Source organism: Pelecanus crispus, chromosome 2 (genome assembly GCF_030463565.1).
Source record: "Pelecanus crispus isolate bPelCri1 chromosome 2, bPelCri1.pri, whole genome shotgun sequence".
NCBI classification, from domain to species: Eukaryota; Metazoa; Chordata; class Aves; order Pelecaniformes; family Pelecanidae; genus Pelecanus; species Pelecanus crispus.
Genome location: NC_134644.1, coordinates 112,115,347 through 112,655,013, shown reverse-complemented (window position 1 = coordinate 112,655,013; position 539,667 = coordinate 112,115,347). Strand labels below are relative to the sequence as shown.

General features: G+C 36.9%; 3 protein-coding genes across 5 annotated transcripts; 1 reads left to right on the top strand and 2 right to left on the bottom strand.

Annotated features, from left to right (window-relative positions):
• The first annotated feature begins 108,348 nt into the window (after positions 1-108,348).
• Positions 108,349-373,015, top strand: DOK6 (docking protein 6). Its single transcript, XM_075705728.1, has 8 exons — positions 108,349-108,414; positions 213,430-213,537; positions 237,569-237,683; positions 270,354-270,473; positions 280,227-280,416; positions 303,378-303,516; positions 326,534-326,651; positions 372,876-373,015. The coding sequence occupies exons 1-8, from the start codon at positions 108,349-108,351 to the stop codon at positions 373,013-373,015; spliced, it is 996 nt and encodes a 331-aa protein (XP_075561843.1).
• A 12,377-nt stretch (positions 373,016-385,392) lies between these two features.
• CD226 (CD226 molecule) lies at positions 385,393-417,257 on the bottom strand. Its single transcript, XM_075705044.1, has 7 exons — positions 417,200-417,257; positions 415,778-416,110; positions 407,057-407,059; positions 396,103-396,435; positions 387,754-387,865; positions 386,826-386,886; positions 385,393-385,554 (listed from the first exon to the last, which is right to left on the bottom strand). The coding sequence occupies exons 1-7, from the start codon at positions 417,255-417,257 to the stop codon at positions 385,393-385,395; spliced, it is 1,062 nt and encodes a 353-aa protein (XP_075561159.1).
• A 19,119-nt stretch (positions 417,258-436,376) lies between these two features.
• On the bottom strand, positions 436,377-529,456 carry RTTN (rotatin). Of its 3 annotated transcripts, none has more exons than XM_075705293.1 (49): positions 529,426-529,456; positions 528,470-528,657; positions 527,680-527,878; positions 525,820-525,909; positions 524,661-524,739; positions 523,150-523,264; positions 522,475-522,625; positions 521,394-521,559; positions 518,665-518,846; positions 515,026-515,141; positions 511,010-511,180; positions 509,493-509,705; positions 508,146-508,258; positions 506,827-506,953; positions 504,464-504,589; positions 502,869-502,985; positions 500,872-501,011; positions 500,467-500,638; positions 499,285-499,384; positions 497,499-497,587; positions 494,631-494,748; positions 493,675-493,771; positions 492,812-492,880; positions 492,264-492,452; positions 490,905-491,144; positions 487,736-487,880; positions 486,412-486,566; positions 484,941-485,160; positions 482,988-483,116; positions 479,373-479,480; positions 478,028-478,186; positions 476,561-476,632; positions 472,180-472,372; positions 469,176-469,258; positions 462,573-462,684; positions 461,632-461,830; positions 460,468-460,558; positions 459,297-459,450; positions 459,005-459,142; positions 457,848-458,059; positions 453,194-453,299; positions 449,502-449,596; positions 445,850-445,927; positions 444,238-444,364; positions 442,304-442,503; positions 440,096-440,363; positions 438,894-438,997; positions 438,460-438,529; positions 436,377-436,724 (listed from the first exon to the last, which is right to left on the bottom strand). In XM_075705293.1, the coding sequence occupies exons 1-49, from the start codon at positions 529,454-529,456 to the stop codon at positions 436,642-436,644; spliced, it is 6,699 nt and encodes a 2,232-aa protein (XP_075561408.1). In that variant the 3' UTR covers positions 436,377-436,641. The 3 variants fall into 3 exon arrangements, with proteins under 3 accessions (XP_075561408.1, XP_075561410.1, XP_075561411.1); XM_075705295.1 differs by having other exon boundaries at positions 492,812-492,865; positions 493,663-493,771; positions 525,793-525,897; XM_075705296.1 differs by lacking the exons at positions 500,467-500,638; positions 502,869-502,985; positions 504,464-504,589; ... (12 more) ...; positions 528,470-528,657; positions 529,426-529,456 and having other exon boundaries at positions 500,872-500,890.
• Positions 529,457-539,667: the final 10,211 nt, after the last annotated feature.

Here is a 539,667-nt window from a genome sequence, read left to right as displayed (position 1 = left end):
TAAATGCTGTAGGAGAGAGTTTCGCTTTCAGTCCTGGGAAGACAATGATTCAGAAATAGAAGTCAATGGTTTGTTTCTTGCTTTGCTACTGTCTTTTTTTTTCATAGAGCAATGGGCAAATAAATCTGTTTCTCAGTTTCCCCAGTTCTATCAGGGTGACACGCATATTACACTTTTCCTTCATTAAAAAAATACCATAATATTTAAAGAAGAGAAATTCTTTTATTTAAAATACCTGACTATTATCATTTATACATTTAGATTAAAAAAAGTAGCGCTTCTCTTTGTGTTTCTTATACTGAAGACATAGTAGGGATACATACAAATAATGCATCTCAAGTTTATCTTAATGTATATATATCACATTTCCATTTAAATTTGAGTTTATTAATTGTCCATGTAAAAATTGTAAATATCACATAAGAATTAACATGAATATTTTGTGATAAACTGCAAAAGCAGATTTTGAGAATTTTAGAAAACTCATGAGTTATAAAAATACTAGCAACTTTCAGCCATTAAGTCAGACACCAATTATAATGAGTTGCTCTTTGCCATATACAATTGTTAATGAGTATATGCAGATTCTGTTTCACAGAGATTCTGTGAATTTGCTCTAATTTCTTCAGCAATATGGTTGTTTCATACCTTATGTATCTATAGACTGAAAACTTCTAAGAGAATTCTAGTTGTATCTAAATCAAACAATATTTGTCCTTCCCCTAACATACTGTGTTCTCCTTATAAGTCTGCTACAGAGATTGTGTGATCTCCTCTTGATTTCTCGTGTAATTTACCTAAGACCATAAAAAAGAAACAATTATTTCCACAATTGGTAACTGTGCTGTAGAAGGCTTTGTGAAGACAGTGTGTCTATAATTAAAATTTGCTTAGATTCAAGTGCAGGTTGGTCAAGTTCATGAATGGAAAACATTAAAGATTACTAATTACATAGGAATCTTGTTTTGCCCAGGAATTCCCTGAGCTGCCAATGGTTGGAGGCTGGGATCAGCCAGCAGGCTTTACCTGTTCTTATGGCCCTTCCTGAGCACTGGCTTTTGGCCACTTCTGGAGATGGCAGGCTAAAGTAGAAGGATTTGAGTTTTGACTGCCTTCATATTTTCTTAACCTTATTTCATGTTTACAAATGATGACCTAATGCCAGCCATTACCTCTCAGGATACACTAAGGATACATGATGAAGGGATGCTGTCTTTCTCTGTTGCCAGTAGCTGATATACAAGTTCGTCAACAAGGTACAGAGACACTGTGAGACAATTTATTTTTAAATGAAGTCCAAACGTTTAAAAATTATAGGAATTGACAATAAAATAAAACTCATAGTTGTTACTTTTTTTTTTTTTTAAATGCAAATTTCCTCCCTTTTCTTAGCTTACTGGTTCAAGTGTTTATATTAAACAAAAGAACTCTGGCCTTGTTCCATACATTGTGAAATGACACACTGACTTTCTCTAAAACTCCATCTGCTTTTCCTATGCCAGCATTTTCATGACACCCCAGTGTGCAACGTATTGAAAATGTCAATGTGCACAATAGAAATGGAAAGTGCCTAATTATTGATTTTCAAACACTGTAACAGCCAAATGTGCTTCTATAGTTACACTGAAGCACTTGAAAATACAGTAACGCCATACAACAGCTTACTGATAAAAGCTTGTATCATTTAGATAAGCTTTAGAGACAAACTTTTTTTTTTTTTTCTCCTCTGACAAGCCATTAGAAATATGGGTATTTTAGAGATAAAGCCCTAGGGTTTCAGCAATTGGGCAAAATCTCTTAAAGCTCCAAGGTCTCTTTTCAGCCCATAGTAATGTCTGTGGCTAAAAATCAAGTCGAATAATTTTACTAGTTACTGGGGAAACTAGGATTCTGTCTTTCCCCCTCTATCTCCAAACATGTAAGGAAAACAAATAATGTTTAATTGGTGCTGGAGAACTTTTCTGTGCTAACAGCTTGGTAGTGTAAAATGGATATTGATGGAAATCAACAGCTAGAAGCTAGTTCCTGCTGCTCTGTCTAGCTCTAGCATACAGACCTTTAGTACATGTTCACTGCATTATAATACCCTGCAGGTGTGATATACCTGGCTAGTCCAAAGGTCATGGTGGTGATAAATAGATCATCAGATGATGCTCATTTTAAAATTTATATTTCAGCATATCAGTACAGTATCTTTTCTTTCTTGTGAGGAAATTATAGTTTCTTAAGGGGTAGTTAATATTCACATTTATCCCACACTCTTCTTTGTAATCACTTTATTGATCATATTTTACTTTCAAGTGCCTCCTTTTTAGTAGTGCTATTTAAGTTTTGTTGCTTGACTGTGATAGATCACACAAGATGCTTTCATTTTTTTATATTTTCTCCCTATTCCCTGAGTAAGAGAAAAATCAGCTGCTTCCATTAAGTACATAAAATATTTATTTCAGCAACTACATACACAGAGAACTTCAGAGGTCTCTGTGAAGAAATAAACCCATAAATTAGTCACTTGAAAGTAAACCAAAATAAGATGACACATGATTGCCCTGACTGCAGTTGAGAATGTCAGAAAATGTTAATTTATGACCTTTTCATCATAATAGTAGAATGTCTTATGATCTTGAATATACATCTATGATATTTGCTATATACCAGTATTCCTATCCATTCCTCTTCATATTTTCCTTGTGGGCAGTGAACATGTACAGATTTGTGGAGAAAAAGTGACTCGCTTAAGGTCACTAAGGATAAATATGGGAAAGTCAGGAAAACTCCTAAGCCTAAATCTGATTGTAAACCATTGAGCCACTCTTCACCTTTTGAGATGAGTGGTGCCTAAAAAACTGGATTGCCTCTAGAAAAAAATCACAAAGTCTAGTCTTTCTTGTTTTCCTTTTTAAGACGATAAAGAGCATGGATGTTTTATGTGGATCAGTTTTACAAACTGATTATAAACACAGTAATAAATAGACCTACAAATAATTTTCACAAATGGCAAGTTCCATTAAACCTTCTTCAGTACCGTAAATATGTATATTATTTGATATTGGTACAAATGCAGAAAGGTAGGAAAGAATAATTTATGTGCTCTGGTGATCATCTTGTAGTTGATAGGGATACCGTGGTTAACGTGTTATACTTCCTCCTTCCTAAATAAAGCGCTACTTTTCTGAGATGTCTCAATCTCCCTCTACAGTACTTTTGTAAACACCTGTCAAGATACATACCAAAACAATGTGTTCTTATTCCACTGTTCACTTGACAAACAGTAGAGAATAACTATGAAGAGCATATGACCAGTCCTGAGTTTTGCCCCCAGTAGGGTAGGAGTTATCAGAATTTTAATTAAACTGGTGACTTTTTCCTGCTGAAACGCTTACGCTTTTATTCCCCAAGTCCTAAATCATATTCCATGCCTAAATCTTACCACAATTGAAGGGTTATCTCAGAGTACCCCGAGTCTATTTTCCTCACTTTAAGGGGAAAAAAATCTTCTAAATTAAATACTAAATTAAAAATATGTCAGTAAGCAAGTGGCATATTTTTTTGTTCTCAGGAACTACGAAGATTCTTGAAATACCTTTTACCATTACAGACTTCTATCACATGACTACAGGAAGAAGGCAAGCAATTTTATTCAACTGAAATGAAAAAAGTGTATTCATATTTTTGTACAACTTAAATAAAAATGATCCAAAAATTAAACACTAATTTCAAGGGATATTCTCAGTATGGTCAACAAATATAACTATGTTAGACTGCAAATGTGATTCAGTTGCCTGGTTTAATCATGAATAGAATATTTTCCAGGCAATGCCAATTGATCATAATTAGAAAAGGGCCATGAATGACTGCTTATGCTAAGATTGGATAAAACAATTCTTAAGGTTATTAACATCTGAAAGGAAGAAAATACAGATAAGAAAAGGACAAACAAAGCCATGCTACTTATTATTTAAGCTTTGGGTTTTTTCTTTGTTAGAGAGACTAAAATTAAGAGGCATTAACATACCATCAATCAGTGAACTCATCAGAAGATAAAAGTGGATTTGCTAATCTCATTAACTCAACAAAATGCTACCGTACATGGACAATAGACTGTATTTCTGTTAATAAATGAACACTTTTCTTCCAGTCAGATAATCAATAAAAATACAAATGGATTCAACAGCCCATGTTCTAAATAGCTTCTCATTGCACGTTACACTACTTTGTTGGTATCCAAAACCAGAACTTAAGAGGCACAGCTTTGAGAGTTTTGAAATAGCAATATATTTCTGAAGGACACTGTAGTTGTTGCCTAATGTCCTGTTGGCATTGATTAGAGCTCAATGAAACCACAGAAGTCAGAAGTCTCTCAAAAATTAAAAAAAAAAAGAAAAGAAAGAAAAAATTGGCTGGAGTAGTTAGTGCCATGGTAATTCTCTTGGAAAACAAATCAGAATAAGGAAGAATCTCAAACTTTCAGGTGTCTGCCCTTAAAAGAAAAAACAAAGAAACACAGTATCTTTAATGTCTTTTGACGTATCTTAGACTTGTATTTTGAAATAATCATATTTAAAAACAACAACAACAAAAAAATTCCAGAAGTTTTTTGACATAAGACTATAAAATTATGATTAATCACATATTTTGTTCTTTCCTTGCTGTACGCTAATTCTGCATCTTATTTTACCTTTATTATATATTGTTAAAAATCATGTTAAGTGGAATAGGAAGGTCTTTCAGGATAGGAAGGCTTTTACTGCATTTAATGGAACAATGATTTCTTTTCCGACTTAAATGCCTTATGAAAGCTTACAGGTAATTAGGTATAAATAATCATTGATCAGAATCTCTTTTTGCAGTATTGTGGTGGGTTACCCATGGCTGGCTGGGTGTCCACCAAGCCACTCTCACTCCCCTTCCTCTACAGAAGAGTGAGAGAAAATAAAGACCCTGAGGATCAAGATAAGGACAGGGAGATTTCTTGCCAATTACTGTCATGGGCAAAACAGATTCAATGTGGGAAGTTTAATTTATTGCCATTTAATAACAGAGTAGGATAGTGAGAAATAAAAAACAAAACTAAAAACACCTTCCCCACCCCCGCGCTTCTTCCCAGGCTCAACTTATTCCTTCACTCCTGATTCCTCTCCTCTGTTGGAGCAGCACAGGGGGATGGGGAATGGAGGTTGCAGTCAATCCATAACAGCTTCTCTCTGCTGCTCCTTCCTCCTTACATTGTTCCCCTGCTGCAGTGTGTGGTCCCTCCCATAGGAGACAGTCCTTCATGAACTGCTCCACTGTGGGTCCTTCCCCTGGGGCATGGTCCTTCCAGAACAGACTGCTCCAGAGTGGATTCCTCACGGGCTGCAGCTACTGCCAGAAAATCTGCTCCTGCACAGGCTCCTCTCCACAGGATGCAGCTCCCGCCAGGAACTTTCTCCTGCATAGTCAAAAACAAATTGTTAAAATATATGAGTAAATGCAGGAATGTTTTCGGAAAATACACAGGTGTCTCTTCAATGAGAACAAAGACTAGATATATAACTTGGCAAGTTCCAGGTAGCTGGGAGCTAAAAGCTGAAAATCACCATGATCCTCAATGATAATAGATTAAATGTTCCATATTTATTAATTCAAGCCACTAAAATTCTCAGTTTGCATCAATCTGCACTCCAACCTGCATCAGAAGGAAAAACAGAAGATTTGGTTTTTGGCTATATGTTGGATGAGAGTCTTTTAATGTATTCAAGGAAAAAGGGAGTCTTATGAGTTGGATGGCTATTGGAAGTCTTGTGTATTTTAAATTTGTTTAAAACTATATGTGGTTGAAAAATATAACCAGAATCTACAAGTGTGACTGCTCTGTAGTTCTTTATCTTAGTCTGAAAATGCTGCCCATAGAGCTGAAAACATCTTACTAAGGAGGATCCACTTTCACAGTCCTTTTTAATGGAAAATCACTCCAGACTTTTCAGGGAAAAAAATCCAAAGATAATTGGGTACAACACTGATGCAAAAGTCATAATGAAGATATATTTTAGTTATGAATTTTTTTTTTTCATTTTTTTCATTTGTTCACCTTGTTTGCGTACATGGAAGCATGAACTTCAAGCCTCAAGCCTCCTAATCATCTCAGTAAGAAGAAAGCTTTTCCTTCAGATCTTAGAATTGTAGTTTGCCTTTGTGTCCACATAATACCTTGAGAAACTGTATGTACATAGAGAAGTCAGATTCAGTTTTCCATGTGCTTTTTTTCTAGAAACAAGTTTTTCTGTGTCTGTACTGTATTATTAGGTATTTATTTGCAAACTGATCTAAGTCATGCAGAAAGAGCTTCTTTTGTGTTTAAAGTCAACAGCATTCACGCTTTCTATTCTAAATGTTTCAATATTTTTCTTTTTGGTAAAACAAATTTTATAGAGAAATTTGTTTTAGAAAACAAATAATAAAGTCATGTAAGGGGCTATGTGTAGCTCAGTTCCACCTGTAATACTAGACAACTTTATTTTTCTTCATAGCACTAGGTAATACATTATTCAAAGGTAAAAAATAACTTTATATTTACAGCTAGCAAGACTTTGCATGTTGCAATTAAATGGCAAGAAATATGTTTCAAATTCTTAAATGGAGTATTCAGACTCTGAAATAAAGAAAGAGAAAAAAATCAGAATGGTAGGTAAAAAAAAAATCAACTCCTGGCTAAGCTAGTTACACTCTTATTTCTCTACATCTGCTGGTTTCTAAACATGAACATTGGGAAAATTCTAAAGATCACATGAAAAGGGCTGACTAAAGACTACTGTCACTACAAGGTGAAAAAAAGCCTTTTACTGTTACAGGTATCACTCTCTTGAAGCTGATCCTAAAGGGAAAAAAACTGTTCCATTTTGCTTTAGAACTAATGCACAGTATAACTCAAAAGTCCTCTTTAATTGCCATTTCTTCAGGCTTGACTTCCCATAATAAAACATTTCACCCACAGGAAAAGATATATTTGGCTGCTAAAGATTTAACCATTTTCTTTAGACAGTTCCCTGTGGGAGAGACAAGGAAAGGAAAGGCTAATTTTTTACTCCTAACTAATTTTCAGACAGTAAAAAGTATATATTGGAGCTCAGAAGACAGTCTTTCTTGCTAAATGTTTTTTTATTTTTACAGCACAATTTGCTGAAGTGCTGTTGAGTGGGTATATTTCATTGATTTGGCCAAAAGTAAACTGGCCCTATAATATCTTAAAATGAAAGATTCTTCTTAAGGTTAGTTTCTAATTAAGCCTTGATGCAGTAACCATCTAAGCTATTAGTATAAGCATATCAAACTAATGCAGTGTATTGATTTGGAGGTTGTGCAAGAAAAGTACAGCATGATCATACATTATTAAGGCTTTTGTGCATTTAGGAAAAACAAACCAGAAAATCTTGGGGTTTTAATACGAAAATACTCCACGTACTTCTTGTTAGTTAATGCACGTGTTGTCATTTAACCCCAGTTGGCAACTAAACACGACGCAGACGCTCACTCACCCTCCGCCCCCCCAGAGGGATGGGGGAGAGAATCAGAAGGGCAAAAGTAAGAAAACTCATGGGTTGAGATAAGAACAGTTTAATAATTGAAATAAAATAGATAAAGTAGTAATAGTAATAATAATAATTAAAAAAAAAAAAAAAAGAAAAAAACAAAAAGAGGAACAAAATCCAGGAAAAACAAGTGATGCAACTGTTCACCACCTGCTGACTGATGCCCAGCCAGTCACCAATCAGTGATCACTGCTCCCTGGCCAACTCTCCCCCCCGTTCATATACTGAGCATGATGGCATAAGTTATGGAATGTCCCTTTGGCCAGGTTGGGCCAGCTGTCCTGGTTGTGCCTCCTCCCAGTTTCTTGTTCACCTGGCAGAGCATGGGAACCTGAAAAGTCTTTGACTAGTGTAAACACTAATTAGCAACAACTAAAATATCAATGTGTCATCAACTTTATTGCCATACTAAATCCAAAACACAGCACTACACCAGCTACTAGGAAGAAAATTAACTCTATCTATCCCAGCCAAAACCAGAACAGCACATCTTATTCAAGCTAGAAAAGGTATAACACAAAAGGGAAAGCTTTATGCCCAGGAGAAAATGATATGACAGATATTTTTTGCTGAATGGTACTACCAGAGTGTGTAGTTCACTGTTTGTATTTCTTTCTTAAGCTAGCAATTCCATATTCTCTGTCCTAAACATTTAGATTTAGGACTATTGTTGACTTAATCCTTTCACTAAATATTATTTTTATAATATGTTTATCTTGAATTTAAAAAGCAAGTAAGCGTTGTTGCATGCAAATACAGAAGATCATAAGAAAGTGGTACAGGAATGCAATCTTCTTCTGACGCAAAAATCTAAACCATCTGGCTGAAGGCAGGGGACTAAGAAAGAAGACAAGTTCTAAAGAGAAAATAATCTGCTAACTCATGGGTCATAGCACTGTAACACTCCAGGCCAGAATAAATTTTTTTTTAGTAATTAAGAAAGAATTAAGTGCTTGATAGAGATACAGATATATTTGAAATGTACAATAGATCGGCTCACTTCCTTTTCCAGTAACTAGCATGTGCCATGCAATCCTAGAGATTACATGCATTTAGCATAATTTAAGGCACTGATACAAAGAGTCTTGATGAACCGCATAAGGTTAAGTGAATGCATCTGAATCTAAATGTAAAGAAAGAACTATAACTGTTATACTTACAAAATTCCTGACAACTTCTGTTCTTACTCATGGAAGGCCTCCATCAATGAGAAATCTGGGATAAAACATTTAGAACAACATCATATGTGTGTGTGTGGGTAGAAGCACATAACCTTAACCACAATTTTTTTCCTTGTTACATACTTATCTTTAAGTTTGACATCAGTTAACAAAACAGAATTAAACTATTATCAATTTGGTAACAAAGTTCTATAGCAACATTTTTTAAAGATACAAAAATGTATGGAAATTAAGAGAACTACTCCAAGTGCATGTTAATGTATCTTCCCTGGTGCTTATCACTCAAGAAAAATATTCAAGTGTCCTACTTTTCTTCTTCAAGTCACATGGATTTGAAGAAAAGTGACTAAAGTGGAGGAAAAATTAGAGAACATGACCAAATGATGAAGAGATAAAAGAAAGTGGTAGGGAACTAAAAATGGTTAATGCAGGTAAAAGCTGAAGTGTACAAAAGGAAGAACAAATGTAGCCCAAAGCACAGTATTCTTTATGAACAGGGTTTGCAATAACTAAAATATAATATTTAAAAATAAGAAATATAAGAGAATTATAAATATGTATATAATAAGATAAGCAAATGTGCTAAGAAAATTGCCTATAAAATGATCAAAGTAGAAGCAGAATAGCCTTTTCATCCTTACATTACACAGTGTATTGGGACTCATTAGGTTAAATCTTCTTCCAACAGATTTCAAGCCTTGTGTGGCAGAATGCATGAACTTTAGGAAGAAAGTGTGTCATAGGGACACGTTTCCACAATTCCATACTGTACATAGTTAGGCAGTTTGTCACAAGTCTAACAAGAAAGATAATCCTTTCCAATTCTAATGGATATAATTTAAGTTCTATTAAAAATATAATTTGTCATGTTTTTGCTATTCAACACTTGAAAACAGTAGATACCACAGGTAGATGGTCTGGTTTTTTTCAGGATTTGTTTTAAAAAATTTTGCTCTCCCCCTTTTTGTTTTTTCATTGTTTGTTCATTTTTAATTGTTTTTTTGAGTACATTTTCCACTTTCAGAAGTGACAATATAGGAACAGGCTGGATATAATTTATCATATCTGATTAGGGTAATGAAAAAAAAAAGTATGATTGGATTGATTTTTTTTAGAAGTTCACCCTCTAAAGCCCATCAAACTCATCTTTGCTGACAAGGTTTTTTACTGAAAAAAAAAAATCTTACTGATATTTGAATTAGTAAAAGTGGCTGAAAGATTAATTTAAATTAATTCTAATAATCAAAGGTTTTTAAAGTTTATCAGGTGCATAACTACTATGTTCATGAATGTTTTTAGTGACGTATTTTTTTGAAAATTCTTTTTATTTGCTGATTTTTACTGGTTTATGATAATGTCAAATGAGATTGAAAAGCACTTATTAATAAATTTCCTCTAGTACTGGTCTTGTGATCTATCTTGTTTTGTAGGTTCATTAATGGTTTTGGCACAAAACCTAGTGTATGCTTATAAAAGTGCTGACAAAACAAACAGTGTTGTCCGAAAAAACCAGAACTTACATATCACATAGACATGAAATAGAACTGAACAACTCAGTGACTTTAAGTAATACAAATGGAAAGAACTACAGCAGTACAAAATCCAAATCTGCGTAATTAGAAACTAATCATGTTTCTCCTAAATCTTGTGAACTATGCAGTCTAAAACGAGAAGGGTAAGGAAGCCACCAGCAGGTTTCAGAAGCACTTTGCTGTTAGTAGAGGAAATTGTAATGAGAGGCACTGAAGGACACCATATCTGGAATGCTACCTACAATTCTGGTTGCCAATGTTCAGGAAAATTGAATTCAAATCAGAACAGTTACAGTCAAGGGCTAATAAGATAAGTATAGGGATGAAGAACTTTTCATTTGACTAGAATAGCTTGGTTTGTTTTATCTTACTAAACAAAGCCTAGAACGACACAGAAACACACTGGATGTGGGACAAAGCAACTATAGGCCACCCAACAATGGCAGCACCATGGCATATCTACCTGGACTTCAGTAAAGACTTTGACACCATCTCCCACAGCATTCTCCTAAGACAGCTGGTGGCTCATAGCTTGGACAGGCGTAGTCTTCGCTGGGTAAAAAACTGGTTGGGTGGCTGAGCCCAGAGAGTTGTGGTGAATGGAGTCAAATCCAGTTGGTGACCAGTCACAGATGGTGTTCCCCAGGGCTCTGTTTTGGGGCCAGCCTTGTTTAATATCTTTATCGATGATCTGGATGAGGGGATTGAGTGCGCCCTCAGTAAGTTTGCAGAAGACACCAAACTGGGTGGGAGTGTCGATCTGCTGGAGGGTAGGATGGCCCTGCAGAGGGACCTGGACAGGCTGGATTGATGGGCCAAGGCCAACTGGATGAGGTTTAACAAGGCCAAGTGTCGGGTCCTGCACTTCAGGCACAACAACCCCATGCAACGCTACAGGCTTGGGGAAGAGTGGCTGGAAAGCTGCCTGGCCGAAAAGGACCTGGGGGTGTTGGTTGACAGGCAGCTGAACATGAGTCAGCAGTGTGCCCAGGTGGCCAAGAAGGCCAACAGCATCCTGGCTTGTATCAGGACTAGTGTGGCCAGCAAGCGTAGGGAAGTGATTGTCCCCCTGTACTCGACACTGGTGAGGTGGCACCTCAACTACTGTGTCCAGTTTTGGGCCCCTCACTACAAGAAGGACACTGAGTTGGTGGAGTGTGTCCAGAGAAGGGCAACAAAGCTGGTGAACGGTCTGGAGCACAGGCCTTATGAGGAGCAGCTGGGATTATTTAGCCTGGAGAAGAGGAGGCTGAGGGGAGACCTTATCACTCTCTACAAGTACCTGAAAGGAGGTTGTAGTGAGGTGGGTGTTGGTCTCTTCTCCCAAGTAGTTAGTGACAGGATGAGAGGAAATGGCCTCAAGTTGTATCAGGGGAGGTTAAGATTGGATATGAGGAAAAAATTCTTCATGGAAAGGGTAGTCAAGCATTGGAACAGGCTGCCCAGAGAGGTGGTGGAGTCACCATCCATGGAGGTGTACCAAAAACCTGTAGATGTGACACTCTGGGACATGGTTTAGTGGGCATGGTGGTGTTGCATTGATGATTGGACTGATGATCTTAGAGACCCTTTCCAACCTTAATGATTCCTAGTTTTTACTTTCATTATAAATGATCCATCCACCAAGCCAGGAAACATGAAATTGATACTCTTCCCTTAACTGGTTTAGTGTTGGACTTGGTAGTGTTAGGTTAATGGTTGGACTGGATGATCTTAAAGGCCTTTTCCAACCTAAACAATTCTATGATTCTGTTCTATTATGGTGTATCTATGCTTTGAAATACCCCTAGCTAGCACAGATTCAGACTTAACTAACTCTGCAACACTCAGTCTCTCCGTTGACAAATGTTGTCATAGCATTCAAATTCATAATATTCAAATATGGTTTTAAGTGACTAGAAACACAAGAGGCCTGAATCTTGTCCCTCTAACAACAGTTTAGGACTGACTGTAGGAAAAAGTTGCCTAAATGATTTTATCCCCTGTGTCTTCATTCTACAGGTGTAAATAAAGCACCTTACCCAATGGCAAACTGACATTTTGCTTCTTAGACAACAGCAGGAGAATGGATATTTATGTGGGAACAACAGTTAAAACAGTTTGTGCTCACTGGGAGTTGTTCAACATATGCTTATTCATTGAAATGTTCTGCATGTTACCTACATAATAGAGGCTGGACCTCAGCCATCCACAAAGTAGATGACAGCCATAAGCACCAGGCCATGAGCTATAGTCTCAGTATGGGCTTCTCGCATGGCACCTTCTGGTCCCCCCACTCCCCAGCAAAGAACTTGTTTTCTAAACTTACAGTCTTTAATGAAATAGAATTCCCCTTTTCTGGCCAAATCTGGTAATTATTCATATTATCTTCACTTTAAAAAAGGAATTAGTCTGCTTTTTGGCACAGTGTTCCTTTCTTAATTGGCAAACAGAAATTTATCACAATGGAATACATTAGATTATTGCATAATGTCTTAAAGCATCATTATTACAAATACATATTCTCCCTTTTTGACACCAAAGTCACTGTTCAATTCAATATCTAAATTAATTTTCACACTTGTATTTATTCAAACATTATCCTTTTCATCCAGTGCTCCTCCTCCTTCTACAATAATACGTTCACTTTAAATGTTAGGGAACTGCAGCCTGATCCATGTAGCTTTTCAAAGCTCCACAGCTTTATAGAAATCCTCAGAAAAACTCATTTTATCCCAGATTATCTTTAAATGATAGCATTATTGTAACTATGATCACATTTCATCTTCAGTTTATAGATTTGTTACATGAAGCTACTAACAGTTGTGTTAAAAGTAGTAGGACTTGGCGTTGAGGCTGGAACTTCTTATTCTGGCTGCAAAATATCCATGAAACCATAGATGGTTATATTTTCACTTATCAATTAGAAACTTGACAGAAAGGCTTTATCAGCATTTGAGGAGCCAACAGATTTCTTCCTTCCAAGGATGGAGATCATTCGTTGGTCCCTGGGGATAAGAGTGTACTGGTCAATAAAAGATGTCAAGAACTGTTCACTGGCTCTGAGGTCAAAAAGACATAGCCTAGCTCACATTCACATGCCTGTACTCTCTTCTGCCCCCAGAGAAGTGCACAACATCAACAGTGCTTGTGTGGAATAGTCCTTTGTGGCAAACTCTGGGCAGCACATGACAGCATGCCACCTGGCATTGGCCAGAGCTGTATGAAAGACCATGCCAATGAATGAGCATGCAGTCATAATGGACTATAACTATGTTACAATTACAGACCATAGTTGTGGTACCATCTCAAACCTGACCCTGCTTTATTTGTTTGTACAGACAAGACCTATGAAACCTGAGAGACAGTAAGAGAGAGGTGTTTAACATCTGCAGAATATTAATAGGACATGGGCTGCTGGAAATATTATAATGTGATTCTTTTTGTTTGTTTGTTTTGTTCTTGTTTCTATGAGAACAATGAATTTTAAAATCCTAGACATCTTTTGATGAATTCTGAGTAGCGTACTTTTGTTAGGTATTTAGGCTCCCTTTTAAGGAAGGCTCATCATTCCAGACACTTAAACTCATGGGTAAGTCTAACAGAAGTACAGAAGTTCCCTCATACCTGGGCCACATAGGTAAGTGTTTCCTTGTCATGGTTCAACTCCAGCTGGCAACTACGCACCGCACAGACACTCGCTCACTCCCCCCTGGTGGGATGGGGGAGAGAATCGGAAGAGTAACAGTGAGAAAACTCATGGGTTGTCATAAAGACAGTTTAATAGGTAAAGCAAAAGCTGCATATGCAAGCAGAGCAAATCAAGGAATTCATTCACTACTTCCCATTGGCAGGCAGGTGTTCAGCCATCTCCAGGAAAGCAGGGCTCCGTCACGCATAATGGTTACTTGGGAGGATAAGTGCCATAACGCTGAACATCTCCCTCTTCCTTCTTCTTCTTCCCCCAGCTTTACATGCTGAGCATGACGTTATATCCCTTTAGTTTTGGTTTTAGTAATTTGTTTTTCCATCTCTTTCCTATCCCTAAGGGTAGTGTGAGTGTGCACACATATGGGGGTATGTATATGGATTTACCAGAAAAATCTGATACTCCTGGCTCTTTTGATGGATTTGGTGTTTGCTGGAAGTTTTGGAATATCCTTTTGGTCAGTTGGGGTCAGCTGTGCCAGCTGTGTCCCCTCCCAACTTCTTGTGCACCCCAAACCTACTCGCTGGTGGGGTGGGGTGAGAAGCAGAAAAGGCCTTGGCTCTGTGTAAGCACTGCTCAGCAGTAACTAAAACATCCCTGTGTGTTATCAACACTGTTTCCAGCACAAATTGAAAACCTAGCTTCTATGAAGAAAATTAACTGTATCCCAGCCAAAACCAGCACATTCCTGCAACAGGATTCCCATGCATTATCAGTCTTGCTGTGATTTCCAGTTGTAAGCTCCCCTTTCTGTGTATTTAGAAACTTTTTTCAAAGCAGTCATATTTTGTGTTGCCTACAGAGTGACACAGCAGGCATAAATTGTCCTCCAGAAAGATATAAATAGCATTCTCAACTCAGTATGAAAAGCCTATTTTAACCTTTGAAACCAGTGAGAATTCAGGGAATAGAATGAGAATCAGGGATGCAGAAAGCAGCAGAAAGTAGACATTACTATAAATCACATATAGTAGATGTGTAATAGAGTGAGAATATATCTCAGATCCAAATCAATACTAGGAAACTAGCCACATAATAGCTTTTTGACTCAGTACTGTGTAGTTAAAGTTTTGAATTGACTAAGTTCATAAAGTTATTCCTCATGGAAATAATAACTTATTAGTCAGATTTTTACCTTTACTAATATGTGTACAGAAAATGCAAATAATCATTGAAGAAACTTACTTACTTTTTTATGTTTTCACTCACAGTGAATAAAGAGTTGCCGAGTCCATATCTTATAAAACTTAATAACTTGAATCCAGCTGGCATATCAAAAAAAAGCTATGGCCTATCAGGATTTGGAACATGACAAAAAAGCCACAAAGAACTGCAGTGTAAGGAAAACATTGCTTCTAAAAAAATATGGGTAGTTAAACAAAGCTTTTTTGTTTTTTTAAACAGCAATCCAGAGAAGCACTTCAAGAGACAGCCACAATATGAGTCCTAAATCATCATGTGTGACTTCCTCAGTGTTCAAGGAAAGAGAAAAGAAGTATTTGTGTTCTAGATTCATGGCCAATGCAAAATCACTGTAGAGAATTTTTTTTTATTCAAGCTTTCTTTGGACTCAATTTAGTCCTTTTTGTGGCTTTATAATACTTGAAAAATCTCTGTGTGTAAGTATCTGTAACATTTTTCGCAATACACTAGTGTCTTGTGTGAGTATTTACAGTGTGTTCTAAAATCTTTTTCTTATTTCAATCTAAAATTGCTCTTTTTTTGTTATAGGGCCACTTTTTTGTTATTAAAATAATATGTTCTTAAATACATTTATGGTATTTCAGAGCTGATTATATTTGATGGGCAAACCCAGAAAAGCTTTTCTGTCAATAGTGGTAATTAGTTATTTCTGTTGATTTATATATGAAACATTGCAGAATTATGACCTTCTATATAAGTTTGATATAATCAAAGTCCTGCTGGAGAGTCAGTCAAGTTTTTATTTTTGGCAGCCAATGCACTTAAAGGTGTCAAATTGACAGCAACAAAAACTAAGGGAAAACTTTATTTTCTCTTGTTATTCCTCAATATATAACCTGGGAAAAAAACCCTATCAGATGGAACTGTAGTTCTTTTGGGAAGCATTCTGTATAAATTATGAAATACTCTGATTTGTCATATACTGACTCCTTTTCATCTTTCTCTGCAGCTATGAAATACTTTGTTATTTTACTTGAATTCATTGAATTATCCATAAAGTTATAAAAAAATCTGAACGTTTGGCTTTACTTTCTCTTAGCATTAAAAAATTCCTTCTACTACTCTCACTTCATGATGAAAATAATACTTTTATTATGCATAAAATAATTTAATCTCATATATATGACAGTAGGTGTCTTTAAAATGAGGTATAAACCCCTCTATGAAAATACAGTGCTGTGTAAATGGACCAATGCTAGGGTTTTTTTAACATCATCTTGGTGGTTGTTTTCCTTAAACTATCTGTGTGTAATATAAAAACTAAAAAACTGTAGTTTATACAGTCTGAAATTATTATGTTTATTTTATATGCAAATGCTATAATACAGATTATCTAAACTGCTCAATCTCAGAATGCTTTCTTGTATGCAGCATCTTAGAAATCTCAAAAATTCAGAGGAAAACCAAGAACCACAGACAAGGTACAGTAGACCTCCAGGACCTCTCTGCACATCTGAGAATTAAAGGGCAGAATATATAATTTATCAGTGGGTAGGGAACATAATCAGCACAGTCCATGTCATGGTTCTTCTTTCTCAAAAACCTTCTTTAGCCTGATATGAATGGTCCAAAACAGGATATTTTGCATAAATAATCATTCAATTATTTTTTATCCAGTGAAGATGTGTTTATTACTCAGAACTGTCTGCTTTTGAAATCCAGATTATTATTCATTCTTATATAAATAAAAAAATTGTGCAGAGTACATATGCTTTAAAAGTTAAAATTATATGCATTTAAAAATATTTTGGCAGTTCTGATGTGAAAAAGTGTCTTTTTTGTTTGATTTGGTGATAATTAGAAACATCTGCAGCTTGTATCACCATTTCTGAGTTTTTCTTTTCGTTTCTCCTTTTTTTGTTAATTGAATTCCAAACTTAAAATTTTCATCAGGTTTTAGAGTCACACATTACATTCTTATGTCTGCTTTGCAATTCTAGTTTTTCTGGTTTAACATCAAGTGTGTGTGAAGGGAAATGAGATCACTTGATCTGTTTCTTCTCATTTTATGCAATGTGTAGACATGCCCTGGCTAAATTGAAAAAGTCTTCCTTTAACAGAAAAGATGGGAAAAAAATCTGAGTATGCCTTTACATTTTTTCAGCAGCAGAAAGTCAGAGGTGGAATAAGTCTTAAAAAGGATTGAAGACACAGATGCTGAAAGGGAATGAGTGACTTGACTTACAGACTGACCATATTAAAATTAATATGCCCTAGTGATTCCAATTACATTTTAGGCAAATCACATCTATAACCTTACCTTTCAGGAGTCACTGATAGCATATCCGCCAGAAAATCTGGCAAACTAGTTGAGAATAAAAGTATATCTAGGGGACAGCTCAGTAGGCAGATCAAGGTTGTCATCACCTACAAGGAGAGAGAGCCTGCAGGCTGGGGCTGGGACCTAGCCCAACCTACTTCCCAGAGCACAGGACCTCTAAATTCCTAAGCATGGCTTCCAGCCTGACATACACCATAACATACCTGAACATGGATTTCTACAGGTTTGGGCAGCCTGCAGTGTGTTTATTGCAGTCACGCAGTGAGGATGCAGGTATGGCATACTGCACAGCATCTTTCAGTTATACACCCTCTCGGTGGCTGATAAATACTCAAAAAGTAACATCTCTCTAAATAAAACAGGTGAAGGGCCACTTGCACAGGGTCTTGAGGCCAAATGGGATGGCATAGTTTGCATCCCGGTGCCTCGGCTGTCTCCCTCTCAGAGCTACATTTGGTCTCCCCCTGGCTGGGGCAATGCCTGGGGGAACCTCGGCATCACCCTGGCCAAGTCTCCGCTGGGAGCATGCTGAAAACAGCAATATAGAAGAGCCAGTAATGCTACACTGTTATCTGTTTTATTTAATGGTAAAACTGTAAATCAGGGAGAAGGACAGTATTATATACTTTTCACCTTCTATTAGAGTTCAGTGTTCCCCTGATAGGAAATCAGTCTCTCCAGAGAGAAGGAGCTGATCCTAGATTGATTTCTGAAATACTCTCGAGCTTCCAGGATTTAAGAGGAGATGGAAAATTGATTTGTGTTTCACATGCTACATTCATTTGTGGAACATGTCTTCAGCTGGAGTAATCTAGTATTTCTCCATTACAGTAATGTATATGAAGCCTGATTTACATTAGGCTTTTGTAATATAATTCTGGTTTAACTCCCAAGACCATGGGAGACATACTGATATTCCTCACATTTGGTGTGAACACGAGACGCTTGAAAGCTGTTTCTTAAGTCAGAACTTAACACTTCCCTCTCTGCTCTGTGAATGACCTCTTTTCTGAATATCCCAATGAAGAGGGATAGCATTTTCAAGGCAGGAAGCAGGAGGCATTGTTCTATTCTACTGTCTCTGCTACGTGAATTAAATAAGATTAAACTGATGGCAAGGTTTCACTGTAAAAATGATCATTCCTGAAAGAAACAGAACAATGAGAGTTTCTTTTAGCAGATATTCAGGTTAAGTCTGTATATTCAGGAAACACCTTGTAGACTGCATGAGACCAATATTTGTAGTATTTGTCAGCTCACTATCTGATTTATCCTCCCCTGGTAAGCATCAGTTTATTGTTTCTTAAGAAGATTTTAAAAATTATACTAACTGTGAAGACTGCTTCAGTCCCTTGAAACTATTAAAATGACCAAATCAACTTCATTTATAACCCTGACCTTTCTCAACTCTGTTATGCCAGGTCTATTCCAGGTCATTTGTTTATTTAAGTCATGGTCTTGCTTGTTTCTGTTATGGTTAGATACAAATATAAAATTAATTTTGGTTAGGCCAAGTAAGCTGAACAATCTGAACTCCACAGTTCTAAAACTCACTGAACAACAGGAGCTTAGGATATATAAAAATTAGACCTTGGTCAGTGTCAGGAGAGTATGAATTCACATATAGATTCTCATTTATGACAACTGAATTTGTGCAGCATTAAATAGATGTCTCAGTACAAAAATGATGACACATTGCTTTCATACAGTCACTTAAAATGAATGAGATTCTGTGGAGAATTCTTCTAGGATTTTCACCTTTTTTATTGGTATAAACAAATGGTAACATTTTATATCCTGCTACCTCTACTTCAATGGCTTTAAAAATGCAGAGTCTGGGGGTTTTTTAGCACACAATAAATATCTCCTTGATTGAGAAGTATTGTTTTTAGAAAATCTTATCTTTTTGTTCCTTTTCATCACAGAAAAAAGGAACAAATATTGTACTATTGTGTATTGCCTCTTGAAAATACTGCATACAAATATCTTTCCTCTTGAGACCTTAAGATGTCAACACAGAGATACCAAGCAAACTTGCATTATCTGTCTTTAGTGCAGAGCTTAGTTATTACTTGAGTTCCTAAAAATTCTCTTGAGTTTTCCTAGGGACATGATGTGACAACTAGTAACTGAAGAATGTCTAAACACCATAGGAATTGGTCTTTTAGAAATGTTTCTGTTGTATCCAATAGAAACCCCTAGACCACAAGATTTCTTGTGTATTATCGTAACCTTTCTCCATTTTTGAGGCTCTCTGTGAACAGGTCATTTTAAGGACATGCTTCTCTATGTGAATTTCATTCAAGTAGCATAAATGGGAAAAAGATCCAATATGTAGCAAGATATTTCTCACTATATTGAATAACTCAGTAATCAAACTTCTTTTTTTCTCCATTTCTGTACATCTTAAACAATTAAAAGAAATTCCAGGATGTGTTTTTTGCCTATCACTATTTATTTTATTTTTTTAAATAGAGTTATTTATCCAGATAAAGAAATACACCATCTTCCTTATTCACTTTGAGAATATAAGAGACTTTCTGGGCTGGCTCTTTGACCTCTGGTTAAACAAAACATGTCTCCAAATCTAGAAAAAAAATAGATGTTTGAAAGCTGTAAGTATTGCCAGCACCAATTCATTAAGTGAAGCTGTAAAGAATACTAGTATTATCGATACTTCCAGCAACATTTCAAAAGAAAGTAGTTTTGAAAGTAATTCGTGAAGTTGGTGAATGCTAAATATCCTTTGAGAATACCCATTGGACAGCCATTCACACTAGAAATCCAGAGGAACGTCCTGTTTATGAATATGACCAGCCTGAAAATGAGGTGTCGTGTTTCTAAGTCTTTTAAAAAATGGGAGATTGAGGAATGTTTACTGAGATGTGTAATTAATCTTTCACAGTTGTAATCAGGAAGCATGCAATTTAAAGCCGCACCCATCTTTTGTAGATGTGCTTATAAACTGCTGTATACGCTTTGCTAAATTGTAACAGGTACCTCCTTCCAGTTGCAGTTTGATTTAGAGAAATTTAAATTTAGATTAATGTTTAATCCTTCAAGAAATTGAATTTTATCCAATGCATTTGCTATTGAAAGATATCTCCTGAATATTATTTCTGCAGATAATTTCATCCCTTATAGCAGTATGGAATAAAGAAAAAAAAATCAGAACAAAAGAAGACAACCACCTTATGAATGAGGAAATATCATAGCCAAACCTTATAGGCTTAAGCCCCTTCTTATGCCTCTATATATGTAAACAGCTGTAAAGGAAGGCAACCTTTTTCTCACTGTCCAACTAGGGGAAGAATCGTCTCTTGGCCTTCTGTCTCTTTCACATCGGTTGACATCATTCAAGACACCAGTTGACATCACCAAGACAATGGTAACCACCAACACTCATTTAGGTCAGTGTTTCTTTTGACACTGTCTGCAACTGATGGAAAACCAAAGAAAAGCACTTTCTCTGGCTACTGGCAAAATGAGAAATTGGTCAAAGATTGAGGTCTTTGAGAAAGCTGTTGTCCAATATGGAGTCCCATTAAGGGGCACACAGCAAAAGTGATGCATAGCTATTAGTGAGGAAAAGATGCATTTGAATTTATATACATTTACTTCTCTTTGATATTCTGGATGCTTACTTTTTGTATAGGCATTGTAAAGTATGACAAAATAGATCCCTTCTCATTACTTTCCTTGATTAGAAACAAAGCCAAGCCATGAGCAATTCACGAATATTTTCAGACGTTCTATGAACTTTAAGTATGGTTTAATCCTTCAGGAATTTTCTGAGTCTGTGGAATTACTGAAGCATTATTTGTTAAATATCACTTAACTTGATCTCTTTCTTTTTCCATGGGTGCTGCATCAGTGGAAATGCATTCTTTTGGATGTAGATATCTTGACCACTTAATATCTGCTTACCTATTGCATAAACTTTCTACCTTTTCTTGGAATGATTATCATGAATTATGGGTACATGAAACTTAAGAGAATTTTCTAACTTAAGTCCTCTCAATCATCCTCTAGAAAGATGCAACTGGCCTGTTGGGTGTTTAATCTTAGACAGTCTGAATTCTCTTCTATGTTAAACATACTACCTACTCAGAGTAGTAAAAATTTACATCCATTTTTTGCAGGAACAAAGGGAATGCACTGTCAAACCACTGAGTCTCTACCAGAATCTAGGCCTGAATTACGCTTTAATTCCAACAAGCCATCAGTTTATCTCCTAGATGTTGTAAGGTTGATTGCTATTGCTATTGCTAAGAATGATCAATAGCAAACATGATGGATAGTGCTAGGCACAGAGAGAGTGGTCCTGGTTGTGAAAGATGTTGATTACATTTTGTCCTGGGGGCAAACCTTCATTTCACAAAAGTGCTAATACAAAATATCCCTTTCACTCAATCAGCACTTATTTGAAGGCTTCTGTTCTCTGACTTCCAGCTCTAAAAAATACGGCACAGAAACTCTCCAGTTATCTCACCTGCTGTTTCTGGCTTCAAAGCTGTTTACAGCAATGTTGTGTCGAAGAACTCTACTCTCATATTTCCTGAGCCATTATCCCAACTCAGTGTCCTAAAAGAAATTCCCCTGCTTTTTCTTCTGCTAGCTATTTCTCTCCTATTTACTTTTCCCTTTTCTCTAGCTCAACCTAGGGACCATGTACAGTACTCTAATATTCAACCTTGTTATCCAAATAATGTTATGTGTCTCTGTTAACTGAGACATAGGTCAGAGTACTGTATAGTATTATTTACTAAATTACTGTGGTTATTACTTCATCTTGCCATCAAAGGAAGTATGCCTGTGACCAGTCTCTCCCAAATATTTCTGTACCACCATGAAATATCTGAGAATGAAAGACAATAAAATTGCTTTTTCTTCTTTCATGTCGGAATGAACCTAATGTACTGTTAGGAAAAATTGTCTCCATTGCAGGAAAGCCATTCATGGTTCACTGCCCTAACATTATTCAACATGCATTGAAAGCTGTTTTGAAGGCATGAAGTGACAAATATACATGAAAAATATACTGTGTTTTTACCTGAAATGCAGCATCTTCTTATAGCCTTCCTCTGTGCCTTCCAAATCAGAAATTGGGTAGGAGAAAACTGGCTCAAAATTGAACTTAACAAAAACAACAAAAAAATTGAAAGAGAAATATTTTAGACCTGGACTTGATAATTTAGAATCCTTTACTTATTCATTTATTTATGATAGTCTTACTTACAGGTATATATTCATAAAAATAATCATAGTGAGGTGGTGGTAGATATATTTAAAAAAAAAATTGAAAAAGCTTATAGAACTGAAGAATCATATCATTATATTGTTTAATAGTTAACATTTAAAAATTCAGCTGGCTTACTTCATGTCATAATTGCATCTAAAGATTTCTGCAGCTGACATTGTTTCTGACTGTATGGAATGCAGATTAAAATAGTAATATCTTCCAATGTTTGCAGGTATTTTTTTAATATAATCTTCCTCTGAGTATAACTAAGAAAAATAAATGTTGTGGAGAGATGTTACAGCATAAAATATTTTTTTAAGTGTCTTAATGTTAAAATTGTTTTGTTAGCTATTGTGAAGCTCCAGGATGGGAAGTTAACATATAAAGTACCCTATTTCATGGGGTCCCTATTTCACATAGTTTACTCTGGACAAGAGTGTAGAACAGACTGACGTAATGAGAAATTAAACCTCTCATTCAACATCTGTCTCTTCCAACTTTTTCCTTACAATCTGCTCCCATTCTCACTTTCACCCCATGTCCTTACACATTTCCTTTCTGAAATTAGTGATTACTTCTCTCATCACTACACACATGGCTATGTCTTTTCATTTCACAGAGTGAGAAAAAAATCAATCTTGAAGAAGCTCCAATGACCTCAAAGGAAATTCTCTATAGATACATTTGTCTCTCTATTAGTCTACATTTCCTTATCATTTCTAAATGTTAATTCTTCAGCTGAAGAAGAAGACTGCTTAAAGCCCTGACAACATCATGTGAATTTTATATTAGGGCCTTCGGAAGAAGAGTCACTAAGTGTGTCTCCAGGTTCTGTTACTGCTTTTCAAAGTATTCTTGTTACCACACCAAACAAACATTTCACAGTTGTGAGTGCTGCTAATGGTAATGGCTTGTTTGGATCTGCCATTTTCTCTTGGAAAGTATCAGGCAACAGGAAAGTAAAATGCCATGTTGACAGTAAAATGCTTACTTGACAGTTTTGACCTGCTGTAGACATGACATTGACAAATAGCAGCAATGTGATCCAATGGATGGCATTCCATGGGTCCTATGCCATGTGTACATATCTTTGGTTCTCCTGATTTCCATCCCTTTCCTTCCCCTCTTGCTCAAGCTCAGACAATGCTCTAATTTCAGAAGTGGAAATCCTTTTACAACAAAGAGCTTATAACCTGGGACTGTGCAGGCATAAATTGTGAGACCATCTGTGTAGAGTGTGGCATAGGACAACATTTCTAGCAAAGAAAAATTAATTGTGATATTTTATAGCTCCTGGCAGTGAAATCATGATAGCAATTTTGAAAAATGAAAAAAAAAAAAAAAAAAAAGAAAGTAAGTCTGACTCTAGAATATAGGATGTAAACAATTACGTAAACAGCAAAACCCATAGTGTTTCTCCACAGTTTTCTAGAACAGCTTCTTTTATTTTTTGCTAATGTGTCCAAGGAGATGTTATGAGCTTGGTTATCCATTCTGCTGCTGAAACAAGCAAATAGGTGTGGTGGGTTGGCCTTGGCTGGATGCCAGGTGCCCACCAAAGCTGCTCTATCACTCCCCTCCTCAGCTGGACAGGGGAGAGAAAATATAACAAAAGGTTTGTGGGTCGAGATAAGGACAGGGAGATCACTCACCAATTACCGTCACAGGCAAAACAGACTCGACTTGGGGAAATCAATTTAATTTATTGCCAATCAAATCAGAGTAGGGTAATGAGAAATAAAAACTAAATCTTAAAACACCTTCTCCCCACCCCTCCCTTCTTCCCAGGCTTAACTTCATACCCAGTTTTCTTTACCTCCTCAACCTGAGTGGCACAGGGATCAGGGAATGGGGATTGCAGTCAGTTCATCACGTTGTCTTTGTCGTTCCTTCCTCCTCAGGGGGAGGACTCATCACACTCCTCCTCTGTGCCAGAGTGGGGTCCCTCTCGCGGGAGACAGTCCTTCACAAACTTCTCCAGCATGGGTCCCTTCCATGGGGTGCAGTCCTTCAGGAGCAGACTGCTCCAGCATGGGTCCTCCATAGGGTCACAAGTTCTTCCAGCAAACCTGCTCAGCATGGGCTCCTCTCTCCATGGGTCCACAGGTCCTGCCAGGAGCCCGCTTCAGCATGGGCTTCCCATGGGGTCACAGCCTGCTTTGAGCACATCCACCTGCTCCAGTGTGGGGTCCTCCACAGGCTGCAGGTGGATATCTGCTCCCCTGTGGACCTCCATGGGCTGCACCAGGGGCTGCAGGGGAATCTCTGCTCCGGTGCCTTGAGCACCTCCTCCCCCGCCTTCTTCACTGGCCTTGGTGTCTGCAGAGTTGTTCCTCTCACATATTCTCACTCCTCACTCCAGCTGCAGTTGCTCAGGGTTTTTATTCCCCCCCCTTCTTAAATATATCATCACAGAGGCGTTATCACTGTGGCTGATTGGCTCTGCCTTGGCCAGCAGTGGGGCGGTCTTAGAGCCAGCTGGCATTGGGTCTATTTGACATAGGGAAAGCTTCTAGTAGCTTCTCACAGAAGCCACCCTTGTACCCCCCTTGGTACCAAAACCTTGCTTTGTAAACCCAATACAGTAGGTCAGGGGAAAATCTCCAGGAGACAGAGTGTCCTTGACATCCTGCAGTCTAGATGCCAGGCAACTTCATGCTGAATCACACAGTCTAATTAATGATCAATATTGTTGATGTATTCTCAGGCAGCAGACTTATCCTATGAAAATTTTGCATAAATGTCATGAAAAACTGGTACAGAAGAAGTCAATGCCATTATCCATTTCCTGGATCCTATCATTATATCATGTATAACAGGTTTGACATCATCTTAGCAATAGTTACCACATAATTTGATCTGAGGTCAGCAGGGTCCTCTTTACAATTAGAATATTTAGAATGTTTACTTTAACATGACATTTAATGAGGTCTAAATGGGGTATGAGTAAAGAATGAGAAAACCCTTATTTCTATCATACACTTTAACCCAATGCCATAACATGTACATCCAGAATAAATATACCTAAGTTAAAAAAATAACTAAAATTAAACATAATTTCCAAATGTCATGGAAACATGATATTCCTCAGAAAAAAAACTCTGAATAGAAGCATGAATAAAATAATTGTATTTTTTAACATATTTCGAATACTAATCACCATTGTTATAGCACCTAAGACTTCCAGCTTATTTCTTTCATTTAAAGGTCTCAGAGCCCATTACTGGTTTAAGAGCCCAGACATCTCTATAAGGTGAACAAATGTTATCTTCATTTTGCAATAGGATTATTGGCAGAACGTTAGCTTCTAGGAAAGCCACTGAAAACTGTTCTAGGTTCTGTTCCTCCTCTCCTTGCTTTATATTTCTACATGTTTTAACTATCCCTGCACTATTGCTTCAAAATTGAAAATGTTTCAACCAGTCAGAATTCAAGAATGCTGTTACATTTTTACCTAATTCATTCTTACAGTTCAGTATGCAGTCGTTCATTTTCTTGCACATATATTTGCATATTGATAGCACAGTTTTTAGTAATTTACTGCAGTACACAAATTCCCACAGTCTGAGTTGCAGGCAGCCATTATTAGCCAAACAAAGTACAGGGATTTACATTAATCAATGTATTGCTCTTTCTCAGTTCCTTTATTGTAGTTATCTAAATCTCATAGCTATGATTAGCTACGGGAAAAAAGAAAGAGTTTTGAGAAAACTGAGTTGGAGTGAATTGAAGTTTTGAAATTGCCACTTCTTTATTGACCATGGTTTTGTGGACCATGTGGTCTCGTGGTTTTTATCATAAAGATTGCACAGGTGAGAAAAATTATAATAGGTAAAGACTGTACAATAATCTGGGTGAAGGCAGCATTCTATAAACCTTTGTAAGATAAAACTTGAGTCTGTAATTCATCATAGTCTGTTCTGTAAAGCAAACACTTTCTCCTAGATGTACAGTTTGTTGATAACTATATCTTATGGAAATACTTCACATTTAAGATATATAAAGAGAAAACGTTCTCAGGGAAGCATAGCTATTTAAAGATACAATAATAATTTTGACATCAGAAACATATGGCCAGGTTTCCCAGTATTATAAACTGTCACCACTCTGTTGGCTCTGAAAGAATGACAACAATTTACAGAGGGTTTGAGGAAAAATGTCCAAGATATGTAAGTGACTTAGAAGCTCAGCTGTAGAGAACTCCAGCTCTTAATTGTGTAGGCACATTTTCAACCCTTTGGCCTCCTTGCTCTGGGAAAGATTTAAGAATAGAAATGTACGTTTGTTCTTAGATGATTCACCCTCCACTTCAGGAGCACTTAGGGTGATATAATTGAGAGAAAATATGCCACATAACAAGCACATTTTTTCCTCATAAGAAGACAAATCCTATCCTGTGCCCTGTCTTCAGATCAGCTGCAGCCTGGTGGCTGGGATACTCCTTGGGGGGACCCGTGGCAGCAGAAAACTACAGCCAGTTTGCCTCCAGACTTGATTTGGCCATTAGGCTGCCAAAAGTTGTTTGAGTGTTATATACTGTGCCATATCTCCTTAGCTATGTTTAATGTTTCCTCTCCTTTTTTCATACTGGGGTAGCTCTTACCCATGGGGATAGTACGATTCATACACACACACTTTTATAACTCTTGGAGCCTTATTTCCCTCCTGTTAAGCACAGAGAGTGCACATGCTATGATCAAGCCCATCATTACCTTACACAGTTGTATTTGTTGGCAGGGCGGGGAGGCATGTTCTGGTTATACCCAAAGTTAGAGAGGGGAACATGAGGCAGCCTAGGATGAGCGTGAGAAACCGCATGGAGGAGAAAGAAGATCCCAGCATCCCAACTGTCCTGTGATTTTGTCCATGAGGTGAGTGGTGTGAGTCTATTATATGTGTGCTTCAGCCCTCCTTCTTTTGATGAACTTGAACAACTTGGGGATTTAGTCTTGAAAATCAGGTTTAGTAAATGCATTACAAAGTTCTTGAATTTGTGTGCCTGCACAGTAGCCCTTACTCAAGAATTATCTGCCTATGCCCAAGGTGTCAGGGATGGACATATGACAATTCAGGCTAAACAAAAAAGAGGTGCACAGGAGAAAAGAGAAAAGTAATAGTGATCTAATTTTCTGTTTTCCAACATATTATAACTAAATATTCTAATCTTGTTAGTATTGTCTTTATGATCAATGACCTATACTCTTTTGTGCAATATTTTCCCTTTAAACCTTCTCTGTGCTACATACATGCAAACACACACACACACACACACACATCTACTGTAAAATTTTCTGTTGAAATTCCTATCAGCTGAAAAGCATTAGAGTTGCCACTGTCTCATGAATTAAAGGTCTGTACAGGATAATTATATACACTTCTGAGAAAACCTAGAATAAGTCTTTAGAGCAACTTTCTAGCAGCTGTTTTGAAGCTATGCAAAACAGCTAGAACTGGAACCCAGAACTGTTCTCAGTGGTTTTACTTTTATATACCATTCCCAAAATTAGGAGCTGTAAATATTTACAATTGCCTGCAAGTTTGTAGCAGATGAAATAAAGTACTCATTAAACCTAGTCTTCCACTCCAGTTATCTTTGGTTTTTTTTCTTTCCCTCAGGAATCCATTTTCTCTTGACTAATGCCAATAGTGCTAATTTTTGAAAGATGATTTCTATATAAAATGGATGATTTCTATATAAAATGGATGATTTCTATATAAAATGTACATACATTCAATATTAATTTCCTAGTTTCTCCACAAGCTATCAGGAGTGATATGAAAGTTATTGTCTGTATTCCTATGGAAAGATAATTTTATAGTATTAATATATATTAATATGAAGCAATAGAGACCTAAATTTGGAATGGCTTATACATGTGTTTATTTTTTGAAGTATAAGTACATCCCTGGAACTCAAATATAAGCACATATAGAAACTTAGTAAGATTTTGTTCTAAAATTAATTGTTTAAGTCTCTGAAAATACAACAGTGTAATTATAAAAAGAATGCACCTCATAAAGAAACATATCCTTAACCTCAAATTTACAGATGTAGGAGTAGAACCACTTAACGATCTCTGGAGTTCAACTGAGAAGGGCCTAAGGGACTAGCACATTTTTTTGTCAAAAGGTGTTGGACTTAAATAATTTCCTGTTTTTTAAACCCAGAACCCTAATTTGGCATCTCATCTATTTATATTTTATATATATGTATATATAAAATAGGTGCTCTAAAAAGGAATACAAAAGAACCAGCTTTATCATCAGACAAGTACCTACTGCTGGGCTGAAAGAAACACTGATCTACCAGTGTCTTGTATACAGGGAGGCACCTCTTTCCAACCTCTACTGACAACATCTTTCAAAAATTAAAGTCACTCTTTTCAGAGCTAGTGATGTTGCTGCCTCTTATTTTTCCCTCCATAAATTTACATATGAGAGTATTCAGTCAAGAGGCCTTGATGAGGGCCTAATACATATCTCTTACTTCCAATGCATCTTAGCCCATACTTTGTGAGAAATTTGCTCATCTAAGTGTATATAGACATGCTCTAGGAAGTATGTGCTCTCCTAATGTATGAAGATTTCTAAATATGGGTCAGGCTGATATGAGAGATAGTTCAGCCTGGAGCAGAATTTCTTTCTTCACAACAGGCAAAAAGATAAAATATGAAGTATCTGAGAACTGTAAGATAAAACTTATGGCCCCAAAGATGTCTGCATGTCTCCAAAGTTTGGTAGATACTGAGATGGGGCTTTTAAAACCACAGTTTTAAAGTAACCAAAATCCATTAAGGTACTTTTGTGGATCTGATTCCTCTTTATCCTCACCAGGATCTCAATTAAGTTTTTCTTTAAAAGCTTTGGCTAAAATAGACTCTTATTACTAAGAAGAAGAGTAGTGTCTCTGTTTACCCTTACAAATAGGAAAATGTTTGACTGAATTTGTAGTCACAACATGTTGGTAAAGAATGAAAGTCAATTAAATCTAACAGGAAAATCTAATAAATAATTCACTGGAAGAGCTGGGAGATGCACAATAGTATTTTCTTGTGACAACTGCAAGGAATCCAGAAAGATTTGTCGTCTTCTGAAGCTGAGCAAGACTAGAATAAAAGTGAACACCAGAAAAGCACTATTGCTTCTAATGCTAGTCAGCTCTTCATGGCCAAGTTTTTGCCCAGAGCTTCTGTTAGCTTTTTCTTCCTGGGCTCCTGGAATATTGCATGTTTTTTCTGTTGTGGTCTTTGAACAGAAGTATACAAAATCTTCCATATAAAACTTGGGTTGATTTTCAAACTAAAAGAAGCTATGCAGTGATCAGTCACAGAATTGCTGATTGAGGCTGGGTCTGCAGTAGATGTATGGTTTGTATGGCAGTCAGCCAATACTCAGGTTTGTGTGCAAGTATATCATTATTCCAGACCAAATACAGACCTCAGGGGGTACAACCTGAACTGGATCAAACCTTAATAAAACAAAAAACCTGTACCCAACAAAATCCTTTCCTACATGTACGAAAAGGAAAATATGCTGCAATTACACTAGATAGCAAAAACACAGGTTTTTTTAGAAATATCTGTGAAAGGCATAACAGGCTAGCATTTAATGACAATCTGCTTTGAGATTTAATGAAAAAAAATGGTGCTGTTGATGATGTTACAGTCATAGTGAACTACTTTGTTTGCTAAATAAAATTAGGATATAAAGAGACAGGTTGCTAGGATAGCAGCAAAAGTGATTTTGGGGGAAAATAATGCTTTCATCAGGGAAATAATCCAAAATGTCGTTATGTCTCTGGAGTGCTTTTTCTTTGCTGAAGGTTTTACAGGCACATTAACAATATAAAAACCTCATGGAATAGTTATTTGTAGAGAAGAAGGTTTCCTCTTTGGCTATCTTGCCTAATGGCAAATATTTGCAGTTTCATGAGACTACCCAAAGATTTACATTCCTTTGAGATTTCACATGCCAAAGGATTAATCTGGAGTAAATCAGAAACACTCTGAAATGTGTAGCAGTTATGAAGATTATATAGTTTTGATAATTTGTCTTTTTGGACTTTTTAGACACACAAATCAGAATGAGGTTAATGTGATTTGAAAAACAAAAAGTGCCTGTTGATAAAATCTTACATTTAGATTATTATCTATTAAGACTGTCCATGAATCCATACCTTGATTTTATATAACTTAAAGGTGAAGATTCACCCAATGTTTACAAGGGAGACAGAGCATAAAAGAGCTGGAGGGCAGTGAGCTGGGCTTGCAGTTAATAAACTGCAAGCAGAAAGGGAAATGACAGATTTGCAGCAGCAAAAATACTAATGCATTATCACATAAGAATTTAAATATTGCATATGAGCTCAATTGCTGATAAAGGGGTATTAAATTAATTCAAATTACAATAATAAGATGCACAGAGTAGTGATAAGGTTCTTCTTTCAGTCTTTGTGAGAAACACAGCTCTGGTTTGCTAGGTAACTAGACATATGGCTTTTGACCTGCAGAACTGAGGGCCCTCTCAAAATTGCTTAAAATTTTGTATGACATCTCTTGATAATCAAACAGCAGTGGTAGCTTAAAGCTATTATGCTCTCTGTTTAGCTAGACCTCTTTCTACTAGAACTGACATTCTGCTTTAAGTCACCTTTTGATAACTTCTCAGGGAGACAGATTTTACTGGAAGTATGCCATAGCTATTTTCCCAACCTGCAGCTGCTTAGAATGCTGCCCTCTATCTGGTTGCCTGTTATCCAAATGAACAAAGTAACTGAAAGTATTGGGTTCAAATTTGTATGCAGATCTCACTGTTGGTTTTGATTTCTGTGTTCTTTATTTGTGCTTTTAATGAGATGAGTTTGGATTTTCATTTTAGTTTTCACTTTCTCTTTTTTCTTGATGTCATTTCAAGGCCCATTAATTTCAGGCAGGGTGTATTTTATGTCTGATTTTTAAAGCTTTACATATTTGTAAGGATTACTTTGTGGTTGCAGCTAAATTATCTTGTTTTGGCCTGTATCTTTGCTTGTTAGCCATCACATATTGCAGCTGGCAACATTTTTTCCACAGGATTTTTCCTGGTTTTGATGTGATCCATGTTCTGTTGGGTTATATTTCCCAATGCAGGGACCATTAGCCTAGTTACACAGATGCTAACAGATACTTTCTCATTTGCTTCCATAAAAGCAGCCAAAGCAGAGAAATTTTGCAAATACAGATTACAATCTCCAACAATGCTCTAGCTCCTCGAGTCAGCAGAATCACTCCAACTTGTTTCGCGGGGAGCCTGGCCAGGCTGCATGTCATCAGAATCTTTTGCAGAACCCAGCACTATTTAGACCAGTCTCCAGAATGTTACGAGTTCATAAGGCTTGTTAACAGCACCTGCAATAAGAACTTTGATACAATTTCTGATTAAAAACTCTTCCTTGAATAGGACAAACTGAAAAGAATGTGAAATGAACTCTAATTGATTGTTGACAAGTATTTGCCAATGGTCAAGATCTCAAAGGAGGAGGGGAAAAAATTGTATAAAAATTAGTTCATCTGTCATAAAAATGTGTAAAGCAGTCAGACATATTTATACCACAGAAGATAGGTTTCAGATACTTTCCTTTACTCCGAGAAAACCCTTCTTCTTATGTAATGAAACAAAATTATGTCACAATAGATGAGATGGATGGAAAAAAATAGTTCTCTTTTTCTTTTCACAACAACAGATATTAACACATTATACGCATCAGTGCATACAAAAATAATCTAATTTAGAAAACATTCTCTGCATGAAAGCTGCTTCAACACCCAGCATTCTAGCCAGAAAAAAAAAAAAAAAACACACAGAGTGGGGAAAAAAAGTAATTAATGTTATTTTCATAGAGTATGATGACTTTCTGGTGTTTGCATTTAATATTCTTAGTTTACTTTCAGTTATTGCTTTTATACATTATTGCTCTGTATATAAAGTATAGATCTTACCAATTCTCATCAATTATCCAGTCCCTATACTTCTCTTCCTGCCCTTAATTGATTGCTTTCTTTAAATTTTACATAAATCTTTATCCTTTCAATCTATTGAATATCAAACTTCTGTAAAGACAAAAAGAGCTGCTCTTGTTCTCAAGAGAACTGAAATGTTCACAGTATCAGAAAAGACATGAAATTTTTTGTGTTTGTTTACTTTATCAATGTTTAACATACATTAGTTAAGTATTCAGATATTATTTATCTCCTTTTCTTTTTCTCTTCAGCATGGAACCAAAAGAGTGTTTGAGGAAGGCAGTGCTCACAGTTCAAAGATAATTTTTAAGGTTATTATTGCAGCACTGAAGTATTTTCTTTCTCTTTGTGCATCAAACTGACAATTTTGATGAAAGATGATCTGCTGCTGCTTCCAATTTCTTTCTCAAAGTAATGTTTTGTGATTTCTTTTTAAGTGATTCTCTTTCATGTTTACTTAATTGAATTGTGCAAACCATAGAATTGGACAGGAAAGCAGACCTGGCCTAAAGTTGCAATTACTCATAAACACCCCAAAGACTTAGTGAGGAGAAACCATTTGATGATCTATGTAGCTGTCATTTGAAAAACAAATGTGGTCTAACAGATGTGTACTCCTGGTTAGTTTGCTTCTGTATGAGTATGAGCATGAGACAAACAAAAAATTTAGTATTGAGTTTTTTCTATAATTTATGAGATTGCAACTAAAAATTATTGTAATGATCTTCAACAAACTAGTCTATTTCAGAAAGTCAAAATTCTGTCTATGATCTAAAATAATGCAAAAGCCCTTATATTGAACTTGGCAGAAAAGAAAATAAGGCAGTAACAAAAGTGAAAATGGAAAACCAGAAACTCATTTTCAAACATAAAGGTCAATTTCTCACATACAAGTATGAAAATATGGAATATGGTACATAGGAAAAAACTAGAAGCCAAAACCTCTCTGGACATAATCATTCCATATAAAAATTCCAAAGGTGCAGCATTTGGAAACAGTCAGTGGGGTTTTTTTTCTTGTTAGGTTGGTTTGGTTTTAGTTCTTTTTTGTTTTTTTTTTTTTATTTACACTTTATCAAGTGACGCAAAAAGCTAAATGTTTTAATTCAGCCTGGATTGATCTGACTCCAAGGTCACTGAAAGATCACTAAGTATTAAGAATGACTGCATTTATAAGAGAAAAGAGGACTCAGACAAGTGTGAGCCTTTCCAGAAGCAATAGGATCTGGCATCAGAATAGCTTTGGAAAAAAATAACCACCTACACAAACCAAAACCAAAAGCACGCACACAGACACATGTGCACAAACAATGGGAACTACAGTAGTAAAATACAAAAATGGCCTTTGGGGAATAATTCCCATGATTCTCATTTCTAGTTTTGATGAGTCATTTCAGCATTTTTCCCCTCATCTAAGAAAAACTAATCTCTGCTTTTTACTGTTGATATCTGGCTGAAACTAGTGGTACCTGCTTTACAGTTTTTGCTGCCACAGGCAATCTGGAAAATGTTCATGCAGGTGAACCTCCACTGGCACAATAAATGGTCACTAAACAATTTGTTGCCCTTTAATATTTTGCTGCCCTAGGCAACCACCTGTTCTCTCTGTGTGGTAGAACCGGTTCTAGGAATCGCTGATGTCTCACATGTTTCTTCTTATCTTGCTTTTTACATTTGGCTCTGCACACTGTAGCTCACTGATCCTCTAAAATAGCATTGGTTCAGCTAGCTATCCAGCTCCAAAAGTGGATCCCTTCCCAAATGCTTTGGGTAGCACAAAATCTCTTGGTTTCTAATCACTTTTTGGTAGTGACCTCACTATTTAGCCTCTTGACTTCATTTCTGTCACTCTGCTGAACTTACATTAACCCCTCTACCATTTTTTCTCCCCTCATATATTCTTTTATTCACTATCTTCTTACTGTCTCTTGCCTTTCCATTCACCCTCTGGCAGACTACTTCTTTCTTGTCACTTTGACTGCCCTGCAATAGATGGTGTGCACTCTGATAGCCCTTAAGCTACCGATAACTACTGCATTTCTTTTTCTGTGTGGCAGGAAGCCACAGACTTAAACATCAAGTAAATAAATAGCATAAAGTATTAAAAAGTGTAAGCTCTAACATTCTTCCTTTCTCTCTTTCAGCTCTACCCTAATCCCCAGAACAAGACTGTTGTCCTATTACTTAAGAAAAATGATGCAATAATGAAACCCTCAATGTCCACTTTAAAGTGTTAATTTTTTCATAGCCAGTGCCAATAATTTTGCAAAGGAAAATAATTTCTTTTTTTTTTTATGTTGACATTTTGTTCCATGGGTCAGAGAACAGACTATCCTGAAAGACCTATGTTCCATTTAATCCTTCTAATCCTGATCTTCTGTAATCATTTTCTAACCTGGGAAACAATAGTGAGGATTTTTTTCTTCAGTCAATGGGTGTTAAGTTTTAAAGTAAAACTAAAATACCCATGGCTGGAAAAAAAATTAATATTGTATTACCATACTGTTCATGTTGTCTCTTCCCACTTAATGACCCACATTGGATTTTTCAGATTTTTAAATTTGAGGATTAAAAGACATCATATTCCTATGCAAAATTATGTACTAGGTTTCTTGAGCAATGATCAGTGTAAGAAAAATATTGCCTGAAGAATGCAATGTTTTAATATTTTTGTTAGCTGTTCTGCAAGCCACTTGACATTCTGGAACACTAGATCTTTTCATCCAAGACAGAGTGAATCATTTCACCACAGACAGGTTATTTTTTATATAAACATGAATGGGCACATCATCGCCTTACTGCAAGTATTTTTGCTTCCCTACTTTTAAGTACCCAAATAATTGCTGTTCCTGAATATTTCTGAGGCTTTCTTTATACATATGTATACATCTATATACATACTATTATACTAAGTGGGGTAAGAATAGGGATAGGGGCAAAGATACTGCTGGTTCTTGACACAATGGTTAGAAAGATGGGGTAGCAGAGAAAAGAAAACTGAGAAAGTTGTTTTGGCAACCACAGGTCCATAAAACTCCTTAAGGAATGGGCTGACTAAACTGAGGTCAGCTGGAATTGTTGGATGAATCTGTCTTGACTTCCTCATAGTGAGATCCCCAGGAAGATCAAATGGCATACATAAGCTCTAAATACAATGTCTCTTAGAATTTACATAGAAAAAGAAAATTCAGAAGAAGACAGAATAGAAAATTTTAAAAGAACTTTATAAATGTCAAACTGTAACGAATACTTCAGTTACCACTGGTCTGTAGAAAGTCCCTACTGTCACTTCTGAGATCTTCCTGGCTGCTATCTGTTCTCCTCAGCAGTGTCTCTTTGCGCTGCAAACTTCCAGCTCCTTGCATTAGCTCTTTCTGTCTCAAAATCTGCAGTCTCAAAGACTTTCTCTCTGAGTTTATTCAATTTCTTCCATGAGAGGACAAAACTCCACCTTTTTAGGGAGTTCCACCAGACCAAGTTTCTCCCTTTTTAAAGGAACATGGAAAAATAAAACAAATACAGAGCTATTGTCCATCACAGATTATAAAATCAGTTCTGTACTTCCAGACTCTAGGAGAAGCTGTTTCAAAATCTGGTGTACCATGACCTATGCACTAGAGAAACTCAGTTCAGCTTCTGGTGATTACCAAGAAGGGGTTCCTTGCATTTGACCTCTGGGTTGGCCTACTTAATATAGAAAAAAAATTTCATGTATTTTTTAATATTCATCAATATTTTAGAATCATATTCTTTTTTTCCTTCCAAGAAGTAAGTAAACTCAATAGGTGTTGCTGGGCTGTTTATTTTTAAAGCACTATATATGCATATACATGTATGTATGTACATATACGTGTAAATAAATATATATATATACAAATATATTCCATCCATCTGCCTTCACATCCCCTAGTACCAGTATCTTTTTGAATTCCTGACCCTGTGCCCAACACCAGTTGAACATCCTGCAGTTCCAGTCTCAGTGCTACTGCACCATGTCAGATGACTTGGCTACTCATTATTTTTTTAAAGTACTTACAGAAAGTTTAAAAAGGCTGAAAGTGACATTTTGGCCTTGAGGCTTTCTTCATATTCTGGAATATACAGAGTATTTTCTTCCTTATCACCTGAAGAAAAATTTCTGAATGGCACGGACAAAAGCAACATTTCCAGGTAAACTGATATACAAGAACAGAGTGGCTTGATACACAGTGGCCATCAGTGTGCTGGTTTTGGCTGAGAAACAGTTAAGTTTCTTCATAGAAGCTAGTGTGAAGCTATGTTTTGGATTTGTGCTGGAAACAGTGTTGATAATAAAGGGATGTTTTAGTTACTGCTGAGCAGTGCTTACACAGAGTCAAGGCCTTTTCTGCTTCTCACCCCACCCCACCAGCGAGTAGGTTTGGGGTGCACAAGAAGTTGGGAGCGGACACAGCTGGGACAGCTGACCCCAACTGACCAAAGGGATATCCCAAACTATATGACTTCATGCTCAGCAATAAAAGCTGGGGGAAGAAGGCGGCAGGGGGAACGTTCAGAGTTATGGCATTTTTGTCTTCCCAAGTAACCATTATGCATGACGGAGCCCTGCTTTTCTAGAGATGGTTGAACACCTGCCTGCCGATTGGAAGTAGTGAATTAATTCCTTGTTTTGCTTTGCTTGCATGCACAGCTTTTGCTTTACCTATTAAACTGTCTTTATCTCAACCCACGAGTTTTCTCACTTTTACTCTTCTGGTTTTCTCCCCCATCCCACCAGGGGGGAGAGAACAAGCGGCTGTGTGGCACTTAGCTGCCGGCTGGGGTTAAACCACAACAGTCAGTATTGCCTACAGTCTGTGGTATGTTTTGAGTTCATTTAGTGTGGGTCCAGGCACTTTGCTCATGATATGATTTTTCAGGCTTTTTTCCACTTGTTTGGAACTTCCTTAATATTTTTTACTGGAAAGAACAGCAGCTAATGCCCCTTAGCTTCATGAATTATAGAATCATAGAATCGTTTAGGTTGGAAAAGACCTTTAAGATCATCCAGTCCAACCATTAACCTACACTACCAAGTCTACTCTAAGCCAATCAAGGGTAGACTAGACTAAACCATGTCCCGAAGTGCCACATCTACCCGGTTTTTGAACACCTCCAGGGATGGGGACTCCACCACCTCTCTGGGAAGCCTGTTCCAATGCTTGACCACTCTTTCCGTGAAGAAATTTTTCCTAATTTCCAACCTAAACCTCCCCTGGTGCAGCTTAAGCCCATTTCCTCTCGTCCTATCGCTAACTACCTGGGAGAAGAAACCAACACCCACCTCACTACAACCTCCTTTCAGGTAGTTGCAGAGAGCGATATGGTCTCCCTTCAGCCTCCTCTTCTCTAAGCTAAACAACCCCAGTTCCCTCAGCCGCTCCTCATAAGGCCTGTGCTCCAGACCCTTTACCAGCTTTGTTGCCCTTCTCTGAACATGCTCCACCACCTCAATGTCCTTCTTGTAGAGAGAGGCCCAAAACTGGACACAGTATTCGAGGTGCGGCCTCACCAGCGCCGAGTACAGGGGGACAATCACCTCCCTGCTCCTGCTGGCCACACTAGTTCTGATACAAGCCAGGATGCTGGTGGCCTTCTTGGCCACCTGGGCACACTCTCAGCTCGTGTTCAGCTGGCTGCCAACCAGCACCCCCAGGTCCTTTTCTGCCAGGCAGCTTTCCAGCCACTCTTCCCCAAGCCTGTAGCGTTGCATGGGGTTGTTGTGACCCAAGTGCAGGACCCGGCACTTGGCCTTGTTAAACCTCATCCAGTTGGCCTCGGCCCATCGATCCAGCCTGTCCAGGTCCCTCTGCAGAGCCATCCTACCCTCCAGCAGATCGACACTCCCACCCAGTTTGATGTCTTCTGCAAACTTACTGAGGGCGCACTCAATCCCCTCATCCAGATCATTGATAAAGATATTAAACAAGGCTGGCCCCAAAACAGAGCCCTGGGGAACACCGCTCGTGACCGTCTGCCAACTGGACTTAACTCCATTTACCACTACTCTCTGGGCTTGGCCACCCAACCAGTTTTTTACCCAGCGAAGACTACGCCCGTCTAAGCCATGGGCTGCCAGCTTCCCAAGGAGAATATTGTGGGAGACGGTGTCAAAAGCTTTGCTAAAGTCCAGGTAAATGACATCCACAGCCTTTCCATCATCTACCAGGCAGTAATTAATATTAAGTATGTAATTTTGGCTGCAGTTGTATTCTCCTCTCCTCTCCTCTCCTCTCCTCTCCTCTCCTCTCCGCTCCGCTCCGCTCCGCTCCGCTCCTTCCCCTATATGTATACTCTATATAGTCTTTTTACTGATACAGTGCCCCTCTGTCTGTCTCCTCTCTCCCTTTCTATTTATTCTTTCACTGTTATACTTGTTTGTGTGCACTCAAAAACTAGTTGCTACTCACAGTTTGGAAATTTTAAATTTAACTTTGGGTTGAAAGAAGAAAAACACCAAAACAGAAATTAAGTAAGAGATTTATAGCCATTTACATCATTTATGGCTCTGGCATAAGGTTCCAAGGGCCCCAAAATGTTCAGCAGAACTAGAAAGGATCTGTTATTTTGTCATTCAGCTACTGCAACTAACTTTAACAAAAACAACAGATTCTGAAGAGCTGATGTAAATGCAAATAGACAAATTCCCTTGATCTACCTCCCTCTTATGTACTTTCTTGAAAGAACTGCTGAGCTTTCACTTCTAGAACAAAGTTGAAATTTACCCTTCCTATCCAGTGTTTCGTATGATTTATACAATCCCTTGAAGAAATTAGGTTTATTTTTTTTCTTCCTCTCTGAATTATTCTCTTTTATACAGCTCCTTTCCTTTTGCAGATAACATTTTCACTGTTCTGATGTGACAAATTGTTGGTCCAGACAGAACTGATAAAGAATTTTGTATAAATACATTTGTATTTCTGTTTATAAAACACTGATGAAAAAATGTTTGCGAATAATTAACCAGAAGAATCATGGTGTGGTGTAAAATCAAATCTTAAAGAGTAATCAAGACTACATACCTATTTTGTGGGTACCTACAAATTGGATGTCAGCCTGAATTCCAATAAACTGTTGGGTGAATAGGTTGGAAATTTAGTTTACTACAAGGTTACATTGCCTTTTTTGGAAAGTCTTCCAAACCTGGGTTATTTGAAGACAACTTTCAACAAAGCAGGTTGGTGTTGCTGCCTTTTACTTCATCAGATTGTATTCCGATAGACTTAAGTTTGTCTTGTCTGAACTATGAAAATAATGAAGGGTGTAATTTAGGTTCCTGTTCTACTGCCTGACAGCAATCACTCCCTTGCACTGCATGAAATATGTATGTAGTCACAACACTAATGGCAGTAATAGCAGTGGCCCCTACACCAACATTGATGAAAAATAATAATACAGGACTCTTTCGAGGCCCTGTAATTAGAATGAGACACTTTAAATCCTTGAGCAAGGATCCATTGAAGGGCAAGTCCGGTGCCAGCAGCCATGGTAATTCCAGCTCCAATAGCGTATTTTAAAGTTGCTGCAGTTAAAAAGCTTGTAGTTGGATCTTGGGATCGAGCTGGTGGTCCATCGCAAGGCGAGCCACTGCCTGTCCCAGCCCCTGCCTCTCAGCACCCCCTTGATGCTCTTAGCTGAGTGTCCTGCAGGGCCTGAAGCATTTGAGAAAATTAGAGTGTTCAAAGCAGGCTGGCTGCTGGCATACTGCAGCTAGGAATAATGGAATAGGACTCCGGTTCTATTTTGTTGAATCTTTTTTATTATTTTTAGGTCCCATCCTTAGAAACATTGAAGGTCAGGTTGGATGGGGCTCTGAGCAACCTGCTCTAGTTAAAGCTGTCCCTGCTCACTGCAGGGGGGTTGGGCTAGATGACCTCTAAAGGTCCCTTCCAACCCAAAGTATTCTATGATTCTATGATTCAAAACTTCCTTTTAAACACTATCTTTGCTCACCAGAAAAAAGAAGCTGTTCTGACTTTTTGTTCAAAAGTTGATAGCAATAGACAAGTTATAAATTGCAGATGGCTATCTATATATTTTTGTCTTTTACATGTGCCATGCTCTTTCAAATATACTTTAAGCCTGTATACCATAAATCTGACTGCTTTCATTTCCCTTAACTCTAGAACTGCACATCTTTGCCACTAATTAAATAAGGAGATGCATTGGACTTTCTTTCACAAACATGTTAAATTTTCTGCATATAAACTTTTTTTCTCCAGGACCTTATGAACAACAAAGTGATTAAAATGGCTAGAAGACAGGTTCTGAATAGACTACTAATGTATTGTTTTCACAATAAGTAGCACATAGAACTAAACCATAAAACAGTACGCTCTCTGCTTTATTTCTCCCCAGAAAGCTTTCTTACATTCCCTTTAGCCCACTTATTTTCATCTCTATACTGAAGTGAGCAGATTGCTCATTGCAATATCTGTGTTCTCTCTCATCAGTTAAGCTTAGTGTCTTTCTTCCCCCTTGCTACCTAGAATTGTACATTTCAAGTTCAGTTTGTACTTTTATCCCAAGCTTAGTCTGAAAAAAGCAAACTTTACTAGCTTAGGGGATACCAATCTGGGGTTGGGCATCCCACTGTTCCCCCAGAGTCACAGCATTACTGATTTCAGCATCTTCATTCTTGCAGCTGTTATGTTTCCTGCTGATTTCCTTGGTACTGCTTTTGTCAGTCTAACGTTGGACATGCAGCAGGATATCACCATTGCATTAAACCAAGGAACATAGAGAGTTTCTATCACAGTATGGTAATCTTATCATAAATGATAAATGAATTTACATAGGACTGAAGTTAATTTTTCTTCTTAGCATATATATGTGTATGTATATGTGTCTGTACACATGCAGATTTTAAGGATTTTTTTTTTTTTTAAGATGTCTAATTTTTATTTTTGGGTAATTAGAAAGCAATTGTTTTCCAAAACACTTTTTTTTTTTTTTTCCTTAGATAAATGCCTTTGAATATATATTCAGCAGTGAAAAAGATAACAGTACTTCTGCTGCATAAAATTTATCATTAAATACCACATAAAATCACATAGCTAAAACACCGGAAAGAATTTAATTAGAGCTTTTAAAATGTTTTTAACAAAATACATTTCCACTGAAGTGTGCTGTTTTGTTGAATAGATCTTCAATAGATACTGGTTTTGATGGTAGTTCCTTTGGCTTGTTTTCTCAGACCCAAATAAGACTAACAAAATAAACCCATCCTCTCTTTCTTGTATATTTCTTTCTTTTTTTCCCTTTGTAACTGAGAGGCATTGGCTGAAATCTGGTTTCAAAGTTCAGAGTTTTAGAATCATAGAATCATAGAATGCTTTAGGTTGGAAGGGACCTTGAGAGATCATCATTTTGCTCCATATTAGATGAAGACAGGCCTTAAATTTTATGTCCCAGAGACAAGCATCTTCTCCAGGTTAAAGACTTGCAGGTCTCCTTGGTTTGGTGAAAACTTCAAAAAGATTAACCACCGAAAACAAGACATGATTGCTGTTTTCCAGCCAGTAGCTCCCAGGAAATTACCAGCATCATGCTTTCCTATCAATATAATATAAATGTTTGCCCACTGCACCAGCTTGTGATAAGGATTAATTAAATATTGCAGAGCTTAATATAATAGAGAAGTTTATATTTAGTTAATATTTTTCAGATTGTTGCTAGAAGACTGTGCTTGAAACACAATAATGGATAGTAAGCATTCTCTCAGGATCAAGCCAGCAAGCCACCATCAAATCAGGAAACACCCACCACGCAGCATTCCAAGCACCTCCACAAGTGTGACTCATACATAATCTCTGCTGATGCTAATGCCACTTGCTTCCTTGAAACTGATCCCTGCTGGGAGACACTTATCTTTCCTGATCACAGAAAATTTCACAATTAATTTCAAAATAGATTTCCAGATATGCAGAACCCCCATTGAACCAAAGAAGAGGAGCCAGTGAGGCAGAAGAAATTAATCCTTGTCACTGTCCCAAATGATCCCCCAACCCCCCCAAAAAATTTCTTGTACTAGAAAAACACAGGTGAAGAATCTGTAGAAAATCAACTTTTTTCTGTGAGGATAAAAGCTAGGAATGAAAATTTATCACAATGTCGTAATAAACTCCGCAGTCTTACAAATATTTATTTTCTGGCACAGTGATCACTCAAAAGCTCCTGATGCTAAACGCTATGCTTACATGAGCATATATTAGACTGGGCTAGAAGGGAGCTCAATAAATGATCAGGAGGTAGAATTAAAAATGACAACAATTGTTTCCTAGAAACAGTAGACAGATACCCAATTCTTAGATTTCCAGCATTCCTAGGTTTAAGTTATGCCTATGTATCAAAGGTACATAGGTGATTTCCCTTTTTTGCTTGTTTGATTAGTATTGTGGAAGTATTGCTCATGTTCAAACCAGGTGGCTCAGTGGAACTACTCAATTTTTATAGTAGTGTTCAAGTTCTAAAAAAACTCAAGAAAATGTAGTGAAAAAATTATATCCAGTTATATAGTTCAAGAAGAAATCTCATATTCCATCAACATTTTCCCAGAATCCAACTACCTTTTTTAATGCATTCCCAAGCATTCTAAATACCTAGCTCAGAGCAGCTAGTCCATATATATGAATATTATTGGTTTTAACCATAACAATATCAAATCTAAAACTCCGTAAAATTCAGTAAACTCTCAAAAATTATAAAACAAATGAATAGCTTACTCTATGTGTTTTTAAACACTGAAAGTTAGAAAGATGTCATTTTCCTTCTTTCCTCATAAAAGGAAGGCACGAATTAAGAAGTAAGATTGATCAACATTGCAATGTTTTTTTTTCCTTACTGGAATTAAAATTCTGTTAAACTCATTTTAGATCTGATGTACAATGGCAACAAATGGCAGCATGAATTTCAAATCTAACTCTGTTAAGGTTGAACAATATTAACTAGCTTCTTCAGAAGAGGGGAAAAACCTTATTCTTCTAGTGCACACTCTAAATATATTTAACCTCAGCTGTTGCTCTTGTACTAATAAATTACCAGAAAAATAGAATGAATAATTCTGTTAAAGAGTAGTCACTTCCCTTTTTAGTTATAAAGGAGGACTGGATTTTTTTCCAGGTTTTCAACTCTGATTTTCAATATGTGCTTTCAGTGGAGTTCAGTTTAGAACTGATAACTGTATTTGTCTCAAAGTATTAGTCACTGCCATTGCATTGATGATAAGAAAATTAGTCCTCTTTCTCAACACTATATTCGTCCCATTGTTAACAGTCTTGCTGATATAAATGCTGCTTACTCCAGCTATGTGACATTATATTAAAATGCTTGAAGTTCTATTTGCACTGTTGGTAACACTAGGATAGAAAAACTATGACTGAAGAATAGGTATTAAAGTTAACACAATAGATAAAGCCACAGCTTTAAAATTAAGGGCATCTTGCTATAAATCTAATCCTATTTTAAAAATTCATACATATCCTTTCCAGTTTTGGATGCAATTATGTTTCTTTGAACATTTCCTGATATAAATGATTCTTCCTTTCTTCACAGATGCAACTGTAACTCATTTATTGTTTGAGAAGCAACCAAACAGGAGGCAAGTATTTCAACTGCTTCTGTTACAGACAGCGCAAGATTTTATTCAACAAACAGTCAAGTAAGAGTAGTTAAGAAATGGCAACATTCTGTATACTATGTTGAAAAATAAATTCAGTATATGTTTAAATTGTTCCTTCATCAGGTTACTTACTCTTCACACTAGATCCACAGACAATGGACTAGCGGTCTCTGTCCATGCTCATTTGTTCACACAGAACATCCTCCAGAGCACAGAAATGAGTTTTGGATGATAGAGAATTATTTCCCTGTTCCTTTAATAACTCATACAGCCCTTCTGAAACAGAGAGGGACTCTCACTTCCTTCTAAAGTCAAAAGATTCAGACTTTGTTTCTGCTTTTTTCCATATGAGGCTGAACAGTATCTATGCACCAATTAATGAAACAGTTGCAATAATGCCCATTTTACAGCCCAGCCTGTAGGAGACCATGAATTCCCAGAGAAAGTAAGTTTGACCTTTACACTTTCACATGTCCTTTTTCAAATAGAATATCCACACATACATACATACATACATGGAAAAACAAATTATATAATAAATGTTTTTATCAGTGTCTGATATCCCCAGGGAATCGCAAATGACTGGCAAGGTGCCATAAATGCTGGAGAAAGAAAACATGGGAAATTATTTCAGCCTGATGGACTTAGTAGTCTAATGTACATTTTATGCCTCAGTCTGTTTATGTCACCACAGTTTATACTATTGCAGTGACCACAATGGAATGATCTTTATCATTGCTGAATGTCTGCCTTTGCTGTTATCTGCTCATAAAATATTTGAACTTCTTTTTTCTTCTCACTAAAAGCAGTGTCATTTAGCAAAGTAGCATTCCTTGCACTTGATTTGTTGCCATCTGAACATAATCTGCCCTTCGAATGTCATCTCTGTTTATCTGCAATAGAAAATCAGAACTTCTAGAGAAGCAAGAAAATATTGGAATTTAGCATTAGTTTTAGACTTCTGATGTTTCTGTCTTAAACAAAAGAAATTAAGGATATTGCTGGGCATGCTATAACTTTTTTTAATTACTGTACTTAATGAAATATGCCTCTATCAACACAGGCATATTAGTTCCTAATCAACCTCGATAGAATTTAATCTTTACAGTATGATAGTTATTGTTAAAATAGATAATGCAGGTGTTTGGGTTTTGTTATAGGAACTTTTTTCCTTGATTTGTATAGCAATAGTATCTAAATGTGGCATTTGGACATAGAAAGGCCTGATGATCTAAGGATGCCTTATACCCATATCACAGTGCATGCTCATTATTATTTAGCTTAGCAGAAGTGAACTATTTTCTGTTGAATATATAGCTTAGGATGGTTAGTTAAATATATGGCTATGAGCAATACAGAGTGGTACTTTAAAACATACACCTTAGTATTCATAAAATTTCACTCATTGCTTTCAGAGCCATAACCTGTCATTATTAGATTTGTCATTAACCGACTATTTCAGCTTATTTGTTCTGAGGGATAATGACTTTTAAGGTTATGCATTCGTCCTGTTGCATGCAAATCATTCTTGTAATTCCTAATAACATTCTTGGGAGCTATTCATACAAATCCTTATTGAATTAAGAATAAAGAAAGGGCAGCATAAATGGAAAGAACATTGAAGGCAATGAAAACTTTTGGTATAAAAGAGTAAAAGTCAGATTTTGGTGCCCAGTGGCCAATTAGTTTCATAGTAACTCAGTTTCTGCACACATAAAATACTTACGATTTTCACCAGTATTTCATCTTGGATTCAAGACTACAGGACTGTTAAAAACATAATTAAAATAATTTCAGAACCATGCATGGAAGATATCACCAAAAGGTCACTGGCAGAGTTTACTTGTTATTTATACTCTAGACAGTTCTTACTTTCTCATCTCTGGAAATATGTTCCCTAATAATTCTACCTTTTTCTCTCCAAAACATAAAGAGAAATCAAGTGACCTTTTAGCTACTGTAAATGTCATTATGACCTGTGATGTGAACGAGAAGGAAGTGAAAGTTTGTCGATTCAATCCTATAAATGTCTAGCATATATCCAATGCAAATAAGAGAGGGGTGGAAATTCAAGAGCTCTTCACAGTGACCTGACTTTTACTCCTGTCAAATAGACACATAGAGTAAAATTGCCCAGAGTAATTAGCAGACATAACATCTCACTTGTCTTACAAATGATCTTTATTTTTATTACACATTTCTATTTTACATGTATATTAACAAGAAGAATGTTTCTGTATATAATACCTACAATAACATCACATCAGAACTGTTCCAGTTTTAGGTGGGTGTTTTCTGTAGTTGCGTTTTGGCATCACCAAATGGGGTATAGGTGATAGATAAAAATGTTGCATGATTCATTATCTCAGGAGAAGAAAAAAAAAAAGAGCAGAATGGGCTTTTCACCCTGCCTAATGATCTGTCTATTCTGTGGAAAACAGCTGTAATTTGACAAAAAAATGAGTGCCCCTCTGCTGTGTCTGCAGTCTTTGTGGATGATATGGAATTTGGGAAATTATGCCAATCGCTAACAAAATAAACATTTGGCTGACATTAAAATATGTTTGGGCAAGAGAGAGAGGAGCTAGGAGTTTTCCTCAACATGTTCAGACTGGCTCATATAATTTCTTCCCATGAATTGCCTGTGACAAATATTTTCATCCCATCAGGATCATTAAATATCTTTTTCATTTAATTGTTGTTAAATACTAATCAGTCTACAAGGAAATCCATTATCATATTTCATTTGTCAAGGACAGCAATGAAATTTATGTATTAACACTATCAAATCCAAGAAGAGGAAGTTATTAATGTTTTATCTTAATTAAAACATTATTTCAGTGCTTTAGAATTCAGTATGCTACTTATATCAGTGCTGTTACAGACTGTGTAGTTTCTTCTTGTTTCCCATTTGCTATGCAATCTGAGATGAAGATTGACTATGAAAGGTACAGGGTGCCACAGGCGTTACGTGGTTATAAATCTAATTGATGTCAAAATGGTTAAAGTGTTGGATAATGACTTTGGAATACTAATGAATGTCTCATTAAAAAGATTAATAGTATATAAACTAGATTTTCATTTTGGTTCTAACGTTGATACAGAGAAATATAGTGAAAGCACACAGAGACATGCTCAATTATTGTACCTCTCAATTACAGTATCAGTTTCGGGGGGGTGGGGGGAAGGAAGTGCTGTTTGTGTTCATTAGATAACTCATTTGGGTTAAACATCATCCCAAATACAAAAGGGAAGTTGCTACTGAGGGGTTTCTTGGTAAGGAGAAGAAGAAAAAAGGTCATCTGGTAGAAAATAGTTAAAAACAGAAGGCAAAGGATACTCAGAGAAACATGCAGAAATGCACCATAAAGAGCATGACATGATTTTGGAATAATAAGAGAGAGCATCATGGTTTAGCCCCAGCCAGCAACTCAGCACCAAGCAGCTGCTCACTCACTCCCCCTGCCCCGGTGGGATGGGGGAGAGAATTGGGGGAGTAAGAGTGAGAAACACTCCTGGGTTGAGATTAGAACAGTTTAATAATTGAAATAAAATAAAGTAAAATAGTAGTAATAATAATAACAATATAATAATAATAATATAGAAAGCAAGTGATGCACAATGCAATTGCTCACCACCCGCCAACAGATACCCAGACAGTTCCCGAGCAGCAATCGCTGCCCCCTGGCCAACTCCCTGCAGCTTATATACTGAGCATGGTGTCATATGGTATGGAATAGCCCTTTGGGCAGTTTGGATCAACTATTCTGGCTGTGCCCCCTCCCAGTTTCTTGTGCACCTGGCAGAGCATGGGAAGCTGAAAAGTCCTTGACTAGCGTAAGCAGTACTTAGCAACAACTAAACCATCAGTGTATTACCAGCATTATTCTCATCCTAAATCCAAAACGCAGCACTACACCAGCTACTAGGAAGAAAATTAACTTTATCCCAGCCAAAACCAGGACAGAGAGCATGAGGTAACATTAAGGTGTTTGAATGTGAGGATATTAACTTTGGTATGGTAATTACAGGATGATGTGAAATGATGGTTTCATTGGAATTGGTGGGAGAAAGCTGGTTTAGCAAAGGCAACTTAGATACCTGGGAAGTAAATGACTGAAAAGTTCAAAGGTATCAAATCAAGAAGAAACCACAGTTATGAACCTGAACCCAACTTGCACCAACTCAGAAATGATGGTAGAAATGACCCCCCTGCTGCTACCCTTCCTGGGCAGCTAAGGTAACAGACTGGACAGGTCTCCTGCCTCAGGCAGAGGTCATAAACTAGCTTCAGGCTGAGGAACAGAGAAGAAAATCAGGTATACATCATTCCAACAATGAAGCAGGTGATGGAAGTCAGCTATACTCTCCCTCCATTTTTCCAGACAAGAGAAGCAGATTGTCTTGTCAAGCCCACAGGTCATCTATTTAGGACTGACATGAACATGCTAGAGACAGGAGAAAAAGAGAGAAAATGCTAAAAAAATATGTATCCAATTATTAAGATAGAAATGAATAGAAGAGAAAAAAAGTCAGGATTTCAGAAAAAGGCACAGAAACAAATATTTGATTTTGTTGGGTTTTTTTTAGCTTGTGCCTGCTATTTTAGTTCAACAGAAAGGCTCAGAGGTAGAGAAGAAATTATCAGAAGATGGTTTAGTCAAAAGCATATTCTGATCTGAAGACCAAAGAAGTGAAACTAAAAGTGTAAGTGTACAAAGCTGGAAATAAAGCAAGGATAAAGGAATATTCCTGGAAGATGCACTGGACACTTTAAGAAAACTGTAGCTGTCTGTGCAGTTATGATAGGAAAGGGAAAAGAAATCACTTATAAGAGATGTTGCATAGATTAGAGAAGACGATGATACAGATCTTTTCAAAATTAAAAGGTTCTCCCTTTCAAATCTATGATATTAGCAAAGTGAGGGTGCTAGCTTTAGGAAAGAACCTAAATCCAGTAATCCCACCCAGACTATAAGAAGACAAGCGGATCCAGTTTAAAAGCAGATGCTTCACAAAATAGCATTTTCACAGACTGTGAGAATACCTTGCTCATGATGTCAAATTATGGCTTAATCCTCTTGAAAGGAAGGTATGTGAATGAATGTTGTTAACAAATTACATTCACATTCAATTGCTGTTGCATCTAAGTCACCTTTAAGTAAATAAGATAATTAATGAGGCTGGGAAAACACCAAACACAAAACATGCCATCAATGCAAGTAAATTGATGATTTGTGCATATGAAAAAGATAAATCCTTGGGATGCACAATAATTAATACATATAATGCTGCTGGAAACTCTTTCTGCCTAGATATTATCCATGTCATTCTTTTCCTTTTTGCTGGGTCTTGAGCTTTTAGTCCCAAAAGTACTCAGTATGTCTGTATATGTCCAATTACTTCTTGCTCCCAAGAGGCTATTTTGTCACTTTCATTCCAGCTCTGAGCAGAGAAATACTTTCTGAAGTCAGTACTAACACCACCTCTTTAAGCAGCATGACATGCAGTGTTACGGAGCAATGGAGGTGGCATCCATCACTTTGGAGTCTGAGGTTATGATTCAGAACCCCCAGTGTGCAATAACAGTATCAGCAAGATTGGAGCACTTTCTTCACTGTAAATATTGCGGTCAATTATCTGACCACATGAAGTTACTCAGCAGATCAAATTGCTTATTTTCAAGGTTTAATTCTAAGCTAACTCCTTTCTATGGCAATTACTTTCCTTATCACAACCCATGATTACTATGAAAACATTCTTCTGCAATTAGTTTCTGTGCTGCTGAATAAGTGAAATAGTAAATGCTCAATTATTTTGAATAATGATGAATGTTTTTTGAGGAGAATTTGCCTCCATATGTGCAAATATTAAAATCTGTAAGTTTTCCAAATTAACTGGATGAATTTGAAATGTGGCTATTCTACATGCAGTCTGAGGATGTGAGCTGGCTGGTTTTCCTTGCTAAGGAGCAAGTTATACACTTCAGTTTCATTTATGTTACTCATTGCAATGAAAGTCAACTGGAGTATAGTTAAAAAAGTGTCATGTGCATTTTCAAAATGGCCAGACTTCCGCGAAGAATTAGATTTTCTTCTGAGAAATAAAAGTTTTTAATATACAACTGGGGGTGCTTATTAGTCAAGGAGCCATAAAAGTTTTGGATTATTGTTAGATAGAGAGCCCAGTCCAGAAATATCTGTACCTTGCCTGCCCTTTCTCCTTCGCTAACAGAATTGAGACCTTTTCATAGTTAAAACAATAACTAGAACCCACAGCACGTCCATCCTGGCCCACTGAACAATTATTTCTGAGGTCTTATGTAGTGTTATCTATTGCACTGAAAATACCTATTCCTCAAGTCTGATTTCTGAAACTTGATTTCTCTAACAGTTTGCATCATCACTCCAGTTACAGAAACACATACATACGTATACTAAAAAAATGTTGAGCTGCTTCATTAGAAAATCTGTATCTGCAAAAGATATAAACATTAAATATTTGCAATGAAGCTCCAAGTCATGTGTGTCTATCAATTGATTCTTTGTAAAGAATGAAGAAAGATGCTGGAACAAATGTTTGAAATATGAACCACTTACTCCTTTTCTAAGGTAATTACCCACACTGAAGCAAGATACCTGGAGACTTTTCAACCATGAATTTTCATTCTCTGCTTAACTTATATAAATAAAGAAGCCTTGCAGGTTCCTTGGGCCATATTTTGCTATGATAACATAAAGAGATGGAAATGTTTGGAGTGTTTCTCTCATAGTTTTCCCTTTGCCTGGAAAAAGTATGGCTGTTAGTGTTCACACCAGTTCCTCCCATGGATTCCAGGGCTGGCCTAACTGCTCTCCTTTCAACACCAGTATTAGGTAGATGTGAAGGTCTCCTGAAGTAACAACTTCTTTTTCTTATCTTGGTCTCAGAGCAGTATTAGATGCTCAAAAATCACAAGATTAATACATTTCAAGAAGATCTGTCCTTTCTTGTATCACTTTATAGTCAATATAAAAAGTGGTTGAAATAGCTGTTTGTGTTTTATACACTATCTTCTAGCTATTAGCATGACAGAACCTCACAGCATGGAAAGTGAACTCTATTATGAGATGTTATGAAGTTTTAAATTTCAAATAGTTTTCTATCCCTGTAGACAGTAGGCTATTTTATGTATTTCTTCCAGATATTCACTACTGCAATCTATGTGTCAGCTTCCAAGTTCCCATTGGTTGTTACATGTATTGTTACAAAAAGTTTGTTGTTGTTCTGGTTTTTGCACAAATATGTCCTGATATCCAGGAGCCAATGTTTGTGTCTGTGTGTCATCTACTGCCTAATCAATCAGGTCATAGATCTTCAGTATGCTGGTCTTGGACCACCACCACAGCCCTGGTAGTTCTTAAAGTTGAAGGAAAAAAGCTTTCCTCATCTGTATCTAACATCACAGCTCTGTTGGACTCCCTGAATCAAGTGTTACAGTCACTTGGATGCACTTGGCAGCTCCATCTTCCTTCTGATGGCTTATATCTGCATGTCTGAGTGCATGTGCCTTGTGATCCTAATGGCGATTAGGTGATTAGGCACTCCAGAGAGTGCAGAAATTAATTCCTTTTTCACTGTAAGCATAGTCTCTGTTAAAAGCTGCTGGCATTGTATCATTCACACCTGAATTGTCTTCCAAGGCACCACATCATAAACCTGAATTATTCTTATTTTTCTTTTTCCCTTGCGCTGAGAATATTCTGGCCTTGTATGGCAGTTAAATATTGTCTTACTACTCAGCAGTGGGTGGTACTGCTGTGTGTTAATTGCTACACAAAGTAAGTGATAACATCTCGTTTCATGTCTTTCTTACTGGCAGCCTGTGTGCACCCAGTGGTAATTATGGCAATTGAATGAATGGCAGCTTACTTTTCTAGGACATGTACCTTGAGAGTCATGAGAGATATTACAAACGTGCTACAATATCTTCCTTTTCACTGGAAATTTCTGCATCCTCCATCTCTGCATGTACTGAGTCTCTTTTTAGATCTTCCTGCTGTATTTTCAGCATTGGGAAATAAGTACTCCAATTTCTTACACTTTTTCCTCCGCATTGCCATTTGGTCTGTCTTTGTCCTATGGTCTGAATTCTTTCAATTTAATTCTGATTATTTGTGCTGAATTATTGATTCTCAATTTTCATTCCCTTTTATGGATAAATCAGCTGCCCTCTTTAACTTGGATGCATGATATATGGGTTAGGTCTCTCTCTTTCAATTAAAAATTGAATTTAAAAATTGTCTTTAATGACAGGAGGTTTTTTTACTGTCCACGAAGTTATGGAGTTCCCATCTCTGTAGCAAAAACGTTTTTCTGCTTCTCAGTATCAGACATAAATATCTTATTATTATTTCATTTTCTATGGGTAAAATATTTATCTTATAATTTTGTTGGCTGTGCCCATGTTTCAGTCATAATTGCTGACAGTATTTTCACAGATAAGTCAATTCTTATATGCCAGACATGGTATTGATTCATGTGACTCCACTCTGAGTTACTGACAGCCCCCATCTTATGCTTTTTGTAACATGCACATGCCTGACCCTGTTCTACATCCATGTACCAGATGACCTACAGAAACTTCTCAGCTTTTATCAGAAAAAAGGAAGAAGAAAAAAAAAAAAAGAGAAACTACCTTTCTTTTCTTATCTTTAATGCTACATGAACTCAATAAGCACTAATACATACCTAATTTTCACTACTTTTTTTTTGTTTGGAAATCCAGCGTTCTGTTATGTCTCTATCCTTCTCTGTTACCCTTTTCCCAGTGCTTTTAATTGCTGCATTCTTTGCTTATTAATCAAGTTCCCTTGCTCTTAGTGTTCCTAGACTGGTCACTTCCATTGTATTTCATGACTTTCTTGCTGGAAAGTAAGCAAAGGTGAAATGTTAATGAAAACCTGTGATCTTTGTTAAGAAAGCCATTTATCCAAATGCTAAAAGCAGCTCTAACACTGCATTCCCAATAGTTTTATTCTCTGGAGCATTACCCAGATTCCTCCTTCTGTAATTTATATTCCTTCATCCAGTTCTTTCCATGTTATTAAAATTAATATTAAAGTAGGCTGGATTTGCCAGCAATGGGGAGATCAGAGAGATGGGGTGTAAGAGAACAGGAGCATCTGAGGTGAGTCTGAGGAGTCTGGGGTACCTCACTGAGTGTTTAGAGTTTCAGGAAGAACTAAGTGGGATTCAGAAACTGTGGGAAGATATGTATGTTTGAGGGGAAGTCTTTCCCTTTCTTAATAAACATTCATCCCTCCGGCTGCTCTGATCTCTGAGGAAGGGTCTCACAGCCCTCTCCTTGGCCTTTCTTTTCCTTCACATGAGCCCCTGTGTTTACCTATCTTCTCCCCATGGCATGTATCCTCCCTTCTGCATGTGTGGTTGTTTTTTCTCACTGAGGCTGGCTTTTCCACTTATTCTTTACTGTTGCATTGGCAAAGGCTAGGCTTTAAGACACAGTAAAGTATTATGTATAAGAATATGGATTTTTGTATAAAAATATTTTTAAAATAGTGTAATAGAGTTTTGCGAGAAGCAAGTGGTGACTGGAACACACAATAAAATGTCAGATTTCTAGTTTCTCCTCACTTCTGAATTGGACAACAACATTTTTTCCCCTTGGAAGTTGTAATGTGAAGTCTGAATAGAAACCTAACTGTAATTGCCTTTGCTGTATACTAAATCACATGAAATGTGAAAGATATAATATATACTACAAGTAGGAAGATCTTTTGTTGGGCAGATTATGTTAGTGGTAATTCAATTCTAACTGTATTTTCTATTATTGCAACTAGTGTATGAATAAAGCTGTGTGACCTAACAGCGTGCATCTGATTTCACTTGCTCAGAATAATGGTACAGACAGAATCTCTGTAAAAAAATGAAATTTTTATCTTAGTAGGAAAAGGCAAGAAGTAGTTCCTATCTTATTGCCCTTGCTACTGCTAATGCGATGCAAAAATACCCACTCTGTCCTCAGCGAGGAAGCATATTCCTTCACCAAATTTGCTTGCAGAATTATTCCTAGAGCCTGCATATGAGAGTGCTGAGAAGCACTACTGGAAATACTGGTGAGAATGGCAGCTGGGTTACAATAGCAATAATTGTTAGTTGGAAAAACACTTCTGGAAACTAAAACCAAACCAAATCAAACCAAACCAACCAACCAAACAGTAACAAAAAAAAAAACCAAAACAACCCCAAACAACCAAAAAACCAAACCCAACCAAAAAAACCCCACCCAGACACACTGGACCAACCAAATCAGGACATCCAGATTCCTAGAAGATATGAATTTTCCTGAAAAAAAATTAAAATTAAAAGTATACAGAAACTGACAAGATGAAAACCAGCAATGACACAGATAGATAACAAACCATCACCAGTTTTTGTCTAATCCTTACCTTGGTGCAGTATTTGGAAAGGGAGATGACAGTGTCCTAAAGGATGTGGAGGAATGCAGAGGATGACACAAATAACATGCTTTTTAAGTCTCGACACCAGCACATGGAATTCAACCCCCTCCAGCACAGAGGCAGCCAGCCTAGCTCTCAAACTGCAGATAAATAGTGAAACTGTGGGGAAGCCTGACCTTCATCTCCATAATGATATCTGGCATGCTCCACCTGCCTCTTTCATCGAAGTAACGTTCATTCACAACTATGTGCCATTCTGTGTCTGTTTAAAGGCATTGCAGAGTACAAAGAAAGCAAAATGAATCACTGACGGCCAATACAAGAATGGGCGCAGTGTGCAGGCTCTTGACTGAAAGGACAGCAGAGACTCAAACCTTTTGTTCCGAAAGTAGCCAGTACTTCTCTGTATAGTTTCTGTATGCTTTTTTGCCAAATGGCTATGAGAAATACTGTGGTTGTTTGTGAAGTAAAGGCTACACTATTTGCCATTCTGGTTTGCCGTGCTTGACTTAGAATTCAGATACAAGTGGAGAAAGGAGAGACTTCCATGCAATGTTTCCTTCTCTTTTATATGTGGCCCTCTTACTGGAGCATCTGTGGGAAGGGACCTAGGACACTGACGATTCCCTTGGTATCCCCTTGATGTCTGTTCCAGTTGTGGGTTTTGGTCTTTTACTACAAATCTTACATATGTTTGAAGACATTAGAGAGTGCTTTGGCTCAAGAAATGTGGAATAAGTTTTTGTGAGGTCCAAGGGAACTCCCTTATATGATTGCCTGCCAATGCAGAGGATTTATTTGCTAAGCCATGGCATGCATTTCTATATTTATTGCTGCTGTAATAGGAAGTACCATATTTTATAGCATTTACCTTCTTCAGATATTAAAGGAATTATGTTTCCTCTGTTACAATATTACATACATGCTATAGAGTGGTTGGACTCTGTGTGCTGTGAATTCATCACTTGCATTAGAAGGAAAGAATTATGATAGAGTAAGAGATTCTCTTTCCAAAACTGTTGCTAGGACACTGGCTTCACCTAAGATTATTAACTGAAGTACCTCTGAGTTTGTAAAATGATCTAGATTCTTTCATTTTCAGCAAATAAACTTCTACTTGCCAATTCATTAGGTAGAAGCCCAAATACTACCTGCTCAAAGCGCAACACACTTTGAAATACAACAAAGTATTTCCATTGATATAAACAAAATTAGGTCAGATTGTAGATAAAATTAAGAGTAAAAATCCCAGAGAACTCTACTCACAGTAAGGACTGTAACTATAATTTCCCTTCCTAACATATTTTGCTATTTGCTCTTTGAGTCTTGTTTATTAGATTGCTGACTTTCATAGAAAATGGTGGTTTCTGCCAGAATTTAGTTTTATGGATAAAACTTTTGGGATTAAAAACATTTTTAAGTATAAAATATTCGCAAACAGTTAAACATTTAGGCCATTTTTCCAATTCTGAAACTTCTGAATCATGGTCAAACTTCTGACAGTGAATGGAAATGTTGGTCACCTCAGCAGACTTTCCAATTTAAGACAGTATACCAGCTTGTTCATTGAAGATCAGCTGCATAACTTCTGACGATTCAAATCATAGAATAGAATCATAGAATCATAGAATTGTTTAGGTTGGAAAAGACCTTTAAGATCATCCAGTCCAACCATTAACCTACACTACCAAGTCCACACTAAACCAGTCAAGGGTAGACTAGACTAAACCATGTCCCGAAATGCCACATCTACCCGTTTTTTGAATGCTTCCAGGGATGGTGACTCCACCACCTCTCTGGGCAGCCTGTTCCAATGCTTGACCACCCTTTCCGCAAAGAAATTTTTCCTAATTTCCAACCTAAACCTCCCCTGGTAACCTCCAGTAAGGTGTTTCAAATCAGTCATGAAGTAACTGAGGTAATAAAAATCGCTAGACATTTTTAACAGTTTTGATACAGACTCATGAATTTAAAATCAAGTTTCAGTTTTCCAGCAGTCTAGCCTTTTTATTACATTCTCTGTCCCTCTGTCTACTGACACATTTATCAAAGACAATATTTATAGAAACACTGGCAAAAGTTAAGGATAGCTTTCTCTGTGTCCCTACTATAATCATATGAATTTTTAGATTGTATAATAGTAATAGTTCTTCAAAACATAAATACCGAATTATATGCCACTACTAAATGGGCAGAGATTTCCAATGGAAAATGAAGCAGTGTTTCCTGGCTTAGATTAGATTTGATCTGTATGATGTATAAGGTGAATAAAATATTTTAAAATGAACATACTTTAAAGCACTGGCTTGTTTGTCTGGTTGTTTTTTTCTTTCTAATATATACATGCAAGCTGAGGTAAGTAATTTTTTTATGTACCCATCTGGAACCAAAGCCCTTAGTAATTCAAGAACAAAGCAGATTTGATGCACTATTGATTTTCTACCTTAGCAATAGAAAAACAATTGCTCTATGCAAAGATCTGTTTTTCTGGATCTCTGCCATCCATCTTTTTAACATTTGTGTAACGTAGCATTTGTGTAGAAAAAGAAACTCACACAAGGTTAAAAAGGAGAAAAAAATACTCTTTCATAAGAGTTTTAGGCAAGTCTTCATATTGCAAAAAGAACTTTTGAAAGGTATTTAATACACTTTCCACTATGAAGTATCTGGACTTCTCTGTAGTACTTAAATGCACTCTGAATTGCATCTGCTCTTACTTCCCTGCTGAGGGCTGAGGCCCACAAGCTGGTCAGCCTACCTGCAGCAGTGCAGGGACAGGATTAGTCACTACGTGCTGAATTCCCTTTCCTAGACAGCCTTGAGTACAGACTTTTGGCCTTAAACTTTCCTGAGTCAAACTGTGGTTTATGCAAGAGCATCAGGCAGCCACCAGCTTGGAAAATCAGTCCTGATGTCTCTATGGAGGCGTAACAGGACCTGTGCGCAGAAAGCTCGGGATCTGGTTGCAATGCATCTGAGCCCAAAATGAGTTTCTGGCTGTTGTAGGATTTCTTTGCCTGTGATCTGCAGACAGTTTGGAGCTCTTCAGAACTGGAGAGAAAATCACAGGAGCTGAGTTACAGTATAACCTTCTTGTGATATATTGTGCTATACGAGCTGTTTCACAGCAGCATTCACAAGTCACTAAAAAGTCCAAGACAAAGCAATATTTTAGGTGTTTATAGGTGCAGACAACAGAACATTTAAGGCAACAATCCCATCAGTTCATAAATCATTCAAGGTGAGAGTGCCTCTGGTTCATGACAAAGTTCAGGAATAAGAATATTTTGTAGAAATAGTATGTGATATCTATACAGAAATCCGAAGTGTTTATATATTCTGAAAAAATAAGAACCTTCCTTCAAAGGGTCTGTCGTAAACCCCCTAGAAGACATGTCAGTGCATTCTACTGTCAGGTCTAATCCTGTATCATTTAGTATGAATAGTAAATAGGAATCTGTAACTATACAAGGCTGATCAAAATTCAAACTGAATATTTTCCATCCCTAAAATGAGTGTTTTATGGAAATGTTAATAGCCATCAAGAGGAAAAAAAAAAAAAACAAAAAAACAAAAAATGAACTAGAAGGATTGCACAGAAATCTAAGTGAAATATATTGCCTAAGGTTGCACCAAAACTAATGTCTGCATTATGTGAAGCTCCATCCTGCTACTGTCATCAGGATCCCAGATCAGTATCTCTCATGCTGCAACATTGTCCCCAGATCTTTCAGGTGAAAGCAAATATTAAAAGACTTCTGCTTTGCTTGGAGGGACTGCTCTCTTCAAACTCCTTTTGTAGTCCAAACACTCCAGCACAGTTCTGATTCATTCCTTCAGCAGTGGCCTCATCTGCCCAAAGGATGTTCCCATCCTATAGTCTAAAATTACGAGTTTCACAAAGATAACGACTTTTCCTACCACTTTTTTTTCTTTTTCTATTTGGTCACATTGTACTTCTGTTATTCATGACTGATATTTTTTTTCACCCAGCCTCATCTCTTCATCTGCTCTCTGATGTCATTTTGACTATGTCTTTTCTCCATGCTTTCTGTCTGCCTATACAGTGTAAGACAATTTGGTAACCACTTTTTGTCAGGATTTCAACAATTTGGTCTAGAATGCTTCTTCAGAAGTACTGTATTAATACAGTACCAAGCAAAACCAAAACACCAGTATGTATGTGTTCCTATGGAAAAGTATATTTATGAAATTTTTGTCTCATTTGACCTTGGATTTATTTCAAAGCCTATAGATGTCATTGACAGTCTTTCTGTTTACTTCCATATGCTTGGGCTCCAACATATGTGACTCTTGTGAATAAAATTTATATCTTATACATGTAATATGAAAAAAGAAAGAAACAAATAAGGAAGGTTAAGGAGAGGCAAATGGTGTAAATCAACATTATTCCATTGGTTTCAGTGGAGCTATGTTGATTTATACAATTTGAAAATTACCTGTCTTTTAGAAACAAATGAAATTAACTTACAACAAAGATCAGTATTCCACAGAAGAAATTTGTCACCTGTTGCTGCCACCTTATGGGACAGATGGCTTTGAGGAAGGGGTGGTCATCAGTGAAACAAGTGAATATAAGAGCAAATATTCAGAATTTTACTGATGAACCAAATAATTGCTTCTTTCCAACCCATTTTATGATTTTGTATTTACCATGCCACTCGGATAGTTGACAGTAGATTCTGGACCACGTGAATTAGATGACAGCAGCTGCTAAGTTTTTCCTCAGTTCCATATTCACATATTTTTACATTTTGCCTCCTTCTGGTTAATTTTGTTTTGCAGAACCGTGGATGGTTCCTACAAGTGCTCCATGATAAGATTCTACTAAAAGGATAAGATAATAATAGTCGAAAAAGGATTAAACTGATGTGATGAACTGAAGAGAATCTTACAGTTTCTTATTTCTAATTGCACTCTGGTTTTACGTAGTATCATTGCTTCTTTTAAGTGCCAGAGGAGTAAACCTTATTTGAGGACTGATTTTCATGATTACTTTATTCAAAGAATGGTTCTTATATTCTGTCTGCCAAGGTAGATGTTTATCATTCTGATAGATTATTTTCATCGTCAAAAAACCACAGCTTTGGAAAGCACAGGAACAATAAAATAATAAAAATATGTGAAATATGTTCATGCAGAGTGTGTCAGAGGCAGACTGACTGATCGAAAAGACAAAATGTTACTTTTAAGGTTTGGGGTTTTTTCTAATTTAATAGAAAACTAAAGAATGTTTTGTTATTTTTAAACTACTAAGCTTCAGTCAGATTCTAAGAGTAGACAATTCTCATTTCTCACCCAAAAGAAGGGAGTAAGATTATGTCAAGAAGAGTAAAAACTGTGGATGGACCTTAACAACTGTCTGACAAAATCTGCAGTTTACAGTTTTGGCATTATCAGAGGTTACTGATAGGTTTCTTAGTATGAAATGAGCTGAAGTCTTTTCTCTCTGCATTTTTGAGACATGTCAGCTTTGCAGGGTTCTCCAAGGTTTCAGCAACGTTTTGGCAAGACTGCAGTGGTTTATGTCTTTGTAAGTAAGTGAGACTAAAGGTTTTTAAAACTGTAATTATTTGATCATCTTTTGTTTTGAAGTTTAGAGTTTAAAAAACTTTGTTAGTTTTGTAATTCAGTGTAAAATCTGAAATGAATATAGCAAATACAGAAATCATTGCAGAACACAGGTTTATATCTCTTTCAGGCCTAAATCTCAAGCATGAAAAAGATGTCTAATATATTTGTTCAATTCTAACACAGGTTTACACAAGTGATTAGTCACCAGAATATCTGATATCCTTTGGTACATCTTCCCAAAACCAATCTTAACATTGAAGTATTCCTGTTGCTTAGTACTCCATCAGTCAGTCAGGTTTGTTTCATTGTGCCTATACATTGCCCTGAAATGTATAGAGCAAATACATATTTGTCACAGTAGAAAAGCCATACCTGTATCTCTAGTCAAAATCTGCCCCAAAACTTGTAATGCAAATTGTGCAGCCGGAACAGCTTTGTTCGTTTGGTGTTATGGAGTCAAACCTGCATGTCTGCATTTTTTAGTAGACATTAATTGCTGTCTTGCACTGTTCTCTGTGCCTTCCACTTCATTAATCACAAGACAGCGGTAGGCCAGGGGGTGTGCAATGGGAGCACCTAAACTATAAGGAGTAAATTTACTGCTTCTGCTCAAAATTATGCAGCAAGCTGCCCTTATAACATTCTTTTTTATAAGAAATACTATTTGAAAGCCTCTGTAAGTAGGAACTGAGCTATCTTGAAGTCACAGTGAAAGGCACAATATTATGGTACCCGCACCAGTTTATGTATTATCTAGTGATGGCGCATTATGGTTACAATCCTTTGTCACATATATTTAAAACTAAGAAAACTTTTGACTGCCCGTGGGAAACAGAGAAATTAATGAGCAGCATATTTGCAACTTGGTTTTGTTGTCTGTTCCTTATTTTCTAACTCCTAGTAAAAGTAATCAAGCAGCTGCATTGGTCGTACTGGGCACACCTGGCTACACCTGGGCCCTGTGCAGGGTGAGGCCATGAGCTGCACTGTGCCGGTCACAGATGGCTCCAACGCTGACGGAAACAGCACTGCAGTCTGTCAGGGATCCCTGGTGCACTGACCTGGATATAGTTAAGAAAAAGACTCAGTCACCGTGGGGACCGTGAAGGGACACGTGAGGAGACAGGTGAGGAGAGATGGAGGTGACATGAAGGGGCCATTTCTGGGGACGTGGCTGGAGATGCACCCTGTGAAGGATGTACTCCATGCCAGAGCAGGGACTACTGAGGAACCATAGCTGTGGATGACCCACGCTGGGACAGAAACACCCCCGAGGGACTGAGGCCCTCACTGAAGATCTTGGGAAGGATCAAGTATAAAACACAGCAAAAACAATAGGAGATGAACCTGAGGAAATGGGGATGAAAGAAGTGTTTATTTAACTGACTACGGTTTTTCTCAATATCTGAATCAGTAATAAAAAGGTTGTGTTAATTGTCAGTAAATTAAATTAAATTAAGCAGATTTACCCAGGTTGAGACTATTTTGCCTACAGCAATGGGTTAAGATGATTCTTTTTCCCGGTATTTTAAGATGTATTGTGGTGACAGATGTTCTGATTTAAATTAACCTGACTTTGCTCCTCTCTCAATAATTTGACAGTTTATTTTGCTGACCATATGGCTACAACTAGAACCATAATCCATTGTATTTGAACTGAAGAACAAGGTGCTGAGGACAAATGATAAGAGAATAATTTGCTTTCTATCTCTGCTATTCCCTGCAGAGATGTTTTGCATAATGAAAACAACATTCTAAATTACAATTGTTCCTTTTCTCATATCAAGGTTCTCGTCCTATTTAGGAGAGTTGTTTAACATATTCATTGCTTTGTTTAATGCTATAAATATCTTATTTCTAGTAGAAAATGCATTCCTACAGTCAGAAAAGGGGAAAAATATGCTGAGTTCCTGATTTTGCTGGTCAAACTTCTGATTAAACATTCTGTGCAATGTGTGTAAAGAAGGATTGGATTTTCAGCGCTTAATTACTTTAGCCAGTTGCCATCTGTTCTTTGAAATCTGACCTTTCTTTCCAAGTTGAAGCTACATGGAGTGTCTGCAGGCAAGTCAATTAGATCATGGATGTTTCATGCTGACATTACAACAGACTTAATGTCCACCTGCAGAACCCTGGTTGATAAATTTAATAGCGGTGACACAGTGGCCTTCTGCAACCTTCATCCAGCAAGCAAATAATAGTTTATTACACTTGGCATTGTTCATTTAAAATGTGGCACGATGAGCAGTGGCAAAATCACATTTTGATTTGTTTCTTCAGCCCATGACATTAATCATACACTGTCAAAAGCTTTTTATGCTACAGTTTCTCACAAAGATAATGCAGGTTAACTCTAAAAAACAACCCCATAAAACTACCCTTTTCTGGGCCAAGAGGAATAGTCACAGACTGAAATAGCATGGAGCTTTAAGCCGCCTATTCTCCCATAAAATTCTCAGATGGCCAAGGTTGAACTTTGTAGGAAGTCCGCCACTCTGCTCTCATACTGCCTGTCCTCTGGTTATGAAAATGATTGACTGTCTACAGAGTTCTTACACTGGAAACAAGAATATATACAAAATATCACTGTATTTCTAATAGTAATCATATTAACAGAAGATTGTCCATCAACGTACAATAGTGATACAATACTATTTCAACATTGCTTACTAGTAAGTGGTACCAAAGACATATTCAAGTCCATCTCAGCCTCTAATGAGCACCCAATTACTTGTGTGAACCTCAAAATGATATAATTCGTGAATGTAATATTATCGTCAAAAAGTATATTTCTATAGGACTTAATAACTAAAAGTTTTTTTGCAAAGAAGCTTCTAGGAAAATATATAGTTTCAGTTTCATTAAGTGTCTGAAAAAATGAGAAGAAGGTATACTCTTCCTACAGGAACATTTTGAAGCTGACTGTAAGTGCAAAGATGAGCTGGAGGTCATGATATGAAGCCTATCAATGTCAATGAGAGTCAGCCCTTGTATTGATTTTAATGGTCTTTGAATCAGGTCCTAAGTGTGAGATTTTGATAACCCATTAAAGCTTCCACATTTTAAAACTGGACTTCTTCTATTGATGCACTAACTCAAAGACAGAAAATAAATGTTACATGAAGAAGCACAAACACTTACCACTGTGTGGGATCACTACTTTAGTGTTTCCTGTGCTTACAGTACTGAGCCAGACGGCAGTATATGTAAAGCACTGTGTTGCAGAGTTTCAGAAGCAATTTTGCTGAGTTTCAAGGAGATTAATCTCTTAATAGAACCGCAGGTTGTCTGTTTGTTCTTAAGAGGAACCTTTTATTTGTCTCTCCACTTCTTCAATGCTGCAAAGTGCAATAAAACCAACTGCATTTGCAATGAATGAAATCCACTCTATTTCAGTGCCAGGTAGTGCTGAAACTTCTAATGAGCTACTGTGCTCATTCCATTTATTTGGCAGCATCAAACAGAAAACACATGCATCAGGAAAAACATTCTGGAGGTTATGTCATCTTGCTGAGTCTATTCCCCTAAATGGAACATTTTCAGGATTCTGGATAGACAACTAAATGTTATTTGAGCTTAACAAATGAGTCCAAACACTAAATTTCTTCTGTACAGATAATGAGATGCTTCAACCTTTCCACAATAACAAGGGAAAATTAAACGGACTTAGATAAACATTTAACATAAAATATCTTTCTTAAAGATAATAAAAGCATTACATTCAAAGTGTCACACAGAAATTAATTATGTTTTTAAACTGATCTGTGATGCATATATGTAAGTGTTAATTTTTTCATTTGAAACAACTAGGCACAATAATGTACGTTTTTTAACTGAAGACTGCAAATCACATCAATAGGAAATGTGTCAGTTCTTAATTTGCTAGAGCATACCATTTACCTCTGTGATCCCTTCTTTATTACCATTCAACCATATCTGTGGCAAGACAATCTGAAGACCAGGCATAATATTCTTTTGATGCTTTCCACCATCACTGTGTGCACACTTTTTTTGCAATTAAGAAAGAGTAGTATCAGTGGATGAGCATATACAAAAAAATCTCATTCTCCATGCCTTGTGACTCTTTTGGCCCCTTGTGGTAATTAATATTTAAATAGAGATTTCTTTTTTTTATCCTATCAACACATTTATCACATGCGTATGTGCATACACACACACACATACTTAGTATCAGTCTTGCACAAACCTTCTACTGCCCAGAATACAACAGGCAATGTTCAAGCAAATAGAAGTACTTTTTTTTTTTTTTTTTTTTTTTTGTGACTCATATATTTACTTATTTTATCACCTGACAATATGCTTATTCTCACCTGGCTGGCATTTTAAGACTTCTTCAAAGAGCAGACTTTCTAAGTTGCTAAGTACTGCCCGTGTAGTCTACTCAAGCTCTTTATCTGCTATTACCTGCTACTTTTGTGCTGCAATGGTCTGCTCCTCGCTGGAGGGATACTGAGACCAGCCTTAAGCTGCTCTTAGCTCTGAGTTTCTCCAGCAACAGTATGTTTCCATCTACTACAAGCTTATGCCTACGACTCCTGCAAAGCTGTACAATTTGGGTGAATTTCCTCCAACAAATCTATTCCCCCCTTCCATTCTGTCCTTCCCCTTCCCCTCATTTCCTTCAGTGTTGTCTTTCACTGCTTCCTCACCACAACAAACCCTATAACTAGTCTGGCATCGCCCTCTTGTCTTTATCTAGCCACCTCAGTTGTGCTTCACCCTGCCTGCACTCTTAACTCTTCACCTGTGCCCTCCTGGACATATGCTGTCTAACTTCATGCCCACTCTAACTCATAAACTTTCTGCCTAAATATATCGCTTGTATTAATCTCTCCTATGTTCATTTCTGCTTGATCTTCAGGAGGTTGAGCAGGAAGCTCCTCTTGCCTTAGAAGGTGCTCGCCAAGCCTTATTCCCAATTCTGAAGCTTTATATTCAAGCTGACTGGATGATGGGCTGAATATTGCAATGGTAGTTGGATCCTCAGCAACTCTAGATGAGGTTTACTTGATCCTCAAAGGCAAATAAAGTCTGCCTTACTCCTGAATTTAAGACCCATGAAGTCAGGCCCAGAGGTTTTCCTTATTGCTTTTGTTTTGATGTGTTACAAATGACTTACTAAAATGAGGTTAAAAAAAGCAATTATAAACTACTTACGAGCAAAAAATGAAAAGGACTAACAAAGCTAGCATCTCTGTCAACTCAGTATGTCAGCCTACAACAGGACAGAGAAAATGTGCTGCATGGAAACAGTTACCTCCCTGTTGCTCAGTCCATGTGCCATCATGTGTGTTCTCCTCTCTGACTCACGCCTTCACTTGTCAGGCTGCTATGGGACTGGCATTTGTGTGATGCAATGATCAGGGATGGCCAGGTCCCTAGAGTTCCCAAGTCTGTTTTTCCAGACTGTGCCAGCTCATTTTTGTCTGTTCACTTGCCATTTTTGGAAGGGATTATATAAGTGTAATTAGAAGACTACAAAGAAGCATTTGGCTTCCATGGTTTAGGGCCAAATTCATGCCATGTTTATAATTTTTTTATTACTGTCCTCTTGAATTCACGATAACACTACAAAGTGAATTGCTTTTAAGCAGTTATGGATCCAATGAAGCTAATGCTCTTACTGTTTATAGTTTTTGCAAACAAGAAATAAGGACTAGTGAGCATGTAGAACAGACCATTTTTTAGGAAATGATTAGTACCTCCTTAGAAAGTAGCTTGTGCTGTTAAGTATTAGAAGATTCTTGCTCTCCATCCAGATTAGGCAATCACGGAGTTAATTTCTCACTGGCTATACGAGCTATTTCATTGGTTCTGAAGTCCCCTCATTAGTTGCAGTAATGATGACAGTGGGAATTACTGAAGAAAAAAATACTACATCATCATTTAAAAAAATCAAAACAAATCAAAGCATCAAAAAACAATCTGTCTGTATTCTAGCAGCAGCTATGCAGCTTGTGTCAAAATACTGTGATGCATTGAGGTATACTGGTATTAGTCATAACACCTAACAAAAAAGGGAGACACCGAGACAGAAGCAAGAGGCCACTGTCCCAAGAAATAAAGTCAAGAAAAAAGAAGAAACACTTTATTGACATTATAAATTATATATTTTGACAGAAAGTGGTTTGGGGGGAAAAAAAAAGGAAATAGAGTTCATGTTACTGCATTAAAGAGCTAACAGAATTTTATGCTCAGTGAGGACTAGGGGAATTATTGATTATATGTACAACAACTGAACAGTTTGTAAAATTCCAGAGGTGTCTCTCAGTCTTGGTCCTAAAACCAGAAGTCGACATGGGCATATCTATCCTGTTCCTGTAAATCATCCATCATTGTTATAGCCAGCAAGAAAAGAACTTGCATGTTACTCACCATCATTCCAGCTGAGCTATAGATTTAATGTCTGTATACTTTATATACAGTACATAAATGTTATCAGTAACTACTGGGATTTAAGAGGAAACTGAGCACTCTGCAAGAACAAAGCCCTAAATATTCATTTGTATTCTATTTGAGTAGAGCCTGAAGCAGAAAGTTGATTCACATTTGCTCATTGATTGTGTTACAATGTGCAAAAAGAAGCCAGTCAAAAATAGCAGAAATATTTTATTTCACAGGTTTTTGGTTTAACCAATTTCCTTATTTTTAATGTCTGTGATCCTTTCAAATTTTTGAAGAAATTGATCATGCCTTCACTTCCTTGAATTAAAGATTATTTTTGTCCTTGATGAAAGCAGTTAATGTTGCCAATTATTTCTTTTCAGGCATGCCTGAAGCATTTTAATGGGAAAAATTCATCCTGGTGACATTGTTAAGTAGTGGATTAATGCATTCTTAGTGTAAAACTATTCTTTATATAGATTAAAGAAGCTGGGAAGTTGTTAATATTGCCAAATATTTAAGACATTTACTTCAATCTAAGGCATTAAAGCTAACAATTTAAGATAAAAGATTAAGCAGATAAATTTTATTCTCTTAAAATTTGCAAATTACCCACACATCAATAAATTGCATGAGGTATTTGTTGAAACAATGGAAATAATATATTGGGAACTATATTTTTAATATATGAATACTTAAAAGATTATTTTAAATTAATGAATTTGGGGGACTACGTAAGTTTCAGGTGATAACTCAGTTTTTTCAACTCAAAACCTAGGATTGGATGAATCTGAAGATATCAAAATTAAACTTTTTAGATTTGGGGTTTTTTTTAAGAGTTAGCTGGATGAATTTATTGACAGCAGTGTTGTCCTATCACAGAATTTTATTTTGCTAAGTTGACATTTTCTGAGAAAGTTGCTCTGACAAATTGCTCCTCACAAACTCAAAAGCTGATGTTTAAAGGAGTAAAGGACCAGAGTTTGCCTTTCATGATCCTTAAGGACACTCAGTTCTCAGCAATGACTAAAAAGAGCAGCAATATTATTCCAGTGGGTCTCAGTTAACTGGAGTAAACTTTCATACTATTTACCTTTATGCGGTGTTTTTTGTTCCTAGACACAATTCAAAGTAGCTAACAGAATGAAAGTTGCTTCCAGAGTGAGAAAATGTACCAGAATTTGTACAATACTGAGAGAAAAAAGGATACTTTTTATAACAGAACTGGCACAAATTTCTGTGTTTGCTTAATGTGGTATAAGCTATTTTACAACAGGAGAGTGTTAGTATAGCTTTTTTGGGTAGCCAGGGTATGAGTTAACAACCTATATCACCAAGAAGAACACACAGTGATAAGAAATTTTAATGCCCATAGTTAATTTATATAAGTACAGCTTGATACTTCTGAAACATCCTCAAAAGCTTTAATGATTAATATACAAGCAACCTGAATTTTATATTAACACTTCTGTTTGTAATTTACCAATTCACTTAACTGTGAACCAAACATTATATGTGATTTAGACATTCCAAAGCCTAGTGTAAATTATTCAGCTCCTTTCCATGTAACAATAATTTTTGTGAATTGTAACACAATTCAAGGTCTATTTTTAAACAGGTAAAAAGGCAAGCATCACCACCACCACCACCGAACCTCCAAAACACAAACAAAAAAACTTCCTTTTTTTTTTTGCTTCAACTAGTTTACCTTCCCACAAAACGTCCCCCTTGACTTTTATGGAGACCTATGGAAGAACAGTGACAATGCGGGGGCAGGTGGGGGAGCACTAGGATTTTTATCTTTTTTTCCTTTGGCTTGTTGGTTGTGAAAAATTCTAAGCATGCTGCAGATGTAATGTTTTAGAGGAATACAATAACATGCTTTAAGTGGGAATAGTATGAAAATGGGGACAGGCACATATGAATTAATTTTATTTTTTCTCTAACCAAAAATTCCACCCAAATTGTCTGACTATTTTAGCCAGGCTTAATCTCTGTTTGACTTAGTAGCCTAGGTTCTGGGCCATTCCAATGCAGTACAGATTTTTTTGACTCTAAGCATCATTACAGATATATATCTGTAATATCAGTGAACTCACATGTACCTGCAAAATATTTCATCTGGAAAAAAGGACAGATATTTTCCAGTAATTAAAAAAGAGTTAAAAAGCCAGAGAGTTAAGTGGAATATATTAACTGATGGTGTCAGTTTTACAATGGTCACTTTTAAGAGGACACGGATTTCTCCAGTCTCCAGGAATATTATTTAGCACAACTAAAAAGTTGTCTGGCAAAGCATACCAGGCCAATATCTTTATGTCAGTTTATATCAGTGGCTAATTGGGCTTGCAGATTCCAGATTGTCAAGTTTAGGACAAAAGCATATATTTTCATGCATGTTTTTTTTTTTATATATGAACTACATGATTATAAATATGATTGTTGGCTGGATAGTATCATGAAATAGTTACTATTCTTTTTTGTTACTGCATTTTAAATGCAGTCTTCTATCCATACACTCTGTCTAAATGCATGTTGCTATGGTTTGCTTACATTTTGCTGTTGCTCAGCTGGTCAAAGCACCACCATGTGAATTTCCAGGGGTTCCGGCTCCTGTCACATCACGCTGAACTCAGTGGACTTTTAGCATGAATTTGGGTGCATCCACATTATAAACTCATTTTGTAGATAAGTCAGGTCCTAGCTGTTCTAACCTACAAGATACATTCTTTTAGTGCTCACTGACATTGTGAAATGAAAGTTTCTGTCACTTGCTACCTCTGCATTATTGGATGGTAATTTGGGCTGTAGAGGAGATTTTCTTCACAAACTAAATGGGGTAGCAAGAGTTCTCAGGATATAACTTTTTTCTTTCATTTGGAAATAAACCATTGCATTAAGCATTCAGCTTTCCTTTATGTCCTTGTTCAAAAAATAAAAGGAGTAGATACACTGGACACAGGTCTTTTTGCTTTCACCAGGAAGTCCAGGACTCAGCTGAAGAAATTGAGGTGACTTAAGAAACTTAGCTTTTTATTGGGGCTTAAAAGACTTCATGCATCTTAAAACACTTTAGCATTTTTAAACAGCTTCAAGGTTTTGAAGATGTGTGAGTCCTTTAGGACAGGCTATCCTACTGCAAAACTAGTTTGCATTGGTTTGAAATAATAAAGCTACTTAAGGAAACTGAGATGTCCTAAGCTCATAGTTTAAAAGTCTTATAATCTTATCTTTGTTACACAGGCTTTGGTCTGTGTTTATAGTGTAAATATAATTGCAAAGCTCTGGAAAATATGCACTCCCTGACTTTAAAAGAGAGAGGGACTGGACACAAGGCTCTGAAGCGGTACTGCTCATCTCTTCCTTGGAAAACCTTGTCATACTTGCACCTAACATAGGAATATTTTTCTTTCCTAAGGATGAACACAAGGCTTTGCTGGCAGAATTTAACAGATAACTGCCACTCTGAGTCATAAACTTTGACTCCTTATTCTAAAAATTTCTATGTCCCAACATATTTTGATAGACGACTTGTCTTGCTGCTAGATAGTTTCTCTTGTTTTGGCAATGCACAAGTTTGCTACAAAACAACACTTCCTCCTGCCTAACTGGTGGTTTTCCATACACATTACCCACATCAGTTGAAGTTTTAGAAGCCACTTATGGCAAAGAAGGTTATAGGTCCGAGTCCAGATATGAACTCTGTCCATATGTGGAAAACAGGAGAACACAGTGACTGCATGGATCTAGATCAGCTCAAGAGAAATATGTTCCCCTGTATTTCAGATAACCATAACATATCCTTGAAGGGTCATCAATAAACACGAACCCAAGAGCAGTCTGGGCCTACTGTAAGGCATAGACTGCTGCTACCTCCACCTCAGTGGATCCCTGGATCTTCTGTTCTGTTGCCCACAATGATATCACAGGTTGCCACTACTTTCATAGTAGATAGTCCAGTGATGAGGACTTTAGCTCTGAAAAAGGTTTTACTCTAAACACGTGTGGGAAATGGCCACTTGTACAAAGGACAGAAGATAAAGACATCACAAAACAGAGACTGCCCAGTCTTGAATGACAAATTTTATTCTGTCGGTAGAGATGAGATTGACCAGATGAAGCTCATGTCTGACTCTTTTCAAAGCATTTTAATGGTACTTTTAAGAGTACCATTTGGTAAACATATCTCCTTGTTCTGCCTATGGTCTTTATTACCTATTATTGGTACATAATGGAAAGGCAAGTCTAAGCCTAGATTATGTTTTGCAGTTCTGAAATTAGAAACAGACTTAGACCACCTTTGAAAAAAGTGGGATTTTTAAGATCAATTACAGAACATTAGTGAGGGGAACAAGGTCAGACTGCAGCACGAAAGATCAGAAGAATGACTTTACAAAAATCTATTTAATGAAGCTTTCATATTATTATAAAAAGTTTAAATTATGTTCAGTGCTGCATAACATTACTTGACATATTTACACCTTACTTTCAGTAAGAAACTTTCGTGTAATTTGACCCACCTCCCCTGATCTGGTAAAACACGCAGAAGACACCTGAATGAAGGAGATCCTTGACAGATTTTTATAGCTAATAGAAGTCTAATTTCTATAGCCTATTTCAGAGATGAAATATTTTTATCAGAGCTTCTTTCATATATGGTTGCTCCAAAGACACTTAGGGAAAGCTTCACAGAATCACAGAATGGTTGAGCTTGTTAAATTACAATTGTTTAATCATGGAATTGTAGAATAATTTAGGTTGAAGGAGACCTCTAGAGGTCCTCTGGCCCAGAGCAGGACCAGTATGGACATTGGATCTAACTAGAAAGTTAGATCAGGTTGTTCAGAACCTCATTCAGCAGAATTTTGAGCCTCTCCAAGGAGATGATACAAGCTGTCATTGTATTTTCTTAAGGTTGTCAGTCAGCTTCCTCTCTAGTTCCAGCAAGTTCACTCAGTGAAGCTCCTTATGTTCGAAGGGTTTGGATGGTGCTTTGGAAGCATTTATTTCAAGAGTGGGCATATTCATACAAATTATTTAGTACCAGGTTCACATGTAGGGCCTAGGCTACAAGCTGGCTGAAAGCCATGTAGCTATGGCTGAACAGCACTGGAGTTAACACCTTGCTGGTGTTAACATTACCCAAAGTAAGTGACTCCTACCTGGCTCAGAATGAGAGCAGAGCTGTCTTGTGTCTATCTGTAAAATGAACTTTATAGACTGGATATCCCTAGTATGGCATATCTTATTTGCCTAAGGAGCCTGAAAGAACCATCTGGTCGTTTTTGATCTTCATAGTTATTGTGATGAGAAACTCATTCAGGCAATTCTTCTGCAGCTGCAAAGAAGTGGTGAGACAGGCTGTATTTGGGAGAGAAAAAAAGATCTCAAATGCTGCTAAATATGTTTCAGGATAATGGCCTCAATAGCACATCTGATGAGTATTTAGAATAAGTGAATTCTGAATGCCTTATCAGTGATAACATAGACAAAGGTTATAGGCATGTGCCACACATCAAACTTTGATCTCACTGCAATTAATTTAAGTGAAAAATTGTCTCCATCAGCAAAAGCTTTTGCACACCACAAAAGCCCATTTCTCTGTTGTTCTTTTTCTTTTTAATGGGAAACTTTGATCTGTCCAAGCAAGTTAGAAACCTTTGTTTCTTTTAATTTATTAGAGTTTCCCATGCTTTGTAATTAACCTCCCAACCTTGCAGCCTGAATGTGGCAGAAATTTTTACTGGTGTTCTGATAAACGACTTTCTTTTTTTACCTTCTGGGATTATTTTTATAGAAATGTAAGTATTGTAATATAACTATGATCCAAATCACCTTTACCATATTAAAAGACCTTCTACAGTTTCTATTTTTTACTATAAGATTACTCAAAGACCATTTAAATGACTGTTAATACTCACTGGAATTTTGAATATATGGTGTCATTGCTATTAGAAGGTACTGGTACCAAGGTTAGCTTCTGAGATACAACAAGAATGCTTTGAAAAGATGACAGCAATTTAGATACCACACACTGGTAAGGCCAGTGTGTGACTTTGCGCAGACACTGAAGAAAAGAAACTCTTTTATAATGGAATAGAGGCAAAGTTCTGCCAGAAGGTTCTTGAACACAAATAGAAATGATAGGCCACCTTAGACATTTATTTAAAAATATTAACACATACAAGATGTGCAAAATAAGGACAATAATTAGAACACAGGGTAACTGCATTGTGCTCAAAAAAGACCTGGGGAAAATTGTTTGGGTAGTCATCAAGGGCATAATAAATCGATTTGAGAGGTCACCAGCACTGAACAGTGTGAACGCAAAGACGCACTTTGCATTTTACCCTGCCTAAGTCACATTGTGGAACTGAATAATTGACTATAGTCAATGCTGCAGGATTGACTACAGAAGGACTATGGCAAAAAAGTGCAGTAACTAACTTGGCTGATCAGATGTACAACCAGACAGTCCAGTTTGCTTCCAGATTACCACGGGTTATGATTTCAACTTGTTTGCAAATTATGCCAAAAGAAAGATTATTGTAAGTGAAAGTCTGGCAGACTTTTCTAAAGAGCAACACAAAAAATATGAATAGAGGACCATCAGTAAAGTTATTATAAGGCATGCACAAATTATAGATATCATATGTAAAAATGCAGCATCACTGTAATTGTTGCAAATTAACATTTAATTTGCAGAAGAAGACACACTCTTTGAAGAAAAAAATTTAAACTGATTTTTCAGTATCTAACTGTTCAATACCTATATTTATGCATTATCTGTTCAATACACTAAGATGTGCTCTGCATGAAGAGACTGATTATATTATAGTATTGTAAACTAATATTCTATTTTCATAACATTCACTGGAAGAAGGAACACTTCATTTAGGTTTACTTGCCTTTGCCTTAATTTGTAAGAAAACATACACAACCAATGAGGTGTACAGGAGTAATACATGCTCTTAAGTACAATTTATGAAGCTGACATGCCATCAACAAAAACTATAAAATTATCATTTGGCACAAAAATTGATCCACTAGAAATCGTAGACCAGGGAGGAGAATTAGCAATATGATGTTGTGATTGCTGACCGACAATAGCACATGTAAATGGCTGAAATAGGTATCCTGCTGAAAAACAAATCACCTTGCTCTTGGAGATATATGTAAAAGCCTTTGGATAACCAGAGCACACAACAGTGAGAGTGGTACAATTCTTGCGGGAGGATTTCTGACTGATTATTTGAAGAATTATAATTTTGGTAGAAAAGAAGTGCTTCTTACAGTCTGCAATACTGTAGCTGCCTTGCACTCACAACAGATACAGGGAGGGGAGCAGGTTATATAGAGAGCAAGGAAAGAGATGAACGGGACAAATGGGAAGAGTGGTTTAAATACAGGCAGATACTGAGTCCACTAACTACTCACCTGACAAGAAGAACAATAACTGAAGTTTCCACTTTATCTCCATAGTTCTGTAAACTTAGAAAGAAATCTCACTGTGTCAATTTTGTCCACTTTTCTAATTTTTCCCTATACCAAGTTTCAGAAGTCCTACATAAAGAAGAGAGATTATCTGGGTTTGCCTGGTAACTTTGTATCTTTCACTAGTGCTCTGCCTGCTACAGAAACATTACCAAATCATTAACTACCTTTATGGCACTTAGAATGAAAGTTACACATTTCTAGTATTGCTTGCTAGTATAATCCATAGGAACTTGTTCCACCTCTCTCCAAATTTCTACATCACAAATAAGAGCCAGTTTTGAAAGATTTACAATAAGTTTCACAAGGCAGAGCTAAGTGGCAAAGCAATATTTATCCAGATTTATATCAGAGCCTACAAATTGTAGAGCTACTAAAATCGATCAGTTCCTGACATCCAAGTTATATGCCTTTGCATAAAATGAAAGCATTTGACTCATTTTCATAATGGCCCACAGCTTTTCTCTACCCCAATCTTATATATCTTTAGAAATCAAAATAGTTGTATACCTCAAAACCAAAGCAGTGAAGCATTTCTTTATTTCCAGATGTGAGGAAGGTCTTCTGCCTTTCAAAACAACTGCATCTAATCACTAATAAAGAATACTGTAATCTTAATATGATATAAAAATTTAGCTAAATCAGCTGATGTTGCATTTGCAAATGCACATTTCCATGAAGATGCAAAAAGTGGATTTATTTGGAGCAATATATGACATTAATTCACATAAAATCAGAAGCAGGATGAAATACATACTTAAATATTAAATTTAAAAAAAAAACAAAAATGAAAATAGTTAAAGGTCTAATATTTCTGATAATTTCTCATGGAGAAGTTTTCTTTCTTAAAGGAAAATATTTCCCATTCATTTTGTCAGTGAGTTATCTCTATAGAGCTGAGTATTAGCACTCTTACATTCTTTGCTTGGGTCTGGATACACTGCAACATTATGCATGACTAGCTTGAAAGTCCAATATAGTATAATGCTGGCCCACAGTACACAGAAGAGGAGTAATATCTAAAGCCCATGACTGCTAGTGACTGGTGACTCTGGTCTATGAAAATAATAAATATTTAACATTTCTTATCATGAAATAATTTAACAAATACAGAATATGACTGTAATATTCTTGTGTATCACGTAAAATATAACATGACAACCCAACTTACAATCCATTCTCAGCACTTTTTCTTTAAACCATTTTTTAACTGATTGGGAAAAGATTTTTGTCCTTTTTTGTGTGACAGCATCATGCCATCCAGAGGCCAGCTGAGCTCATTACAAGGTTTGATTGCTAGCTTTATGCAAAAGCCAGCCATCTTCTGGTCAACGTAAGGTTTGATCCCTATTTCATGATTAGGATATATATTTTTTCCTGTAAGAAGATCTGAATTTCAACCGAAGTAGTATTTATGTCTTCCATGACTCTCAACATCTTCAAAGTTCTCTATACGACAGGACTGTTCAGTAAGCAGCAAACAGGAAGCTTGAGAGGAATGACTAATCTGAGAAGAGCACATTAGCAGAACAAAGTTTGGCTTTAGATAACTTTAATAAATTAAAGCATTTATATTCCTAAAATTCCCAGTTCCCTCTTCTACTTTCTGTCCTGTGAATCACAGCCATTGAATGTTATAAAGTGGGAGCAGAATGTCCTCTCAGTTTTCAGTGGCAATAACAGAAAGTTTATATATAGCTTTGAAATTCCTTAAGAGTTCATTCTCAAAGAAAAATCTGCAGACTCACTGAATATTTAAAAGTAAAACCAAACCAACCAAACAAAAAAAACCACACACAAAAACTTTCATTTCGTTGTTCCCAGATTATTTATCTATCTAATATCACATGTCAAAGTCAAGAGCATAATTCTGGGAAGTTATTTCCCAGCTTACAGTGTATCTTTGTTATAATTAGACCAGAATATTTTCATCTTGTATGTAGAAAAAAAAAAATTTAAAAATATTAACTTTCTTTTACTTAAAAATGAGATTAATTGCACTTTTAAAATTTTGTTTATTAGAAACCTTTTCCATTTTTCCTCCAAAAATATCAGTCATATACATGTTGACAAGATTTATGTTGCTTTACACTGTGACAAAATCGTTGCTTGTGCATTATATAATTATTTTTCATACCAAAAAAGAAAAAATGCTTTATGACAAGGGTAAATTAAAATACTAAATTCCTATTTCAAAGATTAGAGAAAAGAACTCAAGAACTGCAAATAATTAATAATTAAATGGGAAAAGAAGAATAAAATTAATTCAATATTTTACTTCTCAGAATGACAATTAGACTTGGTTCACTTTGTTTATAAACCCTAAGTAAAGATTAAAATCTTGACCTCTGTGATTAATTAGTTATGTTCACAAATTTGAAAAGTTATCCCAAAAGGTTTTTTTAAGATGTAAGAGAACTTGACCAAAAAGTTATGACCATTCACCAGTCAATTCCTACTCACAGACTCTTTGGGAATCATCAGGTTGATTCTTTAACTATAGATTATGAAGTATATAACAGTTAGCAATATAAGCATAGAATAAACCAGCAAGGAGAGGCTCAGCTGGAATTCTTAGACATGGTACATATCTCCAGATCCTTCAGTTTCTGAAGAGGAAAGTCTTTCCTTAGAGTCAATAAGTGTACATTTAAGCTGAAAGCTAAGCTTGAGTCAAAGCTGTCTACATGCTTCACTTAATGCCCACATGGGCAGTATCATCATCACAGACTCCAGAAATTTGTACACAGAGTATGGATGGTTTGCACAAATTCAGGTTAAAATCAGCAGTGTGTTTAGTTCGTGACCGTTAGCTTGCTAGTACTTCCTGGTTTTTACTTCATAGGGTGGATGTAGCTAGAGAGGTTTGTTTATTCAAGGGCTCATAGGAAACAACATATTTTGGGAACACACTTTGAAGTCTTTTTCAAATTTGCTGTTTGGACTCATTGGTTGGAAGCAGCAGGACAAAGTCTGGTGAGAGGTCCAGTTTCACTATCCTGGTTTGCATGGATCTTTAGACTCTCCATTCCTCTTCTGCAGAAATTTGTATTGAACAGGTAGATTTGAGAGTAATACAATTGTTTCTGGTAGAATAATGTCAAGATCATGTATTTACTAACAGTTGCCACATAGCACATTGTTTCTTTATGCTACAAGAAACAGTGGACTACAGTATTTATTTCTCCTTGAACAAGATGGGGATATCCTTGTAATCATAAGCCATTGCAGACTTTACAAGCTATTTTCTCTACAATATTTGAATTCCTTCACTCCCTAGTATAGCAAGTTTTAAGCAGTGATGTCAAAGGATTCTAAATCATTGACTTACATTAAGGTTAAAATTTTCAAGGCAGATTTTTTTTTTTAAGAAGGTAGATTTGAAGAGAGAAAATATTTTGTCTGTTTGGGGTAGGTAGCATTTATCTTGATAGGAAATTTATAGTGACTATGTTACATGGTTCATTATGCTATAACAAATTCATGAGGGAAAACAGGAAGAAAATTTGATTATGGATAGATTAGCATTATTGCAAACTATTTTCAGTCATTGCATGTTTTCCCTGTATATTATTCTATGAACTGAAAGACTGTATTGTGAAAATATCACTGAGTTAAGCATAATTTATAACTTAATTAAACTGGTCTTCTGTAACTAAAACAAAATTAGAATTCAAGATGTGTTATGTTAGATTTATAACACCAGTGATAATTAACTTCAAACAAGCATGATGCGTTGTAAGTACTAGGTTAATACTACAGTTGTTTCAGTAAAAACATAGAAAATATTTAGCGCAATCACCAAATAACAAAATTCATATTATAAAAATTCCACATTGTCCTTTTCTCTCTGAATAGTGATTTTTCTATAATTCATTAGTATTCTTGCTGTGCCTTATTGTATTCTTGTCAAGTTGCCTGTGTGAGAAAGAGAAAGCTAATACTTAAACAAGTTGCTTTTCTAAAGGAAGTTCACCCTCTATAAAGAGTCCATGTGAAAAAGAAATCCAAAGAAATATTTTTCTGAGATTACTTTAATAAAAAAGCGGAATTTAAATTTGCAAAAACCTTGGAAGGGCAGGAATGTGTTCCTGTGTTTAGTAAACTCTGGTTATTGTAGCTACTAAATTCAAGCCACTTTTAATTGTATACAATACAAGTAATCAGATGAAAATAGATTTCAATGGAATTATTAATTACATATAACGTTAAGGTTCTGGCTATCTGTTTGAAAGTTAGAATATAAATGCTAAAAAGTGTATCAAAACCACTCTGGACTTCAAATGACCATAGCTACAGATTTTACTGTTTGGGTTTTCATCTGGGCTTTGTTTCCCACTCCTCAATGTGCATTTGAGTTCTCAGGCTGGTCAAATGGGCAAACCACAGCACTTTCTGTATCTGGACAAGAACGAGGCATGGGAAACTTGGGGGCTAAGAAGAAAACACTAACGGGAGCATGTGTTAGGCATGGACTACAGCTATTCCCAAAAATGGTTGTTATGGATGATAGGGCAAACTGTGTGGTATACCACATGCACTACAAAAATTGAATCTGGATGCATTCTATGTCACCCTGTACTTCCTACACACTATTGCAAATGAGGTATCAGGGTTTTTTGGTTTTGGGTTTTTTTTTTAATGGCTGATGGGTTTTTTTTCCCCTCTTCCTAATTGTACTGTTGATTACTTTAAGCAATATTAAGAAAACTGGAAGTTGCTTTGTATGTGAGAGTGGAGCTGCTTCCAATTATGCAGACAATTTCAGTTTTCTTTAGCAGGGTAATCAGTCTATAATGTTGCACTGAAATGTTGACTTCACTTGCAATAAGTTGCAGTTAATTAACCTGAAGCAGTATGAAATATTGTGTTGAAGAGTCGCCGGAACTGAGTGAACAAGTAAACTCAATTGAAAATCAAAAGATAAAAATGATCTTTTTATCCTGTGTTTTGACTTGCTCCAAAAATTCTCTTAGAAAATAACTCCTGAATGCTTCATTACCTTCTTTTAATATTTTTTTTTTTCTGCCCTTCTTCAGTCTCTCACTTTCTATGATTTTTGATCAGGTCACCTGTGTTTAAGACATTTTACTGTTAACTTGAATAAGTTAGTGTAGATCAAATGGAAATCTGTCAGTAAATCCCTGAATGCTACAGCACCTCAGCTTCTGTCTCATGTTTCCAGTCTCTTCTGTGAGCCAATATTTGCATTTGAATGTATTTTTTGTGATGCACCAGTCTCCCCTTTGGTTGATCTAAATGCTAAATCATGGCATTTCCATCAGGTAGCCTCATCTCCTGAGGATAAGAAACATGCAAATTGACATCTCTGAATTTATCTTACCATTGTTAGAAAAAGTTCAACAGGTTAAATAAAGGTGAACAAAATTTTCTTTCCAGAAATTAAAAAAATATGTATTTGGTTTTGTACGCTTATGTGAAAATGGACATTTCAATATTTGACGATTATATTTTTGGAATTCTGTGGGCAATGACAAATTTCAATACTGATTCAGGGCAAAAATAAGCATTGAAGAGTTTTCATTTATTTCAGAGCAGAAATCCAAATTTTTAATCAGATTAATTCAGAAGTGATGGTCCAGCTTTCCTTTTTTTCATAGAATAATATCTGTCTTCTAACTATGAGCTGGAAAGGCCAGCCGTAATTTATTCTAACAACCCATTTCAATGGGACAAAGTGTTTTTCTGTCTCACTGGTTTTCACTATTCAGTGAACTCAAACATATTTCAGGGTTAATTTAAAGGATGCAATTTGTTTGGAGAAACTTGCAGGCTGGAAATTAGTTCTGTTTCTCCATCTTCCTTCTTTCCAAACTGGAACTTCATTAGGAATAGTGATTTGGTCTAACAAAAGATTTCAATTTCTCATAGCTCCATTTAAAAGTTTCACAGTCTGAGGGGAAGTTCAGCCACATGAACCACCAAATTATGAACTCTGAAGCATTTTTTTTTACAGCATTTCTTATTATCATCTCAGTAGAAAAATGGAAGGAACATAAAAGACATTTTTATATTTTTACCTATAGGTGTGATACATCTCTGCTTAGATGAAAGCAAATTTTTGACTGAGATTTTAAAACAGGAGCAAGACTAGTGCTAAAGCATAGTACCAAAAAGGGTAGGTATAGTAGAGCCATGGAATCACAGAGCAGCTGATGTTGGAAGGGACCTCTGGAGGTCATTGGGTCCAAACCCCCTTTTCAAGCAGGGTCACCTACAGCTGGTTGCCTAAGAGCATGTCCAGACAGCTTTTGAGTATCTCCAAGAATGGAGACTTTACAGCTTCCCTGGGCAACCTGTGCTGGTGCTTGGTCACCTTTACAGTAAAAAAGCATTTCCTAATGTTCATATGGAACCTCCTGTGTTTCGATGTGTGTCCATTGCCTCTGGTCCTGTCACTGGGCACCACTGAAAAGAACCTGCCTCTGTCTTCTTTGCACCCTCCCTTCAGGTATTTATATACCTTATAAACAGTGCTCCAGGTGTGGTTTCACCAGTGCTGAGTATAGGGGAAGGATCACTTCCCTCGACCTGCTGGCAACACTCTTCTTAATGCAGCCCAGAACACCATTAGCCTTTCTTTGCCGCAAACGTATGTTGCTGGCTTATGTTCAATGTGGTGTCCATCAGGAACCCCAGGGTCCTTTTCTGCAAAGCTGCTTTCCAGCCAGTCAGTCCCCTGCATGTACTGGTGCCTGGGGTTGTTCCTCCTCAGGTGCAAGACTTTGCAATTCCCCTTGTTGAACTGCATGAGGTTTCTGTCAGCCCTCTTCTTCAGCCTATTGAGGTCCCTCTGGATGGCAGCACGACCCTCTAGAATATCAGCCACTCCTCCCAGTTCTGTGTTGTCAGCAAATTTGCTGAGGGTACACTGTGCCCCATCACCTAGATCATTAGTGAAGATGTTGAACAGGATTGGACCCACTATTGACCCCTGGGGTATACCACTGGCCTCCAAATAGATTTCATACCACTGATCACCACTCTCTCAGCCCATCCATTCAGGCAGTTTTCAATCTACCTCATTGAAATGGGCTGCTTGTCCAGCCCATACTTCAGATTTTCTATGAGGATGTGATAGGTGACAGTGTCAACAGCCTTTCTGAAGTCAAGGTAGACAACACCCACTGCTCTACCCCTACCTACCAAACCACTCATAGTAAACAAGAAGCCAGGGAACGTCATCTTGTTCAAGTGGAATGTGGTAGCCCCTAAAAATCTTGATGTAAGAACAGTAGGTTCCTCATGTTCTTAATTAATGAATAAATAATCATTTCAGTAATAACTTCACAACAGTGGCAGCAGTAGAGAGGAATAAAGATACCATAAATGCAAAACCAGTATCATGATAAGTAGGTAGCTATTTAAAATTACCAATTAATACCTTCAAAAGATCACTTCAGAAAAAATAGCTTCTGAACTGATAACTGTAAGACCATAAATAGTTAAAGGCAAAGCATACCGCGTGTTCTTTATTTCTGTTCATACTTTTCCTACCTGTAGAATTCAGAGAAGCTCATAATTGTCATTATAGATCCTACAGATTATTTGCTTTTGTCATAATTTTTTCATTAAAGTAATGATGCTTTTCAATGAATAAAAATAAAACAGAGAAAAGATACAATGTTAATCTCCCTAAAAAGCTTATTAAATATTCAAAAGCTTTTACATGGAGTAATACATTTTAGCTGAAGACCTATACATATATGTCATCACTGTGTGTGATATACATAAAAACATATATATGTCACAGCTGAGTGTGATTTAAAGTTTTCTGAAGGCTGCTACTGAAGCTGGAATACATTAACAACTGTGACTTTGAATCTAAGCCTATATGTCATATCTGTCAGTGTATGTACACCAGTGCAATTAATAAATACATTAAATTGTCAGGTATCATTTTTATGAAATACCTTAAATGAGTTAATAGTGCAGTTAATATTACTGCAGAAGTCAAAGAAAACAAACCAATAACCTTTATGCAAATTCAATGTCTGAAATAATACCAGCACTTAAAAGTGAACCTGTGCTCTAAAGCTGAAATATTTATGATGATATTCAAAATACAATGTAAATCTCTTTTTTTAAATTACATTCTCTAGTTCTTAAAATTTCATATTATTAAACTTCCTGTAAGAGAGAGAATACTTAAAATTCAGGAGTCTCCAGGACAGTTCATTCCCTGGTGGGTGAGTAGTTTCACTATACAAACCTATTCCCTAAATACATCAAGGCAAAGTAAAGAAATAGAAGAAATCTTAGTATCAATAAGTCTTATGCTGAATTACCAATAAATTCTCATGTTGCAGTGAGAGGAAGCATGTAATATTGTCCTTTAAGTCCACATCTGCTTACATTCCTGAAGAAACACTGGATACATGTTCTTTTGTGATCTGCTCTGTTGAGTGATTTGTGCAGATAATTTAAAATTCTAAAGTAATATAAAGCCTCTGACACCTATTTCTTCCTTGTTTATAGAAAAGCAGTCTGTAAGTTTGTGCATGTTTGCAGCTAGTTGGAGGGAGAATGTTCATGTGAAAAGTACTGTGAAGCTTCTACTTTATTTATAAAAAGAGATAAGATTTCTCAAAACTAAAACTGTCCAAAGATTGACAACATCTCCCAAGAAGAGAGAAACCTAAAAGAGTATCTGAAACCATCTCAGAAACACTATGAAGAGAACTGAGGAAGAAATTAAAACAAGGTTTGAAGTCTTGTCAAATGCCTAAGGAGTGGCTTGTAGACAGACGGCAAAGCCACATAGATGGACATAAAATATTTTTGCTCACCCAGAAAAGCTGCAAAGCATCTGACAGATCCTGAAATTCAGTTATGTGTACACATCAAATCAAAGAACTAACAGCAATTTCACTGTCATAGATCAGAGAGAGGCAGGAAGGGAAATTTTAAAACTAGCGGAAAGCTTTGGCCATTGAAGAATTTCTTGCTTAAAGTAAGCCAAGTAAAGAATGCAGGAAAAAAATGTCAAGGGAAGAAACCACTGCGAAAACTATCTGTCTGAATAAAAAATGAGGGCAGTCAGAGAATTTGAGACAAGAGATGTCTAAACCTTCAATTTCTCAGCTTGGATGGAGAAAGCAAGATTAAATCAATGGAAAAATTTGTTTTTCATGGAAAACAAAACTCATCAGATTCTCTTTAAACTCAATTTAGCATCAAATTTCTAGTGAATAATTGGAGAAATTAATAGGAACAAATGTTTCTAGCAAAAGTTTTGAGGAGTGCAATAAACAATACTACCCCTATAAAGAAAAATCTTAGATAAATGGATCAAGCTCAAACCAATATGTGGCTTGGATCCATACAACATTTTTTGTTAACTATGGCTCTTCTAAAAGAAATTAACAGGTGACTGGGGAAAGAAATCTCTCTTGAACTGCCAAAAGATTTGAAAAATTGTATATGTCTGACTTATCCAGATACCTAGTAGACCTATGTACTGATGTTCAGCCAGATATTGATTCTCATGTTCTTATTCTGAAATTACTATAATTGTTATTTATCTGTGAAGCAGACCAATAGAATGAAAACAGACAAAGAACTAGATGAAAGCTATCCATCATGTGTCCCACAACATATCTAATGAAAAAGGATTGGAACTTGTTCTTATTTTCAGTGTCTTGGAAAGAAAAAAAATAGTTAATTATCTCAAATAAAATGAAAGGGGACTGACAATAACATAAAAGACACAACTATAGAGAAACATGCCTGCAAGACAAAAACCCCCAACCAACCAAGCAAACAAAAGCTCTTCAAAGACAAATGAAAGCCTAAGCCAAAGAAAGATGATTATATATTCAAGTCAAAGTGGGAAGAATATCACATACATCTAAGACAGTATCTTAATCTGTTAGAAAACTGTCAAAAAACCTGCTCAACACAGACAAAACCAAACAAGCATCACTTTTTAATCTCAAACAACAATATTCAGTACCTGCTCATCTGGCACTAAAAGCAACATATTGCAAACTGTCTTTAGGGGATAATTTTTCACATCATTTGACAAGAAATAGACAAACTTTTGTGTCCATATGTGTGTATGCTTATGAGTATGTATATAGTGTATGTGTGTGTGTATTCACTTACACATATAGTAAGGCGGAAAAGGAGCTGGGGATGTTGATCGACAACTGGCCGAATATAAGCCAGCAGTGTGCCCAGGTGGCCAAGAAGGCCAACAGCATCCTGGCTTGTATCAGGAATAGTGTGGCCAGCAAGAGTAGGGAAGTGATTGTCCCCCTGTACTCGACACTGGTGAGGCCACACCCCAACTACTGTGTCCAGTTTTGGGCCTCTCTCTACAAGAAGGACACTGAGTTGGTAGAGTGTATCCAAAGAAGGGCAACAAAGCTGGTGAAGGGTCTGGAGCACAGGCCTTATGAGGAGCAGCTGGGATTATTTAGCCTAGACAAGAGGAGGCTGAGGGAGACCTTATTACTCTCTACAACTACGTGAAAGGAGGCTGTAGTGAGGTGGGTGTTGTTCTCTTCTCCCACGTAGTTAGTGATCGGATGAGAGGAAATGGGCTCAAGCTGTGCCAGGGGAGGTTTAGATTGGCTATTAGGAAAAATTTCTTCATGGAAAGAGTGGTTAAGCATTGGAACAGGCTGCCTAGAGAGGTGGTGGAGTCACCACCCCTGGAAGTGTTCAAAAAATGGATAGATGTAGCACTTTGGGACATGGTTTAGTAGGCCTGGTAGTGTTGGGTTGGTGGTTGGACTGAAGATCTTAGAGGTCCTTTCCAACTTTAATGATTTCTGGTTCTTACTTTAATTAAAAAATAATCCATCCACCAAGCCAGGAAACATGAAATTGATACTCTTCCCTTAATTGGTTTAGTGGTGGATTTGGTAGTGTTAGGTTAATGGTTGGACTGGATGATCTTAAAGGTCTTTTCCAACCTAAACGATTCTGTGATTCTATTCTATGATTCTGTGATATGTGGTTGATAGAGAGGATGGATACAATAGCAATGTCAAATAAAGCAGCTGCTTTGTAAAGATAAGCAGCTGCTGCTGTCTCATGACATGAAACACATCTACTGCACCAGAAGGTGTTAATATTCCTTTAGCCATGTCAGACATTTCTCTCAATAGTTAATCTGTGGCTCCATGTCTATCACCAAGGATAATTACAGTGTTGTCATAATATTAAAGGGTGCAATTACCTGGGCATTAGAGTTTTAAAGTATTTAACCACCTTAAGTGTATAATTATCCATTAATCTGAAGATAGCATTTGATTGCCGGCTGCTGAATTCACACAGTAATTATAAGTTTATCCATATTATAAAGTAAAATAAACCTTTTAAGATAATAGCTATTTAAATGTTTGTTTCTTAATAAGATTACAAATATATAATCTACTACAGTTTATCAGGCATTTTTAAAAAAATATTTTTATAGAATTGCATCAGTTTGAATGAGCTGCAACTTTAGTGCTAATGTCAATTTTAGCACATTGCAGTAGATAAGCAACCATGGAGAAGCCATATTCATTCATATTTTCATACTGCACAGGTACTGAAAATGGTAGAGTATGTAATGGATATTTTGTGAAATCTGCTTCTTTCTTTCATGCTTGTTCATTTTGTCAAATAGCCTCTAAGTTCCAAGGTCAGAGACAAGTTAATGTCCTATCACAACTATGTTATGTTTTAGTAAGAGACATCATAGCTCTATGATGTAAGAATACATTTCCTGATTCTTTCTTTTTAGGAAGCTTTAGCAGTTATTGAGACAGAACTTATAAAAATTTACAACTGCAGAAAATTTCAGTAGTACCAGGAAAGATCTCTCATGACTCCCATTTGGCATTTTTACCTGCTCCAATGTGAGAGAAAGGGTAGTTGGGTGCAAAGGAGATAGGACATTGTGCAAATCAAGAGTATGCTACAAAATACAGGTTATGCAAAATAATTGCTCTTCCGTAACATTGCTCTATAAAGCATGTTTTTGAGTGAACTAGAAATGTTTAATCTGAAAAATAATCTAGTGGAGATAAAACAATCTTCTTACACAGAAAACATTGCTGAAAAGAAGGAGGTAATCTGCTCTCAGTAGTGATAGGACAACAAGTAAAAAGTTTAAATTCCAGCAAGGATGGTTCCAGCTGGGTGTGAGGGACAACAATAATGAAATATGAGAATGGGTTGCTTAAAGAAGTTATGGACCTTCCTCACAGAAAGCTCGTTAGAACTGGCTATCCTGGTTTCCTAAGGAATTTAGTCCTATGTAACAGGTCTGTCCACATATTTCTCTGTGTCTCTGACCCACCAAACAACCAATCGATGTAGACCAGATTTGCCAGAACAGCGTAGGTCTCAAAGATATTTCTTTTTTTTGCAGGAAAATACATTATAGGCAAAGGTGAGAGACTTCATTAGAATTCACTACATGTCTTTTGAACTCAGCCTTTCCTAGATAACAAAGACGCTCTCTATGAGATCAGATGTGACATGAATGTATATGAAACCTAGTTCAGTTTCACTTTCTTCTGTGTCATGGATAGACAAAAGGTTTTCAAGGCATGTGGAGATACAGCTCTATGTGTGCTTCAGTTTTTGACTGTTTGCATCTGTCCTAGCTGGCATTCAGACCAATCTGAATCTAAAAATTACATTATATTTTAAAAGTCTTTTTTCATCCAAATTAACTTTCTGCATGTGCTTGTTCTGTGATGGCCTTTCCTCTAAATTCTGATTATAGGATCAGAAAATCTGAGAAAACCATTGCCCAAATTGGCTTGACTACATATAAAAAGAAATGCTTGTTTCTGTAATTTTAAGCATTTTCTCATCATCAGGAAGATAATAACATCTCTGAGATGTTTTGGGGTGGGGACAGGATGATCCTTTATGTGTGTTGCATGATGGAATTAAGTCTGGTCTCCTAGGACCTACTGTGTGCATGATGATTTATCTCAAACCTTTCTGTCATTTTCCCATTAAGCAGCTATGACTACATATAATAGGTGTATAATCTAGCACTTACATTAGAACAATGGGTTATATGTATATGTGTCCTGGTTTTGGCTGGGATATGGTTAATTTTCCTCCTAGTGGCTGGTATAGTGTTGTGTTTTGGATTTAGTGTGAGAATAAGGTTGATAACACACTGATGTTTTAGTTGTTGCTAAGTAGTGTTTATACTAAGTCAAGGACTTTTCAGCTTCCCATGCTCTGCCAGGTGCACAAGAAGCTGGGAGGGGGCACAGCCAGGACAGCTGACCCAAATTGACCAGAGAGGTATTACATACCATATGACATCATGCTCAGTATATGAACTGGGGGGAGTTGGCCGGGGTGTGGCTACTGCTTCTCAGGGACAGGCTGGGCATCAGTCAGTGGGTGGTGAGCAATTGCACTGTGCATCACTTGTTCTGTTATTCTTTTATCATTACTACTGTTGCTGCTGTTGTTGTGGGGTTTTTTTGGTTTTGTTTTATTTTTTTCTCTTCCTCTGCTGTCCTATTAAACTGCCTTTATGTCAACCCATGGATTTTACTTCTTTTTTTCCAATTCTCTCCCCCATCCAACTGGGGGAGATGGGGAAGGTGAGCAAGCAGTTGTGTGGTGCTTATTTGCCAGCTGGGGTTAAACCATGACAATATGATACTCCCCAGTGCCTTGATCAGTATAATGCCATATACATTTCAAACAGAATTAAACTTAGCTGACTTTGCAAATAAGATTATTTCCATTTCATATATGAAAAAGCTGACCCCTAAATGAATGTTGTCATACTATAAAGCCATCCTGACTTTTACTTCATCATGAGTATGTAGCCTTTTTTATACTTTTACTAATTGGTGGGCACATCCTTCCCTTTCCCTTTCCCTTTCCCTTTCCCTTTCCCTTTCCCTTTCCCTTTCCCTTTCCCTTTCCCTTTCCCTTTCCCTTTCCCTTTCCCTTTCCCTTTCCCTTTCCCTTTCCCGACCAATTTCTTGATATAGTTGTCAGCTATAGCTGGCTATATATATAGAAGGCTTCTCATGTTAATGTGATACATTTTGTTTTATTTCTCTTTCAATAGCCTGAAATCAGAACAGGCTGAATTAACAGCGTCTTGCACCCAAAATGTAACAGTGCAGTAACAATACAGTCCTCAGTATTACAGAAATTTTGTATCATACCAACTGCATTCTTTATCACTTACTGTTCTTTAGGGGAAGAACCCATATGAAACGTTGAAGACAAAATGGAAAATAGCCAAGTTCTTATTCTTTAACTCATTTTCAGATGCATGGTATTAAAAATGTTTGTTCTTACAGAGAAAAATTTGCCTTTTTATTTAGCACAGGTGTGAATTACCCTGTGCTGTATATGTGAGCATGACTGGCCATTTCTTTGAACCTCTGATGACTGGTTGAAAACTTTCTTTAAACAGAAGATACAGTGTCAACATGTAAAATGTAATAGCTGCATCTGAGCTGTAGGAACACTCCCTGTTTCAGGGAAAAGCCTGGATGTTCATTATCTGCTGTCTCCTCTTCCTCTGTTTCCCAAATGGAAAAAAGCAGAGCCTGTGAGCAGGGAGGGAGCCAGGTCTTCCACACTGGATGAATTCACTGGATGAATTCACCAGCTCTGCAGCCATGGCCACAGCACTTACCTACTGAAGTGCTCATTATAGCACCAGGCCTTTGAAAGCACGGCTTACCTCAGCTCTGCTGACAGTGAGGTGTGTTGATGCACTGCTTGCAGGTGGATTATCAGTCCTCAGTAGACCAGTTCCACACATGCAAAGGGCTAACAGCATCAAAAATTTTCCCTATGCTGTTTGCAAATAAAATATGTGATTGTTTCAAGCATACTGCCTTAATTCTTGTATGGAGAGGCAGGGGAACAGAAGTGATGGACAATTTCAATTTACTTAAATATGAATAATACCTGTCACTCATAATGTTTAGCCTCAAGACTTTTTATTTTGTTTGTAGAAAAGGATTTCAGGCTGAAAAAGATGACTAACCCTGCTTCAGTTTCTTCAGAGAACTTTGAAAAACAGCTTTCTTCCAATTTAACACTCTAAAAGTCTGTATTTTTCTTCTGTAAGGTTAATATATACCCACAAGGAGAAAAAAAAAAATGTTGGTGGAAAATAAAATTGTTAAGTTATAATTCAGTATTTATGTTAAAGCATACCTGAGATAAATGATTAGAAGATTTCATCATACTGAAAGAAACTTGATTGTATTAAGTTCTCTTAACTTAGAAAAAAAAAAAATATTTTCAAGCATCCTGAACTATTTTTCCACAGAGCTGTAAGAAACACAAGAAAAATAAGGATTTCTAATATTAGGTTTCGACAAATCCATACTGCTGCTTGTGATGTTGTCTCTCTAAAATCCCTATTCTTCCAATAGTATATGCTTGCCAACTGACAACTGAAATACAATATTGCCATTGGGGATACTGATAGGTGAAGCTACCAAGAACACAGTAGACTACCTATTGTAGTTTCAACTGTGTCAAAATTTCTGCTATCACCATTACTTCTTGGCAAAGCATAGAAATCCCTTGCTTGCCAAAGTACTCTCAAGGTCAATGATAAAGCATTTACTGTGAATTCCAGAAGCTGTTTTTATTTTAACGAAATTTCAGAGAAAAAAATAGCCTAGCTGCTAAACTTAAAAAACCCACAGAGCCTCTCAGTGGGTGGAAAAGTACAGGACTAATAGTTTGGAGTAAAAAACATGAAATATATTAAGAAACAATAAAGATTTCTAGAAAAAGTATTCAGCATTTATGTCTTCACTTGTCATTTGCTCTCTCTACAATTGTATTTATTCCATTTAAAAGCTATAATATATATTTTTAAAAAAGGAAATAATCTTTCCAAAATTTAAATGACACCAAATAAAAGATCTACTTATAACAGTATGACACTTCAAGGGAAGATTTACTTAGAGCTTAACACATTTCTTGGGACCAAGTCTTGAACCTACCAATGCTCTGGAGGCATATGTTAACAATTTCGTAAAGCATACCTTGTTATGCCTTAGTGCTGTGGTTAGATAGCTAATAGAGTACATGTGCTCCTCAGAAAGGGATTAATAACAATTTCCTGACCCTGGAAACAGTACTGATCAGTGCTATTGTATTTACATGTAAAAAATAAGAGTTTCTGTAGCCAGCTACTCTTTGGTGACTTGTATTTATGAGGAAGTACTTGGACAACTCTGCCATGCTTGAAAGACACCTATACATCCAAGTGCTTTGCAATGAAAGAAAAGGTCATTTTTAAAAACAGAATACACCTCACAGAATACTTAGGGGGAAAATGTAACTGACTTCCTAACTCTGCTTTTACTAGATTCCTGCATCAGAGAATGATGGAATTTTAAGGGCTTGGCTTAATTTTGCATGACCATAACTAACTCTTCTCGGCCTCTCCATTGAAGTTATCTGTCTTTTGAGAGATCATTTGACTGAAGGGCATGCATGCAATTGCGAGAGCCAGCCTTTCCTTTAGTAGTGATCAGGGATCAGTATACAGTAACTTCTCTCAGTTGTGTTCTGATTTTTTTTCTCATATGTTCCGAGGTTGTATTGAAGGGCACAGTAACAGGAGGCTAGCAATAGTTTAAGTGTGAGGGCTATGTGCTATTTAGAGAAATATATCTTATGTTTTTAATGTGTTTATGAAGCTATCTATGAAGAACAACCTGATCTGAGTTCTGCTTATTTGGGCACTAGCAAAGATCAGCCATATTGCTTTTCTGAGTCTGCTGTAGGTTTCACTGAGCTTCCTACGTGGAAGAAAAAGGGGCCCTGCGTGAGATCTTTAAGATGTGTTGGCAATGGGGAACGAGGCAGGTGAAATGGTTCCCTGGGCATGAAGAGCGCAGAGGTGGAGGCAGACCAAAAAGACTGCCCAGTCTGAACGCTGCAGGAGGCTAGAAAGCTAAAAGGACAATGTTCCTAAGGGACTATAAGACTAGTTAATTATTCAGAGCTGTGGGCACGATAGTAGCCCACGTTTTGAATGGTGTTCAAAATAAAGTCAGTGTAGACTGGTGCTACAGTGCTGAAAATCCTTTCATTTGTAAGAAAGATCTCATATTATCAAGAAGAAGAACTGCATTTGTGTAATGAGACTGGATCTTATTTGTTCACACCATGCTTTATGCCTTTCTTAACTAGGAATGGCTGACCTTAGCTTCTAATAGAAGGCTGAGGAACCGAGTAAAGAGGCTACATAATAATCCTGGAATCGAATGGATGTTGCAGGTGAGTATGATGTCAAAATGGAAATATTAATCAATTCTTTTTTCAACAAGGTGACTGTAAATAATCTTATAGACTTGCCTGCCTCCAGTGAATGAGTTACAAATGTACTTAATGGAGTCTGGTGGCATGAATGGTGCTGTAGGAAGCACCCTCCAAATACGTGGTGTTCATACGCTCTCAGTTCTGGAGGAGGCAGATACTGTTCAGGCTTTACTTGTACAAAAGGTAACACACTCTTGCTTTTTCTCTTTTGAATACCTTCAGTGTTACAGTGGTAGCTCTGTGTACTGTTCTCATTTTACATCACCTTTGTGAGCTGATAAAAGTTGAACATGCATTGAGTTTTAATAAAGAGAGCAGGCAGGAATGTGAATGGGATGATTTCAGAGACTGTGCCATTGTGACTTTTTAGCGTCGGGATAATATGTTTCTGAATTCTATAAGAAAATGCTGCACAAAACTGTCTTCTGAGGAAAGAAAATGCAGTTTCATCTTTGCATTAAAAAAAACCAACAAAACAAACCAGGCTCAGTACATGCAAAATGTGGTGAATTTAAGATGTTCCCCTTTTAACTTGTTGGGTTTTTCTTCTGTACTGCTCCTTAATGTTAAGGCAGAATTCATTGTATATTTTATTTCAGGCTGCTGTGAGGGGTCAGTATGTAGCACATCTACCTTTCATTTCTATACATATGGTCTATATGCATCAGTATACATGCAATCTCTTAGCCATTTCATCAGTCAGATGTGTTGTCAACGTAGAAATAGGCAATCTGCCTGCAGAGATGTTTCAAAATCTGGAACTAAACTTAATTGTTGCTTTCTCCTCAGAGGTAAACATTTTTAGGGAAACACAAAGGAAAAAAAGCCTTGGCCAAGCTCCTGCCACTCTTGACATGCAGGTTAATGTTTTACATTCTTGTCCTGGTTTCGGCTGGGATAGAGTTAATTTTCTTCCTAGCAGCAGGCATAGTGCTGTGTTTTGGATTTAGTAGGAGAAGAATGTTGATAACATGCTGATGTTTTTAGTTGTTGCTGAGTACTGCTTATGCTAGTCAAGGACTTTTTCAGCTTCCCATGCTCTGCCAGGCGCACAAGAAACTGGGAGGGGGCACAGCCAGAATAGTTGATCCCAACTGACCAAAGGGCTATTCCATACCATATGACGTCATGCTCAGTATAGAAACTGGGGGGGGGGTGGCCGGGGAGCAGCGATCGCTGCTCGGGAACTGTCTGGGTATCGGTCGGCGGGTGGTGAGCAATTGCATTGTGCATCACTTGCTTCGTGTATCATTATTATTATTATCATTATTATACTGTTACTAATATATTATATTTTACTTTATTTCAATTATTAAACTGTTCTTATCTCAACCCAGGAGTGTTTCTCACTCTTACTCCTCCGATTCTCTCCCCCATCCCATCGGGGTAGGGGGAGTGAGCGAGCGGCTGCGTGGTGCTGAGTTGCTGGCTGGGGCTAAACCACGACAATTCTCCAGTTGGATTTGCCTGCCACAGCCTGACAGGACCCTCAGCAGTCAAGAACAGCAGTTGCTTTTCCTTGACTGAGCACAGAAATCAGGAGATTTCAGACATTCTTTACTAGGAGGCATTAATGAATTACCTAAATTTGTAGTTCTGGCTGCCCCCAGTTTATTTTTTGACTAGGATAGAAACTGGTAAGTAACTCTGGCCTTTCAAAACCAGATACATATATGGGAGAGATTTAGGGATGCCAGGTGAATAGAAGAGTTTACCTTTCCAAGCCAAAAAGCAACTTTCTGTTAGTCAGAGCCCGTTCCCAAAACTGCTCTGTCTATTAACAAGTAGCACTATGCCTAACCTGCTCTTTTACCATACTAGACTACTTGCTTTGTAGAATAAGTACATGTAGATGTGTAGGTCATCCTACCTGAAGAGAACAGATGTTTAATTGTGTCCTTTATCGTGACAGTGTTCTAGATCCTGAATTTATAAGACAATATAGAACTAGGTTTCTTACAACTTTTTTTCAGATGAAGCAGTTATATTTTGTATGGTTACCATTAGAAAGTCTATGAGAAAGCTGTCTATCACATACTTTGAAGAATTATGAAGAACAAACAGGGCTTGCAGGTTCCTTGTTCTTGTATTTACCTCATACAAAGTTATTTGGATAAAATGGTTTAAACTCTTTAGAAGGAATAGACTTCTTTACAATATCATGCAGTCAATGAACAGGTTACCTATATGGAAAATGAAAAGCCCATCCTACCTCTAATTAAAAGAGACACCATCTAGAACTGTATTGTACTTGGTCCTACAATGTATGAGGGATAAGCTAATTAAACCACCAAAGTTTTGTCAGTCTAGCCATGCAGCTGGGCAATTCCATTCCTTTGATTGCAATTTCTTAATTCATTTCACCTCAAAACAGATTTCTCCCTCCCCCCTTTCTTTTTTGGTTGTATTTGGCCTCTGAACCAAAAAAATTACTTATTTTTATAACTCTCTAGTTTACCAATCTATAAATTTCTTCAGGGTTCTTCTAGAAAGTGTCTTGTGGAGACTTGCTGTCTACAAGACTTAGCTTTGTTGTAGAATGCACTTAGAATAGACAATTCATAAAGAGAGAATCATAGCTGTGATACATCAGCCTGTACCAAAGCCCTGTTGGTGAAAACAGAACTAAAAAAAATAAATGACTTAATAAGGAAAAGGCGTTCTCAGCCTTTTTTTTCCCCCATAGGCAAAAAAAAAAATGAGCAGCCTGTATTCTTTTTAAGCAATCATCTTCTCTGGTTGTGCTGGTCAGCTGCCAGCCACATTTGCTCTCTGAAAACCTGCAACTGCTTTTTTCCCATAGGCACACATTAAATCCTTTTCTCCCAGATAGTTTGTCTGTAGATGAGTTACATGAACGACATTATAGGAGATGGCCCAATGAGAAAGAAAGAATTACTTTTCAAGGCTTATCAACGTCTCTCAGAAATTCACTTGGCTTTCAGAAAACAGCTGTAGTCAGTACTCCCAGTAAACCTTCTCCTCCTCCAAGAAATTTCTTTTTCTTCTTTTGTCTTTGTCATCAACTTATGGGCAAAGGCCCATTCCTCTTGTCACAGACACTTCTGGCATCACGGTCTGTGTTTGAAACACAGCCAAATCACCATACAAAAAAAACGCATCACCCAAAATGTCCATCTAACTTCATAGATAATGGTATACTTACTGCATGCTTTTGCTGAAGTCTGTGCAAAACCAACAATATTCTTAAAATGTCCTCATTCCATGTTGGTCTGTTGAGAGTCACAGCTTGCATATGTCTCCTTCCTCCATCTACTTGCTCTTAGCTTTTCTGTGCATGTAGTTAAGCAGTGTGCTCCACCACACCTTAGGCCTAAGTGGCACTAACAGGGAGCTTTACAAGTCTACTTCCACTGTAGATTTAAGACACTGCAAGATCCCTCTGTTGTTGTGTAACCCCAGACAGCAACGAAGCACCACACAGCTGCTCGCTCACCCTGCCCCCACCACGGTGGGATGGGGGAGAGAATCAGAAGGGCAGACGTAAGAAAACTCATGGGTTGAGATAAGAACAGTTTAATGATTGAAATAAGATAGATAAAGTAGTAATAATTATTATTATTATTATTATTATTATTATTATTATTATTATTATTATTATTAAAAAAAAAGGAAAACAACAAAAATAGGAACAAAACCCAGGAACAACAAGTGATGCAACTGCTCACCACCCGCTGACTGATGCCCAGCCACCCAGCCAACCCCCCCCAGTTTCTATACTGAGCATGACATCATATGGTATGGAATAGCCTTTTGGTCACTTTGGGTCAGCTGTCCTGGCCGTGCCCCCTCCCAGTTTCTTGTGCGCCTGGCAGAGCATGGGAAGCTGAAAAGTCCTTGACTAGCATAAGCAGTACTTAGCAACAACTAAACCATCAGTGTGTTATCAACATTCTTCTCATCCTAAATCCAAAACACAGCATTATGCCAGCTACTAGGAGGAAAATTGACTCTATCCCAGCCGAAACTAGGACGCCCTCCCACCTCCAAATGAATGAATTGATATTCTTCATCATTTATGCAGCTTACTTTGGTATGTTAAAAGGGTGTCTGTCATCTCAAAGAGACCTGCACAGTTGTATTGTCTACATACAATCATTTAAATAAAAAGGTGACAGTACAGCTCTTTTGATTAAGAAAACAACAACTCTTATTTTTGTATTATTAATATTTATTCTTGCAGTACTTGGCAGTCTGTTACAGCTTTAAGCTGTGCCAGACAAAAATCATAATGAATCCTTCTCCAAGTTGCTGAATTAACTGAATGAATAAACTGATATACTGCTATTTTGCATATTGTTCTCTTTTTTCCTCACCCCAACCACTAAAGAAATAAACTAGCAGTTCTGGTTTTATCTGACATACTGCAAGGACTGTGCTCCTGGGTCTGGAGAGCCTGAATTTAATTTTGGGGTTTGTTGATTAAGGTCCACTGAATTTAAATACCAGGGTCTCATTGCAATCTTGCTTAGCATGAAGAGCACATCACAGTCCATCTGGGTGAAAGTTGAAAAATGGAAGTGAAACTAGCATTTTGTTGTTTCAGCTTGTTATTGATTGAGATGGTCGAGATTAAAAAAAAAGCAAAATTTTAGAAGATTACTTCTTTTCAAAATTTTGTGATTTTGGGCAGGGATGGTTATAACTTTTGTTATAACTTTTTGTGTTGTGAAAAGAGTAGTAGTTATTTTTAAGACACTTTTTGACTGAATTGTGATTTCTATCATTAAAATAAATAGTCATTGTACATATTTTTATCAAAACTTCTAATAATATTTTTTTGCTTTACTATACTAACAAGACTGAATTTAACATAATACATGTATATTGCATCTAAATACAAACTTAAAAATCAGATACACTTCATGAAGAGAGAACACGTCTGCCAAATTTGTATTAAAAAAATTCCTAAATTTTTTAATAATTTTTTTATGTGATACTGACTATTCACATTGAGAAATGAAAAGTTTAAAGCCTTGAACATGAAAGTCCATGACTATTTTTCTGATTTATTGTGCTATCGGGTAGCTTACATTAACCTATACTGTGGTCTTGACTTTGTGCAAGGCTTGTATAGTATTAAAGTCAAACCATATAATATGTAAGAGATACAAAAGAAGTCATATGAAGTAATCTTCTATTTTCTCATTCATGTTACTTCAGGCAGACTTATTCTATGTTTAAACTGACCAATAATGTATTTAAATTAGGATTTGAGGTCACTTCTTTCATACTAGTATGTTCAGTATATGTTAAAAAGGTACCAAAGTAATGCTCAATTGAATTATGCAGTAGGGTAACTAATGTTCGTGCTTTGTTCTCCTTGAAAACAGGCAGAGGTTTCAAATGCAATCTAAAATAGATGCAATCTAAAATAGATGCAGAAAAGAGTGAACAGGAGCTCTTACAGACTCGACCTTTTCCTCAAATCCCATCCTTTGGGATTTTCTAGGACTCAGAAGAAATTTCTCTATTCATTGCGCATGCTTTAATATCCTGTTGACTTTCTTCACCTATAGATTTTTGGAAGAATAATAGTGAGCTTTTGTTTTGTCATTGCAGAGGGGGAAAAAAAAGGGGAACAGAAGTTTTTTTAATGCTTTTTCATGGAAAATATGACTGAGAAAGTCTTAGAGAGCAATAAAACTAAAAACAGAAGTGGGAAAAATACAAAATTTTTAAAATAATAATTTAAAAATTATTTTCTTTCAATATCTAACGCACTGGTTCTGAGTTCCTTTTTAAAGGCTGACTCAGAACATGAACATCAAACAATGTTTATATTCATTTGCTCTGTATCAGTCCCCCGTTATTCAGGTTACACAGTGAAGTTTTTGAAAGTTAAAGCAAGGTACGACTCCCTGTGTAGTTCTACCTCCATCATTGCATGTAGTTCAAGGACAATCAGCAATTTCCTATAAAAAATTGCATTATGACAAGTAACTAAAGGCTGTACTACCAAGCACTTAGGAAAAGAGGTGGTTTGAAGACTGTGTAATCAATCTGAATTCTGACATTTCCAAATCCACCTTTCAATTCTCTTCCTATTCCTGCTCTTGCAATGATGCAGTACTTCCAGGCAGCTTGATGTGGCTGCTTAATACATTGCTTAGCAATAGTATAAACTTGGACTGGGAACGTGCCAGGGTAATTTTGGCACACAGCCAATATTTTTTCCTGAGGAACAGAAGTTAAGAGTAGAGATATTTCATGTCTTTGTACCTTCACTCAAATGTGAATGTGATTCCATGAAAAGAGAAGACTCAGTCTTGCCATCTTCACAGATTTCTTCCCTTCAGGCTCCACAGTCTGCAGGAAATAGAAGAAATGTGGAAGTTTTGAAAAATTTGTTCAAATTGGAAAGTATTAGACATTTTGAATATATAAGCTACTATTATAATATTCAGGAAAGGATTTTCTGAAGTCAGGTCTTGGCACAAGAAAGAATGTGCCATTCACGATTAAAAATAGACCAACAAATAAAAAACCATTGAAAAGCTGAGAAAAAAAGTGCCCCCATTACCAGTAGATTAAAAGAAGTCCTGTTTGGTCCCTTTTTCTGAAAGCATCTTTGCTTATAAATAATAAAATAGGTTTATTTCTTATGCAAATGTGCAAGGGAAAAAACTCCCATAACCTAAAGGGAAATTTTATGAGGTAAAAATCTTCAGTAGCTTCCTACTTATAGGACATAAGTGAGGGACTGCACATTTCTCAGCATGTAAATGGAATTAACATTTTGTACGTTATACATTAGACCCACTCAGCAACCAAATGCATGCACACACACTGGTGAGAGCAGAATAGGCCTCCATCTGCACAGCTTTAATAGAAGGAGACATGGTAGTGCACTACAGGACTTTGTAACTGCTGTGGAACAAAGGTATTTTCACCTGCTGCTGTATGGCTGAGCTCTAGTGAGGCATGATTGTCAGGAAGGTATTAATATATATTAATGTATACACATATATAAATCTATACTTAAATGCACAGACTGTTTAAAATGCATTAGCAGAGTGATCGTAATAGCATAATATAACTGGTAAATAGAAGGGAAATGCTGAAGATGAAGAAACCATAAAAGCAATTGTAATAAAAAAAGCAAACCAGCTTACACAATATGTAAATTATCTGAACTTCATACAAGGCCAGAGAAAAACTAATAAAAGGTTGTCTCGTATGTTGGACCTGCTCATTCAGTCCTTTGCAAATCCTAAGTTGTTTATGCCTTGTATAGAAAACAGAAAAGTGTGAATAGACTCCTTCCTGTGATACCAGTCTTTGAATACATCCAAACAAAGCTTCAACTTTTTTGTTGCTCTGAGGCTCACCACTTAGATTTTCTGAGTACCTGACAACTGTCACATGTCAGTGATCTTAAATGATCGTTACTAGTACTCAGAGGAGATCCTCTGTTGCCTTTTTTTAGAGACTTGATCCAATGCCACAGTAGCTGCTGCGTGTTTGTTAGACGTTGCTTGATTTAGAAGGGTCTAGAATGGAAAATGCCAGCAATTAAAATATATGGTCATTCACTCCTCAAAGAAGAACGAATGTCTCTCCAGCAAGAATTTGAAATGGTGAGGTTTTTTTTTTTAAAAACTTTGTATGGAAACATACATCTTTTGGATGATACCTAAGTGGGTTTTGTATTTTTATGGTTTTCAGCTGCCATCCCTCTGTGATATGATTATGTGTGCTTTCTTTACCAAAGCTGGATTTCATTGGTTTTGTTTTCACAGCAGTAGAGGAATACTGAAGAACAGACCGTGTAGTTCTCACTTCTGCAGTGACCCAAGTTTCTGTCAAGCCATGAAGCTTCCTAGGGCTGTTGTGCCTTCTTCATCTCTGGCTGCTTCTGTTGGTCTCATCATTTTTTTCCACCCTTCTTCATTTTTAAAAAAAATGTACTTCTATTAGCAGGCAGTAAACCAAACCACCTCCTTGAGTTTCCTTTAAACAAGGTATGACTGAAAAGGAGACTTTTTTTCCATTTCTTTTCATTAGTTGGGATTGTGGGATAGTATGAGGATGGTGTTAGGATGAAGAGAGTGCGTCAAACCTGCATCTAGCAATTATTGACCATAGACGTAAATTACAAGCTTTCATTTTGCAGAGAGGGGAAAACAGAGTTTCAGTTGTCTATGATGTTTGCTTATTAGAAGGGATTTTGGTGCAGGCATATTGATCTATAGAAACTATTCTACTGCTTGCAATGAGTACTAGACTAGACTACTAGTAGTGAGTAGTAGTTACTTTGTTGGTTAAATTAAAAATGAAAAAACCCATAGTATTTTGGCAAAGTTAGAATTTTTTGATTGTTTGTTAGATATGTTTTTAACTGGAAATGAAATGCAAGACTTAGTCATAGTAATAGTAAAGCTGTATATTACAATCAAAGCTGATCTACATTTAATATACATTTTTTTGTGTGTAGCAAGTATAACTGATAGCCTAATGTACTATACATTCCTAGAAAATGAATATTAAAAGAAATAAGTTATAAAGGATACATTGAAGGATTCTGAAGGTTTTTCTTCAAAACTTTCACCAAAATGATATTTCTGGCAGTCAAATGACCCTACTTTTCCTCATCTCTGTTAACTTAGAGAAAGTAAACAACTGTTTTGATTCTAATGAGACAGGATGTTAAATTTGCCTCTTGATTTCTGCTTAGACAGACCTATGTCTTTCCTTAATAATTGTAATGTGATTTTGAGTCAGAAATGGAATCAGTAAAACTATGAAGAGTTAATTGGGATCTCTTCAATGTAATGTAATCTTACTGTTAAATTTATTATGTCACCCACATTTAGGGTTGCTCTACTGCCCATCAGGCTCTGAAAACATCGCCTACAATCTCATGCCTGCTATTAATATCTATTTCTTGAGATCATGAGAGATGTAATTCAAAAACTTTGGTTTTAAGTTCCTCCTCTTTTTAATCTTGGCAGATGCCTAGCCTTCATCACCATGCTGGTTGTTGTTTCAAACAGGCATGACCTTCATAGAGGATAAAAGAAGTATGTTATTTTTGGTGCAAACTTATGCATTATTTTTAAAATTAACAAGCTGGGGATTATAAAAAAGTACCATTTTTTTAATTAATAAATGTTTCCCACCTAAATATGCCTTCCAGAAAAAGAGTAATTAAAATATATCTGCTAGCCTTCGAGCACAGATTGCAGATTCAGAGGAGAAAGAAAAATCTCATTTTTTAATAAATATAATACCTACTGGATATCATATAACAGCTGTGATTATCTCATCTTTGAGATGAGTAACAATGCTTGCTACTGATTAAAACAGTCAGTCATTTTTAAAACATAAAACCTGGATCATCGGTGGTTAAAAAAAAATATCCAGACAGAAAGAGCAAATACTAACATTGCCTTCTAATAAAAGATGATGGGCAAGTAATATCATATCTGACAGTCACAAATGATCAACTCAGAAATTTCTATCAAATCATTACAGTTGTCTGAAAATACATTTAATGCTCCAGACTGTTAGGTTCATGGAAAATACTCCTTTCAAATTACTGTCTTTGGAACAGAAGAATGAACTAGGTGCCCAGATCTGTATAACTAAATTGAAGCTATTAAAAAAAAAAAAAAAAAATGCAGTCAAGTAAGTCAGACGCTGATGGATTCCTGGATGATTTCTAAACATTCATAAAATGTTTAACTCCATTTTATAGACATATACAAAAGCTTTATTGCACTGTTAGGTCATGAAAACAGATAACAGTTCTGTTATAAGTTACACTTTGGACCCCACATTTATTTGTTCATGAACACATGCTTACATGTACATTTAGAGGCAAATGAATGAATATTAGAGAAGATTTTCTCATTCAGCCTGAAATATCGCAAATGTTTTCAAATGCGATGAGAATAATTTTTCAGAGAAAAAGTATCTCATCTGAAAAGCCTTTTTTGAACTGTTTGACCTAGAAAAATGTTCATATATTCAATTTTTTTTAAAAAAGTCTATTTTTATTTTCTCAAGCTGCAGCTTCAACTGTTCTACACAGGAAAAAAAATGCATTAACTACAAAAAATAGTATTAAGTGTTAACCTTAAAAGATTAAGGATTAGCAATTAGCTATGTACATAATATCTTAATTACTTCTGAAGATTTACAGAAAGTCAGTGGTGTTAATATTGAACCATTCTGCAAAGGTATTCAGGTAAGATTAAGTAACTTGCAAAATCATACATATATTTGTTTGGAGATAAGTAGGCGAATATTTATATTTTACACAGTACATTCCCTGAAGTGGTGCCTACCGCCTACTCTACCTGCAAGCAATGGAGGATGAGGAATGATGACTTAGTAACACATTAAAAACAGCAACATGACATGACACTCCACTTCCAGTGGAAAGCACATAGCAGTGAGGACTGAGATAGGTTTTTCCTCCTGACATTCCTCACCTGCCAATGCGAAGGATCCAGGCTGGAATCGCTAAGGTCACATATAGTAGAAAAAGTTGGTGTCAGTCCAGGGAAAATGAAGATTGCAGCCACGATTCTTGCATGCTTTAACAGATTCATGCTGAGTTTCTCATTGGATTTGAAGGCACTCTAGTGCTTTTCATTAACAGAGGAATAACTCTGGCAAGTTATAGACTAGAAAGAAGGTGACGAAAGGCGGTAAGTTGGTAGAATACTTTCTTAATAACAGACTTCTCATGATAGAAAACTTTGAAGAATCAGAATTCAAGGTTGTCGTCAAGCTTAAGTGTACTTTGCTTTCAACCTTTGAGTCTTTAGAGGTAATTATAACAGAAAATAATACTTTCTACATAAAATGTGATTTCATTCCCTAAAAGTTTTCCTGCAGCTGTTTCTGAAGATTGTTGGAGTATCAGAGGTAAAGTGCCAAACATATTATTTTAAATAGAACACTTACATGGTATGCACAATGTTTCATGTTTAGAAATTGGCAGAAGCCAGTCAGAAAATTATTGGGTTTATAGCTATATTTTTTGCAAGGGGATTAGGCTTAATGGGTTGCCTAAGATTTAACTGCCTTAATTCAAAACATTATTCCCCCATAAGCAGAAGCAAAGTATCTTACTCTTGGATATTGCACTTCACAGTCAAATACATCAGCCTAAGCTCTTTATGATAAAGCCAGTATACATATACTTCTAATATACCTGCTACAGGGCATTGCTCTCCAAAACCAGACTGGGGCAGACATCTGGGGAAAGTAACGCCTTGGGCTGGTGCAGTTACGTCTGGGAGGGCACATCCGTCAGGACAAAGTTAGTTGGCCAGTGCAGTTACTGGGACCCCAACCATGCCCATGGTACTTCTTGTTCTGTGGCAAATAACAAAAAGCATGAATTATGATTTGTGTCAAAAGTCAGAGTCTCAGAGGAGCAGAGATTTGACTCTCACTAGCTCTGTGATAGAAATGCAGGGGTGACAATTTTCCATTTTTCTGATCTCCAGAAACAGACTAAACTATCAGCTGTAATATATCACCCTACAAACCAGGAGATGTAACTTACTTTTTTTAATTTACCTTTCTGACACAGCTCAGAAACAACATGGCAAAATGTTAGCTTATCTGTCTACCCTATATTTGCGGGGTGAAAGAATATGCACTATGGGTTTGGCTAGCAAGCCAGTAATAAATATGCATGCAGTTTCATGCAGGAACTAATGGCTTTGCTTTTTAAAATGCCCATGGAAAACAATAGTTTTTTTAATACTGTCTATCTAGGTGATTTATGTTTCATGCTAGTTCACAAAAGACTCTGGTTAGTATGTGATTTATGGGTTGGAGCAAAATAATTGTCTGAAGCCTAGATGAAGGTAGGTTTTCAATGCATTAATAATACATTAGCTAATGTTTCTTTCTTGGCATTGCCTATACAAATTTCTATTATCATAATAAAAATTACTGTTTATTTTAGATTGGAAACAGCTTTAGGTGAGAACATGTTTTTTATTGGATGTCTTGATTAAATACTAACTTCCAGTTCCCTGATAAACTTTTAACCTGAGGTTCTCCTTTACACTCAGCTGGTATTTGGTCAGGGAAGAAGAGGGAGAAACACAGCCTTCTCTGCTGTAAACTGAGAAAGGGAGCTCTCTGTGCTCCTCTTTGGCAAGTGTGGTGAAAGTCCATCCTGGCTGGAAACTTCAAACACCAGTGTTAACTGTTACTGTAGAATCATTCATGAATTCATGGGGGATATATAAAGTCAGATTTAAAATATATACTGCCAAAATTTGTTCATTTTGCACAAGTGAAGTTCATTTCATTTAAACAAATTACTTTCTGACAGAGGTAAATGGCAATACATATTGTCTGTCCAAAATAGTATTAGATTTGATTGAACTTATGTTGGGTACATTAGAAATTAACTTCTCTGCTTGAAATAATTTGTGACTTGATTACCTGCTGAATCATTTCCCTTTCCAAATGATGATTTCACGCCAACAGGCATATCAGAAATAATCTTTTACAAAATATATAAGGCATTAGTTCATGGCAATGTGTTCTTCAGAAGGAATCACACTATGTCTTTCCTGCTTCCTCCTTTTGGCTCCATTGAGTTTGTTCCTGTTGAGTTTCTGAGAACATTTGCTTTCCTGAGATTTCTGAAGAAAAATAAGGAAAGCATTTGGAGTGACTGTTTTGGGGAATCTTCCTTCATAAGTTGTGCTTTCATAGCAAATGCAATGTACAAATGTGTTATGAACACAATACTATTTTTGCGGGGAAGTAACAAGAGAGTTAGGTTGTTGTCCTGTGATTCAGAGTGGCCTTGCTATGCATGTGTGCCACAAACTGCCCATGGGACCCGTATGCAAATGAATATTTGATCATTCTGACTGGTGCTATCCAAAGCAGCTGAAAATAAATACCAGACTGATCATCTTACAAGCTCAGGCTGGCTAGTTTACACTCTGTAGAATGAAAATGCTTTGTATTTCACACATATTTTGCTTATCTCTAGTAACATATTTATTGTAATAGCATAAACAATGAAGCAATTCATACATGTTTTTTAAAGAAAAATACAAGAACAATAATAAATAATTGGGGAAAATCTGTTAAAAATTACTGATAGACATATGATTATTTATACCATCAAAACCATTTTCCATGCATGTTACATGATAAGATAATATACTCAAGAATAAATGGCTGTTTAGCTTTGGAATTATATCACCTTCTTCAGTTTCACTGCCAGGAAATTTTCCAAACAGTAGAGTTCTGACAAGACATGCATGTTAGGGAATAGACTAGACTAGACTAGATTAGACTAGAATAGAATAGAATCATTAAGGTTGGAAAGGACCTCTAAGATCATCAGTCCAACCATCAACCCAACACCACCAGGCCTACTAAACCATGTCCCAAAATGCCATGTCTACATGCTTTTTGAACACCTCCAGGGATGGTGACTTCACCACCTCTCTGGGCAGCCTGTTCCAATGCTTGACCACTGTTTCAGTAAAGAAATTTTTCCTAATATCCAATCTAAACCTCCCCTGATGCAACTTGAGGCTATTTCCTCCCATCTTACACTTATTACTTGGGAGAAGAGACCAACACCCACCTCACTACAACCTCCTTTCGGGTAGTTGTAGAGAGCGATAAGGTCTCCCCTGAGCCTCCTCTTCTCCAGGCTAAACAATCCCAGTTCCCTCAGCCGCTCCTCATGGGAGGTGACACAAGTTCTGCTGTATCATTACCTCTTACTGCAGAGACTGAAAAACTAAAAAATGCCCAGGAATGCTGTATGTTCTGAAACTGCTGCCCCTTTTTGTACAATATACCATTATTCCTATCTCAGTTTGAAGACACATACAATTTTTCTTGGATCCTACAAGTCAATTTTTGTGTAGCTGAGAGGTGGTAAGAGAGGGGCAGGGACTGCATGTGAAACCAGGTCTACAAACTTACAAATCTTTCCAGGTTAATTTGTCAGGGAAATGACTTTTTGTCAGTTAATTGATTTGGATTATGTACTTTTCTGGTTGGCAATTGAAAGGAAATGTTCCTCTCCTTTTTAATCCTTCAAGAGCTTTCTGTACTTTAAACAATTGCTAGTCTCATTTTGAACAAAGCTTATGTTTAATATGTTGTAAGGTGTCTTGAAAGAATTCACTTGTAGGCATATCCCAGTTTTCTCTCTAAAATCACAGAATATTCTGATTTGACATATCATTAAAATAGAAATTAAGGAAGAAGTCATATTCTGCCCAAGGTAAAAGTTCAAACTTACAATATCCTTTTGACATTTCACTACCTAGGAAGCCACAATCTTATATAGGCTAAGTATTTTTCCATATTCCTTTTTATGATCATATATTTTATAAACAATTGCATAATTATATGGAAGTTTTTGCTTGGATATAAATAATGCAGACTCTTACTCCTAGCAGATGTTCCAAAGGTCATATAATCAGGAATCATAGAATCATAGAATTGTTTAGGTTGGAAAAGACCTTTAAGATCATCCAGTCCAACCATTAACCTAACATTACCAAGTCCACACTGAACCAATCAAGGGTAGACTAGACTAAACCATGTCCCGAAGTGCCACATCTACCCATTTTTTGAACACTTCCAGGGATGGGGACTCCACCACCTCTCTGGGCAGCCTGTTCCAATGCTTGACCACCCTTTCCATAAAGAAATTTTTCCTAATTTCCAACCTAAACCTCGCCTGGCGCAGCTTGAGCCCAAGTTGCTAGAAAATAAAAGTGCAGGTAAACTCTCATCTGCTTCACCATTTACTAGGTGACTATGGCAAAAAAAAATCAGAACAAATGAAATAATAAGGGTTACTCTGGGGAAAGAGAATTTTCTTGGCCTAGTATAATTTTCACACTTGTTAGACTTGGATGCAAAGCCAACAGCAGTCAATGAAGATGTAAGAGTCTTTGGATCATAATATGAAGATTCTGGTTGGGTTTAGGTTTTTTGGGTTGTGGTTTGTTTTGTTTGGGGTTTTTTTGGGTTTTTTTTTTTTAATGGGATTCTATACCTGGTTTATGGTGGGCTAGCAAAAATACTTTCAGCACAGTTAAAAATGTTTTGGAAATCAGAAAAATCAAGATTTTTCTTTTATCTCCCATTTCCCCTATATTGTTATCTAGGGTGAAGTTACAAAGCTTTTCCTTATAATTCCACCACCTAAGCACTGTAATCAATTTTCTAGATTGTATCTTTCCTATTTGCTGCAGGGTTGATGTCTAGATGTAAGGTCAGAAGAGTTTTATGGAGAAAGTCCAATTTGCAGAAGGCTGGATATGCAAAAACAACTAAGTTATAACAAACTTCATAATCCATTTGCTAAGAATATTGTCTATCGATTTTGAAAATCTGAAATACATTTGACAAACTTTCAACTATAGAAATATGTTTCATTGCCCCAGTCTGTGTTGCATATTCCTGACACATAAAACTTCAGGGCAATGGTGCAGTAGAAAGTAGTTATCTAGGAGAAGAGCTTATGAAGTTTTTATTAAGCTTATCATAAAAATCTAATTTTTTTCGCTGAAAGCGTTTATGAAGTACATTTTTATAGCACAACAGTAATGCACTGTCTTGTCAATCCCATACATTTGTAGTTTTTCTTTCTCAAGCAGTTTAGGTTCATTCTTATCCATCCCTGTTTTGCATGTAGATAAAGCAAACACAAGCAAGTCCATTTTTTTTTTTCTTCCTGATCTCTTCTAAACATTAGGCTTTTTTCAGAAGTCATTCTTTTTGCTAGATCCACCTCAAGAAGCAGAATAATTAATTAAAGACACGGCCATCGCCATGGAGGGCACAGAATGCCTACGCGCGACACCTCGTTTTTCAACAAGTTCAGGTGGACTTGTGCGTATTTTTTTTTTTTAATTTTTTTTTTTTTTTTTTTTTTTTACTTTTGTGGTTTAGACGTTTGTTTCGTTGAGTCAGTTGGATTGGCACAGTATTTTCATGCTTGGTGTTGGGCGTCTACGCGGCTTCCTGAACGCACCCGCAGAAAGATGCCCTCCCGGGCCGCGTTTGAAGGGATCTGCCACCCGAGCGGGGATGCCGCGGCCACGGCCGCAGCGCTCTGACAGCCTGGAGAGCAGTGGGTAAGGCCGCCGAGAGCATCTGTGCTCAGCTCCGCGTCGTGCCCGGGGGCGGCGGGGGGCTCACCCGCAGCGGGCTCAGGAGCCCCTCGCCGCCCCCCCGGGGCCAGCAGCCCGGGCGGCCCCGGCCCCCGGCGGCGGGCAGGGCCGGCGCTGGAGGCGCGCTCTCCGCGGCCGCGGCGCCGGGGGCGGTGTCCCCGCTCCGCTCCGCTCCGCTCCGCCCGCCGCCCCGCCCGTGGGCGCGGGCAGCCGCGGAGCCGCCGCCGGGCGGAGCGGGGGAAGCGAGGGGCCGGCGGAAGAGCGGAGCGGAGCGGAGCGGAGCGGGCGGCCGCCACCCGCCCCCTGGGGCGGCGCGGAGCGGAGCGGGGCGCGGCGGCCGCGGGAGGAGCGCGGAGCGGAGCGGGCGGAGCGGAGCGCGGCGCCGGCCGCTGCCTGGATGCCAGAGGCGCCTCGGGAGCCGGCGGCCGGCGGCACCCGGGAGGGCCCGGGGGAGGAGGAGGAGGAGGCGGCGGCGGCGGCGGCGGAGGAGGAGGAGGAGGAGGAGGCGGCGGCGGCGGCGGCGGCGGCGGAGGAGGAGGAGGACGACTCCGGGCGCGGAGGGGAGGAAGCAGGCAGCGCTGGCCATGGCCTCCAACTTTAACGATATAGTCAAGCAGGGCTACGTGAAAATCCGCAGCAGGAAGCTGGGGGTGAGTGAGCTCTGCCTTCGCCGGCCCTGCCCGGGGCGGGGGCGAGGCGCTGGCGGCCGCCTCGCCGGCCTGGGGGGCGGCTGTGCCCCGGCCGGGGCCGCCAGCGCGGGGCGCGGCGACCTGCTGCCGCCGCCGCTCGGACTGGGCTCCCTTCTCCATGCGGGTCGGTGGGGATGCGCTGCCATTGCGCCTCGGAGACAGCCGGCTTCTCCCCTCTCCCTCTCCGGGAAGGCGCCGCTCCTCCCGTCTTTCGCAGCCAGAGCCTGCCAGGGGCAGTGTCCGCGGAAAGCTTCGCCCTGCCCCTCCGTCCTCCCCAGGTCCCCCAGCCGGGCCGGGGCAGACACCCCCCTTGGGCCTCCCTCCCCCCGCCTGCCCCCCGCCTTGCTGCCTCCGGCGGGGGCTTGTGTCGAGGGAGGGAGGCGCAGGCAGGCTCTGTGAAAACTTTGTGCACTGATTCCCCCTCCCTCCCTCTCCCGTTTGGGGAAAGGGATGTCTTCAGTCAAGGCAAGACCTGAAAATATTGGAGGCTGGTACCAGAGCAGCCCGCTAGCAACAGAAAAGGGGGTGGGGGGGCGCTGGTGCCCGAGGGCATGGGGGGCTGGGGAAGGGGAGCTTGCAGCGGGCCGGGGGGCAGGTAGGGAGGGAAGGGGGTTACAGCCGCATGGCCCGAAAGGCAGATGCGGAGGCTGACTGCGATCAAAACTGGAGGCGGCCTCTTTGCCGAGAGTGGCCCGGGATGCTCTGCGAGGCCGAAGATAACGCCGTGTTATCAGATTGGCCGTGGGCGCTTTCCCTGATGGGGAAGAGCAAGCCCTGAAAAGACAGTGAAGTTGGAGCAGAGTGCGTGCAGGGGCCAGGATTTCCTAAACTTCAGACGCTCCCGGGACTCCTCAGTTTGGGCTTTCTCCCACCCTTTGTGTGTGTGAGAACAAGAAGGCTCAGGGGAGCTGGAAGCCCCAGGGCCTCGGCTGGCTTGCACAGCTGCTGATGTTGCCAGTAATCCCAAAAGGCCGTGGTCACTGTGGGCTGGAGACTGAATCTGCCTGGGAAGAGGGCTGGGGTTCTTCCTGGGTTCACCTTGGTTTTCTTAATCTGTGTGTGCAGAAAAGCGGAGAGTCCCTACCTGCTTTCCCCTCCAGGAAGGTGGGCAGCCTCCCCCCTACTTCCCCCGAAACCTGACAGAGAGGGGCCATGTGAAATCTCCCCGCCTCCAAGTCGTGCTCTGCGAGCTTATCACAGTGCTAAAATTTATCTCCTCCTCCTCCCCCCTTTTCCCTTTCCCCCCCAGATGCTGTGCTTTGCTTGCAGACACAGTGTGCAGAATGGTGGGAGACTAATCATAAATTGACCTTTGGAGCACTTTGCTGCCTTGGCAGGGATGTTAATTCCAAAAGAGCACCGAGAGTTTGGTCCTAATTCTTTAATAGCGCCAACTCAAAATGTTTGAGAGATGGTGTAAATCCAAAGAGAATGGATGCTCTTATTAATGATTTTGCAACCCCAGAGTCATTCCATGCATCAGTCATTAGTCAATCTGAAGAAGCAATTTCTAAACCTTAGTTTGTTTCTGCAGTCCTCTGCTTAACCTTTGCTCATCAGTTTTTTCCAAGCTCAGCAGCGTTATTAGATGGGCCCAACACAAAGCGGTGAGATGACGGTATCACGTTGCCTTGATGTTGGCAGTTGGAGGCAGAGTTAATCTATTTGATTTGCAAATCTGTATTTGAAGGTATCTCAGAGTTCTTTAAGCGTGAAATTATGTATATGCATATCTCCATATATGTGAATCTTTTTATATATCTATGTGTATAGCATATATGCAACAAATGTAGAGTTCATATTACAGTAATCTTGGATGATACTTGCTGCCTAGTGAAAATGAAATTATGAAGACAGTGATATTTCATTGCACCATATCTTAAGTAGCTTGAATATCTTGTTTTGAAGACATTAATCTGATTTTTTTGGGGGGATGTATAACTGCTTTTTTTTGGAGTGGATATTATTCATGGTTGCAATTATTATCATACTTCTACACTAAGCAGAAGTGAAACAGTTCATACAGTGTCTATGGAGGATTTTCTCCTACTGAAGAGGTGTGTGGGGGTGACAATTCAGACTACAGAGCCTCAGGCAGGTGGTAGTATAAGCTTAAATATGACATATGGGGATGCACATCTGAATAAATCTATTAAGTACAATGTAAAATGGATTATATTTTATAGAAAATAGCATCAAAATTCAAATGAGATGTGATGGTTGAAAGGTATGAATATGTGTGTATATATCCATAGCTAATTGGATTCTGGTGACTGAATTTCTAAATTAATGCAAGTTTTATTCACCAAGTGAAACATTAAAGGTCTGTATTTTTTTCCCTTATGTCTATCTCCAAGGCCAAACCTTAATGAATTACACTAGAGCTGTCATAATGTACGTGAATACATCAGTTTTCAGGGATATAAATGTCTGTTAACAAATGAATATTTTTAACCTCTGAAAAATACAGAAAGCAGGGAAGAGAGCTATGGGTTCTGGAAACTAAGGCTAAGATAATTTTGAAATATGTAAATAGAATTGTATCACTTGCTGGTTATGTTTCATTCTTATACACTGGAAGTTATTGTTTGGTTTTTTGTTTTGTTTTGTTGTTGTAATAGTCTGCATTCTTTGAATATTTTGATGTCTCCTGAAAAGTAGATTGATTGGAACTTGGAGAGCCGAGGTGACTAATACCAGTTTTAGTGCTGGACTTGGGCAATAAAACTAATTCTCACCTTTAGGCTGGTATCCAACTCATTATGGAAATTCTTCCAGTGCAGCTTTTAGTATGTCTTGTTTTGTGACTGAAGGAGCCCTGTCTGGAAATCAAATAGAAGATACTTCAGTATAATGCAACCTGTGAAGTTTCAGGTAAAACTGAGCGAAATAATACCATAGAGCAGAATCAGACAGCATATTTCATTTTATTAAAAGAAAAAACACCAAACCAACAACCTTTGACTTGGTGTGAACTTTCGGGTGGAATTTAGTTTTCCAAGAATTTAGTTTTCAAAAACCCAAGCTGAAAGTCATCTTCTGATTGCTTCCTTTTATTGATTTTGTACTTTGTAAAATAGAAACTCTTTATGATTTTTTTTTTTTTTTACAAGGTATTTACCTCTGACTTACTACGGCTATACCTTGCTTTAAGTACTTGTTACCCTGTCTACCTACTCCCCACATACATGTAAATTGGATTCATAGTATGCGCGAGTGCTGTCTCCAGTCACGGAGGACAGACAGATGACCATTTTGAACCAAGCTGTCAGGACTCAGAGCTATTTTGCCATCAATGAGCGATTCTGGTCAGAAAGGTTATCTGAAGTCAAAGGCAAGGCCTAAGTCTTGATGGGAATACATGCCAAGAAGTACTGTGAGAATTTGCCCTTACGTTTTGTTTAGTGATACCTGATCATCGAGACTTTTTGCCTTTTTTTCACCATAATCATCTCAAAAGCTCATCTACCATTGGATTTACATATTAATGCGCTTCTCTATATTTTCTAACAGACTGCTATTTTCAGTTAGACCCTGTTGTTCTGATAACTTTATGTTGTTAAAGTACCTTCTTTTGATGTAGGGTTGGATAGTCAGTTTGCCAAAATGAGGAGCTTTACCAGCCTCTCTGCTGTTGTTAGAGTCCGACATCTGCTTCCATCGGGAAGATCACATTTTCTGCCATGAAGGTGTCAGGCCACGAAGAGACATAGAATCATAGAATCGTTTAGGTTGGAAAAGACCTTTAAGATCATCCAGTCCAACCATTAACCCACACTACCAAGTCTACTCTAAGCCAATCAAGGGTAGACTAGACTAAACCATGTCCCCAAGTGCCACATCTACCAGTTTTTTGAACACATCCTGCCAGTTAGACCACTTAGCCTATCTCCTTACTTTTGTTAAGGATGACCTGTGTATAAAACGTTTCTAAGGTCCCTTGAAATTTTAAATATATTAAAGCCTATGTAGTAGGCAATCTCACATGTACACATGACATCTTTATCAAGGTATCGCAAGTCACTTTGAAACTTAGAAACCGTAGTCAGTGAGGATAACTGTAATTTTTAAAAATTTTAAAATCTGTTTCTCTATAGCCTAAATATGCCTTTCTTTTCAGGGCTCTGGCATTCCTGCACTGTTTGATATTTTGCTTTTCTCTTATACTACATAAAGGAAATACCTCATTCTTGCAGCCATTACATTTGACCTGTGCGACCCTCCTTTGAAATAAATTTGATTGTAATGTGGTGTGCTGTTCAGATCAGAATAGGTCATTTGTGTAGTGTGGAACAGGACTGTGCTGCCTTTGTTCTTTTGGAATCTTTCATACTTGTGTCGCATTAAAATTCATATGACACAATTTTATACTGCACTGGCTGTGCTCATAGGCTGAAACTTTCTTGTAGCAGATTGAATCCCTTTGTTGCTGCCTAATAAACTAAGCTGTGAGGATTTCATGCCTTGTTGAAGTGCTGTTTCTTAGAAGAAAAACAATTTGATGTCACATTAGGAAGTCTAATTAAAAACCAGCATTGTGTCACTTCGATAGTCTTGTTTTGACCCATATCAACCTTTGAAGTCGTAATCTTTTTGTTTATTTGTTTTTGTCTTTTTTTTTTTTTTTTTTTTTTTGGCACAGCTTGGCCACAGAACAAAAGAATCCTATCCAACAGAAATTTTCACTCAGTTGGTGAATAAATACTGATTTTTTTTTTTTTTTATGTGTTTCCACATACTCAGTAGAATTATTTCCTGAGTGGTTCAGCTTATACCCTAATACTGCTATCCAAAGAGAAAATTGTATCTGCCAGTCAGTCTTGATTGAGTAATAAATAACAGGTTGCTCTTAGTCACCAAATGAAAAGTTTTACCATATAAAACCCCCTATTTTTAACCATACTTTTAGATCATTACAGGTACCTTTTCTGGAAATGAACATAGTGTTTTTCCTTCTGCTGTTAACCCTGTCTTCAATCAATCAGCCCTAACAATGCTATGAATATGAACATCTCATTGCAGTTTGGCTCCTCTTGAAATAGTGCAGTACGTGTCTTACAAAATCCTGACATTTAGTTGATATTGTGTGTATATTTACAGTGAAGAAAGCAAAGGGATCTGCAAAATGTCCTGAGTTTGAAATTACACTGGTTGATGGCAGTGGCTTTGCAAGTGGGTCATGATGAATACAGAGGGCAGAGCAAGGTTCTTCTGTTTCTTTGAGTTGCCATAGTGTATTCCAAGAAACAAACAAACAAATGAAAAAGCATTTAGTGCAGCAAATAGTGCAGCCTGGAGTGTATATACTTTTCATAGATGATTTGATGTTATTATCTATGAGAAATCTGCTCAGCCTGTTTGAAAGCACAGGACTGCCATTTATAACTGCATCCTGATGGATGACCTCAACTATGAATTACATCTTGGAGCATGAAAATGATTCAAATGAAACTTTAAAAACTTCATTCCTATCTATAATGAAATTATTTTAATTTTAATAAAGCTCCAGACTGACAGGATTTAGGTGCCAGATTCCTTCCCTGTAAAGGAGTTCCTTTTTCACGCTGGTTCTAGACAACCTGAGATACAGAATTAAAAGGATTTCACTGTAATCCATTAAAGAATCTAGTCACATTTACTGCTTAATACTGAAAGTATCATTTAAAATACCAGTAATTACTGCTTTCAATACTTTTTCTTGCTACAGTTACATGAATGGATTTGCAGAATTAGATGGAAAATATATGGATTTCCAATTTGGTCATTATGGAAAGAACAATAATTTTGAGCTTTTGACCAGTTCTTATTGATTAAGCATATTGTGCAGGAAATGGAAAGAAATATATTGCAGCCATTGTAAACAAGGACAAAAAGTCCAACAGTTTTTTATGCTAATGTTTATGTTTTAAGAAACTTGTGACTCAGGCTTGTATTGGGCATTTCTGAGTTGCTCTATTTCCCAGTTGCTTTTCTTGATGTGCTTTACCACCTCTTAATTCTCAAGAGGTCTGATTGCCAAAGTTGTATTAATTTTGTAATGGATGGCATTTATTTAAAGGGACAAATAGTTTCTCTTTTGCAGATAGCATATCACAACCATGTTATCAATGGATTATAGATGCTTCTATTTTTACTCTTGTGTGTAATATCATTAGCCCCAGTGAGATTATACCTTAACTGTATGACAGTTGCACAAAGAAGTGCTTGTAGACTTGACCTCTTTTACTTGCGTATCGTGAGATGGTAACATTTTATTGAGAGTTTATTTGTATTTCCTGTGAGGTGATGGCCTTTTGGTTTTTCATTTAGAAGTCTGTCATTTTTGTCCTACGATGGACGTTAAAGACCTGATGAAAAGACCCTGAAGTCAATTTAAAGGAACACATTAACTTCAGTGGCTTTGGTTCAGAGTCCAGGCGGGAACATTAGCTGCATGCATAGAACATGAATTTCCTTGTTTTAAAATGCCCTTCAATCCTACTCAAAGGAATTGTCCTTTCTCAAATCAGTAATTATGGAAGGAACATTCTCTGTGAATCCTTGAAATACACAAGGAATTATTCATGTAATTCCAGTAGTGAGTTTTCTTCCTAGTTTTTTAGAAATAATCTCGCCTTGAATCATTCATTCAGATTTTTGCAAGCAGTGCAAAATGCTTTATAGCAGTTGCCTGGCAACAACATATTCAGGCAACAGCATATGTGAATCAGTTGTTAGTTATACATTTATATGTATGACTGTATAGAGAATACATTTTAGATAGGTACTAATGAGAAATTTCTAAAAAAGTATGCTATGAAATGCTCTTTTTTTTTTAAGACAAATAAAGGCATTTGGGTCTACATTACCCTGGAAGGTTTGTCTTTTATTTTAGCTTGTATAAAAGATCTGCTAGTTGAACAGCTTTTCACAAATGTTATGATATAGTTAGTATACCCATATGCAGTCATAGCAAGCAATGTAAAATATTCTCTTTGTTGAAGGTAAAAAATACTTTAATATGTATGGATGCTGATTCATATCCCTCACTGTTCCTTAAATTAATAATGTGTTGGTGAACCAAAATGTGGGTACTTTACTGTATACTGTGCCCATTCAGATCTGTTATATTTAAAATAAGAATTGTAAATATGCTGCATTTTATGTTTTTAATCTCTTCAACTTGCAATGCAGCTCTAAGAATCAAAGAGATATTGGTGTGTTATTGTAATTAATCATTATTTTGTTTAAGACTTTTTTCCAGATAAAATACACAGTTCAACTCCAAATAGTGTGAAATTTCTTTAGTAAGGTTAACAAAGTTAAAAAAGGAAATCTTTTAATCTTGTTGAGAAAGTTTGTATATGGTAGGACAAAACTGCAAGCTTATAAAGAAGAGTTGAAGGAGAGTAGGGTTTGCTGTAACTGTATCTTAACATTTTTGTGTCACATGAATGTTTTATATTAATATTTTTTTACTATTCAGAATACATACCTATGCATCATGTCTGAGAAGAAAATTTGCGTGATTGTTTAGTGCAGCTAGCAAACTACTAGAACTGAAAACCTGGTACAAGTCAAGAGATTACCAAATAGTGAGATTTTCAGCTGGTTGGAGAATTGGATCTGCTGAGCCCAGGGGTACTCTTTCTGACTAGGGCAGGCAAAGTCTTGTTCAGAAAGCTGGGACTAAAACTGTGAAGAGTTTTGAAGAGGAATGTTACTATTGAATTCTACTTAGAAATTAAGGAAAAAAATAATGCAATCCGTAAGGTACTGATGAAATATGCTTCCTTTCTGTGAACTCCACCATAAAATAATTTTGCAGCTTTTTAACAATTGTAATGTGTGAAACATGTCATTGCCATCACACTGAGAGGCTACAAGACCATGCAAATGGAGCCTCAGAGGAATTCCTGTTCACCTCAGATGCACATAAATTGGGAAGACAATTAATGAAAGTGTGTAAATCTTTTAAAGGATTGATCTTGTTTCTCTCTGTTGTTTAGCTTCCAAACTGGCCCTCATTGTCTCCAGCTTATCTGGACTGAACTTTGGAAAGGTTGTATTCATTAACACACAACATTGACTAGATCTGGGGAAAAAAGTTACACACTGTCTGCGTACTGGAGGAAGGGCTCTTCAGTGTGTTTCCCCTACCTGTTCATTGCAAAAAGAATTAATAGCAAAGTTTAATATAAAAAGTTTTTCACTGCTGTAGAACCAAATTAGGGGCATTTTTGAGCAGGAAGCTTATGATACTTTTAATACTCTCAATTCTTTGTCCTTGGAATATTTTTTTAGACACTGTTGCTCCAGCATCCTCTGCACTCAGAGTGAATTCATATACTCTCTTTTCTTGCGCAAACATTTAGTTTTCCCACAAAGACAAAAGAATATGTGAAGTCATACGAAATAATAATAAAAAAGGATTTTCTGAAGGAGTAGTCATAATTATTGTTTTGTACAGTGCCTAGAAAGAGGAGACTACATTTGTGGTTGTCCTTTAGGCATTATTATGATGAATATCATTTATATTTATTATCATTGCTTTTATTTTTTGTTCTTATTTATGTGACTGCTTGTAGAGTATGCAGTCTTTGATAAAGTATTTACCTGATGCAGTAAATATATTATCTAGTTCAAATATGATGAGAGATTGTGAAAAAAAACCCTATATGTGCTTAACTAAGAACGGAGAAAACTTCAATTTTAACTGAAGTTGATGTACTAATTTATTAAGCAGTAGATTAGTATGATAATAAGGTACTTTCAAATGAAATTGCTGACGAAAGTAATTTTTGTTGATGCAGTTAGAATAGTAATACTTTCTCTGAATGGTAATTGTTTTTCTTCTTGAAACTGTACTTTTAAACTGTTCCTATGAACACTTCAGCAGGATGTAGAGTTTCTATATGAAAACAGAAAAAGAACAAGGATTTTTTGGCACAATGAAAGCAAGCTAGAGCTGTTCAGTGCGTGGTCCTTTCAGTTGCTAAACACGTTCAGATCTCTCTGACATCTGTAGCAGGCACTGAAATTGAAGGTCCTTAGCTTCTCATATGATATCATTCTTAATGAAAGTCATTTTCTCCATCGATTATGCAAGGCCAAATACTACGTTAGTCATATTGTCTACTTGTATATTAGTGATTCTTGCTTTTAAGTTGCACGGTGTTTATGTACTGTCTGGGAGAGATTGAGACTTCACCTGGGATGGCTTAAGTTTCATATCTGAGAATAAATTTCTTGACTACTGAGTGTCAAAGAAGTATTTGATGCTTGGTAGTATTATTCTCAAAGTTACATTTTTTTAAACTCCATCCATGTATACTGTTACTGATAAAGTAAAAGACTAAAAACACTGAGACTTACACAGATACAAATACACAAAGAAAAATTTTTTGTGAGTGAGGAGAAATGCAATGCTGCTTTTTGCCTTTCAAGAGAAAAAACGTGTGTGTATATATATACATATAAAAGAACAACAACATCCTAACAACAAAGCTAGGAGGTTAATCTTCCATACTTGCAACAAGAAGGGTAGTAAGATAAAAGATAGTTTGCTGATTTGTTTTTTCTGTAGTCCTTGTTTCTTAAACTACAGTAAGGTTTTTGGAGCTTTTTACTCTGTTAATGAAATAACCTCTTTCTACAAGACAGAAATCTTCGTGCTTTTGTGTTGGACTGTATATGAGAAGAGTTAAATTTCAGTCTTTTTCAGAGATGTAATCTTGAGCGCTTTGATTCATTCCAGCCTTATTCTCAATTATACTAAGCCCACTGTACACTACACAAATTACATTTAAAGCTGCATTAAGGCCCCTTATACTGCCAGCATAGTGAAGAATGTTGTTGGTGTAAATGGGAGACAGGCTTTCTGAGCTTAAGTTTTCTGTCTGTAAAATGAGCATAATCTCTTTTCATCCACCTCTTCTTCATTTTGTCTGCTTCAACTATAAACTCTTGATAAATTCTCATTTCAGATATGTAGGTTCGCTAGCACTGATCATGGTCAAAATTGCCTCTGTATAGAAAATATTGGAATAATTCAGAATTTATTTTTAATAATTTGAGTCACAGAACCAGGGAATGGTTGAGTTTGGAAGGGACCTCTGGAGGTCATCTGGTCCAACCCCCCTACTCAGGCAGAGTCACTGTCTATTTTAATGTTGCATGAAGACTATTACTTTTGTTTGGAGAATATGTTTCATTGAATTCTTCTATGAAATGTCTCTTTTTACAGTCAGGATTTGTTCAGGTACCCAAGTTATTTTAATTTTTATATAGAAAGAAAGAAAGAAATATTTTGCTTTTTTTACATCCAGATCTTACTGGTAGAAATGATTGCTCATCAGTTTTCATCTTAGAAACAGGTGCTGCTGATAGAAAGGCAAGAAGTCTGAGGCTGATAACTTTGGCCGGATTTATGTCTCTTTCGCTTTATTTGAGACACAACTGTAGCACAAAATCTGGTGTCTCGCATGGTTTCACTTTTAAAAATAGATATCATTGAAAATGTTGAAGGTACACTTATTCACGTCTTAACTGGCAAAACAATTCTGGGAGCTGAATATGGTCCGTGAGACAATTTTGTAACTGCTAGGATTATTGGTCTGCAATTGTGGATGTAAATGTCTGACTGCAGGCATGCAAAAATTAGCCATATTTGTGAAATGCATTTCACACAATGCAACAACCTTATTTTAAGGGGCAGGGGGGGCAGGAAGGGTTAGACATATTACTACAACGTCTTTTTCCTTTCCTAGTGCACCATATCACTGGTCAGATTTTGAGAAGACATCAGAATTTTCTCATCTCCAAATTTGATAAAAGGCATATTCTCCCACAAAACAATTTTGAAAATCCTTACCCTCTAGGCTTATGTGAAGCTTTCTGCTAAGTAATACTAATACCTAGCCTTAAGTTGTGCATTTTACCCATTAATATCTCAGAGCTCAGCCCAGGGATCATGTATTTGCCTGGTCCCATAGAAGAGGGTCTGTGGGACTTTGAGCAGGTTGTAGGATGAATGAGTTGAGTCTACTTGCAGAGTCTAGAGATAATAAAATGTATTGTTTCTTGAGGAAACACAATATGTGCAATAAAAAGGCACTACAGAAGCATTTATTGGGAAAAAAAAAAAAAAGTATGAGGGTAAAAAAAACCCAAACCAAGTAGTCAGTCAAATTATGGTTTGTCCAGAATAGTAATGCTAGCATGACCACTTCCAGAAGATTTGTAACAGCCAGTATTGTCAGGGTAGTGGTTTGCCTTTAATAAAAAAAAATACCTTTTTCTGCAGCCTTTTGAAATGGCTGAAAGATTTGTATTCTCTTCAGTAGGTCATAGCTCAAAGCAAACATTTGAAAGGATACTGGGTAGCCTTTGCTAATATGACGCATATTGGTTGAATATACTCTTAAGCTTATGCAGTGTCAACACACTTAGGTAGTAATGTGTTTAATGAAAACCCAGTTCCTTCATCATGTTACATTTTCTGATCATTGAATAATCCTGAGTTTTAGGGTTTTTTTAATAAGGAAAATTCTAATGTAGACCCATCCTAAAGAAGAATAAGAGAAAGGGAAATGTTAAAAATAGGCAAATAGCCTACTTTTTGCTGTAAATACAAACATGTAGACGAACTAGATCAGCTGTTTCTGGTGTATGTACTCATTCCCTTTATTAGATCTCACTATTCTGTGTAGGTACAATTTTAATTGCTTGTGGCAAGTCACAAGATCAAACATTTTTGCAGGAAAAGCTGTGCAACAGGCAAAAAGTTTCTCAGCAGTAAATCTACAATTGCCTATAAATTTTAGCTGGTGTGAATTAGTGAAAGTGAGATTTACAAAAAGAGAAGCAAAAAATTCTAAGATCTAATTTCCCCTATTGGAACAGAGGGGTTACTCCCAACAATGGCATGGGATGTATTAAATAATAAATATTAAAAATATAGCAGAAGAAATAAGGAGCAAAAGAAGGGAAGCAGACTGCTCTATTCTGATGTCATTGCAGAAAAACAGGAATGGAATTATTTTTATGGTCCCAGAGTTCTTAGTAAAGCAGATGACTGCAGTTTTTTAAAGGTAGAGTAGATATGTTAATGCAAAGGCTGTAGTTCTAGAATATAAGCCATTGCATGGTACAGGACTTGTCCGAGACCTACAGGCCAAACAGGATATTGCTGGGTCACTACCATTTCAGAAGATTCAGGCTATTTTGAAGAATTAGGTCTGAATGCCTGCAGAGGATCATTAGAGATGGCTGTTTTCAAATACTTCCTAATCATTTGGGATGAAGACAATGCTTTTACAAATCGTGAGAGGGAGCTGTAGCTAATGATAACAGGTTAGCAGCCAATGGAGAACATTGGTTATACCATCGGAGTTAGGCATCTAAGGTGTTTCGAAAACTGAAGCTGCAAAATGAGACGTAAGGAGGAATCTGTGGAGAAGCCATGGAATAGTTAGATGAGATTTATGGGCAATCAGAGGAAAATTTATACTGGTGGACCTCATACTGTACTTATGTGAGGGTAGATGTTACTCTAGCAGAGTTTATACAATAATATGCCTATAGTGTTTAGATGTATTGCTTTGGGATTTTTTGAACTGAAGGAGAAAATAGAAAAGTAAATGTTATTTGTGAATATTTTTTACGTGATTTTGACATAATCATACTATAACCCAGTTTATGTCCTAAGAGAACCCAGAGGTTAAGTACATTTCAAAATGGGTTTTGGAGGTGTATTTTCCAGAACTCTTGATGTCAGAAAATAATCTTTGCCTGGAACATTTTTGGGTTTTTTTTTTCTTTTTTTTCTCTGAACAAATGAATTGGTCATTTCTGCTATGTTTCTGTATAATGTTATTCTGTGTCTAATATTCATTTTTCCTAAAAAGAAATATTCAAGGTGAATCCCTCCTCCGCTGCAGTCTGAACAAAATTCAGTTTAAAACTGTAGTGAGGTGATGCCTCTTGTTCAATTCTTCAGAATCCTTTTTTTTTTTCCCACCTCTGTCTTACCTGAAACATTTCCTAGACTAGCCTGTAGATAAATAATTGATCTTCTGATAGCAAAATTAACACTTTTCCTTTCTGTAATCTGGAAATTACTAGAAAGAGTAAATACCTGTTCTCATTTAAACAAACAGATACACTTCCTAATATACTTAATTGATTTACTTGTACTAATTAAAAAGGGTTGAGCCAGTGGGCCAATATCTAATTGTCGGTAGAAAAGCATATGAAAAAATACAGCCTCATTCAGTATATGTCAAGCTTTTCAGTCTAGGAAAATGTAAAAAGTTGTAAATGTTATTGATTTTTGTTGACCTGAGCTAACCCACGGTAGTGCCACAGCTGCGCTCTCACTGATGCTCACGGCTGAGCTGAATGTACAATAGATGAACTGAGTTAAACCAGGGGGTGTGAAATGGGGAATGCTACTTGCTACCCTCTGAAGTCAACTTGAGAGAGGTATAAAGCAAAGCATAGCTGCCTGCATAGCTCTTGGGATGGTCATGACTGAAATAGTGAAAATGGAAAAAGCTCACCTAGCAATACATAATTATCAAGGTCAGTAAGTTAGGCTTCCAGTGAATTTATATACAAATGCAGAGGAAACACCTCTGCTAAAGAGGGCCAAATCTGCTTTTGATTGGGCAAATATCTCTGGAACTGTATATGTCTGCAGGTGTTATATGCCAGCCACAGGGCTCACCATAGCAGTGAAAATTTTGATCAGGTTTCATTCAATCCTTTGTTATAGCAGTTTCATAAAGTGAAGTTCTATCAATCCCAGAAAATGGTATTAAAAACTAAGCTGAATAGAGCAGTTCCTCATTTTCAAAATTCTTTTTCTAGATAGATAAGTAATTTTAGGAATGCATCCCATGTAAACGGGATTCGTTCAGATTTCATGTTTCAGCTTTTCTTCAAAATCAGGAGGGTTAAAAAACTTAATTTCTGAAACCAAAAATTGAAATGCTTGTGTAATATTTTGTCCTCAGGACCAGATGCCTTAGGCATAGGCCTTTAATCCCTGTGCCCTAGTTACAGCAATTAAGGTTCATGAAATATGAATTTCGTTACATATGCATCTTGGTTTCTCCTTTTTTTCTTCTCTTTCAAAATCAGTCTGAAATATTAATGATCATATTAAATGCACTCTGTTATGTGGATTGCTGTTAATATTGCATTCTATTTATCCTGAGAGGTGCAGTGAATGACATTTTCTAACATTTAGACTTAAATGTGTATTCTCTTGCTGAAGGAAATCTGACTTTCATAATATGGTTTCTTGTAGGCCTGCCTCTTTATCTGCACTTAAATAAAAAAGGTGCTGAAAATCTGCAGCACTTTGGAAGACCACATCTTATAATTGTTCATGATTTTTAGTGCTGCAGTGCAAATTAATCATTGTCGAACTGTGCTGGGGATACTAGAAATGCCTAACAGTGTTGTGGTCCCTGCCTGAAAGAGCTTACACTCTAATATCTGAAATGGTAAAGCCATCCTTCAAAGTCTCATGTTATTTTTTTCACTGAAAGATTTCTCTCCATCTAAATTTATCATCCATTTCTGCCTATCATGTCTATGCAAATGGATTTCTCAAGCTTGATTGTAACAGTTCACTTCTCCCCCCAAACTGATGAGGAACAGTCACTGATGTGAATAAAGTCCCCATCAGAGCACTTGTATTATACAGTTTTGTTGGGATCAGGGAAAGCACTGGTAGGGGATGAGGGTACAAACAGAGGTGGAAAACCAATTTGGTTTAGATGGTTCAAAACTGAACCCCGTAAAAGAAGCGCTGTCTGTATAGCAACAGATATGGCAATGCGTAGATTGCACTTCACTTACAGAGACAGTAGTCGCTTTGGTATAGATGTGAAAGCTCCCAAATGAAAAATTCACAGCCTTCGGGGGGGTTTGTTTTGTTTTTTAAGGCAGAGGCGTATGTCACTGTAAAACAACTATATCTACTTTAATGTGGCCAGAAAAGAGGCACTTAGCTGTTCCACTGCAAAAAGAATGAGTTAATAAACCCGGTGCACAATCTGTCTCTGCTGTAGCTCTTGGCACACAACAGCTCTAATTGGTGGAAGCTATTGAGGCCTTAATTGCTGATTTTGCAGTACTGCCATGTTTACTGATAAGGTTTAATGCAAGCTAAAATTTGTTAACTAGAGAGAAACAGTCACACTTGCACGAAGGCTGTGAGGACAAACAGCAGGCTTTTCTGTAGCACCAAATGACGATGAAGTATTTCAACATGTGGCATCATTAGATTTACCCTTTCAGGCTAATGAAATACCTTTCTTCAAGAGGAAGAGCAGAAAAACATCTCCAAGTTACACGTTACACAGCTAGTGCTGAAATAAGCCTATAGTTAAAGTGATAGCTGGATATTCATCTCACTGGTTTACATGACTCTTAAATGTCAATTTTTTTGTCTCCTGAAGAAGGACAGATGCAACTATTAGATTTGCATTGTGTCAGAAGATCTGGGATTGAATTGAGTATATAAAAGAAGAAAGGCCAATTGTGCCCACCAGCCGAAAATTATCTACATCAGCAGATGTAGTTAGTAGTATCTTCCTAATATTAAAATTCAGCTTTAATATCAAAATTTATTCACTAAGGTGTCATTTCATGCAGGTTTCTGAATATGACAAAAGCTTTGCTGTCTGCCAAATTAATGGAGGACCATTGCATTTAAATGTTAAAAATTTTAGTTCTTGAACTGAGATAATCCTCATATGTTTATTTTTAATGCAGTATTATTACAACTTTTTCAGGTACTAACCTGCTGTTTCATTTCTGAACTGTAAGTTAAAATCCTTATTTGTATTTGAGTTTATATAGTAGTAATAAAAATACCAAGCAACGTTATTATATGGCTGTTTGTCCCAAAAGCTAAAAGGAAAGATAAATGGAGATGCGTTTTGTACTTAACATTTCAGTCTGGAAGTGCCAGTTTTCTGTGTCTTAGCATGTTTTTCATTTACTGTATGCATAGCTTAGAGTAGAGGAAAATGTAAGATATTAGCTGAGTGAAAAGTATATGCTAGTGTGAACTCCAAATGAGTTTTTATCTTCATGTTTGAAAAATATGTAACTCTATATTCAAAGAGATTTTGTGCTTGCAGATTATTAAGATTTATTTCATTTTGTTACTGAACATACTGTATCTTGAATATATTCTGTAAGCCATATACGTAATCTCACACAGTTCATTAAATGTATATTAATCTACATAAATGAATGTGTTTAGAAGAGCAGATAGCTGAAGTACCTTGGAACAGTGCTTTAATCCAATATTTATTAATGCTCAGAAGATGAGAAATAGGGCATGTTCATCAAGAAAACTAATAGTAAGTAGTATTATATTAAGATTCTCTCCAGTCAAACATACAGTAATTAAAAATAACAGGTATTTCTATTTCAATTAATAAGTCTGCTTTGATTGTAAATTTTCCCTACCCCTTAGACCAATTTTGGTTCAAACAGTATTTAATTAAGTAAGTTGTAACTCCATATGGGTCTACGACAGTGTAAAATATTGTAAGTTGTGTTACATAGAGTTTTAGATATATAACAGGACAGCTTTTTTGAATATAGACAAGTGGTCGGTTTTGAGTTTCTGTGCTCTGCATTCTCTGTAGTAGTCTATAATGTTGGGTAGTTCTAGCCTTGAAAGGCTAAGGAAGAGCAAAATTACTTTCATCAGCAAGGTCATCATTTCATCGTTAAACAAAACTAACCTACAATACATGAGAGGTGCCCTCCAAGTCCAAGTGAAGAATGGCTGTATCTCTGCTTTTAAAAATCTCAGAGGTTTGCAAGTCCAGCTCACAAGAATGACATTCTTCTTGCCAAAGTATTTGGCAAACTTGTGTGGTTATCCATACAACGGGTAGCGTTTTTTTTTCTGTAAGCAATGTGATTCAGAATCTATTATCTAATATTTTTCTGTTACCCCCAGATGTGGCAAAATGTACATAAATCCTGTTGATTTTATTAAAATTTGAACAACAAGATATTTCCAAGAAGAGTTACAGAAAATGCAAAATAATTTGCAGTGCCACAGGTCCATGGTCTCTCTAACTCTCTATCTGCATGCTCCATTGTGTGGTTAAAAAAAAAGGAAAAAAAAAAAAGTTAGTTACTTTCCTTCCTGTTGCTCTGTTAACATAGGAAAGGGTCTTCAGTCAAATAGTAGGGACAGCAAAATCATGAACTCTTCCCTCTGCCTTTTCCTTTCACTTCACTGAAGTGTGAAACAAAAAATATGAAACAACAAGTTTTTAATAAGACAAACTGGAAAATGAACTACTATGTTCTTGACCTAGGTAACACTGTTGTAGGAATATTAACTCTTGCATTTCCTAACCGTTTAATCTGGATGTGTGTGTTCATGATATTGTGTTCATAGTTCTATGTTTGATATTCTACCAGTAATTTTAAAATCACATCTTTTTCGCATGAACTTTATGAAGTAAATCACATATATGATGACTCTGCTGTATAGTGCTTTACTTTTAATGGTCGTGTAAGTTTATGTTTTATCTCCTATTCCAATTCTTCTTTTCTTTCAGACCTTCTTCCCCTTATATTTTAAGTATACAGGATTAAAATGTGGAGAATAAGGTTTTAGGAGCACAAAGTATTATTTGTTTTTCTCTTCCCCTAGTATATATTAGCTTACAGTAACTGTCCATCAAAAAAAAAAAATCAATATTTTGTGTTACTAGCAAAATTAGCTTCTGAAATATGCAATTTGTATTTTAATGTGCATTAAAAATTGTGGAATAATGCACATTAATTGCTCATTATTCTATTATTTTGTCTTTTAAAAAGAGCACTACTGCATCAAAATCAAAACATTAATTTTACAAGAGACTGAAAACTATATTAAAGCTTGAACACCAATCAGAAAGTACTAAATGCACTAGACCAGACTATCTTCTGTTTTACCTGAAGCCGTGTGATGTTGTAACCTTTGTGAATCTTAAGAGCACGTAAATAATTCCTTTAGCTGCAAGAGCTACTTTCTCTAAGTAAATTACTCTGAAGACTTAAAAGAACCAGGGTATCAGTCTAAAATTCGGTCTGTTGTTATGCTTCAGCTATCCAGAACTTTTATTCAGTTTACCAGGAGTTAACAAATTTCAAACTGAAAATTATCTTTTTCAGTAATGATACGCTCCTTTTATATTTGCTTTTTGCCTAATCTGAAATCAGTGATGAAAGAAATAGTTTACTATTATTCCTTTCTTCTCTTTAATCAGGCTCTAGATGGCTCTACCAAGCCACTAACATGTTCAGGTCATGGTGGCTGCATTTGATTGAGGGCATTTGGGTGATTTGAGTAGGTATATAAGATGTTTGCAGATGAAGGAGGCTCTTCATAGCTTTTTTTTTTTTTATTCTTTTTCCAGATAAATTAGGAAGAAAGGGCATGGATAATGCATCCAATGTAGATATTCAGGTACTAATTGTACTTAAGTGTTGCACTCCTGGGTGATTGACTAAATCATGTCCTGGGTCAGCTCGTTCTCACTTATTTTGAATGTGTTCACAGCAAGTATCTTGGACCAAAAAAAATAATATCCTGCTTTAAAAAGCAATAAGCTAAAGAGTATAATCTGAATAAAATAATAATAAAAAGATCTAGGAAGAAAGAAACAATTGATATTTTCATGCCTCTATTCCAGTTGATTCCTCAATTCCTTTTAAAAATTTTCCTTTGCGTGCTTGTCCAGTGTATTTTCTATTATTTGTTGCTGACATTTGTTAAAAGAAAACAGAATCTTTGATAACTTGTATTCCTTTCTATCATGTACAGTTTTGGGGCAGACATCTGTTGTGAGTTAGGCAAATAAAGCAAATAAGCAAAAAAACCCCAAGAGAATTCCCCCAAATATTCTGTGGATTAAAACATGCAACCCAGGAAGCAAACATTAAAAAAACCCAAAAAGGAATAAAAAAGAAAAGAGAGCGCTAAAATGAAGACAGTTTGTCTCCATAGTTGCATTTTGCTCTTACAACTCTTCGATGCATCATAAACACAGCAAGCATGGCTATTAACTTGATTCAGTCTCTTTCATAATACATTGTCACTGCTCTGGAGAGAGATCTGAGACTGCGCTGGACAAGCAGAAAAGAGAGATGGGTCTTCTGAAACAGAAGTAAACAGTTAGGATGAGCAAATGAAGGAGACTTTAGAAGCAGTCAGTTTAATATATGGGAAACATTTTCTAAATGAGAACTAAAGGACTACAACTTCTGTAGCTAAAATTGCAGCTCATAGTTTCTAGCATTGCTATGACTGTTATAACAGGAGTTTTAGCCCACACTACTTACTAGTCTTATGTAGCAGGGACATTACTGCAGGACAAAACATCCTATCTGATTTCTTATTGTCAGGCTGTTTAATTGCACATTAATATGAAGTTGTCTACAAATGCGATAATAGATGAGCTGCATACATGTTGCAATACAGTGGTTTAAATTTTAAATCTTTGGCTAGATCTGCCTTTTAAATTTACTTTCTTGCAGCTGCGGTGGTTAATAATGTATGATCACTGTGACTGGAAAAAACTGAACTGTGAAATTTCAGGCACTTGACCAGTCACATTTGAAAACGTAGCTAAATGCATGATGTCAGTTCTTGGTTTCAAAGGAGATAAAGCAAGCCTGGGTTCATCCATTTCAGTGATGTTAATCATACATGGCCAGGATAGATATAAAAGGGAAAGAGTAGGAAAGACAGGTTCATGTTTTAGTTTTAGGTTCTAGTTGGCCCTTTACTACCTACACTAAAGCAATTCAACAGCCATCTGCAATGAATAATAGAAAATAAGCAGCTACATTTTGTGTTTTACTCTCTCAAACTCTCTGAACCTTTTTCTGACTTACACATCTGCTGCCAGTGCTGTTGAGTCAGCAGCTTATTTCAATTCAAGTAATCAAAACTCTGAAAAATTACTTTTCTGCTTTTGTTTGCCCCACAAAAGCAGCTTCTGTCAACATAATATGCTTTTATTTTACATCTGTTCTTCACCCTTTTCTCTGGTGGAAATCTACCCTTGTGTCTGCAAGGGTTTAATTTCTGTCCAAGGTCACAGGACTCTGGACTTACCAAGCCTTACTGGCAGCTGGGAAAATTACATTTGGCAGCGTGACCATTTTCCTTGGAGCTCAATGAATGCCAGCACACTGTTCAGGCTTTGCTCTTGGCTAATATCTTCTCTACTGGAGACCTGGAAAACTGTAGCCAATTAAGATCATGCTTCTTTTGGTTTCATCTCCACAAACAGCATCATACTAGCTCTTTGTCAGTGTTGTAAATTCCCTTTTCCCTAGTAGAAGAACAAGTTGAGGGGATACACAAATCACAACCAATATTTCTTAGGACACCTTTTATTCAGTAAGCTATTATTATTAAGTAAATGGAGCCATTATTAATAGCAGATAACAATTCACACAAAATGTTGCTTATTTGCTCACACAGTTTACTCATGTACTTACTTAATTACTTTGCAGGAGGAGTGGTGGGAAGCCAATGTGGCTGTCTACCCAGAGGCAGAGGGCTGTGCTGGCATGGCAGGGGCTTCTAGGTAGGTGTTGAGGAAGAACTTCAGGGTACCCTTTCTCTCATCAGGTCTGCAAATGATGCTGTAGCCTTTGCATGTACCAGCCACTGCCTTTTTGGATGGGGTCGAAGTGGTACAACCTGTTGTGTGTGCCCACTACCTTGTCCTTCCAACAGGTGGTTGGTGTCACAAGTGTATCAGCTCTTGCAGTCTCAACAGGAAGGTTGGTCTCCAGAGCTTATCACTCCTTGGGAAACTTTCACGCGCTGCTTTCTCAGTAGCATTAGAATTCAAATGTGTTTCCTCTCTTTGGCCAGTTTTCTGGTAACTAGTTTCTCTGTTCAAACCTACAGGGGCTTTGATGGCACCCAAGAAGTCATGGAATCATAGAATCATTTAGGTTGGAAAAGACCTTTAAGATCATCCAGTCCAACCATTAGCCTAACATTACCAAGTCCACCACTAAACCAATTAAGGGTAGAGTAGCAATTTCATGTTTCCTGGCTTGGTGGATGGATTATTTTTTAATTAAAGTAAAAACTAGGAATCATTAAGGTTGGAAAGGACCTCTAAGATCATCAGTCCAACCATCAACCCAACACCATCACGCCTACTAAACCATGTCCTGAAGTGCTATGTCTACCTGTTTTTTGAACGCTTCCAGGGATGGTGACTCCACCACCTCTCTGGGCAGCCTGTTCCAATGCTTGACTAATCTTTCCGTGAAGAAATTTTTCCTGATATCCAACCCAAACCTCCCCTGGTGCAGCTTGAGCCCATTTCCTCTTGTGCTATCGCTAACTACTTGGGAGAAGAGACCAACACCCACCTCACTACAACCTCCTGTCAGGTAGTTGTAGAGAGCAATAAGGTCTCCCCTCAGCCTCCTCTTCTCCACACTAAACAACCCCAGTTCCCTCAGCTGCTCCTCATAAGGCCTGTGCTCCAGACCCTTCATCAGCTTCATTGCCTTTCTCTGGACATACTCCAACACCTCAATGTCTTTCTTGTATTGAGGGGCCCAAAACTGGACACAGTACTCCAGGTGCAGCCTCACCAGTGCTGAGTACAGGGGGACAATCACCTCCCTGCTCCTGCTGGCCACACTATTCCTGATACAAGCCAGGATGCTGTTGGCCTTCTTGGCCACCTGGGCACACTGCTGACTCATGTTCAGCTGCCTGTCAACCAACACCCCCAGGTCCTTTTCCGCCAGGCAGTTTTCCAGCCACTCTTCCCCAAGCCTGTAGCATTGCATGGGGTTGTTGTGACCCAAGTGCAGGACCCGGCACTTGGCCTTGTTAAACCTCATCCAGCTGGCCTCGGCCCATTGGTCCAGCCTGTCCAGGTCCCTCTGCAGGGCCATCCTACCCTTGAGCAGATCGACACTCCCACCCAGTTTGATGTCATCTGCAAACTTACTGATGGTGCACTCAAACCTCTCATCCAGATCGTTGATAAAGATATTGAACAAGGCTGGCCCCAGAATAGAGCCCTGGGGAACACCGCTTGTGACTGGTTGCCAACTGGACTTAACTCCATTTACCACAACTCTCTGGGCTTGGCCACCCAACCAGTTTTTTACCCAATGAAGAGTACACCTGTCCAAGCCATGAGCTGCCAGCTTCCTTAGGGGAATGCTATGGGAGATAGTTTCAAAGGCTTTGCTGAAGTCCAGGTAGATGAAATCCACAGCCTTTCCCTCATCCACTAGGTGGGTTACCAGGTCATAGAAGGAGATCAGGTTGGTCAAGCAGGACCTGCCTTTCATGAACCCATGCTGGCTGGGCCTGGTCCCCTGGTTGACCTGCACATGCCTGTTGAGTGCACTCAAGATGAAGTGCTCCATCATCTTCACCAGCACCGAGGTCAGGCTGACAGGCCTGTAGTTCCCTGGGTCCTCCTTCTGGCCCTTCTTGTAGATAGGCATCCCATTGGCAAGCCTCCAGTCATCAGGGACCTCCCTTGTTAAGCAGGACTGCTGATAGATGGTGGAAAGTGGCTTGGAAAGCTCCTCTGCCAGCTCCCTCAATACTCTTGGGTGGGTCCCATCCGGACCATCTGGACACTTGTGAGTGTCCAGGTGGCATAGCAGGTCATTAACTGCTTCCTCCTGGACTATGGGGGCTCCATTCTGCTCTCTGTCCCTGTCTTCCAGCTCAGGGGGCTGAAAACTGTGGGGATAACTGGTCTGGCTATTAAAGACAGAGGCAAAGAAGGCGTTAAGTACCTCAGCCTTTTCCTCATCCTTGGTGACAATGTTCCCCCCCCCAAATCCAGGAAAAGATGGAGATTCTCCTTGGCTCTCCTTTTATTGTTGATGTACTTGTAAAAACATTTTTTATTATCTTTTACAACAGTGGCCAGATTGAGTTCTAGCTGGGCTTTTGCTTTTCTAATTTCCTCCCTGCATGACCTAATGAGATCCCTATACTCTTCCTGAGTTGCCTGCCCCTTCTTCCAAAGGTGGTAAACTCTCCTTTTTTTCCTGAGTCCCAGCAAAAGCTCCCTTTTTGGCCAGGCCGGTCGTCTTCCCCGCTGGTTAGTCTTACGGCACATGGGGACAGCCCAATCCTGTGCCTTTAAGACTTCCTTCTTGAAGAAGGCCCAGCCTTCCTGGACCCCTTTGCCCTTCAGGGCTGCCTCCCAAGGGACTTTCCCAACCAGGGTCCTGAACAGGCCAAAGTCTGCCCTCCGGAAGTCCATGGTAACAGTTTTTCTGTCTCTCCTCCTTACGTCACCAAGAATTGAAAACTCTATCATATCATGGTCGCTAAGCCCAAGACGGCCTCCGACCATGACAACTCCCACGAGTCCTTCTCTGTTCTTTAAAGAGCAGGTCAAGTGAGGCACCTGACCCAGTAGGCTCACTTACCAGCTGTGTCAGGAAGTTATCTTCCACACACTCCAGGAACCTCCGAGACTGTTTCCTCTCTGCTGTGTTGTATTTGCAGCAGATGTCTGGCAAGTTTAAGTCCCCCACGGGAACAAGGGCTAGTGATTGTGAGAATTCTGCCAGCTGCCTGTAGAACGCTTCATCTATCTCTACATCGTGGTTGGGTGGTCTATAGCAGACTCCCCAACAGCACATCTGCCTTGTTGGCCTTCCCCCTCATCCTTACCCATGAGCACTTGACCATGTCATCACCACTGTCGAGCTCTATGCAGTCGAAACACTCCCTAACATACAGAGCCACCCCACCACCTCTCCTTCCTTGCCTATCCCTTCTGAAGAGCTTATAGCCATCCAGTGCAGCACTCCAGTCATGAGAGTCGTCCCACCACATTTCTGTGATGGCGACTATGTCATAGCCATCCTGCTGCACAAGGGTTTCCAGCTCCTCCTGTTTGTTGACCATGCTATGTGCATTGGTGTAGATGCACTTGAGCTGGGCTATCGATTTTGCCCCCAGCGTTGCCATGCCACCCCTGGGCTCCTCTTCTAGCGAGCCTGGTTTTATACCCTTCCCTCTTCGAACCTAGTTTAAAGCCCTCTCAATGAGTCCCGCCAACTCATGGGTGAGAATCCTTTTCCCCTTTGGAGACAGCTGATCTCCATCAGCCACCAGCAGGCCGGGTGCTGTGTAAACCTCCCCATGGTTGAAAAAACCAAAATTCCACTGATGGCACCAGCCTCTGAGAGTTGCATGGGTTGATTTGCTGCTATGTGACTCTGGCCTCCATCACTGATAACAGTAATCTTTTTCAAGCTCTGTGTTCTTATTTCACTCTTTTCCACATTTCTTTCTGTCACTTTTCTGACTGCTTTTTTAGTATCAGTTGTCAGTATTAGATTAAAACTGAATAAGGAACTTCCAGCAAGGGGGACTGATGCTAAGCTAAGCGCAGAGTGAGAAGACAACCCATACAGAGCAAAAGAATGCCAAGATCTTTATTTGTAAGTGCAGAAACAGGTAATAAGAGTAAAATTTTTATTTATGAAATTCAGAATCAGTGACTGTTCATTGAATACCTCACTTCGTGTCCTCTCTTGAAGCTAATGTGGCTGCTCAGCAAAATTTGCTATGTATTTCTTAATTTTTTTTTGGCTGTGTGTTTATTCAATGATGCTACACTGATGAGAAAGCAAGCAGGAGGTTGATTGAACACAACATTAAAAGCTGAGCCTGTGTAAGTTTTGAGAAGGTCTATATGTGCAGATTTAATCAAAACATACAGCGTTTTGCACACAAGTTCAAACACTGTGCAAGTCTGTTTATCTTTGTAGTCCTCCTTCTTAAATTAATTTGCTAGACAGATTTCATGATATCTTAATTTAAGGTGAATTAGCTGAATATTTATCTTTATTGATAACCATTGTTGGAAAGGTCATTGCCTAACTGAACATGCATTTACACTTGCGTATGTAAAAGCACTTTTATCCTTCTGTCATAAAATCTGTGTCTCTTCATACCTGAATGAAATGCTGATTTATTAAATACTTCTTTCAATTGTTTGTTATAGTTTACTTTCTAACTAAAGTTTAAATAATTGTAGTAATTAAAGGACAATGTTTGACATTGAGGGCAACTGAATGTTGTAACTGAGTTAAACAAAAATAATAATTTCTTGTTGCAAAGGTAAGAAGAAGTACCCATGTGAATAATGGAGTCTCACTAGAAAGAGTATCTAAACAGTCATGCCTGACATTTCAGGTAAAATATTTTTGCCTAACCTGTCAAGCTACTTACTATAGTAGCTGTGCATCTAGATCATAAGACGCAAGAGGAGCAGGAATATAGTAAAGGAATAGGTTCCATTTCACCAAAATTACTTTATACAAATTGTTGAATGCAAGTTAATTGATGTGAAAAATTCCCTAAGATGTGACTCTGCAACTCTGCTTCAGAGGCCACACATAGGCTACATAGTGAGGACTTCACATATCTAAAGCACTGCTGAATTATCAATCACTGGAAGAACAAGGTGTCATACTGATTTGAAATTAGTATAGTATGTACTATGACAGAAGCTTCCTCCATAGATATTTCTGCAGTTTTTCTGAAGAATTCTGTAGAGAAATCACCTCTGGAATGACAGAATGGATTGGTGACTTAGAGTCAGATGCCAATAAAAAAAAGGAAGATCCTGGTTTCAGTCTGAGGGATTTAAGCCATTTTTATGTTATGTAGGTATCATCTAGACTGATGCAGTATTTCAGAATGACCACAGTGATTAGTCATTCCAGTACAACGGTCGTGTTCATGAAGTGCTTTGGTCATGTAGGCTTTTCCTTCCTTATGCCATGTGGTCCTTAATCTTTCTATCAGAAATGGGAACATGTGAGGTTATCTTCTCACAGAAAACTGAACCTAAGAACTTCCTAAATAATGCTGTGAGAAATTAAATTATATGGGTTTAAGACTGACTGTCTAAAGTACATTAATTTGTGCGATGCACTTGTAGTCTTGGATTCAATGTTTTCTTGCTTTTGAGGATCATCGAGTCCTCAAGCATTTCCTGACTTTTAGATAAAACAATTTCACCATTTTATGTCTGAAAGGCCTTTGAACAATCTTGTTGCAGTAATGGCATGCCACACTCTTACATTATCAATGCTTTTAATTCTTAGAATACTTAAAGTCCTCCTGAAATCTGTGTCTACTATATGCAAGTTTTTGTGAATATTTTCCTTGAAGCTTATGAATTATGCAGGACAATTTTATGTTGAGTTCTAGTTTCATATACTATTTCACTGTCCTTTTCATATCATCACATCAGTCTCACACTGAAATGAAAGGAGAGCTGGGCTGACTTCAGTGTCTACATATCAGAGCACATGGGTAGCAAAGCACTGAGGAGAAATGTATATTTCATTTTACATATGATCTAATCTGAGTTGACTCCCCATATAGAATTATTCCAGACCACTATTAGTGGTCCTGCAGAAACCATGCAGGAAAGGGTAGAGGTTGTTCTTCCTGTATAATTGAGTTGGTGGCCATAGGGCTGCACGAAGAAGAATTTTACATGGAATAACTGAAAGTCTCCCTGGTTTGAGGGTTGTTGGCCATCCCTTCTTTTCAAGTCCTGATAGACATTTAAAGATCTTACAGTAGAGGCATTCAAAGACCGCTTGCACAAACAGTTATGCTAGAAAATGGTTTACATTGTGGTTATGTGTGTTATGTGTAACCAGTGTGGCTCAGTGACAAGTCATGCAATAAATAACCTACATGTGTGTCTATATGTTGAAAGCTTTGTCTGAGCACTAGCAGGTCATCCAAGGAGAAAGGCAGTCAGATGGGATAAGTGCTGCTGTCCTTTTTTGTGGCATTTCAGCAGTTCAGGGGAGAAAAGACCAGTTCTTGGGAAACGTTTTTGTCTGTGTGTTAATATTAATATGCCTTCACTGTCATAAAGCTGTTGTGTGCATCTTTTTGTATTCCTACGTACCTGTGAGACTGCAGAGGAGTAACGCCCATTATCGTCATGGCACCATGCTGTGAATTGGGTAGGGAGGTCTGTGCTGAGGCTGCCACTGGATGCTGAATATAAAAATGTGTTTACCTGCCAGGCATAATTTTTAAGCGTGCACAATATGTCATCTGTTTCAAATAACAGGCAGTCCTCTATATTGCTTTCAACAAGGGTGGGTGAGCCGAGGCATGCAATACTATTAAGACTTAATGTTCTTTTGGGTTAAATGAGGTGTTCTTCAGGTTTTACAAGAGGTTCTAATCCAAATCTTAAAATCTATAGGTTGTTTTTGCACAGTATCTTTTAACACCTGTCTTTCTGTAAAATGCACAGCTGTATGAAGCAAGTCTTCAAGTGTTACAACCTTTTTCCTCCCCTAACACCCACAAAAAAAAAATGTCCTGCCATTTTTTTTTTTGATCTTATAATGTAGACGAACCAATTTGTATAATGTAAATTTGTTTCATTTTGTGATGTTTTGTGTCTATTCAATAACAAGATTAACATAATTTAGCACCTATTTTTAGCTTGGTTTGCATTCATAGGACTGCTTTAATCAACCTGACTTTAGAAAGGCTCCATTATGTTAAAATTATCCCTAGCTGCAGATGAAATAATTCTGGATTAATGTCATCAAGGTGTGCTTTGAAGGTAAGAAGGTAGGCCTAACATTGAGAGCAACTATATTAATAGCTGAACGTGTGATTTTTCTTCCAAAAACAGGAGTAATTTTCATTTGGTGATGCATTCAGATGAGACTGACCTTTTTTCTTTATCGTGGATAGGGTGCCCTGAGAAGAATAAGGATGCTGACAGAAGAATAGCAATCAAACCGGCACTTTACACTAGAGATTCAATTTAATATAGTACTATTTAATGTGAAATTAGTTGCCTTAATACTAGTATAACAATATGTTATTTTAAAGCTAGCCTTTTTATAAAAGTGGTGTAGAACTTCCATGGCAAGTTTGACTTACTTCCTCAGTTTTTTCTTCCTTTTATCCTGACTTCTCAATGATCCTTTAACTGATTTCCCACTTACCTCACTGGAAGTGTGTATTATTTCATCTCTGTTTTCCTCATTAATTACTCCAGGAATTACCCTAAAGCCCATGTTGTGCATTTTATGCCTTGCCCACCATGACTAAAATCACCAGAGTTCATTTTCCTATTTTATTTTTCATTGGTAAAATACACACGATTTTAGCTAAACAAGACAGAATATGCCTTTTCTCTTTAACAAGACTAGGACTAATCAGTAGGAGTAGTAACAGTTGAACGCTCCTATCAAAAATGAGAAGTTTTGAGTGCTTGGCTCACTTAAACCCTCACCAGATCTTTAAGTAGAGGTATAAATTTGCATGTCTAACCTTAAGCACATAAAATTCAGTCAATAAACATACTAATAGGGCAATCTCAATCCCTTTTAATGAACAGATGCATATGCTAATTAGTAATATAATATGTTGGATGTTTTTTAATTGTGAAATGAAATTCTTTCATTCATGACTTCCAAAGCATCTGGTCCACCAGTCACATTTGGGAATGTATATCTTCTCCTACTAGCCTATAGAGCTTTTGTAACTACAAATCATTTTCCATAACTCTTCGTACTGACAAAAAATGCAATTAAAATTTATCCTCCTGGGGAGAAAAAAATCTTCTTAGGGGATTATGCCACTTATGTCATAGTTAGTTGAAATATTTTAGCCTTGTTTAATGGTTTATACTAGTCATGATTAAGACAGTACAATTTCAGGTGCACTAAATGCTCAGTATTTATACATTTTCACATTATGAATGTGTTCTGCCTTTTAGAAAATATAATTCAGTTTCCTTACAAAACATAGGTCTGAGACTTTTCTGCAGTATGTACAAATCCTATGTATGTAATGGTAAAAGTGTTGATTTATAACATTATGACTCTAATTAATGCTTAGTTTAATATTATTGATTATTTTAGATATAAGCCCAAAGCAGAATTCCAGTTTTAACTCCTCAAGCTTAGTAATTGCTGATCATTTGCAATTTGTACTTGTTCTAGACAATAGATATGTTATTCAATAAAGCAATCTTTTCTATATAATTTGCTTCATAGTTGGAGTGTAACTGAGGAACAGTGGCAGAAATCATGTTTGGGGAATGCAATGAGAATACAAAGAGATGATATCTGACAGTAACAAAATATTTAGTAATAATATTGATTAAACGTTTCAAATGCAAGTTCATAATAGGCCACAGAGTTCACAGTTGAAATACTGTGCTGATATTAAGGATTTTTCTCCTGACTGTTTAGGAGCTAGAGTGAATAAACGGCAAAACACTGAATGTAAAAAGGGAAAGTGTGTTTTCCATAAGGGCAGAGAATGCTGGTATTCATTTTGTTATGAAAAGTTATCTGTAAAATCAGAAAAACATTTTTTCTGACATTGTACTGGGGATGTATAGTCTGTGCTTCAGTTTCTGCTGAATTCTTTACAGCTAGGTTGTAACATCACTTTTGTACTTGCCTGTTAGTGTAGCAACACATTGTGGGATCATAGAATCATAGAATGCCTTGGGTGGAAGGGACCTTGAGAGATCATCGAGCCCAACCCCCCTGCAGTAAGCATATTTAACCGGAGTCCTATTTTTTTAATTGTTCCATATGTCTTTCAAGGTAGCATAAACATGGCAATGCTCTGGTTTGGGGAAAAAAAAGGCGATACAAAAATAAGGTTTCTAGGACATAATAAGATAAAAAAAATATTTTTACAGAAATATCTAATGTTGATTTTTCTCTTTAAAATTAATTGCAACAGATCAGAGAAAGTAAAATTAAAGCCAGGAATAAAAGTGTCTGTTTAATGTCTAGGCACACACTTCAGACAAATCCATCATTTTTGAATAACACGACAAATATAATTACCTTATTTGTGGTCTTTGTATTAGCGGAAAGAGCTTCAGTCAGATTTTTTTGTTCTGCTTTTAACTATAAGGGCGCATTTTATACTGTATGCTTTAAAAAGCTACAAAATCTTGCAAATTATGAATTACAGAATTAAAAAAAACCCAACCAAAACTAACAAACATTTCTAGCAAGCCTTCTAACACTTATTCAGCACTGATACCCACTGGTTTCTGTGATCATATACCAGTACTTTACCTCACATTAATGTTTCCACATAAAACTCCATTTTTCAGAAAACCAAGACTCTTGTTTTGAATATAAATGGCAATTAAACACAGTCTTAGCACAGGAAGATTCCTGTTGTTCTGAATTAGAATGAAAATTAGATAATCCTTTTTTAAAGTGTATGCTTAATTTTCGTGTTTATCAGATGGATGTCTATAAAAGTAAAAACATGATTGGATTTATTTTGAGAGGAAAATGCATCAGAATTGGAGAATATAAACAATACAGGCAAACATTTGAATAATTCTGCAAGATTTGATTAGTAAGTCCACTTCTATGTGCCAGCAAACCATGTTATTCAACAAATACTCTTTACTCAGACTACTTTTTAGATAACTAACTGAATTCATAAAGTAAGGAAGAATGTTTATGAAATATTAAGATATCATCACAAGAGTTGAGATATACTGCTACAAGGTTCTCTGCATATAAAAATTATATCAGATTCTGCTGGCTTTGAAATATTTTATGATATTTCTTGAGGGCCTCACAACATTAATTTTAAATCAAAAAACTATTGAAAAAATAAGTGGAATAGCATGTCTTTGCAAATGGCAAAATGAACTGTTAAAACAAAAAAGGGATGGAGCCATGAAAAAAACAGTTCCAGTTAAATTCTTTGGTGTAGTCAATAATGTTTATCAATGTATTACTATCAGAATTTAAGATTCTTCTTCATTTCAACACAAAATTTCCTTCGCAGAAGAAATTACAAACTGCCGTGCCAGCTCAGTGTTAATAATTATGTCCCATTCTTAATGATCATGAGAAGTGCTTACACAGAAGTCTTTCAAGATCAGATACTGTAACATTTCCCACTCCTTTTCCCTCTGTCATTTCTTTTCCTTCAAAAGTATCTCTCTCGAACAAGTTGCTGGGGAATAGACGTAGCATAATAACAATAAGCAAATTGAGGGGGCGGGGGGTGTGTGCGTGCGAGTGCCTGTGAGGAGCGCAAAACCAATGGGCTTGCTGTGAATCAGAGAGGGGAGAGCAAGAGAAACTGAAATTTTATCTGAAGCACAGCTTGCCATTTCATTATGATTCACAATTATAAGGGTAATGTCTTCTTTCAGTTGGTGAAGGACTTAAATTATATTTCCTGTTTTGTGGACTAGTCTTTATGTGACATTAAGCTATTGTCATGTTCTTGAGAAAGATACCACCATTGCTTCTCTTCTAGCATCGCTGTGTCACAGATGAATTGCAGCATTCCTTATCCTTCCTTTGCACCGAGAAGTACAGAGATCATTCATTTCTGGTCTTTGCTTTCTGCAGGACTGTAAAACTGGGCAGAGAAAAAGCAAGCAGTCATCATTAGGAAAAAGGAAGGTTGACAGGTAAAAACTTTCTAATTTGGAAGTAAGGTGAAATTGTTGTCCCTTAGGTGGGGTTAAAGAGATTGCTTACCCTTTGGGTGAAGGTTGCAGACTCAATTTCAGACACAAAAAGATTGAGCCTAAGTCCCCAGAAATCAGTGATTTTTAATTTTTTTTCTGCCTTAATGGGCCTTTTCTTGTGTCACAACTTTACATTTTCAAAAATTTGATTTTTTAATGACTTTCAGTAACTGTATAACCCTTCCTTCCTCTTTTAACATAATGCATCAGGCATATTTGAGACAGGGAATATATCTTGCTTTGAATCATAAAATAGCTTATTAGTTCATTTTATAGAAGCCTTATTCTGATATCTATGTGGAATAGATCCTACAGCTGCTTACTTCCTAAGTAGCTGGCAGCTGTGAAACCATTTATGCGAGATCCTGCATAATGGCACAGCCTGGCCCTAAATCTTGGTGTATGCTGCTGGTGCTATTTGTTGAGGCTGTTATGGTAACTGCACCACTTATTTCGTTGAGCAACACAGCAAATGGCATGGTGGCGTATGTAAACAATTTACACAGAGGTCATAGAGTAGTTTGGGTTTGGATGCTCTATTATAAATAGCATTTTTTTTGCTACTGACATTTTGTATGAGCCTTTGGATTTGTAATTGTGAGGGACATTTAACAGAGCTTTTAGAGTACCTACTTTTCAAGAACATTTTGATTAAATTAGTGCCCGTTTTATTACTCATTACTTATGCCAAAGATATTGTTAAAAGCGTTTATTCAGTAAATCATCTTAAATGATGGAATGCCTTTCCTCCTCACAGTTTTGTTCAGTCTTGTTTTTTATTAAAACACTCCATGAACTGTCATGCCTATGTTTTGATGTATTCGTGGAACATTTTATGCAAGGTATTAACTGATTAATCCTCCTGCTTGAAGATTATGAAGTCCTCAAATCTGCGTATAATTCAACAAATCCAGATTAAAAAGCTTTTAAGTATTGAGAATCATGGATCTCTTGGGGACCTGAACAATTATTTCATTTTTTTGCCAAGGAAACTAAGCCTTTAAGAATCATCATGTGTTTTAAGTTCTCTGAACCCAGAGGGCTGACTGACAGTATTGCCTCTTTCTCATTTGCTTGATCATTTATTTCTTTCCAGCTAGCTCCTTAGAAGCTGATTTTGAAGAGCTCTTCCCGCACCAAACATACTCACTCACATGAGTAGTATACAGTCATTTGCCTGGGCAGGCACCCAGACATTTGGACCGATACCTAAACTTCATGAGCAACAGAATACTTTTATCTTTCATTTAATTTCAACACTTCCCTTCTCGTATTTTTTAAAAAAATCTGTTAGAATTGTTTAATAATGTAGTTAATGAACTTAACCAATTATTTGGAGAATGGCAGCTTAAAAATGACTTTTAAAAATGAAGAATATATACTACTATCTTACAAGTATTTTTGACCTAATCTAGAGATAAGCATTTTCTGTTTTGAGATATGAATTCTCAACTATGTTAATTCTGATTTGGAAGGGCTCAAAAAGGTGTGTAGCTTTTAAAATTCAACTGATACTAATGTATCTATTCTGGTGTGTGACTTTTGGTGCAAGTTAGGTTCTTGTTACCCAAATAGTGACTGGTCCATTTTTTTTTTTTTAATCATTGTGTGCGTATAATTAAATATAAAGCTCTTCTCTCTCCATTTTAGAGGGCCTTCTTTGTTTGTTCTTTTTTAAAGGAATATCTTCAACATGGCTTAAAGTAAGAATTGCATATAATACCAGTGGGCCTGGACCACAATTAAGTGATGAATTGGAATAACAAGCTTCTATCTTTTAGGCATCCACATACAAGCCTAAGTATATTGGCAATGAAAGTATCAAGTACTAGTAATTAACACCATGTGTATTTTCAGCTCCCATTTAATTTAGAAGCACTTGTGAGTCCTCATTGAAAGGTTCCAAATGAATGAAATGAAAAGTTTGATCATTAATCAGTGTTTTATCCTAGATGGTATATTCATTAAAAAATAATCCAGCCACCAAGCCAGGAAACATGAAATTATTACTCTCCCCTTAACTGGTTTAGTGGTGGACTTGGTAGTGTTAGGTTAATGGTTGGACTGGATGATCTTAAAGGTCTTTTCCAACCTAAACAATTCTGTGATTCTATGATCATTTGTATATATGAGCATTGGAAATGTTTAGGATCGTACTAACACACTAAAGAATTTTTTTAAGGCAGTCACTTTTCCATTGGCTGTTTGTTGCCATAAGAGTCTTTCTTGCAAAATATGAGATCATTGTTTCCATTTATTGTCCCTGGAGACATAGAATGATATATGGTTGTCCAGAAGTAGGCTGAACAGATCTGAATATTAAATTCTCTATTCTTCCCACTGACCTCCCTGCATTTACTTGCAGTAAGTAAATCACCTAAGTCAGGAACTTGAGCTAATTTGGAAATCTGCAATCAAAAAGAAGAGACGTGCCTCTAAAGTGCGACTCATCCCAGATCCCACAGAGATGTGGGTCACATTTCTGAGATGTTCCTCTCCACATATTGCATAGGAAGTCCCAGGAGGAAGTCAGGGGTGCGGAAGATAATATTAGGTGATCGTGAAATCCTAGATGAAATATCATTAATAAGACTGTGAGAGAGGAAGTAAACATAACAGAAAAAGAAAAAGGATTATTCAAAGCTTCTGCTTTTTACAACTTTGTGCTGCTCCAACTCAGATGGGGATATGATACTAGGATGAGTGTTTCCTTACTTCTCTTCTGCTTGTTTTTTGTGATAGTAATAATTAAAGATTGTTCATTCCCTACATCATCAGGAATTCTAACAGTTGCACAAAGGAGAATATTTGCCAGGAACAATTCCCTTTGAATCACTTAAGGATAATTAACCTCTTTTTTTTTTGCATTATCTTTTTGAGACTTTTTTATTTCCAACTGATGTCAGTGTTCATCTTATATTTAGTCCATAGGCACCATTATATGTAGGCTTTTAGGGGACTAAAAGGATTTTTGGCATAAAAGGACTAATGGACTTTTTAGGGTAAATTCAATAGTGGGTTAAGATATGTATTTCTTGTGAAATTTTGTACTTAAATCAGTATTGAAACTGCCCTTCTGTCTGCAGGTTTTCAAACTAAAAAGAAAATTTATCAGAACAATAATAATAATAGAAAAATTTTGGCATTTCATCACTCAGGTAGTGATGCCTGACCCTAAGCATATCACTGTTTGCTTATTAATTACCAAAATATTTTTACTTCAGTAGCAGAAAACAGCAGAAATGCATATTAGAAATGACATACTGAAATTTTAATTACTTACTTAGAAGACAGAAAACATATTGGAACTTCTTTTTCAAACCATTGTGCACATTTTTTTGGCACACATATACTGACTGTATTTTCCATATTATCACTTCATGAATACTTTTATCTTATCCCAGTTGTCTTACATTTTTCCAAGACTCCAGAAGATTTATTAAATGGAGTTGAAATATGCTTTTAAAGAAGCTAAACTTCTCTTGAGGTTTTAGGTTCTTCCTAGCTCATTTTTTTGTGTGTTAATTGTATAAAGAATTTAGGGACTGACTCAGTCCAGTGGTGCTGCCTTGCTTATACAACATATGCTCTGCTAGAACACTCCTGAGAATGGCAATATAGCCATGTGAGAGGATTTAAAGCAGTAGGTTCAGTACTCACAGAGGGATGCTGTCATTGCAAGTGTTAACTGGTTCCAGGAGGGAGTGTAGTCATTTATATCATACAAATAAGACAGCAAATAATAAGACTAATTTTCCTTAAGCAGTTAAATTGAATTAAATTAAATTGAATTTGTAATGAAGGTCATTGTTTATGGCTGAGTGAAAGGCCATGCCAATTCAGAATGCAAAGTCAGGATGAGAAGAAACTTAAATCTATGAAGATTTAGTATCCATTCTTCCTCTAGTTTTTCTCTCAGAATTGAGCTATGGAAGCTCAATTAGCCTGTATCAGATACCAGCCAAACTACTGGTACAATCAAGACAGTGTCAAGTTTCTGACGTCTATAGTGTCTTTTGCTTTTTCTTATTTTAGTTACTACTCTCATGTTCTCTGTGCCTCTCAAAATAGCAGCATAGTATGAAAAGGTAAAAAAATTAAGCTGAACATGTTACTAGCCATTCCTGGAGGTTCATTCAGCATTCTTTACTTGAACCACAGTCTGATCTGACCCATGGGCAGCCTGGACAACTCTCTCTCTCCGAGGCCAGCAGAACATGCGTCTGCTTTGCGTTCACAGGTGCTCTATGCCCTCGGGTTTGAAAGGGAACCTTTGGTGAGACTAGCTCCCACATCACACTTTTTTCTGAGTTTGCTGCCTGTTTCAAAAAAGGGACAGTTGTGCTTCATGCAAATTCTAGCGCCTTCTCCCATGTACTCTACGAGTGCACTGTATTAGTGAATGAAGGGGAAAAAAACCAACAACGGTGGTTGAATCATTCTTGGCAAAATATGTTAGACTTAGAGTCCTGAAGATGAAGTTCTTTGCTGTGGAGTGATGAGGTGCAGCATGCCGCAGACAACTGCAGCCTCCCTTGCTGTGTATCTGAATAGTCTCCTTGTGAATTTTCCTTGGTGGGGCAGTTCCCATCATTATGTACATTCATGTATATTCCTCCCTTTGTGGCCTAGCTGTTTATTATTTATTTATTTATCATTGCTATTTATGATTTGTCTAGGCTCATGGGTTACTAGAAATCTATAGGAGTTTTGAAAAAGAATACTGATTTGAGTTTCTGTTTGCTGTTACTAGTTTATTAATAGAAAGTCTACCACCTTTAAGCACTCAAATATAGAAATAGTCACCAAAATTTGACCATATAAGGTAAAGTTTTCTAGCTTATTAATTTTATTTCTTTAAGAAAAGTATGATGTCTTTGTTAAGTACCTTAACTACATCTAGCCTTTCCTCTTAAAGGCCTGCATTCTCACAAGGGAACCATTCTGTGCTGTGATTGGATTAATACAAATTGGATGGGGAAATTGGGCTGGGGTAGGAGCAATTGAATTTGGAAAGTTTATGAGAGCTGCTAGTTCAGGGTGAATAATAAAATAAAGACAGCAGTTTTACAATTTTGAAAAGCTCTGTGCTATGTAATAGACTATAATTTAATTGAGAGACTATTTTATTAGATTTTTTCCCAAGTAAAATCACAATTCCTATTGTTCCTTATCATATGTCTCATTACTGCTGCAAGTATTATCCTCTTTATATGATTACAGTGATTCATACTTCACTGTCTTGGTTGTTTTGTACACAGCTGCAAGTAAATAATGGTAGCAATTTGATGCTTCTGAATATAAGACCAATAGGTTCTTTGGTTTTTTTTCTAAACAGGGATGTGTGTTTTAGTGAAGGAGTGATGATAAGCCTTATACTGAGGTCAGTCAACAGATGCATAACTATGATAAAATGTAAATTCTCAGTATTGGTCAAAGTAATAAAGCTGAAGAAATGCCTGTGCCACACAGTTGTTCATAGTTTTGCAATAAGTCTGTATGAAGTTCATCGTCATTTACAATCATTATCCTGTATGGATACTTTTTGAAAATATGTGGCTATCATTTGTATATTTGAATGTACAACTGTCATAAGAAAGTATCTAACAAACAAAATAATCCCTTTTTGAGGGAAGCTGGTTCTGTGAGAGAAGGAACACTTTTCTTGCTATGCTGAGTACTTTGAAATCCAGTCAAAGCCAAAGAGAGTTGGGAGAGGGAGGTTTTGGTTTACCCCATTGTTGAATTGAAAGAACTTCACTGGTTGGGCAGAAAAAAAGCCATTGGTTCCAGTTTTTGAAGAAACAATCGTTTAAGAAATGACTTGCAGAAAAGAAATGTGGCGTTATCGGTGAAACTGTATGATGAATTGAAACCTGGTTCTTATTCTTGCTCATTCAGGGTTGTGTGTGGCTATCAAATTCAACAGGGTGGCACTGTGAAAATGAAGTTATCTCAGTGTTGATTGCCTGATTGTATTTTTACTTAAGAATTTTTAATTAATGCTTACCTGGGGGAAGAGATGAGGGGAAGGGAGGAGTAAGGAAGGGAGCTGGGAGTGTCTGAAATGACTGCACTGAAGCAACCAGTCTAAATATAACTGCAAGTAGAGCAAAGCAAATACATGCTCACAAAACGGTGAACAGAAGCTTAATTTTTCATTGATTTTTTCAGTTCAACTCCTTTCATTATGGATTTTTACATTTTCTCCCACTTTTAAAATTAGGTGCACTTAATCAGGGATTCAGCTTAGGTGAAGGTAGACGCTAGTAATGGACAGTATGGGCTATCCACCCATTGTGCCAAAGGACAGCATTAACCTAGAGAATGTTACTTAAGGAATTCAATGAGTTCTGCATTTTGGCTTCTGGATTTCACTCATGGATCACAGCACTAGTTTAGATACTGCTCAGAAATTAAACTTTCACAACATTGATCAAAGGATATTGGATGTTACTTTTTGTTTGCCTTAGGGTATCTCCAGAAATTTGGTTTAGTTATTACATACCCACATTAATTAATATATCATGTAGTGGTGCAAGAACATTTTTTATTTATTAGCTTTTCTACCTTTTGAATTGTCAATTTTAAACTGATTATTAGAACTCTCCAAAAAGCTGCTCATTCGTATTTTTACATTTCCCTCCCTCTTCCCCTGCCCTCTTCCCCCTTTGCATTCAGATAGTAATTAACATAGTAGATGTCATTCAAACTAAATGCAGAGGAAAATAATATGAAAGTATTGCACTGGGGAAAGTACATGACTCAGTTTAACCAGTATTATTACAATATTGAGAAATAACTGAACAATTGAGTTGTAAAATAAAAGACAAATACTACCTATATTTTTTATCTCTGTTAAAGAACTAATGTATCTTCTTCACTTTGGATTGCTAATTTTTTCTTTTACTGTCATTAGACATGTAGTCAACCAACAGTGTGTACAAATATACAAACGTATATTTGGCATACTTGTTCTGAAAAACTTAGTGGCTACTTGTATATTAAAAATCTGAATGACTTTCCAAGGCAGGGATATAGCAAGGTACTTTATTATTATTTGTTATATTTTATGAAGCATAAGACCAAGACACTGTTGTTCTTCATATCTGCAAACATACAGTGAAAGGCTTCCTCTTAAAAATTCAAAATCTCACCTATGGTGAGATTTAAGAAGCGGGAATAAAAGGAGACAGTGTCAAAGGGAAGATGATGGTTATAGAGAAGTAAGAGTTTAAGAATCAAAATATTTAGGTTCAAGACAATCTTCTTTGGGATGTAAATAATTGCATTAAAAATTACATTATTCTGTCACTTTTTCTATTATTTTAATACATCAGATTAAATGAATTCAGCTTAATTTCTTATGAAGAGCCTTCCAGTAACATCTCAGCTTGATTTTGTATACCTGAGAAAGAAAATGTCTCAGGAAGGCTGAGTTAAACCATGTCATACTTGTTGAGTTCTCTTCAGTGGAGCACAACATGGTAGTTATTTTCAATTTTTGAGATTGTCACTATTTATTTTTATTACCGCCATTACTACATTTACTCTTTGAATGCAAAACGCATACTGAATTTGTTTCTTAGCTTTCTTCTTGTTGTTTACTTATATTACTTTTGTGTTTAAGAGATTGAAAGTTTATTAAAACAAAAGGTTGGAAGAGTTATGTCGAAGACCAAGGTAGTTTTCCTTATTTTTATCAAAATATTTTATCATAATTTTTAGTTTTTAGCATAGCTTAAATATTAACATAAATATGAATTATTTTGTAATATTTTTAGTAATAGGCTCTAATAACTGAAATAATATCTGTCAGAGACTTAGGGATCATCCTTTAATATTTATGTAATTTAGGTTAAATGAATGTGAAAACCATGCATTGGTAAGAATGGGGTGGCATTCCTCCAAGTGGAAGTAATCTTTAAGATTGTGTCCAAAAATTGATACAGATGTTTTAGATGAGATTTCATTATTTTAGCAGGTTTGATTCATGTTTCTCTTGCTTTTTATTAGCATTTCCACTTCCTATCTGCTGCTTTTATTCAGACCTAGGATGTAGTAATAACCACGATGTCTGTTTATGATACTGCAACATGTTGCTTTGGAAATTGTTAGGTCATAAATGTAAGACCTACTTCTCAATGAGGTTTTGGTCTCTTTGCTTCTTTCAACTTATAAATAAGTTTATCTAACTATACAGCCTCTACAAATCTTCAGCTTTATTCAGGATATAATTGTGAAAGTATGAATGCCAAAAGTGCAAGTAACCTTCTTCAGATGTTTTAACAAGGGACTGGAATGATCAATAGGAATTCGGTGTCTCTTTTCTACATGAATCCTGATGTTAGAAACAGCTGTTTTAATATATGCAGCCCAAATGTGTTTTGGTTCATAGCAGTACTATTACTTCATCTTGTAAGAGCTTTTCATCTGACTATTTCTAAGCTTTCTTTCCCCAAAACGTTAATTAAGTTAATGTTCTGATGTACAGTAGCTTAATATAATTTTCATTTTACAGTTGAAGAAACTATATCTACAAAGGTCACATGTCAGTGACAGATGGAGGTACACAGTACTGTTCTGCTTTAGCCACTGGGAAAAAATAAATCTTTCTCCAATCTGTGCATTTGCAACTGTTACCCTAACCAGACATAAATGCCCAGAAATTAAGCTTTTCATTACAAGAACACATATTTCCATCAGATGAAGGAGGGGAAGAGGGAAAGAAAGCTCTAGTAGGTAGCCAAAGCAGAGGAACCTCTCCTATGAAGACAGGCTGAGAGACAGGCTGAACAACCCTGGAGGAGAGAAGGCTCTGGGGAGACCTTATAGCAGCCTGCCAGTACCTGAAGGGGGCCTACAAGAAAGCTGGAGAGAGACTTTTTACAAGGGCACGTAGTGATAGGACAAGGGGTAACGGCTTTATATGGAAAGAGGGTAGATTTAGATTAGATATAAGGAAGAAATTCTTCACTGGGGGGGAGGTGAGGCACTGGAACACTTTGCCCAGAGAGGTAGTGGAGGCCCCATCCCTGGAAGTGTTCAAGGCCAGGTTGGATGCGGCTTTGAGCAACATGGACTAGTGGAAGGGGTCCCTGCCCGTGGCAGGGGGGTTGGAAATAGATAATCTTTAAGGTCCCTTCCAACCCAAACTATGCTTTGAGTCTATTATATGATTCTATGAATGATATAATTCAAGTGGACCAGTCACTAGACATTGGACAAAAATGTTTACATATAGTATGTATGTGTATATACATGCATGTGTGCATGTGTATGTATGAATATACATACTTAATATATTTTTAAACTATAATTTTTAATCAGCTGTGGAGAATCTTTCAGGAGATCTGTAATGTTTGTGTTTAGGGATATATCAGAAAGGATCATCTCTTCCAGAAACAGATATATTTCCCCAAATTTGAAATGGAAAATTTTATTTAGAGAAAAAGTGTTTCATTTCAACCTTTTAACTAGGCTTTTAAGACTCTCTCTCTTTCTCCCAGAAGTTCTTAAACATTCTTAAATCCCAGCTTCTAGACATTATGTCTGTGGAGAATCTTGGACAGACTGTAGACCTGGCATCTAGGCTTCCCAGGATTTCTAGGTTGCTCCTGAATAGGTTTTGAGATGTCTGAAAGTATTGCTCACTTGTCTGAATTTGAAAGCTGTGGGATCTATATCTCCTCACCATAGAATCATAGAATCATTTAGGTTGGAAAAGACCTTTAAGATCATCCAGTCCAACCATTAACCTACACTACCAAGTCCACACTAAACCAATCAAGGGTAGACCAGACTAAACCATGTCCCGAAGTGCCACATCTACCCATTTTTTGAACACTTCCAGGGATGGTGACTCCACCACCTCTCTGGGAAGCCTGTTCCAATGCTTGACTACCCTTTCCGTAAAGAAATTTTTCCTAATTTCCAACCTAAACCTCCCCTGGCGCAGCTTGAGCCCATTTCCTCTCGTCCTATCGCTAACTACTTGGGAGAAGAGCCCAACACCCACCTCACTACAACCTCCTTTCAGGGAGTTGTAGAGAGCGATAAGGTCTCCCCTCAGCCTCCTCTTCTCCAGGCTAAACAACCCCAGTTCCCTCAGCCGCTCCTCATAAGGCCTGTGCTCCAGACCCTTCACCAGCCTTGTTGCCCTTCTCTGGACACGCTCCAGCACCTCAATGTCTTTCTTGTAGTGAGGGGCCCAAAACTGGACACAGTATTCGAGGTGCGGCCTCGCCAGCGCCGAGTACAGGGGGACAATCACCTCCTTGCTCCTGCTGGCCACGCTATTCCTGATACAAGCCAGGATGCTGTTGGCCTTGGCCACCTGGGCACCAGCCTAGTTCTAGACTGAAAAGGCTGGAAAACCTGTTAGCATTGGCTTAAGTACAGTTTGAGTTGTAAGATAGATGTTGCTATGTAATTGGAAACAGTTTTCTTAAAGGAAAAGTACAAATTTTTAGCAAAACTGAAATTTTCCCTTGAAAGTCATAACACTTGTACAATACACATTTTCTATCAAAATCATTGATAAAAGAGGAAGTTCCAGATCAGAACCATCAGCCAGTTTGCAGTAGGATGATTAATGATTACCAAAGACACTAGAGATGTAAGCAAACAAGACTAATTTCTGTAATTGAATATAGCAGGATATTTTTCATATAGGAAGGAATTTGATTACCTAGAAATGCAATTAGATACACATTAATCCAAATTTAAATTTTAGCAAGACACTGAGATAAGTGCTATTGCTTGTAATTTTTCTCTCTAGCCTGAGCAAATAGCACCACCGTATAACATCTGAATAACTTCACCATTATGAAGACACATACTGGTGTGTTTCCCAACAAATTATTCAAATGCCCTATTTTGTTTGCACTTAGTCTTTTCTTGCTATTTTCCTGCATAGGTGATCTTCTGTCCCAATCCTATTTTCATTCTAGTTAAAGCTGTCCCTGCTCACTGCAGGGGGGTTGGGCTAGATGACCTCTAAAGGTCCCTTCCAACCCAAAGCATTCTATGATTCTATGATGATCCTATGATTCATTTATGTTGTTAAGGAAGGCAGTTGTGGAGGGCTTAATTTCTGCTGTTCCAGCACCACGCACACAAGCATACACACATGTTACAATTCTCTCCTGTACCTGGTCTTAGATTCTCAGCCTATGCAGTAGCTGACCCCTAGACCCCATCGTCTCCCCAGCTTGTAGCACTTAGACCTCTAAGTCCCTGACATTTGTGGTCCCAGTCCAGTTGCTGGCACTCAGACCTAGTACTGTGCTTGCAGGCTAGTCCAGCTCAAAGGTCACTGGCTCCCACACATGCACACTCAGAGCTGAGAGCACACCCCCACGGAAGACAGATCTACTAAGGAGATAGGATGGGCCATGGTGCAGTGCAAGGCTCAGACAGGCAAGCGTGCTGACCAACAACCTGTTTACATGCAACTAGCCTCTTTTGTCCCCTTTTCTCTCTCTTTTTCATGTTTATCCCTTGCAGATCCATCTTGACCCCTCCTTTTCCATGTCTTTGGTCCTTTCCCTGAACACTTCATCTTAAGTTTTACACAATACCAAATATTCTCTCTGCTTTATCCCTAATTCTCTTCCCCCATAATAAGCTCTACACCCTGATGACCCCATTTAATGTGCATGGCTTCCCAGGGAGAGAGTTTCCCTATTTACCCACCTTGGACCTTGGTGGGTGTCCTCACCAGGGGCAACCATGTCATCATTTTCCTTTCATGGCCTTTAGAGTAGCCAGTTCAGTGTGCTCCATTTTCATTTCTTAGGGGTTCCTGCACCTATCGCTGCTCCTCTGTGTTTATGGTCATCAGCCATTAGTCAGATAACCTAACATTTGTTGTCAGACAAGGTCACTGATAATTAGGTTAGACTGGAAGCTGCATAAACAAATAACCTCAGGTATCCAAAGCAGAGTTTGTGTAGGACTTAGGTTCCTCATCCAAAACTGTGATTCTTACTACCCCTTTTCACAGCTGTTGGCTGTGTGAATTCTCTTACTCTCTGCTGTGCAGTAGGACTTTAGTCCTAGGGTTTCACAAATTAAAATCACTTCCATTTTTATCCCTGGAAAAGCTTGATTTATTAGACATGCCCAGGTCACTTTTATTAGATTGAAACAGGAGTTGCCCATTTCTTTTTGTAACGTAGCCAGTGCACTATATATAGCCTGCCCCAAAGTAGTGCTTCAGGAAATGAATTAGTGCAGTTCAGATCTAAGTGCAAATCGATCTCCCCTGAAAGTTACTTAACACATAAATGGAGTAGGTTTAAAGAAAAATTCAGCTTTCTGTGTCTTTTTTATGTAAATATGATCAGGTAGCTTCTTGTATAATAAGTTGGTTTAGGTTTCTCCCATACAGAATACATGTTTATTCAGATTGTAACCTTCCCACAATTTTGTAGAGAAATAGGTCATTTAGTTAGGACAGTTATTTTGTTGTGGGATTAAATGTCTAAAAAATGGATAATGAAACTGATAGTCAAAGCATTTAAGGAGTTGATATCATTATATTTCTTTATAGAAATAAGGGTAAAAAGGTGTAATCTAAGTTTCAGCTTTAAATAAACTTAATGAGTGACAATTATTACTGTCCTTTGGGAAAGAATATGGGTAATCACAGGGAAACTGATTTTTTCAACTACAGTTTTGAAGGTATTGTCCCTGTGTATCCTTTTATAGCTGGAGTTTCGTTTGGAGGGTGGTGGACTCCCAAAACAATTGCTTTTCCTCAGATATGATTTTATTCATAAAAGAAATGGTATAGTTTGGTAGATTTGATTGGTGAAACCTTCATAGAATAAAAGCACTGGTCTACGATACTCTAGTGGTTAGGCTGGATTAAATTTCAAGACAAGTAGATCAAGGTCTTTTTTGAAAACTAAATTCTAATCTACAATGGCTCTCCCCCCTTCACTTCAAAGTGAGTTTTGTCTTTGCTCTTTGCTTAAATTTAAAAATACATAGAAAAGTAAATGTAGAGAGATTCTTACTGATAGATGAGCAACTATTATTGACATACAGATATAAGGGGACATGTGCCTCAGATATTTGTCAATTATTGAGAGCTTTGTTTTAGTTTAAATATTGATTTTTACTGTTTCTAGAGTCAGAATTATATCTTGCCCGACTTTTTTTTTTCCCTTGGAAATTATGAATGCATTTTCCACTTTCTTTTGAATTTTCCTTAGCCAATTTCTATTGTTATTCTTACTAATGTGTTCATTTCATTCTATGTCATTTTCTTTTATTGTATTTTTCTTCAGAAACATTTTGGTCCTCAGAGTAAAATGTAACATGGTGTACTACGTTCACTCTTGCAGACCTCCCATGCCTTGCTGTTTCCAAAATACACAGGCATTTCAAGTATATGGGGATGAAACCTGTGTGCCTCATAATATTCAAATGTTGTCTGCGTTCTCTGAGTTTACGTACAAGAATAACTGCAATGGCAGATGAAATTGTAGGGTAGGAAAAAACCCACACAACAAACAAACACAAAAAACTAGCTGATACTCATCTGGTCGCTGTAAACTTCAATTTTGTGACGCTTATTGAAAAACTAACATCATTCACTGATGTTTTAAAGATGTGGGTATTATCTTGTCCATAGAATGTATTATATCATTGAGGGCAAGGAGGGCTGATATGCTCTTGGATGACAGAGTTCTTAAGAAACAGATTTGCAGTCAAGTTACTAATATTCTTTCTCAGTCATGAAAAGCACAATCCTTTTGTTTACATGGAAATTTGTATTACACAACTGTGTTTGATTCTCAGCTCTGCTCCACAAACAGAATATGATAAGAGCAATGTAATACAGTAGAGCATGTCACCATGGACTCCCTAGAGTGGCATAAGGTTCTCTTTTAAGACTTCTGACATTTTATACTAAAGATATAAATACTATTTAAATTTAAAGCTACATTTACATAGCCTTGTGTGACGGGTTGACCCCAACCAGCAGCCAATTACCCACACAGCCGCTCACTCACTCCCCCCACCCAGCATGATGGGGAGAGAATAAGAAAAACAAAAGTGAGACAATTCATGGGTTGGGATAAAGACAATTTAATAGATGAAAGAAAGAGGAAAAAAAGAAAAACAAACAAGCAATGCAAAAGAAATCATTTATCACCTCCCACAAGCAGACTGATGCCCAGCCATTTGCCAAGCATCAGCCACACTGGGAGGCAACCCCTCACCTCCCTTCTCCTTCCTCTTCACCAGTTCTTGTTGCTGAACATTATGTTGCATGGTATAAAATATTGGTATAAAAAATTTGGCTCAGCTGTCCAGACTGTTTTCCCTCCCAACTTCTTGCCATCCCATGTTGGGGGCAGGAACAAAGTGGGGAAAAGAGAAAGCCTTGATGCTGTGCAAACACTGTTCAGCAATAGCCAAAACATTGCTGTGTTATCAACGTGTTCAGCCACAAATCCAAAACACAGCTATGAAGAAAACTAACTTCATCCCAGCCAGACAAAGTACACCTTGTTAGCATGACTAGTATATGGAATATCATGCACCAATTTTAGAAGCATATCTGACATCAAGAGAAGTTATAGGAGTGAGTAATACATCTGGATGTTGTCTTAGGTATGAACAGAGATGTGCATCGCATAGAAGTGAAGGTGGTTAGAAGTATATGAAAAAGATATAACCCTAGTTTATTTCTGAAGATATCTTTGCTTATTCTGCACTGTCTTCCATTTGATGTGTTTGCTACCATTTGTTCACAGCAGTATACAATGAATTGTTTCATTTGTTTCTCGGTGCAGTCAGACATTAGATCTTGCTGACCTTCAGCAATGCAGTGTGTTAGTCAGCGGAGTCTTGCTTTAAGTCTGCATTGAGAAAGGCTGAGAGTAACTGGCTTTGTATGTTCTTTTTTTCTAGTTCATGCTTAGTCTCTTTGAAAATGCTTCAATTTTCATTGTATTAGAACTGTTCATTCTTTAGCTTATAAAGGCAGATAAAAATACAAAGATGAAGGAAAGGAAAAACGAAAGCACATAGCAAATATGAGATAATTTCATTGTGCAACAAAGGGGGGAGAAAGTCATTTTATTGTGAAGATTTGAGCTCTGTATTTTATTTGATTTCAATATACATTGTCCTCATAATTTTGCTTCTTGCCCAGCACACTGCTGGAACAGTATTTAATCCATAATAATTTTGTACATAAGCATAATTCAGATTTTAAAAAGCCCATTCTGCTCTTGATATAAAGATTTTTGTAAGTCATTACAAATTGATTTTTTATAAATCACCCCCCCAAAAGTTCAAGAATACAAAAAATGAAAAAATGAGATCTAGCACCTAAATTCCAAAATTAACCACTAACTGCCAATAAATATTAATGTCTGAGAACATTTGATAACTGAGGACATACATTGTGCATTTTTGCTATGACTAGAAAATTGGATGGGGAGTAAGGTAAACTAAATCCTGAGGAAGTGGCAAGGCATACTGCAGGTCTATTTGGATCTTCCAGCATGTTTGCATGCAAAGATGAGCTTCACTAAAGTATTTGCTTGCTTCTATCTTCAGTTGTTATAGATACTTTGTTAATCCTTAAAAGGTAGCCTGAAAAATTCCAGTCATCCTTTTGGACTTTTTTTACCTTCTTGTTGGATATTTTCTCTAAATGCGTCCTTTTTTTTTCCTACCTAAAGTTTTACATAAATACTAATTTTTAAGAAGATATGCAAATGTTAATCTGTTCTCTAAAACTAATTCTTTAAAAAGCTAGCAGTAGACATGTTTTTAAACAAATCTCAGCCTCAACTCAAAACTTATATTTATTTAATAAGAAGATTTAATGAGGTTAGAAAAGTCCACCTGAGACTTCATAAAATTGTCTGTACTTTTTACAAAAAAGTTGTTTGTTCAGATGATAGTCTACATTTATCTGTGTGTTAATAAGAGAAACAGTATTTCCTAATATGTATTCCTCTAAATGAGATGCAGCTCAGTGAACTTACTTTACTTACATCAGTGGTTTCACCAGTGGACAAAAGACCAGAGACTTACTAACTTGTAATGTAAAACATGAGTAAAAATGTTGACTTCAAGTCTAACTTCACAATGAAGCTTAGCTTTATTTCAGTTATTAGATTTTTGCCCAGTTTTATATATATATATCTCAAATTATACTGTTGCTGTATTAGAAATGTACACTGTATTGCATTTTATGCATTCTTGTAATGTAATAATACATAATAAAAAGTTCAGTATTAGAAAAACTGAAAAAGTGATTGTTTGAGTAACACAGTAAAGAAAGTGCAGTTCTGTAAGTAACCAGTTTTGTTCAAAATTACTATCTGTTCTTGAAAATATCTTGAACATATGGACTAAATAGTTGATAGCAATGAAAGCATATTTGTGTATGAGTGTGTAGGAGCTTAGTAGAAGGGAGGAGTAGGTGTTAAACATGACAGTAAGGTGGGAAAAAGTGACAATGGGAGAACAAGAAATCTAATATAGAAATTTATCTCGTGCAACTAATTCTTGACACTTACGTAACTTTGGGTATAGCTATATCTACAAACTATACCTGAGTAAATACCTGTATGCTCTTACCTTGCTGTAAATGTGAGGCAGCTTATTCCTAATTATTTTAAGGCAATTTACATACATAATCATATTCTTTCAAAGAAAATAATCTTGAGTACTATCTTACAGCTTAACTCCAGGATGCTGGTAGCCATTGGAATAGGTTGCTTTTCATACAACAAGGCAGATAAGACTCTTCTGTTATGGCTTGGAAGCACTTGGATATTTGTAATGAAAATTTCTTGTTACAAAGTGTAACTTTACTTGAGTGAATTCATAAATACTGACAAAGTGACAGATTTTGTATCTGTAAGGAAAAAATTATGTTCATCATGCATCTGATACTTCATCCTTTCAGGTTACATTCCAATCAAGTGTTCACCCAGTAATGGAAATTACTATTTTTTTATATATTGAAATGAATATATTTATAATGTATATAAAATATGGAATATAAGAAAGAAATTATGTACTAGGGTTAGGTTTGGGGAAAATTTTTCTAACATTTAACAGCTAATTAATTTAGTTGCTAAGCAATTAAAAGAGCAGTGGATTGTATTAAGAAGTTAACAACTCTCAGTAATGACCTGTTCCCTGTTGGCATGCTTCTAACTTTATTACCTCTTGTGATAATTAAATAAAAAACAGACCCATGTAAGTTCCCAGGAAATTAAACAAATGCAAAAATATGATCTATCATGTTTACGTCATGCTGATTTTTGTTGCATAATTTGTGGTTCTGTTTTCCCTCTGATCGACCACAACAGGTTTTCTTCATTATGAGTATGTATAGCATGCAGTATGCGTTTGCATATGGAAGAACTAAAGATGACAGGTTAGAAAGAGTGTGTCAGCAGCTCATTTGCATAAAACAAACTTGACAAGAGATTGATAAGTTAATTTTTATCAATAATATTGGATTTTAAAAAAAAATAATTTGGTGGCTTGCTGACAGTTTACCTTGTTTAGGTCAATGGTTTACTCTCCATTGTATTAACAAAAAGTGTAACTAAAATGGACAAGCCCAAACTTGTGTATAGATAAGAAAGGATTTTTCAGTGTTTCATAGGAGATGCAGATTGTCTTCCTCTAAAAAAATGTCTCTTCTTTAAAACTCTAATTTCTTCAGGACAGTCTTTAAAAAGTGACAGTTTTCAGTTGTACTGGAACATTCCTTATGTGATAACCATGTACAAGAACAGTGCAGCTAGGGGCTCCACCATCTGCCTCATAAACCGCGAGCTCACAAACCTGAAAGAGCTAGGAGAACCTTTCACCATGAGCACCAAAGCACGCTGTGTATGTTTTCATGACCATTTCTTCAGGGCTTGTGCATCCTCCTGTAATTAATGAAATGATCTGAAGAAAGAAAAGAAAAAGAAGAAAGAAAGAAAAATGTGTTAGACTTTTTCATGTATTTTAATATTTTTCTGTTTTCATGAGTGAAAAAATGCAGACAATGTTTAGAACAGAAATTGGTGACAAGTCCATTATTGTATCCTGAAGTTCATTCCAGACTTATGTCAGACTTGTTCTGATGAACCTCTTCTTTAAGCAGTTTATATACCTACATAGAGTATCCATTATATCTGAGAAATGGAAATTTTGACCTTGGTCCTTTTTCCCACTGCTTTATATATTCCCTTGGTGTCCTAGACCTAAGCATTTGTGATCTTGTAGATGAGAATAAAGACTTTGTGTTTTATAAGCAGTCAATATAGGGAATTGGTATATTTTCAGTTTCTTGTATTTCTCAATATGCTCCTTGCTGTCTTGTGTAAGTGTTCTATATTGCTGAGGGTTGGTGGCTTCATGCCCAGGTGTGTTGCATTGCTGAAGCCAGGAGGCAAAAAAGCATATATTATATGCAGTCAGTGTATAACCTGCTAGGATGAAATGCGCCAGCTATAGATAGTAGAACACATTCTTTACATAAAATAAAAACTATCATAGTTCAACATCCTAAATTCAGGAGCAGTCCTACACTGTAATTTGTGTCAATCATTTTACATATGCAAATTTTTAAACAAAGGAGATGGTGTTATAGATAAAACTCCTCAACATATTTTCCTTTGCCAAATTCAAGCATATGAACATTATCCCAAGTTGATATCAGCCAAGTGTTTTTCATTTAGCCAAAATTTTTAACAGTAGTGGAGGCTGTTATGGGTCAATTTGTTTGGGCTTCTTTAGTAAGGTGCAAAGAGGTTCTGCAAACAAGGTATACATAACTTGAAAGTGTAAAGCAGTAATTTCTTGCCTGTATGACAGATAGGTAGGACCTAATGAGCTCTTAGGCTAAGCATTAACATGCTCACCACTCTTATGAGGCAAAAAAGAGTCTTTGCTGGCCAGGCAGGCAGCAGTTAGGAGAGGAACAGTTAGCACCTGCAGGTCCCTGAAAGGGGTCTTCACAGCTGCTATGTGTCTATCCTCCACCACCACCTCCACCACCTCCACCACCTCCACCACCGTGGATGACATTAGTGACCCAGCAGTTCCCTTCCAGACCAAACAGCCTCTCTCTTCCTTTTTTTCTTTAGGGTTTTATACCTTTCTATATTGGCATTTACTTTCTTGAGTAGCTGAGCTGCTAATGATCAATAACCCTACTTCTGTCTGTAATTGGAGCCAAAGTTAGGCAGCCGTGTCATATCACAGCTATGCATTGCATCCTTGGTACAAAACCACAGGTTTGGGGTGAAGGGTTTGGCTAGGGTGAGGGAGGACTGTAGCTGGGGTTGGAAAGAGAAAGGATGACAAGTTATAGATTGTGATTAGTTATACTTTATATTGGTGTGTGTTACCGACACATCATGCAAGTGTGATTTTCCGGATGTTACAGCTCACTTTATACCTGCCTCTGAATGTGCAATAGAATGAGGATAAGAATGGTTGTTTTAGGACTCTGAAGATGAAGATTTTTTAGCTTAGGTGTGTCCTGGTTTTGGCTGGGATAGAGTTAATTTTCTTCCTAGTAACAGGCATAGTGCTGTGTTTTGGATTTAGTAGGAGAAGAATGTTGATAACACACTGATGGTTTAGTTGTTGCTGAGTACTGCTTATGCTAGTCAAGGACTTTTCAGCTTCCCATGCTCTGCCAGGTGCACAAGAAACTGGGAGGGGGCACAGCCAGAACAGTTGATCCAAACTGACCAAAGGGCTATTCCATACCATATGACGTCATGCTCAGTATATAAACTGGGGGGGGTTGGCTGGGGAGCAGCGATCGCTGCTCGGGAACTGTCTGGGTATCGGTCAGCGGGTGGTGAGCAATTGCATTGTGCATCACTTGCTTCATATATTATTATTATTATCATTATTGTTATTATTATCATTCCTATTTTACTTTATTTCAATTATGAAACTGTTCTTATCTCAACCCAGGAGTGTTTCTCACTCTTACTCCTCCGATTCTCTCCCCCATCCCATCAGGGTAGGGGGAGTGAGCGAGCGGCTGCGTGGTGCTTAGTTGCTGGCTGGGGCTAAACCATGAAAGGTGATGATCCCCAGCAGCACATTTTGGGCTTTTTGTTCAGAAAACATTCAGATACATTCAGTAAATTGTTCTGCCACTGTCACCAGCTGGAATATGGGTGTCACAGAGCAGTATAGGACAATTAAAATTAATGGATTGCCACCAACCAATGACAGCAAAGGACCACTAGAAGTCATCCACTTCTGTAGACTGCCCTGAATCTCACATTATGCCCCATCTAAGTTCATCAGCTTTTGTAAACAGGCCTGAAATTGCCTTTTAGCTAGGTTTTGAAACTTTGTCAGGAAAGAAAAGCTTAAGTGTAGTCAGTAGTTAGCCAGAAGTGGCTTGTCCAGGATGGAGGGTTTTTTTCATAACTGCTGGATGTTTTGAAGACCTTAAAGAAGGAAAGAAAATTTAGTTCATTAATATATATCAATAGATGTTTTCTTCTCTACAGTAATCTTCTCTTACATGCCAGGAAGGAAGACTCAGATGGTGTTTCTCATGTAAGTCAAATTGCCATCATAGTGTCCTCTGCTTTCTTCTGTAAGAAGATAATAGGGCCTAAGTCATGGAGCAGGCATGGGATATTTTCTGATAAGAGAGAGAGGGATTCATTCAGCATAATGTGTTTGGTTTAGGTCATGTGTCTGTGTTTGTATTCATTCTTCACAAGGCCTAGCAAAGAAAGAGTTAATCTGTGGTTCCTAGGACTCAGCTCACCAAAATGTATCAAAGACAAGTAATTAATGTTGACAAAATGGTTTAATGTTTTGGGTGAAGTTCATCTATTTTTGTTTTATAGGATCTGACCCTGAATACTTGTAAAGAATTTGAAAGTTTATGAAGAATTTGGAGTTTATCCCCAGCAGTAAATCTGAAATAGCAGTATGTCAATAGTAAATCTGAAATAAATACATATTTTTATCCATCTAAGAAAAATAGAGCAGATTTTTAGAGGCAATGAAAAGATAGCGTAAAATAGTGTAGTGGCCTTTGGGGATACAGTTTCCTCTGTTATAAGCATATTAAAGTAAGCTGTTATCTGCTATTCATCTTTTCTGACTTCAACAGAAAAGGTAAAACTATCAAGTTTCTACAATTCTACTACCTTGTGATTGTTTTATACTTTAATTTCTTGATAATTATTTATGATGTAAGTTTTCTAGTTTATTAGTCATAAAAAAATCAACTTTCTGTAACAGCTTGGCCTTTTCTACTTTTAAAGTTATATTGTAGCGCTGATTAATTCACATAACCAATAGTAACAAAGTAGCATTGGAGCAAACTAGTCTAGAGTTCAATTAGAAAGGTGTAATTTTAGCTAAGTCAGTATCCCAAAGTCAAGTGAAAAGATAAAAGTAGTCTCATGTGGATGGACAGGATATTTTGCTACCCAGAAGAAACATGTCTACTGATTAAGAGCTACTTAAGTAATCATTAAGAAATGTATTAGAAGAATGTTTTACCTCAGATATCGCTACAGAAGCACAAATAACAATATGTGTTATTCAGCTTCAGTTTAAAACAAATCTCTGCTCCTTCCTAAAAGGAAAATATAGTATCAATTTATGGAATTCCTACAGTTTATGCTCTGTGGAAGGTCAAATGAAGTGAGATCCTTTTCAAATTCTAAACATTCAAAAAAGTGAGTCTCAAGGACAGTGCCTAAGACATTGAGCAGAGTTTCTGCTTTTGCATAGTTATGTTTACAGAGTAAGATAATATTTTTTACTTCAAAAGAATCTGTTCCTTTTAAACCTGACTTTTTCTTTTTTTTTTCTTTTTTGTTACAATTTCAGTACCTTTAAATAGAAGCTCTTGACATTTTGCATCATTCTCTACCCTTGCTCTTTATATACAACTCTCATTGATTTCAATTGTGTATATTGAATTAGACTAGGATAGATGGCTTTTCATTTATAAAAAGGTGGTGACAATATTAACCTCTATGCTGGTATAAAGGCTGTTAAATCTTCTTTCATTATAAAATGCTTTAAATAACATCTCAGGATGAAATTTTATAATTTCTAAGCCATCACAAATTGAGATGCTGTGAATGTATGAAGGCAAGTAGAATGAGTTCTGAACATCTTTTTTTAAAATCTACTGTTCCAAAAGTTGCCCAAAATACCGATTATTTCTGCAATGAACCTTTGGAAACATGGTGACATCCGGTGTCCACCTAAGAGTATTTCAAATTACAAAAATGTAATAATCACAGACTCAAAAGGAGACATTTGCATTGACTTCCTTCTGAAGTTTTCCCATATTATTACATTGGAGAGAACAAATTTATCCATGCACTTTTGTCTGTTGCAGAAAAGGTCAATGAATCTGTGTCCATGTAAAATCTCTGCCACTGATCTCTGTTCTAGACTGATTTTAAGAGGAGTTGAACTACAAAGTCTTTCTGGGCATTGGTGTTCCCTGAAATTCATCTTAAGAGGAATATGACAGTGAAGGGAAAAAAAAGCATGGAAATATTTAATTTTGTGAAGTGTAATACTGGATCTTTTTTTTTTTTTTTTTTTTTCCCCTTTCTCTTTAACTGGCTTTTTCATAGTCTTTGTAAAGCCATCTATGATATTCTTGGATTATTGCAAAACATGATCCCTGAACATCTGAAAGTTCAAGAGGATGAAAATTTTGGCTTAGGAAATGAAGGATGAGAGTGAACTGGGAAAAACACATGAAATTCCAATAAAAAACAGTTAATTGTGGAGAAATAATGGAGATTCACTTCTCTATCACTCATTACTTCTGCATATGCTAAATCTCAAGGTATTAAGGCAATATGTATTATGCCCAAACTTTTTGATATATCAAAGTTGAAAATATAATCATCTGATTCCCCTGAGTAAGCTAATATGTATATATAAAATATAATAGAAGAATTATATAGAATATCTATACAATATATAGAAGACAGTTTTTACTGTGTATAGAATTTCTGGTAACAAAGGTATTGAATTGCTTTTCTGTTGATTGAATGGGTACTGTATGTGCCCCACAGACACTACAAGCAGTAAAGAGAATGTGAGTCAAAATAACTTATACACAGATTTAGAACACAGAAATAGGCATTTCTGTTATGTTTGAGTCTCCAAGTTGTACAAAAGGCAAAATTACTTGAATACAAACCTTCTCCAGTATCAAAAAAATTACCCAGCTTTAAAACAAAACATAACATCCTTTTTACTATTTTTCTGTTGGTTTTCCTATTCTGTGTTTTGCAAGAAGTGGCTAACATCTCCAAAAGCATTGTTTTGTAAGGAATGCATGTGGTTCTAAATGAAACAATATTTGTCTCCAGTAAAAAAAGAGCTGTTGTGAATATGTCTGTTGGATAATGCTCACTATTCCTTCTGAATAGTGTTTTAATGTGCCAAGCCTTGTTTTTAAAGCTTTGAGTAGCTACAAAATGCTGAAAACCTCTTCTGCCTTAAAACCCCTGTTCTTTAGGAACAGCTCAGTTTTTAGAAACTCTGTTCTTTAGCAACAAACTGAACTGTGTTTTCCCTAAGAGAGTAATCCAGCAATTTAAAGGGAGCAAGTCTAGAATATTGTAAACCAGATAGCCAGAAAATGAGGGCGTATATATGATGTCTCCATATTTACTTTTGCAAGTTGTTTTTTTTTAAATTTTCTGTATTGGTCCTTTGTTTGAATAACTTTATTTTTAACTTTGGCTTGAGTGCTTAGCACCTTCTGAAATTCCTTTCTATGGGTATCTCCTTAAAACAAACAGATTCATTCCTTGTCACAAGAAAACTAAAGTAATGGAATTTTGGATCAAAATCAAGTGTTAATTTGCATTAGTATTATAAGGAGGAAATCTAACAACTATATGGTTGAGTAGAGAGATGTCTTTAGTAATTGCACATGCTGGCCATTGTTTCTTTGTTTGATACATTTTTGAAAAGGAGTTAGTCAATTCAAAAGTGTAGTGGCAAAAGGTTTCATAAACGGGAAGCCTTAAGTAGGTGGATTTTTCATGTTAATTCCTGTGAAAGTAAATTATGAAAAAAAAAAAAACAACCCCGAAGGAAATGAACTCCATTAGAAAAGAATAAAACTGCTTGTTAAAATAATTTAACTTTATACTCAAAGTGATTCAAATACTTGCAGCAGATACTTAGTCTCTAATTCCTTGTGTTTACAGTTTAAGAGATCAGGAGCTTTTGTTACTTCATTATTTCATCAGCATTATGGTTACTGATATGAATTCGGAATAAAATTTGGGTTTTGTGTTGGTGGAAAAGAAAAGATGTGTTATATTTATTCCATGCAGGGAGGTAGGATATCAAGATATCATTTCATTTAGAAAAGTAAGAAACATTGATCTGTAGTAGATAACATTTGAATTCATAAACTTTCAAGGTTCATTATTTTTCCCAAGCTTTTGCTCCAGGCTTAAGCTAGATTTACTCCACTTTGTCAAGAGAATATAGACTGACACCTGACCACATACCATCTGCTGCATGAATATATGTGTTCAACAAACAGTTGAGGCTGTCTTGAGCATGGGGCCGTAAGAAACATTGGCCAAATGAAGCAAAACAATCCGGCATTTTAGGATCCATCTGTTAGAAATATATCACAAAGCTGTTTTCTCCACTGCTGAAGGAAAGTCATTTAGCCCAATATGTAGTTTATGTATTTATACTTATTTGAGTTTATTATAATTTCTTGAATGCTTGCTTTTGCCTTGGGTTATAAACATAAATTGTTTAGTTTACGTAAAGACTTACCAAGAAATTCAGAAGAGATTGCATGTGATCGGAATTAAATCTGTGTTGTTAAAGGACAGCTATAAATATTAATTCCATTTTATTTTTAAGCGAGCTGGGCCTGCAGTAAGAATTTTCTTTAAAGAGAAATAAACCTTTTAAAACCCTACAAATACAAGTATGCAAACAAGCAATGGTTATGGAATTATGAACTAGAAAGGTGCTGTTACATTGGCTGCAGCTGATTGAAGCAACATCATTTACCTGGCTTCTGTAGCAAAAGGAAAAACTGGGGGCAAATCCTGGAGCGCTTGCTCAGTTTTTTCTCAAGAAAAGCTTTCCTTTCAGTCAATGATGGGTGGAATACTTTGAAAAGGAAATATATACCACTTCAATTAGGTCCAATTAGCTAGAGAGACACTGGAAAGTAAATAAGTGAAAGTGTGGGACTCAATAAATTAAGGCACTTAGCACCTGTAAAGAAGTATCAGCATACTGTCTTATGTAGACACACTTTTGTGTAATTTTTAGCCTAGCTTATTAGCACTTATTAGATTTCCTGACATTTCTCATTATAAGAATTGATTTTTAAGTATTTATAGCCAATCATATTTTTTTATATTTGTGCTAATTTTTTCAGTCTACAATTTAGCCCTTATATTGAATTCTTTTTTCAACAGTTTCAGTTCAGACATTTGAAAAGCAATGTTGAAGAAGAGCTTGTTTAGCTACATTAGAACAAAGAAACGGTCATAAATTACTGAGTTTAAGGAGGTGTGTCTGAGGATAATCATCTGAGAAGCTCTTTTAACTTTATGGTTTTCAGTATAGATTTGTTACTGGAAGGAGATAGCATTTGTGACAGAAGTACAGAGAAGTCATAGGCAGGCAACCTGAAATTTGAGGAAGACTTTGGAACAAGGAGCTGGACTGGCTGATCAAACAGGAGGATGAAGAATGTGAGCAGAGGGGTTCTGGGAAGGAGAAGGATAACAAACAGAAAGAAATTGGGGAAAAAAGGAAGAGACAGGGATGCTTTTGCAAATGAGAGATTAGCACTGTTGGATAGGGAGCCTTGGTCTGTGCTTCAAAAGCTTTAGGAATGTGTTAGGTAGACAAGAAGAATGGTGGTGAGACAAAAAACAGAGGGTAAAAGTTCTGAACAGGACACAAAGCAATGTAAAACATTATTGTAGTATGTATGCACAAAGATAAAAGTGTAAGATTGCACATGCAGTTTTAATACTATGTCATTTCCTAATTCTTCTTTTTTAGGAGTTTAAAGCAAACTGGAAAAAGGTAATTGTGTTCTGCATGGTGTCATACAGATGCCCACTTCGTCCATCAGCTTGATTAAAAATTTTGGAACCAGGACATGTTTTTCTGTTATTTTAAAAATTATTTAATTGATGACAAGAGTAAATTGCCATTTACTCCCAATAGGATTACATGTGAAATTCACTTTTATACCAGATTTTAGAAAGCAAGTGTGGATTTGAGGAGGAGTAAGTTGTATTCTGTATTTTCATGGAGATATTTCTTTAAGATTATGTGTCTGAAAAGATAGCGTGGTATTTATTTAGATGATAATCTCTCTTTGTTTCCTTATTCTTTTCTTTTTGAGGTCAGAAGAAGATTTATAGTAGCACAATCATTCTCTCTAGCCTTTTTCACTGAGATGACTGTTGCTACAAAAACAGGTATTAAAAGAAGCAGCAATCTAAAACCATATCAAAGACCTAATACAGCAATACTCTGTTATTTGGTATACATCAATCTGTCAGATAATGTTATCTTAGTAAATTACAGTCCTGTGAATATGGCATTTTATAAGATAAGATAAGAAATTCTAGAACTGTTTCGAAATATGTGACAGGCTTCAGGAAAATCATGGCAAAAAGAAGTATAATATGGTTTGAATATTTTTAGATTAACAATATTATCTACATGTGGTTATTTTCTAAGGTTTAAATAGTTGCAACAATATACATGAATTCTAATCTCCGTAATCTTAGATATGCCAGTATACGCTATCAATCTTAACAGGCATTTGGGGGAGGTGTGGTGTGTCATCAAACTTACTCCTTTCCCCATCCAATCTGTAAAGTTGAGGGTCCTTTGGCATATTTTGAGCTGAGTATCCTTTCACTGCTCTTTCAAATATTGTATATTAACTATGATAACTCCATTTTCTTTGGAGTGTTTGAGTGCCCCAGCTCTCTTGCATGAACACAATTCTATTTTTGTAACAATTCTTGTTATAATCCACTTTGAAATTTGAATCACATTTGAATGATATCTTACAGCCCAGAACTTTCTCTGAATAATAGTTGAAAAATATGTGTAATAGTGTATTGTTGTCTGAACATATTTTTTCTTCTTCATTGTGATACAGTATACTTTGATTATAAAGGGCTGAGGTTATGAGACAAACGTTGTTCTGTTGGCTCTGCTTTTATCCTTTTGAAGCAAAGGTGGTCTTGCTATCAGGCTTTAGGTTAATTTGGTGTACTGTTCTCTCTAGCTACTCTGTCAGGATTAATAAAGTATGAGTAAAATAAAATGTGTTTCAAAATGAAATTCAAATTGCCAAAAATATAACAAGAGTACTGCTGACATGGAAGAAATCCTCAGTTCATTCATTGTATTATAGAAATAAGTTATACTTTTTGAGGGAAATTTAGCAGTGTTTGCTGCTGATGCAAATAATTAGCATATTTTGAGAAGTGACATTCTCTTCCTTCACTGTTATAAATATTTATGAATTATTTTCTTATTTGTTTTAGAGCGGGTTTTTATAAAATGTATTTGGGAATATCTAAGTGTATTGCATCCAAGTTACAACAAAGGTTGGCATACCAGATCCCAGCAAACAGATATATACAAGCATATATAATGATAGTAGGCAAAACTTACCTATACCTGTATATCAGTACAGGATATTAGAGTGATCTGTTTTCTATAACTGATTCTGAAGTAAGGTGCCTTTCCAACTAGCTGGGATTTTTTGCAATTACACGCAATCTAAAGACATTACTGCCTAGGCTGTCAGTCATGGGCAGCTGCGGTCAGTTGCTACACAGTTCTATACATGCTTGAGTTATACCTTAAATAACCTTTTATTGCACTTCTCAGCAGCTAATCTTTTATAATTTGCATTGATACCATTAGGTATTATCTTTATGCTTCTGAGGTTTCTTCTATCTTGTGTTACTACTTTTGTATCCTCCGATATAGTTCATGTTTTTTTTCTTCAGAAGCCTATGAGATGTGGCTTCCTGATAACATGACATTTATTAGCACAATGCCATTATGTATACTTCCTTACTATTGTAGGTTTAATCTAGGGTCATTCAGTCTGCAAATATAATAGGTCTGTTAAGGGATTTGTGATGGACAGAGAGACAGTCAACGTTTTCATAACTACTTGGTACTAATATGTATTAGTTATTGCATTATCTCTAGTCCTTTATCAAAATTGCTGTTGTAGTGATAGAGTGATACAGTTCTTATGCTGGTAGGCACTGCTGTTATAGAAGTAGCAGCTGATATCTTGTCTAGACTTCCATAATGGTTTTGCTACCATCTCATAAGTGAGGAAAACTGCTACAAATGGATGCAAAATCAGTTGAATAATAAGGGAACTAGAGATAGACTATTAAAACTGTTCAGGGAACACTAGATCACTATTAAACAGCAAGGATTTATCAAAACAAATTTCCTTGGGATTGTTGTGTATCCACAAAAAGACTCCCAAATGGTTTCACTGATGACCTAAATGAAGAAGTGGAAAGCATGCACGTTAGGCTTGCAATATGGTGTGAGCTACTGCAAGTACCTTGAAATATACGACTAGAATTTGATATGATTTTGGTAAACTGAAGACGTAGTTTAAACAAATTTGAAGAACCATAATAGGGACATGTATACAAAAAAGTCAAGTGTGCAAACTTGCTTTGAAAGAGTTCAAAAAAGTAAATACAATTTGCTGGCCCTCACCAAAGGTTTGTAAGGTAGTTTTATTAAACCAATGTGAAAGGTCCAATATAAATAGCATAAATGTACATTCTAGCATGAACCTAAATGGGAACCTATTCACAGACCTGGCTTTCTAGACCACAGTGAAGACTGAAAAACTTAGCAGCAGTAAATTTTGTTGTCACTCAGATAGTATTTCAGGGATTTTGAGAGTAAACCATGATTTTTATCAAGAAATAATTTTTTCACATATTTTATAGTACATAAAAATTTGAATTACATAGAGCTGAGACCTGTAGTTTGGAGTAGGATAGCACAGAAAACTGTTAGGTCATTTGGAAAGTATGTATTGAGGAACTGCACACCTTAACTAGATTTAATTGAACCTTATTTAAGTAGGTATGTGTGACAGCTAAATAGCCGCCTAGAATTAGAATAGTTAGTGATACTGTGAAATTGCCCATGTGCAGGGAGACAGCAGAGGTCTTCAGACAGATAGCATTTTCTGAAGAGAGTGGTGAGACTTCATTTAACTGATCCTTTAGTTGTTTGCCCCCAAGTCTAGGAACATGTATGTTCAGCAAAAATGTTCGTGCTTTTTATGGCAATATACAAGGTCTGGAAAAGCATTTAAAAATAAGGAGAGCAGGGGATTTGTCAGTAAGTGGATCCTATTATCCTCTCTCTGTTTCAGTGATGTAATTGGTACCTCAGAAGACATTGTAACCAGTGGGCTAAAATAGGGTGGCTCTAGAGTATTAGATGAATATCGAGTTGCTCAAGCCAAATTGGAAATGTCCCAGAACACTTTTGGTCTGGCCTACTGTTCTGGCTTCAAGAGTGTTTTATTTGCATAGATTTGATGCACAGTACAAAGATAACAACATCCCAACTTTTCTGTATCGTAGAAAACTGTGTATATAAATTACTTTTCAGTTAACAGACCAAATTTGGACTGTATTTTTGTCATTTCTAAAAAAATATAATGCTTCCTTTTTAGCATAAAAATTACTGAATTGAGGAAAAGAATTTAAGACGGACAGACTAGATATAGTGCATACTGCCAGCACATCTGGAAGACAGTTATTCTCTAATTACCCAAGAGACAGAAGAGAAAACTGGCAGCTTTGCTGCTATTATAAATCCCCTCACTTCTAAAGGAGTTAGTGCATGCCCAGCTAATCAGTCTTTGTTATCTTGTAACATTCAGAGACAAAATAAAGGCCGTAAAAATAAAAAGCAAAGGAAACTCGTTGGTCTGATATATTAAAATGTGTGGTTTTGTCTTCCCAATGTACTCCCAACAGACCTGTTGTGCAGAGTTTAATTTGGTTTTAAAATGTGCAATGGTTTAGTTGTTTGGATGAAAAATTGGTTCTATAGATGGAATGGCTCTTGTGGTTACTAACTTACCTTCTTTCATCTCATCTTTTGAGATGTACACCTGACTTACACTTAAAATGGTTCTATCTATTTTACCACTGGCTAGGGAGCAGTCTTGCCTGTCACAACCTTTGTTTTCTTTATTCTGCATTTGACTGTAAAAGAAAAGAGAACATCACATGTGAAAACCCAGAGTATTTCTCTCCCTTTTCTTTGAAGACAAGAACCACAAATTACTTACCTCTGGGTAGACGTAAAAGAAAAAGGAATCAAATTCTATTAGTGTACAGTACTGTCTCACTGTAGCAGATAAGCTGAAAAATAAATTTGCTGAATTACATAAATAACAGCCCAATTTGGAAAGGGTCCTGAATATCATCAGGGACATTTTAACATTGCTAAAACATTGCCAAAATATAGTAACAGGTTAAAGAGAGAACTTCATATCTCACATGAAATTTCCACTTAAATCAGATTCTGAGTAATACAGTGCTTAGGAAATAAAAAATACACAGTACTTACTGCGCATTCCTCACTTACCGAGGCATGGAGTGAAAAATAATGTTCTATTGACCTGGAGATGAGCGGGGGGATTCCCCTCTGAAGTTAATAAAACTGGATTATGGCTCACCAGGTCTAACAATCATTGAAGTATCCCTCACTTCATAAAAAAAGACACTAGTTCTTCTCTTCAGTGCTCACTGAATAGCTTTCTTCAGGGGTCCCTATGTCTAGAGCAGCCGTGGGTCACAGCATAGTTCTGAATATCTCCCTGAATTTTTTTATGCAAGGAAAATATCTGATATGAGGACACATAGTCACATATCCAGAGTTTAAAAAGAAGCAACTGGTTATCTCTTAGTAACCTTCAGTGCCATACAGTAAGCTGCAAGCTCATCTTCCTTGGAGTTTAGGATTTTGAACACACAGCTTCAAATGTGCATTTCAAGGCAATACTATAATGTTTCCATCTTTCATTATGTATAGCATCTCCTGCTTGAATTTCATATTCCCAGAGTTCATGGGTGTAGTTCTTATATTGGCATTTTGGGGTTTTTTCCATACATACTTCAGCTGGCATATAGAAGTGGTTCTACTGTCACCTGATTTCAGTTGACAACTCTACCTGGTTTGAACTAAGGGTCCACATCCTACAGCAAGATATTCCTTAGTAATAGGTCAGCTCTGCTCAACTGTAGAAATGAATGCTTTCTTCTGAATGGCTTTGCTGCTCTGTTCTGGCGTCTTCATGGAAAGGTGGGACTCTCAGGGCAGAGTGGGAAAAATAGCACAGCTGGGATCTTTACAGATATGCAAGTGCATCTGGGGTTTATCTCTGTTAGCTCCTCACAGGAGTGGGATGTGAGTAATCGCCTCTGCTGTGCTGCTCTGAGTCATAGCAGGAAACTTTGTCAGAACAGAAAACTGTCAGGGAGTGGTTTTTACTGTGTACCTTGTCATCCCACCTTGTTACTGTCTTATGGGAAAGCTGGTTTGTGAATAGGTGTTTTTTCCTTGTAGCCTAAGTGGTTGGAAACAGCTTTAGAAGAATTTTCCAAAATAGCTGGCTTTCAGTTGATCATAAACGTAACTTTGGTTGATACTATCCATCCCCATTAAAAAACAGGAAGACAAGATAGTCCAATTGCATTTCTCTGTGCTTTGTGGGATACTTTTTTGTAGAATTATTTCAGGGAACCACATGGGGAGATTTGTCAAACTGCCTTTAGTGAGCGTGGCCAGACTGACTTTGAATATTCTGCTTTCCATTTTGCACCATTTTTGACGTGTCCAAATCAGATTTTTTAACAAGTATTTTTTAAGGCTGACACATGACACAAGAAGGCTTGTGTTATTTGAGATTGTAGTTGAAAGCAACTTGAAGAGAAAACAAAGGATCTAACATTTCAGGATTTTTTTCTTCTGATGCTTAGATCAGTGACTAGCTAGGTAATTACTTGAAGTCTTAATTCATACAAAACACTCTGGATGTAAAAAAAGAATGAGAGATCTGTCTTTGGGCTGCATTAATTGACTTAGTTCAAGAGTAATTTTCCGACATCTGGTCATCTTAAAAATGCAGCATTAACGTTGGTTCACTAACTTGGGTGTGAGATGAGACTTCCTTCTTCTCACTGCGGAACTCTCAAGAGGACAACTGTGATTTATGGTTTTACAGAGAGAGGGTTAGTTTTTCTCCCTGTTTTCTGCAAGGAGAATGTAAAATATGAGAAACCCCTTCTCACCAACCCTGTGGCACCATGACTTCTTTATGTCAGTATGGTTCTTGAGGAGTTCTGCCTGGGATATTATAGCCATTGAGTTCTTAATAGTTCACTTTAAAGGCCTTGGGGGAGGAGAAATTTAAAGTGCTGCATGTATTTTTTTCTTTTCCTCATCCCACACAGTGTCCCTGTAAGGGTTTCACATGCAGACAGTACAGAGAAAAAATACTGCAAAAGAATAGCTAAACATTACATATAATCTGGAATATCCCAGAAAAATTCCATTTCTGGCTGGCCAATTTCAACTGCTATGGTCATTGAAATCAACATTTCATGACACTGTCCCTGTTTTCCTCAGTTATAAACTGTGGTCACAAAATCAGAGGCCAGACTGATCACACTGGAAGAGCAGAGATTTGAGCAGGTATCTATGAACTTTGTGAAGTTCCTGGTTGGATATCTGAGTCATGTAAATTCTGTGTTTTCTACAGATTTCTGTGAGAACCTTTTCTTTGTAGTGTCTTGATTTTGAGCTTTATATTTTTCTGGCTTAGTGTCATGCAAATACACTGTGAACTACTTTCACACATTCGTTCAGAAAACCAGTTATAGTTCCTTATAGCAATAATAACTTCTGTTTATTTTGGATGGTCATCACCATATATCTTTTTGAGTTCTAATACAGCAAAATAGGTATATTTGTTAACAACAGACGTCCGTATTCTCTGCCACTATAAAATAGCCTACACTACAATGCAAAAGGAAGGGAGTTGACTGGGAGTGAACTTATAAGGTTCAGAATTAAATGACTGTGCAGAAGTCTGTGGCTGTAGATTGGTGAGAGAAATTGGTCAGTGGCTTCCTGACTTTGGTCAGAAAGTCTCCCTGGTTTCCTCCCTTCCCTATGTTTTCCTTTCTAGGGAGTAGCAGAGCAGCCACTTAGCTGTGCCACCTGAGATGGATAAATGATCCTGCTTTAGAAATACATAAATAATTGAATAAGTACATGAGCCCTCCCCATCCCCTCATCAGCCAAAATAATTTATTATAAGGCTTTAAAGCTGGTTGCACAAACAAATATACTTCTATTCTGGCACCAGCAGAGCACTGAGAAAGGGAGCACAAACAAACAGCTGGGGACAGGAACACCTAAAACTAGTTTTGTTGCCAAGGGCATCTTAACATGAAAACACAGCCTTAGAATAATATTAGGAACAGAAATATTTATGCTCTCTGCAGGGAGCTGGATCTATTGTGGTTTTTTTTTCTTGTGTTTGGTTAATGTAAATTTAAAAATAGAAGAACATACAAAATCCTCAACCTTTGTCTCCGTTTGCCACTAATGAGAGAGAAAAAAAAAAATCATCACAATTCTTGCAGATTGGAGGCTTGAATCCCAAAGTTATTTTTTCTCAGTCTTAATGTTTTTCAGGGTTTTTCTTTTGAATACTTGAAATTTTAATGACTCAAATAACTTTTTGTTTTATTAAGGCTTTTGTGCTCTGCACCCATTCCACGGTGGCCACTGGTCATATAAGAACTGTGAAGCAAGAGCAAGTGAACATAACTGCTTGAAAGTAAAATTATTTTCTATAAAAAGGTTGGAGCATCCAGTTGTTGTGGGATTAAACATTGCTTATTTTTCACTCCTTCTGTGAGAGTAGAGTAAGACCTTTTATTAGGTTTTATAGTCTATCAGTAGTCACAGTATTATCAAATCTGAAAGGATTATCTGTAAAAAAATACATTTTTTTTTAACATAGTTTGCTTATGGAAGATATACTGCTTGATAGTGTAGATGCTTTAAGGTTTCAACACATTTTCCCCAGAGATACAAATTTAATGCACAGATATTTATACTCAGGCTACATAAAAGGAGTGTTATTGACCAGTTAAAGCATTCATATCACTACTTCTTTCTTCATATGTTCCATGAAGAAAGAGTGAGCTTCAAATTAAATGCTAGGTCATGCTTTGTAGAAATGCTGCTCTGTCTTGCTGCCTTTCACCTTGTCAAGGCTTCTGAAAGGGACAGGGCGTGAATTACACTCAGCATTTGAAATTAAACTGAATTTTCTTATCCACGTTGTGAGACTGAGTTCTCATTCAGAATACATCCTTTCTGGCCATATTCCTGGATTCATGAGCCCTTATTATTATCTCTGGCTTCCAGCACAGCCCTAGTGAAGGCCAACTATGACCTCTTTTATTCATATGAGCCAACAGTGGCTCATGTGAAGAAGTTTGTGTCATTGCAGTGCAGACATTAGAGCACATGAGACTAATAGAAGAAAGTTCTACAGTTTCTTCTTACTCAGATTTTCTGCTCAAAATTTCATATGAGAGCATAGTTAGATTTTAGACTCACAATCCATAGAGAGTGAATGAAGACATTTAAAATTAATAGAATATAATGTATTAGAGTAATGTATTCATATTAGTGAAATAAAGACCAGAAATGGCAAAGTAAATGGACACTGTTTTCTCTGAAATGTGCTTTACATAATGGCCATACTCTCTATCCAACTCAGTATCCAGTGAAATTAGTAGAAGACCCCTATGTTAGTAGCAGTAAAACACTGGGGCAAATTCAGAGTGATACTTCTTTCCCCAGGTTCTGGTATTCGGTGTTTTCTGACCTAAGGAATTCATCAATAGTGTCATGAGTGCTACTCCCTAATGAACATTTCCCTCTGAATTTGTGTACATTGGCATCCCATCCTGCAAGAGCAGTAAATTCCACAAGATTACTTTTAGGGTTATGAAGAGTACTTCCTTTATTATTTTATTGACTGAAAAAATAGTTTCATCTGATGTCCCTAATTTTTTGCATTATGAAACAGTGAGCAATTATTCCCTATCCATCTTCACCTTGCTAGTCATCGTTTTATGTGCTTACACAATCTCTTTCCTCAGGCATGCCTTTTCCAGACCAAGGTATTTCCGTCATTTTAGTCTATCCCATTACAGAAGCCGATACGTACTTTAAATAATTATTATTTCCCTTCACCGTACATTTCTAGCTGTACCATGTCTGTTCTGAGAAGTAATAACCCAGGTTCCAAAAGCTATATCAACATTTCATAATTTTACAATATTTATCCCTTTCCTATTCACTCTGTTTAGTTTTTGACTAGTTTGACTGGTGTGGAAGGCAGGCTTAATGCTCTATTTCCACAGTTCATACCCAATCTCTTGGAAGAAAATTTTTTGTCACTACTTATTACACTAGTAATGGGGCCAGTCTAAAGGCTAATTTATTCACTTAATCTTTTGGAGTTCTTACACGTGAGTTGCTCAGCTCTTGTATAAGTGCTGTTGGGTTGTATTAATCTTTTATTATTAATTTTATTGATTCTTTTTCAAAGCCTCTTTTATTAATGTTTTCACCAAGACAGATATTTATTTAATGCCAAGAAAAACCCAACCAAAACCAGAACAGTGGTTTGGATGTCACTCAAGTTCCTTGGTAGATTGAGACAAAGAATTAATTTAATTGCCTGTTTTATTTTTTCTCCTATAGCCTTATGTTCTTTGAACGTTTCTTTTACACACTGACAATCTTTTGGCCATGCAGGCTCTCTGGCATTGGATATTCTTTTTTTTTTTTTTTTAAGGTTTTTGTCTCAAGATATTCTTTGCCCTGACTTACAATTTTGCCTTTAACTTGTGAAAACATATGCTCATCTCTGTTTTCTGCAGCTGGATACAGCTTTCATTTTTTAAAGAATGCAATTTTTAAATTATTTCCACCTGTTTCTGATTGTTAAAAACACCAGCTTTCTTTTGGTCCTTTTCAGATGTGTCATAATATATTCAATTTGATCTTCTACCTTAGTGTTTTAAATATTTTAAATCCTGCTTAAAAAGACCTCAACCTTTTAGCTGCTTCATTTACTTTCAGTTTACTAACTTAAATACTTATATGTAGTTCATCTGTTTGAAGTGACTGTTATTAAGTGGATGTTTTAATTTATTAAGCTTAATTATCTTGTTTTTTCTTTAAAGCACCATGGTATCACCTGCCATGTCATTCTTATATTTTTATACCAGGAAGTATTCAACTAATTATCTTTTTTAACACAGCTTCCAAGTTGCTTAACATATCGGTGTCCTCATTTGTAATTACCCATTTAATTTTCATTATTTTTGAGCACCTGGCTGCTGCCTATACTATATATCTTTTCATAATACATATCACTTCAGAGATGTCATGTTGAAAATGTAGATTTCCTTAAAAAAAAAAAAAGCAAAAGTTGATATTATTTTTACAAAGAAAAGATATTGTTGTCTTTGATAGGTAAATGTGCATCTTTTTCCCTTTCCACTGAGACATTGAATACTCATCAAAAATCAGTGCTCTAATATCTCCTTTTCAGATGATTTGTGATGCTTTTTGCTCACAGAAGGAGTTAAAGTTCCTTAGAACCCAAACAGATTCACTATCCTTTTCCATCTGTTTTTGCTTTGTAGTGGAGGCCTAGATCCCACAGCTGTGTTTCTAATTTTACTTCTATTACCATTAATGTGCACTTAAAAGAAATACAAATTCCTGCTCAAAGGAAATGCAAATTGAGTACACCTAAATATCCTGACCTGTACACATCAAGAGGTAAGGGAGAAGTCTAGTTTCTGGTTTTATTCTGTTTTCTGTATATTACCCAATCAGTTACTTCAATAACATTAAACTAAAACGGCAGCAAGCAGGAGTTTTGAGGAAGATAGGAGACTAATATGGAGTAAGGTATAACTCCACAGGCGTGAATTTCTTTCTTCAGATGTGGACACAGATAGAGCAAGGGATCTTTGAAAAATAAATTTATATAAACTGTAATAAAATAATCTAGTACTAAATAAGCATGCAAATACAAGCTTAGTTTCTGAATTGTTTCACAGAATGCCAAAGGAAGCTCTGACACATTTTTGGCTTTTAGTCTTCCTCCTTTATATCCTATGAAAGTTAGTAAGATTAATTATCTAAGCCTAGCCAAGTAGTCTTCCCCATTGTTGCTGTATTTTCTTTCTGTAACTCAGAAAAAAATGAGGTAAAACTCACAAAATTTGGCCAACAGGTTATCTGTACAGTATATTTAGGCTTGTTTGCTAAAAACAGTCCTGATTGCAGTGAACTGAGTTATAGAAAAACATACTTCTTGATCTTTCTGGTTACTTTCGGTGATCTCATCCAAAGGTAACATTTTGCCTTCATTAGTTGAGAGAAACTATATATAGCATCTCTTATATTTTGGAACAGGAGTGGAATTTTTCCTTTCCCCCCCCCAAGAAAGAGTTTTGTCATTTCCATTCACTTTGTTTTCAGTTGAAAACCTGTAAGAATTTTTTTTTGTAATTGAGTGGGGGTTTTTGCTTTAGATGATCACTTTTTTTTTTTAATGAACTCAGTGGTAACATTCTCAACCCAGAAGACAAAAATAGCACAATTTCAGCTTTCTTGCATGAGCTTTCCCTCATAATGTATACATTGCATATAAAAAAGAACTTTCTTAACAGTTTGAAATTTTAAATTTGTATGAATCAACACAATGTTTTGCTTTCCAGATGACTAAAAACACTTCATAAAAACTTGAAAGTGTTATTTATGATGGGGGTCAGGCGGGTCAGTGGAGGTATTTTCTAAGACTTAATTATTGGCAATTTGTATTTTAAGGAGAAGCTGTACAATTTTTTTCATAATTTTCCCCAGAACTTTAATTTAAGGAAGTCAGATTTCTAGTCATATCTTTCAAGTGTCAGTACTAACACTGTTTAAATAATCTACACCAGCTGTAATATAAAATATTTATATTTATGCACTTTGAAAGTGAAGTTAGAGAAATATCTATGAAAATCAGTAAACTAATCCCTTTTTTTAAAAAAAAAGGTTTTTATTGTTTTAATCTTAATTTTTTTAGTCTTACTTTTTTCTGATCTGTTTTTGGTCACCTCCATTGATCTGTTTTTATCACAAAGAGATCTCTAAGGGTGCATCTGCCTTAGCATTTCATTTAGAGTAGAATGGCCTTTCTTGGTCCCTACTTAGGCTTCAGTTTGCATTACAAAGCCACCTTGGAGGACTCTTGGCTAGATTTCTTTTAAGTGGCTATATTCCCAGGATGTGTTGGTAGTGTACCTAATGCACTCCAATCTATAACGGCACTTCATCGATGGATCAAGACACAAATCCCAAGTGAAATGCATATCATGTGGACAACTGGGTCCTCAGCACCATGTACAAACCCATGGTATCTCTTCACTTGCTGATGTAGACATAACCTTTAGAACAGGATCCAAATTTCCTTTCTGTAGGAAAATTTCTAGGAGAGGCAATAGAGAGAAACAAAGAATAGTTTCTAAAAGAAGTGTAATTAATTAATTTCTAGAGAGCTTGTAAGGAACTGTATTTATGAATAGTTGAAATTTCCATTAAAAGTGTTTGATGTCTCTCTACTAAATTAAATTCTTTGTGACATGTATACTATCCTTAAAAAATGTCACTTTTTCCATTGTAACTCTTTCAGTTAAAATCCTAAAATCTGTGATACATATTGTCAAAACAGGGAATATACTTTTTCTTACCTGTAAGAAATTGTTGAGCATCCATACATTGGCTACACTGTAGCAGAATGTGTTTACATACAGGACCAGGTTCTCCTAATTCCTGTCCAAACATAAATCCTGGGCATAAGACGTCAGATTGTTTCTGATAACTGATATGACCTGCATGTTGTGGGATTTTAATTATGTTAATACTTTACAAGTATGTTGAGTTCACTCTTTGAAATAAAAATAATAAGGAACATCTGGAAAACAGGAGGAATGGTGTTTATTTCACTGGGGAGGTCTGGCTGAAGAGCTATTAATTTGTAAGCATTGTACAATTAACATAAACAAGACTTATATACTATAGCATGGTTAGCAGTTGTCTTGAAGAACAGCATTCTCCCTAAGTACACTTGTTTTCGGCATTGACATATAAGAACTTAAAAAGCAACTGCTTGGCAGGTGGATTTTAATTCCTGTTGCAAATATGTTTGCAACTGATTTTTACTCTGTAAGTTTACACTCACTGCATAAAAACATTTTAATTAATAATTATTTAAAGATCATGCTGATATTCTGAAGGAAAAATGAGAAAAGAAAAATTTATTAATTATATGTTTACAGGCAAAACCTGAAGGTTTAGACCACAGAGTCATAAATCAGAATGTTGCAAATCTTGCACTAGTATAAATTGTGTAATTTTATTAAATTACAAGATATTAAAAAAAATCTTAAGCATATGATGAAACAGATTTTTATTTATATATTTAAAAGCAAGTTCATAGACCACTTCCTTATTCCTTATCTGAGAAGGAACATAGTAGCATAATAGGTTTTGATCCTATTAAAATTATCAGAAAGGCTATCAGTCATGTCACTGGAAACAGGTTTAAACCATCTGTAGGATTCTGTTTGAGGTTAATGTATTTTCTATGTATAACTAATGAATGAATACCAATTTTCTCCATTAAATACATTAAGAGTAACAAAGTACTCTTTTCATAATGAGCTGTCAGCTCACATGTGTTTCATTCTGTGTGTTATTACTGATATTTTTCAGGTTGATATTGTTAATGGAGATTCATGACTGGTCACTCATGCTTGTGCTTAACTTTAGCTATTAGTAGTAAAAACTTTCTCAATCAATTCACAAATTAGAGTTTTGCTGATGCTGCTGATTTAGTGCTATGAATTTCTGCCAATATTAAGCTTGTGAAGCCCTAAGCTAATTGACTTTTTCAATTTCACTATTGAAGTAATATTGTGCCAATTTTCTTGGAGCATTATTTTATAGACATTCTTACATAAAATTGTCCCGTATGAGTTGTTTGCCATCTGTTAATGAAACCGGAGCAAACAAACCACAAGCCTTAAGTAAAAAAAATCTACAATAACCCTGACACAGAAGTTGACATGCAAGAACACCATAGAGGCTTACATTCAGAATCGCACTTCTAATGACACTGTTCTGTAACAAAGGAATAAAAATCTGCAGTAATTGTTATAGAAAAAAATACGCTAGCTGCACATCTTTTCTTGTCTCCAGATCAAGCATGTCTGGGTTTTTGTTTTGGGGAAGGCTTTCTACACATTCACAATGGTTACAGTGTGTGTACCAAAGTTTTACAAACAATATTTCCAGCTGAAATAAAAATTGAAGGTGCAGACATTTAATATTTCATCTGACAAAAACGTAGTTGCCAACTTTTGGGGGGGCTGAATTTAAGTGATATAGTCTGCCAAAGCAGAGTTTGTAACACAGGCAGGCTCAAGATTTTTAATGTGTCATGGTAATATCTACAGTAGAGTGATGATTAATAGCAAAAGTGAGAATCAGATTATTTGATTTGTTTTCCTATAAAAAATATCCCATGGATCCATTTTTACTTTGTCCTTTTCCCTCTGATATTTCTTTTATGTTCCTAATAAGCACTTACCACTATTATTCTTCTTTTGATTTAAGAGACTTTCAAATGTGCCTTGCATCAGATAATAGCAGTCCAGCACTACATATTTGTACAGATTTTAATTTATAAATTAATGTAAAGCCCATTACTGTAGCATGTTTTTAAAGGCTAGGTCAGGAAATATTCTAAAGAATTAAAAAGTAGCATTTCAGCTCTGGCTTCTGAAGTGAAAGGCCAAATTTTAGAGTTAGGTTCACTGGCTTTCCCTTGAGGGTCCTAGGTTGCTCCGATTGGGTTCGGAAATATGCTGACTGAGGAGTTTTCATAAGTGCTCAGCATGGAAAATTGTAGCATAAGGATATTCCTTCTCTATTGAATGGTTATTCAGAAACATAGCTTCATAACATCTAGCCGAAGATACCTAAAATCTTTTTTTTTTAAAAAAAAAACAAACCTCAGCATTTTCTTTTAAAAAAAAAATGTCAATAGCTAGCTTTTGTGTTATAATATCCTGAAGAAAACATTTGTTTGATGATCCAGACATGGATCTCCTGTATAATAGGTGTGCCATCATCTACACAATCAAGTATAAGGAGAGGAAAGCATAGTTCCTACATTTTACTCTTGCTTAATTATAAGCAAGAAAAAGGTATAGTTCTGTCCATAGAGTTGTTGCATCCTGGAAACCAGAATGGGCCTTGAGGGCTCTCTTGCCCACATCCAATAACTCAGTAGAATCAAGTATTCCAAAGAATACCCTGATATATCTCTAACTTTTTTAGAAACAGTCTTTTAGTCACTGTATTTTAGTAGTTTGAGATCAGTTTGTTTCTTTTAGGACTGGGAAGCTTACAGGATTTTTTCGGTCACAGGTCTGGATTTATGTGTTCATTACATCCAGTTTTTTCTTTTGGCAACTAAGTACTTACTTGGATCTGCTCTTAATGATATTTTTATTTAAACAAATAGACCATATGAGTTTCTTCTCTCTTTTTTTTGTTTTTGTTGTTTCTTTGGGTTGGTTTTTTTTGTTTGTTATGGTGTGATGTTACCTTCTATGTGCTATGCCTTCCAGCTTGTTTTTGAAAGATATATGAGAACATTTGTAAAGATGAGGTACTGTCAGAAATGACATTTTAATTTTTGTTGTCTGAAGAATTTATAAACCAAGTTATTTACCTACAGGAATGTGCTGTAGGGTTATCACTGACTTTCAGTTGAGAATGCACAGAGTGCACAATGGTGCTCTTCAACAGCTTTAAAAAGGCAGGCTAGGCAATGTAGAGATATACTTCTGCACGTTTGCATTCTATCTCTTCGATGTCATTGCCTGCAGACTCATCACATTTTGCAAAAGCTAAGACTTAGCACAAGAAGGTATTTGAAGAAAACATAAATGACTGCAGAAAATGGGATATTGTTACTTTTGAATTGTCATTGACAGAAAACTCAGCCGCTGTTTTTGTCAGGAGTTATGCTGCAAATCTGAAGTAAACACAGAGCCTGAAGTTCTCATTTCATTTTAATCATAGAATCATAGACTCATTTGGGTTGGAAGGGACCTTTAAAGGTCATCTAGTCCAACCCCCCTGCAATGAACAGGAGCATCTTCAACTAGATCAGATTACTCAGAGCCCTGTCCAACCTTCAAGACTTTCATCAATAGCAGAGAGGTGACTGCTTGGGTATTGACCCAATTCATAAACATAAAATATATTACGGGTCGTAAGAATGAAAAGTGCATCTAGCTCGGTCATTTTTCTCCATCGGTGCCCATAAGCTGAAGTGCAGTGAACAGTAAAAGCAAAACAATGTATATGATATTTTCCACAGCTGGTGTCCCAGCCTCCAACAGTTCTCACTCATGAGCTTTCCTAAGTCTTTCATGGTTTCTGTTTGGTAACAGCATCCCTCCTCCAGTGCCTGTCCAGCCTTCCCTTGAATCCACTGCTGACTTTTTGCATCCACAATACTCTTTGCCAAAAATACTTCTATGGCTTCCTATTCACTACTAGACAAACCACCTCCTGTGACTGATTTGAATCTGGATCTTGCTCTTTGTCTCCTACCCTCAGCTCCTATACTGGAAGAGTTGGTGAATAGTTTACCCCCAGCTCTCCCACACCATGTTGCTTTTGATCTCAGAGACCTGTACTTTAGCCACCTACTCTCCCTGCCATGCCATCCCTTCTCGAGGCTGAAGAGGCCTCCTTGCTCCTCTGACAGGAGCTGTTTCATACCTTTGGGATAGCTCCTGTTTCCCCTCTGACCCTTCCTATTCTCCCTCTTGGAGAGGAATGAAAGCTAGGATGAGCTCAGATGGGGGTGAACCATGGTCTTAGTGGGATAAAAAAGCTCTCCATTTTTCTGTTGCTTTCCTAATTATTCTAGAATAATAATAATAATAATAATAAATATTTAAAAATAATAAATATTTTTAAAATTTTAAAAGTTTTAAAATTAAAAAATAATAAATAAATAAATAAAAAATAAAAAAATAATACTAATAATAAATCAAGAAACACTTGATTTGCCTTTCTGACTGAGCTGACATTTTTAGGGAACTCTCTATACTGATGCTGAGGCTTAAAGTTTCCTAAAATAGATGGGCCCTGTTCCCTGGCTTGTGTTAACTGATGTGTTTCTGTGCTGAATTTTGGCATACTATTGCCATTGCAGCATTGCCAGTAGTATTGCCATTTCAGTGCCTGGTTGCTCAGAAGTGCCTGGTGTGCATCCTCACAGCCCGGTTATCTCCAGCACCAGTGTATCATCGCCAATTGCCTCACTGCTTGCCCTGAGGCCCCCAGGGGATATGGTGAGCAGCACTGGACCCAGTGAAGGTTCTTGCAGAGCTCCACTGCTGACCCTCCTCCACTGCGAGGACTGAACGTGTGCTCCCACCACTGTTTCCCATCTTTTACTCAATTATTTAGCCATTCCATGACATTCCTTCTTATGTCAGGGTTGTCTTGTTTCCTTAATAGCCAGCATAAAATGTCTTTTGGAAATCCAAATATGTAATCAAAATTTAGTTTAACATAGACAATTCAATTATACTTAAATTGCCTTTGTATTTTAGCTTATATTTTCTCCCTATGTTATACTGTGTAGTACCAGTATACGCTCTTTAGATATACACCTTGTTTCTTCTGAAATAAAACTTCTTTGGCTGGTGACATGTTTTCTGACAGAGGAACATTAATGACATGAGCTATATACTTATATCAAAGTTCAAATTTCTTGTCTTGATTTAAACTGAAAGAAAAATACAGAAGACTACATTTCAGATAAATCTTTCTATTCTTTTTCAGGAAAATTGGTTGCTACTTTCATCCTCTAAGATTAATGAATTAAATATGGGTTCAGGATAAATTTTGTGTCTTCCTAACTGAAAGATCTTCATCTGTTGCATGAGAAATTAATGCAAATTTAGTGTCTCAGGTAAAGATAGAAAGAACAAATCTGTGGCTTAGATAGATAGATATTCTTATTTTCTCTAAATGAGGATATATAATGAATTAATTTTCAACTGTAACAGATGTTAGTGATTGGGAGGGATGTTATTTCTGTTGAACAATAGCAATATTGCTAAAAATTATTTTACAAATTTCAGTGAAGATATATGTATGTAGTTTCTGATGATAGATTAACTTACTCTCATTAAGCTCTTCTTCCAAAACTCAGAGTGTTTGAATTTAGCCTCCCAGCTTTTGGAGCATCCAAATTTACTAATGAAGTGCCTGCTTGGTCCACAGCAAAGTATAGCTATAGGGAATTATATTTATGTAAGGAGTTCTTTAAGATAAATCCCCTGAAATACATGATGCAGAAACTATTTTATTCTGCATGTTTTGTACCTGCAAAAGCATTTGTGATTATGTTAAAAAAATGGCTCCCTTACGTTGTAAGTTCTTTCTCTTTTTTGAGAAAAAAGCATGACTTTATACTGAACACTTAAATGCTGAAACAATGTAAAAATGAAAAAAAAAAAAAATCCTAGATGTCACCACTGAATATAGGAGTACATTGTAGAGGACTTGAGATTCAGGGTGGGTAGCCTCACCTGAAGAAAATACAGAGATATGAATCACTTGGCTTGCCACTCTTGGAATTCAGGATGTTACTTCCTTGTCAGCTCAGAAATTAGTTCAGTGAATGTTACAATAGTTTCCTTAAATCAACTCTTCAAAAAATGAATTTGTCTTTGTGGAAGTGTTTACTTGATCAGGGTCTGGAATAGAAAAAATAAGAGAGACAACCATTCTACAGATAGAGGAAACAATAATAGAATAAAACACCAGGGAGATGGTGGGGTAGCTGAACAGATGTTTATATATTGGTCTATTATGTACTCTTTTCTTCAAATAAAAAAGAGAAGATTTTTTGCCCCAAACTGAAATGATTTAGAGAAGCGAAACAGTATACAGGAATGTACATACTCGGCCAGCTAGTTATTTTTGTTTAAAATACCTATGTAATTTCATTAAACCTTCCCTGCCGCCCCCAAATTTACTATCGCAATTGAAAATTCAAATTAAGGTGTTGATGCCTACATATTAGAGCACATTTTATGCATAAATAGGATAATTGTAGCAGACTGGTCAAAAGACAGGAATTTTGTCCCTGTTTATATTGTTCAGTGGAGCATAAGCAGCAGCAGCAATGCTCTCAAGAGAGATAAAAAGAGTAAAACCCCATGTACCTTTAAAATAATTGGCTTTGTGTTTGTGCATGCACAGCAGCCAAGGACTTAATGAAAACTTTAAAAGCCTTCATTCATACAGTCTCATGGAGTGTAAACAACCGGGTAGAAGACTTTGAGAGACTGCCTCATTATAGTGGTGCCTGTGCCATTTAATCACAAAGCAAATGGCAAGCCAGTGGCCTCTTACAATGTAGAATGCAATTTTTCTATTTGAAGCCTGTTTTGCACAAGCCAAACTCAATTGCTTTAAACGAAAGCTGAGACACCTATTCCAACCTACTTACGTTGACTTGCACGCATTTTCCTTACAACTTAGGGTGGATGTGCCTGGTTGATACTCAGAGCTGTCAAAATATTAATGTCCATCAGTAAGTTTATTTATAAAATACAAATTAGCTTTGACTATGAAAGTTCTTCAGCATTTTTCTCTTTCTCTTTTTCTTTTTATCATAATGGGCATTAACAAAAACCTGCATCCCCTGGTGCAGCTGTTGTGAATTCTTCTATTTTTCTAGAATTCTGTATTTTTCCAAAATACAGGCCAAAATTCAGGTGAAATTATGTTAGAATTGAATGCAAATCAAAATTCTATATTAAAATACTTGGGTTTTAATTTTTCACAAAGTGTATTATCATCTGCATTTTAAGAATGAAGTCTATTCAATGTTAGTCAAATCCATATGTAATGCTGTCACATCATAGACTTAAGTTTTTTCTTTTCAGTCTTCATTTAAAAATACCACATTAACAGCAATATTTGAATATTTGCCAACTACTAAATAATTTGGTTTTCCTTAATCATGAAAGTCCTCTATCTTAATTATAACACTGCAATTTCATCTTAACAGTATGATTAAACTTTAAGAAAATATATAACTAAACCTTCCCTGATGGAATCCAATTTACAATATACTATTCAGCAAACTGAGCTTTTATCTTTGAGTTATGTACAATTTGTACAGCAGGATGGGTGAGTGTCTTTTATACATTGTGTTCTCTTTGTTCATTTTTAAAAAAAAAAAGGATTTAAATACTGGGCTACAAAGACTACAAAGCCTGTTAAGCATAAGTAATTTTGTACAAATATATACAGTTCTTCAGACCAAAAGTGGAATTCTATCCTATGAAGAACTGCAACGACAGTCTGTGTAAGGACATATATCCCAAATAACTTGTCAAAGTGAGACTGAGAGTCTTATTTAACAGAATTAACTGAGTGTCAGCTTCCTGCACAGAGCTGGATTGTGCCCTACAATGACAGCATGTTGAAGCATGAATTATTTCAGTCGTAACATTTTCTTGCATTTTAGGTGGAAGTTTGAATCAGCACAGATTTATACAGCTATAGCTGCTTCTTGCAGTCAATCTCACTGAAGCTAAATGGACCCTGCTTATGTCTATCAAGAGATTCTGTATACAAATGTATGTATATGAGAAAGATAAGGTAGCTAGATGGACCAAGTGATGGTATGAACAGGAACCTTCTCTATAGCTACTGAAGTTCCATTGTCTGAAGTGAAGCAGGAAATACAGATACTTTTTCAGCTATTGAAATTGTTCAACATTATTAACTTGATCTTTAATATATTACTAACCTTGATGATGTGTCAAAGGGAAGAAGAAAAATACACGGAAGAAGAAAAATACACGGAAGAAGCCCTGTGTTCAGTTACAGCAGGAGAAAGACTGTCTGTGAATACAAAGTGCTATTGGTGAGATAACCTTTCTGCTGTAAAGGCGACATAAATTATGCAAAAGGTATTCCAGATCAGAGTAAACCAAATTGCTAAAGCAAGCAGGTTGTCATCTCTACTTTTCATTTTGACTAATTAGAAACCTAACTAAAAATCACTACAATTTACACAGTAATTTTCCCTTTGTTTTTCTTCCCTTTATCTTTTGGGGGGGGTTGTTGCTTCAAAAAAGATGCTCAGTGAATTATAAATTCTATGTACTCTTCTGTAAGGTTTATCTATTTTGAATAGATACTTAATATTTTTGTTTCATCTGGAACTAAAGTTCATAGGACAGAATAACTCATTTCAGATACAGGAAATCAACAGCTGTTTTGCTGCATTTTACTGCCTACATGTGTACATCGTTGCATATAATGCTTATTTTTGAATGATATGTACAAAATATATATGAAAACTGGTGCCAGTTTGTGGACTGGACTCTCACAGAACTCGGCACAGTGGCTCTTTGTCCTGTCAAAATCTGCATTTTTCAGGTTGCAGTGAAGAGATTTGTGTTTTGTGTCATGAGGAGTCCTAATAGTTGTCATTTATCATCCAAAAAGGGACATGGATCTGAAGAACAAGATGATTTCCATTAATGCTTCAGCCAGATTACCATCTTTCCTCTTGAAGAAAGGAAACTTGCAAGCTCTGTGGACTAAAACTCTTAGATGGTCAACTTTTCTTAGAGGGTTTCAGTATATCTCTGCCTGCAAACAGTAAGGTCTTGATCATGTTCTTCTGGAATAAGTGGAAAGTTTTCCAGTGACATAAATGCAGATCATACCAAAAAGGGACATCCTTATGCAAGAGACCAAATGAAAATTACTGAACAGTTTGAATGTTTAAAAAACTATATACAAACTCAAGAAAAGCTTCAAATTTAGTATTGGGGGGGGGGGAGTTTCAAATCTGTCTGGTTTTGTTTGCTTTATGGAAGACCACTGGAATTAAGTGACTACAATGAGAAAAGTTTATGGAGCTGACAGATAAAATACTTCGTGGCTAGTTGGGAAGTTTCTCCTAATACTCCTTTTAAAGAAATATAATTCCTATAGGAATTATTTTTTTAAAGGAAATCAGAGAATAGTTGTAAATTTAAAATTTAAATTAATGGTTCTAATTTCGAATTGGAATTTAAAGATTTAAAACAAATATTTTATTTTGTATGTGTTAGACATGAAAATAAATATTTAATTTATATTTTTCCTTTCCCGGGCTTCCTTACCAAAATTCATCCCCCATGATACAAAGTTTAGTTTGACCTGTGGGTACATGTTATTGTGGCAGTCACATAATAGGCAATGTAAGATTCTGTCCTGTGGAGAAAATGGTAGCAGCCTGAAATGCAACTTAAATGAGTCAGAGGCAGTGCATTGCCACTGGGAATTAATTCTAAATCTGTGTGTTTGGAAAGTGAGAGATTACCAGTTATTTACTTCAAAACTTTTGTTATGTAACTTCAAAAAAAATCAAGTTTTCATCTACTCTGAAACTAAAACAAACATTGAAATACAGGAGCTTTCACCAGGCCAAATTTTCTGAAAATCTTTTACAGCATCTAGCATGTTGACTGTGGTTACTAATAACTAGCTTAACTAGGGACTCATTGCTAGAGAGCGAAGTACATGGCAAATACTCATCCTTTTAATTTCATACTTAATGTTACTATAATTCAGATACAGCAACAACACAGTGGTTTTACAAGGAATTATTCTGTCGCTTTTGTATTCTTGCCATTTGTATGAGTTATTGCTTATTTCACAAAACAAAGCTAGAGCTGAGATTACTAAGATGAGCAAAGAAACCAGGCCTGTTCACGTAAAGTTTAGTAATAAGGGACCTGGATAATTTAATCTGTAACTCTTTGTTACTCTCTTCCTGCTTACAGTGGTTGCATGCACAGCTGCTCTAGGGGTCATAGAAACTGAAATAATTCATTGTACACACCAAAACGGTTCTCTCAGGCTCTGAGTACAGCCATACTAGTTACAGTAACTATATCTTAACTATTAAAATCCTCCTTTAAGAGAGAAAATATAACGATTCAGAGTTAAAAAATGGTATTGCTGTTTTACTTCCTTGTGATTTTTAAATCTACTGAAATTAGACAAAGTTTTATGCAAGAATGTAATCATCTATATTCAGTGATTTGGCAGAAGCACAGTAAAGAGTAGAGATAATACCCATTCCACCATCCTGTCTTTTCCCAAAGTGTGGCTTTGGTAGACAGCTCATGCCAAATTACGTAAGCGTCTTTGTTATACTTTTGAAATCTTCATCTTTGCTGACATTGCTTAAAAGTGTGCTAATTACTGTCAGTTGCTGTAATACTGGACACCTGTGAGCTTGGAATTGGGCAAAGACAACCAATTCATTTTATGTAGGACACTGAACAGGCAGCAGATGGTAATAAGCTTCAGTCAACACCAAGCTGGGCAGGATTCGCACCACCAAGCGAGATGTGGAAAACTCAAAATCCCTTGGCTAATCCCATGAGCCAGCCATTCTCCCTAATTGTGTCTTTCCATAAGAAGATGCACTTTGCATGTTCCAGTCTCAGCTGAATGAATAAACATGATTTAATGTACTGACTGTAGGATTTTACTAATCTATTTATTAGTTCCCCTTTCAAAGGAAGTTATAATGATGTGTTTTCACTTAAAGCAATTAGAATGTATTTTTAACAGGGGAAATGACTTAGATTATAATTACAGAGCATTATGCTGTTCTTTTAATGATTTTGCTCTTTAGAAAAATGAACAGTGAGAATTGTTTTGCATTAAGTTATTATCTTGCTCTCACAACGTAATACTGACTTCCTTCTCAGGCTGTTGGGTCACCACAGCTGTCGGATCAGGGACATGTGTCTTAGACTAAAACAAAAAAGATGATGATGAATAAATATTTACAATTACATCTGTAGTACCTGAAATACCTCTTCTCAATTACACTATTTGACTCTTCATATAATTTTAATGCAAAACCATAGCTAAATGTGTGAAGATTTTACTGCTGTTTTTTATATTTATAGTTCCCAGTATTCCGTGTCTAAAATAGAAAATTAAATCTAGTGCTATAGCAACAACAAACCTATGAAACAGTAAAGGCAATCATGCCTTCTCCTATGTATTGAACAGATAAAGAAGATGAAATGAAGGTAGGGAAAATGCAATTCCACTGCTTATAGTAAAGGCAAGAAAACCATCAGGAGAAGTTATGTGACACGCATGCTTTGCAAAGAGCTGGTTTACAGTCTCATGAGAAAAGTGGACAATCACAAAATAGCAGATATAGAGCATGGCAAGTAGGTCTTCAGCCTTGTGTATCCACTACTTTGCATGCATGCATTGTGGTAATAGCATAAGTGGCAGCAGCTGTGGAGTCTGTATTAGTACCACTGGAAAATTTCACCCCTTTTTTTCTCAGCTGCTAAGTAGACTCTTTTCTAAGCAGGTTATTTGGCTGGGCAGTTTTTGCAATGTTTTTCTCAAGGTACGTTAAGGAAGCTAGGTACGCTTTCAAACACTGAATCTTTCACCTGATGTAGAAGTTACTGAAATTGTTGATAGGCAACAGAAAACTCACTTTAGTGAGGTTATCTGAATCAATACTCTGTATGGAGACCTGAGAGGGAGGTGAACTATTATGCTCCTCTCTAATTCTTCTAAGTTACCCCACATCAACAATACTTACTAGGTCCCTTCCTGTGAAAGGTACTTTTCTAAAAGCAAGCAAGTAAAAAGTGTAAGTCGTACTATGTTGTAAAAGGGAGACAGAATAGGAAAAGTTTAGAGATTATGGGTTTACAGCCAAATAGTTGGAAACATTAGTCCTTTGTCAGTGTTACATTATTGCTGCTATCTCTTAGGTAAATACTTGCACTTTTTAGAGGTTTCACTGCATTGTGTACATGAATAAAAGGTGATTTGTTGAGTTTGGCAGTCTGATAGGAGGAAGGTTCTGAACTCTAGGAGTTTCAAGCAAGGAAGTGGGGAGAGCTGCTCATTGCTTGCCTAGACAGGGCAGGTGGGAAATGGACTGGAATGAGTGGAGTTGAGCTGGGAAAGTTTGGACCTTGAATGCCTGCCTGAAGTACGTGACATGCACGTGAAGTACGTGAATGCAATGAGAACAAAAGCAATGAGGTTGAATGAGTTCATAGTGCTGAGCGGAAATTGGAGGGAACAGGAGGGTGAGAGGATGAGGTAGGAGGAGGTAGGGCTCAGCAGATAAGGAAATGGGAAGGGTGCAGTAAATGGAGTAGATTCATACCACAGCTCAGATCTCTTGCAGACATGTTCCTGGTATGTTAAGAATAAAGTTTGACTTCACTTACAGTTTTTGTTGTTTCCCTCACTATCAGATAAAACATGGGTTGGAAATCATAACCTTCCTGCAACACAAAAAAAATTTCAGCCATCATACCAGTTCTCCTTTTGCCTGTGCAGCTAGCCATTTCTCCTTTAAGGTACCAGGCACTGTGAATCACAACATCAAAACAGAGTTTGGTTTGATACATAATACTAGAAGATGATCCATGTTGTAGAGTACCCCTCTCCTGACTGACAGAAATATCCTAATTTGTTTATAGACCCATCTTTTAATGCAGGGATTTCCTTTAGGTGCAGAAGTGTATCAAATGGTGTGGGATGGCTGGCTGTTTAAGATGAGTTCACTGACCTGACTGAGTGCCACTGGAAGCATTTGGTTCTTGTAAAAAGGCTATCAAGATTTGATTGGTTTTGTTGCGGATCCATTAAGGGTTACAGGTCTTGAGAAAAAACTCATGCTAGATCTTGGGTAGGTATTTGGATGGGCTGGACTTGTAAAGATGTTAGTTGGGAAGAAGGAAAGTATGGAGGTTTGATTCAGAGCAGTTCTGTAAAAGGCAGAGGAGACTCTATAGAAGACAGAACATGTGTTCAATGTGTTATTAATTTTCTGTCCTTCTTACTTTCTGTTACAAGGCTGCTATTGTGTAGGCAACTTGTCAATGTATAATATATTTGAAATGCTCTGATAGGAGCACAGTGATTAATTGGCTTGGCTGTATTGAAGGCATAACAATTTGTAATCAAAAGATTTTTTTTATTAGCTTTAAGATTTCTTCTCAGAAATATACTCTATGTGGTATCCTTGGAAAAACATACAATTGTTAAATTTCATCAGAGTTCAGATCTTTTGCTAAAAAATGTGGTATTAGGTGGGGTTTTTTTTGTTTTAATTTTACTGGTATCTTCAGCAATTATGGTCTTGTTATTAACATGGTAGCTTTCTTCCAGAGCTTTTTTGTTTGTTAACTAATAATAAAACCTATGCTGTTGTGAATATCAATTTGCTGTTAATGTTGTTTAGTAAATAATGAATGTCAACAGTAGGCAAAGAAATTTTAAATCAACTTCACATTTAAAACCTAGTATGCTTTGTATTCTTGTATCCTCTAAGGGCTATATTGAGTGCTACTGCAGCAAAGCGTGTATCCTTATTTAGATAATCTGTGTTATGATACAAATGATATAAGGAATAGTAACAAACAGTAAAATAAAGTATCTATTTTGAAGTAGTCATCCATTCACTCTTTGAGGTTTATTGGAAATAACTCAAGAACTTACATGTTAAGATTGGTGTAAAAACTGAACAAGCCAACCCAAGCACTTGTTTGGTTGGTTTTTAAAAGTATTTGTGCCAATATTCTAGCTGAAGGCTGTGGATGTAATTTACCTGGACTTTAGCAAAGCTTTTGACACCGTCTCCCACAATATTCTCCTTGGGAAGCTGGCAGCTCATGGCTTGGACGGTCGTAGTCTTCGCTGGGTAACAAACTGGTTGGGTGGCCGAGCTCAGAGAGTAGTGATGAATGGAGTTAAGTCCAATTGGCGGCTGGTCACGAGCAGTGTTCCCCAGGGCTCTGTTTTGGGGCCAGCCTTGTTTAATATCTTTGTGGATGATCTGGATGAGGGGATTGAGTGCACCATCAGTAAGTTTGCAGATGACACCAAACTGGGTGGGAGTGTCGATCTGCTCGAGGGTAGCATGGCCCAGCAGAGGGACCTGGACAGGCTGGATCAATGGGCCGAGGCCAACTATATGAGGTTTAACAAGGCCAAGTGTCGGGTCCTGCACTTGGGTCACAACAACCCCATGCAAGGCTACAGGCTTGGGGAAGAGTGGCTGGAAAGCTGCCTGGCGGAAAAGGACCTGGGGGTGCTGGTTGGCAGCCAGCTGAACACGAGCTGAGAGTGTGCCCAGGTGGCCAAGAAGGCCACCAGCATCCTGGCTTGTATCAGGACTAGTGTGGCCAGCAGGAGCAGGGAGGTGATTGTCCCCCCGTACTTGGCACTGGTGAGGTGGCACCTGGAATACTGTGTCCAGTTTTGGGCCTCTCAGTACAAGAAAGACATTGAGGTGCTGGAGCGTGTTCAGAGAAGGGCAACAAGGCTGGTGAAGGGTCTGGAGCACAGGCCTTATGAGGAGCGGCTGAGGGAACTGGGGTTGTTTAGCCTGGAGAAGAGGAGGCTGAGGGGAGACCTTATCGCTCTCTACAACTCCCTGAAAGGAGGTTGTAGTGAGGTGGGTGTTGGTCTCTTCTCCCATGTAGTTAGCGATAGGATGAGAGGAAATGGGCTTAAGCTGCGCCAGGGGAGGTTTAGGTTGGAAATCAGGAAAAATTTCTTTACGGAAAGGGTGGTCAAGCATTGTAAGAGGCTGCCCAGAGAGGTGGTGGAGTCCCCATCCCTGGAAGTGTTCAAAAAACAGGTAGATGTGGCACTTCGGGACATGGTTTAGTCTAGTCTACCCTTGATTGGTTTAGTGTGGACTTGGTAGTGTAGGTTAATGGTTGGACTGGACGATCTTAAAGGTCTTTTCCAACCTAAATGATTCTATGATTCTATGATTCTATGAGTTTGGTCTACTTTAAGAGGGTACTTGAAACTAGTGTTGTGTTTGAATGCTTGACAAACATTCCCTCAGCTTGGCTTTTCTTTCAACTTTCAGTGACAGTAGAGCCATGATGATGCTTGGGAAATTGGTGTGTTGCTATGGAAATGGTTGTGATGCCACCAGTTCAGTGTTCATTCTTCATTGCCAGATCCAATGCAAAGAGATAAATGAGGGAGAAATCTCTAGGCTACTGTATCTGTACAAGGAAAAGTAAAAATAGAATCATAGAATCATTTAGGTTGCAAAAGACCTTTAATACACCAAACCTTGATTTCAGCAATGATTTGAGATGTTTTTAATACCTCAGGACATTGAGTTGTTTTTTGTGGGTTTTTTTTTTTTTTGTATAGCTGATCAGTTAAGCACTTTTCTGAATTTTGAGAGGGTCAGGTTCTGTGCCTGATTCAAAACGATCCAAGACAAAACTATTTCAAACCCAGAATTAGGGCGCTCAACAAGGATGACAAATTACAGCAGAGCTTACATAAATAACCTGTTGTCCTACCTTTTTGGTTCCCATGAAACAGAATGATTGCTCTCCAGTAATCTGTAAGCACAAGTTCTCCTCACTAAATTCAAGAAATTAGCAAAGTTATGGGAGAAGCAATCATGTACCTTGAAGTTTCTGTTTGGGTATCTGTGTGTGTGCATACAGGGGAAGGATTTCTGTCTGACATTTATTTTGCTTGGTTTGGAAGGATTAACTAAATAAATTGTTGGAGGGATGGCAGTATTGTAAAACAATACAGGAAGAAAGAGAAACAGTCATTTATGAGACTGTTACACTCTGCTTGTTTTACTGCAATGTAGGAAATATCTGTCCTGTGGGTCTGAACAGGATCATTCATGTATGAGATGAATGATTTTTAGTGGTTGTCCACTATAGCCACAAGAGCTACTTCTTATACAAAATGTGTGTCTGAGTCATAACTCTACTCTGAGTTTTCCTGAATGGTAATGATGATCTATGCGTCATTCCTGGGGTAGCTCATTTTTTTGTGGACAACCATTCTGGCCTGCAGCCATGAGGGCAGATGTGACTGCCTCCAAGTAGAGTGGGTAGCTGACCATCTCACAAGGTCACAAATGTACTTCCTTGGACCTCTTTCTATTCCATATTTTAGTCAGTGCTGCTTGAATAGCTGCAAAGTTTCAGGTCCAGAGGTGAAATTATTTCTCATAAACAAGACAACTGAAGTGTGAGCTTTCAAATCACCGAGGTATAAGCTACCCTTTCCATCAGCAAAATTCCCCTGCATTCAGATTTGGACCATCTGGGAGTCTTCTCTGGAGAGTAAATGTTAATTATTTCATTCTATTTGAAAAATGATTCTTCGGTGAGACAAGACAAAATATTAGTGCTCATTTCCTTCTAATTCTCAGAAATAAAATTAGTTTGTCCAGTTTCTATTTAGCTGTGAAAAGTTGCTTCCCTGGGGTGTGGGGAATGCTTACATGTGAGCAAGAAAACGGAAGTGAAGTAAAGTAACATGAAAACCAACCAAGCCAACGTCTCTTTATTTATATATTTGCCACTGTCATATTTTCTTAAAGGAATCTACTATTGGGAATTGAAAATATGAAATGTTTTTTTAAACTTTTTTATTACTTCTGGTGCATCTGACAACCTGTCAATAGCTTGAAGCAACTTCTTATGCTTGCCTTTAGCAGTACTTGTAGTTGTTTAGATGAAAAATGAAAGAATCAAAATCTAGTTATTCATCCTGGGTGTCTTTTTCACGCAAAAGTTTTTGCCTTATTCAGCTCTCATTAATTGCAGGTGACATGCAGGAAATTAGTTTTCTGGAATGCTTAGAAGCAAATTCTTTTCTGTTCAAGCAATAATTTACATCCATGGAGTCACACCAGTCTCAGTGTTGTGACACTTAGGACTGCTGGGTTGGTAGTGAAAATGTTAGAAATGCAACGAAGGAAAGTTTTAAGATCAATGAAATTTCAACTTCTAGTTTGCAAGGTGTTAAGTACCTTTCTGAAATTGACCAAAAGCAGTTAATTTGAGCCTCTGGCCTCTCTAGCCTAGGTTGTGCTGTAACGTTCACGATGGATGTTGTCATCAAAACCACTGCTACGATAGTGGAAGAGCTGTAAACACTGTGATTTGTTCAGTGCTCCTATTAAAGCATGATATGGAAAAGGGGAGAAAAGTGTAATTACAGAAAAAAAAATCTTAATTTAAACCCCCATATGTTGACCATATACTATTTCTTCTCTAAAATTTAACAAAATTGTCGTATTTAATGTGTGCAGGATACAGCTTATCCTAGACTGAGAGTAAAAGATACAAGTTTTGAACTTTCCCAGAGACATCTTGATACATGTATCTTGACGATGTGACCAAAACGTCAAAAACTTGTGAACAAAGAGTATCTTGTATTTACTGGAAAATAAAAGCACACATTTTTGCAATAGTGGATAAAACTGTGATCCCAGATAAAGAGTTATTTCTTTCCCTTCATTCTTTCAGAAGAATGGAAACTACCATTCCAGTGCTTGAAATCTAATTTCTATTCAGCTTTTGTTCAGAGCCTGACACCTGCATGCACGTTTTGAACTGTGCTATGTTTAGACTGAAGAGATGAGGTCAGAGAATTATGCGACTTGGAGGCATAAAGTGGGATGGATTAAAAAAAAGAATTACATACCCTTACTCTAGACAAAGCAACACTAAACTTTTCTTTAGAAATTACTAAACCTTAATCCACAGGCACTGTAATCATATTTCACAGCTATATAGTGGGCCACAACCATTGTTCAAAGACCCTTACTTTTGTTCATTGACCTTTTTTTGTTTTCAATAAAGTTAACAACACCTAAGCTTTTTAGGAAGCCCTTTATTTGGAAGGGAGAAAGGTGAATTTCGATCTTTTTGCAATCTTAAAAAGGGAAAGAGCTGCCATCCTAAGTTACTTCTCCCAAAAAGTGATGGAAGTTTTGTTACTGAGAGGAAGGTAGCAGTAAAAGAATGGGGGAGGGGGAATGGAAAGAGAAGACTATAATTGGCTTGGGAAATGCACACTGTATTAATGCTTTCTACAGTTTCAGAAGTAGGCCTTGATAGAAGACTGATTTGATACCTTTCAACCATTTGCCTTTGCTTTAGAGCCCTGCTTCCAGGGTCTACAAGTGGCAAAACCTCTTGTAGGCTCTGTGGGCCAATTTTGCTCTGCCTCATTGGAGTCCAATTTTAAAAGAAAATAAAGGGCAAAACTAAGAAAAATAAAAAGGCTGTATATTTAGAGAAAGAGCTCTCCAGGCTGTTTTTCCTCAGAAATTGTTTGCAGGGGAAAAATATAACTAAACTTGGCTCTAAAAGAAAATGTAAGCATTTAAGGTTGCATTTAGTCATAATTCACATATTCATAGGGTCATGGAGGTCAGCTACTCCAACACCCCTGAATGGGACTGTTGACTACTAGTATGTGATTTTAGAATAATGTCAGCCATCATATCAAACTTTTACTGTTCACAGTTCACAGGAATCCTCTGCAGCAGTAATGAAAGGGGTACTAGAATAGATTTCTTAATGTAAGCACTCTCTTATAAGACACACACCATCTCTGTGACAGTTCTAAGAAATTTTAATCACCAGCATCAACATCAGAAAGAGTGCACCCTTAAAAATGAAGAGTTTCAGTCAGCAAAGCTTGCAAGTGCATATTTTTTTTAATAACTAATACTTTGTTTAAATCCTCTGTGCCAATGAATTTTCCAATTGGGATGCCTATAAATTAGTTACATTTTGACATCTTCTGTGCCTTCATTTTGAGGCTATACATTCCCTCCAATAAAGCTTCTGACTAAAGGTATACACGCACACACTCAGGCATTTAATTGTTGCTGTATTTTTAGAACAACCACCCACTTACATAAGTGGCTTGCATCTCTGGAGAAGTGGTGCAGTGTCATTATAAGGAACAGTGACAAGTAGAATGACATAACATGCATGACATGAAAATTTAATTAAAGGAATTAAATATGTGTTATATTGTGTTACTGAATTAGCTTATGGGTCACTGGGGGATTTTTTTTTTATTATTATTATTTTTTACTGTTTCCCTTGCTTTTCCTGAAAAAACATCAAAGGCTTATTATTTTCTTTAATAAATTAAACTATTCTTTTCTATTTGTAGACAGGGTGTGTGTGTGGGGAAGAACATTTAACTTCTCTTTTAAAATATTCCCATTTTAAATAAGCACTAAGACTCTAAGACTAAGCCCAAAACATGGTCTAATCCAAAGTTTCTGATGGACAAAAAATAATGACAATCCAAAGGAAATGAAAATATTTTAGTTATTCCAAGGTGTCATGGTTTAACCCCAGCCAGCAACTAAGCACCACGCAGCCGCTCGCTCACTCCCCCTGCCCCGATGGGATGGGGGAGAGAATTGAAGGAGTAAGAGTGAGAAAACCCCTGCGCTGAGATAAGAACAGTTTAATAATTGAAATAAAGTAAAATAGTAATGATAATAATAACAATATAATAATAATAATAATATATAAGGCAAGTGATGCACAATGCAATTGCTCACCACCCGCCGACCGATACCCAGACAGTTCCCGAGCAGCGATCGCTGCTCCCCGGCCAAGCCCCCCAGTTTATATATTGAACATGATGTCATATGGTATGGAATAGCCCTTTGGGCAGTTTGGATCAGCTGTCCTGGCTGTGCCCCCTCCCAGTTTCTTGTGCCCCTGGCAGAGCATGGGAAGCTGAAAAGTCCTTGACTAGCATAAGCAGTACTCAGCAACAACTAAACCATCAGTGTATTACCAGCATTCTTCTCATCCTAAATCCAAAACACAGCACTACACCAGCTACCAGGAAGAAAATTAACTCTATCCCAGCCGAAACCAGGACACTAGGCTAACTAGTTCTTTGAGGGCAAGGGTTTTATGTTGCTTCAATTTTAACTGGAGGTTGGTTGAAGACTCCTAGGACTAAAGATTAGGGTAAAAAATTTGAGGCATTCTCACAATTTCTGAATGCTGAAGAGCACGGAAAGACAAGCTGAATATATGTGGACTACTTTGTGCAAATTCTGTCAGGGCTATTCTAATGGTTCTTGCAAGGAAGACATGGGATAAAAAAAGATTAATACTATTTTACTTCTAGAAAGAGTTTGTCCAAAAAATCAGCTCTAGTATTGATCTCTGTGGGTATATCTTGTAAAAGTGTTATTTTCCTAGTTTTTTACTGTGTTTTGATTGTGAATTTTTGTTAGCAATGAGCAAGAAAGAAAATTGTGAAAAGAAACTGGTAAAATATTCATGTAGACCTGTTCAGATAATTTTGACCACCCATCTTAATGACAGTATTTTGAAGCCAAACGTGACTCAGTTTTGTGAAATAGACCGTTGCTCTCTTCTCTTCCTCTTTCTGCCTGTGTTCGGTGGGAATATTGCTCTCACTCCCTTCTGAGATGCAGATAAGTAAATAGCAAGCCCCTCATCTGCAAAAGATGACTGGAAAAGCTTAATATAAATAAAACATGGAAACCATGTAATGAACAACTATGCTATTACTTTCTTAAAAGACTAAGTTTAGGAAAAAAAGAAAACCCCTAAAACCTCCTGTCTTCAATGCCTGTACCATTAAAATATGCTTTTTAATGATGTTTCTGGAGACTTCAGAAACAAAGATAAGAGCATCAAAAAGATTGTAAAAATATTTTAAAACACTTCATGCCAAAACAAGTATTGTTATAGAATGAAGTCTGCTAATGTTTAAGAATAGGAGACTTCAGCTATGTGTGTAGGATGGAAATAAACAGACTCCTCTATGGCATGAGGTGAGTGTATCTCCTGGACCATATCCTGTGAGACAATTACTACTGCTAATAACATTTGTCAGTTGCTATGATGCTAATAACACAAGAATTGAGACTGTTTGTAGTAGAAAGGAGTTCTTGTCATATGCAACAATAGAAATAGCAGCAATAATGGAGGCAACCGTAGAGAAAAATAGAATTTTGTGAAAGTAAAAAATTTTGCTTGTAAATAAGGCTGATGTTCTGTTATGACTCAACTCCATTTATGTAATATTTTATTCATTTATAAAGTCTTAGAACTTATATCCATCATAACCCATGACTAAACTCATTTAAAGGTACTATTGAAAGATATTTAAAGTCCAGCAGGGCACACTTAAGAAGACCTGAGGAGAAACAATAGGAAGCAGGGACTTGTTAATTTGAAAGGTAGAGGAGCTGAAGGAGAAATTACACACCACGTGCTGTCTGAAAATAATAGAGTTGGAACCTTTTAAAGAGAAATAGAACAAAAGGCTCTGCCATCAAAAGGTAAGACGGTACAGCATCCTCAGCTACTGAGTGTCACAGTGGCTTTCTTGCTGTGACCTGACACTGTGAGTTCACTGGTGAATGCTGTACTGAGCTACCATGTCTGCACTCGAATGGATCTTCCTGCTGATAGATTCATTGTAATATATGTTAAGAATACAAAAGCCAATAGAAGAATGCACTAAAAGAAGTGATTTGGAGTCAGAGGCAAAAATCCATTCATGCAGATATTAGCTGCAAGAATTAAAAGCTCTGCTGGAACAAGGCTCATAAATTAAATCACAATAAAAGCTAGCTCTCAAAGCATGATGGTTGTGTATTAGCCACTGAGCACCTATGAAAAAAGAATTATAAGTGTGAAATGTCCTGTATTTTTTTTTCCTGCTACTTCTCAGGGGCAGTACCATGAGGACAACAAGAAAAACTGTCAGACTTCAAACATCTCCTTGGATATTAGTAGTGTGACAGGTGGAGAAAGTCATTCAAAAAGTAGCAGGCACCTACTTCATGACTTTCTACAACTGAAAGAGGCAGGACTCAGTGACTTGCATGTTTCCTCTCATTCACCTGTGTCCAACTCTTACCTAACTCTGTTTCAGTTGATATGCAAGCTGGGTCGTTTTAAGTGCAGGCTTTAAAACAAAAAGGGATTATGTGTAGCAATTGTTGCTCTGCAGTGCTGGACATAGATCTGTCTGTATAGTGGCAAGATTTTACTGACCACATAAAAACACTTGCTTGGATTGATTTCTGAGATGCTGGGAATATAACTGTGAATTTAGAGTCCTATTTATGATGTAAATACATCAATACATCTATTGGTGAACGAACAGAAAATATATTGATTAACGTGCAGGGACTGAAGTTTACCTACTGCTGTCAGTATGTATAATCTAATATGTATAGATGATGTAAATATAAACAACAGCTCTCAAACTCTGAATCATTCAGTAAGGATGCCTGGGATTATGAGTGTTCGTTTGTGTAGTTATACATGGAAATTTTTTCCTTCCTGTTTCTTCTCCCCACCCCACCCCCAAATCACAAACTTTAATTCTAAGGTATTTAAAATAATTCGGGAATTTTGCCTACAACTTCGTTACAAAACACATGCGTCAAGAAGACACACTTTCTGTGGACTCCTGATGTGTAAGGCAGTACATGTGGTAAGACAGTCAACTGCCACCACATACATAAATTCTTACTGTGAAGAAGGTAAGAATTGCTTGTAACACTTTGCTTATTTCACTGTTCTAATACAAAAGAATTACAATAAAATTGTTAGTCTATTCTCTGACAGTCTCTGTATTTGTCATACAGAATTTGGCAAATTTTTTTAGTTTATGACTCATATTATGTTCTTATTCAGAGTAGCTATTAATAAAGATAGAGTAATCATTCTATTAAACCTGCTGGGTATTTTTCATAAACTCTGCATATTTTATTTTGTAACTGTAGTTTTCTGACAACTTTTTGCATGGCAATATTTTTAAGAAGAAAGCTGACTTGCTGTGGTTTTGTGAGTTTACTCATTGCTATTGCTATATAATAAAGCTATATCTGTAACAAGTATCCTACTTTTTAAGTCTTAAACTCTCACTCACACTTTACAACTAAAATATGAGGATTAACCAGTTAATACTGCAAAGCCAAATCTTGCTTCTGGTAGAGTTAATACTAATGAGCACACAATATTTCCCCTACCCACCCCCCCTCCACTTTTATGTTAGATTATGTATTACAACTTCAGATCTTGTAGCTGAGAATATCTCAGCAATCATGGGAAGTGAGTGACACAATTTTCTGCTGTTGACTTATCTGGACTTTTAATACTGCAAGTGAGAAAAGGGATTTGTGTTAGCTGGTATTGAACCGATATGCTAGGTGTTTGTACTCTGGATAGAGTATCACAGGTTGTCTGTTTGATTTGACCAGAAATGCTACAATATTTTTTTTTCTCTTCTTCTACCCACTCCTGCCCTCAGGTAGTCCCCAGAGAACAGAAAATCAAGATTTTTTTTTTCTATTTATATACAGCTGATGAGAATATAAAAATAAATAGCATCCGTGGGCAAACTAATAATTTTCTTCCGCACATTGGAAATGGTTGTAAAAAGACAGTGTTATCTCCTACGAGCTCTGGAAAACTGGTGATAATCAGTGGAAGTGATGGGGGGGGCAGTTAGTTTTGGGTTTTTTTTTCCCCTGAGATAATATTATTAACTTTGTGGGATGACCATCTTTCCCTTAACAAAGAAATTTGTGTTTCATCTGTGATGCCTTTGGGTGTTACGGGTTTGGGTCTGAGCCAAAGCATACTAAAGCACTGGCATGGCTTCTGTGGATTTACCTGGATAAACTTTGGGTGAATCTCTAAAACACTTCCAGGGCAGACTTTTTTGAGACCTATTGCAGGTACAGAGGAGGGAATTCGGAGTGCTCTTTTGGACTTATGAAGTCTGGGTTTGGAGACCATCTGCTTTTTGTCTGCATTATTTCCCTGGGGTTGTAACAACATGAATTCTAATCCCCTGTAGCAGCACATTTCCCCACAGAACATCCTGGCTGGGAATGTAACACACCAGCTGCATTTGAGTTCTTAGGGAAGATCTTTCATGCTAGTTTTCTTCAAGTAAAAGCTGTCTTTATCTGTTAAAAATTTGCTGTTAAAACAAAAGCTGAACAGAACTGGTGTTGGTAGTTACAAGAGCTAAAGGCTATAGCTTTTTCTTCCAAATCCTCTTAGTTGTGTGTAAAAGTGTTTTCTCATCCTTTTCTTGTTTGGATTATTTGTCTATTCAGTGCAATATTGATGCATTGTAATAGCAAATTGGTAACATCTTTAAGCAGAGATTTTCAGGAATATTGTAAAATAAGTAGCATAATAGTGGCAGAAAGCAGATCACTAATACAAATGAATGAAGTATTTGAAATATGTATCTTTCTGTCTGCATACATCTTTCTCTTAAATTCTTAAGACCCACAGCAAATGATGGTTCTTTTTTTGGGTGTTTGGTTTGATGTTTGTTTTGGTTTTGTTTTTTTCTTTAAAAATTCCAGGTAGTTCTGTCTATGAGAATTGCAAAAAAATTTCACTGCAGTACTCAATTTTAGTATGCCTTTTATTCCTGCTGCAGAGGATTCTTGCTAACTCTGAGCTTTTAACTGTTTCCACTTACCATGAGCTATTAATTCATCTTCATCCCCTTCAATTAGGTTAAAAGTAAGATGTAACAAAGGTCTTTGGGGGCACACTAACAACAGTTAAAACTGTGATTCTTTGGCAGGAGGAGATTTAACCTACAGGTTATAGTAATGCAGGTGATCAAATGTCAAAAAAACAGCGCTGATATTAGACATGCTCTTGATTATTATTATTTGTAGGGTCCTGTTCTAATTCTACTGCAGGCTTCATTTTGCAGAACACCTTTTCTATATAAAATTAATTTCTCCATAAAGTCTAGCAGGTGTCATAATACTTAAAGGAGAGTCAAAGCAGAATATGTAACTTCATAAAAAAGGATACATTTGTAGGAAACCAACATGATTGATTCATACAACCTGTTACTTCAGAGGTTTATTGAATGATATGTCATGGATAAATGCCATTTTTAGAATCTGTACTCTGTTCTGTAGTACAATGTACCAGAGGACGTTTGAAGGGCTTTTCTTCTACACTGGCATTTATATATTGTTATGTTGTTTTTATATATATTTATGTATACATACACACATTTATATATCATTTAGTCTCACTGTATACATGCAAGTGTGCATGGGACTGTGACCAGGCATTTAATAGTGGCACCTAGAGATTATGGTTAGCTATAGGTTACAGTTAGCTTTCTCTCATATATATCAGTGTGGCTGGATTTTCTAGATATATGATGAAATGACAAAATGTGTCCAAGCGTAAAAGACTCTAACTTTACTATTCTTCTTTGAGGATCAATTGCTGTTAGAAATTATACACCTTCATAAATATACAATGGCACTTATATGCAGCTCAAATTTTTGTTCTTTGTGGAAAACGCTTTAGAGTTAGTGCTGTGCTCAGCTATATTGAATCCCATGCAAAGCACACTGTTTCCACTTATTTTGTCAGTCAAAACAACAGCATCTTGAGGACTGTGATACCTCTGCTAAGACAGGTTTCTGTGTGATAATGTAGAAAAAAGTATAGACAGGTGTGGTAAAATACTAGCTGATGTAAACCTAAAGAATAATTTTGGATTCTGAAGCTGAATTTGAGCTCGTAACCATCTAAATTGGAGCTGTAAAAATTATTTGAGTTTTTGTCCCTCAGTAGTATAGAACAGATGTTTGCAATTACTGTTCTGTTTGGATGCTCTGCTTCATTTTAAGGTATTCTATGCCATGTTTTTGATTTTGTGACATTTAGTTTCACAAATCCCTGCCTTCCTAATCATAAAATATTAGGGGTCTGAGCAGATAGATACCATCCTTCAGTGTGTGTTATTTCAGTTTGTGTGTAAAGGTCTGAATTTTGTTTTATAAAGACATAAATAAGAAATCTGTCTCAGTAATTCTAACTTGTCTGTTTCTAAGCATTAAGTTCCCTTGTAGGTATGCTAAATGCCTTTAACTTTTTCAAGAACAAACTGATGACTGTCTACTAAATATGTGTAAAAGATATTGCATTTCAGCTTAATAAGCTCATCTGTGGAAGAGTCAGAAATTAAGAAGCTTTACTACATTGGTATTTCCTTTATTTCAATATCTAGCTATATGATTAAAAACTAATGAAGAGAGTTATAATTTTTCTTCTGTAAATATTGCTTTCCATTGCAGAATACCAAACCATTATTTCTGGTTTGTCATATTCAAGTGGACTATGTTTATTTGTAGCTAATTAAAATAAAACATTGTAAAAAGGTGGGGGGAAAAGATGGTATTTCCACCAAAAAAACTTCAGACGAGTGAAGCTAGTTACTCCAGTTCAGTTTGAGAAGTTACTCAAATTTAATATTAAAGTGTAACAAAAACATAACTCTCTCTGTTGGGTTTTTTTTTTTTTTTTCTGATTACATGTAGAAGAATACCTGTGGGAGGAGATATGAACTTGGGTGCAAATTCTGGCTACTTAATTGTTCATAAGTACCTGCTACACATTCAGCTTAAGCTCAGTGAAATGCCTGAGATTTCTTGGGCATAGTAATTTCTTTAAAAATATTGCTAGTTGTGGGATTTTACTGCTGGATGCCTGCTAAAACTGTTGTAACCAAATTTTTTGTCATCTACCCTGAGGCCAGACATGAAGCAAGCAGGATTAGTTTTCCTCCAAAAGAGTCACTGAAGTTAGTTGTGCCAAAAATGAGTCAGAAATGCAAAAAGCCAAAAAATGGCTATTGGAAATTATTTTTTTTAAATAACCATAGCATCAATTCAGATATAAGTGATAAATTCTGCTGATCTGCCGACTGCTATGAAGACTGAGTGCACTATTTGTGCAGGCTGTCCCTCTGCCCTTGAATTGCCCTGCTGGCACTTCACAGCAAAGTAACAGTGGTGCGTTTTTAAGCTGTGGGTGCTTAAGGTTTGATAAAATTGTATAACACTTTTCACAGGAATACAACACACAAATCTTTCCAGATATGTATGCCCTGCTCTTTTTTAAACACAGAAAAAAAAAAAAAAAAAAAAGACTTCAGATCCCATAGCTAAAGTGTTTATACACACAGTAGTTTAGTTAGTATAGGAATAGTTGGAAAATTACTATGATGTGCTTTGATTTCACAGAACTCTCTAATAATAAAATAAATATTTTTATGGATTACATGTATAGCCTGTGACTATAACACCATAAATTATAGTATATTATAAACATCTATATGATGTGACTATAACACCATAAATTATAGTATATTATAAACATCTATATGAATCTGTAATGGTATGTTATGGCAGCAGAAAGATGACGTATATATACTATAACTGGGTGAATTGTCCCTAATCATCTCTCTCTAACCATCCTAATTCTCACTGACTGCAATCAAGTGCGCAAGGATTGATCTAATCTGAGTTTGTAGCAGATGTTTCTATATTTCTTCTATTCCTAACTTTAAATGCCAGCAGATTTGCAATCTGGAAAATAATAATAATAAAAATTGCTATCAGAAATTTTAGGATTTGAACTATGACACTAAAATGATCTAAGATCTAATTGTCTTCTGTAATGTTGCAGAAGGTCATATGACAAGCTTTATAAACCAGAAGTTTAACCTTGCTTCCTAATTAGGATGGCAAAATGAAGCTCAAGGATACGTGCAAGGTTATCCTATATGAGGAATGTTTCCCTGTTGCATAGCCTTCATAACACACCTTCAGACAGCATTTTTTATTAAAGACATTACTAGTGATCTTTCTGGGATACATTTGTGGGTTTTTTTTAATCTTGGCTTTACAGTTGAAACAGCTTTGCTTTTATTGCAATTGCTTTTGGTAGATACTTTGGTAATGTTTGAAAAAAATATGTTGTATAGGCAAGAGGAGGTGGAGAGTTAGAATCAATAAAAAAAAGGGAAAACCTTCCAAGGTGTTTTGTATCTTGTGGTAAAGTCTTGGCCTCATATCCCAGAGCTGCTGCAAGAAGCAAGTAACTTCATGCTTCTAGTCAGGGCTAGGGGTTATTTTTGCCTCTCCTTCTGTTTGGGGGGAGTGGGTGTCAGATGACTGTGGAGGATCTCTGCTTTGCTGCTGGGAAATACATGGGTGGAGTCACCATCCTTGGAAGTGTTCAAAAAACGGGTAGATGTGGCACTCTGGGACATGGTTTAGTCTAGTCTACCCTTGATTGGCTTAGAGTAGACTTGGTAGTTAGGTTAATGGTTGGACTGGATGATCTTAAAGGTCTTTTCCAACCTAAACGATTCTATGATTCTATGATTCTAGGAGTTCCCAGTGATGTGGTAAAGGAGCACGAGCTGGCCTCTACTCCCTGCTGCTCTGCACCCTCCGTGCTAATTCAGGAGCTCAGTGCTGTGTGGTAGTGTTCCGCCTCTCTCGCTTCTTCATACGGATCCAAATTTGCCACCCAAAATACACACACTTAATGCAGTGGTAACTGTATTTCAAAAAGACAGACAGCAAAATCAGTGCTGTTCAAGACAGGAAAAAGTGCTGTTTCTAGGGTACATTAATTTTAAAGATGCCCAGAAACCTAAATGCGAGAGGGATGGCATGCCTTGTTACAAGAGTATTTGCTTTTGTGTTTTTAATGCAAAGTGTTGGTAACTCGAGTAGGCGGATTGCAACAACGAGGTGTTTTGTTTTGGTTTGGTTTTGTGTTGACTTTACTCAGCAATAGCTTATATCCTGTTACTTGCTCTTTAGCTGAGGCATGAATAGTTCTGTCTTCCCATTTTCCTCCTGGGCCCTTTTACAGATAATAACTGCTTTTCAATGTCTCTTAAATTTTACTTGATTGTATGACAAGTGTAGTTCCACTGAAGCAGTAAGGTGTCACCCCTAATCTCTTCTGCCTTTGCCAAAACATTCACAGAAAAGACAAAAAGTCGTGGGTGTCACAACAATGGTTAAATATGACTTTACTGTGACAGCTGTTTTTATTTTTCTTACTATGAATGCTACATTTTTTAATTTGTGAGTCAAGATTTTTTTAGCTCACAACATACTGCATTTCTCTCACACACCCCATTAAAAACCAATATCCATTTTTAATGGAGATAACTAGAGAAGTAAATTTGAACATTTTCACGTTTTAGTGTTTTTAATGCATACGTTGCAGTCTTGTCTAACAGGAGAGGACACGGAAATTCGGAGGGCAAATCAACTATTCTTTCCTGCAGGTAACAAGATGTATATGCAGGACTGAATATTATTATGTAGATGTCTTCCTGGGAGAACCATTTGATGGGTTATGCTAGCAAAAAACCCCATGAGTGATCCTTCGGTGCCTGTCCTGGTCAGTGATGGTTTCTTTTAGTAACGAGGAGCTGACTCACTGCTGCTTCTCTCGAGACAAATGTTTCTACAGCTAGTGGCAGAAAATTAGATGGTTTTCTAATATATCCAAGAAAGTGATTGCCATTTGTACTATATTTTGGGTAGGGACAGTGAGATTTCAGAACATCTTAATTGGTTTGGGGAAAAAAAAAAAAAGCTTAGAGTGTTGTAACTTTCTTTTTTGACATTATTAAAAAAAAAGACAGATGAGGGGTTTTTTATTTCTGTTTTCTTTAAGTGTGAGGTGGTATTTCTGGAATAATGTGTAGAAACTCGTCAATAAAAATCCCTTCTCTAAGTATTAGTGATGACTGACAAAGCTTTATTAGCTACAGCTGTGGATAAAAAGAAATGTTAATCTTAAAAGCATCTATTGTAAATGACTAGGAAAATGCTTTAGAAATCTCTGAAAATGGAAAATCATATGTAAGATTCCCACTGTAAACCAATTATTTTAAATTATTTTAGGAAAAGGAAAAAGTTTTTCTTCTTTCTAAAAAACTAATTTAGCCAATGGATTTCCTGTAATCTGTCTTTCAATGGATTTATTATGAACAACCATGGCAACAATAAAACAGAACTGTATGATATAAGCATAAAGAGTAATGATCCATTCAGAGGCCAGACTTTTGTACATATTAGTCAAGAATATTAAAAAATATGAATATGCTGGGAAGGTGAGCTGAGAGGTGAATTAAGCAGAAGAAAAAGTAAGAGAAGAAGATTATGCAGATATTTCCATCATGAATTGATCTATTGCAGTGTTTCAAGTAAAATATAAAAAGGGGATCTCTAAAGATTAATAGAAATGGAGCAGCACTGGGAGTCGATTTTCTGACTGGAAAGATTTCAGAAATAATTTGAGGATGATAAGGTTATATCGTCTCAGGTCTGGAATCCTTTTCTCTCTCTAGCGAGATGAGGCTACTCAAGAGTCCAACCTTAGCAACAGAGGCTACTCTCCCCTGCAAGCTTGTACATTGTAATGGAAATCATTCCCGTATGATACTGCAAGGGGCAGCTAAATCAGTTCTCACCAGACCACAAGTGTGCTGAGTTACTGCCATCTCTTACCGATATACAGTTGCACAAGTAGTGGGATCTAGAGGAATATTTTCTTTCTGCTTTGCCCATCTTGTACAGCTGAGAGAGGAAGGGTGTTGTTTAAAGAGGTTCTGCTATGCTATGGACTCAGCAGGTAATTTCAGTAGAATCCTTCTCAGGTCTGCACTGAACACGTTTTGGTCCTTCTAATTGATTCTTTAATAAAAGGAAACCTAAATGGAGTATGTACTTAATGCTATCTTTCTGAATTTCTCCAGAAAAAAGCAATGACATAGGGTTAGACTTTGTGTTGTTTGCCCTCAATACAAAATTTTTAAATCATATTTGCTGAGCAGTAAGTGCTTATCCAAGAATTATGTAAAACTGATTAGACGATCAAATATTTGGCATTTCTTCAACTACACATGTGTGAGAAACACACTTAAATCTCACAGGAAATACTAAATATTATGAAGACAACACTGCCAGTGGTTCTCATTCTCTCTGTTGTTAAAGGGCTGATGCTGATTTCTTTCACAATGGCTACCCTAATTATCTGAGGACTTTAGAAGTCTTCCAGAAGTTTTGATTACAGCCAATGGCATCCTAAACTAGGCCAGGGATAAAAGCTTATCTCACAGTTCATGAATAATTGAGTAGGCTGCTGTATAACAATGAGGTGCCTTATGAAAGGCAAATGTTTGTTTGCTGTGTGCTGTCATCTGTACCTATTTATTCATATTTGTAGGTAAATTAATATTCTAATGCTTTTTCAAACACTGAGACACAAACTTCCTGTTGGTGTAATCAGATAAAATGCTGCTGAAATGCAGTGGAACTGTATATGTTTATACCAGATTTAAAAATGATTGCAGGTTAAAAAAAAAAAAAATCCAAATGCAAGGATGTACCTTGGTGTATGTACATACCAAATCAGGAACCCTCATTGAGCCATTGCATTCTTCAGATCTCTCCTCTCCCTAAATGTCTGGAAAAAAACAGATGGCAAAAAATTGAAGTGGTAACAGTCTAAAGGCAAAACTTATGGTTTCCTTCTCTTCCTATTCAGTGTTCTTCTTTAAAAGCAAAGGCTGTTCATTCCTGCAGTCTAAATGCTGTAGCCTTTGAATTCACCCCAATGCAGAACTTTGGGAAAAGGCCTGAAGAGGAGCACCTTTAAAGATAACTAGCATCTAGCCTTTTTCGATGGATACTTTGAAGCCCCAACTAACAAGGGGGAGGAAGACTCCCTCCTGAATTTTGTCAGTTTAACTGCAAACCCTCAATCTTACTTCCACACTGTCCCAGATTGTTATCCAGTGAACAAAAGACTGAAGCTGTCATTCGGGAGACCCTGCTCATTTGTCACTGAAGGAATTGCTTTGGATTATGCATTAGATGACCTTTTATCTGGAAAAAGTTCTCATCCTCACAGGGAGAAATCTGACTCCTTGACTTTTTATGTCTACTTTTCCATTTATTAGGGATACTTCTGACGCACTGGATCTAACTGATACTTTGCATTATAAGAAAAAATGACTGTGCCATATTAAAAACCAACCAAACAAAAAAAAAAATACCCCCCACCCCCACCCCCCTGTCAATTGACACAAAACTTCTGTTACCTTATCACCAGCTGTCCAAAATTCAGGTCATCAGTAAAATGTGGATTCCGTGGCTGTGGTAAAACCTACTGCCACTGATGATGGGGACTGTAGGTTGACCTGTTTTTCTTAAGAGAAGTCTGTGAGAACTGTAACCATTAAGGGCAGATAATGGAAATAAGGAAATCAATACAAGATTTGAAATTAAGGCAATGGTTTTTACCTTGATAAACAGCTACTTAGGAAGATACTTTCCTCAGAGGAAGAGAGATGAACTGAAAATACACATAGACTAAAAAAAAAACCCAACTCAGATCCCAGAAGAACCAGGAATATTATTAAAAGTGACACTTTTATTAAATGAATAAATATGTCCCCTTTGGCCAGTTGGTGCTATTGCTTCTAATAAGCTCAAAATAGCGTGACTATCCTCTACCTGTGTATTACCTGCAAAAGTGGAGATTTTCACCCCATAACATGTGAAGAGTTAATATGGGTTAATCAAGAGATAACTGTAGAAGCAGTGCTATAGCTTTGGCAAAATAAGTTGCAACACTGCCAAGATGTTATTTGAAGAAAGTACTATCAAATAAAGGTGGTTTATGATGTCCCACAGTGTAATGTTATTTTTTTTCAGGAAATATGATATTGTCTTTGCTTTCCCCTAGGTTAGGTGAGGTAATTTCTGAGATAGGAAGTGCAGTTGTACAGTTGCCATTTTACAACCTTAGTAGAAAAAACCTAAAACCTGAATGCTTTGTAAGAAGTATACTTGCAGAGGATTCTATTAAATGCTGTTTTCTTCCAAAAGTCTTCATAATTAAGCATATTGATAATGTAGTCCAATGGTGGGTTTTTAAAAGAAAACATTTATTTTGACTGATAACATTCATCTGAGATAATGACAACAAGATAGTGTCAGTATTATGATATCCGAATGTGGCTAATTAAGCTTAACTACTTAGTGGCATTATATTACTGCTTATACTCAGTTTTGACAGCAACCATACTGAGGGGAAAACTCCTCATTTTAGCTTTCCCTGCTCATATTTCCTTGATTTGTTTGTTGTTTTGTTTTTGGTTTTTTTTTTTTTTCAATGGGAGATGTGTTTGATCTTGTCCAAATTAAATAGTACTGTACTACTTATGTTCTGTCATTAAATTTTGTAGAATTTCTGAGGAAATAAGGCTCTTCTCCACATATGGCCAGTGGAACCATTAACTAGTGTTAGGATTATTTTGTTTTTCAATGTGTCCTTGAAATAATAACATAAAATTCCATATGGTAGTGTTTATAGAGTTGTGCAAGTATTGAAGAGGAGAATGAAGTAAATTATTTTCAGAGATTATAAAGCTAGATTAATATCTAATCCTTTACTTGCATAATATAGTCTAGACAATTATCCTTAATCAGCTTCTCTTTGAACTGCAAATGTATTCTTATTTGATAATTTGATCCTGATTTTAAACTTCTGGTTATGGCAATACCACCAGAATGCCTGGTAAATAGTCTAATAAAGTACCCTTGTTGCTTAAAAATGCGTTTGAAGCAAAATCTAGTGTGGTTCTCATTAAAATGAGAGGATAATATTAGTTGGTTTTGTGCATTCTGAAAGACTTTATTTTTCACTACTTGTTCCCAACCTTTAATAATCTGCATAATTTTTCCTTAGGAAGTTTGTTATTGACCTAAGTGAGAGAACTAGATGTTGTTGTCCAGCAATGGTCACATTGGTGCTTATTTCAACTTTCTTTTCTGTGCATATAAGCTCTGCTGATTACTGTATTGTGTTAAAACCTGCCATAAATTTTTCTCAATGGTATCGATACTCTCATAGAAAGAGAATATAAATGTGAAAGTTAGAAATGCATGGAGTGATTTCTGAAAGTACTTTCTCTGATGACAGCCTTATAATTCTTTTCATATTCAAAGTTCATGGATTTACTTGCGTCTCAGGAATTGTCAAATTTGGCATTCATGAAAGAAAATTAAGCAAAAACATCTACAAAGTACTGACAATGAATATGTATAAATTAAGGAACTGGGATTATTTCTGTAGAAATAATTGATATTGTCAGAATTTTTTGGACTTTTAAAATAAAATATTGTCATTTTAGGATTTCTTCCTCAATCAGTTATGTAGCTGAATGCATTTGTAATACTGTCCACCTTTAAGGAAAAGCTGATATAATCCATTGATTTTGTTTGCAGATTTTCAGGCGTTGTTGGTTGGTTTTCAAAAAGGCTTCCAGTAAAGGACCCAGGAGGCTAGAAAAATTTCCAGATGAGAAGGCAGCATATTTCAGGAACTTTCACAAGGTAAGTCATGCCTTTCTCGTGAACTGAAACATTGTCTGTTTACCACTCTTCCTTGGGAAGAGCGTGCTCTTGATATGCCTTGTTTGCAAACAATACAGTGAGAATCTGTTTGAAAACCTAATCCTGACACTAAAAGCACAGTACAACATCTGTAAATCTCAGTGAAGCAGATGAGATATCACACTGTTTTTTTTCCGGATGAGCACAAAAATCCCAATGTGTGTGAAGTGACAGATTTATGGTTTTTTTCTTTAAATATTAGTATTTTGGAAATGTGTAAAATTGGCTGCTTAATCAAATTTTTAACCTTAGTTATTAACTAAGTATTGAACAAATTCTGAAAATACTAATGCCTCAGTTGTAATAGCAACACTGGTTGTATATGTAATATTCTTCCCAGGACTCTTTTCAGGATTTACAAGCTCTGTCAACAGCAAGGATTTTTAAGGGTAAAAAATCCAAGATTCACTAAATGAGATTCTCCCTGCTTTCTCTGTCACTGTCACTTCTGTGATGGAAAACAAAATATTCAAGAATGGGTTTTTCTTTCTGTCTTGTAAGTTACTGTTATCAGTTCCCCACGACATGCAGTAGACTTCAAGTGAGCTAATCCTAAAATAGGACAGGGCTCTGTGCTTTACACTATTGTCTTCTATCCAGTCACCTTTATCTTTATGTCATATCAGCATTAGATATTATGTCAAAACTGGCAAGTTGAAACACAAAGATGACTTAGCCAAGGTCACACGGCAAGCAGTGAAAGAGTGTGGATGTAAGTCTAGATCTCCTGAAGGCAGGTCTAAGGCTTTTATTCATAAAACTACAAATTAGCCTTTAAGATCCAATAACCTCTTGGTATCTTTAAATGAAAAATGTACACATGGCGCAAAATGATTCTTCTCTTCAACATACATTTCAAAAAATGTTTACTTTCAGGATGCAACTTAATGATGGGACTTTAAAAGGATTAATTGGATGGTTTGGGCTGATAACTGTAGTGATGGCTGAAACCCTGAGGAGATCCCTTTTCTATGAAGTTTGTATAGATTAGCAACAGAGCAGAAGGATGAAAGTTTGGGGCTTTGGGGGAAGCTTTTTGGGGGAGGCAGTTTAAATCGTTTGTTTGAGCATGTTATTGTCTATAGCATACTTTATGTGTAAAAGGTTTCAGAAACACTTTATGTGTTTCTTGTCAACTGTCGTCATTGTAGAAAAGTCATGTCATACGTAAGAAATATTTGAGAAGCCATGAAAGTAACACAGATACAGTTGCAGTTGCATGTTGCAGTATTGATGGAAGTGTGGCCCTTTGCACATAACATAAGCAAATGGAAAGGGTGTTATAGTTCTTTTTCACCTCTTTTTTTCTCTTATTCCAATCCTTGGGGGCGGGGAGGGTGAAGAGAAAGAAATGGATACTCTTTCCTATTTAAAAGGTTATTGCATTTCTGGCTGTAGAGCAAAAAGGATTGTATCCATTCACTTGGATGGTACCCATTTTTCAAATAAAGTCATGAAATAATTTCTAAAGTTATATTATCAGAAAATAGAAACCCTGAATCTTATTCTCAGGCTTTTTTTTTTTTTTAAGGATATTTTATTATTTCATAATGATTATTCTCCTCAATTGCCTCCATTCTGATAAATGAAATAGTGGTGAAGTATATGTGGATGAGCTGTGAATAGTCATCGCGTGTGACTATTCAGGGAACACAGAAGGTTGTTATGGGAGCAGATATAGTTATTTGATTGCTGATATTGGATCAAAATGTCCTGATTCTCTTTCTTTCTTTTCTAGAGCTGCTTATAGCTTTGTTATATTTTGAAGTAGTTCAAAATGCATGTTTATTGCTATCCAGTGCAAACTGTTAGCCCTGGTTTGAAATTCTGTTTCCTTATTCAGCAACAAAATAGAAGGAGGACATGTGGTGTGCAGAGTTGAAGGGTAACTCTGATCTCTAAGAATCAATGAAAAAAATTATTTTATCGTGAAGAAATGAAAGACCTGGTGTTTTTTAAGGAAGATTAAAATATATATTGCAAGCCTGACTCCTTATGAAAGGACAACATGCTTGAACAGGTGAAAGGCTTTGATCACACACTAATATTCATATAAGAACATGCATGTCAGTCCTGAGATCCTTATTCCTGTACAATTTCTTTATAATTAGTAGAAGAAAGGGTGTGATGCAGAGGAGGACTCAGAATATACTGGGATTCTCATGTCCTTCAGACCTTCAGATTGGTCTAGGTTACCTTGGGGGAAGGTCTAGGAGTCTTACTACATTGTACTGTGCAGGTGTTCTAGCTTTCTCATGCAGAGTTACAGGAGAAAATTTTACCTCTCAAGTGGAAGCAGAATAAAAATTAATATCTTTGATTTACCTGCATTCAAATCAGTATCCAGGATCACAAACAGTACCCCAGTATAAGTAACTCATCAGGTTCTTAAGCGTCTCCACTTTTCCATGGATGTTTCAGCTTGAAATGTAGCTCAAATCAAATTGCTGTTTAAAGCACTTTACCTAGATGTCTATATATCTCCTATATTTACGTGATAAACCTGTGTACTGGGCAATGTGAATCATAGAAGAGGCTCTGGGCTAAAAAAAAGAAAACAAAACCAAAAAAAAAAAACCAAACCAGGACTGGTAGTGCAAAGCTAAGGACTAAACATAGAGATTTTGTGGTTTACATATCCTAAATAAGAAATTATTAGTGTGCAAATAAGTTGGCCTCTCTAGAAAATGGACTCCCTGCCTCCCCGGTGTCCAGACAATAAGTGGGTTTTTTTGTTATTCTGTAAATTCTCTAATGCTGTTGTGCATTGCTTTGGTGTTTTTTCCTAGTGATTTTCTTCTTATAAATAACAGTAATGATGTTAGTCTTTATAGACAAGTGCCTCCTGACGGTAACAGTGAATATTACATTCATTAGGCAAAACGTGACCTCATCTGTTCATTCCAATTTCTGGTATCAAATTAAAACTTCTCATTACTGTAAATTTAGATCATTACACTCTTGCTTAAGTAAGTTATAGCTTAGCTGTACTGTTTTCCCTTGAACATTCATTGTAAAGGTTGCGCAGAAAACATTCATTGTAGAGGTAGTGCAGAGCAGCTGTGTTTACTCCCGTTACTCCAAAGAGGGCATAAAGTGGCAATAGCTCAGCGTCCGTCCCAGGGGTGGGTATGTTCTTGGGAGCGGCTCCTACACTATCAGAAAAGGCCAAAAACAGACACCGCAGATTTACCAACTTAAAAGAGGGAATAAATAACAAGCTTTCTCATTTTTGTAAAAGATACAAGGTATGTAAAAAGTTAAATTCTTTCAGGCTTTGGAGGCATACAGATCTGACATTACCAATGCCTGTTACCCGTTAAGAGGGGCTTGCAGGAGCATTACAGTATGTCAACATGGCTAAGTAGCAACATGAAGGTTACTAGAAATGAAAGATCAAACTTCAAAACCTGAAGTGTATCCAAATAAACTAGAAAGTATCACACAGTTGGCCAATTAATTGTTAAAGCAGAATTAGAAAGAGCAAAGTAGAGCCTGAAGAGCAACTAACCGGAAGAGTTAAAACTGGTTATAAATACAGATTCTGACCCATCGGGAGCAAAAGTCTTGCCAAAGACTCTGTGTGTGCAAATGTCAATCAGGGTATAAAGGAAATGTGCAAGAAAGAGAGTATAAATGAGCACATTTCCACTGGGGTTTACTGTAGAGGAAACTGCCATGCTCTGGTGTGGGTATGCAAGGGAGGATTCTGAAGAGATATCTCTGTATCATAAACTTGATCGTAGACACTTCAACCTCTGCTGCTCAGAATGTTCACTAGCAAAGTATGGAGAACATATTCACTCAAAAGCCCAAAGGGAACTTAAGGATAACATAGCTGATGACATACATATACATATGACATACATAGCTCATACATACAAATGGCATACCATTACTAATGGTAGTCCGTAAAGTCCAAAATGGGAATCAACAGATGCGGATTCTTCCATTGCTTGTAAAATCTCCAGTTCCATTAATGCATGCTTCTCTTTCACTAATAAGGTAAATAACCTTCACATGAAGTGAAGGTGTTGTGAGTTGAGTCTGTCCCTGACAAGATGTCGTGGTTTAACCCCAGCCATCAACCAGTCACCACACAGCGGCTTGCTCACTCTCCTCTGATGGGCCAGGGGAGAGAATTGGAAGAGTAAAAGTGAGAAAACTTGTGGGTTGAGATAAAGACAGTTTAATAGGTAAAGCAAAAGCTGTGCATGCAAGCAAAGCAAAACAAGGAATTCATCCACTTCTTCCCATTGGCAGGCAGGTGTTCAGCCACCTCCAGGAAAGCAGGGCTCCATCACGCTTAATGGTTACTTGGGAAGACAAAACACCATCACTCCGAACGTCCTCCCCTCCCTTCTTCTTCCCACAGCTTTATATGCTGATGTCCTGGTTTCGGCTGCAATAGAGTTAATTTTTTTCCTAGTAGCTGGCATAGCACTGTGTTTTGGATTTAGGATGAGAAGAATGTTGATAACACGCTGATGTTTTTAGTTGTTGCTGAGTACTGCTTATGCTAGTCAAGGACTTTTCAGCTTGCCATGCTCTGCCAGGCGCACAAGAAACTGGGAGGGGGCACAGCCAGAATAGTTGATCCAAACTGCCCAAAGGGCTATTCCATACCATACGATGTCATGTTCAGTATATAAACTGGCGGGGGGGGTTGGCCGGGGAGCAGCGATCGCTGCTCGGGAACTGTCTGGGTATCGGTCGGCGGGTGGTGAGCAATTGCATTGTGCATCACTTGCCTTGTATAATATTATTATTATCATCATTATTATATTGCTATTATTATAATTACTATCTTACTTTATTTCAATTATGAAACTGTTCTTATCTCAACCCAGGAGTGTTTCTCGCTCTTACTCCTCCGATTCTCTCCCCCATCCCATCGGGGTAGGGGGAGTGAGCGAGCAGCTGCATGGTGCTGAGTTGCTGGCTGGGGCTAAGCCATGACAGCTGAGCATGACATCATATGGTGTGGGATATCCCTTTGGTCAGTTGGGGTCAGCTGTCCCAGCTGTGTCCCCTCCCAGCTTCTTGTGCACCCCCAGCCTCCTCACTGGTGGGGTGGGGTGAGAAGCAGAAAAGGCCTTGACTCTGTGTAAGCACTGCTCAGCAGTAACTAAAACGTCCCTGTGTGTTATCAACGCTGTTTTCAGCACAAATCCAAAACATGGCCCGGTACTAGCTACTATAAAGAAAATTACCTGTATCCCAGCCAAAACCAGCACACAAGATACAGCAGTCTTGGAGCAAGAGAAGCTTGAATCTGTCAAAGCTGGCATGCAAATAAATAAATAGGTGATGTCTGGCACAGAGTTCAAGACTTACTGATTTAATCCCCCCAATATGAGAGGTCGTTCTGTTAAAGTTGTGTCAACAATAGCTATCTCTAAGGTTTTGAGTTTTAGGTTAGCAAGATTAAAGTAGGATAAGGTTTTTTAGATTTTTTTGTTAATTAATTGTTTTTTCTGTTATCATGTTCAATTATGATGTAGTTTATATAAATCTGCAAGTACAAAATAAAATGAATTGCACAGCATTTTAGCAATGACTTCTGAGAGTCAAAAGTATATATGGAACAGATGGTCTTAAACACGTTACATAATATGTGCCTAGAAAAATAAATAATAATCGAGAAAAAGAATAGCAGTAGCCTTCTAACTGTAATCTACTAAATTAAATTTGTGGCCAAGGCCACACAAGGGGAGCTACATTACACTTTTTCTTTCACTGCTTCATTATCCTGATGAAACTTGTGGAATGCTAAATACTAGTTTCAGAAAATGGTGATTTATGTAATGTAATCCCAGTAAGTTATCAGCTACAGCGGTTTCTTGAACAGTTCTTGGCAATAAGATCTCCTGTGCACGTGCGCACACAAGCATACACCCAGAGTTTCTGTGGTGCATTTGTAGTCCTGTTTTGTAAGAGGAAGGAAGGACAGGTTCTTCTTCTGTTTAAAAACTCAGTATGCAGGAACAATAAGATATTTATTCTTCTACAGTACAGTTGCTAGTCTTTAACTGAGATGGCCTTAAACCATCAGGTCATTCATTATTCACTTCAAAATATTTCAGGCTAGGTGACTTCCTGATAACTTTGAAAAACACTAAATTTTGCCACAGTCATCTATGTGCTAACCCAAACTATTCTCAAATGCAATTACAACTCTAAAACAAAAAATAAAAATATTTACATATGGTAGCATTATCATAATCCTTATAAGAATTTATCTGATTCTTTCCACTTACTCAGTTACCTTTGGGTTGTTATTTTTTCCCTCAGTGTTCTCTGGCCACTGCCAGGTTGCATAAATAAATATTCTTATTGCTAAAGAAATGTGAACTAACCTATTGTTTATTCTAGTTTAGTCCAAGAGTCCTGCTTTATTGTGGAGTACTTCAGCCTCTTGTGTTGCTCATGTGCACTACAAATCAGAAGTTATGCAAGTCTCCTTATAGACCTCTATAATCTGGGATGCTGCTATTATTGCTCATGATATTGCATTGCTTCTCAGATGCAAAGGCATTCTTAAAAGAAAATTGGGTAAACGTCTATCAAAATGTCATTGTTAGGCTTGAGTTCTTGCGCTTTTTGTGGTAAGATATATTATAACACTTAATTTGCATCCAAATTTCAATATTATTTGAATTCCCCCTCCTCATTTTTTGGTTCTGTTTTTGGTTTTTTGTATAATGTTTATGCGTTCTGTTTTTCAAAATCCCAAATTCAAACCTGTCTGGTTTTGCTATGTTGACCATTCTGCTTCCACTGTTTGTTAGTTGATCTAAACTTCATCAATAAGTCTTTATTTTCTCATCTCGTTGAATTCACTCAAAAATTTATATTAGATGAAAGCTAAATATGAATACCTTGTGAAGATCTGGTCGCATTCACAGATATTGGATTTTTACTTTGAGAACAATCCCAAATTTAGACCATTTTGTCCTTTCCCTCTTCTCCCTTTATCCTTGTTCTTTAAAAGTATGGTCATATCTTATTGCCCAGAACTTCTTTCAGAAATTTTCAAAATAGTGATCTCAATGTAGTATTTTCTTAGAAGCCAGTGAATGTGTGTGTGCTTGTGTAACTATATTAGTTCTTGAATAATATTTTGCAGATTTTTATCTGCAAAGAATCAAGAACTTAGTTATTTTTTGTAAGTCTTTGCTCTTTGGTGTTGAAAGAGGTGCTCAAATGTGCTTTGTGTGGGTTTTACACCCTTATTTTGCTGAGCCTTCCAAAGCATAGATAACTAAATTTTCCTGAAAATGATATTGTTATTTTCCCCATTTTGACATGTAATTCTCCAAATATTTGTTTACACCACTTTCAAGTAATATCTTGTCTTCTAGCAAAATCATCTGATTGGTATGGGAAGGTTATGAAGGACATTGCTTTCATGGGCAGCTATTACTTGGCTGATGACATTAAAATGACCCTATTTAAATGAATAACTATTAGTAAAATTACTCAGTTCTCTATACCAAACAATAGGATTTGCAGTAATTATCAGATCCCTCCTAAAATATAGAAGTATCTGAAGAACATAATTGTTCAAAGCAAGCATTCTATGCAGCAAAAAGCAAATTGGAGGAATAATTGGAGCTGTGCTGGTAATAAAGCTGTTAATAGAGTCTGAGCACATCAAAAGGCAGCATGCAAACTAATAAAACAAAATCTCTTTCAACAAAGATTATATTAAGGCAATAACGTCTTTTTTCTTAACAACATAGTGAAGAAATCTACACGATGAGCATGGTTACAGGACTTTGAACTCCTACAAGCATGGACCTAAAATGCTTAAATGACCCTATGAGTCTCTTACTGTGTAGGAATCTACTCATCCTTCTGTGCCTTCAAGGTTTAGAATATTAATTAGGAGCATCAATTCACAGGGTAAATAAAGAAATTATGTCAAGGGGTGGCTTTGAATTCCTCAACAGTGACATCAGTGGCTGAATCTAAGTATCAAGGAGGGAATAAATGGTGGGAAAAGTAAAGATAATCTCTTAGTCTCTACTGGTAACACAAGGCAACTGCCAGACTTGTTAGTGGTTCTTATATGAAGATCCATGTACACTTATTATAGTAAATTCAAAGTGGTACTTGAGTGTGTGCACAGTTCTGCAGCAAAAGGGGACACTACTCTTAAAAGTCAGCTGTTTAAATAGGAACCTCTATTCCTGTTATATTAAGTATTAAAACAAGCTGGAAGACTGAACTTTGTACTGTAAAAAATATTATTGAATAGGGGAGGAACGTTTAAATATTTCAGCGGGGGAGGGGGGGGGAATGAAAAATAATTTTATAACGTAAAACTTCCAAAATATCATTGACCCATAGAACGATTCAGGTTGAAAGGAACTCTGGATTCTATCTAGTTTAATTTCCTGCTCAAAGCAGCATCAGTCAGATCATGTTGCTCATGGCCATGTCCCATTAGGTTTTGAATATCTTCAGGGATGGAGGCTCCATGAACTGTACAAAGCTAAACATAAAGTCATGAATTGTACAAAGCTAAAGATAAAGTCCTGCACCTGAGACCTAATAACCAAAGCAGCAAAAGAGCCTGGGGACTGAGTGGCTCTAGGGCAGCTCTGCTGAAAAGGCCCTGAGGGTCCTGCTGGGCAGTGAGCCAAGCCTGAGCCAGCCATGTGTCCTGGCCGCAATGAAGGCAAGCCATGTCCTGGGCTGCCTCAGCAAGATTATGGGCAGCAGACTCTCAACTAGGAAGGCTCCTCCCTACTGAGTGCTTTTTAAGCCGTACCTGGAATATTGTGTCCAGTTCTGGTCCCCTCACTGCTCTATTCAAGAGAGACACTGAAAAAACAGAGAGGGTCCAGCAGCGGGCCAGTAAGGAAGTTGGAGGTTGGAGGACCTGACATATGAGGAAAGGTTGAAAGAATTGGGTTTGCACTAGTGAAGACAGAAGGCCCAGGGGGGATCTAGTCACAGTCTTCCAGTTTTGATGAGGTGGCTGAGGTGAGAAATGGAGGTACTTTCTTCTCAAGGATGTGCAGAGAAAGGACAAGAGGCAATGGGCCTCTTCAGGGGAAATTAGCTGGATATAAGGAGAAAAAAAAAAAAAAAAAGCCATGGGAAGAACTAAACATCAGAGCGGGCTGACCAGAGAAGTCAGTATTTCCTCACTGGAAATCTTGAAGACCTAACTTGGAAGTGCCCTGTGTAACCTAGTGTAAGGCCCTGCTGTCAAGGTTGGACCAGATGATCTCCAGGGTCCCTTCCAACCTAACCTTTTCTGTCAACTATGAGGTATGTGTCATTGAAGTTGCTGCAAGCTCTTGGTATATACCTGTGTTGCATGAATTGTGTCATACTGGCCCTGTCCTCTCCTGAGTATATTTCAGTTATTTCTAGTGATGGAAAAAAATATACTTAATCGTCCTAGTGTCTCTTAAAACAGTCTCAAGAGGGCTTTTCTTTGAACTACTTTAGTGTTATTGCTTTACAGTAGAGAACACGATGGTCCGTGTGTCAGTTATCTGTATTCTGGTTTTGACATGAAAATCTAGCCATGTTCTGACAAAGTTTAAAGCCTTTGCAACCTGCATTTTGTGCATGTTTGTTAGAAACACTTCTGCCTTTGACAAGATGTCTTGTGTCATCTGTAAAGCTTTGTATATGATGGAAATTCAGATAATTTTCACTCTTGAGTAATGAAATATGTTCTTTCAGGGCTAGAGCCTGACATTCACTCTAACACCTACTTGTCATTTCTGAAGACTAGTATGGCATCAGGTGTTTGATATGAGATCATGGAGCCATTCTCTGTATGTATATCCTCTGGCACCTAGGTAACATAGAAAGGAAAATTGTTGAATTAAAACTTAGAGAAGAAATAGACCAAACTTTAGAGCATGGCAGAAAAATAAAAAAATAAATGCTCCGGCACTCTATGAAAGCTCCTTATCAATTAGGTATCTGGGTGAAACACCAAGAGCTTCTGGCAGATGGAAAGTTGGCTGTTCAAGAAGTTGATATGAGAAATGCTAAAGGGAAGAATGGGATGGGAAGACGGTGAAGAAAGTGTGTATTACTAAGGGTAAACTGAAATCCATTTTAATTGACTTTGCACAACAATAAAGAGACTGGTACAGAAATTAAAATCTGACAATGAGAGGGAGCTGGACATAGAAGCAAAGAGGATGGACATAGTTTGTCTCTTCAGCCCAATTATATCTGGGGCAAAGAGTATCAGTGCAGCAGGACTGATGCACATTGAGACACTTCTCAGACATTTCCTAAGAATGGCAGGTTCTGAAAGACGACGACCCTGTGTCTGGGAGTGAGGGGTTCAGTACCAGGTACCCAGATGAAGCTGGGGCTAGGTACTTCTGAGAAGAGAGACTGGAAGTAAGGTCTCTGAAGGATGTCTCTGCTGGTCCTTGAGAGGACATCAAGAAGAAATGGTTAAGCTAGCATATAAAACAGCTAGGTTCTGCTGCAGAGACTTGCACTAATTAAGCTCCCCTTTTTAATGCAAGTGTTGTTGAAAAGCTGAATCCTGGATATCTCAATTCAGATTGAAAGTTTAAAGGACATATTTTTGACTTTCATTTGTTTTCACCATACAGTTTCTTTGTTCCTTCCCTGTCAATATAATCCACACCTCTCAGAAGTGAGGAAGGTGTGAAAGGAAATTAATATTTGTGAAACCATCTGTGTGAAATATACTTGTGTGATTACCATTATGGAAGAACCCTGAGAGAAACCAGGGTGTAACCCGTATACCATTAAGTCAGAAAAACAGTATGAAGTTATGAGATTCAATCATAATTTTCATAACAGATTGGTATTTATCATTTATTCTGACTGAGGTGAAAAACAGTTATGAAAAATCAAACACAATCATATATTTAAGACAAACTGCATCTTAATATGTACAGAAGGGGTGTCAATAAACATAAAGGTATTTGTTTGTGATAACATACAGAGATCAGGCCCAGTGGGGCCCACTGCCATACAAACAACAGAAAAATGGTGAACTAGACCTATAGAACTAGTAGTCAAAGTAATATTTAAGTCTTCCTTTCCTAGCCTTCAGCACTTGAGTCTGCATTTGTTATTTTTTCCAATATTGTGTGTGTCTATTCTCACTATTCAAGTGTAGAAAGTAAGTATACTACATAAAAAATAAAAGTTCATGATGAAAGTTAAAGACCTAATTATCTAGCCTGCTGTTTATAACACTAGTAAAGAAATGTTATGTGAGGATTTTTTTTTTTCTTAATGACATTTTCCCTTGAAGCTACTCTGAATTGTGTCTGTGTTGTTGGAGGAATATTTACCATTTTGATGTGGAAATGGGAAGAGGCATGGCCCCTTGTGCAATAGCAATAAAAGGAAGCAGACAGGTACAAACATCATGTTATGGTGTACCAGGGAGGGCAGAACAGGTTTGACACTGTAATTTACTTTCTCTTAATAAAGGGAGATGAAATATAGTAAGTCTTACGAGTACTAAGTTTCATTTAAGGTTTTGATTTGCTTATGGTAAGGGAGGCTTTGCAACATAAATAAAGAGCAATTTATTATGAAAATTGGCACAAAGCTGTCTAATTTTTACTTCTTCATAGAAGGAAATTTGAAATTCAAATCACTGGCTGATGAAGGTTATTAAAAATGCATTAGAGTTGAAAATGTAGCTGTATGTAATTGTCATAATAGATATTCAAAATTAATTTATCCCCAAAGACAATTAAGCTAAAAGAATTTTCAAATTATCAGCTAACAAATTTCAGCTAATTTTAGAAGCAAATAAAGTGAAAACATTTCAAAAAGTTTGTCAAAAAATTAAAACAATCTCTTTTAAAAAAAATCCTGAAAGGGTTACATTCCTGTTCAGAATCTTTCCTTTTCTTCTTTTTCAAATTAATGTATTCTGTGGCCTTTTTTTTTTTTTTTTTTTTTTTTCTTCTGTCCTCAGGTTTTCTCTATTGCATTTTTCTCTCTTTCGTGTTTTTCTCCTAAAGAATTCTGGACCACTTTGAGTGTATGTGTACACACACATGTACAGACATGTGGTGAATCTAGGTTAATTTAAACTCATAAATTTTCTTTCTATATCTGTTTTTTCATCTAGTTGATGCTTTTTTTCTGATGAGCACCAACAATCTAATGGTTGATATGGTGTTATTAACAATTCCTTCAGAGGATCTGAGATGCCTTTAGTATATATGTTTATATTTGAGAACAGCATCAAAATACCAGTTTTGGTATTGTTGGATTGGGATGGGGGTTATTTTTAAAGACACTGAGGCATATTTGCACCCTTTAAAAATCAATGGGGGTAAAGTTTTCTTAATAATACTGTTTTTGCGGTGGGTTTGTATATATTGTTTTAATCCTTTTTAAAAATAAAACAATACAAACAAAATTTAGGCTAGTAGATATCTCTGTGGTTGTGCTTGTATATGTGCATGCATGGGCTTGTACTACTTGCTGTTGTCCACAGCCAGCTATGGGGCAGAGCCCTCAGCTGAGTCCTGTGCTTGTGTGTGGTTTCCTCACCTTTGGGATCAAGTGAGAAGAGCCAGGAACAGGGATTGCAAAGATGATGATGTCCCTTCTCCTTTCCTGGCTAATGTCATTTCTCTTTTTCTGAATATAGCTCTGGATAGTTCAGTGGATACACAGCATCTGAGAGGTCCTTAAAACCTGCATCATAAGGTGCCTCTCAACTGTGATTTTTTTTCCCCCGTGAGTGGTACAATGGAAGTAAAACAGTCTTTCTCACCTAATTTTGACCCAAGGCTTCCCCCTGGTTTCAAGATCTGCCTAAAGACAGCTACAGCCTAAGTTGAAGGCTTTCACAGTTTGAAAGGGGTAGGAAGGGGAGCTAGTTAAACCTAGCACTCAGCCACTGGCATAATGTACAGTATAGATACAACCAAAATAATTTATGTGCATTGAAAGCCTACGGTTACTTGTATCCTCTAAGACTCCTGACCCAGTTTGTCAATGCAGTGAGAGGTTTCGTAGTTAGGGTTATACCTAGCATTTTAGCAGGAAGAATTTCATAATCACTTACTGCGTTCAGCAAAGTTATATTTTGTAAATGTGCCTTTGCTTGTAATTTGCTTTCAAATGTAGTCTGTGTTAATCATAGAATAAAAACTTATTTTTAATTCAGCTTATCTAACAAGATAAGTTTTGGAATCATTGCAGGTCAGCCAATTTAAATAAACCAAGAGGAAAATTTAAAGGAAGTTGTGGAAAAGTACATATCTCCTTTTTACTCAAAGACCAATAACATGTTCCTTTTAATTAATCAATACCTTTGGGCCAAAAACTAGAAAAGGTCTGGGCATAATCATGTACTTTGAGAATGTTAAAATGAAAACTCTTAAAAATGGTACCGGTCTCTAACTGTCCAGTATATTTTAGTAGCCTCATAAGGCTATTAAAACTTATACAATGATCTAATTCATTTACACGTTCATTGTGAACTATTGTCTTATTACTCTACTTGGATAATTAAACTACAGTAATGAAATGCCCCATTTTGTTTCCCAGGCATAAACACAGTGCTACCATTTGCATAGCTAGTAACTCTAGCAGGAAGTTTGACATTCAATGTATCTTTTTTTTTTTCTTCATAGCTAAAATTTGGAAAGATAATTGGGAAACCTATTTTATTTCAGTTGTGAATCATCTTCCCTCTCTGCCATCTCTCTAGTGTGGAGTTATTTTTCAAGTGTGAACCTCGGTTTCAAATTAGAGTGTTCTTTTACTATTAAGGCATTAGTTATTTTAAATTTCGTCAACACTTTTACAGAAGGCTTTTCCCCCCCCTTTTTTTTAATGCTATACCAAAACAGTAGTCTGGTATTCAGTTTGCACATCAAAATGAATGGTCAGATTGGAAAACATATTTCAAAGGTTCTTTAGGATAGTGAGGAAATGAGATTGGGGAGAACTGGATTTTTATATTACAAATGACTGTCTATAAAAATACCCTATGAAGCGTGAAGGCATTTCTTTTTCAGAAATTAAAAATATTTTAATAAATGTTTGTTAAGGGAAGAGGTCCACACACACATGATTTGATCAGATTTTAACTATTGCTTTAAAACACTAGGCCACCAGACAAAACCAGAATAATCCCAGTAAGCTGGTTGATTTTATGGATTAGGCAGCAGTTCAATCCTGGCAGTATTACAGCAGCACAGATTGAAAGAAAGTAAAGTAACTTGGCTTGGCAAAACCCCTGCTTCTTTGCCTATTAAAGGTAGCTGGTATGACTTAATATGCTTTTTCTGCCTTGGTACTTTTGATTTACAGACACTGTGAAACAATATAGCATTTAAAGTGGCAAAACAAAAGCTAATCAAGTAAGTTTGTTTTCCCTCCTTAATTTTTTTAGATTTCGTTGAGGCAAAGTGAAGCGTTTGTAACTGCTTATGTGGTAAGTGGGCAGTTAAAACACAGCATGAGTCTGGGTACCCAGGTAGTAGCCCATATGAAAGTCAGCAATACTGATACTTAGCAATACTCAGCAATAGTGAAGACTTAGAGAAAAGAGGCACTTGAGGTAAAGATTCAGATTTTCTTTTTCTTCTACATTTATTTAAATTTTGAGAAATGAAAATATATTTTATTTTAAATTCAGTCTAAATTTATATGGTCAGCTACATTCTCCACAAATGCTGAAAAATTTAAACTTTTTCATTTTTTTTAAATCTCAGCTTTATCTGGAGTGCAAGAAGAAATTATTCAGTATCCCTCTGCTATCAGACCTATGCATATTTCTTCCCATCAAACTTCACTTTCTTGCCCTGACATTACTGGCTTATACTTAGCCTGATTTATTTTTATTATATGCATTCATTCTGTCCCTTTTTGGTTTCTTGTTTTTATTATCTACTTTTTCAGTTAACAGATAAAATTCTTACTGCTGTTATAGGTGTGGTTTCCATTTAGTGCTTACAGGAATGAACATTTACTTGGTAGCAGTTTCTTAAACCCTTATTCCTCTGAAATAGCTGTAGACCTGCCCCAGAGGCATAATGTGGAGGTTGATATGCCACTCTTTGGCAAAATTCCTGGAGAGTGTTGTTACCATAACAACTCATCTTCTTCCAAGGATAAATATGCATGCAGAGATGGGGAAAACTCTTCTGTTTTCTTTGTGAATTCATTTTGCTTTTATATCATCCATTCTTTCACTTCTCTAATCTTGGGATTTCTCTTCTCCCTTCTTATGTTCCTCTTGTAATCTGGTGTTTTAAATTTTACTATTCTTTCATGAAATAGGTTTTTCATTTTTTACCTCAAGTTTTGTTTTTCAGTCTCTTGCATCCCCTAGTCCTATTGTTCGTTGTCATGTGCTGTTCTTGTGCAGAATATGCTGAAGTCAGGAAGGTGTGTTTCATCTTGAATAGTCTGAATGCCTAATCCCATATGGGTTGTCCAAACCCATAAAGGTCCAAATAGCCTTACAGATCTGTTAGCATCTCTTTCTTACACTCACAGGTTAATTCAGATGTGAATGGACCTCAGGAGGTCTCTTTTCCAACTCCTGCTCACAGTAGAGCCAACTCTGAGGTCAGACGTGGTTTTTCAGGGCTTTGTCCAGTTGGTCTTGAAAACCTCCAGGGACAGAGACTGCAGAGCCTCTCTGGGCAGCCTGTCCCACTGCTGGGCTGTCTTCATAGTGAAAACATTGCTTTTCATATGCAGCCTGAACATATCTTGTCTCAGTTTATGCCCATTGTCCCTCTTCCTCCTACCAGGCACAGCTGTGAAGACCCTGTCTGTCTCCTTGATAACCTCCCTGCCGGCACTGAGAGGGGCTGCTGTTAGGTGCCCCCAAAGCCATCCCTGCTGCAGGTTGGGGCAGCCACCATCCCTCAGCCTCTTCCCACAGGGCAAGTGGTCCAGCTCCGGCCATCCTGGGGACCCTCTGCTGAACTTGCTCTGGTTTATCAATTGCATTGGGGTCCCGAAACTGGACACAGTATTGTAGATGTGATCTATCGAGTGCTGAGTAAAGACGAAAACTCAATTCCCATGATGTACTACTGGCTGTGTTTCTGTTAATGCAGCCATTTCCCCAATTCCCAAAGGTCTTTGTGTTTTTCAGGCAGCACGCTGCCTTTTTTTAAGAGCCAAAATCACATCCAGCTCTGTCTGAAGCTTTAACGAAACTTCTACTCTGTGACAACTGGATTTAACCATGTGAAAGGAGCCGCCGCTAACTGCAGATAGGACAACTGAAAACTGAGCTGAAGGGATATGTTTTGTTTCTTTGAGATACTCCTCTCTAGTCATTTCATCTGCAATGGGACAGCATGTTCTTTTCTCCTTTTGCAGAATGGCAGCAGCATTCAGAGTAATGTTAGCATATTGGTGCCTCCTTTGCCCTTTTCTTGCTATGATATTTAACATAGCTGCTGCTTCTTATATCGCTCTTTTATTGTTGTCGTGCTGTTTCTGGTTTGAGGTAGTTCTCTACTGTCTGGGCATCACTCACTCGAGTCCCTGCTCCTTGCCACTGTGTTGGCTTTTGCTCTGTTGCATTACTGCTTGCGTGGTATTACACAACAGATGGCCATTATTAAGAAATAAGAGGATGAACAATTGCATTTTGTAGCGCTCTCTTCTGCTTCTATTTTTGCTAGATAGAAATTAAATGACAGGAAGGTCATGCACAATGCAAAACAGAAATCCACTTATGTAAATTCAGACCTTTTCCTCTGCCCAAGCAATTTCCAGGACTGCACAGTGGAAATAACATTCAGTAGATGGAATTGCAGAATCATTTCCCTCCCAATTTCATGTGGGAGGCACACGTTTGAGATTTTATGCATGAATTTTTGCGGTTTTCATCTTCTCTGGACCTCCTTTCCTATTTATTGTGGAATTATATTTTTTGTAGTGATGTAGATGTAAGATGGGATTTGGAAGTAATATTTCTAGAATTGTGAAAGAGTTATTCAATCTATTTAAATGTACAATCTGAGCACCAGAGCTCTAGACGTGTCATATACATGTAGTCTTCACATGTCCATGTAACACAGAAGTGGATAATGCAGATCCTAGATGTTCAGCTCCCAGATTAAAACAGATTTTAGTACAATAAGCAAACAAATAGATGTCTAGTGTTTTTCAGTGATGAAGTATGATGGATTCAAGAGAAAGTATTGAATTGTTCCTAAAATCCTTCCTCTTTGAGACAACTAAATGTAGTTCCAATGAAAGTAATCAGAAAAGTGTCAAATTATGTTGACCATTAAAAAGCAACAAATTCTAGTTAATCTGAGCCTTTATTTAAATTAATCATATTTTGTAGTTTAATAGCCTTTTACATCTAAGAATATAATTAAGATACAAATGCACTTTCAAAAAGAAAACTATAGGTTCCTATAACATGGGTCACAGACTCCCAGAGAGAAAAAATGTGGGTGTTTTTCCCATCTAAAAATAAACTCTTGCCATGGATGAGTTGTTATAGCCAGTGCTCAGACTGGGAGAGTGGGAGAGCACCAATGTCTAGTGGAGAAAAGAAAGTCTAAGTTAACATACTAACGCTAGTGAAAAGTTGTAAATTACATAATCACAGCTTAATTCAAATGAACTGTTTAACCTACTGGAAGAAATCATAAAGCATAAGGGTGGGCGATAAATCTGTTTGCAAGATTACTCACTGAACAGGTAATATTAGGGATTTTATTTGTTGTTGAAGTTAATTTTGCTCTAGAGGGATATAAATGGTGGGTAATAGGAAAACTGATTTTCAAAGTTTTTGCTGGTTTGGGTTGTTTTTAATATTACCAAGGTTTTAGGCAAAGTATAATCCCACAATGGGAATATTTCTGTCTTTTTTTGTGGAAAGTCTAGGTAAGACTCTTACATTTGTGATAGCACATTCAATTTTCCCTTTATTCTTTTCTTTTTACTGGTACAAGGTTACCAATTGTCTAGGTAGTTCCAGAATACTATTCTGTTCTTGTGAAGAACAGCAATGTTTTGAATTGCTAGAACGAAATGCTAGAGCGAACTAGACTGCAGTTTGTCAACAAGTCTGTTATGATACCACAGGGAGCAAATTTTGGCATAACATTCCTTGCTTAAAAAAGTAGATTTGCCTAATGCACTACTCATAAAAGATGGGGCTTTTTCTTTTTGATAAATTTTCAATTTGATTAGTCTTTTAAAACCTTCTTAAAGTTTGCAAAGAGATAGTTTAAATTATTTCAAAAAAGTTATGACTTTTTTAGGATTTTTTTTGTATTTTCAGTAGCTTTGATGCTTTTTGCCGCTTTAAAAAGGTTTGTTTATTTATTGAAAAGAATAGACAAAAATTTAAACCACAGTTTTAAAAGTCACTGAGATAAAGCAGTCTGCTTGCCAAGGCAAAGTTTGTATTTCCTTCATACAAAATAATATAAACTCTCAGGTGTTTATTTTTTAATTGCAAGTGTTCAGTGAGTGGATAAATGACTCATGCTTCACTGGCATTAAACCCAAAATTCAGAATTTGATTAACTTCAATTCTGTCTAGCAGCGGGAGGATAGACTTTCACAGTATTATTACTCTTGCCCCTATCTTTCTGCTCTGATTGTGGAGGGAAACATACAGTACAATTTCAACAGATGAACATGGAAGCAAAAATTCATATATCTATTTCATATTAAAAATTACATATCCAATAGAAATACTGAGGGGCTTGTTTGATAGTATGGCCTCTTTCATTGTTAGCATTAGTTCGGGTTTCTGAGATGTTAACTGGTGGGGTTTTTTTGCTGTCAACCTGTTGACTTGCCCAACAGATAAAACTAGAACTGCTTCTTCAACTTGTATATGGTTCGGTATACATGAGCTAGCAATTTGTTCTTGCCACATAGAAAGCTAGCAGTATCCTGGTCTGCATCAGGAGGAGCATTGCCAGCAGGTCGAGGGAGGTGATCCTTCCCCTCTACTCAGCACTGGTGCAGCCACACCTGCAGTGCTGGGTCCAGTTCTGGGCTCCCAGTACAGGAGAGACATGGACATACTGATGAGAGTTCAGTGAAGGGTCACAAAGATGGTGGTGAGGGTGTCATGGTTTAGCCCCAGCCAGCAACTAAGCACCACGCAGCCGCTCGCTCACTCCCCCGACCCCGATGGGATGGGGGAGAGAATCGGAGGAGTAAGAGTGAGAAACACTCCTGGGTTGAGATTAGAACAGCTTAATAATTGAAATAAAGTAAAATAGGAATGATAATAATAACAATATAATAATGATAATGATAATAATATACAAAGCAAGTGATGCACAATGCAATTGCTCACCACCCGCCGACCGATACCCAGACAGTTCCCGAGCAGCGATCGCTGCTCCCCGGCCAACCCCCCCAGTTTCTATACTGAGCATGACATCATATGGTATGGAATAGCCCTTTGGGCAGTTTGGATCAACTCTTCTGGCTGTGCCCCCTCCCAGCTTCTTGTGCACCTGGCAGAGCATGGGAAGCTGAAAAGTCCTTGACTAGCATAAGCAGTACTCAGCAACAACTAAAAACATCAGCGTGTTATCAACATTCTTCTCATCCGAAATCCAAACCACAGCACTATGCCTGCTACTAGGAAGAAAATTAGCTCTATCCCAGCTGAAAACAGGACAGAGGGTCACAAAGATGATGGAGGGACTAGAGGATCTCTCCTATGATGAAAGGCTGAGAGAGCTGGGACTGTTTAAGCTGGAGATGAGAAGGCTCATTCTTTATATACTCATCAGTGAGTATATTCTCTGCACCTGAAGGGTTTAGAGAAGACAGAGCCAAGCTCTTTTCAGTGGTGCCCAATACAGGATGAGGGGCAATGGGCAAACACTGAAACACAGGAGCATCCTTCTGAACATCAGGAAACACTTTTTCCACTGTGAGAGTGACTGAGCACTGGCACAGGTTGCCCAGAGAGACTGTAGAGTCACCCACCTTGGAGATATTCAAAAGCCATGGTCCCGGGCAACCAGTTCTAGTCCACCCTACTTGACAGGGTGGGGGCCGACCAGATGACCTCCAGTGATCCCTTCCAATCTCAACCATTCTGTGATGTTGTGAAATTTGCTGCTTTCTCAGATGCAATGATGGGACTGAGTGCTAAAGCTCAGTCACTTTTTTTCTCTTTCCTTTCTTCTGTTAGTTTGCCCAGTAAGACATCTGTATAAATTCCTTGTATCCTCAGAATATTATGACTTAAACAGTATTATTTCCAGGAAAACCTTCACTTCTTGCAAAACAAAGCATTTCAAGATATTATTTTTTAAAAAAACTATATATTTTTTTTTAAACTGGCAGAAATATTTTGGCTACCCATGTTATACCATTACAGAATTTGACAAGAAAAAAGATATCTCTACAATATCTCATGATAGTTTGAAATATGTCCATTTTTGTGGAAAGATGTACACAAGAGGAATGTAACTTCTGTGTGAAACTATGAATGGCTCAAAAAACCTTACTTTAAAAAAAAAAGAAAATAAAAGTCAGGGAGTTTGGAAGAGGCAATTCATGTAACTCTTTTCCTGTCATATTGGAGATATAAGAAGTTCTATGCTGTCTAGGGAGGCAGCATGATTCCAGAGACAAAGGAAAGTTGAAATGTGTTTAAAACAAAGCCCCTATTCCCCTGCATGGAGACTGTTTTTCTTCACTTGCCTTGCATTTTGTTCAACCAAATCTCTCATATGGGTACCGAAAAGCAGCATGTGAGAATTTGGTACTGTTTTCCTTGTTTTTTTCAGACATTAAATTCCCACCAGCAAATAAAATAAAATTCTATTGTTTGTTCATTTTGTGCTGACAATATTCCTAAGAGTGTGAATGATCTTGCATTAAAAAAAATGTTCTGTCAATATATTAAATAAAACAGGCTTAATGTACTGATCAACAAAAGAATCCATAAAATCATCATTATAGATGACTAGGTATGCATCCCCAGTTGCCTATAGTTATGTTTCGAACAAAAATTACTGTGAAAGTTATGCAGCTTTGATGCCAGGAATGCAGAGGTTTTGGATCTGTTATTGAACTTAGCAGCATTGCAGGATTTTTCAGTAATCTATAACACTCAAATGTTAAAGAAAACAATAGATCTCCACTGTCTGAGATAGACTGGAAGAAGGCTTAATATGCCCTGTTGTCAGTATTCAAAGCACATCTACCTCCTTTCCTGCTATTCCAGAAAAAGAAATTTCTCCTTTTTAGCATAAGAAGATTTCAGGGTTTTTTTTTCTGCATGGTGTGCACAGTCACATATGCGCACATATGTAAAAATATAATTTTCTGTTTCATTTGCTTGTGTTAGAATCACTGGGGTGTTTTTCTTCCTGTTATTGTTTTCCCTTTCATACTGCACCATCAGTTATCTTTTTGAACTTCTGAGAGGAAAGCTATGTGCATCTTTAAATTATTTAAAAAATATAAATTATCTTTAAAAATAACCTGGACTTTTTTGTGTCCCAAATCTTTTTAAGTCTTTTGCTTTTATATCTTCTTCTTGTTTAGCAAGACTAGTAGATCCATATCTTCCTTGTCTCCTACTTTGGGCCCTTCTGGGTCTTCAGAATTCAGTAATGACTTCTGGATTTGGTATTGTTCCCTCAGGTTTTGAATTCTAGAGTCTGTTCTCTCCTCTGCCTACTAATGTTTTCTTTTTCCTTTTATGGGATTTCCTTGAGATTAGTGCTTTCAGTAAGCTGTAGGAGCCCTCTCACATACTAGATCATTTACCATGCATCAAGGAAAATTAACAGATATTTTAGTCATTCCTTCAATGGAACAGTAGTATCTGTGGTGTTTAGCCCCTCTCTTTCCCCCCAGGTCAAAAAAAAAAAAAAAAAAAAAAAAAATTCTTGGAAAGCCCTGAAAATGCATGACTAAAAATAAAATTTTAAGGGAGTAGGAACCCAATGGCAAGGCAATGTTGCACCTGTGTCCAAAGAAAGGCCAAAATATCAACCTGGGGATCTACAGGTCTGGCAGGCTTGCTTCAGCCCATGGGAAGAACCATGGAGTGATTCTCCCTAAAACATGTTTCCCAGCATGTGAAGGAGAAGATAGTAATTGGGAAAAGGCAGCATGGATTTACCAAGGGTAAATCACGCCTGACCAATCTGATAGTTCTCTGTGATTTGGGATGAGGAGAGAACAGTGGATGTCGTTGAGTACTCAACTTTAGCAAGGCATTTGACATTGTCTCCCATGATATTCTTATATCCAAGTTGAGACATTATCATCTAGGTGGGTGGATGTCTAGACGATGAAAAGCTGGTCAGCTAGTCAGACCCAGAAAGTCATGGTTAATGGGTCATACTCTACCTGGAGGTCGGTAGCAAGTGTAGAACTGCTGGGGTTTGTACTGGGACCTCTCTTGGTTAGTATTGTTATCAGGGACCTGGAGGAGGTAATGGAGTATCTGCTCACCAATTGTGCGGGTAGCAAATTGGGAAGGATCACTTAATACCCTTTTGGCAGTCAGCCTGCCTTCCAGAGACCTGAATGGGCTGGAGGAATGGGCTGACAGGGACCTTGTGAAACTGAATAAGGGCAAGTGCCAGGTGCTGACCCTGGGACAGAGGAGCCCCTGCAATGGCACAGGCTTGGGAAGGACAGGCTGGGAGCTGCCCTGTGGGAAGGGCCCTGGGGCTTGGTGCCTCAGCCAGCAAAGATGGCCAACAGCTCCATGGGCTGTATGAACAGTACCATAGTCAGTCAATACAGGGAGTGATTATCTCCCTCTGTTCAGCACTCATTAGACCATATCTAGAGTACCATATCCAGTTTTGGCCCACCTGTTACAGCAAAGATATTGACAAACTGGAGTGACTTTTGCTGAAGACTGTCAAGATAGACCCCATAGCAGTCTTTAGTTCTGGTCTCGGGTTCATCATCAGTACCTACACATTCCACTTCATGCTTTGTCTCAGTTTCTTTCCCTGGCTTCTTGATGGCTCTCACTGCTCATCTGGTCTCAATATTTTTTGTAATGTCTTTACCCCAACATGTTCCATTTTTTTACTGCACCATATAAAATCTGTCTTTCCAGCATATGAGAAGGAATGCTAGAGCTGTACACAGGGAGCATAAGAATTAGAAAACAAAATAAAACACCCCATCCACATTGTCCTTTTATTCCCTAGTCATAGATTGCCAAGCTCATATGGGTGACATTTTTAAGAAATTAATTCTGCCTGAGGCAGATATCCTGCCTAGAAAAGCTAGCTATAAACAAATAAAGTTGGCCCAGAGTTCCAAGAAACTGAGAAAAAGATTTTATAATGCAAAGTGTTAACAAGTTTAATATAGGCTGTGCTACCAACTCAGGTGTAATAACATATTTTTCATCCACCTATGTTAATTGTAGTTAACTACTTGCATCAAAGGAAAACGGAAATATATTGAATTGTTTATGCTGTATATTTGCTAAAAGAGTATTTTTTTGTTGATAAGCTTTTGTAATATTTGGAAAATAAAATTGTGAGTTCTTATGAGGATGACAGTTACACTTTAAAGACAGATGAGGATCTATCCTTACAAATGTAGTGATACTAATTGGCATGATAATCGAGCTACTTCCCTTGACTAATAAGACACTGCTGTTCCTATATTAGGTTATGTATTTCATGCAGATTCTGAAACTGATCAAAGTTGTACGAATATAGAATTTGAAAAATTTAGAATAATCACAAGACTGTCTTGATGTCATTGTAATGTTTACAAGTAGACCTTTATTAAAAAAGTAGACCAATCACTTTTTGATTCGTTACATTTTACAGAAAGTTTTACGACTTTAGACTTTATCTATTTATGTGTTTTTGTTAATTAGAAAACTTATAAATGTAAATAGCCTTAGGGGAGGAAAACAGATTATGGTAAAAAATGAGTAGTTATGGTTAATATTTTTATTTGTACTATTTATACACTGGCCTAAAATACTTTTCTTCATTTTAAGGTAACTGAGCTGCACAATATCAAAAACATAACTAGATTGCCTCGAGAGACAAAGAAGCATGCAGTGGCAATTATCTTTCATGACGAGACGTCAAAGACATTTGCGTGTGAGTCAGGTAAGCAGTTGGTACTGCACCTCTACCTTGAAGAAATGGAGTTAGACTTCAAAGTCTTGTTCAGATGAATTAACTTAAACCACCAGATAGAAATCCTTAGCTTAAAGGAACAAGAACTTTGGAGTTTTGGGTTTAGGTTTTTAGGGTTTTGCTAGGGGTTTTTTAATGTACTTTGGGAGGTGTAGGGGATGTTACAGAGCTCTTTGTTCCATTACTTATCTTTGACTGCATGCAGATGGTCTAAAGACTGGAGATTTCAACTAAACTTGTAAAACTGAGTAAAAAATACCTATGGGACATTATTAAGTCAAGATGTGAAATGTTTGGGGTTTTTTTGCCAAGTTTTGCTATAGGCACTTGCTAAACTAGTAATTATCATACCATTGCAAATAAGATGTAAATACCAGCTAAAACCTCAGGAAATTGCAAAGCTGGATGTCAAGCAGCCTGTGGTTTGAACAGCTACATGGTATAACGAACAAGTTAAGCTGAGAACAGAATTGGGCATCATGGTACATAATGACAGGTTGTTACTTGTGAGACACTGAACACTGTGCTATTGAAGTGCACTGTATTCTTGTTAGAAAATGGAATTGTACATGTCTGTGTTCTAGGGTATATTTTACCTGAAAAAAATGTTTTTTAAAAGAGTGAGAAATTTTTTAATTATAAAGTTTCTATTTGTTCAGTCACATATTTGAAATTGTACATTTTAAAATTATATCTTAATATTGTCATATTAAGCTCTGCATGGTGTACAATCTAAGTTAAATGCAGTGAAACAAAACTCAAGAACCATGTGGAGGAGGTAGGTTAAAGGTGTGTAAGGTCATGAATTATGTGGATTTTGGATGAAGTATCACAAACATTGACATGTACATCCCATCACAAAAGACAGATTGACAGTTTTGTTTGTTTATTAATTTAAATTTTAAAACATGCACATCAAAAATCTGTGGCTTTCTAGGATCAGTTTAACAATTATTGGATAAGTAGTTCACATTGAAGACTAATTTCTAATGTGTAGAATTAATAATGACTCTATAATATGATTAATAATCAGATAAACACATTTTAATTATATTTCAACAGCACTGAAATGAGTTCTATGGAAACTTCCATTTGCCTACACATGCATTCCCCTTGTTCTCTAATGAATAGATCTTATTCCGTCCCTAGAATTACTATGGTGCAGGTATATTTGAAAAGAGTGACAGCAAATCCTAACTTCAGGATTCTTTCACCAAAGAAGGGGCAAACCTAAGAAAGTTCAGCTTGTCTGGCCCACTCATCCTTTCCTTCTGTAACAAACACTATGCAGCTCCTTAACCTTGAACCTAGTTTGTATATAAGACACAAGTACCTTAAGGTGCTAACAAGAAGTCAGTATGAGATGCCCTACCTTAATGCTATGCTCTATGCAAAGGTGTGTTGAGTGGATGGAGCCTTGGGTGAAGTAAGGAACCAGTGGAGAGTTTGTGGGCAGAGATCAAAGGACAGACCAACACAGGTGATACTGTAGTAGGTGTCTGCTATAGACCTGCTCATCAAAAAGAGAAGAGAGATTAAGTATTCTTAAGGCAAGTGGAAAAAGTCTCACAGTCACAGGCACTGGTGCCCTTGGGTGACTTTGGCCACAACAGTATCTACTGGAAGGCCAAGATGGCTGGACACAACCAATCCAGATTTCTGGAATGGATTGAAGACAATTTCTTGATATAGGTGATTGTCCTGGTTTCGGCTGGGATAGAGTTAATTTTCTTCCTAGTAGCAGGCACAGTGCTGTGGTTTGGATTTAATAGGAGAAGAATGTTGATAACACGCTGATGGTTTTAGTTGTTGCTGAGTACTGCTTATGCTAGTCAAGGACTTTTCAGCTTCCCATGCTCTGCCAGGTGCACAAGAAACTGGGAGGGGGCACAGCCAGAATAGTTGATCCAAACTGCCCAAAGGGCTATTCCATACCATATGACATCATGCTCAGTATAGAAACTGGGGAGGCGGGGGCGGGGGGTTGGTCGGGGAGCAGCGATCGCTGCTCGGGAACTGTCTGGGTATCGGTCGTCAGGTGGTGAGCAATTGCATTGGGCATCACTTGCTTTGTATATTATTATTACTATTATTATTATATTGTTATTATTATTATTTTACTTTATTTTATTTCAATTATTAAGCTGTTCTAATCTCAACCCAGGAGTGTTTCTCACTCTTACTCCTCCGATTCTCTCCCCCATCCCATCGGGGTCGGGGGAGTGAGCGAGCGGCTGCGTGGTGCTTAGTTGCTGGCTGGGGCTAAACCACGACAGTCCTCAATAATGACATGAGGGGAGATGCTCTGTTCAGGGATGTGTTTGGCAGGATCCTGTGGATAATTGCCTTGGAGGGCAAAGGGGCCCAGGAGAGCCAGCTAATCTTCAAGGACAGCATCCTCTGAGCACAAGAACTGTCCTTCCCATTCTTCTGAAGACAAGCATTGCAAAAGACCGGTATGGATGAATGTGGAGCTCCTGACTCAGCTCAAACACAAAAAGAGAAGCATGCAGATGCGGGGACAGACTACTTGGGAAGGATACAGAGTCATTGTCCATGTATATAGGAATGGAGCCAGGAAAGCTCCAGCTCAACTGGAGCCGAAACTAGCCTGGGAGGTGAAGAACAGAAAAGGTTTCTTAAAGCACATCAAGAGCAAAAGGAAGGCTAAGTGAGTGTGGGCCCATTGCTCGGTGGGGCAGTGGACCTAGTGACAAGGGGCATGAGATAGGCTGATATACTCGATGCCTTTTTTATACCTTGGTTTTCACTCACAAGGTTTGTCCTCAGATCTTCAAGGTCCCTGAGCCTCTTAGCAGTCAGTGGGAATGAAGCAGTACCCACAGTACAGCAAGGCAGAGTCAGGTATCACTTAAATCACTTGGGTGTCATACACAAGTCCATGGAACTAGATCATCAAGAATGACAAGAAGGAGGATCCAGATAACTATAGACCAGTCAGCCTCACCTCAGTCCCTGAGAATGTTGTTGGAGCTAATCATGTGTAAACACATGAAGGACAACAAGGTGATTTGGAGTAGCTAAAACTTTTTCCATATGCAAATCATGCTTGCTATGATGAGATGTCTGGCACTGTGGGCAAGGGAAAGACAGTGGCTGTTATATACCTTGATTTTAACAGTCTTTGACATCCTCCAAATAGTCTCCTTCATAACCCCCAAACTGATGAGACATGGGATAGATAACAGCACTATAAAGTGGATAGAAAATAGGCTGAGCTTGAAGAGTTGTAATTAATGGTGCAGAGCCAAGCTTGTGGCCAATAGGTAGTGGGTCCCTCAGGGATCAGTGCTGGGACCAACACTGTCTTCAGTGACAACTTGAATGATGAGGTGGAGAGTGCTCTTAGCAAGTTTGCAGGTGACAGCAGATTGGGGTGACCCAAATTGGGAAGGCAGGGCTGCTGTCAGAGAGACCTGGACAGGCTGGAGAAATGGGCTGACAGAAGCCTTATGCAGTTCAGCAAGAGCGAATGAAAGGTCTTGCCCCTGGGCTGGAGTAATCCCAGGTAACAATGCAGGCTGGGAGCCAACTCTCTGGGAAGCAGCTCTGCAGAAAAGGCCCTGGGGTCCTAGTGGACAACAAGCTGAACATATCCTGGACTGCATTAGTAAGAGTGTTGAGAGCAGGTAGAGAGAAGTGATCCTTCCCTTCTATTCAGCACTTATAAGACTACATCTGGAGTACTGTGTCCAGTTTTGTGCTCTGAGCATGAGAATATTGGCATACAGAAGTGAACCCACTAGAAGACCACCAAGGGTCCGGGTCAGGTTCAGGACCACATGACATATGAAGAGACACTGAGAGCTGGGCCTGTTCAGCCTGGAGAAGCAGCAACTTCAGAGGATCTTATTGCTCCCTACAACTACCTCATCTGAGCATACAGAAAAGATGGAGCTATAGAAGTGTCAGATACCTTGCTGCTTCTGAAAGACTACAAATCTTAGCTGTGGGTATAGTGGAGTTTCAATCAGTTTGCCTTTCTCCATGCCTTCAGTCTGTTTAAGCAGTATAAACTGCATCATGTCCATCAAATGAGATAGATACACTCTTTTGTTTCATTAAAATCTGACTCTCTTGAACTCCAAATCTTTTGTGCATTCTGAACTAGGAAGATATGGTTTGAAAAATTTCTTTAACAGCTCATTTCCACAACTGAGTTTTGTCTTCCCACAAGGAACTATTACCATTTTTACTGATGCTGAAATGTGCCAAGTACTTTGCTTTCCTTTATGAAACTTACTGAAGTTTAAGGAAAATTTAGAGAGCTGCTCATTATCTAAAATGGTTTCTTCTTCTTCTCAGTTCTCTAAAATAAAGTTTACTGGCAGTGGTTTCTATGGGACAATGCCTAGACTTTTAACAGCCTCATGGTGTACAGTGGTGTACACACAATGGGGTTTATTTTGGCAAATCAGGCCACTTCTTTGGTTAACACAATAATACCTTTACTTTACTAATACCTCTTCTTTCCCATGGCACTCAAGTGGTTTTGACTTAGTCAAAAATCTTCTTCTAGAGTCATAGCTGCTTGACCTTCTTGAATTATTTAGGAGCCCAAAGTTTCATGATATGAACACTCTTCCACTGTGGAGTCCCTAAATATACAGAAGCAGATACTTTGTTTCCTATCATCTTAACCTCCAGTGACAGATGGAAGGACAGTAACGCTGAACCCATGGCAAAAGGTCTGCTGAGCATAGAGTCCTTTTGTTGGAAAAGAGGAGGAAGTAATGCTTTTATATAGGGACTGAACAACGTGAGGTAGGAGTTTTGTCAGAGTTGTACCAGGAAATGTTTTAAAATAACCGTATCATTTTGGTTTTGATAGTATGAGCTGATATCTTTTTCTCTGTGCAGTCTAAAAGTCCATGTGATGAAAAGTAGCATATTTTTCTGGTACTTAGCTTTCTTACTTATGGAATTAAGCACAGTCAAATGGTATTCTGTTTTAAAATAGGTCTCTAAAGATATAGAACACTTCGGTCCTCCCCAGAAAGCCTGAGAACGGCCATACCAGTCCACTGGGTGTGCTGGCTGGGAGCCTATGTCTTTTTCTAAGCTCTTGCGGCTTCTAGGCCCTCAGCTTGCTTAATGTCGTCAAGGCAGCTACTGGCAGGACTGAGCTCTGGATGGGCTGCAGCCCCCATATTTCCATTATGATTTCAGCAAATTAGTCCTCTGAGGAGCATCTAATTTTTGGTAATCTTCATTTGCTAATGAAAACATTCTGTAGAAAAACAAACAAAAATCCTCCATATGCTTTTGTTATCGTCTAGCTGTTCCCATAACTACCACCAGTGCTCCCAACACCCAATGTCTACAACAGCTGTAGAAATCTGTTCCATTCTGAAGCTCTACTGAAATATTTTGAAGAGCAAACCAGTCTCAGATATTACAGTTCCCTGATTAAAAGCATGGGATAACAAGTCTTTAATGAAGAATTTTCCCTATTCAGGGAAAAAAGGAAGCTGCTTGCTGTTGCTATATCTCTTTCTGACATGTGTTCTAGTGGGTAGAGACTTGTGACTTTGGTGATTAGCAAGCAACATTTTTAAATTGTCTGTTACCATCATAATTGTTTCAGTGGAAGTAAACTAATGAGAAGTCATGGCTGATTAAATAATATGAAAAGTAGTCTATGACTCAGTGAACTTAAGACAGACTCTAAAGAGTGGGAATTCCTCTTCAGACCATGGGAAATTGCTGCCATCTTAGCAAGGAACACGATAAGGTCTCAGTTTCAACCTCCCTGAAGATCATGTGAAAGTTATTCCCATTAAGGGATATTTAACAAATTTTTTTCATCAAGAATCATGAAAATCTGAGTTGCTTTAGAAACAGGAATGCAAAACTCTCAGGTTGCTAACACATTGAGACTTGAGATAAAATTAAATGTTGTTAAATGTATAAGCAGGTTAAATGGAAGGACAAAATACTGTGAAGAAAAATGAAGCAGTTTTGGGGAATTGAGTGTATTTACTCCAGCATGATAAAGGTTAAAAAGACATTGCTGTTGTCTTTTAAATACATCAAGGAGAAAAAAAAGGAAAGTTTTTAAGATATAAAGTGACCTTATTACAAGAACAAATATAGAATATATGCCCAGTATCAGTCTATGTTGCTACAGCCATTCAAACAGCAGGAGCAAAACAGACTGAAAATTTAGAGGAAAATTTCTAGGAGTTAAAGCAGTGGGGTTCCATACAGAAATTTTCTCACAGAAATCCTTCCCCATTCCCGCATGGTTTTTTTCTGCACTCCACAGTGTATTATCAAGCAAATGGAGAATACTTTTAATCCTGGATGCTAGCTACCAGGTTTAAGGTGCTGTGTTTCTCTAATACATTTTAAAAAAAGGTTGTTGGGGTAGGTGTTGTTTGTTTGTTTTGTTGTTTGTTTTTTTCCTAGGTAAGTGTTCCACTAGTTTTTGTGTAGATATAGCTATGCTGAGACACATGTATCTATTGAGAAACTCTTCTTCCTGCAAGCCTAATGTCCGTAATGTGGCAGTAACCCAAGTGTCTGCTCTGAGACAGGCATTCTGAAATGTCCTGTAAACCCTCTCTAAAGTTGTGGATATGATGCAGGGAGCAATGGTGGCTATACAGGACCAGCAGGAAAATTAAATTGGCGGACATGAATACTGATTAAAGCTAGAAGTTTATGGTGTTATTTGGAAGCTATAGAAGTTGCTAGCATGATGAGGATTGTGCCTGAATAATAGCTAGCTTTCAAGGAATGAAGCTTCTGGGTTGCACTAGGTCAGTGACAGACCATATGGAAGCATGATTTTTCCTGTAGTGATGTCAGCAAAACATTAAGTGATACAAGTCCCTGGCTCTTTTAGGCTCAGTGGACCCATCAGCACAGGTTTGTGTAAAATTTATTTTGATTTCTAAACAACAGAATGTGAGGAATTTTGATGAACTTGTAAACCTATTGATAAAATCAAATTGGGGGGTTGCCAATAATATGGATTCAGAGACAAGAGAGACAAAATAAATTAGGGCTGAAAGTGATTTCAGTGATCTGAGCATAGAATGAGATGTAACATGAGAAAAAGAAAAGGGGCAAAATGACAGAGAAATCTTAAAACTGTAACTGTGAAACAAATGCAGACATCCCCCAAGACACTGAGTTTTGTCTGGCTTCTCTTCAGTACAGTGCCCCATTCTGTATAAAAGTAGATGAATTGAAGGTGTTTATTTCTTTCCAGGGACGCATGAACTGCAGTTCTATACATCTACAACATAGCCTTTTTCTTCTATGTTCTTACGTTTTCAACTTTTTCTCAGTGCAGTCAAACTGTGATAAGTAAGTCTTGTTATAACTGGAAAAAAAAAAAAAGTTTTACTTTGTTGAAAATGAAAGACTGTTGGTGTCAAGTGGCAATGTGTTCAGCAAAGGTTTTTTTTAGTTCTGTACACATTTTTCCTTTTATACCTGTTGTCACCATTTGTTGGTGTTGCTTTCTTTTTTTAAAAAAAATTATGTCGCTGCTGTTTAAAAAAGGCACAAATTTGGTTCATTTTTGTACAGAAAAGCTTTTGGGCTATTGCCAAATTACTACTGATTATGAGCTGGGTTTTTTCTCTTTGATAGTTTTCATAAGCAAAAATATTCTGTGCCTGAAGAGCTTGACAGATGTCAGTGCAATATTAGATGTAATTCATATCACTATATCCTTTGACAGCTAAGAAGTCAAGGGGTTTTGGATTAAAATTACAGTGCAACATTGAGGCTTTGAGATGAAGCATCAGTGATCATTGTGTTATTATTAACAATACAAATGGCTATATAAGCTTTAAAACCAACCAGGTTAAAGTTCCCATTTTTAATGTTAGTTTTGTGAGTTTGAAGCTCCAGGGTCATGGAGGCGGTGGAAGTGAAGAACAGCTTCCCAAATACAGTTTGGTACTGGAATAAAGAATACAAAGTTCACCTTTTGCATGCAGAAAAATAATCCTACATAGTTGAAAATATTCTGAAAGATGGTATATTTCTCTGTTACAGTGGCAGGGATTGTTATATGAAAATTTATGACCCTGACTTTTCTGCTTTCTGTTTGTGATTTTTTTTTTTTTTAAATGTACACTGAAGGGGCCTTACTTCTCTGTAAAGCATATGGTTCATTGGAGGTCAAATGTGTGTTCTCACTTCCACGTGTGCCACAATACTCTGAGATCCAAACAAAGAATGAGAAGACAGGCATTGCATGAAGTTAAATATGTTGCTCTGGATTCTTACATTCTCCCTTTTTGATCATAATATTTGAAACACTGTCCATTTTCAGAGCAAAGTTCAGTCTGAGTGATGGTTGTAAATGTTATATCCTAAGATTAATATTTAGGATGTATATTCTTTTGTTCTGGACAAATAGTTCCCTTTTCATTAATAATGACTTTTATTTCCCAATTTTTCCATGTTTGCCTAAAAATATGCATCTTTATTCTGACTTTAGCATTTATAAATTAGAAATATTTCTATTTTTGCTCTCTTTTCTCATAGTTGGTTGCCTTTCTGTTGGTCCTCATTTTTCTGTGATTACCCATTGAACTACATTGTTACAATTTTCTGACACACATTGGTAATATGTATAACTAACAAACAGAAGGAATGCAAAAAATATTACACCATTGTCAGGACATAGCTACATTATTATTTTCCATCCTTTTCATCCACTTTTAGGTTATTAATTGCATACAAACTTAATTCTAAATCTAATCAGCATTTAAAATAAAAAATTTGGGGAAGACAAACTCATATTTTTTTTAGCAGAATTGCCAGCTGCTAAATTTGAAAACAGTAGACACACAAAATCATCATCATCCCTTCAGCACTTCTCTCAGGCAGGCTCCTGAGCTGAGAACGCTGCTGCATTCTCAGTTTGTAGGACAAATGGGGGACAGCAAGAAAACAAGGTTAACTTCCAGCCTAGCAGGAGTATGCATGGGGGCTGTGACAAAATGAGTAGGAAAGCTGTAAGATTTCTAAATGCAGAAATTGAAAAAGGTAAACTTGCTCTGGGACGGCAATATGGGAAACACTAAATTTAAGGCTTTGAAGGTCAAAACATTTGGAAGCTGAAAATTGTTCTTTCTTTCCCTAAAATTTCATTACATAGTTGTGTATATTGCAGGTATGATAGCATTCAGCTGCCCTTGCTGTTCACATACTGCAAACTTGTCTGGACACTCTTTACTAATGTTTAACATAGCCTATCTAGGTAAGTGGAGAAGTTCTGTATTATCCGTTCTTCCTGGACAAATATGTTGAAGTGCAAACACTGTATGTGCTTTCCTTATCACAGTTTTACTCAAAGGGATTGAAATTTATATGAAATACAAACTGTTCCCATAGGAACAAAAGTCAAAGAAGATAGCTAAGATAATAGTGAATCATCCATTTTAGAGTGTGTGTAGGAGTAAAAAAGTAGGAAAAAATCTTCCTGCCTGCAGAAGCTGAACAACTTCAGAAGACAAACAGAAGGCGGCAAGCAGATTTCAGCTTCATCTAGTAGATGGTGCAAGGTCAGCTGAATTTTGATTGTAGAGAGACAAGAAGAAATATGTGAATCTCAAAGCCTCTGCCCTAGATGTTCAGCATACAGTTACCTTTTCCAGTAATCACAGAGCAGAGGTGGGTTAGTGATGGTGAAGTCCAGGATGTTAGCGTATGGTGGTATGGAATCATTTCTTGGACTTAAATAGAAAGTTTCATAATTGCTCATTTGTTGTTTGGGTTGGGTTTTCTTTTTGCATAAGCTGCTAAACACCTCATGAACCTTGCCATATCTGCAGCCTCCATATTTTATACCAGAACAAAGTCTCTATTAGTGTGATGGCAAAGACCACAAAAATGCTGTCTAAAAACATGGTCTAACATTTGGCTTACAAGGAAAAAAAAAAAAAAAAGCTTTTCTTAGCTTCTGTTTACCTTAAATTGAAATCTAAAATTATTAATACTTTGTGCATCTATATAACAAGATTTCTTCCTGATCCCATTTTGAGATTCTTACTGGATTTGGTAAATGTACTGTGTTGTAAATAGCCGCTAGTCCTATGAAACAAAAGTATGGAGATGCTGTTTTATCCTTTGTGTAATTCATGGCATAAATGAATTTCAATGACATTTAGAATAGGTTTAATTGTCTTATAAGTGTGAAAGTCCAAATCTACTTCTTATCATGTAAACACATTTTATTAAGAAGGTAAAGCAATAAGGCACTATGTATTTTAACATGTCCTCATGCTATGCATCTGTCGTGGTTTAACCCCAGCTGGCAACTAAGCACCACGCAGCCACTCGCTCACCCTCCCCTCCGCCCCCCCAAGGGATGGGGGAGAGAATCGGAAGCATAAAAGTAAGAAAACTTGTGGGTTGAGATAAGAACCATTTAATAAATGAAATAGAATTAATAATAATAATCATAGTAGTAATATTAATAAATGGTGAAAAAGAAAACAAGAAGAGGAACAAAACCCAGGGGAAAAAAACAAGTGATGCAACCAATCACCACCCGCCAACTGACACCCAGCCAATCCCCGAGCAGCGACTGCTGTCCCCCTGGCCAACCCCCCCCAGTTTCTATACTGAGCATGACATCATATGGTATGGAATAGCCCTTTGGGCAGTTTGGGTCAGCTGTCCTGGCTGTGCCCCCTCCCAGTTTCTTGTGCCCCTGGCAGAGCATGGGAAGGTGAAAAGTCCTTGACTAGCATAAGCAGTACTCAGCAACAACTAAACCATCAGTGTGTTATCAGCATTCTTCTCCTACTAAATCCAAAACACAGCACTGTGCCTGCTACTAGGAAGAAAATTAACTCTATCCCAGTTGAGACCAGGACAGTAGCTCAGCAATGTCCTACACCTTTCTTTTAAAAATGTTGGCCTGTTCTACACTGCCAAAAGGCATTCACGCACAATAATAAAAGTTTTACTGAAAACCATCTGAGAATCTTGGTGAGTTTTATGCATAAAATTGCCTCATATTTTGAGTTGTTATTAGCAGTTTGCAGAAGAGGGAATGGAAATGCAACTGGATTAACTGAATGGTGGATGAATGTTACAAAGCCTGGAAAAGAATCTGAGGACTTGTCTCCATATTAAATATCTACTTAGATATATGTATGCATATAGAATCTGCTTTCACTAAAATATCCATGTGTGAGTTTGTGGTATGGATTTGCAATTGCTATTACCAGTAAGAAATGTGAAATATCAAAAAAATATGCAAAATCGGGAAAAAATCCTCTTTCTTCCTCTTCATCCACTTATTTCTGATCTAGCTATGCAATGCTTGTATTCTCTGGCCATACCTTGGCATTCGTCAGAGAAATTACACAGTTGGCTTTCTTCTGTGTTCTTACATGCTGGAATCATGTTATATGTCATGGTTTAACCCCAGCCAGCAACTAAGCACCACACAGCCACTCACCCACTCCCCCTACAGTGGGATGAGGGAGAGAATCGGGAGAGTAAAAGTGAGAAAACTCATGGGTTGAGATAAATACAGTTTAATAAGTAAAGCAAAAGCTGTGCACGCAAACAAAGGAAAACAAGGAATTCATCCGCTTCACTGCTTCCCATTGGCAGGCAGGTGTACAGCCATCTCCAGGAAAGCAGGGCTCCATCACTCTTAATGGTTACTTGGGAAGGCAAAACGCCATCACTCTGAACGTTCCCCACTTCCTTCTTCTTCCCCCAGCTTTTACTGCTGAGCATGACATCATATGGTATGGGATATCCCTTTGGTCAGCTGGGGTCAGCTGTCCCAGCTGTGTCCCCTCCCAACTTCTTGTGCACCCCCAGCCTACTCGCTGGTGGGGTGGGGTGAGAAGCAGAAAAGGCCTTGGCTCTGTGTAAGCACTGCTCAGCAATAATGAAATATCTCTGTATTATCAACACTGTTTCCAGCGTAAATCCAAAACATAGCCCCATACTAGCTACTGTGAAGCAAATTGTTCTGTCCCAGCCGAAACCAGTACATTATGAAACAACACACTGGGCTTGAAAAGGGTGAAGTTTGCAAGCAAATATAATGTTTTCATTTTTTAAGTACCTTTTAAACATCTATGTTAATAAGCACTCTGGTGTTTGCAGAACAGATCATGATAAGTATTTGTCATTGTACAGTAAGCAACCTAAGTTCTTTGTTTTTCACAATATAAAAGGGTTTGGGCTTTTTTTAAAGACTTTGTAATGTTGTCATTATACTTAAAGTTGTTTTTTCCGCGTGCTGCTCAGGTTCTTAGGCATATTACTTTGATTTTATTATGTTATCATAGAACTGAATTCTTAATAACCGTTGCATTTGAAATGGTGGTCTGATTGGCATTTAGCCAATTGTAAACAATCAAATTTCATTATCAAAAAGTACCGAACAATATAGAGTAAGTCTTAGCATGAAGAAAAAAAAAAGTGAAGAATATAATCAGTGTCTATTTATATCTAGGATAGAAAATAAGGCCAGAAGTAATCTTGGGAAGCCTTCCTGTCCTATGGAATTATAAGCTATACCTATTTATAGGTATATATGTATATTATTATATATATGTATATCATTCCTGGTAGGTTATGCCTTGTCTGTTTAGGTTTTTCTGAGCATAATTAAAAGAAACAAAAATGTATCACGAGTACTAAGGTTGAAAAGAGAATGGCATAGAAGCATATAATTGAAACAAGAACAAAAGCCTGTCTTTTCCATCTTGGTTAATCTGTCCCATGCTACATTATGCATGTGCATGTCTTTGAATAATTTGTTATAGGGGCATTTGCTGTGGTAGGTACTTTGGAAGAGAAGTGAATGCGACTTAAGAGTTTTAAGAAGTTTTTTGTAAACACAAGAGAAATGGATTCAATTTCTTTCCTAGGCTTATACTTTCTAGCACCTAGCACTACAAAACTTTGTTATGTACGTTTGTATGGTTTCAAATTTACTACTTCCTGTGTTCTAAAGATTGCAATTTAAAAATAGATTTTAAAAATGTTCTTGTAAGAAGGAAATTCAATCAAGATGTTTTCCCTGGAAATTCAAGCAGGACTCCAGAGCCTGATTATAGTATTGTAGCTATTCTTCCCCAGGCTTTTAGGCGTCTGACCCCCATTAACATGATACAGCTACCCTTGATGCTGAAGTCATGGATTCTTCAGCAGCCTGCCAGGCAGGCACGCAGAGATATAGGTAGATTTTTGACAGTGCTTTTAGGTCTCGATGAGTCTGCATTTAGTCAGAAAAGTCCCAACCAGCTCTAAGAATAACACACTTTGGAGCAAACCATCACTGCCTTGAGACTTATTCCTTAAAACCTTGCAAAAATGTTAGCACCATGTTAAGATGTATCATCTGCAAAGTGTTGTATTTTTCATTGCCTGATGAAGGAGAGAGTCAATAAAATTTTTTTTTTCATTTATGTCTTCATGCCTAAATACAACCAGTCTTGCCTGCTGCAAGCCACCTGTAGTCGGTAAATCATGCAGCTTTGAGTTAGGAAGGCACCATGTCTCTGCAAATTTCCCATGCTTCTCATCTGGTTTGCAGTAGAGTCAACACAGAAACATGACTACCTGCTCTTACCAGTAAACATGATACTAGACCTGCGAGGAGGCAGGGCATGTTCAATTACAATATTCAGACTGCATTGTTGGGTAAAAGAAATCTGCGCTACCTCTATTTCCAATATTCATATCTAGGACACAGAGAACATGTAGTTATGTTGTAGTGGGTTGACCTCAGCTGGCTGCCAGGTGCCCACCGAGGTGTTTTCTCATTTCCCCTCCTCAGCAGGACATGGGGAGAAGGTAATGATGAAAAGCCCATGACAGGGAGATTGCTCACCAGTTACTGAAACAGGCAAAGCAGACTTGGGGAAGATTAATTTAATTTATTGCCAATTAATAACAGAGTACGACAGTGAGAAATAAAAAAAAAACCAACTTAAAACACCTTCCCCCCACCCCTCCCTTCTTCCCAGGCTTAAGTTCACTCCCAGCTCTTCTACCTCCTCCCCTCAGCTGGTGCAGGGGGACGGGGAATGGGGGTTGTGGTCAGTTCATAATGTTTCATCTCTGACGCTCCTTCCTCCCCATGTTCTTCTCCCGCCCCATTGTAGGGTCCCACCCATGGTATACAGTCCTTCATGAACTTCTCCAACATGGATCCTTCCCATGGGGTGCAGTCCTTCAGGAACTGACTGCCTCAGCGTGGGTCCCACATGGGGTCACAGGTCCTGCCAGAAAACCTGTTCCTGTGTGGGCTCCTCCTGTTGCACTGTGGGGTCCTCCACGGGCTGCAGTGTGAATACCTGCTCCACTGTGGTCATCCACAGCCTGCAGGGAGACAATCTGTGTCACCATGGTATTCTCCAAGGGCTGCACGGGTGCCTCTACTCCAGCACCTAGAGCACCTCCTCCCCCTCCTTCTTCACTGACTGTGGTGTCTGCACGGCTGTTTCTTTCACATTTTTTCCTCACTCCTCCCTATCACTCACTGCTGTGCAGCATTTTTACTGTATCTTAAATATGTTTTCACAGAAGTGCTACCAATGTTGCTGATGGGCTCAGCATTGGCCAGCAGTAGGTCCGTCCTGGAGCTGGCTGGAGCTACCTCTGTTCAACATGGGGGCAGCTTCTGGTGTCTTCTCACAGAAACCACCGCTACAACACCCCTCACTATGAAAACCTTCCCATGTAAACCCAATACATGTATAAAGAAATACTGATACATCAAGGAATGTTAGCAAATAAGCAAGTTTAAGATAATCCTGTGTAACTATCACCTACTTAGTGGCTTTTCTTTCTTTTTTTTTTTTTTTTTTGGTACTAATAGTATTAAGGCTCTAGGCTTTTAAGCACATCTATTTACTTTGATTGTCACTCACTCAATCTCCTAATCCTTTCAGCCTGCTCTTCTGGAAAGTACTGGGATGTTACTGGCTCGGTACTAATATGCCAACAGAGAATTACATAGCTGGTGGACTTCTAGATTGTTTCCTTTTTTCCATTATTTTTTCCCACTTAAAAAAATTTCTGTAACAATAACAGAAGACACAATTACTTAACTCGTACCTATTCTGTTTGTGCACATTTGTACTTCCTTTCCTTTTGGGATTGGTGTAATACCCCACCTGCTCTCCACAAATTTGCTCACACTGGAGTTGAAGCCAGGTATCAGCTGAGATAAAAAGGCTTCTGCTCATCTACATGGAATGTAGGTCAGATCTCCTGGGATTTGTGAATATGTATTACCCTGTGAAATAATGTGATTTCTGTGGTTCCTGACCTCTCCTGAGAATACCATACATTTAGTGATAGCACAAAAATCATGACATTAATTTATGGATTGAATTTGGAGTATTGACAGATGATGTATGGCTGGCTGATCTGAGGAAGAGTTCAATGAATAACATGATAATTTACTGCTCCAAACCTGAAACACCCAATGTATTTTTCATTCTTTGTCACCATTCAGTTTGCATTACATTTGGCTACTTAGAGTATGTAAGGTACATGGGACTGTCAGCTGGCGAACTGTTTCAAGCCTTTTGAAACACTTGTCATTGAATGAAGACAAACTGAGAAGAATAGCAAGTGTAAATGAGCACAGAAAGTTTTGTGTGCTACTAATGTGTACTTCACCATGTATTCAGCATGGAATGTTCTACTTCATGTACAGTCTAGACATGAAAATTATGGACAAATTTATGCACATTAAAAAAAAAAAAACAAAACAAAGATGAATATTTGGTGTTCACTGTCCATCTATCTTCATAACATTTTGAGAGGTTGCTAGAAGTTCACTGCCAATATGAATGTTGCTATCAGCATTAACCCAGCCCAGTGGGCAGTTAAACAATCAGTATAGAAACTGAAGTCAGGGTGACTGGTAAAGCTTATAAATTTGCATTTCACTGCTGGCTAGCAGTGAGAACTAAGGTAATTATTAAGAATGAACCATGTGTGGAACTGCTATAGGTATGTAGTGATAGGCAAAGACAAAGTTTTATGTGACTTCCCACCACATGCTCTAGTGAGATTTCCTAGAGTTGTCCCAGCTTCCATACCTGCAGAGAAAAGTTACTTAATGCGTTGTCACAGCCCATTGGGGTTTTTTAATCTCTTTGGCAATATTTTATGGGAAAACATGTTGAACTATGACTTAACTTTAAGAACATAACAAAATAAATTTTACACAGAAATAACTCTAAATTTCAATAATTCAAATTGTTCACTTTTCCTGTGTATTTCAAAAGACTACTACATCTATAATTTATGTCCTCCAAATAAAAGTAGAAAATGTGCTACCTTCAGAAAAGCACAAGAAGCTTTTCAGTAAGTAATTAAGGCCTCATAACCTCTGAGAGCAGCACACAAAACAATCTCTTTTCTGGAGAAGTATCCAGTCATTTTTGTGAATTTTATACAAGACCACATTTGTCTTTTGAAATAGCAACTCTTTCCCAGTAGTTACACATTGGTTTTAACAGTCTTATCAAGACTATATTTTCTGAGAGTAGTCTAGCATTATTGAGTCTGGACTCTGTTTTTTGAGATTTAACTAGAGTAGTTCATTAATCTCCAGAAATAAAGTTCCCATTACAAATATGCAACAGTTTCTTTCATATAATGTTCAAGATTCCCAGATTTCAGATAAGGATGCAAAAGAATCACAAATACACCAATTAACAGAGATTTGAGGTTGTAAATAGTGTATTCCCAGACAACTGAGATTCTCCTGTTTACAGTAATTCATGATCCTGGGATGAAGTTCCAAGCAAGTCAGCATTAAATCTCTCCAAGAGAGGATTCAGCCTTTTCCCTGGTAAATAAATAAGAATGTATTCCTGAATGAATTTTACTGTGTGAGTAGTTCCTTGTCAGTTTGAGATGTTCAGCCTTAAATTCTCTGGAGATCTTACACTAAATCTTTTCTTTTTTTATTTATTTCAAATAAGGAAATTCAGTCGAAGGCCAAGAAACAAATTGTGCTTCAGACATACAAAGAAGCTTAATTAAAAAAAAAAAAAAAGCTTTATCAGTCACAGTCAGTGCTCCTTTTAACGTAGTTTTAAAGTAGCATGGTTTTAAAAAGTGTCCTGAAGTGCTCGGCTCTTCTTCAAATCAACATGATGTTAATTGCAATTCAGTCTTTTCTATATGAAGATTGCACTGGCACAGGAAAGTGTGAACATGTTTTCTGTAACTGCAGTTCAGATACATTCACACAATATTTTCATAACCTATACAGAGAAATGAATCTTTTAGTTATAAAAAAGCTTTATTTTTTCCAATTTCTTGCCTAAAGCATGGCTGCTTTTGAAGTTTTCTTTTAAGCAATTCCAACTGCTTCCAACTGCTACTAAATCTGCCTTGCAAGTTAATCTGAGGTTAAAACTGATGTTAATCAATGGAAAAAACAATAGAGGGAAGTTGCTGACTGCAAGTTGCGTTTTAGTTTTTAAATAGTCATATAGTTAAATCTGTTTTTTTCAATTTTAATTGGTTTTGACACTTAGAAAATAGTGTATTAATGTGCAAATAAGGTCAGTAAGGTGTTAATGATGGCAAGTATATTAATTTTCTCCCTCCTGCTGAAACAGCAGGTATGAAAACTTTATATAAAAATGTAGAAAATTTATATTCTTATTTGGAAACTTTTTTGCATTTTTGATTTATGTTCAGTGTTTATTAATTTGTAAATGTTCCAGGGAGCAGAATAAACATCATATTAGGTTTAAATTTTGCACACATTTGGTGGATCAAATTTGCAATGCTGTTTGATAGGTTTTGATGGCCACCTAGTGTGGCAGTTCACTACATTCTTTCAAACAAGTTTTGGATTGCTTCATGTTAGATGGATTCTTTTTTTTGTTTTACTTAGTTCATATTGGCTGATCACCCCTTTCAGTTATTCTACATGCCATAGTGAAGACAGAATCAACAATTCTTTTCACAAAAGTAATGTAAATACTTCCAAGCTGTATTCATGCTTTCCTTCTAACACTGTGTTCATATACTGTTCTAGCATGTGTTAGGGGTTTAAGCTTCATATTTAGTAAAACCTGTATGACATGTATTAGTCTTCTGATGTCTTATGAAGATTTGAGCCTTACTTTGATGTGAAAGCTGCATATTAATTAGAATTATGAGGATTTTTGGTCTGCTTCTAAATGATAGAAATATAGATCCATTTACTTTCTGGAAAGCTGTACATTTTGAAAATGCGGGACATTTCTTAGTTTTTCCATGTTGTATCTGTATCTGGGCTTAATTTTAAAATGAATTTTTTGAAAACTGCAGCAGCATAACATTACTAGCAACAGTTATGAGACTATCACTTTAGTGGGTAGCATTAAAGAGTGATTAGCCTGTATGTTTATGATAATGTAAGGTAAAGTTGAAAAACTAATGTCAAGTTCCTTGTTTGTTTTTAAAACCAAGCTTTTCCTTAATAATAGGAATGTAGTTCTAAAGTTAAATACAGACATAATTTTGGGTTTTTTTTTTTTGTTAATGAAACCATAAAAACTGGTCTAGTATGAAACATCATTTGTTTCTAAACTAGACATAATTAAAAATAACCCTGAATTTAGGAGAAAAAAGCAAGCCTATTGGGTAACAGAAAAACTAAGCTGTAGTGGGTTGACCCTGGCTAGACGCCAAGTGCCCACAAAAACCACTCTGTCACTCCCCTTCTCAACTGGACAGGGAAGAGAAAATATAATGAAAAAGCTCATGGGTTGAGATAAGGACAGGGAGATCACGCAACAGTTACCGTCACAGGCAAAACAGACTCGACTCAGGGAAAATCAGTTTAATTTATTACCAATTAAAACTGACTAGGGTAATGAGAAATAAAACCAAATCTTAAAATGCCTTCCCCCCACCCCTCCCTTCTTCTTGGGTTCAACTTCACTCTTGGGATGGGGAGTGTGTTCATCATCACTCAGTTCATCACACATTGTCTCCGCTGCTCCTTCCTCCTCAGGGGAGGACTCCTCACACTCTTCCCCTGCTGCAGCGTGGGGTCCCACCCTCTGGAGACAGTACTCCATGAACTTCTCCAACATGGGTCCTTCCCACGGGCTACAGTTCTTCATGAACTGCTCCAGTGTGTGTCCATTCCATGGGTGCAGTCCTTCAGGAGCAGACCGCTCCAGCGTGGGTCCCCCATGGGGTCACAAGTCCTGCCAGAAAACCTGCTCCAGCATGGGCTCCTCTCCCTCCATGGGTCCACAGGTCCTGCCAGGAGCCTGCTCCAGCACAGGCTTCCCATGGGGTCACAGCCTCCTTTGGGCACATCCACCTGCTCCAGCGTGGTGTCCTCCACAGGCTGCAGGTGGATATCTGCTCCACCTTTACCCCCATGGGCTGCAGGGGCACAGCTGCCTCACCATGGTCTGCACCAGGAGCTGCAGGAGAATCTCCGCTCTGGTGCTTGGAACACCTTCTCCCCCTCCTTCTTCACTGACCTTGGTGTCTGCATAATGGTTCCTCTCACATATTCTCACTCCTCACTCCAGCTGCTGTTTGTGTCCCATTCCCCCCCCACTTCTTAAATATGTTATCACAGAGGCACTACCCCTGTTGCTGATTGGCTTGGCCTTGGCCAGTGGTGGGTCCATCTTGGAGCTGTCTGGCATTAGCTTCATTGGACATAGGGGAAGCTCCTGGCAGCTTCTCACAGAAGCCACCCCTGTAGCACCCCCACTACCAAAACCTTGCCATGCAAAAACAATACATAAGCAAAGTTAGAATTAGTGAAGTGGAAAAGAGAACCAAGTCTGTCAGCAAGGTGATCATTTAATCATCTTCCAAGTAAGAACAATGGCTCACTAATGTATATTATCTCTGTTTCAACAAATGGAAAGTACTTTGTAAAGTGTCCCCCAAAGATTGCTCTTTGGACTGCTGTTGGTAAACAGTCAACTCCATTTCAAAATGGTACTTGCTCAGTGATGGTATGAAATTGCCTATTTCTTTAGAAAGTTCTTCATTGGCCAAACTTCTCAGTAGCTTAGCATTTCATTTCAATTTCAAGGGAAAAAATAAATCAATCCCATAGCTCATGTTTATATTCCATAAATAAAACATAAAGTCAGTACTACAGATGTTTTTTCTGTCTAGATAGTGTTATGGATAATTTTGACTGGACCTAGAAATTGAAATAATCAAATTAGAGTATTTGCTGTGGGCATATATAATGAATATGTGTAATAAATGTAAAATGTAAGAACATTTGAATGTGCTAATGGACAAGCCTCTAGATAATTAAGCTAACCTATCTAGGAAAGACAGGTCTGTGTTAGATATGTTCTTATGAACATTAATTGAGTAAGAATGACAAAATGTCTTACTGCGTAGCTTCTGCTTTATATTCTAAACATCAATGACCTTACCGTGGTAAGTTTGCTTGAATGTGCAAGAAGGTTAGCCTAAACTTTGCTATAGCTTAAAATCACCTCACCAAAAAAGTGAGAAGTGAATTAAATAGGGTGTCTGAAATTTATCTTTTCTATTCTCTCTAGTGATGGGAAATGAATTAATGCAGGAAACTCAAAAAGCCAATGTAATTTCAAAATGTTTTTGCTCAGTGACAATGTGAATCTTTTCCAAGTGTAGTACAACATCCATGACATCTATGCAATTCAGGAAGCAGTGTTCCCAGCATATGTCAGTAGATATAGCAGCAGTCCTCCATTAATAAACGCTGTCCTTGCTGCTGTTACTCATCGGCAATAAAGTACAAGCCATTATTATTCAGATATGTAACTTCTCAAAATTGTTTGTCTAACAATAATTCCAGTGTGTGCTGAGTATAACTAATTTTCTTTCTATATGACATTTAATATTGACAGTAAGACTTTTTGCTGATAAATATTTATTATTTATCTATAGAAATATGACTTAAATGAAAATGTAGTTTACTGTGGTTAAGGACCAACTGAAAAGAAAATCTAAGAATCCTGTGTGTCATTAACTAATCCTTCAAATGCAATGCCCTGCTATGCACTTCTTGATATCTGGAGATTTCCTCAGATTCGTATCCTATAAAAAAATTACCATTTTAGTTAAAATGTAGACATGAGTATAATAAAAATTTATAGTGTAAGACAACAATCTAAGTGAAAAGGCTTAATATCTTAATTTCTAAGGGTTCATTTTTAAAATATATAATCATATAGTACTAGAAAATGTGAGTAGGAAGAAGCTGAAAGAAAAGTTGTATGTTTCTGCATATGATTATGTCAAACTACTTTATAGGCAGTTTGTATCTGCGTGCATGCTAAATTAAGAAAATAGTGGTAGCCCATGAATTATGAGGTTTTAAATAATTTTAATTTTGTAAGGTTGTCACATCTATAATTTTAGTCTCCTTTGTGAATCAAATAGATGACAGCATGTAAAAAAAATTGTATGTATGCTGATGAAGATTATTATGAATACTGAAGAAATAAATATTGTCTTTAACAGATGTCTTGAAGAAAAACTACAAATTTATAACTCTAAGTAGGGTATATGTAAAAACCTTCATTCAAATTTGATTCTTGTATTTATAGGCATTATGCATGTATTTGTCAATATAAACCTTGGGCTTCATGAGGAATCAAGTCAAGGGAGCAAAAGAAGATGCCAATTTTTCTCTTATAAACAGAAAAGATTTCTCTCTTCCTAGCTCAGGAAAGCACTACTCCTCCAAAATGTCATTACTGTTTCTGTAACAAGTCTCTTCAATTCGTGCTTCAATCTATCGTATTACACTACTGGTTTTGGGCATGGAAACTGATTCATTAATTTTAAAAGTTATAAAGATTCTATGCAAAGGCATATATTAGGGTTTATTATGAAAACTTAAAGAATAATAAGTGTCTGTCTGCCCTTATCTGACTCAGAATAAAGGAGAGAATTATGCATTTAGTTGTGTTTTGTGATCTGGCTGCTATTATGTATATTATTGTAACACTCTGATCCAGGAAAAAAACCCTGATGTCAAATTCATTTTATGAATAAGTCAATAAACCCCTGGTTAGCCTCACATATCACAAAATCAAGAGGGTTGGGTTTTTGGTTTGGGAGGGGGGTTATTTTTATTTTTTAAGGCAGCAGAGCTTTGGAGGAGGCCACAGTTTCCAAGCAGAAGGAAGAGTAACATTCATTTAAAAGCATTAATGCAGAAAATAAGGAAAAACATATGTCAGCGTACATATTGTACTTTTGTCCATTTGCTGAGTGTGCTGATGGTGCTGGATAACTCCTTTTTAAATGACAGTGATCAGTTTTCTCATCCCTACAGTTAATAACTCATTTCTGTTTATAATTCTTTTTCCACCTTGTTTTCTCCATTAAAAGATATCATCCAGGGAGAACCTGGATTTGAATTTAGCTTAGGTCATGAGAGATCCCACAGAGGACTTTTGCCTGGAGTGCAAGTAAGGAACACAGAAGGATCTAAGGACTGGTCTTTGCTAGCGTATGAATCCAACTCTTCCATAAAGGAAAGGACCCTCTAGTACTGTGTGTGTTTATAAATCAGTTCACAAGTAAGCTGTAAGTGGGCAATTGATCACCACTGTGCATAAATTACAGCTTCATCTTGAGATACTGTTTTGCAATGTAATCAACACCCCTGATTTACAAAGCTAAATCCTAACCTTTCTGTGCAGTTCCCACTTTATATGGTTTAAAATACTAAATTTAAACATTCTTTATACTTCTATGATGAGTTGTTTACCCTTAAATAAGGATGAAAGATTTGAAATAAAACAATCTTTCATCAGTGAGTTTCCAGTTAACATGGCCTTAAGCCATCATTCAGCAGAGTTCTTGAAGCTTCAAATGATTTAATCTTGGTATGTTCTGTAAGATTGCATTCATCAAGACTTATTCTGATTTTCTTGGAAGAAAATGACACATAATTGAAGTTGGATCTATTTGCTGTTTTCCTGGTTCAGCAAAGGACATAGTTTTGCTGTACTGAATCTTAGAAGTGTTCCACTGAAATAAAAAAAAAAGAGAAAACGTCCTATTTGCTAATGAAAGTTGGGATTCTGAGTTTCAGCTTTAAGCAGACTGCTTCTTCTCAGGCAGCCATCTGTGTCTCTTACTTAAGATCATGTTGCTAGAGATATCAGTAGTGTATATCGAAAACCAGGAATCTAAAATGGCATAATTTAGATATAACTTTATTTTAGGAGACTAATATTTACAGGACATTTTGCCTGATTAGAAAGCATCTATTTTCATAGACATACAAAGAATATCTATTTTCATAAGACTTTTTTTTTAATTGAAATAAAATTTAGGTGCATCAAATGTAGGGACCCATTTAATGCTGAGAATGAAAGATACAAGAAAAGTGTAAAATGAGAGTAAGAAATGTGAAGAATTTATAATAAAAAAGAATCCCCTTGGGTTTAAATTCTGTAGATACGAAATTTGAGAAAGACGTTTCTTATTACATTTCCTTAGCTACTAACTCTAGACTATGTAACTTTTAAGGGTTGGTTTTGGTCTTTTTGCAGTAGTGCCACATTAAAATCCACCAAGAATAAAGCAAAAGTCACATAGAGTCATCTCTAGCTAATACTTAGTTCTGTCTGAGAGTAAAATTTTATGCACCTGAAAATCACATAGAACACATACCATGGTGTTATGATCTTACAGATGAATTCAGGCAGAAGTTGTCTGCAATTGCTTTGAATCAGTTGCTTTGCACTTCCAGTGACATAAAATCCTGATTGTTAACTCTAATAGTAGCAAGGACTCAGATCTTTACAACACTAGTTTTAGTGTTTGGGGAAAAATGCTGTATTTCTTGGGCAATGGAAACACAGAAAGGAAAAAATTATTTTTTCAGGGCATTCATTGTTGTTTTGAAAGTGGCATAGAGCACCGTGCAGGAAAGGTTTCCTAGAGTTTTTGCAAAACCAGGAGACAACACTAGCACTGCCCTCCGTGCTCAGCCAAAATGGGACAATGTTTAATAAATCTAAGTACTGAAAGCTGGAAGTCTTGCTTAGTCAGATATGTTTAGCCAAATGTCTGCTCCTACCATTTTAACGCAGAAGATATTCAGATGGCTGGAGTGAAAGTCATGTGGTCAAAGGCATAAGAGCAATGAAGCATAGAGGGGCAATAGTGCATATTTTTTCTCCCATGTACTGACACTAGTCATTATCACCTTGATTTTGTATAGGAAAATAATACTTCTAGAATTATTTACCTTATCTAACAGTATTTCCGACCTTCAAGTAACAAGATTTGTCAATAGTTTAAAGATAAGACTGAATATTTAACATACTAAAAAAAAAAAAAAATGAAAAGAACTTTAGAATTTGTACTAGCTTATTTGGGTATGAATCCTCTTACTAGACTGTAACTTAAACACTTGACAATGGGAGAAAAGCATACTTCAGATCTACACAGAAGGTATTAAATTTCCCATGTATTTAAGAAAAGGTCCTATAATTTTTCCAAGAGGAATAAAAGTATTGTAGGAGTAGTTTAAATCTGAAATGCTATGAAGTTTTAAGCCAGAGAAATGCTATTGCTGACGACCAATCATGGGGTAGCTGCAAAACTTGATGTGATAGCATCTTCTGTGTGTTATGTTACTGGTGACAGACCCTTTTTAGACACTTGACTGATGGTGTTTATGCCATTCCCACTACGGACAAGCTGCTTGAGGTTTTTTTTACTTTCATTCAATTGTCATTTAACATTAATAACTGTTGAAACGGGTATGGATTAACAGTCCTGGGGAACTGTCGAATTCCCATGCCAGATTCTTGTAATTGGCCCATTAGTTTCAGACAAAATGTAAATGTTTCTTCTGTGCTCAGGCAGGTTTTCATAATTACTTTGCACTTGAAAGAAAGTTTGAATTGAAAATGAAACTTTGCTAAAGATATTTTTGACTAATGACGCTCTATCAGCTCACTGTTCATCTGTTGGACATACTGATGCTTGATAAACGTTTATGGTATAATGAAAGTCACTAGTCCCCAGTGTGAAGTAGTATACACAATCTGTAAGGATACTTATAAATCTACCCTCAAGGACTACTTTTTCTACTAAATAGCATTTTCTTCTGGAGTGGCATCATTCATTTCTGTAGGACTAATCACTGAGTAAAGGGATATTCACTTTTTTTAATAGCAGAAATTAGCCATTTACCTATTAAAAAAAAAGAAAAGAAAAAAAAATTATGTCCTGTAGCTACATTAGCACTAGTATTGAGCAAAGGAAATCACTTTGTGGTAAATTAACTATTTTTCTTCATTTTCGCATACATTCTCCGTTTTTAAAATAAGTCCAGCAAGTTCTGTTTCTGTATAAAAACTGCATTCTCAAGCAGCATTTCAGATGGGAAACTTTGTTTCCTACTGCTTTAACTTTAGTTAGGGACTGCTACTCAGTGTTGTAGGGCATTTCTATTACAGTTTGAGTGAAGGGTGCTCTTTCACTGAAATTTTACACTGGAAAGGAGGAGCAATGTAGGTAAAGGTAGATATTATGTGCAACTAAAGTCTATTTTAGGGAAATAGTTTAATGGACAAGTAACATCAATATGATAAGTCTTTTAAAATACTGTTATTGCCTTCAAAAGAATTTACTTAACATTGTACATGCTATTTAAGCTGACACTTTTGATCAGAGTTGCAGAAATGAAGGGAGAATTGTCAGGAAAATGTCAGTTTTCATACACCTTGATAACTACAGGGACACACAGCTGGCTATTTGCAAACACAGGTACATGCACAAATTAAAATTATCAAAACCCTGTCTGTGATGTATCTTGCAGCATCTCTAGAAGTGTGTGGATGATTTTTGGCAGAAATATCAGTTTTAATTTTTTTATAGTTAATTTTGTAGTTAATAAATGTCTTTTGGTAATTGTAATTAACTGTGCTATCCTCATGCCAACACAAGTTTAAAATAGCAAATGATGGGAAAATAAAAGTTTCTTTTTGTATATACTTAGACTATATCTTCCCTCAGTTTAAAAAATGCATTAAAAAAATACCAATGTCTAAAATTACAGAATAATATATGTTCATATTCTGTAATTATTCATTTAGCTTGATTGCCACATTATTCAGTATTTACTTAAACAAAAAATTTTATAATGCTCAAAACGTACAGAGAAAGATGGCTATGTCATTAAACTGATGGTATATTCAAAAATACACGTATATTTAAATAGCTTGAAATAGTTAAATATTACTGGTCTTATGGTATTAAAAGAAAAAAGTGACAATGACAAAAAACCTTTGAGGAACTTGCCAACTTTTTTTTCAAAGAATAGTGTCATATTTCCTTTAAAATAATTTGTCACAGCCTGAATATAGAGCATTTTCAGTATATTAATAAACTTCAACAGTATATGTTGTTTTCCTTCATGACTTTTCCTTTGCCTTTTTTGGTTCAGTGATTTACACTTAAGTAATAAAAGGACACTCTACACCAGATGAAAGATCCAAAAATCACAGTTCAAGAAAAATATGAAAAAGTTTCCTTAAAGGAAGTATTTGTTGAAATACAGGGAAAAATTCTATGTATGAGAACCATATCTCATAAAATATCTTCAAATATAATTGGTCAATAAAAAACTAATTTTAGTAAACAAATTGCTTTCAGAGTTGTAGCCTACTATCTTTGTTACTATCTAATTGAAAGCATGTTTTAGTGTACATACAGACTAATTTTCTGTTCTTTTACACTAAATAGAATTTATGTCCCCTTCATTGCTTCCTATCTATCATTTAATAAAAAAAATTGCTTCATTCATGCATAGCCAAGGTTAATCAGTAATACATGTTACTACACAAAATAAGCACTATCCTCTGAGCAATAATAAAAAATAGCCACACTGCCTTGCATTTGTATGTGTGTTTGAGTGTGTGCAATGTGCTCTCATAAAAGTGCCCTAAGTAGTGGAGACACTATTAGATAACATATTTTAAATACTTATAAAGTAAAATTATGTTTGAATCATCAAAGGATGATATATATCCTGATAAAGGATAGAGTTTTTTTAAGGTATTGATTTTGAAATTACATGCCTGCAGGCAATAGTGGTTTTTGCTAGTGAAAAAAAGTGAAATTAAGTTGCTGCATAATATTGTATGTAGCACAGTACAATAGCACATCAGTCCTGTGGAGATTCTATGATTTTTTTTTTCCCCTATTAACTTCTAATTAAGGCTGGGTGATTTTTAGAAGAGATAAATTGGCATATGTAGCTTTTCTGCACCATCTTTCTTTCTTGGTAGAGAATATCAAGTCTATGTCCTACTGATCCAAACAGGAAAGATTCTCCAGTTTCATTCAGAGTAAGAATATTCAGTTGAGTTTGGACCTCTTATAGAAGTAGTTTAGAGGGAAGAAGTGTCAAAAAAATTGTGCAGAAAATACATAAAAATGTTTCAGAAATGAAGAAACTAACATTTTAGGTTTATACAGTTTGACATTAGGGAAAGCTTAAAAAGTAAGTGAGGGTTTTGGATTTGCACAAGAAGGGGTTTTGTTATCCCCCTCTAATACTGCATACATGTTATTTCCAACTTAAATCCTTGGTCACATCACTTTATGTGGGCTACATGAGAAGGAGGATAGACAAACTTCCTCATTACATTTTTTAAACTTTAAGAGTTGCATATAAATTGAGACTTTTTTTAGGAATGCAAAAATTTGCTGCTGCTAGTGATGGAATGGATCTCGTGGAATGGAGGGCACTGCCTCCCAGAGCGGGAGATGGCATTACTCAGGGAGACACAAGCTGAACTGAACAGGAGTGGTCACCTCTTTGGGGCTTTATCTCAGGCTAGCGGCATTCTACTATGCTGGCAATTTAGTGGTGGACTTGGTAGTGTTAGGTTAATGGTTGGACTTGATGACCTTAAAGGTCGTTTTCAACCTAAACGATTCTATGATTCTATGATTCTATGATTCATTTTTACAGATTTATATTTCTAACACCATTTGCAATATTATTTCATCATCATTATCATATCAACAAACCCATTGTCCTGGTTTTGGCTGGGATAGAGTTAATTTTCTTCCTAGTAGCTGGCATAGTGGTGTGTTTTGGATTTAGTAGGAGAAGAATGCTGATAACACACTGATGTTTTTAGTTGTTGCTAAGTACTGCTTATGCTAGTCAAGGACTTTTTCAGCTTCCCATGCTCTGCCAGGTGCACAAGAAACTGGGAGGGGGCACAGCCAGAACAGTTGATCCAAACTGCCCAAAGGGCTATTCCATACCATATGACATCATGATCAGTATAGAAACTGGGGGGGGGGGGGGGGGGGAGGGGGGGTGGCCGGGGAGCAGTGATCGCTGCTCGGGAACTGTCTGGGTATTGGTCGGCGGGTGGTGAGCAATTGCATTGGGCATCATTTACTTTGTATATCGTTATTACTATTATTATTATATTGTTATTATTACTATTTCTATTTTAGTTTAGTTTATTTGAATTATTAAGGTGTTCTTATCTCAACCCAGGAGTGTTTCTCACTCTTACTCTTCTGATTCTTTCCCCCATCCTATCGGGGTCGGGGGAGTGAGCGAGCGGCTGCGTGGTGCTTAGTTGCTGGCTGGGGTTAAATCACGACACCCATTTATCTTCCTGTGAAATTACCTATTTGCAATACAAAACTTCAGTGGCTGGAGTAGGTATGACACTAGTTTAATCACCTGGGAGCTGAAGTAGAAATAACATATAACCTCAGGCATGACCTAGAAGCTCAGGTAAACTGCAGGAAAATATTGCCAATAACAAGGTGTGTGTTTTCAGATAACTAGTTTACAGATTTCTTCCCAGTAATATTCCTTATGCAATAAATAGTACCTAATCAAGGTCTCCCATCTCTTTGCATTTTATCTCACCTCATGACATTTGTATAGCAGCATTTTATAATTGAACAACAGTAAATATGAAGATGCAAGTATTTGGATTTTATTTATAGCTGTGGAAGTATGCTTTACAATTTATCATTCAGTCCAAGAATTCAGTTATCTTAAAAGGAAACTAAATTTTTCAATGACAAGTACCAGTTATGACTAAAAATTCAGCATTTACCACCAATAAATCTAATCTACATGCATTAAAGAGAAGAATTTGCTGACTGTTTTTTATGACTTGGTTCCACTGTAATATTTCATCTGTCTCAATATATGCATATAATCAAAATAAAGAAGTAAGAGTGGTATCTCTGTTTTGTGACAGGGTAGCTGTCACTCTTAAAGAGTGCTACTGTGACTGATGCATTTATGTACTATAAATTATAATAAATACATTTTTAAAATCATAAATAATATTTAATTTATTATCCAGAAACACAAACCATTCTATAGACACCTTTTACAAAAGAATGGTGAACTGCTGTATAGATGCACATGATGAAAGGAGAAATATGGCTTTGGCTTTGAAAGGTAATTCACCTGCTTCTAAAGAAGATTTCACATGTCTGTCAAGGAAAAGGTTGAAGGCAATCCCCTGCAAGTAAGCAAAAGCTATCAGGATGTACTAGGTAAAACTAACTTGCACAGTACCCTCATACCCTTGACCTTCGAAACACATTTGTAGATAATGTTGATGCTTCTGACAGCAGACACAAATCCTCACAGTTCTGTGGGAAGATATTTCAGTTCTGCATTGAATATATTTTCTGTAGTATTAAGTCAATCATTTTTGTAAGATACAAATTTTGAGTTATATAGCAATGCAATGCCTGTTATAGCCTACACTTTGCAAAATATAGCCATGATCTTATGATGATCACAGTAAGATAAGTTTCTTCTGTGTGGCAGTTGGAGAATGGTCTAATCTGGGTCTAATCATCAATGTCTCAAAGTGAGGAAGAAGCAGCTTAAATTAAACTGCCAGAATCAAACACTCTGAAAGGCGGTTTCTGGATCCAAACTTTCAAGATCTAGATGTTCCTGTAATAGAGAAAGGCAAGTGGATTGAAGAGATGAAAACAGACACTCACAAGAAACAGCTTCCTAGAACAATGCTTTTGTTTATTTGTTTGTTTCCCAAAAAATCTACTGGAAATGTGGTGTGAGAATACATATAAATAGAACCTGTTGCTTTTACATGAGAGTCCTGTTTTAAATATATATTGATGTTAAGCTGGATTTATGGGAATGACAATATGTTTTCCTTTCTCCTTAGATGTTTGTAAAATTAGAAAGGTTAGTTTAGTGTTTATTTACCATCATCTCATTCTACATTTCCCAAATGTACCCTTTCAGTCTGGGTGCAGGCAGAATGAAAGTAAGTAATAAAATGCAGATTTTGTAAAATATGGAAAATGTTATATCCTGACCACACAGGAAAAATTACAAGCTTTATATAGAGCTATGCATTCTGTCAGCATATATATTGTTCTGTGATACAGTTTAGGCAGAAAAGAGATTGTGAGAGGGAAGGGAAGGAAATATGGGAGGACTGGACTGGGTTTGCACTGTCACCTTTGTGCTATCAGCCTTCCTGCACTGATTCCTCCAAGTTTATCTGTAGCTGGAAGCAGATGTTCAGCGGCTCAGTGAAAACCCTCCCTGGAGGGGCTTGACTTACCCATGTGCTGGTGTGCTGCCCCCGATACCCTCTCTGTGCACTGCCAGAATACGGCAGCATGTCTTGCAGTCCATTTTTATCATCTCCCTGGCATGAAGCCCTCACAATGGGAAGGTATGATTTATAAGGCATGGCTCTGAATATCCAAGCAAACGGCAAAGGCTGAAGGAGAGGAAGGGAAAACAGGAAGTAAATTTCTTCATGCATGAGCAGAAGATGAATTTTGGGAGTAGGCTTTTAGACAAATTAATCTTATTCCTTTTAAAAGCCCTAAATTTTTATTGCTGTCCAGAGAAATACCTATTCTCTCCTTGCTTCCATCAAGGAGTCTGTATCCATAGAAGTGTTAAGGAACAGTATGCTGTTACCTCAATATTTTCTTCTCACATACAAAGTTAAATGTCATTTGGATGTTACTGATGGAATGTTCTGTCTCTTACCACCAGAAGCTGAAGATATTATGAGAAGACCAACTTTGGGGATCTGTGTCCTAAGACAAAGACTGCAAAAAATTGGGAAGGGTTAAGGGAAACTCTTTTGCTTACAACACTCTGAATAAGCACCTCAAATTGTTTCTGTGCCTGTGACAACAACCACATTTAGCTCTCAAAATTCCCAAAATAGGCTCTATCATTTGAGCTGTCTGCCTGGGAACTTGGTCAGCTGATAGCCAGAATAACTTAAGAACAATCTGTTCCTGGATTATTCAGGGTCCTGAACAAAGAAGGCTATCCAAATGTTCTTGGAGACCTGGAATTGCATACCTGTCTCCCTTTCTTGTCCCGCAAATGTTTCTGTCACTTGAGATCTATGCCTAATCAGGTGAGGATTTGAGGACTGTACCAATTAGGCATGGAAAGATTTTTCTTGGATATAAATTTTCACTAATTACAATGAGTCATCATCACTAGATTATTCAGGGCTTGCATGCAGTATTTTTCTCTCTCCGAATTTCAGCGCTATGTTGGAGAGATAGTCACAAAAGTATTTTCCAGATGTCTCCAAAAATAGGAATAAAAAAAAATGTGGCAGTTTAATAGAGACATTTCTAGATGACTGGAGTTACCCACTCCTAAAGATGATCAGATACAGACTGACTGTGACAACAGATGCTCAGTGTGTTCCTGGTGCCAAGTGGCTCTCCAGAAAGTTTCTCTTAGGTGAAACCTATCCTGTAATAAAAGACAGTCAGCCTAGTTGCGTGATTTTTATTAGTTGAGGTTTCACACTGTGTGAATACCAACTTGAGATGTCGGGTTTTTGACCAATGCCAGAGATTTCATGGTGTTAAGTTTGGGAAGTTGATAGGATCAGGCTGGGTGTGGAGTGGGGGCTGCTGCAGTGTCTTGGGGGGTTACGCCTTGGGGAGCTTATGTCTTGGTAGACTGGCAGAAAGGGAGCTCTCAGATGTACATCAATGGGATGCAATGGAGGACTCAGAAAAGACTAGGGGGGTTTGAATTTTCATACAAATGTTCCAACTAATGCCCACATTGCTCTGAGACCAAAAGAAGGTGAAGAGAACAAGAAATTAATTATTCAGACTATCTTGACAGGCATAGGTGTTCAGTACAGCAGAGAAGGAAGTTTTGCATTTGAAGATCTTTTTATTACTGTTTTTTCCTTTGCTCCTAGAAAAATACTCTAGAACCTTTAGAAACAGAAAGTGCTTTAATAGTTGAGACTCACCTAAAGAGCAGTAAAGAATATTTCAGATATTATATCCAATGTTTTTCTAAATGGCATTTTTCTTTCAAGACGGCCTACTAGAAATATACTGCCTCAAAAGCTCACTGCTCCTTTCTCTTTTTTGTTAACTCAACCTCCTATCCCCAAATTTGAAGATGGAAGATGCATTCCTAATAGTGTAAACCCTTTTAGAAGTTCATAAATCAAGGCAAAGAAATTCATGTGGAACTTTATGCTAATAACTCATATTTCAACACAAGCATATTGTCATAAAGCTGGTCAGTAAGAAGGTATTGATTTAACTTCACACTTTTTTGAGCAATTTTTTCTCTATATTTTCCAGAACTAGAGGCAGAGGAATGGTGTAAACATCTTTGCATGGAGTGTCTAGGAACCAGGCTCAATGATATAAGTCTTGGGGAACCAGATTTGCTTGCTGCTGGAGTTCAGAGAGAACAAAATGGTAAGTAACTTCATGATTGCTCCTAGATCAGTTCTTAGGTGATATCCCATGTTATCTTTGCTTGTGTTTGCTGTTGTGAGGATTTTTACTGCTAGCTAAAAGCGCATCAGTAATAACTAAACATTTGGATGTGGTTTTGAGGCTTAATCCTGTTTTTCCTACAAATACAGATGATTAAATTCCATGCCAAATAGCACGCATAGAGTGACTTCATGTCTTCATTGCATTCACATTTTCCTGTCATGGGAAATGATGACTATGACCTTTCTGGTTCTGGAAACAATGGCCTCTGTGGAGAGGAATAAAACAGCAGCTGTTGTTCCACAGCCTTTAAAGGACAGCAATGAACATAACACCACTTTGGATTGCAAAACACACATTTGCTTTAAACTCATACCTGTCTTGAATAATGAAGTCAAGGTCATCTAAATGTTGTCAAATACAGGTGAAAAGGGCAATGACAGATGCTAGTCAACACTAAGCCTGAGCTTGTAAATCTTCATCTAAAGGCTATTTGGAACAGAACTTTAGATTAGACATGTGCACAGGAAGGATGCTAGTGGATGGAATATGCAATAACAAAAGAAAATCTGTGATTATCCTGTCATTTAATTCCTATTAACGAACATGAGGGCAACACAAAATGTGCTCATTTGTTCCTCCCTAAATTACAGCTCTCAATGATTATTACTGTCTTGGTGCTTTTGTAAGATCCAATAGCTTTTAACAAAGTAATAAAACAAACTGCCTTAGTGGTCATAAAATATCAAGCCAACTATCATTATACACAAAATTACGTAATTAAATTATAGAATGAATAGCACTATATTGATTATGTTGTATTAATTTAATGGAAGAATCCAGACATCTCTGAACCTAATAACTTAAAATATACAGAAATCTTTAAGAAATTTTGTTCAAAAATCAGATATGTTCAAGTGCGATTTAAAAGAAGTTCCAATGTTTGTGAAGGTGTTTGCCTGGTATGAGATGCAGGATTTAATTTGTAGTCTCAAACTACTTAACAAAGGGAGAGCTACTAATGTTGTAGGAAAGCGATAATGATCAGACACCACTCAAAGCATCCTGTCTGCTATATGCTCAGGTATAAAACTCATATGCATGCTATTGAAGAGAGAACTATGTGAGCAGGTGGAGCTCCTTCACAAATGCAAAAGGGAGTAAATGTTGTCAAAAGCCTGTGATGTGAGCAGAAAAATAGCTTGAAATTCCTCAAGCCCTTTCTGCAGTGGATTCATATACTGTCCAGCAGCTTTCGGACACAGATGGCAAATGTTACATTTCATCTTGTTCTGGAAAGAGATCCAGTTACACACACATGACCTCCAGCAGACATAGATTAGTTCTGTTGTGTGAACTAGTCTTGATTCAATTGCCTTAGTCTAGAAATTAATTGCGGTACTACCAACCAGCATATATGAACATAATTAGCATCTTTATTGTTCTAAGTAAATAAATGAAAGGAAACAAAGAGGCAAAGCGTGTATTTGTTGTACAAATCACATGAATAAGAATGCATGGAGGGTTTCATTAGCCATATGCTTTTAAACCAAGTGGCTGAATACGTATAATCCAATATTTGACAAGCATGCTCTGCTAAATCATTAGTTACAGTATCTCAGACAAGTAATTCTGATACCTATCTGTTTCCTTCCTTCATCACCTTGATGCACAACTCTGCATTTTAATAAACATGTTTGAAATTCAAAGTTGTCTTGTTCAGAAGCAAAGCAAATTCTGTTTTGGGGTCTTTTAATCAACTAAGAAGGAGGAAAGAGTACAGAGATTCTTACTATTGGTATGAAACCTAGCATTTTGTTCATTTAGCTGCGCTGTAAGAACCCGCAGTTGCACTCAAATTTCTTTAGCAGATTCCTTCAGTAAAATCAGTTGAGTGGAACCGTGACTTCAGTTTCTACTAGTTATCTTATTCTGCAAACCTGGCAGTATCATTCCGCACATGACAGTTTCATGGAAAAGGTGACTAATTGGAGGGTGGGATCATTTGGTGAGCTCTGATAAGAAATTGAAATTTTAAATTTATTTTCTTGCACTTTTTCCCCATATTGTAGCTGTTAAAGGCAAGATATCAAAAATTGTTCAAAAGATACCTAAAAACCTTTCAAAAGTCTACTGAGAATTTGTTGACCTGAAACTGAAAGGTCAAAGTTAATTTTCGTGTTTGAAATTCATGAAAAGTGACTATATGTATGAAATGCCTAAAATCTTGCATATTGTGAAAATGGCAGCTGTGTCACTCTCAGGGTCATTTTACTTTTGTTATGTTAAATAAAAACTGTACACTGGTATAGTACGTTTGAATGACATTATTTGAAAACATATTGCAAGTATGTCAACTTCATAGAATTCTTCTTGAGTTAGTCAATGTATTAATATTTCCTTGAAACAGAATGTATGAATATAGTTTGTAAAACCTGTAATAGAATTGTAAAGCCTCAGCATCTAGTTTCATGCAGGTTCTGTTGCCTTAACCATATGAGGGCTTTCTTTCAGGTCACTGAACAAAAGATGTCTCCTAGTATCTGAGCAAGACCAGATTGCATTGTCATAAAGACGACAGTGACAGTGGTTTTTCAGTTTTAGATATATATTTTTTTTACATTTTAAGAGCTAAAAGCAATTGAGTAATAGTGTTATACTGTTGATATCTCATGGTATGACAGGGTGTTAATACCATTAATCCCAAAAGAACAGGTGTATTAACCATTAATCCCATCTCATTCCACTGCCTTTTTTCAAATGGTTACTTTGCCCTAAAGATTTTCTGAAATGTTGAAAATCTGATAAAGATACTTCCTTGATCATAAAAGAACTAGCCTAGTAAGTTTTTTTTTTCATGAGCTGCTTTACATTTTCCTAGCAATAGTATTTTTAATACGCTATGTACTTCATCTGCCCAGCTACTTGCCCATTCCTGTCCTTAAAGGGCATTTGCATGATGTATGTCATGTACTTTTAAGGGTATTAACTGAAGGGATCACGTAAAATTGTTGCCTCTTGAAAAAACAGTAAGATTTTTGTTGTGTAGGTTTGTGTTTCAGTCCCTGTATGTCACTACCATAGCCAGTACTTTCAGTTTGCAACATTTGTAATAATTTTCTTAATTGTTATTATATATGACCTGGGACCATAGAATTGCTACATGCTACTTATAATTTTTATAACCAAGGACTCACATTTCAGAAAATCCTTGCAAGGAAAATATGTGTGTTTTCTATGATTTGTCTAATATCTCTTTTTGTTACATCTGAGACTGTTTATCCTCCCACTCTCACTCCCGTGGTTCTCCTGAGATGAGCTTTCGATTTCTGAAGGGAGACACCTGAATCTCTGTGGCACAAATGCAACAATACGGTTTGCAAAACAGTTTGTTCCAAAGGCTGGCAAAATCACTCTTTGGTGTGCAAATGTCATGGCTAAGAGACCATTCATTCATAAGGCATTCCTGTCATATGAGGATAAAAATTTGCAGTAGTGCAGCTATCTGAAAGAGATGTTCTTTTATACTTCTGAGTTGTTCAGTAAGTGCTAGCGAGATCTATTTTATTGCAGCTGCACCGTTGCTTGACCCTCCAGCACCAAGCAATTCTGCAGTAGTGACAGCTAAAAGAGCCAAACCATAGATCTGCACTGCTTATAACAGAGTCCTTTAGCTATTGTGTCTTGCAGGAATAATAGAGAAGACATCTAAGCCATTCTTGTGCAAAGCACTTCAGTAACAGAAAGCTTCTCACTGTTATTCTCACTCTGTTATTACTTTCAAGAATTATTACCACAAGTCTTACTGTGTAACTCCGCTGAGGACAATGACCCTTAGGTGGTTTTCTTTTTACATTTAAAGCTCATAACTAATGGCTGCTTAGTTTGCAATGATACACAGATTCCAATAAAAGTGAGATTTGAAACGAAGCTTCTGTTACTCTCCAACAATTTTACCTTCTCTCTCCTGCAAATCTGATTTGTTTGTGTTCCTCAGACCTATAGCAGCAACCCTTTCTGTTTAAATTTCTTTTCACACGAAACAGTCTCTTACTGTTTATGAATGTCCATTTAGATTATTTGATAAAGAATGAAAATATAGTATTAAATCAAAAAAAGTAAAGGCTACATGATCTTATTCAGATAACGAATTTAGTATAATGGCAGTGGACCTGTATATACAATGATAAGACAAATACTAATACACAGTTATAACTGCAGGAAAGAAAATCTGGACTCAGTTGGATCTGATAACACTGTTGACAAGTAGTGTCAATATCCTATGATACTTACACACACATTTCATATTCCTTAGGTTTCTCAAGCTGCTGCTAGGGAAAGAAATTGTGAATATAGAGTGCCGTCTTTATTTGGAAGAATTGGAAACTTCCTTCCCAGCTCTCAATGCATTTGGAAGCATTTGTAATACACCCCAAAACATAACAACAAAAACAAATCTATTGTTTAAAATATTTTTGCTTGCCTGGCTGTCATCACATCTAGAATTTGTCCGTGCTCATGACTTTTTTTCAAAATATCACTGTTTCCAATGTGTCGTTGTATTTTCATTCTTTATAAGAGGAACTAAGTAAAAAGAGGTCATCCAAATGGACACAAATGGACAGATTATATTTACTGTGAAAAAGAAACCAGAATATTCAAGACAATATTGGTTAAAAGAAGCATTATGTATAGACAGTGCTACTAAATTTACTCATTAAGAGCAAGTGCTTCCCCTTGGTAAAGATTCTATTCCTACTTACATTTAATACTAAATAATAACACTAAAATAGCTGAATACTTGTACTAAATCATAATCTATTAAACTTTACTTGTAAACCTGCGGCAAACAGTAAAGAAAATAGGTAAATTTAAAAATGTGAATTTTTAAACTGAAAAAAAGGATTGATCCATTTTTTGCTCCTGTAGCTCATTTATTGTTAGGTGTCATGCCTGTGATGTCAATATGATGCTTTTCTATTATGTGTTACTGGTGTTTTGGCTCTTTTTTTTAATGCATTATAAAGCTAATTTTGATTTTAGAAGTCTGAAAAAGTTTGAAAGGTAATTGATTTTTTACTTTTACTCCCTGCCTAATATTAAAATTAATATGTGATAAAATTAATTCCTTTGCAAAGTTTTTCATCTTTTTCATAACATTTGTTTTATCCTCCTTTTTTATTTAAAAATATTCCACAGTACAGCAGTCTTGCTTCCTGGGTTTTAATTGCAAGAAACTCATTAATTTCTGTTAGTAAAAATGTAGCTTTTCACAGTGAACAATGTCCTTGACTCCTCAGAAGAGGATTATGAGTTATTTCTTTATGCTGCATATTGAGGTTACAAACTACAGCCAAAGCATAGAGACTTTGTAATTATGTTCACAGAGCTGACTTGGTTTAGGGCATTTTTTAGGGTCTGTAGAATCTGTTTGTGATTTACTACATAAAATAATTTTGCATGGTTTTTATTCATCTTCTGTTATCCTTAATCTATTTTTATACTTTGTTGGGTTTTTTGGTTTTTGGGTTTTGGGGTTTTTTAAAATAACTAAACATAGCCAGCTTTATTCAGAAAACAAAGGTGTCTACAGTTTTAATAGCTGGTTAATCTGGTGATATTTCAGATTCTTCTCTACCTTACTACTTATCAGTGAAACAATTTAAAATAATTTATTTATGGTAGCCTTTATATTTTCATTGAGATGTTAATAAACACTTCCATACATTTTTAACAGAAGCAAACAGAATAGTTACAAGCAAAGGAATAAAATTAATTCTGGAGTCCTGGTTTCTCATTGCGTAAAGCAGGAGAGAATCATTCTAATAGACCTGACATATGAATGAACACAAAATGCTATGACTTCAAGACTTAAAGCTCTGTTTCCAGCTGAAAATTAGCCACAGATGGTCAGCAGCAGAAGTCTCATAGATGGAGGTGTTTCTTTCAGTTAGAAACTGAATGTTTGCTTTTAAAATGTCTTCTTATATGGACCCCACCAACCTGACTGCCTCCTTCCATAAAAAGTTTTTCCCTCTCATTAAATCTGAAATGAAACAAAGCATCTGCATTGCAAGATTAAAATGTCATCTGGTCAGTTTTCCAACTGGGATGATTTAGGCAAAGGAATCCAGTGATAAAATGGCAGAACCAGGATCATTGGGCCTCGCAGTCATTTTGCTTCCCCAGTACGGCTGGATTTTGAACTGAAAGGCTAAGAGCATTTCAGAGTTGCTGCCAAGTCTCTGTCTCAGTCAATATGCTCATTTTAACAAAGACTCTTACACTCCTGTGCTCTGGAAAACATTATTAAAGGTCATATTCTTGCCAAAGCCCAAATGCTAAACACCTTTACATACACAAAGTGTATGATGAAGCATTGCTCTGCTTATTCAAGGAGATGGGAAACAGCGGTTACATTGTAAAGAGTGGAACAAGTGTAGCAATACATCAGCGCTTTTTTCTTATCCTGGCTCCCCCACTCCCTGAACTTTGCTCTCACCAATTTTAGAGGAGGGAGGAGGATAGCGATGCTGAATGTTGAGGAATTGCACCTGCTCAGTCTCAGCCTTGTCTTCTCCAGCCAAATAGCATCTACTTGTTTGGTTTCTTCCATCACCCTACTTTCTGGGTCCCTCATAACTTCTATTTACCTAATCCTACTACCCAATGAACTCCTATTTTCTCATCCCACTCATATGCAGATGGTAACTAACCCAGAGAGAAGCTAAATATCTTATTCAATGTGATTCAGAAGATCTGGTGACAGGATTAAGCTGGGATTCCCAAATCTAGCCTATGAATGTTTGTTCTTGCCTGGATGAGTTAAAGGGCAAAACTTACCTCTAAAAACTGAATGACTGTATTACCGTTACTTAGATAGTTGTTCAAATATTTTCTGCAATGGAAAAATTGGACCCTGTGTTTTAATTCCTAAAATGATTTAATAGTATCCACACCTTTCCATGTCCTCAATTTCCCACTACTTGGAACTATTATTAAGTTTTTGTTTCAACAGCAAATATATCCATCCTCAATCTTCTCCAGCACGTATGTTTGTACACTTGCTTTTCTTGCCAATTTGAGTAAGTTCCAAGGGTGCTGTGTTTTGCCCTGCAGCTGATGTTCAGTTTAATCAGACATACTTTCTTTAATCCATGACACCTCACCTTAGACACTGACCTCCCATGCAAAGTCAGCAAATGTCTCCTGACAGTTTGAGGATACCATATGTCCTGAGTACACTTCATGCAATAATATCCTCAAACACTTCAGAGAAGTTGAGCATTTCATGAGTATCCTGGCAACTTCTAAAACAAGTTGAAATATTCTGTGCCTTCAACACAACAGTTTAATGTTTACTTCAGAAAATAATTACAGCTTTCCTTTTTCTCTGCCATCTGAGGCATTCTGTCAGTGAAGACAGGGAAAGGGAAAGATATCCATTCTCATATAGTAGCCCCATTCCCCCATAGACACATTATGTGATTTCATGTAATGTAAAAGGGAGGCCGAGAGAACCAGCTGATGTGTCAGTCATCTGTATCTTTCTTTCAAATAGATGAGGTAAATAACAGGAAGTAACAGCATGGCATGCAAAACTGGAGTCTAATATACAATAAAAGCTCACCTGCGTAGCTCCTAGGCATTTTTGCATGACCATCATGATGACATATGCATACTGAAAAAGGGCATGTATATATATATACACATATATAAAAATATAATTCCATTGCAAAGCATAAGTTATCTTGTTCTCCACCATTCCCTTCCCAATGCAGTCATTGACCCATACTCCCATGTAAGTCTTTCCATCTACTTCAGCCGGGGTTAGGTTAGACCTATGCCCAACACAACCTTCTGAGGGTTAGGAAAATTCTTTGCAGTGATCTCAGCAGCACCTTCTAATTTATTTGTGCTGTGTATCAGAAAACTTTTTACAAAACATTAGGAGTTTCACACTTGGGACCTTAGTTATAAAAAGAAACTTTTAAGGCTAACACCTATTAGTGTGATTAATGAGAGCTAGAGCCTGGGAGAAGAGGTTGAATGGCTATAAGACTGAATGAATCAAATGGGGAGTCATTAATAAGACAAAAGTAAATTGACTGAAACAGAATAACATTGGGAATGACAAGTTTACTTATAGCTATGCAGGATGGCAATTCTTACTGTCCACCCAGCAGTTCCCTACTTCTATTAATTCCTCAGCCAAACTTTTGCTACTTTATTGAGACACACACACATACTCATACACACACTTCTAACATATTTTATATTAACTGACTTATTTGCAATATTTTCACTGATTTGTCAGAAAAGTATATATACATCAAATGTTTAAAAAATGCAGACATAATGTCTGTGATATTGAATGTCAAACACAATGGGAAGCTGCATCTAAGTTTGACTGTTATGATAAATTTCTCTCACTTTATTCATCTTCTGTTTACTTTAAATTCCTTCCTAATTTTTATGAGGACACCATGAGAAAATTCAGTGCAAATGGTGGATTAAAAATGTTCCGTGCCAAACTGTCATTCATTTGTTAAGTAATTGGAGACAATTTTCCTACCAGGTGTCCCCTTAATGGACATTTTCCTGGTACTGTTTATTGAATGAGCATTGCTCATGTTCATACTTTAAATTGTTCTTTCTTTTTTTGTCAACAACCTTCAGTGCAGTAGCATTTAAATTTTGCATTTCTATCATTTCAAAAATGAAAGGAAATTGTGAGAGGAAGTCATGAATCAGCTGCACTCTCCTATATTATGCCATTAAGCCCTAAGATTTCAGTGCTTTAGAGTTAAAATATAGGCTGTCACTTCCAACTGTACAACCTGAACTTTAACTGAGTTTTTCACTCTTTGTAGAAGAAACTCTTAGAAACATATTTATTCTTCAAAGAAAATTGGATTTTTAGTTAAAATTCTCTTGCTACTACTGGGGGGGGGGGATTTTTCCTTTTTTTTTTTTTTTTAAGGATAGTTTTTGTATTGCTTATTAAATTACATGCAATTCAGGCACTTCAGAAAATTGTTAATGCCCTTGACCTCTTACTGCAATGACTACACTCTGCAGTGGAAGTGCAGCTGGTAGCAATTGATGTCATGACCATAATAATACATCATGTTGAATCAGATTTTTCAAGAAAGCAACAGATGATTAAAAATATTATTAATTTGGCAAATGATAATGAGTTTAACAAATAAATAGAAACTGAACACAAAGAAAGTAATTATTAACAAGCTTCAATAAGTAAACTTGGGTTTGCAATTTCAAGGACAGTTTTTCTAAGGGGCAATGGTTGTACATAGATGTTTTGCCAAGATACCTGTTCTTTGAGAGAGGAGTCTCTCTAGAGTTCAAGTCATTGTGAATTTCGATTTCCAAAGAGTCATGGACCTTAATGTGAGGATAAAGGACTTCAATTAAGTTGCTGGGGACATATGTCAGAGAACTATGCAGCTAATCTCTTAAAGATGTTTCAGTCTGCTGCATTATTTATAATGAAAATGAAATTAAGAAGATTCTCCTCTTACTCCTCTCATGTACACTAGATAGGCTTCTTCAACATCAGTGGTTCCTCACTTCTGTTCAAGACTAGAAATTTGGCTTTGATTACTGAACCATCAGTAACTAAGAACTTTTTTTCTTTTTTCCCCTCAGTATAAAATCTTACTTTAACTGGTGATGTCTTATTCTGTGTTTTGGTTGTTTTTTTTTTTCCAGAACGGTTCAATGTATATCTTATGCCTACACCAAATTTAGATATCTATGGGGAATGTACAATGCAGATCACACATGAAAACATCTATCTCTGGGACATCCACAATGCCAAGGTCAAGCTGGTCATGTGGCCTCTGAGCTCTTTGAGGAGATATGGACGTGATTCAACATGGTTCACATTTGAATCTGGAAGGTAAGAGCTGAGGAGAAGCAGCAAGAAGAAATAAGCAGTGATTTTTGAAAAGCAGTCTGATAAGTTAGATGAGCTGCTCATTACAAAGATGGAATACATGGCGTCTCCACAGACTTCCATTAGTTGAATATTACTTTTCAATATATTCAACGCAGTGTTCAAAATAAATGTTAATATATCTTATATTTAAAATGGGCTTAAGCTTCCTCTGACTTTTATTTAACTGTGGTTGAATTGACACTCAAGGTTTGTAAGTCTCACTGTGCTTGAACACTAGTATGGTATAATTTGAGTACTTTTGATATAGAAGAAATTAATTTTGGATCATGGAAAAGGCTCATCACACAGTATGAATGGAATAACTTCCATTTACGGTAGATATTACTCTTTTTGGATGTTCCTGGTGACTGATTGCCACCCTAGAGTATAATTGCAAACAGGAGTACGAGAACATTGTGAACCTATAAAAAGGCTAGCTCTTTTTCTGCTTGCAGTTTTAATCCTCACTGCCATTTCCATCCTCAGATCAGTTTTAAATGTCTGTGGAGGTCTGCTTTGCCTCCCTTTCAAATCTTTTTAATGCATTTCATATCTTGCCATTAGGTCCACTGCCTCTTTTGCATTTCTGCACAGAAATAAGACTGCATTTGTCTCTGTCTTTGATGGCGTTTCATCTTGTATTTTATGGTCTTAGACTTTTCTAAGTTTGTCCATTATGCTGAGCCTGAATTTTCTGAAGCAATCTGTGAAATTACAGGTGTCTCTACACTCTTGGGTTAGCTACACTGCCTTGTTAAAAAAGTTCATACGCATTTCAATGTGTACTTATTCAATATCATTAACAAATATTCACAAAAATACAGTTGGTGATCACAAACAAAAACATGGATCAAATGAACCCTACAGCCTAAGGAGGTAATGACTAAAATTCCTCTGCAGTTTCTTATAGATGGGAGTCTCAATTTAATTTCAATAATTAAACTGTGAGGCTTATTCAAGTATACAATTTTAGCAAGAATAATTTGCTAAATCATTCCTTCTCATAGGCCTCAAACTACCTCATGTGAAACTAGTTCAAGCAACATAACTACGCAATACCAGAAAGCGAATAAAATGCCAAAACCAATGCCTGAAACCCATCATATTATTCTGGGGAAAACCAAACAAGCAAGCAAACAAACAAAGAAATAAAAACCCTAGGATTTAGCTTTATCCCATTCTTTGTGAATATCCCACTCATCTGACTCTGGCTAAATTTGTATTTGTAAGTATTCATTTTATTAAAGGGGAATGGGTTATTTTTTCATAAAAAGGTAATGATTGAAGACTTACTAATGTTTGCTTATTCAGAGTAGTATATCCGTCTGGGAGAAGACCCACTTCTTTTAATTGATTCTGAAGGAAACTATCTTTGGAAATGGGAATCATCGTTAACTAAAATTAAGTTGCTAAAAATAATTCAGATTAATCGCTTGAAGTTGATTTCTTATATGTCTCAAAATGTGTGTCATTCTCTACAGTGTTTTAATTATGAAAAGTCTTTCTATATCATAGTGATTTTTTTTTTTTTTACAGGATAGTTTTTTTCTGTACTGCTCTTTTTATCTATGGCACATCAGTACTAACAGACTATGTATAGTGATTGTATATATTAAAGTAAAATGTGAGGTTTGTATCTCTGCTTTTTCAAGCCTCCTACAGTATTTTAATTCCATACTAGTATCTGAATATCATCTTCCCCTACAATCCACGGACCATGCAACCTGATGAAAAGTGGATTGTTTTCCTGTGTTTTGTTATTATGAACTAGCTCTGCCTTTATCTGTCATACTTTGTTGTCTTTGATCTGATTCCTCCCTTTCTTTTTCTTGGGAGTGCTTTATCTGTCTGATTTGGAAATGCATAAAGACTAGATTTAGACTGGTAGAAAAACATAGAGGTAAAAAATAGAACTAGAGAAAAGTCAGTATTTTCAATAACATGTGAAGGCTATATAGGACAACACTAATGCTCATTTTAAAACCTGTTCTTGATATGTTTGGGTTTTTATTTTGTAATCAGCATCTTTCTCATCTTTCTGAACATGTTTTCTTTGTCCCTTGATCTGCTAGTACCTTAATACAGTAAATTCCTGATGCATGCTGTCTTATCAGAAGTGAAGCACTCATCCATGTTTTATGAGAATGTTATGCAGTAAAAGTGTTGTTGCTTTAATGTTTCCCTAAGGCTGAAATATTAAATGTAGACAATTGCTTTAAAGGAAGCATTTTTAAATAGGTTCTTATTTTTTACTGAGTTTTAGCAGCTATGCAGGATATGTGTATGTGATTGGCATGAACATTAAGAACTCAGTTTTATATATTTATTATCCATCCTCAGTTTTGGTATTACTTTGTTTGAGAAAATAAATCCCTCCCATTAAAATAAATTGACATATTCACAAAGAGATACTATGATTAAAAAAATGGATCAAAATTAAGCTTTCAGACAATTAAATTTATCTTTTAATGAATGTATTGCTTTGCATTTAAATGGAATATGGACTCAGATGTATAAAATTAAACTGTTCACTTGTCCAGTGAAAAGTAATAACTACATGATTTGGAAGATGTCTACAATATGGGAGGAATGAACACAGATTCTTTTAAACTGCCAGATCTTTCTGTTTAGTTTTACACTGAATTGGAGTTTATAAACATGTATCTTTGCACTACCTATGAAGTTAAACACATGCTTATTTTTCTTTATTTAGTGAACCAATGAAAGTAAATATTTCTTGCACAGTGATTTACTTAATTTGTGTTCTTCTCTATCCAAACTCTGCTGAGATTTGGGGGAAGCACACTTTTGTATGGCTTAATTCAATGCTGGTTGGAGACATTCTCATTATTTAAAGTACCTGATTAGGGCTAATCCCATGCAATCTATCCATCAATGAGAAAACAGTAATTCACAACTCCATTAGGCACTACAGTAGCTTTGTACTGATTAATACCATGCATCTAACACACTGAATGGATCCCACAGTAATTCAGAGCACTTGAAGCAGGAGCCTAGCATTTACTTTTCCAAGAGATAGGCTTTCCACCTGACCAGCTTCAGACTGGCTTGGGAAGTTTTAATGTTGAATCATCAGTGAGTCAACAGGATTTCCTTAATTTATGGACATGTATAATGTGTTCAGACACCTCATTCTCATTATTTTGGGTATTGGATGTGTTGGAGACACTGTGCCTAAGAACACAGTTGATCTGCATGAGTGCACTTACTTCTCTTCGAACTTTTGGAACTGCTGCTCCATGTATGGGAGCATTAGTCCCTTACTGTCTCTGATTTTAAGCCCCTGAAATGAGGTGTGCTCCTTACAGAACTGCCCACCTAACTGTCCAGATGAAGGTACTGTAAATTTGCACTGGATTGCGTTAGCTACATGCAATCCAAGAAGCATGCCAGAAAAGTAGTAAAACAGGTACAGATGAAATATCTCATAGCCCAGATCAGGTGTGAAGACACCGTTTTCAGACTCCTGCCAAAGTTACAGGATTCATTTTGCTGAAGTTGTAAACCAAACAATCCATAACAAAGGCCATAAGCAATGTTAAAAATTCACTTTCTGGAAACTGCAAAAGGCAGCTGTCCAAGCTTTCCTTTTAGCAAAGCAAGCTGGCTAAGGTACTTTTTTAGGAGCATAAGAGGAGACTCCTAAGAATTCAAAATTGTTTTTCATCTCTTGGGGTAAGACACTGAGAAAAATAAACACATATGGACTCTTTGTTCCTTTTGAAGTGTTCTTTCTTTTGCTTTACTGCAATACTGGCATTTACATTGAACAATATTTTCTATGTACGAAAGCTGTCTGGTCAAGTCTATTAAGTGCTGGCCAGAAGTATCCAAAAAGAAAAAGGCTAAAGTCAAGTTGAAGTCAAGTTAAACACAGTGAGAGAAAACAATAAAGGGATGGGCTGTGGAAGCCCCAGCCAAACTTTGTCAAATACTGTAAGTTTCCAGCTGAGCAGAGAGGTGGAGGAAGTAGGTTTGATCTTAGAGATCTGAGAACAGAGGAGCCACAAATCCATGACACACTCCTTTTTCAGAAATATGTTTTCTTCTATTTTGTAGACAAGACATTGAAATTTAAGCAATTTCAAGTCTTTCCAAGTTTATTCATGCTGTGCGTTCAAAGAGTCTCATTGAACCACACTAAACTATTCCTTCTTTATTTGCCTTTGATTTTGTTTTTTTCTTCATCAGAGAAAATCTAACGAAATGTGGTATTCTCTGTCACTTCTAAGATCTGGAATCTATTTCTTTGGTTGAGAAAAATATTAAACTCAAGCAGTGCAGAGTGGTAACATGAGAATTTCTCAGATTTTTTTTCCCTTTATGTGACCCAAGGCTGACATACTAATTTTCTCAGTGGTAGATACACAGATGCTAGGGTTCTCTGAAGCAGAAAGTTCAGTGTTTTCTTCAGGCACTACATCTGACTGAAATCTTTCATTTGTCTGTCAGTCCTCTGTGGTGATTTTTGGTGTTAATGTGAAATATATTAGTCAATTAACTCTTAAAGTTAAGTTACAGGAAACATCCTCTTTTTTCTTTATGTGGGGAGAGGCTCCTTATGTGTGTACCTCATGAGGTAGTTGTTCTGGGACTTCATACACTGCTGTATGTATCTCAACTCAGGTCTATACCTCCCTGAACAGTGAAGAGAAGCCTTCAATTCCTGATTGCTGGTGAATTAACTAAACTGTTGTCATGGTTTAACCCCAGCCAGCAACTAAACACCAGGCAGCCGCTCGCTTGCTCCCCCTGCCCCAGTGGGATAGGGGAGAGAATCAGAAGAGCAAAAGTGAGAAACACTCCTGGGTTGAGATAAGAACAGTTTTATAATTGAAATAAAATAAAGTAAAATATTAATAATAATAGTAACAATGTAATAATAATAGTAATAACGATATACAAAGTAAATGATGCACAACGCAATTGCTCGCCACCCACCGACCGATACCCAGACAGTTCCCGAGCAGTGATTGCTGCCCCCTGGCCAACTCCTCACAACGTATATACTAAATGTGACATTATATGGTATGGAATACCCATTTGGTCAGTTTGGATCAACTATTCTGGTTGTGCCCCCTCCCAGTGTCCTGTGCAGCTGGCAGAGCACGGGAAGCTGAAAAGTCCTTGACTGGCATAAGCAGTACTTAGCAACAACTAAACCATCAGTGTGTTACCAACATTCTTCTCATACTAAATCCAAAACACAGCACTACACCAGCTACTAGGAAGAAAATTAACTCTATCCCAGCTGAAACCAGGACAATTGTGGATTATGTTTATCATAGGTTTATGATAGAATTATAAATCATATATTATAAATAATTCTAAATATCATTATAAAGCATAAGGTTGTCCTAGAATTTGTAAGTCACTTTGGGTTTAGCAGCAGTATGAGCACTCGTGCAGCTGTAATAAATAGATTTATCATTTCATGTAAATGTTAGCTCAGAGCTCTCAGTATCTCACATTTAATAGTTAAGTTTGTTAGGAACTTTTTCTTCTTTTACAGCTCTGTGATATTTTCAAAAATCCTAATTACACCTGATGTGTATTTACTGTGTTTGTTTTACCTGTTTTCTCACTGCCTCTTCCCTTCTTTCTCATATTCTTTCCCCAAGCAGTATGTATTGCTACAATCTGAAAATAACTTCAAAAAAGAAACAGGATGTCTTGTATGTATCCTCCCCTTGTTTTTTTCAGTAGTCACATAGTTCTAATTTTAGGAAAATAACCACTGAAAAGGTTTAATTAAGTCCTGGTATTTAGCAGTGCCAAGGTTATACTGTAATATGTTGTAAATGTACTTCCATTCCTACTTTTTTCCATTCCAACGTCATTCTAACTCTCAGTCTGCCAAATTCTTGACCTGGAATAAGTTCTGTGTTAGTCATCTGATTCACTTAAACCCTACTTTAAAACGAGTTGTGTGTTTAACTCATCTACAGGACTCTTACTCTGGTTTTGATCACGGTACCTAATCTAAGAACTTTTACTAGCAGAAACTAATATAGCTCATTGTAAGTGATTTATAAAGTGCACATTGCATTTTCTCTCTGCCAAGTCTCCTCTCACACTGCTCTACTGTTTGTAAGTCAGAACAAGTTCCACCAAAACTCACATAAAAATGAAATTTTCCACAGTATAACTGAATATGGCAGAGAGAAGAAGGGATTATACACAAGCTTCTTTATCTTAAATTTCTATTGTACCTTCTAAAGTGTTCTGCTTTTTTTTAGTCCCTGTTTTGAAAATTCAGCCATGATATACACAACTACAAAAGATTTTCTCCAACTGACAAAGAATGCCTGAACCATTCCACTTTGCCGTGAAAGCTCTAATTTTGATGAGGAAAAACAATGGCATCTCAAAAAAGATAACATATTGAAAGAGTAAAGTTACCTTTATTAAGCTGTAATTTTATCACAAATAGGTTAAGACAGTGACTCCTAGAACAGAGAAGCAAGCTCCACAGATGACATTGTGTAGCATAGTAATGAAGAGATCTGTAAATACTAAGTTGATAAGAATGAACACATCACTAATTCATTAATTCACTATTGCCTAACCAGGAAATTTCCTTATGAATTTGTACTGAATGAAACACATGCGGCTAAAAAAAGTCACCTAAAGTTTGCCCAGTTAACACAGAAGACACAGAGCTCAGAAGGGAAGACATAATCTCTGTCGTATCTATAGAAGTGGCTCATATGTGCATATTTTACAACCCAGAGGGCACAGCTTGAGTTTTCAGCTGATAACTAGATATCCAATATCATTGGTATAATTCAAATGTTAGAAAGCTTTTTAATGAAATCAGTAAGAATTGTATTGTGTTTGGCTGATGTATCAGCAGACAGCATGATACGTTCCTTCTGATGAGCCTGAGATAACATGAACTGTGCCTTTCAGTTGAAGTGCACAATTTACCTTTCTCTTCGTAACAGAGTTGTATGTCATAATGAAAATAGGGCTTGTTCTAAAATATTTTGAGACCAGCCACACTTGAGCCCAGAAGATTTGTTATTTACTTACCATATTCTACTTGTCCCTTCTTCATACATATGCTATGCTGTGAGCATGCACTTTTGGATTGATATTCCTGATGCTGAATATGACTAACGAGGTTATTGCTGTGTAATGTATGAGTGGAGAAGAAGCAGACAAAATAATTCATACATTCTTAATCACATTAGGACTCACTTATTGTTTCAACTCTACATTTCAACCTTTGAATTCCACAGTGAGCAATAGCAATAATTAATCTCATATGGCAGTTCTGAATAACCTGAGATGCCCCAGCAGCAGGTCCTTTTCTCTCCAAGAGTCACAATAACATTTAACCTTCTACCTCAAAATACTGGAGGACTGACACATCTCAGATTTGAAAAGTAAAAAAAATAAAAGCCCCTTTAAAAAAAAATCAACAGCAAAACTCAGAAACAAAGTGCTAATAAATTTCATAATGCTCTTCATTTTTTATATTGAATCTATTTACAATAATTGCCAGGCGTCTATTTTAGCAGTTAAATACTGTTGCCTCTCTCCCCCACCAAGCCTATTTGCATGAGCTGATGAAACGTTCTGAAAGTGGGCACCTAATTATCTGTACAGACAGTAGGAGAGTGTTAAACGCTTCACAAAGGGCAATCCAGAAGGCCATGTTTTGCACAGAGAACCATCTAGCCAGCAAGAATGCTAAGCACAAATAAATACTCCTTTTCTTCAAAGCTTATGAATGTAGTATCATCGATTGAGAAGGAGGTTTGAAGCATCCTCTATGCTGCGGCTGTGTACTGTACAAACATAGAAGGAAGTAATCGAAATGCAAAGGCTGGAATTTGCACAACAAAAGAGCCTTGTTCATGAATATGTAGGAACCTGTGCAAACCCGCACTTGCACGTGCACACACAGAGCATTGCAGAAGCATAAAGGGGCACGGTTTAAAACGTTTGTGGGCTTCATTTGTTGTCAGGAACTGTGGTTCCTCAGCTTCAGCTGGCACGTAGGTTTATTCTAAAGGTCATTGTAGTGTCTGAACACTCGTCTCTTGTATGTCATGTGAAAAACTGCAATGGAAGTTTTGGGTTTTGCTCAGTCTTGGGATTTGATCATACTGGAATCAAGTTGAGTATAGCATGACTGCCAGTCACCACTCGTGAGCTGAGAAAGCTGCTTTAGGAGTCTGGTCTTGGAAGGTTTACCTAATATCTCCTTAATTCCCCCTGTTGTCTCAGATAGTGTTAATTCATTATTCTCACAAACAATAAACTCACTTATAAAATACCTATTGGCATCTTTTTGTTTAACTTTACTAAGATGTAGCTTTTCTGGAGGATAAGGGTACCCAGTAACAACTTTGCTTTGAAAAGAGGTCAGTAGAGTGGTTTTGGCCTTTACTGTCAGTCACAGATGTACAGCAGTTCCAGAACTATTTCTATATTCTGGATATAGTAACACTGTGAGAGCAGAAACTCTAGTGTGGAAATTTCCATGGTGATTCCTTTTTTCAGTAGCTGTATTCTGGCTTTTCATTAGTAAGCTGAACGCCATTATGAACAGAGCTTTATATATGTCTATTATATATACACTTTTCAAACATACTTACACATGTGATCTCACTGCACCCAGGACTCTGTTGGAATATGTGAGTAACTGTGGAGGTTACTGACTTCTTAATTTTTTTTTTCTATTGCTGTAGCTTTTTACAAATTTTGTTCACAAAAATCAATCAATAATCATGAAAGTAATGAATATTTTCATCCATTAACTTAATTAATTATTAATTTCATTAATTATGTCCTTAATTAGAAAAACAAATTCTGCTCTTCTGTAAAAAGCTATAGGTAAACAAACCCAAGACAATAATATTGAAAATAAATTAATGGGGAGTTTGCATTCATTTGATTTTTGTGTTAAAATGACTGGGTTTTTTAAGTCTGTACAAACCAGAGAATAGTTAGGATATTTTGGTTCAAACCTTTAAAACATGCTAAAGAACTCTGATATATTCACCACTTCTCAACAGCTGCACCCATGATGAAATCCAAGTTACTTTTTGTGAATATTTACTACTAAGACAAATAAACACACCCAGAGATATGTTTAAATACACATATAATTTAAAATGTGTTCTTCCTAAAATAGGTATTTAATTAAATAGGAAGACCCGAAAGAACTGTAAAATTGACCATTGGGGAGTATTTCCTTTAATTTTTTAGATAGTGACGGTATATGCTGATTGAATACCAATCCGTGTGATAAATTTCAGTTTTGGATTTCACAAAGCATTCTGCTAAGGAGAAAACAAGCCTAATAATTGAAAACCATGTCACAGCCCTCCTAGCATTATCATACATTATGTCCCCTCAAATATTTTACTGCAGCTAAGTGTCCTGTCACTCTAATTTAAATTAACTAAAGAAAGATCGAAATATTGTCACATAGGGGAGATGGAGAGCACTTTGCAGGCAGTGCCTGCTCAGTAGCATTCTAGAAAAGTCAGGTTATTTTTGAGGTCTGCTTGACTGGTCCCACAGGCTCCTTTAATCTTCTGCTCATTTATAAGGTACCAAGGGAAGGTTTGTCCCTCAGCCCCTGTTAGAGGAAATGCTATTAGCTACTGTGTCCCTCCTAACAGTACTTCTTTGCTAGCACGGTAAGTTATTACTATTATTGCACTATTAATAACGCTGTACTCTGTGGTGTGTGATTTATTTCTGCTGTAAGTAGTCATTTGTCACATATTTTCTAAAAAGCTTCCGTCTTATTAGAAAGAGGGGAGGGCGAGGCAGCATCTAATGGAATCCCTCAATCTCAGCGGCTCCAAACACCGTTTGATCTTTCTGACTTTTTGGAATAAAACTCAGTACAGTGCTATAATTCACCAGGATGCTTCATCTACTTGATTATCCTGTCAGTGGCCAAAAAGTCAAATGTAAAATTACACTCGCATGACTTGCTTGAACCAGTGCAACAAGGCAGATTTTCACATTTTAAAGGTTTGGGTTTTTTTTTAAATTCTCTGTCCAACTTGGAAAATAACCCTCCTTTAAATGATCCCTGATACAGTTTTTGGAAACAACATTTTGAGATGAATGACAGGAGAGATTTTATTTTCTTGAAATGTGTGCTGTTATGGCTGAAATTTCATTAAGTTGACTATAAAAGTAAAAAAAAAAAAAATCATCACTTACTGCAAAACTGCATTTATTAGTATGCATTATTTAAAAACTCAAAAATTTGAAACTATCTGACCATAAGTATCATTTACTGTCAGGAATGGGATTGAAGGGCAGAAAATTTTATAGTCTAGGTGATGATTCAGTGGAAAACCCTGAAGTTCTTTCAAATGATGACTGAGGGTGCCAAACCTTTATTTAATGAAAGAAGAGGTTGGATCATCCATATTTCTGGTGACTTGCTTATCTAAGCGTACTGTCACTGCTACCAGAGAATAAAGAGTGACAGCAGCAAACAGAGGTTGGCCAGGATAAGTGCTTGTCATTGGGAGATGTTGACAACACCATCTCAAATATTTCATTTCACAGGTACTTTGCCTTTTTATGGGAGGCTTCTTTAAGCCCCATTGGACCAATTTCTCAGAGAGAAAAAAAAGAAAAATGAGTATGATTAGCTCTCAGCCTTAGAAGCACAGATGAAATCAGAGAAAACAGAGCAGAAATAGTAATACACGGAAATAGGAATGCATATTAGCATTTATCTTGAGACTAATATTCTGTCTATGATATAAAAGGTACCTATTATATGAATGTTCCAGAATGAGAAAGTGGGGAAATACTTCAAAAGACTTTTTAAATGTTACCTAGAATACTCAAAATAATTTTAATGGCATCCATGAAATAGCTGCAAACATGCCCAAGCTATTATGTGTAAATGTCTGGGGAAGGCATGGTCACCTTTTGCTGCATAAGAACTATGAATACCCATTATATATCATTCTGCCCCTTTCTCTTCTGCCACCTATAGTGCTTCCTTTTTGGATAGCTATATATAAATATTTGATGAAGCCAGTAGGTATTACATCTATAGTTCATGGATTTTTTAAACCTGGCATACAGAATCATGGACAGAAGGGATTGACACATTCCAGTGTTCAGAGCAGTTCCATGGCTCTTATAAATTTCTTGTAAAAATATTACTAAGGCAGCGTAGAACAGTAGAAGCCTAAACTCTGAAATACTCTACTAGACGAGTAAGCTCCGGTGTAAAAGTAGCTTGTTAGTGTTTTTTCATAGCAAGGGACAATTGCTTTTTTCATTTCGCTTTCTAACAATGCCCCAGGTTCCCTGGGAAGAGTGCAGGCATGCTGTGCTTAAAAATGTTATGCATTAGAGAAGATGCATTTCATGTTTTCAGTTTCTACTATCCCAAATTTGTTTTGCAGTCTTTGTTTTTTCCCTCTTCTGGTGGACTTGGTGCATTTCTTGTCAATTAGTAGCATCATGTTCTATGCAGAAAACTGGTCTGAGGGAATATTTACCAAGAATAGATGGTGGCACATGCATACAATAGCCACAGTCCTTGCCATTCATGCTTCAACCTTTTTGTTTTAAGCAAAATCCTCACTGAAGGTAGCATAAAATGTGTCTTTATCCAGTACAGCATCAGTAGTTTCAGACAGAATTCATAGTAAATATTCAGCTAAAAGAACCTAATCAGCGTAACTGATTGCTGTTAATCAGAGATGGAAATACACATTTGTCAAAACACCAGAAAATGGCTAGCCACTGCATCCCACGAAGTTTTAGAAAGAAGATCTTTCTTGGAAAATATGCAGGGAGCCCAAGTATGTAACTATAAACTGTAAATACTGCTTTCTGCTTATTTTTCATCTTTTTGCATGCTTTTCCTGTCCTTTTTCTGCATGATTTGATACATGTGATTCTTTGTGATGATATTCTTTTGCAGGATTCTCTCTTTTTGTTTCTTTGTTTTTACACTCCTTTTATCCACTCGTACCTTTACCTATCCACTTACTTGTGTAATTGAAAAAAGTGTCTTTCTTTATGTAACAAGATTTTGCAAAAAATATTTTGAGGGTTCTCAAGCCCTTATCAAGATGTTACTTACCTGAACACAGACTACAATTGATTTTAGCTTATTAGGCGAATGAGAAATCCTTGCAGAGCTTTCCCACTGCTGAAAACACTAACAGAAGGATATCATATATGCAATCAAAGTTGGAGTCCGAGATGCCAGGTGAATGCGAGGCGAGTTGTTTGATCCATAACAGAATTGTTGCTGTTTGCAATTGAAAGAACAGGGAAAATCTGTCTACTTCAGTTCTGCCTGGCTTATATCAAAGATGAAAAGTTAAAGCAAGTAGGAAGGAAGTCATGTTTTCTCTCTAAATTAAATACCACATGTAGAAAATTGGTGGATGTTCAATGAACATTTTATACTTGTGGTGGGGGCTGTTCATTTTCTGTAATTATTTTTTTTATGTTATGTTATTATTGCACATCCAGTTTGCCACAAAAGGCGTTATTTGACCACTTGCGTCTGTATGCATGTCTAGTTAAAGTTCAGACCAGAAACATGGCCTTCAGCTAAGATCTTGAGTTCTTACTATCAGCACCTGAGAAAAATATCCTTTAAAACAAATCCCTGCCTTGTCTTATTCCTAGTCCTTTTGTCGTCCCAGGGGTTTCTCCTGTGGCAGGCTGCTCCCAAACTGGAGCTGGCAACCTGCCAGTTTTGGGATTAGTGTTGATGAGTCCTTGGATATCATTAACATATGTTAATTACTCATTAGTGTATGTACATAGCATGGTGAATGTCTCTGAACCAACCCTGTGTGTCCATAATAGCTGCATATGACTTTCTGAAAATTCCTCTGTGGCCACAATGGTCAAAGCAGTAGCTCTCATACCTTGAAGATTGAGAGAGTGACACTGAAAGAAAACTACAGTGTTTAAATCCCCATCACAATAAAATCATAGTGTACTGAAAGTTTCAGAGAGTGGCTGACCGTAAATGCTTTAAATGGCCAAAACTATTATTGATGGTGCATTTAAAAGGGGAGGGGATGGGGGATGCACTTGAAATGCTTTGTTTTGAAACAGTCAAAACTCAAGAAACTCAGCAGAGTGCTCAGTGTGTTCTCTTCATCATTTCTTTGCACTTTGTGTGTCCCACTTTCGAAATGAAAGAATGCAGATTAATTTTCAATAACCTGGAAAAACTGATGTTTTGAATATACATTATAATTAAGTGTGACTAATTTGTTCTTTTTCCCTGTGTCTGTGGTTCTAACCCTGACTCTTTATTAGTTCCTTAATAGTTTTTACTTCTATTGTCTTGATATTATTCATCCATCAAAAATGTTAATTGTATTAGTTCTTTCCTGTACAGCCCTCCAGAAATTTTCCCTCCTCTCCTTAAGTGGATATACTTTATCAAAATGCAGGAAATACCTGCTTCCTATGCTTGCTCTCAAAATAGAAAGGAGAGTAATGACACAAACACAGTATCTGTCTGCATCGTGATAGGTGCAAGGTGTTTCCAATAGCATTCAATACATAGATGAGAGGTAATTATAAGACAAATACTCTTGTAGATCATTTCAAATGTGGTCCTATGTTAAATTCTTCATATCATATTCATTGGTATGTGCAGATGTAAAACTGCTTTTTATTAATGTTTTTTAGTTTAACTTTTAGGTTAGGCATGATCAATTACTGCAAATATTGTTGACACCTTTACAGTAGTGTCCAGTGTCATAGCTTCTGAGCCCCCCAAGTTCCTGAAAGATGAAGTAAAATGAGCAATTATACCCATGCAAATTAGTTCCATGACTGTTATTATGCTAACATCTGTTAACTGGCAGATGCCTTCTTACAAAACTTGTTACTTCCTGAGAGATGATCAAGTGGACTTGACAGTCTTAGATTTACAGTAGAACTCAATGATCTTAAAGGTCTTTTCCAACCTAAATGATTCTGTGATTCTATGATTCTATGATTCCGTGATTCTATAAGCAAGTTCAGTATTGTGTCACATTGTGTTCAGAATTAATTCAGACTCTAGTGAGTATCATCTGAGAGGATTTCTATCTGCAACACCCTGGGCAAGGAGTAGTCCCGAACATAACAGTGACTTTAGGGCTCCAAAAGGAAAAAAAGAAGAAAATAAAGATCCTGGGCCACTAAGTTATATTGCTTCTGTTGTAACAAGTAGTGATGCACTGCCACAGGGCTCCTGTATTATTACACTATCATTTATTTTAACCAGTAATGGCCTTATTTGGGTTTCATATCTAACATTTTTGTATTTGTCAAAGTCAATGTTATTCATGTAGATTAATGCCACTTCATCTGTGTTCTGCTACTAAAGACAGTGAGAGGATCTGAGTAATATTTTTATGGGATGTGTTTGTCTTCATTGGGGAATAATAGCTCTTAACAAAGTGGCAGAAGCCCTGTAGCAGATATCTGTATTTGAATATGATCCCAGCGTCCAGGACTTGGGACTTATATCCCTCTCATTCAAAAGTGAGATGAAAAATAATAGCCAAACTATGATGAGTGAAAAGGCTTAATTAAAAAATAATCTAGCTGTTTGTAGCCTTTGCAGTCTCTTTATTTTTCTCAGACCAGGGTTTTTCATTGGTCTGTTTGTTGTACATCCAACCATAACTGCTGCTTCTGTTCTAAAATGATAATAGTAATATATAAGTTCTTGGTTTATCTTTCATGGAGGTGGTAAGAATAGATATTCATCCAACACACTGCTAAATAGTATTTCAATGTTATCAATAAGATCTGAGCTTTACAAACTAACAGAACTAAATAGCTAACAACATTTTCGTGTTTGTTCTATTACTTAAACTGTCAAAAATGCAAATGTCTTCTGTATTTAAGAACATGTCAGTGATTGGTTTTATTATCCTCTCTTTGTTTTTTATAAATTCCCTTTTTGTATAGTATATGTGATTGCTTATTTTTTTAAAGAAAGCGTTAAGGGGTCAAAAGTCTCTATAAAGTGGGTTGTTTTGCATATATATATGCATTAATTACCTACACTGATTTCTTAAATAGTACGAACTGAATACTGAACACAAGAGGGTAATTTGCATGTGCAACCTAGAATCCTTCTTACTTGAGAGGTGATAAAGCACAAACAGCACAGTTCAATCTTCCCCATCAAAATGTCTAGGTCATGTTTTATGAAACTAGTCTATAAGGAGAAAGAGACAAAAAAATGTGGTTGTAGTCATAGTAAAGTATTGGGATTTAACTTCTTAAACTCCAGAAACTTGCTTCTCATATTCACTATAGTTTAGTTTCTAGGGTCTAGGAAATAGAAAACAGAGCCTCTGCACAACCTGTTCACCATTACGTATGGATATATTTCATAATTACATGTCAATCTCCACATTCTACCTTTTATGCATCACTTCAATAAAGTCAGCTTTTCTGCTTTTTATACTGTAACTACCACTGAGAGTGAGTTATTATTTTTAACTCTTCAGCACTAGTTACATTTGTTCTGATGTATTAAAATAATTGGTATAAATAAGAACATTTTAATGAGAATAGATGGGAAAGCTTAGTAGCAACCAAATAAAAGTGGTCTGAAACAAGTCCCAGACAGAAGCCTCCTTCTTATCAAAACCAAACCTTGGGAAAAAAAATAAAATACAATTTCTTCCACTGTGTCTTATGATGGACAGGGATAAACCTGGTGGAAATTAATTAGAGAATTACAGTGCTAGTCGACAATCACTGATATAGTGCAGAAGAAGACACAGCCTGCTTTCTGCACTTCCATTAAGCAAAAAGTGGAAAGCATCTGACATGCCGGAATGGGTTAGTGTCCCTGAAGTTTTAGCAGTGTGATATATGCTCCACTAGTCTAAATGTGCTATCGCACAAAGCAGTGCAGAGAGAGATTGTAGAGACAGCACAGGCAATGAGAAGAAAAATATCCCTAGAGGCATAATTACCACTAGTACTGTACAGAAATCTCTCCCATCTGACAAAACAAATAAAAACAAGTCTTCATGAGGAAATTTTTGTTTATATTATATTATACCACTTAAATGGCCATTTGGTTTAGGCAGAAAAAGAAATAATCTTATTGGGAAAAAACACTATTCACACAACAAATCTCCCTTTCAGAGGGAAAATTTGTAGTGTAATGCATCTCTGTTTAGAAAGACTAGCAGCATATTCACCAGACTAGCACATAAGATTTTTGTTACTGTGGCTGCATATAATATCTTAAAAAGATGTGCAACTATCATTTGGAAAGTATTAAGGTCCTCTAGGAAATATTGGAGAAGGACTGCTGGATTCCTCTGAGTGATGGAATCCCAGCTACCTGGGAGCAAATCATCACTCATTTCCACTCCATCTCTGAGCATTTTCCATCTCAGAACTGCAAAATGTTGCCATAAATGGTCTTAGTAGGAAAGCTGCTTAGATGGCATGAGGGATCCTTTAGTTCTTTTAGTTGAAAATGCTGAAGATGGCTCAAGAAATACAAGATCTGACCTTGAACAAATCTTCAGGGCGAAGCTCCATTATCAAGTTACTTAGCCATATCAGAGGTGTGGTAATAATCCATGTTCCCTGTATTAACTCAGGCCAAATTGAAGGAGATTCCACATGAAAGAAAGGTAATTTAAGATTAAACACTGCTATCTATATCTTATGAGCATGTACAAGAACAGTGGAAAGTTACTCACCTCAGCTGAAGCACAACAACATGACAATAAACTTTAATGGAGGAATGTCTATTGCCAGCAATTAGTAAGTATCGTGAATAATTACTTTTTTGTGTTGTATATTCTTGCCAGTAAATAACCATCATTAAGGGAGGCAGCAGAGGCCTCATATGTCAGATAATTTTCATTATTTGTTTCTCAAATCATAAAATTTCAAGGATACCTCTTTAATACTTCAGATAAAATCTGAAATGCTGACAGCAAAGCATGGCAACCTAACTCATTATTCATGTAGGCTATGACTAACGGGCCACACTCAGAAGATTTAGATAGTCTATGTCTGCTTGTTCTGGATGTTGCTCTTTATATCGTTGGTGTGCTTCCTATTAGTGATCTTCATTTCCCTTTCACAGATTTTTCATGGGACTTTTTCGCCGCTTTCACCAAAATTGTCCCAACCTGACATCTTTCTAACCACATCTGCTGTTGAAGTTCTATACCTGAATAGATTACGCTTTGTGCACATTTCCCATTAGTTTTCTTCTCTCTGCTTCACCCATAGACCTTTCCTAGGTCCCATACATATCCTGTTTATGTAGTTATCCTTTTTCTTATTGATTTCCCCACCAAATATATCCATCTTTTTGCCTGCTTTATTGTAAGTTAGGATTCTTATCAACATTTTCTTACTTCTCCCTCTGTTTTTCTATCCTTTCAACATATAAGTTGACTTACAATTTTATAAAATTTTTTTAAAAACCTGTTTTGATAAGTATTCCTAGGTGTAAACAGAGCTTTTTATCTAAATATGTACCAGCCACAGAATTTAATTTCTTTCCTTCCTTGTTTTCATTTTCTCAGAAAAGAACAACTTTGGGAGGAAGCAAGATAGCACATGCTGAAGCTGGAATGAGCAAAGAGTTTGGACCTTTAGGGAGATTTGCATTCATTTCTTAGTGAGGTCTACTGGTTAGCTAGCCTGTCTTTAGTGTATGCTGTGCACAACATCCTTGCACACAAAGAACAAACACGATTTCTGTCAAAATGGCTTAGCTCAAGCTGAGGTAACAACAAACAAGGAAAGAACAGAAGTTAGATATCCACAAAACAGAGAGTGTTTGTGTGTCTTCTCTGATCATCTAATTAAATTGCAGGCAAAATTGCTAGTTTCCACCACTTTTTAGAAAATCAAAGCTGTAGCGACACCAGAAATAAGTATCTCAGTTCAGAGTTAAATATTGCATACCAGTTAGTTCTTTCCTGACTGACAGCCACAGCTTCAAGGCTTGAAAGAAAGGCCATCTTTTATTTACTACTCAGCTTGTGATGGTTACAGGTCTGGTCCCATGTGTAGCACCTTCTTCAGCATACAGGAAATAAGCACTAGCTAACTTCATTTCTGGGCCTTGAAGTGTTTGAGTAAACAGCTTTTTCACATTAAGTGCAGACTATGCAATAGCAATTACATCCAGTTTGGTACTGGTAACTTTTAGCATTCTGATTACTGGACAATACCTATTCCTGATCTGTTCTCATTTAAAAATTTAAAGTCCATTTTTTTTTAAAGAACTAGAAATGCTAATCAAGGGTAGTAGTTATTTATTATGTATTAGTTATTAATAGCTATATTTATTAATAGTAATCAGTTATTAATAGTAAAAGTTTTTTATGTTATTTTTCCAGTGCCTATTTGAGAAAGTTTACCTTTATTTTTAGTAAGTTATATGTAGTTTTATATAGTTTTAAGTAATTAATTTACAAATCAGAAATTATTTCTTTAATGCTAAATTATTTGTGGGTAAAAAGAAATCATTCAAATCCATTAAAAATTAGATTTATATATATGAAGAACTAAAAATTTTCTAGTTACATTTGTCATCTATCCTTTATTGTAAAACAAGGACTTACAGCAAATAATGTTTCTGAGCATCTCAGTTTTCAGGCAACCTTCATTATTGTGAAAATGTATTTTACCCTTTACTGAAATAGTGAAATGAGGCTGACATGTCAAATTCTTGTCTTCTCATGCAGTTGCTGAATATTGCACTATTAAACTTTTAAAATATTTCAACCATGACATGAGGGCATGAACCTCTCTTTGGGAAAAAGTACCATATGTAAATGGTGATCAAATCAAGTTAACAAAGTTTCCTTTTTGAAGGGAATTCTACAAGGTTAATATATAGTGTTGATTCTGCTCTAAAAGACTGAAATTACTGTAGCAGAGGCAGTGGGAAACCATTGTGTGAATTTGGCAAATGTTGGAAGAAATCTGCCAGTACTGGTGGGAAGATCTCTTAGGCTTGAACAGAAACCTTATCTTTGAGTAAAAGCAAGAATTTTCACTTGATCTCTGAATCTAGGTTGTCCTGGGCCACAGGCTTAGCCTCTCACCTTCTCCCAGCTAACAATGATGACTGTGAAAAGCTGTGGCAGTATTTTAAGAAGTAAAAAATTTATGATAATTTCCAACACTGTTTATCTACTGGTTTCATTATTTTCCCAGTTATATCATTCTGTAATAACACAGAAAAAAAATCCACTTTCCTATTTCAGTCAAAGCACTTGGTACATTTTAATGCATAGAATCCTTGAATATCCTAAAGCATAGGTTAATGGCATTCCTGTTTTAAAGTGGGAAACACAAAAATAGAGAGGCTAATATCAGCTTTTTCAAGCGTCTGCAAACTGTTAAGTGTCTCATCAAAAAATTACAGTACACAAAATCAGAGAAATTTTTTGACAGTGAAGGTCCTACTGAGTTGGTTGGGCTGTAGTGTGTAACTGCGAGAGTATCAGGAAAAGAAAAGGCCCACGCCTTTCATCTGTCTTTTCTCTAAAATGATTCTAGAAAATGTAAAAGTTATGAAGATGTAATTTAATTGACATAAAATTATAATCAAGTTTTTGTTTATTAAGTATCAAAAATGCAGAAAACTTTTGCAGAAAAGCAAAATAATAATTATGACAAGTTTTGATCTACACTTTGGAAAAGGTCATTTTTCATTTTAAAAGGTTGGTAGAAAACAGAGTTTTTTAAATGTTTTGAGAAAAGTTGCAAGCAGCAATTATTTGATTGATTTTGAAATATCATTCATAGTAACTGAAAAAGGATGCAACTAAACAACCATGTGTGCTTTGAGAAATTTGAATTTACCCACAGTTATTTCACTTCCAGTCATAATAAAGCAACACATTAGCAAGGCTAAGCCTGAAACTGTAGCTTTAAATGGTCAGTTATCTGGCATCTAATAGAGGCTGTAGAGAAAATAGTTTATTTGTTCTGCTGACTATGTTTTGACCAGCCGGGTTAGCTCAGTTGGTTAGAGCATGGTGCTAATAACGCCAACTTTGCAGGTTCAATCCCTGCTCACTGCAGGGGGGTTGGGCTCGATGATCTCTCAAGGTCCCTTCCAACCCAAAGCATTCTATGATTCTATGATTCTAAATAGAACAAGAAGTGTGTTTCACCTTATAGGCTTGTCCATTGCCATTGGCCAGATAAGTAAAGGTCCTCTGTTTTTTTTTCAAAATTCTTAAGCTTAAGGGAACACGCTTACCCCTTTCCCTGTCCCCATCTCCATCATGCATAGGAGTGCTTCTATTTTAGTTTGGTTTTCCTTGTTCTAGAAAGACTGAAACTAACCCTAAAACATGTCGCTGCTCTTGGTGTCATAACTAGAATAAAATAGAACAGAAAATAGAAAAGTCTAGACTAGACTAGACTAGAAGGTCTAAAATCAGATTTTCATCTGACTAAAGCAATAACATCCTGAGGGGCTGAACAGGAAAACTTCGCTATGGCAAAGGGATTCATCTACTTGGGAAACAGATTAGTAATAACAAGTTTAGATGGATGAAAGAAAGTTTTATTCTAACAATTTTTGCTTTTAAAGAGCTCAGACATGCCAGATACCGATTGCTTCATTCTTGGTGCCTTTAAGTCCTGTTAAACTTCAAAGCAGTTAGGGGAATACAGCACTTTAAAAATGATGCCCATAATTCTCCTTCACCTCCAGTTTTGAGTGGCTGTGTGCATGTCATCCCCGGCCAGGGGAGCCCACAATCCGGACATGGGGAGGCTGCCATCAATGGCTTTCCCACGTTGGCATGACACGCCTGCCATGGTCACCCATTGTGGTTCGGAACCAGGCACCAAGGCACTGTCCTGTGGTGGTCGAGGTGCCGGGGCTGTGCCGCAGCCCACACCGCTGCCTCCACCCAGGGCTCACACACACAGTACAGACCCTGCTCTTGGCAGCGGCGGTGGCTAGGTTTTGCTTGGAAAAAACAAGCAGCTTAACACCTGAATCTTAATCACACCCCGTTGCCTGCTTCCTTGTTTTTTTTTTTTCCCTGTAGGATTTTTCATCCTCTGAAACCAACAAAAAGATCATATTTTGTTTCAGTTTCTGAAACCTCATCATTTTTTCCAGACTTTCCATTTCACGCTGTTTGAATTTTATTAAGATCTCTTTACACAAAAGCAGCGTACCAGGTATATGATGCCCTTGAGGGATCTGAAAGGCTGTTGCCATAATGTCGCAAAACTCTGGAGACATTTTATTTCTACCAGAAGCTCTTTGGAGAATTGTGGCTAAGGGTATAAAGTACCTTAAATGTTTACATCAGGGATCTTGATCTCTGTGGGAATTTAATACAAAGCTGTTCTTTTTTAATCTGTTAGTTGGCACACCACATTAATACTCATCAAATAATACCTGTCTACAAAGTGGATTGTATTTTCGTTACATTTTGGGAAGGGGAAGATTATTTTTATTCCAGAATTATGTAATATCCATATGGATAATATTGTGAATGATCTATTCTAAGACTGTGACTTTCTTTTCAACAACTCAGTTGGTCATTACTAAGTATTTTCACCAGGTATTTTCCAGAAGCACCTCTTGTTTTATCTGTTTCTGCCTCCAACATTCTCTGTTAGCATGTTAGATTATTTGGGACATATTTTTTCTAAAATGCTTTGTAATTCTTGGGCTTTCTGGGGCCGTGTTGAAGGTGTTGGGGTACTAAAAAAAATAGATGTCCTTAAAAATAATATAAACAACCAAAATAGTAAAGGAGTGTGGTATTTTAAAGCAAATCAAAATCTATCTATTGTTGAAGAATGTTATGCATTAGTGACTCAAGTCAACAATTTTCTATCACAGATAACTGAAAAACTTTACAGAAAGTATCAGACTCAAGTCAACAAATTTCTATCACAGATAACTGAAAAACTTTACAGAAAGTATCAGACCAAATAAAAAGGATTTTTTAATTCAATTTCTAAAATTGCAAGAAGAATTCTATGAAAATACATAAATCAGACACAGATAATGTAATGGTACTACTAATATAAATATGTCAAATTGCACCGCTGTTTAACACAGTATATATCCTTGAAGTAACAGTCACTCAATAATCTAACATTGTTGTCTACTCACATTTCCTATATTTCCCAGCCCTCTTTGTTGTTGCATTTACCATAAACCGCTCTTCTTCCTCAGAATAATGCCACAGTGATATCACAGATAAGGATAATAGCAGTTGCTCTCTCAACAGCAGAAAGTAAATTTTATTTCTGATTTGTTTTCCACTATTTAATCTTCTTATACTACAGAAATACTGTTCCTATTGTCCAATAGACTGAAGGCTTTTGTAATTATCAAGATAGCTTTAGCTACTGCCTCACATAAATGTACTAACAGAAACAGTTGTAATCTAACCCTCTTAATGCTGTCTTTCAATACAGCTTCTTTGTAGTCATCAGCCATAATAGCACTTTTAATTGGTCAGTGTTCTCTCAAAATGTCAAGTTTTCAAAGTCTTGATGTGCTATGTACTTCTGGCATCAATTGTTTAAGAGAATTAAATTTAGCTCCCACTTACCAGTACAGACATTTGAAACAATGCCCTAAATAGCTGACTGTATTACATCAAGTTTTTATTCTAGAAGACTTCTTTTTCACTGTCCAGAGGATGACTAAAACTGAATTTAAAGGTTACGTTCAGAAAGTTCTGCACACCTCTTGGAATATGTCTCTTTTCGATGGTAAAAATAACTGCAGATGTTCCGAATCCCAGAGTTTAACTACAAAAATCAGCATTTTCTACTGCAAGGTGTGCACTTTTTGTAATAGTTAGATCAAAATTACACAGTACTCATTTTTTTTTTCCTTCCATTCTGCTTAAATTTCACTGCAGGATGTGTGACACAGGAGAAGGGCTGTTCACCTTTCAGACACGAGAAGGGGAAATGATATATCAGAAAGTCCATTCTGCGACACTGGCAATAGCAGAGCAACATGAAAGATTAATGATGGAGATGGAGCAGAAGGCACGGGTAAGGTTCTTTCACCAAAGTCTTTAAACTTATAAAAATTGGTAATGAACAAAAGTATGGAGTAATGGCAGTCCGTGGATTCAGCTGTAATGATGGCAAGACAAAACAGACTTTCGGATTTATGTATCTTCATGGTCAGGGATTTTCAGGGTGTACTATACAATGATCTATTGCTGATGTCTTTTTAGAACTGTGGATACCATTAAACATGAGATCCATGGTTACCTTCTTGAAAATTGTGGCTCTGTTACTCAAAGATTAAGCCTTTAGCTGAAGCCAGCTGAGTTGACTATCGATGAATAAGTGTTATTTTCTCCTCATGGCCTCACAGGTGGAAAAAAAAAGTCCAGTATAAACACTCCTAGATGACAGCAGATGTGTTCTGCTTTTAACACCCAAAAGAAATTACTTTCCCTACACTATAATAAGTATCAATGCAATGTGAGTTCAGAAAGAGCTATTTTTTAATTTTAAGTTCAGAATTTCCAGTTTGCACAAGATATTTTTAAGGACTACTGAAAAGTTTGGTGTTTATTAAGACAGAAAGAAAAAAAAAAAGTGTTTTCTGTATGCTTACAAGTAGCAACGGTCTTAAATGATCATTCTGGAAAGCTGATTTTCAACTGTGGCTTGAAACTACATTTATATCCACCAGAGAGGAAAGATATGGGGAGGCCAAGGAACATGTTTCTGCATGCTTTTCTTCTAGATGACCACAATTCTCCAGGTATCTTTGTCTCTAGAAAGAGATTTGAGGGTAATTGCACCATTTCCAGTGACTCTCTCTTCCCTCCTTCCTTCCCTCGCCCGCCATGTACATGCCCACAGTCATGCAAACATGACTTACACCATCAGCTCCCCACACACTACATCACTGTCAAAATATCTTGCTCACACTCCTGAGAGAAAGGCTGTTGCAAATGGCAACTCCAGACCCCAATGTTTAACTCCTCCTAATTACTCCCCAGATAAGTCTATCTGCCTCTATTTACCGAAAAAGAGACTTGAAAAAGACTTCGATTTCCATGTCAAAAGTCTGTTATGTTGAATGCTCCCCTCAGCCTCTGCATGTCTCTAAGTAAGGTCTCAGACGGGAAGCCATAAAAAGTGACTTTTTTCGTGGTTTATGGATGAGTTTTTCAATAAAACTTGTCAGAGCAGGAACATTTGCACAATAGCCGAGATGCACGAACTTTGGACAGAAAAAGCAGGAAGAGGAGAGTTCACAATCAAGATTAAAATAACATTAGGGACCCAGAAGCAATTGCTGAAAAGTCCAAGACAAGATCATAGAGTAAGCGGAAAACACCTGAAGTAGTAGAAGCGCTGGCAAAAAACAACTACTTTCTGCTGGGCAGGATGTGATTGAATAATAGTCCAAAACCAGGAAAAAGCATCATTATAGATACATTTGCTTTTAAAGTGTCTACACCAGTAAGACTAATTAGAGCATTTTCATGCTGCTGTAATAAGTGCTTAGACCAGGATTATATAGGATTTTCCTTTCATGGAATCACTACTTTCAGGTCTTCCACCTATCGATTAGCAGCTCTGCTGCTTAGCAAAGCCGTTTCTCTTCTGCTATCAGATGACTTCTTTGAAACCTCATTTATGAAGTCTGTGGCCATATGGTACATAATATCAAACTCTGAGAGCAGGCTGAGGAATAGAAATGACTCATCAGCCAAGCAGCGTACCGTGTACTTGTCTCCTGGATGAGGCTGCACTGTGATCTGCAGTGGGAGATCAGTAGAGGCCTGCTCTAGGCTGTTATAGGCTGTGTAGAAGCTGTGGGCTGTGTAAAAGAGGCTGAAAAATCTGTTTATTTTATACTTCAACTAGTAAGCTAATGTTGGTTTAGTTTTGGCAGCTCTGCTGCTCCTGACTGATGGGGTGCAGAACATTGAAGAGGTTGTCTATGTCATCTGCAGCATTTGAGTTGTATTCATATTAGAAACAAAATCTGAAGATATTTAATAAACTAAGTGTCATGGTTTAACCCCAGCCAGCGACTGAGCACCACACAGCTGCTTGCTCACTGCCCCCCCGGTGGGGTTGGTGAGAGAATCGGAAGAGTGAAAGTGAGAAAACTTATCGGTTGAGATAAGAACAGCTTAATAATTGAAGTAAAATAAAATAGTAGTAGTAATAATATTAATAATAGTAACAGTAATATACAAAGCAAGTAATGCACAACGCAATTGCTCACCACCCGTCAACCAATGCCCAGCCAGGCCGCAAAGAGCGGCCTGCCAGACAGCTTTCCCCCAGTTTATGTGCCAAACATGACATCATATGGTATGGAATATCCTTTTGGCCAGTTTGGGTCAGCTGTCCCGGCTGTGCCCGCTCCCAACTTGTTGTGCAGGTCCAGCCTTCTCAGTCGGTAGAGCACGAGAAGCTGAAAAGTCCTTGATTTAGTGTAAGCACTACTTAGCCATCACTAAACCATCAGTGTGTTCTCAACATTATTCTCATCCTAAATCCAAAACACAGCACTGTGCCAGCTACTAGGAAGAAAATTAACTCTATCACAGATGAAATGAGGACACTAAGTATATGTTATTTTCCTTTTATCAAATATAACTGCTCCTCTGTCTAAATCCAACAGTTGCACCAAATGCCTATGTATATTTTTTCCATCAGTTCTGAAATTGAAATACAAGCAAGAGTATACTTTTGAATGAGGGAGGCCATAAATGTATTTTAGGTCTTCCCAAAGCTTGACCTTTGATCCTTTATATCTATAGCTCTATACTTGGGGTTTTTTGCTCTTTTCTGACTCTTTCGGTAATGAACAGCTCGTGTTTAATAGTATAGAATAAAATCTTTTTTTTTATTTAACGTTGAAAATGAAAGAAATTTTTAAAAGTAAAGAAAGCTTAATGCTATATCCATTCTACAAATCAGAAAAAGGGAAGAAAAGTAATGGTAATTCCATATTTACCTCTTCCTTCCATTCATTAGAAGTTATATATTAGAAAGGACTCTTGAATAGTTGTGTGTTCTGTCCTAAATGTTAACATATCTTAAGTAATTAATACACTGAAGTTTCATTTAAATTTTTCCAGATTACAACAGGTTATAATCCAGTATTATAAAAAGTGGATACAGCTTATAAAGGAAATCAAAGTGCATTTTTTAGCAAAGCAACCTTGATGAAATATATAGATTACAGTTAGTTCTCGTAATGAATATACAAAGTGCATCACCTTACTGATAAAAAAACCCAAAAAGACACAAAACACACACAAAAAACCCAGAAACAAATTCTGGCAGAAGAAAAAAGGTAAAATTAGTTACTGCTGTCAGAGACTTGTCAGATAAAGGTATTGCAGGCAGCCACAGGCCTCATTTACTCCATTTATGGAGGTCTCTGCACACAAAAATGCTGCTTCAGAATACTAAGCAATAAATTCATTTTTATGCTAAGAAATCCATTGCTCAAGCCAAGTAACGTGCTGGATAACTATGTGAATAGGAGAGAGACATGAGAAGGAAACTAATTCTTCCCATTACCTTCAAAAGTGCATGGACTAGACGGAAAGTTGTTCTGTGGCAATTAATATGGTACCAAGCCTGCCACATTGTCATCAGAAGCAGGAAAAGCCCAAACAGATTAAGTAGGCAGTTATGCGCACACTTTTGTCTTATGAGCATTTCCCTTTCAAATTATAACAGTGGAAGAAGGACCTGAAATACAGGATCAATAGCCCCTGCAATAGGTGTGGTTTCAAGCTGGTTATTGGCTTTACTGTGATCAAAGCAGACTGGATTTTATTCAGATGCTATGGCAAAGTGGGCAATGATATAATTTAGCTCAGGTGGTCTTCTTGATTGAGTTTGAAACATTAAATTGGCAAAGTGACAGTGTTTTATGCTCTCTTTGGGACAATAGCAAATTTGGGCCAATGCAAGTAATTAAATTGAAATTCTTTTCAGGGAAATTGTTATCTGTATATTCACTTTTTTCAGTCTTTCCTTTTTTAATGGATCAGTGTAATACAGATGATAGTTTTGTTTGTGGGTGTTTTTTTGAGAGAAGGGGGCGATATGGGAGTGTTTTGTTAGTGGTTTTACAGTATCAACACAATAAATTAATTAAAATTTACAATGACTGGCTTTCTATTTACAAGATTTTTTTTAGTGCTGTTGTATTGTCTATATGAAAGTGCCACCAACTCTGACTTAATCATCTGAACAGTCTGCATTTTTACATACCTCTTCTCTTACACACACATACACACCACCACTCCCTTTTGTTTTTAAATGTAACACTTAGAAATCTGGTTGGATTGGCAGTCCTGGAATTACAAAAAAAAAAAAAAAAAAAAAGTGATAGCCTCAAGAATGGCAAGTATCCCCACTAACTGTAGTCTAATGTTGAGCATGGAAGATGCATGCCTGAGTGCCTAACAGCCAGCTCTTCCACCCCTCCCCTGTCCCCAGGCTGGTCTGCAAGCTCCTTCCACTTCCCTCCTATTAGTTCAGGTGCTTATCTGGCCCAGGGATTCAATTCAGTTTGCTAATTTGGCAAAAAAAGACTAGCTAAAAGGAAGAGGATTCTGCAGGGTTACTGAGCTGAATTGGTTTACAGAGGCACCAGTGAACTACCAGATCTTCCCAGTTATCCCACCACGAGAAGGAAAAAGAACAATTCACCCTCTCTAAATGCTGAGTATCCTCCTCCCTGTAATCAGTAGATGATGTTGGTTTTGGTGAGTTTTTTAAAGAATCTCGGTGAAGACAATTTTCACACACCAGTATATGAACACAGTTGTTCTCAACAGCACTAGTCTATCTATCTAACCTTTACACCAGGAAGACAACGTGCATACTGTCACATGGCATTGGAATTTAAGACCTGATTTTTCTCCCTAATGCTAGCTTTGATCTTCTGCCATTCAGCCTCCACTGAACACATTACTGATGTAACTTCTGCACCTACTGTTGTTCGAGTGTATAAAATGGGGGGTTAAGAGCTGCAGATTTCTCACGTTATGACTACCCGTAAGAGGGAGGCACCCTAAGGAAATAGTTGTCCCTTTGTAACCTTATAAATCACTTCTTTCAAGAGCTGCCAGTAAAAACCTATTATGTAATCTCAAAAGAATAAAAATTTACAATGTGTAAAACAATAATTCTAAATAAGATAGCACTAAAGTTGATGTTAACCAGATCAAGTTAATCAAACATCAGTAAGACTGAAGTATAAACACATGAAGAAATGGTAATATCACAAGTTTCATAGCTTACTATCATAGAAAATATTTTATGACACTTGTTTTGATTTAGACAGCAGAGCTGTAAAAATAATGTCATTTTAGATTGTGACCCTTTTAACATTTACCAGAAGATAAACACCTTTATGAAACACTGCATCTGTATACATCTCTTCCATTCTCATTATTTACAAGTCTTGTCTCTAATACTCAACTTAATATAAGTGAATGAGTCATCTTGATAGATTTCTGTCATTAAAAAAGGTAATATCAATGAGTTTATATATTATTTTTTTAAAAAAGATTATTAGGAGGGAAATAATGAATGTGCCAAAGACGACAAATGTCAGGCAATGGAACTGGGCTTAGGGAGAGGTTGAAGAGTAAGGTGGCTAAGAAATAAGCCTGTGAGTCATTTAATCTTTCTCTTTCTTATCTGGAACAGAATGAGGAGGGTAACAGTATTTCATAGGACTGGTCTGAGGATAAATATAAATGACAGGGTTGTAAGGCATGGTATTAATAAGGATGTAAATAGAATGAAAAATATCAATGTAAGTTGTCTTAGAATCAGAAAAGAAAAAAACAAACACTGAGGCTGGAGAAAATAACAGCATTAGTTTCATAGTGAACTTTTAATTTAGCTTTGCTCTGTAAACAAGTTTGTACTACGTATTTCTTCATGTATTTTTAACCTGATCACAACCTAAACATAAAGTCATTGAAACATTACAGGATCAAATATCATCAAGAAACACATCAAACATTCTAAATCTTCATTTTAAAATGATGGTTTCAATTTGAAGTATCCTACCTTTATGAATGCATCTTCAGAGCTTTTTCTGGTTTATGGTTGTTATTTATGTCTTTGTGCAACGGTATAACTGTTATTTTCAACTTGTGAAGTATGGGAAATTCAGAGAGGCACTGGTGGAGGCTGCTGACCCAATGATTATATGAAATATTTACTTAAAATATATGTCTTTTGGGCTCCATTTCAGCACTGCAATTTACTTAATATAACAAAGCTCTTTTATGTTGTAATTCTGCCTAAGTGCATTTGAGTAAAGTCAATACCTGGAGGAGAAAATGGAGAAGAAAATTCCAGACTTCATCCATAGATGATCCCATGTCATGACATGTTGGTCTCTTAGTATGTTTTCTTCTGTTTCCAAGTTATGTGTAAGCTCAAGTACCGAGGTTCTGAATACATGTGATCGTTCCGGAACTTGTGCACTTTATGTAAGCTAAAGTATAGCCTCAGGTCAGTTAGTCATACAAATACTTAGCTCAGTATTGTTCTGTATTTCCCATCTGAAATGTTGCTGTATAATGTTTGTTTAGAAACTTTATAACCATGTAAAAAGCCGTCTGCTTTATTGCAGTACATAGTTGGTGAATTGTTTACTTGGTTCACACAGGTGTTGTGAAGCTTATTTTGATTACTACTTCTAGAGCTCTTTGAAGGTTGCAGGTTAAAGTTGAAATAACCTTGCAGTGCTTTTGGCAGATGAGGACTTCTAGACAAGTAAAACTCACCCTTCTTTGCAGTGGAAACCAGTAGTAGAAAATTGGGAGTGTTCCACTGCAGGATCTGTCTATCCACTAGCAAGCCATGACCAGCTGTAAATATTGTCAAGATTAACCACAAAACCAGGAATGCTGACTTTCCCCTGCCCCAAGTCAGAATCTGTGTACTTTTAGGTTTCAGTTTTGTAAACGCACTTCCCATAAGTATCAGTAATTTCCCATAGGGTTCTTGGTTCATTAAGCACATAATGACATTTTTCCTGACTCTGATTTTCCTCTGAGAATTTTTTTAAGAATTTTGCCAGGCTATTTGTTAGTCCCCAGACTCAGAAAACTGTATGTACTTGGATGAAGTAAATCATAGAGTTAGGTCACAAGTCTATTCCCAACATTAACCACTTCAGAAGTAGCAGGTTTGTGAAAATTCAGACTCGGTTTCAATGGCAGTTAATGATTCCTCCAACTGGAGCTGTTTTATTCCTCAATATTATTTGAAAGACTATGTTTCCTTCAATGTAGACTTATTGCATTGGCATTTTTTCAGGGACTATCACTCATATCCAATAATAGACATTCAAATACGGCAGCAGCATTCAGAAACTATGCAGCAGGTGTCATCCACTTTGTAAAAGAAAATACTTCATCCTGCCATGAAATCTGAACTTCCACGGCCACTGCCTATTCCTTTCTTACAAAGTCAACACCTTTTTTACCAACCGTTTCCTCCTTAGCTGCAAGAGTGTACTGTGTCCTACAGAGTACCTTGCAGGCTGTGAGAGGATGAGGTGTAAAGCCCTGCTTCTCCAGGGGATGCTGCAGGTGGTGGTTGTTGCTGGGCGTTTGCTGGGTGTCTGCAAGAAACTGCAGTACAGGGAAAGTCTTTACTATGGTAACGAAGGGATAGTGCAGCTGCTTGTATGCAGTGGGGGATCAGAGCTATTCGTCATGTCAGAAACACTGCAGACAACATAAAGGTTTGTGGAGTGTGTAGGTAAGTGCCGTGGGTAGGTGCGAGAGCAGAGCTGGCAAGTACTTGCATAAGAGTGTATCAGATATTTTGGTACTTGGTGATGTAATTTAAATGCCATTTTGCCATTTGAAAACTATTTACGAGAGCTTGCACTGGAGTTTTGAATGTTTTTGAAGTGGTGGTAGTAGACATGAGGGCTCTCATTTAGAGCATGGTGGGAAAAATTCAGTTCCTCCCTTGCCTGACAGAGTTTTGAAATCACTCTTATCCCTAGCCATTGGGCTGGATGGCCTTGAATGCAAAAATCCCTCTCCTAGGAACTAAAACCCACATACCTCACCACATGGATGAGTATCCTAACCTAGAAATTACTCTCATTCTTTTCTTCTTAAGAATTTCTGGGACATTTTGTATAATGTTGAGAAGTTCTTCTAACGGTCTATTGTGCTACCTAAAACTCAGACTGAAATCTCTCTTCCTCCTAATATAAAGTAGGAGCTGAACCAAAACTTGTAATAAAAGCTTCACAGAGGTGTCTCATAACGGAGAGAGTACAGTTTCTTGTCTGCCAGGACCCTGCTCCATCCCATGAATCCACCCTAAGGCTGCATACATGAATCCTATGAACATGGTTTTCCCTGTTCTCTTCACCTCATTTATGTTTTCATGCAAATATGCTGTATTGGGAATATTTCAATTTAAGCATCTAGGGTCTGGTTAGTTAGTTAAAGTGCAACAGGGCAAAGATGTTTGCATAGTGAGGTATCTGAAGATGCAAACCCTTCTGAGAATTTAGCATGTAGGCACTTTAAAAATCCATGTAGCCACCTATCTACATTTCTAGGAACTTTTAAAAGAGCTAGGTACATATTTCTTAGAGATCAGGTATCATTTATTTCAACTTTACAAAGTTGCATTTGAATATAAGTGGATTTGAAGGTTGGTGACATAAGCACATTTGTAATTTTCTTTTTTTTTTTTTGTTTTTCTTGTATTTTGCAAAATATTGCATGTTTACAGAGCTATCAAAGTAGTTGGAGAGACACTGTCAAGTTGAAATTCATATTTGTTTCCAGAAAATGCAGGAAGTGAAGAACCAAAGAACTTTCCTTGAACAAAATTGATGATTTGATTAGCAGTCTTACTTGCTAAAAGCTGTGGGTGATATGAGTGATAAATTAGGAATGGTTGCTGTAATTATACAGTAGTTGTTGCATACCTGACTGAACCCTATTTGGCTATTCCCAGCTCTCCCCTTAACTAAACTCTGAGAAGCATTTAATATGGAAGGGAAGTTTTCTCTGGCATTGTGTACATTTAAAACAACTTGCTTGTATAACTGTGCTAGTAGGTTTATGTCATCAAACTCTCTTAACAGAGGAGCAGGTTATGTTGACTTAAGTATTACTAGAAAAATAATTCTCAAGCCAGTTCTCCAATGTGCTTAATTTATTACTAATCTCATATCTGCTATTTTGAGAAACATCTTTCTTGTAAACTGAAGTAGCCTATAGAGCTCCTATTATTATTAGCAAATATAATAGCTGATGAAGCTACCCGATGCTCTCAGGAGACAGATATTATAATAATTATACCAGTGAGTAAAATGAAGCACAGAAAGATTAAGGCCAAATTGAGCTGTGTATGAATTGCCCAAGGTCATAGAGTAATCAGCTGTATGCTGGGAATAGCACAGCAACAAAACAACAAAACAAATCCTGAATCATAGTCAATTACTTATTTGCAGAAGAATTAACTTCTGAATAAGTTATTTTTCACATCATTTTCATCCATCTTTTTAACTATAGTATCATTCTGTGTCTCCTGTCAAGCAAGGCCTTCCTCTGTTTCAGCAGCTCTGTTCAGGAGTTCTTTATATCACCTGAGGGAATAGTTAAGGCTTTGTCTCTGATTAATAAGAAACAACTTTATCAATGACTTACAGAGGGACACAGTGATTTTTGGAGAATAGGAGAATTATAAAAAGCAATAATCTGAGAGGGGATCAAAAATTCTCGTAATAGTCCTAAAGTTACTCTGTAAATCCCTCCTGTGCTTTTTGTGCTTTGGCTCATCAGGTACCTGTTGGTAGGACAAAAATTAGGTGAAGTTCACTCTTTGTCTTCATTTTGCTTTTTTTCTCTGCTTCCATTCCTTTTTATAAAGATGGCAGATTTTTTTAACATGAAAATTATTTATAATAATCTCTCTCATTATGTTTAGACTTAAGACAACAGATATTTAGAATCTAAAAAAGCCATATCTGCAATATGGGCACTTTTCCAAGTACAAGCTGTCTTTTGATATGTATTAATCAAAGCCTGTCCAGATAGGGTTTTTATGTTCCTTTTTTCTCTCAGCCTTGGGTTGTTGTTCTTATACTACTGATATCCCATATGATGCCAGCCATGCTAACAGTTTTTATTTATCAGCTCTGCAGGAGCCTGGTTCAGGAGAAATGTAAGACAGTAGCACAGACCATATAGGCCCTGTACTTTTTTTTTTTTTTTTGACATTATTTCACTTACTACAGTAACTATATTATATAAAGATGAGCAGCTACTACAGTAAGCAAAATAATGTCAGGTTAACGCACTGGCACAGCACATCTCATTCACTCTCAGGGTTTTTTTAAACCCATTGACTATAGGATCAGAAAAATTGGCATTGGAAGGGACTGCTGGTTGTCAGCTCACCTAACCTTCTGTTCAAACCAGGGATAGCATCAAAACTAGATCAAGTTACCCAGGCAGGGTCTTATCCAGTCAAGTTTTGAATACCCCCAAGGATGTACATTATGGGTACCCATTCCAGCTCTGGGCTGCTCTCATTGTGAAGAATTTTTCCTTAAGTGTCTCAAATTTCCCTTGCCACAGCCTGTGACTGTTGCCTCTTGTCCTTTCCCTGTGCATCTCTGGTGACAATCTTCTCTAGAACATACCTTTAAGAAGAGAGGGGCAAACTGCAGTTATATTTCTCTTAGCCTTCTCTTTCTCATGCTGAATAAACATTAGACACTTAATCCAGTATCACCGATCATATTCTTCTTCCTAGAGGTTCTCTGCCAGGCTCTCTCTAGTTTGACATTTCTCTTGTGCCAGGGCCCAAACCTGAAAACTCTGTGATTACAGCTGAACTTCCAGATGTGGTTTAACAAATGCCAAATGGGGGGGGAAATGTGACTTGCCTGACCTGCTGGCCATGCTTTTACTAATGTGGTCCAGTATGTGGTTAACCTCCATCACTGCACATGTACGCTGATCATTCATGTTATCACCAGGACCACTAAGTCCTTTTGGCAGAGCTTTTACCTAGCAAGTCAGTCCCCAGGCTGTACTCGTGCACTGACTTGTCCTGACCTAGTTACAGCATTAACATTTGTCATTGCTGAACGTCATAAGATTTCTCTCAGTCCTTTCCTCTGCTTTTCTGAGGTCCTTCTCAATGGAAGCCCTCCCATCTGGGTGTTTGACTGCTCCTTCTAGTTTGATGTCATCCCCAAATTTGCTAAGGGTGCCTCCTGTCCCACTGCACATGTTGATGATGAAGATGTTAAAAAGTATTAGAGTATTGACCCATCTAAACTTCAGGAATAGGTTTTTAAAAAATGTTTCAGTTCTGCAGTATTCAGCAGCAAAGGACTTAATGAAGATTTTCCATGCTGTGGTAGAAGCATACATCACTGTTACTTATGACTGTCTCAGGGTAAAAGCTGCTAGTCTCATCACATATTCAGTCTGTCAGAATCCATTTCCATAAAGGTAGCTGCCAGGCAAGATTTGTATGGATTCATATGGCTGGCTGTTGAATGTGTATCTCCACAGCATCTGTGTGATTCAAAATCCATTGACAAATCAGCATAGGTTCTTGTTTATAAAATGAAAGAACTTGTGGTGTCTTCATTATTCTTAATTGTTCCCTTGTAGGACACAGTGGTAAAAGTTGCAATTGCTACTACATGAGAGACTTTGTAAAATCATTTTTAAAATGATGGCATTTCTGTAATGTTTCCTACATATTGTTCAGTGATCACCTTTACATACATTTTGTATTACACAAAGAAAAAAAGTTATGGAATTACAGATTTCCATGGCAACAGGTATAATTCTCTTTCCTTTGTTTCATGAAGCTGGAACTTACCAGCACAGAGGCAAAGGATTGTTCTGTTAAATGGCAACCATGGATTTCAAAAGGCTTGAGTTATAAGGCATGTGGTCATGCATCTACAACCTCTACTACAACAAACAACTTTTGCCAGCAGAAAAAAAACACTTGAGTTATTGTCTGAAAAAGAAATCAAATGAAGAAGGGTGGCTAGTTGTAGGATTTATTAGGCTGATGCAAGTATGTTAAAAGATACAGCAATTTACAAACACTTCTGTTTTCCCCTTTCCAAATTGTGTTCCTGATTTGCAGCTATTTTTGCTACATTAGTAAACTAACACCAGTAAGGAAGCAAAAATTTCACTAGCTTCTTTTATATGCAGAAATATGGACGGTGATTTGGAGAGTCTTGTCTCTCATTTTGAGCTGTTTCTGGTCCCCAGAAATATATTTCCAAAGATACATTATGTATATTTATTTAGAAGTATGTGCATTGCTTTTGAATGTTTACTTATTGCCATTTTAAAGCTGAGCAATGTCAAGAATTGTCTGGCTGTATCTATCTATATACACGATCATTATATGATCCTGATGCCTGTGAGCACACACAGTGGAAAAAAATATCCCTTTATTTTTATATATCAGCTTCTCAGTTGCTTTTAAATCTGTAAAAGCTCACTAAAGGCAATGGAGCAACTAAAGTAAATCTTGAATGAAATATGAATAAACTACTTTAAACTAATATGTTTATTTGTGTGTTCATATGCACAGGCATAATTTTAAGCGCTCCCCCACCCCCAATATATAATATATTTCAAAGCTAAAATTTAATTTACATTTATGTACATTCATGTACATTGTACATGTGTAACTAACCCCCAGTATGTATGATTCAAGATGCATTTGTAATGTTTAAAAGTGATTAGTTAAAAAGAAGGAAATGTGTTCTTTTGGAAGGTATTGAAGAGTCATCTATTTTTATGTATTCTGGGTTTGCCGTTTTTTTAATTGAAATGTCTTTGCATGACATATAAAACTAACTTCTGAAAATGTCAGAAATGTAGAGGTCAGCAAGACTGTGTTACTGAATACTGGAGTCATGCACTGATAAGCTTAGTAAGGAATATTTATGAAAGGTTATTGATGATTATTGTTTCAGGAAGTATTCAGAAAATTGTCTTACTGTCATTTTATTAAAGTTCATTGGTACTAGCAATTTCTATATACTGAAATGAAATAGCTAAAAGAAATATGATTTCCACAAATATGTGTAATTGGAAACTACTGATCTGTTTTAGACAATAGAAGAAAAACATCGTAAGAAAATTTATGAGGTCCAAGGCATCTGCTTTATCAGAAAGAAACAAACTCAAATAGCTGTGCAGTGAACACTTTTAATACAGATTCTAGCTTTTTTTTTTCCTGAAAATACATATGTAAGCCTTAGAATTCCAATTTTTCAGCCCCAGACTTACTAAGGTAAGGTTCTCCCAAGTGGGGATATTCTGAGTTCATCCTTATTTCACTTTTCTTGCCACATGCTAGAGAGAGTTCTTGAAGTCTGCTCTCCACTGAGGCACAATTTTCATGCCATGACTTTTACCATACCCGCTCTAAAACTGGCCAAATCAACTTCTATGAAGTCAGAAAGGCTGTCCTTCCAGTACTCAAGTAAAATATTGAGGACTTCAAGTGTCCCATATACCTTTTTAAGGTATGTAATATCTTTTGGCAAGCAATACCGTGAAAAAACTCACATACCTTGAAATCTTCTCCAAAGCATATCAGCTTGAGGTCAGATGTGAGCAACTTTGTCAGAGAGAGGGATACCCAGCAGAGCAAGGAGAGTAAAAAGCAGAGAGAGGAAGGACAAGACTTTGTAAGTTGGCACTGATTGCAAGCCTCACTATTTTTAACTTTGGCTTGACACACCTCATGACAGAGAAACTTCAGTAATACCATAAATTTCAGGTTGAATTCCCCAGAAAACACTCCTGGTGAAGCATACCAGCCTTTGTGGACAGTCTCTTTTTTTGACCTCTCCAACTGATGCATTTCAGTTCATTCTTTCCCACCCCAACTTACTTATCCCTATATTCTTCAGAAGATGGATTTCACACTCTCCCTTTTCAGGAAAACCTTCTCTATAATTTTGGAGATGCTAATCACAGAATCACAGACTGGTTGAGGATGGAAGGGACCTCTGGCAGTCATCTTGTCCAACTGGCTCACACAGGGCCACCTGGAGCTGGTTGCCCAGGGCCATGTCCAGATAGCTTTTGAATGTCTCCAAGGTGGGAGACTCCACAACCTCCCTGGGCAACCTCTGCCAGTGCTCAGTCACCCTCACAAGTAAAAAAGTGTTTCCTAATGTTCAGAGGGAACTTTCTGTGTTTCAGTTTGTATCCATTGCCTCTGGTCCTGTCACTGGGCACCACTGGAAAGAGCCTGGCTCTGCCTTCTTTGCACCCTCCCTTCAGGTATTTACACTCTTTGATAAGATCCCCCTGGAACCTTCTCTTCTCCAGGCTAAACAGTCCCAGCTTTCTCAGCCTTTCCTCATAGGAGAAACACTCCAGTCCCTTTGTCATCTCAGTGGTGCTTTCTGGACTCTTTCCAGCATGTCCATGTCTCTCGCACTGGGGAGCCCAGAACTGGACCCAGCACTTCAAGTGTGGCCTCACCAGTGCTGAGTAGAGGGGAAGGATCGCCTCTCTTGTCCTGCTGGCAACAGTCCTCCTAATGCAGCCCAGGATACTGGTGGTCGTCTTTGACGCAAGGGCATCTTGCTGGCCCATGTTCAACTTGGTGTCCACCAGAACCCCCAAGTCCTTTTCTGAAAAGCTGTTTTCCAGCTTGGTGGCCCCCAGCATGTACTGGTGTATGGGGTTCCTCCCCAGGTGCAGGGGACTTGTTGAACTGCATAACATTCCTGTCAGCCCATTTCTTCAGCCTGTTGAGGTCCCTCTGGATGGCAGCATGACCCTCTGGCCTATCAGCCACTCCTCCCAGTTTTGTAACGTAAGTATATCTGCTGAGGGAGCACTCTGCCCCATCATGTAGATGATTAATGAAGATGTTGAACAGGACTGGATCCAGTATTGATTCCTGGGGTACACTGCTAGTTACTGGCCTCCAACTAGATTTCATGCCACTGATCACCATCCTCTAAGCCCATCTGTTCAGACAGTTTTCAGTCCACCTCATTGAAACAGGCTGCTCGTCCAGCCCATACTTCATCAGCTTCTCCATGAGGATCTTGTAGGAAACAGTGTCAAAAGCCTTCCTGAAGTCAAAGTAGGCTATATCCACTGCTCTCTCCCCTCATCTACCAAGCCAGTCATTTCATCATAGAAGAGTATCAGACTGATCAAGCATGTCTTCCTTTTGGTGAATCTACGCTGATTAATCCTGATGACCTTTTTATCCTTCATATGTCTGGAAATGATTTCCAGGATTATCTGCTCCGTCATCTTCCCAGGGATGGAGGTGAGGCTGACCAGCCTGTAGTTCCCTGGGTCCTCCGTCTTGCACTTCTTGAGGATAGCAGTGTCATTGGCTTTCCTCCTGTCCTGAGGTACCTCTCCCAGTTGCAATGTTGTTTTGGCAAACCAAATAATGTCTCCTGTACTCTAATGGCTACTATTAACTCCTTAATTCAGTGAATTATTCCTCTTAGCCCTCCCATCATTGACTTGTATTTTATATCACCTACTAACAAACACTAATAATGATGCTCATAATTCACTGCTTGTTTTTGAAATGAGACAAAGCTATGAATGAACATTTCAGTGATGAACTGCTTGAGATGAATGACCCCTAGAACATGTCTTTGAAGGTTAAGCTAATACCCTAGAGTTTAAGCTGATCTATATCAGTGCGTTCTATGCCACCTACCTTCACTTTAAACATTCATGAGTCAACATGATGAACTGTTCTAGGACTGTGATTCATTTCCATTTTGAGTTGAATAAAATGTGTAAGTATTGTTATTTTGGATTTTGCTTTTCAGTTTTAGGTGTTTTTTTGCTCTGATTCTCTTCTTTTCCCATCTGGAAATACCTTTAAACAAGTGTGTCAGTATTGTGCACCTTCAAAAATCCTAGATTTTTACTTTTAAAACCTGAAGACTTTGCTGTGGGTGATGCTGCTTAGAGAAAATATTTTATAGTTCCACACAGTCTTATCCCTAAATGCTGTATATTTTCAAGTCAGCAAAAGTCTATCTGCAAAATCTTTTCCTTCGTGTTGTCCAGCACCTCTCTTTCATAAAAGCTCCCATTTCATGGTACAATGGACAATTAATATCTGCAAATAATATCTGTACAATACTGGATTCTCTACCATATATATATATAGATGTATTTATTGAAGAAATTAGCTTAACCTGCTAGCAATTTCTCCATGTGTTAGAGACTCCTACCATTTAACTGTGTTTGTTTCCACTAAGATCTACTGTATAGTCAGGCTTGGAATAGTCTCAGCTCTGTTCATGTCAGCATCACCTCCCATGTTATTAGTGAACAGTTTTAAGCAATGAAAAATGGATAAAGCATTGCATATATTGTCTATATATAATAGAATGGCTCAAACCTTGTAAAGATGTAAGAACCTGACCTTCTGTCCTCACAGTAATTAGTATAGTTTCCATAGACAGGAAATTTCTTTTATGAAAGAAACAAAACCACAATTTTGTGACAGAATATGGGTGAAGACACACACCTTACTGACAGTTAACAAATATAATCCTAATGCACTGTAAAATCCAGCTGCTTTTCTCCAACATTAATCCATTCTGTCAGACAACAAAGTGATCTATTATGAGCTTCTTTTAGAGGAAAGAAGAAAAAAAAAAAAAAAAAAAACAAACCCGAACACACTTCTGCCAGTAAAGGAGCAAAATGTCGTAATTCTCACTTTATAGTGTGGCCAAGGAAATTAGAAAAAAAAGAAAAATATCACTCCCATTGAATCTCCTTTCAGAATGCTTGTCTTTCACCATTGCTTTATTATTCATACATAATATTATTCCACTGAAAAGAATAATTGTCATCCACCTTAGCACTAGAGAGCGGTGTTATTATTTTGAGATTTTTTCCTCCATAATTGATTAAGAAACTCTCTAGAAGGTCATAACAAGGTTAGAATAGCTACTGAAAACCTAAATGCTAGAAATATATTATAAAGGCTGAAATCACTGAAATTACTTTCACAGCTAGCTTTTCTATAAGTCTTGTCAGAAGACTTATGAGGTCATATATTGATGGGGGTTTTGCCAATATTGTGTATTCTGTCAGGAACAGCAGGCTGGATAAAAATGTAAAAATAGACATAAAGCAGTGCATGGCAAATAAATAGTATGCTAATACCTATAAGTGTTTATATTAATAGTAGGCACCTTTAAGTAACGACCACAGTCCAAATAACACACAACTATTTTCTAAGCAAGCTAAGTGATTGTGAACAAAGAGTCATGGGGAAATTATAACTAGAGAGTAATTATTAGTAAGGCATCACCAAAGGGAAGAATATTCTCATTGGACTTTCATAGGAATATGTCCTGCATCCAGTTTCATTATTTTCATAGAAGTTCTGGATCAAGGCACAATCTAATTGTTAGACTTTTGGATCTTACAGTTATAAGACAATATGGAAGTGGGTCAATGAAGAGACTGAATTCAAAATGACAAGTTGGAAAAATTGTTTGGAACAACAGAATAAAATTCAACAGAAACATGGGCAAAACACTGTGCTTAAGAAAGGATAATCTGCTTGACAGAACCGGATGGGAACTGCTTTTTGTACAAAACATCTATGCGTTGTAGTACATAAGTTGAACATGGGACAATAGTAACTGCTTTTGCAAAAAAAGGCAAATATGACACCTTTTCCTTGGTCATTACTGAAAACTCTTTTTGTTTTTTAAAAATACTTCTTCCCTCTTGCTTGTTTTCTAAATCAGCTGATAGCTGAGCTGGTACCTCAGCTGTTGCTACCTTCTAGATTGTATGATTCTTAAATTCTAGTAATTTGCCACTGTGGATACCAGTGAAATGAGTCTGTGTTATTCCACTGTCAACTAATAGACACTTGAGAAGTGAAATATATTTCTTGAGCCCTCTTCCTCTTCAAGTCATAACACAAAAAGCAATGTTCTTTAGAGTTAAAAAAAATCTAAACAGTGATATTTAATTCATATTTCCAGACTACAATTCTCGTCAGTCTTCCGTGACCTAGTTTTCTTGCTATTTGTTTAAAGATTTTAATGAGAATGTGAAATGAGCCGGGGGTTTTTTATCCATAATAAACTAACCTATTTCCAGAGCATATCTGTAAAAAGCAAACTGTCTTTACTGCAGGCTGAAAAATTGAATGAACTGTACATTGTTCAGTTCTTATCCCCAAGCCAAATGTATTTTCTGTCACCTTCAGTGTTTTGACTTTTTTAATGCAAAAAGAAAAGGAGACAACAATATGCTAAACAGATCAAAGCTCAGAACCCTAATACATTTAATAGGCTCCATTCTTGGAATTGTATTCATTATCGATATCGGAGTAACAATGGAGTCATAAGTCAATGGAGATGGCCTACAGGAATTAAAAGAAAGTTTACCCTTTAAGTCTTGTCTCGTGAAAGAACAATAATGAAAAATATGGGGAACTACTTACAATGGCACATTAATGGATTTTTTTTTTTAATTTCTTTTTTAATCAAATAGTCTGTTAAGAATTATAAAGTTGTCACTGGCAGTGCAAAGGCTTCATATGACTTAATAGTTTGGATGTTTTGGATTCAGATATTGTATTTGGATACAGGAAAGAAATGTAACATTCATTATGTGAAAGATATCTTATCAAAGAAAGATTCTGGAGGAAACCTAGCTACTAAGTATTTCAGATAACAAAAAAGCTTCAGTGATGGATTCTTTTTTTTTATATTCCCACAAAAAAAATCCCTGAGTTGATGTGGTTTTGATGTATGCATCTCTACTTTTCTTTTCACCCACATTCTAATTACATCATCATTTTCTCCCTCTTAAGTTAGGCAAAGAAGTCTGGATTATGTTTTTCATTTCCTGAAGTCTCATCAGATTTGAGAAATATTTGTAGCAAAATCATTCCAGATGCATGTTTTATTTAATGCTACTTTAATATATTATGTATGTTTAATTTGGTATACTGCTTTTACTTTCCTATATATTCCTATATCTAGATACCAAAGATTAAGGTTAGTTCATAGATGCAAGACTGCAAAAAACCCCTCAGTAAAATCATAGAATGGGTTGGGTTGGAAGGGACCTTTAAAGGTCAGCTAGTCCACCCCCACACCCCCATCCCACCCCCACTCCCCCCACCACCCCTGCAATAAGCAGGGACATCTTCAACAAGATCGGGTTGCTCAGAGCCCTGTCCAAGCTGTCCTGGAATGCTTCCAGGGCTGGGGTGTCTACCAGCTCTCTGGGCTACCTGCTCCAGTGTTTCACCACCCTCATTGTAGAAAATTTCTTCCTTTTACCTAGTCTGAACCTACCCTCTTTTAGCTTAAAACCATTGCCCCTTGGCCTAGTGCTACAGACCCTATTAAAAAGTCTGTCCCCAACTTATAAGCACCCTTTAAGTGCTGGAAGGCCGCAGTAAGGTCTCCCCGCAGCCTTCTCTTCTCCAGGCTGAACAACCCCAACTCTCTCAGCCTGGCCTCATAGGAGAGGTGCTCCAGCCCTCGGATCATTTTGGTGGCCCTCCTCTGGACCCGCTCCAGCAGGTCCATGTCCTTCTTGTGCTGAGGGCCCCAGAGCTGGACGCAGTGCTCCAGGTGGGGTCTCACCAGAGCAGAGTAGAGGGGCAGAAGCACCTCAAATTCATTCCCAGAACAAAGTGCTTATTTCTTCTATGTGTGCGTGTGCTACCTCTGCCATTATGGGCCCTTTCTGTATGGTTGCCAGCTCCTGAGGAAAATGTGCCAGTGTTGGAAGCAAGAGCTGAACATTGGCCTCTTGCATAAGAAGGGATCCATACTCAGAGATGTTGATTTAATTTTGGAAGTAGTAAATAGGCTTAAGGAGATAGGTGAAATAATTTTTAAAGATCTTTTTTGAATTGTTATATTTATGTTAAATTAAGGACAGAAATAAATCTGTGCAGGAAACTGGTGTTCTACATGTTTCAAGAAAAGAAGAAGATCAAAAGGTTATTTACTTGATTTTCCATAGTGAAATGTTCTCTGAGTTAGCTGATTCAGAAAAGGTTAGAGAAGTCAGCTGTTTTTTTCTGAGGCATAGTAAACAGGTGAAAGGGAAGAGTATCTAGGATAAAGTCTCTGAACTTACCTGGAATGATCTCTTCCACTGGTCTGGAACACCAAAAGTTTCAAAACTGAGTGACTAATTATTTAACAAGTAAATAGTTCTGGTTCATCTTCCCTGATTTATAAATTGTTTGTTTTGTTTTCTTTTACTTTTTTAACATCTTTAACTGCCAGAAATTCATTTACAGTTGGGGAAAATGGATTATAAAACAGTAGATCTCTGTACATTAAATTCTAGTTTAACTTGTAATAATTTATATAGCAAAAAGCTATTTAATAGTATAGGAACAATTTATTATATGGATGTTTTATTCACCTTGGTTTCAAGTTTTTTAGCTGAAACACCCACAGTCTAGCATATAAGATGGTTTCTAGAGAAAGTAGGTTTCTGTCAGTAGATTATCCAATGTTTTTTGAACACAGAAATATTTTTGCAAACAGCAGTGTGTAGGAGTAAGCGTTCTGTCACTGTTAATTACATTTAACCAATAATGTGGTTTTTATATTGATAAAAAAGATAAAAAGCAAAATTGTAGCTAATAGTGGTATAACAATTAGTAAGAATAACTTCATGGACAAATTAATGTGCTATTATATCATCCTTTATATGATATACAAGGTGATAAGGTCTTCAAATACCTATGTTTATGTTTCTGTCTTAAAGTCTCAAATTAAAAACAAAATTGACAATGTATTTTAAGTATTTTTTTCTGAGGATGATATTTTAATAAAACAGAGATTGGATTTTCTCTCTATGGAGTCGCCAAAGAGATATAGTTCATCTGGTCCTATTGCAGTTAGCATATGGTGATACTTCTTGCCCAAAAGGTGATATGAGAAGTTGTTCTTTAATTAGAGAATCTGAGGAAACGAAGTACTGTGAAAGCTTGCAATCCAATCTTCTGCACTAGAACAGTTCTTACCTTAATTTACAATGAGAATGGATTTTTTTTTTATCCTTTCAAAGCTTTAATGTGTGCATATAAAGTTCTTCTGCATCTGTGTTGGTCAGATCAGGCAGGAACTAATCACCCCAGATCAGGAATAATGATATATCTTTAATAACGTCAATTCAGTCCACGGATTTAGCTTTGAGATAATGAACCATAGTCAAAGTGGTTCCCTTTACTGGAATTATTTTTTTCAGAATGGATACTAATAAAAAGTTTTGCCTATTGCCTCAAGACTAGAATTTACCTTTTGGATGAATAAATCATCTGTGTATTGAAGTTACATGATTTGTTACCCTTGTTATACTAACATGGTAAAAACTTAAAAGGTTTGTTATTGCCCTGATCTCCACAATAAAGGGAATTCTCTGTATCAATAAACTTTAAATTCACAAGTCTCTCTAAAAATAGAATTTCTGTGATAAGGATTTTAAACTTTTTTTAATGGAGGAAATGTTTCTTCCAGCTCTTTACTTCATATCAAATAGTTTCCAGTGATGAACCGCACCACTGACAAATTAAATGTAATATTTGGCTATAAATGAGCAGAAAAGACATTAGCTGTAGACGGAGTAATTTTGATGGCAATTCTCAAGAAAACAACAACGGAAGTCATTTTAACAGATTGATCTGAAGCAAAATATCTGTCACATGTCAGTGCGTGTTAATACTCAAAAATTAAATAATTGTAGAACTTTGGGTGGATAGTTTCTAAAGGGTTTTTTTGTTTTATTTTATTACACAACAACATGAGCTTGTACAGATAAAAAAAGCTCTTTCAATTTGGCATTATTATTCAGAATGAGGGATCCCTAGGATTTAATCACTAGTCTGTGGTAAATGATCCAGACCTTGAATACCTTATGCTCTGTAGCTGGAGTCTGCGAATGTGGGTTTCTAGGCACTTCCTTTCAGAGTACCACCCTCACCATCCTGGTACCGCTCCTGAAATTAAGATTGTTTCCACTCTAAATCTTCAGACATAGTTAATCCTTCAGTGTTGATCCTTCCAGACATCCCCTGAAGAAATTACATGCTCCACAGCATCATCATGGTTTGTTAGATCCCGCAAATTACTGATAGCATTTTATATTCTATAAAGCCAGAGATACAAAAATTTTCCAGATACATTCTCTTTTCTTCTAGACAGAGAAAACATAAGTTATACAGGTATCCAAAGAGGTTGCCAGGATGCACAACCCTCCATCATTCTTTTTTTCCTATAGCCTAGTCTTGTCTTTCACTCACATCTATAGCGCGTTGGAGATAGAGCTCCCTTTAATAAAGTTTACATTCCTCCTGTCAGGTCTCTGTGCTGTAACTCTTGTACACATGGACACTTACCATGCAGTTTACAGTTCTGGTTACCTGAAGTCCCCCAGACTGGGAAAATTTGCTCTTGAGGCTGTAGCCTGCTACTGGTGATGACATGCCTCCACTTGAATGGAAGATTAGGGGATTAATGACTATTCATTGCTAATTCTCTGCTGGTTGTCTCAGATTCTCTTTCTGGGTATTTTCTGGGCATCTTTCTGGGTATTTAATCAAATATGCAGGTCAAATGGCCAAAAGGAATGTGATTGTAGAGGGCTTTAAGATTTCAGGCATATACTAATTCATCATTGTCGTAAAGTTAAAGAAGAAAATAACAAAATCCTGGCAGCAACAAGAATAGCTGTAGATAAATAAGGACATACTCCTATGTCCTCAAGTTAACCTGTGCTAATGGACCTATATACACAAGTACACTTTTGCTGCTTTTTCCTGAGCATTCACAGTGCTGATGCTTATAATACAGTTTAAATGATAGTATAAAACCTGTGGTAATTCAGGAAATAGTATCTTCATAACAACATTGGTTCAGTTTACAGTTTTGAGATTATCTATCATGTATGGTTATGTGTGATCTTCCATTTATGTTTGCTTTGTTTTTTAGCTCCAGACCAGTCTGTCTGAACCAATGACATTATCCAAGTCGATCTCACTTCCTCGTAGTGCATATTGGCATCATATCACCCGGCAGAACAGCGTTGGAGAAATCTACAGTTTACAAGGCAAGTTCCTTACCAGTAAATGCCATGTCTATTAGCTTCTTCCCATTTGGCCAGAATTCATGCAAATTGCTTTTTATTTGCACTGGTTGTTTTCTCTTCATTTCATTTTATCAATCATCAGGAACCTCAGCAGGATTCCCAAATTTACATAAAACAGGTTTCTTTTAGTCATTTTGTAAACTAATGGTGAAAATTATTCCCAGAACCACCACATAAAGCTGGATAGAAAATTTAGCTCAATGGAGCTTCTCAGTAGCTAATGAATGTTAGGTTGTTTTAGTATTTTCTTCCAATAAGATTTTGTATGTATTTGGGCAACCTCAGGGTGCCCAGTTAGATCTGCATAAAGTGGCTATATAAGTTGCAAGATTAACACAAAATAATTCTAAGAATAAGAGCTATCCTTGGTGAATTTGCTTGGTGAATCATATATATGAACTGCTGATTTGACTAACTTACAGGCCTTCTGTATATACAAATCAACTTTTGCTGTCTCCATTTCTCTTTCAGATGTTTAGATTCTAAGCTATTTGCTTAAGACTTTAAATGCTTGAATTAACATAACTTGATGACGATGATGATGATTCACAGCTCTTAAGCTGAAATTGATTTGTATCTTTCAGGAAACTGAAATTATTATTACATTTAAAATGTAGACCTTAGTTAATAGTATTGTTTTCACCTTTAAAAAACAGCAAAGTATCATAAACATGTTCCTTTGTATTACTTGGAAAGGGCTTAAGGATTCACTTCTCTCTTAATAATCTGTTTGCATAAGCAATTTACGTTTAAACAGGAGGTTAGAAACTGCTCACAAACAAGAGTACCCAATGCAAGAAAACATAGTACATGTTTTCAAGAAAATAAGTGAAATGCAGTATGTAGATGAAAGACATGAAGTGTTTTGTTTTGTAAATTATCACGTAAATTAAAATCAGCAGGTGAGCTGTGAATTTAACGGGTGACTCACTAAAGGGTACAGCTTTTGTTTCCCATCATTCCCTATACAACAAAGACAAAGTGAATTTCTAATCATGTTTATAATCTTACAGTTAACTAACAGTAATAGAAAAAAGAAAATAACCTTCCAGAAGTTGCTTGTGAAAAAAGTTGTGCTTGTAGATCATCTTAAAAATATTTATCAGATCACTGATATTTTTTCATGAGTATGATAAGAATGAAAAAAAAAAAAGTTTATGTGTAGAGATGTTAGAGTTCCTCTTGTGTTCTTGATGGGTCTTTCCTTTGGCAAAAAGATAGTAAACATGTTATGATATACATGAAGTAAGATAAATGTATGGAACATTGTTCATTCTCTGCAATCTTTTGTTTCTTATAAATGGCCCTTGCAACAAAGGAAAGCAAAACTTGATATATCAAGTAATAGCTTAATATCTATACACACTAGCTTTGCAGGATGCAACATGTTGGAATTGTATTATTAAAAATGCAAGAATTTTATTTTTTGGAAGTATGAAGATTTTATTCACACTTCCACTGAAACATGGAACTAATAAAAATTTCAGAACTTAAGATTTTCTTTTCCCTTACATGTACTATGATGACTGAGACTTGAAAAACTGTAGTTGATTTCAGGAGACACTAGTCCAGTTTTACCAGTGGGCTAAGAAACGCATCCAGAGGACAATTTTGTCTCCCTCTAGTTGCAAAACTTTTACATGCAAGAACATTATTCATTATCTGTAATGAAGATCTCTTTGAACCTTCTGCTGCAATGACTAATTAAATGCAATGTATTTGTACAGAAGCTGAAGGGAGTGCAAAGAACATCTTTTTCTCCTAATACCTGTTCATGCTGATAGTCAACCTACCAGTTGTCAGAGCATCAGCCCACAGATGCTTTATAGGTGTGGGTGGAAGGTGGGTAGCGAGAAAACAGATTGTGAGCGTCACTTCAACCCTTACCTTAGTACAGCAGCCAGCTGAGAGGAGCTATTGCAGAGGGAAAAATCACTTGCTGCCACTGTGATCTGCGCTGAGCTTGAAAAGGTATATTACTCTTTCAGAGAGGAGACATTTTCCTTAGAGAATAATCCATCTAACTCAGTTCTGCACTTCATGTGTATTTATGACAAAGCTTTTTACATTCAAGAAACGAATTTGAGAACTCCACACATTCCTCTGAATATCTCACAAACTCTAAAATGAAATAACTAGAGTGGTGTCTACCTATAGTCAGACTACTATCAATATCAGTAAAGTAATAGCTGAACTTACTCTTAAGTACAGTGTAAAAGTGTTTCCATAGTGGCAATTATTTCAAACTTGCAGTCTGAAGTTACTAGAATTTAATTAATAACAGCTGGTGATGTATAAGGAGAAATGAATATGTGCTCATACTACCTTAAATAAATTGGCTCTTTGGGAGTTATTTAGCAGTCTGATTTAACTTAATTAGTAGTGTGAGTTGATCTGATAATGAATATGCTGTAGAGTAAGAAGGTGGGGAGTTTTGTAGTTCTTTTTTTTTTTTTTAAAGACTATGTCTCAGATGAGAAAAGGCAATTCAATAAATGGGTATTGGGTTTATCATCCTCCATCTGCCCATGAAAACACATACATGTAAAGACCTGAAAAGATTAAAACAAAGAATAATAGTGCTAAAGGAACACAGGCTGCACAAAATATCCTAAAGTGAGGTGGGCTGGTTTCTCTCTTTATACAGCTTTTCTTCCATTTGTGTCTTCCTTGCACTCTTTCAGTTCTTGATTGTACTGACGAGATAAAAGTAGTAATTTAGTTGTCTAATTAATCTTGCCAATAGGAACAACTTGGTGGTTGGCTCTCACAAGTAGCAGCGCATCACTACCAGTATTCACTTCAAATTTTACAGTGCAGTGCTGCAGGTGTGACAGTTTCCAGCCATGATCTGCAGCCACTGTAGAGGTTGTGGTGCGGGGGCTCATTAGCTGACACAGTGGTGCCCTTTCAGCGCTGGTCATTGCCTCTTCTCTCCATTTCATGTGACATCGGGCACGTGGCAAGCCCCAGCGCTGCACAATAAAAAGAAAAGGGGAATTGCTGCCATGCCAGAAAACAGCACAAAGGTTTTACAGCCATCAGGTTAAATTCCGGTCTAAACTTCTGTGATTGAATGATTTAACTTAAAATCCCAACAGATACCTGTGTCTTTTACAAAACACAATGCCTTTTTCTGAAGTGTATATATTGATAATCCAGATCTTGCCTTTAATTACAATTCAGAAATGAAATAGTGTCCTTAACGGTTTTTTTTATCATAAAATAGTTTAAGTAACAAAGAAAAAAGAAAGAAAAACCTTATACACCATTTTTAGTACATATAGGAGTAAGACATATCAATTGTACATTTTCATGAATAATAGACAGCTCTATAAAGAATTCAAGTCCAACAAAAGATAAACATTCATTGCTATATTACGCTTTCCTATACATCAAAATTTACAAAAACATAAAAATTACAAGCTAAGAGTAACATTGTGAACTGAAATCATGGTTAAGAAGGAGAAAAATACAAGTGCAAGAGCCATGTAAACATTAAAAAACCCAACCTGTATGTATCCTCATAACTCATTGTTTATTGTTACTACCTGGCATAAGATTGAGCACTGTTTCACAAGATACTAAAAATTGAACAAAGAAAGCACATTTTTTTATACAGCAAAAGATAATAGATAACATTAATACATGGTCTTTTTTTTAATTTTCTATTTGGGGGTTTAAATTTGCTTAGGATGAAAAAAGGATTGCAGACGGAATTTTCAGCTAGCTAAAATTTAGTGTTGTAGTTCTCGCTCTAGAGAATTTGAATAGTACAAATTTTAAACACAGTCAGTTTGTATATTATTAAACAAATAAGGCCAAATAAAATTTTGGTGTGGAAACTTGCACTAGCTTTTTGTATTGCAGTTATTGAAATCCCTGAGGAAATTATGTTCAGAAAATCTAATTACAGTCTGGCCTTTCTCCAAGAAATTCAAAATTAAGAAGCGTTTTCAATCACCCCTGTTGTGTCTGAGTCTGATTTGTGTTCCTTATTTGGACTTTTTCTATCCATACTCAAAGTGACGAACACCTACTCACATAAGCAGTCCTATTCATTTCTATGGGAGTACTCATGTGAAAGAACGTATATCTGTATAAGAATTACACCAGTAACATCTTACATGTTTTCCTCTTAAAGAGAACACTAAAATGCTTTTTTCCACAGCAAATTGCTTATCATAAATGCTTATTTGCGTTCTCACAAATGCTTCCCATTTATTGTGGTAAACCCATAACAAAGTAATTAAATTACACTGAAAAATACTAAGATGCCTGCTAAGAGCTAGAGTCACATTTTTAAACTTAGTGAGGAACTTTAAGAAATAAAACTACAGCCTTCAATGAGACAGAACGTAGGCTGGAAGCATTACTTAAGCTTGTAAGTACATGTCAAAACCAGGCAGAAATAAAAACTGGCCTCGAGGTCTGTAGAAATTTTGCTTTTGATATACAATTATCTTTTGTATTTCACACTAAAGATGCAAGAAACATAAATCTGCTTTTGCAAATCAAAACAGAAAGAAACTCTGGCTCCTCTTTGGCCTTGGTAAGCAAGGCTGCATTGCCCCTTGTCTTTTGGCCTTCTTAGGTGAGAGCTCACCCTTCTCTTGTTTTTTAATATATTTTAAGTAGAATAACATGTAGTGTTAACCCATTCAGCTAAAAGGTTTTGTAAGTAAAAGGGAGACAAAGTCACAGACAAATGATTTATCCCAGCTACACAAGTTTCCAGACTTTTCAAAGCTGAAGGTCTGATATGTCATTAAAAATAATCAGAAAATATTTGAGTTGCTAAATATTTAGAAGGGTTTGAATCATCCTGCTCAGCCCTCCTTAGGCTAATCCTGCAAGAACTTCCAATGTGGGCTTCTGCATTTTTCTGCAAATTAAAGTCTGTAAAATGAATTGGAGGACATTTGTCATTTTGGCATTTCCATTGTTTGTTCATATGCCCAGCAACAGAGTACAGAATCCATTCCCCCATCTAATCTTGATGCCAGAATAATGTGAATGACATAAAATGTTAGAATATATCTGTTCTATAAACCTGATCACTCAGTAACGTTTCACTAAGTGTCTACCAGAAGCTAAAGCTGAAATGTTTTATAGACTGCAACCTTCCCATTTCCTTTGCTGAATCTCATCAGGACTTTCACATTAGTAAATGAAGCCTATAAAATTTGAAGTATGAATAAAGGACACCTGAAACAAGATACTTACTGAGTAGAAACTACGTAAGAACTACATTATTTAAAATGACTGTATTGTGTGACCTCTCAAGTCTTATGCAGTAGATTTGATCCTTTTCTTTGAGCTTTGAAATACTGTGCAAAATAGTGCATCCCTAGACTGATTTTAAAATGATGTATTGGAAATGGGAAGTCTCTTACTCAGAAACTGGTAAAGAACTCATCTTGTTCAGCAGTGATTGCTATAGTTAATTAAGGGCATTACTGATAAGCTCTAAGAGTATCTTGACATATTGCCTTTCATTCTGATAAATGGTTGCTGAGGTAGGAGGTTCATAGAATCATAGAATCATAGAATTGTTTAGGTTGGAAAAGACCTTTAAGATCATCAAATCCAGCCATTAACCTAACACTACCAAGTCCACCGCTAAACCAATTAAGGGTAGAGTAATAATTAATTTCATGTTCTTACAGTTATGAGCCATGAAAAATAAGGGGGGAAAGCCAAAAAAAGATTAATAAAGCATAGTCTGTTGTCAAATTCAGAAGTTCTGATTTCATTTAAGCCCTGTATTGTGATTTCCTTTCTCTCAGAAGATGGTCCTCCAGTGAGATCACTTGTCAATGAGGTTATATGCTAGACCAGAAAGTGTAGAAGTCACTGTAGTCTCAAGTTACAACTGAAAGCCCAAACAGTTTACGAGCAGTTAAATATTGGCTGATTGTCTCCTCTCTCCTCCAAAAACCAACAAGTGTAAGTTCTTCAGTGTAAACTACACAAATTCTTATAGATCTCTTTTTATGTCTTATCTTAATCACTTCTTCAATATGTGATGACAGTATCTTCTCACTCACTGTTAGTGTGAGAAGCAAATCAAGCTTTGCCCCCAGCTCAGCTTAAGTAAAACCAGGAATCTTTAGCCTGAGGTAGCTTAAGACTAACTACAGTTATGCTACAGTCATTTGATCTCCCTGCTCTATCATAAAATTCAAGGACTTGCACTGTATCATGGAAGCTGTAGTTTAGTGAAAGAATATGTGTAGTAGGAGAATAGGTGTAACCAGCTCCATGGATGCAAACCGTCAGCTGGTATTGGATTGTCTGAACAAGAAGGGTTTACTATGTTATACCAGAAAGAAAATTGAAATACTTGTCAAAGGTCAATTTTGTGAAAACTGCTTTTTTCTGTTAAATCATTTCACCAATAAATCTGGACTGCTCTAGCTATGACTATCTTGTTTTGTGTTAAGTATGAAGATTGCCAGTTCATTTTTGTAATTTCAGAAAAATTGAAATATTTCTATGCTGACAAACCAGATTGTCTAGTCAAATTATTACTCAAAATCCTGGATGCATTAAACCCCCTTTAAAACAATTTTGGGCAAGGGGAAGCCTGCACATTTGTGAAAAAAATAACTGGGCAAAAAGATGCATTTTCTTTAGTATCTATTTGCAGGAACTCTTAATACTTCTTTCAACAATTATTTTTAAATTAAGTAAAAATTCTTGAAATTTACACTTCTATAGAACGTGTCCACAAAATTTTTTATAATCTAGAAACAATGTAAGTTTTGAAAATAGGCTGTGTAACAGGAGGAGTGGGGGGTTGTTAATCATAGAATCGTAGAATGCTTTGGGTTGGAAGGGACCTTTAGAGGTCATCTAGCCCAACCCCCCTGCAGTGAGCAGGGACAGCTTTAACCAGAGCAGGTTGCTCAGAGCCCCATCCAACCTGACCTTGAATGTTGCCAGGGATGGGGCCTCTACCACCTCTCTGGGCAACCTGTGCCAGTGCTTCACCACCCTCATTGTAAAAAAATTTCTTTCTTATGTCTAGTCTAAATCTATTCTTCTTTAGTTTAAATAATATCAGCTGTGCCAGCAGTGATGTGGAAAGAAGTCAAGCCCAAGGATTTCAAGTGCAATTGTGTTCTACGTTAAGTGGAAAAAAGGTCCACTCTTCCTCCTTCACATTCTAATGTTTATGAGATAAAATGGCATCATATAAAAAAAAATATTTAACTGCTTGTTTGAAATGACATAACATTGACCTAACTGCTTGTTCATTGGTTGTTATGAAGTTTTAAATATAGTCGTTATACAAAGAGTATAGTAAGATCTCAAATACATTAATCTTAAGTTTCTGTAAGATTGTCTTTTATGTGTATCTCACTTTACTAATATCCAACAATATTATGGTGACAATTTTTGTGGCACACAACATACAGTCTGCTGTTAGTACAGACCTATTTATTTTCATGGTAAGGCTAATTTAAGCACAATGGACACCCTACCTAGTATGTTCAGTTTAAACGAGTCATGAGAATATATTCTTTATAACTCCATAGTGAATTTTAGCTGTGCAGAACTGATTAAAAAGTCATAATATTATTCAGTAGAGAAAAAAATGTACAAAAAAAACCTTAAAGCATCTTTCATTCTCTATTTGTTCAAAAAACTTTTTCATCTTGGTGAATGCTCATACCCTGCCAACTTTTTATTTGATCAAAATGATACATTGTAAGAAACTAAGATAAATTTCACAGAACTGTGAATAACAATAGGAATTTCCTCCCAATGCAGAGTTAATAAGATTTCACCAAAGTGAAATTTTTTCATCTTTTCCAAAACTGAAGTCATGCCAACTCCTTGCAGTTCCATGTTTGAATACTAGAAGTGAGTTTGCTGTTTAGCTGCTGGATACTTGTTTACCCTTCAAAATTCTTTGAAGATGCCTTTTGGGAAAGGATTTTAATCAAAGGTTCATTGCCCTGCGTTTAAGAACAAATGAAATATTCTGTTTTAAAGCTATATGGAAGAAAGGAAAATGCAATACCAGACTGGGAGAGAGATAAGAGAGAAAGGACTTGGTAAAAAACAGAGTTGAATGCTCTAGAATTTATGTTACAAATATCAAAGACTCTGTCCTTCCCTACCTCTAACGAAAAATGTCCACATGAGGATTCAGTGCAGAGTAGCAGAGAAGTAGCCATAAAGCCATACCTATCCTAACTGCAGATGGTAGAGGTGAGGTCCTAAGCAGAATGAGTTTTCACTGTTCAGCAGCAAACGCCTTAACTGGAGAGCGAGGATGAAATGAAAAGATCCTTACTATTCTCTTTAATGACTCAAATATTCATGTTATTGTCTCTAGGCCAAGTTACATGCAGAGGGACTGTGCCATAGTTTTTTTCTCTGACCTGGTAGTGCATGTGCCATAATGTGGCATGGGTGGTTGTGTTCCCAGCAGCATCCTGTCTCCTCCTGTGCACAGTAATGCCATCCCTCATCCCAGCCCAAGGAAGTGCTGGAAATCCAGCAGCCTGTGAGGCACAGCTTGTACACCTGTGCCAGCAGGGCTGTTCTTCCCAGGGTGTGTTGACTGAGAAACTGAGGAAACATCTTCTTTCTGCCTCTTGTCCTCCTTGTATGTTCATTCCCACTTGGGCTAGAAAGCAGGGTCCTGTCCAATCCACCTCTGTCCCTGTGGATAATCCTTGGTGGGGGCTGCCACTGCCCAGTAGCAAGCCTCCTTTTTTCTCTCCAAACTCTGTTGAGCCCTGTATAGCCACCACAGGATGTTCCCAAAGCTGCTTCGTATGAGCTGAACTAGGTGCAGCTTACATACAGTCGCTATTATCATGCACTCAAAGCAAAGCATCTACGTTATTCATTGAATACTTAGCTGAGAATTAGCTAATTGTGCACAGGTCTGTTTTCAACTTACAGAAGACACATGGCTAGTTAGTTATAACTATACCACTGGTTTTATCTTTTCTGAATGAAATATGACTAAAAGAAGATTTTGATCAGTTGTTAGGTTTCAGCTTCCAAGAAAAATACTCTTTCCCTGGCTTACAACATTGCTTATTGTTCTTGCATTTTACTAATTAAGCATTTAAATCCTATTGGTTTTATTCTTTTCTGTACTGTGCTTCTGTAAAATTGTCATTACTGGGTATGGTTCTTTTTCATGGAAGTTAGTGCAAACTGCATGAAGCAAGTTTTCATTTTTACCTCATTTTGCCACTTTTTCACACATCTGTACAAACAGATAACAGTAACAGAATGTTTTCTTCCTAAATACCTATTACACACATGCCAGAGTAGCACTTCCGTGTCCATACACTTGCCTACTTTTTTGCTAAAATAGGAACGAGTCTAGCTTTTTAATAAGGTTTCTGCATGCTGTGTTAGGGTGTCTAATGGGAAGTTGTCAGATTTCCTGGTTTCTTGGTCATGGACTGATGGCATCAAACCAGGAATGCAGATACCCAAATGTGCTTTCTATCTCCTCTTTTCATATGTGGACATCCCAGGTTTTGGGAATATTCACAAGTAATGTTGTTGCTGAAAGTATGGTTCAGAGCCTGTTTACATAAGTGTTGAAGCTTAAATTTTAATTTGAAAAAGCCTATTCTCATTGTGATTGTTATAAATGTAGCATCAATTTAAATGATTGATTGTTGACAGACTTTGGCCACTTGTTTTTATCCATTATTGATGTTATACTGTTCCAGGGTGTCTCAGCAGGTTTGCAGGGCTTCTGTTTGTGAGATGACAGTCCTATCATCACCAAACATTTGATGTCACAAGCGTTTTATGATGGAAAAGATAACCTGTTCTGGGTTGAGAAATGGAAATGTATTTCATTCATTCTTGTCAACTGTCTCATTATTCTCCATTCATCAGAGCAGGTATTTAATTCTGAGAAATAGCTCAGCAGGTTTTCATCCCTTTCATGCCTCTTATAGAAACACTTTCATCTGATCAAGTGCATGCATTTTGGTTTAAGTGTCAATCTGTTGTAGTGCTTTTCCATGAATCTGTTTGTGAAGAGTCTTGTTTTTCTCCTGTCGCCATATATTAACTAAGACAACCCATTTCTAACAAATAAATGGCGAACAGGGGAAGGGGGAAGACATAGGGCAATGGGGCTGAATAATACTGAATATTATCTGTACCAGTGTGTGATTTTTCAGTCATAATATATACTGGTTTGTATGCACTAGTAACATTTTTGACTCTCTAGGATACCTATGAGAAGGTCTCTTCTCAATGCCTGTGGTTGAAAAATTCTTGTAACTTCTAGATCTTCTGTTCATCTAGTGTAAGAATGAGGAAAAGGGATTTTTGTTGAGCTGTTTCATCTTTTTGTACTATTTCCTGATTTTCTGGCCAGCATTTCAAAGCAAAGAACTACTCCATCTTATGCTCATTGATTGGACCAGTGCCAAGGTGTCTTAGGACTGAAGAAATATAAAGAAAGGCTCAAGATGCGTCTTCACGTATTCTTATTACCTTAGTTGTACTTCAAACCTTGTATCAAACTGTAGGAATGAGCCATAAATTTTGCAGTGGCATTTATTGTGTAATAAAATACCAAAGAGGGGGACAATTTAAGCTGTTATCTTCAAGGTGTGACTGGTTTTTTGTTTATGTTGCAGTAAATCAGGAATGTTGCCGGGGACATGAATGACATTATGCTAGTGTATAACTACTATGAAAAGGGAAAATGTACAGAAAATTTGAACTGTATCATTGCTATGAATGTAAGATACTTACTCATTTTGCTCGTTTACATGTTCAAAACAATGCAAGATGCAAAAGAGAACCTTCATAACTAGACAAGAAAGAGAAGTTAATTTGTTGTTAAGGCATTGGTCCTCAGCTGTTACAAGTCATCCTTGCTCATGAAAAGAAACCTAATTCTGCTGACCTAGACAAGATGAAAATCTTCCCTATAACTCATGTCCACAGATCACTGTAGCATAAACAGGATCCCCACTTTTGAGCATTTCTTCAGTCACCCATGTAATTATGTAAAGCCTTTTTGACTTAAGTTAATCTTTATTTTGGTAGCCATGCATCTCTGTTGGATTTTTACCTGGTAACGTAGATGCATTTTATATGATAAAATATCTGCACATTTACTTTGGACTTATAAGTCATCTATATGTGTGGTGGGTTGACCCTGGGTGGATGCCAGGTGCCCACCAAAGCCGCTCTATCACTCCCCTTCTCAACTGGACAAGGGAGAGAAAATATAACAAAAGGTTCGTGGGTCAAGATAAGGACAGGGAGATCACTCAGCAATTACTGTCATGGACAAAACAGACTCAACTTGGAGAAAATCAATTTAATTTATTACTAATCAAAACTGAGTAGGGTAGTAAGAAATGAAACCAAATCTTAAAACACGTTCCCCCACCCCTCCCTTCTTCCCGGGCTCAACTTCACTCCCCATTTTCTCTACCTCCTCTCCCCATGTGTTGCAGGGGGACAGGGAATAGGGGTTGCAGTCAGTTCATCACATATCATCTCTACCACTCCTTCCTCCTCAAGGGAAGGACTCCTCACACTCTTCCCCTGCTGCAGCATGAGGTCCCTCCCACAGGAGACAGTCCTTCATGAACTTCTCCAACGTGGGTCCTTCCCATGGGCTACAGTTCTTCACAAACTGCTCCAGTGTGGATCCCTTCCACAGGGTGCAGCCCTTCAGGAGCCAAGTGCTCCAGCATGGGTCCCCCACAGGGTCACAAGTCCTGCCAGAAAACCTGCTCCAGCATGGGCTCTTCTCTCCATGGGTCCACAGGTCCTGCCAGGAGCCTGGTCCAGTGCGGGCTTCCCATGGGGTGACAGCCTCCTTCAGGCACATCCACCTGTTCCAGTGTGGGGTCCTCCCCGGGCTGCAGGTGGATATCTGCTCCACCATGGACCTCCATGGGCTGCAGGGAGACAGCCTGCCTCACCATGGGCTGCACCATGGGCTGCAGGGGAATCTCTGCTCCGGTGCCTGGAGCACCTCCTCCCGCTCCTTCTTCACTGACCTCGATGTCTGCAGAGTCGTTCCTCTCACATATTCTCATTCCTCACTCCAGCTGCAGTTTGTGTCTCATTGTTTTTTTCTTTTTCCCCTTCTTAAATATGTTATCACAGAGGCGCTACTACTGTCACTGATTGGCTCGGCCTTGGCCAGGAGCAGGTCTTGTCTTGGAGCCGGCTGGCATTGGCTCTATTGGACATAGGGTAAGCTTCTAGTAGCTTCTCACAGAAGCCACCGCTGTAGCCTGCCTGCTACCAAAACCTTGCCACGCAAACCCAACACAATATGAAAGAAATTTCTTTTTCTTATTTTTTTTTACATTTATGTGATTAGACAAAAAAAAACTTGAGAATATCATTGCAACTATGGAAATACTTTAATAAAGCCTTCTCAGTGCCATCACATAGCATGAAATTGTCCCAACACACATACTGTTGCAGTATAGGTTAATACCTAGGGAATGGTCCACACCATTACAGTGTCAGTAAAGCAATATTCAACCTCAACAGTAAGGTAGTGATAATGCCCTTACCTCCCTGAAAACAGCCCTTAGTCAATAGGAGCTCTAAAGCCAAACTCTTGTGAGTTGTTGCTTGAAAGTATTTTTTATCCAGAAGTGATAGACAGAATTAACTTTGAAGCCTGTTTTTGATGACCGCAAGGGAGTAAATTACCTTACTCTTAGAGGAAGTATGACTCACCGTCTGACTGTTTGCACAGCATTTACATTTTTCACCTGCCTGGGGAAGAATCATTGAAATCTGCCAATTATTGTGGCATCTCTCATCTAACAGCCAAGCACTGTTTTTCAACCATGATGCTAGAGTGTATGTACAATTTTAGTACATACTGTTCAAAGTTTGTTGTTTCTTGAAGTGGCCACTGAAGCCATTTACCCATCAAGAGAATTTTTCCTAGGAGAAAATTATTCAGAATTAGTTCACAGCATTTTATTTGAAATGGAAATATTTGTATGTATTTCACTTACACAAATGTACTTACAAGAATGAAGTTTTTCCAGATAGTTACAGGTGGAGTTTTACTAACAGAAACTAAATATAAAACTCATGGATATGAATATATCAATCATTCCCCAAATATGTCATGCAAAACTGTTAACAGGATTTTTAAACCTACAAAGTGAATAAGCAAACAAAAAAGTATTATGCAGATCAAAATGAAATATATGATTGCAGATAAGATGTACATGTTAAGACAAAGACAAACCATATTATAAAATGATCATTTCAGCATGAAGAGTTTCATATAGTATCATACATTACTTTTAGATGCATTGCTGTAACACAGAGTTTATTTCAATGTGAAATCTCTTCTAAACTGTATCGCTAAAATATATCAGGATGTGCCAGATCTTGAATATGTACATTATATGTCTTTTAAATTATATATTCACTTTTAAGTAGCTGCAAACTTGAATCCAACTCACATCCAGGTGTTTTTTTCCTCACAGAAGTGTGTGTTAGATCAAAAATATCATTTAGCGCAAATTGGATTTAAAGAGGAAGTCATGTTATCTATCATATTTTTTACATGTTTTTATCAGACTTCACAGATGTAAAATATATGGCCAAGTACAGCATATTGCAAATCTCCTTACACCTTCTGTGTCAGGCATTTGTCTTTTATGAGTTGCCCAATGTACTTTATGTTCCTGTTAAAATCTTTTCTTACTTTTATTCCATATAACATTGTTTACATTTCTGACAGATCATAAGTGTATTTAATCCCTGTTATTTAAATGTCTATGATATGCAAATAGTTGGTGATAATTAGGTCCAGTATTCCTGATTATAGAATCATAGAATTGTTTAGGTTGGAAAAGACCTTTAAGATCATCAAGTACAACCGTTAACATAACACTACCAAGTCCACCACTAAACCAGTTAAGGGGAGAGTAATAATTTCATGCTTCCTGCCTTGGTGGATGGATTATTTTTTAATGAAAGTAAACCAAGAATAGAATCATTAAGATTGGAAAGGACCTCTAAGATCATCAGTCCAGCCATCAACCCAGCACCACCATGCCCACTAAACCATGTCACAAAGTGCCACGTCTACATGTTTTTGGAATGCTTCCAGGGATGGTGACTCCACCACCTCTCTGGGCAGCCTGTTCCAGTGCTTGACCACTCTTTCCATGAAGAAATTTTTCCTTATATCCAATCTAAACCTCTCCTCACACAACTTGAGGCCATTTACACCCGTCCAATCACTAACTGCTTGGGAGAAAAGACCAACACCCACCTCACTACAACCTCCTTTCAGGTAGTTGCAGAGAGCGATAAGGTCTCCCCTCAGCCTCCTCTTCTCCAGGCTAAACAACCCCAGTTCCCTTAACCACTCTTCATGAGACTTGCTCTGCAGACCATTCACCAGCTTCGTTGCCCTTCTCTGAACACGCTCCAGCACCTCAATGTCTTTCTTGTATTGAGGGGCCCAAAACTGGACACAGTATTCCAGGTGCGGCCTCACCAGCGCCGAGTACAGGGGGACAATCACCTCCCCGCTCCTGCTGGCCACACTATTCTTGATACAAGCCAAGATGCTGTTGGCCTTCTTGGCCACCTGGGCACACTCTCAGCTCGTGTTCAGCCGGCTGTCAGCCAACACCCCCAGGTCCTTTTTGGCCAGGCAGCTTTCCAGCCACTCTTCCCCAAACCTGTAGTGTTGCATGGGATTGTTGTGACTGAATTGCAGGACCTGGCACTTGGCCTTGTTGAACCTCATACAGTTGGCCTCAGCCCATTGATCCAGCCTGTCCAGATCCCTCTGCAGGGCTTCCTATCCTCCAGCAGATCGACACTCCCACTCACTTTGGTGTCATCTGCAAACTTACTGAGGGTGCACTCAATCCTCTCATCCAGATTGTTGATAAAGATGTTAAAGAAGACTGGCCCCAAAACAGAGCCCTGGGGAACACTGCTTGTGACCGGTTGCCAACTGTATTTAACTCCATTCACCACAACTCTCTGGGCTCAGCCACCCAGCCAGTTTTTTATTCAGTAAAGAGTACACTTACCTAAGCCATTAACTGCCAGCTTCCCTAGGAAAATGGTGTGGGAGACAGTGTCAAAGTCTTTACTGAAGTCCAGGTAGATGACATCCACAACCTTTCCGTCATCCACTAGGCAGGTCACCAGGTCATAGAAGGAGATCAGGTTGGTCAAGCAGGACCTGCCTTTCATGAACCCATGCTGGCTGGGGCCGATCCTCTGGTTGATCTGCACTTGCCTGTTGAGTGCACACAAGTTGAACCACTCCATAATCTTTCCTGGCACCGAGATCAGGCTGACAGATCTCTAGTTCCCTGGATCTTCCTTCTGGCCCTTCTTGTAGGTGGGCATCACATTGGCAAGCCTCCAGTCATCTGGGACCTCCCCTGTTAACCAGGACTGCTGATAGATGATGGAAAGTGGCTTGGCAATCTCCTCTCCCAGCTCCCTCAGTACTCTCAGGTGGATCCCATCTGGCCCATCTGGGCACCTGTGAGTGTCCAGGTGGCGTAGCAGTTCATTAACTGCTTCCTCCTGGATTATGGGGGCTCCATTCTGCTACCTGTCCATGTCTTCCAGCTCAGGTGGCTGAATGCTGAATGCCCTGGGGATAACTGCTCTGGCTATTAAAGATAGAGGCAATGAAGACATTAAGTACCTCAGCTTTTTCCTTATCCTTGGTGGCAATGTTCCCCCCCACATCCAGTAAAGGATGGAGATTGTCCTTGGCTCTCTTTTTGTTGTTGATGTACTTGTAAAAACATTTTTTATTATCTCTTACAACAGTGGCCAGATTGAGTTCTAGCTGGGCTTTTGCCTTTCTAATTTCCTCTAATTGGCCATCTTCCTTGCTGGTTGGTCTTACGGCACATGGGGACAGCCTGCTCCTGTGCCTTTAAGACTTTCTCCTTGAAGAACCCCCAGCCTTCCTGGACCCCTTTGCCCTTCAGGACTGCCTCCCAAGGGACTTTCCCAACCAGTGACCTAAACAGGCCAAAGTCTGCCCTCTGGAAGTCCATGGTAGTATTTTTGCTGGCCCTCCTCCTTATTTTGCCAAGAATCGAAAACTCTTATCATATCATGGTCACTAAGCCCAAGATGGCCTCCAACCAAGACATCTCCCACAAGTCCTTCTCTGTTTGTAAACAGCAGGTCAAGCGAGGCACCTCCCCGGGTAGGCTCACTTACCAGCTGCGTCAGGAAGTTATCTTCCACACACTCCAGGAATCTCCTAGACTGTTTCCTCTCTGCTGTGTTGGATTCCCAGCAGATGTCTGGCAAGTTGAAGTCCCCCACAAGAACAAGGGCTAGCGATTGCAAGACTTCTGCCAGCTGCTTGTAGAATGCTTCATCTACCTCTTCATCCTGGTTGGGTGGTCTATAGCAGACTCCCAGCAGGATTTCTGCCTTGTTGGCCTTCCCCTTCACCCTTACCCATAAGCACTTGACCTTGTCATCACAATTGTTGAGCTCTGTACAATCGAAACACTCCTAACATTGAGAGCCACCCCACTACCCCTCCTCATCATTACGTGATGCAACAAAATGAGTTCCAGATCCCAATCTGTTATAGATCAGCATAGCTCTGCTAAAGAGACCTCCAAGTGGTCCTAATAGATCAGAAATGTTTATTTCACCACAGTTAGGTGTCCTTTATATGTTATTATTCTTTACTTGTACTATCTGCTATCATAAATGCAATGGTTAGTAGTTACCAATTTAATGTGCTAAAAATATTTTTCATTTGAAACTTGTTCCTGTCATCTTAACGTTTCCTTTGCTTAGCAGATGGATTTATGTTTTGTTTGTTTTGTATGCCAAAGTATAACATAATTTTTTTATGTTGGCATTATGGCTATGTGCAAAATGATATCTCTGGTATGTATTTGCTGTGTGCTAGTGTCTGTGGGAAGTACAATAGACACATTTACTGCCACATGATAGCTGGAAGCCTTTTTCTTAAGGACAAACATTTCAGGCAAAAAGACCAAGAGAAAAAAAAAAAAACTTTTTCTGATCTGGATGGTCACAGTGAAAGAATTATGGTTATGTCAATACTGCACCATTGGACTGAAATGCAGATGCCTTTGACAAGAGTTCTCTATAAGGTGATGAGAAATTCAGGTCTGTCTTATTCACTATGACCATCAGTACACTGAAAAATGAAGTGAAGGAGCAAGAAGTCTACCTAGCAGTCCACATCCATATTAATGAGCATTATTAAGTTGAAAGACTTCATATCTTCAAGTGTTAATCAAATGAAAGATATTTGTGGTTGGTTTTCTTGCTTGATCATTTTTAAAAGAAGAAGAATCCCTGCATGGATTTTCATGTACAACTTAGAGATATAAATTATTATAAGTGGTAGCAGTGTCCTGATTAAAATGTTGTCTTGTTTGCTTATGATCCTCTTGATGCATGGAATAGGACTGTGATTTGACAAAACAATAAATCCAGTTTGAAAGTGCCTACTGCTTGGTAAGGAATGCCATGGCTATGTGATTCAGAATGATGAACTGGCACAAACTCATTAAAACAGTTCAAATTTGTTCAAAATATTTTGATAGGTAGCTTTGTGACGGCAAACTTCATGCCAAATTAGATATCACTTGAACTGTGTATCAAATCAGGTATTGTATGTTCTCACTTATTCAGCATAAACAAGCTTGTGTTCTGAGGCCTGATCTAGATTCAGTCTGTGTGACCGAATGATGTGTCTGTGCCTCACTGATATGAGGAACCATGACCCAAATCTCCATTTTGAATTTTTCTTCTTGCTTCTGCATTTCTGGGGCTGAGTTCGGTGTTCAAAGACTAGATCGCCAGCAGGGATGCAAGAGATGACACATACGTTTGGGGACAAAAGGTAATTGGGTCCTGCCTCTGAACCAGTCTAACATTTAAATTGCCCTAAATCATTTGGTCTGCCTTTCAGACGTAGATTACTACTTCCTCAGTATTGTGGGGGGTATATGTTTCCTTAGGCCTCTGGAAGGTATAAGTCCCTAAATAGAAAGCAGCACTGATATTGATATGATTATGACAGTTCATGCAAGCTGAAGGTGTGACTCCTGGGAAAGCCAATAAGTTCCCTGAATTCTCACCAGCTACGAGTATAGTGTTGATACATGAAGTGCTTTAAATATTGCAAGTAAGCTCTCAGTCCGTCTCAAGACCATGCATCAAGGCAAAGGCTTCATAAAACAGGAGTTCCAGATACCTATGTCTATGGTTTTTCTACAGACCATGTCCATGAAAAACTGAACATTTTAAATTTTTGTGTGGGTTTTTTTTTTTTTATAGTAGATTTCTGTGATAACCTTTTTCTTTCCTGAATCCTTTTCTCAGTTCTCATAGCTTATGCTGTGTAGTGCGATCATTGAACTGGCACAGGCAATACAATTTCTTCCTTCTGGAAGAGAGTGGTAGGTAGATATGTCCCATGGAAATTATTGAGAATAGTTCTGAAATTAGGGTTTTTTTTCCCACTGAGAAACAGGGTGACTTGGAGAAATATTATACATAACCACCACTGTAGTTTCATGTACTTGATTGGGTGTTAGTCATTAAACATTACTTATGTCTAATTCTGAAATCAAATAAATAACTATGCTTTAATTTCTCATCATGATTCCTCAAGAAATGTTTAGTATTAATTTTTTATTGTTACTTTTTTACTACTAACACTTGTTTCACTAACATGAAATTTCAATTTCATCATTTAACTTGAAAATCTGAGTCAATTCAAGAAGCCAGAAGTAGACAGAAAATAGCTGAGATACCTCAGGATAGGAGGGAAGGGGAGATGGCAGTGGGAGGATGTTTGCTGAGAATTTTTTTCTGTAAAGAGAACTTTTCAAAAAATGAATAATCAATATTATATTGGGTCTCTCCCACCAAAGAAGCTGTGTGCCAGTATTTAAGCTTATTTTTGATAACTGCTGTATTTTCATGGCTGGAGATTTTCAGTTTGGATTTGAGCTTGAGTGTCATAGGAGAAAGAATAAATGCATTAAACTCTTTTTTCTTTCGATTACCAATCGCTGAGAAACAGTACATTGAATCTACAGCTTATAGAAACAGTACATTGTATCTATAGCTTATCTTATGGTTACTAACAATGAGCACCTTTATGTTTTGATCAAACTGCAGCAGGGCTACATAATCTATCATTTATTTGACCTAGAGAAGGGAGCGTGTTTAATATCATAGACTTTTGTAATCCTATTGAAAATAGAGAGGGAAGAAGAAGGTGAGCTTATATTTTACAGTAACTGAAAAATATGAAACATTTTGTTCTCTGCTGTGGAATGTTAATAAAAGCACTGTAGTGACAATATCATATAGCCTTTTCCAGGATGGAAGGAACAGAAATGTACGTTCTGCCTTCTGGCGAGAACAATGCTTATGCGTTTTATCTGTCAAATCTATCTGTATATGTAATGCTTCTAGAAACATAGTATCTGTGTACTGAAATACATGAAACTTAAATTAACAATTCTACAAACCAAAGTCACGAAGAAAATAGAAAACGTTCTGAATTATATGTGTCATTTCTAGGAAAAGGAAAAAAACCAGAAAAATTCATTTTATATCTATTATCTAAATATAAAGTAGTTTCTTACGTGTGTATACAATATAGATGGTCCCCAAAGAACCAATTAGCTTTTTAAAGGCACTATTAAATAGCTCAATTTTGACAGAAGGTTTGCATATTAAAAACTGTTACTGGATTTCTTCCAGTAAATTAAAAGTTTAAGTACAAATCTTCCAAATTGTTTGGGAAACCTTCCTGTTTTGACTTTATGTTATGAGAGAGCAGCCACAAATAATAACACATTTTCAAATATTTTGAGAAGTACAATCAGTATAATCCAAGAATTTAACACACTACCAACTGTTAGAAAATAAAACCCATTTCTAAAATGCTTTATTTTAGAGAAAAAAACTAGGCAAAGAGTGTATTCTAGCAGTATCTTTCAATTGGTTGACTCAAAATTATCCTTATTTATTTTACAAATAAAATTAATTCAATAAATTATGAGTTTACTGAAAGCTGCTTTTCAATGTCGAAAACTGCTTGTCTTTTGTGTAATATAGATCTGCTCATAACCTTATTTCTCACAGTACATGCATAAACTAATTCAATTCTACATCTGTATTTGGCTAGACTTATGCTTGTATCACTTCATTTTCTTATTTGTTGAAATAAGACAGATCACTTAGGAGTGGCCTTTTACTTAATATTTTCACACTTTGACTACATTCATGTTCCTTATCTTGCATTTCTTCTAGCAACAGCAATCAAAAACAGTTTTGGACCTCTGTATGGATGGATTTATTTAATCTTTGTTAATATATTTTCTGGTGATAACTGTTTTGTTATTTTGAGGATTGCATTTAACATGCCAAGGAGATTAAGCATATTATCAGACAAGAGGAAGTAACTGTGTCTGTGAACAAATTACCTTATCAGTAATCATTCTTAAAGGATTAGCTCACACACATATATTTCAGTGAACATCTGCATCATTAATCAGCTTTGTCTTAAATATTTTAATTTCCAATTGACATTTCCTAGCAAAAGAAGAAAAAGTGATACAGACTTCCAACTTATGTCCTCACTATCATTTGAGACATGTGATCCACTGACCTATTCTGAAATTTCCTGGTAGTATAAGTATAATAGATGATAGAATTATAATTCCATTCACTGTGTTAGCAAAGGCCATCACTGCGTGCAATAAAATTCAGGTGAAGACAATAGCAAAAAAAATCCTATCACAGCACATTCAGCTCTTTACAAGAGAAATAGAAAATACTGTAATGAAAGACTCATATGAAAGGGGGGATGAGTGTGGGAACAGTGATATTCGTGTTCAAATTTTATCTTAACATTTAGCCTTTTCTTCATATTAAGTATACTTCTTTGTTGCTTACATTGAATATCCATACAAGAAACTGTTTTACTTTATTTGCATTTCTGTCATTCTAAAAATAATAAGCTTACAGTGAGATGATATAATATACCCTTAAGTGCCATAAAATCATAACCTATCATCAACATCCATGTGGTTTCAGACAAAAATATAGGGTAAATATCATGAGAACAGTGGGTTTTATGACACAGTCTTATTATATTGTTAAAATCGCTGAAACAACTGCTTGGAACAGAGGCACCTAGATTTTACCCAAAGGAGAAGCACATTCTCCACTCGCTGTGAGACCAAGACCTGAGTTATTTCCATAAAAAGGAGCAAATTAGCTGAACACCTTCCATAGGTGAAGAGGCATGCTAGGTTTCACTGTCACATGCACAGTATGTAGCTATGGACTACAATTAGAGGGTTCTAGGACCTATATTTATTGTCATTATTGCCATCGAATGCCAAAAAAGTACATGTAACTGCAAGAAAATGTGTTTCTTACCCTAAGGAGACTTCAGTTTTTCTGTAAATGGAAAAAGGCTAGTATTAGGTCAGACCTGAGATATGCTTACTTTGGGTGGAAATTCCATATTTTTGGTGGGAATAAGAAGGAGCAACCTCTACCAGTCGGTTGTTGTATATAAGTGGACTTCTTTACAAATTTCAGATCTTAGAATAAATCAGTGGAGGACAGAAATGAAATTAAAGGAGCATTTGAAAATGCAGGATCAGGATAACTTCTTAGTCTGTAATTTATCATATTACTTCTACTAGCTATGGGATAAATTATTTATTCTCATATTTAACAGAGTTATATTTTTCTCAGAGAGTTTATTTTTCTTCTCCCTTACTTAGCTGATCTCAGGCCACTACTAGAGCTTCTCATTAAAGATGACTTTATGAAATAAATATTAGCTGTTTCCTTTGCTCCCTGTCCATTAACTGCTAATGAGTAAAGGAGGGTTTTAATGTCTAAATAATGCCTAACATCTAAGCCATCAAAACAATGTATGAAACAGTCAGTTTCTAAAGACTACAAATGTGGTCCCTCTGGTAATTTGCAAACTTGGCAAAACTAATTGGCTCGTAGACCAAATGCCATTTTGTGATCAGAAGGGACAGCAGTTGCAAGACTGCTTAAGTGCATCCATATCACAGTTAGAGAAAAAAGTAAGTGACATAAATACCCCTCCACACAGAGCTTTATACCTCTAGACATTAGGTCTTTAAAAAGAAAATGGGATAGGCTAAACCACGGGTTTTTTTCAATTTTTTTTGTGTAACTGTACACAAACATGACTATTTACAAACCAGAAATTAAATCTATTACAGAGCACTAGAAATACTACAGTGCAGCAACTTCTGCAACTTCTGCTTTGATTCACTATTAACCATTATTAATCAGACTCATTCATAAACTTGATTGGATTGGTGTATCTAGGTTGCTGAAAAAAAATTGTGCTGATGACTGCCTATAAATCATTTTCCTGTCTGCCCAAGTGCTGAATCTCTTCCCAACCAAAAGCAACAACTTCAAAGGAATACTTTAGCACAAGGGTAACGTATTTGATAAGAAGTTGAATTGTACTCACAAAAATGTTGTGACAGAGGAACAGAGTTGTTAGCTTTACTGTACTAACAAAATTCCATCCAGATTGTTCAGCTAACTAAAATGAGAGTATCTATTGAGATGGGCTGTATTTCATGTTTGCATGTATTTTTACTATTCAGAAGAACTTTCCAATGTGTATCTTTATACTTTTCTTCTTCTCTTTGACACTATGACGATCTCAAGTGTAGCACAAATTCCTTTTTCCTGGAGAAATTATTTATTATGCATTTTGACATGAAAGTAGGCATTTCTTAGAGCAGGCTTATCATAGTTCTGCATGTAGTCCTGACAGTGGGAGAACTGCTATTTCCTTAACAATATTAAACCTACAGTGATGGGTTCCTTTTCCATAATTTGAGCATAACAGCAGGATGGAGGCATTACTTTTCTGGTGAAACTTTTAGAAGTTTAAAATATTCCTTCTTCTACAGGTTGTGAATCTAAATCCAAATGCCAGTGCATGTTTTGGTTTAAATTGAGAAAAACAGAGTACAATGATAATTTTCATTTCTTGGCATGATATTCCTTCTTTTAATTGTTGTGAAGTTTTCACATGAGTTGATAAAGAGGTGCTTTGTTTCATTCCCACACTGTTAAGTTTTATCATTTTGTTTGTATGTGTGGCCATACAGTGTTCCTGGTTCGGTGTTATTCTCAGGCAAAGTATATAGTGGGGGAAAACATCTATGCTACTATTCATTACTTTCCATTATGCAACTCATTCTAATTGTTCTTCTTTCTTGTTTGATAATACAGTAAAAATATATATTATGATGCTGTCAATTTGTACTTTTATGCAGTCTCTGATATCATACGGCCAAATTATCACCCATTATTAATATTATAAAACAGTGGCTTTAAATGTCCTCTTTATTAAATACGTCCTCAGACTTTTTAACTTCTTTCTGGAAGTATACATGATGGATAAATCTGCATATGTCTGGGTGAGAGAATGCAACCTAGAAACATAAACACATTTTACATTGGAATACTGTGCTATGTGACAACAAAGAACATTTTCTAGCACCATTTATTTTTTTCGGACTTACCTAAACATGGTATGGCTTCAGAGTCAGGGAATTAAGATCTGATGTTGAGTACAATACACAACAGGAAGATTTGAAAGTGCCCTTGACATAAGCAGGAGTTGGGGCATAGAATCTGCTGTCTTTAAAAATAAAGGTACAACAAGAAACGAATGCAATTTTGGTTTGTGTGAGCTAAGTTTGGTAAATTTAACATCACCAAAAGTGGTGATTCAGGATGGGGAGAACACAGAAGTAAAGGATGCCCAAATCCTTTGTCATTTGCAGTGCCATGCTATGTTGAGGCAGTGACCAGCATCCTGGAAATTGCTAAATGAATAATAAAAAATATTCTTTTTGCATGGTCGCAAGTCTTTTGAGTCTCTTCCCCAATTTTTTGTTAGGAAAATGGCAGCTTGGATTGTTGCATGCGGAAAACAGTGTGCTGTCTCTTCCTGAATTAGCAGAGATTGCAGGGAAAGAGTAAGATATTCCCTGTTTTGTTACATTACTGTATCAAGGGAATTTTGAGTATGCTCAACAGGCATGTGCATGTCCCTACCAAATTCCCAGAATTATCCCAGATGTGTCATTCTCCCTAGGCCATTCCTCATGGGAGGGTAGTGTTGAGTCCAGTTGATACTGTGGTTATAAAAGCAAGCTTAAGCACCTACATTAGTAATCTGAGCATGTAGTATCTGAGTGAATAAAAGGTGTTCCCTTCCATTCAGTGGGTTGTGTGAAATTCCGATAGATTTTCCTCCTCAAATTTTAAAGCAAAGATTCCCACAAAATACATCAGTCTGATACATATCTGCAATAGTTGTATGTGATGGAAGTCTGAGCAAATAAATGAAAAGTTTGAAAAGAGTTTGAAATTTCAGTTCAGGGACTGAAAAATTATTTTTAAAAGTCTTTCTGCATTTAAACAGAAATTACCTTTAAGAGTAGATTTATTCTGTATTCTTTGTTAACATTTCTTTGAGCTTTTCCAGCTTATAGGGAGAAAACTGAGGAAAAGTTAAAGAATTCCTATATGAGCACACAACTGTTTGGTAGTATCTATACTTCACTCTGGAATGTATTATTTAATTCCTTGCATACCTATGACTTGTATGAAGTATCTAGAAAGGAGTGCAAAGTTCTGACCCTAAATCTTATCTTATGCTCTGGCTGCCATTTAAGTAGCATGTTACACTATAATACATACACACATGCAGTTGTAGTAGTTGTTCTGTTTGGTGCATATGAGATGAGTTCAGAGTCTGGCCTGTACCTCCTGCATTGAAGAACCATGACAAGGCTGCCAAGACCTGCCTATATGGCCGATCAGTCAAAGCAAATCACCTTGCAAACAGCTTATCTGTGAAACTCCATGTGGGTTGTCCTTACACTTATCTGGTATTAAAATAGAAACAAGCTTATTTTTTTTTCCTTTTAGAATGGCTATAAATATATTTGCTGAATATCAAAACATTGTTGACACTTTTCCTGCAAACTAAACTTTTAAAGAAGTACATTTTCAAGTATTTCCAAAGTGAAAATATTCTTCACTTCAGAATTTGGTCAAGTACATTTAACAATGATCAGAAACATATGTACATCTTCCCATTTTTGAGCTGTGATTCATCGAGCTTCAGAGTCATATTAGGCAGAAATCTTTTGCAAAAGTGAGGAAATCGACCAGAATAAATCAACCAGGAATAAAAGAAAAAGTTCTTTAAATTTCTAGCTGTTTCACATGGAAGGATGACAATGTCTCCTCAGTCTTTGATAAGTAAAGGATATTTTTTATTGTATTTAAGCTTTCCAGCTTGCTTTGTTTTCCACAATAGTTTGCTTTCTTTGGCCCTGGAACCCACAGCACTAGGTACATGGAATAGGCAGAGGTGAGTTCCTGTATTAGCCTAAATGTGTCAGCAAATTTAAACTGTTCTCAAGTTCATTAGTGTGTGGAAATTTAAAATGTTTTCTTTCCTACATTACATATATCCAAAACCATAGTTTGGTTGCTGTCACAGGCTTCACAGCGAGGAACGTTGAGCAGGATAGAGAAGAGCGTTGTTGACAGCTTGCGTTGAGACTCAAATGACAGGTCACTTCCCTTTCTCCTTGCTTCTTTCTGTCAATAGTATGGTTATATATATATACACACAAGAACAAATCTTGCAGCTACCACCTGTAGGTGTCTGTGCTTTGGCCCTTACAAAAGGTGTATTCAGCCCCTGTGTGGATTAACGCCGAGAGAAGTCCTTGATTAATTCTCTGTCACCTTCCACTCTTTTCCAGAAGGACTCTGACAGAACTAACAGGTTCCACAAAGCATCATTCAAAAACTACAGCTGAAGGGAGAAAACACAGCAAGTCTTTAAAATGCACTTATGGCTCTTCTGTATACATAAAGATACACAACCGGACATGTACCCAGCCATATATATTTTTGTAGAAGGGAGTAAGCAACTTTTATAGATCATGCATTAGATTTGTGGTTGGAAATGAGACTTCAGGACTAGATTTCATGAACTAATTTCTTCTCATTACTCACATAGATTGTGAGATTTGTTCCTTGGTCTTTGTCAGTGACAACTGAATAACAGGCTACCTCCTGGATCTACAAGAACCACTTACTCTTTCTTCTTCCTTACTCTTTCTTCTGGACAGAATGTCAGGTATAGCTACTCTTACTGAAACAGGGCAGAGTGCTTCGAACTGCAGGAGTTTTATTCCTACAAAATTCCAACAGCTTCTTCAATGTTGCAAAATATTTTCACCTAATACAGTTCTGCAGCTGAATGAATCACAGCTCAAAGCCAGGTGGCATATGTCTTGTGACTATACATTCTCATAAATACAGTACAGCAGAAGCCTAAATGGAAACACATCTTTTTGAGACCATCTGTTCTTACAGATATCTGCAACAATAAAGAAAATAAAGGCTTTAAATGCTGCTATGCTGTTGTAAACCTTAAAGGCATTTCCTATCGGTCTCTCCTTTTATTCTGAGAAGCTCAATGTTTCACTTGGAAATAACTTAGCTGCCATGTTTGTTGCTGTTCTGTTTATGAGCTTTGGAGAATCTGACTATAGCTGGCTTACCTATGTATGAATATTTATAAAACAAAACCTTTTTCATGCTGGAAAGTGCTGGGTTGCCCTCTGGTGAATGTAGCTTGTCTTTGATTGTACATTTTATAATAGCTTACAAGGTGAAATCATTCCTTTAGTGGCTTGTTTGTTTATTTCAGGGAAGTTGTGTGTGATTTGTTCAAAGCAAATACTGCAGCAGCTCAGCCACAAAGCTGATAATCTTTAACTGTTGCTTATTTATTTAATTGCATGACATTACTCTTATGATATCTTGACAGTAAAAATGTGCAGTTGGAACAAAATTCCTAAACTTGTGTATTTAGGTCATACTCCTTAATTGGTGCAGTCTATAGAATGTTAACACTGATAAGTTTCTTGCTGGGGTTGAATCTGTTGTTCTGTCAGAGTTGTAGTCTTTTGTCTGTTGCAGCCAGTGAGTGCTGGAAAAAGAGTACTATTACAGTTTCATACCCAACAAATCTTCTCGTGACTGAAATCTAATTTATAAGATTATAATATCTTTGCTAATGCTGTAGTCAGTATTTTAGCTCTGTTTACAGAATTTCTGTAGTCCCTTGCAGTGGTATTTGAAGACAGAGATTTCTTCTAAAGCAAAATAGAGATGACAACTCTCAGAAATTCAAGAAATAAACAAATATATGAAAATGAACCGCAGTGGCATAAGCTGTCCCATTCCTGAAGGACTAACAAAGAGCAGAAGTTTCATAGAGGGAAGTGGCAAACAGAGCTACAATTTCTAACCAAGAAGGTCAATGTTAATCCATGGACACCTCTGGTTTATCTGAAATAGTTAAACCTATATGCCACATACTTGGCAAGCAATTCTGCTTAGGCATCAGATTTGGGCTTGGGGGGGGCGGGGGGGGGCCAGAGAAATGGCACAGGCATCATACCTAATTATGTGCCTGGAAGGTTTTATCTGTATATAATTACCTGACAGCATAAATTTGCAGAAAGAGCGTTCACTCTGTTTTTCCATCATGCCTCATTTTCAGCAGAGTGATAAAGCAGAGGACGGTTGCTTTTGACCACCCTGGAAAAGGTGTCAGTCCCTGAACCGCAAAGTATAATTGCCTTCTTACTTGGACCCGGAGGCATGCGCTGGAAGAAAGACCTGTCTGCCCAAGTGCCTTCTCCCAGCAAAGGGAGAAACAAAATGTCACACCAATTATCTGAGCAGTGGACAGCGTAAGGAAAACTGGCTGCTTTGTGAAGCTGCAGCCGGAGTTCCAATTACTGAATTAGGCTGAGGCGGTTTTCTATACTGTTGGCCCCGCACTTGGCTTTCACGCCACACGCGACAGACCCCAGCACGTGCGGGGTAATCAGGTGTGACCACAGCAAGATGCGCTGCGAAATGAGGCTGTGAGCCTTCAGCGGGGATGGAGCGGGGCAGGTCCTAAATCAGCCTTTGTTTTCAAAACCCAGAAGTCATTTCTCTGGTGTTTGGGAGCAATCCTTCTGAAGGAGGTGGAATTGCAGGGCTGCAGCTGATATCTGGAACAGTGATGGAGATTGGAGGGACGCTTGGGGCGCACAAAAAGCTGCGCTCCGCTTCAGTGGTGTGTTGTTGGTCAAAGAAAAAACAATCCAGCTCATCAAGAATAGTTAAAACAGAACAGGGATTTTCGGCAAAATTCAGCCAGCCAACAAGTCCAACAGAATGTGAAATATAATAAGCTGTTGTTTTATCAGGAAATTATATATTTTGGGGAAAAAAAGTTTCCATTTTTCAGGTGGGACCAGGTTGTTCTCATCCAGATGCTTTACATCCAAATAATACGCTTTTCTAGTGCATGAAAAAAATTTGCATTGTAATACAGTTAACTAATATTCCCAGTTTTCAGCAGGTGTGCTAACTTCTCATATGACAGTTGGACATTCTGCTAAGTGCTGTGACATGACAGCAGCTGTGATGAATGGAGCTAAGATATTAAAATCTTTTAAGCAGCAATGCTATTCCAGCTGATAAAGCACCAGTTTAAAAAAAAAAGGATTTATTTAGAGTTTCTAAGACAGGTAAACAGCCAAAGGAGTCCAGCAAGACACATTATAGGTGATAAAATAGTTAACAGTGTGTCACAGCTTGCTATACTTCCATATATTTCTCTTCATTTCCTTCAATAATATTTAATATATGCTCTATAAAGCATCCTTTTTTATCAAGTCCCCGTTAAATGTATGGGCACTTGAGGAACACAATAGAGGAAGAAGGGTTTTTTAAACTGAGACATGATCTGGGTATATGAAATAAATCCAACATAGAAATAAATACTATGACCAAAAATAGTGAAATAGCAAAAATTTAAAATATTCAAAATCTACTAGAATATTTTATGATTTTTTATATTAAATAATACATTTTCTGCAGATCACTCTGTAATGCTTAATAGAAAATGTTTATGTGTGACATTGCTGATGAAGTTAAAAAAACAGTTATGGAAATATGGAAATAGGGCATGTATGAATCCTTAGGAAAATTCAGTTATAACTGTTCATCTCATCAGAAATAGTTTTCCATCATCTATTGCTTGACACTATTTGAGTGATTTGGGAATATTTGGGGGGAAAAATGAAAAATATTATTTTTAGTTTAAGATTAAAATTATTATTTCTCCAAATTTTAAAAAGTCAAATATGTCTCTTTTTTATCACTTATCATTGACCAATTTTTCAACTCTTATTCAATTAAGGTGAATAAAAGACAAGTGGCATAATGCCAGTTGGCTCTTATTTTTCAGAGCAAAAGTATATGTTTGAATTCTGTTGAAGTCTAAGAATTTAAAAGATTTCTCAAAAATAAGCAAAGAAGTATGTATGTATGCCAAAGGGGTAAAGATACTCCATTTCATAGAACTGCTGAATATATAAATATTTTGTCATCTAAAATGAACAGTCATGCAAATTCAAATCATTTATAAAAAGACTAGGATCTGGAAATAATTCGGGGCAGGGAGGTAAAGAAAAACCCTCCTAAAAATAAATAATATTAAATGTTGTATATAGTGGAATAAATAAGTTAAGTAACAGACTTGAGAGAGACACAGGGAACTAACTTCAAATAAATACATCAGCCAGCAGTATTTGAAAAAATCATCACTAAGTCCCCCTATCTTTTGCATATTCACATTTACTATCATTTAATTTAGAGACAAGTCCTACTGCAGTAGCTCTGCTGTCTACTCATTTCTGGTGAGGCAGGAGCCAGATGCAGTAGGAGATGATACTAATGGGAAGAAAATGAGAAAAGGCTCTGTTTGAAGATGTGCGCTCCATCTCACTAAAAAGGACTGTACTCCATCCCCGTGCCTTGCCTTTGAGCATCAAGGAGTAAAGCAGGTAGCAGAGTGATTGCTGTTACTACAGAATAATAAAAAGAGTGTTTTAGCCTCTGTATGATGTTCTTGGCAGAAAGATTAGAAACGTGGAAACCTCCCAACCCTAATCCTACCATATCATGGGTGGGTTGAGCAAGGGACAGTTCCTCTTAGCTGTTTGGTATTGCTCATAATTTGAAATTATTCTCACTGGTTTTGCAGCTTCTAGTTGGTATACTAGGCTCTTGTTGGGCAAAAATGGGGCATTAAAAGAACTGAAAAGGATGGATTTTGTGCAAAATCACACAAGTGACTACGGTAGATGTAAAGTCTGATCAAATGGTGACAGTCAATGAATGAAAAACCACATCCTATTTTTAGGAAAGGAGGAAATGCTTTCTTTCAGGTAATGCCTCTGTTCTTAAACTTAGTGAACAATGCTATTTGCCTCCTTTATTTACTTCATAATTAAAATACTATGATAATGCTTCTTTTTCCTCCACCCCAGTCCTTGCAAAGGTGCTGTCGTCCAAGCACCTACATCACATTTTTTTCTTTTGCATGACTCAAGTATGCAAAAAGAAAAAAGCATGTGTTGTACAGCTCCTTCCCTTCCCTTCCCTTCCCTTCCCTTCCCTTCCCTTCCCTTCCCTTCCCTTCCCTTCCCTTCCCTTCCCTTCCCTTCCCTTCCCTTCCCTTCCCTTCCCTTCCCTTCCCTTCCCTTCCCTTCCCTTCCCTTCCCTTCCCTTCCCTTCCCTTCCCTTCCCTTCCCTTCCCTTCCCTTCCCTTCCCTTCCCTTCCCTTCCCTTCCCTTCCCTTCCCTTCCCTTCCCTTCCCTTCCCTTCCCTTCCCTTCCCTTCCCTTTCCCTTTCCCTTTCCCTTTCCCTTTCTTTTCTTGTCTCCTTTCTTGTCTCCTTTCTTTTCCTTTCTTGTCTGCTTTCTTTTATTTTCCAATTCAATTCCTTTGCTTTTGGGGGAAAGGAATTTCAAGATATTGTGACACATCTCTGATGCTTTTTCAAGGCAATTAATTTTTAAAACAAAGAATAATAATAGCTAGCTGGTAGAAACAGTAACACTACATTTTTCAGTGTTCTGCTTTTTGCTCTTAAAGTAACAGTTTAGTAGTAATAGGGTGGTTTTTTAATGCATCATGACGGTCGAGTTGCCTGAATCTTAGCCATGCTACCAAAGACTTAAAAATTGGATCTCTCCTTCCTCATTGCCTCTACTGAAATCCCTGGGTATCTCCTAAAAAACACATTTCTAGGAGCAAAGCATATGGTCTCAAAGCCTTCAGCAGCAGGTCTGAATGTCTTCTAAAATTCAGATAGCTCCCCGGTTGTCTTTTAAATTCAGTTCTTGATTATCCTCTAATGCAAATGGACAGACAGATTCCACGTCCCAGAAAAGTTCTTTTTTTAGCATATTATTGTTCTCATGAAGCTCTTTAAAAGGCTGAAATGTTTGTTTAATTTTGTTTTGCCTTTCAAAGCAAATTTATGAAGCCAGGGATTGTTAAGCTGAGTACTCACTGGCTGACATTTTGAGCTAGTACATCAGTTTCTGAGCTATTTTAGAGGCTTCTATACCCATTCCTGTATTTCATTAAATATCCATCATAAAGAAACAGAAGTTGAAGTAACTAACTCTTACCTGGATCCCATTCTCACACTTACAAAGAAAAATACAAAATCTTAAAAGAATGTAAAGAACTCACTTTGTGAGTGACAAAGGTCTCCAAGAAATATATAATACTTCTTCCTCTGTGCCTTAGTAGTGCTCAGGTATGCAGCTGCAAGACTATATAAAGAATATTATTTTAACTGCAAGTCCTAGCTGTGGGATGTAAATATGGTGATTTTATGATGCAGAGTCAGTGTCCTGAGTAATCAGGATGGTGCAGTTATCACTGGTGTGAGCTATAACATAAAAGATTTTAGTTCTTGTTCTTCTTTTGATATAAATTGTTAATATTGTGTTGTTAATAGCTTACCTGTTCTATGAGAGTTATCTCACACCTCAGCTTGAGGACCCAGCTAAGAACTCCTCAGTATAGCTTTATTTTGTTTAACAAACAATGAATAAAAGTCCTCACAAATACAGTTTTTTAATTATTGTTTCTCCAGGGAGGAAGAGAAAGAGATAAATTGAAAGTACCTGGAAAAAGCCATTTTCTTCTTTATTTTATTAAGTTGTTTTGTTATGTATTTTTAGGCATTTTTTCCCCTTAAAATTATCCTCAGTATGCTCTTAAAACACAGGATATATATGTTTAATTTTAGTTTGGCTTTATGCTTGCAACCTGGAGCCAGTACCTTATACAGCACAGTTTGTAAGCTGTCATTTTGCCTAAATGTAAAAGTATGTCATCATGTTTCATCAGATACAGTACCTTCAGAGTCATTTCTGCTAAAGTTATACTTTAACTTCCTTTTAAATCACAGCTGATTTCCAGCTCTCTAAATTACCATTTTTGGGAAAGCTACTTGTATTCTATTATTTATTTCCCTCCTTTTAGAGCTGTACTAATAAACCTGAAAATTTATGTTTGGGTTAATAATTTTTGCAGTGTTCATGAAGAAGTAGTACTATAACTCAAGAATACAATCTCATATTGTATTCTTCTACATTATACACTGCTCTGGTATAATATGCACTGAGAGTAGAAATAGCACAAAAAGCAGCAAGCCATAGTGGTGGAAAGCAAAGCCGGTTTTAGTCTCTTTTGCGGCCTGGTGTATTCTGAGCAGCAATACACAAAAGGCTGCTCTGAATTTCACCTGCCGCTCTGTGGCTGCCAATAGGTGACAAAGACTGGAGCACTCAGTGGTCTAGCCAAGAAATTCCCCAGATTTTATTCAGAAATTGGGAAGTGGATCCTTTGTGTTACTTTACTTTCTACTACTGATGGCTCCGTGCTCTTATGGTCTTGCTCTTAGCTAAACTGCTACCCAGCATCAATATATTTAACATTCAGCCACCCTCTGAGCTTCATCTTTGTTCACCTTGTCATCTGTTATCTGTAGAACTACAACCACAGACACTCATAATGAATTTAACTTCTGATTACAGCTCTTTTCCAGTCAAAGACAATAGCAAAATAGCCAGCAGAGAAATGCCTTGCTTTAGTGTAAGATACACTTTTCTCCAAATGTCTATATAAAGTATAATTACTTTGTACATGTCATGTCCTGAATATCATTGCTAGTTATTGCCTTATGCTATGGGCTCATTTTTTTCATTTCCTAGCTTGCTTTAGTAACATTTAACTAAAAGGCAGTGAGAGAGGGCAGAATGAATGTCACTTAAGAGATGATAGTTCTCTCCTCTTTCCTGCTTTCAGCAGATCGGGCAATTGATTTGCCAGAATGTACTGGGGTTTGTCAGGACTCTCTTCCCAGCAGCTGGGATTAAGGAAAGCTGTTGAAGGGACTGCTGCTGTGCTGCTTTTACAGCTTCTGTGATTTGAGTGGCCACAAAAGGAATAGCAGCCAAAAAACAGCCTCGGTGAGCTGAGGAACAGAAAATGCAAAACATGGGACAGGATATTTACAGGTTTAATAACAAATTTCCAGAGAGAAGACACGTGGGTGGTAATTCCAGCATGTCTTATTATTATCCTTGGGTTTGATAGTCAATTTATTTATTTCTTTGTTTATTTGGGAGAAGGAAGGAAATAAGTGCTTTGGCTTAAGCTCTTTCTTCTGTCATCCAAGAGAGTAAAGAAAAAGGGACTCCTCCCTTCTGCAGGCACAAGCAGATCAAGCAGCTTGACACAACTTTTCAAGATTTACCTCTGCTCATTTCATCCAGCTTTACACAAGTCTGATGCAAATGACACAGCTTGTTTTCACTGAATCACAGTGAATTCCCTTTCAGGGGAAAAAAAGCAAAAGAACATCACTTGCATCCCTCAGTGGATTACAGTCATTGTTTTTTATTTCCTAGTGGGTAATTGAAGGCTTTTACAGCTAGAAGAAATTATTTATAGAGTCATGAAAAATGGATTAACTTTTCTGAGTGCTTCATTGATGTTTTAGGCATCTACTTTATTCCAATTAAACTTATATAATCTAAAATCAATGAACTTCTTTAGAGAATAAATTATAGAGGAAAATAATTTGTTTAGCCTCTGTGAACTGCCTTATTTCCACATATTTTATATATGTAATCTCTGCAAGGAACAAAAGAACTTGAAGTGCTATTAAGCTCAATACAGACAGAAACCTTTCCTTTGTTCCCACTGCCTTCAGTGGCTGCACAGAAGCCAAGCTTTGGGAAGTGTGGTTTAGCTTCAGTCGGCAACTAAGCACCACACGGCCGCTTGCTCACCCTGCCCTCTGCCGTGATGGGGGAAAGAATCAGAAGAGCAAAAGTAAGAAAACTCATGGGTGGAGATAAGAACAGTTTAATAATTGAAATAAAATAGTAAAAATAATAATAATAGTAGTAGTACTGAAAAGGAAAACGACGAGAGAGAAACAAAATCCAGGAAAAACAAGTGATACAACCGCTTACCACCTGCCGACAAATGCCCAGCCAGTCCCCAAGCAGTGATTGCTGCCCCCCGGCCAACTCCCCCCAGTTTCTATACTGAGCATGACGTCATATGGTATGGACTAGCCCTTTGGCCACTTTGGGTCAGCTGTCTTGCTTTACAAACATGTTTAATGACTGCCTACCATTCAGCAGATTATCTTTGTTATTTGCATGGAAAAGTATCAAAGCATTCCTGAATTTGTAGTTTTTCAGTAATGCAGTCTATCCTTTTAAGTTGTTCTAAACAGGCATAGTGAAAGTCCTTTTTTAAAGATAGTCAAGAAACTTTACATTGTAGATAAAATGCTTGCAGTCTCAAGCCTTATTAATTAAGTTTAAGACAAGCCTGTAATTTCTTTTTTTTTTTTTTTTAAATAGACATTGTCCTTTCTTCTTTACAACTGCTGGAAATGTGTCTTCCTGTCTTCAAGTTTCGAGGAATCTTCTTAATCATTGCCAGAGCTAATTATCAGCTAATGCAATATTTTCACTTTTATATGGTATCTGCTATTACTATCTGGTTGTAGCTTGAAATAATATTAAGGCCCTCTAAAGAACATTTCCAAGGACTATTTCATAGAAAGCTATTTCATAGAAAGCTTAAATCTGAATAACAAATGGTTCAATAAATGCTTTCAATGCATAGGTAAAAAATAGAACAGCTTTTGAAAAGTAGAAGTCCTAAAAGCTGTGTTTTATCCCTGCATATATTAGTATGAGATCTATTATCTTTTCTGAAGTTTGTTCATTGGGGGCAGGAAAAAAAAATCATGGAAAATCTTTACTTAGTTTAACTAACTCATTTTTTTTAAACTGGGAACTACATTTTTACCTCCCACAAACCACCCTCCTCATTCCCTTCCCAGCAAAATACACATAAGCAAGACTAATTTCCCACGTTACACCATAAATACAGTGTTTTATGAATGAAAGACATATTATCAGAGTCCAAGAATTTTTCCTGTCTTTGGAGGACATTGGCTACAATTTGAACAGCATTTTGTCTTTAAATAGCTATAGGGAAGTACAGTAATGGGATGACTCTGAGTTCTGTAATAGGGGTAGAAGTATGTGATCAAACCAGATGATGAATTTTGCTGCTCTTGTGCAGTGGAGAGCACTGGCAGAGCTCAAATGGGACTGAGACTGTAGTGCAACAATTTGCTAAGGTAATCTAAGGCAGAGCTGATGCTAAAACGTGTGGTCCGATTTCAATAGCCAGGCATTCCTGCCTTTTCTTTGAACAGCCCAGACGTGGAGCACATCCAACTCCACAGTGAAAGCCAAACAGACATAAAACATGTCTTGGATTTTGGTTGGCTTTTCTGTTTGCTTGTTTGTTTTAATAAGGGTTAGTTTTGTTACCATTTGATCTCACTATTTCCCTGTCTCTTCACGTGTGCAAAAAAAATGACTGGGAGTGCCAAAGGAAGGGCTCAGCTGTATCACCACACTCACCCTGAATGTCTTAGACTTACATGTGCTCAGTTCTCACATTATACTCACATGATAAAATTGTCTTTTGAAATTAATATTTGTGGAATAGGTATCCATTTGGGGTGGTATAAATCCTTTGTCCAGATCTTTTCCTATGCCAAGCAATGTAAACCATACTGCCTGCCAATTTTTTTCTTTTTTTTTTTTTTCCAATCAAAGCTGTATTTCACTTACAAAAAAACATGGTGAAAAACATATTCCTTCCATTCTGTCAGACCAAATTTGCTCTCTGGTTTCAGAACTCATGTGCTGAGTTTCATTTTATGGCAATTTTTTTATAGGCTAGTAATAAATCTTTGTGAATGGATCATTTATAATGAAAATACTACTGGGCCGGGAAATATTGGCCACACTAAAGATCAGCAGAGTTATAACAGCAGCAAGATTGAACAGTACTGATCAATCAGCCTCCAGTAGCATCCCATTTTCAAAGGCAGTGTACTATCTCTGCTTCATGTGCTTTTTGTCAATATAAGTAATTTTTTCCTTCATTTCACTTTAGATACTCTAATATGAAATTATAAATTCACTATTTCACCTCACCTCTGTAGTATCAGTAGAATTGCATGAGGCCTGCATAGTGATTTGTGCAACAGTGTATCCAAGGGGAAATGTCAACATGATTTGAAATGTAATAAATATTTAACAGTGAGATATTCCATATCATCAAAGTGATATGCAATGTATAAATTTGCATTTTTGCGTTGCATTTTTTAGTAAGATGCTTCATGCTAAATCAGTTAGAGATTTAGGGTTTGGGGTTTTTTTAACAAGGTATCTGATAAGATCCCTGTTTTGACTGGGAATTTAGTTTGGCTGTAATAAAAATGCAACAAAAACATTTTAAGGAAGGAATAAGTGAACAATGATCTAACAAATTGGTAAACCAAGATTGTAAAAGATTCTAGTAGATGCAGTTTTCAAGGATGTAAAAGAAAATTATACTGGAAATCTGTTTATGCACAGAGATCAACAATCAGTTGACATTTTATCTATCTTTCACATATGTTTCTCTTTTCACTAGCTTTATATTCTTCCCACTTTTCAGTTATTCCAGGAGCTGGGTAATTTTATTGAGTGTTTCCTTTTGTTGGTTTGTCATGTCCCCATGACACAAAGTACTGTAAAGACTAAAATAATTTTCTTACTGGAGTTTTCCTTGGCTGTTTTCTCTTCCCCCTACCTTAGCTTTTCCCATATGTACTTAGGATCAGAACATTATTTTCTTCTTTTTTCTTGCATTTTGCCTTCGTCTTATAATTTGTCAGTATTCTTATCCAACTCAAATGTTCCTTGAAGTGAAAGAAATTGTCACTTGCAGGAATTCCTCCTCTACAATTTTCTTTTTCTTTCCTTAATATTACCAACATGGAATGCCTCAGTTTTATGAAGTTTCTGTTTAAAAAGCTCATTAAGGTTTGAGCTTGAATTCGAAAATTAAACAACGTGCATTTTATATAAAAATGATTAGTCTCTGTTTATATCTATGGTAAATGAAATAATTTTACTTTACTTTGGACAGGCATAAAGTTCACAAACAGAGTTGTTATTCTCATAATAAACCTCACTTATACAGCTTATGTGGAAATGTTTTATATTAGTTTCTGGCTGACTGGGTTGAAAGGATAAATTAGTCCAGGAATGCCAGCCACCTTGTACAAAGTACTCAGACTTTTCAGGCAGCTTTGTTAGGGCACTCATTCAAGATTGCATTTAGAGCCTTAAGTAACTTGTTGATAATTTTGACACATTTCACTATTAAACTGCACACACTTCTCAAAAGCTTTTCTTCGAGGTCATGGTGCCTGTATCTTTCGTTATAAAACAAAATCCTTTACCATAGTCACTTCTCTAACACACACAACTTATACCACCTGTTTAATGATTCAGAAAAAAATACAACTCTCCTAATACAGTGTGCCAGTCAGGAAGAATGTTTTCTTTAACTGATTTAAAACAAGGTAGCTTGTTTTCTCTCACAAAGCAAAATGACTGAAAATAAAATATTGCGTTACATCACAGAATAATTTGGGCTGGAAGATGGCTCTGGAATTGAGTCATCCCAACTGCTTGCTCAATGCAGGGCTAGCATAAGTCAGGGTTGCCTGATAAATACTTTAAAATCAATAAACTAAAAATTGAAAGTATCACTGCAGAAAATTTTACTTCTGTAGAAGCTGTGAAACGAAAACCAGAAACCCTTCTTTCTGACAGTTTTCATCTGGAAAATTGTGTTTGTTTTGAAGCAAAGTTGGCCCTTAGCCTAATTTTGTGCTAAGCGAGTACATGATTGTGCCTCCTTCAACTGTGTTGGCATAGTTAAGGAGCTGGACTCAGAACAGAGGGAGAGAAGAGGTTGGTTTTGTATTACAACATTAGCACAAGTGTAAAAAGCTGTAAAGATGAAATCAATTAATCTCTGTAAGGACCACTGCAGTCTGTATATGGAAGACAACATAAGAAAGCTAAGTACAAGCCTACTGTCTTTATCTGCATGTTGGCTCAGAGAACAGAACTAAAAAAAAATTGCTACTCCATTCAGATACTTTCTTTTATTTAATCTCCCTGTAGTTCAGGTATGCAGACATACAATTATGTATTACAAATAGAAGAGCACAAGTCAAAGAGATGTAATGTGTAAAATAGATTACTTTTCCCAAATATATGTCATATTTTGGCTGCAGGAATGCAAGCAGAAAGGGAAAAGACTATTGGGTAATGTGAGATGTGTACAAGTGGGGAGGTTTAGATTGGATATTAGGAAAAATTTCTTCACAGAAAGGGCAGTCAAGCATTGGAACAGGCTGCCCAGAGAGGTGGTGGAGTCACCATCCCTGGAAGAGTTCAAAAAACGGGTAGATGTGGTACTTGGGGATATGGTTTAGTCTAGTCTACCCTTAACTGGTTTAGTGTGGACTTGGTAATGTTGGGTTAATGGTTGGACTGGATGATCTTAAAGGTCATTTCCAACCTCAATGATTCTATGATTCTATGATTGTAAGTAACTTTCTTTTCCATCTCCTAGGTAGAGAGAGTAGGTAGCAGGTGTTTATATACATCTCCTCCCTTTATAAACACACAGAGGCATAGGAAGGTGGTACTATGGATAAAAAGATGCATTACTAGAAAAAATCCCCAGTGGAAAAAGATAATCAAGTAAAAGTAGAGGGTGAGGTAAACCTATTCATCTTAGAGAAAGATGTGGATGATGTGCTGATATTTCTACCACAGGACATACATCAGTTTGTGATAGCCTAAGTAAGTAATATAGAGTTTAAATGCAATAGGAAAGCAAGTATTTAAAAACACTATCTGGATAAACACAACTGCAATTAAACCAACCTGACCTTTAGTCAATACATTAATTTTAGTTATGTGATTCAAGATACTGCTTTTAAATACTTGCTATTTTAGGTACGGGTGCAGGTGAAATGGCTCTCCTTTTTTCTGTACATAATGTTTACAAGCAATTCATGTTATTCATAGGTATTGAAACAATTATCACTATTGTAAAGCTCTAACTACATGCATTTTCTTTATTTCAAAATATTGACACATAAATGTACTCTTCATAAATCTCCAGCATTCTTGTGCCAAAATTGGAATGCTGAAAACTTTTTCCTTAAGACTCAAAAATTTGACATATTGTAAATTTACTGGTTTCAAACTGCCAATCCTGCAATCTTTTCTGCATGCACATGTAAAATTTCTTCTTTTCTAGAGGAGAACTTGATGACAATGCCAAAAACATTTAAGATAAATAATAGTCTTCCAATACTGGAAAGTGATAGAGTTCTGTAATAAGTATATTCTACTCAGATACTTACTAATCTTGATGCTGGCCTAAAAAAAAAAAAATGGTTATTAATTTCATTTCAAATTCTAAAGGAAATTAAAATGTTTTTAATTGAGAATAAAAAGGAAGTATTTTTAAATGTTAGGAGGGGGTTTTTTGCATTCACTTTCTTAATATATTTCCCATATAATTTATCATAATTTTTTTTTCCAGAATTATTTCTAATAAATAAACTAAAGCATTTTCTTAAAAATCTGTCTCAAAAATTATGTTTCCTGATATTCATTTTCCTTTCAGAAAGCTAAATATTTGATTAAATGAAATCCAAATTTATTTTAGAAAATATAAGTTGGAGCCCAGCTGTGCTCCTGGGAGTTTTAATTCCAACTGTAGTTAAATGCAAGGGAAAATTTGTATTTCTTTATTTGGAACTGAAACAGGCCTGCAGTTTCGTTTTCAATAAGTATATGGGAATCAATACGCTGTAATGTAGTTTATGCTATTTTTCAGTTTCCATCTGCTCCCTTCCATTGCATCTTTTTGTGAGTGACAGCATAATAATTGCTGTACCAATTAATGCCCTTCCAATCCAACTGCATCATTACTGCAAAATAAATGTTTTGCTTTGTAGCAGTTTGTCCTGCTATGAAACTTTGCTTTAGTTATTCCAATCATCTAACAGCAGAAAAGGAAAAGCTGCTTTGTCATCAGCAGCTCAATAGAAGACACTGTATAATCAATAAGAGAGTTGGCAGAATTTAAACCAGTATCAATTTATAAATAGGATAACAGCAATCATTTATTTTCTGCCTTAAATGAAAGTATCCTTTTTGATGCAATAATAGCCCCTTGACTGATTTGAGATTGTAGTAGGGGGTTTTTTTGAGCAACATTTTCTTTATTCAGAATAAAATGTGGAGTCTCTTTCTTTGCAACAAAAGCTCTTAGAGGATAAAAGCTTCCATCTGAAATAAGCAGTCATACTAATTTAGTTTCTTGCAGTAAGTGTTTCATTTTCTCTAGTGGGTTTTCAGTACATAGCTACAGTGCCTCTCCCATTTTGTCCTGTGTCTTAATAAAAGAGCTACAAAGAATGAATATTAGAGGTTGAAGCACCTCAAGACATGCTTCCCCACCAAAACCATATCCTCAGTACAATCTGCAGGCCTCCTCTAGTATAAATAGGAGCTTTCTCTGCTGTTAGGAAAGTCCTTAGAGAACAAAAATCTAGATTAAAGGCTGGTACTAGTTTTGTGAACTTTTCTGGCTGAAGGGCCGCATTTATTGTCCATTGAGAATTATGTGGGGAAACAACATACAAGTAACTCCTTCTTACTAACATTTCATTCCTGAAACATCTGTTAGCTAATTGGGGTTTTTTCCACCTCCATGCACCATCCTTTGTGGAGAAAAACCCCATCGTCTCTGTTTCACTGTTTTCCAGACTGTTCTGTTTATTGTGAACAACAGAATTTTCCAATAAGCATTTCTAAAAAGAAAAGATTGCTTTACAATGGAACAAGTGATTCACTTTATTTGGTCTTAGCTTGCACTGATTGATTCCTAGAACTTTCTTTTCAACAACCGTGTTTTTCCATAACATTTATAGAAACATCTATATCAGTCACAGAGCTCTTGTCCTCATGAAGTCTCAGAACACCCCCAAGTACAAATATACAAAACATAATACTAATAAAGATATCCAATTGGCTTTAATTTAATGACTTCCATTTTGTGGAATCTTGGGAATGGAAATACCAAATTTTATTTTCAAAAATAAAGTTTATTATTATTACCTAGAAAAGTAAAACTACATTAGAAGGACATCATTTTGTTTGTAAAGTCATCTGTTCAGAGGTTAAGAAATCCCAGATGAAAGCTTGCTGTGCAGCTGTGAAAGTCTGCTGCTTTTTTTTACATAATGACTATCTAATATGAGGTACATAAAAGGCCTGCAACAGAAGCTGAAACAGAGTCGTCTCTGGTTCTATTAATTTTTAATCATTGTGCTGCAAAAATATACACTTATATTAGATCTCATATTAGAAAAGCTTAGTCACAGGGTTTCAAAAGTGATTCTGCATCAGAGAAATGAGTAGTCTGGTGGCGATAACATTCACCTACATTGGGTTGCATATTGCTCACAGGTCATCATTCCGCAAACAAACTATCTGGCACCAAAGCCAGTCTGAGAAATACCCTGCCATCTCTTACCCTTGTCTGCTTGTTCCTGCTCCTCGGCTGTGCCAGTACAACAGTTTGTAGGGCTCTTGCAAACCAGATGACCAAAGTGCTTCAGTCTACAAAGCACCCTTTCAGTCACAATGGCAAAACTGAGGGACAGTGAACAGCAGTGTGGGCAGAAAGGAGAAAGGGAACATTTTCAGCTGATTTTTCCATTACAGAAAGTGTAATGTTGAACCTTGCCCACAGGCAGTGGGGAATTTTAACACAGGACTTGTACATCATAGATGAGTGCTCTAACCAAAGAATATCAGATGAGAGAGTCCCTTGAATTCTGTGTTGTAAAAGAAAAGTGTGACCTTTTTTTCATTGAGAAAAGAAAAAGGGTTGACACCTGCCTTTTGGTTAAGAATTTGAATTCTGAATCCGAAACAAAGAGAAACATCTCCCAAGAAGCAGCAGTAAGAGAGTTTTTAAAGCTTATCACTAGATCTCTACTTTTTTTTTTTCTGGGGTTTTTTTGATTTTCATTTAGCTGAGTACTGCAATTTTTCTCTCAGAAGTTGTGATCGATCTACTTATATGTACATCAATCACCGCTGTTACTAGGAAACCATTGGGGTTTTCCTCTAAAGAATTGTTATAAATAAGCACCATGTCATGAAATAAGATCCTTGTGTATACTGCCTCTGCTTCCAACATAATTAAGATCAGGAAAAATCTAATTTTTCTGTAATTTGCCAGGTTACATTAAATTATCTTGATGAATCATTCATACCTAATTGCTTTGGACTACAGCTTCATTGCATTCTATGATCCTGAAAGTAAATTTAAATAAAGGATGAAGTAGGCTTAATAATACCTTTCCAAGGTCCTGTCTTACAACAGGAAAAAAACAAAAAACCAAAAAAACCCATCAAAACGTTTCATATGCAAGCCCCGGGAAAAAACTCTCCCAATTCTACTGGAGTCTTCAGGTCACAAAGTGTGTGTTAATCAAATTCCTCTTATGCTGACTTTAGAAGAACTGTAGAGAAGACTTAGTTCTCTGTTCTTGAAAACAGCTGTGGTACCAAAGAGCTCCAAAATCCACAAACAGCGTTCTTCTTCTCTCTTAACCTTTTAAAACCAAATATGACACAGAAAATACTATTGACGTGGGATGCTTAGAAAGCTGTGGAACCTAAATTCTTTACTGCAAAAACTCTTCCTGTATCTTTAGTTTTGAAATCCTTTGTGCTGACATAAAGCGTACCTGTGAGATGCTGCAGTACCTAAGATCCCACAAGGCTGATCAGCTGTATGAGTATTAAAATAACATTTAGTAGGAATACAAATAAAAGAATCGATTATAATTTAGAATTTCCACTATGGGATGTACTAAATTTAAAAAAAAAGCTGAACAAAAACTTAAATTTTGGAAATTTACTACTTAGGAGTCTTAAGCCAACTTGGAACCATTGGACTATTTCATTATTTTACCACCATTATTTTTTATTGTTATTTAAATGTATTAATATAGTTCATTGTTTTAAAAAAAAATATAAGTTGAAAGTATAACATATTGCATAAAGCCATTCTTTCCTAAACTCACAAATTCTCTATTACCCATGGCTTTCTCATTTCATTTGAACCAATGTCCTCTATTCTTTTTGTTATTATTTCCATAGATTGATGTCGTACTCTTCAGCTTAAGCCTTGACCAGGTGTCTTGTATCTTTTGGCTCTGTTGAGTGTGTCTTTTAATCTTTTGGACCTAAGACTGTCTCTCTCTCTCTCTGACTACATATCCTAGCAGTCAGGGAAGAAGTCACTTATCTCCATTAACCCCTGTGGTTACAGAATGGCTAAAATCAGTCCCATTACAAGATTTAGCAGCTACAAATTTTCATTTAAAGAACAGTAAGGGATGTGCTAGCAGCTGAGGCATACATCCAGGAAATGGAAGACCGAATTTAATTTCCTTTTTAACCTTAATAGGTTCAAATTCATCTTCTGTATTCTAAGACTGCCTTAATACCTTGGCTAGAAATTAGTTTAGTAGGGGCACTCTTCATCACTGTATTAAAGCTGCACTATTCTACAGAAGTGAATTCGATATTAATGATATGAGATACAACACACGATACAAATAGGCCTGAGTTTAGGGAACTCCCTTGGTTGGCAAGTGTCTTTACCCCTGCTCATTGTCACAGGGGCTATTTGTGTGTTATACAATTTTTTGATAAAATACATAAAGAGAATGGAAAAAAATGTACCTTGATGTAATTTATTTATCTTTATTGGTAAGGAAGAGAAAAATTTTACATAGCTAATCACAAGGCTGGATTAGCAGTTCTCTAGTGCTCTTAAAATATATATGATTCTAGCTTCTGGGTAAAAAGAAAACAAGGCCTTAAATTCTTAGAAGGAAAAATGCTAGATTTGGAACATTAAATTAAAACCTACAATCACGCAACTTTCTAAGTTTAGGTTTGCATTATATTAAAAAAAAAAATCCAACTAATTGTGATGCAAATCCCAAATAAAAGTAAAAATGTATGAAGGCCTTACTTAATGTCATGGTTAAAAGTTGGTCAAAGCAATAAAACATTTAAGACTATTCTCAAATAATGTATTATCAGTGCTTTTGCTTTGCAGCTCAGACCTCACAGCCACCATACATTTTAATTCAGTTTAATGCAAAAGCTTTTTGAAGCAGAAAACATTTAAACCTGGCATCTCAGTCATGTTTTGATAGCCAATGTCATTTTAACCCAGTGAATGAATAGTAAATATACACATGCAAAATTAATCTTCCTTGGTTGTGCTATGAAAGCGATTTTTATGACCATTAATGTGCCAGTGGGAATTCAGTCTCTAGTTTTATTGTCTCCAGTGTCACTGAGATGTACCTTTTATTCTATTTTTCATTTAGGGTTTGGGTTTTTTTTTTCTCTCTTGGTCTAAGTATTACTCTGACAGACTCATCTTCAGGGGGATCACAATTTTTTTCATGAAGCAGTCAGTAACATGTTATAGCCCAACTTTTCCAAATACAAGTTAGGACAAAGTTTTGCCAAATCTGGTTAACATCATTCTTGGATCCAGCACTACTGGGGCAGTCTAGAAAGCTGCTAGCTGTTTTGAAATGTTTCAACGTGAGCTGAGTTCTTCAGCAACTGAGTCTATACTCTGTTATAGCTATTCTTTAGCAGCTCTGTGGTTGAAGGAAGAATAAGATTTTGCATTTCTATATATAATGTGTGTATTAACGATATTTAAAAGCATTATCCAAAACCATTTTAAATCCAGGCTTTAATATTCATTTAAAAAAAATGGAGGATATATGTTGCATGAAGATACGCGGTTTGGAACTTAACTTTTTGTTACTAAGTAAATCTCAATTTCAGAAGGGAATTTTGAGATAAGAAAATGATTGGGATACAGAATCAGGTCATAGGAGTCATCTTCTAAGTTTGGTCGTTGGCTTTTTAATGGCTTTTCACACATGGTCTCCTGTCTCGCTGGCTGTAAGTGAACAAGCCGTGGTTATATGAGATTCACAGGCCTGCCTGAGGAAAGATCTCGCACATCCTCTTCCCAACCAGTATTCTGCCATGTGGCCATATCCCACCTCCAGTTCATTTTGAAGTGACAATAATGCTGTGTTTACCTGACAAACTGGCATCCTATTCGAAAGACAGTAAGTAGGTGAAGTGGGCTTTTGTGTGACAAATCCCTTTGAAACTGCTGGCATTGCTTCCACCACTTAAACGGTGCTTCAGACGAATAACGAGTGCATTAGTTCTTCACCAGCTCTAACAAATATAGCTGAGATTTATAGAGTAGGAAATATATAGGTATGATATTCTGCAATTTAAAAAAAAAATAAAATAATCTGCCCCTAAATTATGCCTGTGTTGGGTGCAGGGTCTTCTGTCTGAGCCGGGCATCCGTCACCCACTCCTGCCTCAGACATGGGCAAAGCCCTTCTCTGCAAGGCTCAGTGTGGCACATCAGTTTTCTGGGCACCCTGGCACCACGGGGCAGTACGACACCGGCCCGTCGGAGTCCACGTCCACGGCAAAAGGCCTCAAGTAAATTAAAATGAAATTAAAGCCCAGTTACATCCTTTGTGCCCATGTCCCCGCTCCCGCAGGTCACGGCCTCGGCTCGACAAAGGTGTCGCGGGCGCAGACGTTTCCCAGCTACCCCTCGGAGCAGGGCGAGGAGCACCAGCAGCCCCTCTCGCTGGCCAGCAGCTACGCCTTCAGCTACGGCTCGGGCCTGGTGCAATGACAGCCGGGGCGGCCGGCCGAGAGAGACAGTCGAGCCTGGAGCCTGCCACCAGGGCCGGGGAGCCACCAGCCCCCTCCGCACCCACCATTTGCCGTGAAAACTGATGCCTACCAGCTCCAGCCGGGTCACCGCCAAGGCGAAAACCTGGAGAGGCGGCTTCCCCAAAGCAGAGGCTAAGTCTTTATTTATTTATTTTGCCGTTCCTTTTGTTGATATGTTCAAGAAGGATGGGGGGTGGGGGGGGGGGAGGGGGACACGTTCGTGTTGTCAGAAAATGGTGGAAACAAATGAAACTGTGTTGGTGTGAAGGTTCCTGCATGACCGGAGAAGGCCCGTGCTGGGGCTCCATCACAATGGCACATTTGACACTGGGGCCATCCTACCCGCCTCCACCAGCAGGCCATCCTGTCTTCACCTGTAACATTTTTAGGTCCTTGCCGCAGCCCACTGATTCCCCGCTGGAGCCGCTGAATTGTTGTTGATCCAAGATGCAGCGTCAGCACTGTGGGGGTTACCTTCACACCCAAGCGAGTTCACGCGTTACCCTAGAGGGTGGTCGGGTGTTTTTCAAGCCAGACACCAACAGATACTGGAGTAGCAGGCTAATACGGTTTGTTGGGAATAGAGTTCATTGCATTAAGGTAAGGTTATTGCCTGGTATGGCTCTAATCTTAAATTCCGGGGGCACAAATTCATCCCTTACTAATAGGCACATAACTCTCACAATGCCCCTGAGAGCTGTGAACATCCATATCGGCACCACAGTCTCATCCTCAGTGCTGCTGAGAAGTCGTCTTATTTGCAAATTATTTAGGTAACCGTGCCTGCAAATCTAACTTTAAAAAGCGGGAAAACTGTTCTTCAGACAAAAAAAAGCAGGCTGCATCCCCAGCTGGCAAGCACCTGTGCCATGGCTGGGCCAGATATGGTAGAGCTGAGCTCTGGTCTTGTCTTTCTGGTCAGCGTTACTTTGATTTTCTCTGTTTCCTTCTCAGATTTCTGTTTTAGATGCACATTGTATCTTGTATGATCATGTGTCAAGCATCGGTTTACTTTCAAAAGGAGGAGGAGTATATCTCAATGGAAATTTTCCGTCCTTGGAAGACATCTTTAAAAAATGAACTGTAGTAGGTGTGTTTGTAATGAGTAATGAGGGAATAAGTTGGAAGGCATACCTGTAGGTGGGGAACAAGTTTTATCTATCCTGAACTTTTAGATTTTTGTAAGTGGTATCAAATTTTTCTGTAATTCTTGTGATGCCCTGAAATATTTGGAATGGTGGGGAGAAAAATCTGCCCTCTTGCTATGATCTGAGCAGCCTTGTGTTCTGTTCCCAGTGTGAAACGATTGCCATGTTTACCAGAGGGATTCATCTCATTAGTTGTTTCTCAGGACAGGTTGAGGAAGCATATCAAGGAGGACACACATAGACTTTTTTCCAATGAAACAATCAGTTTTATGTACCATAATTTAATCGAAAAAGTGCTGTTGGGTTGTTTTATATATGCACATATATATATGCATTAAAAAGTATGAAAGAAACTTCTGCTTTCAATTAAACATTTACTGATACAGTATGTCGAGCTTTTCTCCAACCATCTTCCAGGCTAAGAGACCTTGCAGACTTACAGCTTTCTACACCTCAGTGAACAGCTGCTGAATAAAAAAGCTTTGTGGTCCGCTTAAATGAAACACTTGTACCCCACCACAATCAGCTTGCTTTATTTTTCCTCTTTTCTCCTGTCTCAGTCACTACCTCTTTTCCTTCTCACAGTGCTGCCATACTCAGGAATAGTACGGCTCCCTACAAAGAGCATTTTGATGAACTAAAATGAAAAACTGCTCTCCCACGCTGTCAGGGAGCTGTACCTATGGTGCTCTCTGAGCTGTACCCTTCAAGGAAGCTTCATTCACACTTTCATTTAAGAAAAAAATTTGGTTGACATTTTGCTTTGGGAAAATTTCCAGTTTGCAAAATGTGACACAAAAGGGTAGATACTTTGCTGGTATAATTGTGTTATTCAATGCAGCTTTGCTAAATATATGCTTTTTGAGGAACTGGCCAGTTATTTTTATTCCTATGCAACTGTGATTCTTTCACTTGCCCTAAAATTATATATTTTCTTTAAAATTCCTTAGATTAAGTTGCCAATATATTCTGCAGATTTCTATCCCATGTCCATGTAATTATTTTCCTGTGTGACTTCAATACTAGTCATTTAATATTTACATATTCTACATAGTCCAAAAGTGAGGAAAAGGCAAAAGAGGAGAGTAAGAGTATCAGAACTGCTTTATAGTTCCGGAGCCCATATACTTTAAGAACCTATCTAAATCCTAAAGCTAGTGCTTTAGCTATGTTTAGATAAAAAGCATAAGTTCTATATAGTGTGCTCTTTGCATTTCCTGGGGTATGGTTCCTGTCTGTCACAGATGGTTTTGTCTTCCTATGCAGTGCATGAATATTGTCTAGTTAATGAAAATGTAGATGCTATTTCCAAACAAAACACAAAAAAAGTGTGTGTGGGGAGGGGAGGGGGGAGGAGGGGGCAGGATTGGCCATGTATAGGAGTTTTACTAAATATTTTGCTTTCATTACATAATGCAACTATCCTCTCAATTCATACATTTATAAACATCTGTGAAGTCCTATCTTCTAGCAATAGGCAGAAAACTGAACTGCAAGACAAAGCTGGAGAATGCAACTAACAGAAAGCAAACCTGGCCTACTGGGAACCTATTTCTTGTAGAGAGTAAACACAACCACACTGGTAGTTGAAAATAAGGATGCAACTTCACAGTGTACTGTAACACAGCCTAAGAAAACTGGGCACCTGAAGCACAAAGGTATTCAGCAGCCAGTGGATGTTGCCATTAGTGCCACTCCAGAACAGCAGATGATATCACTGTAACATTTGTGTATTTGCATAGCTTCTAGAAATGTTCCTCAGAAAAGCTCCTTGAGAACCAGGCAGGCACTGCACCAACAGTTTGCCAGAAAAATCTGCTTTCACGGAATTGCTTTAATTCCTGGCACATGACTGTCGGTAATCTAAGTGATTCCCTACTGAGACTACTTTGTACAGCTCCTAGTGCTTCTGCCAGAAGGAAAACTCTCTTTTGGCACATGTGGTAGACCTGCCTGCCTAGAGATTACAAGGGCCTTTAAATAGGCCCAGGGACCCCATGGGTCCCTGTCCAAGTCTCGGTTTTCTTTATGTGCAAGGCACACAGATAATACATCTACTCCTGACCCAAGAGGACCTCTCTATTTTCAGCTAATGAGCTGTGAAGAGATGGAGGGCAAGAAAATGTCTTCAGTGGTAACCAGGTGCAACTGGTACAAATGGAACTTAGCGTTAGTACTTTATAAAATAGAAGAAATAATACAAGGCTATCACTTTCATTTGGATTCTGAGGATGTGATTGAATATATAACTGTAGCCATGATTTAAATTTTTAAAAAATGACCCTTGATAACAATATATTCACCCCTATGATCAAATAACACACAGCATTACTAAATATAGTTACTCATATATCTTAACTGTGAATATTATAGGTGGATGCATGCTGGTACTTTTGATTTTGTAGTCACTTGGTGCAGAAAAGGAGAAATTGAAAGAGACTGATAATAAATCATCAGACGGTGCTAAGGTACTTGAGTAGCCCCATTTTTTAAACAGCTACATTTTATTATTGGTAGTTTAAATCATCTGTGAGTATACTCCTTTGAAACAATTCTGCCTGCCGGTGTAAAAGAAGAAGAAAGAATATCTTGTAACATGAGCTTGCTGTCTTACTGAGTAAATGTTTAAGCTTTCCTTTCTGTGGTAGGCTCTGATTCCAGCTCCTCACATGTACCAGGTCCATGCAAAATTCTGTTCTTGGGTTTTTTTGTTGGTTTTGGTTTTTCCCCTAAAGCTAGCAAGTAAAGCTTGGAAATATATTGATAAACCAAAGAAGTTTGTTAGACAGCAACAACAGCAGCTCTCTTGTTATGACAAAAGTCTACCATGACATTGTGGAAAATACTTCATTTCACAACAGATGAATAGAAATCCTGTTGAGAAGCAGCAAACACATTTCTAATCAAGTCTTGTTATAAGCTAATAAAACTTTGCTGAAGAAGGGGTTGGAATTGAATATCTGAGGTGAAAAGTCTTTTAAAGTGCTCTCTATAGCAATAATTTAAGTACAACATACATCCTTCAGGCACCCTTTTATTTAGGGGTTGCTAAGTGCAGGCAGTCTGTGAAGACCCTTACCTGTTTACGACAAAGAGAAAAAAAAAAGCACTAACCAGATCTCTGTATTGCACTTATTAGAAAAGGAAAAATCTCATGCTTGTTCAGCTCTCCAGTCTAATAGGCAATACTATGACTAGTGGTGATTTTTTGAGATATTTGATCTCTAGGAAATGACAAAGACCATCAGCCTGTAGCATATAAACCTCTATTCAGACTTAGCTCACCAGCCACATTTACTAGTTGTCATCTGGTAACCTAGAAAATGCAGGGTGGTATTCTATGAGAAAATATGTCTCTTAAATGGCTGTGATTTTTAGCATGAAATACAGCATTATTTACAACTGTTTCTTCCTAAAAAGGAAGGAGGAAGGTGTTCCAATTAATGTCTTTTTTAGTGTTAAATATCAGGGTGTTTTAGCTCCTTTTTATACCTGCTGTAAAGGAATAAATGTGGGTTTTATCCACATACAGAATAGAGTGGACTGTGGAGAAAGTGTGAAAAGCTGCTGCTTGATTATAAGAACAGATCCAACAACACTGGAAAGTTTCATTTTTCTGTACATCATCCAAACACTTGTGACTCTTTCCAAACCAACTTCTTACACAACCTGTATATATCAGTATCTTACATTTTTCACCACAGACAACTGTTTGGGGTATCTGCCTATGTTTTGTAAGTAGAAGATATTGACTGCAACACCATTATAGTGGCATAACTTTAAAAACAAAGGGTATAAGGTTGTATATAATAATTCTGCAGATATAAAGTCTTGCAGTGCATAAAGGGTGCTGTGTTTGTTCTGGATATTATAAATAAATGCTCTTCACTTTTGATTTTAGATAAAAAGTTGTGTTATATTAGAAACAAGTACAGACATACAGTGGAATGAAAGAAGCGTCAAAGAATATTGACTAACCTGTTGTGACAAGAAGTTTGTCTCTCTGTCCAGGCCTTTACAAAGACAGTAGAAGGTGATAGGTGAAGGTGCTGTGTATTCAGCAATTATTTAAATGGCATTATGCTTAGAAAGCTAAATGTTAGAGTCCATATGTGAACTGGTTCTATTGAAGAAAATGCAAATTTCACTTTGCAAAGATGTTTTTCACCTTTGCATGCATATACAGCTTGACACAATTTTATGGATATGGTTAGAACAGATATGAAAGTAACTCAGGTTTAAGTATGATTAATTATAATTAAAGCATTTTAAAATGTCAATATTGTTATGAATATTGCAAGTTGTAATGGAAAAAAGATTTTCTTTTTAACTAAATGCAAGCTCAGAATCTAATACGCTTTCTAAGATGAAAGAGATAATATTTTTAAATCTCACACTGGAAGTCCCAAAGAATGGATTTCATTGTTTTTTTCCCTTCCGTATAGAAATCCTCGTGATGTTAAATAGATTTGCCATGTTCCCTTACAATCCTGGGATTGTCAAGTGAATGGATAGATTTTAGAGTAGATGTTTTTGTGTAACAATATTTGACATGAATGAAGCTAAGTCTCATTTTTAATATAGGCTACACATTTTTTTCAATCTTTTTTTTATGATAGTAAGACTGCAATGGACATAGGAAATAGCACAGAATTAATCAACTGTCTTGGCAATTCCATAACAGTAACAAAAATAAAGGTTGCCATTAAACATTTATTCTCATCAGTGCTCCTATAGCTAAAACAGAATAAATAATGCAAAATAAAGCTATCCTTGTTGATGTTAATTGTTGTGTTTCCTGGGTTTCTGTAGCTGACAGGCTGTGACAGGAGATATTTATTTTCCAGAACTTCTTTTGCAATTGGTACTGATTTAAGATGGTTACAAGAAAAAACAGACAATGCAGAAAAAAGTATTAGGATCTCCTACCAAAGTATGGCACATGCACACCTTTTATTTATTTTTCTTTCTTTGAAAAAACATTGTTATAAAAAGACAGAGAAGTTTTTGAAACCTAATAAAAAGGAAATGAAAAATAGGGTAAGAAATCAACAACAACAAAAAAAAAAGATTCTGTAGTCTTTAAAAAAGCTTAGAAGAATTTAGCAGACATTTAAGCACATAGCAATGGGTCATGTTGAGTACAAAAAAAGTTTTCTGATTATATCAGGAGCTGGGAACAATATTTTGTGTTTAATCAAACTCATAGCTCTAAGTTGCTCTATAACAATAGACTCGGGAGTGCTGGGCTCATTTTCCCTAACCTGCCTGGAAGAACCAAGTACCAGTCCAGTTAACACGCATTATGCAATATAGGTGCTTAAAAAATAATATTTTGCACAGTGCATTACAATTGTTATCACACAACTTTGTGGAACTTACTGCAGCCGGATATTGCTAAAAATATGATTTAGAGTATTTCAGAGCTGATCAAATTCTGGATAATGAAAGCAACATGTGCATTTACGATGCATAAAAATACATGCATATGTACTCAGCCTTTATGCTTCTAATTACAAAATGATCTGACAGAGTTCTGAGGGACAGTTCCTCCCATACTACTGTTGCTGGGTAAGCTATTGAAATTTAAAAGAAAATAATAAATGTCTGCTTCAGACAGTTTTATTTCAGAGAAAAAAATGTTATTAACAGAAAGTAATTTTAATACATATAAATATTCCTAACATACATTTCTTTCTTCAAATACTTATATAGACTTCAACACAAATAGAGAAAGATATTGAAAAAAAAACAGAAAAAAGGAAAGATACTGTGTATTTGTTTGACTATATCTTAGTATGATAAGTTATTGATCACTTAAATCATGTTATAAAACTTACTGGTTAATACTACAAATGAACTATTTAGTGTAACAATCTAGTTAAATAAACTTTTTAGAAAGGTGTTAAATAACCTTTAGAGTTTTTTCTTTTTTTTCTAAGACTACAAAATTCTTTTCTTTAAGTAAGCATAAAGTCAGAAGAAATATGTCAGCCACTGCTAGTAATTCATATTAGTTATTTTATCTAATTATACTGGCTAGTGATGTGGATAGTGTGGAAGTAATAAACACATTATTCTTTTGAAACTTGCCTTAGATAACTTCGTGCCTTTCCTTTGGTATTTCTAGCTTGAACATTAAATCCTAAGTCATATGTAGGGATATATAACTGCAAGACTGTAACACGGATAGTAAGGCAAATCTACAGCTTTATAAATCAAGCCTGATGAGGGTCAAGAAACTAGTCAGGGCAGTGGCACAGTCCTGTGGCATGGTGGCAGCCTGCTCCAGTAGTCTCTGAGCTCCCACTGCTGAGGCTATCTCAACGATCCTGAGGCTCTCTTATTTTAAAGGAAGTGTTGGCAAACTAATCATGTGTTTGTCCCATGGTTATCCAGATGCTTGTCCTCTTATCATCACTCTTAATGCATTTTACTCTTAGAAAAGAACTGAAAAAAAAAGAGTTATGGGCAAAAGCAGAAACAAGGACATTTGCTGGAGGGGTGCCTTGCAGTTTCCTCTTAGTCCTTAAAACATGAGTTGTTTCTGTACAGGAGCCCAACTTCAGGGAGAAGGCTGGAAAGGGCAGGGGAGACGGGCTGCATGTCTGATGCATGCTGGGGGAGAACTGGGTCAGGGTCTTCCATTTCCTGGCTGATTTGGCCGGTAGGATGCTGGATGAACCGACTGTGGTAGCAGAAACAGCCAGCATTTCGCGTGATGGCGAAGAGTCTGGCCCAGCTTAGTGTTTTGAAGACCACTGTGGGTCTGTAGCCTTAGGGTGGAATCCCTCGCACTGGATGTCAAAGGGACAGTGGCCACCCTGAGCCCATACATACCCTGACACCACATCCCAGCCAGGCATGGCAATGGAGGCACATCTTGTGCTCTAGCCCAAAACTGTTCCCCAGGAATGTGTGAGTGTTGTAAATGCCTTTTGAGTTGCCTGACTTACACCTTAAATAATACAGTCTGAGAACTTGACTTATAGTTTCTGCTCCTGGGATCCACAGTCTAAAAGAGCATTTTAGCACCTATCTTGTAAAGAGACAGGGCTGGGTTTGGAATTAGCCCTTAGTGTCAAACTTACAAAGCTGTTTAGGGGATTAGCTTTTATTGAGCATCTAGGCTTTAAAAGAAATAAGTCTTCTTTCACTTGTGCTGAGGAATACTTACTGGGGCAGAGTTTCAGCTACTCTAAACAAATACCATTGATTTGAACTTTCACATAGCTCAATAACATAGAAGGTTTAGAAAAGCATGATGCAGATAAGATTTAAAAATACATTTTAAAAAATCAGAGCCCTGGTTCCCAGATGTCTTTATGATTACAAAAAAAAAAAAAAAAAAAAATCACCCCTCAAAAAAACCCAACAAACCTATAAACTAATCTGATAGCGAGATCAGTTCTCTGAAATCTTTTTATGATGTAAGGTTTCTTATTAGGATCTCTCAGGAATAAACTAGCATCCACCTGTTATCAAACTAACAAATGCTGGTAGCACCTATGCTTTAACTATTCTGCCTGCTTTGTTGCCTTGGTCCTCTCCTCCTGCCCAGTACTCCTGGGATAAGACGTGGATAGGAGGTAGCTGGTTAAGCTGCACAGCACAGTTAGAACAAGCTATTTCTGAGCGTCCTTGAAAAAATATAGGTGCCTAACAGAAAAGGTGTGTGGAAATTTAGGGCAGGAGGAGGTCAGAAATAGGTTTAAGTGCTGGACTACCCTGCCTAACATGGGGGTTTGGAGGAGTCCGGCTTCTTGTGTTCCTTGGTGGATCCAGGCTTTAAAGCAGGCTGTTTCCTCACAGAAACGTTGTTTTACCCCAAGATGCACAGCCAAGGAAGAGCAGAAGACAAGCAGAATGAGCAGTATCATGAATGTATTATAGAGTCAGAGAAGCTCTTCAAGGTAAAAGAACATATTTGAGGTGAATAAAGAAGGTAACAGGAGATAATATATGTTACTCTTCTTTCACCTTCTTTCATAGACTGTGAGTTCAGCACTCACCCTGTTTATCCAAACTCTGGCAACTGCCTCTCCTACATTCAGAAGTCCCAGCAGACTGATTACAAATATTTTTTTCTCTGTTTTCTTTTAAAAAAAGAGATGTGAGTTTATGCCCTTTAAAGACTTAGTAGTACTATTAATCACAGAATATTCCTTTGAATATGGGACTTAAACATCTACATTTTTTGCCCAGCATAAAAGATGAATTTTGTTATTATGGAAAAGAAATCTGGTTTTACTTCTCTTAAAATCTCATAGATTCATTTTCCTGTTACAGAATGCAGTTACCCAGTGATTCAAGACTCAGTTTTTTTAATGAGAACACGCTTTATTGTGTCTGTTTCCTTTCAGTAAAGTTTCTAAGGCCTTAAAACAACAAAAAAGACAGAATTATCTTACAGTTTAGATAGTATGCTGAGCTATTGCTATCCATAGTTGTGTCATGTTCCTTCATGGTTTTTTTGCTCCCTCTTAACTGTCTGGGTGAGGAGTACAGCATGAAATAGCACAGTAATTGCTCAACATGAAATTTCCAAATTACAGCTGATGAAGTTCACTCAAAAGGAACTAAAAGTTTCCAAAAGAAAAAGGCAAATCTATGGAAAATATTGGAAATAAACAGCAATAAACAATAGTTTGTACTATTTTGCACAGGAAAGTTTATTTACATAATCCAAACTCTGTCACAGAAAACAGGCTCTTGCTGGGTCCCATCCTGCCAGACTCATAAAATATTTAAAGAGTTTTAATATTACATTTCAAATTACACTTTTAAAAGTTTCTTTTGTGTGTAGCTTACTAGTTTTTAAGCCAAAAAGAATATTGATAAGTTTTGGGTTGTTTTCTTTTTAGTTTTCATTTGTATCAGTCTCATGTTCAGCTGCTGTTCACTGATATTACCATGGTACAAAAATGAAGCTGTTGGTTTGGGTTTGATTTTGAAAAAAAATAATATATTGTTCTTATTATGCTATGTGTGATGTGATTTTCCCTGTGGAGTATCCTGGTAGAAGTAATATGTCTATGGAATTTGAATTAAAACAGATTAAATACCTGCAAAGATGTGCACTACAGATTTTTTTTCTTCCTCAAATCTCAAAAATAAGCAATTATTTTGGAAACACAAGCTAAAAGTTCCAAGGGAGGCAAGAAAAAAGGACATTACCAGAAATAATCAAAACAATCTGGTATTCCAGGTACTTAAGCTCAAGCTCTCTCCCTTTTTTACCCTCAGTAAATTAGGGATGCATTTTGACTGTCTCCACAAGCAATGAAACAACACCAACTTCTCAGCTTACCGATATTTCTGTATCAGGTTTCCAACTCAGAACTTCAGTGTAATGAAACTTATTACATTGTCATTTTGGCATTTTAATATAAATGGGATCATCAAAGAAACGACCCAATGCTACAGGGTTTTATTTGTAATGCTGTGCACAACTTAGAATTACCTGCTATGACATTCGATAACTCAGGAAATAAACCAACTTATTAACCGTACAGTTCTGTGTATCCTCATCAACTTCACATGTAAGCATTTATATATCTGAAAACCTTCAGTAAGTGAAAGAAAAAGCCTGTCCCTTGCATTGTGCATGTATCCTTGTTCAGGAGTACACAAAACCAAAATGAGATGTTTTCTAATGGTATATGACATTGTAAACAATTTAAGTCTTCAGTGCTAGGTTGAAGGACAGTTTGGTTTAGGTTTTTAGATTTTTAGCTGAAGTGTAAGATAAACACATGAAGCTATTATTGCTCAAATAGTTCAGAGAAGCCTTGTGTCCACGTTATTCTCGGAAGAACCTAGACTCTTATTTTTCAGTGCACATGAAGAAAGCTTTTTGTTGGAAAAGGCTACCCAAAATGTGCTTTTCACTGTCAGGTTATTGATGCTCCTTCCTAGCCAGCCAGGTGGAACCAGTAACTGATCTGTAGGCAGACTCATGATGCCTCCCCTCAACCCCTTTCAAAAAAAAACCCCAACATATTCAGCAACACTTCTATGAATGCTTCAAGAGAAAAGGGGAATCAAGTATAGGTAGGCCAGGCACACAGTTTGTAGTATGCAGACATATATGATTATTAGCAGTCATGGTAACACCTTCATCTACTGGGATTTTGTTCTCAGTAATACAGCAGATTTGTAAAAGGCCAAAAGATGCATAGATCGTAATTCTCAGGTCTGCCTTCTAGTTCTGTTTGTTTAAGGATTTTTTTTGTCTGTTTGTTCAATTTCTGTGTGGTTTTTTTTCTGTAGGTTTCAGCAGAATATATACATATGCACACATACAACTACATATGTATGTGTATTGTTTTGTAAATGTTCTCAATCATGCTTTTTTCAGCTTTACATCATTTATTCATGTATCTTCCATGTTCTCATTTATTTTTTGTGCAACTAAACCTTATAATAAATTATTATTAAATATTACCTGACAGTGACAGAGTCTTCATGTTTTGTTTTCTCCTGGGCATGGGAAGAAAGCTGGGGGGAAAGGAGGGAGGGAGGAGAGCAGGGTCTACATTTCCATTCCATCCCCAAAGAGAAAGCACTGAAATAACTGTGGTGAGTGGCAAGAAGCCTGTAAAACCACACAGCTGTCAGATAGCAAGCTTCTGTTCTTACTTTTAAATCTAGGTTCAAGGATCCCTGATATATTTGCTTTTGTCAGCTGAATAGTACTGTTTGCCCAGCAGCAAAATAACACCTCCTCTGTGGAAAATAGTGGGTATTTATTATTCTATAGATCTCCCAGTTTGAGATGCAAAAATCATGGATGTAGACAACATCAAGTTCATTTTCTTTCTCACCCTGTCACATAGACTTCTCAGATACATAGATTTCTCAGACCAAATTAACTTTATGTAAACATATGCAACTCCATTCTGCATATCAGAGCTGTTCTAAAATTCTTACTTAAGAGTACACCTACCGGGTAAAACTGTTTCAGTTGCAGAAGTACAAATAATCTTTAATTTTACATATGAATCAAAGGATATGTTAATGCTGAAGGCGGCAATGCAACACAGACACATATGGTGTAACCTGGCCCAGGCTGGCTGTCCAGCCAAAGGAGCCCAGGCAGTTGTCAGCACAGCCAGTTTGATGTTCCACATCCTGCCAGCACAAAGAAAATAAATTCTAAGCTGCAAATATAAGGCCTGCACTTTGGTTACTTCATTCTTAAGAAGGAATCTAATGGTCTTTTCTTAGGTGTGTGAGAGACATTTCTGCAGTTGACGTAAACCGCCTCTGTCTGCCTGAGTGATGGTTCTTCTCTTCTTTTTGTGTTCCGTGTGCCATGAAAATCAGGTCTTCCATAAGTGTCAGCAGGCTAGAAGAACATTAAAGAAAAAAAGAAAAAAAAAAAGAAAAGAAAAAGTTAAAGGACTTTTCTCAAAACAGCTACAAGTTTGAAAGAGGAGAAAAATGGCAAATTTTCCTCATATGCTGATTTATTATTGAGAAATATTAAACTATAAGTCAAAATATTTTTTATCTTCTTGTTTTCTGCGAATACATTTCAGGTTCAAGTCACATGAAAAAAGGATTTGCACTTTGAATACGTTTCCCAGCTGTCCCACATCAGGTGCCTGGTAAAGCACCAGTGGAATGCCTCCTTCCCCTCACATGCACACTTCAGGTACTGAAGTAGTCTCCTATGACAACCTTAAAACATGAATTGCTCTAAAAGTATGAACCGTGCTAAGAATTAGTCATGTCATTAAGCCAACTTCATGTGGTGGTGCCTCGGTTAACTGGTATAGGAGGAAAGATGGTTTCTGAAGCAAACGGCTAGTCCCTAGCCTATGGTCACCCTAGGAAAAGCTTCATTCTGGTATGAAGAGTGACCCAAGAATCAGAATGAGAGAAATGGAAATGGCAGGAGGTCAAAGGGTTTTGTAAGGACACAACTACAGTGGAGCTCACTGTTGGATCATACAGAAGTGCCATCTGAGAGGAGATAGGTGGAAAGCTAGGGTCTTACATACACTGGAGTATGGGGTCATTTCCCTAATCACCACATCACTTCATACCCTGACTTAGAGTATGAAGAGACAAGGCAGAAGCAGTGAAGTTGGCTCCTGTCTTTCCATATCTAAGCTTCAGGTCTTGAATAGGATTATTAAGGGGGCCTGGGGGAAAGACTCAGAGCGTCAAAACGTTGATTGTTACAGTACAAAAAGAAAGGAGAAGCACTGAAACAGTTGTCCCAATGTAGTATAGTGAAGCTGAACTAGAAGAAATAGATAAAGCAAAGGGTATCACAGGATACAATATTGTGCCTCAGTTTTACAAGAAGTGACTTGAGAAAAAAGGGTGTTAACAATACACAAATAATAGAAAAGCTAGCAAACCAAAAGAGCTAATTTGTTAGTAATATGGAAAATAGTTGGGTCTCTAAATGTAGCTGTAAGATATTAAAGAATATTAATTAAAAAAAAAGTGAATAGCAATAATCATACTTTAAAATATTCAATTTTTCCTGTCTGTATAGTTTAAGATTAGACTATAAGATTCAAGGGATATAAAGATCAGATACAGAAGAGAAAGATGTTGACTAATATGCAATACAAAATACAAGTAAACTCCAGGTGATCTTACCCAGGTCTGAGTAGAGTACAAAGCTTTTGGTAAGACCTCTGTGATCCTCTTTCTCTTCTTTCTGGTGACACACATTCAGTCAGAAAAAACAATGGAGGGAACTGCACCCTGCATTATAGTATAGTCCAAAATATCTAATTCCAGCATACAAGAGATAATGCTAGTATTGCTTAGTTTCCCACTGAAGCCAGTAAGTACAATAAAAATCCAAGCAGTCTTTTCTCTGACTTGCAAACAGTAACATGCATGAGATTAGCAGTGTTTCATAAAGGCTCAGACACAGATAAAAAGGCCTTCTGATTCAGGGGAAAATACAATAACATATTGCCAGCAAGTTCCAGCAGCTTCATATATTGTGGTAGGGGAAGAAATATTTTTTCTGCTTATTACTTCTTTTCATTGGAAACAGAGATGCTGGATCAGGCCACTAGCATGTATTTGGCAAGGAATATAGCAAACTTAGATAATGGTTTAAACTATTAATCTGGATTCAGCTGTGAGCAAATTTGGAACATAAAATCAAAAGACAAAAAAATGTTAGAAGTTTTGGAAAACCTCAAGATACCAGTAGTTCTTCTCTTTGCACAAGATAGGAACAACATACGCCTAGGCTCGTTATTTCTGACAAATCACTCTTGACATGAAGTTTCAGCTAATACCACTGTAAGCATTTAGCTGACCAAGGAACTTGAGTAAGCCATTTGGGTTTTTAATGTGAAAAAAAGAAAAAAAAAAAAAATTGAGAATGTCAATTTTTTCATTGGCTGTAGAACTGAATAGGTTTTTTCAAGTTTAAAATTTTGGCAGGCAAATTACATTTTCACATCTACCTTTTTTTAATTGGTTCTGAAGGAGACAGTAGGATGAACTGTTAAAAACTTCATACTTACCTCCCTCAGTATATCAAGCAAATTGGTTTGTTACTCACTTTTTGTGATAAGCAGTGGTGATGCAGAAGATCAGTAGGAAAACTAACAGTAAGACAGCAGCAGAAATTCCTCCAGCTATGTAGATAATAAACCATTTGGGATCCCGAGATGCTAAAATACAATTGTAATAAATATGATCAGTATTTTATATAAACCAACATGAACTTTTTATGACAAACCAGGCTGAAAATCAACAATTATGTAGAGACATTATTCCATGACAGCTCATGCTCAGTATTCAGACCTCACAACTATTTCCTCATTTCTAAAATGCCTTTGTTATGTTGAACTAGGTCTTACAAATGTTGTGACTGGGATGACAAAAAATGTGTGAACACACCACAGTGGTATGAAAAAAACAGCGATGCCTTGTGTAGTCCTTTCCTATCTCCTTCCCTCCTCTGGTGAGAGAACACTCCAACAGCATACCTAAGTGACTCAATATAAGGATAATAAAAGCACTCAGACTACTTAAGTGAATGTTCTTAACATTGTAAATGTTGTCCCATAAGAGATACCTAATAATCATGCAATATTTCCATGGGTGGCAAGACATTTTTCAGAGTACCAAGAAGATCATCTCAGTGCCCAAGAGGTTTTCTATTCAGTACTGCACAGTTGTATCAGTTATTTTCTGCTCTAATTCAAAGGAAATCTGTTCACTTTTTAACAACATTATTTCCACAAAACTTTCTCCATTGTGATCACTTTTTTTTTATAAGCCAGTACATGCTTTGATGATGGATGTCAGGAAACCTACCTTATTTGTTCTAGCCTAAACAAAAAACATTTATCTAAGAATTACAACCAAGGCAGAAAAAGTAACATTTATAATAGCTTTGCTTAAAATGCATAGATTTCTTCACTACGGAGTCACATCTTCAAATGAAGCTAAGGAGAAACAAATAATAACTAAACGGTAGAGAGAGGCAAGACAATGGCTTTGAGGTATGGGTCAATATATTCTTCTGGTGCTCAAGCTTGCAGAGAGGTAATGTGATATTATTCTCATTTTTTAGGTGAAAAAGATGGAGAAAAAATAAGTGATATACTGAAAGACACACAGGAAGTCCACAACACAAATACTCAGTACAGTTATCATGCATTTAAAACACTTGTGAATTTTTCTCTTGTCACCATTCTGAACTTGGTTAGTGGTAGCATTAAAAAAAAAAGGTGTGTTAAACCACAGAACTTCAAGTCAACTTTTTGCATCACAGTGCCCTGCTTCCTGCTTCTCTGTTGCATTTCTGCACTAGCACTCTGCAGACTTGAGACTAATAGCACAAAAAGCAAGCAAACACAAATAGTATGTAATAAATACTTCTGTACATAGTGTATTTGTGGCTAGCAGTATCAGCTACCAGGACAAAGTATCAGCTATCAGGACACATCTTAGCCAGTTGATCTTACAAACTTCTTGGCCACAAATTTGTTTCTTGTGTTTCAGACACAGACTAGCAATTCATTGGTGAACAGGGACTAAAAATCTGTCTTTAGGTTAGTCCCTTTTTAATGTTCTGCTCACTGTACAGAGGAAGATAGTATCTGAAGGTGAAACCACAGCTGCCCCAAAGAGCTTTCTTTCTGGGTAGACCGGAACGTTACATGCTCAGGTCATAGACAAAGGAAAACAATCAGTATCACTAACAATACTGAGCCATCACCAGATGGCTTTTCCTCATGGATCAAAAAGGTTCACAGCTTCTTACCCGGCTATCCTGAATACCAGTTGAGACTTACCCAGGTACACCTCTTTAGTATTAATATGCTCATTGGAAAGGATAACAAAAAATACTGATCACAGAAGAGTCTTATCCTTGAATTCCAATGCTATTTTGCTGGAAAGAAAACAGTAAGAAAATCCGCTCAGAAGTTTGTGCTGCTGAAGGTACGTGACACAATAGAGAAGGCTGCCTGATAACAAAAAATTAGGTCTTTTTTATTATAATGGCATATGAAATCACTACTTCCAGCACGTTTTCAACTGCTGTGTACTTAAAATATTTTGACAGGATGCATATAGCTATGTCCAACTTCAGGAAAAATAATAATGTCTTTTTTTCCAAGTGTTTAGCTACCCGCCACAGAAAATCATTATCTGTGCCAGTGAATACTTACAGAAATAGGAAGAAAACATCCTGCAAACAAAAAAGAAATTTTAAGATTTTAGCTACTCTGTTAAAAATCATGTGTTTAATTGTCATCAAGTAAGGGTGAATCTGGATAGAGTTCCAGACTTCAGCAGCATCCCCAACCTGCAGTCTAAGCACTCCAGACCTCATTTTTCTTTTCCTGAAGTTTCACCTTCAATTTTGTCAGGTCAAGATAATAATCTCTGAGTTAATAAGTTTGAGAGCTGAGATTATCAGCTGTCAGTTAAATTTGGATGAGGAAAATCATTAGATTTTTTTTTTAGAAGAAACAAGTCAAAGCCATTTTGCCTTTTCTCATTTGAAGTGAGCCAAACCTTCCTGAGGCATTTGTTTTCTTTAGCTATACAAAACCTTTTGTAATTGCTGACTTTAACATAACATTCAAGATTTTGCAGAAACATGTCAGAGGCTTGTCATTTGTCTCTTTAGTTCTTGTGTTCTCATCAAAGGTGATATGCTGACAGGAAGCTATTAAGTGTATTTTCGGCATCAGTACAATTTCTGTTAAGTATCAGACAATGTGTCCCTCTCTCCCCCATCTTCAGAGCCTTGGCATTTTCTCTGCAAGATTGTGAAATTTTTTTTGCATGAAGGTTTTTGACCTTCAGTGCACTGCTTTGGTTTTGAGGAGGAAGCACTAATGGGCCAGACAGTTATTTGTTCTAACAAGAGATTTGAACTGCACTGTAAAGATCTTCATGTAGATTGTCACATGGCTTGCTGGACTGGCACATACGGTATGCTAACTAGACATCACTGAAATAGTTTCGCCCACACAGAAATCCAGCACGAATGCATTCATGCCCAGAGAAAGATGGTTTGTTGAGTAGAGACCCGCAGACATGGACTGATACCTTGTGTTCATACTGGATGGATTCATGAAGGAAGAAGGGAAGCTAATTTCACTCCTACCCTGATTCTCCTCACCCCCTACTGCAGCCTTATCTTCTGTCTATTTTCTATGGCACAGACGTACTGCTGTCTCCTCCCGGCCCAGAAGGACTGTATGACAACCCTCAATGACTGGAAAAGTAGTCCCCTGCTTTTCATCTGGGTGCTATGAAGATCCTACTGGGTGCTACTGAAAGACATTTAAAGGACAATTTAAAGGCATAGTCAACATGGATTCATAAAGGGAAAGTCCTGTCTAACTAACTTGATATCCTCCTATGATAAGGTCACCTGCTTAGTGGATGAAGGGAACAAATGCCAGATTCTGCACCTGGGAGAGACTAACACCACGCACAAGCATAAATTGGGAGAGGAGTGGCTGGAGAGCAGCCCTGCAGAAAGGGATTTGAGGGTGCTGGTCAACAGCAGGGTCAATATGAGTCAGCAGTGTGCCCTGGAAGCCAAGAGGGCAAACTGCATCCTGGGGGGCATTACGCACAGTATAACCAGCCAGTCAGAAGAGTTGATTAACCCACTGTAGTCAGTGTTGGTGTGGCCTCACCTTGAGTACTGTGTGTGGTTCTGGGCCCCAGAATTTAAGAAGGATATTAAAGTACTTGAAAGCATCCAGAGGAGGGCAACACAGGTGGTGAAAGGGCTAGTACAAACCACAATGTAATTCTGAGCCTTACATGTACATTTAAATACAACTACCAACGGGTTTTTATGATCTAGTGGGAACACACAGCAACACAAAATGTTTCTATTTGCCTTTGTCTGAGAGAGCTTGCTATCCCACTTTCTGCTAAAGCAAGCAAAAAATTATTAAATCTTTCAAAAAAAAGCTAAGTCTTCAAGACGGAATAAGAATGTCTTCTTCAACCCTTCTAATTTCTGTTCTTTCACATGACATCTCCCCTTCTTTCCCAATCATGTACTATGGATTTTAAGTCTGCTTCCTTCCTTCAAAAACATGCAAAAAAAAAAAAAAAAAAGAAAACTAATCAAAGGAAAAAGCATGGTAAGTAAAAATCAGAAATGGGTTCAGATGTGGAATCTGGTGACATGACCAATCTCCATATTAACAGAATTTTTAGAAGGAGAAATATGGTGAACACATCAGAAATAAATCCAAAGTCTCTTGAACACATTATGTAATTATGTAATATTCAGCCTCCTTTTTCTGTAAGTGTTGTCCAACAAAAGCTATGCTACTGTATATGTTGCTTGGTGTGTTACAGATTTTGAAGTCAAAAAAGAGTTGCAGAAGACCTATTTCAGCTGGAAATTCCTGTTACTGAAAATAACAATGACAATATTTAGTGGGATAGAATAGACAAACTTAATGATATCAAATGGATCTCGTGGTTTTATGTTCACTGATGTTCAAAAATGTTAAATGCAGCATGCCAACTTCTACTGATACAATGGCGAGAATATAGAATCATAGAATCATTTAGATTGGAAAAGACCCTTAAGATCATCCAGTCCAACCACTAACATAACACTACCAAGTCCACAACTAAACCAATTAAGGAGAGAGTAATAATTTCATGCTTCCTGCCTTGGTGGATGGATTATTTTTTAATGAAAGTAAAAACTACGAATCATTAAGGTTGGAAGGGCTGTCTAAGACCATCAGTCCAATCATCAACCCAGCATCACCATGCCCATTAAACTGTGTCCCAGAGTGTCACATCTACAGGTTTTTGGAATGCTTCCAGGGATGGTGACTCCACTACCTCTCTGGGCAGCCTGTTCCAATGCCTGACTACTCTTTCCGTGAAGAAATTTTTCCTCATATCCAACCTAAACCTCCCCTGATGCAACTTGAGGCCATTTCCTCTCATCCTATTACCAGTTACTTGGGAGAAGAGACCAACACCCACCTCACTACAACCTCCTCTCAGGGAGTTGTAGAGCCTCCTCTTCTCCACACTAAAAAATCCCAGCTCCCTCAGCCGCCCCTCATAAGACTTTTGCTCTAGATCCTTACCAGCTTTGTTGCCCTTCTCTGGACACACTCCAGCACCTCAGTGTCTTTCCTGCACTGAGGGGCCCAAAACTGGACACAGTATTCCAGGTGCGGTCTCACCAGCGCCGAGTACAGGGGGACAATCACCTCCCTGCTCCTGCTGGCCACAATATTCCTGATACAAGCCAGGATGCTGTTGGCCTTCTTGGCCACCTGGGCACACTCCAGCTCATGTTCAGCTGGCTGTCAGCCAACACCCCCAGGTCCTTTTTGGCCAGGCAGCTTTCCAGCCACTCTTCCCCAAGCCTGTAGCGTTGCATCAGGTTGTTGTGACCCAAGTGCAGGACCCAGCACTTGGCCTTGTTGAACCTCATCCAGTTGGCCACGGCCCATCGATCCAGCCTGTCCAGGTCCCTCTGCAGGGCCATCCTACCCTCGAGCAGATCAACACTCCAACCCAGTTTGATGTCATCTGCAAACTTACTGAGGGTGCACTCAATCCTCTCATCCGGATTGTTGATAAAGATGTTAAACAAGACTGGCCCCAAAACAGAGCCCTGGGGAACACTGCTTGTGACCGGTTGCCAACTGTATTTAGCTCCATTCACCACAACTCTCTGGGCTTGGCCATCCAGCCATTTTTTTACTCAGTGAAGAGTACACCTGCCTATGATGTGTCCCGCCAGCTCCCTTAGGAAAATATCACAGGCTTTCCCAATACTTGAATACCGATTCTCCTCTCTCTCTATTTTTTCTTCATAAGAATTCCATGCTGTTTCTCCTTGCAAAAAATACATTCACCTCTACACAAGAAGCAACATGCTTCTTTTTACTGTACCACCTCTTTGAATCAGCAGTTTTGGAACTATTATCAGTTCTGCAAATAATCCTATGCTCTTATTTCTACTCCTTTCACCCAAGATTCCTCTTTAAAAATTCTTGTGTCTTCTCAAAGACAGCTTCTCAAAAAAAAAAAAAAAAGAAAAAAACTTTCTTACATTTCCTCTTACTCTCTCTCAACATAAACAGAGCTTTCCCTATTACTGTTTACAGTGCAGCTATTCCCCCAGCTCCTAGACTCATCATTTCAAAACATCTCTGGAACTGGGCAAAGCAAGATTTGCAGTACCCATGCAGAATCACACCAACAGACTAAAAACATTGGAAGAGTTTGATAGAAAATCCAAGCCAGAGTGTGGCTTAGCTGTAATGCTAAGCCAAAGAAAATGAAGTGACTGAAGTGATAGAACATACACAAAAAATAGTGTAGCAAGTTTCTGTCACCACTTGGTTTATTCAAGCCACAGCTGTTGCATCAAGCAGAGTAAGTAGCTTGTGAGAGACTTCACTGACTATACCACAAGGTATGGTGGGAGCTGACACCTGGCCTGTCGCTCCTTTCCCCTTAGTGTTTCTCCATATCTTACTAGAAATACTAATTGCATGTTATGAAACAGTTCCAAATGCTAAGGAGAAATAATTGGAAATCCTTGACACTTCGCCTCCTTTGGAATGAATGAAAATTCAACAAAATGCACTTCATAATATGGAGTGAGGGCTTAAAAGGGAAACAGCATGGTGTGTTCTGAATCATACTGTACTTCAGTTTCTTCAGTGGTTTCAGACCTTTTTTTCTCCACTAACCAGTCATAACTGTACTGGCATTGTTAGAACTAAAAATGATAGGTAGGTTTTGTTTCAAGAGCAAAAGCATGAAAACTAAACTCTTTTTTTTGAGAAGAAATAGTTTGTGTAGGGAGGACTGACAATTCTTAAAGTTATTGTATTTTTTTGCAACTCATATGCTTGCATTTTGGTATGAGAAACACTGCACTGGAAGAAAACAAGATATTTCTATTGCTCTACAATTTGGATATGCTTGATTATATGAATATAGTCAACATTTTGAAATTTGAATGTTTAAAATTGTCACAGGTGAGAAGAATTTTTCTCCTGATAGCCTTTTCTTTTCATCTTTCTGCTCAATTTCATGGATTCTTATGGTCAATTATTCAGAGTAAAGCAGGTCAGCATTTTTTTCCCGAGCACATCCTCCACTTCTCAACAACAATATCACAGATCACGCATATTCTGAAGTTTCATACCCCATGCCACAGCTCTTAGTACTGCCAAAGTGAGGTCTGCTAACATTTATTTATTACCGGGAACAAAAGCAGTACCCAGCAGAGAGCTGGACTGAATGCTGCAACAGGAGAAGAAGGACTGGGGTGGTACAAGAACCACATCTTCAAAATGCATGCTACAGAGAAGAACCAAAACTGAGGTTTTTTCAGCCATAATAGAAAATAGAATTAAAGGTGGAATTGAGCTCACAGTTTGAGAAATCTTGTTTTAAGTGTCTACATATGGAGACTTAAGCTCCCATTATAAACAGATTATGACAACAGTCACAGCAAAACCTAGAGAGTTTCTCAGCTCCCCCTAGAGAAACTGCTTACATGAATAAGGTAGAGGCCATTTAACAGATTTTTATATTTTCAAATGAGAGTGTGCTCTTTGCTTTTGTTGGAGGATAGGTCTCTCCCCTGGGAGTCTGTGGTGCATTGTGCTAATGGGCAATTCCCCTCGTGGCTTCTTTGGGAAAATGCCCACCTCTCCTTGCAAACTCAGGCAGCCACTCCTCTTCCAAAGCGCCTCCTTCCTAACGGCAAACCAGTTTCTCACAAACAGGTCTAAGGTCCTATAATGAGAGCCAACAAGCTTAAAACCAGATTCTTTCCATGGAAACAGGATTAATTATTAACTTTGCTACATTTTACATGCTGCTAATTGGAATGTGGGAACTGGGATTGTTTAGCCTGGAGAAGAGGAGGCTGAGGGGAGACCTTATCGCTCTCTACAACTACCTGAGAGGACGTAGTAGTGAGGTGGGTGTTGGGCTCTTCTCCCAAGTAGTTAGCGATAGGATGAGAGGAAATGGGCTCAAGCTGCACCAGGGGAGGTTTAGGTTGGATATTAGGAAAAATTTCTTCACAGAAAGGGTAGTCAGGCATTGGAACAGGCTGCCCAGAGAGGTGGTGGAGTCCCCATCCCTGGAAGCATTCAAAAACCGGGTAGACGTGGCACTTCAGGACATGGTTTAGTCTAGTCTACCCTTGATTGGTTTAGTGTGGACTTGGTAGTGTTATGTTAATGTTTGGACTGGATGACCTTAAAGGTCTTTTCCAACCTAAACGATTCTATGATTCTATGATTCTATAAATAAATCCTTACTTGTTATTGAAGAGTTATTTTGGATGGGTAGAAGTTTTAATACCTCAGAAGGTCCTACTGTAAAAATATTTACCACTTCCTCCCTTACTTACCAGCCACAGTAAAACTCATCACATAGGTTTTGTTTCTTCCAGTAGCTACACAGCGGTACGTTGCAAAGTCAGAGGTGGTAATGTTTTGAATGACGATCATGGAGTTTGCCTGATCAGAGCAATCCACCAGTGTACGTTCTTTGAAATCTGAACCAAAGCTTTGCTTTCCTGATGAGTTGCACAGAACAATGGTATCTACCTGATCTGCTTTAATCCTTTCCCACATCACTTGCTGCACTGAATCTCCAGTTTTATAAGGGCAAGTAAAAGTGACATTTCCTCCTGGCTTGGTAAACATGGGATTATTTTGTTTCTCAGATACTTCAAAAACATCTGTTGAATAACACAAAAAAAACAACAAAAAACTGCTTATATTTCATTCAAGGGAAGTTTAGTATCAACAATTCCTGTATGGCAAATATTAATGAAATTGACTTACAGCAGAAAGATATTTAAAACATTTGAAATATTGAAAAATATCATTTATACCTATCTATGACTATACTTTTATGCACATTTAGACAAAACAGTCTTTATGGAACTGTGAGGCTGCAATGACATGGCAAGAAAGCTAGTTCTATACATTTTGAGTACATGAATGTTTTATTAACCATTTCAGCAAATATCCAACAGCATAAATTATGGGGCCAGTCTAATTTAATCTGTGATAGTCTTGTTCTGCTTTCACACAAATTATAAGGAAATGGTTTGATGTGACCCTCAGGACATGCATTAGTAAATTATGTTACAAGACATTCCAGTCTACGAATTACAATTGTCCTATTCCCAAACCTCACCACTTAAATAAATAATTTCTTAACTCTTTGTATACTCTACTTGGGAAAACCCATGTGATAGTCAGGCTGTGGTTTGAAAGGAGACTTCCAGACAAATTCAAGCCTTCTGCCACATATAAGCTGTAGAAATATCTTAAATATTTTTGACTGAAATTCCCCTGTTTTGAGTTATTGTTTTTAGTAATAGAATTCACTGTTTAGAAATAAAAAAAAAAAATTTTTTAAGTCTTCAATAGGAAAATTGTCAATGTTTCGGATATCCAGAGCATTCAATAGCCATTTGTTTTCTAAAGCTGGCTTTGTAATGCATATATTCATAAGTTAGGATGAGCACTGTCATCTTTTTGAAAACTTTAGTGTTGAAAAAGATTAATGATCAGACTGCTTTTCCTACACTGTAAAAGGACTGATCTTTCAACCTGTTCAATTAGGTTTTTTATTAGAAGTCTTTATGTCACAAAATATCACTAGTATATATTTTTAACATGTTTACCTCTATGTATTGTAACAATTGGAAGCAAAGACAGAAAATTAAAATTGCATAGGAAAAAATTACACTCATTAAATGCATCAAAATCTGTTTGTTTTTTTTAAAAAGAGGTTTAAAATGAGGCTGTAGCTAGATTCATGGGATGGGATGGTTGCAGTAGTACTCTGAGTAGAACAGAATACACAGTAGTACTGAGCCAGATTTAAATCCTCCTTGATATAACTCTTACCAAAAATCTAGGGGGGAAAATGTTGGTAAACTGTATTGCTCTGGATGCTGGTAGTGCCAGTGTTGTCAAAATCATAGGTACTGGAGAAATCATCAATACACGGTGGCCTACCTCACCTTCTAAGCTAGGTGCAAAGAGTAATAGGATTTCATGTGGGCAAGTATACTACCCTAAATCTAGGAATAAGTAATTCCATTCAGGTTGACAGGGTGGAAACTTCATTGTGAAAATCTGTGACGTCTGAGACTTGTGCAGTCTCTGTGAAACAGTGAATGAAAAAGTCTAGCCTGCAATTTTTTAATCAATGGAACAGACAGAGCACAGAAAAATTACATTCCCTCTACCTTTGGAGATCAGAAGTATGATTAAAACATTGAAATGCTGAAAGACAAAAGGAACTGTGTCTAATGAGTTTACCTAAAAAAAATTAATGAAGAACTTGAAGATCCATGTAGACTGCTATCAAGGAGACAGAAAGTTAATGATAGACAAGGACAGATGAGAGATAAATTCACTAAACTAAACAGAAGGTACAACACAGTGAAGCTAATTAACTCCTTGGACAGCTTGCCAAAGGCAGCTATTTTTCTATTACTGAAGATGACTGCCAAGGCTAGATAATCATTTAGGATATCATGCTAGTTCCAGCAGGAATTTATTCATGGAAGTCTAAGTATTATTCAAATCAGACTACTATGATGGGACTCTACACTTGCAAAAGGTGTTCCTTGTAGTGCAGTCCCTCGAAAGTCACTAGACTAGAAAATATAATTTTTTTTATATCTAGCAGTTTCAGATCTGCAGATTCAGATCTTCTAGGGAAGAGGGGTAAATGAAAAGGTAATTGAAACCAATTCTCTCTCTTGCCCATCATATTCTTACAAGTCAGATCCTTTCCTCCTGTCTCACTTTCCAGACCACTAACTTCCAGCAGCTGCCTGCTTTACAGTAAACCACATATTCTTCCCTGAGAACTCTTGTCTTCTTCACTGCAGAGTTTTTGCTTTCTTCTGTTATGAGCAAGCCCTACTGCTACCCACATTCTCCTCAGGAGCCTTGAAGTTTCCCCATCCACTCCTGAGTCCATCCTTGCTGTACTATTTATTTCATGCCAATGGTACCCTGAACTCCAGGTGTTTCTCCTATCTAAACATGCTTATTATGGAAATTATATGGATGATGATGATACCTCCCACCTGCCAGAGGATTCCCACCTGACCCAAAGGGCAGCAACCAGGACTGTATAAAAAGCAGCCTCCTTCCCTGCTGCCCTGCTGTACATTCATTAGAAAAATATACATTATACATATAGTGAACTGTAAACAAGAAGATAAAACATTTTCCACCAAAAACATTAAAATCACTTCTGTCTTAAAAAGTATTAGTTAACTTTGTATATTATATTTGCCAAACAATATATCACAGTTTCCCAATAATATATAACACTACAACATACTATAGTATACTGTACCAGGTACATTACAAAGCTAAGGTTGCCTTGCAAATTCAGTGAAGAATTTCCAGGTAAAAATCTTGATATATTTGTGTAATTTGCTGGCATACTGGTGTACTGCGCACAAGGAGTGTTCCCCAGGGCTCAGTTTTGGGGCCAGTCTTGTTTAACATCTTTATCAATGATCTGGACGAGGGGATTGAGTGCACCCTCAGTAAGTTTGCAGATGACACCGAGTTGGGTGGGAGTGTCGATCTGCTTGAGGGTAGGACGGCCCTGCAGGGGAACCTGGACAGGCTGGACCGATGGGCCGAGGCCAACTGGATGAGGTTTAACAAGGCCAAGTGCCGGGTCCTGCACTTGGGCCACAACAACCCCATGCAACGCTACAGGCTTGGGGAAGAGTGGCTGGAAAGCTGCCTGGCCGAAAAGGACCTGGGGGTGTTGTTTGACAGGCAGCTGAACATGAGTCAGCAGTGTGCCCAGGTGGCCAAGAAGGCCAACAGCATCCTGGCTTGTATCAGGAATATTGTGGCCAGCAGGAGCAGGGAGGTGATTGTCCCCCTGTACTCGGCGCTGGTGAGACCGCACCTGGAATACTGTGTCCAGTTTTGGGCCCCTCAGTGCAAGAAAGACATTGAGGTGCTGGAGCGTGTCCAGAGAAGGGCAACAAAGCTGGTAAGGATCTAGAGCAAAAGTCTTATGAGGAGCATCTGAGGGAGCTGAGATTGTTTAGTGTGAAGTGGAGGCTCTACAACTCCCTGAGAGGAGGTTGTAGTGAGGTGGGTGTTGGTCTCTTCTCCCAAGTAACTGGTAATAGGATGAGAGGAAATGGCCTCAAGCTGCATCGGGGCGGTTTAGATTGGATGTGAGGAAAAATTTCTTCACGGAAAGAGTGGTTAAGCATTGGAACAGGCTTCCCAGAGAGGTGGTGGAGTCACCATCCCTGGAGGTGTTCCAAAAACCTGTAGATGTGACACTCTGGGACACGGTTTAATGGGCATGGTGATGCTGGGTTGATGATTGGACTGATGGTCTTACACATCCCTTCCAACTTTAATGACTCCTAGTTTTTACTTTCATTAAAATATAATCCATCCACCAAGGCAGGAAGCATGAAATTATTACTCTCCCTTAATTGGTTTAGTTGTGGACTTGGTAGTGTTATGTTAGTGGTTGGACTGGATGATCTTAAGGGTCTTGTCCAACCTAAATGTTTCCATGATTCTATACAACTAATAAATAATACATTAATCATGAGAACTATGTACAAACAGCCCAATTAAAATAGAAACAATTTTGAGATTCTTGGCTGCTCTACACTCTATCATAACTATTTTCAAATACAGATATCATGACACATTTTAATTTTTTGCATTGCATCTGTAATTTACTTGACAGCATGCAGCAACATTCAGGCTTTTTCACTGTTGATGTAAGATGTAAATCACTCCCCTTCTTACCATATGATACCTTGCACAACTTAAATGATTATGTAAGGCACAAGCAATGGAGAATCAGGCCTACATAGTTCTAATTAAACCTTCGAAGTACACTAAAGTGTTCCAGGCTTTTGTTTTAAGCAATTGTCCCATTTTATTTTGACACCTGCATCAGCATAGTTCTTTCATCCTCCCTCTCCTCTGTTCAACCATGTTCTTTATTTAGCACCTTTCTGAATACACTTTCTTTGGTTTCAGCCTGGTACACATGGGATGAGAACCATCCCCTTCTGAGAAATACTTCTACGGGGAAAAAGGCATGCCCACGTACCTTCACCCACACACACACACAACCCAACCCACCATGTGTGAACATTTCAGAAATACTAAAAATATGTATCATTGTACCTGACAAAAATAGACTTCCCCTGTCCACTGATCATTCCAGCCACTGTTGCCTGCTCTGCCCCCTGCCATGGCCACGTTGTCTCTCCTCCTGGACAGAAAGTAGGAGGAGGTGACAGCATTCACGGTAAGTGCATTTGCCTCTGTTTAGTAAAGAAGTGCTCTGTGTTTGATATCCTCCCTGCATCTTTTTTGGCAGGATGTTACCTCATCATACTTTGCAGTTATACGTATTTTTATCTGCTTTAGGGCTATTAGACATTTAAAGGAGAAAAAATATTAGCTTTCATATTTTTAAAAACATATTTCAATATTTTTCTTGGAAAGCAAATCTCAGAAATATAGATGTACAAAAGAGTGTAAACCAACTTCCCAGGATTTAAAGGATCAAGCAACTAAACCAAAATTCTGCAGCAGGGAAACTGATAAAGTTAAGAGGGAAAATTAAATAATGGTATAATTTTTTTTTTTTCCTTCCCCCCCGACCTTCCTACAAGTAATTAAGTCAAAATGAATGTTATGTAAAAATCTGGTCCCCATTCTTTTCATAGAATCATAGAATCATAGAATCATCTAGGTTGGAAAAGACCTTTAAGATCATCCAGTCCAACCATTAACCTACACTACCAAGCCCACTCTAGACTAATCAAGGGTAGACCAGACTAAACCATGTCCCGAAGTGCCACATCTACCCATTTTTTAAACGCCTCCAGGGATGGTGACTCCACCACCTCTCTGGGCAGCCTGTTCCAATGCCTGACCACTCTTTCCGTAAAGAAATTTTTCCTAATTTCCAGTCTAAACCTCCCCTGGCGCAGCTTAAGCCCATTTCCTCTTGTCCTATCGCTAGCTACTTGGGAGAAGAGACCAACACCCACCTCACTACAACCTCCTTTCAGGTAGTTGTAGAGAGCGATAAGGTCTCCCCTCAGCCTCCTCTTTTCCAGGCTAAACAACCCCAGTTCCCTCAGCCGCTCCTCATAAGACTTGTTCTCCAGACCCTTCACCAGCTTCGTTGCCCTTCTCTGAACACGCTCCAGCACCTCAGTGTCTTTCTTGTAGTGAGGGGCCCAAAACTGGACACAGTATTCCAGGTGCGGCCTCACCAGCGCCGAGTACAGGGGGACAATCACCTCCCTGCTCCTGCTGGCCACAGCATTCCTGATACAAGCCAGGATGCTGTTGGCCTTCTTGGCCACCTGGGCACACTGCTGGCTCATGTTCAGCCGGCTATCTACTAACACCCCCAGGTCCTTTTCGGCCAGGCAGCTTTCCAGCCACTCCTCCCCAAGCCTGTAGCGTTGCAAGAGGTGAATGCGCGCCGGGAAGAGGTTTTCAGACTTTCTACTTTTTGGTTCCTGTCCCATCCACTTTGATTGTTCTTTATGTTCTTTTGGTCTCTGAAAGGATTAGCTGTTTTTGTCCTTCAAAGGAAAGTTGCTTAGATACCTGTACCTGTTTTCAGCTAGTTTATTAATTTTTAAAGTCAGTATCTATGACATTTTAATTACTGTTCACTGCAAGTTTCACCAGTCGCAGATCTATAATTTTACACAAGGTTCCAGAGTTTCACTCTGGACATACACATTCCTCCTGGTTGAAAACCGTATACAGAGGAAACAATATTCATAGTTCAACATTAGTTCTGCAACTTCAGAAAGGCAGAATTCAGCACAGGAAAATAAAATGCATTGAAACACTCTGCTGGCTTAACATGTTTCTGCATCCCTGTTTAGGCTTAAAGCTTAGCAGAGGTTAAGTACTACCAGAGCTGGTTTTATACAGAGTTAGATCAGCTGCTGCAGGCAAGTGCATACACTGCTGAGTAACCAATGCGGGGAGTCACACCCCACGCTCAGCCATCCCAGCACACAGACATTTTCCATGTGGTCCCAGGTACCACAAAGTCGGGACAAGCTCATACTGCTCAGACTGATGGTAACAGAGCTACCTTCAAAGTAGCTACCCTTAGGAAGTAATGCTCTCCATCAGAGATAACTAATGACCTTAGCAGATTTTTCAAAACTGTGAAGCTAACTTAGCTCCACAGCAGAGAGAGGTTCCCACTTGGTTTGCTGAAGCTCTGCATACAAACACAATCTTCTTTCTCTGCTTATAATAAGAAGTGATAAAATAAATTACAGATTAAAAGGAGGCTTAAAATTTTATGAAGAATAACTTTCTCCAAGGCTCTTTTTTTCACAAAGAAAATCAACTTTCAGATGAGAGAATACTTCAAGATTGACCCCTTCACCCTTCTTGATTAGTCTAAATATGGAATTATATTTAGCTCCCAAACCAATGTCTTCCAACTGTATTAGGATATACCACACAATTTTGTTGAGTTTCTAAAAAAATGGGTTTACCTTTTTTTTGGATGACACAGGGAAACATGGATGCATAGCTATCAAATAAGTTGGAACAGTAAAGATCTTAATTTCTAATGAGCTACTGACACCAGTTTTAGAATCGGACTCAGAAACCAACAGTAGTGAAGTGTTTGAAAAGGAAGTATTTTTCTAATAGCAACTATTTGGCTCATAAAAGTTAAAATCATAGAATCATTTAGGTTGGAAAAGACCTTTAAGAACATCAAGGCCAACCATTAACATAACACTACCAAGTCCACCACTAAACCAGTTAAGGGGAGAGTAATAATTAATTTCATGTTTCCTGGCTTGGTGGCTGGATTTTTTTTTTTAATAAAAGTAAAACTAGGAATCATTAAGGTTGGAAAGGACCTCTAAGATCATCAGTCCAACTACCAACCCAACACCACCATGCCCACTAAACCATGTCACAAAGTGCCACGTCTACCCATTTTTTGAACACCTCCAGGGATGATGACTCCACCACCTCTCTGGGCAGCCTGTTCCAATGCTTGACCACTCTTTCCATGAAGAAATTTTTCCTCATATCTAATCTCAACCTCCCTTGGTGCAGCTTGAGGCCATTTCCTCTCATTCTATCACTAGTTACTTGGCAGAAGAGACTGACACCCACCTTACTGCAACCTCTTTTCAGGGAGTTGTAGAGAGCGATAAGGTCTCCCCTCAGCCTCCTCTTCTCCAGCCTAAACAACCCCAATTCCCTCAGCCGCTCCTCATAAGGCCTGTGCTCCAGACCCTTCACCAGCTTCGTTACTGCTATACCCTTAAAACACCCTTGTAAATATGTATTAAATGATATTGTGACAATGTGGTTAATCTCTGTACCAATTATTAACACTGCATGACATTATAAACACTTAGCACGCAATTGTAATTCACCTGCCAATTTCAGTTTGTTTACGTATATTCCATTATTCTTTGTTGCTATTTTACTCTTTTAAGCTGAACTTTGATTACCTAGAGTTCAAGGAGAAGCCAAGGAGAGGGAGAGAGAAAGAGTACAGTGCTAGTAAGAGTGAGAGAATCATCCTCTCTTCAGGTATAAATATTCATGAACTTCCAAGAAGGAGAATTTTGTTGTTGGGGAAGAAGTCATCTGATAAAAGCATATATGTACTATGCCAAGATTCACCTGCAGGAGAGTTTTGAAGATGTAAGAGGTCAGAATTTCAAATTTTCATCCTCTCCAGGAATTTCATCAGTTCAGGGTGAAGGGAATTTACCAGCGATAGGAGTTCAATGAGCAGACAGAAGGAGTGACACAGGATACTGTGCTCAGCCTTCATTTATTGTTAATGATCCATATTGTCTCAGAGTGGATAAAAAGAAATGCCGTACTGAGAAACTGCATGTTGCAGCACATGTGCGCATGCATGTGTATGTATTTGTGCCTACATCTTATATTTTCCATGAGGCTCCTGAGGGTCAGACTTCAGGCAGAGCGGAGGATATAATATTTTAAGCCACACAGAAGAGAAAAGGCAGGGGAGAGGGGAAGGGAAAGGGTGTGAAAAATCAAACTGGCTCCTAAGGACAACTACTGAACCAATGTTTCTCAGGAGGGAAAGCCAAGGGTGACAAGGTGACTGACAAGGTACACACCCATGCTGCCCAGCCCCAGAAGTGTTATAACATCCAGGGGTGCAGCATGAGGATGCACTGTGGAGAATTGCTGCCCTGCATCTCAGATCCTAGTTATTACTTTTAATGGATTATTTTATGGACTGAAACTATGTTGAAGAAGAAGGAAAGATACAGTTTATTTCATGATAATTTTGTTATGCAGCTTGGTACCAGGTAAGAAAATGGCAGAAATCAATATATCATCAGTATTTTTTACCAAATGTTTCCTTTCCATTTCTTTTTGTCCTTATTAAGTTATAAATTATATTCATGTCTGACAGGCCAGCTGAAAGAAAGGTTCATCATTAGAAATGTAAGCAGCAGAAAGAGGTTCTGCAGATGGGAAAATTTCAGAACTTAAAATATTAATCACCTGTTAGTGATTTCCTTTAGAGTATTTGGAATTTTAACTATCTGAATCTGTAATTCCTTTTACCCTCTGCTTTTCACCTACCTCTGTTCATTCTATAACCAAACATGTATTTCCCCAAATAAAATATTATTCAGTCTTTCCTAGGTAATGTAATACTATCTCCTTAATTTTGAATATTTTACAGCTGTCACTGTGCACTTCCCATTTTCTCCTGCAATTGTATCCTGTAATGAATTCCAAATTCCATTATCTGAAAATTTCATCCATCACATCTACACTTTGAGAAACAAAAGCCAAAGTTATAAAACTCTTGGATCAGGATTTAACTACTGGGTGTCACAGCCAGTTATGGTTGATACTAGAGCTAATACTATACTTTAGTTAAGTTGAATTTCCCAGTGGTGGTTGCAGTGGCACAGAATTAGGGAATAGTGGCTGAGAAGATGAAGTAATTTTGGCTTATAGAGGTAGAGGAATACTTGCCAATAAAAAAAAAAAAAAAGAAAAATTGAACCCACTAGATTCAACTCCATGTCAGTTTTGGCTTTCTTAACTGCAACCATTCATGCTTGGACAGTGTTTCAAAGTTCCTTCCAGGTCAACTGCCCCTGCTTCCAGAACATCTATGCTTCCTTTTTATGTTTGAGTTTGGTCAGAATATTCTTGTTCATCCATACAGGCCTTCTGGCATTTTTGCTTCATTTCCTGCTTGTCTGGATGGATGATGGGAGGAGGTTTTCCTTGAAAATCTTTTCTCTGTCACCCTTGGGGTTCTTTCAAGACAATCTCTGAACAGGCCAAAGTCTGCTCTTCTGAAGCCCAAGGTTGTGATCCTGCTTTTTTGCTTTTATCCCTTTCTCTTGGGATTGTGAACTCTACTATGCAGCCAAGGATGCCCCAATCTTCACTACCCCAACAAGTTCTTCCTTCTCTGTAAGTCTGAGGTTGAGCAGAGTGCCTCCACTCTTCAGCTGCTTAATCACCTGAGTGAGGAAGTTATCATCAATGCACTTGGCTAAATCACAACACACTCCAGAAACCTACCAGATTGATTGTGCCCTGCTGTGTCGCACCTCTACCGATACCAGGTGGTTGAATTCTCCCATGAGGACCACAGAATGTGAAGCTTCTTCCAGTTTTCTGATGGAAGCCTCATCTATATCAGGCCTGATCACTCTGGTCAAGTAGTCAGTAGCAGACACCCACCACAACATCACCTATGTCGATCTGCCTGCTAATCTTAACCCATGAGCTCTCAGCTGGCTCATCATCCATCCCTAGGCAGAACTTCTCACATTCCCACTGCTCTCACATAAAGGGCAACTCTCCTTCCCTACCATCCCAGCCTGTCCTTCCTAAAAAGCCTGTGTCCAGCCATTGCAGCACTCCAGTCATGTGAGCCATCCCACCATGTCTCTGTGATCCCAATGAGATCGTAGCCCTGCAACTGCACACAGAGCTCTAATTCCTTGTTTGTTGCCCATGCTATGTTCACTGGTGTACAGACATTTCATATGGTCATCCAGTCATGCTGATTTCCCAGAAAAGGTATGATAGCTTCCCCACAATGTATCCCCTCAGCATTTCCTTATTTGTGTGGACATACTTGGAATGGTCACCCTTGTGCCCCGATTTGTTGTTTTCGAGGTATTTTCTCTCCATATAATCACACACCATTTTCTTGTCAGCCCAGTCCACTTCCTTGCTCACTTGTGGGTTGTCATATCACTTTCCTGTTAAAACTCTCCTCACCAGCTTGTTGGCAGGGACACTTTTTCCTCACGTGCTCAGGCGGATTCTGTCTCTTCCTAGCAGTCCTTGATCATCAAAAAGGCTCTGTGGTGATAAAAGGTAACACCTTGCTGTTGATACCAGCCATGTAACTGGGTCTTGACCCACAGAATCTGCCTCCTCTTCCCAAGGATTTTTCCTTCTTCAGCAGGATCAAGGAGACACCACCTAAACCTCCCATGTCCTTGGCCGCCACCTCCAGCACCATGTAGTCATGCCTGATGTTCTCCAGGTCTCTGCTGGACTTGTCTTTGGTGTACGTGTGGAAAAGCAGCAGGGATTAGGAGTTTGAGGAGTGGACAAGCCTTGACAGTCTCTCTGCAGCATCCTAGAGTCTATCCTGGCAAGCAGCAAACCTCCCAAGACAGCAGGTTGGGTCAGCAGATAAACAGATGAGAAGTGAGAGTCATCCCCAAATTATCACACAACAGCAAGTCAGTTAATAGCTATAGTACCCAGCTGACATGCAATGCATGTTCATCAAAACAATGCTTACAGGGAACATAGAAAACAACCCTTCTAATTTTATCTTACTATGATAAAAACACAGCAGTCCTCATGGGGACTGAATGTTACAATTTTTTCATTAACATAGCATATTCTGATGCAAACAAAGTAACCAAGAGTACATAACAGCATCATTATTCTTAGTAACTAACTGAACATTCAAAATGGTAAAGAGTAAAAAGAAGAGTGGAAAAAAATAAAAAAATTCCCAGTGCAGAATAAAAAGATCTGGATGCTCTGATTGCTAGCCAAAAAGAATCAAAAATGTTATCACATTGACTCTTTCCAAAAGACAAATTTTCTCAGGTATGTCAACAGAGAGTCATATACAACACAAAAAAGGCATTAGTCTGCTTCAATTAGCAATGGTAAGACCTTAGATGGAACATGGTGTTTCATTCTGTGTATGTTATTTTGATAAGGTTATATACAAACTGGAGAAGATTCTGATGGAACAAGGATGATGAAATTTAGAATCATGAACTAAGAAGAAAAGTTAGAAGAACTCTGTTTATTTAGTACAGAGGGATGACTGAAGGCTGAAAACATGAGAGCCTTCCTCTTTTTTCAAAGGAAGGACTATGGTGAATAAACTCAGTATTAAACAAGAGATACCTACATTAGATATAATGGAAAAAAAAAAATCGTTGTAAGGCTGGTTAAGCACTAGAATGACTACACAAGAGTATTATGCATGTATTTTCAGCATGGGAATCAGTCAGGGATGATACAGATATGCTTATCCTGCCTCAGAACACAGAGATGGATGGGATTAATTTGGAGTGTCTCTTACAGCCTGAGTTTTCCACAATTCTATAATTCCTTTTGATCTAAGCTTCTCCTTCAGAAAGGAAGAGGAGATATCTGCTCTACTCCCAACATGGCTGGTTTATTTTTTTCCCCCTAACCTTTTATACTGAAGGGGTATCCAATCCTTAGTTCATTACAGAAGATAAAAAAGTAAGAAAAGCAGCATTTAACAGGTCAATGATCACAGCAGAGGTGTGAAAAAGGCAGCTTCACTTGCCTCCATCCTCTTGCTTTCTAATTAAGTGCTGACAATGTGGTTAACACTATGTAAGATACAGAGATAGTTCTTGCACCGAAGAGCCCAGTCTAAGAGCCAAAGAATGAATATCCCTGAGGATTAGTTCTTGCTTCCATGTGCTTTAAAGGGCTGATAATTTTTCACTGTAGACCTATGAATCACATTCTAAATTGAGACAGAGATAAATAGAAAGCAAGCTATTTCAGGTGAATAGGGACTTGAAAAAAATCTATGCAATGTGCTGCTTTTGGCAGGCAGAAGAACATTAATATAGAAGTTATTGCTGAGTGGCATGGATATCATCACACTAGCTAAGAATAGAAAAGCTCTGTCTCTGCTATCACAGAAGAGGTTGATCACTCTATTTAAAATATGGGAGTACTTCATGGTACATCTGGCATTTAAATACTCTATTAATGAACTTCCATTCTTATTCAGAGTTGCTAGCAAAACCTCTCCCCTGAGCAAATGGTCCATTGTCACTGATTGACAGAAACACAAATTTACTCATGCATTAAAAAAAAAAAAAGAAACCCACAATAATTTCCAATCATATAAAAAAAATAAAAAAACCCAACCAATTATGTAGCTCTGCATAATTCACAGTATGGATGTAAAAGTCACAATGAACATCAAAAGAATATTTCCCATTCTATTCAGAGCATAGCATGGGAATTTTTAAGTCAAACTACTACTATTTTAACAACTAACTGAAATAAAACTGAGAAAATAATCATAAGTTTCAAAATATACAGAAATTCATGTTAGAATTCAACAGTTTTGAAAGGCAAATAAGCAAACACAGGACAAAAATATTCCAGATAATTTTAACTACATTCGCTCTTCATGTAAATAAACATACAACACTGTTTTGTTATAAAGGCCAGTCTTCCAACAGTTTATATATCACATAATACTTCACTGCTGAAGACTTTTGACTTTCTATCTAGATGTGTAGCAAAGGCATAGTATATAGGAGTAGAACAATACCCATTTGTGATCTCTAATGATATTTATTATAGTCTATATTTTAAGTCAAATTTGCATTGTAAATTTGCCCATTGTGTATTTTAAGATTGCTGATCCAACTTTAATTGATTGAGTTCTGCATCACAAAGCTCTTCACTAGTTGATTTACTTTGCCTCTAAGACAGTTTTTCCTACGCTCCATCATCTCTGATTCTATTAAATTTAAAATAATCAATATTCTAATTATACATTCCAATGGAAACTTAAAACCCCTTAATTCAGGGATTGCTACATTTTGATGCAATGCAACCTAGAGAAGTAACTATTAATAAGGCCAAGTGGTTTGGGAGGATGTGTGAAGCACAAGAAGCCAGATATACTTATTAGTACTTCTCAAGGCAGAATGAACCAGGATAGTTTGTAGTTGCGTAGGAGGCATCAATACAGTGGTCTGGTAATGTGAAAAGCATTGCACTGAACTGCAATTGACAAAGAAATGCCTCATACTTTCATAAGTGCAAGACATAAAAAGGCAAGATTACCATTATGGGCAATGACAATACAAAGGTATAACCAAGTAGTAATGGTACGTCGTGTATCGCCACAGATGTGAGAGTGCAATAGGAAAAAATTTTACATAGTGTCTATAGAGGAAGCTTAAATTAAACCCATTAAGTTCAACAAAGTATTGGACCTAGAAGACATTTTAAATGTAAATTATCACTAATTTGTTTTGCCAGGTTGGGAACAAGACAGAAGTACACTTCAGATTTGTAGAATTCTTAAAGATCTTGATGTACAGATATTAATGAAAATCATATTTTGAACTAAATATTTGTCTGTTGATCTTGTCTTAACCTTTCCTGTTGATATATTCTTATTATAATACTCCACGGAGACAAGAATGGCTGAAAAAGAACAGACAAAACTAAGAACTTAAGGGTAGATATGCATGACAGGATGACAGGACCAGACCTTAGTTTCTGTTGAATAAATGAGGAAGAAGACAGAATAATTCCTTAAACTCTTTTTCTGTGAATTGATACTTTATTCAAACTTTAAAAAAATCCCTTCAAAGATGAGTAACTGTTGTACTGATGGATTTAAATGAAGAGAGAAGAACCAAAGGACTGAAGACACATCTGGAAAAGGATCAAGTAGACAAATGGATTCATGTCTCAATTGGCCATAGGTAAGCAAAGATCTGGACAAACCAGAAAAAGACAAAGGATATAGTACAAAGAAAAAAAGGAATTTTGCCAATACCTTTTCCAGTTCCTTTGTAAATTAAAGTCATCCATGTATCCATTTCAAAGTACTGGAGACTGGAAACATATCCTTTCCCTGTATACATTTCTTTGTGGAAGTTTATCAGAAAGAAAGAAAGAAAGAAAGAAAGAAAGAAAGAAAGATAGATTGCAGAATAACTGTTGCTTCTTTGCTATTTTCAGGTATGTGGCTGGCAATTGGCAAAACAACACAGCCTAATACTGTGTTTTGAGTGGTGACCTGGGATGACAATTAAACATGCATCTCCATACACATCTGCCCAATGGACTGACTGAGTACACAGCTCTCTCAACACCCTTTCATTTGAAAGTAAAATTACAACACCTGCAGTTTCAAATGCTTTCTCTTCCAGGCAACAAGCGTATGAAATAACATATTTTTGATGCTCAACAGTTCCTGCATGAAGTCTCCAATGCTAATGCTTCTTCTATTAGCAGTGACTTCATTCTCTGCTCTTCACCTTTTATACTGCATTCAAAATCAATCTTCAGGCATACGTGTCTAAGCACTACATATAAGAAACTACAGATAACCCTTAAACTGTTCATGAAGAAAGGTGAAATAAAACTACTGACTATTCCTACATAATTGTTGCATCTTATCAAAAAATGTACAAGGAGTTTGCTCTGAAAGTATGAGTTTTGTTTGCTTAGTACAGGAGTAGCTGTGACTCATAAAATGTGGTAACAAGAAAAATTAAATTAAAGAAATAGGGATATTAAAGAAATAGGGATATTGTCAAAATACTAATAAAAAGAAACATACTTAATTCTTTTCAAATGCTTGACTTCTTTCTTCTCTTTCCATGTTTTTGTTTAAAAAAGCAAGTCATGGTCCCCAAACTTTTTAAACTGTTTGATCTTGTAGTGTCAGGGTCTTGTTACACTTGAGTTGCTGGATCTAGTGGCCTAATATAACCATTAGACACTAATTGAAATATTTACTCATTAAGCATCAGCACCTGAGGCTTCAAATTGTTCAAATGAAAAATGTTGACAAATCAGAATCATACCAATTTACTCACTTTGTATTCATAGCTCTAAAAAATTGTAAAAAAGCACATGGGAAAGCAGAATCGGACTCATGACCTCTGTTGATTACCAGGAATGAAGCAGCAGAGCAACTCTGAACAGTTTGAGTGCAGAATCATTCATAGTTTTGCAAGTCAGCAAATGTTAATTCAGGATACTTTATCCAAATTTATGTAACTGCCAGCAGATATGAGTGCCATATGAAGAACATTTCACCTTATACTTTAATCTAGTTAAGAATCTCCATCATAAGTATAATGTCATATGGCATTTTTCCATTTATTTCCATTACTTCCATTCAATGGAAATTCTGAAAGTCAATCATATATTCTATATCTATAATGTGCTGCCAGCTTTCATTGAGGTATGCACTGTGGATTCCTCTACAGCATACTTACCTACTTAAATTGGTGCAAGGAATGTCTCTGGGTCCTGCAGTTAACAGGTCAGTATAGATAAATCCTGACAATTTTCAGTGTCCTGGTTGCGCAAATTAAATTATAAACCAGGGTTTGGTTTTGATTGACACAAAACTCTTAATAATATCAACTTAACTTCATGTATGCCAATTTACCAAAGCAAGTTTTTCATGTTGAATATTATGTGTCCGCAAAGTTGTATCCATTTTAACTAATCGTTAAAACTAAACCCCCAAGTTGCAAAGCATTAGAAACCATGTAATTCTTTTAAGGGAAAAAAAAAAAAAAAAAAGGGTCTATTAAATGTTTGTTGATTAACTGTTATAAACAGAAGAAATGGATTTTGCAGTGAGTTTTTTATTTGTCTGGGGTAGTGTAGGTAAATTAATGCTTTTAGGAAAGTAATGTCTATTGGGAATCAATAAATCATAAATTCCAACCAAAGATAACAATGTAACTAAAACAAAGTTTTAATTACCTATAAAATGATCTTTCTAGTATGTTGACCAGATTTCTTTGTACCTGAGAATATCAGATTCCTTAAAAACCACTTCATTTTCCAGGACCTCAACTATTTCTATATATTAATCCTATAGAACAAGATCTGTGTCCAGTGAAATGATGACACTAACACTCAGCCTTCTCAAAGCTTTTTCCCTGGTGCAGAAAAACAAAAAAAAAAAAACTTTGAAGTGAACATCAGAGTCCTAATTTTACAGGCTGGAAGACAGAGAAGAAAAATTATATATCTAGTGTCAGCAGCAAGCCAAAATACTGGCTGCATGAAAGTGAATTTGAAGTTTACTGTTGATTTGATCAAAGTAGATATCATCCAGTGAATTTAAAATATTTAGTACTGATGAAGATGCTAATACAGTAAGATAAAGCCTGACTGATAACAGTTCTACTATAACTACTATGTAAATAAATACCTTCTCTAAACTCAGGTTTTAATAACATATTTAATTTGCAGTGCAGATAGAAGTAGTAATATTTTATCTTCACTGATGATACACTTCATTCTCTTCAGATCAGTGTATATAAAGGTCATGTTTACATGCGTCTATCGGGAGCCAAACAGGATTAATTGTTCCTGTTCTCAGAAACTTTGATTTTTTAAATGGAAAAGGATTAATTTCTATTCAACATTATTATCTCCCTCTGTAGTTGGACTAAACTGATATACTTGAAAAATGGAGGGTTTGCTGTTGGTTTAGGTTTGTGTTGTAATGCGCTCAAACCAAGAGAGAAATCCTACATAGTGAGAATACTGAAACCCACAGTATCATTTAAAAAAAACATACTGCTGATAACTGATCCACTTTTTGTGTGGTTTACAGTGTGCTGAAATCTGTAAGTGGATGGCCTGCTAAGGTATTGGACTGCAGGGTAACATCCCACAGGAAACTGACTGTCCTGTTTCTTGCATCATTTCAGATTAACCCTAGCCAATCCATTCAGGAACAAATAGCTGACATCAATACTGCCTTGACCAGGAAAAGGACTAAATGAACTTGCAGATCTCTACTGCATCTAACTTTTAGGATTTTATAGAAAATGAACCCACGGCCAGAATTCAGGTTGGACCAAACCACATAAGAGATCTAGTTTGCCTGTTCCTTTTTGGAAACAGCAACCTGGATTTCCAGATCTTGCCTTATTTGAATGCAACCAAAAATTATGTTTCTAATGCCTACAGTTGCATTAATATTGTGCACTAAATGAACTGCCAGAGAACAAGAAACTAGGAAATTACTACTTCAGGAATGTTATTCCTTACATAATAAAAAAGACACCAGAATGAAGCCAGCATGCAGAGATGCCACTAAAGGAATGGCTTGTTGAGGAACTCTGACCTTGATGGCAAGCCTGCCCTGAGGGACCCCACTCACCTCTTTGACTACTGGGACATTCCCTCTACGTTTGAATGACTGCAAATTTTATGGTTATGCCAATGTGCCACAATGGGGAAAATAATTTCAGGTCCAAACTATCTTACCTAACTAAACAAACTGGGGGAGACAGAATTGCTTTTTTCGGAGTCAGGGCCATAACTTGCGTGTGGCTTAATTTCTGCACTGATAAGCAGCAGTGTTTACTAATAAAAAGCCAGCAGAGATAGGAAGGCAAATTGGGATTCCTATTTCATCAGTGCCATCAACAAACATGCTGGCTAAAATCAAGTTTCAAAAACCTTCAGTGGTGAAAATAGGAACAATATACCTTGAATTTTTGAAGTTTAGATATCTCCTACAAGAGTGAGGTCCACTGTCTCATTGTAAAATTGTAATTACAGAAATGTAGATAAAATAAGGTTGAAATGAAGACTCAGAAGGATCAGGCTAAGAAAAGAACTGTTATTTTTATCTTCTGGTCTTTAAAATGCTAGGAACTAAATTTTCATTCAACCCATTCTTTCCTAGCTGTGAAATACAATAAAATATTGAATGAAGTCTATTTTCACCCTGGAGGGTGGGAAAGAGGAACAGATTCTTTTTACATTCACAATATCAAATCAACAAACCAATAACAAAAACTAGTTTTCTTTTGAAGATATGTACATAATGATCTTCTAAAGGCTTCTATCAGAGAAGCTTGGTAATTTGCACCAGAGTTGTCAGCTGACCAATGCTGAATAGGCATGCATAGAAAAATACTAGAAAAGGGTTTTCTCCTCTTACTCACACAGCTGGAAAGGAAATCAAATTGGATGAGTGGTCAGGTAATTACGGAGCCTTTGGAAAGTACATGGGCAACTACATAGAAAGTACATGGGCATAACTGGATCTTTTTCTTTCCTTCTTCCCCTTTCCATCTTTAAAGTCTCCTTTTAAAGAAAAGGTCTTTTTTCTTCATTTAAACTTTTCTACTTCCCTCTCTTTTGTTGCCACATCATTCCTAAATGGCTATTTTGTTCCTGAAAAAGCAAGCACAGAAGAGTTTCTAGAAAAAAACAATCCTAGTTTCAGACCAGGAATGCCCTCACCATATAACATAATGATATAAATATGGTATCCTCCATGAGTAGTTGCAAGGTTCATCCATGTAATTTCGTGGGTTGTTGCAATTTCATCCTCTGAAGAGATCCTATAGCTTGTTGAAATGGTATGAGAACCTTGGCTCAATGGAAAAATCACTGTTGCAATGACCATTAGTACCCGAAGTCTGCCATGTAATACACTGTTTTTGTGCCATCTGTCTGTGTCCTCCAGTTCCCCTCCTATCTTCCCACTTCTCTTAAAATGACTTTTTGTCAAATATAATTTTTTGTCATGTTAGTTCTTTTCCCCAAATTACTCCATTTCTGCATGCTATATAACTGAAAAGAAAAATTACAATGCCAGACACTCCTTAAATTGGCACAGATTTCTCTTTTGCGTATGCAAGAAATTTTAAAAACAATGAAAGGTTTACTTACCTGGCTGAATAATTTCTATTACTTTTTCCCAAATTCCATCTGGGTAAGTTACAATGGAGCAAAAGTAAAGACCAACATCCTCCATAGTGCTGTTGATGAAGGATAAGGACTGGTCTTCCCTGGAAGCATTTTCAAAATAAATTCTTCCATTGTATTTTTCTTCGATATGTACACCATAGATTGGATGCAAGACAGCTATATTCTCTTTATGAGTTACATTAAGTTTCATCCAGGATGTCTGGATTATCATAGCTTTTTTTGGATATATGCATTCCAGTTTTGCCTTCTCAGTAAGTTTTACAGTTGAATCCACAAACTTTCCTTCCAAGTTGGCTAAAGCACACACAGAAGTTCAGTTTCAGAATTAACATAATTGAAAATTGAAATTATAGAAAAACTCAGAAACAACTTTGGCAACACTACAAGCAGACCACTGAAGAAAAAGTTCACTAAAAAACCCCCAAACCCTAGACCATTACTACTTCTAACTTATGAATATCATTGAACACTTAAAATTTGTCTGAGCCACACAGTAACACACTTATGAATTGTGATCATATCTGTCATAATGCAATAAAAAAGGAAAGATGTTAGCTGGGAATAAGAAAGCAATCTTACTTCTACAAAGCTGGAGAACAACCATAAGGAGAGATGCGTGGTTCATCTCAAAGAATACTGGAATCAGTGACTGCAGTGAGACATGGTTTTATTCAATCTGCACACCATGTGCCCTTCTCACAGGATGTTTTTACTTTGGAAATATGAAAAATATCATGCGTTTTTTACTTTCACATTCTAAGAAGTTGGTTAGAGTGCGGTGCTAATAACGCCAAGTTCACAGGTTCAATCCCTGCTCACTGCAGGGGGGTTGGGCTAGATGATCTCTCAAGGTCCCTTCCAACCCAAAGCATTCTATGACTCTATGACTCTAAGAAATACCAAATTTGAGGTCTTGTTGCAGTTACCTCAGAGAGAGACTAAATTCCTATCAAAATCCACCTCAAGGTAAAGTTTGCATTACTAATGAACCTCTAGCAATATGCATGAATACTATGATAACTGATGAAGTGGGGATCTTTGGGTTTCATCAACAGAAGCAAACAGAATTCTTTCGTGCCATGTACCCAAAATCAACAGAATTTCTCCGGTTTTATGACACTGCAATTCAACATTTATCTATTATTCAGGGAGTATAAAATCTAAAGAGAAGATAAGACAGTTCTTATATATTAGAGATCATGATTCTGTGACTAGTTATAAAAAGTAATGTCTTAAGGTCTGAGAATTTATTTGTGATAACATGTCACAAGCTAGTATTTTGGGATCAAAATTATGCAGCTTGAAAATTCTTGTTCAAAGGTGTAAGAATCCTGAGTATTCATGACTCATGTTGAAATTTGTCAAAACAAGCCGCACTCTTACATTTTTTATGGATTTTTCTCAGGACAACTGCAAACATTTTTGCACCTCTGCAGTCCATAGTTTTATAGAGCTGCTTGAAATTGGAACAACATGATTCACTTGAAGTCAAAACTAAGCTTGAATCGAATAGCTAAAATTCTCAAATGAATAAACAAATGTAATTTGAACTAAAGCTGACAACAGAAATTAATATTTTAGGTGAATAATAGCCTGCACAGGCTTGAGCAGAACTTGGCATTAGATCTGTTTAAGACTCCTCCCACAGTGCAACAACTTGTGTGTAAACCAAAACCTGTATATATTTATCTGTATTAAATTAGTCATGTTTTAGGATAATACAACATTTTGAATGTTTGTAATGACTCCATTTTGCCACTTCTTAGTTAGATCTATAATTCTCCATTGTTGCGGTTGGACTTATTTCTACTCTACTTTGCCTAGATTCACAAAGTACACCTAGATAGTCAGTAGTCCACCTGATGCCGAGTGTAAAAATTTAAATAGAAGAGAAATGAGCTGAAGACTGAGTCTTGTTTTATTTGTGTTACAAAGTTATCTTTTCAAAGAGATCAAAAGATTAACTTACATTAAGCTTGTCTCAGGAAATAGAAGTATTTCTGATAAGAAAAGCAGGAAATGGGAAGCTTCAGAAACTAAACCACAGATTTTGTATTGGAAAAGAAAGAATCTTGTGAGCTGAAGAGGTCCAGTTCCTGGATGCTGTGTGTCATAGCGGCCTTTAAACCAGCTACACAGGATCTATATGGTTCCCACATTTAAATCTTGAACCTCAGCAGCTAGCTATTCTCAAATTGCAGTTGCAAATGAGGCAAAAAGACAAAGTAACTCTCTAGCTTGAAATAGTATTTTTTATGTCATACTACACATGTATATAGTAATTCACAGATCAGTGATGTTCCACAAAATCTAAAGTGGAATGAAAAAGATAAACATATGTTAATTTTTTTTTTACTGTTATTATTACAAATGAAACTTTTTATACATCTGTTTTCTTTAATTAAAACTAAGATAAAGTACTCAGGAAGTCTCCAAAATGAAGAATAATTCCCTTAAATGAAAACTATTCTTCATTCATTTGTTTATAAATATAAATTATAATTTTATTGCTCTGAATTTCATGCTCATTTCTTTCCATCTGGCATTGAAAGAAAAACAGACGTCAAGAAATTAATGTCCAACCCCACGTGATGACAAAGTATCGATAATATATTATGTCATCTAATGACATTTATTTACTGTACAACAGACACAGTTACCGCAAATGTTAGCGATTCTTGGTCAGCTAGTCCCAAGAACCGGGTACCTTGTCATACCCACTACAAAAAGGAGCCTGTAACCAGAGCATTACTGGGTGTCCCTCTAAAGGCTGCAATAAAAGTCCCCTTCAGACACCAGTACAAGTCCCCTCTAGACACCTGGACAACACCCCTGCAAGTCACAAATCAGAAAGCTGTAGGCACTGTGAAAGATGACTCTACTGGTATTATTTGGGAGCGGCACACACTTAAAGTATTATATTTTTACAGAAGATGTAACCTATAAAAAGAGAAATACACACGCTCTCCACCCTATCCTCCTGGGCAGTGGAGGTAGTGTAAGGGAAGGTCCATCGTGCAGCCAGTTCCCTTCCAGCCTCTTCTTGTACCTCCCTTACCTCTCACCTCGGTTTCTCTCTACCTCCCCAGCACTAAAAGGCTGGAAAATCCACATCTGATCATCTGTGGATAAGAAACTCTCACAGCAGCAGCAACAGCAGCATCACATCTCACAGTCACTCCGTCACTTCCTTAGGCTCTGCCTCTCTGGTTCTCTGCCCACCGTTCCCTACAGCCTGGCTCTTCTTTCCCAGTAATCCCATTTTCTCTCCATCCTTTGAACCCCAAAGCAAAGGAAGGGAAGGCTCACAAAGACAAACAAGCTGTAGTGAAGTACTTGCTGGCTAAATGCCAATTACAGTTTGACAACAAAAGCAGCACGGTGGAATTTTCCAGCTGAATGTACAACTGTAGGATGTGGTTTAAAAGAAAAAAAAAATGAAACTAGAAAGAGAAAGAAAGAGAAAGAACAAAAGATATTGTACAGTAAACACAATGGAGATTTACAGCTTGGATTTTAATCATGACTTGAACATACATCTTCAGTGACCCTGGGTGAGTCATTTCATTTCCTGGTGCATTAATTTCCCAAAGTCCAATACATAGATAATATGTAATGAATGCTGCTGTTTCAAAGCATGTCGCAATAATCTCCGTAATGAGGTTTTTTAATGGAAATTGCTATAAAACTGTGAAGAATAAGACATACATATAGTGCCAGCACAGTATGTTAATACCCTTTTTAATGATTCATTAGTATTTAAGATTTAATAGATAGGCCTGTAGCAATAGTGCAGAAAGAGTGGCAAATATACTTGCAGACTGCTGCTACCACCAGAAAAAAGGCCTTGACTGTGGCAGTACAGTGAAGCAGGAGATAGCTAAAAAGGAGACCGCTTCTTTACCTACAAATATGACCAATTTGAAAATGATCAGGGCAAAAAGGTTCTTTCGTTTAAGTGAATCTCCAGTGAAGATAACAAAACAAATGAGCTAGAAGGAGGGAGGTTTGAGCATATTCCACACTTGGTGTGAGCATCCCTGTAGATTAGCTCTAACCCTGTAGAAGCCAGGTTAACCAACCCAGACAAGAATTCAGTACACAAGTGATACAACTCCCTATTTCTCTATGGATGAGGGTCGCCCTGTTGCCAGTGCGCTACCATCAAGGAAATAAGCTCTTTTTCCATTCAGCATTCTATGTTTCTTTAAGCAGGATGGCTGGATAAAGGCACAATAATTCAATTTGCTTTTTCCTATTCTGCATCTAATCTAATTGAACAAATAAAGCCACCCCAATTGGATTAATCTATAGGCATGCCTGATTCAGTAACATAATGGATAGGATTCTTCAGTATGTAGTCATTAACCTCAGAGAAGAAGTTAAGTTAACAACAGATATTCCTCCAAAAAGAAACAAAAGAGTTGTGAAATAAATGCAGTCACATTTTGGGGGCATATTGGTAAAGAAGATTCAGAGAAGAAAGAAAAGTTGAATCTAAAAAGCTTTCCCAAACGTAGAAAAGTAAAGAAAATCTAATCTACATACTCAAGTTCTCAATAATTTTTCATTGTTAAACATACTGGCCTCCAAGAGGTTATGTTATATAAATTATAGTTCTATGCTATATATTGAAATGCTTCAACCCCAAAAAGTCAGTCTTTGCAAGAGCATATATATTCAGGCATCTTTAGGTAAAAGATTATGTTTCTACATTTCTGGAAATGGAAAATTATTTACACTTTTTGGAACTGAACCACAAACAGGTTATTCATCCTAACATAACACTGAACACCTAAATGGGTCAGGAAGCTGAAGACTGTTGGTGATAAAACCCACAGCCGTAATATGAAGGCTAGATAACACTAAATGTCAAGATTCGGGAAGAGTGTTTTTGCATTTTTTTTCAGGGAGATTATTCATGAGTAATGGATGCCATCTGAATACAGAAAAGCTATCTTTAGTGACAGAATAAGCTAATGGTTAGATGTACTAATAGTATCAAGGTCTGCTTAAGGCAGTGGGAAAAACACCACTGCTGAACAAATTTTGAACTATGAAAGCTCTACTACTGATGACTCTCAAGCCAAAGGTGTGTGCTAGGAGATAAGAAGGTTCATGGTATTTTTTTAAGTTCACTGTGTAAGTAATGTTCCTTTGATGTGCTCATAGCAGGAGAGTCTGCCCGTGAAGACGCGCTCAACTTTAGTGAAGTTCGCATGTCTGCGTGTGAGGGGGAAATCCTTAAAGCAGCCATTAGAAGTACTCCTCTGTCCATTTGAATAAAACAAAAGTAGAAAATATGATGAAAAAGTGAACTGAAGATAATTATGAAGAAAATTTAAAAAGTCAAGTTTATCTACTTAAAAAAGAGAGAGAAAACCTCAACAAATAATCCCAAGAAAATATCCAATTAATTATATTTTTATTTACATGATTTCTTAATAATAAAAGCTATCACCATGCCTTTTTCTTTTATCTAAACCTTTTCTGTTTGGTGATCTCTACTGTAAACGTTTGCCACTGATTAGCTCAATAAGGTATCAAAAATGTCCTTAAAAATATTTTATAAATTCTTCTACTTTTATAATAGGAAGGTAGTACTAGACTTCTGTTCACATTTTCTTGATAATTAGTCTATGCATTTTCATCCAGTACTAACACAGAAGATGATGTTTGACAGACGTGAAAGAAACTAATTCACAAAGGAAAGTAGTAAATTATATTTGAGTCTCTAAGAATTTAATGTACTAATACTGTGTAGTTGACTACGTTTCTTTCAGTTTAGTTGTTCTTCTCCTGTAGAAGTCTCTTATTTTATTAGTTTCCAGAAAGTGCTATTATTTGCAGAAACCTGAAAGTTTCATTTTAATGAAAGAAAAATGAAAGCAGAAAAGCTTCAAGTTTCTCACACAAACCCGTTATTGGGACAGAAAATGGACATTTCCGTTTCAGAGCACAGCCATCCTCATACACCTATTATTTTTCCTGAATTATCCTTTTCTTAGTTCAACTCTACTTTTTAGGTCCATCATGTTCCTAAAAAAAAAAACCTGTTAAAAGTCAGTTTAAGGAAATGAATGTTGCTGGATTTTTTCTTTTGCTGGCAGAAGCTTACAGAGCTGTTTCCTAAACAATACCCTCAAATACAGCCTGGATATGAAAACTTCCTGCAGAGGCAGTTCACTTAAGGTTGAGGCTATCCTTAATTATAGGATGTTGCCAGCTCAGGCGTGTCTCCAAGAAAGATCTGTAACTTTTATATGGCAAAGAAGCTTATGACTAAAAATGGCCTTCAAAATCCAGGGAGAAAGCTGAAGAAATCAAACAATACATCTTTTGCATATGGCACCTTTAACCTTTTTCTCCAGGATGTGACACAGCCTGCCTTTCTAGCTAAGAATGTTATCTCACGCACCTTCTTTTTCTTAAGCCCTTTTTGTGACCCTTTATTGGGAAAAATCTTGGTAAACAGCAAAGTGACAGTTTATAATTTTCCAGTAATGCACATCTCTTTCCTACAAGATCAACTCAAGCAGCAAATACTATCTAAAATCCCTCCCTAAACAAAACAAAACTAAACAAAACCAAAAAAACCAGAGAAAACCAAAACCAAAGGAAACCATGCCAAACACCAAACCCAAATATCCTTGGGGTGATGATGTGTAAAAGCAGAAAATCAGATCACTGTTTGCTTTGTTAGCTATTTCCAATTTGATGAGTTCTGCCTATTGTTTTTTCTGTTTAAAAATCAAAAAAAAGGGGTGTGGGGTGTCATCGTGCAACAGAGATGGAAGCTGCTGGTGGTGCTGGCTGAGATGAGCTCAGTACAGTCAGATGTTGAGATGGAGATGGGGCAGGAGGCCATGCACTCGGCACACGGGCGCTGGTTGGAGGAGTCGGGAGCAGATGAGACGGGATCCCAAAGCAGACAAGACCCACAGAGTCAGCGTCAGGCTGCCTTACAGGCTCGGCGGTGGCTGCGGAGGGCTGCTCACCCAGATGGAGTGGGGAGGCTTTGCAGCAGAACCAGGGGAGAGACCTGCTCCTGTGAGGACACAGGGTTCGGGGGAAAACTTGTTTTCAAACTCTCTTATTTCGTCTGTCACACCTATCAGATTTGAGACCTGTCTTGTTAAAGAGCTACCCCGCTCTGGTTCACTACTTGTGTTCTAAAGAAATGCAGCCAAGGACACCCAGGTCGTACCTTGGTACGGTGGTGTGAGGGAAAGCAGCGGTAGTTCCTACTCAAAGGTCCTGCTGACTTAGTGGTCCTGTACACAGAAAGGGTTGTATTCAGATTTCCGGATAACTACCTTGGCACAAATGCATGGTCACTTCTTTTCTTTTCCTCTTTTTGAACTTTGATTTGTTTTAAATATCCTAAGAGGTACCAACCCAACCTTTCAAATGGCCCCTTGAAAGCAGCGTACTTCAGAACAAACAACCTCTTCCCCTACAAATGCACTGCTTAAAATTTTCAAAATAGGAAACAAAAAAGTATTTGCTAATAAACTTTTGAACAAATAATGGACTAAGCTCTCCCCACTCTAGGGGGGAAAAAATGACCTTGGACAAGGGGATCAAGAAGGACAAAGAAACTATGTAGAAACAGTTACCTCCTACCAAATCTTTACATATGTGATGAAATAGAAGAATCAACAAAACCTAAAGAAAAATTAAACTTATGTTCTATTGTAATGAATTAAGGTAATCTATTGGTTTTGAAGCTTTTTGTTTTGTTTTTTAACTCTACACCCCGATATACTGACACATAAAAATTCCCCAGGTAAAAAACCCTTTCCTACTAAAATCTAGAACAGATGGTTCTTGAGCATGCCGTTCGTTGCTTTACAGAAGTTCGTTTGCTTAGGCACAGCCCAAAATCCAGTAGAGCTTTTTCAAGAAAGGTATCACAGTCAATGGTAAATTAATGGAACCAAGGAATATCTGCTGCAATCATTTGTTTTAGTAGAAATAGCATAATTGTACCATAAACTCCTGCCTGATTCACTACAACATATTACATCTGTTTTAAGTTAATGTAGTTCCAAAGAAATCAATGATATTTGTAATGACATAAAGCAGCGGTGAGTCATATTCTCAATTAGTCTCTTCAGATTGAGAAGGAATGTCAGAGATTTTTCTTTATTTTCCAAAATTTAGCCTGTAACCGTGTTCATGGATTTCTAAGAACCTGAAGGTTTAATTACATCTATAGGGCGTCAGAGCACCCATTACAGAATCATCTCAAGTTATTTTATGAGGCTTTTTTTTTTTTTTTAATTGAACTATTGTGACTGCATTGGTCTTTTGTTTCATTAATGTGTTCATAACAAGAGGTACTGGTCTCTGACAGATTTTTTTTTTTTTTTAATTATGTGTGTGATCTATAGGAAAGTGTTTCTTCTCTGCCCGTAAAGAAATACTTCTGAGAACAAAGATACAGATTTCCTGTCACTCTGACATTAACCATTCTTTGTATAGGACAGTGTTGTGGTTTAAGCCGGTAGGCAACTGAACACAACACAGCCATTCGCTCACTCCCCGCCCACCCCCACAGAGGGATGGGGAGAGAACAGGAGAAAAAGGTAAAATTGGTGAGTTGAGATAAAGACAGTTTAATAGGACAGAAAAGGAAGGTTTAAAAAAAAAAAAAAACCACCAAGAAAACCCAAAATAAGTGATGCACAATGCAATTGCTCACCACCTGCCAAACAACACCCAGACCATTCCCAAGCAGTAATCACTTTATATACTGAACATGACATCATATGGTATGGAATAGCCCTTTGGACAGTTTGGGTCAGCTGTCCTGGCTGTGCCCCCTCCCAGTTTCTTGTGCACCTGGCAGAGCATGGGAAGCTGAAAAGTCCTTGACTAGCATAAGCAGTACTTAGCAACAACTAAACCATCAGTGTGTTATCAACATTCTTCTCCTACGAAATCCAAAACACAGCACTATGCCAGCTACTAGGAAAAAATTTAACTCTACCCCAGCTGAAACCAGGACAGACAGGTAGCATCAAAAACATCTTAAACAGTCCTCAGTTTGCTTTTCTGAAAAGATTTTGTCAGTGTTAATTGCTTCTCCTAACAGAAATTTCTGACACTTATATGACCTTGTGCTGCATTTCAAAAAGGCTGTCATCTTTGGTGTACTGATATACCCAGTGAATAACCTGGGAAATGAAATGAAATGAAATGAAATGAAATGAAATTAAATTAAATTAAATTAAATTAAACAAAAGTTATCATTAACATTCTTAGCTACCAAGTAAGGCATTTCCAGTGACTTCACCAAAACATAGATTTTACTTCTCTGTAGGGGGACTTCTGTACGAAGATATTAACTCCTTTTGAATGTAGCAATAACATGCACTGATTGCAAGAGAGAAAAGAAGGACAAAACTCTACTCATTGCCCCATGAAGCCACCAGCCTGGCTTCACAGAAGGGTGAGCTGCTTGCAGTTTGTCTGGGACAGAAGTTGGTGGTGGGCTTGAGCACCATCTCACTCTCTGCTGGTCAGCATCAGATTATCTGTAATTCTAAAATAGACCATTCTACCTGTGAAATTGGAAGAAAAGATAGAGAAATTCTAACTAACCCCAAAAAGAACTACTATTAGAGTGTAAGAGACTGGCAGAATGGGGACATTTTAAACAGAAGAAATATAGAACTGCCAAAGTAGATCATCGTATATTCTCTTTATTTTCCATGGAAAAGATCAAGGGCTTTGCTGTGCATGAAAATTGTACCTTTACACTGCCATGGTTAGAGCGATGTCATCGTCCTTGGACAGGTGCATTTGTACCAACACAAAATTCTCTTTATTTCATCAGTTACCATTTCATTCACATATGAGAAGGTGAATATACACACGGAAGTCAATTCTATGTAGTATGTAAGAGAGTCACTAATAATATTGTTACACTGGTATAAAACCCCCGTACCTTAAAGTACTGTAATTATGTTTGTATAAAAAGATCCAACATCAATGTGGTTGGCACAAAATCTGTTGACTGTGAAGTGCTTTGATTGCCATTCATAGAGTAAGGTTCAACAAAAGTTTCTAGAACTGCAGCAATGGAGAACACCTTAAGTAGGTCATTATTAAACACAAAGAAAAAAAGAGAAAAAGAAAAAGGAAAATAAACATCAAACAAATGAAATTCAAACAAACTATGATGGCACAGATGGCTGCTGTTTTCATAAGTATTTATAGCTGTGGTCTTTTGAACTTATGTACTGCAATATCAGGCTATTTTACCTGTTATGCTATTTCTTTTTCTCTCTCCTCTCTCTGTTTTTTTTTTTTTAAATGTACAGTTTCAGTTAGATTTCAAACCTTTGGTTTAGCACGTGCCACCTACCACTGTTTCTAGCTGGCCATTTTATCTCTAACTGAAAATAAAATTATACCAGCATGTTGGGGAGAAAGCACAGAATACTTTAGAGAGTCATATGAAAAAGTGTGTAGGCTGTTAAGGATCTTTCTTCTGATACATTACTGCAAATACACTCCCAGCATGGGATAAGGAGATTTATTACCATTATGAGATGTTTCAGTTCAGAGGGAGAATAAAATAATCCACCCTGAAGAGCTACATTCCGGGTGATTACATTTTGACCTCAATTCCTGCTACATTCCCTAGTGAATTTTTCCATACAATAATGTTTTCTCTGCTGGGACCCAGTCCAACATCACCTAAAGTTAGAATTTTCTATTGATTCTTATAGTCTATGGCTTTTTAAAATCAGTTGTTGTTACACCCATAACTATTTTTTTTCCATGTTCATTGTTTTGTCATGAAATATTTTTAAAAGCATACTGGATAAAACCCACAATGTTAAACTGCATATTTAGCCACATACAGATTTTTACTAATACAGATGGAATACAAACCCCCACAATCCATTGCTGTGCTACGATTTTTTCTCATTTTTATTCTTACAGGATGCAAACTCCCTGTCACTTCAAAAGTCAGATTTAAAAATAATATTCAATGGCATTTTTCTGACTGGCCTCAGTCATTTTGCCATTTAAAACTATATAAAAATAGTTGCTTTATTCAAATTGTTTTTTTTTTTTTCTTCCTTGTTGGTGTAGGATAAATGCAATAAATGGAAAAAATACAACAGTAAATTACTGTCAACAAACGCCCAAAGTGAGCAGAAATAGTATTTCCCCTACAAATGTTAAATGCCAAAAATAGTAAGGCAAGTTTTTCGGAAACCATCATTAGTTTTACGCTAAGCATCATCACTCCCTTTCAATTCTTGTTACTTTGGCCGCTGTTTGGTTGCTGACGTACCCCCCAAGCACAGGGTGCAGACAAGGAGAGGGGGCGAGCCCTGAGCCGCAGAGGCAGCTGCAGCCTTCGCAGCACCCGGAAACCTCAGAGCCCTCCCCGCTGGCCGCTCCAGCTCCTGGTAACCTCCTGCCAAATGGCTCCACTCCTTCTCCTGTATTGATACACCTCTTTGTAGGGATGCTTCGCAAACCTTTAGTTATTGCACAGTAATTTCAGACAACACAAGGTTTTTCACTCAAGTGTAGCATTTTTATTAGGTCAGAAACCAGCAGGCAGGTGAATTCAATATTCCTCTTCTAAACTTATTTTTGATGCTGGAAACTGTAGATCGTGCAGGTGCAAAGGGTCCAAAAAAGTCTAAGGAACAGTTTCCCAAGCTGTGGATTAATGAACAGCTGATGTCTTAATTTACACAAACAGATTAAAAATCAGTCCAAAAGTTTCAGAAAAATTGCTAATTCCAGTGACACTGTTTCTACCTACAGGAGAAGCTTGTGCTAGCCCTTGAAACTTCAGGGTTATTTGTCATTTATGAAAAATTTTCAAACTCCAGAGAATCTAATCACAAAGAAACTAAAGCTTGTGCATTGTCTTGGAACTCACCAAATTCCAGGTTCAGGAAGGCTCTGAAATTCAGATAAAGTAGCTTTAATTGGAAGCAACTCAAAGTTTTAATTCAAGTGTTGTTATTGAACTCTGGAAGACACCTTTCTGGAAAAAAGGGGCAAGAAAAACTCTGGCTGAGGAGGAGGAGTGAAACATGCTCCAGCTGCCACAGCGATGGGAAAATGGCACTCTGCAAATCCTCAACTACAGAAAGTCCTGGAATGATAACCAAGATGAAAGACAATTTTCCCCTTCCTGATTTAGTGAAATTCAGTTTTGAAGGGGAAGCACTCTGAGCTTTCCTACACCACCCTGAATTTGGATTTATGTGATGAGTACTGCTATTCTGACGTTAGCATGTTGGTTGCCCTTGCCTCAGTTGAGAGTGCATCTTTCTCAACACACCTAGATGCTGACAATTGTATTCTCCCAAAAGAGCCTTTGAAGAGGTTTTTTTGTTAATTTTCTTTTTTTTTTTTTTTTCTTCCTCTCAATATTGTTTTGGTTTATTGTTTGGTTTAACGATTGGCACTCAGCCACGCTAACTGGTCTCTGAAGTCAGTAGCAGCTGGTGATGTAGACCTACCACAGGAAATTAAACTGAGGAGACATTATCCTCTTGTTAAACTCGGTTAGCAGACTGCATCTGAATTTGCTAGCAAGTTTTTAATAACACACATTCATTACTCATGGTTCTAACGCAAGGACACAGGCAATCCTTTAACTCCCTGTATGTGTAAGACACTGGGCCACAGGCAGTGCGGACATCCCCTCGCTCTCCCGTTCTGCTCTGCCTCTGTGAAGCTCTGCACTGTTGTGTAGGGTTATTGAAGGAGTGAGGATAGAAAATATTTGGTTTGAAAAGGCATTCCTTGTTGCTGATGATCTCACATGAATTTCAACTCCAGGTCAGTCTTCTGAAAATATTCCCAATTAGGAAGCATTTCTAAAACTGGCTTTTTAAAGAAAGATAGGGAACACCAGTGAAAAATTGCAAGACATGTAAATTACTTATTTTAGTGAACAAAATCTTGTATTACCTACACAAAGCACTGGGAATTGCCAGCCTGTATTCTGATGGCTTCAAATGCTTCAAACATTCAACTTGCTAGAGGTGTTTCTTGTGCCACACTACACTGCATGTTAATAGAAGCACTTTTCCTATGGAAAAAGAAGGAAAAGAAAACAAGTTTTACCTGCCAGTAAGAAGCAAAAGCCCTTACAGAAAGCATGTATGAATACGTATTGCTTGTGGGTTCAGATCTACTCTTTATTGGTCATAATAATTGCCTGCTGTGACTTAATTGATCCTGCCTGGCTGATTGAGAAATTTGTTTTATGCACACACAAAAAATATTTTTTCCCCCCAAATATCCTATGAGTCTTTTAACTTTTAGAATTTTTTTTTCCTTACTTCTTCTGCTGATCTTGGCAAATATTAGGTCAAAGAAAATGCTAAAATTTTATTTTAAAACAGTAAGTTAGCTATAAATTGCTTTACAGAAAGCAGTCATATAATATGCATGTTTTGGGGCTGTTAACCTCAGGCTTCTGAAGACAGAGTATCAGCTTTGATACCAACAGTCAGAAATCCCCTTATAGAGTGATGCTCTTGAAAGCAGACATGACTTGGCCAGCATTAATTGTGAAAGGAAGTACAGCAGATTTTCTTGACCCTCTTTCTTCTTTTCAAAAATTTGTGTAAATTAAGACATCAGCTGTTCATTAATCCACAGCTTGGGAAACTGTTCCTTAGATTTTTTTGGACCCTTTGCACCTGCACGATCTACAGTTTCCAACATCAAAAATAAGTTTAGAAGAGGAATATTGAATTCAAAAATTTAGTATTGCACTAAAATCATCCACAAATCAGTGAGAAAAACAATCTGTTTCTACCTATCCTTGTCAGCAATGGACCAACAATATTTAAGGCACACCTAAACCAGCTTTTCCTTCATTTTCAGAAAGAAGCAACAAACAAATTGGAATTTGGTTGCAGTTTTTCCTTCTTACCAATAAAGTCAGAAACTGCGTTGAACCAGAACTTTCCTGCTCTAAATAAAGTGAATCAGTAGTCTTTGGTCAGTGTGTCCTTTTAAGGGGTGTGGATGAACGCAGTCTGTCCTGTCACTTTGAAGTTAGGCTCAACTCCGCGTCCTCATGGCTTATGATCTCAGCCATGCAAGAGTTGGGCTAGTTCTCTCCTAGCATAACTTGGCTGTGAAACAGCTATTGAGTTTTGAGGGTATCACTTCAATTGTGAAATTGTTGTGGGTTTTTGGTTGGGTTTTTTTTTCACCACATGCCTGAAAGTCTCACAACATCCAACTAAATAAAATACCACACATGAGTTGGTAAAAGACTCTGCCTAATCCATTACATCAGATTCTACATTTGGAAATATTTTGTTTTCTACAAAATGCATATTAAACAAGTATTCCAACATAAAGAAAGCTTGCTTGCAGATTACAGCACTGATTGCAGTGATACATTTGGGTGAAGTACTTTGAACATTGCACCATATGCATAATTTAGCATTTATAAAATATTTTTGCTTGTGATAAATAACTGTCACAACTATTTATTGTGATAACTTCTTGCACTGGATTCGCAAGGGAATGAAGCAAGGTTAGCAAAATTTTCAGCTTTTTGCAGAGAAAAGCGTGTTCTCTCAATTGCAGGGCATATCTCTGACAGGTTGCAAATACCAAAAAGGGGCTTGTCTGCATCATCCATGCTTTGTAAAACCACAGACACAAAAAACAGATACCTGCTAGCTTCTTGAAAATAAGCAGTTGCCTTTGGTAGCAGGAATTACTGTTAACCTCTGAGATCTCAATAAAATCACGTGAACGCCGGTCTTAAATTAGGGAAAGTAGAAGAAACAACAGATGCTGCTTAGAAAAAAAGAGAGAGCTGCTTAAAAAATTAAAAATTGCAATAATGTGTGTACTTTTCAATAAAACAACAAGGAAATGTGGTTCTGATTTAATTTTAAAAAATCACCATTATGTTGCAGACTAGTTTGATAACAATGGCTGACAATTTAAATGGCATAATTGTTCAAATTGAGAAGAAATAGAAATGCCAAATCAAGTTCAAGATTCATGTATTCAGTAGAATCATTGGCCAGAAGAATTTACATTTTTAAGCCCTAAATAATGCATTACTGGATTTAAAAGGTAGTGTCAGTAACCCAAAGCAAAGGAATAAAACCAGAAAAACACCAACATTGAAGTTACTGAAAATTTATTAAACTTCTCTGAAAAAATGTAAACATCTAAAAATGTATAAAAATAAAAATCATTAAAATGTAATATTAATAAAAAAAACTATTTATGAGACTCCTGAGATTTCTTTATAAAGTAGATTTTTTTTATTTTCAACTGAAGTGGAAATGTAAAAATTTTGTGCAACACAAAATGAACTTGTTTCCAAACAGCTCCATCACATACTTACGAAAAAAACCCTTCTAGCTCTGTCTCCCAACATTTCCATCTTGAATAAAATTATAGAATTGTATGCAAAACTCACATGCAGTATTGATTTTTATTATATTTTTGCTCTGTGAAGACTTGCACGCATGTACTAAACACTAAGCACCAGGATCTAAGAATGCAAAACTTCATAGTCTTGTTGGCAAGCAATCAAGCAGCTGGAACAACAACATAAGGTCTGGATCAATCATTCAGAATTGGTCCATGTGTTTATGAAGAATGAGTACATTTGTGAATGTGAGCATGTTTGTTTGCTGCAAATCTAATACAGGCTGACACTCTCCATTTTGGATGCAGGAAAGCAGGTCCTGTGGGAATCTCCTCTTCCAGTGAAAGTGGGACCAGCTTTCACACTGTACCTTTTTTTTCTTGAAAAGGTTGTGGTGGCTGAGAAAGGGTTGGCAGCAGGAACATGCAGCTGAATACCAGACTGAATTGTAAAATCTCTACTGTTAATCTTCAGCATCTAAAAAAAAAAACAGTTATAAAAGTAAGACTTGCCCAAGAGTAGTTGGTATTGAGGCCAGAGGGCACAGTCTGACCCTCATCCACGGGGCCAAACCCTTCTGGGTTACACAACAGGGAGACTAACCTGCTCTTGGGAATGTCTAGAGGCCGCACAGCATTGCTGAATGAGGTCAGGTGATCGCATTTATCTGAAGGACAATCAGATCTGAGAAGCTGTCATAGTAGCTTCTACTTTACTGTGAGGGGAAATCTTTATATAAAGCTGAATCAAAGTCTCGGTATAGAAAACTCCCTTCCCCAGCCTGGCCAGTACTGCTCCATCATTCCATTGAAGCCAGAAGGCTGTAATTGCTGTAATTTGCAAGTCTAATATGGAGAGAAACCAATGAAAAACTCCACCAGGGTCTGTGTAGTTGCTATGACTGAGTGATGAGAATCCACAGTTCCAAATTGCTGGAGAAGCAAAAAATAGTGCCTTTCTGAAAATTTTCAAGTAGGCTTGAAAATCTATTACTCAAAGGTTTGAAAACTTCATCAGCAAGTCATGACTTAATGTCTCTATTTGCATGAACACACACACAATCAAAACTAAATTATTTAAGTTTAATCCACAGTTTTTACTACTCAAGCGAAAATTATTTCTTTGAAAGTTCTGAACATGTAATACATGACACATCAGTCTTGAAAAATCTGAAAGCCTCATTTGTAGTGGATTTTATGTACATACCTCTTTTGAATTTAAAATAACTTCATTCTTGATTACAAACTTATCATAAAAGATAAAGCAACCAAGTAAGAGCATAGTACATCCGTAGTTCGTGCAAATGGTAATTGTGTTCTCCTGGATAAGGATTTTCAAGAGACTCTTAGCTTGCATGGCTATGCCTTTTATAAGAGAAACTAGATGCATGCTGAATATTACCTTTTAAATTCTGTAGTGTATTCAGGGAATCCATCTCCCTTTAATTGCACTTTCCTCTGTAGGACACGATGATTTTACAGCTCTTAAAATTTGAAGGTATTTTAAGATTTAATTTTCTTTGAAAACCCAAACATTATAAATACCACATCCTGGAAAATAGAGGCATCTCCAAAATTCTGTTTAACTGTGAGTGAGGTCTCAATATTTTAATTTTCTTTCATGAAAGCTATTAAGACTAAAGGTTAACGTGAGGCTAACTGTGCTAGTCTAAGTGCCAGTGAACAGAAATTATAGGGTCATTTATATTTTATAACCCACCTCTTTATTAACATGCAGGGAGACAGGATGAAGCTGCTGTACGTGCCCACTTTTTGAGGAAAAAGGTGATGAAGAGAATGCTGTCCTTTAAATAAATAAATAAATAAATAAATAAATTCCTCTTTCCTTAATCTTGAAGGAGAAAAGTTTATGTATTCTGTGAAGACTTTGTAAACAAAGTGAACATACAGATTTGATGCACATGCCCTTAGAGGCTAAAAATTGTTTTGATTTTCCTGAGGAGCAGTACCAAACAGAAGTATTTACTTAATCCATCGCTGCAGTTGCTTCCCACAATTGTAGAATGTTGCAAAATACTGAGAAAATAGCAGTTAGGTCTGTGCTCATTTTGGGATAAACACAGCACTTGCACTAAGGCTTACTGCAACAACAAGTGTATTAACAATTTAGCCAGATTTTTCAATATGAATAATTTCTTCAAGAATTTGTACAGCTCAGTAAAACAGAAATGTTTAATAGAAAACAAGCATCCAGTTGTTCTGTGTCCTTATTATATTGTACTTGCATTTAATGAAGTAATTCAACTATGCAGCCCTATTTCACCTCTACTAGATCCATGTGTATTTCTACACTTTGAAAGAGCTCTTGCCATCCTTGCTGAGTGGTTACTTCCATTGGAATTAATTTGGCATTGCGTGCTCTCATTTTTTGTCTCTTTGGAGAAAAAAAGCAGACTGGCAAACAATCTGCATTTTGACTTGCGACCTGATTTATGAGAGAAATCATCGGGGTTAAGTGTGCTGAAACGTAAGTGTCTGAAGAGAATTGACACCCAGTAGTCTGAGGGGAAGAGACCCCCCCATCAAGCCCAGTCAGCAAATGCTGACTTGCAGGGCTGTCTGCTGTCAAGTGCTCTCCTGCCCTGCAGCTTACTGTTCTGCAACACTATGGGATGAGCATAACAGCATTTAACAACCACTTTGGAGGTTACAATAATTATGCAATGTATCAAGTGGAAAAGAATCAGGCTCTGGTGGTCTAGCCTTGCTTTTCGTTTGGTTGGGGAGTGGGAGGTTAGACGATAATTATATTTCTAGTACTGATTTAATCCAGCCACTATAAGCATCACACTTATGTCAGCTGCATAATATCAAGTCACACATTATTTATAAGCATTGCAAAACAAACAAAACCAAATCCCCTTTGTCAGTGGAAAATATTTTCATCACCTGATTAGGAAGAAAAGACTAATTACTTGTATACATGGCCCTGCTACAAGCCTTTTAGAGATGTTACCCAAGTTTTGCTTTCTATTTTCTCACTTTTATCTGTCCCTGACATAAACCAAAAACTTTATGTGGTGAGGGAAAATCTAAACACCCTGCTAGACATTTCAGAAGCATGTTCAGCAAAACTGTCATGTGCTCAAGCATCAATGTATTTTTCTCTCAAACTCATTTAGCACAGAATACTGAAAAAATTATGACAAAAGTTACAAGTAGCAGATCAAAGAAAACACAGGCCTGGATAACTGACTAGTTTTTTCCTCAAAGGAAAATATTTGAAGAGTTTATAAATTGGAAACCAACAGACTGTGTCTCAAATAATTTCTATGATGTTGCAATGTAACTAACTAAAACTTAACTAAGTAACTAACTTATCTACAAGAAGGGCCAGAAGGAGGACCCGGGGAACTACAGGCCTGTCAGCGTGACCTTGATGCCGGGAAAGATTATGGAGCAGTTCATACTGACCGAACTCAACAGGCAAGTGCAGGTCAACCAGGGGATCAGGCCCAGCCAGCATGGGTTCACGAAAGGCAGGTCCTGCTTGACCAACCTGATCTCCTTCTATGACATGGTGACCCACCTGGTAGATGAGGGAAAGGCTGTGGATGTCATCTACCTGGACTTTAGCAAAGCCTTTGACACCGTCTCCCACAATATTCTCCTTGGGAAGCTGGCAGCCCATGGCTTGGATGGGCGTAGTCTTCGCTGGGTAAAAAACTGGTTGGGTGGCCGAGCCCAGAGAGTAGTGATGAATGGAGTTAAGTCCAGTTGGTGGCCGGTCACGAGCGGTGTTCCCCAGGGCTCTATTCTGGGGCCAGCCTTGTTCAGTATCTTTATCAATGATCTGGACGAGGGGATTGAGTGCACCCTCAGTAAGTTTGCAGATGACACCAAGTTGGGTGGGAGTGTCAATCTGCTTGAGGGTAGGATGGCCCTGCAGGGGAACCTGGACAGGCTGGACCGATGGGCCGAGGCCAACTATATGAGGTTCAACAAGGCCAAGTGCCGGGTCCTGCACTTCGGTCACAACAACCCCATGCAACGCTACAGGCTTGGGGAAGAGTGGCTGGAAAGCTGCCTCATGGAAAAGGACCTGGGGTGTTGGTCGACAGGCAGCTGAACATGAGCCAGCAGTGTGCCCAGGTGGCCAAGAAGGCCAACAGCATCCTGGCTTGTACCAGAAACAGTGTGGCCAGCAGGAGCAGGGAGGTGATTGTCCCCCTGTACTCGGCACTGGTGAGGCAGCACCTCGAATACTGTGTCCAGTTTTGGGCCCCTCAATACAAGAAAGACATTGAGGTGCTGGAGCGTGTTCAGAGAAGGGCAACAAAGCTGGTGAAGGGTCTGGAGCACAGGCCTTATGAGGGGCGGCTGAGGGAACTGGGGCTGTTTAGGCTGGAGAAGAGGAGGCTGAGGGGAGACCTTATTGCTCTCTACAACTCCCTGAAAGGAGGTAGTAGTGAGGTGGGTGTTGGTCTCTTCTCCCAGGTAGCTAGCGATAGGATGAGAGGAAATGGGCTCAAGCTGTGCCAGGGGAGGTTTAGATTGGATATTAGGAAAAATTTCTTCATGGAAAGTGTAGTCAAGCATTGGAACAGGCTGCCCAGAGAGGTGGTGGAGTCCCCATCCCTGGAAGTGTTCAAAAACCGGGTAGACGTGGCACTTCGGGACATGGTTTAGTCTAGTCTACCCTTGATTGGTTTAGAGTGGACTTGGTAGTGTAGGTTAATGGTTGGACTGGATGATCTTAAAGGTCTTTTCCAACCCAAAGGATTCTATGATTCTAAAACTGATGCACATACCTCACATCCTGAATAAACTGCTATGTTAACATAACTGTCACCTGTAATATTAGCAATTGAGAGTTCTTTTTCAATTGTTAGCATCTTAAAAAATGCAGCAGTTTGAACTTATAACTCCTTCAAAACTAAAACACACACCTTGCCCTTCTATACCTAATAGGTATAACACAACAGGACTGCCAACATTTTCAGTTCTTGAATCTAAGTATGCACTGTGCCCACCTGCAACATTACAAATTAGAATCCACTGACAACAAATGCTGATCTCAATTAAAAACTCCTTTATTAAGACCAACCCAAAACAGCAATTCTAATACTTTACAGTAACAATTTCAATGGATAATTTAAGAAAAATACTGATTTTTCACATCCTTTTCCTCTCTACATTCCTTCTTCTGCATACATACTTTACACAGTAGCATTATTACAATTTCCCATTGGGATTACAGTACAAATAGTTTGAACCACATTTAGTGCAATTTCTTTGGTTCAAAGTGATGAACTCATTCCTCAAAGGCTTTATAAATTGCTTCCACAGCACGTATGCTGCTGCCACGTACCCATGAATTGAAGTGTTTTCTTTAAATTTCAGGCTCCCATTGAATAAGCTGTCCAATTTCAACACGAGAAGTCATCTGATGATCATTAACAATCAAGAAGCTGCACTATATTCTCTAAGCATTTTAAATAGTAGGCATGTAGCTCATTTTCTTCTGCCTGTGGAGTAGCTAAAAGGAAGAATAAACAAGATTTGAACTCCTCATTGATTCTTTATACAAACTTATTTTTCCAAAGATTGTATCAAAAGCCTTGCTAGAATTCATGCTACTATATGAACTTAATGTCTACATAATAAGTAGCAAATCAAGTAAAATACTTGATGTTGCAATGTCTGTTTTGTTCTGTTTTTAAGAAGTCCAGGTTTTTTAGCAGCTTTTGAAGTCCCTGTTTAGTTGTAACAAATAAACTAAAAACTGCCTTTTGATTATGCTGTTACAATGAGGTCACACCTTGTTCTTGCCAAAACTTCTCCTTTGGTAGGACAAAGTGGGCAATGAAAAATAACAATAGACATGTTGAAAAATTCCCCCACTTGTACTCAGAAGGACAATCTACCATTTTACCCCAATTATCACTGTAAAGTGATCAAAGCTTTGATAGGGTAGGCTAGTTGAGAACCTTAATGTAGGAAAATATAGATGAGCACTTCACATGACTGTAAACTGTAACAAGTACAGTTGCATAAAATCTTTCATACTCAATATTTTGATATTTAAATGTTTATTGAATTAAAAATCAATCTTTCAGTCTAGGACTTTATGTTCTGAAGTAGTACATAAATAAATAGGGATCAAAGCAACAAGGTGTTAGTCTGTAAAAGCTGCATTTCTACCTTGTTGATTCAACATAGTATTTTGGAAAGTCTCTTATCAGTGGTAGTCATGCTGTAAAGAACACAAACTTACCTATTTATTAACACACTATCAGTACATGAAATGTTGCATTATATTATCTTTAATGGTTGACTTAGTAAAGGATGAGTTTGAAACAACAGTACACTGACAAAACCAATGGATCTGGGTGACAGTACAGAAAGAATTATCATGACATGTTCTAGCAAAAATACATCTCCTCCTTATTAGGATACTGACAAACAGTGTTCAAAGTAGGCAGAAATTTTGTGGCAATACTGTTGTGCAAAATACTACTGGAACTCGGTATAATAAGCCCTTCAATTCATAAACCTATTTGAGTACATCTATAGAGCAATTAAAATTAGCAGGAAAACTCATTGGCTTAAAACAAAACATTTGCATGTTTTTGCAAGATCAGAGTCTTGATGTGACTAACAACCAATAAACCCCATTATTAGCTACTGAAGCTCCAGCTACACACCAGTGTTTGAACATCTTTCAAAATGAATGCTCTGGAGCTGGAGATAGCAACCTATCGTACAAAAGCTATTCAAATATTAGTTATGTTCAGTTACTTGTGCAAAAAACTGAAGCTTTCAGAAAGTCAGCCAACTCATGGTACAGTATTTTAAGACTGGCACAATCATCTGTTCTGATCCCTTCTCTGTGTGGCTGAACACAGTGAGGCTGAGCACTGTTAAGCAAAGTCAATGCTATATGAACAATTTTTCTTATCACTAAATTTAAAAATTAACACAGAAGTGTACTGTACAAAGAAAGTATTTTGCTGCAAGCCCCATCAGACTTATTCTTACAACCTAAACTAACCTTAGCAATTACCTGAGGTCTTATTTATAATTTGTTAACCAAGAGGCATTTTTCTATATCTGTATTTATAAGATGCCTAACCATAAAGCATATTACTACTCATGATTTTAGAGACAAAAGTATCCTTTCAAAAACTTGTATCACAACAAAAATTGCAATGTATTAATGATCTACTGCATGGAAAAATAAAGAATTGGCATTAGTTGGAACGAAGACTTACTTTTCTTCACTAAAGAATAAGCCTCATCTATTCTTCTCCTTATTGATGGATTCTTCAAAGTCACTTTTGCCTATAGCACACACGAACACACAAAATACAATGACTTGACTTTCTTCCCCACATGTTCACACTTTAACAGCAAAGTTCAGAAAATGACAATAATTCAGCAGAACATGAGATGCAGGAATTTTAGAATTGGCATATGACTGTATCATCATACAGACTGCATTTATATAAGCAGTCACAAATCACAGAGAACAAGCTGCTTACTTACCATGTTGTTTAAGCTCCTAGCCTGAGCAGCTATGTGATTAAAATAATAAAATGGAACTGCTGCTGTAAACTTTATTTTTATTTACTTGAAGATTACTGTATTGTTTACAGCATAATAAAATCAACATTGCAATTTTTTCAAGTATTTCTCAAATACTTACCTTCTGATAGTTGTGAAGCAAAGCCCAAAGTGAAGCTGCTCCTATTCTCTGAACAGCACAACTATCACTTTCCAAACAGGCAGATAGTACTGCAATTGCTTTATCTAATGAGAAAAATAAAAAAAACTAACCTAGAAAATATCATCAAAAGCATAGAAATATATTTACACATCTCAGTATTTTGATGCTTGAAGTACACTTATTTCTACGACAAGTATTGGTATGGCAGAGGAATTACACAAACTTTATTATCAGATTAATTAAATTTAAATATGCTCACAAAAGTGGCAGACTACATTGAAAGAAGTGTTAAAAAGAATGTAACAAAACCAAACCAAGCAATGTTAAAAATTAAGCCATCAGTAATAAAACATGCATGTTACGTACAGCCATTAGCTATGCATGGGGACTGAGTAAGCCATGAAACTGTTTTATAACTCCCAATAGCCACAATTAGAGCCACATCAGGATAGAAATTAAGATGTTTCTATTTTCCTTAGTACTTATTATGTAGATGATTTGTAACAAATGAGAAATATTTTCTACCACACTGTAGGTGCCTTAATTTCCTAGCCTTGCATTCCTCTGCAATTAAGTGGGGGAAAGAAACTTGCCTTTTACAAACAACTGAGAAAAAAAGTTCTGTGCATGTTGTTACACTAAATATATATGCCATGATCATAACTTTATCATTATCATAAATGTTTTCCGCACATGACAGAACATAAAATAGTTTGTCTCAACATCCATGACTTGCAGGAGCTCATAAGGTTTTGTCCAACTGAAAGATAGGAACTTCCATGGCAGAAATATTTTAAAAAATATTTCTAAAGTAAGTTATTTCAAACTGACTGACACAAGGAATCCTTCAAACCCCCCCTGAAAAACTGTTCGAGAAAGCGGCAAGAAACCTTCAATTCATAATGTGTTACTATATTCAAATGATCAGTCTCACAATAAATTTTGATTCTTTTTTTAAACTATTTATTTGCTTTTCCTTTTGCTACACATTCTTATTTTAATTGCTTTTCTGCCAAGATATATGTTCTATAATTCTATGAAAATATTTTTTATAAAAATGCTTTTCTGAATAACTATTGAGTTCTTGGTCAGTAACCGAAATTACAATGAAAATACGGTATTCTGAAAGACACAATATTCTCAGCATAAAATAGCTTGTTATATACCCTTTAGATACTTACCATTAGCTAATATCTTTGGTTTATTAGTTGGACTAAAACATATGTTATGCAGAATGAGAAGTGCTAGATGTTGGCTGCTCTTATGTTTGTATTTACACATTTCCACAATCTGGTCTAAACACCCATTTATCTTCATGATCATCTGCTGTCCATCTTCTCCAAAAGATATGTTCAGTAGCAGCTTTAGCCAAAGAGTAGACACATTACCAGGAATTTTATGACTTCCTTTTGGTAATGAAATAGACAAAAAGTTCTGCAGGAACTTACTCTGTCAGAAGGAAGGCAAAGGATGTTAGAATTTATAGTATTCCATGGTTTGTTCACTGCTGTTTGAGCTTTCAATCTGCATACTTGACCAGAAACTAGTACTAATGTTTCATTTACATATTTCAGGGAAACCATTACTAATCAAGGATTTTGAAAGAATTACATACAAAAAAGAATCCACATCTTGGTTAAAAAGTTAATATGGTAAAATATATTTTCTTCTGTAATAATTTATGCAGTGTAGATAAACAAAAGTTGACCCAACACAATATATTTCTTTAAAAGCTAATTCCCACCACTACATAAGCTTTTTGCTTTGCACTTAGCATTTCTGCCCAAAAATAAGCTAGAAGCAATTTAACTGAATCAATGCATTACCTTCTTAATGTATTCTTGATTCCTTATTTATTATTGCTTGTGTTATTAGCAAATGTTAAAGATACCATGGAATCACAGAATATCTCGAGATGGAAGGGGCCCATAGGGATCTATAGTAGCCCTCCCCACCCCTTCACTGACAGCCATAGTAATGACCCCTATTTTTGTAAGCTTTGAAGAAAAAGATCTGTATATTGACATGGCATACACTACCACTTTCCAATCTCAGGGTTTGCCTCCACCTTAAGGAGATTCTGAGCAGGTGAAAATCTATTCGCCTGTTGCAAGAGGGAGATATTCTAACATAACATTCCTATGATGAAAAAAGTCCTTGATTAAATATTCCCAACCTCAGTGACCCTCAACAACACATACAGGCATCTGTTTGAAAGCAAACAATCCAGGATACAAACTCTGTCGTTTTCTTTACATGAATATAATATTGGTAATTTAATTTTCACAGATGGAATTAGTAATTCAGCATTGCTTACACTTACGAAAGCACTGCTCAGAAGAGAAAATGAAGACTAAGTACTATCACACTAGACTGAAACCCTGAAGACAGCAAAAGCCAAAACCATTCACAGAACCATAGAAAAGATCTCAAACTCTTCGTTTCTATCACAAAATTTGAGTATCAGCAATTTTGTAACTGTATGACCAGATTTTACATAATTAGCACCACAAAAAGATCATATTTCCCCCTGCCTTTTCTAACAGGTAATTAGGTCCAAGCACAGAATGTTGTTAATGTAAATTGAAAGAAATTGTTGTAATTATTAAACTTTTATTTAATTATTAAATAAAAGATGCTAAAAACAAACACACTTTTTATAATGTCTTTTGTGCTAGCTAGCTTTATCACATCACCACTACACTTGGTTTTCCACATGGTTTGACTTCTTGTCTCAAGGCGTTGAATTTATTTAAATGATCAAAGTTTAAATTTAAAGAAACAGATTTTTCAAAAGACGTGTGATAAAATAAGAATAAGGATCATTCAATATACAAATTAAAAAGGGAAAAGATGGTACTTACATTTATATAATAAGAATAGATTTCTACCTAACAGACAATTACTGACTTGTAGGACATCTCTAAAACTATAATTTTTATAAAGATTATGTTTCACACAGAATACCAAATGGTTTATACAATGTTTAAATTTCTTGTTTACTCGCATGCAGTTTGTTCTACTCTGTGCTCACTTTCATAGATCTTTTAACAGATTCTGTTAGATCACTTTCATGATCCACTAGTGATTGCTATCAATATATATGTGTATTAAAAATTTTACACCCCACTGAAACTGAGAGGTTCTAAAAAGCTCTAGCAAAAGTTGTGTAGTTCCATATGCTGTTTCTGTCCGGACTATAAATATGACCAAATTACACACTTCACTTAGAGAACAGTAACACAGCTAACTGAGAAGACACAATGCTTTTGATTCCTGCAGAAGCATCTCTGTATGATCACAGGGCACTCCATATTGCAATATGAGGGTTTATTAAAAAGGAAAATGCATCCATCACATTGTTAAAATCAAGAATATTATTTACTTACCTTCTGAATAATGCCTTTACAGTCATGAGACAGAGCAAGGTTAGAAAGAAGACAAAAGACCACCTGCTGAATTGGGCTGTTATCGTTTGACACTTGGGAAGCCAATTTCAAGATGTTATGCATTAATGAATTGCCAGCTGCACTTCGTGCAGACGGAAGTGATGATTGTCCACCACTGGCCCAACAAAGTGAAGCACAACCTTAAAGAAATGAACCAGTTATCATATGAGAAATGCACATATACATTAAAAAAATAAAAGTCTATAGAAAGAGCAGTCTAACAGCTCAAAGATTGAGATGGGACTTTTGAAAGGATTGTTTGGGGTTTTTTTTTCTCCTTTGAACCACAGTGAAGTCAATGGGACATGCAGTTTACTGGAATAAGCATCTACTCTCCTACTGTTCTAAAATCTAAGAAGTGACTCTGCTGTTAAAGAGAAGCCATTGCTCTGTCTCAGAAAGTCTCCTTAAAAACCAGGACATTGCATCTAAGGCATTCTACAATTATTTGGCAACAGAATCTGAAGGGACCCTCTGAAACTGGTTCAGAAAAAGAGGTGTCTATATATCTGAAAGGTTTAATAAGTTTCTTAAAATATTTTTCTAAGAAATAAAAGTGCTGTCTGCGCCTGTCATTACGTTGTACCCCAGTAGCATGCAAAATCCTATGCTACAGAGCTACAAGCTCAAATCAATATAGCTGCAGGGAACAACTAAGTTACCAACATGATGTTTGTGCACAAATATGCATATACACCTTTTCATTTAGTGGCATTTGCCATCTGCAACAACTTAACTTTTTACATGGCAAAAATACATAAAAATGAGACAGCTTTTAACTTACAAACGTCTACATGCATTTCTTGTCTGACTACACAGAAAGGAAGCGGTTAACCAGTTCAGAATAGGTAAGTTTGGGTCACTTCTCAAGCCAACTATTCTGAAGAGAAAAATATGATTAATCTAAAACCACTTTCCCTTATTAGCAAGGAAGATAAAAATGCAGCTTAGAGTCACTCAGAGTTAAGGAACAAGACAATAAGAACTTCAGTTTGATTTCCAGTACATCACAGGACATTACATTTTAATTTTATATCCTGTGGTTGACTAATACAGTCCATATTAAAAAAAAATCTTTATAAAGAAAAGCATCACAAGCTCATTTAAGGTCTGGACACATTCACTTAAAAAGAAGGTAAAAAAGCTCAGAGACTGTTCAGTTAATATATTTTAACCATGCTAACTCTTTTATGGTATCTTGACAGGGAGAAATCAACAGATACTTAGATGTCTCTTCAAGCCACCAGCAAATCATTATCTGAGTCAATAACCAGGATATGGAATGAGACAAATTCATACTAGAAAAAAGAACAGGCTTCTAGTAGTGGGGATAATTACTCATCAATGGAAATAAAGGGTTTCCTCAAATGAAAAAGAGAATCCTTATGAAAAATATACAAATACAAGCTACTGAGCCCAATGCATAAATAAATGGAAGAAATTTAATACAGATTTAAATTAGATTATTGAATATTTCAAAACCGGAATGTTCTCAAAAAGGGTTGAAGTAAAAACTGTACAAAGTACTGATACACTATTCTCTGTAAGAAAATTCCTAGAGTAATATTTCTGTAGTAAACTATTCAGTTTGGCAGGACTTTCATTGTAACCTACAAAAACAATGATTTTAGTTAAACACTATTTAATCCTTTAATACAATTGTACTCTTGCTAAATCCAACAGACTGAAACAGGATCTGAACAAAAGTCTTGAATATATCAAAATCAAAACTTCTGACAGACTTTGATGGACCAGTGTTTTTACACTCTCCCCTATGGTAGTAATAAACATTCTTTTCCCTTTATTATGCTTTTCTGTCTTAATTATTCTGGTTAAGTATTCTGATGTATTACATCACAGAGTAACACTCATACCTGCAGGATAGTTTGCAGTGTAAACACAAAGCAAATGTAGAGCTATTTGCATGGAGGAGTCGTCTATTAAAAACCATGGCCATAGTGAATGCAGAACAGGAACAAGATGAGCTTTGAGTGCTGCCATCTACGAGAACATGAGGAGGAATTTAAACTACTATACTATTAAATACTTTGAAAATGCAGTATAAATAGAGTGAGAAAAGCATATTTTTATCCTATTGTGTCCCATTAGTTTGCTTTAAAACATTGTAAGGACAGAACTGACAGTTCTCTTTGACACTAATGAAATTAAGTCTATCCCAGTCAAAACCAGCACACACTTTAATTACCGAGAGACATGCAAACAAAAGTAAAGATTTATTCACTGCAACCGTGATTGTTCAAGTGCTCCCTATGCTAAAGTTTTATTGTACTCCAACTAAACTAATTATTGGAACTCAAAAAGCATGGAAATAGAAGAGTGCAGTTCTACAGAGCAAATGATAGAAAACTTCAGTTATCAACAGCAACCTCCTCCTCTCCTCCAGGCAATTGTCTCTACAGACCCCTGATCAAAGCAAGAAAAATATTCCACAATAAACTTATCTGAGATTATGGCACAACCAAGTTATGGGGACCTTAGGGATAACCAGATGGCTTAGAGGCCCATAATTTACATGGTGTTCTGTATACAAAAAGGATGTTAACATGTGCCCTCAATAGGGGTACTTCTGGAAGGTCTGGAAATCTTGTGGTTCCACCAATGCATTTGCTAAAAGTAGCACAAATTGTATCACAATGCCAAGACAAATTAAATTGTGAAAGAGAAAATGGAAATAAATGTGTGAAAGGTATCAGCAAAGAAAGAGGAAGAGTAGTGATCAGAAAGAAAGAATACAGAAAGAATGAAAAAAAAGTAATGGATTTTCCCCATGGAAAAAACAGGTAGGCAGAAGAACTGAAGTAGAAAAGAAATTGAAAAGCACAGAAGAAAAGACAAAGAATGTGAAATGAAAAGGAGAAATTCAAAACAAGATTTTAAGCAAGAAAAATTATGGGGGGCGGGGGGTTGGAAATCAAGACAAAACCAAAATTGTACCTTGCCAGATTAGTGTAATTTAACTCAGACAAAGAAAAGTAAACGGCAAATTGTTATTTAGAGTTTGGTTTTTGGGTTTTTTTTGGGGGGGGGGAGTGTCTTTCAGAAAGGGAAAGGAAAAAAGGAGAGAGGAATAAGGAGAGGAAGAGAGGAAACTACTTTCTATGATGTGAAGTGTATCTCTTATGTGCCTTTCTTGTAGCCCCACACTTTTCTCCCCATCCTTTTTTCACGTTATATGCTTTGAAAACCGAAATTATTGATTTAAGCAAAGCAGAAGTAGGTATAAAGGATGATAGCCATCTGAAACCTTTGGGAGATGATGTTTCAATATGAACATTGCATTCCTAATCCATGTATGAAATATTCTTAGGAGATGGGAATAATAATGAAATTTGAAGTATTTCTTGCCATTAATATCAAGCTTAAATTTAGCCAGCTTGAAAATCATTTCAAAGTGGAAAAAAAAAAATTATGATCTTCATTCACTAACTGAACGTGCTCACATTATTTCAGCATAAGAATACTTACTTTGCATTCTTCATTTTGAAAGAGGCAGTTTCTGAGGAGCTGCATAGAACATCTTAATTGCTTGATAAGGTTATCCTCCTATCCAGAAAAAAATATTTGAAGATCATCAACATAAGACCAGAATGAACTTTGTACAAGGAGGAAAGAGATTTCAAAGGAGAAGTGCAAATCTAAGGCATCAACATTTGCATCACATCTGTTCAGCAGAGTTTCCTTCTGATCTCAGGTAGGATTCATCTCAGCTAGCTTTAAACACATATACTAAAGACATTTATAACAAGCTACTTGGAGTCATCATCGTCTCTCTATAACCCACAGATACTATTTCTAGGAGCACTGATCTGGCCAGATGCAGAGATCTGTAGTGTAGAGTTCCATTTCTCTTACAACTAATGAAGAATGGGTGAGAAAACTGTCTGGGTATTTGTTCCATCCTAAAGCAGACATCTGAAACAACTCAAATGAATCACTCCCTAGAAGCACCTATTTTTCTTCCTTGAATAAAAACAAGGACAAACTAGCCCTGTCTTGCAGATCTCTACATTTGGTCAGACCAATCCATCCTTATATTCCCAGTGTCTTAGTTCCCTATCCTTAATTACGGAAATAGTTTCCAACCCGATAAGAAATTACAAAGATAAATACAGACCTTTGGACAGTGAGGTACTACACTGAGATTCAAGTATACAAGCAAACAAACAAAAAAATCTATCTTCATGATAGTACTGTGACACTAAAAGGCTAATGATGGCTGACCTAACTTCTATAAGGTTAACATACTAAACCACTTCTGAAATATTATCTGATTCCAATCAGCTTGCTCACCAAAGGAGACTATTTCTGTTTTATTAATCATAAAGGAACAAAAATGTAAAATAGGATTCATGCTTAATCTCAGCCAAGGTGATGGAACAATGCTTGCTTATAAATCATACCATGTACAGTTGATGACATTTAGACATGAAGTAAAAGTCTATCTCAAAAAAGTGAATGAAAGTCAGGTATGGTAGTTGAAAAAGAAACATATAAAATGCATTTGTAATGATGATTTGTAGCTGGTTTGTCTCATTTTCAGCTAAATAACAAGCTCACTCTAAGATGTTCCTTCAAGAACTTCCATATGTATTTATTTATTTAGTAAATACAAATAGCACTAAATCCTACAAAATGCCACAAGCTACAGCTTATACGTAATGTGTAAACTTCTAGGAGGTTGAAAAAGTTATAGACTGTGTTGATGGCACTGTTTGTACTTATTTATTTATTTTAGGATATCTTGATTTCTACTAAGATCCTATTTTGAGGGGTTTTTTTGAAAGCTTGGCTGTTGTAAATACTTTTCATGCCTTTAGTTAGCATCACAGTAACTACTGTTAAAGAAAAGGAGTATTAGGTAAAATACTTCAGTTGCCCTGAGAATGAAGCTAGGTCAAACACATTTTTCCCAACAGAAGAAAAGACAGAGAAAAAGAAAAGAAGTTCTGATAACCACTTTGAGAGCTGTGCCTCGAAGTGGGCTGAGGGGCAGTTTTGTGAACGATCAGCTAAATCTGACTATGAAAGCAATGTCTCAGCTTCCCTCACGTGAAACTAGATTGCTTGTCATTAGGCACCACATATGATGAACAGCAAACTTACATATGATGTCGCAAACTACAGTCCCAGCTCAGCAGGGAAATCTGCCACAAAGTCTTTTGCAAATCTCTTTCAAAGAATTCTTAATTAAAGTCTTTGTGACCTTTCTCAGAGGCTCCTTTCCTTCAATTTCTTTCAAGTTTTAAATTACTTCTACATTTAGCAGAGGAGCAAATGTCCCCAGCTTCTTCCCTCTCAACCCAAGAAATATAAAGAACCAGCTGACTTCAACCTTACTGGACATATCCAGGAAAGGACACCTTTCAGCCTCCGCCCTTTGAAGAAGGGATAATAAATGTGTTTAGGAGATTTCAAGAAAAAATACTGTAGCCTTCAAATGTCAGGGTCAAACTCAAATTCTTTTAAGACCTCATTGTTATGAAACAGAGTTCCACACTCACAAATCAAGGCTAATGTCTGTTTGTGACAACACCTCAGAGAAAAATACTATCGAGCTCAAACAATGCAGAAATATCCTGCAGGAAGATGTTTTCTGCAATTTCTGCTTTATGTGGGAGTGGACAAGATATCAAAGTTGACAGCAGAGGTTACTTTCTGTTTTTTCATAATTCTCTTAGATGAAAGTGGTAGAAAACAAGCAGATTGCAACAAAAATCTTATTAAACTGTTGTATGACGCTAAGAAATAATCTATGTCTAGATGTGGTAAGGAAGAGCTGGGTGATGTGAGAGTCTGGAACAACTAGAAGGGAGGTTAAAAAAAAAGGCTAAACAAAGAAATTGTGAATGGAGAGAAGAAACTGGGAGTACAGGCGGTGGAAAAAGCACAAGTATGAGGTAAAAAGAAACTCTGACAAGAAGTTACAGCCAGGGACAATTGAGTCTGATGACAAGAGACCAAGACGTCCAGACCAAGTATGCAGGACAGAAAAAGAATTAGAATTGGAAGCCAGATAATATGAGAAGGTAGAGAATAAAAAACTATGACTTACATGTGCAAGCAGACTGGAACTGATTTTGGGGTGGGAGGGAGATTGACTGGTACAGGAACAGAACAAACCGAAATGGCTAGCACTGGTTGAAAGACACCGAGAAAGAAAACCTGAGAAACAGAAAAATTATTCTTGTGGAAACAAGATGGGGAAAAATTAGCTGGATTGGATAGCACCATGATATCAAGGCTGAAAGTCCAACTATGTCTGAAAATAATACTGTATTCTTAGATATTGTTGTAGGCTAAATAAATTGCGAGGACTGACAGGTGACAAATAGATGAATGTGTATGTGTGTGAATGTCCAAAACTGAACTTTTGAACTCTCATCAGAAGCCTGCTAGTTGCTGGCTTCAACCAGAATGGGTTAGTTGCTAATTCTGATAACCTGGACTAAAAGTGAGAAGTCCTGAATCCTCCAATTAATGAAAAGACATGAAACAGAACCACTAATTCAGAGGCTGATCACATGTTGTCCTTCGCACATAGATTGTTTAGATGAGATAAGCAGGAGCTTAGAGTTCTGGAAAGAAAAGCTGGTGGCGAAAAGGATTTTAAAAATAAATGGTCTCTGAAAGAAAGAAATGGGCCCAAAAAGAAGAATGTGAAGATCCTGGCTGGAGAAACAATCCTGCAAGTGGAAGAAGATCCTGGAGACCAGAGAGATGCATGGGAACAAACACCGGCACATACCCAGGGTCTTTGGCCAGTAACACCCAAGACTGGTAACTGAGCAGCTGCAAAGCACAAACTGATGTGATTTTCTGCCTGACTTTCCTCAACCAGCAGTCATCTCCATAATGGAAAAGGAAGTTGACACCTAGGGAACATAACTCTGGGAGGGAGAGTGAGTGTGTAATATAATCAAGTTGGTAAAAGCTCTAAAGTCATTGAATCTCAAAGAAGCCACAGTATCCAGATCCACTACAAGTTATCATGGGTGAGACAGAGTAAATGACAATTACCAACAGTATCCACCCTCAAGAAAAAAAAAAAAACAACAAAAAAAACAAAAAAGAGCTGGGAAGTGCCTTATCGTATCAGTCTTTTGGTTTTCATAGTTACCTTTTTTTTCTGTGCTTTCCCAGGCTTTAGGGAATCCAAATTCAGCTGCGCATGAATAAGTTTCATGTTTTCTATACAGCTGTCTATCAAGTCAACTGGAAGACACAAAATATTAACATTTAGAAGTTCATCCATAATCAAAAATATTGTATGAATCATAAAATATCTTTCTTGCAATGATCTTGATTACTGTTACCCTCCTGAACTGAGATTTAAGGATTCAGATGTTCAAATTCTGTGAGTTCATAATATATTGTTACCTTCTTGATATCAGGAAGTAACTAGCAGTCTCCGAGATGGAGTGCGTCTAGCTGAATGATCTCGAGAATCATAAAACCATAAAATCATAGAATTGTTTAGGTTGGAAAAGACCTTTAAGATCATCCAGTCCAACCTACACTACTAAGTCCACTCTAAACCAGTCAAGGGTAGACTAGACTAAACCATGTCCCAAAGTGCCACGTCTACCCGCTTTTTGAACACTTCCAGGGATGGGGACTCCACCACCTCTCTGGGCAGCTTGTTCCAATGCTTGACTACCCTTTCCGTGAAGAAACTTTTCCTAATTTCCAACCTAAACCTCCCCTGGCGCAGCTTGAGCCCATTTCCTCTTGTCCTATTGCTAACTACGTGGGAGAAGAGACCAACACCCACCTCACTACAACCTCCTTTCAGGGAGTTGTAGAGAGCGATAAGGTCTCCCCTCAGCCTTTTCTTCTCCAGGCTACACAACCCCAGTTCCCTCAGCCGCTCCTCATAACGCCTGTGCTCCAGACCCTTCACCAGCCTTGTTGCCCTTCTCTGAACACGGTCCAGCACCTCAATGTCTTTCTTGTATTGAGGGGCCCAAAACTGGACACAGTACTCCAGGTGCAGCCTCACCAGCAACGAGTACAGGGGAACAATCACCTCCCTGCTCCTGCTGGCCACATTGTTTCTGGTACAAGCCAGGATGCTGTTGGCCTTCTTGGCCACCTGGGCACACTGCTGGCTCATGTTCAGCTGCCTGTCAACCAACACCCCAGGTCCTTTTCCATGAGGCAGCTTTCCAGCCACTCTTCCCCAAGCCTGTAGCGTTGCATGGGGTTGTTGTGACCGAAGTGCAGGACCCGGCACTTGGCCTTGTTGAACCTCATACAGTTGGCCTCGGCCCATCGGTCCAGCCTGTCCAGGTTCCCCTGCAGGGCCATCCTACCCTCCAGCAGATCAACACTCCCACCCAACTTGGTGTCATCTGCAAACTTACTGAGGGTGCACTCAATCCCCTCGTCCAGATCATTGATAAAGATATTGAACAAGGCTGGCCCCAAAACAGAGCCCTGGGGAACACCGCTCATGACCGGCCGCCAACTGGACTTAACTCCATTCATCACTACTCTCTGGGCTCGGCCACCCAACCAGTTTTTTAAAGAAGCAAGAATACATTTGAGTCCTCTTGCAACAGAGTTCTGTGAGAGGAATGCCCAAAGGAAGGACTGATAATATGGAGAGGGGAGGATGATTTGGGAGGAAGAGGATAGCAACTCATAACTCTTCAGGGTATCTTCAATGATGCTGCCTAGAAGACTGAAGCTTCAAGAGGTTAAGGCATGCATTCATCTTACCCAACTCTTCCCTAGCAGCAGCAGTTTTGCTGCATCTGAGATGAGACAAAGGAAAGCAGGTGACTCAAAGTGTAAAATGTTGAGTTAGTCTCTTTTCTTGGGATCTAGAGTCTTTAGTTTATTACAAGATCATAGGCTTATGGGACAATTCAAGTTGGAAGAGATGGCCTCCAGAGGTCATATAGTTCAACCTCCTGCTCAAAGCAGAGTCAGTTATAAGATCAGGCAAGGTTTACCTGTGGCCTTATCCAGCTGGGTCTTGAAAATGTCCAAAGACAGAGACCGCACAGTATATCTAGCCACTGCTTGACTGCCTTCAAAGAGGAAACATTTCTTGATGGCCAGTCTGACTCTCACCTTTCAATTTATGCCCATTCCCTCTCATCCTCCTACACCATACACTGCTGTGAAAAACTTGGCTCTTCTTCAAAACTTTATAGGTATGAGAAGGCTGCTATTAGGTCCTCCCAAAACCTTCTTTTCTCCAGGTTGAACAAAGCCAGTTCCCTCAGCCTCTCTTCTAAGGACAGGTGGACACAATCACCTTGGTGGCCCTCTGCTGAAATTGCTCCAGTTTGTTGATGTCTTTCTTGTACTGGGCCAAAACTGGATGCATTATTCTAGATTTGGTCTAACAAGTGTTAAGTAGAGGAAAGATAATCCTTTCCCCTCAATCTACTGGCTGTGTTCCTGTTAATACAGCCCAGGATGCTGTTAGTCTTCTCGCATTCAGCTTGCTGCCTACCAAGACCTCAAGGTCTTTTTCAGCTCCCCAGTCAGCCTGTGCTGCTCTAAGGGGCTGTTACTTTCCAGGGGCAGGACTTCGTATTTGTATCTTAAAAAGTAGTCCTTAAGAGCTGAACAGGTGAATGTAGAACTACAGATATCTTCAGGCCTTTGATGTGAACCCCAAAGCTCCTCTAAGATGTGTTGCATCACAGCAAGGATGACGTGAAGGCTGCTCTAGCACAGAACATGATGCATTTCATGCACTGGTATCGCCTTCACAGTAAGTCAGGTCTTACTAAGGATGATCCAGTGGGTCATCAACAGAAGAACCACCTGATTGAAGCAAGGGCTGAGTAGACCAGCAATACACTGGGAAAGAGCAGAAAGTAGGTATACAGCATAGGATTTGAAGCTTGGAGTTTTCTGCCACTATTGGGATCAGACATTGAGCAGATATATCTAGGCTATCTATTTCAGTGCAGCATAGGTTTAAAGAACTGAACAAACCAACAGAGAGATGCAACTAATGAGAAAGCACCCGAGACAAAGTGCACTTGGGCTGATCAGCAGGTATTAAATACATGATACATGAGAAATGCAAATTAACCAGTCTCCCCTGTGTTGTAGTGGGCACAAAAAGCCTTTGATTAGAGGTTTTTTTACTTTTGTTTTACTACTGCAAATTAAAAACCTTAGGCATGGAAGATGTTGCATTGCAAGGGGAAAAGGTCCTACTTAAACTGTAAAATGTGAAGAAATAAGGAAAGAGGCAGGGAAGAACAAAGCTGAGTAAAAGAAGTCTGTTCATGTCCAAGTACAGCCAGAACTGAGAACATAGGACATAGTTTCACCTACAAACCTGTATTGGCATAGCATGAAACAAGAAGTGGAAGATGCTGCCAGTGCAAAATCTCCAGTTTCAAACAAATCATAGCTAACAAATCATAGAATGCTTTGGGTTGGAAGGGACCTTGAGAGATCATCAAGCCCAACCCCCCTGCAGTAAGCAGGGACTGAACCTGTGAACTTGGCGTTGTTAGCACCATGCTCTAACCAACTGAGCTAACCCGGCTGAACGGGTGAATATGCCACTAGCAGTAAAAGCTCACAGGTCTCTTCTCACTCTAACACAGAGCTGTGACTTCACCACAAATTTTTAGACTGGCTATAACATAATATTTTACCTGTAGCTGAAAACTTTCATTATTAATAAGGTTTCTCTGTAAAAATCTGCAAAAAATGCCACTGAAAACTAGGTCTTTTGTTTTGACAAAAAAACATGATGATTTAAAAAAATATGTAAAACACCTGCAAGCATTTGATTCATAAATCATTTAACATACATTTTTAAATGCTCACCTTCCAAAGCACATTTCTGGGCATTTTTACTGACAGCTAACAGAGACAGCAATAAATTTGTAGCAGCTTCTTTCAGCACATCCTTTGAAGATTTTCTTTCACAGACCTACAAATAATGCAATTTCATTACTTTTTTATTTAAAAAGTGAACATATTAAAAGTAGTATTCATAACTATAAGTATGTTGTCAGTCTATATTTTCATTTGCATTATTCATCACTATTTTCCTATCCAGAGTTCTCCCTCTCTATAGTCATGTTTATAGTCTGTCTACATTGAAGTGTTTAATTATTCTTTCTAATTAAAATGTTAAAAAAAAATTTTTTTTGCTCCTAAGCCGACTCCTCTTACTCTTTTCTTAACATTCTACTTTCCTAAAACGTAAATTTCCAGCCCTGGCATTCCAGACCTTTCCTAATGTTCAGGCTTGCTATCACAGACAATGCACTGACATGCCTTTAGTGCAATCTCACTTTCCTTCAACACAAGGATGAAGAATAGACATTAAATATCAGTGAAAATCTTTAGAATAAAAGTATCATTGACACATGGATAATTTTTTTTAGATATTCTTCCAACCAGAGAAAAATGGTAGTTTTTAATCTTATTTTTGTGAAGCCTTTGTGAGCATCACCGTATTTCTAATAACATAAATATAATCTCTGTGCTTTCAAAGGAAGATCTATTTGGAATCATATAACAAGATAGTTGAAAGATGAGGAGCTGTCTGTGCTTTATATATTATTCACTAGAGAAGTTGTCTATCTAGCAATTTTCCCTAAAATATCATTCCAATACTGACATCCAATATAACTGAAATACACATTGTAATCAGAATAATATAGTAAAATAAGAACTGTTGCTGGATCATAGTAGAAAGAAAAACCAAGTTACGCAAAAATACAGCATCTTAAGCAAAACTTCATACTTCAGACAGAAACCTCCTGAGTACCTAGCCATAGGACCTCACAGATTTTACACCTCTACATACATTACACATATCACCTTTTATTGGCTTTAGTCCTCCAGTTAGTAATTGCCTATAATTTTAATATACAATGAAGTACCAATGTATGCTCTAGGGTTATCATTTATTGAAGTGTTCAGTGCAACCAGAACTGAAAAGGTCGAGGGATGAAGACTAGTAAGTTTATGACTTGCAAAAAAGCCCAAACCTCATTGATAAGGGCAACTGACACCAAATTAAAGCACCAAAGCATGGACTGGGTTCTGCATTTATAGCTAACAAAAATAAAAATTCACACTTGGACTACAAATGGTTTTATTAGATCCCACGTGAAATCTCAAAGCTATCAGCAACACAAGAATGTTCTAAGTAGATTAACTATTTTTCCATACTGATAGGTGGTGGTTTCTTTTCAAATTAAAGATGATGTTTGAGTAGTTAAAAATATAAAAAGCTTAGAAGTTTAAACTTGATGCTTATTTACACCAGCCAGGAAAAAACCAAAATGTTGAGTTCCTTCAATCCTGCATAACCCAACATGTAGATTTTGTCATTTATCCACTCAAAGGCTTTTGCCTTATTAAGTTGCTAGCTATTTTTTATTTTTTCTTAGTACTTAGGAATATTTTAGTAATTAAAAAATATATTTCATTGTCAATCTCTTGGGTATTTTCCTTTAATTAAGTATTATGTGGCTGATTAAAACTGATTAAATAATTAAGGTGAGTTGTCCTAAATTTGTATATTTTAAAAGTTTTAATTTCACCTTACTATTTTCTAAATTTTATCTTAAAAAGTAGCAAAATTCCATTCCTTCTTGAAGCATGCTCCTTTCTGCATTTTTTCCTTACTCTGTAATCAAGAATTGCAGTTTATAACAAAAAAGAAAATTTATGTCAATCATAGGCAACACTTAAATAATAATTAATTGATGATTAACTACTAGTTGAATGGAAAAAATAACTCTATGTAAATTTATAATGCCTTCTGCCAGCAGACTGTATAGTTTTAAACTACTAGTACTAAAGTATTAAAATGAGAATGGACACTTTTAATTCTTTTTTGAAATTATGATGTTTAATAAATTTAAGATGTCCCATAAATCCACAGCACATCTAGCTGTGATAGTCTGCACATACTATAAGTTAGTTGAAGGGGAGATCACAGCATTTCTAAAACATTGTAAACTTCATACCTAGAAAGAAAAGGTAGGGCCTAAATTTGAGACTTTACGTATGGATTATGGTTTCCTTATTACTTTTACTTCTGATCTTGAAAACATGTACACAAGGGTTGAAGTTTGTACTCATACACAAAAGCACCAAAACCCTTCAAAGTCAGCATGTGTGTTCACTAAATTGGTTGAATGCAAGAATGCATACTCATTTAGGACCTGGTCTGCCAATACTCACACCTGCAGACTGGGTCCTAAGTTAGCATTTGCCATTGCATAGTTCCTATTCGGTAGATTTTATGTAATTAGGATGATTAATGGAGATGACTGATTGTTTGAAAGTTCTCTCTCACAGCCTTTTCTATGTTAGGCAATTATTTGCTTGAGTGCTTTTCTTGAAGAAAGATCATATTGAAATTTTGGGTTTTTTTTTTGGGGGGGTGTTTTTTTGTTGTTTGTTTGTTTGTTTGTTTTTTTAATAGCTTGCTTTACATCTGGTGGGCTCCTCTTTTCAACTGCCTCTCAATGACCACCATGGCAGGGGGGAAGTAAATAAATATATGTACTTTGCTCTAAAAAATGAAGCTGTTTCTTTCCTAATTCTGTTATCATTTTTGGGGGATCATAGCAGCTATACCCCTTTCATGTATTATAAAGCCCCAGACATCTTTTGAGCTCTTTTATGAACAAAATGCAATGTCCATCTACAGCTCTGAACAGTTAAAGAGCAAGTTAAAAGCTGGTATCTCTTACGATACTCAAACTATGTCATAGTGTCTGACGTACTTTCATTGGCCTGGCTGCAGTTAATTTTTCATTGTATAGACTTTCTCTGCTGTCACCATAAGAATCCTCACTTTTTGCTACCGAAGATTGGTAATCAGCTACGTATACTTGTTTGAAAATAGAGGAATGTGACTTACAACACAACACGTCTTTGTCCAAATTACTTTCACGCAATTGTGTTTTTTGTGCCAGAGACAAGGAGTTCAGTTTTAGGCACATACATAACCATTAAATACAAAAACCTAACAGCATAATTAGCAAATTATGGGATTTCAAATAAGTGCCCTTGTTTTGCTGTCAGAGTGTCTGAAAATCATGTCCTCACAGGAAATCTCTATGCACTGAAATTATCTGAAATTAGTTGCCAAAGAGATAGGGAATTCTAGTTTTAGTGGCCTACACAGTGATGCCAACAAAGATCCTCTCAGGAAGTTTCTCCTCCCTAAAAGACACCAGGTTTTCAGTGGACAGAACACTATGCCCCAATAAATGCTATAGAGCCACAGTGGTGTAACACAGCAGCAAAGGACCACAGGTTGTGTGATAGATGTTAGCCAGATCAGGACAAGTCTTGGTAGAAGTGAGGTTATTCTACAAGAATTCAACAACCATAGGAAGAGAGAAGATGAAGTGACACTAAGCATTATTTTTGTCACACCATCCAATATGCACTAATATGTTGAAAAAAATAATGTTTTACATAGCAAAATAGTATTAAATGTGATTCTTATAAAAAAATAATTACAAGACACTGACTTCAGAACATCAGAAATCACAAGCTACATTATGTTATAAGAAATGTGAGTCTTTCAGACAAACACTACACTTCTAATCGTGGATCACTATTATTGTTACATTGGCAAACTGCACATAATTTAAAGAAGGACAACGAGTATATAGATAAAAAAAACAATTTGTGAGGGAAAATAAATTAGACACAAATTCACATACAACTTTTCTTATTACTAAGTAATGAGAGTTATTTTAACAGTCTGTAAATAAGTGAAGGATGTAAATATAAAGGAGGTAAAAGAATAATTTAGGACAGTATATAAAACTATAAATAACAATAATGAGATTACATTAAGACAGACAGAACATTCAGAATAAGTATCTAGAAAAAAAACATCTTGTGACCAATATATATTATGTCGGGCAACAAGTTCCTAAAAGAATTAGTGAAAATATGCTACCTGGCCAATTTAAAACTAGCTTGGCAAATACACTAATATGTGCTCCTTAAGTGCAACAACACTGATCTTACACTGTCAGGGAATGAACTAGAAGGCTTAATGATTCATTTTGGTTCACAATTTTTACAAAGGCAGCTGTTAAGAGCAACAATGCTGTCATTTACAATGGGGATAACTAAGTCTTGAACCTTAAAAATCTCATTACATGTTTGGAAAAGCAGAAAAAAATAAAAAGCGTATCAGTATTTGGCCAAACATATTCTATCTACGCATCATCTTCTCTACCTAAGATTTCACACCATGCTGTTGCAGGATAATTACCTTGCAAAGCACTTCCTAGAAGCTGCTTCTTTGCAATTGTTCCAGCTTATTACATGCGTTTCACAAATGAGTGTAATAGATATCTCAAATTAAAGATATTTATGTTCATAACTGGAAACAATTGATAATTTCATTAGGTAACTACATTCCTTTTTAACAAAATACAAAAATGCAAAAATATATCCTGCAATCACATAGTCAAATTTTAAATACCTGAATAGTTAATGCGGTAAGTTGAGTTACTGATGCCTGGCATCCTTCAATGTGATCCAGAAGAAAGCTAATAGTTGGATTCTGACATATACTCTGTTTATCTTGGAGCTGTCTTCTTCCTTCCTCATTCAAAAGGACAGAGAGGAACTGTAAACTAGCCATATATAAAGCAGGATATGTGGTTGACAGATGAATACAATCACAAATGGTATCTGAAAAGGTAAACAGAAAAATATTTTTTTTTTTTATTTCATTCTGAATAAAGCTTAAGTCCTTTGGGACTCAGAAAGACTTACCAAAGAAAGTGTGTGAGCCAAGAAGCAGTTACACCTGTGCACTGCACAAGGAATTCTACATATTCTATGCATCTGATAAATCCTTAAAAATCTAAGAAAGAAAAGTTTGAGTTCTATAGGTTTGGATGAATTAATTGCTCTGCATTAATATGACTATAAAACAACAAAAGCAATTTCCATTTGCTAAATCACCCATTTGTTCGACAATTTTCTGAAATCTCCTCACTTTATTCAACACCTTACATTATAATACCAACAGTACCCATCAGCTGCTTTATGTGCAATTGGATTTGGATTCACCAGATCACTTAACATGCACCTGGCTGAAATCACAAGCTTGAGGACTATGCTCATATTTCAGTACTGAAAGATGTCATAGAATCTTGATGACCTATAGCCCTGACTAGGCAAGTAACTAATAAAGGAATAATTAAAAAACAAACAAACAAAACCCTGTATAATAATCTTGAATTCCTATATCTCTTATTTCCCCTCAAAATTTTGCTTTCCTTCTATGTAAGATATTAAAAAAAAAAAAAGGAAAAAAATTAAATGCTAATGGATCATTTCAGGCTCTACTCAAAGGTGCCGTATTTGGTTAAGGTTTACAACTAGAATTACTAACCCATATATGCAAACAAAATTTGTGAATTTATCAAAAGTTAGTCTGATGGTATATGAAAGAGTTATAAAAATCCAATTAAGGGAAAAAGTCAGTCAAGCTCTGGACACATTTGGTTTTCATTCTGGATATGCATTGGTAATTACTTAATAGTATCTAAACAGGAATGCCCCTCTTTTCTATTTGTTTGTTTATTTTAGTAGTTGCTAGGTTAAAACCCATCCAGGAATAGTTATTACCAATTATTGCTGTACAATGATTTGCAAAGGCTGCTGTCACAGATGGAAAAGATATTTGGCCACTCTTCCACAATAATGTAGCTAGAAGGTTGAAAAAGTCTACCCGTGTTTCATGAAATACAGATGTTAATTCGGTATCTGCAAAGATAACATAGAAAAAAATTAAACCATTTATACATGTGCACAAACCTGGATAGCTAAGCCTGACAACAACTGTCAATTTAAATGAAGGTGGTACGTAAATGAAGACCTGTGTCTGCCTGGCTATGCTGGAAACAAAGTACTTCATTACCTAACCCATCTTTGGAGCGAATGGCAAGAATTGTGAAGGTATTTCCCAACAGAGGTTTCAACAGTTCATCCTGGATTACAAGCTGAGAGTCCACCAATAAACATGATTTCAGAAGTCGGGACACAGATGACAAGTATTGAAGTAGTAATAACACCTGTTAAATATTTTTAAAAAGATATGAAATAAAGCCATATATTTGCACCTTCCACATATTTTTTTTTAATTTAAATACTCACATTACCTCAACTTATTCATAACATTTGGAATTAATAAACACCACTTAAAAGAAATAATAGGATATAAATTAAAAGTTGTTGTCCTAATTTTTACTGTATAAAATGAAACAGAATTCCTAGTTTGGAAATGTGTGAAATCAATTTTCTAGTGACAAAGAATAAAGTTCCTTGTGAGAAAGTCATGACTCTCGTTATATGTACAGCATCATATTCTCTTGAAGCTCACAAAGAAAACCATAAAAAATGGTCATTAATATTGACAAATATATGTGTATTTCCTGAAAACAGAAGCTCAGTTCGAAGCTTTAGGAAAAAAATTATTCCCAACATATTCATTTATTTATTCTCACAAGATTCCTGCAAAAACACATTTTCTTCATAACCTGGGTTATGAAGCTTTAAAATGGTGCTGTGCCATGAAGATAATATGTTCTATATGTTAACTATACAGAGTTAAATTTGATACAAAAGTAGTTTCATTGGCAGCAATCCTATACATTTTGCATTAATCAAAATTAATTGAGAACTACGTAAGTGTCTGCAGGATTGGAGACAAAGCAAAGCAGCCAGGTTTGTTGCGGAAAATAAGTATGAAGTGTGTCAGCAACTGTATCTGGCTCGTACTTCAATACCGTACAAAGAAATTCTACTACATGATTTCTGTAACTGCTAAACTCAGTTTGTGTTCTTAAAACACAATTGGTTTTCAGTTTGATGGTTCTAGGTATAGTTCTAACACAGAAATGAATTGTTCTGTGTTGAATATAACACGGGTTATTTTCTCTTAAACCTTGTCAAAAGCACAGAGATTCACATGAAAGTAGCTTATAGCAGTGTGTATGGACTATGTTAATGAACACAGATTATGCAAATGTAATTCATTCCATAATTCAAAAAATTTTAAAAAATTAGAAAGTAACAAAGGCTTCTCTAACCTGAGCTTTTACATGTTCTATATGACATGGATGACCCAATGGAGTTTTCAGTTCCAAGATACATCTCTCAACCAGATTAGCACTTACAAGACTAAAATAAAATAAAGTTGGTTAGAAATATATAACTAAACACTCTACTAACTTAACATTCCATAGAAGTGAACATTTTAAATAAACAGAGTAAAAAATTATTAAGAACTTTCTTAAAATAGTGGGGTTTAGCAGTAAGTTTAGTGCAATGGCACTATAGTAGTAGTAAGTTGTTTCAAAATAGTTAGACTAACAAATTCCAATGGTTGTTACTGCACTGGTAAAAATTGTTTGTTTATATTTGATTGCTTATTTTCTTTCCTGTAGAAGAATAAACAGCTCTGTCATAATATAAACTGTATTCAAACAAGGGTTGTTGGGTTTGTTTGGGGTTTGGTTTTTTTTTTTTTTTCATTAATTGCAGTATGAAAAGCCACTACAAAAGCTCTTGAAAACCTTAAAAAAACCCCTGAACTAATTTTCATGTTGCACTTCAGGACTTCCAAACACTTTCTACAGATGAAAGAATTTGTTATGATGCAAGTGGAAGCATGGAATACAATCTGAAGACTATTTTGAAGTGGTTGCTTCTTTAAAAAAGAACAAAACACTAGGGTCTGTCATCCAATAGTTTCCCATATCTGGCAAGCATTATTTACTCTCTTTTACTGTGACAGCCTTTGGCTCATCCTCAAAATATTGCATACAATTCAAAGAAGAAAATCATAAAATGAACTGAAACGATCTGCAATTCTCAATACCTGACTATATCATGTACTGTTCTACTAAAGAAAAAAAAAAATTAAAAATTACCTCTCTAAAAAGGATCACTAAATGGTCTTCTAGACAAAAACCTAAAACATTACCAGAGGAACACAGTAGTCCTGCAGAAGACAGACACCACAAATGGAATCACCAATGACTACCTTTTCTGTGAAAAAAATAAATAATCCAACTTCCTCTCTTTTGTTGACTGTATTTAAAAAAAAAAAAAAGCATTTTTGAACACTTCAGAAGCAAGAAGTGGTCAATATATTTAACAGTTTTGGTAACAAACACTGTTAGATCTCATTTCAAACTTTTCACCTCTATTGCTACACCTTGTTCGTAGTTCAGCAGCTACTGATTTCATACCTGCTGAGAGCTGTTAGCAAATGTGCTTCTTGAAGAGCAATTCCAGTATCTTGTGGTGTGACAACCAACAGATTGTGCAGAAGGCTGCAAACAGCTGACAAAAGGGCAGGTGTGACTACAGCACGCTGTTTAGACAGAGTAGCAGACATGGGAGAATCATGTTGACTTGGAGATTCTGTTGTGGTTGTATCACTTTGTCCTAGAATGTATTTAATAAAGAAAAAAGAAAAAGAAAAAAAAACCACAAAAGATTAATTACAGCATTTACATAAAACAAATCGCTTTTCTTTTTCATAAAATATCCAAGTTCCCTCTACATTTAAAACAGTATATTCTGGAACAAGAAAAAAAAAAGAAAAAGCAACCAAGAAATCAGATACAGGAAAAGTGTTATTTAAAATAGCTCTGAAATAAAATGTCCCTTCTACAAGGCACTAATAACCATTAAAGATAAACGGTAAATTTGGAAAGAAATAAATTTCCGCTTCTTTCCTTAACAGAAAAATATTTTATATTTGTGGATATCGTTTTCCACATACATCATTTTCTATATTTTTTTACATTATATCCATTTTTATCTTTCTACATATAAAGAGAATTATATATACATCTGTGTGTGTGTGTGTGCATGTGTGGGCATGTGCATGTATGTATATGACAGCTTTACCAAAACTGAATGTTTTGAAAGAGTGACTGGATGACAGGAATAGAACCTAAGTCTTGAATTACATTTCAAGCAGTATCAACCGTTTTCACTTACTTCTGTCAAATGCATTTCACCTATTTTCATTTCATTTTGTCTTCCAAAACAACCACTAGAAGCATCAATGGTGATTGTTCCAGCAATACGCAAGCTTTACGTGCATGTACGAATACTGGAACATGGGCAGGCTAATACATTGTATTCATCATTATGTACACAAACTCAAAGTTTGACTTACCTTGTGCTGTAAGCCGATCAACTACAGTTGCAGGAATAAAACACGCTGAATTCTTTGGGACTGTTGCCTGAAGCTCAGGAACACTCCCCAGTGATGGTGATGCAGACCCAATCTAGAAAGACATAAAAAGAAAACAAGTTGATTCCAGCTTTTATAGAGCAGAGTTCTATTTATATTTTTCAGGGGGGAGGGGGGAGGGGAGCCGCACTAACACACCAAACCCAACAAACTCACAAAACCAAAAACAATGTAAAAATTACTGTTCAAACCCGATTGGATTACATTTTGCTCACTATATGTGTGTATATATATCATTTATAAACATCCAATAATTGAAACTATTGAAAGATGTGCAATATGAACAGCCTGAATCAGTTCAGTTAAAAACTGATCAATGCCCATGTTACTGAAAATTCCTCCTCTTCATCCTTCTTTTTCATCCATATAATTGATTCAATCTATGTTTGGACAAAGATATAAAGGCATTACTGAAGCATTTAAACTCAAGTTTTTCATGGACTATTTGCTCTACTGAGAGCATCAGCACTTGTTCATTTGTACCAGGACACGCTCACATATAAAAATATCACAAGTGCATTAGTCATCAGCCAAAGTTGAAGTTCCAAAGTCTTTCCATCTCTGGGTATTTCTCTTAACCTTAGTCCTGCGATCCTTACATGTATTCATTTCATGGTGAAGATATGAGATTTTTACATGACAGTAGATAATTTTACTGTCATATTACCATGCTCCTCCTACCAATTCTACATTATGTATCATGTGATTAGTTTTGCATGCTTTCAAAAGTTCTTAATGCTCTTGCTACTGTGTTAAAACCAAAAGCTTGAGATCAGACAACCTAGAGTCTCCAGCTTAATAATATGCTTTCGTGACACAAGACTTGTGACTTGTTTCAGAGTATCGGATAAGCATCTCCCATGTCAAGTCACTTTTCACTTCTGTTTTTTGTCTTCTAGCTGGACAATTCACATCAGATAAATTTTCTTCAAGAGTGTCACTATACAGCGTAAAGAATACAGAACGTTGGGGAACCCAGTGAAATCCTGAGACAGTCACAGCTTGAAGAAGAATGTTGTTAGACTTTTCCTCACAGTGAGCTTTCTGAGGAAGACCAAAATATTTCAAAGGTTTTCTTTTTAAAGTTTTATTAGAATATCAGTTGGAATATTTTTTTACCTGAGGAAAAATCAAAAGTGACATAATTGACAAAAAGGGTGGAGGGAAGGAAATTAGATTACTTCCTTCCTAGCTAGCTATTGTATCCTTGCAGTTAGGTCACTGCTTTCCAGGTTTGGCTTTGATTTACTCAGCAGCATTTTGAGCTACAGAAACTCTCTACTTAGTCTTTTGTCATCCCCTAGAAGGTTTAACCCCACCTTCCACAGCTTCCAAATAGTTAGGCTTCTATCAGCACATCTCTACTTGAGACCAAGTCCCTGCATGAGCTAAAGGTTGCCATCTCCATGCTGTAACTCCCTTCTCTCCCCTGTTTTCCCCTGGTCTCCCACTACTGTCCACCCTACAGTCTTGAATCTTTCTCCTGAAGCATGCTCAGTCGTTCGTCAAAAAAGCCTGAAGGTTATTGTAACACAGAAGACAAGCTACAGTAAGATTTGGGGTGCATGTCTGAAACCCAGGATTCACATATAGCTTGGGTCACATGAACACTAGGACATGCTTGGCTAATTAATTGTCTTGTTAGCAAAATGCAGTACCGAATTCTGTTTAGAGTATACAAATAAAACCCGTATTTGCCAACCGAAATATATTATTTAAAGTTTCATGCTTGCTCATTAATTATTGAAATCCATTATTTATATTAGAGTAAATCAATCCATCTTGACACATGATAAATTCTGCATTTATTCAGCAATATACTTCAATTCCATTCATTCCAATAAATGACAAAAAACATAACTCCTTTTCTTAAAAAGTACAAACCCAAAATGCAACTTCTAACAGTCCATATGGTTCTTCTGCAACAAGTAGAGCCCTTAAAGGAATTATTGGTATACTGAGAGTAGTTTTAAAGATATTATTGTGAATTTATGCAAGCTTTCACATATTAGTAAATAACAGCTTCTACATCACACAATTCTTTCTCCATCTTCTAAAACTGTCTAAACATTTTGGGAAAAGAAATAAAAATAAGGTCTTAGATATGGGGTTTTTTTTAAAAAATCAATAAAAGCTTTATCTGGTCAGAAAAATACCAGCTTCCTGCACTGATAGAACATTCATTGGTAATTGCTTCACAGTGGGACGTGGGTTAAAACCAGAAATTTTCTGCTATCTTAACAGAAAACATACAGTAGCACAATGAAGTTGTTTCCACAGTGTTCTGCCTTCCAGGAAAGAAAAGATATTACCACTTTTATAAATCACCTTTGATAAGGATGAACTGGGAGTCTGGGACATTGTATCTAGTAAAGGATATTTACTACTGCCACCATATTCTTTCTTGGAGCAATAAAGCATTCTGTTGCTTAACAGTGAAACAACAGACTTTGGAAGGGGGTTTAATTGGGAAAGAGAAAGGGTTTTATGTGGGGGGAGATGACAACTGCAGATTAGAACTAATACAAAAGAACACAAAAATTGTCTGAGTGGAAATACAGGAGAAATGTGAGGGCTTTGCCGTTTATCTGCTAGATATGAATAAAAGGTCTTTTCTTAACCTCTAGTATAAAAATCCCTCTGGCATTGCTTTAACAGGCTTGCAGTGATTAATTCTATTCAGTTCTCTTTTCAAAGGTTTAAATCACTTAACTGTATAGCATTTTGGTAACCATGGTACTGGAAAATAGCGCACACATTTTTGTAAAATAGCAAGAAGATTTCATAGGAAAGAGTGGCCATGACTCAAAGCTATCTGGGAGATGTCTGTAGATCTTTAACCTGCACCATTTTTAGCTCAAGTTTTTAAATAACTGCTCATTTTGCTAAGCAGTCCTGGGCACATAACAGCCTTAGTGTATTCATGCAGTGTGAAGCAAGTTCGTATCTCCATGCTGATTGGTGTTCTCAATCATACATACTAAACACAAAACAAACATGTTGGGTAAAATAAGAAGAAGGATTTGCTCTGTGTAATGATAACCTGAGCGAATGTTCAAACTATGAATTCTATAAAAGACAAAGATTTTTAATCTTCTCAGAATTGGACTTTTTACAGCATCCACATTCCAGTGTAGAGAAAAATAAAGATAAATTTGAAAAAATCTGTAATCCATTGAGATCTTACAGACACTAAATACAGTCCATATGAGTTAACAGAGCACAGACAATCCAGCTCTGCTGTTGTCTTTTGCATGACCTTGAATTATTGATTTCATCCCCACATTGCTATTCTTTGCTCTATAAAATGGGCAAAATTATACTCATGGCCTCTGCAAGACCTCTGACAGACTATTTTATAGACTAGAGTAAAAAAAGAATAATTTCTGTTATAAATATACTTGCTTTTTAATTTTTCTCATTTTTACTTTCTGCAAATTTGGGGAAAAATTTGGGGATGGGGAAAAAAAGGTGAAGCCAAAAAGTAATTTAGATACTATTTTCTCTTAAGGTTATACGAACAGTGTGAAATCAGCCTTTGATAGCAGACAGCTCAATTAAAGTATTGATTACATGAAATCTGAAAACAAAGAAAACTAAGTGTCTTTTTCTTTTTGTCAGAATTGTTTTCAAATATGAAAAATATCCAGGAGAATTTTCTTTTTGCAGAAAAGAAATTCATATAGTTCAGTAAAAAGACATCATTTTTGCTTCTGCAGAGATCTTCAGGATTTGGCTTACTGAAGCAAAAAGCAGTTTCAGCTTCCTAGACTGACATTTATGAAATGAATGGATATGGACATATTTAGAAGAACTTGTTTTTTTTAAAAATATTATTAAAATATCAGAGAAGAGCTTCCAATAGAAACAATTCTACTTGGTTTGGTAGCTGGTAACTCTCAATTATTTGTGGCTGTTGTATCAAATCTGTACCATACACCCAAAGAAAAAAAAAATCCATTCAAATAGGACTTGCAGACTCCCTTTCAACTGTAATGGGGAAAGCATGCCATCTAGTGGGCTTGGAATAACTATATCTTCCTGGTACCACCAATATATAAAATTTAGAGACAAACTTCTACAAACTTTTGGTAATGACTTCATAAATGTATTTCTTTTTCTCATACACCAAAATGGAAAGCTTTGGGCCAAACTGTAGGAACATAAAATGTGAAGTTATACAGGAATAAATTGCAATTGCTTGATTTCTGGACAAGTTTGAGTTTTTAAAAGTATTTCCAAACTTTACTAGAAAGACACTTAATAGTCATTAACTGCCCTCTGAAATACAGTTTGTATTTAGCGTCAGTTCCCTTCCTCTATCTTTCTTCTCCTAATTAATACTGGCATTGGAACATCAGACCTCTGCATCTTGCCTTCCAGCTTGGAAACTTACCATCTGTCATGTCAGCAGTGGTATTTTTTTAAAGGTAAGAAACTTAGCTAATAAAAAAAAGAGTTTACAGCTGTGAAAGAGGTCCATGAAGGACAAATGGAAATTAAATTAACTTCTATAAGCGACAATCAAAGTTTTTGTGTGAAATCTTTATATGTATTATGGGAAGAAGGAAAACAAAACAAAACAGAAAACAAACTTGAATAAAACTCTCTTACACTCATTCACATCCGTCTTCCAGATGTTGCAGACTTCATATTTGCTAAGATTATGCTCTTACAGCTAATGTATCTTAGTATTACACTGTGCTTTCCACTTTAAATAATTAGCTGTCCATTTGTTAAATGGAATTGTAGAGCTATACCTTTATGTTAAACTATGATGCTACTTTACACATATAAATAAAAATACATTAATTTGATCCAGTAGATTCCAAATTAATTTTTCCTTTTTTATTTTTTCAAGCTACAGAAGCTCAAGCAATTTCATGTAAAGAACTCTTCAACTCTTCATGAGAACTCAAGCACACGTTTAAGTAGATTAGACACTCAACCCTGATAAGAATTGCTGAAATTTAATTTTTCCCTCAAGTAACATGAACAAAACAAGATGAAACTTGTACAAATTGTATTCCTATAAGAAAGTGGCACTCAATTTATTCAGTAAAAAGCAATTTGGAAACAACTGCTTTTAAACAACCTGAGATTCTTACATAAATGTTTTTTAAGCAGCATTCATGTTAGCATCTACTTCCTGATTTACACGCACTTTCATTTCTTTTAGTTTCAAATATTCAAATTTGAATATTTGTGTTTAGAATAACCCTAAGCATTTTTGGAGGGTTTTGGTTCGGTTTGGTTTAGATAAACGAAAATCAAATTCATTAATAAAATTTCTGAAAAAGATAAATTTTAGCTTAAAACTAGAGTACACATTTTCCTCAATTATTAAAAACATGCAGGATAATGGTAACAGTACTAGACAGCAATACATTTATAATAGAGAGTCAAAACAGTAAGGAAAAAGTATAATTGTGAAATATTTTGAGACAGAATTTCAATACTAGCTTTTTTATGGTTTTATTTTTAGCACAATCCACAGCAAAACTGGGCATAACAATTTTAGTCAATAAAATAAAAGAGTATCTTGTGCTTTAACACTCTTTGTCATATCAGCACATCTGTTTAACAGAAAAGAAACTTCTGAGCTATGATATTATGGCTTCCATATTACATTAGATGGTTTTTCATAAATCAAAAATTTTTGAAGAAAATACAAAATTATAAAAATGGATTTCAGTGCAATATGTCAGAGTTTTCTTTGAGTTACGCTGCAGCCATTGAAAACATGATTTTTATGAGGTAACTAATGAATGTTATAAAAGCTTCCTCCACAGCCTGAACTGATATTGCAAATCTGCTCTGGAACTGGAAGAATGTATTTCAGTTTCTCCTCCTTTGCATTCTCCATCCCGAAAGACAGCGTATGTTTACAGCCTTTCATTGCACTAATCGTCCTAGCCAGAAACAAATTTTTCAAGCAGCCACCTGCTTTCTTTTATTTTTCATGTCTATTTTGGGTCTTGCAAACACTTGTGCCACTTTTATGTTTTATAAAAGCATTTTCAGAATCCACAGTTTATTATGACACAGAATATAATTTTAACCCAATGTACTTCTGTGGTTTTGATTGATCCCGTTCTGTAGCTCTGTAAAGTAAATATAGGTTCACTCTGAAAGGACAGTCTGGATAAAAGCAGCAGAAGTGACAACTATAGAAGGAGATGACTGCATTTTGTCAATAAAGCCAATTACAAAGTATTCTCTAGAGAATATGTCTTGCTGCGAGAAGCTACAGAATTCCACGCTGCCCTATGCGTTTAACTAGTCAAGGTAAGCTATTTTATTTATTTTTGCCTTGGTAGATAACCATAAAAGTTTTCTTTAGCATATTAAAGGTACTTCAGAGTAAATTTCAATTTAGTTTCATCTTCTTAATTTTCAGTTTAATTTCAGTTTTGTTTTGTGTTTTGTTGGGATTTTTTTAGCATTTGTAAGAGTGCTAATTTTCTTTAAAGCATTTCATGAAAAACTTTATATTTAAAATAAACAGATTACTCCATAAGTTACCATAGTTTCGGACGTTGACTGAGAATGTGAAGATCGGCTTTGACTGGATGGAGCCTTCCAAAGATTAAGAGAATCATCAAAATCTGTATGAAAAAAAGAATAAAAATCAAAATCAAACAAAAAAGTTTTCTTTTTCATTACTACAAGACCAGCAGAGAGCATAACAAGCTTTTCAAAGGATTGTTTCAGTGAAACAGAAAAGTAGTCAACCACAGTTATCCTTCTGAAGATCTCAGAATGTAAGTTTTCATACATTGTACCTATGAATTCTTATCCAGCATGTCCCTTAAATAAACAGAAATTAAATAAAATAAAATTTTCATCTGCAACATAAAATAGTCTGCGAAAAAGCTACACTTAGCTCAAACTACAGTTGCATAGCTTTTAGTCATCTGCAATAGTTCAGCTTTAGTTTTATTCAAAATGTAATAGTACAAGGGCACTGAAGATACCGGGGTCTCACAGCACAAACACGATGAACAGATGTCCTCATCTTCAAAAACCTTCAAATTTGCATTTTCAGAGAAGCAGTTTCAAGAGAACCCATATTCATAAATATAATGAAGGCAGAATTATTTTGTAAATCTGTTTCAGACAAAAAGTGCCAAAAATTTTATAGCAAAAACCTGTCAATAATAGGTTTTGAGGCGTTCATATATTTAGAAAAGAAAACAACAAAGAATAAAGCACTAGATTACAGAGATTCTGGGTGCAAAACCCACAAAAGTCTAAGTCCTATACATATGTGTCCTGGTTTCGGCTGGAATAGAGTTAGTTTTCTTCCTAGTAGCAGGCATAGTGCTGTGGTTTGGATTTGGGATGAGAAGAATGTTGATAACACACTGATGGTTTAGTTGTTGCTGAGTACTGCTTATGCTAGTCAAGGACTTTTCACCTTCCCATGCTCTGCCAGGTGCACAAGAAGCTGGGAGGGGGCACAACCAGAAGAGTTGATCCAAACTGCCCAAAGGGCTATTCCATACCATATGACGTCATGCCCCGGTATATAAACTGGGGGGGGTTTGGCCGGGGAGCAGTGATCGCTGCTCGGGAACTGTCTGGGTATTTGTTGGTGGGTGGTAAGCAATTGCATTGTGCATCACTTGCTTTGTATATTGTTATTATTATTATCATTATTATATTGTTATTATCATCATTATTATCATTATATTGTTATTATTATCATTACTATTTTACTTTATTTCAATTATTAAACTGTTCTTATCTCAACCCAGGAGTTTTTCTTACTCTTACTCCTCCGATTCTCTCCCCCATGCCATTGGGCTAGGGGGAGTGAGCGAGCAGCTGCGTGGTGCTTAGCTGCTGGCTGGGGCTAAACCACAACAATATGTTAGCTAGTTACTAAACTTAGCTAACTAATCTTATTTTTAACATAATTTTGTGGATACAATTGTTTTATATTCCTGAAAAATGTAAGGAAAATACATGGGGGAAAAAAAGGCCAAAAAAATATTTTCAGAAAGATAAACCAAAGCAAGATTTTCTATTAAGAGATGACAAGGGACCTACTAAAAAGCAGAAAAAGGTCACTATAGATAAACAACACAATTCTGAACATATGAATGAAGGACTTACAAGCCTTTCAAGCACTATAGTTTTAGAGATGGAGTAAAGGAGTAAAGATTGTCTTGTCCTCCCTTTTTTTTGTTTCTTGTTCCTGAAATATAATAGATTATTCATAGAATCATAGAATGGTTAGGGTTGAAAGGGACCTTTAGAGATCATCTAGCCCAACCTCCTTATTTCTTCCCCCTTATTTCAAGGCTCCTGGAAAAACATTTTTGGGAGGTTTGCTTTTCAATGACCTGATACCTCAACTGCTCACCGAAAAGTTCTACAAACCTGAAGTTTGAGTTGCTCTTAGATAGGATATTGCATCAGCTAACAGAACTACCAAGAGGCACAAATAAGAGGACCATGGGAGGAGTGAAATGTGTTGGACTGAAAAATTTACACTTATAGATAAATAAAGCAGCCACCGCAGAATTTGAGGACTTTTATGGCTCAAATTTTCTATACTGCTGAGATATTTCTCTGATAACTCAGTGAGTTAACCAAGAATATTTCTTTTCCTTGGGTCTGTCATAAAGTCATAACTTGGTAGGGAAAATAGCATTCCTCTTCTGTTCGTGCTTCTGTAATATAAGTTTAACAGAAGCAGACCTACAAGAATTGTTTAAAAGTGTAGCCTTAGAAGATGGAAATACAGAAACTTAGGGACACAAAAAAGAAAGAAACAAAAAAGAATGAACTTACTAATTCTCCCTCCCTTGAACAGTTTTTACTAATTGAGCACTCTGAAGAACTTCCTAGCTTTCCAAACTTAAGATCATAATACATATTTGGACAAGAATGTGGGTTCCCACAGTGCATCATAGTAAGACTTAGAAATATTATTCAGAAAATGATTAGTCAATATAAAAGTTAGATCTAAAATACTCCAAGGTTATACAGGTTAGGAAAAAAAAAAAGCCAATCCAATTGAAGTATTAAATTTGATCAGTCTATAAATTAAATTATATCTGAATGTCTTAGAATGCAGCTAACTTCAGCATATTAGAGTCCACTCCTACTCGTGTATCTTTAAAGTTGAACACTTCAAGAAACAAAAGTCTTAGAAACAGTCCATACATTTCTTTTTCCTAAACTTTCATTGTATTGTTCTGTCATAAAATCACAACTATAAGAAGTATTTTACCCCCAATATTTTGCAAGAAAATGTATTGCAGAACCAAATACATGTTTTCCATTTGTAACTTTTTGAAGATCTAAATAACAGCTCAGAGCTTTTTCTGAGATATGTTCAACTGATCTACTTCTTAAATCCTCAGAGCAACATTTTGACTTAACATATTTAAGTTCATGGTTTATATATTTATTTTCAGTTCCATTTTTAGTGAGAATTATTTGAGGTAAGTTACTTAAAACTAGAAGTTATTTAAGTAGGTTTAAAATACTACAAGATTATATCAACATCACTTACCAGTTATACCACCTTTTTCTATGATAAGGTTTTCTTCTTTGGAAGAATTTAAATCAAACATATAACATCCTAGGTAACAGTGTTTCACCATCTGATTCACATGTTCATAGAATTGACAGTGATACAAAAGGGCCTTAAGTGCAGGTTTTCCTGTCTGAGAGAGGCCAGATTCTTCATCATGTACACAGGGACCCTGAAGACATGAAATTCACAAAGATCATTTCTTAAAAGGAATCTTTTACGTAAAATAAAATGTCAAAAACCCCCAAGTTAAGCCTAATACTGTGTATGTGTGTATACACATAGCCGGTTTACAGGCTGTAACTAACAGATTCAAAAAATCAAATGTAGATTTTTATTAAGGCTGAGCTAAATCATAATATATTACAAAAACTGTAATGATTTAGTAAAATGGAAGTAGTTATTTAGCTCCTGAGAAATTTGTTAACAGCTAAGTAGAAAGCCACCAAAAGCTGTAACTGGATGGTTTTAATACAGTGTATGTATCAGGAGACTTTACAATTTTAATTTCTCATTTAATTCTACTTACAGATATCAACTAATGCAAAAGTTTTCTTCAGAAAAAGAGCACAATCATACTAAGATAAATATCCTAAAAAGGTCATCCTGTTCTGACTTATACTGCCATTATACTATATCTACCCACGTCAATCTACTACGATAAAAGGTTTATTTAGAAAAGAAGACATAAAAAGAAAGAAACTCTCTTTGAAGAACGGCTTTCAGTCATTTCTTTTTAAATACTGACTTCAGGGAAAACTTTCTAGGGAAGTGGATTTACACCTGAAAGGAAAGACTTCATAGTCTTATTTCAAATAAACAGTTTGATTTGACTGCCTTTGTTGCAGTTTTTCTCCAGTGTTTTCTATGACAACAGAAGAAAACAAGAAGTGTTATTAAGCTACAACATAACCTGTTTTAGAGTGACCATAAAAATCCGAAGTGTTAGAAAAATTCAAACCAATTACATTCTGCAAGGCAGTTTTAGGAGGCATCTTGCAGTACTTCAAAAAGAAACTAGTTAAAATTATGGAAAGAAAATTTGTCAGTGCTAATTAGAAACTTTCTTTGGCAGTCAGGAGAGAGCAGAGGTAGATCAACTGCAAATGAGTAATTTGAAAAACACTATTTGTCCACAAGAGACTCTAGATTTCCTGCAACCCCTCCATTTACACTGAATACAAGCTTATGTTCCAAGAATACAAAAGAAAACAAAAAACAGATCAAGCCGAAACAGTAAAACTATTTTGTGTTACAGAGTAACTTATAACCAGAGTTTTAGATGGCTATTGCTCATTCGTTTTTGTTTCTGTAATGTATAAACAGACTATTTTCACTATTTGCCTTTTATGCCAATTAATGGAGAATCGCATATGACAAACATTTTGAAGAAGAATGTAGTATTTCATGTAAACTGTTTACAATGAATTATAAAACTCTACTCATACACTGTCAGCAATATATGTAGACTGTATCAACTATAACAAATGCATACTTTGGAAATCTACATTTAGTCAAAATTTTACTATCCAGAACTGTCTTTGCCAGTTTAAAAAGCTATGCCAGGCACTTTATTGTACAACAGGGGCCCTGAAAGTTACTCATCAATTACATTCCTAAAGTGCTCTGACTTCAGCAATCTTCATACAACATGGTATGTTGCAGTCTTAAAATACTTTACACAGGTTGACTTTATTCATGACAAAAAAATCCTAAGCAGATCAACTAGATAACAGCAACACTATGGACATTCTTGTGCAGATACTGGCCTACAAACTCTGTTGACAGCCTTTCCTTTTCCTGCCCTATTTGACTAAGGAATAAAATGATAATGTTCTACTTTGGCTATGGTACATTGTTCCTACTATTCACCCAGATTCACTTACAGCTATCCTTTGAACTTGCCTGCATTAAGGTCAACAGACAAGCTTATTCAGTGCAACGGAAAAAATGTAACTCTGAAATACAGAATTTGATCCTGGTGGTATCTTAGAATTTTAATTGTTGTTTGTATTTTCAACAGTTTCAATTTACCAGTTACCATATCTGTCAGCATGAACACTTATTAAGTGATGATCAATTTCTATTAAATTGCACTTAACAAGAATCACATTGACTCAAAGTTTCTATTAATTGCACTGGAATTCATCCAGAATTCTGCAACTGCATTAAATTTTTGTCACCTCAACATAGTCGCTGAAATGTTTAAGACTAAAAAGCAACTTTTAATAGTTTATATTGACAAGTTACAATGTCTGCCTCTTGTAAATCCCCTGCTATTATGAATTGAAAGAATTACTATTTATATTGTTTATTAATTATATTTTATCAAGAAGACTGAAATAAGAGCCAGACTTGTAAGATTACTTCAGTATCTTCCTTTATGATCAGATGTAAAGGAAAGATAAGACATACTGTAAAATGCATCTCTGCAAGTAATAGCATAATTGATTTTGGGTGCAGCAGAATCATAGATAACTTATCCTAGCAAAATAGGAGCACTATTTTCAGCACTAACTTGATCTTTTATAGAAAGGAACAGATAAAACGGGATATGGTTGCATCTGCAAATTTCTTCAAAAAGAACATACACTGTACCATTGTTCTCATAGATATAATCTCACATACTGGAAGGAGCAAGATGGACAGAAAGAACAGGTATCAAGGCAAGAAAAAGTGAAAAATGGGGAACCAAGATCCAAAGGTCTTTATGTAAAATGAACCAGACTTCCTGAAGGTAACATGAGATGACTGACTCAGGATCAGAACTGGATAAGTTTCCAGGGGTTCTTATCAGTTTGTATAAATACCTGATGAGAGAAAGGGGGTGTTGGTTGGCAGGCAGCTGAACATGAGCCAGCAGTGTGCCCAGGTGGCCAAGAAGGCCAACAGCATCCTGGCTTGTACCAGAAACAGTGTGGCCAGCAGGAGCAGGGAGGTGATTGTCCCCCTGTACTCGGCACTGGTGAGGCCGCACCTGGAATACTGTGTCCAGTTTTGGGCCCCTCAGTGCAAGAAAGACATTGAGGTGCTGGAGTGTGTCCAGAGAAGGGCAACAAAGCTGGTGAAGGGTCTGGAGAACAAGTCTTATGAGGAGCAGCTGAGGGAAGCGGGGTTGTGTAGCCTGGAGAAGAGGAGGCTGAGGGGAGAGCTTATCACTCTACAACTACCTGAAAGGAGTGAAGTGGGTGTTGGTCTCTTCTCCCATGTAACTAGTGATAGGATGAGAGGAAATGGCCCCAAGTTGCATCAGGGGAGGTTTAGGTTGGATATGAGGAAAAATTTCTTCACGGAAAGGGTAGTCAAGCATTGGAACAGGCTGCCCAGAGAGGTGGTGGAGTCACCATACCTGGAGGCGTTCCAAAAACATGTAGACGTGGCACTCTGCGACATGGTTTAGTAGACATGGTGGTGTTGGGTTGACAGTTGGACTGATGACCTTAGAGGTCCTTTCCAACCTTAATGATTCCTAGTTTTTACTTTCATTAAAAAATAATCCAGCCACCAAGCCAGGAAACATGAAATTAATTATTACTCTCCCCTTAACAGGTTTAGTGGTGGACTTGGTAGTGTTAGGTTAATGGTTGGACTGGATGATCTTAAAGGTCTTTCCCAACCTAAATGATCCTATAATTCTATGAAAGTTAAGGGAAACAGACTCTTCTCACAGGTATCCAGTGACAGGACAAGAGGCAATGAGCAAAAATTGAAATACAGGAAATTCTACTTAAACTTAAGAAAAAACTTCTTCCCTGTGAGGGTAGTCCAACATTAGAACAAGCTGCCCAGAAAGTCTGTGGCGTCTCCATTCTTGGAGATACTCAAAACCCAACTGGACACAGTCCAGAGCAACCTGCTCAAGTTCACCCTGCTTTGAACAAGGGGGTATGTTTTTAAGAAGCATTTAAATTGACTTAAGCAAGAAGCTGCTTCATCTTCCTTTGGAAAGGGCTGTTTCTCATGACTTACGTATTTCTTTCAAAACATTTTATAAACATCACATTCTCAGAATTTCTTCTTCCTCATACACCACAAAGTATGTTGCATTCCAAATGTGAGTAAAATAAATGACCAATTTCTACCCTAAAATGTTAATGATACTATGCAAGTTTCCTAGGAGCCCAAAGATACTATATTCATGAAATGCAAATATATACAAACTAACTTTAGTTCTTTTCTTGAGCTTGCTGGAAGTTTGAAAGAAATTTGTTTATTCATATATTTCTCTTTCCAAAATGTCACCTTAGACCTGTAATTTTTAAAGTGTATATGTTACAGGTATACTGACATAAGTTTTTATATCAAATAACACCTCTTTGTGACACTATGACCTTTCTCATCAAACATAATAGTCACTCACTTGCCAAACACAATCTTTCACGTCTTCTGTAGGAATGGGAATCACAAGGAGATTTTGTAGAATAAAAGCAGCCTGAAAAAAATGAAAGCATCAATATTGTGATCTAGCCATCACAGTTCAAAAAAAACCATATCAGATTGAACAGCACAGTGCATGTTATTCCATTGCTTTAGACGTATGTCGAAACACAAAGGATTTTCATGTTCGGGGAGTGAGGGGGGAAGAAAAAATTAGAAGGATATAACCTAAAACCCCTCAAACTTCACCTACAACAGATGTCATTAGGACATGGCACAAGAGAAGGCTGGTAAGAAAAAGACACAAGGAAGAGAAAGAATAGAAATCACAAGGAAACAATTTTTTTTTTTTATAAAATACTTTCATCACTGTTCCAGTACAGTCAATACTGTTGAATGAGCATTATATAACAAGAAGTATTGGAAAAAAAAAAAAACCAAGCAGAAAAACCTGGATAATTGTTTATGACCCTTCACTCTATTCTCATGTATTTTTTTTAAATTATTGTAAAATAATAGGGACAATGTGAGGGATGCATTGGGACACACAGACACATATGGTCCAAATATTTTTCTTTCTAAATACCGGGCGTGTGTGTTTTTCTAATTTATACTACAAATGTTTCACATGTGTATGTGGGTGGACTGAAACTGCTTTTTTCATATTTTGTCAATCTTTTTTCATTAATTTGACTCTTCTGATCCTCCTAAAATGATTTTGAAGTTAAATAAAACAGTGAAGCATGCATTCTCAAAAGCATTTTGCACAAATAAATTAAAAATATTACTTTGGAATATGTAATTAGTTGAGCAACAGAGCTGGGAAGAAACTAACCCACTATTTGTCACAGTTGGTCTTTCTTAGTCATTGGAAAACAAAAAAACCTTACAACTAGAGTTGATAGAAAGGTGCAAGAAAACATGTACACAGTTTAAATATAGTATTATATAGCTCTATGTGCTGCTCTATCAGAGTACAAATTTTCAGTTCTCACAAACCTTAGTGCCTAGGCAAACTATATTACCTCACGTCTGCAATGAAGAGGTATTTACTACAGATCAGGTGATGAGTTCATGCCGAAGTGTTTATAAATGGAACAAAACAGCCATTAAAATCTGGGCTAATTTGTTATGCTTTAGCAACCTATTTGTCTGCATGAGTAAGCCTTAGGAGTTTTTAAGCATTCACTTGTATTGTTTAGATCATTTCTGCTTTTACACTAGTCATCTGTAATTTTTGTTTCTTGAGTAATTCTAAATAAGAACGTAAATATTTATTTTAATTAGGTAGTATTTAACTTATGAAGCAGCAGGTGTTGTGGAGCATCAGAACACAGATATACAGAATTTAAAAAAACAAACAAAAAAAACCCAACCCCACACAAAACTTTTCTCCTTAATGAAAAAAACCTTGACAATCTAAGAAAGCAGAAGGACACAAGAAACATACCTCCCTGCGTACCATGCTACATTCAGATTGGTCCAGAAGGATGTTTATCACCGTTCCCCACAGCCCTCCTGAAATGTTCTGGCAACTTTGTGCTAAAGCAATACATCCTATTTCAAGAGATGTAAGAGCTGATCCTATTCCAAGTGCTGTAAATCTGACCTAGTACATATAAGCACAACACAAAGTGATATTTCTTACAGTAATTAGCAACATATTTTTTAAATTATTAAGTTGTATCAACTGAATCTAGAGCTTAAGGGAATCATTTAAAAAGTAACAACCTCTTTTTCTATATTTCTCTGGCCCTATACTCATAATCACAACTATGTGTATGTAAAACTGACAGGATTAATAAAATAGGTTTTGGAATACTTAAAAATACTAAGATAGTCTTCAATATTCTTCACGTTTTACCACTTAAAAATAGTTCCATTTAGCAAACTCAGAAAATTTAACAGATTTGCATCAAATAAATTTGCTCTAAATTTTTATTTCATGTAAATGTTTCTGCTTTACAGATAAGTAACAGCAATGTCAATGAAAACTGCCCATGAATCATGATTATGAGTGACTAATGAAAGTATAGAAGACAGAAGATGTTGGGAAGGATTTCTCAGATGTTTATATGGAAACATTCTCCCTACTTTATTGTTACTGTTATTTAGGATTGTCCTGGTTTCGGCTGGGATAGAGTTAATTTCTTTCCTAGTAGCAGGCATAGTGCTGTGGTTTGGATTTAGGATGAGAAGAATGTTGATAACACGCTGATGGTTTAGTTGTTGCTGAGTACTGCTTATGCTAGTCAAGGACTTTTCAGCTTCCCATGCTCTGCCAGGTGCACAAGAAACTGGGAGGGGGCACAGCCAGGACAGCTGACCCAAACTGACCAAAGGGCTATTCCATACCATATGATGTCATGCTCAGTATATAAACTGGGGGGAGTTGGGCGGGGGGCAGCAATCACTGCTCAGGAACTGTCTGGGTATCGGTCGGTGGGTGGTGAGCAATTGCATTGTGCATCACTTGCTTTGTACATTGTTATTACTGTTATTATTATATTGTTATTATTACTACTACTATTTTACTTTATTTTATTTCAATTATGAAACTGTTCTTATCTCAACCCAGGAGCGTTTCTCACTCTCACACCGGGGCAGGGGGAGTAAGTGAGCAGCTGTGTGGTGCTTAGTTGCTGGCAGGGGTTAAACCACAACAAGGATATAGTCAGTAACATTTCAAATAATGCAAAACGGTAGTTTCAATATTAAATAAATTAATGAAACAACAATTTTGCAAACACCTAAGGGTCAAAATAAGATGTCAACTTAACATTGTATTAACCAACCTCAGGGTCTCTATCTACCCATAAAGGAACCAGCCATGCCAGACCTAGCTGAGAATGAACTTGTTCTTCACTGTTATCATAAGGCAAAGACCACAGAGATATCCAGTCCTGATTAGAAAACAGAAAATAAATTAAGAAATTATTTTATAAATCTTTCAATGCCATGCCAGTCTACCAACAGCCTGAGCTACCAATTACATACTAAAACACTTTAAATGCACACATTGATATTCCAGGAAAAAGATTTTGGTTCTGCCTCTATAAACATGTATTTAACCTGCTGACTTCACCTAATGAATAAAATTAAATTTGTGTAGACTTCTTCACAGAATTTGGACAGTGCTAAAAGGTGGTGCTAAAAAGAGATTAACTATTTTACTTGAAACACTGGGATAATTATTTCCATTCAAAATTTACTCTTTACATTTTTTATTTTTGCTTATTATTATAATCTGTCTTTCTCTATTATACATGTGCAGAAAACTACCAAATAAGAACATGCGATTATTTCTTTGATAATTCATTCTTTTTCTTCTTGCATTTGCCATGTGATGAAATAAAGTCACACAGACTACCACATACAACTTAGCTGCAGATTCCATGAAATCATACTTGACTTTGCAAGTTAATTTCTTCAGCTCATGTTAAAACCAAAACCATACCTGCAAAACGCTCCATTTAATGCATTGTTTGTGCAGTGCCATGGTTAAGTGCATAATGAATCATGACACCTAAAATTTTATGTATGTGTCTTCTGACCATGTCAGTCCTGTATATTTTTACACAGTAGATAACCGATGTTTCATTTGGACCAGCGTATTTTGCATGGATTTTCTCAATACACACAATATTAATTACAAAAAGGACAGTATTTTACACTCTTTGAATTTGGGAAGGGAGGGCATTAAAATACAAAATGAAATACCAAGCACAAGTCAGCAAAGCATGACCAGTGAAATGATACCACAGCAAACAAACAAAGCACTGCAGCAATTCTAGTACACCCTAAGTATATGGTCTATTTCTTATGTACTCCTACAAACATCTCTAAGTAGCTTCTGTCCACCAGTATGAGCTAAAGGATCTTATGTCTGGCTTAACAAGGTGGTTCTTTTAATAACAAAGAACCATAATGGTTCATAATACTGCTAATGAGCTAGAAAAGAATTTGTTTTAACTAGTTCTAATTTCAAGTCATTAGACTGTTCATTTGAAGTTAGCATTAATTTTTTTTTTAAATCACAGTTATCCAGTGTGTGTATATATACCTCTTGTATAACACTGCTTGCACAGAGGAAGAAGGCTAAATTTGTATTTCTCTTTCCATAAGATCTGACACCAAATCACATGATTGTAAACAACAGCCAGGATTTAAAATGTCTTTAAGAATACAAGTTCTTGGTACACTCTAGACAGTAACACAGTTGTACACACAGATTATGATTTATAGCCACAAAAAATGCCACCTGTCATATGCTACTATACATATTATTCTACAAGTCTGACATAAAAAAAATAATCTGTTCAAGTCCACTCCTTCACCCATGCATTTATGATCTAATTCTTTAGAGGCTGCAGGCTTTCTGCAGTGTACTTAATACTCTGTCCCCCTGCAATTTTAATAAACTTTGTCAGCACTTAATATCTTAAAGAAGGAGTACAGAACTTAAGAAATAGACATCTGGAATTTAGAGAAGCAGGTATACTGCTATTTCTAGTTACATGCGGACTTGATCATATTAAAAAGTTTTCACTTGTGGCTATCAGATACTAACAAGAGTGCATGTTAATTCTCAAAAATTATTATACTAAATTGTTGAATTTGTTTTAACTGCTTCAGGGTGAAGGCCTTTTCTAAACTCTCAAAAATTTAGCTCTCAAAATATGCACATGGACACGAGCACAAATATAAGTTTTGCTAATAGTAATGATAAAGTAATGATAGCTCCTTTTACCAGTTAGACAACTATTCTTTCATGTATATATATGTTCTTTCATGTATACATTTATATGCACATATTTCTATATTATAGAATCATTTGGGTTGGGAGGGACCTTTAAAGGTCATCTAGTCCAATCCCCCTGAAATGAGCAGGGACATCTTCAACGAGATCAGGTTGCTCAGAGCCCCATTCAACCTGACCTTAAATGTTGCCAGGGATGGGGCCTCTACCACCTCTCTGGGCAACCTGTCCCAGTGTTTCATCACCCTCCTTGTAAAAAATTTCTTCCTTCTATCTAGTCTGAACGTACCCTCTTTTAGTTTAAAACCGTTACCTCTTGTCCTATCGTAAGAGGCCCTGCTAAAATGCTTGTCCTCATCTTTCTTATAAGCCCCCTTTAAGTACTGAAAGGCTGCAATCAGGTGTCCCTGAAGCCTTCTCTTCTCCAGGCTGAACAACCCCAACTCTCTCAGCCTTTCTTTATAGGAGAGGTGCTCCATTCCTCTGATCATTTTTGTGGCCCTCCTCTGGACCCACTACCACAGGACCCCAGAGCTGGACGCAGTACTCCAGGTGGGGTCTCACCAAAGCAGAATCACCTCCCTCGACCTGCTGGCCATGCTTCTTTTGATGCAGCCCAGGATTCTGTTGGCTTTCTGGGCTGAAGCGCACATTGCCAGCTCATGTCCAGCTTTTCATCCACCAGTATCCCAAGTCCTTCTCCACAGGGCTGCTCTCAATCCCCTCATCCCCCAGCCTGTATTGATACCAGGGGCTGCTCTGACCCAGGTGCAGGACCTTGTACTTGGCCTTGTTGAACTTCACGAGATTCACATGGGCTCACTTATCGAGTTTGTCCAGGTCCTTCTGAATGGCTTCCCAGCCCTCAGGTGTGTCAACTGCACCCCTCAGCTTGGCGCCATCTGCAAACTTGCTGAGGGTGCACTTGATCCCACTGTCTATGTCATTGATGAAGATATTGAACAGCGGTGGTCCCAATATGGACCCCTGAGGGACACCACTTGTCACTGATCTCCACCTGGACATTGAGCTGTTGACCACTACCCTCCGGATATGACCATCCAACCAATTCCTCATCCACTGAACAGACCATCCATAAAATCCATATCTCTCCAATTTAGAGAGAAGGATGTTGTGTGGGACCATGTCAAAGGCCTTACAGAAGTCCAGATAGATGACATCCATAGCTCTTCCCTATATACACGCAGATGTAAAGGAATACATATATGTATGTGTAAACTTATGTTAGAAAGCCTGTTATCTGTACAAGGCTGAAGAAATAATCGTTATAAATCCTTAAATTTACTCATCCTACATAAAATCCTGATTTCTCCATTTTTACAAGAAGAAAATTATACCTTATTCTGAAAGAAGGCTTTTCTAAATCCACAGAATTATTTGCAGAATAATTTCAGCATGGCTAGAACTGAATATTCAGCTTTCTTGTATACTATACTCTATCCTATTTGTTTATCTAACATTATACACCAAATGAGATTACCAGATTTTTTTTTTATTTTTACTGTCTTTTGCCATATAAGACATCTTCCCCCACCACATACGAAAATCTTTCATTTAACTTTAGCATTTAAAATATATCTGTGTATAGCCCTCACAAATGACAATATAAGGACAACTGTAATGCACTCACCGTATCCTTGGCTTGAGCCATCATTTCATGAGATAAGTGAAGCAAGCAAAGAACTGTGCTTTTCGTAACACCTTTTCCCATGAAGGACATAGCGTTTCCTCCCCATTCAACATAAAATGATGAGATGACCTAGGAGTGGGGGTACAATGTCATGGTAGCTTTTCTGTAAGCAGTATACAAGTCGAGTGCAAACTGTCTTACACACTACTAAATTATAATTTAAACTCAAGAAAAGATGGCAGATTTTTAGCTGAATTTTAAGAACTTATTTATTTATGAGTCATTTGGTCATGTGATGGCTTCCTGTATGGTTAAACTTCTTAAGATCACTGGTTTTTATTTGCTTCTTCAAATGAAGAATGCAGTCGAGCTTAATAATAAGCACAGTATTGAACAGAAACCTGAAAGTTTGGTTTTGATGGAAACAGTCCAGTTATTGTACCCAGTTTTTTATGCTATGTTTGGAATTAAAAATATAATTTCTTTTCAAAATTTTGTGTTCAAGAAAAAGGGTCATTTATATCTTTTATTGTGATTTGAATTGGAATAAATATATCAGCTTTCTATATCAAATTCTAATGAACAGAAATAAAGGTCACTGGATCATAGCATAAAATAAACTCTCTGACCAAATATCTTACCATACATGTTAAAATAAAAAGCATGCTGCTTTGAACAAAACATGCCCCAAAATATTTTTTAATAAATTATAATCTTAAGACTTACACTTTTAGATGTATTTTTCTCCCCAAAGCATGGTGATTTAAACATCTCCATTTTTGCTGTTGTTCTTTCTTTCAGTGTCCCACTCTACAGGAATTCTTTCAAACCCACTTTCTCCCCTCCCCCCAAAAAGAAATCTGTATTTACTTTCATATTTAGGCCAAGTAAAACTGCATAATTCTTCTGCACATAAAGCTTATACACTAGTAGTTGATTTCATTCCATAATATTTATTATGATTTTGTCCAGTAATAATCGTTCTTTTGCATGACAAAATCTATAACCTTGGTGCCATTTTTAGTCTAGACTTCAAACTGCAGAAGTTGTGTAATCAAATAGTTCTAAAATATTTATTTCTACTCAAGAAATCTTGGCAAGTTAAGCCTTAACCCTGAAGCACTGTATCTTTTTTTTCAACACACACATGATTATCATCTGTATACAAACTTTCCAGTCACTTATCTGGTTGCTATTCATATCATTCAGAATTGCAAAAGAATTAAAACTACTTTAAAACTTTTTCAAGCCTCTACCAATGCAACAAATAGATTTTAGTATTTGAAACTAAAAAGAAAACTTCTAAATGTACACCTTACTGAATATCTGTAAAACAATCAGAAAGCCAGACCTACGCTTGTCCTACAGTTTTAAGAAGACTGGAGTTTTCAAAAGATGTAATATTAGAGGCAAAAACTAGTTGTCTATCACATCCATGGACTTAGCAAACAAATAAGAACACTGAAAAAGAGAATAAAATTTTGGCTTCCCAACAACTGCAATATCTTGAATTACATCTTTTCTGCTTTCTCTGTGTTAATAACCTGCCTAACAAGTTACCGTTCCCCCAGACCACCTTTCACACAGGGATTTTGCGTGTGGGAGAGTATCTTGTATTCTTCCTTTTAGCATTTCAGTTATTAAAAAAAAAAAAAAGCAAAAAACCCCTCTTTTTCATCTTGCTTAAGCTACAGTCACTTTATATTAACTCTTAAATAGGGGAAGAAGGCACACACAATACAACCAATCTTCATAAGTACCAATACACATCATTCAATCCAGTCTCCATATTTTTTTGCTATTTACTTAGCAGAAAAAAAAGCATCTTTCCCACACCTATTCCTAGTGATGATATTCACTAAAAGTACACCCTAAAAATTATAATGTCATTAGTTACACAGTTCTTTACGAACATTTCAACCCAAAAGCTAAGTTATAACACAAGCTACTTACCTCAAGAAGACCTGTTAAATATTTCTTACAAATTGTGACAGGTTCAACTGCAGCAGAATAGGTACTCCAGTCTGGAACTGCAGTAACATGAACCATTCCTCGTAATGTTCTCTCCAGTGAAGGAAGTCCGTAAAAATGCGGTGCATCTGTTAGCCTTAAGCATTGTAGCAGCTTCAGAGCGAGCTCAGTTCTGAAAGACCCAGTAAGTTCCAAGCCCTCTCTGGTTTAATTGTAAAAAAAACAAACAAACAAACAAACAAAAACCAAACAAACAAAAAAAAAACTATCAACATGAAGCTATTATAATGAATCATTTTACAAGAGGTCAATGCCTCATTCTTCTTACTGTTAGTCTATGAGTCTCATCATCTCAAGAAGTTACTATTGCCTTTATGCAAGAATAACATGGAATTAAATTTGACATTTCTAGCTTCACCCAGGTTCTGAAAGCATAATATTGCATCTGATTATAGCAGGGCTGCTTAACCAAAAAAGGACAAATGAGATATAACTCTAATTATTAAGGAACATATTAAATAAAGAGTGAGAGATTGAAGACGATGGATAACATAATGAGAAGAGCTGCAAAGCTTAGTACGTACGCTTATGTTTGTTCTGGTTCAAGAGACAAGTTTAAAAATATTTCCTGCAAAATACCATCAATCTAGAATTCAGGCAGACAGAAAATATAGGAGTGCGAGATATAACTAGCAGGGATTTCTATAATTCTCCCTTTTCCAGCTGTGAAAATTTTTAGAAAATGAGTAACTGCATGGGAAGAATGAAGAAGGTAACATTTTGAAAATATCTTTACAAGCAGTTATGTTGCAGCACTTAAATAAACAAATATTACCTTAAGCTGCAATTTTAGTATCTCTTAGAATACACTTCACTTGGACAGAAAGATTTATTGTTGGAAGTTGTTATATTACAAACTCAGAGAAAAAACTGACAGAAATTTATTTCTGTGTTTGCTTGATTGACAGAAAAAAGTTGGAATTCATGCTGGAAGTAGCTGTCCTAAACAATCATTAATATGCACTGATATACTGTATTAGGCCAAAAAGGAGTTCAATGAAAATAAACATTTGTTGATATTTCAAATATTTCAGTGTTTTACTTTGCTGTAAACAAATGCTACAAAATCAACCACGTTATCATTTGCTTGTGCAAATTTCCAGCAGAGAAAAAGAAATAGCCCATCTTCTCCTTGCAATCAGTTTAATTATCATTTGCTGAAAAAGTGACCACTCGTACATACTCTTCCAAGTTTCCTAGTTAATTTCCTAATTTTACTGTGAAAAGGCCTATCTAATGTTGATCTTCACTTCAAGAGGAGTATATTCCACTTTTACAGTTTAAAATGATTGAGTCATGATATAATTACATTCCAATTCTGACCGAGACACAGCAGCAGTAGGTATTATGATCCCCAGTCAGAATTACACCAGCAGGTCCATTTACACTGTACCTGTCAGTCAGTGACATGGAACAAAATAACAATGTATTAAAAAGACGAATGAGTTCTTTATCCAGTTGCTGCCTGACAGCAGTCTGTATTTCATCCATTTCATCCCGCACTTGGGATTCTGGTTGCACCAGGAGGCCCAAAAGGGATTTTGGCTTCTAAAAGAAAAGCATAAAAATACAGTCACATAATGCATTGTTTAAATTGTATTTTAATACCCACACTAAAGCCATTTTTCTGTTGAGAGCTTGAAAAATCATACACATTATAAATCACAAATTCCATTATTGTTTTGCTAAGAAGTATTTCTGTAAAAAAGCACAGTAAAAAATTCCTATAATTACCAATTACTTTAATATTGACTCTACTAAACACCACAGAAGAATCTACTGTTAAGGCCTTTAAAATTTCCTGGCATTAAGCCATGATACAGTGTTTTTTGAAGCATGAAAGAAAAGTCAGTTATATACAGCAATAACCTGCAATAAAAAAAAAATAGATCACTAAAACCATAAAACACATGGTAGAAAGATTAGTTCAAGATCTATCTTGTATGTCTCAGTTGCTTGAAAGACTTAAAATCATTTGATATACAGATTTTATATTAATATTTTGAATGGGCCATACATACAAAATTTTATAGGATTCCCAGTTAGCCATAGAAATTGACATACTTGAATTCTTTAAGTTATTGATATGAAGTCTACTAGCATTTTTTTTTCTAAATGTTTAGATTGTATTTTAAAATGGGAAAATGCAAGAGCATGCAGACAGTACTTCACGTATGATACCCTTTGTAAGACCATGAATGATCTTGCACATGGGCAGTATGCCCTTGTTTTGTGAAGAACCGTACTTTGCAAGCTTCTAAAACTGCAACCATCACTTTTATCTTTGGCACTTAACTATTGTTTTTAGACAGCAAGATTGAATTATTATATCTTGACATATATAATAAAAGTTGGTTTATACTGCTTTATGATGTTCATTTCCTATTTGTTTTTATACTTTCCAATTTTACACATCTTACAATGAACTTCATACAATGAACAGTATTGGATCGAATGGATCTCTCAAATAGAAAGCACAGGAGTCTAGAAAAACTGGAAAGAAAAAAAATTACGTTCTTTCAATATTATACATGCATTTTAACTACAGCAACTGAACTGTATGCTCATATAATACTTTGTTCATGCTTATAAAAATATTTTACTTAGACATAACCATTTAAAATCAAAACTTAAGTAAGTGACAGACACACTGAAAGCAAAAACTCAGTTATATTATTTCTTACAGTCTACAGCTAACTTCTTAGGTATATTCTTACATTTTTAAGCAATGATTTCAGGATCCACTTTAGATGGTCTGACTCCAAACTTGATCTCTGCTCTCTAAGCAATTTGTTTAAAAATCTTAAGACATCTACTAAAAGCTTCTCATCCTCCACAGAAACTGGAAGCACCTGCAGAAACCTGCAATGCAAGCAAAAATATTTACTTTCATACTTGTAGTACATTAAAAGAGAGTTTAAGATCTCAGCCCAATAAGACTGAAGTCACCTGCAAATGTGGAATTATACAGAATAAATATGTATATTACATATATTTACATATAACTAATATGCAATTATATTAATTATATTATATGTATCATATATATTAAATTAAATATATTTGACTACTTTTCTATAAAATATTGACTATATTATTATACTTACACCCTATCTACATTTCTTGTGTAATTTTATATTATAAAATTGTTATGTGTATTAAAAAGTGTATTTACATATAGTAAACATGGAATTGCATATAATAAAAGGTAGAAAAATCTGAACAGGGCCACAGACAGGAAAGAAAAAAGCTAATTAGCTATTAAATACCAGCAATTAATAATAGTAGCAAAGCCTACCTATGCATTTAAAATAATTCTTATTTTAAATACAGCATTCTTATTTTTTGCATGTTTTGTGTGTGTAAATTACAGAATCACATCATCATTGAGGTTGGAAGGGACCTCTGGAGGTCACCTAGTCCAACCCCCCTGCTCATGCAGGGACACCTGAAGCCAGTTGCTCAGGACCATGTCCAGGTGGCTTTTGAATATCTCCAAGGATAGAGATGCCATAGCCTCTCTGGGTAACCTGTGCCAGTGCCTGGTCACTTTCACAGTAAAAAAGTGTTTCCCCATGTTCAGAAGGAACCTCCTGAGTTTCAGCGTGTGCTCATTGCCTCTGGTCCTGTCACTGGGCACTACTGGAAAGAGCCTGGCTCCATCTTCTTTACACCCTCTCTTCAGGTACTTGTATGCATTGATAAGATCCCTCCCTCTGAGCCTTCTCTTCTACAGACTAACCAGTACCAGCTCTCTCAGCCTTTCCTCATAAGAAAAATGCTCCAGTCTTTCATAATCTTTGCAGTGCTTCTTTGGACATTCTCCACTATGTTCATGTCTCTCTTGTAGTGGGGAGTCCAGAACTGGACACAGCACTCCAGGTGTGGCCTCACCAGTACTGAGTGGATGGGAAGGACCACCTGCCTCGACGTGCTGGCAACACTCCTCCTAATGCAGTCCAGGATGCCATTAGCTTTCTTTGCTGCAAAGGCACATTGCTGGCTCATGTTCAGCTTGGTGTCCACCAGGATCCCCAGGTCTCTTTCTGGAAAGCCACTTTCCAGCTTGGTGAACCCTAGCATATACTGGTGCATGGGGTTGTTCCTACCCAGCTGCAGGACTTTGCACTTCCCCTTGTTGAACTTCATGAGGTTTGTCAGCCCACTTCAGCCTGTTGAGGTCCCTCTGGACGGCAGCATGACCCTCTGGCCTATCAGCCACTCCTCCCTGTTTTGTAACATAAGCAAAATCACTGAGGATGCATTCTGCCCCATCATCCCAATCACTGATGAAGATGTTGAGCAGGACTGGACCCAGTATTGATCCCTGGTGCACATTGCTAGTTACTGCCTTCCAACCAGACTTCATACCACTGATCACCACCTGCCGAGCCAAGCTGTTCAGCCAGTTTACCATCCATCTTACTGTCTACTCATCCAGCCCATACCTCATCAGCCTCTCTACAAGGCTCTTAAGGGAGACAGTGGCAAAAAGCCTTCCTGAAGTCAAAGTAGACAATATCCACTGCTCTATCCTCATCTACCACACCAGTCACTTCATTTTAGAAGGGTATCAGCAGGCTGGTCAAGCACGACTTCCCATTGGTGGACCCATGCTGGCTACTCCTGATGACCTTCTTGTCCCTCATGTGCATGGAAGTGGTTTCCATGATTGGCTGCTCCATCACCTTCCCAGGGATTGAGATGAGGCTGACTGGACTGTAGTTCCCTGGGTCCTCCTTCCTGCCCTTCTTGAAGATAGGAGCAACATTTGCTTTCCTCCCACTCTCAGGCACCTCTCCCAATCACCTTGATTGATCAAAGTGGACATGAAATTACATCCACCAGGATACACTCATGGGTGCATCCCATCAGGGCCCATGGACTTATGTATGTCCAGTTTGCTTACGTATTCCCTGACCTGATCCTCTTCCACTAACGATGTCTTCCTTGCTCCAGACTTTCTCCCTGGTCTCTGGGGCATGGGATTCCTGAAGGCTGGTCTTGCTAGTAAAGACCGAGGCAAAAAAGGTCCTGAAGGACCCCAGCCTTTTCCATGTCCTGTGTCACTGGGACCCTTGCCCCATTCAGCAGCAAGCTCACTTTTTCTCTAGCCTTCCTTTTGTCACCTAGGTACTTACAGAAGCCCTTCTTGTTGCCTTTGACATCCCCATGAGATTCAATTCCAGGTAGGCTTTTGGCTTTCCTAACCACGCCTCTGTGTGGTCAGGCAATATCTCTATATTCCTTCCAAATTACCTGTCCCTACTTCCACCCTCTGTAGACTTCCATTTTATCTTTGAGTTTTGCCAGGACCTCCTCATCCACACAGGCCTTCTGGTATTTTTGCCTGACTTCCTGCTTAATGGCATGGACCACTCGAGCTCAGAGGCAGCGATCATTGAATATTAACCAACTTTCTTGGGCCAGTCTTCCCTCCAGGGCCTGATCCCATCAGACCCTAACAATGAGATCTTTGAAGAAGCCAAAGTCTGCTCTCCTGAAATCCAGCGGTGTGATCTTATTTTTTGCCCTCATTCCTTCCCTCAGGATCCTGAACTCTACTACCTCATGGTCACTACAGCCAAAGCTGCCTTAGACATTCACATCCCTAATGAGCCTTTCCTTGTTTGGGAGCATGAGGTCCAGCACAGCAATTCTCCTCGTTAGCTCCTCTGTCACCTGGATCAGGAAGTTGTCACTGATGCTCTCCAGGAACTTCCTGGATGTCCCTCCAGCAGATAGAGGGAACAACATACATACATATATATCTATCAGAATCAGAGGTGCATAGACAATCAATTCCATAAATTTGAAAATATGAAAACTAGGAAATTATTTTAAGCGTCATAATCTTTAATGGATTTCTGTAGTCAATATGCTTACCTGTTTATTGCTTTTTGCCAAACAAAGCTCTTCAAAGTGGTTCCACAAGACCCAGAACTGTGTTTTAATGCAAGTCTGTCATTCAGAATGTAAAAACTAAGCCTAGTGAGAGCACCCCTAACATCCCTGTGGGATACTGCCTGAATGATTGAATTAAGACAATCCTGCAGTCCATAGTTTGTGTGAGTTATTTTGAGTATAAGAATGTCTTCTGAGGATAGTTTTAGCGAGTCTAAAAATCTGAAAAGGTATAAGAGAAAAATCATTATCAGCCAGTATCTTTACAAACTATTTCAGTGAGTGTTGCTTCCTTCACTTCCCAGTTCAAATGAGAAGACAAAACACAAAAAAACCCTAAAAACTAATTTTAAAAAATTTAGAAAAGTTAAAAATTATTTTTATTAACCAATCCTTTCTCCTTCTCCCCCTCCCCAAAAAACCCCTAAACCCAACAACAATAACAAACAACCCCACCACAATTAAATCCTAAGCTGTCTGCGTTCTTTGGAAAAATGGTACCCCTCAAAAAGTTACTTGAAAGGTGCTCTTCACATTGTTTGTAACGAAATTTTCCTCCATGCTATTGTAAATGTTGTCCACTTGGACTATACTATTTTCCTATTTTCTTTTTAAGACATTGATTTGGTTTTGCCTGAGGGAACTTAAAATGAAAATGATTATCAAATCAACAAATGCAAAGTTTCCAATGGCTCAGAACCACACTATTTACTAATAAAACTTGTAGGACCCCTTAAAGGACACAAGCAAAAACTGAAAAATTGTCAAGATGGACAGAGATATAGATACAACCATTTCAGTCCTATTAAATCAAGAATCTTCCAAGACATTGAGTTCTGTATACAAAGTAGTCTCAAAGAGAGAAATGATGCTTAATCAACAGCTAACCAAAGGATGTAAAAGGAATTTTCTTCAATATCTACCATAATTCTTAGTATCACCATTAAAAAGCCTAATTATCTGAAATTTAAATCCCCAAGGAAAGAAAGAGAAAAAGTCATGCAGCTATAAAAGGGAAAAAAGGCAGCTCCCTAAAAAAAACACGACTACAAAGAAAAGCAGCCACAGAGTCCATTTAAAATTGTTTGAAATGAGTCTGACCATCGATAAAAGTTGGATCAAGCTCTAGACTTCATGTATAAATGCAATTCAGGTACAACATTAACTGTGACAACATATCTACAGCCTCTTTGGATGCAATCATCTATGTTTAAAAAGACAGCATTCTCAAACCAGTAACAACTTGAACTGCTGTTTGAAGTTGAAAACCTATTTAAACTTGATGGAACACTAATTTAACTGAAATATATTTGGATTTAAAATCAAGATAAAATGGCTTACGTTTCTGCTTCCTTCTCATAATTTATCAGTTGCAATAGGTTTTCAGTCCCATGGTACCAAGACAGATTCCAAGCCATCTTAAGCATATCTGACACAGGTTTCATAGTCAAACACTCAGAAGACAATGGCACCACAACAGTATTAGGGCTAACTATATGATGAGCAGTAATCCTGACTGGGAGATGATACCTACAAAAAGGAAAAAAAAAAAAAAAAAAAATTAAAAAGTGGTTGTGGTTTGGTTTTTTGGTTTTGGGGTTTTTCTTTGGTTACATGGTTGGTTTTAATTAAATGCTCTATTAGAGCAAGCTTTTAAATTTGCAAATGAAGTTTTTGAAACTCTTTTTCAGAGAACAGAGACTTGTATGTTTAAAAATGCAGACAACTTTGGTTTAACATCAAATGTTTCCCTTCATTTTCCCGCCTCCATACTTCAGGAAGGACAGCAAATGCAAAGAAGCAAAGTTAACGGTAAACCCCCGCCCAAAAAACCAAACCCAAACAAACAAAAAAGAAAAAAAAAAAAACACGAAACCACTCACACATACCTTCTAACAACAGCAACAGGTAAAGTGAAGGCAGGTAGGCCAGTATCATCACTGGTTATGCCATCAGCCCTGCAAGAGATTACAGTTATTTTTCCCTATTTTAAGCTTCAATTTTCTACTAATGTCACATTTATTATTTCTTTATTATTTAGATATAGCTGTATTTTTTCCTCCAGCTAGCTTTTTAGTAACCCATTGATGAATAAACAATGTTTCTTCATGATTATGTAATATTAAGATAGCTCTTAGATCAAACACATACAGAATACTTGTTGCAGATGCACTGCACATAAAAATGAAATTAAAGATAACATACCAGAGCACATATTTGTTTCCTTTTTTCTATTACAGAAAAAAATATGCACAAAATTCTATTCAGTATATTTCATGTGTGTGAATTCTAAAAGTAAATTCTTTTTCCTGAAGTATATGCAAATTTCAAATAGTAAAATATCATAAGCCGAGGTCTGTTGTTTTAAGGATAACTACTACACTTAAAAGCCAAAGTAAATACGAGAATTCTAATTAAGTTTAAATAAACATGCCTACAGCTAGCTATTTGATTTGTGTCATTTCCATTTATGGAAAAGATGGTTTACAGACCAATCAGGGTTTTTTGAAAATTAAAGTAAACTTAAAATTAACACTGAGGTACAAAGTATTTATACTGCAAAAATATGCCAAGTAGACCGATACAGCATGCAACCCAAATATTGAAACAATTTGTTTGGCCTACAAATATACAATTTCAGATATATAAAAGTTTGGGTACAATTTGTTTGGATATAGATATAAACTTATTTTCATTAAAACCTTAAATTCTGACTAGAGAATATGCCATTAAATAACTGTTTTTTTCATACCATGTTTCTGTTCTTGCTACTTCATCAAACAACAGAAGACAAAGCAATACTGTAGTTTCACTTAAAACAGCACGATCATTTTGGAATATCAGGGAAACTGAATAAAATAAAGATATTTAAAAATGTGTTAGGAAAACATTGGCATTTAATAATACATAAAAGGACACTGGTTAAAACCAACTGATTTCCACAGTCATTTTGCCAACATCTTCAACAGATGCTACAACATGGGTAACACTATCACAATGATTTATCTTTTAAATATTAGAGACTCTGAAGTGACTCAAAGTTCTTAAGAAGGCTTTTTAGTTAAAATTCTAACTGTATTTCACACATTTTTCTTTCCACATGTCGTGGTTTAGCCCCAGCCAGGAACTAAGCACCATGCAGCCGCTCACTCACTGCCCCTAGCCCAATGGGATGGGGGAGAGAATCGGAGGAGTAAGAGTGAGAAACACTCCTGGGTTGAGATAAGAACAGTTTCATAATTGAAATAAAGTAAAAGAGTAATGATAATAGTAACAATATAATAATAACAGCAATAATAATATATACAAAGCAAGTGATGCCCAATGCAATTGCTCACCACCCGCCGACCGATACCCAGACAGTTCCCGAGCAGCAATCGCTGCTCCCTGGCCAACCCCCCCCACCCCGTTTCTATACTGAGCATGACGTCATACGGTATGGAATAGCCCTTTGGTCAGTTTGGATCAACTATTCTGGCTGTGCCCCCTCCCAGTTTCTTGTGCACCTGGCAGAGCATGGGAAGCTGAAAAGTCCTTGGCTAGCATAAGCAGTACTCAGCAACAACTAAAACATCAGTGTGTTATCAACATTCTTCTCCTACGAAATCCAAAACACAGCACTATGCCTGCTACTAGGAAGAAAACTAACTCTATTCCAGCCGAAACCAGGACACCACGTATCTATTAAAGTTAAACTAGTATCTTTACCTCTGAATAGCAAAAGCAGTAAAGATGATTGCTCTGCTAGGGACAGACGAACAACTGGATCAGCATATACAAGTTTGCGTAAGAGTGTTAGACATGGTAACAGTATGGATTCCATAAGCTGCAGGAACAGAGAAAAAAATTAAATACAGATAAAAATTAGGATAATCTATTATGAGATGCTTAATATAAATTGTCATGCTATGAAGCAATACATTCCATCATTTATAGTAGAGAAACCTAGAACTTTCTTAGACAAGCACATTCATCCAGACAATAACTGCATATTCATTAGAAAATATTTATTCACTTCTAGTTTTATTTTATTAGTAATTGAGAGTCATTTTACTGGTCTCTAGCATCATAATATAATTATAATGTTTGCTTCCAAAATACGTAGTTTTAAGAAGCATATATGTGAGCTGAAGGATTTCCAAAAAAACCCAAATGCTTACAACCATATGAGCTTATTAATTTTTTTTTCTTTTAAATGCAAATAGCTTATTGTATCACATTTATTTTCTGGGTCCCAATCCTTCAGACCAGGAAACCTAAGAAGGAAAAGCAGCTTATTAAAAGTAAAAGTATCAGTGAATGGCCAAAAATATGACCAAAGTCACTGCTCCTAAGAATGAGAAGACAGTATGTCTTTCACAGTACCATTACTTTGCTTGTCTGTGGTTCTACCTTTAAATTTTTTTTTTTGTAAACTGCATCACCAAACACAGTTTAATTTAGTATTGAATAAACAAAAGCCCTGCTTATTTAGTATGGAAAGTGTGTTTTGCACAGCTATATATAAGCCTTATTTAAATGGTGCGTTTTCCATCTACCATGTCCTTTAACCTTTTCTTGATAGCCACTTTTCTAAGAACACGCAAGGGGTTTTGTTTGGTTTTTTGTTCATTTTTCTTTTCTATTGATTTTAGGATGAAATAAAAAAATCATTTGAAGGGAGAACCAGAATCTGGGCTAGATTCCCTCAGCATACTGTCCTAATGACTTATTTAATCAAATATACATGCTCTTTCTTTGACCTAATGAAACTAGCACTACTTTGTGTTTAGACTAAGCTATATAAAACAAGAGCTAAGCAGTGCTCCTACTTAGTTTATTTTCTATTCTGCTAGACAGCTCATTTTCTTGGGACATAGTTTGAACTGTCAGAGCTTGAGGGACCTAAGGATGGGAATACTACTGGTTGTGTTCAAGACACAGGAGTAAGACTGCTTAGTCATTTTGCAGAGAAAACATTTTACAGTTATTTTACAGAGCAGAACATTTAGGATCCAAAACTTCTATCAACACAGAGCCAACAAATGAATTTCTGAATGCTAGCACTTGGAGAAGTGGAATTTCACATACAGCTGGCGGCTTACCCTCTCCTGCTGATTTGATCTAAACAATTCATTGTTCAACGTGTGCAATTTTAGATTTCTCCTCTAAAATACTCTGCAACTTTCATCATGTAAAGTTTGAACACCCTGTAAACAGGGTATACGTATACGTATAAAGATCCTGTGTTCCACAAGCCATATACGCAAGAGAAAGGTGTTACAGCCCCTAGAGAGTTGTTGCCTGTGCACTTCCTGGATTAAATTAAAGTTTATAAAGGGCTAAAAACATTATTTTAAAGTTTATCCTAGACTCTTACCTGGCTATGAAGGATCTGCTTAAGACAACGTATTTCCCATGCTTGTACTTCTGTATTATTAAGTAATTATACTAATACCTACTCACTACTCAAAACAAAACAAAACAATAGTTGCATTACTCTGTATCTCTAAAAAAGGTAGGATAATAAAAAACTGACATTAAAAAAAAAAAAAACCCGCAGTAAAAAAAACCTGAAGAAGCCAGCATTTCAATTTCTCCAGCTGGGTTTCAGTGGTTTACAAAAGTACTTGTATTCAAGCTGTCATAAACTGGACTAGACATTCCTTAATGCTACAGGGCTAAAATAGTCTTAGATAATCTAGAAAAAAACATTACCATTACCAAAGAGGAATGTAATTTTCATTAATTTGACAAGTAAGAGGAATTCCGCTAAGTATCAAGTGGTTCTTTTCTCTCATACATTTTTGGGAAAGAAGTCATTATTACATAAAAATTCTCATGGTTTCTTAAAATAACTCAAGGTTTGTACTATTGGACTACTGTAACAATACTGTGCAAGCAAACTAAGAAATATGCAAAAGGTTTATCCCGTGAACTGATGCTGAGCAACTTATAGCCTAAATAAGCTTGCATAGCATGTTTTCAAATAACGAATTTCAGAAACTCAAGCATCAGATTAGACATATTACAAAAACGGAAAGCTTGGTTGTCTCCAAAAAAACTATACACTCAACTCTAAATGTGACCTTATCTCCTGAGACTGTCCGTGGTGAGGTGATCTTCTATTGATCAGAAAATTACTTATACCTGAAACTCAATCTGACACGTAGATTCCCATTTACAATAATATCTCATTTTTAATTATATTTTTCTTCAGGACTTAAATTTAGAGACTATGATATACAATATAAAACTTTTTTTTTTTTTTAAGGTCATTAATTTTTTTTTTTTTTCCTGGTCTCTACTGAGAAAGCTTCAGGGAAGTTCTGGTATATTTCTGAACCACACCAAATACTGTTCTCCAGTTAACTATTCTCATAGGTAGGCAAACCAATCTTCTTTCATTAAAAGAATCTTAGCATTACCAAAAATATAATAAATGAAATACATACTGCAATTACAACTGGTACTAGACATTTGTGTTCTGTGCAGAATTAATGCACAAAGATTAGTGTTATAAGCGCAGAAAAAGGAAAATTCTACTACTGTCATGCTGTGCAATGCCTGCAGAAGAACTTGTAACAATAGTTTTACCTTGCCATCCACATGTATACATTCATGAAGGTAAGCCAATATCTTCTCTATCACACCTAACTTTTTCACAATGCCATGCATTTTGGTATCTGTAGGAAAAACAAAAGATAGTAAGAATCACTGGTTCTGCACCAATTTATTATTAAACATCTTTCTGCAAGATCACAAACTCTTGCTGTTGAGAACAAGTTTCCAAAATTTCTAATCAACAGAACAAGTACAGCTCTAAGCTCTACCAAGGCAAGCCTCTTCAAAGTCTTGTTAGGTGACTACAGTAGCCTCTTGAACAGTAAACTCTTAAATATCTTACATCACTTCCCATAAGAACTTTGTGTTCCACAATTACAATGATACCCTGTGCAACTCAATTTAAGTCAAACGAGGATTTCACTTGTAATATTTTAAAAGTCTTCAACAGTTTAATATGGAACTAAAAATGGTATTTACAAAAACTCAATCACCATGAGAGTATTTTCCACTGAACTCATCATTCAGAGCATCTGGTTTAAGAATATTCAACAATAACAAAAAAGCTTATCATTTGGGTTGGTTGGGTTTGTTGTTTTTTTTAAATAATTATAAAGTGATCCTTCATATTGAATTTGTCCTGATAAAGCTGCATTTTTTCCTTTACAGTTTCACCCTATGTTCACCCTGTATGTTTCATATTAACTTTTGACATCTGAAAACTTTGGCAGCCACAACTAAATTTATTTTACAAGACAAAGTAAAGTAGACATTTCCTCATTTTTGTGATCATTTTTCTGACAAGAAACACGTTAATTTTAATATTATCTAAGACCTCATCTTCCCATGGTGAAAAACTTATGTTCTGTCATTAAGAGTTGAGTTCCTTGAAGAAAACATACTCAAATCAGAGTTTGAGTAGGTACAGTACAAACATCCAGGTTTGAAACTCTACAGTTATGACCCTGCACTGAGCCAAATAATGCTCTAAGCAAGACTGCTTACTTGCATCTTAATTCAATCAGATCTTCTTTACTAAAATTCATAAGTTCTCCCCATGTGAGCAACACAATTATACAAAACCACCTGTGATGCAAATTTATGATTAGTCACTTAAATTCTAAAAGTAAAAAGAGGAACACTTTCCTTGCAAACATATTAAATGAAATGAAATGAAAGAGGGCATAATCATGGAAGCCTAGCTTGAGTTTACTGAACCCTCATTCACACAAATGATATTTCAATCTATTTTAACTGTAGTTACTACTTAGGCTAACTCAAAGCAGAGGGAGAAATTCAGGATGATAGAAGAAATTCCTCACTCAGTATAAAATCCCTTTAGCTAGTCTGTGTAATCTGAGAATTAACTTCCCTAATTAAAAACACCACTAAAATTATATATTTTACATTCACCATTGCCTCCCTCACTCAAGACTGAGTATCTGAGTTAGCAATACTAAAAAATTTGAAGCACCATTAGTTCTGAGACAGATCAACAAGTGATGACAAACATTAAGAAGGAAAAGCAGAAACAAAAGCTCTTACAGAGTTTACAGAATTCAGCCTACTCCTCTACTACACAAGGAAGCTGTTTTTTTTAAATAACACAACCACTATTTCTTATTCTTGAGGGCAATAACAAATAACTAACTTTTTATTTGAATTGGTAGATTGTCCACAATAGTGCTAAAATTCTGGTCCAACAATATACATAAGAATTACAAAAAGTACCCTTAGCAGAAACATACAGAAAACCTAGTAAAACTGCAAGCTCACACAATAATATGCACATGAATACAAATTTTCTGAAGAATTTTACCTTCTAAAAGGATAGCTAGCTGCTCGGCTGCAGACTTTCGTAAAACTAGGTCAACAGCATCAGAAGTCAAGATGTCATACAGCTTTTCAATAGTTTCTGCCTAAAAGTAAAACTGCGTTAGGTTTACATCTAGTACGCTATTATGAAACAAGGTAACCAGCCAAATTTCCTAACAGAAAGCAGAAAATAAAAAGATCTAAATTCTTTATTAGAATGTATTGGATTAGATTCCACATGCATGTAATAAGAAAGTATTAGGTTATAATCTTTTAAAAACAAATCTCTAATAATAACTGCAGAATATAACAGGACAATAGTTTCTAGTGCACAACAGAAGCAGATTTCTAACAAATAATTCTTAATTTATGCAGGACTACAGAAAGCTCAACACTACACAAATGCTAGAATATGCTTTCAAGTCTATGAAGAGGACTGACTTTTTAATGGCAATAGGGCTAGAGAAATTTAAATAATCCTACATATCCATACAAATTTGAGGTCCTAACTTCTTGAAGGATGTAGGGGAAGAGTATAAATCAAGTGTACAATGAGTGGTTAGAATACTTTTTTTCAGAGGGGAAACATCTTAGCATTTCTTTAACACACTGTTGTTGAGGGTAAAGATGGAAGGAGAATGGAGGGGAGACAATAACAGAAGAAAAACGAAAAAAAAAAAAAGAGATATAAGTTTTCCCATAGGTCAAATACTCGTGATTTGTTTTTCATTTTGCAAAAGCAGCAATATTAAGAAAACACAGACATAAATCTGTAATCTGTTTTAGAATATTTAATATTAAAAGATATTTGTGCTTGTTTCCGTAAAAATTGATTTTGTGGGCGCAAATAAGGTCTATGTGAGAAAAATCAGACTCTACCCATGCACATTGAAACTGTTGTAAACAGAGCTGATTTGTGCTCTCTGTACTCAATTTAAGTCTTGCTGTTATCTGCAGAGAGGAGTTAAAAAAAAAAAAAAAGGAGGAATTCTTTTCTTATTGTTGCATATGGTAGCATAAAAACTACTGTTCAAGTTTACATGGAAAGCATATATCAATAGATTTCTTTTTATGAAGCAAGCCAATTTGTACAAAATATTACAACCTTCAGGAAGTGGTAACTTCAGTGACTGGGCAGGTAGGGAGGTCTGATCAATGACACAGTGTTTAGACAGAGTTTACTCACCTTAAATATCGACTCTGTTTTATCATCCAGTTTTAGCTCAATAGCTCTTTCTACAATAAGTAAGTTTGAAATACTGGAAAGCACACTACCATGCAGATGCGGGCGTTTCAGGTTTACCCCTTCTTCATTCAAAAGATGAAATGTTAAATGTTTAAGTGCTATAGAACGAACCCTATAGGAGTAAACAATTAAAATAAATATATAGATCCTCATACTGGAAACTTTTAGCTGTATAGTTAAATTAGTTTATAATATTAATACAGTTGGGGGGAAGTACTTAACTCAATATTGATTAATGTACTTTTCAAATCAACACACTGCATGACAATCAATTGGTTTTTTAGAGCAGACATTTTTGTCATCAACATTAGACAACATGCTGAAATGCTACAGGGTGTTACTTACAACTGCTGTTTTGAGAAGAGAAGACGCAGAGCAGCTCGTAGTCTAGTAGTTCTAGGGAGAATACCCTCTCCTTTGTCAGAGGTTGTTTCACTCAACGTGAGGATACAGTTACCTAGAGTATCTTTTGTGTCAGCATAACCCTAAACCAAACAAACAACAAAAATTTCCAAAATTAAGAAAATCCTCTTACTTACAAAATTAGACAAAGTAATTCCCCTTTCAGGGGCTAAGGGAGGGTGGGAAAGGAGCTACCTCCCCCCGCAAAAAAAGCAGTAACTTTTAAGGAAACATTCAATTTCTACAGATTAATATTCCTACGTAAAAACAATTTTTAAAGTTAATAAATGATCCTGTATACAAATCAAAATAAAGATTTTTACATGGCTCAGAGGTACTTTGACCTGAAGCTTTACCCTTCAATCTATTAACATGATGCTGCTCTGTAAGGTCAGTCTCCATTTCAAATTCAGTCCCTACAAGAAAATTACTTCAAAACATTAAATCCTACCTGTTTTCAGATATTTAGTCAAAGCATTTTCACACACAACCAAGACAAACCAGAATCAGTTACAGCAAGTAACAATACTGCAAACATTTAAACAGTAGAGTAAAATACAAGGATTCTATATGCATCAGGTAAATATAGGCCTTTGGTATGCTCTGCTTAGGTATCTACTGTATGTAGCTACTACAGGCTATACTATAGAGGAAAATTCTACCCACAAAAATGAGAGCGTGGTAAGTTCTTTCTCATATGTTTAGCCTACAGCTTATATTAAACACCTACCTACCTAATCTTGGACATCAATGGAAGATATATATGTGGGTAACACAGAAAAGCTGACATTACTGGGCAAGAAAACTCTGAAGTAACCTTTCTCCCATCACTTTCAAGTTCTCAGTGTATTTCCTCTGCAGGTTTTTCTGTCTGAGCCTTCTATTTCATGGCCCATCTTATCTGCGATTTCTCCCCATTTTTGCCTTGATTTTTGTGCAGTTTATGTAAGGGCTTAGGTTATATAAGCATTTTTTTCAACTTATAGTAATACTGAGGTGCAGGCAACAAATGAATATATAGCACTGATACAAGTAACTAGGTGTAATTGTCAAGAGTGATATTTTTGGAAGAAAAAAAAGACAAAAAGTATACTTGGATGTATTAACTAAGTTAAATAAAAGACAGAAATAAGGCAAAAAACAGACATCAGGAAAAACAGACATCAGATAGGTGCAGAAAAATATTTAACCTGGAAGACTATAGGCAGATCACAGAAGGGAAATTTCTACCACTAGAGGAAAAAAACAATAAAGAATTTGGATGGAGAAATTAGGCTGAAAACCAGACTGAGAAAGGCAAAAGTTCCCATTAGATCAAGCCAAGAGTAAAGACAGAGAAAAGGAAATTTGCACGTTATTACAGATATGAAGACTAAGGTCTAAGGATAATACTGACTATTGATATTCTAATAATACTGGAAACAAACAAATCAAAAAACAAACATCAAAATATACAGAAAATACAGCTTACACCTATTGCTATTTATTGAGCCCATACTTGATCAGAAAACAATTTAACCATCACAGAGGAGTTAAAATTTTCAAATTTAAGATATGGGGGACATTCTAATAATTATTAACTAATTTTAAAAGGCATGCAATGTTTTAATCTATACTTGGATTAGCCTCTCATATCTTCAAACGATTTAAGTCCCAGTCAATACTTGCTGATTTCTACTACAACTTTTCAAAGTTTCACCTTCTAGTAATACCAGGCTAAAATCTGTCTACAAATTCAAAGTAGTAACTTTGACTGGCATTAGGATGCCTACAAAGTACTTCTCCATTTGACATCTGACAAAACAATTCTGTAGGTATATTACTGTTAATCTATTTTCCACATGCTACTTAGGTGAATATTCTGTTTGTTGTCCAACATGACAGTGTTGCTGTCTACACGATTTCATACATCAAACTCAGATTAAAGCACTTAGAAGTACCTGTAAAACAGGAATGACGGGACAGAGGGCTTCAATAAACTTGTTCCAAGTCAATACTGCCATTACTAATCGTCCCTGCAATAGATGCATCAGAATGGCCTTGGCTGTACAGTTCACCTGCTCAATAAAAAAAACAAAAAAAAACCTAATGCAACCACTGATGTGTCTAGGTCAGTTTGTCAATGCTGTAATTGGAAACGTTATACAAAAACATCTCAAAGAGAATCTACAGACAAAATACTGTCACTGCAGAATGCTACTTTTAAATTGTCCATCACACTAAGCATTAAGTTGTTAGAAAAGCCTCTCAGAGAAAACACACAAATAGTTCTGCCTAAATAGCACACGATCATTTTCCCCTTAGAACTCTGGTTTGTCTTTTCTGAAATAAAATAAATCATTACTTCAACTTATACACCTATTGGTCCCTCTATGCTGCAGGTAAAACAAATTCTCTTTTTTTTCCTAACCCTACACTTCTGGGGCATTTCATTCCCAGTCTTTATGATATGCTTCTAAAGTTACAGGAAGAAAAGAGACTTAAAGCCTGTTACATGGCTATTTCACTTTCTTGAGAAAAACAGTCAAACTAAGAAGGTTACCAAATATTTCAAATTGTACATTAATTCATCTGAAGCTCTTTATCAAAAAGGAAAAAAGGTATATGATACAGCACCTATACTGTATTAGTGTATCCTGTACTGCATATGTATACTATATGCAATATTAAAGTAAAAGTAAAGCTTGTGAGCAAGCTAGTATTATTACTACAATGGGAATAGAGGGAAAAAAACACAGCTTCTCAGAATTCACTGTTCCTTACATAGTGTAAAAACACCTACCTTTAGCAGCTAAAAACCTATATTTTATGCCAGAGCTAAAAATCTACTCACCCCAGGCAACAAGAACAGCCTTTAATAATACGACTCTAGCCTATCTTTAAGGGACTGGATTTGTAAAATCACATGGCAAATCTTAAGCCCAACCTTGGAATACAAGGTTCTTCTCAGTTTCTTCTCATTGTTACATGCCTGAAAGATTAAACTGATGCTTTATGAAAACTTAAGTAGCAGATACACATCCAAGAAGTAAAAAAATAAAAATATGCCTGGATATGAACTTCATTGAATATTGTTGTTAGAAGAATAAGAATGTATTATAAGATAAAGAGAATAAAATCAGATAATTTTGTAAACGTGCATTCTCTGTCTCAATGATCTTTTTAAATTCAGTATCAATTGAAGTCTATTTGTTATGCTTGACCAATCACTAAAAGAGAAAACTGGCAGTCTTTGAATAAGGCAACCAAGGGAGTAGTCAAACAAATGCTTTCCTTGGAAAAGATAAATTACATACAAAGTACAAATACAAATACATAGCACATTATTAAATGTATTTTACTTCTCCTTTTAAAATGCTAACATTTTAAAAAATCACATCTAAATGGAATTGTGCACAGTACTGTGTTTAACAAAAAAATTCTATAAAAACCATATGTAGTCAAAACTTCAGGTAAGCCTCAGACCACCATGGAGGATATCACCACCTACTTTGCATGTACATCAACTTATAAATATAGCTACTGAACACAGTACCTCATTCTTATCTTCCTGAAGGCCAAATGTACAGATTTCATATAAAACTTTTGGATGAAGAAGAAAATGTACTCCGTGGCAGACTGAAGACACAGGCTTCACAATATTATGAATACCTAAACAGTCCTTCAGTAAAAATAAAGTTGGTTAGTTTTAAAATTCAACATAGTCTCCACTACTGCGTCGTGGTTTATAGACTGCCTGAAGTTGTCATCCAGTGAAAGGCTTTCTCCATGCAGTTTGGAAAACCACAGTTCTGAAAGCTAAACATTACAGCCCTGGAATAAACACCATCTCTATAGATCACTGGTTGAAAATTCCTCTTGCTACACAGAACTAAGAAATACAAAATAATTTTGTTTTTATATTAAATAATAGAGAAAATAAATTAGACAAACTTTATATGTTGTTTGGTATTACATTAAAATAAGCAAAACCTAAAACAGGCAGGTAAAAATCTCACAAAAAGATACAAGTGTTATTCAGTAGAGATAAAGGGTTTTTTTGTGAAGGACTAGCTCCAGCATCTTTGTACATTAGTGAATTGTGCTATAAACAGAACAAGTTTAGCTGATGCCCATTATAGAAAATAAGAATTACAACAAAGTATTATATCAAAATAGAAAAGTGATTTTTATTTTGTGAGCCAATATTACTGAATACCTAAAATGACCTGAAGAATATGACGTTGCCATTCTTTATATAGAGTACAGCCATACTTTTAGGAAGTTCACACTCTTTATACCTTGGGCTATCTTTAGAAAAAACTAAGGCAGCAACAAAATATCCGTATAAAACAAAATCAAAACCAAAACAACCCCCCAAACAACAACAACAAATTAAGGTTTTAAAACAGTGAGTACCTAAAAGGACTTACATGTTCTTAAACACAATGCAAGCTTTTATACATAGGAAAAAAGAGATATTTTTCTTTCATTTTTTTTTTATAAGGTCTAAGCAATTAAAGCATAATCTAGGTAAAAATACCTATTCTGAAAGTGTCAGTCTTATTAATATGTTATTGTTTTATTTTTCCTTCAGTAAACATCCTTGCAAAAAGCAGAAAAGCAGTCAACTCAAGATGATTTTTGCTTGGGTACAAAAAAAAACCTGAACAAAAAAACCAAATGGAAGTGAAAAATCACTATGAAGGACATAGAATCTTTCCTTGAGGAGTGGGCCCATGTGAACCTCATGAATTCAACTAGGCCAAGTGCAAGGTCTTGCATCTGGGTTGGGGTAACCCCTGGTATCAGTACAGGCTGGGGGATGAATTGAGAGCAGCCCTGTGCAGAAGGACTTGTGGGTACTGGTGGATGAAAAGCTGGACATGAGCCGGCAATGTGTGCTTGCAGCCCAGAATGCTGACCATATCCTGGGCTGCACAAGAAGAAGTGTGGCCAGCAGGTTGAGGGAGGTGATTCTGCCTCTCTGCTCTGCTCTGGTGAGACCCCACCTGAGTGCCATGTCCAGCTCTGGAGTCCTCAGTACAAGAAAGACACGGACCTGTTAGAGCGGATCCAGAGGAAGGACACAAAAATGAGCAGAGGGATGAAAGACTGCTCCTACGAGGCCAGGCTGAGAGAGTTGGGGTTGTTCAGCCTGGAGAAGAGAAGGCTCCAGGGAGACTTTACTGTGGCCTTTCAGTACTTAAAGGGGGCTTATAAGAAAGATGGGGACAAGCTTTTTAGCAGGGCCTGTTGCGACAGGACAAGGGGTAATGGTTTTAAAATAAAAGAGGGTAGATTCAGACTAGATAGAAGGAAGAAATTTTTTACAAGGAGGGTGGTGAAACACTGGGACAGGTTGCCCAGAGAGGTGGTAGATGCCCCATCCCTGACAACATTTAAGGTCAGGTTGGCTGGGGCTCTGAGGAACCTGATCTAGTGAAAGAGGGGACTGGACTAGATGATCTTTAAAGGTCCCAACCCAAATGAGTCTCTGATTCTACGAACCTCATTTCAGCAGACAAACAACACTGAACACCTGAATTCTTTTCAAAGCAAAATTAAATAGAAATATTTCTGTATAATAGCAACAGAAAAGCAAAGTGACCAGCATTATTAAGAATATAATATAACATAATATAGAATATAAGAATATTAAGAAGTAAAATTGTCAGTCATTGGTTTTGCCCCCTCTAGAGATCATGTCATTCTGAAGTGCAGTACCTAAAGTATAACCTAACCAAGTAGATTTAATACAAAAACATAACAGCAAACTGCAAGCCTCAGCCTACACAGATTTCATAGCATATAACATGGTAAACAGAATTTGCATTAAAAATGCTTTTAATGAGGAAATCATATAATACACATTATTTAGTGCAACACCAAGAGCATTAAGTAAGCATTAGTTCTAACCTTAACTACTTCCAAACAGCAGTGATAGGCTTCAGTTTTTATATTCAGCAAAGGATGAGACAATAGACGGAGAAGCACCTTCTGACCCTCAGTCTGGAGCAATGAGTTAGCCTCAGCAGACTTCCAACTAAAAAAGAAAAATAATTAATTTAACTATTATTTATTTTATAGTACCCAAAGATGCCTACAAAAATTTTCCTGTTAAATTTCAGGATAATATCTGAAAAATACTTCCTGAAGAGGTATACATCCTCAAAAATTATTTGACAGACAAAAGTTCAGAGATCACAATATAGTTGCCAAAATCATAGTATCAATATTCACATTTGTACATTTTTTTAATTTTTTTTTTTCATACATGTAGGTAATCAAAGACCATAATTTTTCAAAATTCTCTCATCAAAATTAGGAGCCTGACAAACATTTATGTTCATCCAAACAAATAAAATTCTACTGAGCTTCAATAGGCTCCTTAGATCTTGGTGTATGATTACTATGCTTTCAGAATTTTTTCCTTGTAGAGGTAAAAGTCCATCTCGCTATCACAAACTGAATTGACGTTAGTTGAAAAATTGAAGTGAATTTCCCGTTGCCTGAAACAGTAATCAAACAATAATTAATTCTAAAAGCATTGGAACACTGAAAAGTGTTTTGACATTTCATAATTAAAAACACCTAAAAAACATAAAAACACCCGTTAGAGAGCTCTTAAATGTAGAGATTTTTTTTCAAAAGAAACTAAAGTCAAATTCTGAATCAGTATAAAATCAAGATTTCGTATTTCTAATTAAGCGTTCAATACAGAACTTTTCCATGCACCACAAGGTAACTTAAATTCTCTAACTAGAGATGTGGAAAATCTAAAAAACAATAAAAACATACTGTTTAATAAATGAGATGCCATATTGTAATATATGGCATCTACAATAAAATAAGTCCTTTAGGATTTCTGAAAGTAAAATAAAAGTTACACAAATATACTTGGAATAAAGGAATTAAAAAAAAAAAAAGTTTGAAAGACAGGTCAAAGTGTTTTAAGACTGTTTCTTTATAAATCACATAGTAACTTTATATACAAAATCATAAAAGCTTATACATCGAAAAGAATAAAACATTAGGTTTTTAGCATGTGAAATTCAATTTTCAAGAAATCCACTACAGAATGACACAAATTATTTAGAAGAGACCTTTCAATGGCTAAAAGAAAACCACTGTTAAAACAGAGGGAATAAACAAGTTGAGCTTCTACTTGAGAAAGTTTACCCATAAAAAAAGATTGTATTTTCTCAAGTAAGAGTTTTAAATAGTAATGTACTCACATATTTGAGCATATGTGAATGCATTCCTGAAGCAAGGGAAAGTGTTGATGGTAGGGTAGACTACTCAAGGCCTGATCTGCCAATTCCACTAATTCAGAAAGATTCTTGTCCCCCTGGGAAGTAAAATGAAGAGAAAGAAACTATCAGAATTAGTAATATTAAAAGTATACAATGTTATTGCATACTCTTGCAGAATTTATCATCATTTAATACATCTGCTAACTAGGGTTTGGTTCAGCCTTCACAGAGAAGTTTATAATTAACCTGATTAACAAATTCAATAAATTTCAAACAAATAAATTTTAGAACCTGCTCCTGGGAGCTGAAAACCCTTCAGCTGCTGAATCCAAATAAATTTCTATTAAACTCAATAGGAATAATGTATGTCTAACATTTCAGAGCATGAACACTATAACTATTCAAGACACTTTCTAAAATACCCAAGAATAGACTCATCCTTGAATACTTTATGCTTTTAATCAAATCATTATTTTTTTTGAATCGATATAAATTTTATGTGAGAAGAGTATAAACAAAGATTTTACTATTAAACTTTCAATAATTCACTATTACTATTAAAGAGCAAGTTTTGGGTTTTTTAAATTTAAGTGCATATGTCTTCATACTTTTGGTTACCAAATACATTAAACGTAAGCCATTTAAATTTGATGGAGTTAACTTCATTGGAAACAGTATTTTACGAGCAAAGTATTGCTTCTATTAAGTTCAGAACATGCCTATATAAAGGATAGACTAACTCAGATTTATGATAGCACTACATTTATATTGCTGTATTTTATTCATTTATTTTAGTATCAATGGAACAAACACAATTACTTGTCCATATGGATAATGGAGAAGAATATTTTGGTACCATGCTAGAATCTCTTAACTAATGAAGCAAAGTTATTAGTTGTCTTCACAACTAAGTGAAACACAAATCTCACGCAGTCTAGAAGTAGTTGTTTATTAGAGCTACAATTGCCAAGTAGGTGGGAGTTAAAATTTTCTGAACTATTTAAATACTAGACAACATACATACACACACTATATATTTAGATAGAGTATTTGCTTCTTTCCTACTTCTTTGCCCATAAAAGGTCTTGTGCCTACTTCCAGTCTCCAAGTGTTTATTTCTTTGTTTTTACTTAGGATAAGATTTTTACAAACATCATTAGTATGATTAGTGAAAACAAATACAAATTAACTACATCTTGCATGGTATGGAATACTTACACTTATGGATTTTCTTCACCTATGCTAGACTATAGTTTTTACCACAGAGAAAAGGAAGTGGAGGAAAGACATTTGCCTACAGGAAGTATTTTATGTAATAAAATTGCACACCTTCTTATGAACTTCAGTCATAAAGCTACAAGTGCATTCAATCGAATATGCAGCTTCTGAAGCTTGTTTATAAATACTGTAGTTCTCAGTACTCATCTGCTCCAGATAGGCTGCAACGGATTCATGAATGCTTGGGTATTCCAAGGAGAAGGACACGTCCAGAGAGAGAAGAAATAAAGCGTTCAGCAAACTCTTTTGTAAAACTTTATTTGCCTTTGAAAAAGAAAACAACTGTCAGAATAACAGCCTGAAAATACAGTAAAACCAACAACAGCATTTTCAGCCATTCAACAAGTACAATCACTATTGCTGCTACATAAAAATTAGAGAAAGAAACACATATCAAACGAGTTCTATATGAAGAATTATTTTTTTATTAAAAAGTGAGAGTTCAATAGATGTCAGTCCTAATATCAGACCTGCAACCAGTCACAAAAGTTGTGTTTGATCCAGCCACAGCACTAACCACGCACACCACTGGCCAGGGTCGATTTACTGTCTAACCACTAGATGGCAGAGAATACACAGACCATAATTATTTCTGTCTTTATTCCACATTGTAATATCACATACTAAGAACTGGAATTTCTGTTGTTGTTGCTTTGGGGTTTTTTACTGCAAGTGTTCAGTATTCTTTCAATAAAAATTTTGAATACTGTATTTGAGGTCAAACTCCTGTCATACACAGAATTGAAATTTTGTATTATGTACATAAGAACATAAAGACAAAAATTATAAAAAAGTCATTAGAATAGTATGTCTGTACTTATTTGCAGGTATAAGAGACTACTGATATTAATAGTAAAAGACTGTATATTTGTGTCAAAAAGCCTGTAACTGAAAATCAATCTCTACTCAGATTGAAGAATATCTAAAAAAAGAGCTACACTGCAATAAAAACTGATCCAAAAAAATGTAAACCCATACAGGTTTAAACATCCTCGAACACTTTCCATCCCACAAAAACTTCCAAACATCAGACCCTGAAATAAACAGGGGAAAAAAAACAAAACAACCCACAACTCAAGAGCTACAACAGAACCTCTTTTAAAGACCACGGGAAGAAAAGAATAATTAAAATCACTACGATGTATGAAACATAATTGCTTACTATGTTCCATCAGATTAAGAGTAATGGTTTTAAACATGTAGTTCTAGTCTTAGTCTTACTTGCACACATACTATAAACGAGCAGAGGGCAGCATAGCTTTGCAAACCATGCATCATACCAGAAAAAACACTATAGGAGGAAAAAGAACATTGAGCTTCAAAAACTAATTAAAAAAACGTATTAAAAAGTTTTTTTTGAAGACTTGAAGTCTGCAGAAGATTCTGCAGAATGAACTGTGGAACGGACAAAGTTGCCTTCTGTGATCATACATCAGCCAATATAAATCAGATTAATTTCTCTGTCCAGTGGCTGTTTTCCCAGTATTAATCACCGAGGAAGGTATCACTTTTTGCCCTCCTAAAATGCAAAACCAAAAGACAGTCACTTAAAATTAGTGATGGCATACCTTTTCTACAGGGAGAAGTATTTGCAGCAATCTAACAGTGAACAGTGAAATGCTAATAAATGCCATTCTGTGATGCACCAACATCACCTCGGGCTGCTCTGCACTTATATTGGTTTTGTGATACAATATAGTTTCTCCAAGCAAACCCAAGACCAGAAGCAATTTATCTTTCTGAAAACAAAATCAGAAATACAATCATTAGAAATAATTGAAACATTACTGTATATTTACAGTGTTTATACAGCACCCACAGCATCATTAACACAGTTATACCAAATAATTTAAAAATGCAGGAATGCTACAAAATACATGGCACTTTGTTTGTCATCTCACCAGAACTGTGCGTTAGTTCTAGACCACACTCTACCTTCACTTGCGGTTCTCAATACTTTGGTCAGTAATTACCCATTACTGGTTACTCTCTCCCTCGCCCCGCCTCCCCCTTTTTTTTCCTCCTTAATTCCTGCTCACTACACTTTTGAAGTTCTGGAATTTTAACTATCTTGCAGTTCACTTTTAATATGGAAATAGCAGGAGTGGATTTGAACCTGCTAATAAAGCTTTACCTTAAAATTAAAAAAATAAAAAAACCCAACCCACTACCCAAACTTTGAGAACATCAAATGTTTTTTATGTCTCTTCATTCTTAAAGCAAACAGAAGCACATTTCAGTTTCTGAAATTGGGTAGAATGATTAAGAAGGCAATAGCACATGTGAGACTTAGCTTATTAATTACAGAAATGGATAATCACTGTTAAGCAATTAAGCACTATTTATCTGACTCAACACAGTTAAGTTGAAGCAAATGACAAGAAGTAATTGACTAAATCAAATAAGTCTTTTAAAGTAATTATCAACACACATTATTACACATTATTACACAGTAAGATAAAAAGGATTCATTTTCATCTTCAGGAGTTCAAAAAGTAAGTTTCTCTCTGCCCTGATACAGTTTGCAGAGGCAAGAACCTCTGCTTCAAGACCGTGGAGTCTCAAATCACCAGTAGATTCAAAAAGTTTATTCCTCCCTGAGACAGGGATGACTATCTCAAAGCCAGTGACCCAAAATTATCTGGATGAGGGGATTGAGTGCACCCTCAGTAAGTTTGCAGATGACACCAAGTTGGGTGGGAGTGTCGATCTGCTCGAGGGTAGGATGGCCCTGCAGAGGGACCTGGACAGGCTGGATCGATGGGCCGAGGCCAACTATATGAGGTTTAACAAGGCCAAGTGCCGGGTCCTGCACTTCGGTCACAACAACCCCATGCAACGCTACAGGCTTGGGGAAGAGTGGCTGGAAAGCTGCCTGGCCAAAAAGGACCTGGGGGTGTTGGTTGACAGCTGGCTGAACATGAGCCAGCAGTGTGCCCAGGTGGCCAAGAAACAAGCCAGGATGCTGGTGGCCATCATGAATGGCGTGGCCAGCAGGAGCAAGGAGGTGATTGTCCCCCTGTACTCAGTGCTGGTGAGGCTGCACCTGGAATACTGTGTCCAGTTTTGGGCCCCTCAATACAAGAAAGACACTGAGGTGCTGAAGCGTGTCCAGAGAAGGGCAACAAAGCTGGTGAAGGGTCTGGAGCACAGGCCTTATGAGGAGCAGCTGGGATTATTTAGCCTGGAGAAGAGGGCGCTGAGGGAGACCTTATCACTCTCTACAACTACCTGAAAGGAGGTTGTAGTGAGGTGGGTGTTGGTCTCTTCTCCCATGTAGTTAGTGATAGGACGAGAGGAAATGGGTTTAAGCTGCACCAGGGGAGGTTTAGGTTGGAAATTAGGAAAAATTTCTTTACTGAATGATTGATCAAGAATTGGAACAGGCTGCCCAGAGAGGTGGTGGAGTCACCATCCCTGGAAGTGTTCAAAAAACGGGTAGATGTGGCACTTCGGGACATGGTTTAGTCTAGTCTACCCTTGATTGGTTTAGTGTGGACTTGGTAATGTTAGGTTAATGGTTGGACTGGATGATCTTAAAGGTCTTTTCCAACCAAATGATTCTATGATTCTATTCTATAAAAAAGCTGAGGGGTTACAGCAATCTGCAGTATCTAACTTTTTGACATGGCAGAATCAAACTGCACTTAAGTACACATGACAAAACTGGAAAACAGTAAAAACTTTACTTGGGAGGAAGGAAGCATAAAAACATGGGTAAAATACATACAGTTATAAACTGAAGTATTTTTCAATGGGATTTCAAAAATATGTATTTTTCACAAAGATATTCCAGTGCAGAGTTTTAAAATTGGATAAACAAAGAAACATAAAGCAATGGTGATGCAAGAAATGCTTTCAAGTTTCCTAGAAAGGAGACACATGACCTCCTTCCCTTGGAGCTAATACAAAACACTAAGCAGATGCATGTTTTTTAAGCACTTAAGCCTAACAATGCTAAAGAACACAGCCTACTTCTGATAAAAGACATTTGATATAGTACTAAATAATACAAAGGTAAGTTTAATGGTTGTTTCCTGAAATTGTCCATTCAGTTATTTTTATTTACTCAAACACTAAGAAAGACGAAGAGCTCTTTTTTACCTCCTGCCTTGCAATTGCTTTATCAAAATTAGCTTTATTGAATTGCACTGCACACTCCACCTCCGCACCACAAACTGATGCAGATTAATAACTTTCAATGGGAGGTGAATTTTATATCTGAAAAGTATTTTACTTATAAATCTCAAAGTTCTACCAATGGAATAAAGTTATATCAGCAAAGCTTTTTTTTTCTTTTTTAAAAATCAATGTAATTGTATACAATTACCCAGCTTGTTTGCAGAGTTTTGCTTGTTAGTAGCCTGGAAACAAACATTATCCTACTAACAACGATCAGTATGATGTACATGTGAGTACAGTTTCTACTGTAGTTTGACAGATTTATATGCAAAGGAATATACCGATTCAGGTCATACTGCAACTAGACAACAGATTATGACAAAAAAACATGAATCTATGATTATAGTAAGCTTCTTAGATTAAATGTTCTGCAAGGAATTGTCAATACTGACTTGATGCTGACCAATTATAATAGATTTTGACAGATCAGTACACTAAATTCAAATAAAAAAGTTCTTATTCACTGCTAGGTCCTATAAGTAATATAAATATTATCATTTGTAAAATAGAGGATAGGGAAGCCTACGGTAACAGTTTAACTAATAATTATTGCAATACCATTGTTTCATATTCAGTGGTATTTTCATTAATTCTAACTTAAGTCATGTGCATTTAAGACTACAGTTAACTCAAGTTTTTAGCCAAGTTTCAGTCTGCAACTCTGGAAAGTTTGTTACATGCATAAGCCATGCAGGCTTATGTTTCAGCTTTCAGTTGTCTTCAAACAGCAAGTCGCCCATTGTTATTTCATCTGTTACTCACTAATTTGATATGTCCTGTGTATAACAATTCTCAGCTGTGCTCAGGTATGTATTTCCAGCAATTTAAATGGTTTTGTCTACAGCATCTTAACACTTTGAATCTCTCCTGGGCCTAAAAGCCTTCTCCTTTCTTTCCCAGCTAAGCAACAGGGTTAAGGATAGCTGAAATCTGTGCAGGAATCTATAGGTCCTGTGTGGGAAAGGGATACCACGTATCTTTCAATTCCAGTCCTGGATCTAAACAGTTATCTCCCTAATTTTAAACAGATAGTTTATAAGGAATAGAGAAAGTGAAAGTTGTCATTTACATCAAATTCGTCTCCAGCATTTGCAGTCAGTACTTTTCCCTCAGATCTCCTTCCCTACATGTGTTTCTCTCAATGGCTGCTTAACAGTCTTTCACTACAAGACAAAATTCATTACTTATTTTCCTGAGGTGAAATATCAAGTATCATCTGGTAAAAGAACTTACATTTAAAATAGAAAGAATGTGCCAGTGATAGAACTAGTAATAAACTATTTAAGATTTTCAAAAGGGTAGCTCAGCAGATTAGATACGTGTATGAATCACTGCAGAAAATGTCAGAGGCTTATAAAAGCAGACTGTTAAATACAGCTGATCAAAGCCTAAAGAATCTTACCAATTCCAATGCAAAAAGGCTATCATCTTCCCAAACATTTTCAGAAATAGCATTACCAATAAGGAACATGTCTTCAACAAGCAATTCAAGAACTTCCATCGTCACTCTCCTACTGCCTAGGAATACAAATGAGAGGATAAATTCAAATACAGACAAAATATTGTATTATGATATTCAGAAAACAGCATTTTGAACAAGGGATTATTCCAAATCTGAAATTCTGATATTTTAATTTTCCTGTACACTTTTACTAAACTAATGCTAACTGCCCTCAACCACCAATAGCTCTGAATCACAGAAGACAACAGTTAGCCAAAATCACAATAGAAGAGATTAAAGCAATCATATACTTGAAAAAAGACTGCATTTCCTTAAATCCTATAGTACTACATAAACTTTATTATGGCTGTAAATCTCATTTCTGGACTACTTTGAAGTTTAGAATACAGTCACTTATTTCCCCCACACAGGCAGCTAGGTTACAGATCTTCCATATATATTACCTATTCCTGTTAGCCTCCATTTTTGGTATAGCAGTGGCTTTCTTCCCGGATTATTTTGTTTGAGATCTTTTGAAACGCAAGGAGATGAATACCCACTTTATCCACTTGTACTTTTCTCCATAACAATTTCCCCCCCCTTGTTTTTAGGCTAATATTTATTCATTTTCCTTGCTCCTTCTGACTCACTCTTAATAACAAGGCTAATCTGGTCTGTCTATTAGTGACTTTTATACTTTGTACAGTTTTATGCTTGAACATAGGGCCGCAGAGAAACCTGGCCTGAGCTTAAACATTTACAGCCTACATTTACTACACATGTAAACCTCCCCCTAATGTCCCCAGATAATGAGACAATAGAGGAGAAGCAGTCAAAGGCTAGAAGGTTTCACGAATTGCAAGGTAGAATATATGGAACCAGACCAAGTATTTTCAATCTCATACAGCAGACGATGCCAAAACTGTCCGGCATCCTAGAGAACCATACAGTGAGAGTTTCCCCCAAATATTTGATTTAGTGCAACTGTTGGCTTAGTTACTTGTTGATAGTATGTTTCTATTTAAAACCATGGATGGATTTCACACACCACCATTGGATTTCCAGTTTATTTTTTAACTACCATAAAAATTTTGCATCTTTCAAAATATGTTTTTTTTTAAAAAAAAGCAAGCTCTACTGCTTGTTATGATTGAACATTAATTCCTTTGTCACTTTTTCTATCTTTTGTAGATTTTATACACTGTAGAAGCCTTGTTGATATACGTAAGGAAAATATCTCTGTGTGTGTGTGTGTGTGACTATATATGTAGTCACAATGACCACAACTCATGCAATTTGCAGCTTAAGTGATCTGCTCTGAATGAGCATATGGCAGAAAATGGCGCAGGGCCTTTTTGAAAGCTTACTTTTTCCTATCTCCCAGAAGTGCTGTTTTCCCTTTATTTTAGGCAAAACATTGTCAATTTGAAGAGTATATGCCTGAAAACTCCAAAAAAGCATTTTTTACCTCTTCACAATTATTTTGCAAATTCTTAATCAAATTTCTATGCTTAAAACATTTCAAAGGTGACTTAATAAATTTCTCCATTATAAAGCAAGTATTAAATAATCATAGAATCATTTAGGTTGGAAAAGATCTTTAAGATCATCGAGTCCAACCATAAACCTAACACTGCCAAGTCTACCACTAAACCATATCCCTAAGCACCACATAATGGTGGCTTTGAGTTACAGTTTCAGAAATATTTTTAAGTTAATAACTAAAAATAACATCTGCAACAACACTTTACTGTAGCTGTCATGATCTACAGACATGCAAGTTCACTCCACCATACTCTTACCTGAGTATATCAGCAAAATACTCATTTCCCAACACCAGTGGCAATTAGTATGTGCTAAGAGTTCATTATTATTAAATGCACAGTAAGACAGACATAATCAATGACTGTAAAACAAATCTGTTGCTGTTCAGATTTAAAGAACTGTCATTAAGACATGCAGTATTAACATTGAACTTCAGACAAGTATGGTAGCTTAAAACCGATCAAAAAACAAAAACACCACACCCCAAAAAACCAAACCAAAACACACCAAAAAAAAAAAAAAACCTGAAACACCCAAACAAAACCACAACCAAAAAACCCACAACCCACACCACTGCTGATTTCTGAAATGAATCCACTCACAAGACAGGTCAGCACAAAAGAAGAAAAATTCCAATGAACATTTCCACAAGGAACAGAATTTGAGCTTAACTGAAATATACTTTATAAAACACAAGCAAGCAAACCTTACAGTAAGCTTACGGTTTTTCCTTTACCCAGTAATTTAAACAGAAAAAAAAAAATCTACACTATACCATATGTACCATATAAGGTGATAATAAAGTTAGTAAAAGTGCCTGTTGATTTTACTGAAGAAAACAATTCAGAAAATATAACCACACAAGAAACAGTGTGCTACTGTGTGTTACTGTCTCACAATATCACAGCGTGCCTTCACATCACCGGATTTCAGATCAATGGGAACAGGATAAAAATATTAGTTTGCTTACAATCTATGTCTCATTAAAGCACAGTAGAAGAAAGAAGAAATATAATCAAGTAGAGTTTAAAAATTGTAAAAAAACTGAGGGCAAGAGAAACAAAGACAGATCAACTTCATCTGAAAATGAAACTATTTTAGTTCTATGATAAGATGCAAAGAAAGAATCTTGAAAGATGGAAAAATTCACTACATTTTAACTTGGCAGATTTGAAATGACATGCACTACAAATGGAAAAGATAGAAAATACATTTTCTTTTACATTATAAATAAAAGATAAGAAGCCAGAAGTCATGAATGTGCTTGTGAAGAATAAAAAGTTATAAACAATCATGAAAACAACAGTAAATGGAATTTTCATACATATTTCATTAAATTTTTATAAGTTAAAGCCTCCACCCAGCTCAGCATATGTTGACAGATATATTAAAAAACCAACTTTTAGTATTCTAGTCATAGATAAACATTTCCAGCTCCTATATTTGAAAACCTTACCACATTTACAAATATCTGTTTCGAATGACATTGTTTTATAACTAAATACTATTTTAGACAACCTAAGACCAAAAGACTGTCCTTCAAAAGGCTTTGCAACTTAGAACCTTTGTAAGTTAAAATAAAATTCATTAGTTGCAATTCGACTATCATTACTTATGTTTCTTAAAACATAATTATAATTTGTTCCTCCATTTATAAGAATAAAAACAGACCTTTTCCCAGAATTTTTATTACTTCTTGAATGGGAGGAAAACTCTATGCTCAAAGAGATCAGAACATGTTTTGTTACATGTGGTTATTTTTTCATCTTCTTGTATAACACTTTATTCAGCTGCACCATTTTTCCACCACACATCCACTTCTTTCTACCACTATTTCCCATCATCGGTAAAAAGCAACTGAAACTTCTGCACCAATTCTGGAAATCAACCAGAAGATCCCTAGCAAAGAACTGTTATAACTAGCTTCAGTATACCAGTAATCATCTGCACCTTATTTATTTGAGGTACTCACCTCATAATACCAACTTCTTAAGAAGTTTGTACTAAAGACGGGAAGGATACATAAGTGAAATACTTAATTCAAAACTTTCTCACCTGTTCTTAGAAGAGGTATTGCATTTTCCAAGATGGAAACGCAGAACTGAGGAAGGCTAAGCTGCTTCATCTGTAATTCCAAAGTGTCCTCGTTTTCAATATCTGGTAGGTCAATATGTCCTACATCAAGTGGGGAATGCAGAGAGATTCTAGAGTTTGCATTTGCTTGGGTACTGTTCCCACTTAAAACAACAAACAAACAAAACAAAATAAACAAAAAAAGAGACATAGTTAACTCTTGCAAAGAGAAAACCCATATATGTACAGAAGTTAAAAATAGCATCAAGTATTTTAATGTTCTCCTTCCTTAATGCATATCCTTCCTTCCAACCCAATCTTTCTCTGCTATCCGCCAGTGTTGCGGGAAGAGGGAGATTTTGTTTGGTTGTTTTTTCAAATGTCAGAACTGGTAGCACCACAAGTGAATGCCTATTGTTTTGGCAGTCATCTTCAAATGCACTTAGAAATGTGTACTGGAAGAAATACACACGCAATAAATACAACATTGCAAGAGAAAAATCAGTTGATTTGAAACGTTATTTTTGATGAACAAAGTCTATCAGTTCTTGAAGCAAGGCCACTGACTAAATCAAATTTCAGCCTGAACTATACCTACTACATTAAAACTACTCTATGCAGCTAGCCACAAGAATCTTTGGAAGGAAAATTAAGTAAGCGTGCCCTATATTTAAGCCTGTAGATCTTCTTTGTCCACTGTAAAACAGAAAATATTCCCTTGTCCAAGAAAGCCTTAAGTGCAACAAAATATATATTACAAAACATAAATATAGTCATTATATTATGTATTTTATTATTTAAAATTACAAACTATATATAGAGTTCATAATTCTATTATTTTCCAACCACTTTCAAAAGATGCAAAAAAAAGCATGTAATTCTACTGGCAGCACTATAATTAATACCACTCAGAACAAATGTTTTTTAATGTGTTTTCTTACCTAAACAACTTTTAGCAATCTTCAATTGCTTTAAAAATCTGTATGACTTCTATAGTTGTTTTTTGTTTGGTTGCTTTTTTTATTATTAAACAGGCTGAACAAACTGAATTGTGACATAACTGTGTTACATCATATTATCTAACTAAATGTAAAAGATGTCTAAAGAATAGCAATTAAGAATTTAAGAGCCAACTGATTTTAAGAGGTTGATCAAAGACTATAAGCAAAATAGAAGAGTTCACCAATACGTAGTGGTTCTGATTGCACTTACCAGAGGGTAAGGAAGGAGAGTTATCAATCATAAAAACAATTCAGAAGAGGAAAGGTTAAGTTTCCAGGCAGAATTTGAAACAGACAAACAGATAGATTGAAGAGTCTCAAGATTTAAGAACAAGGAAAAAGAAGAGTTACATATAGAATGGCAATAAACAAATAATTTATATCACAATTATGTCAAAAAAGACAAGATTCACTAAAAGCAGCTCTTCCATATCAAAATCAGCAATGTCGGAGCAACACTACAGTCATTTCCCTATATCATATTTCCTATTCAACATCTTTTTTTCTCTTTATGCAGTCTCTGGGCTAAATTATATCTTCATAAGAAATGGGATTCATGGGCAGTGAGAAGCTCTACTGCAGCACACAGGATGCAAGAAGATAAAAGTGTACCATCATGAACAGCTCACAATATGGGGCCACATACTTTTAATAAATTACCACTCCCTGGTTTGTAGATGTCTCATCATGGCCTTCACTGGTGCTTACTCTTATGTAGACTTCCTTACTACACTGATAGCCAGGCCATCCTTATCTCTTGCACAACACACACTAGCTACTATTAAACTGTTAACTGTTCAACTGGGGAAAATGGTCAGGTCCTAGAATGCATAAAGCCTGGAGTTCATTTACAGTGCCATATTAGTTACATAATAAAAAATGAATATATTAGAGGAGTAAAAATAACCTTTTAATATAATGACTCTCAAGATGCATTTACAATTAACTACATGAGTTATTCTCATCTGTAATATCACAGTCTATTTGAATACCTAGGAATTACTCAATCACTAAGCCAATACACCATAGACACTCAAAAGAACTACCAACAAGCACACAGTAAGGATTCACATGAACTTTTCAATTCCCACATACTAGAAGACATTGGTTCTTGAGCAGCAGCTTTAAGTCTGTTGTGTTGAGACAAGTAACAAAACCACACACGAACAACCACCTCAACATTTTGAGGATATACAGACAATTCATAATTTCATATTAGAGTTGAATTTTTAGATGACATACAATTGAAATTTGTAGTCAGATTTAACAACAAAGTTTAAAGACTTTAATGGAAATCTTTATATAGCATAGCATTTTTGAAAATACTGTACACTGTTACCTACGGGATGGCCATTCAACTTATAAGAACTTACACAGTCATCTACTGAAGAAGAAGAAAAATCCCCGACTTCACAGCAACAGTCTGAATGCTTTTCTGCATCTTACAAATACATGCACAGGCAATAACAATTGATACTAAGAGATTTTGTTAAAAATGTTGGTTGGGTACAGAATATGGCAGGTAAAACTGATTTTATGTATGCTGAACACCACTTAAAGAACTAACTGGTTAATTAATAAACATGGTTTGAATTTTCACAGGTTAACAAAACTCTCAGATCATCCCACACACTGACAAGGAGCTGATGATATAATCCTATATTAATATTTTTTTTAATTGAAGTATAAGTAATTTCCTATTTTATTCACCTGGAAGATGCTGCATCCCAGTCTTGACCATCTCCTCTAGGACGCTGAACTGTCCGTCCAATCACAGATGGCCGAGGGCTACTACTTCCAGGTGATGGATTCTGAGAATGAGAAGGAACTCTTGCTTCTTGACAATAAGATATAGATGAATTCTGGGAAGCTGTGCCTTTAGATAACACAAATCATGTATCTTCCATTAGTGGCATCCATTATTCTGAAAGATACTACATAGTGAAGTAACAGTAAAAGTAACTAAGGTGGGATATGGAAAACACCAGGTAAATATTGGTGAGCTAGGACAACCTATCACTGGCAAGTAGTGGAGTCTGGAAACTCAATTCCAAGGCAAAACCACTGAAAATTACAGTTGAATCAGAGTTTTAAAAATATGAGGCTATTGGATTTGCTGATGTTATAATTGAATTATCAAAGAAACAGCCAATATCATTTATTAAGACACCAAATATAATGGCAATCTTATGAAGAGAACCAGACTACCACTTTACAGAAACAAAGTTTATTAAATTCAGCTGACCAAATGGAAACAGGAAGATCATTATAACTAATCTACGCTACTAAATCTACAAAATTTAAGCATTAAGAACATTGTGGTATAGCCCTAATGACTGTAAAATCCAAAACAATGATTAAACTAATTTAAGCCATCAGAATAAAAAAAGAAAGTTATCATAGCTTATGCAATTAGTAACTAAGTTGTTAAGCACTAATAGCTTGAAAACTTTTCTGAAACTCTGCCCACTTTTATTTTACAGATTTCATTTAGGTTTAGTTAAACATCTGTCTCCTGCTGACATACAAACAGTTGGATACTGGGAAAAGTTGATGAGTGGAGAATCACAGCAAATTGTAAAAATGCGTAAGTATTTTAAAATAAAGCAAGTACTCCAAAAATACTAACATGAATAGTACTGAACACCATCATTAGGCAAAACAGTTTCACAAGATTACACTTGCTATAAAGCTGTGGGTTGGCTTTTTTTTTTTTTTTTTTAAATTCACTTTAGACAACCTTACCAGTAGTAAAAACACAACAGTATTTCAAATATTTAAAAATACCTACCTTGCTCTGTGGAAGAAAAATTTGGATCTCTGTGAAAGTTAAGTCTGCTTCTCAAGAAGATGCACAACTGTTGCAGGCACGACACAGCCTGCAAAGCTAACCGATGTCTTCCATCTCCTCCAAAAGCCAGGTTTAGCAGAGACAAAAGGCTCTGCAAACAGAAAACCATCAACACTGGTAGCTGAACATTAATGCACTTTCATGAACAACCATGTCTTGCACTAAATATACTTCACAGATGTTTCTAAGTGTTTAAAAATCACAGCAAAGAATAAATAGGCTTAACTACTGTTTTCTTACTGAATGAAGACTATCAGTCCTAAGGAAAAAGCTGAGTTCTACATTGTATTTCCAATAAAGTCACTACTTTTATTACGGGAGTCCATTAGAAGGTGTGCACATGACAGTGACACAATTTTATCTTATCCAGAAGAAACAAAGTATTACTTCACAATACACTTCATTACTGATTAGCAATATACATTATTACAACCAAATAACTTCCTAAATACAATATATAGCTAATGTCTGCTTTCCTATGCACCTAGAGTTTACATAACGGAACTTTTGTTTAGCTATTTTGTTTAGAAACAAATTGTATCATTTACATCAATTCTTACTTGGCACAACTTACACCATACCACAAAAAACCTTAAACTTTATGTGAATTCTTGCCTGTACAATCTTTGGCCTTTGAAGGAAGATCTCAGCAGGAAAATCTTGCATAATCACATCCTGAAGCAGCTCACATGTATTCCAAATTAAACTTTGGTTGTCACTTCTCAAAGAGCTAAAAGTGCAGTTCATATTTAAATATGTATTAAAACAAAAAAAAAAAAACCAACCAGTAATCATTAGCTTGAATAAGACTTTACAAAAAAGTTATAATCACAACACTAAAGAATCTAAAGAAAAAAATGCTGTAATTTTATTGCCATACAATTTTTAAACTTGAATTACTCCTTAGCTATGCTAATTCTGTACATAATAACAAACTCAGTTCCAGCTGTTATCAAATGACATGTAAAATTAACTTCCCAGAAGAGAAATAACTTTATTGATTCTGAATTTGAAATTACGATTAAGAAAGACTGGAAATTACCCATGAGGCTAGTGATTATTTCAGTGGTCTACAGCAAGTAATTTAACTCTTACCAATAAGAAAGTTTTTTTCATTACAAAGGTTCACGTATAACTTAAAAGCACTTGAATTACATATATGGGTAGTTACATAAAGGAAGAAATTTATTAGCTATTCTCTAACATGTATGCTAGTAAATAATAAGAGACTTTTGGGTACTGTATTTCACCTTTTTTTGCCCCCCCTATTTTTATTGTTTCAGAAAGCACTGTTTACCAAAAAAAAAAAAAAAAAAAAAAACAAAACCCAACCAAAAAACCAAACATGTCCAGTTTTAAGGATCTATGTTCGTTTTCTAGACTCAGGCATAAAGGAAATTAAATATTAAAGAGGTTTTCCAGCTTCAGAGATCTCTCGAAAGGAAAAAAACCCAAAAACCTATTACAAGAAAGCTTACAGTTAGAGTAGACTTGTTAAATAGTCCAGTCCATGATACTGCCTCGCTGACTATGCTAGAAATCTACCACAGCTCTGTGTCAACTCATATGGAATCCCAACTACAGAACTTTTCCTTGGGCTACTTCAAACACTGTTTTTCTAAATGAAAGTTAAAAACAAACAAATAAATGAAAAAAATCACTGTAGAAAGATGATCTGAATGACTCAATGCCTGGATAAGGCATTGTACCTAAACTTATTGGCCTAAACCTAGTTAAGCTACTACTGAAAGTATGGCTTTCTCTGCCAAGTGGGTGTGAGGGTAAATAATTATTTTATTCCAGCTTGTTCTAAAATTAAATGAATGAAATCTTTGATCCATTTGACAAATTTAGACGACAGACTGAAGTGTCATGAACAAAAACAAATGTACTCTGCATTAAACACAAAGAATGGAGCGCAACATTAACAGAAAACCAATGCTATTACAACTCACTGTTTATCAGCTCTGCCCAACCTCAGCACAGCTTTTATGATCATTTATCAAAAATTAACTCATTAGGTTATTTACAGGAACAGTCTAATGATGCAGGACAGAAATTTAGAACCACTCTTACTCAGGAAAAGTAAAAACTACAAGCAAACTGTAAAGTTTCTATTACTGTACCTTTCATTTGATGAAAGAACATGTCTATCTGTTGAAGTCAGAGTTAGCCAAGGAAATGTGGAAAATCTCAAGCATTTCACTGAAAAGAAGAGAACAGATATTTTGGAGTATATTTTGTAGAAGTATTACACCGTATATTTCCATGGCAAAGTCAAAAACTTATGAACTATACACTATCTGAAATAGAACTACCTTTTACTAAATATAGACTCACGCAAACTCAAGCGCTTCTAATGAAAGTTTTTAACAATACCAAAAGAATACTAAGGTCATCTCAAATCAAACCAAAATACCTTTATTGAAGTAAGTTTTAGAAAATCGAAACCACAGCATTACTGGAAGAGTACTTGATCCCCCACATCATGCTTTCAATCAAACTATAATTTTGATCCCCTACAAATATTCTTCAGTACTCTTTCTAGGCTACAAACACAGACCATATATATTTTGGAAAGTCTTTGCTTGTATCAATATAATTATTGTGCAACTCTAAAGATAGCTGACACACTGCTAAAAAAGTAATTGGGTGATTTATGCACAGTAACTCTGTAAAGACATACTTTAAAATCTAGTTCTCAGCACTGTATTGTATGTTAAATATGATAACTCTCATGTGAACTGCTACCAGTATATTGGTACAGGCAAAGACTTTCCAAAATAACGTTGGTCTGTATTTATCAGTGAAACATTTCATATCATTTTACTGACAATAAATAAAAGCATAACACTGGTTTTCATTTAGATACAAGGTAAATATTTCTAAAGCACCTAATCTAGTTTTCTGAAAAGTAGAAAGGTACTTCAGACCTTAAGTTCGGTTGAAATAAAAAGGTACTTAAACAGTCACTTCTGTTTATGGAACACAAATCATCTGAGAAGCATGAGCAATTTAAATAATTTTTAAAGTTACAGCATGTTTTAACACACTTTACACATTCCAAATAGTTATAGTGATGATTTACTAGAAAAGAAAAAGACCTATTAAGATGAATGTCGTTTTTATAAGCATTATAATTGCAGTTTCTGTGATGCTAGATTTCACAGAGTAACAACAGGAAAAAGAATAGCCAATAATAATATCTGTAATGGAATTTAATCTAAATTACAAGTCTAAGCACTTTCTGAAATTAACATATTCTCCTCTTATACCTATACATACCAACTGTTCTTTTGGGAGGTATTTCTAGCTGCGGCAGATGACTTCTACCTTGACAAAAATATCCTGTGAATAATTCCTCTTGAGGTAGAACTAAAACAAATAAAGGGTAAGTTTAAAAAATGTACACTAAAAAGAAAAAAAACAATCAGAAGCAAAACTCAGTTTATCTTCGTGCTTTTCCTGAACTGCCTCCCTTTTGCCTTTGAGTTTTAGCCTATTAAGGAAACTGATTTAAAATAGTCTCAGATGTTCAGGAAAGTGGGGTAAAAAGAGTGTGTTGATGTCTATTTTTTACAATCATATTCTGCAACTGTGAAGTGTTTTTCCATTTTCTTACACTACCTTGCATACCATGCAAGCAATAGTAAAAACAATTACACAAAATGTATTTCCTGATGGAGAACTGACAGCCAATAAAAATGTTTTCCTCATCTACCTATACAGTAATAAAATTAACTTCTTAAACTAACTATTTAAAACTTTTTTCTACCAAAAATGCTGTCTTTTCAGGTCAGCTGAAAAGCTGTCCCTCCTATATATAATACGTATATTATTAAATACATGAATTAATATACAAATTGTATAACACAATATACAAAAGGTATGTATCATTGAAAGCAATCTCTCCAGAACACAATATTTGGTTCAAAGGATCAAACTAGATATTGCCCAGATTATTAGTTTACAATTTTTCCCAGTAACTGACGTTGAAATAGAAAGAAAAATAAAACATTCCTGTTCCTAAGCACTAAGATGATTTAATCCACACATGTATGCATTTTACAGCATAAGTAGGAATTACGTACAATACTTAATTGGGTAATTTCAAAAAGGTATAGTTTAAGAGTGCAGATGTAAAAGATTATTATATTATTTCCCATACAGTGGCAATCTTAGGTAAAAGTCTAGCTAAACCCTTACATGGGCAGGGGCCAAAAAAAATCAATCAACAGCCACCACATAGTTCTAGCGAACTAAAACTCCAAGCATTAGACAGGCTGCAGAAACCACAGGAAAATTACTTTTATCTCCGAGATTGCACACTATGAGTGACAGAGCTGTGACCATTACTGCACCCTGCAGCATAACAGCAGTCTCTTTCCCACAAGAACCAGGAGGACTTCCACAGTACTTAATTTTCTGCTCTGTGCTTTGTGCTAAAATTTTTAAGGCAGAAGGAGAATCATATGGGTTTGCTTCTTGACTACATCTAAGAGGCACTATAAATCATTGTAACAGGTAGAAAATAAGCTAGATAACAGAAGTAATAGCACTTCACACATATCTGAAGCGCTTCACACATAATAGGAAATTTTAAACAAAGTTTACATATTTTCATATGACAAATACCCAAAACTAAGCAGACAGTGCACACAACACTAATGTAGTTTTAAAAATCATTCCACTAGGATCACTTACTGCTTCCTTTAAGATTGTAATTGCTCTCAGAGTTAAAGTCTACTATGCAAAGAAAAGTAGCAAAGCATACTAGCTTAATTACAGATCTATTCAAAGTTGCTACACTTGCTGCCAGAAAGCAGTCTTTGGAAGTTCATGTCCTGTGTCATGCTCTTTTTACATTATAGCAAACAAATATTACATACCAGAGAAACGGACAGAGAAGGTCAGATTACAAACAACAGGTTGCTCTTTTGCAGAGAATTCCATTACAGGCATGGCACTATATGGTTTAGCTAAGATCACACTTTGTCTAGCAGAATCTGCTTACCATCCACTTCACTGATCTCTCAGGAATAATTCGCCTACTATGCCCAAAAACCTCATCTTTTCATAGCCTAGAAGCTTTTCATTTACTTTATTTTCATTTAAATAAATCACACTTCAAAATATGCAATTTACCTGGTTGATCTACTGAAGGCTGAGACCGAGTTTGATAACATACTGATAGAGAACTAGGAGGAAGTCCAGAAGGAAGGAAGAACAGTCCATCCACAATCCCATCAATTATAGCCTGCAAGTTTGGATCCACATTGGGGCGAAGCTGAGAGAAGAATTCCACTGCACCAATTCCAATCATTTTCTGGGCAGCAGGTGGATGCTACATTAGGACAAATAACTGACAAAGTTAGCCTAAAGAGTCTCAAGGTCACTTGACCTTGAGGGAAGGGGAGGAAAGGAAAGAGTCGTAATCAAAACTTAAGTTAGATTTCACCTTTGTTTAGACCATCCATCAGTTTCAAGGAATGTTTTTTTTTTCCTCTGCATAGCTGCTGTTTAGCAATTAAAACATAAGAATGTATAACAAGATCTCTGAAATGTCTGCAACGTTTTCTCAACTTTTTTAAACTAAGTTGCACCATTGTTCAAATCTTCACTTTTCAGGAACAGTGCAAGTGCTTAGCTGCAAATCATGTCCCAAAGAAGAAATTAAACACTAAATGAGAAACTGAAGAAGCAGAGGAACTAAAGCAGAACCCAGAAAATATTTTTTTTCTGCTATCCCTATGACCAACTGCAAGTCACTCAAATTGTTTTCATTTCTGTCCACACATACAGCTTTATTATTCATGTCTTTGTAAAACACTCTAAAATCTCATTACATGGAGCTACAAGTAATATCCAGTTTTATTTAGCTTTAGCACACTAAAGACATATAGTTTATATACAAATAAATGTTAGTATGGCATACCTTGATCAAATTGTTCACAAAATTCAGTACTTCCTCTTTCATTGGTACAACTGGAAAATTGAACCACTCCAAAAGATTAAGGAAAAGCAATTTTTCATAGACCAGATTGGCATATGAAATCAAGTTATGATCTAATTTAAACAGAATAGTCTTCAGAGATCGTTCTCTTATCTCTGCCAGTTCGTGACCTGCCCAAAAAAAGGGGATTAAAAAAAGACATAAAATCATCCGACATAATTCTTATTTGGACAACCAGAGTGCTGTCAGAGATTTGTGAAAAAAGGTAGCTTTTATGCTGTCAGTATTATGCTTGCCAAGACGACAAATATTGCAGTCACCAGCAGTAAGCTAATCAAGTACGTTTGCATGGTGTAAGAGTCTGAAATATTAAAGAATACACTAATATAAGACGGTGCCAAATGTAAAACATGAGGATGTCCTTCTTCTTGAAGCACACAACTTAAACTTTTAAAACCTCTACGACAATATATTGTAGATACCGAAAGCTGCCTTGGCCTTGCGAATCGGACAAGAATCTACCCAAACCTATTGAATCGAAAGGCACGGGATGTGAAGGGGAAAGCCTTCGGCATTCCCCACGGAAGCATCACCGTGTGGCACTGCCCCCTCCCCGTCTGCAGCGGGGAGTCGAGTGGAAAAGCAGAATGCGGAAAACAGCTGAGGGGCCCGGGGGGCGGCTGCGTGGAAGCGGCGGCCGGGCAGGGACTGCCGCGCTCCGCAAGTGCCGAAGAAGCAAGGAGCCCCCCGCTCCCTCCCTCCCAGGCCAGCAGCCGGGCTCCGCACGCGACCGACGGGCCCGTGTGGCAGGTGAAGCCCCCGCAGCGCTGTACGCGGGCGGCGGGGCAGGCCCCTCGCCGCCCCCCTGCACACAGCCCCGCGGAGCGGCCGGGACAGCCGCGGCGCCCCTCGCCCGGGGAGGGAGAGGGAGGCTTTACCCAGCTTCCTGACGAGCGATGACAACTCCATCGCGCCCTTCTCCCCGCCAGCATTCAACCGCCGCGCCGGTTCCGCCGCCCGCCAGCCCGCCCCGCCTGGCCTGGCCAACGGCGGCCGCGGTGCACCTTGGGAAACGTAGTCCGCGCCCCTCCCCGCCAAGGGGCCGGCCGCTTCCCCGGCCGCCCGTCGCTGCGCGCCAGGCACGCTGGGAGGCTTCTTCCCCCCCGCGGCAGCACAAGCAACTACATCTCCCATGCAGCCCCGCGCCGAGCTCTCCCGCCCCGCTACGGGAGCCGACGGGCGGGGCGGGGCGGGGCGGGGCGGCTTTGCGGGGCGCGGCGCCCGCCGGGGCTGGGCGGGTGCGGGGGGACTTCACCCGGCCGCGACCCCCCCGGCCCGGGCTGAGAGCGATAAGCCGGCTGGTGCTGGCACGGATGCTGTTGTCGTCCTCTTCCCAGGGAACTGTGGACTGGAGCCGCTTCCCGGTGCGGGCAGCAAGGGAGGCCCAGGGCCCAGCGCCGCCCAGGTCCTCTCCTCGGCGGTGGCGAAGCGGTGACGGGCCCGGCCTTCCCGCGCCGCCGGGGGGGTTTTGTGGGATCCTGATGTGAGGAGAAGCGCCGTCGGGTTTGGTCATGTTTTCTTGGCAGAAGTAGATATCCTCGGTATCTGTTTTCCTCAGGCTTCTCCAGACGATTCTGGGGGTAGGAGGGAGGGGGGGAAGCTTACTGAAGCGAATGAGTAACTTAGAAGTCATTGCAAAATTTCAAAAATTTACAGCAATGCTGTTCAGATAGAAAACGAGCGGTTACGAACGGGTTTGCATTTCAGTAACCGCACCTGAGAGAATAAAAAAACTCAGTGGAAGCAGACACGTGGTTGCATCCTTCAGAGTAATCGGGAGGAGCTTCAGGTGGGGGATACATGCAGTTACTGGTGTGCTTTTTCCAGCTTGGTGTTAATTACCCATGCCCTAGAAGCACAAGGCCTTTCCATCAGTGTTCTGTGCAATGCAGAAACCCAGCCATACCATTTAAAAATCTGCGTATTCCCAGCCTTCCGGCTCAGCATGCCGTACCTGGGTAATGCAGTGGTGGTCCTGAGGATTAGTCTACCAGAACTAAATGGACTACCTGTCTAGCACCATTCATAACAGTAAGCATTTCAATAGCAATTGCTGTTCTGTGCCTGGAAGGGAGCTGGCACCTCAGTATTCTGCTTGTAGCTTGAGTATGAGCTCTGCATGTACCTGTAGGATGATGGCTTTTCATATCTTAAGTTCTGCCATCATTCTGCGATGCATATTTGCAACATAGACTTCTGCAAAGACCAGGTTTTTTTTTTGTTGTTGTCTGAGTCCAGATGTGAAATTGAAAAGGAAAGGGTGTGTTTCTTCATCCTTTAGTACCCACATGGCCCCGATTTGCAAGCCAGAAAATTATTTATGTTTATATTAGTAACTGAACATTTGCTAATGTTTCTTTGATGTGTCTGGTGGCACTCTGGAAATAGCTCTTGCTGACTTGTAAAGCAAATGAATGAGGGGGTGAAGTAGGAGGTGAATCATGAGGGGGTTTGGGTTTTCTTTTTTATGTAACCTAGACTCCAGAATTACATTGCTTTGTTTATAACGCAAAGCAATTTTGCAAAGCAGAGTTTTTTAAAAGCATAGTAAAGACGCATAGTACATCATAGGTTGTCTGACCAGAGGGCTGATCTTATTTTTGGAAGGTTGTGCTTACCATTGTAATTGGAAAAAATAAATAGATGATAGGTGGACAAGTGGTGGACATTGTTGTGTGTACATGCTCATGAAGTTTTTACAGGTAACTGCAGATGCATGAGGGAAGACAGCCCTGTAATAATCACGGTTTCTTTTTTATGTCATGTATTGCATAAGAGAGTACATCTTATCAGCACCAACAAAAACGAAAAGTGCAGTGCAGTATATGCAAATGATCTACAAAGGGATGTATGTCACTATACTCTCAGTTTATGTCCAATTCTTTTTCCATCCTGGTCTCCATCACTGTGCTATTCTTTTACAGTAAATTCACATTAATGTCCTCCATTCTTCCAGAAGGAAATCTTAAAGGTGCAGGATCAGGCCGTCCTCATGTGCCAAAAGACGAGCTGGCGGGGAAGAAGACCAGCCTGGCTGAAAGAGAGCTTTGTCTGGAACTCAGGAAAAAAAAGGAGCGTTTATGGTCTTTGGAAGAAGGGGCAGGCAACTCAGGAAGACTACAAGGATGTTGTGAGGTTATGTGGGAAGAAAATTAAAAGGGCGAAGGCCCAACTAGAACTTAATCTGGCTACTGCCATCAAAGACAATAGAAAATGTTTCTATAAATACGTTAGCAACAAAACGGGGCTAAGGAGAATCTCCATCCTTTCTTGGATGCGGGGGGAAACATAGTGACAAGGAATGAGGAAAAGGCTGAGGTACTTAATGCCTTCTTTGCTTCCGTCTTTAATAGTCAGACCAGTTGTTCTCAGGGTACCCAGCCCCCTGAGCTGGAAGACAGGGACGGGGAGCAGAATGAAGCCCCCATAATCCAAGGGGAAATGGTCAGCAACCTGCTACAGCTCTTAGACACACACAAGTCTGTGGGGCCAGATGGGATCCATCCAAGGGTACTGAGGGAGCTGGTGGAAGTGCTGTGAGAGACTGAAAGAGTTAATGTCTCAAACACTGTGGTGAGACAAGTTAAGGTCTCCATAGTGACAAATTAGGGTCTGCATAGCACCACTAAACCACAGGTGAGGATGCGAAGTTCTGCCTTCTGCTGTGCCTTACAACTAACCACATATGATCATACAGAGTTGATTTGAGGAGGGGGCTCACGAACACCCAAAAGACCCCTCACGACCACGCCCCACAATGGCACCTGTGCAGAAGATGAAGAACGTTCTGGAACAAGAACCATGTAAGTCCTCAAGGGGAGGAGACTAGAAGCGGGGACTCCACGCTACTGCTGCTGCTCCGGATCTGCTTCTCCCACCCAGTGCCAGCACTGCTGCCACAGCCGGAGGCCCTGCACTCCACGAGAAGCGTGCCCACCACCAGAGGATTGCCGCATTTACCATCGAGATCGCGGGATCCAAGGGTGGTGGTATCTCCCTTTCTCTCTCTCCTCTTCCTCTTCTTCTTCCTTTCCTCTTATAAGTATTTCAATTAGAACCCATGTTGCCTGTCGTTGCATTTTCCTGGTTCAGGTTGCTACCATTATGCTTTCCAAGTTCAGGTTGTTTTTTACCATCAATAAAATGTTTAATCGATCATTTGGTGTCATTTCACCTTAATTTAGCCCAAGGGAATCACAGAACCGCCACGATCCTCCCTGGGCAGCCCAGTTTGGATCGTGACAAGTGCTCACCGAGCCACTTTCAATCATTTATCAGCAGTCCTGGCTAACTGGGGAGGTCCCAGTTGACTGGAGGTTACCAAATGTGACACCCATCTACAAGAAGGGCCAGAAGGAAGGTCCAGGGAGCTACAGGCCTGTCAGTCTGACCTTGGTGCCAGGGAAAATTATGGAGCAGATCATCTCGAGTGCCATCACACGGCGCATACAGGACAAGCAGGTGATCAGCATGGGTTTATGAAAGGCAGGTCCTGCTTGACTAACCTGATCTCCTTCTATGACAAGGTGATCCACTTAGTGGTTGAGGGAAAGGCTGTGGATGTTCTCTACCTGGACCTTAGTAAAGCCTTTGACACCATCTCTCACAGCATTGTCCTGGTGAAACTGGCTGCTCATGGCTTGGATGGGCATATTCTTCACTGGGTAAAACTGGCTGGATGGCTGGGCCCAAAGAGTTATGGTGAATGGAGTTAAATCCAGTTGGCAGCTGGTCACAAGTGGTGTTCCCCAGGGCTTGGTAGTGGGGCTAGTTCTGTTTAATATCTTTATCAATGATTTCGATGAAGGCATCAAGTGCACCCTCATTAAGGTTGCAGACAACACCAAGTTGGGCAGAAGTGTTAATCTGCTTGAGAGTAGAAAGGCTCTAACAAGGGATCTGGAGAGGCTGGATCGATGGGCCGAGGCCAACTGGATGAGGTTCAACAAGGCCAAGTGCCGGGTCCTGCACTTCAGGCACAACAACCCCATGCAACGCTACAGGCTTGGGGAAGAGTGGCTGGAAAGCTGCCTGGCCGAAAAGGACCTGAGCGTGTTGGTAGACAGCCAGCTGAACATGAGCCAGCAGTGTGCCCAGGTGGCCAAGAAGGCCAACAGCATCCTGGCTTGTATCAGGACTAGTGTGGCCAGCAGGAGCAGGGAAGTGATTGTCCCCCTGTACTCGGTGCTGGTGAGGCTGCACCTGGAATACTGTGTCCAGTTTTGGGCCCCTCAATACAAGAAGGACATTGAGGTGCTGGAGCGTGTCCAGAGAAGGGCAACAAGGCTGGTGAAGGGTCTGGAGAACAAGTCTGATGAGGAGCAGCTGAGGGAAGCGGGGTTGTTTAGTCTGGAAAAAAATGAGGCTGAGGGGAGACCTTATCGCTCTCTACAACTACCTGAAAGGAAGTTTGTAGCAAGGTGGGTGTCTGTCTCTTCTCCCAAGTAACAAGCAATATGACAAGAGGAAACAGCCTCAAGTTGCATCAGGTGAGGTTTAGATTGGATATTAGGAAAAATTGCTTAACCAAAAGGGTTGTCAAGCATTGGAGCAGGCTGCCCAGGGAAGTGGTTGGGTCCCCATCCCTGGAGGTATTTAAAAGACGTGTAGACGTGGCGCTTAGGGACATGGTTTAGTGGTGGACTTGGCAGTGTTAGGTTAACAGTTGCACTTGATGATCTTAAAGGTCTTTTCCTACCTAAATGACTCAATGATTCTATCTGCTCTGTCAAGTCTGTACTAAATTCTTAATCACAACTCAGAACTGTCCGTCATTTTGCAAGACAATATTTCTATCTGTGGAGCAATAAAACAAAGGGGCTTTACTGAACTGATTATAAATGTACTATGATTGCTGCAACAAGGTTTTATTTCTATGGGAGGCTGAACTCACCTGGATCTTACCAGTGCCTTTCAAGAGCAATTACAAAAGAAGCTTCACTGACTGTGTAAAAATTCCTTTTAGCTGTGCACGATATACTCATGTAATGAAATATGAAGAGCTGTAATCAGATGCACACAGGGCTGCCCATGTTTCCCCACTGGTGGGAACTTTATGAGACCCCATATGAGACTCATGATTATAATGGAATGGATTTGTATCTCATTTGTACAGCAAGGAGAAGGAATTGCTGAAGCAGTCATTTTCCCAAACAGACTAAATGAAAACATTTCCTCAGAAGGAAGAGATGTATCATTCACATCTGTAGGACTGTTCAATCCAGGTCCTTCTCACCTCTTTACATATGGTCAATCTGTACTGCATAAGAAAAGCAAATGTTTTCTTACACTGTCTTCAGTGTCTGAATTAGTAGCTACACAAATGATTCATAGGATTGTTGCTAATGCACAGCAACATGAGCACTCTCCATTGCTAATATACTCCTCTGCACTGTAAGCATGGGCATTTCATTCAGATTTTCTTAATTGAAGGCCTAATTAACTTTAAAAAATATTCCTAATCTTGAAAAGCAGCTTCAATTTTGCTGTTCCTGTTTTAGACCGGAAAAGGGGTGGTTATGTACCCAAAACAGTGATCTGGGAGCACTCTGTGTCAGCTGGTACGATATATTTTATGCTATCATGGCTCAAGACTGGTATTCAAGATGATCAATAGTAATCAAATTTTCATTGTTACAAATAGAGGAGTGATAAGGGCAAAGTGTGTATCTCAAGAAAAATGAAAAAAAAAAAACCCAACCTTTTACTGGATATCCAAAATAAAAAAAAAACCCAAACTTGTGGATGGATTCAATAATTATTGTTGGCATTGTGAGACAACCTAAATAGGAGACTAGTCTCACGACTGGGAGTGCCGATTCCCTCTGTGTCTGCCTCTCCTGTTTTGGGCTCCCACTAGTGCCTCTGCTTTTCCTCTTATTGCTTGTTCCCATTAGCTTGCAGCTTCCCATAGCTGCTTCTGAAACCAGTTTGACTTTTTCCACTCCACTGGCATTATTTATAACATGGATGTCTCTTCTGTCATGTATATTCTTACTGATCTGCAGTCAAAATGTGTAGGAGTTCCACCACTGGGGAAATTAGTCATGGAATCTCATTTACATTGTCCCTTGGTGCTTCCTTACTGCACTCTACGTAAGATGAACTTTAAAGAGCTGCCTACTCCTGTCTCCTTACAAGCTTGGTTTCTATCATTCCAATAAGTTTTTTAAATCTCTTCTGTATCAGTTGGGTTCTATCCCAATAAATGGATGATAGGTGGACAAATAGTGGACATTGTTGTGTATATATACTCAGGAAGTTTTTGCATGGAACTGCAGTTGCACAAATGAAGATGGCCTTGTAATCTTCACGGTTTTGTGAAGATTTTTTGACAAAAGACATCTTTTAGCACTTTTAATACAGTATGCTCTGTAACTTTGAAATTTTCCTTCAGTTAAATGTAGAGAGAGATGAGCTTGAAAACACTTCTTCTGAGTCTTTTTTAAAGAGTTTCATTTTATTTATCATTTCTGTGATTCATTCAATGCAGGATGATGCCTTATTAGCTCTGCATTCTTTTTTCAAAGCTGTCTATTCAAAACAATTTTTTTTTCCTTTTCTTACTGCTTTTGAGTTCTGTCCTCTTACATTCCTAAAGTTCTCTGTAGTTCACCATATCAAAAGGTCTGACCATATCTGGCAGGGTCTTGATTCCATTTTTTATAATATCCTTACTGTACTTCTGAGCTTAACTGTCGCAACTTCTGATTCTCTGTGAATTTCCTGCTGTCTGGCTCTTCATGTAAGTCAAAGAGCAGCAATCTTATGAAGAAATGCCAGGGCACATGGGACGCAAAAAATATGAATTCTAGGTGCCTCTCTGAAGGGAATGCCAAATAGGGACTGTGATGCCCAAACCTCGCTGACTGCTGTAGGTAAAATGAACCTTACAATTTACCAGCTGAAAGAAGATTGCAAAAACGAAGGAAATAAAGCGAAGAGAATGAGAACATTGGGAATGGAAGGAGGTAGAACAGGCCAAGAAAGTTTAGATGAGGAATTCCCCAGCTGAGAAAGTTATCTCTGTATCTTAACCATCCTGTCAATCTGCATCTCTATTCATTTCAGGGTCCACTTAAAAGTATCCTTTCCTGTCCTGAAGACCTTCCCTGCTTGCTGTCACCCCCAGCTTTCTCACCCTTCTCCATTCACTAGCTGGTATTGGTAAAAAGAGTATGCTGGAATCTGAAATTTAAAAAAAAAAAATTATCTTGGTTACCTATATATGCAGTCCATACTGGACCTACTGCACGTGCATCGTAAAGACAACATGGGCATATGCAGTAGCTGTGTGTTTATTGCTTTAAGTGACTACCAGATTCCTGAAATCAGTATTCAAAATCAGTAGGATGATAGCAGACTCGTAAAGGCTTTCTGTAAACATCAGTGGGGCTGCATGTATAAAAACCCTTTCCTTTGTGCTTCCTGTAGCCAGGAACAGTGTTTTATTATTACATTATCTGAAAGCTTGTGACAGGGTCTCAACAGATGCTTTGATGTAAATTCCTGAATTTTACTGCTTCCAAATCAGGTACATAATACCCAACCTAAGTACCTGTTACAAATGTTTGTGTTTGCAGCAGTACAGATGCAAATTTGGAAGCTCATTTATGATTATATTAATTTATTGTTTGTATTTTCTTTCCTAGTGAGACTTGCTAATTTCTGTTTTCCTTTTTTTTCCCCCATTTAACTGGATCTATCTTCTATGCTAAATTGCATCTGCAGATATGCAACTAACTTATAGAGTGGTGCAGAAAAAATACTTGCCTCTAAATAATAGCTAGACAATTTAATTTCATACAGATTATTGTATTTGGTAAGTCAGTCAATATCAATATAAATGTCTACAATGAAACTGCAAAACAAAAGGACTTTAAAAAACTTAAGTGAGAAAATCTTTCTTCCATGATGTTTGTTTAAAACATATAAAAGCACATTTTTACACCACGGGTAATGAACTTACAGAATTTGTTGGCACAGGAGTTTGTCAATGCAGGTAGTACCAGTAAACCCCCCAAAAGATTAGGCAAATTAATGGAGAACAGGCCCATAGACACTAGGGGCACAGGCAGGGATGTGCCACTGATCTTCAAGGCAGTGGTCATGGTCTCTGGGCAGAATGGGGCAGATGGACAGGGGAAAGCAGCTCTCCCCAGCAGTGACCTCGGTCGTCCCTTGGGGACAGCTAGATTGGTCTCCCCCAGTATGACGTTTCTTACTCTCACCTGATGTGTGAATTTAGATCCCATCGAAGGAAACATGCCAGGAACAGAAAGGGAATACAACTTTGGGAATACAGACAAATAAGATTATTAGCCTTTACAACTCTGAAAAGAGCCTCCTGTTTTTAGCACTTGTCACATTACAAACCCTTCAAAAGAGAGCTATAGCCAACATATTTTTAATGACCTTTTCACAGGTAGTAGGTATCTTCTTCCCTCAGAAATAAAAAGCCGAATCAAATTGAATGTTGGCATGGAGTTTTTTGGCAAAATGAAAAGGCTGGATTAAACTTCCATAAATTGTACCTGCATCCACTTCACAGAAAGAGCTGGCAAGGCAATGCCTAACATACGTAACCAGTTTGCTTTATTTGAGGGCACAGTGCATTACACATGATTTCTGGCTCAGGATTTTCCCATTTATATACAAATAGAAGGGCAATGAAGCTGGTGAAGGGTCTGGAGCACAGGCCTTATGAGGAGCGGCTGAGGGAACTGGGGTTGTTTAGTCTGGAGAAGAGGAGGCTGAGGGGAGACCTATCGCTCTCTACAACTCCCTGAAAGGAGGTTGTAGTGAGGTGGGTGTTGGGCTCTTCTCCCAAGTAGTTAGCGATAGGACGAGAGGAAATGGGCTTAAGCTGCGCCAGGGGAGGTTTAGGTTGGAAATTAGGAAAAATTTCTTCACGGAAAGGGTAGTCAAGCATTGGAACAGGCTGCGCAGAGAGGTGGTGGAGTCACCATCCCTGGAAGTGTTCAGAAAAACAGGTAGATGTGGCACTTTGGGACATGGTTTAGTGGACATGGTGGTGTTGGGTTGGTGGTTGGACTGATGATCTTAGAGGTCCTTTCCAACCTTAATGATTCCTAGTTTTTACTTTCATTAAAAAATAATCCAGCCACCAAGCCAGGAAACATGAAATTATTACTCTCCCCTTAACAGGTTTAGTGGTGGACTTGGTAGTGTTCGGTTAATGGTTGGACTGGATGATCTTAAAGGTCTTTTCCAACCTAAATGATTCTATGAGTCTATGATTCTTCTGAAATTTTCCCTTTCATAAACAAATTCTAGTTATATCATTTAAAATTAATAAACCACTGATAAAACCTTTGATATTATTAAAACACAGCATTTTAGTTTGTATCAAGGCAATTCTTTACTGCTTTTAGATAATTCAGCACGTTGTTTAGTGGACTTAATTCATAAAGACAGTTTATTCTAAAGGGAGCTGCTTCAGTAGTTTATTGCTTCGATAATATTAAACGTCTCAAGATGGTCTATGATTCTAGAAAACAATATATTCTTGAGAACTGTTAAATTGTCATGGGGGTTACTCTTTTCTGCTAATACTAATGCTGCACATCATTGCAAAGGATAAAAACATTTAAGTAATCAGTTCTTGGATTTGGAAGATATTCCCATTTTTAGCCAACATTATGACATTTTTGTTTTTATTCTGATGTAACTGTAACTAAATTACCAATCTAGGTCAAAACAGGAAATAATTCTTCTTAAAATACTGAGAGTAATCATTTTGTATCATATTAATTTATGGACTTATAAAAACTTTGGGTGACATTAATAGAACCGAATATAATTTTGAATATTATTACTGTTAATTTAGTAATAATAGTATCTGCAAGCTACGTAATACTCCTTATTTGCCTCAGAAAGTGAATTTTCCAAACTCATGTCATTAACTCCACGCATCTCAGCCACATAGTCATATTCACAAGTCTGGCCAGTAATTAACCTTACTTCAGAGTCTCTGAACTACAGAAGAAAAGAGAAGCCAGTGTTGAGTGTCTCCCATTTAATACTTTTCTCCAGTGTTACCCTTCCCTTAGAATTAATAAATAACCAAAAACAGTGCCAAAGAAAGAGGGAATGAGATT

Bases quoted from the DNA above. Each gene is read 5' to 3' on its own strand.
- DOK6 (XM_075705728.1), top strand. From the start codon at position 108,349: ATGGCCTCCAACTTTAACGATATAGTCAAGCAGGGCTACGTGAAAATC. The intron at 108,415-213,429 runs GTGAGTGAGCTC...TTTTGTTTGCAG, and splicing joins TCCGCAGCAGGAAGCTGGGG to ATTTTCAGGCGTTGTTGGTT. The intron at 303,517-326,533 runs GTAAGGTTCTTT...TTTGTTTTTTAG, and splicing joins AGATGGAGCAGAAGGCACGG to CTCCAGACCAGTCTGTCTGA.
- CD226 (XM_075705044.1), bottom strand. From the start codon at position 417,257: ATGGACTGCAGAGGTGCAAAAATGTTTGCAGTTGTCCTGAGAAAAATC. The intron at 416,111-417,199 runs GTAAGAGTGCGG...TGTGTGCTTTAG, and splicing joins GAGAAAAATCCATAAAAAAT to CCAACTTGGAAGGAAAGTTT. The intron at 387,866-396,102 runs GTAAGTAAGGGA...ATTGTATTTTAG, and splicing joins GATGAGTTTTACTGTGGCTG to CATCTCGGGATCCCAAATGG.
- RTTN (XM_075705295.1), bottom strand. From the start codon at position 529,456: ATGGAGTTGTCATCGCTCGTCAGGAAGCTGG. The intron at 524,740-525,792 runs GTTAATTTCAGA...TCTTCTTTTCAG, and splicing joins TAGGTATAAGAGGAGAATAT to TGAAATGCTTGAGATTTTCC. The intron at 497,588-499,284 runs GTAAAATTCTTC...TTTTTCCTACAG, and splicing joins GCTAGCTATCCTTTTAGAAG to ATACCAAAATGCATGGCATT.